The sequence below is a fragment of the Malus sylvestris genome, chromosome 8 (assembly GCF_916048215.2).
Source record: "Malus sylvestris chromosome 8, drMalSylv7.2, whole genome shotgun sequence".
NCBI lineage: Eukaryota > Viridiplantae > Streptophyta > Magnoliopsida > Rosales > Rosaceae > Malus > Malus sylvestris.
The window spans coordinates 1,957,255-2,511,095 of NC_062267.1; the positions used below are offsets into that span (position 1 = coordinate 1,957,255).

The window sequence follows — 553,841 nt, forward strand, 5'->3', positions numbered from 1 at the left end:
TTCTTCGTCGTGTTGGCAGGCCAGAGCGTAAATGGCGGCGAGGAGGGACATGATGAGCAAGAAAACGTAAAACTGGTTGTCAAAGACGGCGTGAATTTGGCAGGAAATGTTGGAGAGTTGGGAGGCGGACGGAAGAGAACGGGAGAGGGCGAAGATGAGAGGAGAGACGGCGGCGCACGCCTTCAGAACGGATTTGAACTTCTGGTGGCGGCGGTACTTAAGCATGGCAATGGCTTTCTCGGCCGCCACATAATCGAACGCCGCCTTGTATTTATCCATGTTTTGGAGAGAAAAAAATGAAATGATCTAGGCGATGGCCACGGTGGTTGTTCGTTTTGTGTGAACGCTCGACGGAGACCGCTGTGGCGATGAGAGTGAAGAGCATGAAGAGGGTGTATTTATAGAGGGTTTGGGTAGCTTGAGAGATAATTTAGGCAAGAAATTATGGACTGAGAAAATGGAAGATTTTCCGGGAAATATTAGCGAGGAAGAGAAAGTATGAGAGAATCTTGTGTCTGTATTTTTTAGAGACCGATTTGTCGCCCCATTTATAGGTAGAGCTCGGAATCATAGTCCTGAGTTTATAATTTCCTTAATTTTTTTAACAAATAATATTATCTACATTAACGGGAGGGGATGAGTTTACCCTCAAAATGATCTTGTAATAATGTAACTCAAATTCGCTTATGACGAAATCGAACATAAAATCTCTCACTTACATGTGAAGAAGAATATCTTTAGACCATAATATTAAGTGACTCCTTTTTTTTTATATATGAATGGGTAAGTAGACTCCACTCCAATAGAGCTGTGAGTCGAAAAGGGATCATCTCCGGATCCATTCCTCCTAATCCACCAAGTCCGGGGATCCAGACCATTGAAATTTGATCCAACGGCTAAAGTTATTATAATTTTTAAAGTAGGCCCCTGTTTGTAGTTGTTGAATCAAATTTCAATGACTTAAATTCCCGGACTTGGTGGATTAGGAGGAATGGTCCGAATGGATCCAGAGAGGATCCCTTTCCCTGTGAGCCAACCATGACTAGACCCCCCCCGGTAGAGGACACATGGCCCTAGTCCGGTAAGGCCATCTCTAACCGAGGGCTGACCAGAGAGCTCGTTTTAGCCCTCTGGCCCTTCAAGATTCCCCAAGATATTAATATTTTAATGAACCGTACAGGGCCATATTTGCCTCCGTCTCCAACCGAGGGCCAGAGGGCTCGTTTTAGCCCTGTCACAAAAAACCGTCTCCAACCGAAGGCCAAAGGGCCATAGGGCCAAACATAATTTATTATTTAAATTTAAAAACTACAACAACTTAAATTTAAAAACAACAACTTATATTTAAAAACTACAAATTAAATTTAAAAACAACATTAACTTAAATTTAAAAATTACAAGACTTAAATTTAATATCCACAATCAACATCATCCGCCATTGTAGGAGTATAGTCAGAGGTAAACAATTGCCGCCGAGACATAATTTCTTTTTTTTTCCTATCAAAATAGGCCTTACTCATTGGAGTGTAATTTGAAGTGTTCCCTTCCATATTCTTATCATCCATCTCTTCTTGTATTTGTTTGGCTCGTTCTTCATGTCTACACTTCCTTTCTTCCGCCTCAAGGGCATTTTGCTCCGCCAGTAATCGCAATGAGGCTGCCACTTCATGTTGAGCGGCGTAATCAGCATTTGCCTTGTCCTTTTCCCTCAACCTTCGGGCCTTGTTTCGTCCCATAGCCCTAGGTAAAGAACTTTCGGACAGAGTCGGATTTTCTACCCTTGTTTGTTGAATGGTAGGAGATCCATCTTCATTCATATCTACAGATGGGGATGCAGCTCCCAAAGGATCCACTCTATGTTGAGGTGGATCTTCAAATAACACCCACCCTTTACAAATTTCCCAACAACCGTGAAACTGAAAGGGTTTTGAGCTGCCCTCCATATACAATTCCTCCGTTTGGCGTACCTAGAAAATATAATTACAAAAATTTTAGGAAATTAATTCATGAAATTAAATGTAATATAATTACATATAATTACAAAAATTAAATGTAATATAATTAAACATTTAAAATAAACTGTGAAAACACTAACTTCGTCATAGTAATTGGCGCCGCTTTCATGTCTACTTGCGGCTGCTAATAGTGCTTGATGTCATTTATTCAAACTTGGATGAAGATGTTTCTTCCATCTTGAAGAACAACTTTCGTGGTTTCGGGTATTCGGTGGAATGGTGCCTTCGTAGAACTCTAAGTATTTTTTTGACACACGAGTCCAAACACCTTCACTTGTTTGAGAAATCCCCCTCACACTATCTTCTGAGACCCATCTATAAGCCTTGCAAAGAGATTCATCTTCTTTTCGGGTCCAAGCCCTACATTTCATTGCAGATGAGGCAATTTTTTTTTTTTTAAATGAAGGAAATATTGAAGGAAATTATTGAAAAATTGAAACAAATATTATAGATGAAGGAAATATTGCAAATGAAGTGAAGAAATATTATAGATGAAGGAAATATTGAAAAATTGAAACAAATATTATAGATGAAGGAAATTATTGAAAAATTGAAACAAATATTATAGATGAAGGAAATATTGGAAAATATATTGAAGGAAATATTGAGAAATATATTGAAGAAATATTGAAAAATATTGAAGAAGGAAATATTGCAAATGAAGTGAAGAATTGAAAGAACTTCACCATATTTATAGAAGAAAAGAAATGTTAAAAATAAAAAAAATAAAAAAAAACAAAAAAAAAACCCAACGGCTAGCTGAGTCAGCTAGCCGTTATATTAAAAAAAAATTCAAACTATTAGTGTCGGTTATAACCGACACTAATAGTACAACTATAAAAATAAAAAAAAAATTTCAAATCCTTCTTTAATGTTGTTGGTTATAACCGACAGCAATAGGAAAACTATAAAAAAAAAAATAGCCAGCCCAGCCAGCCCTTTGGCCCTTTGAAATTTCATGGGGCCCTCCCAGATTCCCAAACCATCTGGCCTAACCCTCGGTTGGAGACGGTTTTAGGGCTATTTTCGGCCTTTTGGCCATCTGGACCCTTCAATTGGAGATGGCCTAAGACAATAAAACAAAAATCAAAGTGTGAGAGGAGAGGAGGGAATTGGATAAAATTAAGGTCATCTCCAACCGAAAGGTCCAAAGGGCCAAAGGCCTGAAAATAGCCCTAAAACAGTCTCCAACCGAGGGCTAGGTCAGAGGGCTTGAGAATCAGGGAGGGCCCCACAGAATTTCAAAGGGCCAAAGGGCCAAAAGGCTGGCTGCTTTCGGCCAACCAGCCAGCCCTGGGCTGGCTTTTTTTTTTATAGTTTTGTTATTCCTATCGGTTATAACCGACAAGATTTAAAAAAAAAATTCAAATGAAACGGCTACTAGCCATTGCATTTGATTTGATTTTTTTTTACATTATTATTATTTTTTTATTTACAAAAATTTTCATATAACTTCTATTTTTTCCTATAACTTCTATTTCACAAAATTTGGTTCATATTTTTTTTAAATTCCATTTTTTTTCCTATAACTTCTATTTCACAAAATTTGTTTCATATTTTTTTTTCCTATAACTTCTATTTCACAAAATTTATTTCATATTTTTTTTTTAAATTCCATTTTTTTCCTATAACTTCTTTTTCACAAAATTTATTTCATTTTTTTTTAAATTCCATTTTTTTCCTATAACTTCTATTTCACAAAATTTGTTTCATATTTTTTTTTAAATTCTATTTTTTTCCTATAACTTCTATTTCACAAAATTTGTTTCATATTTTTTTTTAAATTCCATTTTTTTCCTATAACTTCTATTTCACAAAATTTGTTTCATATTTTTTTTTAAATTCTATTTTTTTCCTATAACTTCTATTTCACAAAATTTGTTTCATATTTTTTTTAAATTCTATTTTTTTTCCTATAACTTCCTAAGCCATTATACAACATTAAATTAAATTAAGTAACATGAAACAACATTAAACAATATGAAACAACATTAAATAACATTAACCAACATAAAAATTATACAACATGAAACTTAAACAACATTTTAGTTGTAGTTTTTAAATAATAAATTATGTTTGGCCCTATGGCCCTTTGACCCTCGGTTGGAGATGGTTTTTTGTGACAAGGCTAAAACGAGCCCTCTGGCTTTCTGGCCCTCGGTTGGAGACGGAGGCAAATATGGCCCTGTATTATTCATTAAAATATTAATATCTTGGGGAATCTTGGAGGGCCAGAGGGCTAAAACGAGCCATCTGGCCAGCCTTCGGTTAGAGATGGCCTAAGAGGGGAGAAAATCGTACTCCTAGTAAGTGATAGCTACAGCTCCGACGTGGCGTTTATTAATGTTTTAATAATTTTAAGTAGAATTTTTCTTTGTTAAACAAAAAATTTTGTGATTCTTCCCTTCCGATAATGTAATGTAATATAGTCTAATAATTGGTATTAATTTCCATCCAATGATGATGAGATGCATGCATAGAAATAATTCTCGTTATCAAAAATTTAGGATGAAAGGGACTCTTTGACGATTAATTTTTCCGTGTGTCAAGAATACGGTTCAATATACTAAATGACATAACATCAATTGTATTATTATATTTGTTGTACCGACACACTAAAAAATATCTCCTCTTTGACGGATTGGAATTAACATCGAGGCACAACCTCTCCATACTATTTTCACTTTTGTTTGTTTTTAATATACATTAAATTCATTTAAAATTTAAATCACGTGAAAAGAGATTAAAAATTAACGACAGATGGTGGAGTACACTACATAAAATTAACTTATTACTTGAGAAAAACTTTATAATATTTTTTTTGTCAAACAATAGATTTTTTTTTTACCACTTAATAATACGGTCTAGTGGTATTTCTCTTCACTTGTAAGTGAGGGATCTTGTGTTCGGTTCTCGCCAAATGCGAGTTTGAACCACATTATTACTAGCCTATTGTGAAGCTAAGTCCACCCCTCCCATTTAGTGTAGATAATATCATTTGTTCAAAAAAAAAAAAAACTTTACAATTGGATGTGTTAGATAACTCAAAACCATTCAAAATAATAATATAAAATCCCTAATTAAATATAAGGAAAACTAATGAAAATGGCTTGAAAACTTTGAGTTTTAATGATAAAGACAAAATAAATGGTAAAGTGAATAGTACCAGGATTGACTTTTTAGTGTAAAAATGTGGTTTTTCGTTAAAGTGAACAGTATCGGGTGCTTTTCGTTAAAATTCTCTTAAATATAACCCATAATAATTTTTCTAATTAAATCAAATCTCTAAAATACTTTCCCTTTTATATTTTCCTAACGCATATTTTTATATGTGCTTTCTCAATTAGATAATCTTCAACCATATTCTTTCTAACCACAGTAATAAAGAGGCAGCTGAACTGGTTCATGAGAACTTGGTTGAAGCTGTGCGCTTTTGATCAAAAGCCACGGGAGTCGGGACGCAACATCAACATGCATGCATGTATGCCTAACAAGATGCATGGTTTTCTATCTTTTTTCTGAAACTTTTCGTGATTACATATTTTGGCACATGAACTTTCACCAAAAGCACCTAAATTAATTAAAAAGACAATCATCCCCATTGCAACGGCTTCGATGAATCCTATTGCAATGGGTCGATCAAGAGGCTCGATGGCTTTAAAGACCCAACAAATAACCTGATTTGGAGAGATGCTCCTATCCTCTAAGAAGGGTGTCCATCGCTTTGCTTGATATTCGGCAGTAAATTAGTGTGCATTTTAACATTTAGGCCCTCTACTGGGATCCTTTCATAGGAGAGGGCAGGAATACGATTGAGATTAAAAATACAAGATCTAAAACAGTTATAGAAATTAAATTTAACGACTAAAGCACTTATAATATTGAATGATACATAGGATTGAAACCACATCCAAAAAACAAATATATTAATCTCTTGTTCAACCTGTTCCCTCTTATGATGATCCCTACAATTTATTTTTTTGGATTTGGATTATTTCCCCTCCCCTCCTATTTGAATGCTCAAGATTAAGCCACATCATCATCTTGTTTGACCTCTCGCTAGGGAGAGAAGAAGAGGAAACTCATAGAGGGGGGGAAGGGAAAAGAGGGGCGAGAATCCAACTCACAATTTTTAGTGCGACCATCACATAGTAATCTAACCACATGTCATAATATATCACATAATTACCAACTGCTATTACTAATCGACATGGTGGACAACATGATTGATGAACCTAAGAGCATATCATTGTAATGACGAGATTGATAACTATCATGTGATCGACTATCAGAACAAAAAAAATTCAGATAATCCACGCATAGTCCTGCTGGCACTCTCCACATTTGCTGTCGTAACTATACAATGTTTGGACTGGTTTAAGTTGCAGAAAATCAACGCGGTCGAAATATACGAACATCACCAAAACAATGACAAACAAGATTTGAATTCGACCAGATGCAGCCGAATTCGTTGCGCAATCCTCGGTCCATGTTTATCATGTTGAAGATGGACGTCAAAGACATGTTCAAGCTGATCTAATCTACATTATTTGGTCTATAATCTATGATTCGTACTCAAATTCTATGTATGATTTTGTTTGTCACTTGTGAGATGCAGAGGTGTCAATGGTGGAAGCAAAGAATCTGCCAAAGGCGGAGCAAAACATGGTCAGGGTTTTGCGCAAACACCTGAAACTGCAATAGTCAATGCAGAAACTGGGAAGGTGCTTTGCACGGAGCTTGTCACGCTCAATACCCAGGAGTTGCTTGCTTCTGCTACTTCAGATGTTGATTCACGATCAACGAACAGCAGCAGGCAGCAGTATCTTAACCTTCAAGCTTCGACATGTATCCAGTTATATGAATGTAAACAAAAGCTGCAAAGCAAACCTAGTACTACTCACTAAATAATGGTACTTCTGCAGAACTACTTCTACTACTTACACCATCTTACCAATGAATCCGATAAAAAGAGAGTCATCAAAACAACTCCGCAGTCAGACGAGAATGTTCATCAACGGTCCTAACTTTACTTCTCTAATACGATTAACTGCACTTCTCAAAAACTAGAGCCAAATTTATTAGACAAAATATCGACAAACATTCGCATGTCAGCAACTGCAAGCTCGAATTATTAGCTGTATGAAGAATATTGTTGAAGTGTATTTTGGCCTCTAGATTCAGCTACCATGTTCTCTAGGGATAGCTCTAGGCACTATTTGTAATTAGTAATTAGTCTTCTCTCCTTGATTTAAGGGAGGTGTGCAAGTTGTTTTTTGTAAGGTGTAGATTAGGCTAGCTTGTCTAATTTGTCTTCCTTTTCAGTCCTTGTCGGCTGCTTGTAGCAGTCTCCTTTTTTCTCTTTTCTGTTGGCTGCTTGCAGCAGCCATCTTATCTCTCTTTCTCCCCCCTCTTTTTTCTCATATATATACGGACCCCTTGTACATTAAACTCATGAAATACATTACAAATTAAAGCCATAATTTCTATAAATATCGACCACATATTCGCATTACAAAAAAGTGCAGTAAACCAAACTGGAGCAAATATTAAAATCTTAATCATCAATGTGCACATCACTTGCTATTACATTTTCTCAACTAAAGTCACCCAACAGGGTAACTGGCATTAGTTTGGCTTCATTTCTTCACGATATTTTAAACTACTTTACAAGAAGTGCAACGGAAAAGTTGCTCTTTTGTGATTGAAAGGTCATTGGTTCGAGTTATGAAAATAGTCTCTTTGCAAAGCAAGGATAATGATGTATACAGTATTCTACAGATGTCCTTCCCCGACCCTGGCTAAGCAAGAAGCTTTGGTGGCTTGGGATCGCAACTCGAACTAACGCACAATTTGATAAATCATTTTCTCAACATTTTAGAACTTCTTAATAACGTGTGTTATACGTGTAAAGTATATTGGAGTTTTAAAGATGTGCAATTTAAAGAATTCTCGTGCATCTATGTGTGAGAGCAAGAGGGTTACCCGAGGTTAGAGATAAGAGAAAAAAAACTCCAAAATCTAAAAACAATACAGCTCCAATTATTTCCTCATGTTTATATATATATATATATATAGTTACTCCACAAGAACTGTAAGTTTCATTCCATTTTCACAGTATAGGGAGACGGATAAGGTGTGAAGTAGATTGTGCCCTTCTCCAATACCGCATGATCGTTTCCTGAAGTGTATAGTTTTATCACGCCGGCATATAAGTCACACTTCTCGAACAAATATTTGTCCCGTACAGCAGCTACCATGAGAAGGGGATCTTTATATTCGAAAACTGTATTCAAAATACAATATTGAATTAGTAAACAAACCAGCTGCTAATCAAATATAGTAATATTTGAGGAATCGGATGCATGAAAACGAATTGAAAAGAAAACCAAAGTGTTAGTCAGTCATTTTAATTACCCAAAACATCTCCAGCCTTGAACTTCTTGTCCTCAGTCCACTGGGTTAAGTTAGCATCTGGGCTCCATCTCTTCTCATCCCCCACTATATATTCTTTTCCATCAACTTCTTCGCATCGGAGCAGCAAACAGCTGACAAAAAGGCCGATTCCAATCACCAAAATTTTGTTCATTCCAATTGCCATCTTTGATCGATCCACAGACAAACTATATATATGTAACCTTGACCTTTCTCTATCAACTCCAAATACAAAACAATTTATATATACAATATTGAGCCTATTACGCATTCAATTCGTACGTTTTGATTTGCTTCTCCAAATGCCATATGATCGATATATATTTCCATAACTAATTATCACATTTTTTGAATAATTATTGAATATATATATATATATATATATATATATATATATATATATATATATATATATATATATATATATATATATATATTCCTTATTCTTCTATGCTTGTGTATTTCAACTCATAATCGGGTCAATTTCTGATGATGATTTTGTATCATTTTAGAGATATATCATTGAATGGGTGGATAATTCATTGAAAATTTTGTAATGAATTTATACCATTTTGAGTCAAATACTTGACTGTTGCCAATGTGGGAATTCGTTTCCCGTGAGACGCCGTGTGGTGCCACTCATGAGAGGGCGTTTTGGAGAAGAAAGTCTCATCTATCGACAATTGTGGTGTTTCCTAGTAGTTCATTTAGTTTTTCATTTTTTAGTCTAAATTTTTTAGTTTTAAGACATGAATGTCGGTTTGGATTGCTTAGATGATATTGGTTTATATGAAGCATATTACGGACATTATGTTGTGTGTACTTGGCGCAAAATTTTTACTCTATTTAATTTTTTATATATGTTGTGCAACGAGTTTTAAAATTTCATTGGAAAAAGCTTTTGTGTGACGAGGGTATTTGGACGCTCAAAATTTCGTCGTGCAAGAGTTATTTTTTTTACTATTGATCATTTCACCGTTAAGAGTGCAAACATGTAAAAAGTTGTCCTTTGAGAACGAACAAAGAAGCATACTTCGTTTTTTTTTTTAAACAAGAATATGTATGTTCCTGGGAACTGCATCAACCATGAAGAAAGAAAAGTACAAATGATTAAGATAAGTGTTTTACTTTGCGTTTATCTTTTTTCTGAAACTTTTCGTGTTTACGTATTTTGGCACATGAACTTTCACCAAAAGCACCTAAATTAATTAAAAAGACACTCACCCCCATTGCAACGGCTTCGATGAATCCTCTTGCAATGGGTCAATCAAGAGGCTCGACGGCTTTAACGACCCAATAAATAACCTGATTTGGAGAGATGCTCCTATCCTCTTAAGAAGGGTGTCCATCGCTTTGCTTGATATTCGGCAGTAAATTAGTGTGCATTTTAACATTTAGGCCCTCTACTGGGACCCTTTCATAGGAGAGGGCAGGGATATGATTGAGATTAAAAATAGAAGATCTAAAACAGTTATAGAAATTAAATTTAACGGTTAAAGCACTTGTAATATTGAATGATACATAGGATTGAAACCACACTCAAAAAACAAATATATTAATCTCTTGTTCAACCTATTCCCTCTTATGATAATCCCTACAATTTATTTTTTTGGATTTGGATTCTTTCCCCTCCCATTTTCCCCTCACCTCTTATTTGAATGCTTAAGATTAAGCCACATCATCATCTTGTTTGACCTCTCTGTAGAGAGAGAAGAAGAGGAAACTCAGAGAGGAGGGGAAGGGAAAAGAGGGGCGAGAGTCCAACTCACAATTTTTAGTGCGACCATCACATAGTAATTTAACCACATTTCATAACATATCACATAATTACCTACTGCTATTACTAATCGACATGGTGGACAACATGATTGATGAACCTTAGAGCATATCATTGTAATGACGAGATTGATAACTATCAATGTGATCGACTATCAGAACAAAAAAATTCAGATAATCCACGCATAGTCCTGCTGGCACTCTCCACATTTGCTGTCGTAACTATACAATGTTTGGACTGGTTTAAGTTTCAGAAAATCAACGCGGTCGAAATATACGAACATCGCCAAAACAATGACAAACAAGATTTGAATTCGACCAGATGCAGCCGAATTCGTTGCGCAATCATCTGTCCATGTTTATCATGTTGAAGATGGACGTCAAAGACATGTTCAAGCTGATCTAATCTACATTATTTGGTCTATAATCTATGATTCGTACTCAAATTCTATGTATGATTTTGTTTGTCACTTGTGAGATGCAGAGGTGGCAATGGTGGAAGCAAAGAATCTGCCAAAGGCGGAGCAAAACATGGTCAGGGTTTTGCGCAAACACCTGAAACTGCAATAGTCGATGCAGAAACTGGGAAGGTGCTTTGCACGGAGCTTGTCACGCTCAATTCCCAGGAGTTGCTTGCTTCTGCTACTTCAGATGTTGATTCACGATCAACGAACAGCAGCAGGCAGCAGTATCTTCAACTTCAAGCTTCGACATGTATCCAGTTATATGAATGTAAACAAAAGCTGCAAAGCAAGCCTAGTACTACTCACTAAATAATGGTACTTCTGCAGAACTACTTCTACTACTTACACCATCTTACCAATGAATCCGATAAACAGAGGGTCATCAAAACAACTCCGCAGTCAGACGAGAATGTTCATCAACGGTCCTAACTTTACTTCTCTAATACGATTAACTGCACTTCTCAAAAAACTGCAGCCAAATTTATTAGACAAAATATCGACAAACATATGTATCGCATGTCAGCAACTGCAAGCTCGAATTATTAGCTGTATGAAGAATATTGTTGAAATGTTGAAGTGTATTTTGGCCTCTAGAGTCAGCTACCATGTTTTCTAGGGATAGCTCTAGGCACTATTTGTAATTAGTAATTAGTCTTCTTTGCTTGATTTAAGGGAGGTGTGCAAGTTGTTTTTTGTAAGGTGTAGATTAGGCTAGCTTGTCTAATTTGTCTTCCTTTTCAGTCCTTGTCGGCTGCTTGTAGCAGTCTCCTTTTTTCTCTTTTCTGTTGGCTGCTTGCAGCAGCCATCTTATCTCTCTTTCTTTCCCCTCTTTCTTCTCATATATATCTGGACCCCTTGTACATTAAACTCATGAAATACATTACAAATTAAAGCCGTAATTTTTATAAATATTGACCACATATTCGCATTACAAAAAAGTGCAGTAAACCAAACTGTTTCAAATATTAAAATCTTAAATCATCAATGTGCACATCACTTGCTAGTTACATTTTCTCAACTAAAGTCACCCAACAGGGTAACTGGCATTAGTTTGGCTTCATTTCATCACGACAAGCGATGTTTTAAACTACTTTACAAGAAGTGCAACGGAAAAGTTGCTCTTTTGTGATTGAAAGGTCATTGATTCGAGTCATGAAAATAGTCTCTTTGCAAAGCAAGGATAATGATGTATACAGTATCCTATAAATGTCCTTCCCCGACCCTCGCTAAGCAGGAAGCTTTGGTGGCTTAGGATCGCAACTCGAACTAACGCACAATTTGATGAATCATTTTCTCAACATTTTAGAACTTCTTAATCACGTGTGTTATACGTGTAAAGTATATTGGAGTTTCAAAGATGTGCAATTTAAAGAATTCTCATGCATCTATGTGTGAGAGCAAGAGGGTTACCCGAGGTTAGAGATAAAAAACTACAAAATCTAGAAACAATACAGCTCCAATTATTTCCTCATATTATATCATCATTTTTGTATGACAATTAACGATGGAGCCTGATAAACATAATTCACAGTGGAGCCTCATAAACTGCATCATGTTTATAACTATATATATATAGTTACTCCACATGAACTGTAAGTTTCATTCCATTTTCACAGTAGGGAGACAGATAAGGTGCGAAGTAGATTGTGCCCTTCTCCAATACCGCATGATCGTTTCCTGAAGTGTATAGTTTTATCACGCCGGCATATAAGTCACACTTGTCGAACAAATATTTGTCCCGTACAGCAGCTACCATGAGAAGGGGATCTTTATATTCGAAAACTGTTTTCAAAATACAATATTGAATTAGTAAACAAACCAGCTGCTAATCAAATATAGTAATATTTGAGGAATCGGATGCATGAACACCAATTGAAAAGAAAACCAAAGTGTTAGTCAGTCATTTTAATTACCCAAAACATCTCCAGCCTTGAACTTCTTGTCCTCAGTCCACTGGGTTAAGTTAGCATCAGGGCTCCATCTTTTCTCATCCCCCACTATATATTCTTTTCCATCAACTTCTTCGCATCGGAGCAGCAAATAGCTGACAAAAAGGCGGATTCCAATCACCAAAATTTTGTTCATTCCAACTGCCATCTATGATCGATCCACAGACAAACTATATATATATGTAACCTTGACCTTTCTCTATCAACTCCAAATACAAAACAATTTATACATACAATATTGAGCCTATTACGCATTCAATTCGTACGTTTTGATTTGCTTCTCCAAATGCCATATGATCGATATATATTTCCATAACTAATTATCACATTTTTTGAATAATTATTGAATATATATATATTCCTTATTCTTCTATGCTTGTGTATTTCAACTCATAATCGGGTCAATTTCTGATGATGATTTTGTATCATTTTAGAGATATATCATTGAATGGGTGGATAATTCATTGAAAATTTTGTAATGAATTTATACCATTTTGAGTCAAATACTTGACTATTGCCAATGTGGGAATTGGTTTCCCGTGAGACGCAGTGTGGTGCCACTCATGAGAGGGCGTTTTGGAGAAGGAAGTCTCATCTATCGACAATTGTGGTGTTTCCTAGCAGTTCATTTAGTTTTTCATTTTTTAGTCTAAATTTTTTTAGTTTTAAGACATGAATGTCGGTTTGGATTGCTTAGATGATATTGGTTTATATGAAGCATATTACGTACATTATGTTGTGTGTACTTGGCGCAAAGTTTTTACTCTATTTAATTCTTTATATACGTTGTGCGACGAGTTTTAAAATTTCATTGAAAAAAGCTTTTGCGCGACGAAGTGTATTTGAACGCTCAAAATTTCGTCGTGCAAGAGTTTATTTTTTTTACTATTGATCATTTCACCGTCAAGAGTGCAAACATGTAAAAAGTTGTCCTTTGAGAACGAAGAAAGAAGCATACTTTGTTTTTTTTTTAAACAAGAATATGAATGTTCCTGGGAAAGGCATCAACCATGAAGAAAGAAAAGTACAAATGATTAAGATAAGTGGTTTACTTTGCGTTTATCTTTTTTCTGAAACTTTTCATGATTACATATTTTGGCACATGAACTTTCACCAAAAGCACCTAAATTAATTAAAAAGACACTCACCCCCATTGCAACGGCTTCGATGAATCCTCTTGCAATGGGTCGATCAAGAGGCTCGACGGCTATAACGACCCAACAAATAACCTGATTTGGAGAGATGCTCCTATCCTCTTAAGAAGGGTGTCCATCGCTCTGCTTGATATTCGGCAGTAAATTAGTGTGCATTTTAACATTTAGAACCTCTACTGGGACCCTTTCATAGGAGAGGGCAGGGATATGATTATGATTAAAAATAGAAGATCTAAAACAGTTATAGAAATTAAATTTAACGGTTAAAGCACTCGTAATGTTGAATGATACATAGGATTGAAACCACACCCAAAAAACAAATATATTAATCTCTTGTTCAACCTGTTCCCTCTTATGATGATCCCTACAATTTATTTTTTTGGATTTGGATTCTTTCCCCTCCCATTTTCCCCTCCCCTTCTATTTGAATGCTTAAGATTAAGCCACATCATCATCTTGTTTGACCTCTCTGTAGAGAGAGAAGAAGAGGAAACTCAGAGAGGAGGGGAAGGGAAAAGAGGGGCGAGAATCCAACTCACAATTTTTAATGCGACCATCATATAGTAATTTAACCACATGTCATAACGTATCACATAATTACCTACTGCTATTACTATTCCACATGGTGGACAACATGATTGATGAACCTAAGAGCGTATCGTTGTAATAAACGCTATATACCATGACGAGATTGATAACTATCAATGTGATCGACTATCAGAACAAAAAAATTCAGATAATCCACGCATAGTCCTGCTGGCACTCTCCACATTTGCTGTGGTAACTAGACAATGTTTGGACTGGTTTAAGTTGCAGGAAATCAACGCGGTCGAAATATACGAACATCGCCAAAACAATGACAAACAAGATTTGAATTCGACCAGATGCAGCCGAATTCGTTGCGCAATCCTCTGTCCATGTTTATCATGTTGAAGATGGACTTCAAAGACATGTTGAAGCTGATCTAATCTACATTATTTGGTCTATAATCTATGATTCGTACTCAAATTCTACGTATGATTTTGTTTCTGACTTGTGAGATGCAGAGGTGGCAATGGTGGAAGCAAAGAATCTGCCAAAGGCGGAGCAAAACATGGTCAGGGTTTTGCGCAAACACCGGAAACTGCAACAGTCAATGCAGAAACTGGGAAGGTGCTTTGCACGGAGTTTGTCACGCTCAATTCCCAGGAGTTGCTTGCTTCTGCTACTTCAGGTGTTCATTCACGATCAACGAACAGCAGCAGGCAGCAGTATCTTCAACTTCAAGCTTCGACATGTATCCAGTTATATGAATGTAAACAAAAGCTGCAAAGCAAGTCTAGTACTACTCACTAAATAATGGTACTTCTGCAGAACTACTTCTATTAGCATTGTGAAGAATATCGACCACATATTCGCGTTATAAAAAAAGTGCAGTAAACCGAACTGGAGCAAATTACTTGCTAGTTAATCATAAATGTGCACATCACTTGCTAGTTACATTCTCAACTAAAGTCACCCAAAAGGGTAACCGGCATTAGTTTGGCTTCATTTCTTTACGACAAGCGATATTTTAAACTACTCTAATTTAATTTACGAGAAGTGCAACTCGAACTAACCCACAATTTGATGAATCAATTTCTCAACATTACACAGCTCCACAATGTAATTATGTAAATTAAATTAGCAAAAAGGCAGATATTAACGTAATAAACACAGATAGGCACTGAATTCTACTCAATTTTCATGCTTCACCTATAATCTTACATTGAGTAAGCAAAGCATTGGCCTTTTCTACTTCTTCTTGCCGCCCTTACCGGCGGCGGCCTTGCGGCGGGAGGGCAGAACAATCTCTCCCTTGAGGACAGGAATCTCCATGATCTGGGTGAGCTCGCCGTACTTCTTCCTGAACTTCTCGACCTGGTCGTCGTCGACGAGCATGCCCGACCGGTTTCCGAGGTAGAAGGGGTGGTTGCCCGACCACACGTCCACCACGTACTCCTTCTGGGTCCCACCCGTCGTCATCACCAGCTCCCCCTTGCAGTACACCTTCGCGTCCTCGTGGAACTGCGGGTGTATCTCCTTTTTCCTGCACGTCACCACAGAGCGGCGATTCCCCGCCGACGACCCACCGCCACCGCAGACCTGGAAAAGACCGAAATAATCAAATAACAAATTCATTTGGTAATATACGAAGAGATATATACGAGGGTATTTGGGTAAATTTACCTTCTTGGGAGGGAGCAGCGTGGGGCGGGGCGTTCCATGGAGGAATGAGGTGGTTAGATTGAGCGCCATTTCTGTGTGTTTGACAAACGACGGAGCGGATGATGGAGAAGATGAGGTTTATGTGGTTCTTTGATCCAAATTTACTGAATTACCCCTATTTTCTTGTGGATAGTAATGAAGGCCCAAATGGTTTGGGCTTGGTTTCGGACTAAATTTTAGGCTAGAAAATCAACCGGGCTGAAGCCCAATTAGAGAGAATGAAGGCAGTTGGATCTGATCTTGCGACTAAAGAGACAACATTTGGAAAAAAACAACCTACCCGAGCCGGCCTTCGATATTCTGGTCCCACTCGATGATCTTGGTCGAACAACTATGTAGTGTGGGCGTTGTGACCCGAAGAACTTTCTCGTTCAAAAGATGCCAAGCAGGATGGAGACTTGGAAGGGTATAGATGAGGGTGACCTATGAAAATGCCATTAGCAGCTAATCAGACTAAAACTGGATATAGTTTCAACTTTGAACCGTATACCAGCGCAGCTTCAGTTTTGCAGAAGACGAACAAGATGACTAGATGACAACACAACTCCTCGAAATGGCATATAAGATTGATACGAATATTGGTCTCATATTTGTGATTTTAGGTAAGTGTGATTGATTCAATCACGATGATTAGGGTTCGACTGCTATATACAAAAAACCTACGTTTGGACAGTGTCTCCTGCCAGCTGCGATTTGCGAGGACATCGAACAACCCACATGGTAACTCGTGTGAACTCGAGAACTTAACAATAAGCTGGAGAAAGTGAAAGGCTGCATTGTAAGATGCTAGCAAGAAAAATAATGATGCAAAACAATTGGCCAAATGGATTATTGAAAAGGAATGGATTGTCAGAAGGCAAAAGGACGCAGTGGGAATATGCAAATTTGGTGATCGTGCTCCGATTTAAGTCCATAATACTTTTTTTGCGAAGGGAACGACACCACAATTCAAACTCACTATTTTGCTATGACATACCATGAATTTTGTCTATTCGAGGACATTTTAGCCTTCCAAATACAGATTTAAATGTGTAGTACGTGTAAAGCATATTGGAGTTTTAAAAATGTGCAATTTAAAAAATTCTCATGCATCTATGTGTGAGAACAAGAGGGTTACCCGAGGTTAGAGATAAGAGAAAAAAAACTCCAAAATCTAAAAACAATACAGCTCCAATTATTTCCTCATATTACAGGATCTCTTTTGTATGACATAATTAACAATGGAGCCTGATAAACATAATTCACAGTGGAGCCTGATAAACTGCATCATGTTTATAACTATATATATATAGTTACTCCACATGAACTGTAAGTTTCATTCCATTTTCACAGTAGGGAGACGGATAAGGTGCGAAGTAGATTGTGCCCTTCTCCAATACCGCATGATCGTTTCCTGAAGTGTACAGTTTTATCACGCCGGCATATAAGTCACACTTGTCGAACAAATATTTGTCCCGTACAGCAGCTACCATGAGAAGGGGATCTTTATATTCGAAAACTGTTTTCAAAATACAATATTGAATTAGTAAACAAACCAGCTGCTAATCAAATATAGTAATATTTGAGGAATCGGATGCATGAACACCAATTGAAAAGAAAACCAAAGTGTTAGTCAGTCATTTTAATTACCCAAAACATCTCCAGCCTTGAACTTCTTGTCCTCAGTCCACTGGGTTAAGTTAGCATCAGGGCTCCATCTTTTCTCATCCCCCACTATATATTCTTTTCCATCAACTTGTTCGCATCGGAGCAGCAAACAGCTGACAAAAAGGCCGATTCCAATCACCAAAATTTTGTTCATTCCAACTGCCATCTATGATCGATCCACAGACAAACTATATATATGTAACCTTGACCTTTCTCTATCAACTCCAAATACAAAACAACTTATATATACAATATTGAGCCTATTACGCATTCAATTCGTACGTTTTGATTTGCTTCTCCAAATGCCATATGATCGATATATATTTCCATAACTAATTATCACATTTATTGAATAATTATTGAAAATATATATTCCTTATTCTTCTATGCTTGTGTATTTCAACTCATAATCGGGTCAAATTCTGATGATGATTTTGTATCATTTTAGAGATATATCATTGAATGGGTGGATAATCAATTGAAAATTTTGTAATGATTTTATACCATTTTGAGTCAAATACTTGACTGTTGCCAATGTGGGAATTGGTTTCCCATGAGACACCGTGTGGTGCCATTCGTGAGAGGGCGTTTTGAAGAAGAGAGTCTCATCTATCGACAATTGTGGTGTTTCCTAGTAGTTCATTTAGTTTTTCATTTTTTAGTCTAAATTTTTTAGTTTTAAGACATGAATGTCGGTTTGGATTGCTTAGATGATATTGGTTTATATGAAGCATGTTACGTACATTATGTTGTGTACTTGGCGCAAAGTTTTTATTCTTTTTTTTTATATATACGTTGCACGGTGAGTTTTAAAATTTCATCAATGAAAAAGGTTTTTGCACGACAAGGTGTATTTTGACGCCCAAAATTTTGTTATGCAAGAGTTTATTTTTTACTACTGATCATTCCACTGTCAAGAGTGCAAACACGTAAAAAGTTGTCCTTTGAGAACGAACAAAGAAGCATACTTTGTTTTTCTTTTTTTTGTTAAACAAGAATATGTATGTTCCTGGGAAAGGCATCAACCATGATGAAAGAAAAGTACAAATGATTAAGATAAGTGTTTTACTTTGCGTTTATCTGGAACCTTTGCAGCATTAAAGCTAAAAGTTTAACCCCAGAAGAAATTTAAAAGGTCAAATTAAGAAAGTGGTCTCTTATTAGTTTAAGCATATACATAAACTTAATTTAGCTAGTTAATTACTTAATTAACGCGACGACAATTCTTTCGGACTTGTCCCTCGAACCCAGTAAGAGGACTAATGTTCCCCATCTTAACCATGGACTTAGCAAACTGCTGAAAGAATAAGCTCTCATTAGCAGCATAGGTTTTCACCAGCTCAGCTGCCTGCCTTCTGTTCCCAGTAAGAAGTACTTGGTCTGAAGGGAGAAGTCCATGTCCCCCAAGTATAAGCTTGAAGTAGCTGTTGTCGAACCTTGTAGGGGAAACAAAGTCCAAGGGAGCAGGTGTGTTATCGCCACCTCTTCTTGGGCAAACTGATTTCCGAGTCTGCCTGACGAACGAACACTTAGCGAACCCAATTGTATGCCCTCCTGCATTGATATTGTTCATAATTAACAAAAAAAGCCATAAATGTTCAACTTGAATTTGTGCCACGTTTAGGCTATCGTGGTTCGTGAAACATATTTTTACTCTACTAATAATAGTGTGACATCCTAACAAAAACTTAAAAAATTTCACTCCTTCATAATCTTTCACTTTGCCCCTCGACTTTCAGTTTGCTATCGAGCCTCTTTAGTTTTGAATATGTGTGCCTAATTGTCAAATTCATCAAATTTAACTTCTCCCACTGGAATAGACAAAAATAACCCTCATTTTGCTGGAAAATTTTAACCCATTTGACAACATGGGACAAATTGGCACGTTTCAAAATATTAGAAAGCTCAAAACTAACTTGAAAGTCGAGGGAAAATCAGAAAAACGTACCAAGTTTAAAGGATCCCTTGCAAATAATGTGATAACAAAGGAGAAAATTCAGTAATTATAGGGTACCTGAGAGGGCAACTAGGTCAGTTTCATCAAGACCCTGACGCTCGAAGGTGGTTATTAGGGCTGAGAGATCGGGTAGTGGTGCTGGAATGTCTCTGTTTGAGCTTTCAAAACTTGCAGTTTTGGAGTCCCTTCTTCTTAGTGGCAACACCCAATCAGGTCCACCGCTCTGTTCCATTGCACCACATACACCAACCAAGTTGATCACTTATTAGTAAATTAATCAAGTAATAGTTTGGGCTATGTTACATACGTTTGTTCTTCTATTTATAAACCGACATTTGAGGGTGTAATTAGTTTTCTTACTAGTACAGTGGATCCCCTAGCAGCAAGAGCAACAATGTCAGCACATGACACAGTCAGGGGACATGCTTCTTCTAGCTTGGCCTTCATCTCGTCGATTACTTCAAATCCTCTCAGAGAATTCACGTTTGGTTTTGCCCCCTTTTCGCTTATTATAGTCGTGCTGTTGTCTAGTAGCACCGAGGCGTCACAGCCCTGTCATCCAATCATATCATATATTTAGCCTTAGCCATGCATATTTTATTATACATTTCAAAGTAAGTTTTGATCAAAACGAACCTGAGCAAAGCAATCATGGAAGTGAAGCCTTATCAGAAAGGCTGCCACCCGGGGATTCTTCTCGATGGCCCGCTGTAATACGGAGATGACAATGTCGTTGACCTGAGGGCACGACGATTGATAGAATTGTGGGAAAAGATCGTGAGTCTGAGACCCACCCGACCCAAAGTTGAAACCATCCAGGTGAGCGGCGGAGAGCGTGGCTGAGACCACCAGTGTCACAACTACAAGACCTAAGAAAATTCCTCTGAAGACTGCCATTGATAATTCAAGTCCAAGGCTTTGAGTGTATGGTTTACTCTCAGTGCATGGTGACTAGTTAATTTATAGAGGTGAACTAATGTAAGAAATGGAACCACTCCCACCTACTGCTGCGGATAAAGAGCTGTTCACATTGTCGAACTTCTTGTATCTGGAGTCACCTGCTCCAAGGAAGAATATTTCTCTAACATTTTATTTTTCTCCACTTTTGGCAATAGAGTTTGCATCACTTTAATCAATCAAATGTAATATTGCCTTAAACAGATAAAATCCCATTTTAGGCATACGTACGAAGTTTCCTCACTGTTTCTTACGCTGGGCAAAATCCCAACGCGGTTTGAACATTGGGTTTAGGGTATAGATGAGGGTGACAATGAAAATGCCATTAGCAGCTAATCAGACTATAACTGGAAATAGTTTCAACTTTGCACCGTATACCACTGCAGCTTCAGTTTTGCAGAAGATGAACAACATGACTAGATGACAGCACAACTCCTCCAAATGGTTTCATATTTGTGTTTTCAGGTAAGTCTGATTGATTCAATCACTATTATTAGGGTTCGACTGCTATGTACATAAAACCTACGTTTGGACGGTGTCTTTTGCCAGCTGCGATTTGCATGTACATCGAACAAACCACACGGTGACTCGTGTGAACTCAAGAACTTAAAACAATAAGATAAAGAAAGTGAAAGGCTCCATTTTGAGATGCTACTAAGAAAACTAATTATGTAGAACAAATGGCCAAATAGATTGAAAAGGAAATGGACCATCAGACGGCAAAATGACGGAATGAGAATTTGCAATTTTGCTGTCCAAATTCTGATTTGGGCTATAATACTTTTTTACAAAAGGAACAATGTCACAATTCAAAATCATCATTTTGCTATGACATACGATGAATTTTGACCATCCAAAAACGTTTCCCTCCAAAATGCAATTTTAATTTTCATAATAAAATTTTAAATGTTTGTTTCCCAATAGAATTAATATCGTTTTAATTACTTGAGTCTTTTAAGTTGTTTTAACAATGGTAGAATATCTAAAAGAGGAAGCAAAAATGGAGCATGAAATCATTTGTCACGCCTTTCCAATTTCTAAATGTTTGTTTTCAAATAGAATGTTGTAGAATATTGTAATTAGTTTAACCAATGGATTAAGAAGATGATCAAAGCATCTTTTGACCTCTGTCCATCACTAGCCCTATTTTAAATGCCACTAACTCCTTGAAACGCGTCATCTGAGTTGGTTGAGTTCGCTTTTGCTTGTAGAATCGCACACCCCCCAATTAAAGCATTCCTAAAAAATCCCATTTCATTCCTTCGAAAATTCAAAAACCCACCAAACAAAGCGAGAGGCTTTGGATTCTTCCAGCAAATTTGATTGTGCCTTCTTTTTACGAACTCAAGCATATTGGAAAGAAAATTTATGCATTTTCAACATACTTTTCTGCTACATCAAGCAAGCCTTCAAATATAACATGTAGGCCAAGATTAAAATAAATCAAACTTCATATGATTACAAAGTAAAGAGAAAAATCTGAAATTCATCGTTGTCCAATCAAGCACACATAGTGAATAGAATTGTAATAGTACTTGGGTATGTATGTGAAATTGAATCTGAACAATCGTAAATGACTATATAACTACTAACCAAAATATGAGAATTTCTTTATCATCTCGTCATTGTTTTAAAATCATGGTTCTGCAACTTTGTATAAGAATTGAAATGCCCCTCTACCACTACTTAAGTTGCATACGATCGATTTGCCAAGGAATGAAAAAAACTAAAAAAAATTGTTCTTGGTTACAGCATTTGGTAAACTACAAGATCAAAATTGGTATTAATATGGAGTTTGATTTATTTTAAAAATTTTAATGTTTATTTTTTAAACTGTGGTTTCTACTCCTGCTTGACCGCTCCCTGATTTTAATTTTAATTTTAAATTTCTTTTTTCTTGAAAAAATTACCCCTTCATATTCTTTTGTATTCTTTGGGCTGGTTTTGGATTTAATTGTTTGACGGGCTTTTAAGTCCAAATATTTTGGTAAAGCTTTGTGGCTTTCTACTATTATAGATTAGAGATATATTATGTATGTAATATCATTTAGAATAAATTGGTATTGTTTAAAACATCACCTTTTGGTTTTTTGGGTTAAAAAGTGCCATCGTCTTTTTTGCACCCACAATTCAAGTTTTTTTAATTTTTTTTATAGAAAGTTTATTTGTCTTTTCTTAAATATATTGAACTAATAGAACATAAATTTTGGGTTAAAAAATGCCATCGTCTTTTTTGCACCCACAATTCAAGTTTTTTTAATTTTTTTTATAGAAAGTTTATTTGTCTTTTCTTAAATATATTGAACTAATAGAACATAAATTAACAAGATCTTAGGAGTTTGTTATATTTTGGATTTAATTTGAAAATTATTTATAATGACAATTTGTGTAATTTGAACTTAATTAGTAAATTAATTAAAATTGTAGAAATTAGTTTGATCAAATCTCTAAAAGTCTTAGACGTTTGGTTCAAGAAATCCAAAAACCAAGCATATAGATCAAAATGCCCCAAATTATTCGTGCATTGTATGGTAAACAAACTGAGTTTTATTTTTTCTTGGAAAATGGCCGGAGTGTAGAATTAACAAATTTTTATTGTTGAAATGATTGACATATTTATTAAATATTGGTGACGCTAGTGATCAATTATTGACTTCATATTTATAAAACTCAAAAAATTGACCACTTTAACATTAAACGTGTACAAATAGTAAAATACAAAATGCATCTAATAAGTGAAAATTGTGAACACAGAAAATTCCTGAAACGAAAGAGATAAGAACAACGTGCACAAACAAATATTTGTATTTTTGATGATTTTGGGTTACAATCTCTCTCAAATTTGATCCTCTGATTCAATCTCCGTGAGGTGTGTATTTGTGGATGTTTCGTTGATCCAAGGGCCGTTGAGGCTTGATCTTGGATGAACTGTTGGAAGTTTTCTTCAAGGCCATTGGGGCCTAATCTTGAAGGTTGAGGGAAGTTTCTTCAAGGGCCCTTTGGGCTTGATCTTAAAGGTTGATGGATGGACGAATCTTCAAGGCTGTTGGGCTTGATCTTGAAGAACTGTTGATGAACGGATCTTCAAGGGCTTTTGGGCTTAATCTTGAAGAACGGTTGGATGTGTGTGGATTTGTCGACGTTTGTTGATCCAAAAGGTCGTTGGGGCTTGATCTTGGATGAACGGATGATGAACGATGGTGCTTTCTTCAAGGGTCGTCGGGGCTTGATCTTGAATTGGTGGAAGTTCTTCAAGGGCCGTTGGGGCTTGATCTCGGAAGAACGATGAACGAATAACACTTTCTTCAAGGGCCGTCGGGGCTTGATCTTGAATTGGTGGAAGTTCTTCAAGGGCCGTTGGGGCTTGATCTTGGAAGAACGATGAACGAAGAACACTTTCTTCAAGGGCCATCGGGGCTTGATCTTGAATTGGTGGATGATTGTTGATCCAAAGGGTCGTTGGGGCTTGATCTTGGAAGAACGATGAACGAAGAACGAAGAACGAAGAACGAAGAACACTTTCTTCAAGGGCCGTCGGGGCTTGATCTTGAAAGAACGATGAACGAAGAACACTTTCTTTAAGAGTCGTCGGGGCTTGATCTTGAATTGGTGGATGATTGTTGATCCAAAGGGCCGTTTGGGCTTGATCTTAGGATGAACGATGAATGAAGAACGAATAGAGCTTTCTTGATTCTTCAGGAACCTGGATGCTTGAAAGCTTCGGAGTTTCAGAGCTTCAGAGCTTCAAGAATTTTGCCTAATGATTTTGGTTCCTCCCAAATGAATGAAATTGGCTTCTATTTATAGAAATTTCCAATGCCTAATTTTGAATATAATATCCCAGATGAAATAAGTCGTTTCTGCCAGGTGTTGACACGTGTCCTATTTGATGACTTTTCCAACTCATTTCCATTTTCGTTGAGTCACACGCTACGTGTAAAATTTATGTAATACATGAGCGTTGACACTTTGATTTATCGGTCAATATTTATTTACCAAAATTTCGATGTCTACAAATGCCCCCACTTCAAGGCACGTCGTATACATGTGTTTGTCACGTGTAGGAGATGCGTTTTGAAGTCCCTTACTGTAGATGTCGATCCAAGGGCCGTCGAGGCTTGATCTTGAATTGGGCTGGAGATTTCTTCAAGGGTCGTTGAGGCTTGATCTTGAATTGGGCTTGAGACTTCTTCAAGGGCCGTTGAGGCTTGTTCTTGAACTTTTGTTTGAAATTTCTTCAAGGGCCGTCGAGACTTGATCTTGAAGGTTGAAATTGGGCCACAAGGAGCTTCATGTGGTAGATGATCTTTGGCTTTGGTAGTGGATGAATCGACACGTATTTTGTTGCGCTTGTTGACTTTCCACATCTTTTGATCTTGAACTGGGTTGGAGGATTTTCTGGATTCCTCCAATTGTTGATTTTCCACAGCTTATTCTTGAACTAGGTTTTGATTCAATGGTGGTAGACACTTAATCTTGAATCGGACTTGTGATTTCCTCAAGGGCCGTCGAGACTTTATTTTGAATTTGGCTGAAAGCTTCTTCAAGGGCCGTTGAGGCTTGATTCTTGAAGGTTGACTCGCACATATGGCAAGCAGGCACGAGGTGAAGGTGACGACTTGTTGTTTTGTTCAATCTTTCTAATTCACACCTGAGCAGTTTAGTCAACGGTATGATCTTCAAGATTGATGAGCTCTTCTTCCAGTTTGTGACTTGATCTTTAAGGATTTGATTCAAGGGTGGTGAATCGGCACGTGCAGCCCACAACGCCTAGCAAGTCGACCCAAGAATTTGAGGGTCAAAACGAGTCCACCGTCCAAAGTGATTGCACCCTGATGATATGAGATACTTTTGATTTTAACGAAGTAGCGGATGAATCAGCACGTGCTTGGTTGCACTTGTCTCCACATGCTTCAAGGTATCATTTTCATTTCCTTTATCTGTTCATCAGGCAGATGTGGCATCTTCTCGAGTTCCTCATCTCATACTCCTTCTGCTGAGTTGACTGTGCAGGCTGCATTCTTCTCTGCTTGTTTCTTCTGCACGTTGTCTCCACGTGCTACAAGGTATCATTTTCACTTGCCTTATATGTTCTTCAGGCATATGTGGCAGTTTCTTTGGAAGTACAGCAGCAATGGGAGACGAGTACTCAATAGCAGTGCTAGGTAGGCAATCAGGGAAGGGCTCCAAGCAGTCGGTTCCTTACCCGAGTTTGAGTGGAGGTTCCGGCATATTGTTTTCTTTATCCTTGTCTTTGTAGGTAAGAACAAGGACAAAGGAAAGGACAGGGAGAATGCATGATATGAGATACTCTTGCTTTCTACCCTGGTGATATGAGATACTTTTGCTTTGGAGTCATTGGCTTGCAGAGGTACCCCAAGGAATAAGGAACACTGAATGACTCGAGAGGCTTCGTTGGGAAAACATTTTTTTTTTTTTGTGAACAAGAAAGGCTCTGTATGTCTGCCTTGCTATGGGAGGTGAAGGTGGACAGTTATAGGAAGTTCTTTAATACATGTAGAAGTACTATTCTTTCACTCGTGTCGGCAACTATTGAGTGATTGATCAGTGTGGCTTCCCGTGCTTTCTTCTTTATCAGAAATCTTCGACAAATTGTCCGTAATTTTCGTCAAGCTGAGTGTGCATGTGATAGGTGTTGACGAGGCTGAAAAAGACTGGCGCCTCTTCGATATCTGGGATCGGCGCTTCGAAAAATTGCCCGTGATTTCCGCAAAGCTGAGTTTGCGCGTGAAGGGTGCTGACAAGGCTGAAAAAGACTGGCGCCTCTTCGATATCTGGGATTGGCGCTTTAACAAATTGCCCGTGATTTCCGCAAAGCTGAGTTTGCGCGTGACGGGTGCTGACGAGGCTGAAAAAGACTGGCGCCTCTTCGATATCTGGGATTGGCGCTTTAACAAATTACCCGTGATTTCCGCAAAGCTGAGTTTGCGTGTGACGGGTGCTAACGCGTCTAGAAAAGCAAGATGCTTCTCCGATTTCTGAGCTTGCCTCTTCGATTTTTGAATCGGCATTTTTGAACTCTGAGCTCACCTCTTCGATCTCTAAAATCCCGTCGATTGCCGATTTTTTTTTATAGAGGCACGCAGTTCGTTTCAAAGCACACTTGAATTTTCGCTTATAGAAACTCCCTTCTTGCACTTCTAAGGTCTTGATTTGTCCGGCCTCTTCTTTCTTCAACACTTTTGAAAATGTCTGGACCCTCCGACCGTCGTTTTGATTTGAACCTTGATGAAGAGGTAGTCCCGTCTTCTCCAGATAACATATGGCGCCCATCCTTCATATCCCCTACTAGTCCTCTTACCGTTGGGGATTCGGTGATGAAGAATGATATGACCGCTGCGGTGGTGGCCTGGAACCTTGTCACTCCCAAAGATAACAGACTACTTTCCAGGCGGTATGATGAGTTGGCTGTTAAGGAGTCTCTGGCTCTTAGTGTGCAGTGTGCGGGTTCTGTGTCCAACATGGCCCAACGCCTATTTGCTCGAACCCGTCAAGTTGAATCGTTGGCGGCTGAAGTGATGAGTCTCAAACAGGAGATTAGAGGGCTCAAGTATGAGAATAAACAGTTGCACAAGCTCGCACACAACTATGCCACAAACATGAAGAGGAAAATTGACCAGATGCAGGAATCTGATGGTCAGATTTTACTTGATCATCAGCGGTTTGTGGGTTTGTTCCAGCAGCATTTGCCTTCGTCTTCTGGGGCTCTGCCGACTGTTGAGGCTTCAAACAGTCAACCTCCGGCGCCTCCTCTTCCTGGAGCTCCGTCGAGTTGTGAGGCGCCACCTGATCGTCCTTGAAGATCCCCTCTTGTAAATTTGATTTGATTTGATTTTTTTTTAAGGTATGTATAATGCAAATTTATGTAAAATTTCCAGAAAAATAAATAAAATGGACTTTATTTCTCTCAATGCAATTTTTTTTTTTTTGCTATATATATATTATGTACACACACACACACACACACACATATATATATATATATATTATTTCTTTTTCTTTTGGCGCTGTACAACCATCCCTTTTTTTTTTCTCTTTTTCTTTTGTCACATGGTGCCAGACGCACCAAAGATCATTTTTTTTCTTTTTTTTTATTTTATTATTATTATATATATATATTTTTTGCCTTTAATTATGGTGTCAGATGCACCCCTCCCTTTTTTTATATGGTGCCAGACGCACCATGCATTTTTATTATTTTATTTTATTTTTTTCTTTAATCATGGTGCAGTGTTCCACCATATATTTTTTTATTATTATTTTTTTTTGTATAAATTTGGATGACGGGATGGGGAATTTGCAAGTAGCAGAGCAAGGAGGACGGAGAAGATGGTGCTTCGAGCTTCACGACCGGCTAGTCGTTTGACGGCGGTCGTTGAAGTCATTGGCAGCTGCGAGGCAAGAGACGGAGTAGGTGAAGGTGACCTTGATGTCGGATCCAGCTAGAACCCAGAGCATAGCCACTGAGCCCAACCACTGAGCACAGCCGCTGCACACCCGTTGTATTGCCACCGAGCACCGCCACTGCCCATCCATTGCACTGCCAATCGTTGCTTTGCCCCCTTTCCGATTGGCGGATTTGTGGAGGAGGCGTATGCTTCTTGTGCAATTTCTTAGGAGTGACTTGAGTCCATCCTTCAACTTTGCTTGTCTTGGAGGATGCCCCCAACGGTCGAGGTGAAAACTTTGAGTCGAAAGAGCAAGAAGTGAAGGTGGTATAGTTTGACTCCACCACATCGTCAAGATCTAGCTCGATGATTCCTTTCTGAGCCAGCTTCATGATGAGATCTTTCAGCACGAAGCACTTTTCTGTCGGATGACTGATGAAGCGGTGGAATTTACAGCACCTTGGACTGTCGGTGCGATTCATCTCTTCTGGCCGTCTGCACTCAGGCAAGCCGATCACCTTCTTTTCCAGCAAGTCTTCTAACATGGCAGCCACATCAGAGTCGGGGAATGGATAAATCTTCTCCTCAAGCTCCTTCAAAGTGTGTCTACGCATCTCTTGATCACGAAAAGCTTCGGTTTGAATCGCCTTGCCTCGTGTGGAGATTTTGACGGGAGCTGTGTTGACCGTCATCGCTTCCTTGGTGGGTTTCCATGCAGCCTTTTCCACCTTTGTCCCAAGAACTTTGTCGTTCTTGTAGTCGGCGATCGGTTTTTTCTTCCTATGATGGGCGATGCTCAACTCCATGTCATGGGCGCGAGTGGCCAATTCCTCGAAGGTCCGTGGTTTAATGCCTTGAAGGATGTATTGCATGCCTTGGATGCACATCTCGATTGAAGAGGTTTCCGAGAGCCTGTTTTTACAGTCGAGGCTTAGAGTGCGCCATCTGTTGATGTAGTCAATGACTGGCTCGTCCTTCCACTGCTTTGTACTCGTTAGCTCTAGCATGCTCACAGTGCGGCGGGTGCTGTAGAAGCGGTTGAGGAATTCCCGCTCTAATTGCTCCCAGCTGTTGATGGACTCAGGCTCTAGGTCTGTGTACCACTCAAAGGCATTTCCTTTCAGCGAGCGCACAAACTGCTTGGCGAGGTAATCCCCTTCGGTTCCTGCGTTGTTGCAAGTTTCAACGAAGTGGGCAATGTGCTGTTTCGGGTTTCCCTTTCCATCAAATTGCATGAACTTTGGTGGTTGATAACCCCTCGACATCCTTAAGGCGTCGATCTTCTTTGAATACGGCTTTGAGTACAACCCGGAGGTATATGAGCTTCATTCGTACTGTGCCTTGATGGTGTTGGTGATCATCTCTTGCAGCTGCTGGATAGAAAGAGATCCCATGAATGCCGTTGCTTGGTCTGGCTTCGGCTTCACATCATTTTTCTCCACCTGAGGCTCATCTTCTTCGTCATCTCTTCTCTTTAGTGGATCATTCTCTGGGTCGGGGTTCTCGTCGTCCTGTGGCTCTAGTCGGTTGACGAGTGCAGCGATTTGCAAGTCTTTTTCTTCAACAATCCGTGTTAGCCTTGCGATCGCTTCATTCATTTGAGCCAGTTGTTCTTCAACGGAAGTAACGCCGATAGTCATGACTTCTGCGACCAATAGACGTGACTTTCCTTTAGACATCCAGGATGCTGATGAAGAACGTCGTTGGCTGCTTTGGGATGTCATCTTGTGTGCCCCAACATCATGCTTCGGTGCCCCCAGCGAGGTCAGGTTGATGACACACTCACACCTTGGATGCTCCCCTTGCTCTTTTAGCGGTACCAATTTTGAAGTGGCATGTTGAGGAGCGGTTGTGGCGCCAATGGATTGTCCGTTTGCAGCAGAAGTGCTTAGGATCCTTCCCTCAGTGGTTGCAAGAACGGCTTGTCCCTTGCTTGATGCCATTGACTTTGAGGTGTGCTTGGATTCCTTGAACGGAGAAAGAGATGAGAGGTAGAGATTATCCCACCGGGCGTGCCAATTTGTGAACACGGAAAATTCCTGAAACGAAAGAGACAAGAACAACGTGCACAAACAAATATTTGTATTTTTGATGATTTTGGGTTACAATCTCTCTCAAATTTGATCCTCTGATTCGATCTCCGTGAGGTGTGTATTTGTGGATGTTTTGTTGATCCAAGGGCCGTTGAGGCTTGATCTTGGATGAACTGTTAGAAGTTTTCTTCAAGGCCGTTGGGGCCTAATCTTGAAGGTTGAGGGAAGTTTCTTCAATGGCCCTTTGGGCTTGATCTTAAAGGTTGATGGATGGACGAATCTTCAAGGCTGTTGGGCTTGATCTTGAAGAACTGTTGATGAACGGATCTTCAAGGGCTTTTGGGCTTAATCTTGAAGAACGGTTGGATGTGTGTGGATTTGTCGACGTTTGTTGATCCAAAGGGCCGTTGGGGCTTGATCTTGGATGAACGGATGATGAACGATGGTGCTTTCTTCAAGGGCCGCTGGGGCTTGATCTTGATTTGGTGGAAGTTCTTCAAGGGCCGTTGGGGCTTGATCTCGGAAGAACGATGAACGAAGAACACTTTCTTCAAGGGCCGTCGGGGCTTGATCTTGAATTGGTGGAAGTTCTTCAAGGGTCGTTGGGGCTTGATCTTGGAAGAACGATGAACGAAGAACACTTTCTTCAAGGGCCGTCGGGGCTTGATCTTGAATTGGTGGATGATTGTTGATCCAAATGGTCGTTGGGGCTTGATCTTGGAAGAACGATGAACGAAGAACGAAGAACGAAGAACACTTTCTTCAAGGGCCGTCGGGGCTTGATCTTGAATTGGTGGATGATTGTTGATCCAAAGGGCCGTTTGGGCTTGATCTTAGGATGAACGATGAACGAAGAACGAAGATAGCTTTCTTGATTCTTCGAGAACCTGGATGCTTGAGAGCTTCGGAGTTTCAGAGCTTCAGAGCTTCAAGAATTTTGCCTAATGATTTTGGTTCCTCCCAAATGAATGAAATTGGCTTCTATTTATAGAAATTTCCAAGGCCTAATTTTGAATATAATATCCCAGATGAAATAAGTCGTTTCTGCCAGGTGTTGACACGTGTCCTATTTGATGACTTTTCCAACTCATTTCCATTTTCGTTGAGTCACACGCTACGTGTAAAATTTATGTAATACATTAGCGTTGACACTTTGATTTATCGGTCAACATTTATTTACCAAAATTTCGATGTCTACAAAAATACCTACGTGTATTATTTAAAATATTTGCTTAAAATGTCTCCACAAAAAAGGGCCTTTTAAATTTTTTATAATTATTATTTAAATCATTTTTTTAAATATGTCAAAAACATGTATAAAATACGTAAATTTTATATTAATTATTAAAAATGTATCAAAATAACATGTATTAAATTTGTATAGTACATATGTGTATTATACATATAAGTATATTGGAGTTTTAAAAAACGTGCACTTTAATGAATTCCCATGCATTTATGTGTGAGAGCAAGGGGGTTACCGGAGGTTAGAGAGAAGAGAAAAAAAATAAAGAGCTATTTTAGTGAGATTATAGACACTAAAGTAAGAATTAATTATCTTTATACTTTTATTATTTAAGATAATGTAAGAAACTATTGTCGTTACCCTGAAGAAAAAAAAATTTCATTGCATGAACAAGGACAAAAAACAATACGGTTCCAATTATTTCTTCATATTAAAACATCTCTCTTGTATGACATAATTAACAATGGAGCCTGCCTAATAATTAAACTGCATCATGTTTGTAACTATATATATAGTTACTCCACATGAACTGTAAGTTTCATTCCATTTTCACAGTAAGGAGACTGATAAGGTGCGAAGTAGATTGTGCCCTTCTTCAATACCACATGATCGTTTCCTGAAGTATATAGGTTCATCGCGCCCAGATATAAGTTGCACTTCTCGAACAAATAATTGTCCAGTACCGCAGCCACAATGAGATCGGGATCTTTATATTTGAAAACTGTTTTCAAAATATATTGAATTAGTATACAAATCATCTAATAAAAAAATAGTAATATGCGCACGCACAATAGGTATAAACTTGGGGAATCGGATGCATGAACACAAATTGAAAAGCAAATTAAAGTGTCAGTCAGTCCTTTTAATTACCCAAAACATCTCCAGCCTTGAACTTCTTGCCCTCAGTCCACTGGGTTAAGTTAGCATCAGGGCTCCATCTTTTGTCATCCCCCACTATATATTCTCTTCCATCAACTTCTTCGCATTGGAGCAGCAAACAGCTGAAAAAAAGGCCGATTCCAATCACAAAAACTTTTTTCGTTCCAGATGCCATCGATCTTTGATCGATCCACAAACGAACTATATATGTAACCTTACCTTTTACTATCAACTGCAAATGCAAAACCACATTACAAATTCATTTAGATATATATACAACATTGAGCCTATTACGCATTCAATTCGTACGTTTTGATTTGCTTCTCTAAATGCCATATGATATTTCCATAACTAATTATCACATTTATTAGTCCAAAAAATGTGATATTTTTTTTTGTCCAAAAAAAAATTATCACATTTACTGAATAAATTATTATTGAAAATATTCCTTATTCTTCTATGCTTGTGTATTTCAACTCATCGTCATCGTCAGGGTCAATTTTTGAAATCACATTAATTCCTGATGATTTTATTCCATTTAGAGATATCATTGAATGGGTGGATGATCCATTGAAAATTTTGTAATGATTTTATACCATTTTGACGTCGAATACTTGATCATTGCCAATGCGGGAATTGGTTTCCTGTGAGGTGAGACACCGTGTGGAGCCACTCGTGAGGGGGCGTTTTGGATAATAGAGTCTCACATATCAGCAATTGTGTTTCCTTGTAGCTCATTTAGTATTTCAATTTTTAGTCTAAAGTTTTTGGTTTTAAGACATGAATGTCAGTTGGGATTGCTTGGATGATATTGGTTTATACGAAGCATGTTACATTATGTTGTGTGTATTTTCTGCTATACTATCACTGAGTGTGTTGATCATGGAAACGATCTTGTGATGCTAAAACTTAAGAAAATTTTGTTTTGGCTTCATTTCGAGATTTGATATTGTATTCCCTCCTGCTTTGATATTGTTTACGATAAAAAAAAACCCCTAAATGTTCAACTTGAATTTGTGCCGTGTTTAAAATTCAGTATGAACAACTTGTATTCATTCAATTACAGGTATCAATATCCACCCCACCCCAAACAAAAACACAAGATAAAAACTTATTGTATGAAAAATTTTGTTTACTCCAAGTCGAATGCCAACAGAAACCGTAACATAAATGAAATGTGTACTCTTAATTCCAAATTAGCAAAACTCCAACGAAACCATATTAACATGTTTTTCGTATCGCTATACATTTTTGAGCAGCAAGCAGAGCATAAAGCACAAGTGAGTATATCTTTGCAGTGTAATGTTCGAACAAGAAATGATTGGAAATTGAAGTAATATAGAGAAAGATGACAACTCCACTCCCCGGTCCAGCATTTTGTTCTCCAATCTGTAAACCACCCCGTCATCGTCCTCCAGTTTCTGGCTCGTTATCCAAAAAGTTCTCCGCCCCCACTCGTCTCAGCAAGAACGCCAGCTCCATCAGCAACAATGGGATCCTGTTCCCTTTTTTTTTAACAGTTCAAAAAAGAGGGAAGATAAAATAAAATAAAATAAATAGGCGTTTTCCATTTTTTCCCTTTGCTTTCCCATTTTCCGAGAAAATTATAGATGTTTACCGGAAAGGGGGAGCTCGTGAGAGACGAAGAGAACCAGCTTTGACTTCATGATATCCAGAGGGTTTGGTCCGCCGCTCCCGGCTGCTCGACCAGCCGCGGAGTGGACTACGTCAGGTGTACTGTCACTTCCATCACCGAAACGAATGCCACTGTTCGTGCTGCATCATTAATCGAACGCAGCTCTTATGAAGAAAACTATGGCGGTGGAGAGAGAAGAGTGCCAGAACCAGCAAGGACCATTTCTTCTTCTGCATTCCCATCCATGGATTCACTGGCTTCCCCATCAATCTCTTCACTCACCCTTTTTACCATTTCATGAACAACAATGGCGAAGAAGAAAGGGGAAATTTCGAAAAAATAACCACAATTTGGATTCCATATAGAATTTATATAACCGTCATTTTAAATTAAAATAATTATAACTAAAAGTTAATATAAGAATACTATTATAGCCTTAATTACTAAAACTTTCCCATAACTAATCTAAAAACTTGGAAATGAACGACACATAAAGTGCGAATTCTTTCTCTTCATATAATCCAACCAAATAGATTTGAGCTAAATTGTGAATATGTAACATAAAATCAAGCATTCAATTCTCGCAATTGAATTTGAAATCCAAATTCTTTGATTGGATTTTAGTTAAAGATTGAAAAGCTGAAATCCAAAAGCTAAAAGTTAAAAGCCAGAAACCAAATAGCAATCTTTTTACAAGCTGAAATGAGGTGGTGTACCATGGCTTGCCCGGCCAATGGGAACAACGGTTTCAGAGTAATGATGAAAGAGGTCGAAATCTACTCTCTGTTTAGAAAATCAAACACAACAAAAATCAGAAAAATTAAAGAAAAAAATTGAAGTGGAAACCCTATATGTTGTGTTGGTCTGGAGATCTTAGCTCCTTATAGAGGAGCTAAAAGTTTGAAGCTTTGCAGGAGGAGGAGACAACCTCGTAGGTATATTAGTACTTTTACATTAATTTTTGGATATAATTTTCATAAACTTAAAATGTGGCTATAATTCTATGTGGGTTCAAATTTTGGTTAGTTTCTTAAATTTCCCTTGTCTTTGTTTCCTCTCTTCTTAAGTGTGATTCTCTTGTTCACACCAGATGCTCGATGAAATGTCTCAGTTGACAAGCCTTGGCAGTCTTCAATAATACTCACATTTTTCTATAGCCACCATTGACAAGCCTCTACATATCATAATAGTTGTTGATATATGTTGGCATAAGCCTTCACCAAATATGGGCAGGATCAACATGTTTCTACCAAGTGCTCAACGAAATGTTCCAATGAGGTTTTTTTTGTTTGAAATCATGATCTTATTATTTGAAAATTCTAACTCCGCCACTGCATATATATGTGTATATATATATATATATGTGGATAGGATCAAGGGACACGTATTTTGACAAATACTTTTACACTCCATTTAAACCCTTAGATCAAACCCATTTTAACGGTTAGAATTGCATTGGTCTATTAACTATTGAAATAAGAAAGGAAATTATACAAATATACTTCTGCAATAATGATAATTATTATGATAATATTTTGATTTCTCTCTCTTCTCATCTCTTCAAATTCGAAAATAAAAACGGTTTATTCCTACCTAGTCATTCTGATGGTGTGGAGAAGAAGGAAGAAATAGGAAGAAAGTCCAAATGACATGGGATTCAACTTGTATGATTCATGGAGTTCTTGTAGTCACATATCTTATTTTCTTTTCTAATCTTTAGACATTTGAGGATAAATAAAAGATCAAATTTTGGATTACAAACACCAAAAATAATTTTTTATTTTAAAATGTGTTTTGGAATTGGGGTGAAAAGGAGGAATTACAGGCACCACCACCCAAACAACACCAAAATGCTCCAAATCAAACTAATGACCTTCACCTCTATTTAGATCAACAATGCTCATACTTTGTTTTTTTCGAAGGAAGCCGCCGCTTGCAAACCAGTTGGTCAAAGTAAATTCTATATACTTTACTTCTGAATGTATAAGATTTAATGACGTTAAATCTTTTAAGATATACAAAGGAGAGAGAAACACTAATAATAATTTTTCACAATTAATGAAATTAATTCCTTTCATACTACAAATTGAACTAGTAAATAAACCAATACAATCTTAACCATTAAAATAGCTTTAATTGAAAGGCTCAAAAGAAGTGTAAAAAAATTTGTAAAAAAATTTGTCTCTTCATCCTATCTCATATATATATATATATATATCTATATATAAGGCCTCTAAATAATCATACTTGACCTTTTGGGTTTGAAAAACCGAAAATAGGTGCGGACACTGGTGTTGATGGAATTAAGTGAGAAACAAACAGTGTATCTTTTGGTCCCAAAATCCACTCAAACGATAGCAATCCTATCAACTACAAGAGCGATGATACCCCGGCAACAACATTCGACTAAACTCAGCTTCCACGTGTACGGTTGACAGTGCAACACGTAATAATATACTTGTATCCATTAGCCATGGCCCACATCTCCATTTCATGAGAAATGCTGAGTAGAGTCGGGAGACTCTTAAAATAAAACTTTTTATAAACTTATGTCATTTCTTGTTTTTGACATAATTGACAGTTAAATTATAAAATGATAAAAAATTCATAAAGACCGAGAGTCCCCATTTCTCTTCCATTTTTTTCAGTCTACCCGACAAAGCAAAAGTGGGGGCTTATATTTGGGCAAGGATTGTCTGTCCTCCACTTCCGATGCCCTTCTGTTTTGTGTGATCCCGGTTAAGTCACGTCAATATTTTATATTATTTTTTTTATAAATATAATAAGGCAAAAATGAATAGTAATATAAAATATTGACGTAGATTAACCATGACCACATAAACAGAAGGGCACCGAAAGTGAAGAGCAGACAATCATTGTCCCCTATTTTTACATTGCCCTTCTCTTCGTTATGATCAAGTGCCATCATGTGATTGAAACACAATCAACAAAACCAAGATGAGAAAAGATTGTTTAATGTAATCATCATACAAAGTGGTACACCATGTGTCCTTATATAAATGGTGAGTTATGTGTGTTAAAAGGTTCATAACTAAAATTTTAAAATTTCCACTACTTGGATAAAAACACGTGGTGTACCATCTGTGTTCCCGTCACAACTAAAAATTTCTCCAAGATAAGCAGGAAAGATGATATGATCAAACAAATTTTTTGGCACATGTACCCCTTCATTTCCATGCAAAATACTATATTGTTCCATGTCGATCTATCTACCTTGTACAAACTTGCCCGCTCAATTATTATTGTGTGACGATGAGTTTTAGATGCGACTCATACAGATAACGGGAATGTTTTAGGCTACGATGAGCTCTTAAAATAAGTACAGCTCTACCTAGTTTGTCGGGGTAATTAAGCAAAAAGTTGACCAAGGTAAAAGAAAAAAATCTCCAACATGTGACTTAAAGTCGGGTAACTAAACGAGCCTAAGCTTGAGGGACCTGTCGTGCGGGTTTGGACCCGCTTAGTTGCCCGATTTTAAGTCACGGGATGGGCCGCTTAGGCCATTTTTCTCTTATTTTTGACATTTTTTTTGTCTATTTACATGTCAAATTGGGTAGGACTGGACTTGCTCTTATTAGGGAAAGGGAACATCTTCTGATCCCTTCCATCTAATTCTTCTTATCAAATAATATGGACCATTAAAATTTAATGTAACGACTAAAAACAGAGGCTTATTTTAAAAATTATAATAACTTGAGTAATAAAATTTCAAATATCCGAATTATTCGATGAAAATGGTGATACTGTTAGTAAATGACAGCACATGGAGGTGGTGGGTGCCACCGCTCAGTTGGTTCCCTGCCTCACAAAATATCAGCGTCTATTTTTCCTGCGTTGCAAACGGCGTCGCATTCTGCACTTTACACGACACCTACATATGGACGGTCCATATCTCTCTACTCAAAATTAAATATCCTTAAAACATTAGTATATTCTTATTTGTATTTATATACACCTCGATTTGTTTTTTTTTTCCTAGTAGGAGAAAACGTGGCGGGAGAGTGTCACTAACGGCCAACATACAAAGATGACTCGCCATAAAGTCACTATAAAGTAATTGCAGAAGTTGGAAAATGATTCTCGTTGGATTATTTTTCTGAGAAATCAAAGATTCCGTAATCATGTTTCTTCATCATATATTGTGTGATCAGTTTTTGTTACGAATTATTTATATTTAATTTTAAATAATTTATAATCTTACGATATACGATGAACGGATATGATTACGGAATTCTCTAAATCTCCAAGAAAAAGATTAGGCGAGGATCATTTTCCATCGAAGTTAATGACTATGCCATACATAATAGCTCTATGTAAGCCTCACTTGTACATAATACTTAAAATATCGATATGTAAATTTGTAAAACCATCAATATCTATTTTAGTTGCTATGGATGAAAATGTTAAAACAGTTATTCAAAAATTAAATATTAGAGAATGTCATATAATAATTTATTGATGTTTAATTGATATGACGAAAATATTGATAAAAATTTATTAATTTTAATTAAAATTTGAAAATTTCTCTGATATAAGATGAAGTACAGGAAGACTGTTTCAAAGCACGAGAGAATTGGAAAACCTACACAGTCGATCAGAGTGGTATCTCTCTCAGTCACCATTTCCAGTTGCCAACTAGTTCACACTCTTAAATTCCATTAATTTAAGCCCTTGATTTAGTTTAGTTTTCCGCTCTCACCCAAAACCCACAGCACCTCCATCGCCAACCCGGCATTCACTCTCTTCCTTCCACTTGCCATTTTTGGCTCACTTCGATCACCTCCCATTTTGGTCACGCCATCGTTAGACCAGGAGGAGTTGCATTAAAGCTTTGATCCTTTTGGCATCTGGGGTTCTTCTCATTCTTTCTAATTTTACGATTTTCCGATCCGGGAATTCCTGATTTCGCATCTGGTATTTTGGTGATTTTCTGTTTTTGATCCTGTGCATGTTTGTAGGGCTTTTCTGAAAAGTGCTTTTATTTGCTGTTGCATAAAAAACCATTTAGGTCATAGAATATTTGATTCAGGATATTGGAAAAGTTGTGTGCTTTTTCGTTTCTGTGAAGCATGGATTCCTGCTGTGCGACATTGAGGCCCAATGGGTTCTTGGGGGAGAGTGTGAGGTTGGGTTCAAAGAGCAGAGATTTGAGTGCCGTGTTTCTCAAAAGCTCTAAATTTGAAAGCAGAGGTAGGAAGCTTAAGCCTCCTGGTGTGGCTTACTCCATGTTTACCGATGTCAACAAAGAGACTGTGGTAAGTCTTCCTGATCCTGTGTGTGTAACTGTTGTTTTTGTGTTCGAAACCGAAATCTTGGGATTTTGATGATTTGTGTTTTTTTTTAAGTAATCACTTTTGGCGTTTGTGCTTTTGATTTCAGACGTTTCAGGCACCACTGTTTGAGACTCAAAAGGCTGACCCCAAAAATGTGGCTTCTATAATTTTGGGTGGAGGTGCCGGAACTCGCCTCTTTCCTCTCACCAGCAAGAGAGCCAAGCCGGCGGTAAGAGATCAGTATTTGTTTGTCTTTCGTTTCAGTTAATCATATCGAAAAATGGTTTCTTTACATAGAATTTGGTGTTGAATTTTGCAATGTTATGTGATTTGCAGGTTCCGATTGGAGGGTGTTACAGGCTGATTGATATCCCAATGAGCAATTGCATTAACAGTGGCATTAAAAAGATATTCATATTAACGCAATATAACTCGTTTTCCCTCAATCGTCACCTTGCTCGTACTTATAATTTCGGGGATGGTATGAATTTCGGAGATGGATTTGTGGAGGTAATGTGTTAGAATTTGTCTGTCGAACCACATTTGATCGTTGCAATTAATGAAGAAAATATTTAATGAATTGAAGACTAATTTTTGGGAGCAATAGGTTTTGGCTGCCACTCAAACACCAGGAGACGCTGGGAAGAGATGGTTCCAAGGAACAGCTGATGCTGTCAGGCAATTTATATGGGTCTTCGAGGTGGGTGCTTTCGATTTTACAAGTCTTTATCGAGAATTAGGTGGAAATAGACTGAAATCTTTTGTATGATCTGTGCAGGATGCAAAGAACAAAAATGTTGAGCATATACTGATATTATCCGGCGATCATCTATACAGGATGGACTATCTGGACTTTATACAGGTGCTTATTACTTGCTGGTGGAAAATTTTAATTTATTTTAGTTATAACCTTCTAAAAATCCAAATATCCTTCATACCAATGGCCGTAATTCTTACAGAAACATATTGATACAAATGCCGACATTACAGTTTCATGTATACCCATGGATGAAAGGTACATTTTCGTTTCCTAATACTCAACCGTCCCTTGCAGATTGATATATGTTCAAAATAAACTCTGCTTCTTTTGTTCCACCTTGGAAATATGACTGACAGGTGCTTGTCTTTGTCGTGGATCTTATTTGTCTTGCAGCCGGGCATCAGATTACGGACTCATGAAAATAGACCAGTCAGGGCGTATAATCCAATTTGCTGAAAAACCAAAAGGCGCTGACCTAGAAGCAATGGTAGTTAAAGCTGCTTATTTTGATTGTATTTTTGTGCTTTAGTCCTTGTTTTACTGGATTTACTGTAATCAAAGTACTTCTATTATCGTTCCAGATGATGCGCCATAGCCTTCCCCTAATTTCATTTTTTGTCTATGGCTTATTTATCCAATGCAGCAAGTTGACACCACTGTTCTGGGGCTTTCTGATCTGGAGGCTATGAATTCTCCTTATATTGCATCGATGGGTGTTTATGTGTTCAGAACTGATGTCCTACTAAAGCTATTAAGGTGGAGCTATCCTTCTTGCAATGATTTTGGCTCCGAGATTATTCCATCAGCTGTGAGGGAGCACAACGTCCAGGTGAGATAGGTCTTTCGATAAAAGTTTTATCTCATCTTTGTCTTTTTTTTCTTAATAGTTCATCTTTGAATATTAATATAAGTAGCTCTCAAAATTTGGTTTGGATTTGGTAATTGAGTGACTGAGTTACGGAATGCTCGTAAATGATTAGGCATACCTATTCAATGACTACTGGGAGGATATTGGAACTGTAAAGTCTTTCTTTGATGCAAACTTGGCCCTCACAGAACAGGTTCGTAATACCTGCACTGATTCGTTCCTACTCTTCGATTGGATTTTTCTTCCCTACGAGCATATGTGGGAACAGTTACTGATTACATTCTTTTGTGCAGCCTCCGAAGTTTGAATTCAATGATCCAAAGACACCCTTTTACACCTCTCCTAGATTCTTGCCACCTACAAAAGTTGAAGAATGCAGGGTATGATAGCGAGCTTAAATTACTATGCGATATTGGCTATACATTTCTGATCTCATTGCAAAGTGAATTTTGCAGATTATGGATGCAATTATTTCTCATGGTTGCTTCTTGCGAGAGTGTAGCGTTCAACATTCCATTGTAGGTGTACGCTCGCGTCTAGAGTCCGGTGTAGAACTTAAGGTGAGCTGCCCTTTCTACACATTGGTAACAACAGGCTACCGGATTCCAATATGTCAATCTAAAACTCATTGTTATGTTATATATTTCAAGCGGCAGTTAGAATTCGCTTGCAAACATAAGCATGCTGGTATTATGAGCGCTGACTACATTTGGTTATTTTAAATCGATGTTCAGGATACTATGATGATGGGTGCAGACTACTACCAAACGGAATCTGAGATTGCATCTCTGCTAGCTCAAGGAAAGGTTCCAGTTGGTGTCGGAGAAAATACCAAAATCTGGTGAAATACCATTAGTTACAGATTTCTGTTTAGTTCTGAATAGAATTCCCGCTCGTTTATACTGATCTTTCGTGCCATATCTCTTGAAGGAATTGCATAATCGACAAGAACGCCAAGATAGGAAGAAATGTGGTGATCACAAATGGCGATGTAAGTACTTTCGAAACTTGATAGGACTCGAAATGATCCGATCATCATTGCATTATTTCTGATTTCGACATTGATGAACAAATTGCTTTGACTTCTCAGGGAGTTGAAGAAGCAGAGAGGGCGGACGAAGGATTTTACATAAGGTCAGGGATCACAGTCGTATTGAAGAATGCAACGATTAAAGATGGAACCGTCATCTAAATCTATCAGTTCGACTGCGAGGTACTTGTTCCGATCGAGCCACGGTGAATGGTACCTTGATGAAGTTTGTCTGTGGCTTTAGCTTGATGTGGTAGCTGAAAAAGGCTTGCTTCTGTAAATTAACATGTTTCTTTGATGTATGTAACTAAACATTCTAGTTACTTGATAAGATCAATGAAGCTCTTTCTTTCGTTTATATCTCACGAACTACGTTTTAATTTTATTTATTTATTTATTTATTTTGGTATCATCATCGTATGATGATGCCACCACACACAAACAGCTGAATGAGAGCTTAAGAATCAACATGAATATTTGTTTTTTGACGACACTGTCACACGGTGTTGCCACCACACATATACGCCAACAAGGTCGGTCATTTCGTGTCGTGTTTGAATTGCTTTTCAAGGGGACTTCGAATTAAACTCTTTCCTATCACCCCTTTGTATATTAAAAAATGATTTCTGGGATTAGCATAACTTCTTGTTTTGGTCATTGAGATTTGAAATCGATAGAAATGATCTTTGAGTTTGTACACTGTCAATTATTTTGGTTATTCTAGGAAATATCTTTGTTAAATAAGAACCAAAATGAACAAAACACAATCAATTTAACAAACAGTAAGCTATAATGATTTGACAAGTAGGAATACTTTTGTTATTTTATCCTATTTAAAGAAAATTTTTTACGAAATAATCAAAATGATTGAGTTTGGACGAACTCGAAATCTATTTTTATTGATTTTAAACGTCGAGAAAAGTTCTGTCAAAATCATTTTGGCTAAAAAAAAAGGGCCAACCTGACTAACAAGCCGGGAAACTTCATCTGTTAGATTCCGCAGCAGCCGAAACTCAGTCACTCGGTCTCAGCTACTGAATCTTGTTTGTGCTTCCATCCATTCCAAATATGCAAAATTAACAGCTCCTAATCCTCACTCTCTCTAATCCAATTCAAATTTTCCCTTCATCTTCGTTTCAATGGCAGCTGGTCAAGTTTTCTTCACGGGGGCCCATGCTTCCAACGTTTTCTGCTATCCCTATCCCCACCAAGCAAACCCAATGACCAACGAATCGAAGAAAACCCATTGCCACAGATTCACGGGCAACTCTTTGTGGGCAATCCCAATGAGCCTTGTCACCCACAACCGTCGTTTCCAGCGGCCCTTGGCGGCGGCAAGCGTGGAGGAGACGGCGAAGACTGAGATCAAAGAAGGGAAGTCGCGGATTAGGCTGGATGTGGTGAGTCCTGAGATTACAGAAGCTCAGAAAGAAGCTATTGAACAACTGCCACAAAATATGAGCAAGCGGTGTAAGGCTTTGATGAGGCAGCTCATTTGCTTTTCTCCTGAAAAGGGTAGTTTGTGCGAGTTGTTGGCTGATTGGGGTAGGATTATGAAGCCTTGCAGAGCTGACTGGCTTGCTGTTCTTAAAGAATTGAGGGTAAAGGATCACCCCATTTATCTTCAGGTATTTGCTTTTTACTGGCTTTATCGTGAATTAGTTTTAAAGTTTAGTACTTTGAGTTCTACAACCTTCAGGCAACTTTGTTTTACTAGGTTTATTTTTAATTTTCTAAAGTTCAATGCTTTCCAAGTTTTATCATTTGCTTTTGTCTTGTGTTTACTATTTTTAGTGTTTTTGTGGATGTGAATTCTTGGGGTCTTTTGAATTTGAAGAAATCAGAGGATTCTTGAATGGAAGTTTGTGTGTGTGTGTGTGTGTGTGTGTGTGTGTGTCTTAGGGAGGAAGAGGTAGATGATTTTTAGCTCACCTTAGCCAGCTATGATCAGATTGTTCATGCTATTGATAGACCAAGGTGTGTATTATGTTGAAACTGAATACCCATCTGAGTTCTTGATAAAAACAATTTCAAGTGTGAATGACCATTTCTGGTGTTGCCTAATCATGTTTTGTTCTCAATTAGGGGAGATAAGGACTCTTAGGTGGTCATGGTACTTAGGCGTGGCATGACGGGTAATCAGAAATGATGATTAAGAGATCTTGAATGGGTGAAATAAGAATAAGTTATTTATGATAATCTAAAATTCTCAGCTGTGACTAAAACTTGTTTTCTCAATTCAAGTGGTCCAAACTCATTGAGCAAGATGATTTCTTGCTGTTGAACCCCCTTTAGCATCATTGGTAATTTCTTGTTTGAATACCTGGCTTAGGTTTCCCTGTTTTCGAATTTGAAGTGCTAGGGATGGAGCTGTCAAGTTCCATCCCTTTCAAGTTCTAATCCTCTTCCAACTTTTATACGTTTTTGGAACTCCAATTTGTTCATTTTTGATCTGCATGTTATGAGATTCTCGCACTCTCCGCTGTATATTTTATCGTCTTCAACAAGTTCACTTACAAATGTTGTATTTTTGAAAATCTGCTTACTGAACTGTTTGTAGGTGGCAGAAATTGCTTTACTAGAAGAATCTTTTGAAGCCAACATTCGTGACTATACCAAAATAATTCATGGTTATGGGAAACAAAACCGAGTTGAGGATGCTGTAAAAACCCTTTCGAACATGAAGACCAGAGGCTTCATATGTGATCAGGTAACTCTAACTGCCATGATTGACATGTATAGCAAGGCCGGAAATCTTAAGCTAGCTGAAGAAACTTTTGAAGAACTTAGGCTCCTTGGACAGCCGTTGGATAAAAGATCATATGGCTCAATGATTATGGCGTACATTAGAGCTGGAAAGCCTGATCAGGGAGAGAGTTTGCTCACAGAAATGGATGTTCGAGAGGTTTATGCTGGAAGTGAAGTTTACAAGGCATTGTTAAGAGCATACTCAATGGTTGGTGATACTGAAGGAGCTCAAAGGGTGTTCAATGCAGTTCAGCTAGCTGGTATTTCTCCAGACGCTAAGCTATGCGGACTTCTCATAAATGCATATGGTGTATCGGGTGAAAGTCAAAAGGCGCGTGTTGCGTTCGAAAACATGAGGACGGCTGGTCTTAAGCCAACTGATAAATGTATAGCTCTAGTGTTGGCTGCTTACGAAAAGGAGAATAAGCTTCAAAAGGCATTAAAATTTCTGATAGCGTTGGAGAGAGATGGTATCATGGTTGGGAAAGAAGCTGCTGAAACACTGGCTGGATGGTTTAGGAAACTAGGGGTTGTAGAAGAGGTGGATATGGTCTTGAGAGAATTTGCAGCAACGGAAGCAAATTCTAGCATTCCGGCTTCCTAGTTTCCCTCTCCGGGTTTTATTTTCTGCAGCAATGAGGAGAAGTCTCTCTTTCCAAGTAAATCGCTCCTTCTTATTGCTAGGAATATGATAGTGAAGTTATGAGGGAGCCGAAAAGATCTTATCACAAATGGCGATCTTAGTACACTCCTCGAAACTTGAAAGGAATCGAAAACAGATCACCATTGCATTATTTCTGATTTCAACATTGATGAACAAATTGCTTTGACTTCTCAGGGAATTGAAGAGCAGACGGGGCAGACAAAGGATTTTACTAAAGGTCGGGAATCAGTCGTATTGAAGAATGCAACGATTAAAGATGGAACTCTCATCTAAATCTATCAATTCGACTGTGAGGTACTGGTTCAGATCGAGCCACGGTTAATGGCACCTTGACAAGGTTCGTCTGTAGCTTTAACTTTATGTAGTAGCTGGAAATGCTTGCTTCTGTAAATGAACAAGTTTCTTTGATGTACTTTACCAAACATACTAGTTACTTAATAATATCAATAAGCTCTATCTTTCGTTTATATCTCACGAACTACGTTGTGATCGTTGCTTATCGAAACAGATTATAATCGTGCTCTCTTGGAGGAACATACATACATAGATTTAAAACATCAACCTTCATTCAGTTTTCTGTACCATTGGCCTTGTTCCCAGACCAGAACCGATCCCTTCGAACTTCCCTCGCTCGCTTCCACTTCTCGATGTTTTTCAACCTGGCATACATCTTCCGAATCTCATTAAGCTTCCGAGACTCCTCGGCAATCAAACCAACTGTCGAGGAGCTCTCGCTCAACACAATCCCATACCCGTCTTGGAAATTGTCCATTCCTTCGGCCAGAAGTTGCCAGAATAAGCCGCCAACGGCAGCACCTCCACCCCTAGCCGACGAGTAGATACCCGAGTAGACTATAGTGAAAATCCGGTCACGCTGGCTTGTGGTATAACCCGACTCTTTCAAAGACCTTCCAAACTCCGCAAACAGAACTGGCTTCTTCAGAATGTTTTGTGCATCCTGGATGTGACCACTGACCCAACTGTTCAAAAAAGAGACTTGATCTTCGTAACCTGCTCCGGTTAACCTGCTCATCGTTCAAAAAAACAAAGTAACGACATTTTCTCTCTCTTTAAGGTAGAATATCGTTGTATCAAACAAAAAAATAGCGAAACATTTTATGAATCTTTACCATTGATCGGGATATGCGTGGACAGTGGCAAAGTCAATGTCACGGATCTGATTATTCGCAATGAAATCAGTTCCAATTTGATAGTTATTCGGATTTTTTTTCGGATTTGATGATCCATAAAACCCTTCAAGGCCAACTTCTAGCAAATGATTTCCATCTATGGATTTCAAGTAAGACGCCATTTCCGTTATCCAAGCCTGTCAAGCAAATACAAAGGTCAATCATTTTCCCCACCAACGGCGAAAGCACTCTGTTGGGCTGACACTGACACTGAGAGACGAAAGCTAGTGGAACAAATGGGATTAGATACCTCAGTAGTTCTAGCCGTAAAAAGTTACAGTAGTGATTTTTCACACACTCAATTTCTAGCTCGCCTTCAATTTAGCCAAAATACTAGAGAGACTAGCTGAACAAATGAAAGCGGGGCGCACCATAATACAAGTTTTTAGACATCAATTTTTAAACCAAATGTGCATGACATGCTCTTAACAAACTGAGCTTGAATAGATTTATAGAGATAAACTTTTTCCGATGCCAGGAAAAGAGAGAGTCGAATACAGATCCTCAGGTCTACAAACCGATCGCTTCGGTACGTGAGAGAAAAAAAAAATGAAAAAAAAAAGAGAAGGTTTGGCAGACCTGAATGGTTTTTCCAGATGGATCTGAAGTACATCTTGGCTCATTCATAAGCTCCCAAGCCATTATGGTTGGTTCATCTTTGTAAGCAACTCCAATCAGAGTGTTGATCCTCGTAAGAACAGTCTATATATACACAAGATCACAAAACCTCCATATCAATATATTATTATTTAGAACAAACGTGACATGACCTAATTTCAACCAACGACACAATTTTTAAAAACTTTTTATCTTTCTGACAAAGACCATCTACAAGGAGGGCCGCGAATAGGTAGTGGATTGTCCTGATCAATAGAGTGTTTTTTCAACTAACTACGTTTATTGCGTTTCAAGTTTAAACTCTCCCCCTCTCCTTAGTGTAGTTTAGAGACAAAAAGGAGAAAACTGGTACACTGACTTGACCAACTTGGCCGAACTCATGTATGCGGAAAACTATTATCTACTCGTTTGCAAATTGGTAAAAGTTAATGTGAAATATTTCTCACTTTCAAAGTAATGATACTAGACGATGAAAACCAACCAAATAATACCAATAAATCTCATCTTAACTTAACTTCTATCAACCCAACATTGCTTTTACCAAAAGCGCTTATAGTATACTGAGAAATTAAAACAAATTAAGAAAAATGATTTACCTTGATATGATTTTTGTAAAATCCCTTCACGAGAGAGTTGGTATAGAAATCATCTTCAGAAGATAGAGATTGGCCTTGGCTTCTAGCCCATTCCACATACTGTTTCTTGCCTCCATAGTTGTCATAGTTGTTCACCAAACTCAGTATCACCTTGATCCCACTCTTCTTTGCCTCAGATATCACAAAATCCAACCCCTTCCAACCCCAAAAACCAAAAAAAAAAAAAAAACAATCACACCAAAATTAAAACTATAAATTATTTCTGGAAGAGCTAAAAGCGTTTTCTGCCAATAAAAAACACTTCGTAGTAAATGGCAAAATGCTTATGGATCGTAAAAATACTTTTATGGGCAAGCACTAGTCAAATGATTATTCAGAAAGTACTTTCGAGTGTTTTTTCAATTACTATAATTTTGAACGTGCTTCTAATAAAAACACGTAGGAGCAAAAGTGTTTCCGACAAAGGCAGTCCCAAACAATCTCTAATACCAGAATTAATAAAAACGCGAAGGAGCAAAAGTGCTTCTGGGAATGGCTTGAAACAAAACTAAAGCGTTTATGGATTATCTTGGGAGTGATCCCAATACCACTTTGGAGTGACGTGCTTCTAATAAAAGCGGTTCCAGCAAAAGCACTTACCCGAAAAGTTTTCTCGTCGTACGACCCCGGAGAGGTCTGCAGAGCTCTGTATCCGCCATCGGCGAAGGCCCAAGTCCTTGCAATTGTGAGCCCATGTTCCTTCGCCTCTCGGAGGGCAGACGAAACTTTCACCCTCTCAGAAGGGTCGGTCCCCATGTACATCAACCAGTAGGCATTGAAGCCGTGTCCATAGTACGGAACTCCGTTCAGCACAAGCTGCACTCCTCTGGTTTTCATAAACCCTTCTTCCGCTAAAACTCCATGGTTCTGGAAGATGAACAGCAGAGCCCCCAAGAACATGACACCCAAATGCTTCATCTTTCTTTTTCCTCCTCCTCCTCCTCCTCCTCTGTTTCGCTTTCTGTAATAAATACAGCGTGGGAGGAACTTTATAGGAAATTATGATAATTTTGTGGCGGTTTATGGAAAAGTGTTAGTGATAGTGTAGTATCCCGTTTCAATGGTCTTACCTTTTTTTTGGACTCAAATTAAGTGGAGGAAGGCAAAGAGTGAAAACCCAGTTATACCCTTATTGTTTAGTTACATGCAATGTGGATCTCGACTTAAAATCCGTGATCAAACAGCTTCAGAACCAAGAGGTCATTTTAGTTGATCTCGTCTTAAAATCCGTAATCAAACAACTTTAGTTGATTTGGTTCTTATTTCTTATTCTCCTATGCTTAAGTTCCTTGATTTTGGTATTTTACTTTCCTCAATTCTTGAAAAACAAAGATGCGACAAGGGGTCATTTAGTTTGTGAAACAACTCCGTGGAAATGAAACTTTCATGTTTATTCTTATTAGACGAGACTGAAAGACGTGTTATTAGGTGTTTGGAAACGCATGAAAATTGAGTGCATACGCTAATTTTCTCATTCTATGTTTGACTATGGAACTATGTAGGGTTAAAAAAAAAAAAAGAACCGAAAGCAACCCCTAAACAAAAAAAACCAAAAGCGACCCCTAGAAATGTGTCCCTAACCCAAGTTCTTGTTTCTTGTCATGTAGTTTAAATTAGATTCGAATATCACTCAATAAAAAAAGTTTGTAAGTAAGTGTATGAAATGTTTTTCCAAGAAGAATCAAAGGTATGTTCACAGTTCATGATTATTTAGTTGAAATATTACTGTAGGGTGTGAATGTGTAAAAGTACAAAGTGAATTTGTAAACCAACCTTTCGTAAAATTGAGAGGCAATGCCATGTTCCTATGGCAACCTAACTTACGCTGAAAAATTATGATACACACGATAGGGACATTTTTAGTAGCTTAACTCACATCACTTGTCCCTTTGCCTAAAAGAAACATAACCATACATGTGGCTATAAATTAAACATTTGTTCGCATATAGATCATAATGCTTTACCGGTGTGGCGGAAATTAATCGTGTTTATGTATTTTGGTGCGAGTTTTATTCCTACTGATTTTTTTTTCTCCCTAACAACTAACTATTCAACCTATTTATAACGCTATTGCTCTAACCAAAACCTCTTTTTTTGTTTTTTCAGTTTTAAAATCAATATTCTTGCAAAATATTTGTAATTCAGTTAGTTAAGAGCATCAATTGTACGTTTTAAGTCTCGAGTTCGACTTTCCCAATAGGGTTGTTTTATTTTTTTTGTCGAACCCAATAGAGTTGTTTTATTAGCACCTCACAAATTGTTAGCTAAACCCCATGTACTAAACACACCCCACACTTACTTTTTAAAAGAAAAATTGTCTTAATACACCCATATTAACTTCCTAAAATACCCTCATACTCCACTCCACATATATATGAAAAATAAAAAACACAAAATTTTTCTCTACAATGCCGCAACCTGCAGAACTGCCACAACCCTTGCTTCCACGACTCTGCTTCAAAACTCTGGTAGTGGATATAAGTACATATCTATGATCATTCATATATAAGAGTAAAAGTCCTGGGAAAAGTCTAGCCCTATATATCTGGCATGAATATATATTATATTTCTCTAATGAGCATATATTTTGCAGTGAATGTGGCAAAACATTTACCCGATCAAACTTTCTATTGTTAATATTTACATGGTAGTAATTGGTAATCCTAGCACCAAGTTTAATGTTTCGTGTCAAACTGTGAATCAGTTACAGTTAAAAAAAAAAAGAAGCCTGAGAGTAAAATTAAGGGATGTGCTATCCACACACCCCTTTTTACTTCTCCCACACCTCTTATTAATTTCTGTCATTTGATCTTCTTCAATTCATCATATCCGACGACTGAAAGTTAAAAGGGTGTGAGAAAGTAAAAAGGGGTGTGTGGATGTCACACCTCTAAAGTTAATTTGAGAGTATTTTTGGGGTGTAAGTTTGATCTCATGTTGGATTTGTGGGTTTTAATAAGAAATCAAAGTCTTAAATTTTAGGCCTAAATAGTCATTTCATTATAACATTTTATTAATTCAGTATTAAAATTTTAAATGGGGTGTAATCAACAATTTATGAGGTGTCAATAAAAAAAACCCTTCCCAATATCGTTGTATCAAAACAAATCAATAGGCCACTCGATACTAGGTCTGGTGATATTCCTTTTCACTTGGAAGTGAGAGGTCTTAGATTCAAATCTTGTGGATGGGGAGTTCAATACCAAATTAGGCTGCCCATTGTGTGGCTTTGTTGAACTCCCCCTCCCCTTAGTGTAAAAATATCGATGTACTAAAAAAAAAAAACAAATCAATAGTCCCAAAACCGATAAGTTTTCAAGTAGTGATTAAAAGAAGGGAGACTTTGGATACGGTCATTAGTTATGAATATTATTTGATTGAAACCTTGTTGGTTTTTAATTTTTGATCGAGGTCCCTGAAATTAATGTGATAATTTATTTCTATGTACGTTACTATATTTTTTAAATTAAAAAATTAGAAATTTTAGTTGTTTATATAAATGAGATTTTAAATAATAAAAAACCATAATTTGTGGGATTAAAAATATTAAAATATAAATATACTATTGTGTGTGTGTATATATATAAACATGGGTACATTCATCAAAATTAACCAAAAAATTTATTGTATCAAAACATGTGTACATTCTTCAAAATCGCAAAAAAAAAAGAAAGATATTAGGCTTAATAAAATTAGTAAATTTCTTTGATTAATATTGACATGGATACATTTTAAAATTAAAGAAAAAAGAGTGTACCCATATAAGTTTAAAAATGGATTAGAAAAAAATTGACTAGATTTTATATAAAAAAAGGGTACATTTTGACATACCCCGACTGAGGTCAAGGCATGATGGCCGTCACGTGAGAGTGACGTAGCCATGTGCACAGTGCGGAAGCGATAAATATAGCAAACATACAAATAATTAAAAAACCATATTACTAGTGTGCACTTCGAAACAGAAAGTGGTAGGAGTTAAGTACAACAGTAACACTCCTAATCAGAGCATAAAGTCTAGGTGCAGTCCAGTAGGACAAGTACTAGTTATACAGTACCAGGAATGTCTTACTATTATAAGGATAAGTGAGAACTGCAGACGTCCTTTCTAGCCACCAACAACAATCTTACTTAAAACATGGAGGGACGTAAAACAGAAAACGTGAGTGGGCAAAAACAAATGTATTACAAAATCATTTCATTTATCAACATATCTAACCCCTCACTATAAAACATGTATTATTTTCCCAGAATCAGGATGTAAGCATATACACATATATAAATATCTGACATCATAACCATTCAATTCATGCTTCACATAATCATTTTCATATGTATGCCATGCCAAAATATAATAAGTAACAATCCAGGTAATAATGACTTCATAGAAGTATGACATGTTAGCCGGAACTCCTGAGTAGTCTGTACGGTTGAATTCATAACTCAAACTCAATCTAGCCAGAGTCACTACTATGACCTATACGGCAATATATTGCACATAAGTCAGAACCACTAAAAAGGGGTCTGTATGACAAGATTGGGTGAGATACAGTTATGCTCAATTCTATTTTCTCAATACTAGTTGTGCTATAATACATTGATCACCTAGGAGTTAGAACCACCTATAGTGGTATGTACGACAAGACTGTGCACCTAATTGGATCCAATGTGAGCATATGGTGCGGGAGGTGACATAATTTACAGGCATGTGCCAACTCTCTCTGGCTAAATCGCAATCACCCGATATGCAAGTTTATGAGCTCATCATTTCTCAGTCACATCTCATATATCCAACCAAACATGTTCATCACGCTACTCAATTCTTCAAATAAACGTATATCTCAATTATTTTATGTCATATATTGTATGGATGCACCTAACATTTCGTTAAGCTGCCTACGTACCCTAAACAGAGATCAAGCCGTTCGTAGTTCACATATACCAAACATAACTTACTTGTACTTACCTGTGCCTCCACAACACCACAATTATATATATATATATGCAACCATGAAATGCATATTCAAAATATAATGGCATTTGGCATATTATTTCAAAGCATATTTTCATTTAAAACACATTTCTGGGAATTATATCAAGTATATAATTATATACTGAAAACAAAAGCCCACTCACTGATAAGTCGAAGGGTCGTAGCCCCCGATTCGCCCATGGATACGCTCGTTCTCGGGATAAGTCTCACCTATATGCGAATAAACTATAAAAACGTTATTTTAAAACACATAGGCAAAACTAGCTAATAACTTCTCATACATTGCTCAATTTGGGTATATGAATATACCACAGTGACCTACTCGATGTCACGGACGTCGAGATATTTTTAAAATAATTTTTCATCGTCGCACGCGCCCCCACTCGAGTCATCCCCTACCTTCAGACGCCGGAAAATCTCACCGGCGCCGGAAACTGGGCAAACCTATAAATGTCGATTTCTCACTCGTTTCTACACCGTTTTCCACGAAGTTTTCACCAAAACTTCACAAATTTCGAGAGGAAGAAGGCTATACCTTTTAAAACTTCCAAATCCTTCGAAAACTCGTCGGGATAATTTCACCAAAACCGACCATCTTCGAACTAGGGCTTCCCGACGTCCAAAACTTCCAAACGAACATCCCCGAGCTTCGTGGGAACCTCCTAGAGCTCACTGTGAGCTTGGATTGTCCTAAAAACCAACCATTACAAAGTTCATGAACAGTGCTTAATTCGGAGTTTGATATTTCGACGTGGAATCGAAAGGTTTCTTATCTGAAAATGATACCCCTGGACTCGCCACACCACGAGGAATACATTGGTACCTTAAACACCTTCGATCTGTGAAAATTTAAGGGTCTTTGGTGTGGTCCATACGTGAGGGAAGAGAGAGAGAGAGGGTGATAGGGATTTGTGTGGTCCAAACAGCCACCAACCAAAACTAAGAAGAATCTTAGTTCTAATTGGTTCCAAAAATCCCAAAATTAAACCAAACATAACTCACACCCCAAGTAACGTCCGAGGGTAATTCTGTCATTTCACATTTCCCGATGAAAATCTCGGGACGGGCTGTCACACATTTTAAGATTAAAAAGTTTTACATGAATGGGTACATATAATTAGCATGGGTACATTTAGCAAAATAAAAAGTACAAATACCAAAAAAAAATATGGGTACAAATACAAATAAACTTTAAAAAATATGGGAACAAAAAGAAATTAATATATGGGTACAAATTAAAACTGAAAAGAAAATTGGTACAAGTTAAAAAAGAATTACAAATTAAAAATGAGTGCAAACTAAAACTAAAAATATATAATAAAAAATTTAGTCATAAATATAAATATACTAATTGTAACATTTTTAACATTAAATGAATATATTTAGAAATAAAAAAATATTTTATTATTGAAATAATTAATGATGTTATTAATACCTAAAGACCTTGATAAAAAATTGAAAATGAATAGGATTTTAATCAATAAGTAGTAAAAGGAAGGATGAGAACCAAATTTTTCCTTAAAAGAAATTTCTTTTGTACTATGTAGTATGAAATAATAAGGCAATGAATGGTTGTGATTGAAAGTAAAAGATTTAAACAGTTGTGGAAATCAAATATAACGGCCAAAACACTCATAGCATTAAAACCACAACTATTATTATCAAATAATGTAGAATAATATGATTTTAAAAAATAAAACAAGCACAAAAATGTTTTGTTTTCTGTTATTTTTTTGGCCATTCGTGCGTTTAAGGTGATGAGGGAAAAACCTGAAAAATAAATCCGAGAAAGCAAAAGAGAAAATATTATTGCCAAAAACAGAAAGCGCGTAAATCACGGTGGCGTTTCGTCATTTACAACCACGGCTGACGGAGGATTATGACCTGCTGGTAAGAAAATTATTTAATTTGGATATTCAACTGCCACGAAAAGGATGAGGGTCCAATACGATACGAGGAAGCTTTTCATTCGTCAAATCACATAACTTTTCTTGTATCCCAATAAATACGGTACGAGGGAATAGTGACGGAATCAATATGAGATCATTGATCATGATCTCAATAACATTAAAAATCCGGTGTATATTTGTATGTGCGTTGTATTTGATCATATAAATTGTTAGGACAAACTAAATTATAACTTCATACTTCTATTTTTTCTTATCATCCTTGGCTTCCTTTTCTTTTTTCTGGTGTGCGACTCTTTTGTGTGCAACAATTGCTCAATAAAGTGCGTCAGTTGACAAATTTTTGCAGTCTTCAACATTACTCTACAGTTTTCTGTAACCACCCTTAACAAGTCTTTACATATCATAGTAGTTGTTGACATATGTTAGCATTAAGCCTTTAGCAGGTGTTGGCAAAAATCAACACGTTCCTACTAGTGCTTGACGAAATGGTCTAACGAAGTTTTTTTGGTCAAAATCATGACGCCATTATTTGAAATCTTGGCTTTGCCACCGACTAGGAAGCTTCTCATTCAGATCAAATCACATAACTTTTTTTGTATCCCACTAAGTGGAGTCGCCTGTATGAATTCTAGAACGAACACTTGGCTTTCCGTTAACAGCAAGTACTACGTATCTTTTCTTATAGTCTATTTAAAATCTTAGATTTTCATCTACCCCATTTTACTCTAAGTCTTCGTCTTATGGTCACACCTTCTAATCGAAACATCTCTAACCAAGTTGACTAACCGCAGGCCTGCATCGTAATTTTAGACTTTTAGTATATGAGTTTTGTAACTCGAGACAATATATAGATTCAAAGGGCATAATTTTATTGCGAATGCAGATATGAGCAAATGCAAAGCAAAGAATAAAGCAAAAAGGAAGTAAAAAACTGGAAGTTTGGTTCGTTGCTTTTCTTCTCAATGGGATCTTACTCCATTCGTGTTTGACACTTTGTGCGTTCTCCTTCTTATGTGATGTCATAAAACGGATTTTTCCTAGTCAGCTGACGTAAAACATGCACCAATTTCATATTCTTTTTTTTATGCAACGAGACGAGATATACATACAAAAAAATAGTATGAAACTTGTTCACAGCAAATCCCTCTCCATTGACAGCAACTTTACACAATTACAATTTTACAATTTACGTTACGTGTTACAAATTATGTCTTTTGAATAAGTTGTAACACGTAACGTAAATTGTAATCATGCAAACTATAAATGCAAACTTGCTGAGTCGGATTCTTTCATCTTCAAATCCTCTCTTCTTTTCCCTCATCCTCTCACACTTTTCTCTTTATTTTTTTTTCTCTATAAAGAAGTCAGCACAATATACTGATGTGGCTTAATCATAACTGTTTAAATAAGAAGAGACTGATGAAAAGAGAATTCTACTCCCAAACCTGCCCCGCTTGTGTGCCATAAATTTTGTTAGCAGTTCATGTGAACCCTAGAACTACTCATTTTTGCATTTTTTTTTTGCCCTTTTTTCTGTGGCCACACACAAGAAGAACACAAACTTTTTATTTATTATATACAAAAAAAAACTCGAGAGAAATTCAAATGTGAACATAGTAAACGGAAACATAAAAGATAATATTTATCATATACAAACAAAAAAGATAATATTTGGTGCTTTTCATGTCATTTTATCAGGTTTTTATGGGAGGAAGGAACTATTTGGGGAGTTTGCCGACTCAAATTTTAGAGGACCCAATTGTGATTTTTGGATTCTCATGCAAGATCATGCAACCCACTATCCGAAACCTGGTACGAAAGAGTTTAATTAAAAGTCCCCATGCATAAGTAATACAAACAACACGAACTGGCCGACCTCGCGGTCGATTGTGTGATGACGACATTATGTGACAGTGTCATTAGGAAAATTATTTGTATCAAGTCTTGAGCTGGATTCAGCTGTTCGTGTGTGATGGTATCATCATATGACGGTGATCCAAAAAAAAGGAAAACTACTTGTGTTGATGCTCATACTCACATCCAATCATTAACTTTCTTTGAATTCTTAAGTGCATAATCAACCGTTTAATTTAGCAACATGCTTTCTAGAATTTTCGGATTATGAGAAGCCTATGAATGAGAGCTCGTTTGGAGCTGCTTTTAAGATGACTAAAAGTGCTTATGGAAGAAACAAATATTTTGTATTTCTTCCTACAAGCATTTAAAGTGTCTTTTCAGAATTCACTTGAATTTTTACTAAAAATTGATTTCAGTCATTTTAAAAGTATTTCTCAACTAGCCTTAAGACGGGAGCATACCCTTTAGACACAAATTTTGGGCCCCTGGACAAGGTTCTGTTTACTTTATATGGATTGGCCCGGCCTATGGGCTTAGACTCTGCATTATTGCAGGCCTTATAATACTGAGTTCAACACGTGTTGAAATATATAGGGTTTAGACAAAGACCACTATTTTTTTACCGAGAGAAAATCTTAGCTGGATTCTTTTTGTAATGATTTCGAGAATTCTCAAATTATATCGGTTTATTGTATATTGTGCGGTTAATTTTTGTTAGGTACTGTTTATATTTAATTTTAAATAAAAAAAAATTACAATGATTTTTGTCCGTACGATGTACAATGATCGAATGTGATTTGAGGATATTCGGAATCTTCACAAGGAGGATCCGGTGGGATCCTCACTCTTTTTTACCAAAGAAGACCATGGGCAACGAAATTGATTTTTGGATGAATTTTTTTTTTAGAATTGTTATTGACACTTCAAAATTCTTATTCTACACTCCAAACTTTCTATATTTGGAAAGAAAAATTACACTTATGAAGAGTGTAGAATGAGATTTTTGGAGTACCAAAACACTTCTCTTGTTCTTATTGGATTTCATTGAGTGCATAGTTCAAGCCCATCAACCAAGTCCATGGCCCATATGGGCAACAAAAAAATTTCGTTTCCAAAAATAAAAATCAATTATATCTCCGTATTTTAGATAAATTTAGTGTAAATTATTTTTATCGTTTGTGAATATATCTACATATAATAGGTCAAGATTGGTGAACATACACACTTTCACATGTATTTTTACACCCGCTTTTTAAGGCACACTCTAACATTTTTCAAAAATTTGAACTGTCTATATTTTAAATCACTATTCGTGGATCATGTCTACTAAAAATCATCAAAATTCAAAATCATATGACCGTCGATTAAATGATACTCATTTTAGTGTTTCTTTGTATAATCGTATTCAGCTATTCGTCTATTTTATTCGCTACAAATGAATGTTCCAATGGTTTTAGATTTATCTATTCTTTGTAAGATTAATCTATGAATGATGAATTAAAAGATAAACTGTTTAAATCGTAAAAGAGTTACAATTATATATATAGGGTAGGATAAAAAGACACCTGGGCACACATTACAATATATATAGATCTTAGGATAAGAAGACACCTATTTTTTGACACAAAGCATGCCCAAACTGGTTGCTGAAGGAAAATGACGGCCTTGACCTTAATTGAGAGGTTTTATGTTCGATTCTTACCAAGGCGAGTTTGAACCATATTATTGTTAACACATTATAAGGCTAAGCCCAGCCCCCTCCTCTTAGTGTAATTAATATCGTTTGTTCAAAAACTCTTTATAGAGAAATAAAGACTAAGGAGGAAAAAGTATGAGAGGAGGTGAGGGAAGAGAAATTGGAGGGAGAGAGTCATACTCCAAAAAGTGAACACAAGATGTTGACTTGACTAATCGTGACCGTTCGAATATGAGGAGACCGAAGAGAAGGAGGGTTTAGCGGGGAGAAAATCGTACTCCATTTTACGCAGCTCTAGAGTATATAGAATAAGTATTTATAGGAGGAATGGATATGGGATGTTGGATAAATAAATGATACCTAAGTTAATTGGGTAGAAAATACAAAAAGCCAAACCGAACAAAATTCAAATAGCCAAACGTCTCTCAATTAAATGTTACGTTACAAATGTTACAATATAAAAGAAATGTTACGTTACAAATGTTACAGGATAAATGAAAATTAATAAATAATTATTCTTGATTTTATGACTTCAAAAGTGCTGGGGAACTTTGAGCGTTGTGTTTCTTGTCAAACCAAATACAAGAACTATCACAATGAAGAGCAAAACGATTTAGACGGTGGGCGATACTATTTAATTACCTGTCGATGTACAAGAGTAGAGTGACCTTCAGCGATTGTAGATAGCATAAGTTTGTAATCCTCAACAATCGGTCCAACCGAAGACATATTGAGAGAGCCGTTCAAAAGAACAGTTACAATCTAGAGTGAATGGCTTTCCAAAGCCATCACGAGCAGCCATCACTTCAACTTGCAGAGAAAGGTAATATGGTCATATCGTCTCGCAAAGTAGCCACAAAGTTGCCATCACAGTCTCTTACAATTCCACCAACTCCACCCAAACTGATACCAGGACCCATCAATAGTTAACTTGAGTCTACCACTAGGATTGGACCCTTACAAGACAGGTGAATGATCTCTGTTCGCTGCAGTTCCAGAGAAGGCAACTCTGCTAAATATTCTCGACACCAACTCAACAGACCAATAGTCGAAGAACTAGAAAATCAACAACCACGCACGTGATGACGCCACGCTGAAGCTGAGATACAAAAGAAAACGCGTGCGGGAGCGGGTTAGGCTGCCAGTGGTAGCTGGGGGGTCGCAGTCCTCGTTCCCAAACCTTTATAAACTAGCAACTCTTCACTGAGCAGCATACGCCCTCTTTTGGATATTCTTCCAAGTTTCTATTTTCCAACTTTAGTGAAATATACTTCAGTAAGCACGTACACAGATTCAACAGAAGATATGGGATCGAAGTCTGAATCCGTTTGTGTCACTGGCGCGTCCGGTTTCATCGGCTCCTGGCTCGTCATGAGACTCCTCGAGCGCGGTTACACCTTCCGTGCCACCGTGCGTGACCCCAGTACGTCTATATATCTTACATTTTGCTTTTTGACTTTTCGGCTTTCATAAGTATTTGATTAGAGTTAATGTTTTGTGATTTTATTTATGGACTGCAGCGAATCAAAAGAAGGTGAAGCATCTGTTGGACTTGCCGAAGGCGGAGACGCACCTGACGCTGTGGAAGGCGGATCTGGCGGGCGAGGGAAACTTTGATGAAGCCATACAAGGCTGCACCGGAGTGTTCCATGTTGCTACACCTATGGACTTTGAGTCCAAGGACCCCGAGGTATCATGCATGCATGCATGCGCAAAGAAAAAATGATTCATATACTATATATACTGCTGTACGTAGTAATACGAATAGGGAAATTTAAACTCGTATCAAAAGATAAAGTACCGAGAAGTGGTAACTAAAACAAGAATAAGATAATGGAAAACTAAATTTTGTATGGTTTGACAGAACGAAGTGATCAAGCCAACAATCAATGGACTTTTGGACATCCTGAAGGCATGCCAGAAAATCAAAACAGTTCGAAGGTTGGTGTTCACATCCTCAGCAGGGGAACCGGATCCCAATAATTTGAGCCTAAGGATCAGTAAATCAGGATCGTTGAAATTTTATTAAACGGCTACAAATAGGGACCTGTCTAAAAGTTATAATAATTGTAGTCGTTTGATCAAATTTCAACGGTCCGGATTCATTGATTAGTGGGCTCAGATTATTGGGATCTGGAGGAGATCCGGTTCCCTCAGTAGGAACCGTTATTATGGAAGAGCACAAAAAGTCGGTCTACGACGAATCCAACTGGAGCGACTTGAATTTTGCCGCTCCATCAAGATGACTGGTTGGGTAAATAAACATGATCGATTTGTTATTGTTATTTCAAAATAATAGTCGCGAACAATACATATTCTAAATTTAACCTACTTTGTTCAGATGTACTTCGTCTCCAAGACTCTAGCTGAGCAAGCTGCATGGAAATATGCCAAAGAAAACATTGATTTCATCACCATTATCCCAACTCTTGTGATTGGTCCATTTCTCATGTCATCCATGCGACCGAGAAATTTTTAATTGTAATGGGAACACAAGTGGTACACCACATGTTTTAATAAGAGAGGTGAGAAATTTTATTTTTTAAGTTATTAATTTTTTAGCACATATGTCCTACCATTTATATAGTGACACGTGGTGTACCATCCCATGTACGGTCATACAGAAAAATCTCTCCATGCCATTGAGCCTTATCATTGGACTTTCACCAATCACACGTAAAATTAAAATATCACTCGAATAAAAGAAATAAGTGTTGTATAGTTCTATTGTTAATTATTAACCTATGAAATAAGTGTTGTATAGTTCTATTGTTAATCATTAACCTATGTAATTAACATCAAATTATTTAATTATGGCTAAATCGCCAAAATTGTTCCTGACATTTGCATAACTCATCACTTTGGTCTCTTAGATTCCAAATCGATAAAAGTGGTCCCTGAGATTGTCCACCATCCATCATTTTGGTCTTTCCGTTAAAAACTCCGTTAAGTGTCCCGGAGCTTTTGGCCGAAAGTTTGAGCAATTTTCAAAGCTTTGTAACTCAATCGTTTCTTAACCAAATTTGACCCATAATATATCAAAATGAAGATAGAAAAATGTAGAATAAGATTATACCTATTTTGAAGCCCAAAGGTTGCCAAGAGATGGCCGGAAAATAGCCTCAAAGTTGACTGGTCCGAATGAAAACTTGAAAACTTGAAAACTAGCCGGAAACTGGGTAAATTTTAAATGTTCGTAACTTCTTCAATACTTAACAAAATCAAGTGATTCAAAAACGAAAATCATACTTCTCGAGATGAAGAGAATGATACCTTTTTTTACGGCCAAACCACGGCGATATAGCAGTTGAAAAAGTACCATTCTCTTTGTCTCGTCGAGAAGTATGATTTTCATTTTTGAATCACTTGATTTTGTTGAGTATTGAAGAAGTTATGAACGTTTAAAGTTTACCCAGTTTCCGGCAAGTTTTCTAGTTTTGGCTCGGACCAGTCAACTCTGAGGCTATTTTCCAACCATCTCCGGCAACCATTGGGCGTCTAAATAGGTATAATCATATTTTACACTTTCCTATCTTCATTTTGATATATTATGGGTCAAATTTGGTTAAGAAACGATTGAGTTACGAAGTTTTGAAAATTACTCAAACTTCCGGCCAAAAGCTCCGAGAAACTTAATGGGGTTTTTAATGGAATGACCAAAATGATGAATGGTGGACAATCTCAGGGACCACTTTTATCGATTTGGAATTTCAGGGACCAAAGTGATAAATTATGTAAATCTCAGGAACCATTTTGGCGATTTACCCTTTAATTATTTCAGGAACTAAATCACATTATGGCATCATCAAGCAGGGGCAGTGTGTTCACTTGGATGACCTCTACCTTTCTCACATCTATTTGTACGAGCATCTGAAAGCTGAGGGCCGCTACATTTGTTCGTCACATGATGCAACAATTCACGACCTTGTGAAAATGCTCAGAGAAAAATATATACCCCGCGTAGAATATTTCCATGAAGTAATTGCTAATCAATCCCTCCTAACCCTTAAGATAAATTAACCAATCAATTCTTTGTTACGCATATCATAATTGTTAACTAAACCCTAATGCAATGCAGGTTCGAGGGCATTGACGACAACTTAGATACTATTCATTTTTCTTCAAAGAAGTTGAGGGACATAGGGTTTGAGTTCAAGTACAGCTTGGAGGACATGTTTGTGGAGGCTGTTGATACGTGCCAGGCAAAGGGCTTGATTCCGATTCTGGCCGAGAAAACTAAGGCTGCAACGTCGTCGACGTCAAAATTGCCGGTTAAAATATTGATGAGTGATTAATGTTTGCACTTTGTGTCGAGGCTTAATCTCTGTTGTTTTACATTTGATGGCCTGGATTTGATCTATGTTGTTAAAAAGTTAATCTCCAATTAAGTATAATATTAGAAAGTGGGCGACTCAAATTATAATCAAGAAAAGTAACAGCCACAGCTCGAAGTTCACAACAAATGACGAAAAGTCCAAATGCCAAAAAAAAAAAATCTTTGTCGTGCACCATTTTAAGCGGGAAATAAATAGTACTCAAAGGTGAAACAGAATGGAAAGGATCCCCGATCTCTTCCTCTTAATCTATCAAGTTCAGAAATTCTGATCATTGAAATTTGATAACAGTTAAAATTATTATAACTTTTAAAGTGGGCTCTTGTTTATAGCCATTAGATCTAATTTCAATGGTCTGAATTTCCGGACTTGGTGGATTAGGAGGAAGGGATCCAGAGATGATCCATTTCCAAATAGAATGTATACTAGTGCAAATAAATATTAGAAGCACTAGTAGACATTCTCTCTTGCTTGACCCTGGCTACGAGCATGGTGAAATTCCCCATAGCATCTTTGGGTACGAAAGTGATGGATAACCGTGGTTTACCACCAGCTATCGTCCTTTTAAAAAAGAAAAAGACTTATGTTGTTATGTGCAGTGGCGGATCCAAAAAAAATTATTTGGAGGGTCACATGGAAAAGTTCACAAACATTTTGTTGACCCTAAAAACTACCAAGCCTACGTGGCGCACAGGCCGAGTAATCTACGAGCTAACTACGTCATTCAGTGAATACGGGGCGTGCCAACTTGTCAGTCGAACTCGACCGAGGAGTAAAATTTGTTGATGTTGCGTTGGGTGCGCTGCTGACTTATGAATCTCGCGACTGCGGTCGAGGAAGGAACACTCTCGGCATTCGGGTTCTAGAGCCTGAAGACAAGACTGCTTGTTCTGCGAAGTTCAATATCAAATTTGGCTTTCAATGTGCCGAATGTAATAACTTGTAACAGCTCACTTCGCTGAGAAGGCTAATGAGATGACCCTGACCAATAAGGATTCGGAAATCCTTCTCAACTGAGACTTGGATAGATAACCAACTGTTCTTGCCGCAGTGCTATTGATGCCAACGGAAGATGCTGCGAGATCGGCTGATTCTACGGCGACAGAGCTATCTATGCCGACTGAAGATATCACCGGTTGCTTTCACAGTGTTGTTGATGCCAACGGAAGATGTGTCAGTGAAAAGAGAAAATAAAAAATCTCAAAGTTGTTGACAGAGTTTGCGCAGGGCAGTTGTGTGTTGAATTGGAGGGCCTCTTTGTGTTCCACGACCTCTTGTATTTATAGTGGCTGCATATCTGCTCGCAGCCTGATGGTATTTGGTAGAATTCAACTGCAACTCAACCTCTTGGAAGAGAGATTGATCCGCATGTCATCTTTCCTTCGTACGACCATCCGTCATTTATCACCCACTTTTAAATGGATAATAACAAACCAAAAAAACCTAATCCTATCAGCAACTTCCAAGTGACAAAGAACATTAACCAAAAATGATAATGACTATATCATGCATGGCTGACCACATTCAAGCACACGTGGAGGTCATCAATTTTTTCATGCAGACAAGCACACATGGTTGTCCAAGTCCAATTTAGCATCCTCATCTTTATGAATGCACAATGCATTAATCTCTCTGCCAAGCAATATCCATTTTCCCAACCAATGCCGCAATGTATTAGGACTCTTGATAAAATACTCTGATGCTCTAATCCACCACACGTTTAAATTCCAAGAACCCCAAATCAAATTGAACTGTACTGCTCACTTTCAAGTTGAAGATATAATTTGCAACTCATCTTGTACAAGAAAATATCAAGATAATTCATTATTAAAAGATAATATCATGATTAAAACCACAATATATCCTCCAATTATCTTAACAATTCTGTCATCCAACGGTTGAGAACTATGTTCATCAACGGCCTTGATTGCACGAGCCGATAGTGTAAAATCGGGTCCAAACACATTTCTTAGACACATGATAACCTCAAAAATTAAATCAGAGTTCCATTATTTATAACTTATAGAACAAATAACAATACAAGTTACAATAGTAAACGACATGTTTTCATATTTTGAAAACGCTCCATCATAGCTTCATTATCAACAGAAGGAAAAACACTGATTTAAACTGGAAATCGCCGATTTCTCTACAAATCCTTCACTCCATATATGGAACCACATTCACAAGAAGTTGAAACGTCTTTCTATTCAGCAAACTAGAACGTATAGAAAAGTTTTCGATGGTAAGAATTTGATTATTGGACGTAGATTTATTGACAAATTTTAGTTTTTGTGTTTGTTTGTACCATACTTCACTAATTCCTAAACTACCGAGTACTGGTCAACTTTAGGCCTTTAGGGACCTACTAAAAGACTCCTGTTGAGGCACCCCTGCCAAAGCACAAGGATTTCTCTCCAACCAAGAGGTCAATCACGATGCAACACATGCCAACATTAGAATAAAGCTCCTAGAGTCGCACATAGACTGTGGACGAAAGCATGGGACTCTCCTCAACTATAGAAGGAGATTATTCTCCTACGATTAATCCCTAATGCCATCATTATACTTAATTCATTATTAGAACTCACTAATGATGATTATGCTTGAACCTGTTGGAAATTTTGAGTAGAAATTTCTTATGTGGGGTTTGTCCTGTTGGAAGTATGCCCACAAAGCCACTCATTTGATGTAATAGCTTTTTGGAATACTTATTATGTTAAACTTTTATATGTTTAATGGAGGGCAAATCTTATTGTTAATCACTGTTTATTATATCATGTGTTTAAGCAATAAGTGAATCCAAGGAATGTATTTGTTCTAAGAGATAAGTGATCTAAGTGAGTTAGATTATCGAGACCTTTCTCTTATGTTCATTCCTAAAACGTTCCTAGCCATAGGATTGCCAATTGGGCATTGACAATCCGCTAAGGTTAGTATGTGTTATGTTGACTCAAGCGTGAGTATGACTAGTCTCAAGTGATTTGGTGTTGGACACTAAGACAGACACATAGGTGCTCGAAAGAGTAATCGAGTACACTGAACTACGATCAAATCAGAGTTCGAACATACATGTCATGTAAGAACTCTAAGGTTGCAATATGCAAAGTAGTCCTTTGACCTGAGGCATCATAGATGTCTAATGGTTAGGTCCTTGATCTTTGATCCTGTCAATGGCATTCCCTCGGAGTGTCCACGGCATTGTTGGGGTCAAGCTATCTAGTCATGTAGACATATGAATGTACAACAAGGGATCTCTAACCTTCCATGGTGGAGGGAGAATACTCTAAGATATGATTCTAAAGTCTTTGACCAAAGCAAATGAATATGACTAAAGGAAGGATGTTCCAAATCATATTCAAGGGAATCATATAAGAAAGTATCACATTGGATAGTAGACATGAAACAAACTATCACTTAAACAATGTGATTAAGAGTATTGTATTAGAGAAGGACCGTATTGCATTGTAATTGTAACTGGATAGGTTCTCCAACCACTTCTAGTTAGCTTGGGTAACCATGACATGCTGCTAGGCGTCAACCATGGTTTGTGGAAGCCCTAATGGTTAGCAAACACTAATCAATAAAAGGGAGAATTGAAATGTGGTTTCAATTCACAATCGATAGTTAAGAGTAACATCGCCCACTACCTCGCTAATTGGAACCTAATGGATCGTACACCGAGTAAGGATGTATGTGAAGAAATTATATGAAATGGATAAGCAATTAAATGGTTTAATTGATGAATGGTCAAGATTAATTAATTAGTTAATTAATTTTACGAAAGGTTCGTATTGGGCTTATATGTTGGTTTTGGGTTTCGGGGCCCAAAAGCGTTTTGGTCCAAAAGGCCCATTATGTTTAAGTTGTATGACAACTAAAACAAAATGAGCAAATAGCCCAAGAATACCAAAGAGGCCGGCCATTAGGGTTGGATGGGCAAAGTTTGCTTAATTGCAAGTTTGCCACTCACCAAAGAAATGAAGTATAAATTCAACTTTATAGCTTCAAGGGTTTTCTAGTTGAAATTGGGTGAGACATTTTCTCTCTATTTCTTCTAAGAGGCCGGCCATTAAAGGAAGAAACATCTAGCAATCTCTTCTTCTTTTAAATCATCCATATCATCTTCACAAGATACAACCTTGGTGAAGAGACTTAGAGACATCAAGCTTTTGGTGTTTTGGAGAACAAATCATTTTTCCTCAAATCATCAAAGGAGCACTAAAGGGAGGAAAACACAAGAAGGATTCAAGGAGCTTGGAGGTGACTTGAAGGCCCTCCACTTGGGTGAATCCCTTGTGTAAACAAGGATGAGCTTCAAGGGTAAATAATCACTAAATTCTTCTTTCTCTTTAATGTTGTTAAAGAGTTTATTTTGGTTCACCATATACTAGGCTTTGAAAGTCATGGGTTTTATTGAATTGTTTTTTTTGGATGCATGCCTATATTAATGAGTTAATAGTATGCATATGTATTCAAATGTTCATACTTGTTCTTAGCTAGGAAAATTTTTTTCCTTCATGTCCCACATTGACCATTCTCACAAGGTCTCCACGCTTTATAAAGCTTTATCTCTTATAGAAAGTGATTGGAAGATAGGCATTGGAGAAGCAAATTGGGCTCACCCTTGGGGTTGGGCTTCGGGGTGTGTTAATTAATTGGTAATTAATATATAATTAATTATCAAAAGATGGGCTCTAATAATTAAATTATTTAATTAATTATTTTTTGGATTTAATTAATTATTTTTAATTAAATTCAAATTTAATTATTTATTTATTTTTTATTAAAAGATTCATCCTTTCAGATGAAGTCTGAGAGTTCTTTCTGAACACAGAGCAAAGCACCCATCTGAAGAGATGTCTCCCAACAGTCACACCCCATTCTCATACTTGTTGCAAACAGGCATTATACATCCATCTGCATGGCATTTAGAACACATAAAATAATCAACTTCATCTTCTACATTTCTAAACCCTCTTAAGGAGAGAACCACACTAAATTTGCCAGAAGTTAAATTTTTCGGTGCTGGAATTTTAACTTGATCGTTGAATCCTGGTGAAGCAGACATCCGTAGAACTACAAGCACAGAGTAGGGACGAAATTTCTGTTTCAAGGACATTGCGGTACGCAAGCCTCGATCTTCAAGTTGTCTGTTTTTATAATTTGTATTCTAGTTTATATTCTGTTAATTCCTATTGCATTTATTATTTATTAGCATATATAACTTATCACAGATTGTTGACATATATTCAACAGAACCTTTGTATTATGTAAATTCTACACCTCGTGGACGTAGCCAAACTTAGAATGAAACACATACATCTTGTTACCCTCACTAAGTGACCAGAACAACCTCGTGAAGGTCACGACTTTAAAACTTTACATAAGTCCATCTGATTTTGTGCATTTTATTTTCTTATTATTTACATAAGTCCATCTAATCTAACAAAATCTACAATTTAACCCAAATAAAAAAGAAAAATATAATACAAGAATAAGCTTACTAATGATATTTAAATCATTTATAGATCTTAAATCCGATAAGAATATGATCCGATCCAAATGAGATGCTAATCAAATTTGTCCGATTTTCTAATCAACAATAAATATTGTACTTTTTTTCTAAAAAAAATAATTATTCCAGGTATACTTTAATGTAGTGAGGTCAATTTTTAAAATGTATATCGAAATATGTATCAAATTCGTAAAACCGTTATGTTTACAGGTCTATTTGAGTGAATTATGATGCAAAGTGTAATTGCTATAAAACTTTTCTCTAATTGACACGTACGATAAGAATCCCCCTGCTAATAAAACTCCGTGACTGTTTCGGGCATCTCCAGTTTTCGATTTTACGAAAAACCCCTGAAACTGAAAACCCACGGGTACACTGAGCTCGACTGTTCCCACCAAAACCAATGGCGGCGGCGATTTCTTCTCACCTCGCGTTCCGATCAGACAAACCTTCTCTCTCCTCTTCATTTTCTTCTTTCGCCGGCCAGAGTATCCGCCGATCGCCTCGATGCTCCGCCAAGCTCACCGGCATTTCCCGGCCTTCTCCGGCGAGCCTCCGACGAATCTCGTGCCAGACCTCCGTTGCTACTTCTTCGCCTGCGTCGGTCGCCGACGGAACAGGTCAATTCTCGCCTCGCATTCTTAATCTGACTGATTACTTGCTTAGCTAGAAGTTAATTTCTGTTCTTTCGCTTAATACGTTTGGATTCAGGGTTTAGGCACTGTGTTGGATTTATTTTTGTGCAATTCCAAATTGCAATGGTAAAGTGCTTGATTAGGGTCTAGGGTTCTTGAAATTCTCGGAGGTAATTAAATGGCGATGTTCTTGAACAATGCAGGCATGTGAGTGTTGGTGAGTGAATGTCATTTCGGTTTGGAAGATTTGGCCGTTGTGGAAATTAGGGTTTCTGATTGAAATTTGATATAAGGAAATTAGAACTGTGTCGGGTCGCTGATTAGAACTTTGCAATATGAAAAACTGATTCTTGAAATCTCCGAGCTTATGAAGAACCTAACTGTAACTGGAACTGTAATTCTTTATCTTAGACGACGGTGCTGAATTGTGAGAAGAATCGATGACTTTGGTGAAATGTTGCCACAATATTAGTGCTTGTTTGGATGTGTTTTTAAAATGATGGGAAGTGGTGAAAATGTTTTTGGAACCAATCCTTAGTAAAAATGCAAGTAAATTCTGAAAAAGCACTTAAAGTGCTTCTTGGAAGAAGCACATAACTGGTGCTTCTTGAGAAAGCACTTTAAGTGCTTTTGGAATCAAAAAACATTTTCTCTAGAAGCGCTTTTAGCCATTTTAAAAGCACATCCAAACGAGCTCTTACTTGAGAAAACTTATACCATTGCGTTATCTTATGGCTTAGCGAAATCAATTATCTTCTGACTTGCTGCTTTCCATGTTTCTTCGTTTTTCAGCAAAATCTGAACTGAAGGATTTTCTGCACATAAATGATTTTGACAAATCCACCATTCTGAAGATCTTAGACCGAGCTGCGGAGGTCAAGGCACTTCTCAAATCAGGAGACAGGTCATTTCAACCTTTTAAGGGGAAGACAATGGCTATGATCTTTGCAAAGCCTTCCATGAGAACACGTGTCTCATTCGAGACTGGGTTTTCCTTGCTAGGAGGTCATGCCATATACTTGGGACCTGATGCTATTCAGATGGGTAAGCGGGAGGAAACTCGGGATGTTGCACGTGTTCTGTCTCGCTATAATGACATTATTATGGCGCGCGTCTTTGCTCATCAGGTATGCTGGTGAGTTCTTAGTTTGTAATTTACCAAAGGCGATAGACTTGCGTAATTAAAGTTCAGTTCTGGGCTGGTTAGAGTATTTGTTATGGCAGCAGTATGTCCATGTGTAAAGAGTTTTCTCATGGAATCTCGTGAATGTTTCCGCTTGAGCAATGTACTTAGAAAAGGATTTTTCTTCACCTGTTTTGTCGCAGGATATCCTTGATTTGGCTAAATATTCAACTGTACCCGTTGTCAATGGCTTGACAGACTACAACCATCCCTGTCAAATTATGGCTGATGTCCTCACTATCATTGAACACATTGGTCAGATAGAAGGAACTAAGGTCGGTCCATTGTTTTGCTTGCTAATTACGGTTTTTATTCTGCTAGATTTAGAATGAAGTTTCCGACTGTAAATTCTCTGCAAATTTCAGGTTGTCTATGTCGGAGATGGAAACAACATTGTCCACTCCTGGTTGTTGATGGCTGCTGTTATTCCTTTCCACTTCGTTTGTGCCTGTCCCAAGGGTTTTGAACCAGATAAGGAAACAGTTGAGAAGGCGCAGCAGGCGGGTATCAGCAAGATTGAGATTACAAACGATCCAAAGGAAGCGGTCAAAGGAGCTGATGTTGTGTACTCGGATGTGTGGGCTAGCATGGGGCAAAAGGAGGAGGCTGATTCTCGCCGTAAAATTTTCCAAGGATTTCAGGTATGCGCTATGTTTATCTAAAATTTTCTAAGGATTTTAGATATGTTTGTCCGGTCGGGTGGCTGATGTTGGTTATATATTTGACTTGTATTTCGCGCTGTTACTACAGGTCGATGAAAATCTAATGAAGATAGCAGGGCCGAAAGCCTATTTCATGCATTGTTTACCAGCAGAAAGAGGAGTGGAAGTGACCGACGGAGTAGTTGAGGCCCCAAATTCTATCGTCTTTCCCCAAGCCGAGAATCGCATGCACGCACAGAACGCTATCATGCTTCATCTGTTCGGAGTTTGATTACACATGATATCCCTAGCAATGAAACCTGAAACTGCCTTGGTGTACTGAGTTGTATCGACAACAGTACAAGAACGTTTCAAGTTTAGAGACACTTTTTAGCCGAAAATTAGGTGCAGAATTTTGCGCTTTCGGATCTGTACTCATAATGTTGTTTGCTTGTTGACATCTATGGGGCCAGAGCAAATGCAAACTTAATGCATGAAGTTTTCGAGTCATAACTAGTTTGAAGTATTTGGGGGCAACTGGGGATGCCATTTTCTAATTGGATACGGAGGCTAACCCTAGTAGGGTGATAACGTAATGAGAGAGATAGAGACCGAGGATATACCTTGGTTATACCTAAGAATTTACCCAACTATATAGTTCGGCCAAATCTTAGATGTAACCGTTATTATATTCCCTGTATCTCTCTCTCGCTCTCATCACCTTTTATCTCCGACAACTCCTTTGACGTTAGCCTGTTGTTTTCTCCTTCATATAAGGATCACAACCCAAAGAAATAACATCTAAGTGACTCACACGGGGAAAGACGAAAAAAGGACAAACCAAAACGAGGATGAGGACAGATATTTTCTTATCTCCTTCTATTTTTCTTACTTCTGGGTAAAGAGGATGATAGGATTACACTTCCATGTTTTTACAAAGAATGCCTACAATCTATTTCCTAATATTGCTATATAAATTATTCCAAGAGGAACCTATCACAGTAATGTAGGAATCCTTATTGGACTCAACTAGTATTGATAATAGTGTGTCATCATATTTGAAATTATAAGTCAGCTGGGGTTTTTTAAATACTAGGAAAAACCATATCCTATAATTGAGGAGCTTCATCCATAGTGCTTGCGGTTTGAAGCACGTATCAGGTCCACTACATGCACGATGGAATTAGAGTCAACAATGGAATAACCATCTTCCACGATAGATGGAAGTTGGGGAACACTAACTCTATAAAAAGGATTCCATGCTCACAGAGAAATTCTTCTTCGATTTGGGACTATCAACATAAGAATATTCAGGTCTCTAGTGAGTAGAAGAGTGTCTTTGAAACACGACCATGTCTTCTGCAGGTTAGCTTCATCTATGTAATTAAAAACTATGTGTTCTAGGGTTCAATGTTAGAAAATATTTGATTTATTCCAATATTTGGTATCAGAGCAGACTAACAAGCCCTGGAACCAATATGTTTGTGTTTAATTTTTCAGTATGATGAGTTCTGCAATTTTAAATTCATATATCATGCACTTTTTGCATTATTTAAGTTGTTTAAATTATATATTTCATTCTCTGGTGATGAGATTCATGCAACGTCCACATTTTTCTCAAAAGAAAGTATGTATAAGCAGGCAAGATATTTAAATCATGCATGGTGTCTTTGTTTAGCATAAACTCTTGTCCAAAGGCCTAAGATATACGCATGAAAAGATTACCCTTCAATGGCAGTCTGTACCTCTTGCTCATAAGTGTGGTACAAACATGCATTGGTTAGTTACTAACAATAATTAAATGTTTTCTGCAGTGAACACTTCAACCATGAATTTCTCTTCGATTGAGCCTTTAAGTGGAGGAAATTTCAAGAAATGGAAGCAAGACATCGAGATTGTCCTGGGCCTGATGGACCTCGATTTGGCATTGAGGGAGGAAGAGGCAGAACCACTCACTAATGTTTCAACTGCTGAACAAAGGCTGAAACATGAGAAATGGGAGAAAGCTAATAGGATGTCATTGATGGACATGAAAGGACCATGAGTGAGACTGTGCGTGAAGGAATTGTTGTTGGTGACAAGGCCAAAGACTTCTTGGAGGCAATTGGGGCAAAGTACATGGAATCGGAAAAGGCTGAAATGAGGAATTTGATGACCACTCTCACCACTCTCAAGTTTGAAGAAAATAAGAGTGTGAGAGAGCACATTCTTAAACTGGTGGAAACTGCTTCAAAGCTCAAAGACTTGGAGGTGCCTATGGACGATGCTTTTGTCGTTCATATGGCACTTAATTCACTGCCATCAAGTTTTGAGCAATTGAAGGTCTCCTACGACACTCAAAAGGAGAAATGGACGCTGGATGATCTCATCTCGATCTGTGCTCAAGAGGAAGCAAGAATTAAGAAGAACCAGATGATCAACCATGTCAACTTCATGCAGGCAGATAGGGGTAAGAAACCTATGTATCAATATGGTAAGATCCCTAAGCCATTCAATTCTTATGATATTGCCATGAATGACTCCTTCTCTAAGGGACCTGAGATGTCTAAGAAAAATATGGACATTGTCAAATGTTATTTTTGCAAAAGATTTTGGCACATGAAGAAAGATTGTGAAAAATGCAAGAATTGGAAAATTATGAAAGGTATTTCTTTTGTTGAAATTTTTTGTTTGTTTTGAAACTAATCTTGTTGAAGTCCCTCCAAATTCTTGGTGGTTTAACACTGGGTGTTCGGTGCATATCACCAATTCTCTGCAGGGGTTCACAAGAGGAACTACAAAAACCAAAAATGAAGTTTTTCAACTTTATGTTGGCAATGGAAATAAAGTGGCAATGGAGGCTATATGGAGTCTAAAGTTGAAGCTGTCAAGTGGTCATGTTTTAGAGTTGTTTGATGTTTTATATGTACCTTCGTTAGGAAGGAATTTAATATCTGCATATAAGCTTGTAAAATTTGGGTATGCTTTCGTTGGTGACAATGAAAGCATCAGAATTTCCATTAAAAATAATCCAAACATTGTTGTTGGAATTTGCTTCTTAGTAAATGACCTTTGGCAGTTGTTGTGTTCCATTTTTTTCCAATTCAAATTGCTTGAATGTTGAGACCTTTTTGCCAAGTAAAAGATTACAATCAAATAAATCATCTGCCATGTTGTGGCATAAACGATTAGGCCATATTTCAAAAGTCAGAATGGAAAGATTAATAAAGGACAACATATTGCCAGCTTTGGACTTTGGTGATTTTAAGGGTGCGTTTGGTACGCAGACGGAACGGAACGGAATGGGACGGGACGGGACGGGACGGGACGGAACGGGACGGGATGGGACGGGACGGAACGAAGGTGTAATTTTTGAAAAAGACATGGGGTATATTTGTCTTAAAATGGTAAAACATTGCGTTCCACAAACGTGGAACAAACCCGTTCCAGGGGGGGAGGTGGAACGTAAAAACACTCAAAATCTGTCCCGTGGAACAGCCCGTTCCACCCATTTTTGGCGCACCAAACGCGGGACGGAACGCCTCGTCCCGTTCCGTCCCGTCCCGTCCCACGTACCAAACGCACCCTAAAGGATTGTATTGATTGTTGCAAAGGTAAACTAACTAAAGTCAAGAAAAAGAATTCATTAAGGAGTCAAAAGCTTTTGGAAGTAATCCATACAGACGTGTGTGGACCTTTCCCAATTAAAACTCTTTGTGGAAATATATATTTTGTGACTTTTATTGATGATTACTCAAGGTTCACGTATCTTTATTTGATCAAAGATAAGACTTCAGTGTTTGAATGTTTTAAAAAATTTAAAACTGAAGTTGAGAATCAATTGGATTTGTCCAATAAAAGTTTTAAGGTCAGATAGAGGAGGGGAATATTATCGCAGGTACACTGAGATTGGTTAGGCAAAGGGTCATCTGGCAGTCTATTTGGAGCAGTGTGGAATTCAAGAGCATTATACATCTCCAGGTACACCACAATAAAACGGTGTGGCTGAGAGAAGGAATAGGACTCTGATAGAGATGGTAAAGAGCATGATGAGTCGTGCAAAACTTCCATAATACTTATGGGGAGAGGCTTTACAAATGGCAAACTATATCCGGAATAGAGTCCCAACAAAGGTTATGTGTAAGACTCCTTATGAGGTATGGATAGGGCATAAACCAAGTCTTAATCATCTGCATATCTGGGGGTGTTGTGCAGAAGCAAGAGTTTACAACCCAAGAGAAAAGAAATTAGACTTGAGGACAATTTCTTGTCACTTCGTGGGATTCCCTGAAAAGACCAAAGGGTATAGATTTTATTCTACTGATTTTCCTATGAGAATATTTGAGACTGGAGTTGCTAAGTTTATAGAAGAAGGGGAATGCTCACTGGAACTAGACATGGAGGCATCGAGATTCAACCTTGAAGAAACTAGCAATGTATTGCCTGATAATAACATTGAATGGTTTGATAATGGTGGAACATTTAGGACCCAGACAACTGAAAATGATGGTGGAGTGATCAATATAACTCAGCAACAAATTGAGTTTAATATTGATAACTTTAATCATTCATTGAATGGGGTAGGCTTAGATTTTCATGTAGGGACCTCATCGCAACTCTTGGGTGGGTTACCTGGGCAACAAGTAACAATGGAAAACAATGAGCAACCTGACATTGGAACTTCATCACAACCCACAAGTGAATTAATTGAGCCACAAGCCACAACGGAGAGAAGCGTATTACCAGCAAGAACCAGAAAGTCAGCCATCTCAAGTGACTACTTGGTGTATCTTCAGGAAATAGAAATGTGTGAAGGCATGCAAGATGATCCAGTGACATTTTATGGAGCAATGGAGACCCAACAGTCCAACTATTGGAGAGAAGCAATGATTTATGAACTAAGGTCCATGCAAACTAATAACGTGTAGACCTTGGTGGAAGCACCATTAAATGTCAAGCCAATTGGCTGCAAATGGGTCTTTAAGACCAAGAAATTTGAATGGTAAAGTGGAGAGGTATAAAGCGAGACTCATAGCTAAATGTTTCACACAAACAGAAGGGATCGACTATTCTGAAACCTTTTCCCCAGTTTCTACCAAAGACAGCTTAAGGATCATTTTGTCATTGGTTGCACATTACAATGTTGAGCTCCATAAAATGGATGTCAAGAAAACTTTCCTTAGTGGAGAGTTGGAAGATGAGATTTACATGCAACAACCTATGGGATTCGTAAGAGAAGGGCAGGAGAATATGGTTTGTAAGTTAAACAAATCCATATACGGTTTAAAGCAAGCATCAAGAAAATGGTTTATGAAGTTTGATAAAAAAGTCACTGCCATGGGTTTTATTGATAACAAAATTGATGACTGCATATATGTTAAGGTATGTGGTTCGAAATTTGTTTTTCTCATTTTGTACGTGGATGACATACTTCTAGCTAGTAATTGCATGAATATATTGTTGGAGACAAAAGGGTTGTTATTTAAAACCTTTGAAATGAAGGATATGGGGAATGCTTCTTTTGTATTGGGCATTGAAATTGTGAGAGATAGGTCGAAAAAATTATTAGGACTTTCACAGAAGTCATATATTGAAAAGGTGCTGCAACGGTTCAACATGCAACATTGTTCAAATGGAGAAGTACCAATTGGGAAAGGAGACAGGCTCAATAAATCTTAATGCCCAAATAATGAACTGGAGAAACATGGAATGTCGCAAAACCATATGCTTCATTGGTGGGAAGCCTTATGTATGCATAGGTTTGTACAAGGCCTGCTTTAGCCTTTGCAATTAGTGTATTGGGGAGGTACGAAGCTAATCTAGGGAACAACATTGGGTTGCAGCTAAGAAGGTCTTGAGATATTTACAAAGAACAAAATCCTACATGTTGGTTTATATGAGTGTGGCGAACCTTGAACTAGTAGGATACACGGACTTCGACTTTGCAGGATGTTTGGATGATAGGAAATCCACGAGTGGTTATGTATTCACACTTGGAGGTGCAGCAATATCCTGGAAAAGTGTTAAACAAAAGGCTTTGGCAACCTCAACTATGGAAGCTGAGTTTATAGGTTTATTTGAGGCAACGAAGAAAGGGTTGTGGTTGAAAAATCTCATTACTTTCATGAGAATAGTGCACTCAATTTCAAGACCATTGGTTATTCATTGACAATAAGGCAGCTGTATTTTTTCTCCAAGAATAATAAGAAATCTGAGGCAACATGCTTGATGGATGTCAAATATCTATCTATAAAGGAGCATGTGAAGAAAGGTGACATATTAGTGGAGCACATTGATACCCAAAGGATGATTGCTGATCCTTTAACAAAGCCTTTAGCAGTGGGAGTGTTTAAAGAACACATCACAAGCATGGGGTTACATGAAAGATTTGATTCAGCTGGTCTGTGGGAGTGCGAAGAATGTTGCTGGATAAATCATGATCATTGACATGCAGGTGTTTCTGCAAGTTATGTTCCAAATTTCTTTCAAGCTTATGTATTAATTGTTATTTAGACTGCATGTACAGAGTTATTTGAAGCACTAAATGCATGTGATCGATGTTTGTTCCAAAGAACACAGTTTGTTGTGTACAAGAAGCTTGAACTGGATTTGAAGTTTAGTTGTTCGAAGCAAGAGTGTGATAATTGTAGTGCATAAAATGATATGGATTGAATATATATGTATATGCCATTGACATTATACATCAGGACTTGTTAAAAACGTGATTTCAAGGTGCATGTAGTACTTTACTTTTATTGTTTTCTGGAGTTCGTTTTAAATAGGACTGTTGGTAGGTGTGTATAAGATATGGATTGCATGAAAAAAAAACCCATTGTGATCACTTAAAGTGACTTATAATTCAATATGTTGATTCAAATCCAAAGACTAGTTAAGTCCAAGTGGGAGAATGTAGGAATCCTTATTGGACTCAACTAGTATTGATAATAGTGAGTCATCATATTTGAAATTATAAGTCAGTTGGGGTTTTTTAAATACTAGGAAAAACCATATCCTATAATTGAGCTTCATCCATAGTGCTTACGGTTTGAAGCACGTATCAGGTCCACTACATGCACGATGGAATTAGAGGCAATAGTGAAATAACCATCTTCCACAATAGATGGAAGTTGGGGAACACTAACTCTATAAAAATGATTCCCTGCTCACTGAGAAATTCTTCTTCGAGTTGGGACTATCACCATAAGAATATTCAGGTCTCTAGTGAGTAGAAGAGTCTCTTTGAAGCACGACCCTGTCTTCTACAGGTTAGCTTCATCTAAGTAACTAAAAACTATGATGTGTTCTAGGGTTCAATGTTAGCAAATATTTGATTTATTCCAATAAGTAATACTTTATTTGCTCCTCTGTACATACAAAAAAAAAAAAAAGTACCGCTCTTCTACGTTGAATCTATTCCAAGCCTCCTGGAGAGTAAACCCGAAAAAAAGACCTCAATAACATTAAAAATCCGATGTATATTTGTATGTGCATTGTATTTGACCATATAAACGGTTAGGACAAGCTAAATTATAACTTCCTACTTCTATTTTTTCTTATCATCCCTGACTTCCTTTTCTCTCTCCTGGTGTGCGACTTTATTGTGCTCACCAAGTGCTCAATAAAGTGCCTTAGTTGACAAATCTTTGCAGTCTTCAACATTACTCTACAGTTTCATGTAGCCACCCTTGACAAGCCTCTACATATCATAGTAGTTGTTGACATATGTTAGCATTAAGCCTTCAACAGGTGTTGGCAGGAATCGACACGTTCCTACTAGTGCTCGACGAAATGGTCCAACAAAGTTTTTTTGGCCGAAATCATGACACCATTATTTGAAATCCTGGCTCTACCACTGACGAGGAAGCTTCTCATTTGGATCAAATCACATAACTTTTTTTGTATCCCACTAAGTGGAATCGTCTGTATGAACTCTAGAACGTACACTTGGCTTTCTGTTAACACCAAGTACTACATATCTTTTTTCTTATAGTCTATTTAAAGTCTTCTTAGATTTTCATCTATCCCATTTTACTCTAAGCCATCATCTTATGGTTACATATTCTAATCGAAACATCTCTAACCAAGTTGACTAACCACAAGTCTGCATCGTAATTTTAGACTTTTAGTATATGAGTTTTGTAACTCGAGACAATATATAGATTCAAGGGGCATAATTTTATTGCGAATGCAGACGTAAAACTTGCACCAATTTCATATTCTTTTCTTTTATGCAACGAGACGAGAGATATATAGAGAAAAATAGTATGAAACTTGTTCAAAGCAAATCCCTCTCCACTGACAGCAATGTTACATGATTACAATTTCATTACATGTTGCAAATTATGTCATTTGAATAAGTTGTAACACGTAACGTAAATTGTAATCATGCAAACTATTATGCCTTTTTTTCACTACTAGAAATTTGGCTAAAAGCCACCCTGGTTCATTGGTACCTATTGTGGCATGTAGCCACTCGCATTGGCGGCAAACCTCAATGGCCACCAAGCAGCCACCAAATTAGAGTGTGGCCTATGTAGAGGACTCTATTGTTACAATGGCTACCAATATTGCATTGGTGCCTTTCCTGCAGTGCCACCCTAATTCACACCGGTGGCAAAGTTGCAAAATAATATTTTAAAAAAGGATGCCCTGTGTGCGCACCCAAATTGGAGTATCATATTTCTTTTTCTATTTTTGGTGTGAAAACAAATTGTTATATCATGAAAATATAAGAATACAACTATAAATTTGCATAACTGATATTTTATACAATTTTGTACAAATGTCGGAACCAAACTTTAAAAAGTCTTCGAACCCTTTGTTTCCAAGAGCTTAATCATCTCAATAACTGAATTGCTCATCAAGTGCAATAACTCTTTTACCTTCAGCGGTCTTTCTCTTTCCACCTTGTATTGCTCAAACAGGCTCATCTTCTCTGCCACCTGATGGGTGCACACCAAGGTTCTAAAAAACGCTAGGCGATAGTCGTGCGGCGGGCTAGTGCCTAGGCGGCGGGGCGGCGCCTAGGCTGATTTAGGTAAATTTCTTGTATATCTTGTAAATAAGTGCATATTGACATCTAAAAAAAAACTATACTTGTGTGAATAATAAAATAATGATAAAATGCAAATTAGGTACACTATTTCCATATGTATTGGATAAACTTGTAGTAAATCCATCATTTGCAAATTAGATACACAATTTCCATAAGTATACCACCATGAAACCAAAAAAGAAAAAAGCACGCAATTAATAAAAAATAAAAATAAAAATAATTAATAGGACCGCCTAGCCCGCCAAGCCACCTAGCCCGCCTAGGCCCCACCTAGCCCGCCTAGGCCCAACCCGATTTTTCCTCACAATTTGCCCAAAAATGCCTCAGTTGCTAGGCGGCCGCCTAGGGCGTTTTTTAGAACACTGGTGCACACACATAAAAACCAAATTCAGAAAGGCAATTTGTTGTCACGTGCCCAAACATACCAACACTGATATACATCTGTTATCTCCAAAGCGACATATTTAAGAAGAGCAACTTCATGAAGTTGTCCTTACAGATATCTCACAGTTGTTCATTTCATGTTAAGATTGTCATTCCATGTTACGATACAAACATAAACGTTTATACTACAAAATTTGTCCCCAAAAGTAATTTACATGTTAGGATGATGTCACAAAGTTAATTCTACAAAGTTGAGTCAAAACTTATTTCCCAAATGCTACCTGAAACAATTTTTTCAAACAGAGTTTACATGCACTACTAAGCTGAGAGTGATTGAAAATATAGAGACAAAGCGCATATTCTTAAGTATGAAGTATTCAAAATCACCTGATGGTCAAACTCTGCTCGCTCTATTGCCCGCATGTCACTGTGGAGCTTCAGGTCTGTTGGTATTGTTATTTCTTTTACTGGAGGTTTCAGTAAGCACTGAGATGACAAGCCCATCAAAATTTTCAGAACAATAAGAAAAACCCATCAAAACCCAATAGAACAATAGAACAAAAGGATGCAGAGATAAAAATCAGAACCCAATAGAACAATCGAAGAAAACAATAAGAAAAACCCATCAAAATTTTTCAGAAAAATAATTTTAAAAACAGGGGAATAAGACAAATCCTTTGAGTTTTAACAAAATAAATGATAAAATATAAGATAAAATGAATAATATCATGTTTGACTTTTTAGTATAAAAATGTGATTTTTCGTTAAAATGAACAGTACTGCGGACTTTTCGTTAAAACTTCCTGAAACTTAGGGTTGAGATAAATTTATAGAGTAAAAGTTAGCAACAGTGCACACACTTCGATGTAGAAAATTACAAGTTGCCACCAAAATAATATATAAAATATGTAAAAATCCAGTTGAAAAATTATAATTTGGCTATCCACACCGTTTTTCCGTGTCCGCTTACCAATGACCACGAATTATATATGTCAGTGCATACAAAGTGAGAAAGGCACACTGATTTTTTCTAGTGGGCAAAAATCGGTGTCCTATAGATAGAATTCTAGTAGTGTTTCTGAGGCCACACACAAGAAGAACACAAACTTTTTATTTATTATATATAAAAAAAACTCCAGAGAAATTTAAATGTGAATAGACTAAACGGAAACAGAAAAGATAATATTTATTTTATTATATACAAACAAACTCGAGAAAGAAATTCAAACACGAAAAGAGTAGACGAAAACAGAAAAGATAATATTCGGTGCTCTTTCAAGTCATTTTACAGGTTTTTATGGGATGAACTATTTCTGGAGTTTGCCGACTCAAATTTTAGAGGACCCATTTGTGATTTTTGGATTCTCATGCAAGATCATGCACCCCACCAACCGAAACCCACTACGAAAGAGTTCAATTCAAAGTCCCCATGCAAAAGTAATACAAACAAACAAGACCCGAAATGGCCGACATTGCGGCCGAGTGTGTGATAGCAACACTATGTTACAGTGTTATTAGGAAAATTATTTGTGTGTTGTCTTTAGCTGAATTCAGTTGTTCATGTGTGGTGGCATCATCATATGAAGGTGATCCATTAAAAGAAAAACTCCTTGTGTTGATGCTCAAACTCATATCCAATCATTAACTTTCTTTGAATTCTTAAGTGCATAATCAACCGTTTAATTTAGCAATTTGTTCTATGGAATTTTCGGATTGTGAGAAGTTTACGAATGAGCTCGTTTGAAGCTGCTTTTAAGATGATTAAAAGTGTTTATTGAAGAAGCACATATTTTGTGCGTCTTCCTAAAAACCTTTAAAGGGTCTTTTCAAAGTCCACTTGAATCTTTACTAAAAATTAGTTTCTATCATTTTAAAAGTAATTCCAAACTAATTTTGAGACGTGAGCATGACATAAATTTTGGGCCCCTGGACAAGGTTCTGTTTACTTTAAAGGACAAGGATTGTTTGCCCTCTTTGTTCTCGTGTCCTCCCATGTCCTCCTGTTTATGTGGTCACAGTTAAGCCACGTCAACATTTTATATTACTATTTATTTTTGTCTTATTATCTCTATAAAAAATAATATAAAATATTAATGTGGCTTAATTGTGACCACACAAAATAGAAGGGCACGGAAACAAATAGGGATTACAATCCTTGTCCTACTTTAAATGGATTGGCCAGGCCTATGGGCCTAGACTCTGCATTAATGCAGTCCTTATAATACTGAGTTCAACACGTGTTGAAATATATATACACCAACAAAAAAGAAAAGACCCCCCACAACACGTGTTGAAATATATATATACCAACAAAAAGAAAACGACCCGCCACAACACGTGTTGAAATATATATATATACCAACAAAAAGAAAACGACCCCCCACAACACGTGTTGAAATATATATATATACCAACAAAAAAGAAAAAGACCACCCCCAACAAAAAAAGAAAAAGACTAGGTGATCAGACTTTATTCTTATTTTATTTATAGTATAAATTTGTTGGGGTATAAAATAATTGCATGTAATTTCATTTTATTTCTTTGCCTAGGCTGCTTTCTTGACAATCAATAGTAGTGGAGGGAAACTTTTGGTGCTCCAGAACAATTTCGGTCATATTTTCTCAAGGTAAATGAAACAACATTTCCTAATATTTTTTGTATGTAAATAACCCAACGTTTCGTAATCTTTTGTATATAAGTTCTACTATCGATCAAAAACCACAATCTAGAGGAAGGTCTAGATCTATTTTTTCATTTTTTTAGGTAGATAGCCAAGAGTTTTACGATTTTTTTGTATGTGGATTGTATCGATTAAATCTTTTGTATGAAAAAATCTTCCTAATGATTTCGAAATAATGTTGATCTTTTATGACTCAATTTTTTAGATTTTTCAAGTATAATCTCTTACAATTTTTAATCCCGCAGCATCGCGCGGGCAGCAATATCTAGTTTCTATCTATTTTGGGACGCTCAATCGTAAAAGGAAAATACTAAAAAAAAATTAAGTTTTTAGTTTATTTTGTAGAGCATGTAATGTGTCGGTTGACGATTAAATTTATTTTGTTTAATGATTTAAAGAAGTTTAAACATCTTAGGTTTCTCTTCACTTAGTTTAAACAGCTTAGGTTCCTTTTCACTAGTATTACGGTTTAGTGATATTCCTCTTTACTTGTAAAGTGAGAAGTCTTAGGTTCGTTCTCGCCAAAGGGGAATTTGAACTACATTATTATGGCTAACCCAATTTGAAGCTTAACCTACTCTCCACCCCCTTAGTTTAGATAATATCATTTTGTTCAAAAAAAAACAAAAAAATCACTCGCAATATTATGTGGTCTACAAATATAGTTCTAATAGATGGTATCTCTAGCTTCACCCACATATAAACATGCATGTAGGTGCATCTATGGCTATTGACCTTTTTTTAATTAGCGTCTACGAGCATCTCCAAAGGAGATGTGAAAATCTTACTGGATTGTTTTGATAAAAAAAAAATAAATAAATAAATAAAAAAAAAGGTGTTCTGGTTCTAAAAGAATGCCAAAATCTTGCATGGATTGATATTCTCCACTTTACTGCCAATTTTGAATGCAATGTCAAAATTTCTTTTGTTTTATTTTAATGTTGGGCCCACATATTTCTAGATTTTTCTTTGCGTATTAATTAATTTATTATTAATTTCTAACTTGGTTGATTTTTTAAACAGTCAAAAAACTTATATTAGACATTTCGATTGGTATTAAGAGACTTTAGAACATGTTATTTTGCCACACCAGATATAAAAATAAAATTTAACATTTTAATTTGACATCTCCATTGAAAATGGTCTAACACGTAATATTCATGCATGCACTTGTGCGGTGATGTGTGCTACCTGAAGTCAATCACGTCTTATGCTAAAAAATGATTAACAAATTGTTATGGATGATACTATACAGACCATCTAGTTAAACTATATTTTGTAGATCACATGATGTGGCAGTTGATGATTAAATTTTTATTTTTAGATAATTAAAAAAATTAAACCATCAATAATCACATTATTTGATTTGAAAAAATAAAAAATTCAACCATCAATAATTACATCATTTAATCTGAAAATATAATCTCTAAGCCTATTTTTGTGGAGTGCTTGGACATGTCCTACCTAAGCCTTTTTTTTTTTTTTTTTTTTGTGGTGAGCAAACTCATGCATGGAGAAATCCATACTCAAGATTTTTTCATACGCGCGTACTTCTCAATCAAGTTTTATACGAAGAGAAATAACTTTTGTGGTGTTCAATTCATGTAAAAGATGACATAGACCAAATTTGATAACTAGTGACACATGATAGAAATTCTAAATTGTTTTAGGTTAATGTTTAGTACTATTTAAATTGCAAATAATGTAACGAAAACTACAACCTCGATGTAATTGTAGACATGACATCAGGGCAGGATGGAAGTAAGGGCCAAGGTGGTCTCAGGTCCACTGAGTTTAGAAAATATACATGTGAATGTCTTTCGAGAACCCTTCGAATATTTGGTACGGGTCTCTTTTGTGCCTACTAAATGCTTGATGTAATGCATCATATGCATGCTAGGCATATCTCGACATGGTGCGTCAACAACACTCGACATGGTGTATCGACAACACTCGACAAATTCTCTCTATATCACTCATCAAATTGCTTCGGCATTTGCGGATATTTGTTGACAATTGCACAACAAGTCCACCAAGTGAATAAACTAATTTATTTTGTGCGCTTCGCACTCTGTTCCTATCTAAGGCCATCTCCAACCGAATGGTCCAGATGGCCGAAAATAGCCTGAAAACCGTCTCTAACCGAGGACAAGGCCAAAGGGCTCATGGGCCCACGGGACAAAAAATGGTCAAAGGGCCAACCCTAGGCTGAGCCACAAATTTGAATGCAACGGCTAGCTGACGTTAGCTAGCCGTTATATTTGATTTTTTTTTTTTACAGATTTTTTTTTTTTTTCAAATTTTTTTAAAAATTATATATATTTTTTCCTATAACTTCCTAAGCCTTTAAACAACATTAAAGAACATTAAGTAACATGATACAACATTAAGTTGTTGTAGTTTTAAAATGGAAAAATTAGTATCCGGTCTTTAGTTACTAATGTTCTTTGATTGAAACCTTATTAGTTTTCAGATTCTAATCAAGATCCCTAGCATTAATGCAATAATGAATTTACATGTCAGTTACATAATTTTTAAAATAAAAATTAATAATTGATTTAGGATTTTAATACTCAGACCTTTATTAAACTCCTAACTAATTTTCAATTCAAAACATTTCCAAAATTAAAAAAAAAATAGAATAAGTTTGTACCCCTTAATTTTTTATAAAAAAAGGTTTCCAATTCTTTAATCTTATATGTACCCATTCATGTAATTTTTCAATTTTTTTAATCTTAAAATGTACTCATTCTTAAATATACCAATTTGTTGTAGTAAAATGTACCCTTTTTTTAATATAAAATCTATTCAATTTTTTTTTTTCTAATCCATTTTTAAACTTATATGGGTACATTCTTTTTCTTGATTTGAGAATGTATCCATGTCAAGTTTAATCAAAGAAATTTACTAATGTTATTAAGCCTAATATCTATTATTTTTACGTGGTTTTGAAGAATGTACCCATATTTTGGTACAATAATTTTTTTTGTTAATTTTAATGAATGTACCCATGTTTATATACATACATAAACACACACACACACACACACACACACAATATTGGAGAGTATAATTTACATTTTAATAATTTTAATCCACAAGTGATGAGTTTTTTATTTATTTAAAATCTCATTAATACAAACAACTATAAATTTCAATTTTTAATTTAAAAAATATAGTAACCTACATAGAAATACATTATCACATTAATTTCAAGGACTTCGATAAAAAATTGAAAACCAACAAGATTTCAGTCAAAGAATATTCATAGTTAGGAACCGCATCCAAAGTGTCCCCTTTTAAATTTAATTTGCAGCTTTTAAATTTAAGTTGTTGTAGTTTTTAAATTTAAATAATAAATTATGTTTGGCCCTCGGTTGGAGATGGTTTTTTTTCACATGGCTATGTTTGGCCTATGGCCCTCTGGCCACTCTGTTGGAGATGGTAAAAAATATGACCTTGCACTATTCATTAAAATATTAATTTCTTGGAGAACCAAAGGGTTAAAACAAGCACTCTGGCCCTTCTTTAGAGATGGCCTAAAAAAACTTGTATTTAACACTAGATCCCCCCAAAGTTCAAATTCTAGATCCACCACTGCATGATATGTGAACAACTGTTAAGCATTAATGTGTTTCATCCTGTAATAAACCTTACAAATGTATGAATGTGTGATGTCTTAATAATTGATAACTCCTCCAAGTGCACAAGTGACAATTCGAAGGAGAAATCATTCTCATATTCATCGTCTAGCTAAAATATCTTTTAGAGGGGAAAAAAATAGGTTAAAGAACATAGGTTGAGGACCACTATTAGCCTACGTTATGGTTCGTGAGGCCAAACAGAAAGGATGAGAGGTTAGATATCCATGTCTGATGGCCAATTATATAGAAATAGACTAACAGTGGTCCATAAAATAGGAACCATAACTTAGGTGGCATGAATTGGATGGAATCTCACATGCAATTGAATGGAAGGTTTGTCGCAACCATGCTTAAATGTTATTAAGATCAATCGTTGATGCATATATATAAACAAATAGTTTCTAATCGATGATAAGATGCGAGCCTCTTACATTCATGAGTAATAAGAAAATATTTAAGCGGGTGTAGACGACTGATGGTAGCATGATTTTTAAGTCTTAATAATATATATGATAGTGTACAGAGGCGGATTCACGTTGGGGCAAGGTGGGTCACATGACCCTCCAAGCTTAGAAATCCTCCATGGAAGGGCCAGGAGTGGGTGTTGCATTGAGTGAACCGCCTTTGAAGGCACACAGTAAAGTATATATGGCGCAGTCAATAATGCATCACCCCAAAAAGATATGGGAAGATTTGTCTGCGCCATCATAGACCTGATCACCCCACATTTTGGTACAATAATGTTTTTTGTTAATTTTAATGAATATACCCATGTTTGTATACATACATAAACATACACACACACACAATATTGGAGAGTATAATTTACATTTTAATAATTTTAATCCACAAGTGATGGGTTTTTTTTATTTAAAATCTCATTAATACAAACAACTATAAATTTCAATTTTTAATTTTAAAAATATAGTAACCTATATAGAAATACATTATCACATTAATTTCAAAGACTTCGATAAAAAATTGAAAACCAACAAGATTTCAGTCAAAGAATATTCATAATTAGGGACCGCATCCAAAGTGTTCCTTATTTCTCTCTTCCCCAAAGTCTCCTTATATAGTGGTTGGAAAGAGTGTACAAGGACTAAAAAGCCCATGAAAATCCCAAGTATATTCTAGTATGAATATCTACTGATTTTCATTCCTCATGTGCGTTATCCCATAAGATGAATCCTACACCATATAAGCCAACAAGTCGAAGAACTAGAAAATCAACAACCACGCACGTGATGCCACGCTGAAGCTGAGATACAAGAGAAAACGCGTGCGGGAGCGGGTTAGGCTGCCGGTGGTAGCTGGGGGGGTAGCAGTCCTCCCTCCCCAACATTTATAAACTAGCAACTCTTCACTGAGCACCATACGCTCTCTTTTGGATATTCTTCCGAGTTTCTATTTTCCAACTTTAGTGAAATATACTTCCGTAAGCACGTACACAGATTCAACAGAAGATATGGGATCGAAGTCTGAATCCGTTTGTGTCACTGGCGCGTCCGGTTTCATCGGCTCCTGGCTTGTCATGAGACTCCTCGAGCGCGGTTACACCGTCCGCGCCACCGTGCGTGACCCCAGTACGTCTATATATCCTACATTTTGCTTTTTGACTTTTCGGCTTTCATAAGTATTTGATTAGAGTTAATGTTTTGTAATTTTATTAATGGACTGCAGCGAATCAGAAGAAGGTGAAGCATCTGTTGGACTTGCCGAAGGCGGAGACGCACCTGACGCTGTGGAAGGCGGACCTGGCGGACGAGGGAAGCTTTGATGAAGCCATACAAGGCTGCACCGGAGTGTTCCATGTTGCTACACCTATGGACTTTGAGTCCAAGGACCCCGAGGTATCATGCATGCATGCATGCATGCACGCATAAAGAAAAAATGATACATATACTAGTGCTTATACAAATTAAAGCATGTCACACAATAAAATTATCCTACTGTCATTCCTTAAAGTCGGGCTGCCATGTAGCATTATGCAAGAGCTTGTGTCATGAGGAAAGGGCATTCCCAGCTTTATTTCCATGAAAGAAAATGAGCATTCCCAGATTTATATCAAATGGCCTTCAAAAATCTAATAACACCAAATATGCAGGAGCTTGTGTCATGGGGCAAGAGGAGAAGAATTTAGTGGCTTACCGAAGACCATCAGTTGCGACTTCAAACCTTGGATGATATAGCACCATAGTAGAAAATGGGGAAGGGCTGCAATAACACCATAGTATTACAATAAACAATGAAAACTTAACCAATTTGTCAACAAGAAAGCATGTAGTTATATCTAATACTTTCCCATTACAAAGAGCCTAATCCCTTTCTAAGTTCATATTCCTCCAATCCCAATATACTTAGACATTATATTGAATGTTAACTCACAAAGTCCTCCTTTACGATAGTCCAAATCGACATTATATTGAATGTTAACATTTAAAAGTTAAGTGAATGCCAAATTTGGGTACTGCAAAACTAGGAAAAGTACTGACAAATAATTAGTTAATATCTATTACCTGATAACCCGTAGAATAGTGCAGGCAGCATCTGCAGCATAATTGAAAGCAAAAAACCTATAAGAAACCACCCAACATAGAAGATTAATACCTATATCACATATGACAGAATCAATACGAATAGGGAAATTTAAACTCGTATCAAAAGATTAAGTACTGAGAAGTGGTAACTAAAACAAGAATAAGATAAAAGAAAACTAAATTTTGTATGGTTTGACAGAATGAAGTGATCAAGCCAACAATCAATGGACTTTTGGACATCCTGAAGGCATGCCAGAAAGTTAAAACAGTTCGAAGGTTGGTCTTCACATCCTCAGCAGGAACCGTTATTATGGAAGAGCACAAAAAACCGGTTTACGACGAATCCAACTGGAGCGACGTTGAATTTTGCCTCTCCGTCAAGATGACTGGTTGGGTAAGTAAACATAACCGATTTGTTATTGGTATTTCAAAGTAAAAGTCACGAACAATATATATTCTAATTTTAACCTACTTTGTTCAGATGTACTTCGTTTCCAAGACTCTAGCTGAGCAAGCTGCATGGAAGTATGCCAAAGAAAACAACATTGATTTCATCACCATTATCCCAACTCTTGTGATTGGTCCATTTCTCATGCCATCCATGCCACCAAGCCTCATCACTGGACTTTCACCAATCACACGTAAAATTAAAATATCACTCGAATAAAAGAAATAAATGTTGTATAGTTCTATTGTTAATTATTAACCTATGTAATTAACATCAAATTATTTAATTATTTCAGGAACTAAATCACATTATGGCATCATCAAGCAGGGGCAGTATGTTCACTTGGACGACCTCTGCCATTCTCACATCTATTTGTATGAGCATCCGAAAGCTGAGGGCCGTTATATTTGTTCGTCACATGATGCAACAATTCATGACCTTGTAAAAATGCTCAGAGAAAAATACCCTGCGTACAATATTCCCACAAAGTAATTGCTAATTAATCCCTCCTAACCCTTAAGATAAATTAACTAATCAATTCTTTGTTACGCATATAATAATTGTTAACTAAACCCTAATGCAATGCAGGTTCGAGGGCATTGACGACAACTTAGATACTATTCATTTTTCTTCAAAGAAGTTGAGGGACATAGGGTTTGAGTTCAAGTACAGCTTCGAGGACATGTTTGTGGGGGCTATTGATACGTGCCGGGCAAAGGGATTGATTCCGATTCCGGCCGAGAAAACTGAGGCTGCTGATGAGAGCAACGTCGTCGACATCAAAATTGCCGCTTAAAATATTGATGAGTGATTAATGTTTGCATTTTGTGTCGAGGCTTAATCTCGGTTGTTTTACATTTGATGGCCTGGATTTGATCTATGTTGTTAAAAAGTTAGGGCTCGTTTGATTGTGCTTTTGTAAGAGCCAAAAGCGCTTCCTAATGAGTAAAAGCGCTTCAGTTTAAATAAATGGTCATTTGGCAAACGTTTTGAAAGTGCTTTTAGCTAGAAGTAGAAGCACTAAGAAGCATTTTCTAAGAAGCACCTCCTAGGTGCTTCCTCCTAAAAGTGCTGCACAAAGAAAATAAGGGAAGCACTTTGCTCCCTTTACTGATTTTTTTTCAATTCCAAAATTATCCCTATTTTTTTAATTTGCAAAGTCTAAAATGATATTCCACTTTATAAAATCATCAAAACTACCATCACCAATTTTTTCTAGGGTTGCACATTGAAACCGCAAAAGGTTTTTTTTATTTTCAGATTATTTTGGAGGCTAGAGCAATCCACTTGGTCTCCATATCTTCCTCTCCATCCCTCTTATTATTATCTGTAGCATTTTATGGATCTTTAAAATAGTAACGCAATACACAAAGTCATTCAAACAAGAAGGTTTCATATCCTTTGAGTCGAACATACATATAGATTATTATTAGCCCACAAGTCATAACTAATTATTAGTCGAACATGCATATAGATTATTATAGCTTCCATGATAATATGAAGATCCCCATCAGGAATCTTGCCCTTGTTAGACCTTATAAGGGTGAACAATATCATCTTCCTGAGTTTCGACGTGGAAGTTAGCCAAGAGGGAAAAAAGAGATATTTAATCAGAGGCATTCATCCCTAAGGTGCACAATAGAAAGAACTTTTGGTGTTTAGAAAAATAGATGGACAATGATTCGTCTCATGCGTAACTTCCCTTTTGAAAAATAGGTACAAATTGTTGTTACTTCAATGGCCTAGCATAATTTTATTAGAAATCATTCCATGACAGATCAAGAGTTCCAACCGTATGACGATGATGAGCTACTTCTGCCTGGACATGAGGAAGATCATAGAGATGAAGAGATTGTTGATGAAAATTTTACTCATAGGCGAGAGTTAGATGTTGAACGAGAAAGAATTGCTAATCTTCTTATATCTAGTTAATACTTATTTCACATTTAATTGTCATGCAAATATAATGTGTTTTTTTTTTTAAAAAACAAACATATATTCTTAATAAGTATGTATCATTTTGTTAATGATCATTATTTTTTTTAATTGAATTTTCATCAACACTTTAATCAAGTTGTATGCTAATTATATACAACGAAAAAATACTTATGAAAAAATTATTGAGAATTATTAAGGAAAAGCGCTTTTTTATTTGACAACCAAACACTCTATTTAATATAAAAAACGCTTCTATACAATACAAAAAGCACTTGGTGGTTGCATGCCAAACAACAAACTGCTTCCTCATAAAAGCGTCACGCAAAAGTGCTACAAACAAAAGCGCTAGTGAGTAAAAGCGCTTTCTAGACTAGCACATCCAAACGAGCACTTAATCTCCATTTAAGAATAATATTAGAAAGTGGGCGACACAAATTATAATCAAGAAAAGTAACAGCCACCGGATCTCTTTCCACCAAATCTTACGGATCAAATGATCTGGATCCTTGAAATTTGATCCAACGGCTAAAATTATTATAATTTTTAAAAGCGGTAAGGGCGCGGAATGATTGTCGTACACCATATAAGAGGAGCAAATATGTTCTAATAAGTATAGTTTTCCTCGCGTTTAAGTTAGTGTACATAACTTATTGTTATTTTGCAATTATTGACACTAGACGATAAGCATTGAGACCCAAATGCTTGGTAGTTTTGCTTGCAAGAGCCCATCATATATATATATATTTTTTTTTTTTTTTTTTAACAAGGTATTAGGTCATTTTAAAGAGAAAAAAAATTAAAAATAAGTATGAGGTCGTTTAGAGCCAAAACACTTGAGAACTAAATATTAGAAGCACTAGTAGACATTTTGTTTTAATATGTTGCAAATAATGTGTAAACAAAAAAGTTAATTTCCAATTAACTATTAGTCTGAAAATTTGTTTTACCACCCAATTAAAAGATAAAAGATAAAAAAATAATGCCGAAGCATATAGAGAGAACGTGAAACGCCGGAGAAAATTTTCGTTGCTCTCTCTCTCTCCATCGAATCAACCCAAGCGTTAAGGTATTTAAAACATTTTCTTTGTTTTGATTTATGTTGTTGTGTAACCACAGCAAGTGGCCCAGCGGTAAGGGTGCGGAATGCAGCTCCTCAAAAAGACAAAGAAAATGTGGGAGGTTCCGGGTTCGATGCTCCGAGTTGGTGAGTTTGCTTGACCTTGGCTACGGGCATGGTGAAATTCCCCATATCCTCTCTGGGCCTAAAAGTGGTGGATAACCGTAGCTTACCACCAGTTATCCCTCTTTTTTAAAAAGAAAAAGATTTATGTTGTTGTGTGAAGTGGTGGATCCAGGAAAAATTATTCGGAGAGTCACATGGAAAAGTTCACAAACATTTCTTAGACACATAATAACCTTAAAAATTAAATCATAGTTCCATTATTCATAACTTATAAAACAAATGACAATACAAGTTACAATAGTCAACGACATGTTTTCATATTTTGAAAAACGCTCCATCATAGCTTCATTATCAACAGAAGAAAAAAAACTGCTTTAAGCTGGAAATCGCCGATTTCTCTACAAATCCTTCACTCCATATAGGGAATCACATTCACAAGAAGTTGAAACGTCTTTCTATTCAGCAAACTAGAACATATAGAAAGGTTTGCATGATGGTAAGAATTTGATTATTGGACGGGGATTTATTGAAAATTTTTAGTTTTTGTGGTTGTTTGTACCATACTTCACTAATCCCGAAATTACCAAGCACGGGTCAATTTTATGTCTTTAGGGACCCACTAAAGGACTCATGTTGAGGCACCCCTGCCAAAGCACAAGAATTTCTCTCCAACTAAGAGGCCAACCACGACGCGACACGTCTCAACATCAGAATAAAGCTCCTAGAGTCGCACATCGATTACAGACGAAAGCATGCGACTCTCCTCAACTGTAGGAGGAGATCATTCTCCTACAATTAATCCCTAATGCCATTATTATACCTAATTCATTATTAGAACTCACTAATGATGATTGTGCTTGAATCTTTATATTATGTAAACTCTACATTATTAATGAGAACTCCTCCACCCTCATGGACATAACCAAACCTATGATGAAACACATATATCTTGTTACCCGGTAAGTAACCAGAACAACCTCTTGTGAGGGTCACGACTTTAACACTTTGGGGGCCCTGATCCTAAAAAGTACCTTCTCGGACAAAACTTATGAAAAGAAGGATAATCCGACATGATGATTGTCTACTATGTGGATGCTACCCAGAAACTATAGTGCATGTATTAAGAGACAGCTTTATGGCATCGGCTATGTGATTCTCAAGTCTGGGTTCGAGAACACACAATTCACATAATTTAAGCCTTCGGGATTGGATCTCCCAGCTAGCACGGACAGCATCGAAGAAAACATTTGATTTGATTTTGATACTAATCAGGGCCGGCGCTAAGGGGGTGCAAGTCGTACTACCGCACAGGACCCCCAAATCGGAAGGGCACCGATTTTTCAATTTTGCATGCATTTACTTATATATAATAGTATGTGTAAAATATTACAAACTGAAGTCTTAGTGCAAATGGAATTATTGCTTCTTTACATTGGCTTAGGGGATGGGTTCGAAACTCATCTCATCTCCAACAGGAAAAACAATACGCCACCTTTTCACTTGTTGATTTGTTAAATTTGTTTGTGCTATTAGAATTTATAGAAACTCAATTGAAAACTAAAATTATTATTTTGAACAAAAAAATATAAAATAAAAAAATTAAATTCTTAGTACTTTTTTCACTTTCGCACAGGCCCTGAAATCTAGAGGCTGGCTCCGATACTAATATGGATTATTTGGAAAAGCAGGAATGATGTATTGTGGATAGGCAAAACAACTACACCAAGAGAGCTTGTGGTGAATGCGGAAGGTTGGCTGCAGTCTTATAAGCAATGGCATTCGCCCACAAAGAGGAGCCACGGCGATGCCAAACAACGATGGTCATCACCAAACTTGGGGTGGCTAAAGTGCAAACTTCGATGGTGCGTGGGACGAACGGACGAGAAGAGGAGGAATAGGTGTAATTGTCCGAGATGATGCAGGAGATTTTTGTGGCTGCTTGTTCCGCAGCCGTCGAACATGTATACGAACCGTTACAGGCCCAACTTTTGGCGGCAGAAAGGCTGTGTTATTCATCCAGTCTCTTTTTCCAGAGGGCAGAGAGGTGATATCTGAAGTTCAACTGAATTTTGTTCCTCGCGAGGCCAATAACGTTGCCCACAGTTTAGCTCGATCAGGAATTGGAAGACAAGCTGAGGTGTCGTGGTTTAAGGAACTACCGGACATAATCATGGATACGTTGCAGGAAGACAAAGCCGAATAGTTTGATTTAAGTTGATTGTATGTATTGGGAATAGTTGACCTCTAAGTCGCTAGTGCGGGACGCTCTTTTTCCTTTCGACCGGGTTGAAATCACCAGCAGGCGGGTATCAGCAAGGTTGATGAAAATCTAATGAAGATAGCAGGGCCGGAAGCCTATTTCATGCATTGTCTACCAGCAGAAAGAGGAGTGGAAGTGACCGACGGAGTAGTTGAGGCTCCAAATTCTATTGTCTTTCCCCAAGCCGAGAATCGCATGCACGCACAGAACGCTATCATGCTTCATCTGCTCGGAGTTTTGATTACATATGATATCCCTAGCAATGAAACCAGAAACTGCCTTGGTGCACTGAGTTGCCGAAAATTAGGTGCAGAATTTTGCGCTTTCGGATCTGTACTCATAATGCTGTTTGCCTGTTGACTTCTATGGAGCCAGACCAAATGCAAACTTAATGCATGAAGTTTTCGAGTCAAAACTAGTTTGAAGTATTTGGGGGCAACTGGGGATGCCATTTTCTAATTCGATACGGAGGCTAACCCGAGTAGGGTGATAACGTAATGAGTGAGATAGAGACCAAGGATATACCTTGGTTACGCCTAAGAATTTACCCAACCATACAGTTCGGCCAAATCTTAGATGTAACTGTTACTATATTCACTGTATCTCTCTCTCTCATCACTTTTATCTCCGACAACGCCTTTGATGTTAGCCTGTTGTTTTCTCCTTCATATAAAACATCTAAGTGACTCACACGAGGAAGACGAAAAAAGGACGAACCAAAACGAGGACGAGGACGGACATTTTCTTATCTTTTTCTATTTTTCTTACTTCTGGGTAAAGAGGATGATAGGATTACACTTCCATTTTCTACAAAGAATGCCTACACTCTATTTCCTAATATTGCTATATAAATTATTCCAAGAGGAACCTATCACAGTAATACTTTATTTGCTCCTCTGTACGTACCAAAAAAAGAGAGTCTACCGCTCTTCTACGTTGAATCTATTCCAAGCCTCCTGGAGAGTAAACCCGAAAAAAATATAAGTAAAGACTCAAAATTTTGATCTCGATCTTTGCTAAAATTGAGAAAGATTGCGGTTGATAAACTTCATACATATTTGGGGACAGAAGATTGGAAACGCACCTGTAGAAGATCAAACACCTTCTCGCAAGTGTACTTCTGCTGTATGCTTGCACCCCGTTGCTGTAACTTGTCAGGATGAACAAAGAGAGCAGCTTTACGGTAAGCTTTCTTTACAGCCACAGTAGTAACGATTTCTGTTAGAGGAATTGGCTGCCAACCACTATCCGGCCCGAGTATCTGCCAGTTACAGACATCAAGTTAAAACTAGCTAATTATAGAGGAATTGGAAATTTAATCTGCTTTGCCTACAATCATCATCATTGAACACTGAAGATGAAACAGAAACAAGGCATACAAATATCGCAAAAGAAACATGAATCAGGCTGGCACATACGTATTGTAGCGTTGAAAGTAGTGCCCGCAAATTTCTCTCTTTCCCGCTTGACCACCTTTTGACCTCGGCATCGAGACCTTCTGCTAATCTCTGCACAAAATTATATTCACAAGAGTGAGAAAACGTTTGGTGTGTATGTAAACGTGTATTCACAAGAGTGAGAAATTACATTTCTCTCAGCTTGCTCTTTCTGTACAAGAAGATCACGCATATTCTTCTCCGCAAGAGCTTTAGCCTGAAGGAGATTGGAAAGGGTAAAAAATATGAAGCAAGGCTTGTTATAGGTCACCACTGTATTCAGAACCAAGCAAAGATCAAGAAGATCAAAACCGAGAAAGATCAGAAACATACCGCACGTTCTGCCGTCCGTTGATTCCTCTCCAACTTAGCTTTGCACCTTTGAGCTGATTCAACATTACTTCCACCACTCCTCTCAGCAGGGGAAGGATCTTCATTAAGGAAAAAAATTGTTCAGAAGTCGCAGAGAGTTAAATAGTACATATCCTATAATTGAATGCTATGATGACACTGTAAAAATATGAGATCAATGCATAGAATGGAATGCTATAATGGCACTGAGAGATAACCACATACCGCTGTTATTTGAAGAACTTGGGTATCTTGATTTAGACTCTGGGTCCTGCAAGAATTTTTATTATCCATTAATTTTTGTTGTCAGAGCTGGACAAGCTTCATGATACTTGGTAAGAGTAAACCATTAAAACAAATACTCACAGAGGGCGAAACACCCAGCTTCATTCCATCATCTCTAGAAGCACCAGAAGATTTCTCAGAAACAGATCTCTTAGCTTGCTTTCCTGCCTCGTAAGCCTTCCCAGATAATGCTTTTTCTAAGGCACGCTCCCGAGCCTCTTCAGTTGCTCTTTCCACAGCAGCACGTTCAGATTTTAGTTTAGCTTCCTTTGAAACCTTCTCAGCTAAGGAAATATCATTAGCCTTTACAGAAGTCTTTCCCGACCTTTCTTGGGCCTCAGCGATTGCCTTTTGACGAGTTTCAGCAGCTCTTTCTCGAGCTTCAGCAAATGCCCTTTCGCGAGCTTCACGAATTACCCTTTCAACAGCTTTTTTCTCCTTTACTCTTTCCCTTTCCCTCCCTTTTGCATTCTGTTTTTGTTTCAGGAGTTCCTTCTCTATCTCTACTTCCTTTTGCAATCTAGCACTAGTTTCACACTCTTCTGCAGTCGGGGTTTCTTGTTGATTTTCCATTTTTTGTTGTTCCACTTCTTTCTTTGAAGTATGACGTTTTTCACTTTTCTTTGCAGTCAAGGTTGTTTGACGATTCTCGCCTTTTTCTTGTTCCAAGACTTGCAGTGAACTATGAATGATTACACACTCTTCTGTCGTGGTTGCTTTATGATTATCCATATTTTCCTCTGCACATGTTGTCTCCATCTCATGATCCAGTCGCATATTTCTGCCCTTTCTTCTTAGGATATGAGAAAGCTGAGCCACTTCTGTACTGGTCCCATCATCAAACCACCTTTTCCTGTGAGAAGATTTGGAATTATTCTTGTTCTCTTCCTGATTCACGACAACTTCAACTTCCTTCACATCCTCATTGATTTCTTCCATATCTTCGACATGCTTTTCTAAAGTGACATCTTGCTTTTGCCCACAGTTCATGGCATTTATATCTACATTTATCCCATTTTCTTCACAAGGATGGCTCTCAATTGGGTCTTCCATTTGCTTCAGTATCTCAGCAAGTTTGACACCTGAAGCCAAGCCATCAGCTTCACATATTTCTTTCTCCTCCATGCCATTCTCCTCTTCAACTGATTCTGATTGGTTCCCATTCTCCTTGAGCTTAATAAGAGTTTCAGAAACATCAAGTTTATCAAACCATCTTTTCCTATGTGAAGACCTGGAATTATTCCTGTTCTCTTCCTGCTTCGCAGAAACTTCAGCTTCCATCATATCCTTATTTATATCTCCCAATTCTTCAACTTGTTTTCCGAAATCGTTGACTACTTCGGGCTCTCTAACAAACTGGTCATCTTGCTTTTGGCCAGAGCTCATGTCATTTCCCTTCAGAGTTATTCCATTTTCGTCACAAGAATGGACCTCTGTTGCATCTTTTACTTGCTTTGGTAACTCAGCAAGTTTGCAGTCTGTTTCATGCATCTCCTTCTCTACTGTGCCATTATCCTCTTCAACTGATTCTGATTGGTTCACATTCTCTTTGAGTTCATCCAAAGTTTCAGCAACTTCTATTCTATCCCCATCCTCTTCATGTGCAGGTACCTCCAGAGTTTCTTCTACATCCTTGTCATATTCTGCATGTCCAGTGGGCCCCTCTTTTTCGTTTAGGTCCTCACCGTCACCCTCCTCACATAGGCTATTAGTTGCCTCAAAGTTGCAGTCTATTTCATGCATCTCTTTCTCTACTGTGCCATTATCCTTTTCAACTGATTCTGACTGGTTCACATTCTCTTTGAGTTCATCCAAAGTTTCAGCAACTTCTATTCTATCCCCGTTCTCTTCATGTGCAGGTACCTCTAGAGTTTCTTCTACAACCTTGTCATACTCCGCATGTCCAGTGGACGCCTCTTTTTCGTTTAGGTCCTCACTGTCACCCTCCTCACATAGGTTATTAGTTGCCTCAAAATTGCAGTCTGTTTCATGCATCTCTTTCTCTACCCTGCCATTATCCTCTTCAACTGATTCTGACTGGTCCACATTCTCTTTGAGTTCATCCAAAGTTTCAGCAACTTCTATTCTATCCCCGTCCTCTTCATGTGCAGGTACCTCCAGAGTTTCTTCTACATCCTTGGCATACTCTGCTTGTCCAGTGGACCCCTCTTTTTCACTTAGGTCCTCACTGTCACCTTCCTCACATAGGTTATTAGTTGCCTTAAAATTGCAGTCTGTTTCATGCATCTCTTTCTCTACTGTGCCATTATCCTCTTCAACTGATTCTGAATGGTCCACATTCTCTTCGAGTTCATCCAAAGTTTCGGCAACTTCTATTCTATTCCCGTCCTCTTCATGTGCAGGTACCTCCAGAGTTTCTTCTACATCCTTGGCATACTCTGCATGACCAGTGGGCCCCTCTTTTTCATTTAGGTCCTCACTGTCACCCTCTTCACATAGGTTATTAGTTGCCTCAAAATTGCAGTCTGGGTTCTTTAGATCCTCTCGAGCATCTGTCACCTTCTCATCCTCTGTACTCTGATCAATCAGTACTTCCGTTCTCCCATCTACTACACATGGAAAACTCTCTTGTTGTCTCTTCTCACATTCTATCTCTTGACTAGCGGCCCCTTCAGGTATCATCTCAGTTTCTCTTGTGTCGTCAAGCTTCTCATGTCCTTCAGACTTGCTCTCATTTCTCTTCTCAACATATTCCTCATCGTTAGAGTCCTTAAATGTCTCCTCAATGATGTTTTGCCTGTTGTCTTTGTTGAACCACCTCACAGTGTCTTCTTCCCTGTGGACATGTTTTTGCTCCCTCTCATCTTCTTCCTGCTTGTAAACCTCGTTGCCTATCTTCTCATATCCAACCCACTCTTGAGACATCAATTTCCGTTTCACATGTCTGGTTTCCTGTAACTCTTGAGTTTCATGTCTTCTGTTGTATCCTTTTTGCTTCTCGAGCTCCCCTGGCTTCTCTTCAAGAATTTCCTTCAAATAGGAAGCCTGAAGCTTCCCAGTTTCTTCATGCTCTCTGGAAGCTTCCAGTCTTTTCTCATTTTCTTCCTGATCAAAAGCATCTTTAACTGTTTCCAGTTCACTTGCATGTTCTTCACACTTAGATAACCCTACATCCAGACTGAATATCTTCTCCAACTCCCCGTGTTCATCGTATTTAGCTGCTTGTAATCTCTCGCCACATAGTTCTGGATTTTCAAATGCTTCCATGGTTGTCTTCTTCCTTTTCTGTTCCTCTTCATCAGCAATTTGTATCATTTTTACAGCAGGGTTGGCTTCTTCACCCTCTACTGTTGTAGCCTGGTGCTCACTCGAGTCAGAAAACTCATAGAACACTTCTGCTGGTTCTGATAGATCAAGTTCTCCCATATCAGGAAATTCATAGAACTGTTCTACTGCTTCTGAGAAATCAGGTTCACCTGTGTCAGCAACTTCATAAAATTGTTCAGCTGCTTCTGGTACATCAGCTTGTTGCTGTGTACGACCTATGTGAGTTGATATAGATTCCTTCCCTATTTTCCCTCCAGTTTCCTTAGCACGAAAAATTTTACTCACATCATCAAGTGCTGCAGTTACTTGTGCCAGCCCATTAGAAAAAATTGAAAAATGAACAGGAACAGCCACTTCTTCACGTAACTCCTGAATCTTCCTCTCTTCGGGTAGGCCAACTCCGTCTGCAAATTTATCCCCCTTCACCTCAAGTTTTGTACTAGTAGAAACACGAACAGGAACAGCCACTTCTTCATGTAACCCCCAAGTCTTTCTCTCTTTGGGTATGCTTACTTTGTCTGCATATTTATCCCCCTTCACCTCAAGTTTTGTACTGGTAGAATGATGAACAGGAACAGCCACTTCTTCATGTAACTCCCGAGTCTTTCTCTCTTTAGGCATGCTTACTTTGTCTGCAAATTTATCCTCCTTCGCCTCAAGTTTCATACCAGTAGAATCATGAACAAAAATAGCCACTTCTTCATGTAGCTCCCGAGCCTGCCTCTCTTGGTGTATGCTCACTTTGTCTGCAAATTCATCCCCCCTCACCTCAAGTTTTGTACTAGTAGATACATGAACAGGAACAGCCCCTTCTTCATGTAACCCCCGAGTCTTCCTCTCTTTTGGTATGCTTACTGTATCTACAAATTTATCTCCTTTCACCTCAAATTTTGTGCCATTGTTAAAGCTCGGTTTGACACGATTTTGCGAACCAGTCTTCTTTCTTTCCTTCGACTCTTTTGCCATATTTATCCTTGCTTGAGCCTCCTCTATTGCCTTTATCAAAGCAGCCGCAGAGGCAGCAGCAGTAGAATTTGTGTCTACTTCCTCATCAAAGTACGGTGGTGAAGAAACAAGGCCAGAACCTTCTAAATTATCACTTCTAGACATGCCAAAAATAGAAGCCATTGGTTTCTCAAATTCAACCTTGCCCTCAGACAGCGGGCTTGAAATTGATGGACTGCTTGAAGGATTAATTTCACATGCATTAAATAACTCACTGTGCGAAATGGATCTTTTCCGATCATAATTATTCTGAACCTTGGCACCTGCCCCAGAAGTCTGCTTCCTATCATCAACAGCTGGGAGGTCTCTTGCCGCCTTCAGATGGTTGCCCACCGTCATTCTCTCACATAAATTATTGTTAGGGGAAGCACCATTTTCTTTGCAAGGTACCGGTTTATCACCTTCAGTCGCGCGTACGGGACTGACTTCATCAACCAAACATGTATATGCTGGAACAGCATGAAGCATTGTTCCGCCTGTAAAACTTTTGCTTCTGTGATTGGTTTTATTGTATGACATGTTGAGCTTCTTGGCACCATCAAATGATTGACAAGACGCTTCATGTGACAAAACACGATTCCCCTCGGTATTAGAAGGATCTGCCTCTTTCGAAGGCGACCGCTTTTCAGCCGGCTTCCTATTCATAAGAAGGAATACAGTCATACACACACGCCAGAATGTCAATCTATGTAGCTGTAAAAGTTTGCTTCTTTATCTTTCGGTGTGAAATGTCCGCTATTTCCGGTTGATTTAACCCTACATATAAGAACTAAGAGCTCTCGGATTCGGTTCGAATTTATCTTCTTGAAGTTTTCTCAGAAACCAAACAAAGGATGAAATTATTAACGGTTGGATTTCAACTGCAATTTACAACTGCCAGCTACCGAAATTACTCAAATTTATAAAAATCGAACTGAAATTTCAACGAACAAGCTATCTAAAGTATCAAAATTAATAATTTACCATGCCAGATTACGAAAGAAACGAACTTGCAGGCTCAAAACACAAGTAAAATTGCGCATTCTCAAGGAGCGAGGAATAAATGTACCTTCTTTCCTTCTTCTTCGGCTCCGCAAAGAGCTCCTCATATGGCACTGCGAAATCCGAATCTCCAAATCCACCGAAGACGTTAGAGTAATCGAGCTTCGAGCTCCGAACATCCACCGAAGCCTTCCGCTCACGGAGCTCCGGAACGTCGAGCACCGGAATCGACGAAGCTCCGGAGCCGCCGAAAATCTCGCCGTAGTCGTCGACTCGGGAGGAGAAACTCGAGCCTTTGAACTTGGATGCAGCTGCGGAGGAGAAAACGCCGTCGTAGATGGAGAGACCGTTGGAGAGCTTCTGAGAAAGCGCCACGGACGGAGCTTGGTACTCCATTGATGGACCGGAAGGTGAGAACCACGCGCTGCGCTGCGTTTTGCTTCTTCTTCTTCCTCCTCCTGTCAGTGTTCGGAGCAAAATCCAGAGAGAGATCACCGTGAGAGAGATGAAATTATGAGAGGATTTTCCGGGAAAATGCTGTTGTGCGGTCTAACTGTCAGAGTACGGAAGTTGATTTAATCGGTTTTGGAAGAAAAAGATCGGGAGGGTGACCGGCGGTAGCCGGTGAGTGTGGACAGTGAACTTTTGACTCAGGCTTTTTATCGATTGGCTGTTTGTGCTGTCGTGTTGCGTGGGAAGCTCTTCCGAACCCGACGCGTCAGTGTCAAATCTGCCACAGTTGACACCGACAAGAGGAAGGGTAAATTGGGTATTATGATAAAATTCAGGGGTAGTTTAGGAAGGTTAAATAAACAACTGAAAAATAAATAAAAAATAAGGAGTTTTAACGAAAAGCTTGTGGTACGGTTCACCTTAACGAAAAACCATATTTTTACACTAAAAAGTCAAATCTCGTACTATTCACTTTACTCCTTATTTTATCCTTATCGTTAAAACTCAAAGTTTTCAAACCCTTTTCATTAGTTTTCCTTAAAAAATAAGAAGTTTTAACGAAACACTTCCAGTAATATTCAATTTTAACGAAAAACCACATTTTAATCTTTTCCTGGTACTATTCACTATACTTTTATTTGTCATTTTTTATTAAAATTAAAGTTTTTTTGAACTTTTTATTATTTTTAAAAAATGTACATTATTGCATTTTTATAAGAGCGATTGAAATGAAGGGATCAAACTCATCAAGATAGTCCATAAATTAAGAAATCGATCAATGTCATCCCTAAGTATTGGTGCGGTCAATGAATATTGTCCTTCCATTTAGAAAAAAGAAAGAAACTCCCAATTATTCAAATGCTTAAATGAAGTAAATAATAATGTATTAGGTCCACGAGTAAATCTCCACAACTGAGCATAAAGAAAGCACTCATTGCAGGCCGGAGAGGCAAAGTACTTATTCAAGAAGTGATTATTACCAAAAGCGGAAAGGGAAAGATGGATAAAGAAAGCCTAATTATAACAAAAATCCTTCTAACTGGTATTCATTTGAATGTGACTAGAATCCAACCGTTGTTTGCACAAGTACTTATCATGTGACTACAACCTAACGGTCGTTTTTTCTTTTGGCAACATAAAGCAATGCATCATTCCAAAAATTAGCTCAAAAAGTTATTATAGATAGTTTGAGTTCTAAGAACTCATATCATATCATCAAATAACCGAATTCTAATCTAATCAAGAATTCTCAACATAATAGTACTCAAGATCCATATCATAACTTCAATTGGCATTTTAATCTGCCACCATGCTCTTCTCCCAATAAACATGCACTAACTCGCATCCAGCTATGTGTTTCATAAATTGTCTGCACTGATAAATGATGCTGGCAAGATGATAAAAGTTGATATCGGTCATATTATTAATTAAAGAGTAAATTGCCAAATTGCCCCATAAATTATCACCCAACTTTCGATTTTCCTCATGAACTTTTTAATTGGAAAATTAAGGACTTCAACTAATTTTTGCATAGGTTTATATTATAGGATTCTAAGGTTTTCAATTATTTTAAAGAATGAAGCGACCAAACTACCCACACATGTTGTGCACATGCTTCCATTTAACAGAAATTTGGATGGAATGAATGAAAATTTAACAGCAGGGGGAAATCGGCCAAAAAAATTAGTTTAAGTCCTTAATTTTCCAATTAAAAAGTTCAAGGAAGAAATCGAAAGTTGGATGATAGTTCAGGGGACAAATCGACAGTTTACTCTTAATTAAATTAACCTAACGGTCGTTTTTGTTGAAGCCTTTTGCATGCAAATATGCAATTGAGAAACGATTCACGAAACTAACTAAACAAATTCAGCAACGGCAATGCCCAATGTGTGATCTAACCAATTCATTCATTTTTGGCTTGAAAAATAAAATTGTAATGCGATTTGCTTAAAGTAATCTAAGTTGCTTATGTATTATTAGCTAAAAATGCTTTCAAGTAACTAAAATGACACATATGAAAGTGCTTTATGACAAATTGTTGATAATTTTATAATGCTTGTAACATGAACGCTTCCAATCAAGCGTTTAGTGGTGGATCTGGAATTTTTAACCTCGTAAGGTCCCATATCAAGATTATCATACAGTCCTTTGGGGACCTTATGTGCCTTTTTTTTTCTTCCGGTTTTTGTATGGTCTCGAGATTTAGTAAGCCCCTAATGGATCTGTCCTCTATTTTATGCATACCAAGAAAATAAATTAGTGAGAATTTACACCATGCTCGTAAAAGGCAATCCCAAGCCAACAAGATTTTTCGATTTGCGACGGCCGAAGAGTATCATACGCAATCTTATTCGTGTTTTTCAAATATGTTATTTTCAAAACTCAAACATATGACATTTCGATCAAAAAAAGATAACATTACTGTTGCGTCAACAACTTGCAGTCAACATCTTACCTCATAAACCTTGCAATGGATTAAGACATGGACAAGGATTGTCTGCCCTCCTTGTTCCCGTGCTCTCTCGTGCCCTCTTGTTTTATGTAGTCACGGTTAAGCTACGTCAACATTTTATATTATTTTTTTATAGAAATAATAAGACAAAAATGAATAGTAATATAAAATGTTAACGTGGCTTGACCGTGATCACACAAACAGAAAGGCATTAAAGGGTACGAAAACAAGAAGAACAGACAATCATTATCCTTAAAGACATAGCTTTTACTTTCTACAAAAGCACATCATCATCTATGGCAACACATGCACACTTCCATGTGCAAAAGTTACAAGTAACAATCCTGCGAGGACGAGTAAACAACTATACATGATTGGACTGAGGAGACAAAACCTTTTGGGAGGAATCTAATGCATATCTTGGATCAATGATCGCATGAATAATTGATGCATAAAAAATATATAATAATGTGATGATCATGAGGCTCCTTTTCTCTTTCGCCTTTTCTCTTTCGTTTTTTCCATGTCACGAGATAATAATTAACTCGGCTATCGTAGGGTGTATATTTTGTCGTTTTTATATTATACGTATTGCGATAATACTCTAATATATATTTGAGTGAATGTAAGTTATTCTCCACTATAGAAAAAAATAATATGAAACACCTAATGTTGTAGGGTTAGAACTTGTATGGTGGAGAGGCGATGGCTATTTTAGCATCCCAAAATGAAACTACTGTGACAAATCATCCATCTGCCCAAGAAACACATTATGAGTGAGAAATTTGCTCTCATAAGATTCTCGTTTTAGGGACCTAAGAGGACCCATGCATATTAGCCACAAAATTATATTAGTTTAGATAAAAAAAAAACTTAAAATATTTGGCCATTTAATAAAGCAAAATCAACTTAAAATTCATGAACTAATAAAAAAACTCATTTTTATTGCTTTGCTTTATTAAGTTGTCAAATATTTTAAACACTTAGATCTAAACTAATATAATTTTATGACTAATATGCATTTTGTCCTCACAGGTCCTTAAATAATGACCTTAAGAGACCAGGACTATATGGGTGACTCTCCTGCATTCTAGTCCCACAGTTCTCCAATTACTAGTGGATCCAAATGCAGGGGATCCCCTTGTATCTGCCATAACGGGGTAATTATACGGAAATCAAATATTTAAACCAAATTTTGCAAACTTAATAATGTGGTTGTTGATAATTAGATTATTATTTAAGTATGTGCTTATTTCTAATTGGTGTTCCATCATTTTATTTGCAAATTTAATTTAAAATTTTAATTTCATTAACATTATCCGTCTCCAATGAACATATGAGGGTTCCCCAAAAATCTCCCCCCTGTAGTGAAATTTTTTCTCTTGTACATTTTGGGTTCAAAGTCCAACTCCATGGGCTAGACTTTTTGCTTAGTCAATCCACAATTCATAGACCTACTTTTGGGCCTGAGGCCCAACAAGCCATCTGGGCTCAGACCTAAAACCTTTTATTTTCTTCTATTTTTTTATTTACCAATTACGGGCAAAGAGCAAAAAATGAAGGCACATAACCAATAGGATTCTCTTCGGATCTTTTTTATAAAGATTTTAAAAATTCGTGAATTATTTCGATTCATTGTATATCTTACCGTCATTTTTTATTAAATACTATTTATGTTTAATTTTAAATAAAAATATTTAAATAATTTTTAACTATACGATAAGTGGACCATTCACGGATCTGAATCCTCACAAAACGATCGGACGAAGATCCGGATTCGGCACAAAAAAACCTCTCTTGCAGAAATAGAGAGTCGGAGTGTCACTTGCCTTGAACAAAAAGAAAACCCTCTATAAAATTCCCCAGAAGTTCACTGAGAGAGAAAGGCACTGTGATTTCTGCTCGGAGAGAGAAACAAGAAACCCAGAAGTTCAGCGACAGAGAGGCACTGTGATTTCTGCTTAGAGAGAGAAACAAGAAACGACGCCGCAAAGATGTTCAGGAACCAATACGACACCGACGTGACGACATGGAGCCCCGCCGGGCGGCTCTTCCAGGTGGAGTACGCCATGGAGGCAGTCAAGCAAGGGTCCGCCGCCATTGGGCTCCGATCCAAAACCCACGTGGTTTTGGCGTGCGTCAACAAGGCCAACTCCGAGCTCTCATCTCACCAGAAGAAGATCTTCAAGGTCGACGACCATATCGGCGTTGCCATTGCCGGGCTTACAGCCGACGGCCGGGTGCTCTCCCGGTACATGCGGTCGGAGGCCATAAATTACAACTACACTTACGAGTCGCAGCTCCCCGTAGGTCGACTCGTCGTTCAGCTCGCCGATAAGGCTCAGGTAAAAGCCCTAATTTTGAATCTGTTTATGCTGCTCATTTATGTAAATTTCTGGTTTTTAGTGAATGGGTTTTGTGACTTGTGGTTGTTGGATGGGGAATTGGGGATTAGGGTTCTTCCCGGGGTGGGTAGTTGAAATTCTTATTAATTTTCGGGGGTTTCTGGGAAATTGACGTTCTCATTAGGTATCAAACAACCCAAGTTAAAAGATCATATCTTGTTACTCCGTTTCACCCGAGTAGCATATGGTAAAGTGAATTTTCCGGGCAGAAATGATAGGCTATTTGGGTTTGGATTGTGGTGTAGTTGTAGACATTTGTCTAACTGGCTTTGTAGGAATTCTTGTGACCATGAAGATCTTATACCTTTTCTTACAAAGTAGTTATAGACATGTACATTATGCATTTCAATAAAAAATCGGCTCCATGTAGAAAGGATAACTTTGTTTCGGGATCCCGTACCTCTGGAATAGTTGGTTTGTTGTTGATGAGCTACTAGCTACTGTTTGTAGATTACTGGTGTTAAGAATTATGTACGATACAACTTATGATAAATGTACTGTATTTGCGTGCGGACAGAATTCTGAGATAAGAACTTTCCTCCCCCCCTCTCTCTTTGTGCATACACTCACATGTACAGATTATTTATCTTTGAATCTTGTAGTTAAATTTTATTTCGGATTGGTATACAGAGGTTTCTCTTTCCCTAGAAGATGAAACTATGTGCATATTCTTATGCATTCATTTAACAATTTGTGGAGACATCTGCTCAAATTTCGTAAGCTTTAATCCACAAGGATACAAGTTAATGGATTCAGCAAGATTATATTAGTTGTGTATTTTGCTTGTTCTCTAAGATGAGTTGAAGTTGAACTCTAGACTTGAGATATTTGTAATTTTGTTGGGTTCTGAATCAGCCGTTTTAGCTTGCGGAATGGTCATTTGTTACTAGTAGATGTTGAATCTGTTTGTCACCTGTATTCCTCTGATTAGAAGCAAAACTTTGCAAAACTGCCACAAAAAAAGCAAAAAAACTCCTTGATGTCTCTTCAATATTTATTTTGGTCTCTCTAATCAGTTATCTTCCCTTCATGTTTACCACTACATGTGTCTATTTGTACATCTATTTGTAGAGCCTATGTTTTGTTATCTTAGTTATATACTCTGTGGATAACAGGTCTGTACCCAGCGCTCATGGAAGCGACCGTATGGTGTTGGACTATTAGTAGGTGGGTTGGATGAGTCTGGAGCACACCTATATTACAACTGCCCAAGTGGAAACTACTTTGAATACCAGGCATTTGCAATAGGGTCTCGCTCACAAGCTGCAAAGACATACTTGGAACGCAGGTTTGAGAACTTCACAGGCTCTTCAAGGGAGGATCTGATCAAGGATGCCCTCATTGCAACTAGGGAAACCTTGCAGGGAGAAAAACTTAGAAGTTCCATATGCACAATTGCTGTGGTAGGAGTTGGGGAGCCATTCCATATATTGGATCAAGACACTGTCCAGAAGTTGATCGATGCATTTGAGATCGTGCAGGATGAGGCTCCTGCTGCTGAAGCAGCTGAACCCGATGCTGGTGCTGAGCCTGCTGCAGCTGCAGAAGAGGGTGAGGGTGCTGGCGCTGACCAGGGTGCTGCTCCCGAACCAGATGTAGCTCCGATGGATATTTGAGGATGATACTTGCAGTTGCCCTTCCGTCCTTTCAATGAGGTTTTCTAGCATTACGTGTTTTAAAGTATGGATGGTATTGTGGAAGATAACAATCTATCGTTGAACATTCGCCTTTTCCTTTTTCTTCTCTCTTACAAACATTTTGAAGGTGGCTTCTGCTTAGATCAACTTTACATTCGGTACCGTACGATACGGTTATTGAACCTAACTGGTGTCCAAAAACACCTTTCTTAAGGAACCGTTTACCGAGGCTGTATGGAGCTTGTGATCTTTTAACGTTGTTTTGATGAATTTAGTGTAGATTATCATGTTGTTTCTCAGACAATCTAGCGAGCGCTGCAACTTAACTGCATCTACAAGGTTTTCGAGCAAAGTTAGGTTTTCTTTTAGCTCTTGCTTCGCCTCAGAGGGAGTTTAGTCGTTAATACCATCGTCTCTCTGAAATTTTATTAGTAAAAATGCGGTTGCTGGCAAGCATTGCAGTTTCAACTTCAGATTTTGCGTAGAAGTGGATAACATTGATCAAACAGAAAAAGATATGAACAGGATCGAGGAATTCGAAATAATACAAGGACTATTTGTGATAAAAACGCAATATTTAGTGTCATATAACAAGTAAAAACTTGCAAAAACAGTAAACATAGTAAACCAACATTGCAACTTAAACCAGAAAGAAAAATTACAAAAACAGGCTCGATCCGTTCAGGATCCTCCCCTGATGTTCTTCCGTTGTACGCATTCGTCAAGTCAGCCTCAAAATGCAACCATAGCTACGCCGTTGCTTTCGAAAACATATATAGTTGGCTAGTAGTCATGAATTTTGAAACAATCGTTGTTCTGATAACACAACAGAACAAGAAAAAATCATTTGGGGATACGAGGAAGAGTGAGGCCTTTGGTCTGCATCTGCTTGTACATCCATTGCCAGTTCTCGGGGGTGACCTCACCCCCGAGAGATCGAATAACAGATCCGCCACTGCACGATCCTACTTTGCAGCATTCCTCCAGAGATAATCCCTTCACCAATCCATATAAAAATCCACTCGCAAACAGGTCTCCTGCCCCTGTGGCATCGACTGCATTGGCTTCCCCTATGGCTGGAACTCTCACAATCTGACACAGGAAGACAAAAATTTCAGAAGATACCCTCGATAATCAACATAACACCGGGCTAAAATCTTACTAAGCTTCCGACCTCTTTTCCATGCTTTGCTATACATCCGCTGGAGCCTAACGTCACCACAGCCCAGCGGCAGTGTTTCCCCAGAAACTCAAGTGCAACCTCTGGATCAGCCTTCGGTTCACCCTCGGAACCTCTACAAGATAATTTAACACCACATTACCCGTCTGGTAGAAAACAAGGAAAAATCGACCACAATGGTAGAAAAGAAGAGTCAACTTTATTTCATCAAGATCGGGGTTAACAGTTTTTAACATGTTACAATTCCAACCAAATGAAAGTCACCTTAGCAACTCTGCTGCTTCATCCTCGTTGGCAAAGCAGAGGTCTATGTCCCCTGACTCCAGCAGCTGCAGAAGAGGCGATCTAAAGCTGCGAACCATCTGGGTAAGGTTAAAGACCATATAAGATAATATATAGAGACCTGAAACTTGATATTAAAAGCCGAAATAAGAAAACAAAGATTAAAATCAAAACTCAAGATTCTACACCAATGCACTTGCAGCTTTATTAGTTTTCTTTAGTTAGACTTTGGATTACATCAAGGCTCATCCTTAAGTCCTTACCTTTTTGCGTTGGTAATGGATGAGTTAACAGGACATATTCAAGATGATATTCCTTGGTGTATGCTTTTCGCAGACGATATAGTGTTGATAGATGAAACTCAGGAAGGGGTAAATGCAAAGCTTAACCTTTGGAGAGAAGTGTTGGAATCTAAAGGTCTTCGCCTAAGCCGATCAAAGACAGAATATATGGAGTGCAAGTTCAGTGCAAATGGAGGCCAAAACGAGTTAGGGGTGAGGATCGGAGATCAAGAAATACCAAAGAGCGATCGTTTTCGTTACCTAGGATCTATCTTGCAAAAGAACGGAGAATTAGATGGAGATCTCAACCATAGAATACAAGCTGGATGGATGAAGTGGAAGAGTGCATCCGGCGTGTTGTGTGACCGCCGTATGCCACTGAAGCTCAAGGGAAAATTTTATAGGACGGCAATAAGGCCGGCGATGCTGTATGGCACAGAATGTTGGGCGGTGAAACATCAACACGTACACAAAATGGGTGTAGCGGAGATGAGGATGCTTCGTTGGATGTGTGGGCACACGAGAAAGGATAAGATTAGGAATGAGGATATCCGGGGTAAAGTAGGAGTAGCCGAAATTGAAGGAAAGATGAGAGAAAATCGGTTACGGTGGTTTGGACATGTGCAAAGAAGGCCTACTGACGCTCCGATTAGAAGATGCGACTATGGGACAGAGGTTCAGGGCCGAAGGGGTAGAGGAAGACCTAGGAAAACTTTGGAAGAGACTCTAAGAAAAGACTTAGAGTACTTGGATCTAACGAAGGACATGACACAGGATCGAGCACAATGGCGTTCTAAGATTCATATAGCCGATCCCACTCAGTGACTTGGATTTTCCAAGTCTCCAACAGAGAAGTTTTCCTCACTCGGGAAATTAAGGGAACACTACCCCAACCTACATGCTCCACTCAGAAAGCTTCAACATACAAGCTTCAACAAAAGAAAATTCAAAGAACTTAGCGAAGAAGGCTTTGGTGTATTTAACACAATACGTTGAAATGAAGGAAAGCTTATTTATTGATATCCCCGATAAGCTACAAATATGTACATATACATGAGTCAAAATAAACACACAAGAGGGAGCCTTCACAAAGGTTGCTTAGGAGAAGTCTCAGCAGTCGGTAGAGCCCCAGAAAGAGAAGGCACCGGAGGGGGATCATTTGGAGCCTCAGTACTGGACAGAACCCTAGAAGGAGGAGGCATCAGAGGTTGATCATTCAGAGCTTCATTACGCGGTACAGCCCCAGAAGACGAAGGCAATAAATGCCTTTGGAACAAACCCACAAATCTCTGATGATCAAGTAAAACCTGACCATCAGTTTCCTTCATTTGGTCAAGCTTCCTCTTCATGTTTGTAGCATAGTCATGTGCGAGCCGGTGCAACTGTTTATTCTCATGCTTGAGCCCTCTAATCTCCTGTTTGAGACTTATCACTTCAGCCGCCAATGATTCAACTTGGCGGGTTCGAGCAAATAGGCGTTGGGCCATATTAGACACAGAACCTGCACACTGAACACTGAGAGCCAGCGAATCCTTAACAGCTAACTCATCAGACCGTTTGGAAAGTAGTCTGTTATCTTTGGGAGTGAGAAGGTTCCTAGCCACCACCGCAGCGGTCATATCATTCTTCATCACGGAATCCCCAACGGTAAGAGGACCAGTAGGGGAGACAAAGGATGGGCGCCATATGTTGTCTGGAGAAGGCGGGGCTGCCTCTTCAACAAGGTTCAAGTCAAAACGACGGTCGGAGGGGCCAGACATTTTCAAAGGTGTTGAAGAGAGAAGAGGTCGGACAAATCAAGATCTTAGAAGTGCAAGAATGAAGCTTCTACTGGTGGAGATTCAAGTGTGCTTTGGAACTTAATGCCAGCCCCTATAAAAATCTGCACTTGACGGAGCTTCAAAAATCGAAGAGGCGCCTGCTCAGAAATCGAAGAGGCGTTTGCTTTCTCAAAAGCTGGGCTGTTTAGAGATCACGAGGGTTGATCTCAGAAATCGAAGAGGCATTTGCTTTCTCAAAAGTTGGGCTGCTCAAAGACCACGAAGGCCGATCTCAGAAATCGAAGAGGCGCTCGCTTTCTCAAAAGCTGGGCTCCCCAGAGACCACGAGGGCCGATCTCAGAAATCGAAGAGGCACCTACTTTTCCAACCTTGTCAGCACCTGTCACACGCACACTCAGCTTTGCGGAAATTATGGGCATTCTGTCGAAGACTTCTGGGGAAGTAGAAAACACATGAATCTTACTGTTCAATCACCCACTTCCCACACGCAACAATAGCTCATGGGTACCACAGATAATTTTGCCAAAGTTCTCTGCCAAAGTTGAGCACGTGAAGCTTGCAGCTCCCACTACATCGCTCTGACCAAGAAGGGTAAAAGAATAGCAAAGAAACAACACTAACAAAGTTTAGACCCATAAATTTTGAAGGTCTAGCTACCATATTATTACCCACAAGGGTAAAGGAACAGTACCACTGCTGGATAATTGGAAAGTCCCTGTGTGTCAATCTCTGTGCTTCGTGGCAAGGTAGACTAGCAAACATGCCCAACCTTTACTCACATTCGAGAAAACACTCCCAATAAGATTGCTTGCTCCAAAATCGAAGAGGCACCGTCCTCCGAATCTCGAGAGCCAGACTCCCAACATGACTACTTTCTTAAAAATCGAAGAGAGGGTAAAGGAACAGTACCATTGCTGGATAATTGGAAAGTCCCTGTGTGTCAACCTCTGTGCTTCGTGGCAAGGTAGACTAGCAAACATGCCCAACCTTTACTCACATTCGAGAAAACACTCCCAACAAGATTGCTTGCTCCAAAATCGAAGAGGCACCGCCCTCCGAATCTCGAGAGCCAGACTCCCAACATGATTACTTTCTCAAAAATCGAAGAGACACTACTCCCCGAATCTTCGAGAGCCAGACCCCCAGCATGATTGCTTTCTCAAAAATCGATGAGGCATCGTTCTCCGAATCAATCGAAGAGGCGCTCGCTTTTTCAAAAGCTGGGCTGCTCAGAGACCACGAGGGCCGATCTCAGAAATCGAAGAGCCACCTACTTTTCTAGCCTTGTCAGCACCTGTCACACGCACACTCAGCTTTGCAGAAATTATGGGCATTCTGTCGAAGACTTCTGGTGAAGTAGAAAGCACATGAATCTTACTGTTCAATCACCCACTTCCCACACGCAACAATAGCTCATGGGTACCACAGATAACTTTGCCAAAGTTCTCTGCCAAAGTTGAGCACGTGAAGCTTGCAGCTCCCACTACATCGCTCTGACCAAGAAAGGTAAAAGAATAGCAAAGAAACAGCACTAACAAAGTTTAGACACATAAATTTTGAAGGTCTAGCTACCATATTATTACCCACAAGGGTAAAGGAACAGTACCACTGCTAGATAATTGGAAAGTCCCTGTGTGTCAACCTCTGTGCTTCGTGGCAAGGTAGACTAGCAAACATGCCCAACCTTTACTCACATTCGAGAAAACACTCCCAACAAGATTACTTGCTCCAAAATCGAAGAGGCATCGTCCTCCGAATCTCGAGAGCCAGACTCCCAACATGACTACTTTCTCAAAAGCGAAGAGAGGGTAAAGGAACAGTACCATTGCTGGATAATTGGAAAGTCCCTGTGTGTCAACCTTTGTGCTTCGTGGCAAGGTAGACTAGCAAACATGCCCAACCTTTACTCACATTCGAGACAACACTCCCAACAGGATTGCTTGCTCCAAAATCGAAGAGGCACCGCCCTCCGAATCTCGAGAGCCAGACTCCCAACATGATTACTTCCTCAAAAATCGAAGAGACACTGCTCTCCGAATCTCGAGAGCCAAACCCCCAGCATGATTGCTTTCTCAAAAATCGAAGAGGCATCGTTCTCCGAATCTCGAGAGCCAGATACCACAGACCACTTTTTCAAAGTGCTCTGACAAAGTTAAAACATGTGAAACTGGCAGCTCCCACTACCGTGCTATGACCAAGCAGGGTAAAGGAATAGCATTACTACTTGTTGTTAGGGAGACTCCTATATATGTCGACCTCCATCCCCAACGGACAGGCAGACCTGCAAAAATGCTCAACCCTTCATCATATCTGAGAGGGCACTCCCAACGAAGCCTTTCGAAATATTCAGCTTTCTTTCCCCCCGATAATACCTCTGCAAACAAGCTATACTAGAGCAAGAATATCTCATATCATCAGGGTTAAAAGCAAGAGTATCCCATATCATGCTTTTTCCCTGTCTTTTCCTTTGGCCTTGTTTTTACCTGCAAGACAAGGAGAAAGAGAGCAATCAGTCAGCACTTGGAATCAAGCTTCCAGCTAGGAACTGACTGCCTGGAACCCCTTACCTGATTACTTACCTGGCATTGCTCTCGAGTACTCATCTTCAACATCTTATGTTTCCAGGGAAGATTCCGCATCTGCTTGAGGAACAGATAGGGCAAGTGCGAAGGATACAAGGAAGCATGTGGAGACAAGCGTAACAGCACACGTGCCGATACATCCATTACTCTGTCAAAAGCAAAAGTATCCCATATCAACAGGGTGGAACGTACTCTAGATTTGATGGACTTGTTTTGACCCTCAAATTCTTCAGTCGGCCTTATACTCTGGAGGAAACCAGAAAACCCTCCAGCTCAGTTCAAGAATAAGCCTGTGGAAAGTTACTTCTTCAAAAGCAAAAGTATCTCATATCATCTCTTCTCATTTTTCTTCTCTTTATCCTTCATGCTGCTGCAAGATGGGGAGAAGGTGAACAATCAGTCGAAGCTCTGATTGCTTACCTTGTCTGTCACCTCTTTCAGCAGACCCCCTAGCTCGGCGACTTGGGGGACCCCTACTACATGGTTTGTATCGCGCTTGACCAAGCCTGAAACTACAAGTAAGCTTCAAGTGAAATTGATACATTACCTTGTGCATCTCCACCAGTTAAAGATACCACCCCTGGATGGAGGAAGAGTACTTCCAGAGAAGATGCCACATCTACCTATGAGACAGATAAGGCAAGTCAAGACGACACCACACTCCGATACTTAGAAGTTTCGTGATTACGAGATCATTCTCCCACAATATTTCCTAATGTCATTTGTACTAAATCATTCACTTGTACTCACTAAAGGAGAGCTTGAACCTATGTACTTGTGTAAACCCTTCACAATTAATGAGAACTCTTCTATTCCGTGGACGTAGCCAATCTGGGTGAACCACGTACATCTTGTGTTTGCTTTCCTATCTCTATCCATTTATATACTTATCCACACTAATGACCGGAGCAATCTAGCGAAGATCACAAAAAGCGACCGTTTTCGCTACCTAGGATCTATCTTGCAAGAGAACGGAGAATTAGATGGAGATCTCAACCATGGAATACGAGCTGGATGGATGAAGTGTAAGAGTGCATCCGGCGTGTTGTGTGACCGTCGTAGGCCACTGAAGCTCAAGGGAAAATTTTATAGGACGGCAATAAGGCCAGCAATGTTGTATGGCACAGAATGTTGGGCGGTGAAGCATCAACACGTACACAAAATGGGTGTAGCGGAGATGAGGATGCTTCGTGGGATGTGTGGGCACACGAGAAAGGATAAGATTGGGAATGAGGATATCCGAGGTAAAGTAGGAATAGCCGAAATTGTAGGAAAGATGAGAGAAAATCGGCTCCGGTGATTTGGACATGTGCAAAGAAGGCCGACTAACGCTCCGGTTCGAAGATGTGACTACGGGACAGAGGTTCAGGGCCGAAGGGGTAGAGGAAGACCTAGGAAAACTTTGGAAGAGACTCTAAGAAAAGACTTAGAGTACTTGGATCTAACGGAGGACATGACACAAAACCGAGCGCAATGGCGTTCTAGGATTCATATAGCCGACCCCACTTAGTGGGAAAAGGCTTTGTTGTTGTTGTTGTTGTAGACTTTCGGTTCAAGATTGTATGGGGGCTGCTACACTCTAATGAAATTTTTGTCATTCATTCTGGAAACAGCATTATCTTGTGCCATAACGCTATCTCCCAATAAATAAATCACGAGTAAGATTTCAACTTGCCTTGACAACAAATTTGGACAAATCCCATCCTCCAAACGTTAGAATCCGAAGAAAAATAATTGTACCTCAAAACTGGCCAAGTCTAAGGACACAAATAGACCCTCTTGTTTCGCAATCGATATAGCCACTTGAATCACTTCCAAATTGATGATACCATACCTCAACAACAACCACTGAAAGAAAAGAGATATCAGCACATACATCTACAAAACCCTTTCAACTATTAAAATCATACCATCTATGTCTAAGTTTCACACATGATTCCGCCTAAAGCGAATTATGACATTGAGTACAGAAGAGACTAACCTTAGAGCCCTTAAAGTCCGCTCTCGTCAAGTCATCAGCCTGGATAACATAATTCTAATAATTCTTTGTAAGCTCATTAGAAGAAGTTGTCAAAATACCGACAGCTCTAGCACACAACACACACACACGCATGCACACAGACACGCAGATATGTATGCATACATGGGCATATAAACAGAGGCATGCACCTGAGACTGAAGTTTCACAGCACTTGAGAGACAGGGACGCATTGTCCGATTGCCCAAAGCATCGACCAAGCAAACACACTGCACCACACCAAATTACCATCAAAGTTTCAGCACTCAACATATACAAACTCAATCCAAAAACCCCCAAAAAAAAAAAAAAAACAGAAAATGAATCTAAATCCCAACCTGAGCTGTGGGTCCCTTCTTTATCCGCAATCTAGAGAGGTTCACAGCATGAGAGCTCATGTTGCTGACAAATAACTGGCCTTGCTCATCATCTCCACATGCACCAATTATCCCACAGGAGACTCCGAAACCGGCACTCAGCCCTCGGATTGTATTGGCAACACTGCCACCAGCGATGGTTTTCATTGGCAAGGAATCATCAGGGGATGAAATTACATGGGTTTTCACCTCACTCAATATATGCTCAAGCTCTTCAATTTCAACCTACAAAAATATGTCCCAAAAGCTAAAGTCTTCAACTTTCTGATTGAATTGAGCGACATAAAGAAAACCCAGAATCGAAAATTATATAAATCCATAAAAAGCACCGAAATTTGCGAACCCAAGTAGCAGAAAAGAAGAAAAAAAATTGTAAAAGAAGCAATGAAGTCAAAAGGGGTTTACAGGAATGGAGCCACCGCGCTCGCCGGGGAGTTGATCGAGCAGAAACCAGTCAACGTGGGCAACATGGTCGACGAGGGCGGAAGCCTGTAGTCCCAGTACCAGAGGAGCCACTCGCGCGGCGGGGTTGGCTGTGGCGGGTAAGGCTTCTCCACCCATTTTCCTGGCACCCTGGCTCTTTGGGAATCGGTACTCTGCTCTCTCTCACTCTCTGCACACTTCGGCTTGTGTTGTTGTAGTGTGTTTATATACACTGCAAAGAGAGCCGGAGGCGCCGTTGCAAGCAGATCCAGTCCAAAGGCTGAACGGGCCTCGTCTTGTTCTTGTTCTTGTTTAGTGTTTTTTTCGCTCTTATTTTGTTTTGTTTAGTTGATGTCATGTGTTTGTATGTTTTATTATGTTACTATATTCGTACAAATTTGTCGGGAGATGTTATTGACATTTAAAAAAAGTTATTTTTTACTTATTGTAAGTGTCATTTTGTTTTTAAATATAGAAAATTTAAAGTATAAAATGTCAGTAACCATCTGCATTTATAAAATCGATTAAATGTCACGACTTAATTTATAATTTTTGTGAAAATGAGGGGATTTTCTTTTCAAATGAAAATGAAATTGTTGAGTTTTCGATAAATTCTTTGCATGGGTGGTGGAGCCCGAGCATCTTCGGAATGCTCTACATTACGTGTAAAGAGCTTATAATATAACGAAAAATGACTTCAAATTATTGTCTATAAACTTTGAGAAATTATTAAAAAAAACCGTGAGTTAATCTTCTTCTTTTAAAAATGTGATCGTTGAGTTTTCGAAAAATCTTTTATTGAGTTTTCTATGGGTGAAGGCGTGAAGCAAACCGTTAGAAAGGCGAGAAGCATACCGTTATAATTTAGAAAAGAAAGAAAAAACTAATTGGATTTATGAACTAAGCAATTCAAAATGTCACTTAAACAGAAGTCGAGTGCTAAGTGCATCATCCTCAGGGAGTCTTAAGGAAACTGTTGATCCTAAAAACTATCAAGCCTACGTGGTGCGCAAATCGAGTAATTAATAAGCTAACCACGTCATTCGGTTATGTGCGAGGCGTGCCAACTTGACGGCCGAGCTCGGCCGGGGAGTAAAATTTGTTGATGTTGCGTTGAGCGCACTACTGACTTCTTGATCTTGCGACTGCGGCCGAGGAAGGAACACGTATTGGCCTTTGGGTTCTAGAGCCTGAAGACAAGGCTGCTAGTTTTGCGAAGTTCAATATCAAATTCGGCTCTCAAGGTGCCGAATGTAGTAACCTGGTAACACCTCACTTCGTTGAGAAGGCTAATGAGATGACATCTGCCAATAAAGACTTGAAAATCCTTTTTGACCGAGACTTTGATAGGTAACCAGTCGATCTCGGAGCAGTGCTGTTTATCCAAATTGAAGGTGCTTCGCAGTTGAATGGTTCTATGACTACATTATTGTTTATCTAAACTGAAGATGTTCACCGGTTGCATTCACAGTACTGTTTATCCAAACTGAATATGTGTTGGTGAAAAATAAAAATAAAAATCTCAAGGTTGTTGAAATGTTTCGCATAAAGCGAGATTTGCGCATGGCAGTTTGTGTGTTGAATTAGAGGGGCTTTACCTGTTGCCATTGCCTCTGTATTTATAGCAAGTCTCCTTGATCACCAATCCAATAGAGACCTTTTCCGAATATACTCCAAAAAACAATAACTAATATTATCTTTCATACATTTCGGCAAAAATCTCCATAGTCTCCTTATGCCTGTGTACTTTTACAAGAGGTACAACAGGTGTCCCTTAGAAATCTCCAAGAGCCATTTCACACGGCATGCATATTGTGCTCCCATCATCAATTCTTATCACTCCAAACTCATCTGACAATGCCCATCACCATGCAAAAAGGCCTTGCTTATCTAGGTTTCACATCTCATCATTATCCAAGACCATCAAATCCTAGGCTTATCACATCATCATAATCCCATCACCCTTAAACCATGCATCCTGATCAAATGAATTTCAAATTCATTTTTAGCTTTCAAGTGCAATCAGACATCCCAAATCAATTTGAACTTTACAGCTTACTTGGGATATAATTCGCATTATATTTATCTGGTTTAACAAGATGCAAATAATTCATATTAAAAGATAATTATTATGATAAAAACCATAATATTATCCTTTAACAATAATAAAATGTGTTCACTTTTTCATCCAACGGTTGGGAGCTATGCTCACTCAACGGCCTTGATTGCACGGGCCGATGGTGTAAATTTGGGTCCAAACAGAAACATTATTGTACTGTTCATTTTTAACATTAAAGATATTTTTACTCCAAAAAGTCACTCATGGTACTATTCACTTACAACTTTTTGTCATTTTAATTAAAACTCAAAGTTTTGAAATTATTTTCATTAGTTTTCCTTATATTATTATAAATAGACCACATCACCAACAACTAAAGGAACAAGCTTCGAGTTTTAAAGATAAGGACAAAATAAAGTGTAAAGTGAATAGTACCATGATTGACTTTTTAGTGTAAAAATATGATTTTTCATTAAAGTAAACAGTATCGGAAGCTTTTCGTTAAAGTTTCATTCTTTTATATCCATCCATTGCCTTTGTTTGTTTTAATTTAATTTCCAAACAAAAAAAATGATACAATAAACAACACGTTCGAGAAAAATTACAGATGACGCTTTACTTCATAGACAAAAAGTAAACAACAGTTTCGAGAAAATAAATAGTAGGGCATGCAGAGGAGAAATTTATAGGGTAGGGTTTGATTCATTTGAATGATTGGTGGGAGTCCCAATCACTTTCCATCATTTTCTGCTGAAATCACGGAGATTTCAGCTTTCCAAGATTCCCATTAGCCAATTATTCTTTTAGAAAATATTCTTATCATCGTAAATATTTACAACGTTAAAGGTGGCAGGTTTTGTACTTCTGTTTTCTCCTTCTGCACTTCTTTCTGTTGCATTTCACGTTTTCAAGTTTCTTAAAGGAAATTGAAACTTCTCTCCGTTGCATTTCACGTTCCCAAGTTTCTAAAAGAAAATTGAAACGTTTCTTATTTTAAATCGCGCCCGGCACAATACTGCGGGTTTTTTCGAGTTTACGTCCTTTGATATTTTTTTATTGTCTACCCTCCTGTTATGGTGTCCTTCCTATCCTCTTCTATTTGTACTGTCACGATTAAACCACGTCAATATTTTATGTTCCTATTACTTTTTGTCTTATTATCTCTATAAAAAAATCAATATAAAATGTTGACATGACTTAACCGTGACCGCACATTTTGTGGCCAAGCTCTATTTTATTTCCTAAGGTCACATTTGTTTGACAGGATTAAGAGGCATTGGACTGGACTAGACTATAGTCCGACGTTTGGTGTGCATCCGGATTAGCTTTAATGAGCTTAACCCAGACTCGCGTGGACTAAGTACCTCCTTAGCCGTTCTTAACGAGCAACCCCAAAATTGGACGGATTCGTAAGCCCAGAGCAAACCGAGAGATTTCCCTTCGTCCTCATCTCTGCGTCTTCCCTCAACGTCGTCCTTGCCGTGCTCCCTCATCGTCGTCTTCCTCACCCTCATCGGCCGGACTGCTAAGCCCACTCCTCTCCGCTACGCCCTCCTCGCTTCACCCTTCCCATCCACCAACTCCCTACTTCGCCCCTCTCATCTACCATTTTTCAACCCATATCCAGCAAAATTCAAAACAAAAAGGAAAAATTTTAGGCAAAATTTTGCAGTTTTTCCATTTTCCAAATCATATCCAAATCCAAAATTCTAAACAAAAAAGCAACAAAAAAAATAAATTACAAAATCGTTGTGCATATGAAATGCATAACAGTCGCTCTAATCACACATGCACCAAGTCCTGACTCCTTTTTCGCAGACCTTTGCCATTGATGCCGAAGAAGCAAACCCATAAATACCCAGATGACCCAGATTCTGATCGGGTTTTGATTCACCAATTGGTTCTTAGAAAAATTAGGAAGAAAAGAAGGAGATGAATGGAGAACAAAAGGAAGAAAAGAGGGAGATGAACAGAGAACAAAAGGAAGAAGAAGATGGAGATGAAGAGGGAGAGGGACGAAGAAAAAGAGGAAGAGGGATGAAGAAAAATTAGGAAGAAAACAGAGGGAAAGGGGCGGAGAAATTTTAGGAAGACAGAGGAGAGGGGAAGAAGGGAAAGGGGCGGAGAAAATTTAAGAAGACAGAGGAGAGGGGAAGAACGGAAAACAATTGAGAATGGAATGATGATTCTAGAATGAGAAAATAGACGGAAGTAATAATAAAATATTACTAAATATTTATTAAATAATATAAAATATTAATAGATATAAATTAAATAATATAATATTAGAATTTGTTGTTAGTCTGTTCTTTAGTCCTGACACTGCACCAAACGCTTCACTAAGTTAGTCCAGCTTAGTCTAGTCTAAGCCAGTCCAGCTTAGTCCCTGCAGCTAGTCCAGTCCGAGACAGTCCGGTGCAACAAACGCACCCTAATTTTAATGTATGCATGCTTTAATGCAAGGGAGGGAGAGCCTTGGCGCAACATTTCGAAACGTTGCTCCTTGTGACCCCAATTTCCGACAGCCGAACTGTTGAATTTTCCCGGCATGGTTTGTGCTTGACAATGACGATTACTTCAGCAAAACATCGACCATCCCCATCCCCATCCCCATCGACCACAAACTGTGATGCAAACAATGTTTCCTGTCTTCTATTTGAGTGCAATGTGAGAGAGCAGAAAATACGGGAAATACATTACGACGACAACAATGTACTTTCAAATGTTTGAACGAGAGGAAGAAGAGATGAATGTACAAATTAACTAGAAGTCATCAAGAAATTAGGTACCTTGGATACGAAAAAACATCATCAGCATACAAACCGCCGGAGCAGAAAATACAGTTTCTGAAAAGCCGAGAAAGAGTAGATCCGATGGCTAGAAAAGATTCATAGTTCTGCCCTAAAACCGGCTATTATTGGGAAAGGAAATGATACCTTTTCCATGTATTTGTACTTAACAACAAATATTTCTTGGTGCCCCAAATCTCTCAAGATTCGAGTTAAAAAGGAGGAGAAAACAAAAACAACTTACGAAATCATTTTAGGTCCTTTGCTGCTTTATCTGGTAATACATTATCGGGAAGAATAAGTTCCGGGGGAATCTCACGAACAACACCCAGCATTGAGTCGTACTCCTCGTCCTTATGTGCATACTTCTTGCGGAGGGCCTTCTCAAACTCAATCTCATCAAACGACTTCACATTCTCAGCTGCATGGACTTGTGCAAGGTTAGTGTAATTGGTGGCTGACTGGGAGATGAAGGCTTTTTCTTCATCTGTGAGCTTCCTCAGGAATTTTGCTGGGTTTCCTGCCCATACCTGTAATACAAATGCATTTTACTGCTTACTCTAAATTCATGTGAAACAAAATTATCAATAACAGTTGACGGTGTTGGACCGCAGACATAAAAGCTGAACTTAGCCTGCCTGGATAAAGCTGAATCCGGAATCGTAGCATACAATTCCAAGCTGATAATACCATTAATAAGGGTTTTCTCTTTGTTTGGATTGCAGTACCTACGTTTTTATAGTTAAGAGAATGCTTGACACCAGTCCTATCAAAATAGTTTTATGTCCCTCTACATTTATTTCTGAAAGGGAAATCAAACAACAGAAGTTTACTGCTCGTATAACTCAACTTCTTTTAACAGAGGGTGGAAATTTTGAAACTCCACCACCGCCACCACACACACACACACATAAAAAGTAAAGAAAAATACAACAAAAGGAATAACAAGCACTCTGCTCCAGCCATTCCCGTGTCACTTTATATCGCCTACTTGAACTAGGTATTATTGATAAGCTTTGTTGTGTATTTTTTAAATAACTCTGATCTAGATGTTAGAATATTAGAAAGGCTTTTGTGATAAATCTGTTTTTAGTCTATCTCGGCACAATCATAATTCAAAGAATTTTAGATTAATACAATCTTCTCCGACTGCCAGAACAAGCAAGAACAGAAGAAATATAAGAAAATTTTAGATAACTGATTTTTTATTTATTTTGTTGGATCCAAAGTAGAACATGTTTTAGGATCAGCGATTTGGAATCTGGCTGGATGGTGGTAACTACAACAGATTCAAATTCTAAGCTATTTTTTCTACGTGTGTTAAGACTCCCAGTATCCTTTGCATATAAATGGATAAAGAGGGTCAGCGGGTAGGCTTTTTACACATACCTCTCCACTAGGGATCCTTGTATTCTGTCTCACCAGGGATCCAGCAGCTACCATGGCATGTTTCTCAACAACGACACCATCAAGAAGAGTGGCTCCCATACCAACAAAGGCCTCATCCTCAACAGTACAGCCATGTATAACGGCACTGTGACCTGCTCAATGCAATTTTTTGTTACACAAATTATAAAAATTTATTCAGAACAACCATCAGGCAAATTTGAATCGAAGATATCTTCAACAGCATAATTACTCACCTACAGTAACATTATCTCCAATAATGGTTGGTAACACCTTCCCGTTTAAATTAGACTTCGCCACATGAACAAGGGAGTTGTCCTGTATGTTGGTTCCAGATCCAACAACAATGTTGTTCACATCACCTATGCAAAAATACAATTTTTCACAAATTATTACCAAAATCCACTTTAAAATAGCCCTAAAAAAACAATTATGTCTCATATCCAGCTAAATTGACAACAAACCAGAATTCTCCACAGATAACTAATCAACTGTTAGTACTCAGGTACTATTCTTACCATTGCTAACCTCCATATACAATGAGAAACGGGACACAACTGTATAAAGTTTAAACTATGAAAAAGACAAATAAGAACAGCAACAGTGCATATTCTCCCAATAAAACGTACATATAATCTGAATATTATTCCTAGTTTCAACTCTAAACTTGACTGTACATGCACTGATGTTTAGGTGTAACAAATCCACGATTTCTGCAAAGTGCATCAGTAACAATTTAAACAAATATGCATAGGTGTTATGAGAAATATATGTACTTAAAATCTAACACAGGATAAAGGTTAAAGAGGTTCTAGATATGGATAACATCAAGCACAAATCATCAGCTCATGGACCAACAAAAAGGAAAAAAACAGCATTAAAAAGAGTGGCTTTTCTTCCAAAATTCCCATGCTACTTAGAACTCATGCATACATCGTATTAAATGAAATTTGTATATGACTCTCTCTCAAAAGAAGTTCTTACCTCTCAAAACACATCCATACCAAATAGAAGACCCCCTTCCCACTTGAACATCGCCAATGACGGAGGCACTTGGCGCCACAAACACATCTTTGTCAACCACAGGAGCTTTATCGAATACGTTCATCAGAGTTCTATGTCGAGACACTACAGAAAAGAACATAATCACTTTCCTCATGCATAGAAAAAAGAAAGCAAAACCCGAAAACCCTGAATCGCCCATGTAAACAAACTCAGAATGCACTATGCTGGCAATGTATTAGCTTTTCAAAAATAGGTGAACCAAACTACAATGCTGGATATAAAAAAATTTCCATTCTCATTTTCTTCATTTCCTCCCCTCCTTGACCGTAAAACTTTGAGCTTTATGGTTTGACAGGCTACACACACGCAGAAAGGCCACCACTTTACCACCGGAACGGTAGGCACAATCATTTCCATTACCCAAAACTACTCCACAAAATTTCATTTCACATAAATGGTAAAATATTTAGGGATATGATATCCACATACCCCTTTTTACTTCTCACAAACCCTTTATTAATTTCTGTCCTTTGATTTTCTTCAATCCATCCGATCCGACGGCCAAAATTGGAAGGATGTATCACACCCCCAATATTTAACGATTCCAAGAACCCCCATTTAACAAAATTTTCAAATTAATGTTGGGTTGATAATAATCTGCTAGTGAGAACACACACATTCCTACATACATGACTATCTAATTCTGCAATTGCCTATCGAATGAAAAGCAAAGCCCTAAACTTTATGCTAATTCTACAGCTTCGATGTCGAAATCAATACGAAATGCGAACCAAACATCCCGTAAATTACCAAAATCACAAAAAATAAATCAAATCCGAAATTAAGAGATTGAGCTAAAAAATGGGATCTAGGGTTCGAGAGAAAGGGCTTAGGCTTACGCTGCTCCTTGAAGTAGTAACTGCCCTGGAGGCTGCTGCCGAGGCGATCAATGGCCTGGCCCGTCTCCCGAATCCAAAATCCGACGGTGTATATTGCTCGTCCTAAAGTCCCCATCTTCTTCTCACTTGCTCCGCCAGCTACCACCAGCTCCTCTGCTCACTGCCACTCTATCTGACTCTCTGTTGTGTGATTTGAACTTGAAGCAGGCCGGAGAAACGAAGGTATTGGCCCAAATTGGAAGGGGTAGGGTAGAATATCCCAAAGCCTAGGGAGGGTATTAAAGGTATTTTAGCCTTCTTTTGTTAAATTACCAAAGCATCCCCGGTTTCAATTTAATTAGAGCCAAAGTATGGTTTCCGCCCTTCATCTTGTTTAGTGTAGTTTAATCATTTTGGTTCATGTAGTTTAAATTATGGTGATTTTTCAAGTGAGTTCAACTTAATGTCCGTCACTACCATCACGGGGTGATTTAGTAGTTAGGAACGAATTTCAGGCTCATATTTAACATGGTATGTCTTAAATTCGATTCATTGTGATAGTAAATCACGATAGTGGATAAGAAGAGGCTGAAACGCATCTGTAAGTCTTTCTAACCTCCAAAAAAGTGAATTGTCGTGATAATGCCCAAATGGTCGTTGTGTGGATGAATAACATCACTTAGAACTAGTTTGAAAGTACTTTTAAAATAGTTGAAAGCGCGTTTGGTATAAATATTTTGAAAATAATGCTTATTAAAAATGCACCTGAAAAAGAATTTTCACTCATTTTAAAGTTACTTTTCAAACCAGCCTTAAATATGTCATTGTCTCCCTAAAAATGATGCAAAGGCCTTTAATTAACGGAGGTGGATTGTCTGTCCTCCCATTTTCATACTCTTTTTTCCTGTTTGCATGGTCACGGTTAAGCCACGTCAATATTTTATATTGATTTTTTTAATAAAAATAATAAAACAAAAAGTAATAGAAATATAAAATGTTGACGTGGCTTAACCGTGACCGTACAAAACAGAAATGGATGAGAATAGTATGGAAATGGGAGGCGGACAAACCACCTCCTTAATTAACCGCCAAGCCCAAAGGCCATTTAGTCAAGGCAGAAATTTTTTCTTGTGATCAGAATACGGATGTTACATTATGTATTTTTATATAAGTGGTAAAAAATTGTATTTTTTAAGTTATTAATTTTTTAACATACATATCTCATCATTTATATAATGACACGTGGTGTAGAATCCGCCGCCGTCTGGCTGAAATTTTCTCCATTTAAAGGACGCGGTTATGTTCTTTCCCTTTATGATTTTCCTGGTAAAACAAGAAACAGACAAGAAACGAACAAAATCGCACCGACCTCAACTAGTAAATAAGCTTACAAAATCCATCTGCTTAGAAATTTGGATTTAACAATTTGATTCTCTCATCTGATCCAAAACACACTTCAATTTTCTGAAAGGTAAAGGTTTGTCCCTATTTTTCTTGAACTAAATTATTGGTTTTTATGGAGAATATTCAAAATTTTCCATTTTTAATCTCGCTTTTCCTTGGAAAAATGTTTGATTCCGATTTGGGTTTGAGAAATTATTGGGGTTTTGATGAACCCATGAAATGTGAACTGATAAATCCGAATTGGTGATGCTCTAGAGATGATTTATTTTCTCGGGAACCAAACAGATCTAGTATTTTGAGTTGGGTCATTGCTTTTGATGCTCAGGAAAATCAGAGGCTAATTTTTCATGGAAGGAGTTGGGGGCGGCGATGCTGGCTCGGCGGTGGCGCCGTTGGCGAAGTGGAGGGACGAATTGTCAAGGGCATTTCAGTACTACTTGGACCGATCGACCCCGAATCCGGTTCACAGGTGGCTGGGGACTCTTGCCGTGGTGGCGGTTTATGTGCTCCGAGTTTTCTATGTTCAAGGGTTCTACATTGTGTCATACGGCCTGGGAATTTATATCCTGAATCTGTTGATTGGGTTTCTGTCACCAAAGGTCGATCCGGAGCTCGAAGTGTTGGACGGGGCTTCGCTGCCAACCCGAGGTTCGGATGAGTTTAAGCCGTTCATTCGCCGCCTTCCCGAGTTCAAGTTCTGGTAATTGAAGAACTTCCTTAGTGAAATTGTGAGAGATAGTTGCATTGTATACGTATTTGCTATGGGTTTTTGGGTGTGATCTAAAGTAGGTGTTGTGGCTAGTTTAAAATGTTTGTCAAAAGAACACTATTTTTCGATTTGGGGTGTATTTGCACTGTTTTAAGCATGCGTGGGGTAAAACGAGCTAGCGTTTGACACACTTTGAGTAGCACTTATATGAATGCTACTTTCGATCATACCAAAAAAAAAACCCGCCTTTATGATCCCGGGTTTTTTTGGTGTGATTGAAAGTAGGAGTTGTGGCTAATTTAAAATGTCTTGGCTACTTTTATGTATGCTTTTAAAATGTGTGCAATTGTATAGATGGTAGAAGTGTGAACCTAATATGAAGCATGATAAGCCAACAGGATCTTTTAGCATCAACATGGTTCCGCTGATGGCACCTCATCGACAACAGAGTGTAAAACAGATGGAGGATAACGGGGTCCTTCATGAAGCAGCTCTCGATAGCGCTGAATGGAAGTTGCGATTGTGTGAATGACTTCAGCAGTCGAGATTGTTCTTTCTCGATTTGAAAATAGTCATTGCACAAACGCATTGTTTACCGTAACATATATGTTATTGCAAGTAATATGTGCTTGTATGTGTTCAGTTTTATGACTGTTAACTGGGACTCAGTAATTTATTCTCTTGCTTATGTGGTTTCAGGTATTCCATTACAAAGGCTTTCTGTGTCGCTTTTCTGATGACCTTCTTCTCTGTGTTTGATGTCCCCGTTTTCTGGCCCATTCTCCTCTTTTATTGGGTCGTTCTTTTTACTCTTACAATGAAGCGCCAGATAATGCACATGATTAAGTACAAATATGTACCGTTCAGCATCGGAAAACAGGTGAGAGCGCTACAATGTTGTTCAGCCACCATTCACCTTTTTTTACCCTAAAGCAGGATCAATTGTAAGTGTTGAGAGTTTCCTTAAGTTCAACATTTTTACTCGTTCCCTTTTATTATTACAGAGGTATACAGGGAAGAGACATGATGCAGCAAACTCAGACTGAAGATTTGGTCGAATCAGCGTTTAGGAAAAGTGAACGAAAGAAGTGCAGTGTTTGAATGTTTTTATTTTTTCTGAAAAGTACGTTACTTTTTAATATTCGCAAAATTCATAGATTTGTTTGAATTTTTTTCACTATTAGGATAATTTGCTTACCATTAGGACTTAATGAGCATTGAAAACTTGCATAAATTGATAATTCTCACTTGTCATTAACCTGTTTGATATTTACCTGTACTTTCGTTCTTCTTCCGCTTTACTTGCTGCTGAATTACTGAATGCCATGTTTTGAGTATGTTATTGTTATGTATTAATTAAATCGTGGTATTAAGCAAGCGGGGCTGCAGGGTTATGATTACCAGGTGGACTTGGGGAGAGTCTTAGGGTTTGTGAGATGCCAGATAGATGTCCAAATCATGCACCTAATAGGTATAACAACCCTCCACCAACTGAACAACGAAATCACACACTGCATTTGTTATTTTATTGCTTGACTTTTGTATTATCGAAACCCATAAGCAAACAATTCTTGTAAATTAAAGCTTAGTGTTTTATTTTAATTACATACTTAATTAGGCAATGGCCAGCTAATAGTGTTCGTGGTCTCCTCTACTCTATCCTCTCTCTTCTTTCTTCTTTCTCTTTGTGCATTCCATTCCTTCTCTTAAAACCCTCGAATCGAAACATAATATTCTGTCTCTCCAATTAAACCGGGTTTTCTCTCTGCTCCACCCCCGACGGGCAACAAATGAGTGGGAGAACCTATGTTGTGATATTCGTCTTCTGGGCTGCTCTTACTGTCATCACCCCCACACTTGTTTTTCTTTCAGAGACTTCCAAACCGTACTTGGATTCAAATGGTAAGAAGACTGAGTTATGAACATTTTATTGTACCCTCGGATTTCTTCGTACTTTGAAATTGTTGTAATCTATTTTGCTTTGTGTTTGGCAGGTGAGGAAATTGAAGGAACCAAGGGTAGAAGACTGATTGGAATCGTAGGATATGAATCACAACGTCAACCACAAGTTCTGCCAACTACAGAAGCCCCTACAGCATCACCATCACTGGCGCAAGCTCCAGTTTCGGAACTAAAACCAGGTTTGAAGCATGGAGAAACCAGTATTGTAAAGGTCTTTATAGAGTCATTGAAATTTGTGATCAACAATACTAAGTTCAAGTTAAATTAAGTCGGAGTCAGAGTCGGATTCTTATAGGATTTTAGGTTAGATTGTTCTTCGTGCATAAAAGCTACTTCAGAGACAAAGCTCGCACTTTTCAGTACAAGCCTCTCTGATCATCTTCGGAAGAAAAATGTAAGTGTGACATGTCAATACAAGGAAGAGAACTGCACTGGTTTTCCTGTAAAATGTATGTTTATTTTGTTTTCTAAACGTCGAGGGGGAATGGAACCCTAGATTAAGAGCTAGTTGGTCGTTTTTCCTGATGTTAGTTGTACCGAAAAGTAAGGAAAAGCATAAGCTGAGGGAACATCATATGTGAGCGAAGACATTGAATAATGGAAGTTTTCTTGTCAATAAATAAAGTTACTTAAAGTTAAAGGAGACATTGTCGTACGGGTTGTCTCCTAAGCAAGCACGACAAGGTTCAACTCATAATTTGCTGAGGACCAAATTTAAACTGGCTTGTAATGTAAGGATCGATAGTGTAATAATATAAATGTGACCACAACTGACTTTTGTTTAATTTAAAATTAGTAAAAGGCGTCATTTGATATTATGGTCTAATGATAATTTTCTCCACTTTAAGTGAGAGGCCTTAGATTTAATTTTCGCTAAAAGTGAATTTGAACCACATTAAGATGGTTAGTCCAGTGTGAGGCTTCAAATCAAAGAAAAATGCAAAGGCTAAGTTGTTCTCTAGCCATCTATGAAATGGAGGTAGATTGTCTACCCTCCTGTTTGGGTGCCCTTCCCATCCTCTTCTATTTGTGCGGTCACGGTTAAGCTACGTTAATATTTTATATTCTTAGTGCTTTTTGTCTTATTATCTCTAAAAAAAAATTAATATAAAATGTTGATGTGGCTTAACCGTGACCGCACAAAATAGGAGGGGATGGGAAGGGCACCCAAACAGGAGGGCAGACAATTTGCCTCCCTATGAAATAGATGCAAATGCAGCTCCCAAAGGAGAGTTTTCTCCAACTAGAGTTTTGCATAAGTTGGGGGAGGAGATGAATAGACGGTTCGAATCGTTGAAATTCGATGTGTAGTCACAACTAATCTCCATTTTTTGAATAAATTGGAGATCCCTTATGCATATATATATGAGAGGGGAGAGACTTTGTTCTTGTGATTGTGGGTCGTCTGTGCAAATGCTTGCTTTCGTGTGTCAATATGCCACCGAGCGTCGTTAACACATGACCTTTAGACACTATCTCCTTACATATTATTTACACTTGGCCACCGAAACAACCTTGCGAATGTCATAGCTTGACACCTTGCTTACATCGATCCAAGATCAATTCGGTTTTCTGCATCAACATAAGTCATGAGTTCAAGATGGTTAGCCTAGCGAGAGATTTTGGATGCATCAGAGGATATATAGAAATATGAAGGGAAGGGATTCCCACGTTTTTTTATAAAGATGGGGATTAGTTGTAGGGCCCACACCACATCAAACTTTAACGATTCAAACCGTCTATTTTTCAAGTTTCACCTCATAGATCATCCTTGCAAAATATTAGCCATATTGGAAATGTTTAAGACATCTAATTGAGTTCAAAGAAATTAACGAATACTTTGTTACATAAGAAACAATGAAATTTTATTTTGATAATTAAATAGGCAAATAAGTTCAGATTGAATTAAATTTTTATAAGGATAATCTATGAATTGAGACTTACAAAATAGACGGTTCGAATCGTGAAAATTCGATGTAGTGTGTACCCCACACCTAATCCCCATTTAAAAAAAAATAAGGATCCCTTCGCATAAAGAACCTGTATAGAAATATGTCTAACATATCATAACGGTTATATGGCAGAATCTCCCAGTTTAACCCCCAAAATCTCACTATTTTGTACCCCTCTAGTGCCAGTTTATTCCAACAGCCCTTTAGTTACAAAAGCTACGCCATACTCGGAAAGTCTCAAAAGTGTTTTACATCTCTAAATTTTGTTCTCATCACAAACACTCTTCCACTCAAACAATTAACAACAACAACAACAACAACAACAAAGCATTTTCCCACTAAGTGGGGTCGGCTATATGAATCCTAGAACGCCATTGCGCTCGGTTTTGTGTCATGCCCTCCGTTAGATCCAAGTACTCTAAGTCTTTTCTTAGAGTCTCTTCCAAAGTTTTCCTAGGTCTTCCTCTACCCCTTCGGCCCTGAACCTCTGTCCCGTAGTCACATCTTCGAACCGGAGCGTCAGTCGGCCTTCTTTGCACATGTCCAAATCACCAGAGCCGATTTTCTCTCATTTTTCCTACAATTTCGGCTACTCCTACTTTACCTCGGATATCCTCATTCCCAATCTTATCCTTTCTCGTGTGCCCACACATCCCACGAAGCATCCTCATCTCCGCTACACCCATTTTGTGTACGTGTTGATGCTTCACCACCCAACATTCTCTGCCATACAACATCGCTGGCCTTATTGCCGTCCTATAAAATTTTCCCTTGAGCTTCAGTGGCCTACGACGGTCACACAACACGCCGGATGCACTCTTTCCATCCAGCTCGTATTCTACGGTTGAGATCTCCATCTAATTCTCCGTTCTCTTGCAAGATAGATCCTAGGTAACGAAAACGGTCGCTTTTTGTGATCTTCTCTAGATTGCTCCGGTCATTAGTGTGGATAAGTATATAAATGGATAGAGATAGGAAAGCAAACACAAGATGTACGTGGTTCACCCAGATTGGCTACGTCCACGGAATAGAAGAGTTCTCATTAATTGTGAAGGGTTTACACAAGTACATAGGTTCAAGCTCTCCTTTAGTGAGTACGAGTGAATGATTTAGTACAAATGACATTAGGAAATATTGTGGGAGAATGATCTCGTAATCACGAAACTTCTAAGTATCGGAGTGTGGTGTCGTCTTGACTTGCCTTATCTGTCTCATAGGTAGATGTGGCATCTTCTCTAGAAGTACTCTTCCTCCATCCAGGGGTGGTATCTTTAACTGGTGGAGATGCACAAGGTAATGTATCAATTTCACTTGAAGCTTACTTGTAGTTTCAGGCTTGGTCAAGCGCGATACAAACCATGTAGTAGGAGTCCCCCAAGTCGCCGAGCTAGGGGGTCTGCTGAAAGAGGTGACAGACAAGGTAAGCAATCAGAGCTCCGACTGATTGTTCACCTTCTCCCCATCTTGCAGCAGCATGAAGGATAAAGAGAAGAAAAATGAGAAGAGATGATATGAGATACTTTTGCTTTTGAAGAAGTAACTTTCCACAGGCTTATTCTTGAACTGAGCTGGAGGGTTTTCTGGTTTCCTCCAGAGTATAAGGCCGACTGAAGAATTTGAGGGTCAAAACAAGTCCATCAAATCTAGAGTACGTTCCACCCTGCTGATATGGGATACTTTTGCTTTTGACAGAGTAATGGATGTATCGGCACGTGTGCTGTTACGCTTGTCTCCACATGCTTCCTTGTATCCTTCGCACTTGCCCTATCTGTTCCTCAAGCAGATGCGGAATCTTCCCTGGAAACATAAGATGATGAAGATGAGTACTCGAGAGCAATGCCAGGTAAGTAATCAGGTAAGGGGTTCCAGGCAGTCAGTTCCTGGCTGGAAGCTTGATTCCAAGTGCTGACTGATTGCTCTCTTTCTCCTTGTCTTGCAGGTAAAAACAAGGCCAAAAGAAAAAACAGGGAAAAAGCATGATATGGGATACTCTTGCTTTTAACCCTGATGATATGAGATATTCTTGCTCTAGTATAGCTTGTTTGCAGAGGTATTATCGGGGGGAAAGAAAGCTGAATATTTCGAAAGGCTTTGTTGGGAGTGCCCTCTCAGATATGATGAAGGGTTGAGCATTTTTGCAGGTCTGCCTGTCCGTTGGGGATGGAGGTCGACATATATAGGAGTCTCCCTAACAACAAGTAGTAATGCTATTCCTTTACCCTGCTTGGTCATAGCACGGTAATGGGAGCTGCCAGTTTCACATGTTTTAACTCTGTCAGAGCACTTTGAAAAAAGTGGTCTGTGGTATCTGGCTCTCGAGATTCGGAGAACGATGCCTCTTCGATTTTTGAGAAAGCAATCATGCTGGGGGTCTGACTCTCGAGATTCGGAGAGCAGTGTCTCTTCGATTTTTGAGGAAGTAATCATGTTGGGAGTCTGGCTCTCGAGATTCGGAAGGCGGTGCCTCTTCGATTTTGGAGCAAGCAATCTTGTTGGGAGTGTTGTCTCGAATGTGAGTAAAGGTTGGACATGTTTGCTAGTCTACCTTGCCACGAAGCACAAAGGTTGACACACAGGGACTTTCCAATTATCCAGCAATGGTACTGTTCCTTTACCCTCTCTTCGATTTTGAGAAAGTAGTCATGTTGGGAGTCTGGCTCTCGAGATTCGGAGGACGGTGCCTCTTCGATTTTGGAGCAAGCAATCTTGTTGGGACTGTTTTCTCGAATGTGAGTAAAGGTTGGGCATGTTTGCTAGTCTACCTTGCCACGAAGCACAGAGGTTGACACACAGGGACTTTCCAATTATCCAGCAGTGGTACTGTTCCTTTACCCTTGTGGGTAATAATATGGTAGCTAGACCTTCAAAATTTATGTGTCTAAACTTTGTTAGTGCTGTTTCTTTGCTATTCTTTTACCTTTCTTGGTCAGAGCGATGTAGTGGGAGCTGCAAGCTTCACGTGCTCAACTTTGGCAGAGAACTTTGGCAAAGTGATCTGTGGTACCCATGAGTTATTGTTGCGTGTGGGAAGTGGGTGATTGAACAGTAAGATTCATGTGCTTTCTACTTCACCAGAAGTCTTCGACAGAATGCCCATAATTTCTGCAAAGCTGAGTGTGCGTGTGACAGGTGCTGACAAGGCTAGAAAAGTAGATGCCTCTTCGATTTCTGAGATCGGCCCTCGTGGTCTCTGAGCAGCCCAGCTTTTGAGAAAGCGAGCGCCTCTTCGATTGATTCGGAGAACGGTGCCTCACCGATTTTTGAGAAAGCAATCATGCTGGGGGTCTGGTTCTCGAGATTCGGGGAGCAGTGTCTCTTCGATTTTTGAGAAAGTAATCATGTTGGGAGAGTGGCTCTCGAGATTCGGAGGGCGGTGCCTCTTCGATTTTGGAGCAAGCAATCTTGTTGGGAGTGTTTTCTCGAATGTGAGTAAAGGTTGGGCATGTTTGCTAGTCTACCTTGCCACGAAGCACAGAGGTTGACACACAGGGACTTTCCAATTATCCAGCAATGGTACTGTTCCTTTACCCTCTCTTCGATTTTTAAGAAAGTAGTCATGTTGGGAGTCTGACTCTTTAGATTCGGAGGACGGTGCCTCTTCGATTTTGGAGCAAGCAATCTTATTGGGAGTGTTTTCTCGAATGTGAGTAAAGGTTGGGCATGTTTGCTAGTCTACCTTGCCACGAAGCACAGAGGTTGACATACATGGACTTTCCAATTATCCAGCAGTGGTACTGTTCCTTTACCCTTGTGGGTAATAATATGGTCAGAGCGATGTAGTGGGAGCTGCAAGCTTCACGTGCTCAACTTTGGCAGAGAACTTTGGCAAAGTTATCTGTGGTACCCATGAGCTATTGTTGCGTGTGGGAAGTGGGTGATTGAACAGTAAGATTCATGTGTTTTCTACTTCCCCAGAAGTCTTTGACAGAATGCCCATAATTTCCGCAAAGCTGAGTGTGCGTGTGACAGGTGCTGACAAGGCTGGAAAAGTAGGTGCCTCTTCGATTTCTGAGATCGGCCCTCGTGGTCTCTAGGGAGCCCAGCTTTTGAGAAAGCGAGCGCCTCTTCGATTTCTGAGATCGGCCTTCGTGGTCTTTGAGCAGCCCAACTTTTGAGAAAGCAAACGACTCTTCGATTTCTGAGATCAACCCTCGTGATCTCTAAGCAGCCCAACTTTTGAGAAAGCAAACGCCTCTTCGATTTCTGAGCAGGCGCCTCTTTGATTTTTGAAGCTCCGTCGAGTGCAGATTTTTATAGAGGCTGGCATTAAGTTCCAAAGCACACTTGAATCTCCACCAGTAGAAGCTTCATTCTTGCACTTCTAAGATCTTGATTTGTCCGACCTCTTCTCTCTTCAACACCTTTGAAAATGTCTGGCCCATCCGACCGTCGTTTTGACTTGAACCTTGTTGAAGAGGCAGCCCCGCCTTCTCCAGACAACATATGGCGCCCATCATTCGTCTCCCCAACTGGTCCTCTTACCGTTGGGGATTCCGTGATGAAGAATGATATGACCGCTGCGGTGGTGGCCAGGAACCTTCTCACTCCCAAAGATAACAGACTACTTTCCAAACGGTCTGATGAGTTAGCTGTTAAGGATTCGCTGGCTCTCAGTGTTCAGTGTGTAGGTTCTGTGTCTAATATGGCCCAACGCCTATTTGCTCGAACCCGCCAAGTTGAATCATTGGCGGCTGAAGTGATGAGTCTCAAACAGGAGATTAGAGGGCTCAAGCATGAGAATAAACAGTTGCACCGGCTCGCACATGACTATGCTACAAACATGAAGAGGAAGCTTGACCAGATGAAGGAAACTGATGGTCAGGTTTTACTTGATCATCAGAGATTTGTGGGTTTGTTCCAAAGGCATTTATTGCTTTCGTCTTCTGGGGCTGTACCGCGTAATGAAGCTCCAAATGATCAACCTCTGATGCCTCCTCCTTCTAGGGTTCTGTCCAGTACTGAGGCTCCAAATGATCCCCCTCCGGTGCCTTCTCTTTCTGGGGCTCTACCGACTGCTGAGACTTCTCCTAAGCAACCTTTGTGAAGGCTCCCTCTTGTGTGTTTATTTTGACTCATGTATATGTACATATTTGTAGCTTATCGGGGATATCAATAAATAAGCTTTCCTTCATTTCAACGTATTGTGTTAAATACACCAAAGCCTTCTTCGCTAAGTTCTTTGAATTTTCTTTTGTTGAAGCTTGTATGTTGAAGCTTTCTGAGTGGAGCATGTAGGTTGGGGTAGTGTTCCCTTAATTTCCCGAGTGAGGAAAACTTCTTGGTTGGAGACTTGGAAAATCCAAGTCACTGAGTGGGATCGGCTATATGAATCTTAGAACGCCATTGTGCTCGATCCTGTGTCATGTCCTTCGTTAGATCCAAGTACTCTAAGTCTTTTCTTAGAGTCTCTTCCAAAGTTTTCCTAGGTCTTCCTCTACCCCTTCGGCCCTGAACCTCTGTCCCATAGTCGCATCTTCTAATCGGAGCGTCAGTAGGCCTTCTTTGCACATGTCCAAACCACCGTAACCGATTTTCTCTCATCTTTCCTTCAATTTCGGCTACTCCTACTTTACCCCGGATATCCTCATTCCTAATCTTATCCTTTCTCGTGTGCCCACACATCCAACGAAGCATCCTCATCTCCGCTACACCCATTTTGTGTACGTGTTGATGTTTCACCGCCCAACATTCTGTGCCATACAGCATCGCCGGCCTTATTGCCGTCCTATAAAATTTTCCCTTGAGCTTCAGTGGCATACGGCGGTCACACAACACGCCGGATGCACTCTTCCACTTCATCCATCCAGCTTGTATTCTATGGTTGAGATCTCCATCTAATTCTCCGTTCTTTTGCAAGATAGATCCTAGGTAACGAAAACGGTCGCTCTTTGGTATTTCTTGATCTCCGATCCTCACCCCTAACTCGTTTTGGCCTCCATTTGCACTGAACTTGCACTCCATATATTCTGTCTTTGATCGGCTTAGGCGAAGACCTTTAGATTCCAACACTTCTCTCCAAAGGTTAAGCTTTGCATTTACCCCTTCCTGAGTTTCATCTATCAACACTATATCGTCTGCGAAAAGCATACACCAAGGAATATCATCTTGAATATGTCCTGTTAACTCATCCATTACCAACGCAAATTATTTTTTCTGAGATATTTAGCAAACATCTTAGCAGAAGTCCTCTGATCTTAATGTCTTCAAACAAATTGGTGGAGGTACTCGTCCACAGTTGTGTACTTAACATCAGGGTAGAGCTCATAAGCCTGGACTCCAAACGACGGCTCGATTTCGAAGTTGGTCTGATCTCCCTTCACATACACTGAGTGGTTGATTGCTAATATCACATTGATTGGAATTGGGGCCTCCGCAAAATTAAACAACAAATGTTAGTTAACCAAATCATGATTACAGTTAAGTTGAAAATGCACGATTAAGTAATGCAGGAGGCTTATAGCACGGTTGATTAAGAGCATTCACTCATGTACTCCACATCCCGAGTTTGAATTCCTTCCTTTCTATCGTTTGTATAAAAAAAATGCATGATTAATTAATGACCTTCAATACCCTTGAGAACTTTGTCCTATGGGACATAGACTTTTTCAAGGACTGTCAATCTTTTTCTCCCACAGGGCAACAAGCTGATTGAATGAGTAGATGTCCTGGGGAGGTCTCAGGTAGAGGATCTTGTTCAGTGTTCTTGGATCATCAACGGCCCTGATTGTATAGGTTCCAATGTCATCTTCCTTGTTAAAGACAGCTGCAACATTAACAAAAGATACGGAGCATGTTTGAGACTGCTTCAGAAATGGCTCAAAGCGGTTGCAGACAACTAAAAGCGTTTATAGCACTATTTAATATAAAACACGTAAACTACTTACGGATCGTAAAACCATTTTTAGTAGTGTCTAAAGAGGCACCTAACAAGTACTTCTTCAAGAACAACTTCCAGGTGCCTTTTGCAGAAACAACTTAATTAATTACTAATATTGTTTATGAACATAATTGCTTTCTACTGAAATTAACGTAAGTGGTACCTTTTTTGTTTCCATCCCCTACGACGATGACTTTGTCTCTGGGTGGAGAAGTGGCACCTGGCTGTGACAATGAGGGCAGAAAGTAGACAGCAAAGCAGTTGCTGGAGACATAAGTGTAGGGGATACCCTCAGCCTCAATAGCACGCCGGATTTGGACCTTGACGTCAAACGTAGACTTGGCTGGCTCAACTGCGTGCAATCGATCCACAGCGTTTGCAAACTCCGACGGGAAAAATCTCTGCATAAAATATAGGCTTAGTTATTATTAAGGGAACTTTAACGAAAAGCTCCCGGTACTGTTCACTTTAACGAAAAACCATATTTTTACACTAAAAAGTCAATCCTAGTACTATTCACTTTACTCTTTATTTTGTCCTTATCGTTAAAACTCAAAGTTTTCAAACCCTTTTCATTAGTTTTCCTTATTAATCCTCAGCAAAACTTGTTGGACTGTCTGATAATTCTAAATCTTTAGTTAATTTTCATGTAAATTTTCACTAACGATCTTATCGACACTATCAAAATCTGTGGGATCTAAATAGTGATAGTATAATAATAAAGACGAGATATGGATGGTATGTAGAATTATTAGAGAGACTGGCCAAAGGTTCACTTTCAATAACATGATATTTTCCCTAACTTGGTAATTATCACCTACACAATCTGTTAGGAATGAGGTTTTATCACAAATTAACTCGATATTAGTTAGAGTAGGGTTAGGACATTTAAACTTTCTTTTTTCATAGATACAATCGATGTATGATATTTCAACATGATAAGTATCATATTGATATTAGATAGTGAAACATGTTATTTGATCAGACAGCTTGAATGAAGATTATCTAGTTTATTAGAGACACTAACCTTGACATTGCCATCTTCTTTGATGGCTGCAATGATCTTGGTTTGGTCTGCAGTTTGCAGGAAACCCACTGTCGATATCACAACGTACCCCTGTTTGATCGCCTTCACCAAACTCTCATGGTCATAAAGATCGCCCTGCATATTAATCACCATAATTGACCAAGTAACATAACATAATTAATTAAATTAAAAACAAAAGGTACTGTTTGCAGATGGTTGTTATTTGCTAAGGCAACTACAAAGGGTGCTAGGAATGATTTTCAATTTTTCAGGTTCTAAATATGTTTGCCAAGGCTTCAGGTCAAGGTCAACATGTAAATTTTCATAAATCTTCGCTTTATTTCTCAGGCAATACTAACACTCAAGCTAGAAATGCTATTGTGAATGTTTTACATATTCAACATAAAACAACCATCGCTAAATATTTGGGCATTCATAATATTGTGTTTTGGAAAGATCCAGCGAATGAATGTGAATTAATCAAAATAGTTAAGCAAAAGCTTGGTGGGTGGAAGGCTAATACTCTCTCTAAGGCAGGAAGGTTAACTTTCATTATGTCCAACTTAATTGGTATACTGGATTATAGTATCTCTTACTTTAAATGTCCCATTTGTGTAACTGAGAATTTAAACAAAGAGTGTAGCGACTTCTTCTAGGAGAGAGATAGAAAGTTAAAACCTATGGCTTGAAAAAAAGAGTGTACTTCTAAGGATCAAAAGGTTGGGTATCAGAAAAATGGATCATTTCAATAATGCATGTCTAGCTAAGTTAGGATGGAAAGTTTTAAAGGACGAAAATTGGTGGTGCAGGTTGTTAAAATAAATAAAATAAAGTACTTAAAGGAAGATGATTTTTTGAGTTGCAAAGTTAAGCAGAATCACTCTTTGGCCTGGAAACAAATTTTAAATAGTAGACATTTTATTCATAGGAGAATTAGATCGATCATGGGTAATGAAAAAAGATATCCTTTTTTGGATCCATCATTAGGTTTTTCCGTATCCACTTTTTCAGCTGATTCCTATAAATCAACAATAGAACATAAATTGGAAGAAGAGAGCTAGTGAGTTTATTGAATAGTAAGAGTTGGGATAGAGGTTGACTCTCGAGAGTATTGAACTTGGATATTGTAAGAAAAAATTGTTATGGTGCCTATTCCCCTTCAAAATAAAAGTGATTACTTCGTGTGGATCATTCCTCTACTGTTGAAATCTCAAGTAAGTCAACAGCTAGGATTTAGAGCAATAATAACCAAAAAGTTAGAATCCTAAACTCCTTAAGAAGATATGGAAGTTAGCAATTCCTCCCAAGGTAAATTTTTTTTTTACTTTGTCTTCTTATTCATGAAAAACTTCATACTAAGATGTGATTGAGTAAGTTTATTCAGAATATGGAAAAACCATGCCCTATGGGTGGCAATGATGATGAGACTTAAAATCACTTATTTCTTAAGTGCGAGCATGCTAAAGAAATGTGGAACTTGTCTCTGGTGAGTTCTTGGAAGAATAATTTGACTCAGTTTAATAATATTTTGGAATGGATGGAATTGATTGACACTGCTGAGTGCAATGATTTGAGTGATCTTAGTAAAACTCTTCTGAATTGCTGGCAAATTCGGAATGATATAAATAATAAAGTGTTTAGAAGGATGAATCCTAGTTTGGCTAGGAGTATCTGGATTACCATAATTTAAGGTTGATTATAAGAAGACCTCTAGGGGTGATCATTGCCACTAACACCTCATTTGATGGCGTCCTCCTTCTCATGGCTACATAAAATTAAACTTTGATGGATCGATTAGTTTGGAAAGAGTTGCAACTGCTTTTGTTCTTAGAAATGAGGATGGGCAACTGGTTGGTGCTGGTGCGTTGAACATTGGTGGTGCCACCATTTCGGTTATGGAGAATGTTGCTGCTTTTGTCCAGGCGCATAGATGTGAAGAAATTGTTGGTGAAAGGGTTCTAAGTTGGTCATGCAGGTGGTGCATGGTGTTTGTATGCCCCCTTGGCATCTTAGACCTATCATCAAGGATATCAAATGGTTAACTTCTGATTTCAGCATATCAGTTGGAAGCATATCTTTAGGAAGACAAATTTTCTGGCTGACGCGTTAGCTCATGTGGCTCTCACTATTGCTAACCCTCATTTTTGGGATTATTGTCTTTCAGTGTCGGCCATGGATGCCTTTAATTTTGATTTTATGGAAAACCATTGTATTAGAGGTTTTAAGCTTTACTAAAAAATTTCATCTAAAAAAAATTCCATTAACTTTTCTTAAACCCGTTGGATTCGGCTTAAATTTAATAAGGACGGCTCACAGCAGATCAGCTCAACCGAGCTTGGGTGAAATCGAGTGATAAATGACTCGTCGTTAATGTCTCCTTCTCTCTCTCTGTTCCCCTCCTTCTTTCTCTCTCCTCTCTCTGCTTCTCTTGATCACTCTCTTGCAGACAGATCACAAACCACCACCAGCCCTACTCCATCCTTGTTGTCACGTCACAGACCATCACCACAATCTGACTACCACCGATAGCCCAGCCCAACTTCCTTCCTATCTCCTCCAAACTGTATACTTTTGACACTCAATAAGTTTTTGATCTTTTAAGTACTCATTGTTATGGTCCTAATAATGCATTATATGTGTTTATTTGCTTAAGTTTCACATAGTGTCAAGCTCACGCTCGTTGGATCCTATAAATGCTGAAAACAGTCATCTTCCATGTCCCATCTACCTCTTCCAAAACCCAAAAAACTCAACAAAATCAAATCCCTAGACCAACAAAAGCAAAACACACCCCCAAAATTGGATAAAGATTGTGCAATAACAATTGTTGCCCCAACCGCAATAATCTCTGTATCTGAAAAGTCATCCCCCAATTGCACTAGTCGACTATGGCTTCCACCTCCGCCGGCCGCGACTGCGGCAAAGCTAAATTCCGACTACGAATAAAAAACAAGAAGAGAAAAACATATGAAGAGATACTTTGTATAAGGATGTTTGATTATAATAGCTCTCACACCAAGTACGATTAGTGTAGAGTCGGATGAGACCAAAATATAAATCATCTCGTAAAAGGGTAATGTGCGGATTATATGCTTAGAAGATTTAGCAAGTCATGATTTCATGATGGTTAGCCTAGCGAGAGATTTTGGATGCAGCCGAGGATATATTTCTGTATCTCAATGCGTCATCACGGTTGTACGTTAGAATCTCCCAGTCTAAATCATAACCAGCCACAAATGTGCAGGAAAAACATAGAAATTACATTAAGAGACTATAAATTTTGTTCTCATCACAAACACTAATCCGCTCAAACAACATTAACAACATTTAAACTTATTTTTTCTGAGATATTTAGCAAACATCTTAGCGAAAGTCCAGTGATCTTAATTTCTTCAAACAAATTGATCGAGGTACTCGTCCACAGTTGTGTACTTCACGTCAGGGTAGAGCTCATAAGCCTCGACTCCAAAAGACGGCTCGATTTCGAACTTGGTCTGATCTCCGTTCACAAACACTGAGTGGTTGATTGCTAATATCACATTGATTGGAATTGGGGCCGCTGCAAAATTAAACAACATATGTTAATTAACCAAATCTTGATTAAAGTTAAGTTCAACGCAGTTAAGTTGAACCATGCATGATTAGTTACTGCATGAGAGGCTTATAGCACGGTTGATTAAGAGCATTCGCTCATGCACTCGAGATCCCGAGTTTGAATTCCTTCCTGTTCTCTATCGTTTGTATAAAAAATGCATGATTAATTACTGACCTTCAATATCCTTGAGAAGTTTGTCCTCTGGGACATAGACTTTTTCAAGGATTTTGCCAATCTTCTTCTCCCACAGAGCAACAAGCTCATTGAATGAGTAGATGTTCTGGGGAGGCTTCAGGAAGAGGACCTTGTTCAATGTTCTTGGATCATCAACGGCCCTGATTGTATAGGTTCCTATGTCCTCTTCCTTGTTAAAGACAGCTGCAACATTAACAAGAGATACATAGCATGTTTGAGACTGCTTCTGAAATGGCTCAAAACGGTTGTAGACAACTAAAAGCATTTCTAGCACTAATTAATATAAAACACTTAAAAAGCTTATGGATCGTAAAACCATTTTTAGTATTGTCTAAGGAGGCACCTAACAGGTACTTCTTCAAGAAGAACTTCTAGGTGCCTTTTCAGGAACAACTTGGTTAATTACTAATATCGCTTCTGAACGTAAGTGTTTTTTTCTTCTGAAATTAACGTGAGCGGTACCTTTGGGATTTCCATCCCCTAAGATGGTGACTTTGTCTCTGGGTGGAGAAGTGGCACCTGGCTGTGCCAATGACGGCAGAAAGTAGCCAGCAAAGCAGTTGCTGGAGACATAAGTGTGGGGGATGCCCTCAGCCTCAATAGCACGCCGGATTTGGACCTTGGCGTCAAACGAAGATTTGGCTGGCTCAACTGCATTCACTCGATCCACATCGTTTCCAAACTCCGACGGGAAAAATCTCTGTATAAAATATAGGCTAAGTTACTATTAATCTCCATAATTGAACAAAACTTGAGTCGGACTGTCTGATAATTCTACAGTCTTAAATTAATTTTCATGTACTTTCATTAAAAATCTTATTGGTACCATGTCAATATCTAAGAGGCCTAAGTGTTGACATTATCAAATAATAAAGACGAGATATGTGGATGGTAGGTAAAATGTCGATATTAGATAGTCAAACATGTTCCGTGATCAGACAGCCTAATCGAAGATTTCTTGGTTAATTAGAGACACTAACCTTGATATTGCCAGCTACTTTGATGGCTGCAATGATCTTGGTTTGGTCTGCAGTTTGCAGGAAACCCACCGTCGATATCACAACGTCCACCTGTTTGATCGCCTTCACCAAACTCTCATGGTTATAAAGATCTCCCTGCATATTAATCACCGTAATTAACCAAGTAACATAACATAATTAATTAAATTAAACACAAAGGGAGATTAATATGTAATTAAACACTAAGAGAGATTAATATGCAATTAAACAGTAAGAGAGATTAATATGCTTACATAGAGCAAAGTGACACCCAAGTTCTTGAACTTCTCAATGAGATTAGCCTTAGCAGGGTCGTTGACCGTGGTCTCTCTAACCAGAGCAAAGGTCGGATGCCCGGCCTTCGCGCTCGCTTCAACGACAAACTTTCCGATATAGCCAGTGCCTCCGATTATCAAAATCTTGCTCTTCTCAGCCATTGAAATTTCGAAGAAATTATCAAATTCTTCTTCTTTTTCCTAGTTTTTTCTTTTGTGTGTATTTTCGAAGGTGTGAAGTGAAGAGAAGTAGCTTGAGCGCATCTTATGTGTATGCTTGAGCGCATCTTACGTATATACTACGTGAAAAGTTAGTATTACCCTCGTCAGGTTGCTAAAAAAAGGAGTTCGCGAAGGGCAGTGCCGGAATGTTACACATTTATTGTTCCAGAATCAAAGACCCTGAAGTGGTCCATACGTAATTGTCGTTCTAGAACCCAAATGAACATAGTCGGGATCACGTTGATGTTCATAATTTTTTGAGTAAATTGTAGCAATAATCCTTCAATTTTAATCGAATTGGAGCAATGGTCCCTGAACTAAAAATTCATTACCATTGGTCCCTCAACTTATCAAAATGTGTAACTATAGTCTTTTTCATCAAAATAAGTTATGTTGGAATGACCATTTATACAATTAGGGTCCATCAACTGATCAAAGTGTGTAATTATGATCATTTTCTTCAACTACGTCAAAATTTTTGTCAAAACGAGTTATGTTAGAATGATCATTGCTACAATTTGGTTAAAGTTAAGAAACAATTTCTCCAGTTGAATTAAAGTTGAGGGACTAATGGTAATTGATTTTTAGTTGAGGGACCATAGCTGTACGTTTTGATGAGTTGAGAGACTAATGTTAATGAATTTTTAGTTGATGGACCATTGCTCCAATTGAGTTAAAGTTAAGGAACCATAGTTACAATTTACTTTTTTTTTTAAAAAAAAAAAATCAACTACCTCGTATGGTAGTATTTTGTTTTTTATTTTTATTTTGTGCGTTTTTTGTTTATATATTTGTTCTCTGTCTCTCGTCATTGTTTCTATCATCTTTTATGTTTTCTCATTTATCTCATTTACTGCTATTTTATTGACAAACGATATCATTTATACTAACACATTTCATAGTGGGATAGTAATAATGTGGTTTGTTTGTACCATACTTAGGGCCTCCGTATTTAGATCTCGTATAAATACTCGGGGGACTCAAATGTAATTATGTAATAAATGAATGGGGCAAATATGTAAAAAGGGGATGAGCCCTTATTCTATAAAAGGGTCTCTTCACCCTCACAAACCGGAAGCTCATCCTCACATACAGAAGCCTCACATCCCCAAAGAAAAGCTCTCTCTCCCTCACAATCCTCTCACAAACAGAGAAATACAATATCAGTGTGGACGTAACCCAAACATTGCGGTGAACCACGATACATCTTGTGTTCTTTACTTTCTTACAGATTCACGGTCGGATTTACGTTGTTCCAAGACCCCTCCAGTTTTGTGCATCAACATTTGGCACCGTTTGTGGGAAACGATACGAAAAGTTGTGTCAGTTCTCTTTCATTTTTTCACCTCCACCGTGAATCTCAGAACTCCAAGATTCCAGTTCCTATTGGCTCTACAGTCCTTCATGCTACCCCTTAGCTACCCTCGACAAGGTGGTGTCGGATAACAACAACCTCGTGGGAAAGAGGAAGAAGAAGATCTCTTTTCTTAGCTGCTATTCAGAATATAACAGCAACCCACGTGGCAACATACAACTGGCCTGCACAACCCTAACTTGCTCCCTCTCTCCCATTTGGTTTGCTTCTGCATACCAAACGACTAGAGACTCTGCAGATTTTAACAGTTTTCTCCCATTTCTTCTTGGATCTCCATATCCGACAATTCCCCAGATTTCCACACTTCCCAATTAAAACCCAGAAAAGCAAACAGTCAGTTGTTACAGTTATTCACATAGCTCATCAATATTTGCTGCCATATATTCTCTCTCTAGAAAATGGCATCCCAACAGATTCTACCCATAACGTATCACCATCCTCCACAGAAATCACTACTCAAAGAAGCACAAGACGACCTGACAACCCGACTTCTGCTGTGCTTGAATTTCGAGGATGAAGAAAAGAACACACCTGTGAAGCCCCTCCTCCCCAAGGTCTCCAGTTACACCACCACTTTCGTTGTTGCTCCCAACAATTACCAGCAGCGGCGGCGTCGGACAGCCATCGACAGCTCCCTTTCTTCCCACTCCCTCTCTGACGACACCCCCGTCCTCATCCTCATCACCAACCAGCTCCGCAAGGACCTCACCTCCACCAACGAGTTCGAGTGGTAAGGTTTTCGTTCAAAAGAAAGCAATCGCCGTGCTTTTAGGTTGTTTGATAAATACCCAGATGCTGTAAGGGTGTGTTTTAAGCGTTTTAAGCGTCTCACTTTCTTGCATTTTCTCGAAAAACTTGATCGATGGCCGATGTTCAGATGCACGACGCTGAGACCTACGCCTTTTAGGCCGAGATCAACCAGCTTCTGAGGTCGAGGGCGAAGAGTCCGGCACGGAGCTTGCAAGCTCTTCCCTTGTTTGGATGGTGGTGGGGGACTTTGTGCTCTCTAGAAAATCAACGAAGAAATGAAGACTTTGCTTTTGAAGACCCCGAGAGTCACGAGGATGCTAAAGTTGGCGAATCCAATGCAACTTTAGAAAAAAAAGTCATGCACTCAGAATACAATGAGACGTGGCACCAGCTTACAACCATCACTTTTCGGATGCTATACGACATAGCCCAGACACCTGGCGATTTAGAGGGACTATATGCGGAGCAATTAAGCATAAATTGATACCGACTCCTCAGAATTTGGTAACTTCAACTCCATATGTATTACGTAATGTATGGTCATGGTAATTCTAATTTTTGAATATTAGAATTTATATGATTAATACTACTTACCGACACTGAAAGTGAAGAAATTATTCAGATTCCTTCACATGGGTAGACTGTTCACTTTAGCTTTAATCATGTAAGCTAGAGTGAGCATATAACTAGGGTTAGGTTTGTAAACCTAAGTGGTTAATCGTCTATATGCAAAAGCAAAGAATAAACACCCACATGCAAAAGCAAGGACTAAAGGGAGGATTTCCTCTGCGAGAGCACATGGGGGACACTGCAAAAGCAAAAGAAGATAAAAAGAAGCAGACATAATTACGGTGGTGATGGCATGCAGAAAAAGGAATTATGGGCATGACCCATTGAGCAAAGGGTTGGATTTATTTTTGAATAATGTAATTTATTCAGAAGATTCAGAAGTCAACAGCACACACAACGCAACATCAACAAATTTTACTCATCGGTCGACGAGTTGGCACGCCCATATACAACCGAAGGACGTAGTTAGCTTACTAATTACTCGGCCTGCGCGCCACGTAGGCTTGGTAGTTTTTAGGGTCAACATTTTGGCACGCCCAGTGGGACCCAGTGCTAAAACTACGAAGTTCACATGATAGATCAAGATTTCAATCAGGTTCCGTTGGAGACTTGGCGCCAAGTGAAGCATTGCTACAAGAAGAAAGCAAAACTCCTTGACAAGTTGTCTAGAAGATGGGGGCATTTTTCCACTCCAACAACAATCACACTTCGGCCTAGGAAAATTGTCAAGACGGCCGAAGAAGAACCTAGGCCACTTGTTTGTTTGGTCGAGAATGAAAGTGTGGTAGGCCTAGAAGAAAAAGTTCAAGTTTTTGAGCCAAAAATTGACTCAGAAAATAATTTGTCAAATGAAGGTTCCAATGATGAACAAGGCCGATACACGACTTTAGACGAAAAAACCACATCAATTGATATGGTAATTGGAGACGTGATCTTAGAAGCCGAAACCACGCCAATTGATATGATTATTGGTGATAAAGCCGATATAGAGAAATTCCATTCGGCTAAGCTGTTCGATTTAAGAGCCGAAATTAACAAAATGATTATGCATGGGGGCATAATAATTGTTCAACACATTCGGCGGTCGAAAATGAAAAATATTTCGCCGAGTCAAAAATATTTGGAGAAAATTCTTTATTCGGCCTAGAGCAAAATCAATTTGAAAATTTTGTTATTACAAGATCTCAACTTGGAATAAAGCATCGTTGGCCTCCTCCTTCTGATGGATCGGCCACTTTTATTCCCGTATTTTAGATTTCAGTTTTCTCTTTATCTATTCTTATCCATCTTGCTGTTTGAGCCGATGATGCATAAGAAAATAGGGGGCAACGGGGACCTCATACCAAAAAAAAAAAAAAAAAGGGAAAACAACTTTCGGTTGGCTAGGCCGAGGCTAAGAGATTCAGGAAGATGCTATCATGGCCATAGCATTGGCCGAATAAGATACGAGTTGGCTGATTAAAAAAAACAAAAAAAAGCTTTGAAGTCCGTGCCCCTGAAAACTTGTTTGAAAGTGGAGGGGATATTAACAAAGCCATTCGGCCATTTTCTTTAGGTTTTTTAGGTGAAGAGGTAAAATGAGGGCTCAGAAGTGCATGACAGCTGTATTACATTGGGAAAGGAGTAGGGATGTATATCCTAAATGGTGGCTTGATGCCGTGTGCATAGATCCTAAATGGTAAGCCATTTTTTAGTGGTCATCCAGCGCCATGATTTCCACTGTTGCTGCATCATTTCTTGGGGTAGGTAAGCAGAGAGATTTGATGTGACTGAAATATGGTGATATTATCATAACCTATTTGGTGGAAAAATTCTTCTCGACCTCGGTGTAGTTTTTCTCAGCCTAAGCCCGCTTTATCCTCAACCCCAATCTTCTCGACCTTCTGGCAAAGTTGCCAAGCCTGGTATGAAGTTGCGGCAGTCGAGGAAGGCCGCAGCGTTGGCAGAACATACATGTTATTGCTGAGGAACAAAGTTTCTTTTTCGACGATTCGACGAGATTTTGTTGGTTACGAACAATTAATTTCCTTAACCATTCGGCTTACGAGCCGAAATTTAAGGAAACTGGGGGGCAATGTTTGGACCAATTTTTACACGATCGGTCCGAGTAATCGAGGTCGTTGAATGAGCAGGATTTTAAACCAACAAAGTGGTTGAAATGATTTTCAATTATTATTGAGAAATAATATTGTAATTTTAATTATGATATTATCTCTTAGTAATGTATTAAATTATTTAAACCTAATATTTGTCTAAATCCCAATTGATTTGAATGGTGATGGAATATAGGGATATGCATTAAGGCATGGCATCAGATAACAACATGCAAAGATATTGAGATACGATTTGCATATGTGGTATTGCTTTAGCCACATGACACATGCATAATTAGGACTCCTGTGCAAAGTGGTATTTTGATGGAAGATGACATCTCAAGTGATTAGCTGATATTGCAATAAAATTGCATGCATGGTTGCACAGGTGTCGTGGGAAAGATAGGTTTATAGTTTGTATTGGGATTCTTTGGCTATGAATGACAGCTTAATGGGATAAAGTAAGGCTACTGATGGAGTTTTGATGTGATGTGATAAGCCTATTTAGGTTTTTATTAGCTTTGAAAAGTCAACAATTTGAAGATAGGCTTTAAGCCTATGCAACAGATCAGTTAAGTTTTAGTCGGTTTTTGCTTAAGATCCAGGTTGTACCAAATAGAAAATATGTTCTTATAAATACAAAGGCAATGGCAACGCATGAAGAACCTCCAATTCAACACACAAATTGCCCTGCGTATTTTCTCGCTCTACGCGAAACCTCTCAACAACCTTGAGATTTTTGTTTTCCCCTTTTCGCCGACACATTTTCAGTTTTGATAAACAACACTGTGGAGGCAACCGGCGAACATCTTCAGTTTGGATAAACAACACTGTTGCCGTAGACTCAGCCGACTGTAGAGCATCTTCAATTTGGATAAACAGCACTGCGATAAGGCTGACTGGTTACCTATCAAAGTCTCGGTCGAGAAGGATTTTTGAATCCTTATCAACAGAGGTCATCTCGTTAGCCTTCTCGGTGAAGCGAGGTGTTACAAGTTATTATACTCGGCACGTTGAACGTCGAGTCGTTTATGATTGGTTATTCGCAATTAGGTTTTAGAGTTGGGCATTATGATGGCCGAACCACTTTCACAATCAAGACGTATATTCGTTTTGAATACTTATGTCTTTATACTCTGGTGTCGATTCGGCGTGCTTATACTCTTACGAATATAATCACAGTGATCGAATCTGGCGCCGACGATTTATGAACTTCGCAAAACTAGTAGCTTTGTCTTTAAGCTCTAGAACCTGAAAGCCGAGGCGTGTTCCTTCCTTGGCCGCAGTCACACGATCGAGAAGTCAGCCGCGCACCCAACCCAGCATCAACAAATTTTACTCATTGGCCGACGAGTTGGCATGCCCCGTATACAACCGAATGACGTAGTTAGCTTACTAATTACTCGGCCTGCGCGCCATGTAGGCTTGGTAGTTTTTAGGGTCAACAGATATGTAGGGTTTAACGGATATTATTATTTGTAAATAATCCTATTGGACAAATTATGAGAAATGTTTTCTATCGAATTACTGTGATGGGTGGTAATTGATTATGGGCTTTAACTGGAAACGAGTCCTCTCTCTGCCTCACTTATATATATTGCATATATCCATCTAATATGCACTTGATAGAAAAAACACGATTAGGGTTTTCACGTGCAAATAGAGGCAAGAGAGAGAACACCTATTTCCTCCGCCACTGATAGAATCCGTTTAGGATTTGATAGCGTTCGTTGTCATGGATCAAGGTACGCTTGGTTGTTTAATGTATTTCTACATTTTATTTGTATGTGAAAATCATGAAGTTCGATGATCTTGGCTTAATTGATTTATAATTTACAGACTATGGCTTCCACCTCCGCCAGCGGCGACTACGGCAAAGCTAAATTCCGACAATGAATCAAAAACAAGAAGAGAAAAACATATGAAGAGATACTCCGTATAAGGATGTTTGATTATAATAGCTCTCACACTAAGTACGATTAGTGTAGGGTCGGATGAGACCAAAATATAAATGATCTCATAAAAGGGTAATGCGCGGATTATATGCTTAGAAGATTTAGCAAGTCATGAGTTCATGATGGTTAGCCTAGCGAGAGATTTTGGATGCAGCCGAGGATATATTTCTATATCTCAACGCATCATCACGGTTGTACGTTAGAATCTCCCAGTCTAAATCAGAACCAGCCACAAATGTGCAGGAAAAACATAGAAATTACATTAAGAGACTGTAAATTTTGTTCTCATCACAAACACTTATCCGCTCAAACAACATTAACAGCATTTAAACTTATTTTTTCTGAGATATTTAGCAAACATCTTAGCGAAAGTCCTGTGATCTTAATTTCTTCAAACAAATTGATCAAGGTACTCGTCCACAGTTGTGTACTTCACGTCAGGGTAGAGCTCATAAGCCTCGACTCCAAACGACGGCTCGATTTCGAACTTGGTCTGATCTCCGTTCACAAACACTGAGTGGTTGATTGCTAATATCACATTGATTGGAATTGGGGCCGCTGCAAAATTAAACAACATATGTTAATTAACCAAATCTAGATTAAAGTTAAGTTAAACGCAGTAAAGTTGAACCAATGCATGATTAATTACTGCTTGAGAGGCTTATAGAACGGTTGATTAAGAGCATTCGCTCATGCGCTCGAGATCCCGAGTTTGAACTCCTTCCTGTTCTCTATCGTTTGTATAAAAAATGCATGATTAATTACTGACCTTCAATATCCTTGAGAAGTTTGTCCTCTGGGACATAGACTTTTTCAAGGACTTTGCCAATCTTCTTCTCCCACAGAGCAACAAGCTCATTGAATGAGTAGATGTTCTGGGGAGGCTTCAGGAAGAGGACCTTGTTCAATGTTCTTGGATCATCAACGGCCCTGATTGTATAGGTTCCTATGTCCTCTTCCTTGTTAAAAACAGCTGCAACATTAACAAGAGATACATAGCATGTTTGAGACAGCTTCTGAAATGGCTCAAAACGGTTGTAGACAACTAAAAGCATTTCTAGCACTAATTAATATAAAACACTTAAAAAGCTTATGGATCGTAAAACCATTTTTAGTATTGTCTAAGGAGGCACCTAACAGGTACTTCTTCAAGAAGAACTTCTAGGTGCCTTTTCAGGAACAACTTGGTTAATTACTAATATCGCTTCTGAACGCAAGTGTTTTTTTCTTATGAAATTAACGTGAGCGGTACCTTTGGGATTTCCATCCCCTAAGATGGTGACTTTGTCTCTGGGTGGAGAAGTGGCACCTGGCTGTGCCAATGACGGCAGAAAGTAGCCAGCAAAGCAGTTGCTGGAGACATAAGTGTGGGGGATGCCCTCAGCCTCAATAGCACGCCGGATTTGGACCTTGGCGTCAAACGAAGATTTGGCTGGCTCAACTGCATTCACTCGATCCACATCGTTTCCAAACTCCGACGGGAAAAATCTCTGCATAAAATATAGGCTAAGTTACTATTAATCTCCATAATTGAGCAAAACTTGAGTCGGACTGTCTGATAATTTTACTGTCTTAAATTAGTTTTCATGTAATTTCACTAAAAATCTTATTGGTACCATGTCAATATCTAAGGGGCCTAAGTGTTGACATTATCAAATAATAAAGACAAGATATGTGGATGGTGGTAGGTAAAATGTCGATAAAGACAAGATATGTGGATGGTAGGTAAAATGTCGATATTAGATAGTTAAACATGTCACGTGATCAGACAGCCTAATCGAAGATTTCTTGGTTAATTAGAGACACTAACCTTGATATTGCCAGCTTCTTTGATGGCTGCAATGATCTTGGTTTGGTCTGCAGTTTGCAGGAAACCCACCGTCGATATCACAACGTCCACCTGTTTGATCGCCTTCACCAAACTCTCATGGTTATAAAGATCTCCCTGCATATTAATCACCGTAATTAACCAAGTATCATAACATAATTGGGAGAAATTATGTTCTCATCCTTCATTTTGCCACTCCATTGATTAAAATCATATTTCTTTTCAATTTTTTATCAAGGTCCTTGGCTATTAATAACATCATTAATTATTTCAATAATAAAATACTTTTTATTTATAAATATATTCATTTAATGTTAAAAATGTTACAATTAGTATATTTATATTTATGACTAAATTTTTTATCATATATTTTTAGTTTTAGTTTGTACCCATTTTTAATTTGCAACCCTTTTTTAATTTGTACCAATTTTCTTTTCAATTTTAATTTGTACCCATATATTAATTTCTTTTTGTGCCTATATTTTTTTAAAGTTTTATTTGTATTTGTACCCATATTTAAAAAAAAATTATTTGTACCCATTTGTTATTTTGCCAAATGTACCCATGCAAATTATATGTACCCATTCATATAATTTTTTCAAATTTTTAATCTTAAAATGTACTGATTCTTAAATATGCCAATCTGTTATATGTAAAATGTACCATTTTTTTTTATATAAAATCTATTCAATTTTTTTCTAATCCATTTTTAAACTTATATGGGTACATTCTTTTTTCTTTGATTTTAAAATGTATCCATGTCAAGTTTAATCGAAGAAATTTACTAATGTTATTAAGTCTAATATCTATTTTTTTTTTTTTTGTGATTTTGAAGAATGTACCATGTTTATACACACACAATAGTATATTTATATTTTAATATTTTTAATCCCACAAATTGTGGTTTTTTATTTAAAATCTCATTTACATAAACAACTAAAATTTTTAATTTAAAAAATATAATAACGTACATAGAAATAAATTATTACATTAATTTCAGGGATTTCGATCAAAAATTTAAAACCAACAAGGTTTCAATTAAAGAATATTCATAGGTAAGAACCGCATCAAAAGTCTCCCTTAAATTAAACACAAAGAGAGATTAATATGCAAGTAAACACTAAGAGAGATTAATATGCAATTAAACACTAAGAGAGATTAATATGCAATTAAACACTAAGAGAGATTAATATGCTTACATAGAGCAAAGTGACACCCAAGTTCTTGAACTTCTCAATGAGATTAGCCTTAGCAGGATCGTTGACCGTGGTCTCTCTAACCAGAGCAAAGGTCGGATGCCCGGCCTTCGCGCTCGCTTCAACGACAAACTTTCCGATGTAGCCAGTGCCACCGATTATCAAAATCTTGCTCTTCTCAGCCATTGATATTTCTAAGAAATTATCAAACTCTTCTTCTTTTTCCTAGTTTTTTCTTTTGTGTATTTTCGAAGTTGTGAAGTGAAGTAGCTTGAGCGCATTTTATGGACGAAATTATATGGTGACAAATTGAAATAGTGGAATTGATTGTTCACCTGTTTTTAAATTTTTTAATCATCATTTATTTGACCTGATGAGAATATTTTATTGATCTTATGTATATACTACGTGAAAAGTTAGTGTTACCCTCGTCAGGTTGCTAAAAAAAAGGAGTTGGTGAACAGCAGTGCCGGAATTTTACACATGAATTGTTCCAGAATCAGACCCTGAAGTGATCCATACGTCATTGTCGTTCTAGAACCCAAATGAACATAGTCGGGATCACGATAATGTTCATACTTTGAAAAAAAAAATTAACGACCTCGTATGATAGTATTTTGTTTTTTATTTTTATTTTGTGCGTTTTTTGTTTATATATTTGTTCTCTGTCTCTCATCATTGTTTCTATCGTCTTTTATGTTTTCTCATTTATCTCCTTTACTGTTATTTTATTGACAAACGATATCCTTTATACTAACACCTTTTATAGTGGGATAGTAATAATGTGGTTCAGATGAATTAGCCTGACAGTGGACTAATAATAATGTGATTCAAGTTCACCTTTAACGAAAATCGATCTAAGTCTTCTCACTTACAAGTAAAAAGAAACACTACTAAACTGTGATACCAAATGATCCTTTATTGTCTTTTAAAAATTTTCAAGCAAAAGAGAAAAAGAAAAAAGAAATAGGCTTGTGATCTAGTTTCATTTGAGGAGAAATATTTTAATCTTCGAAGATAGTAAGTTATTGAATAAATAAATCACACAAATTTAGAAAATGCATAAGAGAAACATTAAGAAGACTCTCAAAAGCATGGCTCTTTATAAACTTTTTACGGCATCATATTTGACACAAAATTTTATAACATTGACACATAATAGAATTTAACGTTAAATTGTAAATTGAAAGTCCCCTTCAACCTTCTCAAGACACAATGATCTTAGGGTGAAGGCTAAGAAAGTGTGATCAAGCCATGTTTGTCTGTATTCAACCACTTACGAAGGAATCATTTCATGTAAAAAAGACAAACTATCCCAACCCGTCCTCAAGTTCCACGAGTCATCTAAAATATAAAAATAATGTGTTCAATTCTCTTTCTTTTTGTTGTGTGAATAATATGTGGATGACCCTGGAAAATTTGTAAAGTAAATAATGTTCTATTTGCTTATAAAATGAATGAGATGTTGTGAATAATATGTAGATGGCCCATATGAATAATTTGTTACTATTTATACACAGTATTTTCACTATTTATTTGTGGAAAATTTGTAAAGTGAATAGTGTTCTCTTTTGTTTATAAAATGAATGAAAGATGAATAAGGTTGAGAGACATACGGGAGAGATAGGAAGGAAAAAAGGATGAGAGAAAGAGAGGACGAGAGAAAAGAGAGGAAGAGGAGAGGAGATAATAGAAAAAGTTATCTTTGTACTCCTATTATTCCAAATTATAATGAAAGCACCACTGCTACCCCGAGGAAGTACTCCAGTCACATTGACTGTAGAGGAACCTCGTAAATTTTGTGTCTTATTTCATTTATTCCACTGCACCCACCGTCAATTTTACAACATAAGAGACGAATAAGGAGAGAAGCAAAATGGAAGAGGATGTGAGAAAAGAGAAGAAGAGGAGATGAGATAATAAAGAGAGTTATTTTTGTACTCCTATTATTCTAAATTATAATGAAAGCACCATTGATGTCCCGAGGACGTACTCCAGTCATACTGATTGTAGAGGAATCTCGTAAATTTTGTATCTTGTTTCTTTTATTCTACTGCACACACTGTCGATTTTACAACACTTTTGTTATTTTCTTTAGGTTTTTATTTGAAGTCTCTAGTGGAAGGAACATTTGTAGGGCTTAATGATTGTGGAAGAGTATCTTAAAGGAAAAGCATCATCTCTGGATTCCTTCCACCAAATTCTTTCAATCAATCAATTCGAGTTCTTAAAATTTGATCCAACGGTTATAAACAAAAGGTCTATTTAAAAGTTATAATAACTTTAGCCGTTAGATCAATTTTCAAAGATCCGGATTAATTGATTGAGAGGATTTTGTGGAAGGAATTCGAAGAGGTTTCCTATCTTAAAAAGGTGGAATGTTTAAAAGTGGATAGTGGCAGTGGTGAATCCAGGATTTTTAACTCAGGGGGGTCCCAATAATAAAGGTCAAAAAATTTATAGACAAAAGTAACATTGAAAAGTTAAATATAATACATTTTATTCAAAAATCATACGCAAAACAATATTACAAGCTATAAAATCCTAATTTAAGCATCCACAACAAGGTTTCATAGTCTGAAAATATTTCATGATAGCTTAATTACTAATACATGAAAAAACATATTTCTTAATATAAACAAATAAACTATCACTCAACCATTGATTTTCCATTACAAGCTGTCACTCAATACAAACATAAAACATATCAATAATAGACTAAAATTTTTTATCAATATCTAATATAATTTAATTGAGATTAGATTAGAATTATAAAAAAAAATTACTTAAATTTTGAACCAAATAACGGTGGAGTGGAGAATTGAAAAAAGTGGGAAGTATGATGTTGGACTTATGTAATTATAATATGGGATTGGGTCACGGGTGGGATTAGAAATTAGGGTTTTGAAATGCGGGAAAGAGGGAACCAAATAATGGGGAATTGGGGAAAAGCAGTGGGGAAAGAGAGAACTTTGGGGAAAGGTGTGGGGCTCAGCCGCTCAGGGGATGGGTTTTAAAATTAAAACAATATGGAGTCATCAGTTATGGACAAACGACAGCGCTTGTTATCTCTTCTTCTTTTTATTTATTTTTTCTTAAAAAAAAAAAAAGCATAAAACAATTGACCAAAACACTGCAGTTTTGGACCAATTGTTAAAAACCCATATTTTCTTTCTTCTTTCCCGTTGTCTTCTTCTTCGTTGCAACCTGAAAGCAAACATACCTCGTGTTCGAGGGATCCCTTCGAAAATTTCTAACGATTTAAGATCGTCGAGGGGTCCTGAAACCTCCCAAGTCCCACTGTAGATCCGCCACTGAATAATGGATGTCACTAGGTTTTTTTTTTTTGGTCCAGTATCAAGTGAAACATCATATGTTTAATTCTTATATTTTCATGTATTTAATAAATTCTTCTTTCACCACTTAGTATTACGATATAATGATATTCTTCTTCACTTGTAAGTGAAGACTCTTATAGATTTGATTCTCACGAAATACAAATTTGAATCATATTATTACCAGATCATTGTGAGGTTAAACGTACTCTCTTTCTCTTAGTGTAGATAATATATATTTTTTTAAATAAAAAATCTTCTTTCAATGCACAAAGGTCTCTAAGGTCAGAAACTCTACTGCCCCATGTTGAAGGGTCGCCTAAGTTCTTCGAATATCGAATGTATTAACTAAACAATATTAAATCGTTAGCAGACCAAATTATGCAACAACTCAAGCTAGAAAGAACATGAAACTCCCCATAAATAAGTATACACAATTTGTACAAGTCAAGAAACACAATTATGACTACCAAAAAAACTCGATCTCATAAGTCATAAGATCCTTGCAATTTAAACAATAAAGAAAAAGAAAAGGTGACGGATCAAACTGGTTGCATAAATGGAAGCCCATGACCGACGGATCAAGCATATGGACCCACTATTATGGGAAGGATTATTGGGCCTCAATGACAAATCAGGTACTAATTTGATCATGGCCGTTTGATTTAGGGGCCCAGCTGTTGGCTACATGAAACTGTGCTGCGTAAGCAGTTTTGGAATCGCCTTCTTCTAATATTGGAGGTTCATTCAGAAATGCCCAATTGCTCGCTGTCCACCTGCATATATGAATCCAATGGTAATTATTTATTTATTTTTTGCTCTACAAATAAAAGACATGGGAGTACTTTATGTTACTTGATGCAAAATTTAAGTTTAGTGAGCTTCTAAGATTCATAGAGTCGATCCCATTTAATTTGAGGAAAACTAATGAAAAAAACTTAAAAATTTTGAATTTTAATGGTAAAACGAATAGTACTGAGATTGACTTTTCAATGTAAAAATATAATTTTTCGTTAAAATAAACAATACCAAAAAATTTTCGTTAAAATTACCAAGGCTTTATTGTTATTGTTTTATACAAATAAAAAATTAGAAGAAATTATGAAGATAATTAAACACGTTCATTACCAGCCATTGTTCTTTAAGATTTGTTGAGTCCTAGGGCTTGTTTCAGTATCTGTACTGCCGATGTTTGTTGTGTTCACAGGAAACGAGCTTGATTTCTGGATTTTTCTTCCCGGTTCATCAGCCGTGCGAATTTCCTGCCATGTGTATAATATTGTCAATCTCGATATGAGCTGTGCTAGAGCCAATCGCGCATACGCACAACGATAACAATAGAAAAATAATTTAATATAACATAATACCTGGCTGATGCTATTTGATTTCTTGTGTACTTTCCAGTAAGCTTCAATCTCTTCCATGGTGAGTGATTTATTCTTCTGAACTCCTTAAGAATTAAAGATTGTGACCACAATTAGTAACTTAGTTCGCAATTAAGTGAAATAAATAGTGATAAAACACGTGGATTAACTCAGTAATAAGCTACAAATTAATACAAGTAATTAACAGGATTAGGGTTAAATACCTGGCTTGGACCTTAAGACAGGTGAGTCCCATCCTGGCACGAGTGAACCCATTTCTCTTCAAACTATGATCTTCAATTCAGCTCCTCACTTTGTGTGATTAATTTTATCGAGAAGTTAATTATTATATATATAGGTGCGGCTTTTTTGACGGTGACTGGGGAGCCAATACATATCTTTTACTTTGTTCTTCTTATCCCCCAATTGCCAATAAATAATATCTTGCAAGCTAGCCAAGACGCAATACCGCTAGCAGCCCACAGGTTTTAGATATAAGGCGGCGAATCCGGATTCTTGTGAGAATTTCAGAAAATCATGAATAGTGTTGTTTATCGTATATCATGCTATCATAAATTATGTTAAAATTTTTATTTGAATTGAATATAAATAATACCTGATAAAACTTGATCATATAATGTACAATAAACGGACATAATTTACAAATTTCTAAAATTCTCTTAAAAAGATCCGGATAAAATCTTCTCGGTAAGCGGCAATACTTGATAATTTTGGATAAGTATCACATATATTTGAAGTGACACGAGTCAAATAAAGACCCATAACACGCACCCAAGAAAGCCAATTAGTTGTCATTGTTATCAGCTTCGGTGCTAGCTACTGTTCAGCTAGAGGAGAGATTTAGAATGTTCGCAACGAAGGTGGTGTGTCAGATGTTATTTTACAAATAAATAAAAGTTTTTGTTTTTAAAATGTCTGTACGTGTGCGAATTTGTTACAGGAATACTGACAACTCTCTCCCTGGAGGATCGATGAAGCCAAAACCAGACTAATAGGGCTTTCTTTTGGAAGGTTTCGACGTAGTACATGCATGCAGTCGTTCATTCTGATAATTAATTCTTTACAAAAGTGGTAAATATGTTGTAATATGTTGTACGTTTGTATAAGGCGGTGAACGATTGGTCTTTTGAAAACATGGCCGGCCATATCAAGTAAAGAAGAAGAAAAAAAATGAATTGATGTATATTTGTTTGTAAAACCAATGAATGAATGTTGTAGTACATGAGATCAACAAGAGAGATTATATTCACACATTTCAAATTATTTCTCTCACACATTTTTTATTTTTTAATATTTTTTACGTAGGAAAAGTAATTTGGGATGTGTGAATATAATCTCCCGATCAACAATTTTGCAATTAAATATTTATAAAACTATACATAGATATGTCCACACAGGAATAATTAATTAATTAATCAATTCTTGGTGGAAAATGCCTTCTTCTTGAAACTCTTAGGCATTGCCCTAATCCAAGCTTTGGCATCAATGGAGTCCTTTGTTATGAAAGGTGCAGCTTCTTCACTCGTTAGGACTCGTGCCCAGTCAGCTCTTTTTGATGTCACAGCTCCAGGTCCAGAACATTCGTATTGTCCATAGTAAACAGAACTGCATATGTATCAATCATTGGAACCAAATTAGCCAACGTAAATAAACCAAAAAAAAATTGAGTAAGAAATTTGGAACGAAAATAAGAAAGTTGTTATTAGCAATCCAAAATAGTCTTCATATAAAGAAACTGAGGAGCAGACGATAATTATTTTGAAATACTAATAACAATTTAGTAAAAGTACCTTAATTGGTCAGCTGAGTGTCCCCAGTTGTCCCAACCCTGAGGGAGTATGGCATTAGGCATGTAAGTGAAGGCAAAAACGACTCTGGAGTAGACACCCCATGGCCTTCCTAACACTGCCGTTTTGACGCCAGTGATCTTGCACCCAAAGAAAATGAACCCAGTGTCCTCTGAAGGTGACATCCTCCGTTGGGCTGTTATGGCACCCCCTCCGTCCGAAATCGAATGCAAATGGCACTTCTGTAAAAGTAACTGATTTATTCAGCAATTGAACCCCAAACATATGATTTATCACCATACTTAATTCTTGAGAAAATTTTGAACTACTACCAAGTCGCATGATGTTATTAATCCGCATATTATAATATGACTATAAAATACATCATGAGCGAAATGATAACAAGAAGTGAACGGTTTTAGCCCGAATCAATATAACTTTAAACAAATAATCAAAAACCAAAACTCTGTAAAAATATTGTATTATTCTTATATGAGTTACCTCAAAAAAGGAAGCAGCATTCCCACATATAAAATCAGTGGCTCCTTCAATATAACAGTTGTTGTAGTAATGCCTGCCGGTATCGTCAAGTAGGGTATCTTGGTAAGACAAAATTCTGCACACATAAAACGCTGCTCTATCTCCTGAGACCCTTACTGCCACTGCTTTATCACCCCTTCCATAAGTGTTCTGCAATGAATTTCAACAATTAAAATTATTAGATTCAAGCGTATATATGCATTATCATAGGGAATCGAAGTAAGAACAGAATGTCAGCTGTCGACTACCTAACGTACTCCCTCTTCTCTTTTATCCGGCCTTGAGATAGCCTAGTTAGGAAGATTTGGAAAGATACTCTAAAAAAAAAGACATGGAATAATTGGAGCTAGCAGAAGACTTGACACAAAACCGAGCGCAGTCGCGCTAGTATTCATACAGCTGACCCGACTTAGTGGGATAAGATTTTGTTGTTGTTATTATATATTGTCGTCGTAAGTGTATATATGCATGTGAAAATTTTACGTATAATTGTGTGTGTACCTGAATTGTGAGGTAGCGCCCTATAAAATCCGAAGCCAACACAGAGAAAGTTGCAGATTCAAATATATTTCCACTGTCGTTCCACGTAATAACAGTGCCACCTGCCGTTGTGCCACTGATTGTAATAAAGGGTTTGTCTGCGGGGACAGTAATTTTTTCTTTGTAGACTCCAGGGTTAACCTTAACGAACACAAGATCGACGTTATTCGACGGCACGGCGTCGATGGCATCTTGTATTTTCTCGTAATCGCCTTTCCCAGTCTGATCCACGGTTATTAGTATTGCCGTGGACCCCTGAGTTGTGTCTGCTTCTGCTTGAGAAATCGCTAGAAGAACATACAATGAAGCCATGACACAGAAGCACTTGGTCATAGAAGTGCCACAAACAGCCACCATGGTCGCAGTTGGAAGATTTAGGATCAAACACCTCTTAAACAAATCAATTAATTAAAGATGAATGTGTTGAAGTAAATATTGAAGAATGTGGATTGAATGTTGAAGAAGATGGATCTTAATTGTTATATAGTAGTCTCAGGTGAATGACAGAGGGAGGTGCGGCCGTTTTCTTGGCAATGAAGTTTAAAGATAATTAGAATTAATCACTTTTTACGTAAACGTGTGGAGGATAATTGTAAGGAAATTCCAGAGTAGCCGGCGGCAGGAGATTTGTACATTGAGACTGAAGAAACAAATGTCTGAAAAATGCGTGAATCTGAGGTGGTTAATCAGGTTAATTAGATATGAAAATGTTGTAATGGCGGCCTAATTAAATTATTGATGTTACACAAGTCTTGAGGTAGCTTAAGAAGTAGAATAAGTATGTCGTCATTTGAGTGATATTAGGGTTTATGACCCATTACGTTATTTGAGCAGGCAGCTCAGTTGCTTGTATTTGGAGCTTTGACCATGGCTGCCACCATTGTAAACTAGGGCTGAAGCCCGAACAGGTCCAATTCATAATTCTGAAAATGAATCACAAGGCGAATATGCACATCGAAGAAAAACTGACAATAATCACTAACATTAATTGCATATAAAATAAAGTGATGTCGGATTGTATGACTATGAGAGTGGGAACGTACATGAAAGGCTCGGTAACTAATGAAATTATTAGCTACTGAGAGGGCTTTTACACACATAGCTAACCCAGCACCGATTCTTCGATATATTTCTTGTTTGAAGTATTCTTGATTCCTATTATAACGAGTGATACCAAATAATTCAAGGGGTTTTTAGATTTTAGGAACTAAATAAGATTACTTTTAGATTATAACCTGCATGGTTTTCTCTATCCAATTTAAGTCCCTATTTTAAAATCTTAACGCCATGTCATATTTAATTGCCTTTATCACATATACTATTTACAAACTTGCCATCCTCATTTTCCTATTCAATTAATAATTAAGACTAAAAATTGGAAATTGACTTTCACACTCAAATCTCCCATTTATACACTTAAATCAAAATTCTAAAATTTTAAAATTTTTGGAAAGTACTAATAGGTACAAGAAAATAAATGAAATTTTTTATATTGATTAATTGTGAACATAATAGTGAAAGATATGACAAAAATACATTAAAAAAGAAAAGCAAAACATCATCACTAACACAATTCCCATCTTCATAAGAAAAAAGAACACCCATAAAAATTATAAGTACATTAACAAAGTGCTATACATGGGTACGGAAGTATAAGTGCAAAGGCATAGGTACGGAAGTATAAGTGCATAGGCGTAGGTACGGAAGTATAAGCGTATAAGTGCATAGGCATAGGTACGGAAGTATAAGTGCATAGGCATAGGTACAGAATATAAGGGCATAAACATAGGTACGGAAGTATAAATGCATAGACATAGGTACGGAAGTATAAGGGCATAAACATAGGTACGTAATTTCGGTATGCAAACTTTACTCCATGTATCTTCATATCAATACACAAATCATAGATTTAAAAATACATACTTGTCAATCTCCATAGACAAAAAATTATCATACACAAATAAACACAATTCATAAGTAAAAAATAGATTTGCTAGCCTTAGCTTTTCCATAATGCAAGAAACATACGAATCATGAGAATATACAATTGAGAGAGATAAGAGATAATATAAAGGAGGAGTGTGTATGTGAGTTGGACATGTTCCTCTTCATAAATGAGACCTGATTGTGCAACCCGTATAGACATTTAGTAAAAATATTTGTTTTTATTGATTTCAAAATAAACATGAAAGCTCAAAGGCCTAATAGTCAATATTTATTAGCTAAATCATAGGAAAAGGGCGATTTAGGAACAAACAAAAATAATTCTTTTAATTAATTGACTATTTAACTCCTATATGGAAAGTTGCTGAGTTGAATATAAAGTCAAAGGATCAAAACTAAATATTAGATCTTACACTCGGTTTTTTTTAAAATTGAATTTTGTGAAAGGATGTTAATCTAGTTTTCTAATAATTCAATCGGGATAGTTGTTGAACCACACCACAAGTTCCAACAACTACGAAAGCAGCAAAAATGACAGCAGCAATATTACTGGAAAGACGGTTTCAATATTTCCATATGTAATTCCTTTGTATAGGCGTTGCGGTGACGCGGACACCAGAGTTATGCATACTTGAACGGCTTGTGAGAATACAGGCATAAAAGTAAGAAGTATCAAGGCCATTGAGAAGAAGCCCTTCGTCATTCGAGTCGGAAATGTAGCCACCATGTTCGTAGAGAATCACAGAGATATTTGTAAGATGTTATGTAGGCGCGCGTTGCATGCATGCGGGTGGTGAATATATAGGGCTTCCCATATACAAGTATAGTAGGAAGATAAATGTTAAGGGAAATCTTTTAAAAGTGAAACTTTTTATGGATTCTCATTAATCTTATAGTTTAACGTCAATTCTTGTATCAATATTATAAAATTTTATGATAAAAACATGAGATAACAGAAAATTCATGCAAAGTATCACTTTCGTGAGAGTCCCCTTAAAATTTCTCATAGTAGGAATACTAGGTTGGTAATATTTCTATGTATAGAAGGGCAATTAAGTTACCCGCTTCATATCAGTTCTTGATTTTGAACGAGTTTGAACTTATAAATGTTTTCCCGATTTAGTTAGGATTCTGCCTTTGCCTTTGGACGACTCCTTTCTCTTTTGGGAGAGATTTCTGATAAGCTCATATTTATATATATTTTACATCAAATTCACTTGTCTTTTCTTAGTTAGTTCCTTATATTTTTTAGCTATTTACTTTGTTTTTGTGTGTTTGTGGGATTTGTCAAGCAAAGAAAAGAAAAATAGCACAAGTGGAATTTTAAGTAACAAATTCGTCAAAACTGCATGTGTAGATCAGTTGACTTTGGAAGCAAGTTGCGAACATCTCAAAATGAATTAGAGAATGAGCCTTATATACTTGGAAAGCTACGGATGTCTATTTTCTAGACCATTTTGCAGATTGCTAATATCATTTTTCTAGAAGAAATTATGGCCGTTTTAACACCAAAAGGTTCCCAAGAGGCTAAGCAGTTTGTAACTGAAAGTAATAAATCCAATAAATCTAGCAACCAAAACTGATGCAGCCAAGAACAAGTCAGCTGACACCTATTCAAATATCAGAGGAAATGAAATTAAAGATGAGAATTGTTGATGCACAAAACCGGAGGTCTTGGAACAATGTAAATCCGACCGTGAATCTGCAAGAAAGTAAATAACACAAGATGTATCGTGGTTCACCCCAAGGTTTGGGCTATGTCCACACTGATTATTGTATTTCTCTGAGACGTGAGGGGAGTGAGGGAGAGAGATTCAAAGCCTTTGAGGGAGAGAGTGAGGCCTCTGATGACCTAGGAATTGGCCTCCCCTAATTGTGAGGGTGAGGAGTCCTTTTATAGAATAAGGGCTCCTCACTTATTACATATTTGCCTCTTCCTTTATTACATAATTACATTTAAATCCCCCGAGTATTTATACGAGATCTAAATACGGAGGCCCTAAGTATGGTACAAACAAGGATTAAGTGGGAGTAATGGGCATAAAGGCTACCTAAAGAGTTATAATTGTTTTACCATTTTCTCTAACTTATTGTCATCACTAAATAAACGTTAGTGGGGTGAGTTATGGAGAAAAAATTGGGGTATCAAGCAGAACAAAAAGGTGCAGGTTGCAGCAGCAAAAGGGAAGAAAAAAGATAGAAAAAAGAAAAAAAAATGGAAAGGTGTAACTGACGAAAATGGGAGGGAAGAAAGCAAGGCAGCAAGAAGTTAGACGAGGAAGAAGGCAGTAGCATTGAGGAAGGAGAGAAGAGGAGACTCGATTCTTTCGGTTTTATCTTCTCAAACTCATGTCTTTCTTTTGGTTTAATTTAAAAATTATGTGTAACTAATTTTTAGTAGTTAGGGGTTGTTTTGAAGCCCCGAATATGATTGCAAGTTTGTTATGACATTTTGTTTCAATTATTTTTATGAATGGATGAAAATTAGTTCTGTTGATGCACAAAACCGGAGGTCTTGGAACAACGTAAATCCGACCGTGAATCTGCTGGGGTTTATACAGATATCTCTGAAAGATACGAAAAATAAATTACATCATTGAAAAAATAGGGAAAGTAAACCACATCATTCTGGTGGGGTGTTTATTCCTTGCTTTTGCAGTGTGGGTGTTTATTCCTTGCTTTTGCTTGTGTTTTTCTGCTACACTCTCTCTTCATCTAGCAGACAGAAGGAATCATAATAATAGGAAGATCTTTTGCTTTTCTTCTTTTCTCTCCACTGCGTCTCTGTCTTTTGCTTTTGTGTCGTAGCTCACTTGATTGTTTTCCTTTCTGCTTTCTTTTTTTTCTTACTTTTGCATGTGGGTGGTCGACAGCGCGCCCTCATCCTCATCAGTACCTCCAACACCAACTTAGCATCTTATATACTTTGGAGAACCATCAGAGTATTCAGTGGTGGTGGTGGGGTTGTTCTGTGTTTATGTGCCCCAAATCCTCTTTAACGACAGAATCTGGGTGCTCAAACCCGAAGATTTTTGTCCGCTGTAATTGTTTTTGGGTGAACCGAAACAGATACTACTAGGCACCTCATCCACGAGAACAGATACCCCCACCACCTCCGTGAATGGCTTCCTCCCATATTCCTCCAGCGATAAACTTGTCGATGACGCGCATCTTGAAAAAGTGATAGAGTTGCCATGGTAGAGCACACTGGTGGGGAATTACTGCCTAGCCCAACCTGGTGGAGCACACTGGTCATCCCAGTCAATTCTAATTCTTGGTGTCCTGGCAGTTGGGGAGCTAAATGGAAGGGTAACAGGGGCACTGATAGAGTCGCTATGGATGTAGAGGTTCGGTAGTTTGGAAAAGGAGGCCGAAAAGGATGCATATGAGAGATTTTTTAGCCATGGGATAAGGGATCTGCCATCAGCGTTCAGGAGATCCATAGGAAGATGATGTTGGGCTGGGGAAGGAGTGGATTGTAGGAAGCATAATTACTTGGGAGGAAAGACGAGCTTGGGCTAGCTAATGTGGATCCACCCATCACGTCCATGTGTTCAACCGGCTTGCATCCCTCGCGGTAAGTGGTGCCGTTGATATGAGAGGCCATGACTTTGTCCATTGCGCCAGCGAGCTTGCCATCGATGAAGACGACGGGGACGGCGAATGAGGTCCCCATCAACCTCGTCAACGCCTGAGTCTTTACCGCCATCGTTGTTGGTCTTCTCCTTCACCACAACCACTGGCTCATTTGAGTTCAAAGCCCAAGAAATCTTTCTCCATCTCAGCCTACCACAATCACTCAAAAAAAAAAAAGCATACAAAAATGTCGATCTGAAAAAAAATCTGACACAATAAATCCTTCAACCAAAATCCCGAGCTAGCTGGAGTTATAAGGAAAAAGCTTCCGCCTTCAGCAAACAAAATATGAAGAAATTACAGGGTCCCGAGTCCAAAGAGAGAGTTTGTGGTGTTTTGTTTGGAGAGGTGAAAAAGATCATAAGCAAGAGAGAGGAAGGCCAGGCACGTGGTCTGTGCAGTTGCAGAGAGAGATTGAGTCAGAGAGGAGGTGCTCCGTGGCTTTTCTGGGAAATTTTTAGGTTCTTGGGTTTTTGCAGATTCAAGGTGGAAATGAAAAAAATTAAAGAGAACTGACATAACTTTTCGTGTCGATTCCCACAGACGGCGCCAAATGTTGATGCACAAAACCGGAGGTCTTGGAACAACGTAAATCCGACCGTAAATATGCATGAAATGTAAATAACACAAGATGTATCGTGGTTCACCCCAAGGTTTGTGCTATGTCCACACTGATTATGTATTTATCTGAGAAGTGAGGGAGAGAGGTTCAGAGCCTCTAAGGGAGAAAGGAGGTCTCTAATGGCCTAGGAAATGGTCTCCCCTAATTGTGAGGGTGAGGGGTCCTTTTATAGAATAAGGGCTCCTCCCATTTTTACATATTTGCCCCTCCATTTATTACATAATTACATTTAAGTCCCCAAGTATTTATATGAGGTCTAAATACGGAGGCTCTAAGTATGGTATAAACAAGTTCACTACTTGTCTCAATGATGAATTCTTTATGTGTTTTCTACAGATGCATACTTAGTAAGCATCTCTAGGATTTAAATGCTATGAATATGTGTGTGTCTGCCCTTGTCGAATGAGGACCTATATATGTTCTAGAGTAGTAACATGTGAATCAATTTATAGGATAAGTAAGATAGTGTCAGTACTTACGATGCCTTATAATGACTCAAACTCTTTTCGTTCTTAATGATTTCTACTTGTTAAATCTATGAACACGCCATTCTAGATTGCATGCTAGGGACTAAGTTAAGTTGAAAGCGTCATTCTCTTAACATACTACATAAGAACATTGAGCCAACTTGAGCATCTTCATCCGGAAATAAAAGGAATTTGAATGAAACATAGCATGTTTGCATGATTATTTGGTGGTGGATAGCAATTCCCCTAACTCGTTTTTCTTAATTTGTGAACTACTTAAAATATGTTTCTGTCCCGTTTTTATTCGATTTAATTTAAATATCAAATCAACTCCAAAAATTCCAAAATTTTGTGTGAGTGTAGCTCTTTGTGTCTAGTGTCTTCATATAAAATTTCGTAGACTTTAGATAAGTGTAAGTTGGTCTAATAATTATTTCCGATGGCTGGTCAGTAGGGACAGCAACCCAGTTTTTGTGACATTTTAAGTAGTTAGATAAATCAATCTTCTGCGGGAAAGACCTTTATTTTTATATGCTACAATTGACAAATCTTAATGTTAATAAGGAAAATCAATAGGACACTTGTGTGCTTCTTTGTGATGTGCCTTTAATCCTATCAATTTATGAGTAGGGTAGTTACATGCCATGCAACGTTATTGATCTTTATTATGAAATAAAAGATTAATGACAAGGTTGATAGGTCACAAACATTTGATATATAGTTAATAATAGATAATAATATTAAATTTTAAGTGAATTCATAACTTTACTCAATGGTGTAATCCGTTGTCACATGTTATTTTCATGAGTACCATTATATATTTAGACACACGAATTTGACATTTGTTGACCAGTCTCTAACTCAAATAAATTTCAATACACTACTAATTTAGTAGATCAAAATAGTTTTAGAAATAAAATGTATAATGAAAAACCACAAGTACAACCAAGTCCAGTATAATAAAAAAGGAATGCATCCCAAGCCGTCGTTGACAAAGAATGATCCCAAATATAACAATTCTGAATAAAATGACCAAAACTAGTAACAACGTTAGTTAGAGAATTATTTCTCTGCAGATGAAAAACTCCGCCAGGTAAGAGATATCCTCCACAATTGTTTTGAGCCTCCACGAACGTGACACTTTCTTTGAACAACATCAATGACCAATTTCAAATCTCCTTCCACACAAATTTTTTCAAGCCTTTTAATCTTAACAAATATGAAGGCATCTCGTAATGAAATCGCCTCAGCAACTGAAATTGTGTTGTGATAAAAAAAGCATGCGAAAATCACTTCTATTTTAGGGTTTTTATATTAACACCAAATTAAAATTTAATATTAAATGACTTATTTACTCCACTATGTAATGACAATTTTGACCTTATTAGGTTTTAAAAAAAATAAAGATTTATAAATACACCCCAAATCACTTTTAGCATATTATTTATCTTCTCAACTATCAAACATGTTGATTAAGAAAAATATGTTTCAGGAGCTTCACATGAGGTAAGACTTCATAGTTTTCATTGTTTTAGTGATTTCGATGACATCGATAATTATTTAATCTTGCGTTTGCTGCATTATTTAAACTTCTATATTCATATTCATCTTTTAGTGTTCATATGGTTAGATTCAATCCCTGAAAATTAAAAATGAGCGTTATAAGATTTGAGAAATGTGGGGTGTAAAGAAAATGTGGGGTGCATGTACCAAATATAAGATGTATATTGAGAATGTGGGGTGTATTAAGATAGTTTTTAAGTGAAAAAGCAAATGTGAAGTGTATTAAGTTTATGGAATTTATTCAACAATTTGTATGGTATTAATATAATTAGCCCTATTTTATATGGCAAAAATTTATTGTAGTTCATTTTATCGTGTAGGCTCTAATTCTATCTTCTGGCCCATATTGTTGTGTATTCCTCCAGTCAGTCCACATGTCATGCACAAAAATAAGCATGCATGTCAATAAGAGACCCAAAAAGAAGAGACAACTCCTTTGAAAAACGACCCTAGTCCATAAAACGACCCTAGTCCATAAAATACCATGTTTGCTAGCTAATAGGAAATAAATTTAAAAAAAAGAAAAGAAAAAGAGGAACAGTTAGCAGAAAATCTTGCATAGAAGTAGCTGGCATTGCTCCCGATATTTCAAATGTGACAGTGGATTTTATGGAAACACCGAGGAGGGGGCATGACAGCCCAAACTTTATCCATGTTCAATAATGCTGAGTTCATTTAGAAGTATTTTAAAATGTTTGAAAGTATTTTTAGTAAAATTGGTTTTTTTGGAAGAAATATTAGATATGTGCTTGCAAGAAGTATTTTATGTGCACTTCTAGAATCTACTTCAATTTTCACTAAAGATCGGTTTCAAAAACATTTTCATCAAAAACATTTTCAGTCATTTTAAAAACATTTTCAAACGAGCCCTTATATAAAAGTTTTTTTTTTCACACGACATTGTACTATTATAATAAGAAATTACGTGACAATAAACTCATTTTACATAAGTTTTTCTTATGTAAAGATGCGAATCATTTTTTTTTTTGTCGAAGATGCCAATCAATTAAATTTGAAGGAAACAAGCTTTGGTGTATCCTCGTTGGCAGTGCCTCCAAGTCCAGCAATGGTCATGGCTGCCACTACTTAATAATAACATTTTAGGGCTCCACATTTCAAATCCATGCGATAATTGTGGTCTGATGATAGCAAACATTTTTGGTCATATAGTTTGAGGCCTTTTTAAGTACGACTTAAAATGTTTTGGTCACTCCTACTTGTTTCCACTTTGACAGTTGGAAGGACTCATTTGTTAGTTTTTAATATGATATATGAAGCATATTAAGAACCTAATTAAACAAGCAGATGCTTCTTTTTCCCTTTCCATGATTCCATCTGTATATATAATCTATGCATATTGTAATTACATAAAGTAGACAAACTTAATTAAAGCTTATGTTTGCAACCCACATGTCCAATGGTTGTGGAGGAATTCTAAGCTTGTATTTCACATAACACGTTTTTGGTTCGATTCGTGGCTGGTGAATCACATAATGATTGTCAGGAGGATGCTAAAATATCTTTGTGAGTCTTATAAATTTCAATAGAGTAGAATGTTGTGATGAAACTACCAGATAATCCTCTTTTTGCAAAGGAATAAAACTAGCTTATGTTTGTTATAATCCGAGTACTTGAACTGAAAAATAATTAAGTGGTGGGTGGAGTGGGCCATATGACCAATCATGCATTCCACCAGCAAAACAAGAGGTTAGATCTCACTAACATTCTATGAATCTATGAGGATAGATATCTTTATCACTTAATTCAGAAATCCTACCGAAAGTTGCTCGCACATGGTTCGTTTATGATTATTTCATCTACAAGCAAAAGATGCACACATTCACGATTATCCCTAGCTTTATCAAGGGACTGTCGACACTTGCTTCTTTCGAGTTAACTGTTTTAGATCTTGATGAAGATAAATTTATTAGTTGATAATCATCTTCGTGCGTGAAATATTTGTTCATTCTAGTTTCAAAAGATAAAAATTTACTAACAACTAGAACGTTGAAACGACAAAACTTTAGGTTAATTAACTACGCATTCCACATATTTGAACACTTTTTATTTTCAAATTGTAATTGACTTAAAATACTAACAGAATAACATCTCGTCCCATGACAATCTTTCTCCTAAACGTAGCTCTAAACATTTCCGGTGAACTATCTCATCTGAAATTGAAAGACAGGACCTCATGTCCTTCTTCCCCTTCCTTTTCCTCCAAAACTCCCAACAAAGCTGACCTAATCCAATCCAATGATTGCCCTCATGTTAATTAAATAAATTATTTGCCTAACACACATTTATCTTTCAGCTCGTTCACTGTATTTAGAAAACTGAGGCGTGAAATGAAACCCTAGAATAATTCAGAATAAAAGCACAGAGATAAAGGCATTAACACGTGCAAGTATGACTGTTGCTGGTGACCTTGCTGACACCGACTCATCCGTCAATATTTCTGGTTTCCCGCCCGGAGCTTCAACTCCAAACACTAAAACTCGTAAACCAGAAAATAATGATTTAGTGGTGGGGATAAATTTCAGGCAAGTATTCTATATTACGCTTTGGATTCGACTCTCGTAAGTTGTGACGTTGGTAAAACACATGATAGTGACCAAGAAGAAGCAAAAATCTCCACAAATTTTCATGATCTCTATAAAAATGGACTACCGTGATGGAACTCACCTCTTTTTCTGAAAAGAAAAGAAAAAAACCACAAAAACTGGTATTAATTTACGACAATATTCCTATATTTAACCAATGCCACTAGGCAAACTTTTGGTTGGTTCGAGCCAAAGAATCAATATATAAATAATTTTCCATTTTCCATGCATGCATTGCATGCTTCGGAGTCTCGGACCTCGGTGCCTTGTGGACCGTTTTTGGAGGGATTTATGAAGATAATATAACTTCATGTATGCTTAACATTGTTGACTCACAATCTATTGTTTAAGATCTAATCTATCTAGCTTTCATTTTTCTTATATACATTTTTTACCATCAACGAGGACATTCCAGCGGTCTCCGTTTCATCACGTGCGAATGAGCTATTCGCACGTGATGAGAATTGGTGTACTTTCGGCTGCTTGTCACAAGCTTCATGAGGATTACAAGTACATAAAATAAAGTTGTTTTACTTATAGTATGACTAGTGCATGTGTCTATTTGATTGCAGGAGTTATCGTGTTCAATTTCCGTAGATGCGAAATGATAAATATTTTTGTTCAGTTCGATACGTGACTAATCATATAAGGTTTATTAATCTTTAATATATGGTATCACTTCATGTCTTAAATGATTTGAAGATATATAAGTCCTAATTTCACCACAACAAAACAACTATTTAGCAAGGAATAAAAAAAAAATAGTATTTATGAAAAATAGAAAATTACATCAGTTTACCAATATATAGTTGGTTAGTAGTTACAAAAAGAACATACAGCCCTATGACAAGATTTTACCGCTATGAGAAATTAGTTTTTTTTTCTTTCAGAAATTAAGGCAACATGTGTTAATTAAGTTGACTAAGTTACACATGGAAAAGAAAAATTAAATAGACAAAAATATTTTTTTAGTTATTTAATAATTTTTTATAGATATAATTTTCAAATGAAAATTAAGAAACTAAACAGTTCTATTTATAATATTTATACGTTGAAAAATGTTATCTACAATGAGAAGATATGTGCATTTTTCCGCTCTTAGAGAAATGCAAATATTATCTATCATGGGTACTATTATTTCTTTCAAATTATAAGTAGAAAATCTTATATTCGACTATTATAAATAAAAATTTCGAAAATAAATTATTCTTAGCCCATTGTATAGTTTAATTGACTTTCATTCTCATGCTATCATGTAAAAATGGATTTGACTTCAATACTTATATATATTCAATACAATCACATTCTCAATGTTCAGATACTAGTTGTATGAAAGGTAGTACTATCCATACACTTATTTTTACCTCCTACAAATATTTGTTAATTTTTGTCAATTGATCTTCTTCAATCTATTCGTTCCGATGGTAAAAAATTAAGAGGTATATGTAAAAGGTAAAAATAAGGCCTCGTTTGGCAGCTCGGACTGTATTGACTATTTCTGTCGGATAGGATAAATAGCCACCGGATAGTACTGACTAAATTAGTCGGGCGTTTGATGCAGTATCGGACTAATGACCGTATTATTTATACTGTGTTTGGTTTTATACCAGATAGGCTAAATCAAACTTAAAATTAAATTAAACTTATAAAAATAAAAAATAAATCTGAAACCATCCCTTCTTCTTCCCCATTCTCTCTGCCGCACCCCTCAAACGCCCTCCCTCTCTCTCCCTTCTTCTTCCCCGCCTGCCTGCACATCTGGTGAGCAACCATGAGTCATCAGATCCACATCAACCCAAATCAAGATGCAACAAACGAAACAAACTAATGATTTGTTGACAAGGTTACCTCCTGCACTGCAGCATCGCAAGTGGAATGGACTGGCGGCGGTTTGACAGAGAGAAGGAGAGTAGTTTGTTGGCGTTTTGAGAAGAGAGGTTTCCCAGACACCATGCCGGCCAAGAGAGTGCATGCTTCTTTGCAAGACCCAGTTGCAGGGGAGGACGACGATGGTGAGAGAAGGTGACGGAGGGGGGGGGAGGACGACGACGCCTAGAGAGAGAGAGAGAGAGAGAGAGAGAGAGAGAGAGAGAGAGAGAGAGAGAGGGCCGAGAGAAGGCGAGAGAGAGAGAGGGCCGACTAATAATCCCGGCCTTTTGGTTGGTTTTATTAGTCTGGTGTATACTGTGCTAAATAAGCACACCGGTTAATTTAATATGGCGCTTATTTAGTACGAGTGAACGCCAAACACCCGCGTCCGTATAATTAGTCATATCCGATCCTCTATCCGATCTGCCAAACAGGGCCTAAGTGAGTGAATATCACAACTGTTGTGTAAAATAAATATATTTATACGAATTATATATGAGCGTCGGATAACGATTGGATTAAATAAAATAATAATATTCTTGTGTAAACACTATGTTCTCATAAGAAAATCAGACAGACGCGACCGTAGGATAGGTACCCGGTTAAAAGAACGGCCACAAACAGATCTTCCAACAATGCGGGGCCCACCGCAATGGAGGCTGAAGCAAGCGTGTGGGCGCACACGTGGAAGTGGGGCCCCAGTAGTTTAACCGGCAAAAAATAGAAGTTGGTTACGAAAAAGGGAGCAGAGGCGTTTTATAGAGCAGGATTCCAACCTCCTCTTCCGAAAGAGAACAGCTTTTCGGCTGAGAGAGAGAGACGGTCAGGTGTTGGCGGCGGCGCACGGTGGTTGAGGTGGTGGTTGTAGTGGCACGACTCGTCGCCTGCTGCTGCAACCAACTGTAAACAACCGCAATCTCCACGGCATTTCAAATTAAATTAAATTTCAATTTTCATTTGGATAATTTTATGTTTATAAAATTCAGAAATTGAAAATATCAGCTTCTTTGGCGTTGTTCGTTTTGGCCTCGCCGATATGGTCAATAGTATACGCGTATATACCCTCTCTCTCTCCTCTCTCACTTTCTCTCTCTAAAGCTTTTGTATTTCTGCGCGACATTGGTGATTTCCTAGAAGCCTCCAGAAATCCCCACGCGCATTTGCCTCCTCCCCAACTGGTATATTTCCTAGAAGCCTCCAGAAATCCCCACGCGCATTTGCCTCCTCCCCTACTGGTACATTCTCTCTCTCTCTCTCTAAACTGAATCTTTGAGCTTCTTCAAGCGATCCGGATTTTAAGTGTTTTAGTAGGATCTCGATTTTTTGCAATTTTTTTCTAGCATTTTTTCATGCGATTTCAGGTTCGGAATGTTAAGAAATTCGATTTTTAGTGTAAATTTCGAGTATTTTATTTGATTTTTTTCTGTTTTTTGATGCACATTGTTCTTAATTCTTAGCATTTTCGTCGATCAAATTTCAATACTTTCATGTTAAATTAGTGATTGTTGTGATGCAATTAGAAAATAATTCAAATTTTGCAGGAATTTTTTTGAAGAAAACGTTCCACTGACAAAAAATAAAAAATAAAAAACCGATCTTCCGGGTAAAAATTTATTTTTTATGATTGTGATGTTCTTAGAATTTGATTTTATAGATTCTTATGGAAGCTTTTCGTATAATTAGATCTGCGAAATTACGAAAAATATCAGCTACAACATTTGAATTGTGATCATAGTTGTTGTGGAAATACTATTAGAGTGAGTGATGCAGTTCAAAAACGTGTTTCACGAGCTACTGGAAATGAGAGATGACAAGGGGAAGAAATCAAGAAGAGGAGGGGAAGAGAGGAAGCACACGCGCCGCCGAGCTAAATCTCACATTGCCCCAGAGCATACGTTGTCATCACCTGCATCAGTTGAGCAAAGCAAGTGGGCAAACTTGCCCCCAGAGTTGCTTCTTGACATAATCCAACGCGTCGAAGCGAGTGAGACTTCCTGGCCTGCTCGGAGAGATGTGATTGCTTGTGCTTCGGTTTGCAAGTCATGGAGGGAGATTACGAAAGAGATAGTCAAGACTCCTGAGCAATGTGGCTGGCTTACCTTCCCTGTCTCACTCAAGCAGGTATTTTTCGATAAACAACATTCTTTAGGTTATTCTTATTGAATGTGACTTTCACTTACCTACTAAAGATTTTCACTTTCCTCATTACTTGCATATATTTACTAGCCGGGACCAAGAGATCATCCGATCCAATGCTTTATTAAGAGGGAAAGAGAAACTTCAACGTATCTACTGTACCTTGGTCTTAGCCCCGGTAAATGTTTGGATGCTTCTCCCCTTCTTATTCACGAATCATGACTTGGGTGTGTTAGAAATCGGTGTTCAAATTCTTTCGCAATGGATTTGTAAACGCGTGACTAACTCTTTCTTATAAATCTGCAGCTCTGTGTGGGGATGTGAGTAAGTTATTGCTGGCAGCAAGAAAGGTCAGAAGGGCAGCAAGTACACATTTTGTGGTGTCCTTGGCTGCAGATGAATTCTCTCGAGCAAGCAATTCTTACGTTGGAAAACTAAGGCAAGCTTAAATAAAATGTATCCTTATCATTGACACGGTCATTCATTTTTCATTTTGCGCTGTTACACCTACGACTCATTCTTCTTTTCGTGCAATTTATTGGAAAATGCTGTGCAGGTCTAATTTTCTGGGTTCCAAGTTTACCGTTTATGACAGTCAGCCTCCACAAGGCTCAGCAATCCAAACAAATTATTGGTCACACCGAAAGATGAATTCAAAGACGGTATCTCCAAGGATACCTGCTGGTAGCTATAGTGTTGCTACCGTATGTTATGAGCTCAATATCCTCCGAACAAGGGGACCAAGGAGAATGCAGTGCATCATGCAATCAATCCCCGTGTCAGCAGTTCAAGAAGGGGGCGTTGCTCCTACTCCAACAGAGTTAGCGACCTGCCTTCCTCCAAAATGCTGTCCAATGCATGTTTCAAAGGGATCGAAGCAGCTTGCCAACTTGTGCTCTAGTGTCCCTACAACGGATTTGGAACAAGGCACAAAAAATCCACTCATTTTGAAAAATAAAGCTCCTAGATGGCATGAGCAGCTGCAGTGTTGGTGTCTGAATTTTAAAGGACGTGTTACCGTGGCCTCCGTGAAGAATTTCCAGCTGGTGGCCGGTGTAGAGCCATGCCATAATGTTCCTTTGGCTGAACAAGAGAGAGTAATACTGCAATTTGGGAAGATCGGTAAAGACATTTTCACAATGGATTATCGCTACCCTCTCTCTGCTTTCCAAGCCTTTGCAGTTTGCTTGAGCAGCTTTGACACAAAACCAGCATGCGAATGATTCTTGTCTATTCTTTCATCACATGACTATCGTGCTCGTCTTCCCTTAGAATTAACTGTAATTATACTTTTGGAACAGTGCACTTTAAGCTATGGCTTTTGGTCATTAGCAAGTGCCTTCGTTGAAGTCGCAGTAGTCTGTGTAATGGCAGTAACCTGTATAAAGCATGGTGTAAGTTGCCAATTTATTTATTTGCGCAGAAGCAGTTGTATGCAACTTCCTCCAAGTATGTAACATCACTTCTAGATATTCCATGTTTCACTTTCTGGAGGATGTACGAAAATCCCTCTTTTCTCATAAAGATCTCTTGTATTGAATCTTGTTTTTCAAATGCAATTTTGCAGAATTTTGTACATGCTTCGTATTAATTTCCTATTCTCCTTTTGTACACATACGGTTACAGTTATGCGTGCTATATATTTTTCTTACATCTCTGCTGGCAGATCTTCATCAGAGAATCCCAGTATTGGTATCTTCTCTATTCATTCCGCAACTATAGCGGCAGCCGTGACGCCGAGGCTTTTCAGGATTATCCGGGTCTGAATCACTTGGTTCCATGAAGAGCCCTCGAAGACACCTCCGTCTCACAGTGGATTCGTGAGTAAGCTTCTCAGACGGTGTTTTTGTTATTTGAGCCTTGTGTGTTTTGAGGGGATCTGATTTACCATTTGGCTTGATTGATTCTGCTGGGTTATGAGAAAAAACCGTCTGAACACCTGGATTCCTTTCGGCCACGGAAGTATTGAGAACGATAGCATTATTGATGCTCTGTACATTGTTGTTGATATATGCTATCATATGTCGATCTTCTTTACTTGTTTGATCGAATTTTTCCCCCTCGCTGCTTACCTCTCCATCAGTAGTAGCCTCCAGGCTGTCATCTGGATTGGTCTTATAACTGCGGTGTATGGGCATGAATTCTCCTCCTTTTTCCGGTTCTGAGCTAATGTGCATTGATGCTCCTCTGTTTTCACCAGCTACAGTTACAATGCTAACTGGTTTTTCATGCATTTGGTCCTCAATGGCCAGCTTATTAAGTTTCAAAGCATTTTCCCTGATTTCTCTATGCAGGGGAGCTTGCTTCACGGTTGATGAAACCATCTTCTGAATAGATATCCTTGGGGTGCTTGTGTCTTCTGGAGCTTTGGTCAGTTTCGAACTGGAGCTGGAGCTCGCTAATGTCTCCTTTCTGTCAAAAGCTTCTTCCTTACTGTGCCGCTGCTCTGCTTGCGATGCAACTTCAAGTAGGTCTTTGGTGTGCTTTCCGAAGCCTGTTACTGCAGCATGAAGTTGAGTGGCTGTTTCTTGCATCAGTTCTTTATAGTCTGGATCGTTTGCCTTTTCTTCTTTTATCACTAGCAGTACTTTCTCCCTTTCTTTATGCTCTTTCGACTCTGTCTCTGATTCGGGATGGGGCTTTTGATCTCCGCCAATGGTATCAGGATCTACCTTCTTGGGTGAAGCAACGGTTTCCACAGCTTCTGCGGACGCTGCATGAGTTTGAACGGTGGTTGGAGTATTATTCTGAGCTTTGAAAATAGTTTCGGATGTGCTGAGTGCTGCATATGGTTCCTTTGGTTCTGGTTGAGTGGCACGTGATGGAGATTCAGCAGAGAAGGAAGGAAGCTGAGAGTTCTCTTGAGTGTGGGGCTGCGAATGTGCTTTAGGGGATTCTTGTGATGCTGCTTGGGGTTGAGAAGCTATGGGAGATGGTGAGGATCGAAAGGATTCAACCCGAGTCTGAGCTGTTGCACTAGAAGCTTTTCGGGACTCAGTGGCAGCATGAGACGGTGAGGGTGGAGAGGATTCAACTTCAACCCGAGTTTGAGTTGTTCGACTAGAAGAATTTTGGGACTCGGTGGCAGGACGAGATGGTGAGGATGGTGAGGATGGAGAGGATTCAACTTCAACCCGAGTTTGAGTTGTTCCACTAGTAGAATTTTGGGACTCGGTGGGAGAACGAGATGGTGATGGTGGTGGAGGTTCATTCCTCGATGGAGCCTGAGCTTGGGAAGGAGAGGCTTTCACAGTGGCTTTCCCTGCAGCCCGAAATGGTGGTTGTTCAACAAGGATTGAGGTGGTGGTCTGGGCAAGGTTTTGGGTTTTAGCCACTGGACGTGGGTCTGGTTCTACTGCAGAACCACGAGTACGCCAAGGGAGCCGAAAGCGAAATGATTGTGGATGCTTTTTGTCTGCCATGTATGGTTTGGAAATGAATAGGTTGGCTTTGTTGAAGGAGATGAGGGATGCTCACCACTTATCGAAAGGTCTGGTATATATCGAAATAGTATCAGATACCTTGGAAACTTTCTGGGATTTCTGTCAAATTGGTTTATACCTTTTCTGGATACGGATGCTCAACCTCTCTTACAAACTTATGATTCACAAGAAATCGGAAATTCCCGGAGGCAGGTTTTCCTTCCCTAACAGGTATGGAATCTCTCATTTTCTTGTTTCGGAGGATCCCGGAAAGGCATGCAGAGTACGTATACTTTACTGGAATGCCGTTTTAGAGCATAATCGTTGTTCATGTGATACATAAAAAGGGTTGCTACTGTTTGAAAATTTTCACGTTGTTTTCTTTTAAATCAATCACGCCTTCTCGGAAGAGAAACTTACCTACACCCGAGATTCCCACGGTGGCTCTGGAGTTTCGATATAAACTTTCCATCTGGGCAAGTAACCTGGCAAAGAAGTAAACAGTGTAGATGCAAAGTAAATTTTCCTTCATGCAGTCATTCAAGAAAGGAATAAGGTGTAAGTACATTGTCAAGTAAGAGATGACTTACACCAGCATCTTGCTCCTTCGGCTGCTACACCGAATTACCATACATGAGGCAGCGTACACTTTCTCCGTCATAACGGGAGCTTCCAATCCAGTTCTGAGGTAGCTTTTCGTATCTGCACACCAAGGTTTGTATCAATAGTTTTCATCTATTTCTTTCGTCTAAGTTCAACCCACAATTGTCGAAGTTTTCGTGATTTTCCTTAAACAGGAACAAAAATGCAAGGAATTTCGCGGGCTGTGCGGTCATGCCGGGAAATACTCAAGTCTGCAATTTTACAGCATTCGCGTGGGGGTGAAGTTGCCGGGTTAGAAAAGATAGTTTCGCGTTTAAAATGGGTTACCTCTCCACCTGCACAGGAAAAAGGACTAGAGAATGTGACTGTGGCAGATGTACTGGCGACAAAGGGTAATGTAGAAACCGGACCCTGGCTCTGGTGTCACACGAACGACGCAGTAATTGATGCAGTAAAAAACGTACGATCTTACCATGCATCTGTACATATAAAACTCATACTACACTCGTGTTTATATTACGTATGAGCATGAAATTGCAGATGGCGAAAAACAATATCGGGTCGTTACTGGTGCTGAAGCCAGGAGAGCATCAGCATATTGCAGGAATCATCACAGAAAGAGGTAAGTTATTTACAGAACTAACTGCATGAAAAAAAATTATGTCTCAACAAGTTATTCGGATTCTATTGACCGCGGTGTGAACCGAGCAGACTACCTGAGGAAAGTGATTGCACAGGAAAGATCTCCCATCTACACAAGAGTTGGAGAGATTATGACTAATGAGGTCAGTTCAAGTTTACGTTCTTAGCCACCAATCGACCTTGGACGCGCCGATTTTTCTTATGAACTTTACCTCTTATACAGAACCAATTAATAACAGTAACTTCCGACATGAACGTTCTTCAAGCTATGCAACTTATGACAGGTACGCCGTGGCACGATTTCTGTTCTTTAACTACCATAGACATTGAAGTGAACAATCATTCGGTTGTTCATAAACGTGTGGAAGCAATTACGTGACGATTTTTTTCATGTCAACAGAGAATCACATAAGGCATGCTCCAGTTATAGATGGGAAGCTAGTTGGCATGATTTCGATCAAGGATGTAGTCCGGGCAGTGGTTGAGCAGCAAAGCGGGGAACTGAAGCGACTTACTGGGTACATCAAAGGAGAATACTATTAGAAGAACATATCTCAGTTTATGTTCATCAAATTGCTGTAGAGCAAATTTCAAAAATACTTCCAACATAAAGCTTCCTAATACTTTCTTCATGTGTTAGAAGCGGAAATTGTAGTTCAAGTGATTAAGAATGCTCATCCCTGAAGTCATGTATTCGAATTCCCGATCTCCATATTGCTTGATTAATAAAGAATCAATTATAATTTTCAATGACCAGTTTTCAAAGGAAAGAAATAAACAAAAATCGCAGGATTTCAAAGCGAAATCCAAGTCTAAACTTAGACGAGCCAAAATGATTTTGAAAAACTTTGATTGAACCTTTATTTCGGGAATCACTTAGGCCGCCTAATAAATGCAGAGGTGAGGGTATTCCTTTACAAAAAAGGTTCCATCACCGTCATTTTAAGGTTACCTCTCTTGATTCAGGACCCCGTTTATTTTCATTCTCATATTCTCTCTAACCTCTCAAAGCCCGGACATAAAATGTAGCACCACATTACAATAACGAAACATTGGAACACCCAACCACGGACGCAACCTAATTTGGATGAACTACAGAAAAATGCTCGCGTTCTTGTGTGTGTGATCTCACGGTGTCAATCTCGTTGATTCATTTTTGAGCACCTATTAACCTAATTGTAAACAAAAAGGGGAATAATATGGTATCTCGACAAGAAGTCGGGCCACAGAACAATATTCGCGATCCCATTTGCCTCCAATTTCGAAAGCAACATATACTCTAGCATAGTTGCAGATTCAATTTCAATTTCTTAGGAACTCAATATTTGATATATTCGACATGCTATAAAGGGCGACCACAAACCAACAAGGCTCCATGTTTTGTGAGAGTTGGAACGTCTATCGTGCGCAACCTTACCTTTACTTTCCAAAGATGTTTCTCATGACTCGAACTTGTGACTTTTCGGCAATGCTATAAAGCATATATATCACCACAATTATTGCACAACTCCCATTGGCTGGCAGATGAACCTTCTTATCTTTTCGAACATTCTATCAACACAGGATTGTTCAAAGATCAAAAGACCTCAAGATTTTGATGCAAAAATTCTCCTCTTACAGTGGTTCTCCTCCAAAGATCAAAGCTTTTTGGTGGCAGATGATTGGACCTTGTGTGGTGGGGGAAGCTGGAATCCAATTCCTCCAAAGTCAGTGGTTCTTGTTCTAGGCTAGTAATGCTTTTTGGTCAGACCAAATAGCCTATTTCTAATCTAAAAGACGTCAGATGTCAAAAGTTTTGGTTCCTCAAAAGTCATGGACTGTGAACGGAACATCTTATCCGTCATCTTCCTAGCTATCTATTTCTGAACACTTTCTTTAAGGCCATGATGAGGGGGAAATCATTGGTAAGGATGACCAGATCACTTAACTGTTTAATCGAAGACATATTGAGTGGGGTCGAAATACAAAGGGAAGAATAGGTGCGAAGTTCTACCTCTTGGGTTAAATAGTCACGTAGTCCGGTCATCCAAACTCAAGAATTTTTCTCTATTGGGAGGAAATAAGTCAAACGGCCACGAGGTCTGATCATCCAAACCTTAAGATTTCTCTATGCTGACAGTGAGAGAAAAACTTATCTCTTGTGACACATAATTAGTTTACAACAACACATATTGCTTGAAATATTGCCGCAATAACATCCTTGTAAGAGAAAAGTTCATCCTAAAAGCTAAAGGACTAACAAACAATTTGGAGGGGTGGGGATACCTTATAGCTGGGAGAACTAAGGTCATCTCCAACTGACCCGACCAAAAGGTTATAAGGTTAAAAATAGATCGGAATGATACAAAAACCATCTCCAACCAAGGGCTAGGCCAAAGGGCTTGTGGACCCCACCAGGCCCAAACCCCCAAAACATGCCAACGGGCTAGCCATTTCCAGCCAATCAGCCAGCCCTCCAGCGCCAGAATGTCCAGGTTGACATTTTGCCAGCCCTCCAGCTCCATAATGTCAACCTTGACATTTTGTCAGCCCTCCAACTCAACTCATTTGAATGACAACGGCTACCTAGCGTCATCATGACGCCAGCAAGCTAATGTCATGCTGCCATCAGGTTACCGTCAGATTGTCACATCCTGGCCTGGGTCCACCATATTTCTAGCCTGTTCTACCACCGTAGCACAATATTGTTCTTTTTGGGCTTACCATTCCCTCACGGTTTTATTTTTGGGAACTCACGAGCAACTTCCCAGTGGGTCACCCATCCTGGGAGTGCTCTGGCCTCCTTCTCGCTTAACTTCGGAGTTCCTACGGAACCCGAAGCTAGTGAGCTCCCAAAAGGCCTCGTACTAGGTAGGGATGAGAATATACATTTAAGGATCACTCCATTGGGCGATATGGGATGTCACACAATCCACCCCCCTTAGAGGCCCGACATCATCGTTGGCACACTTCCGGCCAGAGATTGGCTCTGATACCATTTTGTCATATCTCGACCCGGGTCCACCACATCTCGGGCCCGTTCCACCACCGTAGCACGATATTGTCCGCTTTGGGCTTACCATTCCCTCATGATTTTGTTTTTGGGAACTCACGAGCAACTTCCCAATGGGTCACCCATCCTGGGAGTACTCTGGCCTCCTTCTCGCTTAACTTCGGAGTTCCTATGGAACCCAAAGCCAATGAGCTCCCAAAAGGCCTCGTGCTAGGTAGGGATGAGAATATACATTTAAGGATCACTCCCCTGGGCGATGTAGAATGTTACAATCCAGAGTGATCCTATTAATTTAATTAATCATATGGTAGTTCAATTCAATTAATCATATTAATTTAATTAAAATAATAAATTATGTTTGGCCTATGACCCTTTGACTTCCTCGGTTGGAGATGGTTTTTTGTCAAAGGGCTATGTTTGGCCTATGACCATTGGACCCTCTCGGTTGAAGATTGTATAAAATATTATCTGACATTGTTCATTAAAATATAATTTATTACAAAACTATATGACTAAACATGGCCCTTTGACCCTCTTTCGATCGGAGATGACCTAACCTTATCATAACTTTTCCACAAGTGGACTTGAGATATTAAAAATTCAAAGAATCAAATAGATTTAGTGGATTTTTCAAACAAAGATTTCAAGAACATTTACCTGAATACATACATACATATATATATATATATATACATACATATATATATATATGTACATATATCAGTGTGTGTGTGTGTCTTACATATAGAAGCGATCTCCTTGCTCCTCCATTGTTGCAGCATCTCCTAAGCCCAAGAATCCAAGCAAACAGACAGACTCCTTCCTGCTCATAAAAAACATGTTGCACAATGTAAATTATTCAGACACAAAAAACACCGACTCGACCATCAACATCAGAAGAAAAAACATCTATGACACGTCATGCATTCTATTGACAATTTGCGAGGCTTGTTATAGTGTACCATGATGGGAGGGTTAGTGTGTCAAGACAAGTTATAACTTGTCAAGTCATGTCATGCCCTACATTCTAGCGACAATTTGCGAGGCTTGTTATGACATGCATTTTTTTTAACACTTTACCTAGTATTTCAGAATAATTTTAAAAAAAAAATGATCTAGGAAAGACAAGGCCTAAAATTATTTTTTTAGAATTTAGTACAAAAAAGGGTCACATTCACATATGAACATGTTCTAACCGGTAAGAACATGTTTATTAGTAGAGCTGAAAATTTACACGCGTTCTTACCGGTAAGAAAAAGTTCATTTTATCAGCTGAATATTTACAAGCGTTTTTATCGGTAATAACCTTTATAAATTTTCAGCTCAATTAGTGAACGTGTTCGTACTAGTAAGAACCCTTCATATATAATTGCCTACTATGTTGTAGTAATTTCCAAAAAAAATAATTTAAGGCTTTGAGTCTACTCTTTCCTAGATCATTTTTTTTACATGCATTTTGCCAACACTTTGCCTACTATTTCGGAATAATTTAGAAGCGAGGCTAGTGTCCGGGCTAACAACGATGTTTTGGCGTGCCACGATGCGAGAGTTAGCATGTTAAATTGTTAAAAAATGCATGACATGACACGCTAACCCTTGCATCGTGGCACACCAAAGCATTGTTGTTGGCCCCGACATGACAAGCGTCGCAAATTGTCAGCAGAATGCATGTCATGACACGCCATACATTCTACCGACAATTCGCAAGGTTTGTTATGGCATGCCACGATAGGAGGGTTAGCGTGTCAAGACAAGTCATGGCTTGTCAAGACATGACATGCCTTGCATTCAGGCGACTCCAGGCTTGTTATGACATTCGTTTTTCTAACACTTTGCCTACTATTTAGAATAATTTAAAAAAAAATCTCGAAAAGAGTAGACTACGAGGCCTAAATTATTATTTTTTTAATTAGTAAATGAAACATCTTATTTGTCATCTTCCTAGCTATCTATTTGTGAACACTATCTTTAAGGCCGTGATGAGGATTAATTCATTGGGAAGGACGACCAGACCAAGTGGCTGTCCAATCGAAGACACATTGCCCCCGGGGGAGGGAGGGGGAACCACAGAAAATGAATATGCTAATTAAGGTTGCAGATTTGGTCAAGAGGAAGAAACCTACAATATCGTAGCGGCTCATGGTTATTTTGGCCGATTGATCTTCCAATATGCTAGTTTGAACAACTCTCACTCTTTACACTTCTTGGGAGAGGTGTTCGAATACAAGGAGAGTAATAATAGGTGTGAAGTTTCATCTCTTGGGACAAACAGTCACGTGGTCTGGTCATTCAAACTTAAGAATTGCTCTCTACTAGGAGGAAATTGGTCAAACAGCCACGTAGTCAGATCATCCAAACCTAAGAATTTATCTCTGTTAATAGTGAGAGAGAAACTTATCTATTATAACAGTACATAATTAGTCTAAAATATCATTATATTGACTTGAGATACTATCGCAATAACATTTTTGTCGGAAAAAAGTTCATTTTAAAAGCTAAGGGACCAGTCAAACAATTTGGAGGGGTGGGGAGACCTTATAGTTGGGAGAACTCAGAACAAATATTCCACAAGAACTAAGGGGGATCCACAACATTATCACAACTTTCCCACAAGTGAACTTGAGATATTAAAAATTCAAAGAATCAAAGAGATTTAGTGGATTTTTCAAACAAAGAATCCAAGAACATTTACCTATATATGTACGCTATCTCAATGCTCTTCCATTGTTGCAGCATCTCCGAAGCTAAAGAACCCCAGCAACTTGTCTGAACAGACAGACTCCTTCCTGCTCATTAAAAACATGTTGCACAATGTAAATTAATCAAACACAGAACACAGAAGCGACCATCAACAATAGCAGAAAAAACATATAAGTCGTTGGATTGATTCGTTGAACAAGTGACTGTGTGTCTGTGCCTAACATTAGGGTCCACGATGTTGGTGCAGCTAAGAAAAAAACAGCAAACATTAGGGAGCCTAAGTTAAAGGTACATGACAACAGAAAATACCATCTTCTAGACTATTAAGTTGTTAAACTCACAATAGAAGGACAGAAAAATCAAAGGAAAACTAACGAAAAGTCCAAAAAAACTATAATTTTAGTGAAAAATGACAAATAAAGATACAGTGAATAGTAACAGGAATATGTAAAAATGTGGTTTTTGGTTAAAAGTGAACAGTACCATGAGTGTTTCGTTAAAACTTCCAAAAATCAATTGGATTCGTCTACAGCTAGGTCCAACAAACAGTTCGTGCCGTACTGATTATCTTAACGGGTTATGCAAGAAATTGACATGCTTAATGCCTAGATCAGGCAAAAGGGTATATTATGGAGTTCTTAACGGGTGATTGAATATCTTATCTGATTCTTAACGGGTGACTCAATATCTTATCGAGTTCTTGACAAATTCATTAACAGAAGCTGGATGTTCAAATTCGAAACCAAATCCAATTTGGGAACTTTAACGAAAAACTCCCAGTACTGTTCACTTTAATGAAAAACCACATTTTTACACTAAAAAGTCAATCATGGTATTATTCACTTTATCCTTTATTTTGTCCTTATCATTAAAACTAAAAGTTTTCAAACCATTTTCATTAGTTTTCCTTAAAAAAAAAAAACCATACGGCTCAAAGATTTCTGCATCAACACCTTCAAAGGGTAACCCACTCAACCCCAATTTACATAAATGGCTCAAAGATATCAAGCATTCCTCTTATAGAATCCTAAACTAAGAAATTTCCTACACAATAATATTGCAACACATATTTCTATAAATTTGCGACCGCTTGATTGTTGAATTTCTTGTCCATTCTTAAATTGTCAGAAGTTCGAAATTATGAAAATTTGTTTTGCTAACACTTTTAAAGGTAGGTTAGTGAAGGGAAAATTAATCTTCTCAAGCAAATACCGAAGATTGGATCTTGATAATTGACTATTGCGGCAAGCAAGAGATTTTTCAGTGTGATCGTCATACGAGATGGTACATCACGTGTTCTTATATAAATGGTGGGTTATATGTGTTAAAAGGTTAATAACTTAAAATTTTAAAAATTTCATCACTTGTATAAAAACACATGATGTATTATCCGTATTTGTATTATAACTAAAAATTTCTAGCGGCAAGTAAACTGCATACCAAAACTGACACAGGAACTAAACAGCAACACTTGGTTGACTGCCCTTCTGAGTGCTGATTCAGCCAGCAGCTTGGCCAACCTGCAAAAATCCGTTTTGGAATGTAGCTTATTAGAAGCTGCTGTTTTGAACCACCAATTTCCAAGTTCCAATATTCAATTGCGTACAAATCCCAATCTCCTTTTATTTATATTTCCTATGTTACCCTTCCCTAAGTTAATAGCAGGCCCCACTCTCAGTGAGGCCGTAAAATAAAATTTCAATGTATCAGAAATATAATATGATACATGAAATATAATAATATTATTGACGTACCAAACCGTGATGGCATATTGAAAATTCTGGAATAAGATTCTCTCTCTTTTTGTTTTCCTTTTTTTTTCTCTATTTTTATTTGAATGATTACAGTCATGGAAGAAAATGCTGATATTATCGGTGAAATATCGAAAAATAATATCGGTTTTGGGAGAGAAGGATATTTTAACACAAATCCAATGAGTTTTCGTCCAAATATCGCGATATTATCGATAATATCGATAATATCACGATATTTCCGATAATATCGCGAGATGAACCGATAATATCGTCTCTCGAACAGCTGAGTCGACCCGAATGGGGGCGAGTCGAACCGGTTGAACATGCTCAACTCGTGGTCGTACATGACCTTCTTGGTGGGGTTAGAGAGGACGTTCCAGGCCTCGAAGACCAGCCGGAAGGCATAATCAGGGAAGCAATTCCGGTGGGGGTTCAGCAGAAGAGCGAGTCGACGGTACTGAGTCGCGACGATTTCGAGGTTCTGAGTGTACTGGGCGAGTTGGAGAATAGCGTACCAGTCGGGCTGCTGGTTTTGGTTGTTGATCTGGGATTCAACGGCGAGAAGAGTGTCGGCACGGCAATTATCTGCTTGGTGGCCTCGAGCCTGGGGTCAGTCTCTCGGGCTCGGATCGCAAAAGTCTTGGTCTCCTGCAAGTCATGCGCCAACAGTAGCTTCACGGCGCTCCGCTTCCGTCCTTGCCCTGTTGGTGTTGAAATTGAACTCCATTTCTCTCTCTCTTCTCTCTCTCTCTCTCACTCCCCTTTCTGCCTTTCTTGGTTTTCGGTGAAGTTCGGACAGAGTAGAAGGGTGGGGGAATTTTGGGTGGACGAAAGAGGACCTGGGTTGTGACTGAAATGACGGAGATTGTTTGGTGGTGGGGTGGGAGAATGGGCGGTGCAGTAGGGGTATTTTGGGAGAATGGGAGATTGTTGTTGTTGAGGGTTTTGAGCACACTTGGACTCGGTTAATGGATTGAGATTTTAAAGCAACGGAACTGCTACCCTTCAACACCTTGACCACCATATCACTTATGTTTTCGTGAAAATATGCTAAAATATTTATATATATGGTTTTGTTTTGAATTCTTTTTGCAAGAAACAACTTTGCATATGACAGCTCGCTATATAATCCACTTAAATCAGTTAAATCCATCATGCAATGCATTTTCTTCCAATTTTTTGTGATAAACTAATAGATAATTGACTAAATAAACATCCTGCAAAGTTTCAATAAAAATTTCCAAGTTTTTCTTCTAATTTTCGTGGTTTCCATGTAATTTTTATCGATATCGATATTATCCCGATATTTCTGTGTTTTTGAACTACCGATATTTCCGATATTACCGATATTTTCTTCCTTGATTACAGTTAAATTACGTTAATATTTTATATGAATTTTTTATAACAAGAGAAAGATAAAATAAGAAAATGTAAAAAAAAGGAATGGAAAGATGAGAGGAGATAATCCTCATCCGAAAATTTTCTCAAGGTCCTGATGTACATCTGTTGTTTTTTTTCAAAATTGATGTTTCGACTCTGACATGTTTAAAAAGGATATGGGAGAGTGAATGATGGGACAAGCAATTGACAAACTCACACAAATAAAAAGAAAAATGATCGTCAATCTGCATGATCTGACCATTTTACATCTTCTTGGTTTCCATTCAAATCATCACCCTTTTTGTTGTCCATATCTTTTGTGATGAAGGCTAAACGATCACGTTTTTATAAATGTCATGCTACATATCATCATAGCTATCTTGCCATCTTATTACTAACTATTTAAAAATAATAGACAAATATGTTAGAATGTCGAAAATTTCAGCGTATCGAAAACACGGACCAGTGTACTATGTATCATAATATAAATGATCAAATTTTTTTCAAGTATCCAACCACTTAATGCATTGAACCGTGTTTCCGGTACACTAAAAAATCTCTTCAAAACATGAGCATTCGATGTAAAACTAATTGTTTATCAAAAATCTTAAAATTAACTGACAGTAAGAGTTCAAATTTAAAACTATTTAAGTACTAATTTAGACTTTATCATGTGTTGTGCTTACAACATGTGTCCCACGAGAGATTTTTTAGTGTGCTAGGAACACGGGGCGGTACATCAAATGTCATAGTATAAGTGGTTGGAGATTTTTTTTTTCCAATTTCCAAACACTTGTCTTATAATACTTGGTATACCGAGTCATATTCCAGTCACATTGAAAAAAATTCATGTCCCACATGCAAATTTTTTTAATCTAACACACGACAAATTCCTGTTTAGTAATTTGAGAATACGTTAAGTTGTTAGATTGTCATACAAATAACATAATTACGATATCATGTTAAGAATGTACATCCAAAGCTAATTCGCAACTTGAGTAGAGATCAGAAAACTTCTTAAGCAGTTATACTATACTTTCATTATTTGAGAAGACAAAGAGTATCTTATACGTACGTGTTCTTTGTGGGTTTGAAACAAGGGGCGAATTGGGATCTAATCCCCACAGGCTGTAAATTCTCAAAAATATACCATTTGTTCAATCAAGCGAATCCCATCTTCTTCTGTCCTTAAAATATTCGTCGACTTGTCAAAAAAACATCACTGTAGCAGTATCCGAAACCAACGACAAATTTTTAAAGTTCACACAACTTGCCACAGCCCCACGAGTCTCTCCTCCTCCACCTGCTTATAAGTAGCATGGCCACCTCTTGCCCATACCATCATTCCCTTGACTTCTTCACTATCTGAGTCCCTTTTGTAAACCCTCGTTTAACTTTAGCTCCCTAACACCATACACATTATCCTCTGCCACTCATCTTATCAGCTCGCGGCAACCGGCGTACGATTCAAACTTCCGGTTTATATCTTCCCGTAAGATCGCAATGGCATCGGTTTCTTCCTCGAGGAATTTCAACTCCTCGTGGACGCCGAAGGAGAACAAGCTGTTCGAGAAGGCGCTGGCCGTGTACGACAAGGACACGCAGGACCGCTGGCATAATGTGGCCAAGGCCGTCGGCGGAAAATCTGCGGAGGAAGTAAAGAGGCACTACGAGATTCTGGTGCATGATCTCATGCACATAGAATCCGGCCATGTCCCTATACCAAATTATAAGTCCGCCGGCGGCAGCGGCAGCAACAGAGGATTTGGTGATGAGCAGAGGTAAGAGTAGTTATGTTTTCATTTGTCATAATCTCTTAATTGCTTCTAACCATTCAAAGCTAATCCATACTGTCCATATTCTTCTCCTTGAAAGTAGCTAGACATCCTAGTGCATGAAAGATTTTTCAGGGCGTTAGGAACACGGCTTGGTCACTAAGTGTCATAATAAAAGTGGTTGGATATTTTGAAAAGAAATTTCACTATTGTATCATAACACTTAGTGTAATGGTATGTGTTCCCGACATACTGAAAAATTAGAGGATTCTTTACTGTAACAATGTCAATCGTATTTCAGCTTTGATGGCATATTAGAATTTCCGCAACCAACTCAAAATAAATTGTTATGACTCAACAAGACGAAGATCGTACAAACTATTATGTTAGGTTTTGATTCCCCAAAGTGCAATTCACCTTCCCCACGTAAAATTGCATGAAAATATGTTCTTCCCTTTAAGTGTAAACTATTATGTTAGGTTTTGATTCCCCAACGTGCAATTCACCTTCCCCACGTAAAATTGCAAGAGATTTTCCATGCTGTCTATATTCTACTCCATGAAAATATGTCAATCGTAACTTGGTTTTGATACAATCTTAGTCTGGAGCATTCGACATGAAATTAATTATTATTGACTAAAGAAACAGAAGATCGCCTAAATTGTTACGTATGGTTTTAATTCCCAGACGTGAGAGTCACACTCTCAACATGGGATTCAAGAGCTATATATTAGTTGAAAGCTGTATGGGTTTGTAGCTTGTCCATGAAATTTTTTTCAGTGTTCTGAGAACACAATCGGGTGCACCAAGTGTCATTAGTGGTTGGAAATTTATTTTTTCAATCACCCAACTACTTATATTATAACATTCGATGTATCAGATTGTATTCTCGACACACTGAAAAGTTTCTGCTTACCCTCTCTTTCCATAATGTTATTCACTATGTTTTCCACTTATCGAAGCGACAATTCAAACTAAAAACACTAACTTGAGTACTCCCCAATAAATTTTATATGATTTTTTTTCTATATATTTTGTATATGCATCCACATCCCATACTATATTCAACTGCAATTCCTAAGGAAGAAGAAGAAAAATAATAATAATAATAATAATAATAATAATAATAATAATAATAAAAAGAAAAAGAAAACCACATGAAATCTAGTCCGTACTTATTTTGGATTGCACACGCACATGTTCCTATGACTAAAGTAATTGAGAAAAATTGTGTGACGCCAAACACTCCTTTTAATTGTTTATCACAATCTCTCATTAATCCCAAGGCTTGGCGAGATTTTTCAACATGCCACGAAGACTGTCAGGTACACCAAGTTTTATAATATAATTGGTTCAAAACTTGAAAATATACATTTTCAATCAATTGTATCATGAAAGTTGGTATTTGGGGCTGTGTTCCCGAACACACAGAAAAACTCTCCTAGACTTGCTAGCGACTGTCATTGGTGGCAGAGATTTTTTAGTGTACCCAAAACATGAGGTGGTACACCAATTATTCTACAAAGTGGAGAAAAGTTTTTGTTTCAAGTGTCCCTACTTGTATAATGACATGATGTATGTGACCGTGTTTCGAGTACATTGAAAACTCTCCCCATTGTTGGATCTAGCTAAACCTCTTGGCCGCTTTTCTAGTTCATGAAAATGTTTATAAATATATACTACTTACGCATACACAAATACACACCCAGTAATCCATGCGTTACACCTGGGAATATATTAAAAACAGGACATCTTACTTAAAAAAGAAAGCTCCTAGCAAAAAGATGCTAATTCAGTCTGTTAAGCTAATTAGGTATGGCGTTGTGGGATTGGTAAGATAATGCCACTTGGAGTGTTGGGATAATCAGATTGCTCAATTAGCTCAAAAGATGCTTAATTAATTGCTTATTCAACTTGGAGGTTTGACATTATCTACAAAGATTTTTTATGCATTACTTGGAAGATGGAATTAATATATATTTCTAGTGCTAATTACTCTCTTATCTAATCAGGCTTATGAAAAATTTGAAGATCTGATGGGAGGGAACAGAAGACTTGTAAAAAGAAGAAAAATGGATTAATCTGTCATTCTCTAGCTGTTGTTTTCCTTCCTTCCAAAAGCCTAGTGTGCAAGAAAATATATGTTATGTGTTTCTCTTTGTATTTTGTGTTTGGTTTTCCTATTCAAAATTATTATTTTATGAACTAAAACCACAATATGACGTCAACATGCTTGGAGTACAAGTAATCAAGATCGTGTATCTTTGCACGCCAAATCTTGTCTCGAATCTCTCTCCATAACAACGCTCATATATGAAGTATAATTAAAAAAAAAACACTACAATAATCATACCAAGAAAAAGGATAACAAAACCAAAACGACTAAGAGGAAATAGCAAATCCCCAGAACGAGGAGAAGAGAACTAAAACAGCAAAGATAGCAGATCCACAAACAATATTACCGGTGAAACAATTCGTCGATCAGAATATTGCAGGTGATGAGAAATCTCAGATTAACAAATGGATACAGGCAGATTAAGTAAAATATATTACTAATCAAATGCACGATCTGTAACAGTATCAAAGTGCTTTGGTCCTTTCCAATTTGTTCCAATGCGATGCAAAAATTGAAATCGAAAAATGGAGATGCGGGGTATCGATCCCCGTACCTCTCGCATGCTAAGCGAGCGCTCTACCATCTGAGCTACATCCCCAATTGTTGAATACTGACGAATTAAATTTATTTAACGTTAAATTAAAAGTTGATGGACTTCGTTGGACGCTTAACTTTGTGTCGAGAGAGCTAGGCCTAATGTTTTTGTGTATGGCTTACACATCCTTTTACCTGACACGCATCATCACAACAAATTTTGAGGTCCAGAAATCGGATTATGTGTCTGTGCGGAATCATACACATTACAAAAAAAAAAAAAAAAGACACTTATTACTCTACCCTCTTAATTTGTCGTGGTAACTTGGCCCATGTTTTGATCCCATCCCCTCTCACAAACCCCCTAATTTTTTTACCAATAAAAAAAGAGAGAACAAAACACATAATATGTCACCCGTAGAGAAGACCACCTCCACGATCACGTGGTCTCACTGGCTAAAGCGTTTTAATATGGTTGGACGACTTTGTTGATACTTCATGAGTTTAGGATATAACTTAAACATAAATGAACATTTTATAATACAATAAATTAATAACATCAAATGTCAGTATAACATATAAATAAATAAATAAACGAATGCGATGAATTAATAACACCACGTGTTAGTATAATATAATTTGTTAAAAAGTAAAGAAAAACACCATAAAACATGCCACACTCGAATTTATAGGTTTTGTTACATACCACTCCTAATAAGGGAGCTTTCTGTTACCACAAATTTATGCTAGAGAAAGGGCAAAATTCAATTTGGACTCTAAATTTAGCATTTCCTTTCATTTTCACCCTAAACATTTACTAAATATATGCCCCTGATCAGCCACACTTAATCCTATAAATAAAACACAATTTCAATCCTAATTTTAAGTTCACATAAATAAATTGTGTTTTCTGAACTATTTGTTTAAAGATACTACAAAAAACAAAAATTCAAACAAAAAAAAAAATGGCAAAGATTGCGTTCGTGTTGATTTTCACATTGGTGTTGCTTATGTCGATCCAGGCGGTGTTGGGTGACGACGATTTCCTGGAAACTGCAAAGGATCACATAAACACCGCTGCCACGGCCGCCAAAGATGCGGCTGATAGCGTGTCCAAATCGGATGCCTTTAAGGAAGCGAAGGAGACGGCGTCAACATGGGGTGATTGGTTTACGGACAAATTCCAGTACGTTGTCACATTTTTTTTGGTTTAATTATTTACATATACATCATCAATTTTGTCAGATTAATTATGTATTAACTCGAGTTTACTTTCTAGTGATATGGGTTTCAGCTCGGACGACGACGATGACGACCATGACAGCAGCTCAAAGGCACCGAAATCAGAATAATATGGTTGTTTTAACTGCCCAGTAATCTTCAATTTTTTAATGTTGTAATTACTTTTTGGTTTGTTGGCCTTGGACAAAGATTTACCTAGTTGAATCTTTACCTCATGAGAGGAGTTGAGGCTAGAGATGTTAGATTCCCATATATTATTTGTAAAATAAGAGATTCAACAATGTTGTAACTAAAGCATATTTATGCAATTTTTGCATCCAACTTGTTTTTTAATATAAGCGATATTTAAGATTTCATGCGGTCGGAACTGTTTTAACCATTTCAATTACAAACCCTGATTAGGCTGACCTAATTGTTTTTAATCACTTGCGCTACGAAACTCAATCCATTGAGAAAATGATCTTGAACTTTAAAGACAATGACAATTATTTGAGGGTAATAATTGTGAGGCTTTTTATTCATAATGGTTTCTGATCGTCATAACTCCGTACTTTGGTCTCTGAGATTTAAAATCGATAGAAGTGGTTCCTGAGATTGTCCACCCTCAATCACTTTTGTTCGTCTGTGAAATCTTTGTTACATTGAGTATTTTTGTCATATCAACCCCTCCTCTTGAACTGGTGGTTTCTTCAATTTAACAGAAATTTTTCAAAGAATGACAAAAATGATTGACGATGGACAATCTCAATGACTAATTCTATCAATTTTAAATCTCAACCTTAGTGAGCAACTATGACAATCTCAAAGACTAATTTGGCTAAAAAGACTAATTGTGAGGATCAAACAAGAAACGGGAGTAAATTTTAGTGACACTTCACAATTAGGGGAAAGACTTACCCACAACGAAAATATTATTATAACATTTCTCAAACTAATTATGTGTTGTCTGTTTTAATATTTTTTTTTTCTACCTTAAAATAATGACACAATTCAGGAATGCAAATGGTTTGCATGCACTTGCAGATAGTTTCCGCACAAAGCAAATTGGGACGGGCCTAATTGGGCCATCAATCTCCAAACTCGTAGTGGATTCGATGGAAAGGCCCAATTAACCCAAGTCAAATCAACCATGCTAAAGTATCAAGAAGATCAAGAAAATATGGCATAGTAACTCATGTCTTTTAGATTTCGACCACAAAAAAAAAAACTTATTCGTGCCATGTTTTTAATTTTTCAATTTTTGTCAGAATAGTCATGTCAAAGTGACACATTTTCTTCTATATTTAACGAAGTATTTTATGCTTTGAGAATTTGGGTCGTTAGATCTGATTATTACATATTTAACAAAAAAATTAACAACTAAAACTCTAAAAGTACGAAGCGTACTAGAAAATTTTGGTAAAGTTGACTAACTAGAGCAGTTCTCACATTAAATAAAACTAATGTAGGGCCAAATCATATCAAATGTAAACAGCGTGAGGTCAAGTAGAATCAAAATACTAAAGATGTCTCGTATGTTTGCCTAACAGCAACAGGTCTGCTGTTTTCAAACTTCGTGTCTCTTCTCTAATCACTTGACACGTGTCTTCTAACTTAATAAAACTTCGTATTTCTTATGTAATTACTGTCTTTCAACTTAACAAAAAGTTACCAGTGTTATCACAAAAATAATAGTTATTAGTGCTAATCTTTTGTTAAGTTGAAAGACATTTAATAAGCAATTAGAGAAGATACACGATGATCGAGGACCAGCACACCTCCATCAAGGTGTGGCAACAATTAAGACAAAAAAAAAACTTGCAACATAACTCCTGGATATAGAAAACTACTTCAGAGTCTTCCTCACAATTCCATGGCATGGCAAAACTAATACGATAAGATCTTGTTAAACAAGAAATAAAGCTGAATAATTAGAGCAATAACAAAGTCCTCCCTTCACTACTGACGAACGATAATCATGCAGATATCTGATCTAGCTAACGCTGGGAGCCTAAGCCTGTTTCATGTTTATACAAATCTCACTTAATTAACACTTAATCTTAATACTACTCTTAATCTCCCTTTAATCTTCAGCTGCTGCCCCTACCTCCCCTCCTTCTCCCTCCACATTCTTAAAAGACAGACCTGTAGCGATGGCATTAGTAGTAGCAGTGACGTCACCCTGCTTCTTAATGGTGTTTTTGTTGTTATGCATCCAAACCCTAAGCACCTGCCTCTTCACTCCCACCTCCGCACAAAACCTCTCCACCTCCTCCTCATCCTGCTTCTGAATTCTCCACCCAACCTTCTCCCCAAACTCCATCATCCTCTCCTTCTGTTCCACCGTGAACTTTGTCCGAAACCGCTTCTTAGACAAAGCAAACGGCGGGACAGTTCCACCCTCAAAAGCATTCAGATCCTCGCTCGAACTCTCCGTCCCTCCACCGCTGCTCCCGAACGCCACATTCACAGGCTGGACAATCGGAGGCATCGCGTACTTCTGGTGGTGGTGGTGGTGGTGGTGATGGTGCAAAGCCGAGGAAGGCGAAGGCAGCGGCGGCGGAAGCTGAAGCGGACTCAGCATTATGCTCGACCTTCTCGAGCCGGGACTGAAGGCCGCCGTCTCCCCGTCCACCTCCTTGCGGTGAAAGTTGCGGTGGCAGTCGCACGCCGCACATTTCAAAGCCTCCATCGTCCCCTCCTGGCCGCTCGGCATGAACTCTCCGCAGCCGTCGAAGACATTACCACCAATGTTCGCCGCGTGGTTCTTGAGGCACTCTCTATACCTAACAACTTTTGCCAACGACTTGGGCCCACCACCACCGCCACCGACTCCGGCTTCATGTGGGGCCACCGGGGTCCCGGATAGGGCACGATCCGGATCTGGGTCGCGGATCAACGGCTGCAACGGGATAGCAGCTGGGTGGTGGTTGTCTAGGGTTTGGTGCTGGTGATGAGGAGCAGTGGCAGAACCGTAATTCCCAGTACCATTGTGAATCCCAACTCTTCTCTTTTGCTGGTGATCTGCTGCTGCCGCTGGCGACGGCGATGATTCTTTGGTATTTAAATGAGCATAGCTTAGCGAGCCTGACGTCCTCATTTCGTTATCTTGTGCCCTAAAATCCATGGATTTTTTGATATTCTCTCACAAAAACACACAATCTTCAATAATTTAATACCAAAAGCTGTCACAAAAGCATCGTCTCATTGATTTCAAACGAGTATTTGTGTACTTTCTTGGGGTTCCGAGTCCTCCTTCTGTTAATTAATCTCTGCTGTTCTAAAATAAACAAAAAGAAAAACACAAAAAGGCAGAAATATGTTTCAAATATATGACAAAATTAGAAGGCATATATATAGCTATGTAGCTACATCTTTAAATGTGCATCCATCCTGTTCCTAGTATATATAATCTTGTCTCGAAGTTAGTATAAATATTAGGGTGCTAATCCCACCAAAACCCATGTCGTAATTTTCAACTGTTTTTGCGAAAAACACAGCTTTATGGAGAGAGAGAGAGAGAGATGAAAGTACTCACAGTTTGTAAGAAAGAGAGATAGAAACAAACAGCTGCAACAGCATCTTTGGCATGACTGCTTGAACATCTATATGGTTTTAGAGAGAGAGAGAGAGAGAGAGAGAGAGAGAGAGAGAGAGAGAGAGAAAGCTAGACAGCTGGGTTTGTGCTGGGTTTAGGCTGGGTTTGGAGCTGGGTCCATTGAGATGTTGGTGCTTTTGTGCTTCTATGCTTCCAACAAGAGACAGGTTGGTTGCTTGTGGTGAGGCCAGCGGGAAGGATAGAGTCCAACCAAACCAACTAGTATACCAAAGTAAAAAAGGAGAGAGTAGAGAGAAAAACTAGAGAGAGAGAGAGGAAAGGAGTGAGAGGGAGGAGGGGTGCGTAGTGTACTACACTGCACACGCTGGCTTTCTCCCTTTGCAAGTTTGCAGATTACAAAACAACCGACAACGTCATGTTCAGACCTCTCCCACGCCCTGCCACAGTAGGACCCATCCCTTACCCCTCAACCCCTTCCTCCCCCTTCCATTATTGCCCCTGTTTTTGCCATTTCTTATCTCAACACACTTCACCTCTCAAATGACCCAAACTTGCCCATTTCCAGCAACCCTTTGATGCGACGTAAGCTTTGCCTTTGATGATCGTCACTTTTTGCTTAATGTTTCCTTAATTAAACACATACTAAGAAGACTAACTAACTGTTTTTTTCGATAGGCCATAAGGATACTACTGATTGATTGGTCAAATTATGGTTTGAGCAAAGACTTTATATATATATATATATATATAGGAAATTTTTAAATGAAGGGATTCGTATTTTTTATAAAAATGAGGATTAGTTGTGGGGTTCACATCATATCGAACTTTAATGATCTGAACCGTCTATTTTTCAAGTTGCACCTCATAGATCAGCCTTGCAAAATATTAACCAAATCAGAAATGTTTAAGACATATAATTGGGTTCAAAGAAATTAACGAATACTTTGTTATATAAGAAAAAATGAAATTTTATCTTGATAATTAAATGGGCAAATGGTTTCGGATTGAATTGAATTTTTGCAAGGATGATCAATGAATCGAGACTTACAAAATAGACGGTTCGAATCGTTGAAATTCGATGTGGAGTAAGCCCCACACCTAATCCTCATTTTTTTCAAAAAATGAGGATCCCTTTGCATAAAAGGCCTGATATATTTATGTATATATAGTCTATGTAGTTTTCGTTGTCGCATTTTACAAATCAACTTGTGAGAGTGACAATGCTAGGGTAATTGGACTTTTGGATTTGTAAATCTTATCTCTTACTAGTTATATGGATTATAATACAAACAACTAATTTATCTGAAACAATTACAGTGATCGATAAGACAGCTCAGATACGAATAAATCTTGTTAGCAATGAGACAAAACACATGTTCGAAAATTGACAAATAACTCAAACTGTACAAACACCACGAACGTGCACTTCCTGTGCTACATTTGTTGAAATTGTAAAGAAATTAAATCATGATCCCTGAAATGCAACAACTAAAGGTTGTATTTTGCTAATTGTTGCAACTCAAGAATAACGACTTAGTCTTGAGCATTTTTTTTTTCCAGACAAATTAACGTGCAGTGACAATGTGAGGATAAATTAAACTTACATGAAACAATTAATCATGCAACGCGAATAAAGTAGCTCATACGTAAATAAAGATTCATGCACCTGCTATTTTAATACAGAAAACTTATCTAAATTGATCACGATGATCGAAAAAGGCAAATCAAAAGCCAATAGATCTTCATACACCAATTATAATACAGACACCTGACTCATCTAAAGTAAACACGGTTATCGAAAAGACAGCTTAGACATGAATAACTCTGCATTCACCCGTTATAATACAGACAATGGATTTGGCTAAAAATATTATGGTGATAAAAAAAGGCAGCTAAGATGCCAATAAATCTTTATTTGTCTGTCATAATACAAACAACTAACTTACTTAAGGTGATGACATTGATTGAGAAGATAGCTCAAATGCAAATAAATCTTCATACGCTCGTTATACTACAAGCAACTGAAGCAATCAAGTAATTGAAAAAGGCAGCTTAGATGCCAATAAATCTTCATACAACTAACTTACCTAAAACAATTACGCAGTCAAATTGCATCCATACTTTAATATCTAACTGATGTGGGTTACAATTAATAGGATAATTCCATGCAAAAATAACTAAACAAAGAAGGGTGAAAGTGAAAAGTACTGTTAAAGTGGTCTTGTCGTTTTTCCCTATCTCTCTTATGTCTCTTTCTCTCTCTTAATTTCAGTCTGTCTTTCACTAACTCGGTGAGTCTGATTCATATTCAGAAGCATCAAGGAGCTGAGGAATTGAAAGGGCTAACGTGCTGTCTTCTGCAACGCTTTGATCTGATCATACAACCACGCTTGCCCCAACCAAACCCAATACCATTGCCTTTCCTTTCTCTCATGCAATCGATGGCTTTCTCTCCCTCTCCCTCTGTATCTCTCTCTCTCTCTCTCTCTCTCCACGTCTTCCTTGGTACTTGCCTTTCCCTCTGCGATAGCGACCTGCTGCTACTATTCATCTGTTTTTCTTTTCTTTTCCCTTTTTTCAGTCCAGCTTTCCCACCAATTCTGTTCAAGTTTTATTTTTCTTCCTTCAAAAATTAATTTCAGACTTGAATATTAATGCACCTTATATGTTTTAAGGAACAGAAATAATGGAGAAGATGAAAATGGAATCTGTTCCTTCTATTTTTTCTGCTCGGTGATATGTTCCTTTCTCAACCAAACTAAGCAGTAAAAACAGTAGCTTTATTATTATCCGGTACATTAGAGGTAAAACACACAAACATATGTAGGCTTCATTTCGGGTATAAAAAATGTGATAAGAGTAATTTTTTTTTATAAATTATGTCACGCATGATTGTACCTCCACAATAGAATACTGGCATAAAAGTCACCACAATGGTTTAGTGACATCTTCAATATTTGTAAGTGTAAAATATTAAGGTCAACTTAAGTAGATATTAAATTCGATACTAAATAATGATTTGACTCGTTGTGCGACTTAATATATATGTATTTTTTTTTTGTTTCGAAACAATACTCCTTAAGTTTGGGATAAATTATTTAATTAATTACTATTCAAATGTTTATACATGTGTTCGACATACATAACTAATATGTGAAAAATTCAAAACTCATGTATTATAATATATATGTATATATAATATCACATGTGATCATAACAATTGTGCACATAAAAAGTTATTTAAATCCTACATTTTGCAGGACAGATCCTAATTTTTGAGAAATTTTTTAGTGTGCTAAGAATAATATCGATACATCAAGTGTCATAATACAAGTGGTTGAATTTTTTTAAGTATCCAACCACTTGTATTATGACTTTAATTCACCCGAAACGTCTTTTCGGCAAACTGAAAAATCTCTTCTAATTCTCCCTACTACTTCGTTACCTGATGCTACTTCCATGGCTCACAAATTTCACAGGATGTTACTCAATTATGTTAGGCACGTCAGGAGTGTGATTATTTAGATACAAAAAGAGAAAACAATATCTAATAATAGCATACTGCAAGCATGACTTCCATAACTATAACTCCTCCAATTTATCTGCAAGGTATTTTACAGAATTTTAGGTCTGAAATAAAAGATTGTTATCCTTGGAGTAATTTTTATTCGTTGATTGACGGCCCTTTCATTCGGCACCAATGAATCGCTACAGTCGACTTTTGCCAATGCTCAACGGGTGACTCTTGTAGCTAATCTCCCTTTTATCTTTGCTCTCGAGAAGTGAAATTTAGTTTAAGTTACACAACAATGAGTTAGCCATAATATTTTGGTATTGGATTCGTCTCTCATTGGAGACAAATCTAAAACCTTTTTTCAGAGAGGGTTTGGCTAAGTCATACAATGAACAATCTAATTTGATATCGAATTCGCTATCAGCGAGATTCGAATCTAAGACATCACACTTACAAGTGAAAATGAATACTACCAGATTGTAATACTGACCGGCTAAAACCTTTTACTTACAAATCGATATAAATATCACTGGACCCTGAAGGTAATGTGGCGACAGCTCCAAGTTCAGGAAAATGAATGATATAAACCTTACACGCCGTTTCATGTTTTGCCACTGAATCACTGATCAATGGGTAACTGAAGAGGTCCTACACCCTGAAAAAAAGGGTAACGGTCCTACAAATGTGGGCCCGAAAGATTCAAAAAATATACAAAGCGTAAAAGCCCAACTCGCATAGTGAAACAAAAGCCGTAAGATCTAGTTTTTCAACGGTTCTATTGGGTCCACGGCCCACTATTTTTAATATTATATTATTGATATAGCCACCAATCACCATCAACCTCGGAGACACATAGGGCCAATTACAGATTTTGTCCCTCCTGTGGTCCTATGCAATTGATAATGATGTATTTTCCTAAAGGGCATTTGGGTCCTAAAGTATTAATTCTTGATTAAGGTTATTTATGGTAATAACTTACCTATCTTGTCAATCACTTAGCACTACAATTTACGATGTATATCTGCAGATGTAAGTAGAAGATTTTAAATTTAATTTTGTGAATAAAGAGTACGTTACTAAATTATCGTATCTAGTCTATTGTGTGAATAATTTAAAATTTTATTATATAAAAAGAAAAATGAAATCTTCTTTTTTTTTTTTTTTTTTTTTTTTTTTTACAAACTATAACTGTAGTTGGTGAAATTGTTAGTTGTTAAGAAGAAAAGATGGTCGGTAAAGATCGAACCCGCACCAAGGTGCATACGCATCATTGTTTTTCTTCACTGCGACAAAGAATCATCTGCAAAAGAAAATTAAAGTTAAACTTGCGACTTCTTTCATCATAGCACTAAATTAGGTTTTTAAGTTTTCTTTGTGACATTCAATACTAGACATGGTTATGATTAGATTCTCAAAATTGATATGCACTTAGAAAAGGACACGCATTGCATTATTACTAAATCATGTCGTAGAGTAAAACCATCGTGTTCTGACTTGCCGAGAGCAAAATTTGTGTAAAAATTTCACTAAAAGTATGAGCTAATTATTATTGGAAAACTCATCAACCTTATCCTAATCACATATAATTGTTGGTTTAATTTATAGCATATTCTCTCACAGAAAAAATTTCAACGAGGGACGATTTGAAGCATTGATGAGAACGAAAGAAAGTTCTCTCCTCTCCCTTCACCCACCACCACTTTTCTCCACCCTTCTCCTCCTCTTCTCCCCTCACTTTTTCTCCACCCTTCTCCTCCTCCTCTCCCGCCACCTCTCCCCTCACTTTTGGGAGCATCACGATTCACGCTTGATGAACGAAAAACAAAACGAGAAGGCATCGGGGCGGAGGCGTGAAATTCGGTAATTTCTTGGTTACATGGGGGTAATACAGGTATTTTCAGGGAGAGTGGGAGATGGGAACCTTTTTCATCAAAGCCCAGCCCAATTATAACTAATGGGCTAGCCCAAATGATCCATGAGCCTTCTGGGCATCATCACCTTTCCAACTTTTGATCATTTGGGCACAGAACATGATAATACTCAAAAGCGCAAGAAAAACAGTCCCGCAGAGTCACTGAATATCATTGGCATCATCCTCAAAATTTTGAATGCAGAAATTAGATCGAAACATCGTTAAGACACCGGTACCTTAGCGTTAGCAAGCAACCGCGAAAAGCCGAATCCAGAAAAAGACTCCTCGCTGAAGCTCATGTGTAACAGAGAAAGCAGACTGCAAAAACACCATTAGTCTTGTCCTTTGAAATTTAGTTAACAATATGCATAAACAACAAAAATGCACAAGGGCTGTTTTGGGTGCTAGGGCAAAATCTAAAGCAGCTAAATTATGGCCTCAGGTGTTGATTCCACACCCACGCCGAGTGCCGGATAGCATCCACAGGTGAAGGGTGTTTTCCATGTCTACAGAACCTACATGGGTAAAGGCATTGATGCATTGCATTCTATCAAGTCCTACAAGAAGTCTCGTCGCCCACATAGAATCGATGTTTTCTAAATTGAAGACAATAAAACAGAGAACAGACAGTATTTATTCAATCCCAAAAACATAATTACTGAATAGGGTTCGATACACTCTGATCCTTGGAGGGGCTTGAATGTCGCAGAGCTTTCGGCAGCAAACTTTCCACAGGAGAACTATTCTTGCACTGCCCAAGCTGAGTTAAAAAAAAAAAAAAAAAAACAGAAGATGGCAGATAGACCGACAAACATCTCATTTCCACTCCCGATCAAGGTCCCCAGGTACAGGCCCTGCATCACATGGCATGGAAAAGGATAGTTCATCGTGAATGCATGCCCCATTCCTTCCATAAAAAGCAACAACAATTAAAACTTTTGCATACATACATTTATTTCATCAAATAGCTAAATACGATGAAAACTGAACTACGGCTAAACTAATCCAGAGTTCATACTCAAAATAACAGTTACAGAAATTGGTCGTCACCGCAATCAAATAACAAGCAACAAAGAAAAACTGCAAATGTTGGTGCATCATGTAATATTGATTCTAGAAAATCTACCGCTACTACCCACTGAACCAGATACAGGGACAATAAGAAGAGATTTTCACAGAAGACTAGAATACAAATAAAACAGGACCCACAAGCAATGGTAAACCAATAGTTCGTACTATCGTGCATGGTCCTCAATTAGATTATATCGACCCAAAAAACTCTTAGGGCTCTCAGCCTCTAAGAAATTTCTTCACAATAAACCAATAGTAACAAAAACTGGAGTACCGCACAACTAATAGCATATATTGGTCAAAATCCTAAAACCATCAACAAAAGAGAAAACTTACAAAGACCTGCTGACAACAATGATGGCTGTATCTTGTTCTTCTACTTCCATACACCTTTACCTCTTTGGAATACTACGGCTCTGACTGAGAAACTACAAGCATATTTCATAATTCATAGCTCGGGAAAAATACCAAGCAACTAAGCTGATGCGGATAGACTGGGAAACAACCTACGTATGCTCTTCGGAGTGTTCTAAGATGAAGAAAAAGAGCTAATACATTAAGAGGCTGAAATGGTAGAGGAAATACTTTGGGGTCTCAATAGGGAAAGGTTTAAGGTGTAAAGAAAGGGAATTGACGAACACATTCTGACAGATTTCTATGGCAAAAAAAATCCAAGTAACTTTCGCATTTTGGTTAAATGCTGAAGCGCTGAAATGGAAAATACGTAAAATTCAAGTGTTGTCATGGAAGAAGTAGAAAGAAAAAGTTGCTGGTTGTGGCCTATTTGGGATAATACAGATGTACACAAACTCAGGATAGTACATGGAGAATAAAAGACAAAGAAAGCTCAGTTTTTAACCTTTCCATTTAAAGGCATTCACGTAACGTTTATCAAACATGTAACTATTAAAAGCATGCACGTAACGTTCATCAACATAGCTACATTTTATAAAATCTATGCCTGCCATTAAAACCCAATAGAAAGAGTGCTTATTATCTTCTTACGTTTAGCATGATGTACTAGGGCATGTTTACCTTCTGTTTCAGTGGAAGAAAGTAAATTTGACCTAAAACTAAATTTCACATAACACGTTGACACGGTTCTTTTAACAAAGGTAGAAGTGGCCGAATTTCCTTTCGCTTCTCCATTACACCAACAAAGAGACACATGATGTAACGTTAACTAAATGCCCTTAGCTCTAGGTGGTTTTTCAATCAAACAAGCATGGAGGGAACATGAGAGATGAGTGTCGAAGGAATACAGAATCTTAGAAGTTCCACTTGCTTCGCGCTATGACAATGTTATAAGCACGTAACAAAACAGGCAACATATTACAAAGTAGTAGGGAAGCACAACTTCAACAATAGCTCAACTCTACGAGTGAACATGAAATTACAAGGAATAACAAGTTGATCTAAATAAATAAATTAAAAAAACGTTTCAGCAACGATCGGGCAGCGCTACACTCCCAGAGTAAGACATAGTTCAGAGAAAGTGAAGCACAACTTCAACATTGTAATATTCTCAAGCAAACACAGTAATCATCCAATAAGTACAAGACCCGGCATTTCGAGTGAAGACTCCTAAAAGACACTATGCACAAGCATCAAGCAAATGGATTTATCTGGGTATTAATTAACGTGAAAGGGATTAAAATTTATACCCAATATTAATAAGACTGCTGAAGGAATCCATAAGCTGCTGTTGCTGGGGATGCTGCGAGTGCTGCTGCTGCTGCTGTTGCGGCTGCTGCTGCTGAAGCTGCTGTGGTCGCAGACTCGCACCGGCCGCACTCGAAGGAGCCCCATTTGATTCAGAAAATCTCCACATATACATCGTCGCTACTGACCGGTAAGGCCGCCACTTTTCGCACAGCTGCTCCATCTGCGACGGCCGAGGCAGCTCCTCAAGATTGTACAGAAGCTGAACGCCTTTCCGGATTCCGAGGTCGTTGATCGGAAGCACGTCGGGCCTGTGCAGCGAGTTAATCATGAACATGTGCACAGACCAAGACCCGATCCCGTTGACCATCGTCAGCATTGTGAACAACGACTTGTCGTCCATATTTACAATCGCCGAGTCCGATAGAATGCCGTTCTGGTACTTCCGCGCCAAGTCGTGGAGATAACTCGCTTTCCGGCCCGAAATTCCGACTTGCCGGAGCTGCTGCGGCGTCTGGGCGAGCACGGTTTCGGGTACGACGCAGGCCTCGCCGCCGCACAGCCCGATGAAGCGCGTGTAGATCGACGTGCCGGCCTTGTACGCGAGTTGCTGGTAGAGAATGCTGCGGGTTAGGGCAAGGAAGGGGGTGTGGAAGTTGTCGAAGGTCGGCCGCGGGTGGAGGTCGATCAACGGAGCCAGGAGCGGATCGGCGTTTCGGAGATAGCGAATCGCCGTCTCGATCTCTCCCTCGCAGGAAAGCGGCCGCGCCACAATTTTGGGCGCCGAAACGGGGCGCTGCGGGACGGTCTTGATCTTGGAAGCCTTGGTGGCGGCGACGGGTTTGGGGGCTTCCGGTACGACGACGATTTGAAGGGAGGAAGCGGGGTCGGCGCTGTCGGGCGAGAGCTTCCGGATCTTTCGGGGGCGGAAGGGGATTTTAGAAGGGGGGGAAGAGGTCTTGGACGGAGCATTGCTCAGCTCGGTGGGTGTGGGGCCGACTTGGGCGATTGTGGTATCGTCGATGGAGTCATGGTGCGGCGGCGGCTGAGTCGGAGTCGGAGCTTGAGTCGGAGTCTGGGGCTGGGCTTGGGTTTGGGTTTGGCCCTGGGTTTGCTCGCCCATATGTGGTGAGTGTGTTTCAAAATGGATGGGTGGGTGGGTTGACTGACTATACTTGCGGCGGCGGCGCTGGAGGAGTGCGCGGTGGTTTAGGAGGAGGATTGAATTGAAGACATCGGAAAATTGGGAGTGTTCGTGTAGGGAGAGAGAGAAGGGAGTGCAGTTTAAGAATTGACTAACGAGTTTCCGAACGAGTTTAAGGGACAAACTCAGAAGTCATAACTCACTCGGACTAAATATCCAAACCAAATTTTGAGCAAGTAAGCTGTAGATTGGGCCTTAAACATCCCAATTTAACAGGCTTAAACCTAAAGGTCTTGTCCTAAACCGGACTAAACCAATTTCTGGCCCATTAGTTAGACTTTCTAATTGTGTAAGGGGTGCAACTCTGAGGGTTGAACGGTGTAGATGGTCAACCCAACCCTAACCTAACATTCACAATTTGGATTTGGGTTGGATTTGAATTCAAGCTGATTTTATTCAAGTTTAGGTTTCAGTTGAGTTCGGATTTACTTACATTGGGTTTGTGTTTATCCAACTTTATTGAGTTTAATCTTGTAACAGCTTATTTTGCAAGACTATTTAAATTTTGAATCAAACAACATCAATAATAGCTGAAATTTAACTTTACACATCATCATTCACGCAAAAGTAAACCAAATAGTGTGGAGTTCATTTCTAATATTTCAACCATGCGAAGTTAAAATTAAAAAAAGAATACTAAAGTTTTAACTAAAAAAAACATAAAAGCAATATTATCATTCATTCCAATGAAACCAACAACAAACTTCAAAGTCATCCTATAACTTGTACGAACTTATATAATATGAAACAGAATGGATAATACATGCATGAGGCGAGTTTTTATTTCATTCTGACCCGCCTGGTCAAGTTTGAAACCAAGTTGGGCATGGACGAATTCAAGTTGACCTAACTCAAATTGCACCCTACTTGGTGTTACTAACTGATTTTTTTTTTTTTTTTACAACGATATTATCTACACTAAGGGGAGAGGTTGGCTAAACCTCACAATGGGCTAGCAATAATGTGGTTCAAATTCACTTTTGGCAATAATTAAACATAAAATCTTTCGCTTACAAGTGAAGATTAGTAACAGCATATAGTGATGTACTAAACTATGGATAGACGACAAAACAAATACATTAAAGACATAGGATAATAAATAAATATACACCTTATAACGTGTGAAGATTAGTAACAACATGTAGCGATATGAATGTCATACGAAATTTTATATACAGAAATGAAAAGTTTACACATGCGATTCTCATGCAAGGTGGTGCAGTTAGAAAATAGTGGTTTTAATTTCAAATATCATCTCCTTGGCACAAAACTAAAAAAAAAGTGTAAAACTCGTTATATTATGACCAACGCCATACTACTTTTGTGTCGTTGGTTAATTTATGTTCATATAATATTGACACAAAACATCACAATAACGACAAATTCATAGTATAAAAGTTGTCCTCATATTACTATATCTATTGCTTCTAAAAGGAATAAAATGAAGTTTGAAAGAACCTCACTAAAACAATAAAACTATACAGAGTAGGATTCTCTTCCCTTCTATTCTCATTCCATTCCCTCCCCTTCTCTCACGCTTTGTTTTTTATTTTATTGTCTTTATAAAAAAATCAATATAAGATGTTAACGTGGCTTAACCGTAATCATTCAAATAAAAAGGAAATGAAGAAATATTAGAAGGGGAGAGAATCCTTCTCCAAACTATACATCATTTACCAAAACGACACACATGTCACCAAGTAGTTGAGGACTCCGTCGTTTATCGGAGAATTGGACCAAAAAAACAACCGGTGACAAATGTACTTCCACTCCAAAATGTTTGGTATCCACGGGAACCATGCGTGCAAGTAAATTCATTAACAACCTTGTTCCTGCAGTTAAAAAAATTAGAATTCGATTGGATGTGCTTTTAAAATAACTGAAAGCGTTTTTGGTGAAAATATTTTTAGAACCAATCTTTCGTAAAGATGCAAATAAATCATGGAAAAACATTTAAAACTGTTTCTTGGAATAAGCACATAACTAGTGCTTATTGCAGAAAGCACTTAAAGTGCTTTTGGAACCCAAAAATATTTTATTTAAAAGCACATTTAGTTATTTTCAAAGTACATCTAAACAAGCTCTTATTTTTCGTACACTCATTTTAAATAAATTTTTTTTAGCTAAATTTGTTTTTGAGATAAGTATAATTGATCACTTTGATTCCCGATAATAAAAATCGATAGAAATGCTCTTTAAGTTTGTCCACCATAAATCATTTTGGTCATTCCATGAAAGATCTGTCAATATTCTCGTTAAGTTGAAGGGTTGGACAAAAACACTCTTAAAAATATGGTCACATGGTCCTTTCACATAAAATTAATGAGGATATTGTCTGATTTTTCATAGAATGACAAAAGAATTTATGATGAACAAACTCAGAGATCAATTTTATCGATTTTGATTGTCATGGACCAAAATGACAAGTTATGTCAATCTCACAAATCATTTTAGTTAAATAACCTTTATTTTTTCGGTCTTAAGATTGTATAAATAAAAACTAATTAATAGACAACGGTGCTGAAAGAGAAAGTGAAATTGTGATAATTATAATAAACAATATCAGTTGAGAATTGTTATTAGCACTAAAAAAATCTCATTTGATACTCAAAACTTTATATAATTAGAAAGAAAAATACACGTGTGATGAGTGAAAAATAAGATTTTTAGTGTGTTAATAATAGTTAAATGAGTCGTTAATTCTCAACGACCAAAACATTACCTCAGACGAGATACGAAAACTCGAACTTGCATGCTCCAAGTTTTGAACATGACATTGATTGTGATTCTTTTGAAATGATGCCTCTCAAACTAAGGATTGTTAGGTAGAAGATTAGAACTGACAAATCAAATTGATTAAACCAAAATTGTAATCTCTTTGTATTATTTTTTTAAATAAGTTAAAAATTGTGTGAATTGGGTGGAATTTCTGATTAAACAAAAAGAATTAGGTCGAAATTAGTAGATAAGTTTAGTAGCATGCAAAAGCACGTGGATTTTAGTTGTTTTGAATTTTATTTAATTGGTAGGTACAAAATAAATAATTAATAATAATTGAAGGAGTTCATTAGCTGGAAGAGGGAATTGGATTCCATTCGGATCCAAATTGTGAGGATTCTAGGGATCCTCATATTTTAACCATTAATCGTGCATCTTGTTGTCATAAATTATTTGATTTTTTTATTTAAAATTAAACATAAATAATACTTGACAAAAACTAATTACACAATGCACGGTGAACAGCTAAAATATAGGGATTCTTAGGATTCGTACAAAATGGATCCGGGGAGGATCCACTTCCCCGAAAGAGATATGTGCAAGTGCCACTTGATGAAATCCAAAGGACGGACAATGATATACCACTGGCCTACAATTACATATATCAACAAATTAAGGGTTGTTTTGAGATTTTAAATTGACTAAAAGCAATTTTAAAGAAAATATTATGAGTTCTAAAAGTAAGTGTTTTCAGCGAGAAACACTAATTATGTATTTCTCTGTAATAAACACTTCAAATATTTTTCTAAAATTTACTTGCAATTTTACAAAAGATTGTTTCAAAAAATATTTTCACAAAAAGCAAATCCTGAAAATGAACCCCAACATTTCCAGAATTAACATGGCTTATTAACATTGAAAAAGATAATCTCCATCAACAAAATCAAAATCCTTCTAAATTTGGTGGGAGAATATAATTGACACACACTTGAAGGCTACAGAAAATTCCAAAAATAAAATTATTGATGCACAAAATCAGTGAGGACTTTGGTACAATAGAAAGTGTCAAGTTTGTGACCTTTGCTAGATTGCTCCGGTCACTAGTGTGGATAAGTATGTAAACTGATAGAGACAATAAAGCAAACACAAGATGTACGTGGTTCAACCAAATTGGCTACGTCCACGGAGTAGAGGAGTTCTAATTAATTGTGAAGGGTTTACACAAGTACATAGGTTCAAGCTCTCATTTAGTGAGTACTAGTAAATGATTTAGTACAAATGACATTAGGAATTATTGTAGGATAATGATATCCTTTTATAGAAGAGAATTTATAGCTTTGTTCTGACATTGACACATGTCATGATGTGATTGGCTTTTGATGTTGACGCGTGTCGCCCTGTGATTGGCCTCCTGGTTGGAGGGAAACTCTTATGGGTCTTTGACGGTATAACATTGACCGATGCTTTGTAGTTTCGGAATTAGTCAATATGGTATAAACAAAAATATTTTGACAAGTAAACATGAAAACATCACTAGATTTCGAGGTTATAAATTGGGAGAAATTTTTCAATGGGGCAATTTGATCAACCAGTTGATCGGATTATACTTACAAGGAGTGAGATTGGGTGCATGGTGAGTTGTTCTTGTATGTACATGATTTTGAGAATCTCTGATGGGGAGGGCACATTCCTCTATATATGTATGTTCGATCAGATCAATCGTACAAAAGATCAAACTATGTGCATGGTGTTCTTGTATGTACATGATTTTGAGAATCTCTGATGGGGAGGGCACATTCCTCTATATATATATATGTTCGATCAGATCAATCGTACAAAAGATCAGACTATGTGCATGGTGAGTGGTACACGTACATGAAGCTAAAAATTTATACTAGTAGAAGGAACACGTACAAAAGATCAGACTATGTGCATGGTAAGGTATCGTTTGGTATGCAGACGGGACGGGACAGAACGGAATAGAAAGGGACGGGACGAGACAGAACGGGACGGAAAGGGAGCAAAGATGCCCTCAGATGGAAATAAGGAGGAAGAAGAAGGAGACGAAGATGTTATAATTTTGTGTTCCACGAATGTGGAACGAGTCGTTCCAGGGGGTGAGACAGAACAAAAATTCACCCAAAATTCGTCCCGTGGAACAGTGCGTTCCATTCGTTTTAGGCGCACCAAATATGAGACGGAACGCCTCGTCCCAATCCATTTCGTTCCGTCTCACGTACCAAACGGTAATATCCGACCATCCAAATGATCAAAATACCATTTCAAAATTATTTACCAAATGAACAATTAGACACATACTTAACATACAAATTAACTTCGCATAATACTAGAGGTGCCAACTGATATGTATGTATTTTGTTTATTCTTATTCAAACACACTTTAAACCTGATTATTAACCAAAAAAGTAAAAAATATTATATTACACGCCATATCAATTAGTAACAAAAAAATTAAGGCAGTAATTTGGTAACTATTTCTTGGTCCCGAATTTGGCAACTCTCGACTCCTATTCCCATCGCGGTTGTTTTTTTTTTTAATATAAATTACTTATTAACAAAATTATCTTTGTCAAATGGAGAAAAGACAATTTAATCTTCTATTACAATACAAAATCACGAGCAATAAAGTAAGGGTAGTGCTATTTACACATCAATTTTTACTTCTCACATATTTCTCTCAATTTTCAATGGTCAGATCGAATAAATTAAAGAAAATCAATTACCAAAATTACCAAGGGTGGATGGGAAGTAAAAATGAGTGTGTTAATAGTACTATCTTAAATTAATTTCACACAAACCAATATTTTACAATTTTTTTTTAAAACCTCACCCATATATAATCCAGAAAGGGATCCTTTCCGGATCCAGTAAGGGTAGTGCTATCTACACATTTATTTTTACTTCTCACACATTTCTCTTAATTTTTAACAGTTAGATCGAATAAATTGAAGAAAATCAATGACCAAAATTACCAAGGGTGGATGGGAAGAAAAAATAAGTGTGTGAATAATACTATCTTAAAATAACTTCGCACAAACCAAATTTTACAATTTTTTTTTTAAAACCTCGTCCAAATATAACCTAGAAAGGGATCCTCTTCGGATCCCTTCCACGTAATCATTCTCATCAAACAATCCAGACCTTTGATATTTTATCTAATGACTAAAAACAGGGACCCATTCTAAAAGTTATAATAATTTTAGCTATTAGATCAAATTTCAAATGCCCGAATTATTTAATGAGAATAATTAGATGAAAGGGATCCAAAAATATCCCTTTCCATATAATCCTATGATATCTCTAATTTTTTATTTATTTTTAAATTTTAAAAAGGTTCTTTCTTCTCACTTTCACGTTCTCTCACTATCCTTCTCTCCTTTCCATTTAAAAAACAAAACAAAACAAAAATATTCACACACTCAAAGTGAATGACGAGGCCACGAGGATTGAGGGCTAACATATTGTTTCACACAGCGACGTGGCAGAAGGAGAACACGGTGGCACAGTCATCCCACGAGACTAGAGGTAACGGCAAGGATCACGGTTGGACGTATTATATCACGGTAGTCGCACCCCACGAAAAAACATCCCATAGCCATCCATCTTTTTTTTTTCTTAAATATTATTTTTCTGGTTTTTTTTTAATTTCATTGGCCATTTCGTCGACCACCTTCTGCGCGCGACGACGAAGCTCTGTGTCTCTCTCTGTTTCTCTGATCGGAGAAGGCGAGAAAAATGAGTTTCCGGGACGACAATGAGGAGGGGAGGGGAGATCTCCGGAAGCCCTTCCTCCACACTGGGAGCTGGTACCGCATGGGTTCCAGGCAATCCAGCATGATGGGCTCGCAGGTGATCCGTGATAGCTCCATTTCTGTTGTCGCTTGCGTCTTGATTGTCGCTCTGGGTCCTATTCAATTCGGCTTCACCGTAAGCACACCTCTTCTTCAATCGTTTTCCGCCTTTGGGGAGCCTTGAGCTATTGGGTTTTAGAGACGCTGAGCTTTTCGATTGCAGAGAGCTCACAAAAACAGAAGCTTGAGCTCGATTTTACTTTCTTTGTATTCATATCTGCTGAATTATGAATCACATTTTTGGGTTTTGCAGTCTGGCTATTCATCTCCGACCCAATCAGCAATCATCAAGGATCTTGGACTCACAGTATCAGAGGTTCGAATCTCAGTGTTTCTGCGTTTGGGTTGGTTTTTTTATTTTTTTTTCATTTAATTTATAGTTTTTTACTATTTTTTATCATCTGCGTCAGTTTTCGCTTTTCGGTTCTTTGTCGAATGTGGGAGCTATGGTTGGAGCCATAGCCAGCGGTCAGATTTCTGAGTATATTGGGCGCAAAGGGGTAGGATTCAATCACTTGTTAGTTTCCTTATTAAGCAGCTTTGTTTAATTCTAATCCGGGGTTTTGCTAATTACAGTCTTTAATGATCGCTGCTATTCCTAATGTTATCGGTTGGCTTGCCATATCATTTGCCAAGGTGAGTTTTCGTAACTTATCCATGTTTACTGGAAAGCAGACTTGTGAACAATGCTGTCTGACATCATTCTTTTTGCAGGATTCTTCTTTTCTCTACATGGGAAGGTTGTTGGAAGGATTCGGCGTGGGAATAATCTCCTACACGGTAATTTCATGTTGTTTCAAGTGTTTCTGTTGTCGAAAAAGGCATAGTGTGGAACTGTGAGAGTACTCATTTGGTTTGGTCATTGCTAGGTGCCGGTATATATAGCTGAGATAGCACCTCAAAACTTGAGAGGTGCTTTGGGTTCAGTCAATCAGGTTGGCTTTGTTTAGTAGCTTATTCTTACTGTGAGTTAACTGTTAGGAGTTACTAACGTCTGTCTCTAATCAGATTGTTTAAAATCCTTCTTCTGTAGCTCTCTGTAACGATTGGGATAATGCTGGCTTATCTGCTTGGACTTTTTGTTCCATGGAGGATACTTGCTGTTCTGGGTAATCTTCATAAAAAGTCACCGTGGTGTTCACATCACTTGTTTTTACCTCTCATGGATGTAGTACTTTCATAAACTCGATTTATTTGGAAGAATTATGAATTCATTTGCTTGCTAATGGTAATTAGAAATTTGAGTACATAAAGGACATCTTATATGATCTTTTGAGGGAACACGTCATGCTATTAATTTTTTATTACATCAATGAAAATTCAACTTCTTACCCTCCTTTGAGGAAGGAAATTAATTATTTGTGTACACTACTAACAGAAGATTTATGTCCGGGTAAAATTTTCAGGAATATTGCCTTGTACGATATTGATACCTGGGCTCTTTTTCATTCCAGAGTCTCCTCGATGGCTGGTAAGTTCAAAAACCTCTTGATCACAGTTAGAATGCTAGATATGAAGTTTTCCCAAAAAAACTCTTGATCACAGTTATGAAGACCTCGTAGTAAGTTCACAAAAGCCTCTTGATCACAGTTTTGTCTTTTTTGGTTTTGATCTCAACAGGCAAAAATGGGTATGACAGAGGATTTTGAAGCTTCCCTGCAAGTTCTTCGAGGATTTGATACTGATATCTCGGTTGAAGTCAGTGAAATCAAGGTACAAAGCCATAATTTCCTGATAATGGCATTAAAAATATGCTATGACCATATCACTATTTGGAAATTCACCTATGTAAATGATTTCCTTGGTGTGTACTGGGCAGAGGTCTGTGGCATCATCAACCAGAAAAACAACAATTCGGTTTGCAGAACTCAAACAAAGAAGATATTGGCTTCCTTTAATGGTATTTGCTATAGTCCAAAAAAGTTGATTCTCTAATTTACTGTCCTCTAGTCCAAAATGTGATCTATATGTCAAAACCTAACTGTTTTCACAAACTGTTGCATTGCAGATTGGAATCGGTTTACTTGTTCTTCAACAACTAAGTGGAATTAACGGTGTTCTATTCTATTCCAGTACCATTTTTGCAACTGCCGGTAAGTTGCCCCTCATATATGAAAGAATATATTTGTATGCTCTACGGAACCATATTAATACTTTCATATCATTTGTTACTTGTTTCCTTTGACACACCAGGCACCAGGAAGTGTGTATATGTACAACCTTATTATTGTGTATTTAGCACACTCATAGATACCTGTATTACATGTACATAGTGGAAAACTGACTTGAAGTCAGATTTATTTTAATCTGAAATTGTTCTTATTAGTTTCAGTGTTTGAACAGGGATTTCGTCAAGTAACGTAGCCACAGTTGGTCTCGGTGCTGTTCAGGTACAGCAAGAAGATAACTTCAGAATTTGTTTCTTCTCTCACTCAATATTCTCAGTTTGTAAACATAACAAGAATCTGTATGCACTTAGGTCATAGCGACTGGCGTGACTACATGGTTGGCGGACAAAGCAGGCCGTCGTCTTTTGCTTATTGTGAGTTTGACGTCTTTTTTTCTATTGTCAATATTGAGTCACTTGTATATTATCTGTTTGGATTAGATGGAGAAAAATCACTCTTTTCACTGTAGATCTCATCTGTTGGAATGACAATTTTCCTCCTCATTGTTGCGATAGCATTCTACATAAAGGTATTGAATCTATCGTATTTGTACAAATTTCTTAAGGCTATGTGCTTCTTTTGCGTATATTCTCAAAAGGAATTCCACTGATCGCAGGATTTTGTCGATGTTGATTCAAATATTTATAGCATATTGGGCATCATATCAGTGGTTGGAGTTGTGGTATGTTTATATTTTTAACATCACAAGTCAAAGGACGGTGCTGCTTCTTTTTTTTCCTATACGTAATTTCCATTATCTCACACTGTTTTGCAGGCCATGGTAATTGCATTCTCTCTGGGTTTGGGAGCTATTCCATGGTTAATAATGTCTGAGGTATGTCAATGATATAGTTGTATCAGGTGTAGAGTTTTGAGTCTTGCATCGAGCACGAAATTTTTAATCTTATAACTAGTTGCTGAATATTGTTTTGGAACATTTAATAAATTGTCGAATTTGGCAATGCAGATTCTTCCAGTTAATATTAAAGGCCTTGCTGGAAGCATAGCAACACTTGCCAATTGGTTCGTAGCCTGGGTGATCACGATGACGGCAAACTTGCTACTGGAATGGAGCAGTGGAGGTGTGCCCCCTCTTCTCTCTTTCTCTATTCTCTGTCTCCTTCAGTCTAGCCGGTAACATGTCTAAATAAAACTGTGATTACATCCCAAATAATTCGGTCGAGCACCCCAATTATTGAAATAAATCAATGATGATGTCGCTGCTGCTGCTCTTGCTGTTAATTGCCCCTTTTTCCCTCCTTGGTTGTACTGTTTAGCAGTTTTGTTCCTCTGTTACTTTTTTTCGGGCTAACGTCTTTGGTTCCACTTTCAACAGGAACCTTCACCATTTACATGGTGGTGAGTGCTTTCACCGTTGTATTTGTTGCCATTTGGGTTCCGGAGACAAAGGGGAGAACTCTGGAAGAGATCCAATGGTCCTTCAGATAAGTTTTTCTTTACCGTTCTTGCATACGACTTGCTCTCTTCTGTTGCAAGAAACCAGTTCTGCTGTCCCGTTTTGAGATTATCCTACGGGAACTGTACAAAGCGTGCGGTTTTCGTGACATTCTTCAGCCAGCACTTCGTGTTCGGTTGCTACTTTCATTGCTTGTTTTGTATCTTTCAATAGATAGCTGTAAACTCACAGTTTTCTTATAGTTTTATTGAATTCATAAACTTTCCATCGCCCTCGATGTAGTTCTTGTATGTAAGAACTCGACGAGCTTCCATGCCTTCTCTGCCGGCAGATTTCTTCTGTCATGAAACCTTTCCGGTTTTATATTCATGCCGGCGTAGAGATTTTGAATTCACAAAGACTAGTAAAGGGTTTATTTGTCATTGCAATTCATACCATGTTTTTCCATGGTTTAGTAGACGTTGGCGGGCAATTTGTACTGTGACCATTGCCTTAAGGACAACCTTAGTTTACTAGTCTGGGATACCGCCACCTGGGACTATTGGTCTGGAATACCGTCATTGGGGCGTAGCTTTGTGAACGAGAGATACTGATAAAAATTACAGCAAGACTCTAAAATTTGTAGGCTTTTTGGTCAAAATGGTCCCTAAGATTATATTAACTCCTCACTTTGGTCCTTAAGATTTAAAATTGATAGAAGTGGTCTATAACATTGTCTACCACCAATCATTTTTGTCCTTATATGAAAAATATCTGTAAATTGAAGTAAGTACCATTTCAAGTGAAGGAGTTGATTTGACAAAAATACCCTCAATTTAACGGAAATTTTCCACGAAAGGACCAAAATGATTGACAGTGAACAATCTCAGGGACCACTGCGGTCGGTTTTAAATTTTAGGGATCAAAGTGAGGAGTTAAGCCAAAATCATAGACCTTTTTTTGACTAAAAAACCAAATTAGTATTCTAATTTTAGGTTTAAATAGCCAAATCCTATTTTTGGGGTTGTCTTGCTGACAACCTGCCCTACCCATGACATTCAGAGCACCATTGGAATAACTGGGCCTAGGCCCAAGGGTCCACTATTACGGTTAGTTTGTGATTGGAATAACCGGGAAGTAATTTTGAGCAATAGTCCCCAACTTATCTACGAGTTATACTTTCGCCCCCCCAACTCATTTTTTAGTTCATTTACCCCTTCAACTCGACCATGTTTTGCGCATTTACTACTTCTGTCCGCTTTTTCTGTAAAACGTAAGGGTAAGAATGCAACTTTTGGATTATGTTCGTTGCTCCAAATTAACATTAATTTTTAAGACGGGTGAAATTCCCACTATACCCGTAAGATGAAAAGAAAAATTAACGATAAGGAATACAGGTGTAACATATGGTCGAATTGAAGGGAAAAGTCCTCTCCGGATCCCTTCCATAAAATCCATCCAATCAATCAATTTGGGTTCTTGAAATTTGATTCAACAGCTACAAACAAGGGGTCCATTTAAAAGTTATAATAACTTTAGCCGTTTGATCAAATTTCAAGGGTTCGAATTAGGTGATTGGGAGGATTTGGTAGAAGGGATCCGGAAAGGATCCCTTTCCGAATTGAAGGACAATGGGAAATACAAATTTGAGTTGAGGAGCTAAATTAAACTCTTAGATAAGTTCAAGAACCATTGCGCCACATTGTATTTTCCTTTAAGTGTAGTTTGGATCGCAAGTGAAGCATTGGAAATGAAATTGCCCAACTTCTGTTTCCTTTTCTAAAGAGAACTCCATTTTATTACAAATTGAAGAAAATTAAAGTTCACAAACTAAGTTGTACAAATATTGATGAAAATATAATCGACAAAAACTTCTTTTAGTCATCTGCATTCTAAACCGAACATTTTTATTATTTCTCTGCACTCACAAAAGACTAAAAATGAGTTTTAAAATTGCCAGTCTTTGTCGTCGGCGGCAAATTCTAATAACTGTCCGTTGGTAGATTCCAACACAAAAGTAAAAAGACACAAAAAGTACTCTTGATCAATTGAAACGATCGACCACCAATACTTGATGCATAGTGATTGATACGAACTTTTTCACAGTGCGATTCCCACTCTTGCTTCCCAAATGAGCAAATACCCCGATATGCCGTAACAGTATACACTAACAACGCGACGACATGTTTCCCAACTTTTTCACATAACACTGCATTACTAATCTAAAATACCACAGCGGTGCCACACTTTACGGATAAGAGATCCTGATAAAATAGTGCAGTCCATAAAACAATTTAAGTAGACTCTAAACTATGTATCTTTCCAAACTAATCCATCGTTAAATGAATTCAAATTTCGAGATCTATGTCTACGGGAAGAATCTAGGGCATGTGCAGCCTCTGCACACACACCCTCCTTCCGTTATCCATGTCTCCTTGTCTCTATTTTGAAGGTAAAGATTCGAAATTTATTTAAAAATGGGTATTTGAAGAGTGGAAATTAGGTAAAAGCATGTGCAACAGTTGCCCACTTTTCAGGATATAAGGGCATAAAAATCTCTATTAGTCAATAAATGCAACCAACATAGACTTGCACCACACATAATATGCAAAACAACAGCTAATGCCAACTAAATGCCATCCTCACAAAGTCAATATAACTTTGAAAGTAGAGTTTTGTCCAGTAAGGACCTACCCATAGCATGAACCAGGATCTATGGCCTTCGGATCCTCAGGCATTGGATCTTTGGCTGAGGATCCCGCGGCCATCGATCTTGGTCCGTTCTAGAATTTCATCGTTGAAATTTGAGTAGTTTCAGAATTCAGAAGGCAAGAACGAATGCACTCTCTTATATTCCAGCTACTGAGATTTAAAACCTCACTAGTTACAGATATAGATACGAACACCAGAGATAAACCTACTCAATTTCTTGTCATGAACTCTCTTCCTCTAGTAGTTGGAGCAAACTTTGTGAACCATATCAATATAGCATATGCAAGAGTATACCTAATTAGATCACAAGCACAATGGATGAGTATGAAGATCGTCCAAAGTGCGTAAAATGCTAAAATGTATGATATATGCATTGGAAAATTATAAATTTCCTCACCCATAAGCAGAAAACAGTCCTACTATCTTCTAGTAATTGAATACAAAGTAGGTGAAATTCAGCAGTGGTTATGTTCATGTGTCTGTGTCTGATATCGCTAAGGTTTTTTTCACATCGAGAGTCCAACAGCAAGAGTTCAACATCAGCAGAATTTGTATAATGCGGTAACACAATCAGAATTTTACTGTCCACACAATGTTCATCTGAATGAATTGGTTTTATTGACTATTGAAGACAGAGGTCCTGATACAAGCTGAATTAACTAAATCGAAAAAGTAAACTCTAAAACGCTAACATATAAATAGAGATACATCCAACATGGTAAATTGGAAGCATTCTCAATACAAAAATAAGCAATGCTACAAATTGTAACTTCCCTGGACAAACGACTGAACATATGCGAGAATCGAGCAGAGAAAAATCACAGTTTAACATCAAGTATCTAATACAACAAAAACCAAATAAAGTACAAGATCAAGAAGTGAAAAATGCAAGATAGAGTGGTTAGGCTAGTAATGATAGATAACTCTGAATGGAGAGTCGAACCAGAATGATGTTCTTGAGCTAGGAAACTACTTTCACAGGATACTTGTCAATGCAGTCTTCCCAAGGACCATTACAAGATGGCTTCACATTCCGAAGTGCCTCCCAGACCGCACTGTTACATTTAAAACCACTTCCAAAGGCAATCTGCCAGATACGATTGCCCCTGCGGATCCTCCCCTTGGCCTCCATATACGCCAATTCATACCAAATGGAGCTCGACGAAGTATTCCCAAACCGGTGTAGAGTCATTCGAGAGGCCTCAACATGTATAGGCAGCAACTGCAGGTTCTTCTCCAGCTCATCAATCACAGCCCTTCCTCCGGCGTGTATGCAAAAATGATCAAATGCCAGCTTGAAATCCGGGATATATGGCTTGACGTTGGACTTGAACAGCTTCTTAACCACAAGTGATGAAAAGAAAAGAAGCTGCTCGCTTATAGGAAGCACAATAGGTCCCAAAGTGGTAATGTTGGTCTTAAGCGCCCCACCGGCAATTGCCATCAAATCTTTCGACAAAGACACACCAGTCTTCCCCTTATCATCCTGCTCCTGATAAACACAACGAAAAGCTTTATCATCCGCGCCACGATGGGTCCTCACAACATGAACAAGCTTGTACTTAGCCCGCCTCCTATCAACGGACTTATTGGAAAGCAAAACCGCGGAACCCCCAACACGAAACAAGCAATTGGGTATCAACATAGACTTCTTATTCCCAAAATACCAATTCTGAGTAATGTTCTCAGTACTAACAACAACAGCATAAGTATTCCGGTGGATTTGCAACAAGTCCTTGGCAAGATCAACAGCTATAACCCCAGCACTACAACCCATTCCCCCCAAATTGAAACTCCTAATATTACCCCTCAATTTGTACTTATTAACAATCATGGCGGAAAGCGACGGCGTCGGATTAAACAAGCTGCAATTCACAACGAGAATCCCAATGTCCTTTGGCTTCACATGGGTATTGGCAAACAGATTATCCAGAGCACCGTACATCACCTGCTCCGCCTCCTCCCTGGCGGCGGCCATCGACGGCCGGGGAGGGATGTAATGCATCGCCTCCGGGACATAAGTCTCCTCGCCGAGGCCGGAGCGCTCGAGAATCTTACGCTGGAACTCGAGCGACGAGTCGTCGAAGTCCTGCGTGAGGCGGGAGTGCTCCATGAAGCGCTGGTACGGTGCCTTGAGGTGATCGGGCGGGCGGTAGCAGGCGTAATCGACCAAGTAAACGGGTCTGGGTCGGGTCATGATGTAGACGGTCAACCCGAAGACGAGGACGGCGGAGCAGATGATGACGGAGACGAGATTGTACTGGAGGTGGAGCCAGAGTTGTTGAATGTCGTAAATGTCCATTTGGGAGGCTTCGATTAGGGTTACGATAATCAACGGGATAAAGCAGAGGGTTAAGAGATTGGAGATCAAGTAATGGTACCCTAATTTCACGTACTTGAGATTAACGCTCTGGAGGAAATCGGGGAGCCGTCGGGTTTGGTGAATCCGGACCCCGACCTCACCGCCTCCGCCGCGCGCGGTGGCGACATTGGTTGCTCCGCCTGGGTCCATGGCCGGTGGCTCCGCTTCCGGGGGTATGTGAGAAAGGTCGTCGCTCTGTGTGCTTTGGAGGGAAGCGAGAGTGAGCGATTTGAGAGGGGTATTTATAAATGGATGTGGGCCATGTGGGGCAATGGGGTATTACCGTATTAATATAATTATGGTGGCGGCCGCGGATGGTGTACGGCAAAGGACGGAGAAGTTGGAGATTCCCGAGCTCCGAAAGGTCGTGGGGAGGGTTTTGTGTGGTGGGAGATGAGATCACGAGGAGGGACTTGAGAAATGGGAGAGCGTGATTGATCTTGACCGTTAAATAACCGTTACGTCATGCGTGGGAAAACTGGGAATATATCAATGGAAAGGACTCCGAATTGCTACAAATATGAGCCTATTTTAAAAGTTATAATAATTTCAACCGTTGGATTAAATTTCAATAGTATGGATTCCCAGTTTTGATGAATTAGGAGGAAGGGATCCGGAGAGAATCCCTTTCCTATACAAATAGCTGGCTTTGGGCGAGAAATTCTTCAGTATGTCGATAATATGTTTCAGTACACAAAGTGTTATTATACAAGTGGTTGGATAGTTAATAAAATTTTTAATCACTTGTATTATGATACTTGAAATACCATGACATATTCTCGCACACTGAAAAAAAATCTTTCATTCTTATCATTTGACTAATAACGAAGAATTTATTTTTAATAAAAGTTAATTTTTTATTTTTTCATAAACAAATATTTTTGGGTAACCTTTTTCAAAACTTTTTTTTTTTTGGTGAAGTTTTTCAAATCAATTTTAGGTAAGCAATGGCTCTTGCATTATAGAGATCACAATGGAATTAGACTTTCTTACATCCTCTCACATCATTACGTCATCTGAATCGATAAGACAACGTTATGTATGCTAATTAAATTCTATGAAAATTACGTTATTTATCCCGATGAAAGAAACTAGGTGAGATTTTATTTATAAAGGGATTAGGTAAGTGCATATTTCAAAACTGTTTTAGATAAACATGAGCATCATCTATCGTTGACAAAAATGTGTGTTTTAAATTGAAAATAAGTATTTCAATTGTTATTGATCAAGGATTGAGATCCTGCAGACCCCGAACCGATAAATTCAGACTACTTAATTTAATCACACAGTCTCATTAGTCTATCTCACCGACCCATTTCACAAAAATCTAGAAACTTGAATGACCCATATATCTTTCTCTCTCTTGAACGGTCTGAATCTCTTAGTTTGAAAGCACGGTACGCAAAGATCCGAAGTGGATATCATTCCATTGTTCAATTTCCCTTTGGTTTTGGTTTCTTTATATTGTAAAATTACAATCACATGTTACTGTAACGTCTACATGTAGAGTCATTCCTACTTACAAACAAAACCGAACACGACATGATAGCAAAACACTAATCGTTTTCTTTTTATAGTTTTAACTGTACGCTTTTGTTATATGTGTTAGACTGCATTTTGCATGTCATAAAAAAAGACTCGTTACATAGTTTATTTGTGTTTGGATGGATACAGGGGGAGCTTTACCTGGACCTCTCCATCTATCAATGCAGATAGATAGAGGTCGCAACCCAAATTTAAGAATCCACCGACCTCTATCTTTCATTGCAAATGGAGAAGTCCACTGCCCGCAAAGCAATCTACGCCATTGAAAAACGAGACCTTGCAAATGGTCCTTACAGACACCCTAACAATTCCTGTGGAAATATATCGTGAATGCCGGCGGTATGACTGCACCACGTCTTAATTATTTCGCATGGCAGTGCATGATAGGTTTAGGATACCGTCAGAGTCCTCAGTGTTTCTCTTTCTCATTCACATCGGTCTGTACTACCGAGGCAGAAGCTTATACAAGTCCAGCTATGTCAAAACATAAACAAACTTGTCTACGATTCATCCGGGAAGCAAATATAGTTCACAACAGATACAGATGCGAATAGCAGGTAGTTATAGAGTTCAACGAAACGAGATCAGATGCCTAACGACAGAAGAAACATAAATACGCGTCAATTAGATAAAGTACCGTTAAATAAAAATGCGGAAATCTCCGGCTGCAGCTAGAGGGCCTCTTTCAGGAGTGTCCTAGTGAGATCTATGGGAAGTCCCATCATGCTATCGGTTGTCCCTACCTGCAAGCACCACACCAATTCAAATATGACTATAAAGACAGGGCTCTACAATCCGTAATCAGTAGATCAAACATCCGACCACGATGGGTTATGCTTGCAGGATTCATTAAACCAAAGCTCCTGGATGAAACAGACACACGGTACCATAAATAGACTCCATCATGCTTCTGTTGCCTCGCATTCTCAAAATGTAATGACTATTGTTTACAACTTTAGAAGAGAGAGTAGAAAACCAACCACTTCTTTGACATAGGGAAGAATAAGAGGATGTTCGATTATGAGTCCCCCAGCAACTTTGAGCACTATCCCCTCCTCAATCTGACATGGACACAGAGGAATGGGTTCTATCGTTGTCATCTCATCAAGAAAGAAGTGAAACAACCAAATAGGATACAGAACAACTCTTACCAGCTTCTCAATGACTTCATCTGGTATTTTATGGAAATAAATCTGCAAGGAACCCCGAATAGATATTATCCATAGATATGATCAATGGAGTTGTAGCATTGGCATCAATTTTATGTTTCACTGAAAAAAAAGGGTACCTCCACTCGATCCCATTCTCCTTTACTGAATCCCGTTTTAAGGTTTGTAACATGCACAGATCCTACTGTTGCTGCATGCCCTCCAGAATAATCTGCAATTCATGTTAGGAAACTCATCAGAGTCAAAAAGTAAAACATCAGGGATAGAGACTGAAATCAACCGTTAAGCCAACCTTTCAAAAATTGCCGTGCTTCTTCCTTGCTGGATGGTTTTTCCCGGATCACACCTTCATAGACCACCACCTCCAGATCATTTTACAATAAGAGTAAGAAATAACAGATTTAACGTTCACTGACCCATAAAAGGAAATTTCTAAATTCCTGGTTTTACAAATAAGTCTTATCACCATAGGCCAATAATGTTCATGGACTCATAAATTAGAAATTTATAAATCTCTAAATTCCTTGTTTGAAAGACAAACAAGAGTATGGCAAAGCTGATGCTTGGAGCATCCATAACAGAAGATGTTGATGCACAAAACCGGAGGGGTCTTGGAACAATGTAAATCCGACCGTGAATCTGCAAGAAAGTAAATAACACAAGATGTATCGTGGTTCACCTCAAGGTTTGGGCTACGTCCACACTGATATTGTATTTCTGAGGGAGACAGCTCTGAATATGAGAGTTAGAGCTTTGAGAGAATGAGGGAGCTTAAGGCCTAAGAATCGGCCTCCCTTAATGAGGAGGGTGAGGAGTCCTTTTATAGAATAAAGGCTCCTCACTTATTACATATTTGCCCCTTCCTTTATTACATAATTACATTTGAGTCCCCCGAATATTTATACAAGGTCTAAATACGGAGACCCTAAGTATGGTATAAACAGAAGATATAATGGTTACTCCATAAAGAATCAACACGAGGAGGAGAAAGAGCTAAAGCACACAATTCATGCCTAAGAAACTAAAACAAGTAACATCCAAACATGGGTCTCAACGAAGTTATTCTACATGATTAACAGTTTCTCAGTCCTTAGAATCTTACATAACTGACTTCAAACATTATTTAAACCTATACTTATTACTTTCTTCCTTACCCTCTTCAGGATATAAGGAAGCGAATGGAGTATGATAAAAAATCCATATATACATTTAGGTGTATTATCCGCAACATGCAACAGACACGTGACAAGAGTATAGAGACTATAAATATGGTATAAGATGTGATGTATACTTGATCAGAAGTAACTAATAGTGTTGGTTCGGCATCCTTTATGTAGTCCCCAACTGGGAGCTTTTGTGAAATGGCTTCTGCCTGAGATTTTTCCGTCAGCTTAGATAGGTAAGCAATTCTATTTCAATGAGAAACCAGTTCAGACAATGCCATAACATTATTAACAATATCCAGTAAACAAACAACTGCAACAAAGGGAGCATTAACACACACAATTCCAGACACTCATATACAAGCAGAAAGAAAGACCTATAGTTACGAGCATGAATTTAGTTGAGCACCACAACTAATTAGTATCTTTCTTTTCTTCTCAACTAGTTTTGCACAGTTATGTAGTCAAAATCCCAAATTAAGCCTTCAAAAAAAGTCTAAAACTGTAAAAACGATACTTCCTCAATAAAAAGAAAAACGGAAACATCTCCTCCATAAATGGCACTAGGTGATATCAGATTTTAAGATGCCTCTTGTAGATATACAGAGTGATCATACCATACATATAGATGTATACACAATATGTACGAAGAAATGACATACTGTGTCTGCCGCAATCACAATTGTCGGCTCAGCATCCTTCTCTTGATTATTGATGCTTTGCAACTTTGATATAATAGCATCGGCCTGACACGCATATTCATACGCGGCCAATGTAAGAAATTAAAATCAAAACAACGCTAAACTAAAAGAAGCAAATTCCAAATCAGCCGATTAGTATTTAGCGTTAGATTCGCAATAGGAAAACAATAAAAAGGAGATGAACACCAAACCTTTGCCTTGGCAAGAACCAAAACCAACTCCTCTGGTTTTTCCGTTCGGATGGATTTTTCATCAATGTCTGCAGTCTAAAGCAATAACAAGAGTTTAATTTCAAAAAATCAGCAGGGAAATTAGTTTTTATATATTTCAGAGGAACAATTGGTAGCACCACGACTGTGAATTCATATCCCATTTCAGCCAATATTTTCCGGCGTGCTATCGAAGCCGATCCCAAGATTATCTGCATAATCACACATTAACATTAACATCATCTCCGGGATTAGCATAGCTTCAGTGGAATAATGAGAGCAATTTTCACATTAAACTAAGAACAACACAAATACTCTGTTTGGCAGAAGCAGCTGCAACCAAACAGTGCCCTAATATCCAGCACTACAAGTCCACAACCACCTCCTAGTGTTGTCCACCATCTAAAAGCTTCTATTTCTACTGCAACCAACCAGGAGGGAACGACGACGCTTCGTGTTTGAAATCGTCGCAACAGAAACGCGTCGAAACCCTAGCTTTTAGTTCAAAATTTGGAGCCGAGCAATGCGAAAAAGAAACTGCCTGTAGACGGAGAGTGAGTCGCGTACCTTGAAGGAAGATGAATCGGCTTCCATGGCTGAGTCAGCCGGCGAGTCAGTCCGATACCTTGGAGCTTGGAAGAAGCAGTTGTGGCGGCGTTTGGCTATTTTCTTCGCGCCGTTTACTCGTTTAGGCGCGTTTTTACCATGCCGTCTTTGCAAAGTACGACGATTCTGTATCGGTCGTTTTTGGCGAGTAGGGTTAACATTTCAGGTCGTTTTAACCTTTTTGTTCATTTTTTTGTTTTTATTTTTTTATTTCTTTTAATTTTGTTTAAGAATATTGCACAATCATTCAAACCGTTTATTTTTTGTGTTTTGGTTTTAAAGATCATCTCAGTAAAAAGTATACAAATATGCTTTAAGTTTTTTCAACACAATCATATTTTAAGTTAAATATTATATTTTTTATAACGATAATCGAACGGTTAAAAAATGTCAATTTGATTAGTTTTTGCGTGGTTGATGTTCAAATAAAAAATAGATGATTCTAAATATCACGCAAATTGCAAAATTAGTAGAAGAGCCAACGAGGAAGTCGCTAGCACCTTTCAATCGTCAACTTCCATATAATTTAGTTTACAAAATTTTATCTCCTTAAAAGAGACTACGATCATAATTTGGCCTTTCAGTTGGGTCACACCATACGAGTTTTATTATTTGGTTAGCAAAATGAAGAAGCTGCCATGGAGTCCCTCATGAATATGATATATAATATATTGCGGGGGATGACGACCAATATTTCAAACTTGAAGATATGATCGTGTCACTTCTTTCAACATTTGATAAGTACTGGTTTAAGTTGATACTCCCACCTTTCGACGGTTTTGACTGAACTTCATTCACGTAAGATTCTCTCACTTTCAAATCTTCTCTCATCTCCTCCTCTCTCACTTTCTTTGTCTTTCTCTCTTTATAAAGAGACACAAGATGTTGACGTAACTTAATCGTAAGGGTTCAAATAGAAAGAGACCGAAGAGAGGAAAGAATCCAGATCCATGAAAAGCAACCATATTCTATATTCTATATTCATGTCATTAACTGAGTTTCTTTTCCTTTTCTTAGTACAAAGGAGCTGAAAGGAAAATATAATGACTTTTGGAAAATTAAAGGGGAAACTGCAACAGATTAACTAATCACATTTGACTCTTGTCGTCTATATATATTGTTACTTCGACGGTTCTGCATTTTCTTTTATGTTGAAACTTAAGAATCTTTATTCCCATCTACGAACTGATCTGGGTTGCTCTCCTTCACTGAATTCTTAGAGTCTTCATCCTGCATGAAAACCATAATTAAGATCATCTGTGGTACAGGGGGGAAAGCATGAAACATTCATCTCTTTGAATATATAAAAACTTTTTTTCCAGCTTGGGATCATGTTATTGTTATATCACGTGTTTTATGTGTTAATATTCTATGTGTTAAAACATGTGAAGTTGTTACGCCATGTTGGTGATTCATGCGTATACATTTGCTTTGAACAAGAAAAAATGAATGTAGATATAGAATGAGTAACCTATTTAATTTCATGATACAACTACGATATGTAAATAACCAAACTTTAAAGTATGGTTCAATTACGAAGAAAGTTGAGGTTTCATCATAAAATCAATCGACAATATGGGGAAGTAGCTCAATTACTTATAAGCACATGCAATATCTCTCATTTCTCTGATATGGGATTGATATGATAAAATAAATGGACGTTCCAATAGACATTGTGCACTTGTTTCACAACAACCCCTTAGAGGAAGCACCAAGCAAGGGGGACAGCAGGTTGGAGAAATGGAAGTTTGGGCTCTAGAGGGATTTGGTGTGAAGCTATACTAACTGAAAAAATTGCATTTGTGATAAATTCATACCAATCCACCCAATTTTTTTATTTTTTACTTTGATGTAAAAGATTTATGGATGAACTTAACAATTTGGATAATATATCCAAATCTATACTTTCAACACGTCCCCTCACGTGTAACGAATTTTCAAGTCTAACATGAGGACAATGCAAATCAGGTGGCGTGGAGCACATGTGGCACACGCATGACAACCTACTCTGATACTATTAAAAAAGTTGAGGTTTCATCATAAAACAAATTGACAATATAGAGAGTAGCTCAACTATTTATAAACATATATATATATATATATGGGTAAATAACTATAACCAAATTTTTAGAAGTGTAGTATTTTCCTTTGTATAAATGAATGCAGCTCCAGGAATTAAAAGAGATTATAAATTTACCTCTGTTCTTCAATATCCATGGAATATGATTTAGTGTTTCCTCCACCAGATTTTCTGTAATTAGGCAAAGGCACCTCACCAGCCTCAATCTTGTTCACATCTTCTACAAGCATCTGATAGTGCCTCTTCACTTCCTCCACTGATTTACCACCCACAGCCCTCGCGAGATTGTACCACCTCTCCGGCGTGTCCTTGTCGTAAACCGCCAGAGCATTCTCAAACAACTTGTTTTGCCTCGCCGTCCACGATCCTGACGACGCCATTGATCGATGTAAACCGAACTTCGCTAGCTACAGCTGATAATATGCTTTTTGGGGAGCTAGAGGGCTGAAAATGCCAAATGGAAGTAGGGTTATAATTGTTTGATGAGCAAAGAGAACGGCAGTGTTAGCTCCTTATATACTGGAGGGAGGAGAGAGAGAGAGGTGTGAGTAGAGAGAGAAAGAGATAGGTGGGGTGGGGTGGGGTGGTGTGGGGTCGGGTTTGGTTGCACAGCTATTTCTTTACTTGCAAAACAATGGGGGAGGATTTTGAACTTTGCAATAACGTACGTGGTATTTTTTACTTTCTAGGCAATATTTTCTATAGAATAATGTCAGAAAAATTAAATTTATAGACTAAATTTGCAAACTAAATAATGTATTATCAATAAAAAATGAGCACGTATTACAACGTTTAAGTAATAATTCAATCATCAACTTCTATGTCATTTAGTTTATAAAATTTAGTCTACAAATTTAGTTTCTTTAGTATTACTCTTTCATGTATTAGGGTTTAAACCCCCAAGAAATTATACAGGCCGACTTTGTTTTACCCAATAGAAAAGTAACATGATCGCCCTCATTCAACTCTCCTTGGTGTTCTTTTCTTCCCGTAAGCTTCGTATATACACCGTCCATTTCTACGTTCTAGTTGAAAGAAATTTTTTGAGTGTGCCGAACACATGATCCGGTACACGTGTAATAATACAATTGGTTGAAAATTTGTTTTTTTTTTTTAAGTTTTCAATCAATTGTATTATTACATTTGTGTACCAGATGTGTTCTCTGTATACACTGACAAATGATCTCCTAGCTGTAATGCTTCAAGTGAATGATATTAATTAGGGTTTAGGAAAACAAGATTCACTTCACACTCTCAATTTGTACGTTATCATGCATTTCTTCCGTGAGGGTTATTTTAAGATAGTAAAATATTAATTTCAGATTACACAATGACAAATTGAAAGCATGAATAACCATTGCCTAACTTGTTTAATGTTTGATTTGTGTTATGAAACTTTTACGTCTATCAATTGAGAGATTTTTCAGTGTGTTAAGAACACTATCTGTTACACTAAGTATAACAATTAATATAATTAGCTGAAAACTTCAAAAAGATTTCAACTAGTTGTGTCATGACACTTTGTATATCGACCCATGTTCTCACCCGGCACACTCAAAAACTTCTCTTATCAGTGTAACTGACAATAGATTATGGTTGGAGGGCACCTAATCCCGATGCAAATACGCATGATTTTCGTGCAAGACGAAACTCCTCTCACCCATTTTTGGGTAAAAAATTTCAGTTATTTAGGGATGTGCCTTTTTTAAGTCAGTTTTCAAATAGGCTAATATAATATTATCAACATTTTTATAGATCTAAATCTCTTGTTAGTTTGTATGATTGGTAGAACTTCCGTATAGATGTTGCTGCAACTAACAAGAAAAAGAATTTCAACATGATCTATTGATGACCTAGAATGTGACTTCAAATTTCCATATTTAAAAGTATGTAATTATTACTTAGTTATAGCTTAAGTTAATTTATCAAGAGTAGTACTTGTGCACTAGAACAGAAAGCATGAGGCCCAGATAATCGATCTTATTCACAAAAAGAGTGTTAATGTCGAGTTTTATGAGGTAAAACACAAAATTCATTTTCCACTCTCTATCTTTTTCCAAGCGTTTTATACATGCATTTTGTGGTCAATCTCAAGTCTCAACCCTAGGTGAAAAACTTGAGCAAGATATGTTTGATCGTATCATTTGTAAGACACTTCTCACAAAAATATAAAACTTATGTGTTTTGATATCGCCTAGTTATGCCACCCAATAAGAACTGTGCAACCCTAATGACAGATTTCCTCAACAACTCGAACACACCATGTACTCTTTTGTTTGGTTGTTGCTCTCTTATTAAGCAACCTTCCGAAACATTTCTAGCTGGCTCATCTCGTGTAGCAACCCTCCTACATCTCTCATTCCGTACTACTATTCACCCCAAATAAGTGAATATATACCCAAATAAATTGAACACAGATTACTACTTTAATTAGTCCTTGTAATTTGAGCGTTTATAGTTTTGGTTATCGCGATTTAACTCTTGTAATTTAAAAACAATTTAACTTCGTCAACTTTTTAATTTCGACAAAATTATAGACCATAATGCAGAAAACTCTGCAGAACTTGGCGCGTTTCAACTATTTTTAGAGCAAAAGCATAGCTGTATGTATTGTACTCTCCTCTTACTAAACCAGTAATTAAGACAGTTGGCAATTGCTTTTGTATGACTTGATTTTTGAGAATCTACCTAATCATAATATATCTGGGCTAGTGGCAACCTAAATAGCAAAGCACTGCCATGGGGTAAAATAGTTCCAACTTACAAGTCCAGTGCAGAATATATATATATATATATATATATATATATATTGTTGTTAGTGAATTATGATTCTAATTCCCAGTTTAGTTGGCACAATTGGATCAAGTATAGTTGTCTAAATTACTATGCATCCAATTTACTGATAACTAGTTGTTACAGTACTGCAGCTGTCTTGAAAGCAAACATTTCTTCTTTCTATCATTTAAGTTCAAGAGATCCCATTCGTATGATAAAACAAATCTGATGGATACTAAACAGGCGTATATACATTTTCTTTGTTACAAATGAGGGGTTTGAATCATGAAAACAGTCTATTTGCAAAGCAAAGGTAAGAGTGCGTACGATAGTGTTTCCCTCCTACCATCGCAAAACGGGAAGCCTTGTTGCCTTGGGGTCACCCTTTTAAATGAGGGTTTGGAACCCTAGATTCTTGGCTTATTATATCACTCTCAATGAAGATCAATAATCTTTCATTTTTATGGAAATAAGTAAATATTAAAACCTTTGTAAACTACATACATAAGCCAAAATATCTTATCAAGTAATGTAAGATGTATACTTGTATTTTTATCTTCTTTTTTTATGCAATTGCAGCTGTCTCTTGCTGCTATAATTTGGGAGAAACACACTGAAAAGGCGCTCCTAGTCATTGGCTTTGGATATATCATATTTGCGCACTGAATAATACTCATGCAACTTTTTTTTGTTCAGGTATATATATATTTGAAATTCTGATGTTATATATATATTGGATTGGAATCCTTATCATAATCCACGTCCGATCGATCAAAGAATTTAATTTATATCCATGGATGCCTGCTGCCTGCCTTTCCTTCAAAAGCTTTGACACTTGACAGTACTAGTTTTCCTTTTTTTTCTGGTGGCCCTGAGTTGCAAGTTGGAGCCTCATCACCGTTGGCCTCCACATTTCTATGGTCATCATGCGCCGGCACAGGCAGATGCGTTCCGATGGATGGATTCTTCGAAGACCTAGGACTGGATACCGAATATATGGTTGTTTCGATTAGACATTGCTGAGGGCAATGGGGAACCAACTTCCATTCATTTTTATTTGGGGAGAGAAAGTCCTTGATCTAGACCTCTCAACAAGCAAAACCATCTATTAGGGATTAGGGTTTGCACAAATTATGTATACATAACGTTGATGGGGGATCCGTGAAACCACTTTTTTTACACAAGTTTTACAAGGCCACTCCATAATGTATTTTAGCGATCCGACCTCTGTATCTTTTAGGTATTTCCCTAAAGATCATGTACGTCACCCAAATTCAAAACCACATGACTGTTGAATTAAGGGTTTAGGGTTTCTTTGTAGAACCGTATTCGTAAATTTTCTTCACAACAAATGAATGTCTTAATGATTTTAGATTTGTCCAATTTTTTGTCAAGATGATCTATGAATGATGTCTTAAAAGATAGACGGTTCGGATCGTTGAAGTACATTACGAAGTGGGCCCTGAAAAACTTGTGTAAAAAAGGTGGTGCTACAAATCCACCCCTATAACATTAATATACGAGATGCATTTCTAATCCAGCAGTGATTATCATCTATACTTATGAGAGTAAAAGTGAACATGCCAAATTCAATGCTTAGTAAAAATGATGTATGACATACACTATTGTATGGTAGAATTTTTCGATACGTAGTACCTAGCGCTCGCTTTGTTGAGACGAAAAACTACTACTAATTTGATATAGAAAGACATAATATACCAAATGTGACCGATGAATGGATATACCTGGAATCCTAATCAATGGTGCTGATCATTATTCCACTGTAAAGTTGCCTTTTATACGGTTCTGCATGTCCATCAATGGCTTTTGCGTTAGAACACCCTTTTAATTATTCTTTCCGCCTATGCATCCGCCCCTTCTCACAAGTTGGAAATTGCCCTAACATATTCAGCTTTGCATACCAAAAGCTTTTGTGTATTTTTTGATAAAAAGGAGAAGCCCAATTGGTTGATCTAGTTGCTGAAATATTGAGAATATATAGAAAGAAATCATCAGAACCAGGTGATACGATATGCGTATCTTGACATATAAGCAGAAAGACATATATTCTCTATTTGACTGATCTGATAGAAAGTTAGAAAAACCATGCATACAACTTTGTTAAAGATTTTAGCTAAGATACTCCTGAGTATAGAATACTTCATGTATTTTAATTGTTAGATCTTATTTTTTTATTTTCAAATAATGGTTTAACGGCTATAACATCGAAGATCCCAAATAACAGAGTACCGTACAAAATCTCTTAAGAATATATGTGTTCCCAATTCCCCATTGTAGAATTTATTAATTAGCCCCAAAAAAGAATACTACATATAATTATTGAAAATAAAGATAGTAACCAAAGTCCAGTGTTCGAATCCTCGTTCATGTAGTTAATATAGACATCCTATCGTTGGTATAGGAAAATGTTTTAAAACTTACAAATCACAATGTAAACTGAATTCTTCTTTCTAATTAAGTATATATGAATATGATATTATGAAAGTCATATACGAAGAATCTCATTCTAAATATTGCCTTGTAAAGAATGAGAACAACTTACGTATAAATCCGGTGTACATCGGTTCCCAGTCTTTTCTTGCAGCATTTGTGCAACGTACACGTGATGAGTGTTAGAGTTGGTTTGATATTGCTGTGTTTTGAAAAAATACTGCTTCTGCTATGCTGTGAAATAAAATAGCAAAGTGTTTGGTAAATTTTTTTGTAAAAGTACTTTTGAAAAGAAAAAAAACAGTATTATAGTGTTTGGTAAACTTTTATGTAAAACAGATGTGAAAAAAAGTCAGTTTTTCAAAGCTGGGTTTTGCAACTTTGTGTTTTTGGCTTTTTTCACCCAAAACTGTGAAAAAAAACTAAAGCTGAATATTTACCAAACACAAAAAAGCTCATAGCTTTTTTTTATACCCAATTTTTTTCAAAATCACCTCAGTACCAAAACAGGCCTTAAAACATATAAATACATACTTTTTATGTTTTCATATTATTGACAAATTGGGCCAACTAAAAATGCTCACTAAAAGCCCACATAAATCATGACTCTTGGGCTATCTCTTTTTCTTGGCTGGCCCTAAGTGAAAAAATATACATTTGATGTTCTTCATTCACGAAGCACACAAACAGGTGCTTATTCTATAAAGTATTTTAAGTACTTTTTTATATTGTATACTAGCATTTGCCTACATATTTTATGTGTACGAATACATTTTTTTTTTAAATGAGAAGGAGAGAGGGAGAGAGAGAGAACGTGGGGGGAGTGGGAGGTTTTTACTTTTGGTTTTCGGTTTTTTTTATATTTAATATTGGAGGTATTTTAACATGTAAGTGAGACTTCAATAAAAATCAGTAAAATTTGTACCTATGAAATTACATTATTGCCCATCATTTTTTTTGTGTGATAGAAAACTAAGTAGTCTTTTCATCATCTTTTGATTGATAAAGAGGGTTTCATTAATTAATAAAGCTAAGTATTTTTAACATTGTTTGTCAAACACTATAAAAACACTTTTGGTTAATTTAGATAAACTTCCAAGTACAACCTAATATCCATGGTGGGAACTTTTTCCCCTTTTCTTATGGTTTGTAGTGCCACAATCTAATAATATCTCCAATGAAGGTTTCAAGGGAATAGGCAAATGCCTTGGGCAAAAATACCTAAGAAGGTTTCGTGAGGCAAAATAGCCTTGTTGTAGGAGATAAGGCAATTTTGGGTCAATGTCAAATTGAACCAAAAAACCGAAAAAAAACATCGAACCAAACTAAACTGAACTATAATTTGGTATGGTTTAAGCAAAAAATAAACTGGTTGAAATCGAATCTACCCCTTTTGGATGGTGTGCTTGGTGTTTCGACAAGGAAAAAGCGGAGGAGAGAGAGAAAGCGGGGTGGTGGTGGGTCAGAGAAGAAATTAAAAAAAAAAAAAAAACTTTATCCATGTGTCACGTTTAAAGTAAGATTTTTTTAACAGTTGCGATAAACTTTGTCGCAGAAAAACGATTTGTGCGATGTTGTACAAAGGATATGGTCTGTAATTTTTTGAGAATAATACTTGACTATTCAAAAAATAAGTAGGAGTTTCTACTCAAAATTGTTTATTGCCGATTCATAGAGCTTCATTTTTATGATCCAAACCGTTCATATTATAAATAACTTTAACGTCACATCTGCAAAAAAAGTCTATTAAAATTAAGCCGTTTAGTCATCTAACTGTGTAAAAACAGATGAGCATAATCGATAAAAGCATTACAAACCGTCTATCTATTTGCTAGACGACCTTAGTTTTAATTCATTTTTTGCAAAGATGATCTTCACATAGTGCAACAAAACTCTGAACAATTCTGATCACAAATACAAAACTCCGTTAATGAGAATTTTGAAGAATTTCTACTCATATTTGAGTAGTCAATTTTTTTAATTTTTTTAAGGGACATATTAGACAAGACAAATATTAAAGCGAACTTTAACGAAAAGTTCATAATACTGTTTATTTTAACGAAAAATCAAATTTTTATATTAAAACATCAATCTTAGTACTATTTAATTTACCCTTTATTTTATCATTACCATTAAAACTCAAAATTTTCAAATATTTTTTATTAGTTTTCATAATATTAAAAGACAAAATGCCGATAACTAAGAAATTTCATTTTGCAATGATTTTGACGCGGAGGCTGTCGGGTCAATGTCGGACTCCGTGGATAAAAATGCCACGTAGGCCACAATCATTTTCCCACAAAGTCGTTGTTTTTTTCTCCCTTTTGTTTGTGGGAGTGGGAGACTTGCTTTTGGCCTTTATGTCATTCCCATCGCTTTATTATTTGCCCATTTCATATTTTGACCGGACAATTCATAATTTTTGCATTTTTGGAGTTAATATTTGACTAAGAACATAATTGTTGGCCGCCATCATACTTTTCTAAATCCCTTTGTGGCCCCAAGGAAATTTATAGTTTTCCACTTTGAATTTTATTTTCTTCACATCATTACTTTGATAAATTAATTTACATAATTTACATGAAGAGGAATGCTAAGATTTGGAATGGGAAGAAAGCTCCTATTTTTGTTTTCTTCTGACCGGATGAGATGATGATTAGTGGGTCGATGTGTGCTCTTGATCACAATTATTAAGGGGGTGTGATATTCACACACCCCTTTTTACTTCTCTCACATTTTTTTTAGTTTTCAGCCGTCGGATCGGATGAATTGAAGAAGATCAACGGACATAATTTAACAAAGGGTGTGTGATAAGTAAAAAGGGGTGTGATAAGTAAAAAGGGGTGTGTGGATTGCACACCCCTTATTAAAATAAAGGAAAGGTGATGGGCTGCTCTTTTACTCAATTTCGGGCCGCCATGTTCATTCGTGTGAGAGTCAGAGTAAGATATGTTTGACGTAGTCAGTCTCATCTTTTAGGGATTCTTCTTAGACTGTCTATTTTCTCACAGTTGCGTTAATTATCGTGTCAACATTATAAAACATGTGGTAAAAATATGAGATGACAGAGAGTTTATAAAGAGTCTCACTGTAAACAGACTCCCTCAATTAGCATTTTTCTTTAATTGAATAATCATCAAAAGCACATAAAAGTCCTTAGAATAATCATTTAACTCTACTTTTGTTCAAGTTGAGGACCAATAAAGAGTTATTCAAAGTGTAGGTGTTAAAAAAGTCTTGGTCTCTCACCAATTAACTAATAGTTAGGTACTTAAACTTTTAATACTAAATTTGGGGATAATATCTTGATATTTGCCCAAATTCTTATCTAATTACGTGAGTCAATAACTAGCAACATATGTACTTTTACGTAAGTCCATCCAATTCAAGATTGTGAATATGCGGAGAGAAGTCAATATCTTCTCAAACTTTTTGTTTCCAAAAAAACATATGTAATTTTATCTGGTTGTTAATTAGATGAACTTACATTTATTTTTATTTTTTCGTTTTTGATGAAAAACATGCACGAGTAACTCAAGAAAAACACAAAGATCATCCTTAAAGAAATAAAGATTAAAAAAAAAATTCAAGGTCAACATAGTGTCATATTTTGTTCTTCAGTGAAATTCATAAAGTACCATATCATACTGGTAATACCGACATTTTATTTACAACATTAAAAGAAGTTTCAAACTTGAATTATTCGTCCAAATTCACAAGAAAGCAACATTAATTAAACTTTTTCATAAGAAAATGACTTATCTGAGCTTATCTTAATTGAATTTGGAACAAAAAACACTAGATATCACTATCATTCTGGCCAAATATTTTGTGGAAGTATGTGACATGAGGCTAAAGGTGTCAATAACTCCATATGGAAAAAGAGAGAAGAAAAATCAAAGGCAAAGACGCGCTTAAAAGAAAAAGATGATGGTCTGTTTAATAAAAATGTGATGTGATCCTCTCCAATCCAAACACAATACCAAAGTACAAAGATCAAAATAGTAATTAGAGAAAGAGAAATACGAAGAATACTCTCAAAGTGTGATTTTTATCGACTTTTTGTCGTCTTATAATTTAATGTTAAATTTTGTGCAAAACATCATAAAATATCATGTTAAAAATATGAGGTGGAGTCTCCTTAGCATTTCTCAATATAAATTGTCAGACACCTCATATTTTTCATAATATTATATAAAGTAAATTGTAACAATGATCATTTAATTTTAATTCAATTGGAACAAGGGAAATTTAACGAAAAACTCTCGGTACTGTTCATTTTAACAAAAAATCACATTTGTATACTAAAAAATCAATATTGATATTATTCATTTTACCTTTTATTTTGTCCTTATCGTTAAAACTCAAAGCTTTCAAGTATTTTTTATTAGTTTTCCTTTGGAACAATGGTAAAGAGTTTACCGAGAATCTTACTTTTAAGAGAATTCTCTTACTATCTTTCCAAGTTAATTACAATAATCTCAAAGAGTGTCTTGGCATTTTTCTTTCCAAAAACTAAATATCAATATTTCAATATTTTCAACCACACAACCAAAAGCCATAACTGAAACTGAACATGGCTTCATTAATGGCTTCCGGTGGCTCTGACAGTGACTCCACAATACAAAGACATAGACACAGCCTTGGCCGTTGGTTGAGCGGGCGCACTCCTCACTGCTCCTCTCTCTCATTAAATGGTCTACCTCCTCCTCCTTCGAAGTTTCAAACCCACTCTCTTTTCGCAGAGTACTCTTAATTTTCAGTTTTGTTTGTTGGGTCTTTGAAGTTCGCAATTTTGGTTGGTGGGTTTTCTTGAGTTGCTGAAATTTTTAATCTTGGTAGAGAAAAGAAGAATTATCAGAGAAATGGTGGAGACCAAGACGGAGAAGAATTTCCATTGACGACCATGAAGTTGTTATCTGTAACTAAAACGGCAATGGGGGCGAGAGCCCAAGTCGGCGCCTTTGCCGTAGCGTTAATCTTGTTCGTGATTCAGAGTGGTTTTGCGCAGCAGGGTTCTTTGAGCTCCGACATGGAGCGGTCGGCGTTACTGGAGCTCCGGTCTTCGTTGGGTCTCAGAAGCAAAAACTGGCCCAGAAAGGCCGACCCATGTTCATCCTGGACCGGAGTCACATGCAGCAAGAATGGCCGTGTCACTGGAATTACCGTGTCCGGTTTGAGGCGAACCCGAGTGGGCCAGCAAAACCCCCGGTTCTCCGTCGATTCACTGGCTAATATCACCCTCTTGGCTTCTTTCAACGCCTCCGGGTTCGCGCTTCCTGGGTCCATACCCGACTGGTTTGGCCAAAGACTTGGTGCACTCCAGGTGCTCGACCTTAGGTCTGCGTCAGTCATTGGTTCTATTCCCCAGTCGCTTGGTAATTTGAAAAATCTTACTTCTTTGTATTTATCTGGCAATGATATTACTGGGATTTTACCTTCTGCGTTGATAAACATAACAGAGTTGGAAATTCTTGATCTTTCGAGGAATGCGATTACTGGGTCCATACCTTCTGGCTTTGCCAATCTTGGAAAGCTTGAAAGTCTTGACCTTTCTTCAAACTTCTTATCTGGGTCGGTTCCACCAGGTTTGGGAACCCTTTCAAGGCTTAAGTTCTTGGACTTGTCTGATAATAGTCTCACCGATTCGATTCCGGTTCAGTTTAGTAACCTTTCCCGGTTGGTTGAGCTTGATCTTAGCAAGAACACTTTGTCTGGGTCATTGCCTGTGGAACTGAGAGGGTTGAGGAGTTTGAGGAGGATGGGTATTGGAGATAATGCTGTGGAAGGTCCATTGCCGGAGGGTTTGTTTTCGAGTCTTGTTCAGCTGGAAGTTCTGGTTCTGAGTCGGAATAAATTTGATGGTGCTCTTCCTGGTGCCTTGTGGTCACTTCCCAGTTTGCGATTTCTCGATGTATCCCGCAACAATTTTACAGGAACTCTACCGAGCCTGGGTTCAAATGCTAGTGTTAGTGGCGCTGTGTTCAACCTTTCTCATAATCTGTTATATGGAAATCTTACATTTCCTGTTGGGAAATTTGGCTCAATCGATTTGTCTGATAATTTTTTCCAAGGCAAGGTATTAGAGGATAGTCAAAGCAATGATACTCTTACTGGAAATTGCCTACAGATTGTACCAAATCAAAAGAGTTTGCAGGATTGTAGGCAGTTTTATGAAGGGAGGGGTTTAAGTTTCGATGATTTTGGGGCCCTAGAACCAGCTCAGCCACCTTTCCTAGAACCTGAATCAAAGAGCAAGAACCGATTAACATTTATATTGGTTGGGATATTTGGTGGACTCGGCTTCATTGTGATTTTGGTACTGGTTCTGGTAGTGCTCCTGAAAATGTGCAATAAAGGCACAAATCAACGTGGAAGTGCAAATGTTGGGCCTGTTCCAGAAGGAGATGACCCTTCACTCCCCAAAGATCTCATCGATGCATCAGGTCGAGGAGATTCATTTACGTATGAGCAGATTCTCCATTCCACTTCTGCTTTCAGTGAAGCAAATCTTATAAAACATGGACACTCTGGAGACATATACCGAGGATCCTTGGCGAGTGGAACCCCTGTAGTTATCAAAAGGGTAAATTTGCATTCCGTAAAGAAAGAATCATACACGATAGAAATGGATTTATTCAGCAAGGTTTCACATACGAGATTGGTGCCACTTTTGGGTCACTGCTTAGAGCATGAGAGCGAGAAGCTTCTGGTTTACAAATACATGCCAAATGGAGACTTGGCTAGTTCCTTGCACAGGGTTACCAACTTAGGAGATGGCAATTTACAGTCCCTGGATTGGATTACAAGATTAAAAATTGCAATTGGAGCTGCTGAAATCCTAGCTTACCTACATCATGAATGCAGCCCACCGCTCGTTCACAGGTATTCCTCATCTTGCTTTCAGCTATTGTCACATCTTACAGACATTGTTCATGAATTATAGTGATTTCGAGTCCTCGTACTAATAAAATGTAGTATTTTTTGGCTCAAGTTAAATATGTCTAATAAACCTGCTTAGTCTATCAAAATAAAGATTCCGTAATGATAGTGAATGGTTACAAATACAACTATTGAAACCGAAGGCAAAGCATGCCTTGTGGTTGATAGTTTATGGTTACACCACTTGGTACCTTTCATTCGAGACTGTAGTTCCCTGACTGACTATAGTTTTTTACTTCATGCTTAATTGTGCTGTATTTTGCTAATTTTAGTTAGTTGACAAGCGATTGAAAGTTTATTTTTGGTTGTTGAAGAGATGTTCAAGCAAGCAGTATACTTCTCGATGATAAATTTGAGGTCCGGCTTGGAAGCTGGAGTGAGGTCCGTGTGCAAGAAGGGGATGGTAACCCAAATGTGATCACGAGATTGTTGCGGAAACAACAGTAAGTGTTCCTTATGAGTAGCCCTGCATTCCTAACATATGCAATCTTTAGCATTTTTTCATCAAATTATACTTCAGTCGTGGATAATATATGAGAAGCATAATCACAGTTTCCGTTCTGTCTTATGCAGAACCTTGGAACAAAGCCCTTATGGTACGTAAATCTACTTGAAACTTTTTTTCTGAAAATTTCGTTCCTGTATCTCGCTTCCCAGTTAAACCTCTCAAGTCTTGGGTCCTTATATTTCTCGTTCAATAGATTAATTAGTTTTCGTTTCTTTCTGCATGGACAGCCTCGGCATCAGCTGCTTGCTCATATGATGTATACTGTTTTGGGAAGGTTTTGCTTGAGCTTGTAACGGGTAAGCTTGGCATCAGCAAATCTGATGATTCGTCTACAAGGGAGTTGTTGGATCACACGGTGCGCTACATCAGCATATATGACAAGGAACTGTTGAATAAGATTGTTGACCCATCTCTGATAGTAGATGAAGATCTATTGGAAGAAGTTTGGGCCATGGCAATCGTGGCCAGGTCCTGCCTCAACCCCAAGCCATCTAAGCGTCCCCCGATGAAATACATCCTTAAGGCATTGGAAAACCCTCTAAAGGTGGTGAGGGAAGAGAGTTCCAGCTCTGCAAGGCTGCGAACAGCTTCATCGAGAAGATCCTGGAGCACTGCTTTCTTTGGTAGCTGGCAGCAGAGCTCATCAGATAGCGCCACCGCTCCTGGCCACACGAGCAGAGAGAGTATCAGTGGCTTAAAACGGGAATCCTCTGCATCACACAAAAGGTTATCAAGTGAAATATTCCCTGAGCCAATTGAAATACAAGATCTCGAGCGACAAGATGAACATTAGATATGAAGAACAACGACGTAGTCTTCACACAGACCACCGGTATCTGCGTTAAGCTCTGCATTGCTCTGCATCTGCGATTCTGCGTTAAGCTCGACGACGATGCCGGATAAAGATTACGAGCTATCTGGCGGATTGGAAATGCCTGGTGAAGTTGGTCTAAAAGTTGAGCCAGATTGTTATTGGTATGATAAGCTTGTTAAATTGAAGAAAACAAGCTGCAAAACTCAGTGACGGATGCTTTATAAAAGATCCCACGAGTGGAGTATGAATTTGTTACAGATTGGAAATTGGTAATAAATCTTATACAAGAATTTTCGTGGTTGTCAAAATTCAAACTTCATCAGATACAAAAGCATTTGCACTGTTTCTGGAAGCACTTTTTCTACAAACAAAAGCACTTAAAAATATTTTGGCATAACTCCTTACTTTAGTTATCGACAATGAAAATCGATAAAAGTCCCTGAGTTTGTCTGTTGTAATCTTTCCGTAAAAAATCCATCAATATCAAAAATACCCTTAAAAGGGTGATCACATAATCGTTCACGTGACCAAAATGATTCATGGTCAACAGTCTCAGGGACCACTTCTATCCATTTTCGTTGTCAGTAACCAAATTGAAGAGTTAAGCTAATCTCAGGGTTATAGCTAAAAAGCCAAACTTAAAAAGTGCATCTATGTCAAGAACCACTTTCTAGAAAAGCACTTCCAAATGCTTTTGCATAATACACTTCCAAACAAGTCCCTAACAACCTAGATCATCTCGAGAGAAAGAAATCAAAGTGAATCGGAGGATAGTCATAATATGCAAGAAACATTTCATTCAGAATGCAGAAAAGTTTGTACCACATATGGGGCAAAGAAAAGTAAAGGGCTTTTAAGCACTTAATTTACAGTTCTCTATTGGAGCAAATCATTTACAGTTCACCTAGATCATCCATAGATGCTCGCGTCTTCTTATCACGAAGCAAACATGCTTCACAGGGAAAGAATATCGAATTCATGGGGCATGTAGTCTTCGCTCGGCCTGTAGTATTTGTCGGGAGAGTAGAGACTCAAGTTGGAAACTTGGCTAGTATAAAGGCAGGCAAATCTCTCGACCTGCATCATGAAAACACAGTTCCAATTGATGCCATCTTAGAGAAAAAGGCTTAAGTAAGAATGTGTGTTTTTTTTTAAAGGTTGACGCCATTTTACACCGCACCTGATGGGAAAAGCGGGAGTTCTGATAGCCAGTCTTCATGAGTTGCCCCCAGATCTTATGAAACTGCAAATGTAAGCAAACCACAAGTCAATATTCTTGAAACCAAACTCATATACCACTGGACTAAAGCCTCAGAACTAGGAAGCATGTTTCATGTTGTACAAGAGAATCACTACCATTTGGTGACATTCACGTTGAGCCTGTTGATGGGCGAAACGCACTTGATCTCTTTGAAACTATAAAATCAAGCCATTAAGAAGTATAAATACGAATTTCACAACTGTTGAGCAACATCTGAAATAAACTTTACTCGGCAAGTTTAACAGGCTTACCTCCAAAGCATTGCATTCAGAAGATAATTTTTGCTTCTCCACAGTACTAAAATCATCAAATCTGATAAGGGCAATAGCATTTCTGTGTAAATTTTCGCTCACAATTGAAAATTTAATAAATAAAAGTACTATAGAATTCTAGATGAACACTGACTTGAGAGACCACTTTAGATGATGTATTTTGTCTTCAATTAGATCGCGTTCATTCCTCAACAATCGAAGTTGCTGTATGAACCAGCATACAAGTTAGCTTGTTGATCATGATACTACATTACAGCAGTTTCACAAGAAGTTTTAGAAAGACCTTGCGGGTATCTCTCAATTCCCATAGGAGTTCAACCTCCCTCTCTAGCTCTGGAACGACAAGCATTGTTCTCCACCCTATCCATAAAGACAAGAAATTAGGGAAAATATGATCACATTTGGGGAAGCAACGTAGAAGAAAGAAAACATGCACATTGTTTAAAGAAGTGACACAGATAACTGAAATCGGGAAAAAAAAAAAAAGGAAATTAGAAGACTCAGTACCAAGAACCTTTTTGCTGCGCAAAATATCTCCATATATATGGTCACCAACATAAAGAACCTATGAAAAATGTGTAAAATATTAGACCCAAGTTTGTTGGTAGCATCGGTTTTTCTTGCAACTGATGTACTTCCAGGAAAGAATAGTTCACCTGTGAACTTGACTCAATTGAAAGCAGTTTATGAAGATGGCCAACGCTGCCTCCCTGAAACAATGTCAAAGGCACTATTACTCAAGTTGAAATAATTAACACAATAATCAGAAAAATGGAAGGTTTTGTTATAGAAAATAAACTATTCAGATAAAGCTATTAATATGATCCTATAATGCACTAAATATTTAAAAGAGTACCTGGAAAACTCTACAAGCCTTCTTCTGTCCCTTCAACGATAACGTAGGTGCAGGTGAAGAACTTCCAACCTTTTGGAATATGAAATTAATTAATAAAACTAGATTAAATAAGAGGATACAAGTGTATAATGCGACATACAATGAATTATCAACATTAGCATACCAACCTGAGCCATAGGAGAACCATTATCAGTATTGATTAGCATCCCTGACTCGAGTTCTACCTCAAACAGATTAGCACGGTTACCATCATGAAAGAAGCTTGGCTTTGCACTGCATAGGTAACCACTTCTAATGGTTAGTAAAATGATAGTTACTATGACATAGGCGGTGTAGATGGCAAATGCTTAGCAAATTCAGAGATGGTGAACATAATGATAAACAGCATAACTCATAAAAACCTACACCATGTCAAAGGGTAGGGCAATTGAAATCCAGATTAGCAATCTCCAATTAAGGAATTAATAAAGTAGTGATATATGGTAAAGAATAACAACAAAGAACGCTTAGAGGAAAGGAAAAATCATGACCTGCCAGTGATGACAACATCAAAGTATTTAAGCCAGTCGAAATTGCATTTTCTACTACCATCCACTGTACGTGACTCGCAAAGGAAATTCATCACAATGTTTGTGTAGTCCCATAAACTGTAAGACGTAAACAAATTTATAAGAAAAATGTGTGTTATAGATTATCAGCAAAAACATATAAAATTCTCAAATTTAATTAAACAGATATAAAAGAAGCACAAATACCTGTTTGTCACCAGGAATGTAGCACGGCCAGAATCTCTCAGCATTTTGAGCATAGGAACTATGGAGGTATCTTCATTAATATACCTTGTAGCATTAATCATGAAGACCAAGTAAGATTGTTTTACCATTCAATTATTGATTAATCTGCATTATGTGAAACTAATACACAATGTTTATATCCTTACCGCTGAGGGTCATTTGCCACCATTTGCTTTAAAGTTCCATCACGGTGGCACAAATCAACAGCAGCTCGAACATCCTTGTACATAACAGCATAACTGAAAAGAAAAAAAACAAAATAAATATTGATATCAAAGAATTTTACCATCCATGGACCACGGAGCAAGTCGTATTCTTACTCAACACCCTCTGGAATTTTTCCTGGATTTTTGTCTTTGAAGTCAACCAGTTGGGCAAACATGTAAGCTTCAGCTAGAGCAAAGAGAGTATCAATGATAATATAATCTGGCTCGTCAAAGGAATCCCGTATTAATGTATTTCCATAGGTGTTAACTTTATCTTCCTTAGATAACTCTTTGAATCCATGGTAAGCAACTTTCACATACTTATGTCGATCCATCTGCACATCCATGTAATACAAGTATTCACACAGAGATTCACAATGCAATAAAGAATAGAAATCCAACCTGACTTGGAATGACCACATAAAACATCAAAAAACCATAATCAACGGGATCACCTTCAGGATGTTGCCTCTCTTCTTATCCAGAACCAACCCTCTGACCATATATGTCCAATCGAAGGACCAATTCAGCAACTGCGCCAGGTAATTATTGTTAATCAACATACTACGAATCGCTCATATTTTAAAATGGTAGCAATGATGTTTGCTACTGGTTTAATCGCAATATGAAACCAAAATAATATATGACATGTCAGCAACATAATGTCTTCCTGAAATGGAAAGAACAAAGGATAGAACAGACGAACCTCACGAGGGTATCCTAGATCATACACCAACTTTCGGATAGTTCCATCGTATGCAAGAGACTCAAAGGTTTCCGGCTTGTACTGTGCCAATGTGTAATCCATATCAAATCCCACCGCGACAATATTCTTCATATTCAACGATCTGTTGCAGAAAATCTGCTTTCTTAAGTCTATTTTACATCCTCCTTGGGGAGATGACCACACACATGGTTTCTGACCACCATCCGTCGAGCCCATAGTTGCAAAATGTGATGGCTTGTCACCTCCTACAGCAGTCTCGTGGCCCCTTTCCATCGAATAGCTGGCATGCAATTGATAACCTCCTGTTAGTTTATAGGAGTGGAGCAAAAATTAGAGCTTCTGATGGTGATTGAAAACGATGACATTTTCATTCAACTAAAGCATGATGCACCATATATACATTAACAGCTTCAGATTATGATTGTATACGGTACTTTTCAATAAAACAGCTCGAAAGTCCTCATTTTTTTCATCATTCTTGACCTGACCCATTTCGGAAATCATTTTCTTACAGAAACCCCATTTTCTGTTGGAAAATGAAGACGAAGAAGGAACAAACCAGAAGAAGAAGACCCCATTTCTACGAACAGAGAACCCGGGATTCGGGAAACTTACCCCCAGTGCCAGACAAAAGTGAGCGCACAGTGCACCAGGTTAAGTTCCGACTCCACGAATCCTCCCAGCTACGCTCCAGGAGACCTAAAATTTCCAGTTTTCTCAAAATTAAAAGAAAAGCTCTGTGCTGTTTGCTCTCTCTTTTATCGCTGTTCAAACCGCGCCCCCCCCCCCCCCCCCCCACAATACTTACAGCCCTCTCCTCCTACGAACTTCTAAAAAGCTTCACGCCAGATAACAAGGTAAAATCCCAAACCAACAAAAACCCACCAGCGACACGTAAATGCAGACACAGCCCTCGCAAAACTCACGCTTCAAAAGCTCAAAAAATGGCTAAAAATTTGAAATTTTTTGTAAGAAAAAACGAGGACGACAACAAGAACGGACCTATCGTGTGAATGCCTTTTCGTTTACCGGGAGAGCGAGAGCGGAGGCGGGGAGAGAGAGAGGAAGGGGAGGCAGCGGAAAGGTCGGGAGAAAACAGAGAGAGGCAGAAGGAAACGGGTTTCTTGGGAACACGCATGGTGGTTTTAAATAGGCATTTGGGAAGAGGAGGGAATGGGAGGGATGATAAGAGGGAATCGGATTCGAGGGGAATAATCTGGGAGATTCCGATGCCAATGGGATTAGGAAAAGGAATCGGAGCAAGTAACATCTAATTTGGGTGGGAGTTGGGTGTGTTATTCCTCCGCATTGGGAAAGGGAGAGGGAATTAAATTCCTTGGTGGGGACGACGGTGGTGAGAGAAGAGGGACGGTGGGTGGGTTGTTGTTTCCGTTTCCGGAAACGGGAAACTTTGGTGGTGGACGTGGTGGTGGTGGGAGAGTGGTGGGAAATTGTTCATGGGAGATTGAGATGCGGTGCCACGTAGACTGTGTAGAGGCTGAGATAATATTTACTTTTCCATTTTTAACTTTAATTGGGTTTTTAATCTTTTTTTAATTCTGTTAAAATACGGCATGGCCGCACATGTTACTTCATGGTGAAAGATTTTTGTTGTCTTCCCAAAAAAAAAAAAGATTTTTTGTTTTACTTTTTGTTAAAAACTTACGATCTCAATAATGATAATGATGATGATGACGATGATGATTATAAGAATAAATTGCAGCAATAGTATTTTAACTAAAAATTCATTATTATTGGTCCATCAACTCATCATAACGTGCAACTATAGTCATTTTCGTCAACTTAGTTGAAACTTTCGTCAAAATAAATCACATGTCATGCACGTGAGGCTAAATCAAGGGGTAAATATGGAAAATCAAATAAGAAAAATTGTATTAATTGTCCCTCAACTTTAATTCAGTTGGAGGAATGGTTCCTCAATTTTAATCTAATTGGAGCAATGATCCCTTAACTTTAACTCAATTGTAGCAATAATTATTCCAACATAACTCATTTTGACATAATTTTGACGAACTTGACGAAAATGATCATAGTTACATGTTTTGATGAGTTGAGAGGCCAATAGTAATGAATTTTTAGTTGAGAGACTATTGCTCTAATTTGATTAAAGTTGAGAAACAATTGTTACAATTTACTCTGATTATAAAACTAAACCAATAACAATTTTTTTTTTCTCCTCAAAATAATAAGATAGAATATTCTAATAAGATAGAATATTCTAACTTAAAAACATATTCTAAAGTGTAAAATTAAGCAATTATTATACTTAGTGTGGTAGTGTAAAAAGATTAGGGTATGTTTGAGAATTCTTACGTGAGAAGTACATTTTGTTCATAATTGGTTAGATGTGATTTTAAAATGACTGAAAGCATATTTAGAAATAATATTTTTGAGTCTCAATGTACTTGAACGTGCTTCGTCGAATAAGCACTTTAAGTGCTTTAGAAACCCAAAAATATGTTTTCAAAAGTGCTTTGGAAGAAGCACATAATTGCTGTTTCTAGCAGAAAGCACTTCCAGTACTTTTTCAAGATTCACTTGTGTTTTTATGAAGAATTGGTTTAAAAAATATTTTTCACAAAAAATGATTTCAGTCATTTTAAAAGTATTTTCTAAACAAGCCTTATAAACACTATTAAGCTTTTATGTTAAATGTTGTCAAAATCACTTTTAAATACGAAGGTGTTTTTAATTATTCTTAAACGACGTCCAATCGAGCCTTTTGGTGAGGAACTTTCAAGTCTCACGGGATCGATGCTAGAATAGTAAAGAATGAGTCACAATATACTAGATAAAAGAACTTAGATAAGAGGGATTTGATTAGCAAATGACTCCTTCCAACAGTGTTCTAAAAAAATTGTATAGGTGCCCACTTAATGGCTAGGCGATGGCCAGCTGCCGCAATTAAGCCAGAGTTGAGAGAAAAATCGACAAATGGGTTTCTAATTTTAATGTTTAGGTTTTTGGGCAAAGCTAAAATTGGTAAAGGGCTGAAATTTTAATTTTTAGGTTTTTGGGAAAAGCTAGAATGGCACAAACCAAATGATACCCAATCAAATATTTTTAAATTGTAACCAAATGTTCAACATTCCAAAACATAAATTACACGTTACCTTTTTTGCCAAAGATGACATATTTGTTTCCCATAATCTTTTTGTTGCGATGATCCAGCATAGTCAAGTTCATCTTTTATCTTGTAAATAAAGGACTAGATAAGATGACAAAGAGTACATAAGGTATGATGACTGAAGGTCGAAAAAGGCGAGAGAAAGGTTGGAATACGAGAAATTAAGACAATAACAACCAAGATGTTAATAAAACAAGTGTTATAATATATGGAATAATATTTGCATTCTTCTTTGGGGGATAATCGAAATTGTATCTTCACTTTAGAAATTTCATAATCGAAACTGTTCAATCTTTATGAAAACTACCATCACAAAAATCATTTAAATTAGATATCGTTTAGATATCCAAAAATATTAAATAAATCAATTGTTTAACATGAATATGTTACTTGATATCTAAACTGCTGATAAATGTTATATAACATGAGATGTTATTTGCATTTCAAAAGTCATTATGCATTCGTCAAAGTGTTATTTTTCTCTATTATGATGTGGTGGTTGATGTTTAAATTCTTTTTTTAAATCATTAGAAATGAAATTCAATTATTAATTGTCACATCATTTGATTTAATATGATTTAAAAAGATAGTCTATCTATCATTACTCTTGATTTAATAATACATAATCTTTTTTTATAGAACAATACATAATTTTGTAACTGTTAATCATTAAGGTTTAAATTTAAATATTAATGGCCGATAATTGTTGAATAAAGTGAAGAATTACTATTTTTTTTATCACTTGAAAACAAAAGGATACTTGGATAAGAAATTACTTACAAAAAGAAAAGTTACTCGACGGTAAAAAGAAGCACGATGTCAGTAAATGCTATTGCCACCGGGGAGGTGTTCCCAGAAATTTTGGCATGAAAGCTTCGTGCCTTCGAGAGAGAGATCTCGGCATGAGTTCTGGTGGCTGGCTGGCTGAGTCCGATGGCTCCGGAGTACAGATTCTTGTCGGATGCTTTTTTTGTGAAGATCTCGAAAATTCTTGTCGTACAATATACGATAAACGAACACGATTTACAGATTTCTAAAATCCTCATTAAAAAAATCCGAAAAAGAACCTGTTGAGGGGAAAGGGCGCGCGGGACAAGTAATAAACGTGCAGAGGGGAGTCACAATCCACTAATAACGACGAAAACCATTTAACGACAGAAACGTGCACTCCAAAAACAAACAAAATTCAACGCCCACTGTACCAAAAACTGCGCCAAAGACTTTCCACGTTTGTTTATAAAATTAAATTTATTAATGTCTTTATAATTTGATCAATTATTTTGATTTATTAATTATGGGCATGTGGCAGCAGCACCTTGAGATTTATATGACCAGTTAATGTATTTGCGGGAGAGGTGCTCTCATATGGTTTCCATTTTGGAGACATGTGAGACACTTTTTCGTACGAGTTTTCAAGTTAATCTTACGGTAGATAAAACTTTTTAACTTAACTAATTCATGTTACACGAAAACAAAATACTAATTGATAAAAAAAGAAAAAAAAGAAGTGATCAGAAGATTTCGTCGAATCATTTCTATATGCAAAACCTAGTCTCATCATTGAATATCTAAACCTAGCAAATCCAACTGCATAAAATCGTAACAACTTTACAAATCCAATTTCATCCAATCTTTTATCAATAATATTCAAATTCAGTTAGTTACAAAGCACAAAAAAGAGTTGAGACTGTGTGCTTTCGAAAATTGGGATACTCTTCTTCTTGAACGCATAAACTCTTTTTCATATGAAATTTTCTGACGGTGAAAATTTTGAAATAGGTTCCTCTCTCTTTTTCATACGCAAAAAGGAAAAAACAAAAAACTCATGAGGAGAGAAGGGGAGTGAACGATCGAAAGAGAGAAAGAGAGAAAGGGAATGGGGAGGAGATAGACGGTAGAGGAAGAAAACGAAAAGTTTAGAGGAAGAAGACGAAAAGTTTCACATGAGAACTTTTTTATACTTTAAACACTGTGCAGAATTATTATGTTTCGGTATAACATAAATTATTTAAATTGATAGTTTAATTTATCATAAGATTAATATGTAAAAAAGAACCTCAAATGAGCAGGTCTAGTAATTACCATATCTTCTTTGAGCTGAGACACTTATCGACTACTCCTTGTAATAACTAATTTGTTGGTTTCAAGTATTATATTATGAATGTAAAATGAGAAATATACATTACATGATTTTGTATCTATCATTAAATGACACACTAAGATTAATGAATCAAAGTAATTATAATATTCTTAAAAAAAAAATAATAATACTCAGGTTTTAGTGTATTGGATTTCTTATATCGCTTGTATGAAGAAAATAATCAAACGGTAATAAAATACAATGCAAGTCAACAATTAGAATGATTTTAATACAATTTTTTGCTTACAAATGATATTACTACTATAAGCCACACTAATAAAATGAATGAAAGTTAAATCCAATACGCTTTAGGTTGAAGAAAAATCCGTATTCAACAAGGCAATCTACCAGTCATAAATGAATTGAGGTAAATAATGACTATTTTTAGGACAACGAGAGATTTTTCAGTATATCGAACACATAGCATGGTACACCAAATATAATAATACAAGTAGTTAGATATTTGGAAAAAAAATTCAAGGTTGTTTTATTACCACCCCATAATTTGTTAAATGCACCTCACAGTTAATTTTTTTCTCAATAATTCCAATTTTACCCTTCTTTCTGTTAAATCCACCCACCTTCCAAAAAAAAATAATAAAAAAAAAAAATCTCACAATCAACCACCCTATCACAACACCATGGTTGGGGACTCCATTGTGTCCTTCAAATCATCTAAACCTTTGGAGAGGCAATAAGAGCATTGCATGTACCCTATTTTATGCAGGTTTCTAGAAATTGTATTAGGAGTTCATTCCTAGCTAATTGCTTTTGATAATGATCTTGAAACTAAAATCATATCCTATTATCCAGGTTTCACGCTACTGCATTAGGGTTTTGTTCTTATTTTGTACTTTTTCTTTTGGATAATATTCATATCCTTGCTTGTGAGGGTGAGAATTCCCTTTTATAAAATAAGGGCTCCTCACTTATTACATATTTGCCCATTACTTTATTACATAATTACATTTGAGTCCCTCGAGTATTTATACGAGATCTAAATACAGAGGCCCTAAGTATGGTACAAACAGTAGTCCCCTAAATCTTCAGTCAAAAGAGTCTTTTGGCTGGAGACTTGAAATTCAGTCTATGTCTTCTAAAATTGAATACTCGATATGAGACGGTGCTCAATCTGAAATGATGCTCAACTAGAAGTAGTACATGTTGCGAGGCTGCTCGGCTTGTAGCTTATGTTGCCTTGGTTGGCTCGGCTTGCGGCGTTGAAGGTGAGGGAGTCCCTTTTATATAATAAGGGCTCGCTCCTCAATACATAAATGATGGGCTAGAGTTGATGCTCGCGGCGAGACGATTGCTTAGCAGGCGGCGATGCTATCTAATGATGGTGAGGGGGTCCCTTTTATAAAATAAGGGCTCGCTCCTCAATACATAAGTGATGGGTTATGAGTGATGCTCGCGGCGAGTCGGTTGCTCAGCAGGTGGCGATGCTCTCTAATGATGGTGAGGGAGTCCCTTTTATAGAATAAGGGCTCGCTCCTCAATACATAAGTGATGGGTTAGGAGTGATGCTCGCGGAGAGTCGATTGCTCAGCAGGCGGCAATGCTCTCTAATGATGGTGAGGGAGTCATTTTATAGCATAAGGGTTCGCTCTTCAGTACATAAATAATGGGCTAAGTCCTCAAAGTATTTTTCATGAGACCCAATTGAGGCCCAATATATGGTATATAATGTAGTCCCCCAAGACTTCGGTCAATAGAGTATGTTGGTTGGAGACTTCAAATTGAATCCATGTATAGGTCGAAGTAGCGGTTGTTCAGAGGTGGTATTTGTATACCCTGCACTGAAGCTTTGTAGGTGAAGCTTTGCAAGTGAAGCTTTTGAAGCCGGAGCTTTGTAAATGAAGCTTTTGAAGCTAGAGCTCTCGAAGCTGGAGCTTTGTAAATGAAGCTTTCGAAGTTGATTGACATGAGTGATGCTCATAAATGTTTTATGTTGATTGACATGAGTGATGCTCATGAATGTTTTATGTTGATTGTCATGAGTGATGCTCATGGATGTTGACATGAGTGATGCTCATGAATGTTGACATGAGTGATGCTCATGAATGTTGACATGAATGATGGTCATGAATATTTATGCATGATTGACATGAGTGATGCTCATGAATGTTTATGTATGATTGACAGGAGTAATGCTCATGTATAATTTTGGAATACTAGACGTACTTTTGATCACCTGGTTGGTGATAATAACGGCAGACTGCTGAATAATTTTGAAGTACTGGGCGTATTTTTGATCACCTGGTTGGTGATAATAGTGGCAGGCTGCCGAATAATTTTGGAGTACTGGGCGTACTTTTGATCACTTGGTTGGTGATAATAGCGGCAATGTGCTGAATAAATTTGGAGTATTGGACGTACTTTTGATCACCTGATTGGTGATAATAACGGTAGGTTGCCGAATAATTTTTTGTAGTACTGGACGTACTTTTGATCACTTGGTTAGTGATAATAGCGGCAGGCTGCCGAATAATTTTGGAGTACTGGGCGTACTTTTGATCACCTGGTTGGTGATAATAGTGGCAGGATGCCGAATAATTTTTTATAGTACTGGAATTACTTTTGATTACCTGGTTGGTGATAATAGAGGGTCTGACTTTTTTGGGCACCCTCTACATAACATTCCAGCCCATTATTTTAGGCTTGGCCTTTTTTTTTTTAATGATTACCTTCTGATGGGGTTACACAGATGTCTCTGAAATATAAGGAAAATAAATTACATCATTCAAAAATAAATCTGACTCTCTGCTTAATGGGTCACGCCCATAATTCCCTTTTATACATGCCATCACCACCGCAATTATGTCTGATTTTTTTATCTTCTTCCTTTTTTTTTCTTTTGCTTTTTACTTTTGCTTTTGTTTTCCACTGTGCCTTCCTCTATGTCTCTGTCTATGTGCTGCTGTCCATTTGTAAAACGCATCTTTGAAGGTCATCACTCACGAGCTCCACGACCACTTTCTTTGGAGGTCATCAACCCACATGTGCTTGCATGCACCTGATCCATTTAATCACATAGAATTAATGGAAAGCATTGCCGGGCAAAAGCAAAAGCATACCAATATCAGTTTCCCTTTTTATTTTTCTTTTTCTATTCTTTAGTAACATCATGATTTTTTTTTCTTTTTCTTTTTCTTTTTCTACTTTTATTATTCTATTGCTGTTCCTTCTGATGCTGAATCCCACCAGAGAACGACTTTTGGTTGTTTGAAAACGACCACTGCATCCCTGAATTCTTGTCACCGCTGAATTCTTGGTTTCTTTACTGGGTTATTCCTTCAGAGTCGCACCACCATTGATTGAGCTCAGACCCAGAAAATCCCTCTCCATTATTCCAACCTTGGCAGTTGAGACATAAGAGATGGATATGTCGACGGAAACATTCATAGGGAGGTTTGGAATATAAGCTAAGGAACCACCAACTATATCAACAAGGTTTGCAATTGCACCATTTGCCAAAGTTCCATCTCTATCGATAAGGCGGGGATGAACCTTGAAAGAACAGATGACGACATCGGGCTCGACTTGCTCGACTTGGATACTTCTCAGAGCGAAGGCATCGTAGAAGCTCGACTTTCCGATTTGGAGAGCTAGGATGGCAACTCGCGACATGGTCTCTGACTCGTCCGAGTTCAGCTCCAGACGCTTCTTCGCCTTCTCCATCTTGACTTCCCTTTCCCCAAATCTATAACCTTCCATCTCAGTTTTCAATTCGCGAGTAATCGATCCCACAATCGTCCGCCTTGAGATAAAACATCAATCCGGAGGCGAATTCAACAACACGAACCATAGATTCACGAAAATCGAACAGGGGGATAAAACCCTAGATCAAGCTTTGGGTTTTTGATTGGATGAGGGTCGAAACGATTTGGGAAGTTTAGGGCTTAGGTGGCGATGATTCAACCATGGGTCGGTTCAGACAGATTTTGAGGATTTGGGATCGAGAAGGAAGGAAGGTAACTTAATTAGCGAAATCTAGAGAGAGATTTCAGGCGAGGAGCTCACGATGAAAGAGAAAGAGAGAGAGATCCAATACTATGGAGGTGGAGTTGAGGTAGACGCGGGTGCCAGTGATGGAGATCGTGGATTTGAGGTAGAGCTGCACGGCGTTATAGAGCTCGTTGGTGTTGACGCCATCGATCTCCCTGATGTCGAAGTAGTAGTAGGAGGAGAACTAGTGGAAAATCTTGTTGAAGAGCTTGGCGAAGGCGTAGCGGAGCTCCGATGGGAACACTGCTTGGAGGAGGCTTTGGCAGAAGGCCAAAACGCCTAGCAAAGAAACTAAAGAGGTCCAATACTCCTTCATTTTTGGTGCGAAAATACTTGGGATTTTGAGTGGTGGGTTTTGCTCAATTTATGAAGGGATGATGAGATTTTGGGAAATGGGTTTCGCACAATTTAAAGAAAAGTGATAGAATTTTGGAACTTTGGAGTATTTTTCAAATGGGGTTTGCTGGATGTAGAGAAAAGTAATGAACTTTGGAGTTTTTGGGGTTTTAACAGATTTTGCAGATTCACGGTGGAGGTGAAAAAATGAAAGAGAACTGACATAGTTTTTCGTGTCGATTCCCACATACGGCGCCAAATGTTGATACACAAAACCGGAGGGGTCTTGGAACAACGTAAATCCGACCATGAATCTGCAAGAAAGTAAAGAACACAAGATGTATCGTGGTTCACCCCAATGTTTGGCTACGTCCACATTGATATTGTATTTCTCTATTTGTAAGAGGATGAGAGGGTGAGAGTTTCTGAGGGTGAGAGAGCTCTTTCCCATGACCTAAGAATTGACCTCCTAATTGTGAGGGTGAGGAGTCCCTTTTATAGAATAAAGGTTCCTCACTTATTACATATTTGTCCCTTCCTTTATTACATAATTACATTTGAGTTCCCCGAGTATTTATACGAGATCTAAATACAAAGACCCTAAGTATGGTACAAACAATTTTAATTATAGGATGTTTTCATCAAATTATGGAGTCTTTATTAAAAAAACCCAAAAATTTAACCACTTATATTATGACAGCATCGAAATGCTCATAGCCAACGCCCATTAAACTAAAAAAACTCCTCTTGAAGTCCGTTAACAGCACAAATAAAATCGGACCAATAGCACACCGCCACGTCGGATATGCAAAATCGCGTCCCGCGTGACGAGGAAAGCAAAACGTCAAGTCGTGTATCGATGACTCACCCACACAACCACAACACGTCGTCGCAAAAGAAAAGCAGAAACGCAACAACTATGGCAGTTGCTTCGCGCCGCCTTATCTCCAGCTCGGCCTCATCCACTGTAACCGCCATTTCATCCTTCCCTCCAAAATCAAAAACCCTAATTTCAAATCCGCACGCTTCCCCCAATCTTCAGCTGCCAAAACGCAGTCGTAGAGACGTCGCTTTGCTCTCCCTCATCGCTCTCATCCCTTCACTCTTCCGACCCGGCCTGGCATCCGGACTTTCCTTCGGCATTTGTGAGCTAGCTCGCACCATTTTGATTTAGTCCTCTAATTTATAGTTGTTTGCCTTGGAAACCCTAATTTTTTGGGTATTTGCGCAGCAGGACCAAAGGATTGGCTCCGCGAGCAGAAGAAGAAGGCCTCCAGGTTCCTCTTGGCCCCGATTGATGCCTCCCGTGAGAGCCTCGTCGCGGCTCATCAATTACTCAGTCTCTCTCTCTCTCTCTCTCTCTAGATATATATATATATATATATGTATGTATATGTATGTGTGTGTGTTGGTGCAATTTCATTTGGATTAATGTGATTTATTTTACAGCGGCTACAGATTCGGATTATACGAACAAGGAGATGGAGGAGGTTCAGAGATTGTTTAGATCTGCTGCGAGGGATTGTGTTATAGAGGATAGGAACTCGTTTGTTGCATTTCAAGCCAATACGGGTGTTGAGGTTCGGCAATTCGCTCATTTCTCTTTGTTTTTATTTAATCAGGTTAATTAAGCCGCTATTAATCTTAATTAATGCATAGGAATGTGTAGAACCCTATTGCAATTTGGTTGGCATTGGGAGAATTTGTTGTAGGATGATGGAGATGTTGAGCTTTTGGTAATTTACCTCATATTACTAAGCTCATTTACTTCACAGGTTTGCACATTCCGTTTGGTTGTAAAGAATGCGTCGTCATTGCTTGGTGATAAGGATCCTGTAAAATTGGAAGCCGAGTCTTTGCTAAATGATCTTATAAGGTACATTTAGGTCTGACATAATTTCATGGTAGAGAAATATATTTCTCTATACAATCGTTGTAATATTTACTTGTTATATTGCAGATCATTCACTTCTCTTAATGGTCTGGTAAATGAGACCGATGTTCAATTTGCCGCTGAAAGGTAAACATGGACAAGAGAGAATTTTCTTGAAAGCTTTAGAAATTTGTTTACTCTCAGTTTTGTCGCACCCTTGATCCTGAGAAGGAATTTTTTTTAGTACCCTGTTTCGCATAATAGGGTACCAAGTTGTACGTTAGTAACAATTCATTTTTCCATCTGACGTTTTTCTATTGGCTGCAGAAAGAAGGTTGCAGATTCTCTCATGGATACCATATCATCCCTAGACAAATTTGAGCAGGGAATCAAGGACTGCCTTGAAGCTTAACCAATCTGTAGTTTTTTCCTTGCAGAAAAAGCTATCTAGTGGATATCATGCTTGAAATTCTGTAGATGCATGTATATTGTGGGTTTGAAACCTCTCCTTTTTTCTTGTCTATCTTGTGTCTTGATTTCTGTCCCCTGTCATGCTCTTTAACCTTATTTTGTCCATTTTTCTCCTCTAAGTTGTATGTTTATAAATAGCAAAGTTATTGAAGTCAATGCTAGTTTTTTCTTAATGTCTTCATATTGCCTTCTTAATTTCTCATTGTGGCAATATCATTGCGTTCTTTGTTAATGGAAAGGCATCCAGGTAGCTCTGTTCTTGGTTTTGGAACGATAAGGATCTGAAATATATTCACACACACGCACATATATTTATATTTAAAAATGTATAGTTTAGTCACATTTCAGGTCAATCCTAGTCATTTAATGAACTCTAGTGGTCAAATCATTCCAGATATTAACTAGGTGGATGACTTGAAGTGAAGCAAAATGCACACTTCTAAATGCAGAGAATGCGGTTCACGACTCTATAAGCTATACTGTTTGATTTTTTTTTCTTTTTTCCTTAATTTGCATACCCGTTGACAGTGGGTGTTGTTGATAATTTGCTCAACATGATTGAAAAACTGCATATGTAAGTACTGGCTTGCTTGGAAAATTTCAGACATCTCAAATTTGTTTGAGTTTCTCATTTCAATGGAATATATTTTTCTTCACAGATCTACAAATATCAATGCCTACTCCTATGCTGCCATAAATTTTGAGTTTGACACTTGTGGTATCAGATATAATGACCTGTTGGTCCATGTGGAGTCGTCTAATAGTTTGATTCAGATGGCTACACCAAGCAGTAGCGAAGTTGTGTACTGACCTTGACAGCTGTGCAGCTAATTGAAGATATTTAGTAAAAATTTGCTGGCTATCTAGGGAATAGTTTGATTCGGTGAGCCAGAAGCCTCAACCAAATACAAGCGACAACATGGTGTTCCATCATCTGGGTGGGTATATAATGACCTAGGCAAACTGCGAAGCTTGTTGAACAGATTTAATGGATCGTGCATGAGTCCAAAATGAGCATCTGGATCACCAATTTGTGAAAGTTTAACATGAGAAAAGCCAAGAGATGGCAGGAGATGATCAGGCCAATCGCTGTAGAAATGGAAGGTGGAATTGGAAAGTGTGGTTGACGGTTTGTTCATAAAATCCGCCAGAAGCACCGTGTGAGTAAGCGAGCACTTGTCTGCTATGGTTTCAAGTACTTGCGTGGCCTCAGAGTGGGTTAAGTAGTAGAGGATGCCTTCCAGAACCCACACCGTGTTCTTCTCCGGCACAAACCCGGATGTTTGAAGTTTTTCGAGCCAATTATTGCTTCTGATATCGGCCGCCACTCTAGTTATGGATTTTGCTGTCATCATTAGACACTGGTGATCGTTTGTAGAGTCCATTGCTGCTTTCAGGAGAGTGGCTTTTATTTGCAGGACATCAGGAAAATCAACTTCGAACACATTGCTTTCCTTCAAGCAACTCAGTCGGTAAGCTCTTGCATCCATTCCTACAAAAGAAGTGCAATTTTCATCATAAGCTAAATATTTACTTTCCGTACATGTGAAAGTCGAGAGATTTCAGTTTCTATATATATTCTATCTACAATTTTATATAAACTACAATTAGTATACTTGGTTGGGACCTGGTCTAAAAGTTTGCCCTGGTTTCTAAAGTTAGCACATGCATATACATGACCAATAATTCCTGATCTGTAGTTTACATTGGTGCATAATCAGATGCTGCATGTTGGGGATCAATTTTCCTAAAAAGCGTTTGTTTTTTTACGGGAGTTGTGTTTCACTCTACAGGAATTCATCCAGTAGACTGGTAAAGCAATGTAAATGAACAAGTCATCTAGTCTTGAAAGCTACGTATTACACAAATATGTCCCAACATCATACATCACCGGCACGAAGTTCACCTTGATATACACTGCATTGGTTCAAAAAGTGCTGGTAACCAAAATATTGTGATAGGGTAGTTACCAACCTGCCCCAAGAAAAACTACTTGTGCTTCTCCATCATTGAACGAATGAAGTGCTGCTTCAAGCTTTGAATCAAACCAGAGTGTTCGAACTGCGAGAATGACACCAGATATTTCTCGCGCCTTGTTGACGCAGTCTTTCTTTATCTTCTCATGGAAACTTTTAAGGTACGACTCTCCTGCAAGTATGTCTGCCAGGGGGTCATGAATGACATGATTCCACAAGGCTCTCCCAGCTGCCGTCTGGCAACCCGACCGCTGAAGAGGATCCCATTCGTTCTCAATGGTTGCATGAACCTGTTGAACGGTGTCTGTGGACAACAAGTCCGGAAGCTTGAACTCCGGCCACATAGGGAACTCAGGTGAGCCATTGTCTTGACTCGACATGGTCTTTATATTGCACTGAAACACCTTTAAAGTGGACGGAAGTTTGGAAACTAATAGAAAGGAATGAAGAACATATGACATATGCTATATGCAAGCAGAAGATAGAGGTGGGATTCAAAACGTTAGGCTGCAGCAGGTGATAGAGGGATAAGAAAAGAGAGCCACACAACACAAACCCATAAGGGTTGGAGAAAATGGCTTATAAGTCGCGTCCCGCCTTTTTTTTATTGGCCTTTATAGAAAAAAGGAAGGTTGCAAATGCAGTCCACGGCTACCACAATTTTATGAGCCTTCTGTTTTTGGTCTACAGGCATTGTGTTATTATTTGGTATCAGTGGCTCCCAGGAAGTGATATCCGACAGGGGCACCCTGGCTCCTAATGAGGGAAGTCCAATGCAGTCCAGTGGTTTTATAACAAGTACTCATTTGTTTGGTTTTCGTTGGGCACACGACAAAGGCGTCATTTCGTGGTACGTGTTTGCTTGCGTTGCACAAGGGGGAAGGCAATTGGCGTTAGGCCCCGAATTGAGTGGCTATCAGTTTTCACCCTCTATCCCCCACGGGAAGACTGACTTGTATCCGTGATGCCACCACGGGGTCTTGGGACAATGCGGATAACTTTTGGATGTGACATTGTATTATTGGTTGGAAACGTCGTGCTAGCATCCTAGGGGTGGAGGAAAGTCCCTCCTCTCAAGGTGATACTTAACCCCAAGTCAATGAAGCACTGTTGCACGTTTTATCTGCCGTGGTAGTTTCTTATGTTGGTTGGAGCATGAGAACAGTGACGGGACCAGACATACACAACTGGCATCGTCAGCCCATATTTGACAAGGATTCAGCTTAACCACATGCGATCATAAACCAATATTTTCCTAGGTAAAAAGTTATGCCCGTTTCTTAAGATGAATTGACTTTTCTGTAGGAATTTTGAGACAAATTTTTTTTATTTTTTTTTATTTTGTAATTTGGTTGATTGTTTGGCTTATTAATTGAACTGCTCCGGAAACCGTCTTTATGTACTGGTTTGGTACTGAGGTGCTTTTATAAAAAGTTGGCATAAAAAAAAGCTGAGCTCAAAAATGTGTTTGGTAAACACTTAAAAACAGTTTATTTTCACAGTTTTGGGTGAAAAAAGCTAAAAACATGAAGCACAAAAAATAAGCTTATTCTCACAGTACAACAGAAACATTTTTTTTAAAGCACAACAATACCAAACCAGCCCTATGTCTCAATTTACCCTCTGAAAGTGGACTTTAACCTTAAAGTCTTGATTGTTTCAGGGGGTAAATGAAGACTTAAAGACAGTTTGAGGGGGAAATTCAATTATAAAGCCTTTGATTGTTTTGATTATTTTTGTGTGTACAATATGATGTTTTAAACTACCTGAATTACGAGAAGCCGATTCAAACTTGGATGTAAGAAGCTAGCACATTGCCATGACCGATTGACATAGCTCATGTCAAATGGTTATGAGAATCAGATTAAAACTTAGGTGTAAGAGGACGCCCACACATCACCATGATTCATTGACGTAATTTACATTTGTTAACTACGAGAAGTATGATTAATTGATTTAACTCACGTATGCTGATTATTTATTCCTTTTATGAAGTGTGAATGTGGTCCTCCTAATACAAGTCGCTTTGTGGTTCATTTTTGTCTTTTATATTACCACCACGAGTGAAAGGTCCACACCCAGCGAAAAGCATATGCGAATAAACATTGTGAAGAACTTGAGATGGCCGGAAAAAGGAGAGAGTCGTGGCATAGAGAGGACCGTCGCTGCCGTAGCCAAACAAGTGGTGGCGGTGCCGCCAATATTAATTAATGAAATATTCTCTGTAAATATACCTAACTAGATACCCCGAATCAACGGCTGACGTGTTTATTCTTGTTCCGGGAATCAACCCATTATCATCGATCTGCTTGCAAACGCAAGCGTATCGGGGTAAAATCTGACTTTTCAGAGGCCATGTGGACCAAACACAATACTAACATGATTTTTTTTTTAATAAGAACGTCTCGCTGTTACGTGTGTTTAATAATTATACGATGTGTGTTGTCCACTTGCATTATAATTGTGAATAAAGCGGTCAATATTACAATTGGAACATGTGTTAAGCTTGTCATTTGAACATTGTAAAAATAGACTGTTTAAATTACTGTATCACATTACAAAATAAAAAAGAAATAAAAATGCTCAAAGAGAAAACTACAAAAAGAGAAATACTAAGGAGATGCTCTTGAAGTGTGACTGTCTATGGATTCTCTACCACACAATTTACATCAATTTCTGTGACATTATTATTAAACAGTGCTAAAAATATGAGGTGACAAAGAATCCTGAAACAATCTCATTGTTGAGAGAATTTCCTTAGCATTTCTCTTGCAAAAAATACCAAATAGATTACCAAACAAATTGAAACATGCCACGTGTAGCATTAGCACCACATTCAAAAAAATATAAATGTTAGGGTGAAGTGCTGATTTAGTCTCTGAACTATCACTTCAGTGAAAATTAGGTCACTAAATAATTTTTTTCAGTAAAATAAGTCACTAAATTCATTAAAAATTGCTAATTTCCTCCCTACTACTGTATTCAAAGCTATTTCATCTAATTTTTCGTCAATTTAAGTCACTTAACACACTTTAGAATGTAATACCGTTATTTTTTTCGTCTATAAACCTTTAATATTTTATATAAATTGTGAATCTAACGTTTAAATTAAACTTTAAAATTAACTTACATATTTTCTTACAAAAAAACTATCAATTTATCCTCCAAAGTTAATATAATTGGGACTTGCTGTGCCGCTAAAAGCAAGTGTTTTAATGCAAGAAAGTCAATAAATATTACCAATTCCGGTAAAATGGGTGTGATAAAATCGAGGGAACTGAGCCGGCAAAAGGCGATCCAGTACACCCAACGCAAAAGGTCCGAGAAAGACAAGCCCACGCGCACGCCCACGGCTACAAATTTTGGTCTCCACTGTCCAGGAACTGAGCCAGCGAGCGACGGAGATGGCGGCGAAGGTGCCTTGCTGCGGGACGACGTTCTTTATTTACGTGCTGATAATCATAGGCCTGGTTTGCTTCGCCGGATTGATGGCCGGACTCACTCTCGGCCTCATGTCCCTCGGCCTCGTCGACCTCGAGGTCCTCATGAAGTCCGGCCAACCTCAGGATCGCAAGCACGCCGGTCAGCTTTTTTCCCTCTTAAATTCATCTTCTTTTTTTTTTTAATCTTTTTTTTGCAATTATGAAATTTGGAGCTCAGCAATTCAAATTTCAAATTTCATTGCTTTGGGCCTTCTGTGATCCTCTGGATTCTGAGCTCTAAGAACTGTTTTTGAATTGAAACTTACTCAAATTTCGTTTTTGGATTGGAAATTATGAAATTTATCTGTGATATGCTGGACAGTAAGCTAAATTACGAGATGACTCAGTTGATTGCAGTCCAAGTCAAAGGAATAGTTGAATTTTACAGAAGAAGTAGATTTTCTTGTGTTTAAATGCTTTAAACTGCTCCGATTTTCGCAGCTAAAATTTATCCGGTGGTGAAGAATCAGCACCTGTTACTTTGCACGCTTTTAATCGGAAACGCGTTAGCAATGGAGGTAATTGTGTGATTTTGTGGCTTTATCATGGCAATTGATTAAAAGGAAAACTAACGAAAAGTAAAAAAAAAATTTAGTTTGAATGAAAAAGACAAATAAATGTGTAGTACCAGATAAAAGTAAAAATGTGGTATTTTGGTTATAAGTGAACAGTACGGGAGTGTTTCGTTAAAACTCCCTTGATTAAAAGTAATGCTTTCTTACAAATTGGTGATGTTTCTTTTATTATTAGGCTCTTCCGGTGTTTTTGGATAGTCTTGTGCCTCCTTGGGCGGCTATTGTGATATCAGTCACTCTCATTCTGGTGTTTGGGGAGGTGGGTTGTTTTTCGCAAGAGCATTTTGTGTTGAATAACTAATTTAACATACAAAAGACGTTCACTTTTGTTTCTTTGTATGCATTACTACTCCAGATATTGCCACAAGCAGTGTGCACTCGCTTTGGATTGACTGTTGGGGCGGCAATGGCCCCGTTTGTGCGTGTTCTTCTTGTTCTTTTCCTCCCCATTTCGTATCCCATTAGCAAGGTGATGTTAATACGTGAACTTGCATAATGATTACAATGACTTTAGATGTTTGTAAGTTGTGTGATGCTTCTTGACTATTTGACTTAGCTGCATATATTCTGTCATTTATTGCATTTTTTTCCTATTTTCATTTTATTTGTTCTAAATATGTTCTCTCTGCAGGTTTTGGATTATATGTTGGGTAAGGGACATTCTGCCCTTTTACGAAGAGCAGAACTAAAGACTTTTGTGGATTTTCATGGAAATGAGGTATATAATATTTTACTAATCTCGCATTAGAGCACTATGCTAGTAGCTAGTGGCATATGTTAGGAACTTTCAACTCTCTGGAAGTCCTCCGGTTTCCTGTGTTCTCTGATTAAATATGGCATATGCAAATGATCTGTTACTTAGGCTGGGAAAGGCGGGGATTTAACACATGATGAGACTACCATCATTGCTGGGGCACTTGAATTGACTGAAAAGACTGCAAAAGATGCCATGACTCCCATATCAAATGCATTTTCCCTTGATCTGGATGCACCTCTTACTTTGTGGGTTTGCGGACTTCAGTTTGTTCTCTCTATCATATCTTATGCGTTCTTCCATCCTTTTAAACCTGCCACTGTATTCTCTCTCCAGGGACACATTGAATGCAATAATGGCAATGGGTCATAGTAGAGTTCCAGTTTATGCTGGGAAGCCCGGAAATATAATTGGTCTAGTTCTGGTAATTCCATTTTTGCTTTCTTTATACACTTTTTTCAAAGTTGAAGTGATGCTGCGTGTCTGACCAAAAAATGAAGAGTGATGCTGTCTGAAAACTTATCAGTTCAATCTCGTATAAGTGCAGGTTAAGAATCTCTTGATGGTTGATCCAGAAGATGGAGTTACTTTAAGAAAACTGATGATACGAAAAATTCCTCGGTATGGAAGTACCTCATTATATTTTGGTTTTTATTGCCGATACAAGACATGAGCTTATGTAATTTTGAGAATTTGCACTCCTAAGATAGGTCATTTCACTGTCTACGTATTCTTCTTTTATTGGGCTTGAGCATGATTATTCTAGACTGGCCTTTTCATTTGCCCCACAGGGTTTCGGAAGACATGCCTCTGTATGATATTCTAAATGAATTTCAGAAAGGTCACAGTCACATTGCTGTTGTCTATAAGGATATAAGTGGGAAAAAGGATGCACTAAAGAATGGCAAAGATGGTGAAACACCCGTGTTTAAGGATGACTGTAAGAAGCAAGCAGGCGAATCTGGGGCATCATTCAAGAAAGGTGTGTATATTCGTAGCAGCTACAAAAGTATGTTGCCGTTTTGGCTTAATTTCAGTTTGAGGTTCAAAATCAAATCTCAAATTTCGTATTTGATCGTTTCATGACATTTCTTTTTGTACACATAATGTAATGTTACGTTTGACTTGTTCTGCGTGTCCTATGTGATTGATGATTAATTGAGCTTTTGGCTGCATGATTTCTCAATGTATGTGCTTTTCCTGAGTTCTTCAACCACTGCCACTTTTTCGTATGTCGTTCCCTTGAACTACATAATTAGTGTTCTTGTTAAATTCCAGATGAAAAAGTGGGTTCAAACAATGCTCAGAGTGCTTTGGACAATGGTGACGGAGGTCAACAAACGAAGAAAATCCCATCAGCTACTCCCGCTTTTAAGAAACGACACAGAGGCTGTTCACATTGCATTCTGGACATTGAGAACGGTCCCATTCCAGTTTTCCCAGACAATGAAGAGGTTGTAGGAGTAATTTCCATGGAGGATGTCATTGAAGAACTTCTTCAGGTAATGATCATGATTATACAAATAAGTAATTGAATCTGCTTCTGCATTTTCTTACGAAAGTTGCGGTATTATCTGGATACTGGATTTTTGTAAATATTAATTGCTGCACGTATTGATCCAAATGGTAAATCTCTGCTTATGCCAGGAAGAGATATTGGACGAAACAGATGAGTATGTCAACATCCACAACAGGTAAGATTTGAGTGATTTTCACCTACACATATTAGCACGACGCCTTTTCCTCTTAAATCATCGGTGCCATGCTGTGGTATGGGTTCGTCTTGAGAGCAAGGACAACCAGAATTGCTGAAACATGTACTTTGGACGGAAAGATGATAATATTTCTTGGATATGCAGGATTAAGGTCAATATGCATGCATCTCAGGAAAAGCCTTCTGACTCGAACTCAGCCGATCCTTCCAGAGAATGGTCATCTGTCACCAACGCCCCACTGCTAACATCAGCGTCAGTGCCATCAGATTTGGGTTCCACTCAACATCAAGACTCTGGTAAGGCGTGATGCCAACGGACTCGCATACCGCAGCTCATCAAGGTTCTGAAGATGACGCGTCGAGAGATCGGTGAGTTTGGTCGTATGTTCTTGGTATGAATGAAATTTAGATGCACAAAATCGATATTTAAGTTAAAAACTTACCTAAAATTAACCTACATGTTTGATGAAAATCCACTAAGACAACTCTCTTTGGAGACTGTAAAGTCCATTGCTACATGAAGTGTTACCGAAAAGGATATTAATGAAAGGTGTGGAACCAACCATTTTTTGATTTTGTGTGTGTTTGGTAAGCACCCTTTCCCGGGTTCGTAACGTCAAGTTTTGGCCATAAACTCCCAACACTTTGCATCGAGTTATCGATCGGTAGAAGTAGAACCACCCAATTGTTTTATTTTGTCAATTTTCTGATGTGAGATTCTTGTATTCTTCAACAATTAAGACCTAAAGTTGAATAGCGAAAACCATTCCTTGTATTTTTGGCAAAACTAAAACTAACATGATCAATTGGTAACTGTATTTTACATTTCTAAAGATAAGATACGGAAACGCATATATAATCACTTCATGTGTTTATAATCTAAACTGCCTATTAATAAAACTTTATTTCTCAATTAAAAGTGGGTGAAAGATCACATTAATCTTATCAACAAAAAATAATAATAATCAAAATATAAGTTTTAGGCAATATAGTAAATTAAACGCAAAATAATTTTACTGCACTTTTTTTTCATAGCCTTATAGGCAAGTAACCATATCAGTCCCTCATTTTCTCTTTCACAATGCTCTCAGTGATGAAATAAATATCCAGATATGAACAATCTTTTCGATAATGAAAATTGTTTAAAGATCGTTACCAAAAAGTTTTAATGACTATTTTATATTATCATATTTTTTTTGTCAAACCATTGATTCTGTTAGATTAGATATTAAATTAGCCGTAAACAGAGTTTGAATCGTCGTGAAATAATGGATCCCAATGCGTGACCGTATTCAAATATTAGACGGTAAAGTCAAAGTCTTCTTAGTACATGTATTGGTTAGCTATTGTGAGCAGTACGCATCCATGGCGTACCCGGACGACATAAACCCGAAACTTTCTCATGACGGTCCTTTTTCCATCAATGGCGGTCGCCGCAAAGTGCAGATAAATTCCAACCTTCCTTCTTCCAGCCTCTGAGGTGACTGACACGACCACCTTATCAGCAACGCCCCGACACGACAACATAACTACCTCAATCCTACATAAATCCACCATTTTTCAATGTATTTTTCAAAAGTTACTACCTCTCTGCTCATGTCCCCAGCTGATCAACTTTTTTTTTTTTTTTTTTTAATATTAATTGTCTGAAAAACCTGCTCCTAATTTAAATCGGGTCGGTGCCACTAAACATACCCAGTTGAAGTTCGTCTTATAATTTCCCAGCTCATCGGAAAAAAAAATAAAAAAATCAAACTTTCCTCTCGATTTTTCATGATCTTGGTTATAAATTCTTTGAAACACTTCGATCCAGACGGTGATTTTCCCATTTGGGTACTCGCAGTTTCATCTCTCTTTCCATTTTCAGAAACATTCCCACGGATCTGTCTCATCTCCCGCTCCAGATTTGTTGAAGATTTCCTTTTTAGTAAAATCCCACTTCTGTCTTTCAATTTCGATATTTTATCCAATTTTGGCGCGGTTTTGCATTGGGGGTCTCCAGATTTGTAGTTGCTTTAGTTTACTTTCTTCAAAGTTCATCTGTCGGGGAGGTGTTTTTTAGAGGGAGAGAGAGAGAGAGAGAGAGATGGCAGTGGCAGTGGCTCGGTTAGCTCGGTTGGGCCGCAAAGCAAAACTGCCAGGTGGGTTCTGTATAAAAATGGCGGCGGCGGCAATCTTGGGCCTCTGCTTTATATTCGCCTGGTCGATGTTTTCTTCGCCCTCCTCTGTCACCACCCGAATCGAAAGCTTCGATAACATTGTGGCGCCGCCTGGATCACGGAGCACCCGGGCGAGCACTCCCGATGGGACCCAACAAGCTGCTAGTAATGGTGGGGAGGAGAAAAGGGCTACTGGGTCTGCTGTGAGGTCACCTGTCCATGAGCATAAGTCCGAGAAGAAGGAGAAGAAAGTGGTAAATGGGAAGAAGGGGAAGGGAAAGAAAAAGTTACCGGAGAGTGTGACGAAGGTTAAAAATGTAACTGAGGAATCCGAGAGCGAAGATTCAGAGAACGAAAAGGAAGATGGAGATGAAGAAAAGGAGGTAGTGGATGGAAAGGAAGAAGCTTTGAGTGATGAAGGTGAAGGTAATGGGGAAGCAGGAGGAGAGGGGGATAATTTGATGGAGACGGCGGATCAGGAATCCGAGGAGGTGAAGCTGGACGATGACGGTGGTGAATCCGAAAAAAAGGGAAAGAAGAGGTATAAGATGAAGGGTCCATTGTTTGATCCAAAAGCACATTATAGTTGGAAACAATGTAGCACAAGGAGCAAGCACAATTACATTCCTTGTATTGATATGGAAGTTGTATCTGGAAGGCTGCAGTATAGGCATACGGAGAGGAGTTGCCCGAAAGCGGAACCTATGTGTCTTGTACCTCTTCCCCGCGATGGATATGGCCTTCCGGTCCCCTGGCCTGAGAGCAAAGAGAAGGTATATATGCTTGGAGTTTCATATGTTTTTCTTGCATTCAATTGTAGTACTTTGTGAGGAAAAATAATCATTTTGATGTTTTGTTTTCGTAATTTTCGTGTTTTGTAGATATTGTACAAGAATGTGGAGCATCCGAAACTTGCTGCATTCGTCAAGGAACATAGTTGGGTGATGGAGTCTGGAGAATATCTGACGTTCCCCCAAAACCAGTCTGAGTTGAAGGGCGGAATTCTTCACTATCTTGAGTCCATTGAAGAGGTGTGACTTTTACTCTTAATTGAATATGAGAATCTGTACGATGCCTCTTTTATTCCAACCTGAAATGAATTGATAAAGTTTAGACATGATTATTTGGGTAGACAGACGATTTTCTCTTTCGAACATGTGTTTTTATATATGAAATTAGTGGTAAACCTTTGAAAATCTCATATTTCCTGGATAAGGAGTCTAATTGCTTTATGTCGACTGTTCTTTTGCATCCTACTATTGTGAGAGATGCGGAGTTTTGAAACTGATGGCTACTTACAGATGGCAATTAAACTTCACCATATACATATACTGATGTGCATGTATATGCTAGTTATCTCCTAATAGTAAATGCTGTCAGTCTTACCATAAAAAGAAGTTAAATTTTTTATTTTGTTTGATAGATGGTACCAGACATCGAGTGGGGAAAGAATATCCGTGTGGTGCTGGATATTGGATGTACAGATTCTGCCTTTGGGGCTTCTCTCGTTGATAAGGATGTATTAACATTGGCATTGGGTTTGAAAGATGACCTAGTTGACCTAGCTCAAGTTGCCCTCGAGCGTGGTTTGCCTGCTTTTGTTAGCCCTTTTCGAAATAGAAGACTGCCTTTCCCCAGTAGTGTTTTTGATGCTGTTCACTGTGGCGGTTGCACCATACCTTGGCATTCACATGGTTTTAGTCAATTTCTTCCCACCTTTCATTCGTCATTTTTTCTTCTTGAACTTTCAAATCCGACTTTAAGTCACACCTTTGTGATATTCTTTCTTTATCAGGGGGTAAGCATCTTCTAGAGATGAATAGGATTTTAAGGCCAGGCGGATACTTTGTCTTGTCAACTAAACATGACAGCTTTGAAGATGAAGAAGGTTTGCCCTATGCTGCTAACTCTTAGTGTATCTAAGATTTGTTTGCTTTACGGGATCGTATGATTTTACCGTGAGTTGCTTGTGCTGAATAATTCGATAACATGTAGCATTTTTTTCTTCTCTTCCAGCCATGACTAAATTGACCGCATCTATCTGTTGGAATATTCTGGCTCATAAAACTGATGAAGTCAGTGACGTGGGTGTCAAAATATACCAGAAGCCAGACTCGAATGATATATATGAGCTGAGGAGGAAGAAATATCCGCCTTTGTGCAAGGAAAATGAAAACCCAGATGCAGCCTGGTAAGCTTAAATCAACTTGCTGTACAATATTCATCTCTTCCAGGTTTTCTATCATTATATATCCATCGATATTCCATTTGTCGTTTGTTAATTTTTTGAATGGAATCAGTATGTTAATTGTCTGCGCACGGAAGACTGCTTTTCAATGATTTTGTTCTCTATTTAGGACCAGTTAGCGTTATGTGTCCCTTAACAGGTATGTTCCCGTGAAGACTTGCTTGCACCCCATTCCATCTGCCATTGAGCAGCATGGCACGGAGTGGCCAGATGAATGGCCCCAAAGGCTCGAGAGGTATCCTGACTGGTTGAGTGATAAAGTTAACTTGGATGCAGACACCAAGCACTGGAAAGCTATTGTTGATAGATCCTATCTCACAGGACTAGGTATCGACTGGTCAAAAATTCGAAATGTAATGGACATGAAAGCCATCTATGGAGGGTATGTCAAAAATTTGAAAAGAACCTTGCACTTTCTTTTCTATTCAACAGAAACGCGTCGAAGTTGATTGATAAGTTGAATTGCAATGCTTTTATGCAGATTTGCTGCAGCTCTCACTCAACAAAAGGTTTGGGTGATGAATGTGGTCCCTGTCCATGCGCCTGATACACTTCCTTTCATTTTTGAACGCGGCCTTGTTGGAACCTACCACGACTGGTGTGAGTCCTTCGGTACTTATCCCAGATCATATGATCTTTTGCATGTTGATCATCTGTTTTCACGGCTTAAGAACAGGTGAGTTTCTGTTGCTTGCTGATAAAGTTTCGATTTTGTAAACTATACACATATCTTTTACTTCCGGAATACTACTTTGCAGGTGTAAGCAGCCTGTATCAATCGTTGTTGAGATGGATCGCTTGTTACGGCCTGGAGGCTGGGCAATTATACGCGAGAAAGTTGAGGTACTGGAACCGCTGGAGGGAATGTTGAAGAGTATGCATTGGGAGATCCGGATGACTTTTGCTCAGGGAAAGGAGGGTATCTTATGCGCCCAGAAAACCTTGTGGCGGCCTTAAAATGGTAATGCAGCTTCATACAAGTCCATAACAGCACGAAGACCTGCGGCGAAGCCATGCTTCCTTCGGCTGCTCCAGCCTCCACAGTCCATCCAATTTTGAGCCAGTTATAACCGATGTTTTTGATATGCCACTTGAATTTATTGGTGATGCAGTTGATGTAGAGGATGAGCTGAGGAAGCATGGACGGAGCCAATGAAGGCTCACTGGGTCAGATGCCCCCGCTCAAGTAATTCGTTTGTTTAGTTGCAGACTACAATTATATAATATACACGGTTATCTTTGAAGAAAATATATGTATCTAATATCCAACATACATTCATTCCACTTATACTCCATATCAAATATTATATTATATGAGCAATAGTGCTTTTGTTCTGTCATTCAAACCGAAAAAACCGTCTTCCGCCTATCATGTACTTATATTTTTCTCATTACTTTGCCAATTTCCAATGCTATATTGAAATATTTGTAACATTGGAATTGTAATACATCATCATTTGAAATCATCATTAATATCATATTGCGTATAACCATACTATAATAATGTTTTCTTAGTTGTTTTACGTTGCCCCACTAGAAGAAATTTATGGCTTCGTAGGGTGAATGAGCAAGGGATTCGAACCCAGATGCATTAGAGGGAGAACATTCGCTCTAGTCGATGTGACTATGCCTGCGTCTGCAAATGTATAAGTTTCTTTCATGAGCGAAGTGCTAAATTGTTGTATCCTTGTATTTGAGTAAATTTTTAGATTCTATTTCACGTGTTATAATACGAGCGGATTTGAATATAAAATGATGCAGTGTTAATCATTGAACTCAAATAGTTTGGGCCGACTAAGACTACAATATGAATTCAGCCCACCAACACTGCGTACCCAAATTCCGAACGCCGTCTTCTGCCTCCCCTGTCACTCTTCGCGGCTCTGCTACGAACTCCATGTTCTTCGCGCCTCCATAACGCTCATCGGCTCATGTGATTTTCCGCAAAAGGGCAATCCCAGAACTTTAATTTCCCGCCATGTCCTTCTCCTCCACCCCTGCGCGGCTCACTCTCCTCGCCCTCCTCTCCGCCACCACAGTCTACTGCTTCTACAAATCCCGCCGCCTCCGACGCCTCAAGCTCTCCCTAAACCCTAACTCTAGCTCCTCGCCTCGCAGAGGCAAGCTCTTCTTCGTCTCCCAAACCGGCACCTCCGAAGCTCTAGCTCGTCGCCTGCTCGATTTTCTGACGTCGAACGGCGTCGCTTTCGACCTCGTCGACCCCAACAACTACGAGCCCGAGGACCTGCCGAAGGAAAACCTAGTTCTGATCGTCGCTTCGACGTGGGATGACGGGAAGCCGCCTCCGAACGCCAGATTCTTCTCCAATTGGCTCGCCGAGAGCGCGGAGGACTTCAGGGTGGGATCGCTGTTGCTCTCCAATTGCAAATTCGCCGTCTTCGGCGTCGGGAGCCGAGCCTATGGCGCTACGTTCAATGCGGTGGGGAAGGACTTGGCTAGGAGGATGAGGGCGTTGGGCGCTTCTGAGATGTTTCCGATTTGGGAAGGTGACGTGGACGGTGGTGATTTGGACGAGGTGTTTGATACTTGGAGTGGGAAGGTGGTGAGGTTTCTGAAGGGTGGTGCGGCGGAAAATGGCGGGGTTTTGGGTAATGGGGTTGGCGATGAATGTGAAGCTGAGAGCTTTGATGGGTCAGACGAGGACGAGGAGGACGAGGAGGAGGATGGTGGGGAGTCAGGGGTTGTTGACCTTGAGGATATTGCAGGTAAAGGACCTTCAAGAAGGAATCCAGTGGCGGTGACGAAGACTAATGGGACAGTGAATGGTAAAAAAGAGATGGTCACTCCGGTGATTCGGGCTAGCTTAACGAAGCAGGTAAGCTTGTCTGGGTATACTGTGACTGCAAAGATTTCAAGTTGTGTATTTGCTTTTAGGATTGGTGTTTTGATCTTTTGCTTTGATTTTTCTCGAGTGAAAATGCAGGGGTATAAAATCATTGGTTCACATAGTGGTGTCAAAATTTGTAGATGGACAAAGTCGCAGCTCCGAGGCCGTGGAGGTTGCTACAAGCACTCGTTTTATGGCATAGAAAGTCACAGGTAACCGGAATTGTTATCAATTTGTAGTAGATTTCTCACCGTCCCTTCACATATACATGTCTGTGAGACTGTAAATTCATGCATTATGCGCAGATTTTAGCTTGACTGTTGCATATCGATTTTCATGAAGTGAGAACATAATGCCCGGTTGAGATTTTTCATAATGTAGAGGTTTTGTTACTCTATCTGTTATACCTCAGCACTATGTAATTAGTGTGAATTGGCAGTCTTAGAAGCATATACATTTGAATTTGTATATTTTACATAGTTGCATTTACTTTTATAGTTGTATATGTAATCCACATTGCCTCAACTAGCAGCTTAAATTTGACACGTTTGAATGAAACAGGTGCATGGAGACAACCCCTAGTTTGGCATGTGCCAACAAATGTGTATTTTGTTGGAGACATCACACAAATCCTGTCGGAAAGAGTTGGCAGTGGAAGATGGATGATCCGTTAGAAATTGTTAACTCTGCCATAGACCAGCACACAAAAATGATCAAGCAAATGAAAGGAGTTCCTGGTAAATCCTGTGTTTTTTTTTCTTTTGGGAAGAAATGGGGGTAAGGCTAGCCGACATTCACCTCTCCCAGACCCTGCGTAAAGCGGGAGCCTTGTGCACTGGGTACGACCTTTTGGGAAGAAATAGATCCTTGGTAATGCTTTAGATATTTTTAGTTGTACAAGACTGCCTAAACCAGTGATGAATTAATTGAAACACCTTTTAGGCAGATATGATTATATTGGGTTCCCAAACTATTTGGTTGTACTATCATCAACTAATCAGTAGTTGACAGAAACCAGTTAACTGTGATTCATGTTTGATATCAACTAAATCATAGGAAACTTGATGGTGTATAAATCTACTTAGTATATGAGATATCTTCTCCTGCAGGTGTTACATTGGAGCGATTAACAGAGGGTCTCTCTCCCAGGCATTGCGCCTTATCTCTTGTTGGTGAACCTATCATGTATCCTGAGATTAATTCACTCGTAGATGAGCTGCATCGAAGGCGGATTTCTACTTTTCTAGTCACAAATGCTCAGTTTCCTGAAAAGATCAAAATGCTGAACCCCATTACGCAGGTTTGTTTGCTACTGTTATATTACTGTCAAATTTTACATCATGCTATTATTTAGTTTTAGGAATGATTTTGGACTTGCACACAGTTATATGTAAGTGTGGATGCTGCTACTAAAGAAAGTTTGAAGGCAATTGACAGGCCACTTTTTGGGGATTTTTGGGAGCGATTCATTGTAAGCATCTGATCTACTTGATACTTTGAGGGCCCAATTTCTTGTCTTTAATCCACTGAGAGAAAATAATATGAATCAGTACTTGGTATTACTCATGTGTATGCTTGAATTTTTATTGCCAGGATTCCTTGACTTCTCTCAAGGATAAACAGCAACGAACTGTTTATCGCCTTACTCTGGTGAAAGGCTGGAATACAGAAGATATTGATGCTTATTATAACATTTTTAGCCTTGGTAGTCCTGATTTTGTTGAAATCAAGGGAGTTACATACTGTGGAACGTAAGTTTTCTTTTCTTTGGTTCCTAAGTAGTCGGGTCATTTACAATGCTCTAGTTCTATAACGAGAGTGATCAATTCACAGGTCTGCTACATCAAAGTTGACAATGGAGAATGTGCCCTGGCATGCCGATGTTAAAGCATTTTCAGAGGCCTTAGCTTTGAAAAGTAACGGCGAGTATGAGGTTGCATGTGAGCATGTCCACTCTTGTTGTGTCCTCCTGGCTAAAACTAGCAAGTTCAAGATCAATGGCCAGTGGTTCACATGGATTGACTATGAAAAGTTTCACGATCTGGTATATGCAACTCCAATAATTATATACCCCTAGAGTGCCGTTCAGGCGATAATATTTATTCACTCATCCATTCTTATTGAAAATGCAGGTGGCTTCTGGAAAACCTTTTGACAGTAAGGATTACATGGCTCCAACACCTTCATGGGCCGTGTATGGGGCAGATGAAGGTGGATTTGATCCGTACCAGTCTCGATACAAGAAAGAGCGCCATCACAGACCAAACCAGTGACTACCAGGTTAGGGGTTTGATTACTGTCATGTTCTAGGAACAGTTTTGATTGTATTTGATTGAAGTTTTACGTACGTGAAACGGTATTTTCACAACATAACTGCAGTCTATAGATTAGAGAGAGAATTACTGTTTATGTTCCCATACATTATTATCCTTTAGTAATTCTCTGCTTCGTTGTTTCTGGGAAAGTTTTACTCTGCAATGATTATGTTTCAATAACGTCGTAAATATGAAGCTACTGTTAATTAGGGAGAGAATTACTGTTTATGTTCCGATTCATTCAAATCGATTCAAAGGTTCTGGCTACTTGATGTCTTTTGTGTTCTTAGCTCTTGGGACTTACAAGAAACGGGGACACTAGGATAGCGGTTTGCCAAACCTATGGGGCGGTGTGTTTGAACTTCATGCATTATGTCACGTGATTGGTTTGGGACACAAGCGCTTTGGCGTTTCAATCAACATCAATTTGAATATAATCCTTCTCACCTTGTATTGTAATAGGAATTAGATTTTTTTCTCCCCCAAATCCTCTCCATCTCTCCTCCCACTTTCCTCATTGTCTTCTCTGTAAAGAAATCACCCAAAATGTTGACGTGATTTAATTGTGACTGTTCAAATAGAAGAGGATTGTAGGAAAAGAAATTTCGAGAGGAAATTGTCGTCACTTGTAAATATCATACGCAGCTTTACACATCAGCCAACCTCATTATTGCATTATTTTTTTTTCACTTAGTTTTCATTTAGTTTTTTGTATTACTGTTAGGCAGAGCAAATTATGTCATTACCCAAAAGATGTCCAATCAGTAAATTTTATTTCACGATCGAAAAATTGTACTATATGTCTAGTCATTTTAAATTTCCACTGTTCTTTTCGCAAATTTAGGTTCAAGTCTTGTTCGCCCATCCAATAAAATGTTGAATCGTTGGCGTTTAAATATGTAAATGAAGTATCAATGATAAAAACGACGCATCTTAATCAATAACGTATGAATATGATTGTTAATATTTGGTGATCGTACATACCGTGTGATTAAATGATCCAGCGATTTGACTTGAGATTCTTTCATCTAAATCGAGCCTAGAGATATCGTGTGCATTTGGAAGCATGAGTTTTCTTCATAATTCAGGGCGGGGACTTGAGAAGCCACACCATAAAATCGTGGTTAAAACTCTTCTTTATAAAAATCAAACCTAACATCTTTGATATACGAGAGAATAAATATCATTAAACCACGATATTAAGTGACTGTATATTCAATAACTTTGAATCTAGTGACTAGACCTGACAAATGGGTTGTATTTGTGTTGTTTTCATGTCATACTCATCATCGTTACGGGTCGCATTGTACCAAACTCGTTATCTTAACGTTTGCTTAACAGCTAAACCCGATAATGACCCGATTAACGAACATGTTACGTATTTTGTGTCATGTTAACGCGTTATGTAAAAAATTGATATGTCTAATGTCTTGATATGACAAACGATATATTATCAGGTGACTGATAACGACTGACTTGTTAACAAGTTCTTAACGTACAACTCGATAACGACCTGACTTATTAATAGATTGACCCGAAATTTATTATTTTAAAGTCTTTTCGTCCAACTCGATAACGACCGGATTCATCTTCATTGGGCAATACAATTTGCTTTTCGTAAAGTGTCATACAACTCATCGCGCTGCAATCAAACAGTGGCTGTGGATTCTGGAAATCAAACAAACAGTGGGCGGCGTCTGCTGCTGATATGTATCGTTGAGGTGAGGTGGGCCGCCACAACCCAACAACTTGACGAGTGGAAGCAGGAACCATTGGGCCCCACCCAACACAAGTATAAAGCACGTCAAGACGGCTCCAGCCCTGCCAACTCCCAAATCCCTTTTCTCTTCCTCCTCATCTTCCTCGAACATATCTCAAAACTTTTACAAAACCAAATTATAACTCTCTATTTAATAGTAGGTATTTGTCGATTTCTCCATGAACTGTCAATTTTTCTTTCAATTTTAATTTTACTCAGTTATTTTCTTGAACTTTTATAATCGGCTAATTTTCTTTCAGAATTTTAATTTTATCGATTACTCTGTTAAACTTTTATAATTGACCTTTTTTTTTACTTTAGATTTTGAATTTTTTTTATTTAATTTTCCATCCATTTTGGATGTGTGCACGACAAAAAGGTAATTTTATCTTGATTAAAAAGTTAATCCGTTTAAGTTAAAGTTAAAGTTTAGAGGAAAGTTCGTCAATAATACTAACAATTTTGTACCAATAACAAAACTAAATCGTAAAAAATGAAAATTTGGCAAGTCATTGCATGCACGGTGCATATTACCAAAAGATAAATAAAAGTTAAAGATTACTATGGTCCAAGATATAATTACTAAGATTAAATTGTTAAAAATTCCGGAGCATACGATATTTCAAAATTTTACAAAATTTTAATTTTGTAGAAATTAAATTTCCTACGAATTATGTAGTTGACATGCGATGCGTAAATGACCATTAAACCCATGGCTACAACAATTTTTTGACTTTATGCATGGTTAAACCAGACACGAGGCAGTACTTATGCATGCGTGGAACCCCTAAGCTGCCACGTCCTACTTATTACAAAAGCACTTATTGGCTAAACATATAAAATCAGCTTTCTTCTACTAGCTTTGTGCTTTTGTTTCTTAACTTAGAACGTGAGCGTCACGTGCCAGCTGCAGCAGTTTAAGAAAATTAGCAATTGCTCTCCTCTCATCAGTCTCAGAGAGCTGGCTGTGCGGAGTTAGAACTAATAGTGCAAAGCTGTTAACTCCGCACAGCTAAAGACAATTTTTTTGTGTGCTTCGGAGTATTTCTATTTTGAATATCAAATGTTACATTTTTGTTAAAATTTAACGATTAGAATATTCGGAGCCTAAAGTATTTCGGAGCACCTAAAAGCTTTTGCAGCGAAGACCTCTAGATTTTTCAGTCTTCCTCTTCTTTCTAAATTCTGCAGTAAAAGAACCCCAACTTTCTTACTCGTTCATTTTTTACCCACTTCTTTTAACGGCCTTTTATTTTTACTTACTTTGTGTGTGTTTTACCCTTTTCAACATAATTATATTCGCGGACTTGAGATTAATCAAGTTGACCATGTCAGTTTGCTTTCTTTGTACGTTTGAGTTTTTGGGTAAATTATTCACAAATTTGATCTTAATTAAATTGGCTATATTAGTGTACTGTTCTTTTATACATAGTTCGAATTCTCTTCATAAACTTAACTGAATTGATTTAAAATATATCGCTCATATAAAAATTAAAAATTTAACAATTAAAAAATTCGAGCCTAGAGTATTTCAGAGCACCTAAAAAGCTTTTGGAGCCAAAAACCTCCAAATTTTGCAGTCTTCCTTTTCTTTCTAAATTCTGCAGTAAAACAACCCCACCTTTCTCACTCATTCATTTTTTACCCACTTCTTTTAATGGCCTTCTATTTTTATTTATTTCATATGCGTTTTCCCCTTTTTCATAATTATACTCGCAAACTTGAGATTAATCAAGTTGACTATATCAGTTTGCTTTCTTTCTACGTTCGAATTTTTGGGTAAATTATTCACAAATTTGATCTTGATTAAATTGGCTATATTAGTGCATTGTTCTTTTATACCTAGTTCGAATTCTCTTCATAAACTTAACTAAATTAATTTAAAATATATTGCTCGTATAAAAAATAAAAAATTAACGATTAAAAATTTGAGCCTAGAGTATTTCAGAGCACTTTTTTGCAGCAAAAAACCTCCAGATTTTGCAGTCTTCCTTTTCTTTCTAATTTCTGCAATAAAACAACCCCACCTTTCTCACTCATTCATTTTTTACCCACCTCTTTTAATGGCCTTCTATTATTATTTATTTCGTGTGCGTTTTACCCTTTTTCATAATTACACTTGCGGACTTGAGATTAATCAAGTTGATTGTATCAGTTTGCTTTCTTTCTACGTTCGAATTTTTGGGTAAATTATTTACAAATTTGATCTTGATTAAATTGGCTATATTAGTGCACTGATCTTTTATACCTAGTTCGAATTCTCTTCATAAACTTAACTGAATTAATTTAAAATATATCGCTCGTATGAAAAATAAAAAATTAACGATTAAAAAATTCGAGCCTAGAGTATTTTTAGAGCACCTAAAAGCTTTTGCAGCCAAAAACCTCCGGATTTTGCAGTCTTCCTTTTCTTTCTAAATTATGCAGTAAAACAACCCCACCTTTCTCACTTATTCATTTTTTACCCACTTCTTTTAATGACCTTCTATTTTTATTTATTTCGTGTGTGTTTTACCCTTTTTCATAATTACACTCACGGACTTGAGATTAATCAAGTTGACCATATCAATTTGCTTTCTTTCTACGTTCGAATTTTTGGGTAAATTATTCACAAATTTGATCTTAATTAAATTGGCTATATTAGTGCACTGTTCTTTTATACTTAGTTCGAATTCTCTTCATAAACTTAACTAACTTAATTTAAAATATCGCTTGTATAAAAAATAAAAATTTAATAGTTAAAAAATTCGAGCCTAGAGTATTTCAGAGCACCCAAAAGCTTTTTCAGCCAAAAACCTCCAGATTTTGCAGTCTTCCTCTTCTTTCTAAATTCCGCAGTAAAACAACCCCACCTTTATCACTCATTCATTTTTTTACCCACTTCTTTTAATGGACTTCCATTTTTATTTATTTCGTGTGCATTTTACCCTTTTCAACATGATTACAATCGCAGACTTGAAATTAATCAAGTTGATTATATCAGTTTACTTTCTTTGTACATTCGAGTTTTTAGATAACTTAATCACAAATTTGATCTTAATCAAGTTGGTTATATCAATGTACTGTTTTTTTATACCTAGTTGAAACTCTCTCCATTAACTTAATAGAATTAATTTAAAATATCGCTTGTATAAAATAAAAACGTAAACTGCAAAATTAATTCCTAGGCTTCTTCTTCATCATACAAAAGGAGATGGATTGTCTGCCCTCCCCTTTCCATACCCTACTTATGCCCTTCTGTTTTGTGCGGTTAAGGTTAAACCACGTCAACATTTGCTTTTTGTCTTATTATTTTTATAAAAAAATTAATATAAAATGTTGACGTGGCTTAACCGTAACCGCATAAAACAGGAGGGCATGAGAAGGGTATAGAGAGGGGAGAGCAGGCAATCCATCTCCCATACAAAATCACATATGAAAATAATAAAAAAAAATAATAATAATAATAAATAATAATAATAAATAAAAAAACTTACTAAAAGATATGCTATATATCACCAATGAACTAAGAAATAATAAAAAAAATCAAATGCCAAAGCAAACTCCAGCTTTTTATCTTTTCAGATTTTTCGATTGATTTAATTAATTTTCCAGATGTTTTTAACACAGAAGAGGAAATTAAGAACAATAAAAAAAAATTACCATGAGAGGTAACTAATTGTGGCTACTCTTTCTGGGCTTGCTTTTCCTCCTTGCTCTACTTCTTGAAGGCTCCCTAGGTAAAAACCCCTCCTCTTTTTTACCACCACCTTCTTCTTCGTTTACCTTCTGCTGCTGCAACTCTTCCTGTTGCTTCTGCTTTTGATCTTCATCATCCTCATCTACTTTTGCTTTTTTGGAATCACTTTCTTTAGCAACATCTTCAGCTGCAGAAGCAGAAGCAAAAGCAGACGCAGAAGCAGATTGTTCTACTACTGCAGTGGATTGCTCTTCAATAATTATCTTGCGAGGCCTTCCTCTCTTTCTTGGGTTGTGAGCCTGCGGTTGCTGCTGGGATTCGTCTCCGGTTGATGAAGCTTCTGCTATTGCCACTGATAGCTCCATCGTTTTCTGAGGCTTCTTCTTCCCCATTAAAACAAAAAATAAAAATATTAATCTCTCTATCAAATAATGAATATTTTGATGATAATTTTCATCAAGACAACAACTTTTCTCTTAATCCGACGAGAATAAATAAAACCCACAAAGCCGAAAAAGATTCAAGAACGTATTATCTAATATTTTTCATAGTTCTCTCTCTCTCTCTCTCTCAAGTTTGAGAATAAGCAGAGAGAGAAGACAAATCTTTGACCTGGATTCTGAAAATCTTAGTTAAAAAATCTTCCCTTTCCAGTGACATCCAAGACCCAATAAAAATTCGATCCGGCCCCCTTCCTTCTACTTCTAATTGATAAAAAATAAGCAAAAATATTATCAAAAAGCCACTAGAATAATTATATTTCCCTTTTCTTTGGTAGTACCTATTTCTCTATCTGATTCATGTCTAAGTAAAAGAAGCTAGAAAAAGACAGACGAGGAAATGAGGTCGAAAGCCAGTGAGAGAAAAATATATATGGAGTGGCTGAGGGTAACCCTACCATATATATTTTATATACTACCATGGTTAGGGGACTGATTGTCAGGGTTTTAGGGGTTTTTTGAGATAATAATTAGGGCTTTAGGCTTTTTGTTTTTTCAGAGTAGTTGTACACATTCTAAAATTTTTATTGCAATTTAGAATGCATAATAGTTCTTAGTGATAGTCTTTTGGTATAAGCGATACTGAAAAATGAAGAGGAAGCCAACGTTCGAACTTAGGTCAGATTTAAACGTAAATCCTCTTGACTAATTGAGTTACAAAATGTTTGAAGGCGTTAGGGTTGGACCAAAGGCCAAATGGGTTCTCTCTCTCGACCTTTTTTTTTTGTTTTTTGTTTTTGGACAAGAAACGATAGAGTGTATTTCATTGAACTTCACAAACAATTACAAAGGTTGTCAATTGGGTACATAAGCTCCAGTGACCAAGAAATTTATTTGGAGTAAATTTGCGCATTAAAACAAACAATAGCAAACCCTTATACGGCTACCATAAACACTGCCATAACCCGACAAATTGTCATCAATACAAATCTGTTACAAAAACATGATAGACGCAACAAACTTATATTGGCGACTGCATAGGTCATCGCATAAGCCACATAAAATCATTGCCATAGAGCGAGACCACAAAAAGTCATCGTTGAAAGACGAGACCACCTACTCAACGCATAAAGCGAAGACAACATCCAACCAACACAAACACGCGACCACAACATTCATAGGGCAAGGAAATAGAATCAAACACTACTTCAAGAAAGGACCACCGGTTAGCTCATCTCAGTGAGTAGGTCACGAACCAAGACCACGTGGATTTCTGGACAAGAGATGACAAAAATACCCTTGAGGTACAACGGAATTCCTATGCGCGAGCAGTGGACAATCATCATTCAACCAAGTCAAAAAAGCAAAAAAAAAGTAACAATTCAGAATCCATCTCATCAAATGCCTTTTACAAGGTAATTCCCAAAAACTATCTCATTCCATATATTTTTACCTCTTCTTCCCTCTTTTAGCTAATCAATTAAGCTATCATTCCATAACTTACAAAATATTCCACATAAATTACATAACCTCCCAAAAAAATTCCTTTTATTATGTTAATTAGCCAATTAATATATGTATTCCTAATCAATATATTAATTGCTAATTAAATCACCAAACAAGACCCCAAATATACATAAAGGGCCGGCCACTCTTTCTCCAAAGAGGATTGGCCATGCCCTATAAATATTACGCACTTTTCTCTAAAAACCTAAGTTCACACTTTTGCAAAATTTCAAAAACTCTCTAAACATTTTTCTCTCTAAATTATAACTTTGGCATAAGAAGTTTTTTGGCCAAAGCCCCCCCTATTCATCGTGGACGCGTGAGGCTCTTGGCCTTGACCCAAATGAGTTAATTGTTTTGTACGTGCAATTTTGTCCAAGAAGAATGAGGAAGAAATTTGCATCCACAGGTAGGTCCTCTCTAGATATGTGTCTCCGAATCCTACAGATCAAGTCATTTTGGCCGTTTGATTTGAATCGTGTGGTCATATTTTTATTTATTTATGTCCTTCTTTTCCTTCCTCTTTCTCTTTCTCTCTGTCTCTCCCTCTTCTAGGAGAAAACCCAGCAGCCACCAAACTTTCCCCCCGACACAACCTAGCAGATTTTAGTTTATTAATTCGATTCGTGCGGTTTGAAATTGTACAAAAAAACATAACATGACAAAAAATCTATTAAAAATTCTACTTTTAAAGAAAATTTTCGTAGCATTTCTCTCTAATATTTCTCTTGTGACAAATGGAAATCTCAGCTCATCAATCAGATTAAGTGGCAAATTGACAAACTGGCAAATTTATTATGGTGCCGAAAGATTTGTTTGACCTCCCAACAAGGTCAAACCTTGTAATAGTCTTCCATCCTTCGTATCTTCTACGCGTCTCGCGACGCGTGGAAAAAGCCTGCATAGACGCGTCATCATCCTTACAGTTTTGAAGATATGCCGACGGCAAGGTAGATGGGCCCCATGTGTCCCAGCACTCTCACGATGTTTCTGGGCTATTCCATCCCAACTCGAAACCTAACCCTGTTTTTTTTTCTTTTAGAACAAACGATATTATGTATACTAAATTGAAGGAAATTAGTTTAATCTCACAATGAGTTAGTAATAATGTAATTAAACATTTTAGTCATCATCGGGGTGCTTCAGTGGTTGAAGACGAATTCCATGTTCGTATTCCACACGGAACGTCCTGAGTTCGATTCATGACGCTCATGAATAACACAGTAGTGGCCAAGGGAGGTCGACATGCCTCTGTAAGTCTTCTCAACCCCTCAGAAAATGAATTGTCATGACGAAACTACCAGCTGATCATTTAAAAAAAAATATTATTATTAAGTTTGCCACCTAATAAGAATACCATATACCACACGAGTAAGAATGAAAATACCAAATTCCATATGCTGCCAAATGCATAAGTGATATTCCAAATTTTAGAAAGGAAACTACTTGCCTCGTTTGGCGTCGAAGAAGCATGCAAATGATAGTTTGACACGTACTTATGATGTGAATTGTCCGACGTGAAGGAGTCAAGTGTTTCTCTTTCGGAGATTAAGATTGGACGGAAATCAGATGGGACTGTTGTTGGACAGCAAAAATGGGTAATATGTTAGCTCTCCAAGCCCATAGCTCAACCCTGTATGAACGGTTTGGACTTCACAAACAGTTATTTCAGCTTTCAGCCCATATGAGGAGGCTTATTGGCTTTTGTGTGTGTGTGTATTTTTTTTTTAATTTTATAAAAGATAGCGTTTGTGGGTTAAGTTTAATATTAAGGGGTAGGGAGATTGGTTAGGATTGAACTTTGTACTATGTTATATAGACAGAATTGTATTCCGTTACTATACTAAAACTCCAAATGCATGCACTACTTTTCTTCTTTTTATGTAGTTATGTTCAATGATAGTTATTGTTTTCGTCTGATTTATTCAATTGAATGACCACATACAAATTGTTGTGCTAGAAACTATAAACTATGTGCGAAATCAATTTTCTTTATAATATCATTACCATCATTTTGTGTATGATTAGTAACTAAGAGTAATATCGTATTATTGTTAATGAGTTAAATAGTTAATTGTTGAAAAAAACTGGTGAGATCGAACATGCACCAGAGTGCATATACATGCTCTCTTTTTTTCGCCACTGCAGCAAAACATCATTTGCAATGTCAATAGTTATAATTAAACAATTAAATGGTTTCAAAATTTTGTTTGATTTTTTTTTTAAATAAAAAATTTAAACTAGTTACCCAAATCAATTTTTAATATGAAAATTGAAATAGTTGTCAAATTGCTCTGTGATGATTACCATGGCGCATATATTTTATAAATACGCAGCTATAGTTCTAATATTCATACTTGAGTTTGAATTAACAGTTTACAATATTATCTACATTATCATTATTGTGATGTTTAATAAAATATCTTTCAATAAAAAAAGGCAAAAACCCCCCACAAAAGGAGGAAAATGAATTAAAAGGGGTTAGTTTCCCATTCCATTGAATCTTGTAAATTTTAACGAAAAATTTCTGATACTGTTCAATTTAATGAAAAATTATATTTTTACACTAAAAAATTAATCTTAATTCATTTCATCTTTTATTTTATCTTTACCGTAAAAACTCTAAATTTTCAAACTTTTTCATTAATCTTCCTTTGAATCATTGGTTAATTTAACCCTTAAAAGAAGGAAGAAGATATTTTTATTAAAAGTAGCCATTAATTTCTCACCAAGCAATTAAGCATCGGCCATCCCTTTCAGGGACAGCAGCGTGAGTGCAAATTCTTCTGCCTCTCCCCAATCCGATAAGTGAACGCCCATTTCCCTCTCAGATTTCCTTTCCCTCAGAAAACCCATCTCCCCATTTCATACGATTTCTTTGTAAACTTTCAGAATCCACACGCCACAAACTCAAAAGCCTCAAACCTTTTTCCAACCCAGAGAAGGAAACAACAAAAAGCAACAACTTTTTTTTTTTTTTTGGAGGACTTGGGTCAATCGTAAAATTGATTGGCCTGCCACGAATTCTGGGCTGGGAGGAGAATCAAAAGCCTCGACCTTGGAGTTGGAAAGCGATTCGGGAAGTCACTAGCTGCAGTTGAAGATTGTGGATGGAATTGAATCAATTACTTGGTAAGTTTTAATTTTAATTTTGTTTATTTCCATTTATTTGTGGCTCTTGATTCGTTATAGAGAGAGAGAGAGAGAGAGAGAGAGAGAGAGAGAGAGAGAGAGAGATTTGGCTGCTTGTGTGAATTGAAAAATTTTGGGCAGCTTTTGCAGCGTATTTTATTTTTCTTCGTAATTTTGTAATATTCGCTTGCAAATATTTCAGAATTCAATTGGGTTTCTGTTCGTTTGATTTCATTTGAAATTTTACGAAATTACGAGTTGAATTTGAAGATTGTAGATGTGAATTGCTCAGTTCTTGTTTATTTCCAGGATCCGCTGGTGGGTCTTCCTGTTTTCATCCTCTTTTCAAGTAAATTGTGTGTAATTATTATTTAAAGTTGATATTATTATTATTTTTTTTAGGACTATGTTCATGCAGTGAAAAGCTCTAAAATTAATCTGTAATTTGGATTGCTAATTCCCATTTTTTTGTTATTTGAATTGGATTGGATTACTATGCTTTTAGGCTAACATTCTGTGTTCTTCTAATTACTTAGTATAAATGGGAAATTATATCTGCACAGTATTTTTCTCGTCTATGTTCATTGATTTTCCTTCGATTTATATTCGAAGGCTATAAATATACAACGGTGTGCAGAGGGAGAAAAGGTGTGTGCGGAAATTATTTCCCCCTATAAAATGTTCATGATTTTATGAAGTTAGATTTGTGTTTGTTCGATGCAAGAGTGAGCATATACTTTTTGTTTTCAAATCCTATTTATTAGCCTGTATAGCTCGATTTTTGCTCTTTCAGTTGTGAGATTGAGTTATTTTTTCCACAATTTATGGGTGTCTAACTTTCTGTTTCTAAAAATGAAGTGTCTTTTTTTCCTTTTTTTCCCTTAAAAAAAAACCTTTTTACCTGGCAAAGGCTGGATTTTAGTTTGACGATCCGGGTTTCTGGGTTTTTTCCCCTTTGTTTGTGATTATCTGAATCGAACATATTCTGGTTGTTTCTTTGCAGGTTTCGTATGCCAGTGAGTTCAACCTGTGTGGTTCCTATTGCAATGACATTGCCGTTTTGATCAATATTGAGGGATTTCGGTGAGGATTGCCCTTCTCAATCATGGATGGTCCAAGGAATGGTGAAGTTGAGAATCATGACCTCCAGATTATCCGGTACTCTCCTTACCAGCCCTGGAGTAATTTGTCTTCATCTTGGTTTGATTTGAGAGTCTTCTATGTGAGGATCAGCAACTTTAAGGTGGATGATTCGACCCCAAAGTTTCTGACTCTCCATCATATTCCTGTAAGCCCGGATACCCTTTTGGAAGTCAATGGTGCGAAAACTAGCATTCACTCTGAAGGTGTTTCTTCACATCTTAGAAGGGATCGGGTAGATAAGAAATCTGAAGAGGCCACATTTGTGAATACAGACAGCATAAGGTTGACGGGGAGTGCAAGATTTGAGGTGTATGACAAAGAAGATCTCATCCTATCTGGGGTGTTAGAGATGTCTAATAGCAACGGTTTCGTTGGGGAATCAAAAAACAATGCCAAGCGATGGAGCATGAATTGTGAATCAGATATCAGTGCTTGTACTGGATTTTTGAAAGGGAAACATCTTGGTGGCGCTGAATTACCTGCACCAACCATTGAAGTCTACATCACAGGGTGCTTCTCCGGCACACCGATCATCTTAACCAAGACCCTGCAGCTTCATTTTAGAAAGAAACACAATAAGAAGAGCATGTTGGATGCTATACCCGAATACGAGACAACTGAATGCGAGAAAGATGTCTCGCCTGGAGTTGATATGGAGGTACATATTGAAACTATTTTTTTGCATTAAAAATTTGAAACTCAAATTGTCCGGTGCTTTGCCATAGTTGCATTCATCTGGTATCTTAGGGCAGTGTTGATACATGCATGTTGTAAAGGACCTGCGTTCATCTAATGCCTCAGTCTAGGGTGGGTTTTTCTTTGTTACAAGGCGGAAAATTCTTTGAAGTTTAATTTCCAGTCACTCTAGTATTTGATATCAAAAATTTTACAGTGCATTGGTGTCCGCTTAAGTGGATGGCTGGATTTTCCTGCTCTAATCTAAGCAGTCAATCTAGCCATCCATAAAACCGGTGCATCACACACCTGTGTACTGCAGGACTCCTTTGATAGATGAGGTATTGAACAAGTTCTTCGCTTTCGAGAGGCAGGCAGGGCTCCAGTGATCTAAAACTATATAGCAGTAGGGTGAAATTGTTCGTTTTGTCAACTCTTTCATGCGAGCCTTGTGACTGCCTGCCCGGAATATTTCTTATTAAACAAGGACTTGCAAACATAACCTTATGTTATGGCACATGGATATCATGGGTAGGGCTCAGTTTCCAAATTATTAGGTTGTATTCAATTTGCCCGTTTTGTTTTCTTTTTCATATCCTTGTTTTTCTGGTGTTCAGACTTACATCGGCCTCATCCATCGACACGTGGGGATGGTCCGTTGTTGCGGGCCCCACATTCTGCTTGGTAGTTGTAGACAGTATTCTGAAGGTTATATTGGCGCCATTTTATTATCTTTGTGATCCTGATAAGTTGGTTGTTTTAATTTACCCTGGTTAAGATGTGATCTTGATAAGTTGGTTGTTTTAATTTACCCTGGTTAAGATGGCACTCGTGAATTTGTTCCGTTGGTTTTATCTCTTGCTTAAAGAAGGAAATGTTAACTTACTAATGGGTAAATAATTAGTCATCGTAGCATCTTTCATTTGTTATAGTTCGTATCTCCATCATTTAATCATCGGTTGGGATTTGTACGTTTTGGGATACCCTAACCTTTCTTGAATTGCAGGTAGCAGAATACAGAAACTACAAGCCGGAGAACGAGGAAGAGTACAACAATATGTACTGGATGAGGACGGAATATATGGATGGTGAAGACGGAGAACTTTCATGGTTCAATGCTGGTGTTAGAGTTGGCGTGGGTATCGGACTTGGCGTTTGTCTTGGAGTTGGTATAGGGGTTGGGTTGCTGGTTCGTACTTACCAAACGACCACACGAACTTTCAAGAGGCGCATGTTGTGATTCTTTCAATCCGGACGTCAATGTGTTTTGTGTGCTCAATTTCGAGAGGCAGCTATTCGTCTACGTTCGACGTGCATCTGGAACTACAGATTTTGACTTAGTACTGTTTGTGTAGCTGACGGTTTATGTGTTTCATATTCTTCTTTGTGTTTTCTCCATTGGTGAGAGGTTTGTTTAGAAGAAGGGTATGATAGAAAGGGATAAAGAGTCTTTGATTTGGACAAAAGTTTATAAATGGTAAAAGATTGTATTTCGAGCCCCAAAAAAAGATTGTATTTCGTGTCGATAACGAATCGAGACCCCTTTCTGGATCTCGGAGTTTAGAGTCGACGGATCAAAACATTCGGATGGTCTCATTTTAACTTATACAGTCCTCATTAGGCTATTTTATTGATTTTTCTCATACAAATCAAGGATTCAGATCTCTCTCCCTCTTTTGAATTGTTCGGAATTTTCGGTCCATCGGCTACGAATTGCGAGATTCAGAGAGGATCCGAACGTGTTGAGAGAACTCTAAAGCTAGTAAAAGGTTATTCTGTATTGTTTTCCCATGGTAAATCTTCCTTGGCTTGCTTTAGAGTCAAGGAAGATTTATTGCATTCATATGAAGATCGCTTATTAATATTCATATTTTATGAGATTTTATTTTTGGCCATCGGACTAAAATGAGTGGAGAAAAAAGGTGCACGTGTTTTTATCATTTTTACATCCTAAACTAGAATTGTAAAGGGATTCAAACTTCGGTGTAAGACGATGGATCTTAATTATGTCTTGGCTGATTGATCCAACTCGCATCTAATGAGATTTTAATTTTTCAATCAAAGTGAAATGATCCTAACATTTTTTATAATAAAAAAAGTTTTACCCGATAATTTATTTTATTGTTTACTCATGCAATTAAGGACATCAAATCGGTAATTTGTTTTCTTAATAATAATGTAGCTACTAAACATGTTTAGTAGTAAGGTAACAGGCACTCGCCGATGCCTGCAAGAGAAAAACCCGCCATGAAGTAATAAAATTCCTGCCGGATCGTAGCTTGCAGCCTTCCAGAACCATCTCAATGAGTTAGTCCCTCTCACTTATTCCGATATACTTTATCAGCTCCCGCTATGGAGGATTCCGGTGCACCATCATGATCATGCGCTAAGAGTTGGGGCGGGAGACTCAGCTGGCTGCCGGTGTAACGCTCACCGGTTCTGGAGCCACCTCGGCTCCAGAACGCCCATTAGCACAATGTGGTAGCTTTTCATCGCGACCCCAAAATGCAGCTGATTTCACATCATCTTGATTCATTAATTTCGAGAATTCCTCGTGGTCATAATTTAGTATGGCCTGTCCTCCAAACTCGGTAGGGAGATTTTCCTCATCGAAATATTGTTTCATAAGCTCCACGCTATCTTTGTTCTTCGGGTAAACGAACTTAACCTTGTGGAATGTCTTGTTGTCCAAGAAATACTTGACAATCTGCACAAACAGAACGGGGCAAGATATCAAGCTGTCGTGCTAGAAAAACTCTAGCGAATCTATCGTCAATGGGAATGATTTCAAGATTACAACCGCAATTCAAACTCGGTTGTCTGAGAAATATTGGATATGTGAACTTGGTATTGCCGCGAAAAGATCATGAGTTAATGGAAACCAGCATGATCATTGGTTCTTCAAACAGAAGTAAATATTCAATGAAGCAGTGAAAAGCAACTAGGAAAAACAGAACTCAAACCTTCCAAAACGCTTCGAAGATGCGTGGGGGATTGTAGAGAAATGCTACTGCAAGTCTCTCGGGGTAGTGGTTCTGTAAAATATTGATGGTGTCTCGAGCTGATTTCACAGGCACGGTAGTACTTAGCGTCCACCCCGTGAAGTCAATCAGCCACGCCATTTGTTCTTGGCCCTCGGGAAGGTTGAATACAGCATTCTCGATCAGATACACCAGATGACGCATTTGATTGTCTATTGACACCGTGTTCTGCAACATTTCTAGCAGCATTAATCTTCGGCCTAGTGAAAGCCAACGAATCAGAAATATGACTAGGCAAACCCTCAATACCTGCATTCCCGGTCTCAGTATAAGAACACTCCTCCCACTACGATCGCGAAAACTTGCTCTGTAAACTTTTCCAGTCTCGCCTTCACTTGCAACTTCGGGCTGACAAACACAACAATCCCACCAACACTCAGCTAGAAACGTAAGCATCAGAAACAGAAAACATTGTAACAAGTAAAGCAATTTTACCCAGCGGATTTCCTCGGGCTTATAGGTTGACCTCCATTTGAGCGTTTCATCCAACATTTTCTTCGCTTTGTCAACGTTCCAATTCCGCGCCTCCAAGTACCTCCTGAAGCATGCATCAGTGCAGAACTGCAAACTGCGTCCGGATAGCGGTCCGATCGCAGCCTTCATCTCATTGATCTGCACATAAATTTCAATTCATAAACTCAACCAAGAAAGATATTTTTTTTTCACCTTTCCTTGAAAGCTCGTAAATTTTTCAAACTTTTCATTACCTTATCGTCGTGCTTCAACGGATCGTTCACTTGCTGATGAGAACCGCTCCAGAGGCGCAACATGTTCACAGATTTTTCGATATCAAAACTTTCGCAACCGCGTTCAAATTCACCTACAACATCTCAAGCATTCACACAAGAACATATTAGCTGCTTGTTTACTAGACTTGTAGGATCAGAGACTTTTCCTAAAACGCCATAAACCCGAGGAGTATTTACTATTTAGTTTCATGTCATCCAATCGTACAAAGCTTCAAAAGAACAGACTTACATGAAAATGAAACGGGAACGCTAGAGAAACGACCAACTCTTATAAAAAAAAAAGACTTACATGAAACGAGACGCCTAGTGACGCGACAAAAGCTTATAATAAACTGACTTACATGAAACGGAGACGCCGGCAGGCACGAGGGGTAGAAAATAATAAATAAATGTGGAGAAATCACGCAAATTGCGGTGTTAGATCAACCAACGGAGCGTGACTCAACCAACCCAACCCCATCTTGGAAGTCGATGAATAAAACAGTTTTATGTTCCAGAAAAAGTGAACCTTTTAATTATAATTTAAAACAATATGAAGGGAAGAAAGTATGAGACATTGGGCCCAGAGACAGGAGGTGTTGGCAGTCAAAAGGGAAGTGTTCTTTTTCCATATTCAAGCTCAATTCTTTTGACTTTTATTTCGGTTATCCAGAAGCACTACAGAAAACCCAGAATTTAGAATTTCTAATTCTTTACTAATATCTGCATTAAAAATAATTTAAAAATAAAAAAAAAGACAAAAAATTCCAGTCTTCATTAATTTTCATGGTAAATATGCAATAAAAACAGATTAAAAACATAAAAACAAGCACAAAACATGAACACAGAGATTCAATCCTACCTGCAATCCAAGCCTCCGAGCTTGCCAATTGCCAGATGAAGAGAGAGAGAGAGAGAGAGAGAGAGAGAGAGAGAGAAATGTGATGACTTTTTGTAAGACTAACAGGAGAAACAGGTGAAGAAAGAAGATAAAAGGGTGAAAGACTGAAGCTTTCTGGAGTCGCTTCTGGTGTACTCATATGGCAGGTCCTCCAGATATTTTGGGTCTCCCTTCATTTCCACAGAGAGAGAGTGTATGCGTGTGTGCGAAGTCCGGATTCGAGGATTCGAATATTCTCTAATTATTTATTCAAGTACTGTATATATTTAATTTTTAAATAACAAAATTATAATAATTTTTAATTACATAATATACAATGAACGGACGTAATTGAAAGATTATGGACATCCTCGTAAAGAAGATCGAAGAGGAATCCTCATTCTCATCTCTCGGCTCTGCTGCTCTCCTTTTGCTGTGTTATTCTTGGAGGCAATGCTATACCCACTGCGTGGTGATGTTTGGAGCAGTGACAGGCGGCCTAAATCACCCCACGTGTTTTTCATACACTTTATGCTGCGTGTGTCCGAAGTCCAATCTCTTCGCTCTTCTGCTTTCATACGTTCCTCTGTTTTTATCGGAGGCAATGCTAGAAATACTGGCGGGTGATGTTTCCAGCAAATGACAGGCGACCAAACCAAACCAAACCCACCCCGCACGCGGTGTTCACGCACTTTATGCTGCACGTGTGGCCTGTGCGAGAGAATCCAGTAGAAAATTTTCAGTGTTTCGAAAATATGCTCTGGATCAACAAGTGTTATAATAAAAATAGTTAATTTTTTTATAGTATTTAATCACTTGTGTCATGATATTTAGATTATGCTTGATGAGCTGAATATGATAAGTTATGATTAATTAAAATGAATTTAAGTACAGTCCGTTATTTTCTATCTTAAAAGTCTATATCAATCTAACCTTATCTAAGATCCAATAGTCCAACAAACAAACTTTAATAATTCGAATTGTATTTTTGATATATTAAAAAATCTCTGAGTATCAAGGGTCTTGGTTAATGTGCATGGAGGCAGATTCTGGATGGTGGTTTGACGAAATTCTTGGACATTGAAATGGAGGAAAGTTGGAGAAGAAAAAAAAATGAGAAATTTTTAATTATAACTGGAACACGGATGGTACATCGTATTTTTATGTAAGTGGTGAAAAATTTTATTTTTTAAGTTATTAACTTTTAACATACATATTCCACCATTTATATAATAATACATAATGTATCACTCCGTATGACGATCACACAAAAAAATCTCTCGAAAAAAGTAACGAGTATGTGGAGGAAATGAAAAAGATGAAAGTGAGGAAAAGTAAACCGGCGAGTCGGCAATGTGTGACTATGCGTGGTCGACGTATTGGGTAAGTGGTGGGTGCTGCTTGTGCAAGTTGCAAGTGCCGAGTCAACGTCTGCCAAACCAAACAAATAAAACAAAACAACACAACACAACAAAAGGACTTCACCCACCAATAATCACTAGGCTTTTTCCAAGTAGGTTAATCGATTCGACATTTTTCGAATAAGCGTCAATTATTCACATGCATATCAATCACTTTTTCACTAAAAAGTAATGTACGGTGACTTGTTCAAAGTGTGTAAATAATACCTAGTTGACATAATGCGTTTATTTAACAAATTGTGTTTCAAGTTCAAACTCTTGTCCCCTCCGTTATGAAAGACTTATACTGATGGACATAATTGATGTGTCATTTAACCAAATTCAAAGAAATATGTTGTTTTTGCATTGCATTTCACCAAATCCAAGGGTCACGAAAGAAAACTAACTCACAAATTACTTCTTAGACATGTCACGAAACTAAAATCCATCACAAATTAAGGAAACCACCAACATAAACATGAAGAAGGGGCGCCGTAAAGACTGTAAAAACAAACGTCTGAAAATCACTTCTCTTAAAACTCGAATTGTAATTAGTTAATTGGATATGATCTACAACGATCTCTTTAGTAAGCCCAATTACTCATCACAAAAGCTAGTCAGCCCAATTACTTATAACAAAAGCTCGTCCACGAAATTCTGAGAAATAAATAAATAAACAATATTTGGTGGCCTGCAAAACATAAAACTAGCTGGGAAGAGGAACCTTTCCGGATTCATTTTACAGGATCTTAAGAATTTCCACATTTTAGCTACATTATTCGGTTAATTTTTATCAGATATTATACTTGTGTTTAATTTTAAATAAAAAAATTAAATAATTTATGACTGCACGATATACAATAAATAATAAATAAGTAAGATATGTGAGGATTCCTATAATTTCATCGATCCGGATGGGATCCAAGTAGTGACGTATTGGTTGGTTCCATGGACAACGGTTTCCCGCGGAAACGGCAGCGTCTTAATACGACTAAGCAATTCCGTATCTGGTTCTCTCTCTCTCGCTCGCGCTCTGCGTTTCCATGGACTCGAAACCTTCAACAACCACCGCTCCTCTACTGAACCAGAAAAATCCTAACAATCCTCCATCGAAGCCGAAGCCAAGGGACTTCCTGAACCACCTCGAAGCCTACCTCGCCAAGCGAGATGGCGTCGACAAGCTCATCAAGATATCTCGGTACGCCACCAAGATCGTCATCGCCTCCTCCGCCCTCCCGGAAACCCTGCCCCTAACGCAGCGGCTCAAGAGCTTCGAGTCGAGCGTCGGCGTCAGTCGCAAGGCCTTCCGGTTAGGTAAGTTCGTCCAGGACGTCAACGCTCTGAGGAGCTCGACATTCGATTCGAATCAGGAGCTCGTACTCGCACTAATCGCCTACGGCGGCGAGGGACTGTATTTTTTCGTTGAACAGTTCGTCTGGCTGGTCAAATCGGGGTTGATCGATAAAAAGCACTCGCGGAATTTGCAGAAGATCAGCGCCTGGGCCGAGTTCATCGGGTACGCCGGCAGCATTTCGTTGAAATTCAGGGATTTGAATCGGATCTCGGAAGACGAAAAGTGCGTGAAATCGAGCATTGAGATCGCGATTACGAGGGGGAACGGGTGCGAGGAAGAGAAGGAGAGGTTGAGTAAATTGCGTGAGAAGAAAATGATGAAGAGGCTCTCTGTGGTTCAAGATTCGGCGGATGCGTTAATGGCGTTGGCGGATATCCGGGACGGCGGCGGACCGTTCCTGGGGCCGCTTTCGGTATCGCTGGCCGGGATGTTGTCGGCTCTGATTAGCACTCACAAAAATTGGGTGTCCTGCTGAGATTCATGGCCATTTTACAAGGTATGATTGCTGGACACTTTCTTTGTTAATTTGGTTATTAATAATTGATCAGTTTTAGAGTTTGTGCTGCAAATTATAGGGGAATAAAACTCAATACGGATTGTTACTGGCCGTGAACTCTAAGTACTCCATGTCTTTTCTTAAAGTCTTTTTTTAACTCTTCCTAAGTTTTTCTCTACCTCTTTTGTCCCGAGTCTCTGACTCAAAATCACATTTTCTAAGCAGAGCATCTGGAAGTGGTCGGTTCATATTTTCTAAATGATAAAAAATCAAATGAAGTGACAACTTATATGTAGTGCCTAACGTGAAGAACTTCAATGGATGGATTTGAATGTGTAAGTGAACCTCACAGAAGTTAGAACAACGGATCGAAAACTCTTGGTTTAGGATCTTAACATTTCGAGTTCGTTTGAAATTTTCATGTTTGGTCTGTCGTGTACATCTACATTGTCCTTGAACATGACATGTCTGAATAGTTAGGAGCAATGTAGCCGAAAACATTTGTCGAAGAATATGATTCTCGTATGTCAAATTCGACTTTGATGAGGATGAAGATCCCTTAGGGCCCCAATATCTGATTCAAGTACAACTGAATATCATCCCTTAGATCCCTTGGGACTCCCCTTGTTCCCACTCCGTTTATCGGAAATCTATAGTCGCTTGCCTTTCGGTTCACAGTTACTACCGATGGATGCAGTTTTATGAGTTCAACTAGTTAACAGAGTGGCGATTAAGTGCACTCCTCTGTCTCAGTCGATCCATCCGTGGTTCGAGTTGTCACTCCCGCAATCATCTCACTCCACGAAACATTGTTATGTCAATCTGCGACTTTGCTGTTTTGCGTCGTATACAAGTCGTGTGATAACAGAAACTAGAAAGACGCTTCAGTGGCAATATTCCGCACCGACTATGCAAAGTTTGTATGGTTTGTTGTATTGTTTTCCGTAAGACTGCGTTTGGTTGGTGAAACAATTGTTTGGGAAAGGAATGTTTGTGAGAGCAGTGTTATTTCCTTCCCCGGTTCGGAAGGTGGAAGGGAAAGTTTTGTAATACTTGTACAATGTTGCCAACGGCTATTTGGTCATAACATCGAGTAATGGGCCAAACCTACTCAATCAACCCGGCCCATTATATTTTGTGAAGCTGGGCCAATAGAGTGCAAGCCCAAATCGTATCACGACTATCCACTTCGCAACCAGAATCTTCCCGCCGGTCCGCCTTACTCCTCTTTCCCCAGATCCGCACACTCCAATACGCCATCGTTTCGATGACCCTTCCCTAGAACCCCGCCGGACTCGGACCTCCTTCCAATTAGGTTTTTTTTTTTCTTTTGCTGATGGTTTCCGAACTCCAAGGCCTCAATTCCAAACAGGCCAAGCAGGACCGCAACGACGGTCCGGCGTCCAAGGACGACTGCCCGCTCCTCAAACCCGAACCGGCCTCCTCCGTCTCCGCCGAGGAGCTCCAGGAGCTAGAGAATAAATGCGCGGCGTACGTGCGACGCGATGTGTACGGCACCATGGGGCGAGGCGAATTGCCGGTGAAGGAGAAGGTGCTGCTAGGGCTCGCGTTGGTGACTCTGGTTCCGATACGCGTGGTCCTGGCCATGACGGTGTTGGTGCTGTACTACTTGATTTGCCGGATTTGCACGCTCTTCAAAATCCCCAATCGCGACGAGCAGGAGCAGGAGGATTACGCGCACATGGGGGGCTGGCGGCAGGCCGTGATAGTCCAGTGCGGCCGCGCCTTATCCAGAGCCATGCTCTTCGTCTTTGGCTTCTATTGGATCAACGAGTCATATCGGATACCATCGGATTCCGAACCCAAACCCGCACCCCAGGTACTCTCTCTCTCTCTCTCTCTCACTGTTTCTCTCTCTAAAGCATGAAAATTGATTTCGTGAGATTTTGAGTGGTAATTTTGATGTTAAATTTTTGGTTAGGGAAAAGATGTTGCCGAAGAAAAGGAGCCTGAAAGGCCAGGGGCGATCATATCGAATCACGTTTCGTATTTGGATACCTTGTATCACATGTCTAATTCGTTTCCGAGCTTCGTCGCCAAGGTTTGCTACTCTATATGAATTTTGATTGAAAGATGATCCAATTTTATCTATGTGTTGGTTCTGAGTTTCTGTTATCCTGGATTTTGTTTGTGAAGAGATCGGTGGCGAAACTTCCTCTAGTTGGCCTCATCAGGTCGGTTGCATTCGCTTTCGCTTGCTTTAATTTCGTCATACTTCTGAAAATCTGTAGTTTTTCTCCATCATATTTACGGGAGCTAATGGAGTTCGATTTCCGATTGTTGTTTTTGACAGCAAGTGCCTCGGTTGTGTCTATGTTCAGCGAGAGTCAAAGTCATCCGACTTCAAGGGAGTTGCAGGTACATAAATTGGGGTGCTCCCTGTTTTTGATAGTTTTCTAATCACTCTCAAGGTGCACATCATAAATCTAGCGATATTTGCAGTATGCGAGGTGAAAACTATGATCAATCACGAGTGGATATGACACACGAACACTGTATAACGAGTTTTCGGTTGTGTTACTTGTATGAATGTTGTTTGATTAATAATTGGATATCATTTGCAGCTGTGGTGACTGAAAGAGTTAAAGAAGCACATCAGAATAAATGCGCCCCGCCAATAATGCTTTTCCCAGGTTATAGTTTTAAGCACTCTACTATTATAAGAAAGCCCGATTAATGATTTTTCAGCTGTCCTCGTTCTTGGATGTTCAAATCATCGTTTGTTAATTTATGTGCGTGGAAGGGAACACGAGTTTTCAACCACGCTGAAACTGGTCTGCGATTCATTTGTTAGCAGACGTGCATAATGTTGTCAGCGATGCTTATACTTCTGTTACGTGGTATTTATTTTATGGTTAATCTTTCTACAGAGGGAACTACTACAAACGGAGACTTTCTTCTGCCATTCAAGACGGGAGCATTCCTGGCAAAAGCTCCAGTTCTTCCGGTGATTCTTAGGTATCCTTACCGAAGATTTAGTCCTGCATGGGACTCGATATCTGGGGTGAGTGTTTCTTAACCAATTTCCAAGAACACGTATAAAGAAAATACATATATCATGCAGGATAATTATACATACACAAATAGTAAGAATTCAACATGTCAGGCATATAGCCTTTCGGTCTTCTGAGCTTCTAATTTTGGTTACCTCATTTACTTTATTTTCAGGTGCGCCATGTGATATTTCTTCTCTGTCAATTTGTAAATCACATAGAGGTCACAAGGTTACCTGTTTATTACCCCTCGCAACAAGAAAAAGATGATCCAAAACTCTACGCTAGTAATGTCAGAAGATTGATGGCCAATGAGGTACATGTTTCCTCCCGAAAGTATATTATGAAAGCAAAGTTTAAAGCATTTTCTTGCTTGAGAGCGTGACCATCAACTAGGTAGAGATATTAATCGTGCGAGCTCCTGGTGTTTGTAACTTGATTCCATGTGTGCTTTTTGTTTTGTTTACAGGGCAACATGACTTTATCAGATATTGGACTTGCCGAGAAGCGGGTGTATCATGCTGCTCTTAATGGTAATAATAGCCGTCCTAGTGTTTTGCATCAGAAAGAGGATTGATAAAATTCAGGGCCTCGCTCCCAAATGATATCTAGTCGCAGTTGAGTTTCGTAGTTTTCGTTCATGATTGCACTAGCCACAGTGAGGGGTGTGCAATTATTAACTTGTAATTCCATGCTTATGGAAACTGTGCCCTTTAACGCTAAAATCTTCGAAATATTTGTGTTTTCACCATGTTAAAATGCATTGCAACCCCTTTAGAAGAAACTTTGCACCTGTTGATCTGATCTGAAGCATCTCTTTCATGTTCATGCAGGTTTGTTTTCCCAATGCTAACTCGGATCGTCATCTGTATATTCATATGGGGTGTGCTATCCACACACCCCAAATTACTTCTCACACATCCTTGTTAATTTCTATCCGTTGATCTTCTTCAATTCATCCGACCCGACGGCCGAAAATTAGAATGGTGTGTGAGAAGTAAAATGAGGTGTGTGGATATCACACCCCTATTCATATATGATTCTATTTGTTATAGGCAAAAATTAAAACTGATACGGATTGCAGAAGAATTATTTTTTGGTCGGAGTAAGTTGAAACGGTATTTTTACGATGCGCGCCGCTGTGGATTTAAGCTGGCATTCTCAAAGCAGGCGTTTTCCGATTGTTGTATGATCTCAGTTAACGGAGGAGGGAACGGGTTGGCGGAAGTCGATTTATCTCGACGAGCTTGGCTGGTATATATATTGGTTGTGATTTTGTTTCACCATTATAAAGCTCTGATGTGTGACGATGTATCTCAATCTGATCCTTTCTGTTGCAAATTAACAGGTAGGTTTTGCGTAAGAAAAGTTTGAAAGATTAGAACTGATTTAGCAATACCTTCATGAATTTGTTGGAAACTAATAGTTACAACGATCACAAGCATCAGTCCACAAACCTGGGAGAACACACTCTGCGACGGAGGGAAATTCAGACTCACTCTTGGTATCGATTCTGAGAAGACTTTTCCCCCTAATTGCTACGTCATCATACTAGATACATTCAAATTACAATTGCGGGCGTAAAGAGCAAGTCTTCCGAACAGTTTCTCACCTTTCTTTCAACGAACCATTCAACGATCTTCGCAGTTCCCATGGCGGCAAGCAACCTTTCAGGGGCGACTGTAGAAATAACGAAGATGAAGATAACTGCTTCTGCCGCATTGAGATAGACGACACGCAACTGAAGGCGCTTCTCAAGCTCCTCTTGTCGCTGTCGTACGGTTGGCAGTTAGGGTCATGTTGTACATCGGAAATCTTCAGAGATTCCGGAAGTATGCAGTTGCATACTGAACCTACCACATAACAGTAGAGTTAGTTTACCTTTGCAAACCACTGTTTTTCCATCGTTCATTAGAAATTCGAATCTTGATTCGATCCCAGGTAAGACCTTAAAACATGCATGACCTAAGCCGATTTCTTAGGACGATACTATATATCAGAATGACGACTCTAATGAAACTTAAAAGCGTTGTTTCACAATGTCCGAAAATACAAAAACAGACCAGAAACTCAAACTCCAAGCTCCATACAGAAGCTCGCGCGAACAAAACAAGATCATTAGACCCAAAAAAAAGTCCTGACGAAGTACTATAGAAACTCAATTGCAACCAATACAACTGAAAACAGTGGGTGAAGAAAGGATACCAATTCTTGCCAGTCGGTTCACCCATTTAGGAATTGATTTTCCGGTGAGCCTGCGACAAATATCCCTGCAGAAATGGTTGCAGTTCTTGACAATCAGGTGATATGTATCCCCGTTGTAGCTCAAAGAATGGCGCTCCATAAACTCTCGAACCTGAGTAGGGTCCAAGCCTGTTGTCCCGATCAATATCGACCTTCTGAACTTGAACCCTGGGCATTGGCGAGGTTCAACCTCAAAAACACCACTCGTAGGATAGTCATGTGCTCCGAATGCATATTCCACACCATGAACTGCACAATGCATATGGACTATCAGCAAAACCGAACTTCACTCGATCGAAACAAACATAGAACGAAGATTAACAAGGTTATAGTAATTTGATAGAATTAAGCAAAACAAACAGAGATAAGAGTTCAGCTTGAGATAAAACACGAATTGCGTGACCAGAACGTAAGCTCACCTTCAACACCAGAGTGAAAAATTCCAAAGCCAGCCCAATAGACATAGCCATTCATGGGAGTCAGATCATATACATTGAGATAAACTGGTGCTTTTCCTGATTCAGAGCTATCCGATTTTGATTTGGGAAATAAACAAAAACGCCCTGCGGATTTGTTTTTCAATTGAAGCGGGGCAACGGATCTCCATCTCTTCTTCAATTCAAATTTCATGTTTCCTCAATAAGTAAAAACCAGAACGCACTCAATGCTTGCCTCCAGCCTGTGCATTTGGGTACACATCAAAGGCATTACCACCCAAAGGATGGAAATGCAGTGGCATTATAAACAAAAGCTCAACACAACTACATACATACAAATATTATCCTCTTTCTTTATCGATGAAAGCGTTATTTTAAACTACTCTAATCTGCGTGAATTGCAACTACTTTATTGACCATGGATAAAGGGCGACCTCAGGCCAACAAGGCTCCTGGCTTTGCGACGGTCCAGCAATATATCCAACACAACAACAGAAAAAAGGAAATTCTTTTGCGGGTGATCAAAGATAACAGGCTCCAGTGCAGATCTCAGAGTATAAAATCAGATCCAGTTTCAATTAGTAGAGAGGAAGCAGAGAAACTTTTAACCAAAATTAACAGATAAATGAGCTTTTCAAAACTTGGTCAATCATAATTCCCACTTGTTTGTTCGTTTTCCCGAGCTTTCTCAGCTACCAAACAGGACCCAGAAGAAAAATTCAAGCCCCGGAAGATACATGAACTCATAAAACGAAAATTTAAAGGAAAAAACTGGAAGAGATTGAAGTTCTTAGAAAAAAATGAACAACTGTGGGACTCACCGAATAAGAGAAGACAGCCATTGGAGGGCAGCAAAACCCAACTTCTTTCTTGAACACTAAAACAGCTGCGTTTCTGTATTTTCAGAGCTCAGAAATGCCAACAGCTGCTCTGAAATGGAAGGCCTTCGTGATCTTGCTGCAACCCCCTCATTATTATTTTTTAATTCTAAAAGAAACCTAACGAAAATGATTTGAAAAAGTTAAGTTTTAAATGAAATGATAAAATAAATAATAAAATAAATAGTATCATGATTAATTTTTTAATATAAAAATGTGATTTTTCGTTAAAGTGAACAATACCAGAAGATTTTCGTTAAAATTCTTAATTCTAAATTCGTAAAAAGTACAAAACAAAAAGAGAATAAAAAAGAAGAGTTTTAACGAAAAACTTGCGGTACAGTTCATTTTAACAAAAAATCACATTTTTACACTAAAAAGTCAATCCTGTTACTATTCAATTTACCCTTTATTTTTTTCCTTATCGTTAAAACTCAAAGTTTTCAAGTTCTTTTCATTAATTTTCTTAAAAAAAAAAGAAGGTAAAATTGCCGGAAAATCAAAATTGTAGTGTTGGAGTTGGAGGTCAGTGTGGAATCTCACTGCCTACTTAATACAAGGTCATCAGGAATAACTAATTTACGTTTTATAATATGAATATTTCAGATTTTAGTTAATCTTTTTTTTAAACAAGATGATATTTTAAAATATAAAAATATAATTGAAATTGACATATACATTCTGTTGAGTAACAGGTATGCTATTTAGTATAAAATTGATCTTATTGTTGCATTCTCTAATACAAAGTAATACTAATTGCTATGTCTTAGTATCTCACAACGGGTTCCGAATTAAAAAAAAAATAGACTAAAAATAAATTCATATTGAGTCGAATTTTAATGGATATTAAAATACATTAAGTATAGTCAAGTAAATTAAGCACCATTTTTCAACGGATTGGTGAGTCGTCGTTTTCTCCATGTATTTTCACGTGGGATATGATTGTTCATCATTTGGTTAAAGTTCAATTAAACCCATAAGCAAAATTTATAATATATATATATATATATGTATATATATGAAATAAACAACTTAGGATTCATGTTATATTTTTCTTCTTTTTTACCTGAGAGGAAAATTGGATGTTGAGGAGTCAACATCAACATGTTAACATGTTACATGTAGCAATTATTAATTGTTAATTGTCTTTTATAATATTTGCAGCCAAAAAGAGAGACAATTTGGTCAATGTGACTTGTGAGTAATTAGATTCTAGGAAAAGGAAAATTAGAATACAAACAAGACAAACCCGTGGATTAAACCATGAACTATGCTTCGTTGATGAAAGAAGAACGGCAAGTGCTACTGAAAAATCAATTACAAATGAACACGTGTCTAAATAATTAAGATTGAAAATTAGGATTGGACACTTGTCCATTTGTTATTGGTCCATTCGTTATTAGGTTTCAGCAGCACTTAGTACTTGCTGCTCTTATTTCAGCAGCGAAACATGGTTGTTAAACCACAAGTGAAATGAGGAAAAGTTTTAAGTTTATACTAAACCCCCTGATTAGAAAATAATAATACTTATTTTATGAAAACTACTTTTTTTGGAACAGAGTAATAACTTTAATTTAACTAGAAATAGTGTAATGATTAGAAAATAAGTCAATTTAAGTTGAAAGTTGAATAATTAATTTTAAAAAATTATTATCTCACAAAAAAAAAACTAACGAAAAGAACTTAAAAACTTTGAGTTTTAATGATAAAGACAATAAAGGGTAAAGTGAATAGTAACATAATTGATTTTTTAGTTTAAAAATATGGTTTTTCGTTAAAGTGAACAGTACGGGAAGTTTTTCGTTAAAGTTCCTAAAAAAAAATTAGGTCACCACCCCATTAGTTTTGAAGATTGATGACAGACATATTACCCAAATAAACAGACTTAATGAAAATGATCATCAGGAGCGCATGTTTTAGAACTACAAAGGTCAAGATTGAAAATCCAAATAACAAATCATTGCGATAACAAACACTATAATTTTCTCGACAAGAAAAAATAAACACGGTATTTCTGTAACAATCAATTTAGTTACTAATATGTGTTTTCATATAAAAAAAGAATTCACAAACTTGAGCGTAGTCATATTGACCAGAACAATATGCTTTATGTCTACTGATTTGAAGGCTTCCACGGACATCTTGTGCCGGGCTGGTCGTACTCTCTACTCAATAAATACATATCACCACTCAGATTCAACAAAAAAAAAAATATCACCATCAAATATCTAAAAATAAATAAACCAATAATAATTACCCATTTTTTTTTAAAATAAACCATAAAATAGGATAGACGGTGATAGCTTAATTATTGTTGAAGTGTTATATATATAAATGTCCCACCAGGGATTATTTGAAGTTTGAACAATGTTTTTGTTTATAACCGGATTAGGATTCAGAAACAGATGCTTTGACAAGTATTTTGATAAAAACGATTTATTTTGTAATATATTTAAACGAGATCTACATTTTAATATACTATTTATAAATCATTTATGCAAAAAAATAGATAAATTTAAAACCATTAAAACTTTATTTATAATAAAAAAATAAACTAATACGATTCTACAAAAATATATTAAATTTAAAGAAAAACTAATGAAAATGATTTGAAAACTTTGAGTTTTAACGATAATGATGAAATAAAGGGTAAAGTAAATAGTACCAGAATTGACTTTTTAGTGTAAAAATATGATTTTTCGTTAAAATAAACAGTACTAGAAGTTTTTCGTTAAATTTCTTTAAATTTAATCTAACTGTTGTATAGTTTCAAACTTTAGTAATTTTTGGTAGACGACAATCTACTGCAAAATGGGAACGCTAGAAACGACAAGCGTATTGCATGAATATAAAGCTGTCGAGTGGTACAAATAAACACGTGGACAGGAGCACAATTTCAAAAGTTTGGACCCCACCGGTCACCCGTGCCACTGTCTTATCCAATTTGGCCTTTTTTCGGGTGGGTCCCAGTCTACAGTTGCTTTCAATCCAATCGCAGTGGCAAAATGGGAAATTCACTTTAAGTTGTTCACGGGGTACGGCATTGGAAAGCTAAATGTTAAGGGCCTGGCCCAATTAAGCAATTTCTTTACTTCGGGTTTGTTTTCTTCTTTTATTTAATGAGAACTTTAACGAAAAATCATATTTTTATATTAAAAAATTAATCATGATACTATTTATTTTTTTTTATCGTTAAAACTCAAAATTTTCAAGTCATTTTCATTAGTTTTCCTTTATTCAAGGGAAATACTATGACTTATTTGAGAAGTGCTTTTAAATGACTAAAAGCGCTTTTAAAAAAAAATTCTTTTTAGATTCCAAAAGTATGTGAAGTACTTCCTGCAAGAAGCACACGTTAGCATTTGTAGGAAGTATTTCAAATGCTCTTAGAGCCAAAAAAACATTTTCTTTGAACGTGATTTCAATAATTTAAAAGTACTTTTCAAGCGAGACCTTAATTTATTTTAATTTACAGAGGGACTGGAACTTGGGTAAAAAGGTACTTTTGCCCTAGTCAACTTATTTACGCCTTATCAGCTTGTGTATATATACGTCGATTTAATTATATACAGTTGAACAAACACGAACTCGACCAATCATAATCTGACACGTGACTTCGGAACAAAACTTTGTCATAGTGAGCCAAGTGAATTGAAATGATCCCAGGCTTCCTGCATTTGCCCAAAACAAGTAAAAAAAAAAAATTCACCACGAGCATTAGTTACTGTTTTTGTAGTAAAAAATGGAGAAATTAGCAGTTGATCGATGGATTCTTAACAGATTACCGACCTGCAAGACATCAAAAACTTTTGCTGCAAGGTATTTGTGATGTGAAGCAGCACCCTTCTGCCGCAGCTTATCCGGGTGTAAACATAGCAGCGCTCTTTGGTACGCTCTTTTCACGGAATTTCCTTCGATTATATCTACAAGAGGTACCGTCTTCCACCCGCTCTCGGGCCAAAGAACCTGCCATGTATCGGTTTAAACCCGCATTAGTTGCTGAATGAGTAGTCAGGCATCAACCTCGTGCTTGAGAAATATTTACTCATGGAAGTCTTCAATCTTAGTGACAAAGAAACGGTGAAGTTTATGCCATGAAGCGTGCTGTTATGCAATATCCGCGGCCACTTTTGAAGATGGAGCAAACTGGAAGGAAAAAAAACAACGAATCAATGCTTACAATTTGCATGGTAGTGAGCAGCGAGCGGATGTTTCCTTCCTTTCCTCTTGACCATTGTAGTATCTTAGCATCAATCGCCTGCAATTTATGGGATGTTACATTACTGCTTTCCGGAAACCATAACAGCATGCTGTGTTTGTTTGTTATATATTTACCTGGAGTTCTTCATGATTGTTGACGGGTTGTGGTTGCGGTTCTTTTTCCTCATCTTGAGTTATTTCTTTCATCTGTCAAGTAGAGTACCTCATCCGAAATTTCGTCATAAATACTGCACTGAAGGATTACGTAGAGACTGGACGAAAGAAAACTAAATTCATAGAAAACGAGCGTAATTTATAGACTACAGGAAGCGGTTCTTTTATATAAGAATTACACACCTGGAAGTTTTCGTGGGAGGACTCATCTGCATCTTCAACGGTAGCATTTGATCCGTTGGGAACTGATCCTGTCAAAGCTCAGAAGTTACTGAATAAGCTGTACGCCTTTCATTAGACTATCACTAGATACGTGGAAAGGTGAAAAGTTACTAAGCCTGCAGTACACTGAAATACAAAGAACTGATGTATGATATCTGTTGAGGATGAATTCGACATTGATGGGAGGAGGGACCTTGCATGGGCTTATAAGAGGTTGGGCGACTCCCCGTGTTGCCATTTGCCAATTGGTTTTATGTTTCTATACCAGTTCTTTCTCTACTTGAGTGGTTAGCTAAGCCACATTCCTTAAACAAGATTAGGAGAACTAACCGGTACTTGATGCAGGGGTGTCCTGCGCGGGAGCATTATTATGTGTATAGGGAGCAGTCTTTGCTTCAATATTTTCTTTCTCTAGCTGTTGGAGATCTTCCTTCATCTGGAAAGAGTAGGAAAAAAAGAGTTATATTCAGAAAAATGTTGAAGAAAACAAAATCATTTCGTTTTTGGCTATGCGAACTCAAACCATTCTGAATTGATTACCATGACGGGAGCATCAGAAAATGTGTTTTTCACATCGGACTTTGGCAAGTCCTTGTTCATTTTTGTTGCGGTAAAACTCGCTTCATTCTCTGCTTTGAAACCACCTTTCTCCTTCATTCCATAGCTCTGACTTCCAAGGTCACTACCATCATATGTGGGTTTACACAAAACTTCTTGGTTGAACATTTTCACAAGGTCCTTCACCTTACCCTTAACTTTGCTTCTCCTGAGATTATCTCCCGAGTTCTTCGGTGAACCTTGGAAACTTGCCTTATTAACTTCAACTTTAGTCGAGTAACTTCTTTTTAAGTGCTGATGTTTTGCAGTCTTATTAGCGCCAACATCTACAGATGATTTTTTGGCGCCTTTAACCACGCTTTCCTTTTTACCACTTGATTTAGTTACCTCATCATTGCCTGCATTGCATATGAAAATTCAGGTGTGGTGTCAGCGGTAGTACATGATGACAGTTACCTCGCCATGACAGTTACGAATTTAACATACCTTGTTGAAGATCTTCATCAAAAGAGAAAGAACGAACATGATTTAGATCTGGCTTGTGAACTTGCTCCATAAGCACGGGAAATTCTTTCTGTCGGTCTTCAGAAGAAGCTGTTTGAAGTAAAGGATGAGGCTCTATATCTTCACTTTTATGGAATGAGATGGTGTTACTGGAAATATCTTCAGCAGTGTCACGAAGGCTGCTGAAGGTTTCTGATTCAGCTACGGGAAGAACCGCTTCCTCAACAAATTGTCGCGGATCTACTTTATCAGGAGTGGTTTCATCAACAAGCAACTCATTTTCTTGTTTGATTAGTTCCACGGTGGGAGACCTAGCATCATTGAGTGGACTCTCAGTAGCAGCGCATTCATTTGTGCTCGACCCTTCCTCGTTTTTAGTTCTTTTCTGCACTCTTGAACCATTCCGCCCCCTAAGAGGCATCACCATTGGCACTCCTTTGCTTGCCCACTTGTAAATCGATAAATGAAACTGAAACGGACTTCTAGAAGTTGCATTTTCCGAACTCTTTGAATCCTTTTCCGAATTCCCTCCTGTGTCTACTTTATCGGATGTAGCCAAGCTCGAGGACCCTTCGCCAACAGGAGAAGAATGTTGGTATGAGGAGCTCCGGCGAGTACTGGATCGAATATCATTTCTCGACTTATCGTGACTTTGGATTGCTCGGTTCGAAAATCTAGAAAGAGAACTCGAACGAGGCAGCTCCACCAGCCCTTTGCTAAATCCGGCGGGGAGGCTGAGAAATTTTGAAGCAAATAAGGTAATTAACGCATGATTGATTCAATATATAATGAACAAAATTAGCAGCTGCTCAAACATATTGTATTTCTTGTTCCTCAAGTTTCTATGGTACCTGAATTGTGCAGGCAGTGAAGAAGCTGCAGAGGGCTCGGTTTTGTGCAGCAGGGGGTGGGCGGGGCTTAGAACCCGAGAACCTGGCGCCGAAGCGAAGGGGTCCCTCTGAAGCCTCCTTGGACTAGAACTGACAGAGTGATTGCCATTAAAGATGTCATCAAAGAAGTCATCGCTCTGGGTCCGTCTTCTGTTCACGGACCCTTCCCCAAACACCGGCTTCTCATTCAAACCGGACCGATCATCATTGTCGTCGTCGTCATCAGCATCCCCTTTCAGTCCGCTGCTCTCGGTAGCTTCGCTGAAGCTGTACCTCATGTCGTTAACAGACCACCGCCTCGGCGGGCCACCAAAGACGTCATGAAAATCAACGTCCGAGTTTTTGGTGGGAGTGTGGGAAGAAGAACCGGAGTTGACGAACGCTCTCTGAGGACTGTAGCCGAGAAGAAGGCTCTCCCGTTGCGAAAATCGCTCCATTTCATTCACCAACCAAGTCCCAACTAGCAATTCATCGAAACATAACTCACAACCAGAAGACAATTTGAATGAGAAAAAACTGGCGGGCAGCTGTTCACGAAACCTTTATATTTCACCGAAACAGTTGCAGGGGAAGATTTTTCGACTTGTCGAAATCGGAATCGAAAGCGAGAATTCAGGAGGAGGAGGTGGGGATCAGGTTAGGAATGTTCGCATGGGATTTTGAGGCCACACAAAACGGGAGAAAGTAACGCGGAATTTGGATGGAAGTGTTTCTGGATAAGTGGAAGAGTCCAAAAGAGTTGGAGGAAGCTATTGCCTTATTGGGCGGTTTGGATTTACGATTTTGTTTTGGTAGGCACCCGAAATCTGTCAATTGCTGTGCATTTTCATGGTGGGCAATTTATCCAAGGATATCAGAAAATTTTGTAGCTAATAAATTTGATACTTCCGGCAATCTATGACCGTCACACTGCTACTTGTAGGATGACTGACTGTAACACCACGAGTCAGTGCGACGGTTTCTCCCAGATCATGTGTCAAACACAATACCATTTCAAAATCCAATCAAGCGAATAAATATGCAGAATTTAAAGACCAAGGATGTCGCAAAGCTGTCGATGATGAAAGATGAGAAACCCTTGAGTTATATTTCTTGGTATAATATGGTACAGAACAACGGTCATCTCAGGAGATATCTGTTGAAACTTAAAATGTTACTATCCATATAAATCGAAAATTTGATAGGAAACACGGGAAAAAGCAAAAAAGAAAGAAGAAATACTGCGAATTGGCCTCAGAATGTGCAGTCGATGTACCCAAACCAGTATCAATTGAATTACAGAGCATGTGTACGTAGATTTTAGGCCATCCGGGAGTCTGTTGAACTATACTACCATTGAGAACCGTCAGGGAAAGGTTCCAGCGCATCTTGCTTGCCGTTGAAGTAGAACTCCATAATTGCCTGCATCCTTGGAAGTTTATCCGGGTGGTAGTTTACATGAAGGATTACTGGTTTCAACTTTTTCAAGTTCGCATCTTTCCTGACCGTCTTGAAGAGGACCTTGCTGTTCATAAAGAGATAGAAATCCATGGTTCTCTTGGAAGCATGAAGGCCACTGTACCCCGGATGAGAAGGGAAAAATAGTTCCTCGTTGAATACCGCTTGGTCCCATGCTTTTTGTGGCCTAGAGAGTCGTTCAGCCACACGATCCAAAAGCTCAATTGCAGGGAGCGTAGGTCTTATGTAAAAGAAACCAGAGTTGTAAACCCATATCCTCATCGTGTGAGCATAACGAGCCCACCCCATAGAGGGTTCGTCAAACACATCATTAAATCCATAAGCTGTATAGTTATTGTGACCATCAGTCATGGACTCTACATCAGAATCTCGATAAAGATGATTGAACGGGTTTTGCAAATATACTATATCAACATCCGAGAGAAGAACACTATAACCTAGTTGCAGAAACTCCCTCAAGATGCGAAACTTCAACCCTGAGACGGCATGGTTACCTCCCTTCTTCGCAATTGGATCAATACCCTCATCCGAATCTCTCTTGTATACAGGAACGTCATTAGCTTTGCAAAATTCTTCAATTTCATCGTCTAATCCTACTACCAGATAATTGGTTATACCAACTTTCTTGATGCTAGTAAACCATACCTCCAACATGACTTTCACATTTGAATTCGCAAGTGCAACTATAAGCTCTTTTTGAACTGCAACTTCCTCCAAGATCTTTGCCAACCTCGGATTCACGGATTCATCAGGAACAACTGTCGGGTTAGTTCTCAAGCCCTTGACGGTACCAAAAGGGCCAGCCTTATGTGGTTTACCTAACACAGAAAACTGCTCATGTGCAAGATCCTTTCCTTGTTCAGACAGACGTAGCTTTTCAGTTAGTTCCTGCACCTCCTTCTTCAACTCGTCATTCTTGTCCGACAATGATGCAATATCGGACCTCAACGAGGTAATCCGTTCTGTTGATTCACACTGTGATGAGCTAACCTGCAAGCAAAAATCGCATAGCCAGCCATATGACATCGTTCCACATTTTAAAAAATTATGCTATTTAGCATTATATCGATACTTCTAAAATACCAATTACAATCTGTGAGCTTAATGCAAACTAAAGATCGATGAGATCAATGCTTCTGGAAGGGCTAAAAGCGTTTTATGACACCGAAAGCACTTCTGACAACGTTTTGCCATAAAAAAGAGAGTAAATTGTATAAATGGTCTCTTAATTTTAACTCAATTGGAGCAATAGTCCCTCAACTAAAAATCCATTACCATTGGTCCATGAACTCATCAAAGCGTGCAGCTATGGTCCCTCAACTAAAAATCCATTATCATTGGTCCCTTAACTTTAATCTAACTGAAGAAATGGTCCCTCAACTTTAACCTAATTGAAGCAATGGTCCCTCAAACTTTAACAATAATGATTCTTCCAACCTAATTTATTTTGACAAAATTCTGACAAAGTTGACGAAATTGACCATAGATACACATTTTGATGAGTTGAGAAACCCCAATTGTAGCAATGGTCCTTCCAACATAACTTATTTTAACAAAATTCTGACGAAGTTGACGATAAGGGTCATAACTACACATTTTGATGAGTTGAGGGACCAATGGTAATAGAATTTTAGTTGAGGACCATTGCTCCAATTTGATTTAAGTTGAGGGACCATTGCTACATTCTAAAAAAAAAACTTGTTTATGGATCGCAGAAACGCTGTTCCGAGAAGCGCCCGCGGAAGAAACACTTGGATTCCTCTCCATAAAATGGGTAAGCTAGCTGACATTCACCTCTTCCAGACCTGCGTAAAGCGGGAGCCGGTACGACCTTTTTTTATAATAAAAGCACTTCCTAACTGCTGGAAGTGCTTTCTGCAATCCCGAACAACACTTCGTAACTGCTTCTGGACTAAATTGATTAGAAACTGAATCCAATTTCTCAGAAAAATGTAAGCTTTACAAGTAAGTTCTATCAGCAAAATGCAGACTGGCATATCAAATCACTAAATGAAGCGATTAAGATATGTAATTAGCGCTAATTAAAAGCGAAAAGGCAACGAGTGAGTAAATTAAGGAAGCGAGATCCAAACCTGGAGATCCGATTTCCCGAATCTGCGGTTTTGGATAGGCCGATCGGAGCTCAGGAACCCGTGAGGAAACAAGTAGGCGACGACGGAGCCGAGTAGGATTCCGATGACAATGGCGGTCACGATTCGAGATCCACGAAACGACTGCGTCTTGTCCCTCATCAACGACCCCTCTCGACGAACTGCCATCATTCCCGCCTTCTTTCACTCTCTCTCTCTCGAGTCGTTCGCAGCCGTTAGCGAGAAAGAGATGAAACAAATCAGTATTCGATTACTGCTCTGCCGGTTGCGGCTGTGGCGGCGGCGGTCGCGGCGGTTGTGGTGGAGTTGCCACTTTCGCTTTCAAAATAACAGCGGAGCAGTGAGGTTGCTCTCTCTCAGGGACCCGAGGAGAGAGGGAAAAGATCGAGCTGGCAAAGATTCGGTGCTTTGCATGTACGGAACTAGAGAACCATCATTGCTGTCTTTGTTTGCACATCGGCCAAGATTTGGTGTTGTTTTTGTGTGTGAAGTTTGTCGTTTTTTGGGTGGACAGTTAATTTAGTTTCAGTTTAACCACGCCTAGTGGGCCTAACAGCGAAAGTCCAGTAAAGAAGGGTTACATAAAAGGATTTTATCGTCGTAATGGCATTTCGGTCTAATAATAATGGGAACTTTAACGAAAAGCACCTGGTACTGTTTACTTTAACGAAAAATCATATTTTTACACTAAAAAGTCAATCATGGTACTATTCACTTTACCCTTTATTTTGTCTTTATCATTAAAACTCAAAGTTTTCAAGCCATTTTCATTAGTTTTCCTAATAATATATTGTTATGTGATATTTACCGTTGTTAGGATTGGATTCTCCGGATTAAACACAAAGGGGGTGTAGAGAGATTATTGTTGTTGTTTGTGTTTTGGGTTATAAAATTCTTTTTTTTTTAATATTTATTTAAAGACAAACTTTGAAAGTTGGATAGATAAATTTTTTCTGTAGTGTATAGATATAAGAAAGTTGGGTTTAAATAAAATTTTCTAGAATAATATTCATCAACTTGATAACAATAAAAAAAAAAAGTGTAAAAAGATAAGATAACTGAGTAGGTTTCTTTATAGTGAATGAAGGTAGTTTAGGAACTAAAGTTGGGCAAATAAATCAAATAAAATTTGTGTAAATAGTAGGTTGGATGTAAAAAGACTCTGATGCGCGCAAATAAGACGAGAAAAGATAAAAAGAAGAATATCACTAAAGGAATAAAAACAAAAGAAAGAAGAATGTAATAAAGTAAAAGTAATGTCATTACAAAAGAAATGCAATGGAATTTTATCCATGTGAGCAAAAAGGGAGATGAAGGAAAGAGGGAGAAATGTAGCATATACATGAGAGAGAGAGAGAGAGTCCAATTGTTTGTATCATGGGTCATTTGAACTGGTCACATATGAAACAACAACGGTTATATCATCAAGCTTGCCGCCATAATGAAGGACCCCAGCATCTTGAGCGGCAGTGGAGAAAGGCGTCTGCCGGTTTCGATCCTGTGCTCGTTGGCGTGCCAACGCTGCAATCTTCTGCGCTGTCACCTGAGGCCCAAAGCCAGCTCTCATGGCATGGACCACTACCGCAGTAATCTCGTTGTTGTACAAGTTGTCGAACAGGCCATCAGTTCCGGCAATTATAACATCCCTGGGTGCAACAGGGACAGTAAAAACCTGAATCAAACAAAACCATCTTAGCTTTGTTATATGTACGACGATCATTCCAGGACATTTGAAACATTAAATGAAAAATCATGAAATCATGTTCTTGACGTCGTAACTTGTTTTTGCAACAAACTCAAATAATCTTTTTTTTTTTTTTTTGAGGACATCGATATTTTTACACTAGAGGGAAGAAGAGTTCAGCTAAACCACACAATGGGTAGCCTAATTTGGTATCGAATTCGCCATCCACAAGATTCGAACCTCTCACTTCTAGGCGAAGAGGAATACCACTAGACTGTAGTACTTAGTGGCAACTCTAACAATCTATTAGCGATATTTATCAACCAGCATAAAGAAATTTGGAAAACATTGCTGCTGACCTGGCCAGAGCTAGGTAGATCACCGTTGTTTCCAGTCCCCAGTTGATAGGAAAAGTTAAAATTATGCTGTTGCACAGGAGATCTAAAGACGGTGGACCCGCCTCGAACCACTATAAACCCACTATCACCTAAATTAACTGCATGAATACCCTGCAGTGAGATAAAAAACAGTTAATGCAAGTCCCTGAATCGTCCCTGAATCGTAAATATGATAAAATAGCATTATTATGAGACCCTTGCAATCCATTTAATCTACAAAAACCACTCTTACAACAAAATAAAACGTAAGAGCTGAGACTTCAATAGTTATTTTTACTACAAAGTTCATTATTTCAGCATATGGCAATTTAAAAGGCCTCAAAATAATGGATATTTGTTCCTTTGATGCAAGCATAAACATCCTGCTTAGAACGAAGAGAAGTTCCACACCTGTTCTGTGAGTGCTATGATGCATGCTGTTGAGGAACCCCTGGCTTTCGTGCTCGAGTGAGCTTTCTCCAATACCCGAGCAGGGTCAATGGCACCCTTGGGCTCCTCCTGAACAGCGGCCACAGAATTAGACATCAGTTCTCTGGAGTACAATCCGGAATTAACACCGAGATCTGCCCAGCCACCAACACCATCCGCCACCCCTATTGCTTGTTCATTTGCACAAATGAAGTGAGCATCCTCCCCGCCAGTTTCCTCTTTATCTGGATGGGGCAGGTAATATGATCCTGAAGTTAGTTTTAGGGACTTTCCATCTGTAATCTTCCTGTAACCATAGCAATGTATGCTTAACAAATGCTGAGACTTATTGCACTAAAAGTAAGACAAATAAAATCAGACCAAATACTTTTCCACTGCAGAATACTTTATATTCCCATAAGTCAGTATTTACGTAATATATGCAGGTTGTTAGTGAACAAAATATACTAAATTAGCAGAGAGAACTAATTGTGACTTGTAATTTGTGAACGCATATAAAGATTTAGTGATTTCTCAATTCTCTTCAAATCTAGAAACCTACAAAATATCCTAACTATATAACTATGCAATTTCTCGTCATATCTAACTTTCAATTAAATTAAAGGAAACCCTAGTAGCAGGATGTCTGTTACACCGAGAGCTAGGAAAAATGAAATCAGTCAAGATGCGCATTTAAAAATAAAATATTATGCCTCTCAACTACATAAGACAACAAATAAATAACATCTCAGAGACAAATATGACAAAGCATTTGAGATAAAAACTGGTCTCTAGAACTTACTCATTAGATGAATCTGCAGAACTTGAAACTTGCCCTTCAGAAGCAGAACTATCGAAAGACACGTCATGGGCAGTCCTTGTAGATGAGCATGTTGATGAACCATGAAATTCTCTTGACCCTGATCCTTCACTTGGGGAGGAATTACACCATCTCTTTCCAACTTCATAAATCAAATACCCATGAATTACATTAGTGTTGGACTGCCCACTTTTATTCAAACTCATGCTAGCTGTTTGAAAACAGTCCGAACTTCTTTTGTTGTATAATGTACAGGCACTTTTGGGTACCATTGCATGAAGCCCAGGCCTTGAAGTTAAATTATCTGGGCAGAATCCCCCAAATAAAGTTCTAGAACCACAAGCAGCCATAGGTTTATTCTGAAACTTACTTCTGGTCACAAACTGACTGGGCTCAGAAAGCACACAATCGATATGATACCCGCAAACCTGAATTGAAGGCCCTGACACAGATGGGGTTGAAATAATGCGCGAAATCTCTTCAACAACAGAAATGTTCCTTCTTTTGTTAACTAGCTGCGAATCCAACCTCGCAGCAAAAACAATGCCTGGTGAAAACAATGCTTGGAGGCCTGAAATAGTTGAAAACGGAGACTGGAACAACTTAGAATTTCCAAACAACAATTTTCCCTGTCCAATTAACCCATCTACTGATTCCTGAAGCGCTCCTTCCTGCCCAACAATCAATCTCTTCAACACAGTCCTAATCTTCGACAAGTAAGAAGATGGCATCTTACCCTCTTAAACAAAACAGCTTAGCTTCAACCCCTCTATTGCAGATAACACAAAGGCCACCCCCGTACGCAAAATTAAATCTCATAACTATATGCACATCCAATCCTACATTAACTAATCACATGATCCCCTATCTCCAGCCAATATATCACAATCGTTCAAAATCCTGAGAAATGAACACAAACGGTGCACATAATCAGCCATCGAAATTCGTATCAGCACAAATTCCGCAGACAAATCTCCATAATCCACAAGCAATCAGATATATCTCTATATAAACCAGAAAATTGAAAATTAAAGAAAACCCAGTAGCCAGCTAACAACAACATGTATCTAATCAGGCAGACGTGAGTTAGGCCAGTTCGTCCGGGCAGCGTACCCGCCCTTCGTAGTTTACAATATAAACCGTATAGCAAAACTCCAGGAAAAAAAAAATTCAAATTCAATCTCCTAAAAGTAACAAAAATCCTACTTAAAATAATGGAAAATAGCTGAATCAAAGAAATAGAAATCTCACCGAGCTTAGCCGCGATCGGATTCGAAGCCCCAATCCAGAAAAATCAAGAACTACATCCCTAATTTCTCCGAGACCCAAAAATCCGACGATCGCCTTCAACGGTTAGAAAAGTGGGGTCCCAGAAAATTCTAATTTCACGGGTTTTATGCTTTCGGGTTTTTTCACTGCAGATGGGGCGTTGAATTTACTGACCATTTAACCACTGGTTGTACTGATATTTACGGAACACTACCGGTAGTTTACGATCTGATACGAGGGTGGTTTGGTAATTGTGTTGACAGCTGAACAGCTAGTTCGGACCGGTACGTGAAGACATTTATCCGTAGTCTTCCAATAATATTGGAGGATAACTGGATATATTAACCAGGGCAAAGATGCCGAGATTATAACAAAAGGCCACAACGAGGCAAGCAACCAAAAAACAAAGACGGAAGTGCAAGGGGAAGAAAAACTTGACACTAAAAAGAAGCAACTAGCATCACCCCTTGCACAACTGAACAAAATTAATGTGGGCAAGGTAGTCTATCAGTGTTAAGTACATGAATAAGTGAAGATGAAGATCTTTCTACCCAAATAAAGTCACACATCTCCACATAACTCTGCGAAACCAAACGGTTAGCAGCCATATTGGCTGATCTTGGAGTCCAAGACCAGCAACAGTCATGGAAGGAATCGCCGACTTTCTTGCACATATAGTTTTACGTTTTGGGAAATTATACACAAACCCCCAAGATTTTATTCTTATCACAAAAAAGCCCTTGACCATAATCATAATTCAATATTTTTTAGGCTAAATTATCACAAAAGATTACTAAAATTGATGGCAATTTCACTTTAGTCTCTCAATTCAAATATTGATCAATATCGTCTCCCAATTTTACTATCATAAATCAATATCGTATCTATCGTTGAACTTTATTAAATATTGTGTTAGTGAGTTGATGTGAGTGGGAAACCACATTAATAAAAGTGTTCCTTCTTTGCATCTTTCCTCCCATAATTGTGATTAGATCAGAATAAAAAATTTGTCATTTCAATTTTCAAATGAGAAGATAAACGATAATGATTATATATGTGTAACACGATGAGAATTGAAGTAGAAGGTAGGTCTTGTTCTGTTCAAAAATGTGGAAGGTAGGTTATAAATTAACGTTTCTACAAATAAAATAAAATAAAGTGGAAGTTAGGTTATGTACATGTAAATGAGAAAATAAATGAGTGGATTTTGATATAATGTTAAACTATCCAAAAGATTAGGAGTGCACTTTTGTCATTTTATATGCGATTTACCCTGAACTTTTATAATTGATTAATTATTCTCCTGAATTTTAGTTTTAGCCGATTACACCCTAAACTTCTACAATTGGGCAATTTCTCCCCGAACTTTAATTTCCTCTTAAACCCTAAAATTCAAATAAAAAGTGTACTGAATGAACTAGTGGAAAAGAAGAAGAAGAAGAGAAAAAATTAAAAAGCAATATGTGTCCACATTAGGGATAAAATTACCTTTTTGCAATTAGAAAAATAAAGTTTTGGGAGAAATTGACCAATTATAAAAATTCATGGGGTATCGGCTAAAATTAAAGTTCAAGGAAAAATTGCCAATTATAAAAGTTTAAGGACGTAATTGGCTAAAATGAAAGCTCATGGGAAAAATTGGCTGTTCCTCACAAGTTCAAAGAAAAATCGACAAACACCTCTTTTTGGAGTGACAATAACAACATCCTAATAATTTTTTTTTTATAATTTGTTGAATAGTAATTCTACTTGAGAGACACACAAAATTGCTCAACAAACACAACCATTTAATTATAATGCGTACCTATTTAAGATGTTTATGAATTTTTTTCCTGATAAAAAGGTAAGTAAAATGCGTTGTTTATTTCACCAAGAAAAATATGACAAATGAGGGCAAATTGACACATTTTAAATGTGACTCATAACCAAAGTAAAAATCAAGAAGCCAAATTGAAAGAACATCATAAGTTATTGATGGGCAAGTACTCTGAAGAACAGAAACCCTAATTTGAAATTGCATGCCAAGCTTTTATTGCATAAATAAATCAACCAAAAAAAAAAAAAAAATCCACCCAAATTTCTTCGTCGGAAAACCTCCAAAATTTTCAGTTTGAAATCTTCGTGAAAAGGATCTGAGCGCCGTACTGGGGCTGTAAAGTTAAAAACAGCATGGGTGCATGAACATATGTTGGTGACACCGTGAAAGAATAGCCCCGGATGATGAGTGCTAACACTAGTTTTGCTTCAACCACGGCCGAAGTTTGACCTGCGCAGATTCGAGGCCCCAGGCCAAATGGGATGAACGAGGCTGAATGCCTTCGAGATTCCAAAAACCTCGATGGATTGAATTCGTGAGCATCTTTTCCCCATATCTCAGTGTCGTGATGGACAGCGATCAACGGCAAATAAAGTTGTGCATCAGCAGGAATTTCCAGGCTCCCGAGCTTAACCTTCTTTGTTGTTTCCCTCATAAGCATCGCGGCTGGAGGGTATAGCCTGAGCGTTTCATTAATGATTATAGTTACCTGTTCAAAAAGTGACAGAAAATAAACAAAATGCGAGGATCAAGCAACTTGTTTCAGTAATTTAAGTACTACTTTAATGGGAATGGATTTCGTTATGCTGGCGAAATAAATGGAACGAGCTTACATTCTTGAGTTCATTCAAATTCTCTGCAACCGGGAGCTGATTGTCTCCGAAAACACGGAATACTTCTTCCCTAGCCTTGCTTTGCCATTCCGGATGCTGTGCCAAAAGTAGTAGTGCCCAAGTCAAAAGATTAGCTGTTGTTTCTTTTCCTGCAAAGTAGAATGTCTTGCATTCATCTATAACTTCCTGTATCCCTAGCTTTTCCTCTTCACCATCCGGATTCTTGTATGGCGTCATTAGCAGACTAAGCAGATTTCTCGAATCTCCCTTCTTTTTGCCATTTTTCGCAATCAACGTCCGTATGGATTCACTACTTTCCTTATCTAATCTCCACCTTTCTCTGTTACTCTTGGTAGGCAAAAACCTGCATGCCAAGAAAACCAATCAATAGAACCGCCTTGTTTAACTAAGAATATCTCAGTAATTAGCGCGTATATAAACGACAACAACGAGGGTAACGAAGGATTAGGAGAACATATATATACGAACAAGGTTTAAATTACTCCACCTGAATCCAGGAATGTAGATGCTCCTTGCGGCCTTACTGAAAAGATGCATTTGTTGTTCTTGCAAGTCGAAAACATGTTTTCCCTCCTCGAAACTGCTTCCGAAAGCCGTCCTCGATATGACTTCCCCTAAGAGCTCATGAAGTTCTTTGTGCACATCCAACTCAAACTCTTCCCTCCCTCCTCTTACGTCCTCCCATTTCTCCAACATCTTCATCGTACTCTCCACAATCCCAGGAACCCAACTCTGTTGTATTAAAACCAGTAACAAATCAAATTTCTAGCCATTTAGTGCTTAACTAACTCGGGGTTCCGCTTCTAATGCGAAACCTTTTTGTTTCACAGTTACACTATCACATTACGTTACTAATGCACCGGATATAATATGAACGGACAAAATTGTTGATACGCTACTCTGAACCTTAAACATAATGTTAAGTAATAAATATGGATATATAGTATTAAATTGATAACGCTAGATGACAGTGCAAGAACGGAGTTCTCACCTTGACACGATCCATTCTAAAGGCCTGGTTCACGATCCTTCTGTGAAAAGCCCATTTGTCGCCCTCGAGGCCAACGAGCCCCCAGTCACCAAGCAAAAACTTAGTCAGAGGTGTGGACGGTACCTTTCTAAACGACCCACCCGAATTGAAAAGGACTTCCTTGATCATATCCGGGTCGGATATTGCCACTCGGGGCCTCAACCCGAACCAGTAAACGAAATTCTTCCCGTACATCAGAGACCACTGGTGGTAAAATGGGGTAATGCGTCGAACAATGTCGTGGTCGAAAGGGAGCGGCTTGGAGACTACTTCCGCGAACATACGGCGGATCTCGGCCGAGTTTCCGACGACCGGACGGTAGGCGGGGCCGCGCAGGCCTTGCTTTTGGAAATAGGTTTGTGTCCTCAGTGGTACCCATATGGTTGAGTACACAAATTTGAAGATGAGGATAAGAAGAAGAGGGAAAGTCAGAAGAAGAAGAAAATGCATCACGAAAGCTTTTCTGGGTTTAAACAAACGCCGCTTCCCACAAAAGCACGGCTGCTGACAGCAGAAGCTGCTTTTTGGCCTGAACAAGTGAAGCTGCTAAGTGAAAGAGTAGTTGGTGGTTCTTATAGAGAGAGAGTTGAGCGGTTGTGTCGATAAGTTTCAATAAGAAAAGTCTTTAGGGAATCTAAGACAGGTTTTTGAAAAGTCATCGGCGATTATTCAAATGACGTTCTATAGTTTACTTTTCAATGTTTAATTTTTAATTTTCGTTTTAAGTGTTAGAGCAAAAGGAGGAGAAATTTTTAGTTATGATGGGAAGGTAAGTGGTACACCACATGTTTTAATAGAAGTAGTAAAAAAATTTATTTTTTAAGTTATTAACTTTTTAGCACACATATCCCACCATTTGTATAGTGACACGTGGTGTATCACCTTGTGTACCGGTCACATTGAAAAATCTCTCCATCGGGAGAAATAGGACTTCCACCACCAATTAATATTCATTTCGTTGGATTATTGGGGTTGTTGATAAAAATATAGAAGCTATATCTACCGTTGGTTTTCCGACGGTTCAAATATAAAAGGGAAGTTGCAGGAATGGCTACCAGCATTCACGTAAAAACCAAGAAAAAAACGAAAATGAGAACGATGATGTGTAGCATTCTCACTTGAGTGGGCTTTGTTTGCCACTCAAAATCAACAGTGGACCCCTTCTTTGAGTCCCTATATACAGTTCTTACATTTAAGGATTTTTTTGAGTTATCCGGCGAGTCTATGTATATTCCGACTCATTAAAAGTCTTTTGTCCCTAGATTTAAGGTATATACAGTTGTATGGACTCCTATTTATGGTCCCATTAGACCATCTCAAAGGATAAAGCTTAAAAATTTTAGCCATAACCCATAAACTGTTATTCTCCTCCAATCTTATGTCTTAAAATTTTAGCCCGAGATTATTAAATAATAATTTTAGCCTAATTTTTTTTCTTGATAACTTTTTTGAAAATAAAATTTATGTAGATTATCCTAATTTATTTTTATGAACATTTTAATTTAAAAATATTTAAATTTCGATAAGTAATTAAAAATCATACAAATACATATGTATTTATAAAGTTTTAAGTGAAATTTGATTTAAATAATTTTCTTAAATTATTTTAGACGTTATATTTAATTTTGGGCTGTCAAATCTTTTTTTTTTTTTTACCATTAGATATGATATATTTTCCCTCTACGGCTTATTTTAGCCCAATGATTAGAGATGGTTTGAGGAGTTTAGAGCTTATATTTTAAATTTTATCTCATGAGTTGGAGATGATCTTATAGATTTCTTTAACATTCATAGCGGGGGAGGACACGTTTTTGTTCGAGCAAAGAAGTGTTGAACTTTCTATTTACCAGAAAAAGAAAAGTGTTGAACTTTCTGACAGCCTAAGAAACTTTTTTTTTTTTGCCTGGTGAGCTGATACTGCTAAATTATTTCCATGAGCTTACTAAAGACAAAAGAAAATGGAAAGTGGAAAGTATATACGTCTCACGTTAAAATTCTTAATTTATTATTAAGGATATTAAAAGTTAGATTGACAAAAGAATAGTTGTCCCATTACTTATTTCGGAAGTCTCCTATTCCTCTTCGTAGCAGTGTGACTGATGTTGAGTTTGCATCTTTTTCTTGTTGACAATTCAATATTCTAAAATGTTGTAATCAGTGAAGAAGGGAAATTCGAACTTGAGTGCAAAAAGAATCAACCAAAGTTACAAGTGAAATTCAACTTACAATCTTAAAGTCACCGGAAATAAAGGGAAGTTCATAGAAAATACAATCAAATATTGCAATATGACTTAAGATATCTGTGTTCTGAAGCTTCATTGTACAATAAGATAAATAAAACCCTAATTAGAATCTCAATTTAAAATCCTGGTAAAGAGGATTTGAGCGCCATATTGTGGCTGCAAGGTTATGAACAACGTTGGGGCATGAACATACGTTGGAGACACCCTGAAAAAATAATGACGGATGATGATAGCTAACACAAGTTTTGCTTCAACAAGAGCCAAGTTTTGGCCTGCACAGATTCGAGGACCCAGACCAAATGGAAAGTACGAGGCTAAATGGCTTCGAGGCTCGGAAAACCTCAGCGGGTTGAACTCGTTAGCATCTTCTCCCCATATCTCAGTGTCGTGATGGACGGCGGTCAAGGCCAAATAAAACTGTGTGTCTGCAGGAATGTCCAGGCTCCCAAGCTTAACCTTCTTTGTTGCTTGCCTCAAAAGCATCACCGCCGGCGGGTAGAGCCTAAGCGTTTCGTTAATGATCATGCTAACCTGTTCAAAACGGGACAGAAAATAAACAACATATGGGGATGCAGCAAATAAGTACAAAATTAACTTTCTTCCCAGCATTGATACGTATACATAGGAAAGACTGCATGGAACTTACGATCTTGAGGTCATTCAAATTATCTGCAACCGGGAGCTTATTGTCCCCCGCCACGCGAATTATTTCTTCCCTAGCTTTGTCTTGCCATTCCACATGCTTTGCCAAGAGCAGAAGTGCCCAGCTCAGAAGATTAGCAGTCGTTTCCTTTCCTGCAAAGTAGAAGGTCTTGCACTCATCTATAACTTCCTCTATCCCTAATTTCTCCTCTTTGCCGTCCTGATTCTTGTAAGGAGACATCAACAGACTAAGCAGATTTGTTGAATCTTCACTTCTTTCGCAGTTACTCGCGATCAACATCCGTATTGATTCACGAGTTTCCTTGTCGAGTCTCCATCTTTCTCGGTTATTCTTGGTAGGCAAAAACCTGCATTCAAAAGAAGTCAATGAGTTTGGAATCAGTCACATTTCGCCGTTGAATTTTTGAAGGAAAGTCACCTGAATCCCGGAATGTAGATGCTCCTGGCTGCCTTGGTGAACAAATGCATTTGTTGTTCTTGTAAGTCGAAAACTCGCTTTCCCTCCTCAAAACTGGTTCCGAAAGCTGTCCTTGATATCACGTCCGCTGAGAGGTCATGAAGGTCTTTGTGCACATCGATTTCGAACTCATCTCTCCCTCCTCTTACATTCTCCCACTTCTCCAACATTTTCATGGTACTCCCCACAATTTCTGGCACCCAACCCTGGCATTCCATAAGAAACCCCAACAAATGTATCAAATTAAACGATATAAGATGTTGTCATTTGATACCTACTAAAAGCCATCGTTTCCGAAAGCATTTGATAGAAAAACTTAAAAAAGTGCTCTTAGTTGAAGAATCACTTATGAGCAAAAGGAACTTACTTTTAATCTTGCATATTATGATATAAAGGCTAAAATATTATTACCTATATCATTAAGCTTAGTACAAAGTTCAGTTGTCGGGACTTAACTCGTGTAATTTACTAATTATTTCTAAACATAAAAAATCCAATTTATCCTTGCACATCTGGCTTGCAAGCTTAATTGTAATATACACAAATTATACTTATTGTAAAAATGGTAAGGTCTTTGTCTCCTCTTTTTCTTCTATTATCTTTTAGAAAAAGAGTAAGGTTTATGTCATTTCATTTTTTATGTGTTTTCTTTTTTATATCAATATTTCTCATACCCTAAAAGTTAAAAAAAAAAACTTAAATTGTTAAAATTAATAAACTACAATAAAGATAGAGTGACTAAAATCTTGTTGGCCAAATAATAATGCCTAAAATGAAATGCCCATTTTAGGAATCTCAATGTTGTTAGAGCAAGTTCACCCCGACCCAATTGTCCCCCAAAACCCCAACAATCCTCTTCCTCACCACCCTAGCCTAATAAGTTTGACCACAGGTGGGCCCAAGACCATCGGACTAAGGAGTCGATTAAAAATAGATCGACTGTGCGTCTGAGGCCATGTGACATCAGTCCCATGCTATAATTTTTTTTTTGCGTTAGGCGCGCGTGACGACTAGTGGTCGAACAAAATGCAGTCGGCGGGGCCCACATTGTAGGCACTCAGGCCATTTGCGAACGTGTAACGTTGGATTTCCCAAATCCGACGGCCCATGGTAATTTTCATTTTTTTAAAATTAAAAAAAAAACCAAAAAAAAGGTATTTATCTGAAAAAGACATTGTGACCACATGGCACAACTTGCACTCTTGGATTGCAAAAAAAATGTCATCCATCAGTCCATATTAATTATGTTAGTAAAAAATGTTTAAAATACAAAAAAAAAAAAAGAATATGAACTGTGGGGTGACCAAGAAGGGACTATTTCTTAAGAAAATGACACGTGATGTGGCGAGATTGGTTAAAAGTTCTATTCGAAATTAAACATAATATTAATTTTTAAGGCGAATTACCCGCACAATTTAATTACAGAATAAAAATATATTAAAAAAATTACTATTCACTAAGATAGCTCAATTGATGGCGAAATTATTGCCATGGGGGTGGACTTCTCTTAATTGGGTTAATAGAGTAATTACCTTGACCCGCTCCATTTTAAAGGCCTGGTTTACGATCCCTCTATGAAAAGCCCATTCTTCTCCGACAAGCCCAAAAAGTCCCTCTCCAAACAAAGTTTTAGTCAAAGGGGTAAACGGTAATTTCGAAACGACCCACTCGTATTCATCAACACTTCCTTGATCATGTCAGGGTCGGATATTGCCCGCCTGGCCCTGGGCCCGAACCAGTACAGGAAAAATTTCCCGTACATGCGGGACCACCTGTGGTAATGTGGGGACGCGCGGGGAAGCATGTCGTGGTCAAAAGGTCCCCGCTTTGAGAGAGATTCCGCGGACAGACGGCGGATCTCGGCCGAGTTCCCAAGGATCGGACGGTAGGCAGGCCCCCGTATGTCTTGCCTTCGGAAGTGATGTTGCGTCCTCAGTGGGACCCACAACGTGGAGTTTACAAATTTGAAGAGGAAGAAAAGGAGAGGAAGGAAAAGAACTGCAAGGAGAAGGAAATGCATCGTGAAATCTCAGAGGAAGAGACAGAGAGAGATAGAGAGAGAGGGGAGAGAGGACTTTTAAGTTCCTAAATACATCATGCGTGACGTACACCAACGTAATCCGCTTGAGAAAACAACTTGTTAGTTGGTAATAAAAAAAATTAGATCGATGCTAAGTAGTAGTGCTGGAAATTTTTTCCGGAAATCCCAAACCAAATAAAAACAAATTCGATCCCATACTGAAAATTTTTCAAACTAATAATACCGAAATTTTCGGCATCCATACCGAACCTTTCGATACGAGAGTTGGTATTATATATTCAATGATCCAAAAATCTCGAACCAAATCAAAAAAACATATATATTTATTTTGGTTGTATGCATGTTAAATGTTGAATTTAAGTAGTTTGATAGTAGATTATATTAGAAACAGAAGTATGAAATTAAGTAATTTGAAACTTTGGAACATTAATTTGACTTGGTATGAATGAATTGGTATCAATGTATGAAATTTCAAATTAATATGAGGTGAAATTTCAATTGATATGAAATTTGGAACAAAATTTTAGGCCAAAAGCCGAAATTTTGGCCCACATTAAAAAAATCTCAAATTTTAACCCAAAAGTCCAAAAGTCCAAAATCTAATCCCGATCCATCCCGAAATACCGAAAGCATTTTTGCGAATTTTGAAAATTGTGAATACCGAAATTTCGGTTTGGGATTAGTCTTCAAATTCCCGTCCCAAAAATTTTAAGTTTGGGATTCAGGATCCCATTTTCGGTTTGAAATCTCATACCGAACCACCTCTACTAAGTAGTGTCACAGAAGATCTCACAAAAATGTGTCAAAACTTGTGTTAAAAAATGATGTCATGAATCTGCCTCCAATAAATTAGATAGATAAAGAATAGTAATTTATTACTCGTTTCTTATATCTTCTATACTTGACTTGCACGGTTTCTTTTTATTTCAAGTAATTAGTGTGGAAGAACAATTCGAACTTAGTGTAAGAGAACGATCAAAGTTACAAGTGAAATTCAACTTATAGTCTTAACGTCATCTAAAATAAGGGGAAATTTCGTAGAAAATACAATCACATATGGTTACAATATGACTTTAGGAATCTGTTTTCTGAAGCTTCATTGTACAACAAGATAAATAAAACCCTAATTAGAATCTTCAATTTGAAATCCTGCTAAAGAGGATTTGAGCGCCATACTGTGGCTGCAAGGTTACGAACAACGTTGGGGCATGCACATATGTTGGAGACACCGTGAAAGAATAGCGCCGGATGACGGTTGCTAACACAAGTTTCGCTTCAACAAGAGCCAAGTTTTGGCCTGCACAGATTCTAGGACCCAGACCAAATGGAAAGTACGAGGCTAAATGGCTTCGAGGCTCGGAAAACCTCAGCGGGTTGAACTCGTTGGCATCTTCTCCCCATATCTCAGTGTCGTGATGGACCGCGGCCAAAGCCAAATAAAGCTGTGTGTCTGCAGGAATGTCCAGGCTCCCAAGCCTAACCTTCTTTGTTGCTTGCCTCATAAGCATAGCCACCGGAGGGTAGAGCCTAAGTGTTTCGTTAACGATCATGCTAACCTGTTCAAAACGGGATGGAAAATAAACATGCATGGGGATGCAGCAAACTAATTGTGCAATTTAAGTACAAAAATTAACTTTCTTCCCAGCATTGATGCATATAAATAGGGAAGATTGTACAGAACTTACAGTCTTGAGGTCATTCAAATTATCTGCAACCGGAAGCTTATTGTCCCCGGACACGCGAATTATTTCTTCCCTAGCTTTGTCTTGCCATTCCACATGCTTTGCCAAGAGCAGAAGTGCCCAGCTCAGAAGATTAGCAGTCGTTTCCTTTCCTGCAAAGTAGAAGGTCTTGCACTCATCTACAACTTCCTCTATCTCTAATTTCTCCTCTTGTCCGTCCTGATTCTTGTAAGGAGACATCAACAGGCTAAGCAGATTTGTCGAATCTTCACTTCTTTTGCAGTTATTCGCGATCAACATCCGTATTGATTCGCGAGTTTCCTTGTCGAGTCTCCACCTTTCTCGGTTATTCTTGGTAGGCAAAAACCTGCATTCAAAGGAATTCAATGAGTTTGGTATCAGTCACATTTCGCCTTTGAAATTTGGAAGGAAAGTCACCTGAATCCCGGAATGTAGATGCTCCTGACTGCCTTGGAGAACAGATGCATTTGTTGTTCTTGTAAGTCGAAAACACGCTTTCCCTCCTCAAAACTGGTTCCGAAAGCTGTCCTTGATATCACGTCCGCTGAGAGGTCATGAAGTTCTTTGTGCACATCGATTTCAAACTCATCTCTCCCTCCTCTTACATTCTCCCACTTGTCCAACATCTTCATGGTACTCCCCACAATATCTGGCACCCAACCCTGCATCACAGAAAGAACCCAACAACAACATCAAATAAATCGTTTCCCAAAGCATTTGATAGAAGAAACTTGAAAGTGCTTTTAAAAGCACTTGCCAAAGTACCTCAAGAATCACTTACAAGCAAAAAATCTTACGCTTAATCTTGCATATTATGATATAAAGGCTAAAGTATCATTAAGTTTCTTATCCTAAATCATTACGTTTAGTACAAAATTCAGTTGTCGCGATTTAACTCATATAGCTACCAATTATTTCGAAACATAAAACATCTAAATCTAATTTACCCTTGCATATCTAATTGTAATATCCACAACTTATACTTAAACTACAAAAGGAGTCAGGTTTGTGTCCATCCGTTTTTCATACATAAAGTTTGCTCATACCGCCAAAGTTCCTTTACTTAAAAAATACTTAAATTGTAAAAGTTAGTAAACTACTATGATTAAGAGATCGTTTGGATGTCCATAGAGTAATTACCTTGACCCGCTCCATTTTAAAGGCCTGGTTTACGATCCTTCTATGAAAAGCCCATTCCTCTCCCTCAAGCCCAATAACTCCCTCTCCAAACAAAGTTTTGGTCAACGGGTTAAACGGTAATCTCCGAAACGACCCACTCGTATTCGTCAACACTTCCTTGATCATGTCGGGGTCGGATACTGCCAGCCTGGCCCTGGACCCGAACCAGTAGAGGAAATTCTTCCCGTACATGCAGGACCACCTGTGGTAAAATGGGGACGCGAGGTGAAGATTGTCGTGGTCAAAAGGGCCCCGCTTTGAGAGAGCTTCCGCGAACAGACGGCGGATCTCGGCGGAGTTCCCGAAGATCGGACGGTAGGCGGGCCCCCGTATGCCTTGCTTCCGGAAGTGATGTTGCGTCCTCAGCGGGACCCATATCGTGGAGTTTACAAATTTGGAGAGGAAGAAAAGTAGAGGAAGGAAAAGAACAGCGAGGAGGAGAAGGAAATGCATAATCTCAGTGTATCATTTTTTTTTTTTTGAAAGAATCTCAGTGTATCATTAGCATAAAGAGAGAGTGGGAGAAGACGAAGACTTATTAGTTTCTAATACATCATGCATGACGTACACCAACGTAATCCTTTTGAACAAATTGTAAAATTAACTTTGAGTTTTAACGATAAGAACAAAATAAAAGGTAAAGTTAATAGTATCACGATTTACTTTTTAGTTTAAAAATGTGATTTTTCATTAAATTGAATAATATCAGGAGTTTTTCGTTAAAATTTTCAAATAAGATTTTTGAAATGCTAATAACAATTTCATTTAATTAAATCATTAACATTTTCGAATTCAGAGTTATGACTATTTTATTATCGGATAGTACTGTTTACACAATCATTTTTTCTTTTTAGCACACTTTTTTAATTTTCGATCGTCAACTCAAATAAACTAAAAAAAATATTAATATAACTTGCCCTTATATGTATAAGAAGTAAAAATAAATCAGTGTATGTACTGCATACTGCATTCATGGCAGTGTTGAATATCACAAAGAAACTTATCCAAAAAATGGGGCAATTAAGTTAGTTACGAGCATCCATTCCCTCATGCGATCCTAAGTTCGACTCACTCTAAACCTCAACTGCCGCTTGAAAAAACAACTTGTTAGTTGGTAATTAAAAAAAAAAAATTGAAAGAGGTCCAATTTTATAGCTCATATTTTGAAATAGGTCGAATTTTTAGTGATTTTTTATTTTTGAAATATGTCCAATTTTTAGTCCAATTGGACCTATATCAAAAGACCCCTAAAAAAATTAGATCAATGCTAAGTAGTAGGGCTAGAAATTTTTTTCCAGAAAACCCAAACCAAATAAAAAAAAAATCGATCCTATACCAAAAATTTTTCAAATTGATAATATTGAACCCAACCGAAAAAACATATATATTTATTTATGTTACATGCATGTTAAATGTTGAATTTAAGTAGTTTGATGGTAGATTATATTAGAAACAGAAGTATGAAATTAAGTAGGTTGAAACTTTGGAACATCAATTTGACTTGATATGAATGAATTGATATTTCAATTGGTATAGAATTTCAAATTAATATGAGATAAAAAACACAAATTTCAATTGATATGAAATTTGGAACAAAATTTTAGGCCAAAAGCCCAAATTTTGGCCCACATTTAAAAAATCTCAAATTTTAACCCAAAAGTCCAAAAGCCAAAATCTAATCCTGATCAATCCCGAAATACTAAAAGTATTTCAGGAATCTTGAAAATTGGGAATACCAAAATTTCGGTTCGGGATTAGTCTTCAAATCCCGTCTCAAAAATTTTCGGTTTGGGATTCAGGATCTCATTTTCGGTTTGAGATCCCATACCGAACCACCTCTGCTAAGTAGTGTCACGGATCGTTAAAATACATTACGATGTAGATCTCACAAAAATGTGTCAAAACTTGTGTAAAAAAATGATGTCATGAATTTGCCTCCAATAGAATTAGATAGATAAAGAATAGTAATTTATTACTCGTTTCTTATATCTTCTATGCTTGACTTGCGCAGTTTCTTTTTATTTCAAGTAATTAGTGCGGAAGGAAAATTCAAACTTAGTGTAAGAGAACGATCAAAGTCACAAGTGAAATTCAACTTACAGTCTTAACGTCACCGAAAATAAGGGGAAATTTCGTAGAAAATACAATCACATATGGTTACAATATGACTTTAGGAATCTGTTTTCTGAAGGTTCATTGTACAAGAAGATAAATAAAACCCTAATTAGAATCTTCAATTTGAAATCCTGCTAAAGAGGATTTGAGCGCCATACTGTGGCTGCAAGGTTACGAACAACGTTGGGGCATGAACATATGTTGGAGACACCGTGAAAGAATAGCGCCGGATGACGGTTGCTAACACAAGTTTCGCTTCAACAAGAGCCAAGTTTTGGCCTGCACAGATTTTAGGACCCAGACCAAATGGAAAGTACGAGGCTAAATGGCTTCGAGGCTCGGAAAACCTCAGCGGGTTGAACTCGTTGGCATCTTCTCCCCATATCTCAGTGTCGTGATGGACCGCAGCCAAAGCCAAATAAAGCTGTGTGTCCGCAGGAATGTCCAGGCTCCCAAGCTTAACCTTCTTTGTTGCTTGCCTCAAAATCACAACCGCCGGAGGGTAGAGCCTAAGTGTTTCGTTAACGATCATGCTAACCTGTTCAAAACGAGATGGAAAATAAACATGCATGGGGATGCAGCAAACTAATTGTGCAATTTAAGTACAAAAATTAACTTTACAGAACTTACAATTTTGAGGTCATTCAAATTATCTGCAACCGGAAGCTTATTGTCCCCGGACACGCGAATTATTTCTTCCCTAGCTTTGTCTTGCCATTCCACATGCTTTGCCAATAGCAGAAGTGCCCAGGTCAGAAGAATAGCAGTCGTTTCCTTTCCTGCAAAGTAGAAGGTCTTGCACTCATCTACAACTTCCTCTATCTCTAATTTCTCCTCTTGTCCATCCTGATTCTTGTAAGGAGACATCAACAGACTAAGCAGATTTGTCGAATCTTCACTTCTTTCGCAGTTATTCGCGATCAACATCCGTATTGATTCGCGAGTTTCCTTGTCGAGTCTCCACCTTTCTCGGTTATTCTTGGTAGGCAAAAACCTGCATTCAAAGGAATTCAATGAGTTTGGTATCAGTCACATTTCGCCTTTGAAATTTGGAAGGAAAGTCACCTGAATCCCGGAATGTAGACGCTCCTGACTGCCTTGGAGAACAGATGCATTTGTTGTTCTTGTAAGTCGAAAACACGCTTTCCCTCCTCAAAACTGGTTCCGAAAGCTGTCTTTGATATCACGTCCGCTGAGAGGTCATGAAGTTCTTTGTGCACATCGATTTCAAACTCATCTCTCCCTCCTCTTACATTCTCCCACTTGTCCAACATCTTCATGGTACTCCCCACAATATCTGGCACCCAACCCTGCATCACAGAAAGAACCCAACAACAACATCAAATAAATCGTTTCCCAAAGCATTTGATAGAAAAAACTTGAAAGTGCTTTTAAAAGCACTTGCCAAAGTACCTCAAGAATCACTTATGAGCAAAAAAGCTTACGCTTAATCTTACATATTATGATATAAAGGCTAAAGTATCATTAACTTTCTTATCCTATATCATTAAGTTTAGTACAAAATTCAGTTGTCCCGATTTAACTCATATAGCTACCAATTATTTCGAAACATAAAACATCTAATTTACCCTAGCATATCTAATTGTTTTAAAAATACTTAAATTGTAAAAGTTAGTAAACCGAACTCGTTTGGATGTATCTTTAAAATGATTGAAAACGCTTTTGGTGAAAATATTTTTGAAACCAATCTTTAGTAAAAATGCAAGTAAATTATGGAAAAGCACTTTAAGTGCTTTTGAAATTAAAAAACATTTTCTCTAAAAATATATTCAATCATTTTAAAAGCACATCAAAACAAAACTACAAAAACGGAACAAAACTACGACAACTAAAAATATGATTGGGCCGAATTTATAATATGCCTAAAATGAAAAGCCCAATTTACGAATCTCCGTTCAATTAAGTGGGTTCATAGAGTAATTACCTTGACCCGGTCCATTTTAAAGGCCTGGTTGACGATCCTTCTACGACAAGCCCATTCCTCTCCCTCAAGCCCAACAATTCCCTCTCCAAACAAAGTTTTGGTCAACGGGTTAAACGGTAATCTCCGAAACGACCCACTCGTATTCGTCAACACTTCCTTGATCATGTCGGGGTCGGATACTGCCAGCCTGGCCCTGGACCCGAACCAGTAGAGGAAATTCTTCCCGTACATGCGGGACCACGTGTGGTAAAATGGGGACGCGCGGTGAAGATTGTCGTGGTCAAAAGGGCCCCGCTTTGAGAGAGCTTCCGCGAACAGACGGCGGATCTCGGCGGAGTTCCCGAAGATCGGACGGTAGGCGGGCCCCCGTATGCCTTGCTTCCGGAAGTGATGTTGCGTCCTCAGTGGGACCCATATCGTGGAGTTTACAAATTTGGAGAGGAAGAAAAGTAGAGGAAGGAAAAGAACAGCGAGGAGGAGAAGGAAATGCATAATCTCAGTGTATCATTTTTTTTTTTTGAAAGAATCTCAGTGTATCATTAGCATAAAGAGAGTGAGAAGACGAAGACTTATTGGTTCCTAATACATCATGCATGACGTACACCAACGTAATCCTTTTGAACAAATTGTGAACTTAATTTTGAGTTTTAACTATAAGAACAAAATAAAAGATAAAGTGAATAGTATCAAGATTGATTTTTTAGTGTAAAAATATGGTTTTTCATTAAATTGAGCAATATATGGAGTTTTTCGTTAAAGTTCCCAAATAAGAATTTTTGAGTCCTAATAACGATTCCATTTAATGAAATTATTAACGTTTTCGAATTCAGAGTTATGACTATTTTATTATCAGATGGTACTGTTTGCACAATCATTTTTTATTTTTAACACATTTTTTTAATTTTCGATCATCAACTTAAATAAGCTGAAAAAAATTAATATAGCTTGCCCTTATGCTTATGAGAAGTAAAAATAAATCGGTGTATGTACTACATACTGCATTCATGGCAGTGTTGAATATCACAAAGAAACTTATCCAAAAAATGGGGCAATTCAGTTAGTTACGAGCATCCGTTCCCGCATGCATGCGATCCTAAGTTCGACTCACTCTAAACCTTTCAACTGCCGGTAACGATTTCACGTGAAAAACCTCTCAGGGCTGCAGCTGCCAACCAGAGATACCACCGGGCAGGCAGGTGCCGTACCACGCCATAAAACCACGGAGCCCACAAGTGGTCGAGTCAGAGCAGCACACAACAAATGCAACCGGCCAGCTCACAAATTAAAGGAATTGGATCCTCTCCGAGATAAACCTTCGGGATCTTTCTGACCTACTAACATGAACCGTTGATTTTGATCCAACGGTTACAAGCAGAAAAATCTCTCTAAAATCATAATAATTGTAATCATTTGATTAAAATTCAACGACTTGTGTTAATAGATCATAAAGATACCGAGGGTTTGCCTCGGAGAGGATCCAGTTCCCAAATTAAATACATCTTCGTCTCGCCACTGACCGATCGATCAACCCGCAATGAACAATACTGTGTCAAATTAAACCCAGGTCCCAGTTTAATCAGCTCCGATTTGACTTGTTTAACCGCCATCAATTTCTCAGTCCATGTGCTCATTCAATCTCGTGCATAATTTTGCTGGTGTCTTCAATAATTTTCTCTGATTTTCTCCAACGCATCAAGTTCGATAAATTGCTGATTGCGATGAGTAATGCTAAAGTACCACATATTTCATACTATTTTTTTTCTTTTGAGGGGATAAATGGTGGTAAATTACGATTATCTATTTTTTTTGAACTCGGAAATGTTATGAGGAATTTTATCTTGTCCGTTGGCACAATCAAGCCAACTCACCAACTAGGAATATTAAATCCAGCCTTCCACAATTTTTTATTTTTTGGAGAGCCACGGTCCATGATCTTACCACTTGACTATATCTTTAGAGAGATGTACAAATTTAATATGGAAAGTATAATAAGAGTAGCATTTTTTAATTGGAATGGTCACACTGCTACGATATTTTAGAATAGGACAAAGTATTGACTTTGTCGATCAATGTGTTATAACATAAGTTGACGTGTTATAATATATGTAAATACGCCGTGAATTAAAAGGACTACATGGAGGTTACACCTCTCTAAGCTAGTAAACTAAACAAGCTCCTGTGCAACTTAATTTAACTTTTCCATCCAAAACGGGGACGTTTCAAAATAGCAAAATCAAGCACGATCTATCGCAAAAACAAGGAAGCTTTTCTCCTCTGCAGTTGTACTACATAATATATGATATAACCAGCACAAAATACAGGAGGCCTAAATGTTGGGCTTTCTATCTTGTGCACCTTCCCACGATTCTCCCTGCGAGCTTCCACCGCCTGCTCCTCCACTTCCATACGGAGCTGCAACGTTGAAGGCACCGCTGCTGCCGCCAAAGGAATTCAGGAAAGCAGAAAATCCCCCAGCGGAAGCGCCACCGCCACCACCACTACCGATGCTCAGCCCAAGAAGGTCACGAGTCATGGGCTGGCCCCCGAACGACGAAGGTGGACCCATCATTAGATCAGTAAATTGGGCAACATTTGCAGTTGAGAGAAGTTCAAGCCCTAACTCGGCTCCCACGTGAGCACCACCACCACTTTCTGGCTTCTTGCTCCACTGCAATGTGGTGCTACTGTCTTGAGACGGGGATGAGGTCGTGGACAACCCGAACCCACGAAGCAGTGAGGCGTTTGATGCTGCAGCACCCATTTCGGCTGCCTTTTGGAGCAATGCCGTGGCGGACATGGCAGCGGGCTGAGCGTAGTCGCGGTGGTCTTGTTGATCGGGTGTTGGAAAGAGTGAGAAGCCACTGCTGGAGAGGTAAAGGGAGGTAGAGAGTGAGAGTGATGTGGGTTCATTAATAGCGGAGGTTGTGGTGGAGCCATCCAGGCGGCCCAATGTGGATACTTGATTGGTGAATGAGGACGGTGACGATGCTTGGGGTGGCTGTGTCATAAACGCTGAAGCGGAGGAAGGTGCGAATACACTGGCGAATACACTACTACCATTGTTGCAATTTCCAGTCGAGGTGGTGGCAGTGGCGGTGGTGCTGATTGCCTTGGTAGTTAAGCATGTCGTGGCTGGCGCCGGAGGGGACAGGCCAATTGGGTTTTCTGGCAATTCTGTAACCACCATAAAACAATCAAGCAATCATGATCATCAAAACTTAAAAAGCAGAATGCAAGAAAGTGGTGCAGTCATGAATAAAGTATGTAGAGAAATGTGTTTGAAAATTCTACCGAAGTCCCTCCTCTTTGGAAACAACTTAAAAAACCTTGAAAGCTTTGTGCTTTATATGCAAAAGCAGAAAGGAGATAAGCAATCATGGCGTCCTTTCCCCCTCAAAACTTTTTCTTCTATTTTTTAGTTTTTTTGTTTTTCAACCCTAATACTCCTCGATCCCTGAGCTCCCATATCAATCGTGCATCCATCCATTTTTCCTGTCGCCGTGGGACAACTCCACTCTCTCTCTCTCCCTCTCTCTCCCCCATGCCTATACTACTGTAAAAGTTGCAACTTTACAAAAGCCTACTCACCCACGCGAGGGCAACATCAAGGTAGAGACAAAAACCCAGCCATAAAAGAATCCGGATCCTCTTTGAGAGGATATGTTCGTTAACGACGTCTGTTTATTATATATCGTGCGGTTAAAAATTATTTTAAATATTTTTATTTAAAATTAAACATAAATAGTATTTGAAATAAACTGACTGCACGATTTACGACAAACGAATATTATTCACGAATCTTCAGAAGTCTCAAATTCAAAGAGGATCTTGTTGGATAAAATAACACACCAACAGCCTTCATTATTATTATTTACGGAGTAATGCTAAGGGGACTCTTAAAACAGTAGGACTCTTTAAGGACTCTTTAAAGACTATGACACTCACAGTTTAACTTCAATTCGTATGCTAACATTGTAAAATATTGTGCAAAAAAACATGAAGTGACAGAAGTTCCACTTTTGAGTCTCTTTAGCATTTCTCTCATATTTTTTTAATACAAACGATAATTTGGGAAACAATCCAACTTAAGTTCTTCGAGAAAATGCTATAAACCAATTGAAATTTCAATTGAATCCCACGGGCAAGCATTTCAAGAAGGAAAGTGAACTCCCTCTAGAATACTAATCAAACCTATGCGTTTCTAACTATGTAATTAGACAGAGACGCATAGACGTACGTCAGGCCAGTTACACATAGTAAGGCCACCCTCGCATTGAGTTTGATTCCTCTCGACAAACTACGGTAGTTTCCTTTTCATGCAAGAGCTATTTGGAAGAGCGAGAATCAAACTCGGGATCTCAGTGCAAGTGTGACCTGTGAACGTATTCAACCAATATAGCTACAAGCCACTGAATGCTAGCGTAGTTCTAAACTTCTAAGTTTATTTGTAAGATGTGCAAAATAATAAAACCTAAGTATTTTGTTGAAAGGACTGCAACAATCATGTTACGTATCCAAGACGCGCTCCCAAGCTTAGCATTTGACGCACGCACGCAAGAGATTTTTTAGTGTGACAGAAACACGAAATTGTACTTATTACTATACAAATGATAGGATATATATGTTAAAAAGTTAATAACTGAAAATATAAATTTTTTACTACTTATATACTTATATAAAAACACGTAGAATCTCACTCTTGTTCCGATTATAATAAAAAAATTCTCCACGTACGCGCTGTGGCATGCTCAAATTATTCATCATATCGTAATGATAAAACCACATTTATTGACCTTATTAAATAGTGTTACCTGAGCTTTGAATAGACAAGGCCGGAGACACCACCGTGTTTGACGGTGTGTGAGGCGGTGGAGGCGGCGACGCCACCACCGTACTCTTCGCACTCGGAGTCGGATTTGAACTCGGGTTCGTACTTCCGTCGGACCCAATCATTAGGGTTTGAGTCTTCGCGCTCTCCTCCGCCAAAGCGTCGCAGAACGCCCTGTGCGTTATGAAGCTATCCCTCCTTCAACCATCCCAAAACAAACGACAACGCATTAATAACCGGCCGTTTCCCGAGAAAATGTAAGAAAATGGAATGGAAAAGGAAAATGTAAGTTTTCTCGGGAAACAAACACACACCTAGAGAATAAAGTCCCGCAATCGCATCTGTACTCTCGGGTGCCACAGGTCTTCATGTGCGCCTTCCAATCGGACTGCACTGCGTATTTCTTGGAGCACCGCTCGCACTTCCACTTCTTCTCGCCGTGCTTTCGACAAAAGTGCTTCTTAATCCCCGTCAGGTCGCCAAGCGCCCGGGTCGGGTTGTGGTGCACGCAGGAGGTCTCGGGGCAGACGTAGACCCGCTTCCGTACTTCTTTGCTCGTCCGCTGCTTCAGCTTCCACGGCAGGTTGTGGCCCCGCCGGTGGAGCTGCAGGTTCTGGTCCCGCTGGAAGCCTTTGCTGCAGATCTCGCACACGAAACGGTTCGTTGCAAGCAGAGTCGTCGGCGACAGCGCGATCACATCCGCTTCGGGATCTGAAAAAAATCGAAAATTAGCAAGAAAATACGTGCTAGCTCAGCTCTAAATAGCAAAAATTAGCAGAATTTAAAGACTAATCGAGAAACGACGTCGTCTACCTGGCATTCCGGGAAGGTTTCGCTTTTTCTTTTGCGGCGGCTCCGAACGAGTCATGGCTTCGCGAGCGGAGGAAGTTAAACTGGCTTCGCCGCCGGAAGCCGTTGAAACCGTCGGTAACGGCGATGAGGAATTATCCAGCTCCCCCATTTTCCAATTTTTAAATCTCTGAGCTCAAAGCCTCTCAAACAAGCTATAAACAAGTTGACTACTTACGGTTTCAGTTCTGATAGATTAAAATAAACAAAAACTCTCTGATTGTTTCCCGGGAAAAGAGAAAATTTTCCGAGAAAAACCGACAAAATTGCTCGAGCTAAATTAATGGACTCCTTGCCCCGGAACGCCGAGTCAACTCAGTCATCGAGGCCTCAGACGGAGAGCCAAAGTCCCATTAGGCGGCGCGGCTCCATAGCTGGATATGGAAGAGAGGGGAGAGAGCGAGAGTGTGTTTGTGAAATACAGGCAGAGAGAGAGAGAGATTTGAACGGAGTGGAAAAATCTTAAATTTATTGAAAAACGGGTTAAAGCGGCGGCATTAACCATGGTTAAATTCGGAAGCTATGGATTTTAACCATGGTTAGGGGATATACCCGAACCCAATGAGTCGAAAGCCGATCCAGTGGCTGCTGGTGTAGATCTGGCCGTCCACGTGTCGCAACAAGCGAGAAGGCGACATTTGTCGGAGGACTAGGCGGTGCTTGTCTTTTAGCACTTCGAAACTATTTTTCTAACCAATAATATACCAAACTTTTTTAAATCAGGACAAAAAAATTTCCTAATACTAATTACGTCAAAAGCCAGTTTTACCCCTGCACAATCCACCGTTTCATAACGGAATGAAGGGGATTTTTGGAATTTGATGTGTTTTTGTAATTTTACAGTAATGCCACTGTGCCGATAAGGACGGGCAAGCGAATGTGGACAAGACAATTTAAAGTTCAAACGTTTTGTCCATGGTCTCAGTGGCTTTCTTGTGATTATCTTGAAAAGCCTGTCTTGTTTGTGTCACTTACGTTGGTGAGGGACAAGAACTTTCATGTCCAAATCTCAACTTAATCAAGTCTTAAAACATGTGATTAAGGGTTTAATCACGTTTTGTTATGTAAACTAAAAAAATTAAAATGCATAACGGTATACAGTTGATTTAGAACACCTAAACATTCATGTCGTCCGTAATCTTCCTTGTTAATTTTGAATACTGTCACATCGACAATTTGATGGAAATGCATATACTTCATTAAATCATATATCTTAATTTTCAAATTGGTAATGAGCTATTAACTGCCATAATGCGTATTTAGTGTAAGTTTTTCCAGTCCAACACAAGAACTTACTTATAACTCGGTATGCCACCGTACATTATAATCGATAATACAATGTCATTTATTTTAACGTTTTCACGCAGCACGACATAACGATTACGAAATGTTAACGTAGCATAATAGAATTTAGGTAAGTCTCCCTGTTTCGTCTATCAAAATCAAACAGTAGGATACTGTACCAACGGAGGTCAAATGTCATCGATGCCCTCGTGAGTCATGGAGGTGCATTTACCCCTTGCGTGCACGTGCTTGAGTCTGCCACTGAAGAGCTTCAATTCCCTGCGTCACAAGTCCATTGCAATCCCATGGACCTCATGGTGTTCCGAGATTAATAGCCGTCGACTGGTCAAATCCAAAGTTCAAGAAGGAGATGCGATGCGTAGTCTAATGTTTGCCTAAAAAGGCAAGTACCCTTTTGTCTCTCCAAAAGTCGGATCTCGACTGAAGAGATTTTCGATGTAATTCAAACACAAATATACTCTCCGATCATTTTTCTTAATTCATCAAGTTTAAGAATTCAGACCGTAGAAATTTAATTTAACGATAAAAATAATTGTTCATTTTAAAAGTTATAATAACTTTAGTCGTTTGATCAAATTTCAACAGTTCAGATCCTTGGATTTGATGGATTAGAAAGAAGTGATCAAAATAAGATCCCTTTCCATCGTTATTGGCCCTGAAAAAACTTCGTTACAGGTAAACTACGTGTGAAAAACTGAGGGAGGAAAGAGAGTCACCCACGCCTAGAAGGCTAGAACAAAACAAATTACATTATAGTATAATCATCAAACAAATAACTCGTTAATTATGAAAAAAACAACATCGCAATGGAGGCAAGCGGTCTAATGGAGCTGATTAGATCCACAACCGAGATGAAGCCATCGCTGGAACCCAAAGAACCTATCCCTCCCGAGGCTAGAGCACTGAACAAGGAAATAGCACAACCTTACCCGATCTTCACAACGGTAAAAAATTTAATGAATGAATCATATGGATTGGATTGATAACCTTACCAATTCGGCGAATGCTTAGATTTTCTCATTTGAATAAAAAATCTCATTCTTTAGAGAGTTTCATTAGCATTCACGACCGAGCCCACAGGTATTTAAGACATTTTAGTATAGTATACTGATATTCAGTTTCAGATACAGTAGACAGGGATGTGCAGGCCGTCGACGGTCCACATCTCTCAAGGCCCACCAGAAGGGAGCCTAGATGCTGAGGTGGACAGTGCGGATGCAATCTGTCAACACTGCATGGTATATCGACAGGTACTTTTTAAAGAAAACTAATGAAAATGGCTTGAAAACTTTGGGTTTTAAGGATAAGGATAAAATAAAGAGTAAAGTGAATAGTACCATGATTGACTTTTTAATGTTAAAATGTGATTTTTTGTTAAAGTGAACAATACCGAAAACTTTTCGTTAAAGTTCCCAATATATGCCATTGTTTAATCCCCAATGGTCATAATTATACTCAAATAATTAGAACCCATTTGAACATTATTTTATTCACAATAAAATAATTACATGATCTAATTATTTAAGCAAGTTGTTGCACCCTCATCTCCAACCTAATCTGTGATTTACCCATGATATATCGACATGTACTTTTTAAAGAAAACTAATGAAAAGAACTTGAAAACTTTATGTTTTAACGATAAGAATAAAATAAAGGGTAAAGTGTATAGTACCATTATTGACTTTTTAGTGTAAAAATGTGATTTTTTGTTAAAGTGAACGGTACCAGAAGTTTTTCGTTAAAGTTCTCAATGTATGCCATTGTTTAATCCAAAATGGTCATAATTATACTCAAATAATTAGAACCCATTTGAACATTATTTTATTCACAATAAAATAATTTCAAGATCTAATTATTTAAGCAAGTTGTTGCACCCTCATCTCCAACCTAATCTGTGATTTACCCATTAATTATTTTTAATTACAAATTTTAAACCCTTATGTTGATATTTTATGAATTTAACCCCACCTAAATATTAAATCCTTATAATTTATGTTCTGCCAATTTAGCAAAAAAACAGTGCAGTCACTGCCCTGGCTAGTTGTAAACTGAATGAGTCAAACGACTTCGTTTCTTTGTTTTGTTTTGTTTTGGGGCATTAATCTATAGAAAAACTAATGAAAATTGTTTGAAAAACTTAGAGTTTTAACGATAAGGACAAAATAAGGGGTAAAGTGAATAGTACCATGATTGGTTTTTTAGTGTAAAAATATGGTTTTCTGTTAAAAAAACAGTACCGAGAGCTTTTCGTTAAAATTCCCTTGATCTATATGTATATTTTATTTGTATTTCGTTTGGTTCTTTTTGCTTGATAGACTTTTGACGTCAAAACAAGCAAAGTTTACATTGGACTTGAATCTTTTAACTTTTCACACGCCTGGTTTAATTTTGATCGTTGATTTCGTTTGATTTTCTCAATTTAATGGCTTAAAAAAGAATATGTGAGAAGCAAAAAAAAATATGAAAATCACATTCCTTAATTTATCGCGTTATATTCATAGAAAAAGTTTAGTAACGTTCCATAAATTACAGGTCTTGTTTCGCTTTGTCTTGCAAACTTTCGATTTAATTATGAATCTCCCATCTTCAATGTGTGTTAATACTGAAGCTTAACATTATCCATTTTGAAATGTCAATGCCTCTTAATTTTTTTGTCGTAAGTCAGTTATTGATTATGTGTGAATGTAATATTTTGTTGACGTATATGCCTTTACAAGTTAGGCATGTGATGCAGAAAACATAAGATTGGTTTGAAAATGATGATTTGTGGGTATTGGTGGTGCTAATTGAAAATTAATGACGGCTGAAAACCAAATTAAAAGTTCGTGAAAATTGAACGAGGTCAAAAGTTTATGATCATCAATTAAAAAAAAAAGAATTGTTATTAGTACTCTAAAATTTTCATTCTACACTACAAACTTTTTATATTTAGAAAAATACGAGTGCATTTTTGCTCACCACCCTATGTATCCTTGTTAGATAAGTTTGAATTTTGAGATTTGTGCTTATCCACTACACGAATCTCGAAATTTAAACTCATCTAACGGTGATAAATAGGGTGGTGAGCAAAAATGCTCCCGAAAAATACACTGTGAGGAGTGTAGAATAAGATTTTTGGAGTGCTAATAACACTTCCCTAAAAAAATCCTATATTAAAATAAGAACATATTCTATTTTCCGTAGTCCAACAAGAAAAAAAAAACAAGTGGGATTGATGAAAGCTTACCAAATAAAGAAAAAGTTTAATCAATGTCATAATTCGAGAATTGAGAGGGATTAGTTTGTGCTAAGATCATAATTAAGTGCCCAATTCGATCAAAATTGGTATGATGATGTTTGAAGATAAACTTACTAATTATCCATGGATGGAATATTGACTTGGCAAGAAAAAAAAAATGCTAAAAGGGGTAACTGTAGGCATGTTCAGGTGAGGTTTCACCCAATCAGAGATTATCAACATGGAATTTCACCGGATGGTCTTCTATTTTGGGAAGGGAAATAGTGGATGAATTTTCCAGCGTTTAGAACACGGAAGTATGCGCTATAACGTCATTATATAAGTAGAGGGATACGTGAAAAACAAAATTCATTCAATTATATAATAATATATGGAGAAAATTGTAGCAATGATCTTTTAAATTTAATCCAATTGGATTATTGGTCAATCAACTAAAAATTCGTGACCATTAGTCGCTTAACACATTAAAACGTGCAGTTATGATCATTTTCATCAATTCCATTAGAACTTCCGTAAAAATGAGTTATGGTGAAAAGATCATTGCTGCAATTGAGTTAAAGTTGAAAGACCATTGCTACTTGGTTTTCCATCCTTGCCCCTTGACTCAATCTCACGTGCATGGTATGTGACTACTTTTGACGGAAGTTCTGACAGAGTTGACAAAAATGACTATAACTACACGTTTTGATGATAACAGATGAATGGTCATAGACTTTTAGTTAATGAATCATTGTTCCAATTAAGTAAAATTAAGAGATCATTACTATCATTTCCTCTAACATACGGCATACCGCCCACTAAAAAATTCTAGAAAGAGCGGTTGGATGAGAATTTTATCACTTTGTTCATTGATCAATTGAGAACACAACGTTGGATGTGACTGAAGACAAAGACTTTTATCAAAAATTGAAATGATTTAGTGGCTCAAAAGCAAAATAAAAGCAAGCAGAAAGTTGAAATTTATACATGTTATCCAGCTTGTTCAAAAAGCATTAACTTTTACTGACAAGTTGCGAGCTCAGAAGAAGACTTAGCATCCCCTCTTATTGTGGCCTGTTTGGATGTGGTTTCAGAATTACCATTGAGTCTTTTTAAGGTTGCTGATTTTGAAAGTAGTTTGGCCGTTTGAGAGTGCTTATCTTGAAAGCATATCGGTTCATAATGCTTGTGATAAAAGTGCTTTTGACATTTTCTGCTATAAACTATTAAGAATTCGTTTAAAAGTGTTTTTAAAATAGCTGAAAACATTTTTTGAATCAATCCTTAATAAAAATATTAATGAATCATGGAGAAACACTTAGTAAAAATGTCAATGAAACTTAAAGAAGCACCGAAAGTGTTTCCTGCATTCAAAAAGCACCTAACTTGTGCATCTTGCATCTCACAAAGATTGGATTTCACTAATTTTCCATTTATTGATTTAATCTTAAAAGCACTTTAAGTGATTCTGAAATTCAAAAGCATTTTCTTCAAAAATTCTTTTAATCATTTTAAAATTACTTTCATACGAAGAAAAAAACTACATTTAGTTGGCATTAAACGCTTTCACTCGCTCCATAACATTTCCAAACACGGCCTAAAAAAGTTGTGGATAACCAAACGTGCTTCTAACATCAGCGATTGTGGGTGACAAAAAAAAAATTGTTACGAGTTAGAAAAGCACTTTGTGAAGTTGCGATGTGAAAAAGAAAACAAATGGAATGCAGAGTCACAAGCACAAGGTAATGATGACTAGTTTGATTATCTTTTTGGTAGCTTTTCTGATTCCAATATGCTGCGCAAAAGGGCCGTCTTGAATCTCATTTTTTTATTTATTTATGCGACCCCACTCCCTCCCTTTCTCATTTTTTCCCTTTTGTTATGAGTGGAAATGGATTCTCTCCGGATTCATTTTGTAGGGATCTTAAGAATGCTTACATATGAGCTGTTCATCGTATATTATGCAGTTAATTTTTTTTTAGATATTATTTGTGTTTAATTTTAAATAAAAAAATAAAATACTTTCTGACTATATGATATACGAAAAATTGCTACAATGTGGAGATCAAAGTGAATCCGAATAAGAACCAATTCCGTTATGAGTGGCTCTGCGGGGCCCAGTACTGCTTTGTGGATGCATAAGAGTCAATGGCAGAGTAATTTTGGAGGAAAAATGGCTATGGGGAAAAAGATTTGAATCGTTTTCCGGTTTTCTGTGTTGTGCTAAATGCAGTGAACCCACGAGACGAGATCAATGCTGTTCGGCACAAAGTAGGCCACTCTTGTGTCTGTCGCTGGTTTGTTGACGAAGTAGAATGCATCGGGATGATTTTATAGCATTATTTCAAATCAATAATGTCTTTCTATAAAGTTATCTATCCTCGATTTTATGGAAAAAATAAGATGCGTCAGGATGATCCTATTGCAGTATCTCAAGTTAATTATGCCCTTTCATAGAGATGTCCCTTGCCGGTTTTATTAGTGCAATAAGATTAGTGTTTAAAATATCGATATAGTTAAAAATATTTATATGCAAATTTATAAAAAAATCGATGAATATACCGATGTTTGATATCGGTTACCTTCGAAAAAAATTATGAAAATTTGCAATGGGATGAATATATAAATTCATTCAAATATAGTCAAGATTAGAGAAAAATTTCTCAAAATAATTTCAAAAAGTTTGAAATCTGCAAAGCTTTCTTGCAAAACTTACGCAGTGAATCAGAAGAATATCATCGATATTCATTAATTTTTTTTATCGATCCTTAATTTTTCGGATATTTCGACAAAAATATCGACAATTTTGTGGATATTTTATACACTGAATAGGATGCATTGGGACGATCCTGTTGCAGTATCTCAAGGGAATCATGCCCTTATACAAGGAGAAGTTATGACATTACATGATTGCTTTCGGTTACCGCCGCAATGGCGTCTCAATGTATGCAGGTTTCTCTCGGTAAAGTAGCCAGAGGATGTTTCCTATCTATGTACCGTAAAACTTCTCCAGATAGTGTTTCTCATATATGCAGTACCTTTTAGTAATCGGCCTCCGATAAGGAAAAGATAGTAGAAAGCATCTGTACATTACGCGAAAAGATTATGAAAATATGGAAGGTGCAATACCAGCGGAAAACAAAAGCATCTGTCATGATCTGCTGGATTCAATCTCGCTGCTAACAACGTTCGTTTGCAAGTCTGGAACTGTCTTTCCTCACGAGCGACACGCATTGTAGATCTCACCCCGCATTGAATCAATGGGCGTGTGATCGTGCGTGTAACGCTCAGGACCGAGGTACAAACCCGTCTTTTCAAGGAGAGCCAGTCCTTCATCTCGACCGTATCTTGAAGAGTAGAGTCTGAGGTACTCAATGTCCTGATAAAACACCCACAGAAATGTCTAATCAACATGAAGAAAGTTTAAAATTCTAAACTTTTGGAGCAAGGAAAGATTCAGGAATTATAGTAGCATTCTCGTTGAGTAACTTGAGGGTCAAGGGCATGAATTTTCGTTGAGTCAAAATTTAAACTCGGTTATTCAGATAATTGATAAGGAACCATACTGTGAAATGCGTCGAGGATTGCTCTACATGATAGTTTCGTATGTGTTAAAGACAATGAAGAATAAATGAAAACAGATTGGGATGAACTTACTATAACATTTTAAGTTTCACTTACCTGCAAGCCACTGAGAATGCGCTCGAGTCTGACCGAAGCAACTGGTTGACTTGATGATGAGAACACCTGGCCAGGGTAGAACAAAACTCCATCTCCGGGGGGAAGGCCACGCCTGAATCTTATCTGCTCATGGGCACGTTATTTATTTCAGTAAACTGTGAAGATGTAGCTTTTTATAATTGCTAATCAACCTCATAAATCATCAAGATGCCAGGAAAGTACCTCTGCGCTTGGAACATTTGCCTTCTCATAGCAATTGGCACCCCAATATAGGAAACCCGTTCCACCTTCTTTCCATACACGCCACATTACAGCACGGTGTTGTGTACCTCGCATCCCAAGGTGCCAATTGGGATGGGGGTCAGACGGTCCCAAGCACACATAAGTCCACCATTCCTACAACATTGACGAGTTTACATCCTTCAGCAAGTAACAAACAAGATGCATGGACTATAAATAGGTAACCATACATAATTACCAGAAACTGTTTAATCCATAAAACAAAAAACCACAAACTATTCCTTAAATTCAACCAAACTCAACAAGAACGGAGCACAGAATTTAAGAAAGTTCCCAAGAAGATTAGATAAAGTCGAGCAAAAATTCTGTTACATCACCTCGCCATTTTCTGTTTGTATTTCGGAAACAATATCTTTGACCAAATCCTCTCGATTCCCAAGCACCCATTCACTGCCAAATTCAAACCAAATTACATTGTTCTCAGCCATTGACATTGACAAAAAACTAGCAACTAAAGTCAAATAATAGAGATACAAAACGAATGAATATCAATACCTTGTACAATAAATTTGAGTATGTGGGCGCAGGAATTTTGGAACTTTCACAAAACCGTCAAACGCAGTAGGTGCATTGCTAGGCCCTACAAGGCGGAAAAGAGCAATATAACAACATAACTTCCCAGGCAGAAGGAGCCAAAGTATGGATGAACTATATACCAATGTCTTTACTGAAGTACTCATTCAGCAGAACCAAAATAGACAATCAAACTCATACTACAGCCTACGAAACTCTATGCAATACTTAAAATCATCTAGTTAGAACAAGCAGATGAGTTCATACCACAGTAGTAAGTAGTTAAAACACGAGCATCGGGCGCATACACATGGATCTCACTGGCTATGCTGCGGAGGGACTCATATTGCTCCAGATTCAGTGGCTGGCATATATTATTAAAGCATGCACATTAACTTACTATAAATTAGTAATGCATTTTGCAAAAGTAAAAAAGACAATGCATAAGTTGTCTCTAATGCAACAACCTTTCATAAATCTTTCTAAATTGAAAACTTAAGGGAAACATGGGATCAGCAACACAATCCAAAAAACCTCACTTTCCTAACATTTTTCGATAGTGTTCATACCTCATCCCACAAATAAAAGTATGCTTTCTTCCAGTGAGACTTTGTCCTCAATATATCAATTTGTTTCTGCATGTAATCCTTTGCTGCATCACCACTGTGGCACATCAGCAAATGGGTAGAACCCCATCAGTTTTCATCACATATATACCTGATAGAAGTGAACTTGAATGACTAGCTGTATACCCAGAGACAGATCGACTATATGGCAAAGCATAGGCTGCCAACCGTGGATCCGAAAAGTATTCATCTGATTTTGGATGATCAGCTGCAATAGAGAGAGATAAAGGTCACAATGATACGTGAAATTCACAAAAGCAAATAATTCATCTTTTTGAGAAGGCATTTATTGAAGATAACGAAATGAGAAAGTTTAAGAAATCAGAGATAGCCGCATAAGTAATTGATAATAGCAGAGTAACTTAGGCTTGCTCGTAAGTACCTGGCCAAGGGCAGGTATACGTCAAGACACGCATACTATCACCCCATCTGCAAAAGTATGGACTGATTTTGTATTGAAGAAGCCACTTAAAATGCTGATCCAGTGCCTCATACCACTCATCAGTCCCATGTTCAACACCAAAACGATCTTCAATTACAGTATCAGATATCTAAAATATGGTTTAAGGATGCAACGACATTGTAGGATCACGAAATATATGTGGTCGAACATACAACAGAACATAATTTATGAAAGACTTTTGGTCTTTGTCATAAGAACAGCACATCTGCATCTTCACACATGGGCATTATTTGCAGTAAGGAATTCATGATTCCCCTTTCAATTTTACAATTACTAAGAACTTTTTATGCTTCTCAGTTACTTGAATTAATATGTCAGAAGTTAAATAAATTTTTCAAATTATACCAAATACTATTTTTATTAAAACACAGGATACGCCAAAAACAGCAGGAAGTGATGGGGTTGCAGGAAGAATGAAGTCCCAAACTGTCATATTAATCTTCACACGTACTGAAAGGATCGAAACAGCATCTTCCTCCATCATATCAACTGGCCCATTTAATGTACAGAATTCAGAAAATAATGGCGACAGAAGAACTCTTCTCAAAGATGTTGCAGCAGATTTCACCCTTTCTACCTAAAAAAGCACATGCTCAAATGAACAGCTAATAACACACAACAAGATTAAACAGAATAATACACTTGTGTACAATGTTCAATTTGTAAACCAACCACTTCATCCACCGGTTTCCCATCAATGGGCTCCACCATTTGAAGACAACTTTGAAGATCCCTATAAAGTTGATGCTTCTCGCCTTTGCCCAAGCAATGCGCTGGAGCCCTATACCAAGTCAGAATCAGTAAATGTAGAGATCTCCTTGTTCATATTCCAATGTTTATGGAACAGGAATTCTGATATTGCTGAATCAATAGAGAGCTAAAATTGTACAACTTATTGACTAAAAATGAAAGCACATCACTCAAAACAACTGAAACAAATGTGAACTGACTCACTCTGGATCTGCCTTTGTAGCAGTAATGATGATCTCTCCCTCATACTGTCCTGGGGGTTGCGCACTAGGAACATCAATGGAAATCCAAACTGCAGTTGTCTCTCTGGAGGCACCGGCACGGGGAGGACACGGAAGGATAAAGAAGATTGTGTCAGTCTCTTGCAATAAACTCTTACGGAATTCTTTCACACCAAATATAAGACTATCTTGTTACTAATGCGATCAGTACCCTGGTAATAAGTTTATTTGACTAATTGGAAGATCAAGAGGTGCAAGAGCATCTGGGACACCCAATATGGGAACCACACGCCGCATGTTAATTGATTGTCCAACAACCAACCTGCCCACAGTCAGAAAGTAAGGAATTGGAAGAGTAATTGTAAACCTACAGCAAGAAAGATATGACTTCAAAGAACTAACCGATCACCAGATGTGGAGCACAAGTCACTACACTGGACCTGCACAACCCCTGCATTTCCAGGATCACCCCAAGAAACTTTTGGACGCAGTGCAATTTGAATACTCTCTCTTTCATTTCTACCAGCCAGAAGATTAACCTTCAAGTAAACCCAACTTAGAATCCAGAAGACTACCGCACCTCAAAAGCAGAAGATTGGATGCTTTATCCTATTCTATTAAGTAAAAAGGTCACGAATTGCTGTTTTTCACAATTTATGATAGCTCCTACATATTATAATAGAAATTGTATGGAACAAACAAATAGCAATAGCCTCCCAACAGCACGGTAAAAATCTACTGATATGCAGATTATTAAAAAATAAAAATAGAATTTGCATAACTCATCTCAGACATGGTAAGGATTGAAAACCAAATTATATTAGGTGTGGCAAGACACCACTTAAGCTGCTTGCCTTCCAATTTCAATAAATGTCGTGGAATTCATAGTTTTCAGAAGCTAGTAAACAAGACACCATTTAAATCATGGAACTTTACGTACCGACTCCAAATTCCTTGGTGTTTCTTGTGGTCCAACATTTGCTGTGCTTGGCATGCACCACACATGCACTAAATCAGCAGTCGGAACCTCTGTCGGGTCGATGGATCCCTTGAGTGGACTTGCACCTTGTAAGCCACCCTCAGTCCATCCATATGCCGTCCCTCCTCCAGCAACACCTTCAACTGGTGGCACAACGACGTCCTGAGGATTCCCTGGTAGTTATCGAAAAGAATAAACAACTCAGCTCACATCAATCTCTACATTCAAAATTATTTACTAAATTTTGAGGCAAATCAAACTAAAAGGCATTTCAATCGGTAAACGATGGAAACGCTTCGCAACAATTACAAAATCGCATAACATATCCTAAATCCAATCAGAAAAGCCAATTCATAAACTCCACATCAGAAAATTCGAAGTTCCGGTAAGCTTTTCCAGTAAATAACCTTAGTCGATCATCTAAGCTAAATTACAAACAGTTAAGCAATCACAAACAAAATGTTCAGTTTCGCGGAGATTGCAGTGAAACAAAGCATTTATTGACAACAGGCATTTGCATATTGGACTATAACCGCTAAGATTTCAAGTTTGATTTCCCATATTTTCCCACTTACTCCTCCATTTTTTCTCAGGAACCAAACAGTGCATACAGGAATAAAAAAAAGGAGCAAATTTTCGACAAAAATGGTAGAAATTGAACACCGCCGACTCAAAACAAAGATTAAACAAGCGCCTGAAAAACGAAGAGAGAAAGGTGAACAGTCGCCGGGACTAACCTGAATCATCCATTTCCGGCAATTACAATTTGCCGAAGATCGGCGGTTTTAGCTTTTCAGGCAAAGAAAGTGAGGAGTCGCCTGAGGCCTGAGAGAAAGAAACGATCCCGCTGCAAATCGACGTAAGTACCTGCCGGTCTTTATTTTCTTACTTTCTTTCATTTAGTTTAAAGAGAGTGACAAAATTACCCTTCCATCCGCGACGTGTCCTTCCCTGATTAGCTGAACATCACACGCAACGCTACACCTGGATGCCGATTAGCCAATCTCCTGCTCCTTCTTCTACAAGCCCTCTGTAGGAAATTGGAGCGAACGAAAAATCCCTCTCGAAATTTAGGGTTTGCGCGAGAAACCACACCACCCACCGTTAAGCGACGTCGTTCAGGCTGCCATGGAGAGTGCCTTCGCGAGCGCCTCTGCGATCTCCGACCAGCGGCAGAAGATTGAGCAGTACAAGCACATTCTCTCCTCCGTGATTTCCTCAAGCGACGTTGTTCAGGCCAAGAAGTTCATCGATCACTGTAAGTATTTCCTCATCGCTCTTTGTTTTAATTTTGGCAATTTTTATTGTTTATTTTGGTTTACCAGCTTTGTTTGGAGGCCTTACGTGTAATTTTGTGCTCTTTCAGTGTTGTCGGATGATGTTCCGTTGGTGGTTTCCCGGCAGCTTTTGCACACTTTTGCCCAGGAGTTGGGGCGGTGGGAGCCGGAGACCCAGAAGGATATTGCCCATTATGCCCTTTCTCAGATTCGCGTCGTTTCATTTGAAGAACAGGTCCTTTTCGGACTTTTATATATCGAGAATTCCCCGTTTTGCATTTGTTTTGTTCAATTTTTGTAGGTTTAGATTTAGCATTGCCCAATGCCCGCATTGTGGCGAATATGTAGAAATCACTTGATTTTTTGTAAGACATTTAGAAATATTTTTTTATGTGGGATTAATGTGATTTAGAAAGTAGGATTTGGTTTAATGTGATCTAGGTGACGATAATAAGAGAGAAACTCGCGGAATTGTATGAATCTGAGCAACAATGGTCAAAAGCAGCTCAGATGCTCAGTGGAATTAACCTCGACTCAGGAACGAGGTCTGGTAGTAGGATACTATTGTTGTTATTGTAACTTTTCCCTTTTTACTGCAGAATGGATTGTGGGATTAACAATGTATATGTTTTCGTGTTATTACTTCAGAGCCGTTGATGACACATTCAAGTTATCAAAATGTGTCCAAATTGCTCGCCTATATCTCGAGGTATTGACCTTTTCTTTTTTTTTTTCCAAAGCATGCCTATTTTTCATTTTATACAATTGATGTTCTTTGGAATGGTGTTTAATGCTGTTGTTTGTTGATGCTGCAACTCCTTTATTACTAATATACAGGCTGGACTATGAATATCTGCATGTGATACATGCGTTGGAATCGATGTGCTACCTATATCTGTTTCTAGTGTCTAGATTTGTTGTAGATAGCCGTAGTGTGATCTTTACAAGTGCTTACTGGATCAAATAACTTGTTTCTAAGTCAAATTTGGAACCAGTTAGACTTTTATGTAATGTGACAATTTGTTGAGGTCTAACCTTAGTACCTTACCATGGTCTGATACCTAAGAGTTCTGTTGTGTAGATGATTACTTGCTCATTGGGGAGTTGTCATCAATGTCGGTTGTGAATGTATTTGTTTATGCACTTTGTCTGGTGTTGGAATGAAGAACCTTATAGGATTTTAATAATACAGGTAATAGCGTAATTGCAATTCAATTTTTGTATTTTGTTTTGCAGGATGATGATGCTGTCAATGCAGAAGCTTTTATTCATAAAGCTTCATTCTTGATTACAACTATTCAGCATGAAGTATTGACTTTAGAGTATAAGGTTTGACATTATTGGATAGTCGATGTAAAATAATTGCATTAAGTTTGCTGCATGCGAAAAGCATATTTTAATTGCTTTTCCCCTGATGTTTTCTTCCTATCAGATTTGCTATGCGAGGATTTTAGATTTAAAAAGAAGGTTCTTGGAAGCAGCACTACGTTATTATGATTTTTCTCAGATTGAAAAGAGGCAAATAGGAGATCAGTATGTCAATTTAACTTCTTTCATTCTTGTTATTTGTACCACTTGAAAGACAGTTGAGATGAATTCATTCATTTTGTTGCAGAGAGATAGATGAGGAAGCATTGGAGCAAGCTCTATCTGCTGCAGTTACATGTACAATATTAGCCGCGGCAGGACCCCAACGTTCTCGTGTTCTTGCCACTTTGTACAAGGTTAATTTCTTTAGCTGGAGATGTATATTATGTGTTCTTCAATTCACATTTGCTGATACCTAGGGGTTTTCATTCAGGATGAACGATGCTCAAAGTTAAAAATATATCCAATACTACAAAAGGTGATCTCTGTCTCTTTGTTTCTCTCTCATACACACACACTCACGCGCAAACACACACATGTACTGCATTATCTGTTTACTTTTTTCTCTCCTGACTGTATATCACTTTTACTGTTGCTTTAATGGATATTTATTAGGTGTATTTGGAGAGAATTTTGAGGAAACCAGAAATTGAAGCATTTGCTGAAGAGTTAAAGCCACATCAGGTTATAAACTGACTTATTCTTTATCTGATATCATATTCCACGTGAGCCATAACAGTTATGTCCTATTTATTTCAACAGAAAGCACTTCTTCCAGACAATTTTACGGTGTTAGATCGTGCAATGATTGAACATAATCTTCTGAGTGCCAGCAAACTTTACACCAATATAAGGTAGGAGATATGTTGCTATTGGTTTTCCTTTTTGACTTGTGCTATAAAGGCGGGATCAGTAATTCTAACTATCATGAATTTTGTGGCAGTTTTGAAGAATTGGGCACTTTGCTGGGAATTGAGCCTCATAAGGTACAGTTTTTTCGTTTGTTGAGCCTTGTGTTTTACCTTTTAGTCACACAACACCCCTGCTCCTTTTATCACCAATGATCAAGATTGCTGATCTCCTCTCTCTCTCTCTCTCTCTCTCTCTCTCTCTCTCTCTCTCTCTCTCTCTCTCTCAACAATATATTATCTTTCATGTTTCATGACATGGATTTAATTTTTCTTGCAGGCTGAGAAGATTGCATCAAAAATGATATACGAGGACAGAATGAGGGGATCTATTGATCAGGTATAAGAATTACAACTTATCATGTATCCAATCAATAGGACTTGAGGCGTTTTCTCAAACAAACAAAAAAGGACTTTAAGTCATCAGACCTGTTTAATTGTGAGAGCCACTGCCAGTTTCATTCTATGCGAGACCATTAAAATGTCTTTTAATCCACTTTATGTCCCCAAGTCTCTTCTTGTTTTCATGACTGCTGCTTCCTCTACGAAAACCTTGGAATTCCAAAGTTTTATGCAAGTGGAGGTGTATATGGTTGTAGTTTATAATGCTTTGCACTGCCTTCCTCTTCTACTGGAACAAGATTCAGAATAGTTCGTTTGATTTTGTAATATATTCTAAATATGTTGCTTTTGGTGACATTTGTTATTCTAGCTTGTACTTCTTAAGCATTTACCCGAGATGTTTCACAACAGGTGGAAGCTGTCATACATTTTGAGGATGACTCTGAAGAGCTGCAGCAATGGGATCAGCAGGTAAATTTGTCTGCCTTAAAGAGCATCAACTACTCACTGAGTTTTGTTCGATTTCAAAATTTTCTCTGTAGACTTATGTTGTTTCCAAATATAGCCTTGTTTACACTTTCAGTTCTCTCCCTTTAAGCTCTCCCCCTCCTTCGTGGTCCAACTCTTTTAAATTTTTTCTTATCCTTTGGTGGCCATATTTGCAGATTGTTGGCCTATGTCAGGCGCTCAATGACGTCTTGGATAGCATGGCAAAGAAGGGTATGTCAATTCCCGTCTGATCTTCATTAGCGTAGCTTCAGAAACTGGAAAGCGAATTTGCTTTTACCCCTATACATTTTGGTAGCTGTCGTCTTGCATATTGTAGTGATTTGAATTTCTTGAGAATTTTTTCGACTGAATTTCAAATCCTGTAACGAGGACAGAAAACTCCCCTGGAACTGATTTTTGTGTATAATTTGGTCGTGGTCGGAAATCTTAAGCACTCTTTTTTGCAGCCCCTGTGGGAGGGGATTCTCGCATTTTTCTCTTGGCGGTTTAGAGTAGTTATAATTTAAAGTTGAACCCGTTGCTTGCTTCTTCAGACTTATTTTTGAATATATGAAAGATCAGAAATCTGTTGCTTTTGCCCCAACAGAACATGTATTTGAATTTTTGATGCGATCACTTTGAATGGTAATTTAAGGGTGTTTTTAAGCTCATCATCCTCAAGTGGCGGTAATGCTCACCGTCCTACTTATTATCATTGGATGAATTTAAATTTTGAGGTTTGTATCTATTCACTACATAAATTTTGAAATTTAATTTTTGAGTATCACCATCACTCGTGGGTGGTGAGCAAAGATATTCCCGGTGATTTAACGCAACACAAAATCTCATGCTCGGGGCATTGGGTTTGCAATTAATATTAAATATTTGGATATATCATAACACTTGAACTAGTTATATCGCATGATTATAGTTCGTTACCATTTTATAATTACCCCTTTACTATTGAATAAGGCTGCTATATGTTATAAACGACGAATAATTATTGTGTTCCCATCAATGATTACTTGTTAGGATTTGGATTCCATCCGGATCTAAATTGTGGGGATCTTAAGAATTCTTATATCTTAGTCATTCATCGTGCGGTCAGAAATCATGTGATTTTTTTTTATTTAAAATTAAACACAAATAGTTTTTTACAAAAACTTATCGCACGATATACGATGAATGGTTATGATGTGGTATCTCTAGGATAGGATCCCCGCAAAATGGATTCGGAGAGGATCCTCTTCCCTAGTTATCAGTAAGTAAATTTTTTGTGGATCCAATAGGAAATAGCAATGGTAGCCGAGGGAGCCTGAAATGCATGTGTGAGTCTTTCGGTTAGGAAGTTAAGTGCCTTGACATGTGTGAAATATTAACGGTAGGCATTTTTCAAGTACAAATAATTGGTACAGAAGATTTGAAGCCGTTTCAAATGGCCCTGACTTGCCAAATGAAATGGTCTAACAACTAAATCTCAAAGAAACGAACTCAAAAAACATAAAAAAGTTGATGAAATTGATCGCAGAGGTCAGCTGCTATCATCCATCACTTGGTTGTTTACAAACAAACTCTCCCTCCGTTTCGGAAAACCCGAAGATTCTAATCCAGACCCTCTAAATTTTAGCTCTGAAGTTGTTCTAAAATTAGGATCGACAGATATCGGTCTAGCGTTATGATCCGTCGTGCCTGGCCTAAACGAACTGGTTGCTCCGCCTGTATACCTGGGCGGAGGAGAGGGATACCTCCTCGACGGTCCTCTTAGGTCACCACCTCTAAGCTCCATCATATCAGGATTTCTCGAAGAAGAGTCCATGAACGACCTGTCTCCGGCGCTGCTTCCCCTCAATGGAGCTCCCGTTGTACCGGATGTTGAACTAAAAGGATCATCCCCTCCCCATGAAGTGAGCGCTTCCCTTTTCTTCGCGAAAAATTGCCACGCTCCAAACAGGAAAAGTACAAAGAAAAATACAGGGCTGGTCCATAGCGTTGTGTTAAATTCGCCTTTAAATTCCGGAAGGTTAGAGCGATACATTCCCACATACCCTCCGCCAAGGCCAAGAACAAGCAGCCTTTCCCGATCACTTGCGATTAAAGGTATCACATTCCTCTTCTCTCCATTCACCGTCTGGTAATTGAGAAACGATGATCTAATCTCATCGAGACCAGCGGAGAAGATAATCCGAGGGGCGCCAACCCTAACGTAATGCTGAGTCGAAACATTATATACGAACACCTTCTCCCTGTTAACAATAAGCAAACACCCCTTTACAGCCTGAAAAGCCAAAGGCTCATCAATCTCAAACTTTCTCTTGGACCTAACCCTGCATTTGAAGTTCATTACATCCCCCAACAACAAAATCTGAATCAGATCGCCTTCGGATGTAAGCCCGTACGCCTTAGAGCGCTCCGTGGCATCGAAAACATAGTAACGAGAATGCGAATGGTTCAGCCCTTCACACTCACTCTCCCTAACTTTCATGGTCCTCACGTCCAAAGACCCTGCACCTGTCTCCGTCAAGAACAAAAGCCGCTGCTTCAAGAAAGCAAGCGGCCTGCTTGACGGCATTGTGGAGCCGTGAACTGAACCATTCCCTCGGTAAACCGAAATCTTCCCACTCGCATCACTGGCCAACACATAACTCAACCTCCCAACATGGTGCACCTCCAAAATCTTAACCGGCAATCCTTCTCCGCCCGCGTCGAATTTCGTCACAGTTTCCATAAAAAGCGAGCTCCATTCTTCCCCACTCGCTCCCTCCCAGACCCTATGCATCAAAATGACACCGTTTTGATGCCCGGTGACCACGAAACTCTCGTTCTTGTAAACCGACATGAAGGAAGCCATGGCCGTGATCGGAGACCCCAGCAACGTATCAAACTCCACCAAAACGTCCCCGTTTCTGAGAAACACATAAGCCCGCCCTCTCTCGTCTCCGACGGCAACATATTTCGTAACCCCCTCGAAATCCCGAAACGGCAGGACGTGAATACACGTGGCCTGGGTATCCAATTTCACGGCGGAAACGAACTGAAACCGGTCGGACCAGAACGGGCTGTATTTCGTTACCGAAACTGACCTCACCCTTTCTCCAATTTTACGATCGGAACCAGACCCAGCTTCTTCTTCAACCTGCTTGATCAGCTTCTGGCTTTCCTTTTCTTCAACCGCCGTCAAACCCTCGTCGATCGGAGCCCCCTTTTTCGGAGGATCCGATTGTAATTTCAATTCTAATGTCGCAACTATTTCGGTTAGGTTCTTCACTACTTCCTCGAGCCTCTGCAATACCTGCTGTTGCGCATTGAGCTCGATTTCGGATTCGGTTTCGGTTTCGTTAGATTGGACGAAAAGCTTAGGAACGGAGAAAGGAGATGACAAAATGAAGAGAAAGCAGAGCAGAAGGAGCTTGCCTTTGAGGGAGTTCATCGCCGCCGCCATTGGAGCTCCACACAAGCTGTTCAGCTGAGCTCGGAGACTTTTATGCTTTCAGTCGCTACTGTTTCAGTTTCACCATTGCAGCGCGCGGGAGATTCGGATCTGAGGCGGGTTTGGATCTGCGATTCGGAGGATTTGGAATCGAGTTTTTGAGGAATCTGGCGGTGGCGGTGCGGCCGAGTGAGGGCGATCAGCTGAGCGACCGGTTGTTAGAAACCTCTCGTCATATCACCTGTGAGCTTTGGACTTGGGGTCGACGTACGGATTCAGCTCGGATTAGATTTTCAGAGTCTATATTTTGGATTTTTTTTTTTTGAGAGTTAATATTTTGGAATTTTAGGACAACGGTAATGGGAAATTGTTAGAAAACTAACCAAATTTTGTACCCAAAATAGAATTCTAGCCACATTTTTAAATATGAAAATATTAATACACCCCTTAAATAAAGTTTTCTCAAAAAAAAAAAAGCAAGATTCAATTAAGATAAGGAGATTCGAAGTAGAATTGAATAAGTTCAAAGCCACCGTGCTCCTTGAAGTTCCTTAAACAACCCAAAATCCCAATTCAATCATAGAAGAAAACAAAATCCAAAGTTCAACCTTAGGAGAAAATGAGAGAAAAAGAGAAAGGACCATCGCATTTTGGGCTTTTCACCAATGATTTGGTTCTGGAGCTGATCTTAGAAGTGGAGGTCCCAATTGAGGGGTTGAGATGTTGAGGAAGGGCATCGGACACTAAAGTGAGCGAAAGCCTCGTTGTAAGCTTGGTGGTGCAAGTGCTCAAACTTAAGGATTACATCGTCGTAGTTGAAAATCAGAAATTGGAGAGCATAAGAGGAAGTTGACCGAGATTGAGAGTGAGAGTCGTCTTCATGTGGAGGAGGTTGAAAATTTTTTGGGGGTTCAGAACTAAACGAAGGTTGTGTGTGAGAGTATAAAAGAGGAATAGGAGGAGGAAGGGAGAGGGATCATGCTGCACGCCATGGCTGGCTGTGCTTGGGTTGGGTTTATGTGGTTTTGGATTATTGTCTAAAAATGACAGAGATGGCGGTAAAAAACAGCCAAGCCTTTTGCTTTATGGTTTTTTTTTTTTTTAGAAAACTTTATTTTAAAGGTATATTAGTATTTTCATATCAACTTTTGGTTATAATTATTAAAAATTTAAAATGATGGTTAGAATTCTATTTGGGATCCAAAATTTGGTTATTTTTCCAAATTTCCCAACGGTAATTGTAGTAATGTTTTCTCAACTTCAATTAAATTGAAGCAATGATTCCTTAACTAAAAATCAATTACATTGGTCCCTCAACTCATCAAAATGTGTAGCTATAGTCATTTTCATCAGAATTTTGTCAAAATAAATTATGTTGGAATGATCATTGTTACTATTGGGTCCTTCAACTCATCAAAATATGTAGTTACGGTCATTTTCATCAACGTCGTTAGAATTTTGTTAAAATGAGTTATGTTAGAAAGACTATTGCTTCAATTAGGTTAAAGTTGAGAGACTATTGCTCCAATTGGGTTAAAGTTAAGGAACCATTTCTCTAGTTGGATTAAAGTTTAAGGATCAATGGTAATGAATTTTTAGTTGAAGGACCATAGATGCACGTTTTGATGAGTTGATGGACTAATGGTAATAGATATTTAGTTAAGGGATCATTACTCCAATTGAGTAAGTTAAGAAATCAATGCTACAATTTACTTGTGTAATTATTACGTATTAAAAGTTATGGCAAATAATGTTTTACTGTAATGGAGAAATGTAATATGCATTAACTTTGATATGGATTTAATTCTCAGAATTTTCTCTTTCTTAACAATTAATAATTTTAAATTATAAGATTAATTTTGATTCTAATAATTTTGACTTAAAATTTTAGTCGAGATTACTTAAAGTGTGAATTTAAGTCATTTTTTTTCTTTAACTTTTTTTTAAGTTAAATATAAATGTTATACTAATTTAATTTAAAAATATATAAAATTTGATAAATAAAAAATAATAATTAAATATGCTTTAATTTTGGACCGTAAATTTACCATTATATTTATTTTATTTATAAATTATATTTCAAAATAAAAAGTTTGAATTTGGATGTTGGATCACCCAACGACCCAATCTTTACAACCATCGAATTACAAAATAGTTGTTGGGATGGAATAAAGTGGAAGACAAAGTTATCAACGAGAGCATCACCCGCTACAACTTTGTTGCGTGCAAGAAAATGGGGCATGATAGTCTTCAATTTCTTCGTGCGTATTATGGGAGCCCACCACTAACATAGCTTACCTTTTTTATCTAAATCTATCCAAATTTTAGGTTTTATTACAAACTTAAATTTAACCTAAAAGTTTAGCCCAATTGTGAATGAACTAAGAACAAGAGGCAATCACAACGTCTTTCATTTTACTTGAACACCATTCAGGATCAATGTTTCTTATGCACACACTAGGTTCTTCTGTATACATGTCCGTTCGCCCGCTTCGATTTCCTTCCGTCTTCCAATGAAGCTAAGACGGATTCGATTTGGTCAACAGTAATCTCCCCGGTGCATCGCTTTGATGACAAGGAAGGCTGCCTTAATACCGTGAGTAACGAAGATCCAGCTGATGTGTTTGTCCCCATACCGGCTTCAGCTGATGCCTCCGCCTGCGCACCAGCTTCAACCAGTGTTTCTGTATTCGCAACAGCTTCAGTTGATACCGTGTCAGGTGACGATTTCTGAGTAAACTTTGCCTTGGACTTGCTAAGCTTGGCTGTAGTAGTCTTTTTCGGTAGAATCTCCTTCTGTATCTGCATTTCAGTCCATAACCGGTTAATATTCAGTTTTCGATAAAAAAAAAAAGTGATGGTTTGGCGTAACAAGTTATTCCTACTATTTCCCATTTGGCATTGATATCTTACGGATTCTTGATCAGCAGAAGAAAACCAAACTGCTAAACATACCTAGTGCAACTTTCAGAATAACCATACAATAAGATCTAGATGTGCTACCGTGTCTGAAGAATCCTCCAACATTGAGCTCCTACTATTGCTGTCACCTCGTACTAAGATGAAAGAACGAACTGTGCTCAGTCCATGCTTATTGGATGAGGGCAGAGAATGACTTGACCCCCGACCTAAGAAGGATGACTGCAAAATTTACGAATAACAGAGTTGTGATCAAATGGCATGTCTTACAAAAACTTGGCTAAAACACCAGGGTTTATGTTTCTTTGTGCTGTTCCGAAATAGCAAGATAATATTCATGTTGCATCTACTTCTATATCAAGTTACCTTTGATGATATGCTCCTGTCTCCTCCTGCAAGCAGGATATTGGGGAAGGCTGCAAAATAAAACAGTAGGACAGATGACGATCAAGTTAAAATCAAAATGAAATCAGCAGACTACAAGGAAAAAATTTACACAACGGTAAAATATGATAAATAACAGATCTTACAAGGGGCTTTGGCCTTCTTAGTATCAGGCGCAATATTCAGTTTCTTTATATGACCAAAAACTTCTTTTGAACTCTCATCCTCTGCTGGTGACAAGAAAGTAGCCTGCATTTCCTGTTTCAAATCAAAATGTTCTTGTAAGTTAAAAGAATATGTACAGAAAAAATGACATCAAATGCAGTTAAAGAACGTTAGCATGGATAAATGATTTAAACAATGAAAATACTCCACCGTCATAAGGTATAGTGGACCTAAATTTGAAGACACATTCAATAAACCGATAAGAACTCACAGCTTTCTCAGACAGGCACTGTTTAGATAGTCTCTTTTCTGTCTCATCATCGTCAGATGACAAGTATACATCATCGTTATCAGTATACAGTAGAGGCATCATTTGCTTTATTTCTCGTAAGTTCATTCGCACAGCATTTGCTGGTGCTGAATCTTCTGCTGCATCGTCATCACCAAGCTCTTCATCTTCTGCATTTTCATCACCAAACTCTTCATCTTCCTGTCCCTCTGCATCTTTCTCTTCAACCAATGCTGTTTTTTTTCCTTTAGAACCAAACTTCAGCTTCTGCATAAGTTTTTCTGTTCCAGAGGCATCCTGTTGCTCGAGCCACTTTTGATGGAGTTCATTCCGCCTTTCATCATCAACTGGCCTTTCTTCATATCCAGTTGCTATCATATCATTAAGCTCCGCAGTGTCTCCATCATCCTCATCTTCGTCAGTATCTTCGAACCGATGTAGGTCATGATCACTATCGTCTTCTTCCTCAGCTTCATCATCCACAAAAGCTTTTACAGGATCACCGATTGGAGATGAAGGCACGTCAGCCACTTCAGGAGAACAAGGAGCAATATTTTCTTTGTCATTGTAGTCCTCCTCGTCAGAAGAACTACAAAGAGAGAAGTATCGTTGTCCATTTACCAGAATTTTTAAATCCAACTTAATTAATTTTAGGAAACATTTGAATGCAATAATGACACAAACTACTTGAGTGCTTCACCTTCACAAGATATGAATACAAACAAATAACACTTACACATCATCAGGAGGAGCAGAGTCAAGTTTTAAGTTCATGGCAGGTATGGACGGTGCAAAAACCTCTTCCAGCGGACTTTTAGGATCATCATTTGGCAGATCATCCTTGGAGTCGGTAGTCTGGGAATCAGAAAACAGGTCCTGCAACAATGCACAAGGTGAAACAGTTATGCTCAAATACAAAATCCTCTAGAATAATGATAAATCTGGTTGAAATGTAAAAAGAACCTGAGTATCATCAATAGGTGCTCGAAATGTTTGTTTGGGTTCCTTGTCAACATCCTGCAGTTCAACATATACATCCATTAACTGAATCTCAAGTCTGTCTCAACTTAATGCAAAAGACTATCAGGAGGGTTTCACAGAAAGAATATTTTAAGACTACTCAGGTGTAACATAAGAAGGATTGAAATGATAACCATATTGTTTTTTGGATTACCAATTAAAAAGCCCTCTTTTTCCACATTGAAAACCGTAGTACTAGCTCTTTCCAAATCACAAAATTTTGTTTGCGTTAGTATTATAAAAAGTAGCTCATTACTCAAATCCATGGATGCATATATCCCTATCCCATTATTTGTTGTTAAGAAGAAACACTCGGTCAATGCACTTTTACATCTACAACAACAACAACAATAAAGCCTTTTCCCACTAAGTGGAATGCACTTTTATATCTATAAAAACAAAATTGATCAAGAAACTCGAATTCGATTTACCATCCCGGAAGGAACATTTTCACCGTTTGAATGCTCCTCCTTATCATTAGACCCATCTTTGCACACCTCATTTGCACTATACCCCTTTTCAGTCTGAGATGCAATTGGCTCCTCAGTTGCCGCTTTCAGTACCTTATAATCTCTTGTACTACTACATCTGCAACACTCAAAAGACCAACGCGAACTATTAATTATTTAAATAAACACTAAGACCCTACGAACATATCTACAGTTAAAAATAGAATACCAACTTTTGTGAAACCTCCAGTTTCCTTTTCCGAATCTTCTCCAGAACTGAAGATATCGGCTTCTGAACAAGCGGTATGGGTTTAAATGCTGCATCTCTGGTTTCTAACACGGGGAAGATGATATCGAATAAGACACAAGTAAGACTATACATGGCAAATTAACTATTTAATTAGCATCACTTTGTTTGTACCTCGCAAAAGTCTCTGAGATTCAGCATGCAGTTGCTTCAGATGCTCTTTTCTTTCCTACAAAATCAGAATAATTTAGGACTAAGCAAACAGTATAAATGAATTTCAAACCAATTTTACTGAATGCAACACAAAATTTCGCAATACTTTTTCAGTCGTTCTCTTGCCCTTGACAGCTGCAGCTTCGCTCTTGGCCCTCTTGCTCTTCTTCATGTTCTCTTCTTCCTCAAAGCCATCAGAACTACACCGTTTCTTATCCGTCTCTTCTACCCTCACATCATCACTTTCTTCCGGCATCTCCCAGTTTCGATCTTTGCCTTCTTCACCAAACTCCTCTTCCACAGAATCAAAATCCAAAACCCTCTTAGCTCCATTGCCGTCTTCACCGCCGCCCAAACCATCAAAATTCGACTTCATTTCACTTTCACCGCCCAAACCATCAAACCCGGAATCGATTTCACCTCCACCGCCCAACCCGTCGGAACCAGAACTCATTTCACCTTCACCACCGCCCAAACCGTGAAACCCGGAATCAGAATCCCCTTCGCCGCCCAAACCTTCTGATCCCAACCCTAACCTCGACGGCTCATTCGATTCCTCAAGGCTTAGAGCTTCGAATTCAGAGGGATTCACTGGGCCACTCTCGGATTCGTCAACGGGAGGCTCTTCGGAAACCCTAATTGCTTTCTTTAAGCGCTTCAGCTTCGTTTCGCGGACCGGAGGAGCAGCCTCCAGTGACAGTAGCTCAAAGTCATCGTCGCTGTCCATCTCTGCAATTGAATTCCTCGGCGTAATGGATGAAGAAAAATTAAATTAGGGTTTAGGGTTCTGTAAGATTATGAATTTTTGGGGCGGATCTGATCCAATACCTGAGGAGAAAACAGATAAAGGGCAGCGATGTGTAAGCGCCAAATTATTTAAATTTCTTTTGGGGAATTTGTCAGTGCCGCCAAATTTACCTGCTTTCATGACGAAACATCAGCACCGTCGGATTTTTCTAATTTTGGTTAGCGGTTGTGATTGTAGCTTTGAGGTCAAGGTGATAGGTAAGTGTACCAGGAGAATCCTCTCCGGATCCTCTTTGTAGAGAGATTTTTCAGGGTAATTGGTAAACGGAGTGGTATATCACTTGTTACTATACAAATGGTGGAATATGTGTGCTAAAAGTTTAATAACTTAAAAAGTAAAATTTCTCACTACTTATATAAAAACATGTGGTGTACCCTCGTGTTCCGGTCACAATGAAAATTTTCTCCTCTTCGTGAGGATCCTCAAATCGTGTCCGTTTATTGTATATCGTGCAGTCAATTTTCATCATGTACTATTCATATTTAATTTAAAATAAAAGTATTTAAAATGATTTCTGACCGCACGAGTACGATGAACAGACACGATTTGAGGATCCGTCCTCATTCGTAATTGTATACCATTTTTTTGGAATAGGTGATAGTAGTATTTACTACCTTATTTATCATAGTTAGATAAGTTTAAATTTTGAGATCTATGTAGTGGATCAACTCTCAAAAATATAATGGTAAACATTACCACCACTTGAAGATGGTGAACAAAAATGCACCTTTTTTTTAAAGCATTCAATATTATCTATGTTTACAATGGTTTAAACCATAAAAACTTGGTTCAAATTCGCCTTTTAATTCATAAGCGCTTATTCAATCGTTAAGTGGCTCAAGTTTACATGTTATCTTGGATTCATAAACGTATTCAACCGTTAAGCTCAACAACGTAAATATACTCTTGAATTTTCGTAGAGAGTATTTTTCGAAGTTTTCACTAATATTATTCCAAAATTCCAATTTGCGTAAAGAATTTTATATCACGATATTATGCGTACACCTATATTATAACACGTGGTTAGCTGTGTATCACTCTCCAATTCTAACTCTGCAGCACAGAACAAAAAACGAAAGCTGAACACAGAAGATTGAGCCTTGAAATTCTTTGAATTTGAATTTACTTGCGCGCTCACTTCCTTAGTAAAGTTCATGAACCATTCTCAAGCAAATCAAAGATGCGTATTTTCAGTATAAATTAGCCCTAAACAGGCCAAAGTTCCTCCAAGAGAAACATTTCACGTTGCAAACGAAGTTTTTGGCTGCTCGGACCATCGAAGATTAAATTTTCAAGAAGATAGTCGATGCTACCCGTAACAAGATACCATGAATTTTTATCAACGATGTTTAGAGCCATCGTAAGACAATTCTACATCGTTTATCAGACTACAAGAAAAGATAACAACAATGAATCACATTTCAAGATCCCACGTACTCTCGGCAGTTAACTTTGGCATCTTTCGTTCCTCCGCCAAATTGACAGACGCTGAAACCTGGAAAGAATACAAGAACGTTATCAGGCAACGCTTGATTTTAAAACAACAGAGAAGCAAAACGCTACAAGATTAGAAGTCATAAGAAAACACTCGGAAGCAACATTCCCAGAGTACACCGAGTATGAGGCAATAGTTTCTTTACATATGAATTTCTATGATCCGTCTAAATTGGAAGAAAAATGTATTACTAACATTTAACTGATGGCAACATTACGATCGAACAACTCCACTGCAATACCGCTGTGCACATGAAGCGTTATCTTTGATGCTACTACCATCAAGTTTCAATCCAACTACCCCACTAGTAGGACAAACCACAGTTGTAGCTCTGGTCACTGCCACAACCACAACCCTTAACGCAAAAAACATCAGACCGCCTTGTTTTGCAACACACTTGAGAGTTGGAGGAACTGAGTGTGTTGCAAAATTGATGCTGCTTCTTTGCAATTCATAGGACAAACTGTTACAATAAACCCTTGTATACTTGGACTGACAGACATACAAAATGACATAACAAAAACAAAATTTCAACTTCATAGGGGCAAAACTGCAGCCGTTCCAACAGCACCCTTTCCGGAGTGTCACACACATCCGATTTCACAATCATCAACTCCATCAACACCATCGTGTGGAAAGACCAACGTCACCCTTTTCCCCCAACTGAGGTTAATCAATTCTTTAGCATAATTAAATTTCGCTCGAATACTAACCGAATGCAATGACATCTCCTAAGTGCTAAAAGCATACCCTACTCAATCTACTCATATCAAATCTAGTGAAGACGCGCGGAAGCCCAAGATGACACAATTGTCGACAGAGAGAGGACATCGTTTCCATAAAACACATACTTACGCAATAATCGATTTACACTCACTATGTTAGTTATTCAAAACTAGGACCATAATCCGAAAGCAGGCACAAATCATTAACAACCCAAAATTCAAATTCCATACTTCATTCAAACATCAAAATTATATTTGCAATTAAAGCAACCAAATCAAAACCCACTAAGTAAACCAAGAAATATCAATTTGAAAAGCTTAATTACCTTAAAAGTGCCATTGATTTTAGAACTCCTCGACCACTCCAACCCCAACAGCTTGCTCGATGTTTGGTACGAAGCCCTGAGCACATCATCATAAAACCTCCGGGACACCGCGAAATCCCACGAATCCTTGGCCAAATCGTAAGACGGCTCAAACGTCGTCGCTCCGCCGTGCAGATAAGAGTACTTGAACTTCCCGTTCCTCGAGCCGAGCACGTGATTCGTCGACACCTTGTTGGCCGAATCAAGCACCAGGGTCCCGTCAAGAATCGTCCGGTTGTCTCCCTTCATGTGAATGTAATTCAAATTCAACGGCTTCCCCGCAACCCTAACCGAGCTCATGAACTGAAACCTAAAGTCCTGCACACACCCAAAAGACAAAAGCCACCATTTTTACAGTTAAATTCACACAGGGCACCCAATTGAAACCACACCCAGTTGCCGAAATCTGCCTACCTTTTTGGGGACGTTGTAATCAACGATGAAGAAGCCGGGTTTCTCGACGGCGAGGACCAGGCCGTGTAAGCTGGGTCCGGCAGCGAAGGTGGCGTCGGTGAGTGAAGCTCGGAACTTGACATCGCTGGCGAAGACGGCGACGTTTGCGGCGGCGCCGCTCTTTTCAGTGTCGTAACTGCCCTTCAAAGATGCCTTCATCGTGAACGATGTGGCGGGTAGTTGGGAGAAGGTGAGAGGGAGAGGAGATGCCTCCGGTGAGGATTTTTAAATTGTTTTCTTGTGAATTTGTGAACTTTGGAAATGTCTCTGTTTTTGGTTGGTGGTGCGATAGGGCGCCTCCCTCAACACATTTTTTTTGGTTTTAATTTTTTAGCCAATTTAAAATTTTTATTCTATTTATTTTTAATTATAGCAGGTCAATGGCAAACAAAATGAATTCTTTCCGGATCCCTTTCACCAAATTCATCAATTTGGACTCTTGAAATTTGATGGCTAAAAACATGGCCCTTTAAAAGTTATAATAATTTTTGTTGTTATATCAAATTTCAAATGTCCGGATTGATGAATTTGGTAGAAGGGATCCGAAGGATCCCTTTCCAATGGCAAATACTGTTTACTATAAACAATAATTACTTTCTTGCAGATTCAGTAGTTTTGCCATTATCATAAGGATTACTATTTATGGACAGAGATCCCAGCCCCCACCAAATCCTAAGGATTCGGAGATCCGGATATTTGAAATTTGATTCAACGATTACAATTATTATCATTTTAGAAGGGCCCCTGTTTGTAGCCGTTTTATCAAATTTCAAGGGTCCGAATCCTTAGGATTTGGTGAGGTGAGATCCGGCTGGGATCTTTGTCCACTATTTGGAATGTATAATTTTTTTTTTAATTTACAACCTAATTTTTTTTATACAGTACATATATTTTTGCTGGAATTTTGACTTCTTGGTCTTGTCATTAATTGATTTCGCATTGACATGGATATGAAGTTTAAGGAAATGTGGACTAGATTTTTTTGCTTTTATTGTTACAATGTTTTTCTTCCATCAATTTTTGCTGAAGGCTATAATTTTTATGTATATTTTTGCGTATATAAGTTGACTAGGTTAGTGTGGGTTGTGATTCTTTTACAATTGAGTTCGAACCCTTCTATGAATAACTAAAATTTGAATATCGATCAAGTAAAAAACATTAAATTGTAATTTCTAATATAACAATTAAGAGAAATGTTAATGAGACTTTATCAAAAATAAGATAATCTATGAACTCTCTGCCACCTCATGTTTTTTCCACAATATTTTATAATGTTGGAACATTAATTAGTGTTGAATTATAAGATGGTAGAGAGAGAGTCTCCGAAAAATATATATGGCAAGGAAAAAACACTCACAAAGTTAAACAAAACAAATAGAAATAAAGAAAGTTCTCTGTAACTCCTTCTAGCCTATATCAAGACACAAACTCAATACTTACTATAAACTCTCAACCTACACAATCAACTCAAATTGGTTGTAATTGTAAACATATTCAATGAAGCATCTACAACCAAAATACTTTGTAACAAATTACAGCGATGGATGACGAACGGCATGAATAAAAAGTGTATGATTTGTTTATATACCTTATGATCTTAGACAAAATGTACACATTCGCTAATTAAAATCGACAGTAAATATCATCGCTAATAGGGCTTAAGCGTAAGAACTTACAAATGACAAGAATAATGAATTAAGCTTAATAATGTAGACTTGTAATTAAAATTTAAACAGAACATTAAAATAATCGATTGAATAAGAACGATGACTTTAACCTAGACCCACAAGTCACACCTTTCATGGGGTAAAAATGGGATTTGACTCATCTTTCAAGGCCAATCCAGTAATTAAGCCAAAAAAACATTGGGAAGAGAAAGAAAGAGAGAGTGATAGATCTTAACGGTGAGATATGATGAATCTATCACCAGTCTTACATGCTGTAGTGTAGTCCAGTACTTCCATTCCTCACCCGAATATTCAAGGGAACTTACCCGAATATCAACAGAACTTTAATGAAAAAAATTCGATATTGTTAATTTTAATGAAAAATCATATTTTTATATTTTTATATTAATTTTAATAATATTAATTTTGTTCTTATCGTTAAAATTCAAAGTTTTCAAATTTGTTTCAATCTAGAAGTGATCGCTTGAGTTCCCGCCAAACAGAATTCGGCGCGTTTTCTAACAATCTGAAAAACCCTCTTTTCCCGCGAGCTAAAAAGTCCCTTTGCCCACTAGCTCCACCCTCTCAAATCTCAAACTCTCTCCAAACAGTCTAATAGCTCTCTCTCTCTCTCTCTCTCTCTCTCTCTCCTTACGTCTATCCGTCTCTCCGATCCGGATAATCCCCCGATCACCTCGCCCTTCTTCGTCGTTTCGGTAATCATAGAGGGAGAAGTTCGTGGAAGGTTCTATTGCTCTTTGTTGCTAACGAAGGTTTGTGATAGTGAGAAATTAAATTTTAATTGTATGTGCCCTAGTTGATTACCGATTAGGGTTTCAATTTGGGATCTGACTTTTATGCTGGATGTATTTGTTTGAAATGATTGTTTAAATTCCTCTGTGTAATGTTACCGTGGCCTGAAAGCTTCTGTTTTCCGGCAGCGTCTCCGGTGCGATTGGCTGGAGCGAATGAAAAAACAGCAGTGGTGCTCCTCGCAGTAGTTGAGTAATCTGGTACAGTTTTTCTTATCACTGTATATTTTGAGGGTTTATTTTCTTTCAATTGTTGCTATCAGCTGCTGAATCTGAAAACTTATTAGTCATTTTTATGTTTTTGATGGAGTTAATGTAATTGATTGATTTAGAGCCCGGGTTGTCTTCATGTGAGGCTTTTAAGACACGGGTTTTGTTTCGAAGCTTTGAATATGGCCTACATTTTATGAAATTCGAGGCTGTTGTGTTTTAGGACTAAGAATTAGTTGAGAACAATTTGTTTAGTTTTATATGTAAGTTTGATTTCTGTTTCAGGGAAATCATCTTGTGCATTTTAATGATCGTTTGTGTACTAATGAGAAGAACCTGAGCTTTATATCTGATGGAGTTGAGAAGTTGCAATCATCTGCACTTTATCCAGGCTCTGAAAGGTGGTTTAGTGATCAAGACTCTGAATGTGGCTTGCGGACGACCAGTACTCAGATTCAAGGAGTTGAATGACATACATGAAAGATTAGATGCCAAAAATGGTGATTCGTTTCCAAGATTTCCACCAAAAGATGAGTTTAGGGGATCACTTGTCAACAGTAACAAGGTCATGGGTGAAAGTCCAAGCAGGCGTACTGTGCGAAATATAACAGTCAAAACTGAACCTGAAGCTTATGATATCAGTGATGGCAATGCCGGAACGAATAGTGATTTGGATGGTTTTGGTGATATGACACTGAAGCAGATCAAAGAGACATGCAAGAAAAAGAAAAGAAAACGTTCAACGTCTGTTGATTTGAACAAAATACTTGAAACTTGCTCACCTGTAAAGCATGAGTGTTCTGAGTCACAAAATGATGAAGAGGATGTTGATCTCATAGAGCCTCTTAGTAAGTGGAAACACTCGAAGAAGGCAAAGGCCAGGACTAAGAGTAAGCTTAAGAGAAACATTTCCTCTACTATGTCTAAAAGGTCCACATCAACTATCACATATGAGCCGGAGTTATTCCAATTCGATCGAGATGTGATTGCATCTGGTCTCAACATTAAAGTAAAGGTTCCTGAAACTGAGTTTTCAGATATCCAAAACACAATTCCTTATGCTGGTGGTACCTCTTTGTCTTGGGACAATCAGGTGGGTTCTTGCGGAGTGGTGCCTGATGAATCTCCTGCGACAGCTGCTGATTGTGTTTACGAGACTGAGTTGCCAATTTCTGAAACTAAAGAAAGTCAGATTTGTGTTGTTAATGAAGTCTTCTATGAAGATTTGGAGTATGCAGTGGGGCCTCATGAATCTCCTGCGACAGCTGCTGATTGTGTTTCTGAGATTGAGTTGCCAATTTCCAGAACAAAAGAAAGTCAGATTTGTGTTGTTAATGAAGTCTTCTACGAAGGTTTGGACTATGCAGTGATGCCTGATGAATCTCCAGTGACAGCTGCTGATTGTGTTTCCAAGGCCGAGTTGCCAATTTCCGATTTAAAAGAATGTCAGATTTGTGTTATTAATGAAGTCTTCTATGGAGATTTAGAGTATGAAGTGGTGCCTGATGAATCTCCTGCGACAGGTGCTGATTGTGTTTCTGAGACCGAGTTGCCAATTTCCAAAGCAAAAGAAAGTCAGATTTGTGTTGTTAATGAAGTCTTCTATGGAGATTTGGAGTATGAAGTGGTTCCTAATGAATCTCCTGCGGCAGCTGATGATTGTGTTTCCGAGACCGAGTTACCACTTTCCGAAGCAAAAGAAAGTCAGATTTGTGTTGTTAATGAGGTCTTCTATGAAGATTTGGAGTATGCAGATCCTACACCTATTCAGATTGTAACGACCTCAGATTGGGATATTGTTGAGGCAGATGATCCAGAGTTCACCAGCTATGACTGCTTGGATTTGTCTCTATTAGAATATAACATAGAAGGATGTATCACGGATTCAGTTCACCCTGGCAACTTCATTGAAGCAATATGTCCGGCGCAAGATCTAAATTTTGATATGCATGACAATATTTCCTCTGAGGATGAAAGGTTGTGTCAGGCTAACAGCGAGACCCAGGTTCGACTATCTGAGGTGGTGGGTGATTATCTCTTCCAGTGCATGGGACCTATTAATGGAAGTGATTCATGTCTCTCTGAGCCTGACATGAAAGATGATTCACCTTCGAATGTTGAAACCAGTGCTGGCCCTGCGAGTGATTGTGACTCAGGCTCTGGTAGCGGTATGGTTTCTGTTGCTGATGATTCTCCCATGGCTGAGGAGAAGCAATCCCACAAGCCTGCCTGTGCTGGTGCAGATAGAAACTTGTCTCCAGGAATCTTTTCTTCTGATGCTTCTGACGAGCTTACGACACTAGTGAGTGGTGGGAGTCCTAGTTTAAACCAGCAGCGTCCTCTTCAAAGGCTCTTTCCGACCAGAAAGGTACATAGCGTCTATTTGTTGTTATTTTGCTTTATCCCAGTGAGGAGTTTGTTTCTCATTAACTGTTTTCATGTGCAGGTCATTTCACCAACTTCCCAAGAAAAACTGTGTAAGGCCATGAAGTCAATTGAGTTACACAGTGAAGAACTTCCCGGTAAGTGTTCAAAGCCTGTTGTGCTTTCTGAGTGATTATCGTAGCACTCTCTGTCAGAGAAACAAGATTTCGTTCAAGTGTTCTTAATATTTAAGCTTTCAGTTTCTTATGCCTTTTCATAACGATTCATATGAAATGCAAAGAAATGTTTTTGGTACTTTGAATTTTAATTTAGTTTTCTGTTCATTATTCCAAATGCATTTGACTTTCATGGTTTTCTGATTATATCAGGTTGTAATGGGAATCTACATTTTGGAGAACAAACCGAGAGTACGATTGGTGGAGTCCAAGGGCCTGATCAGATCAGGAGAGCCAAATTCTCTATCAAAGCGCAAAACAACCGTTATCCAAAGAACGAGAATATTAATTCCCACCCTAATGGCATCCCTAAACCTTCCAATGTTTCTGCAGCACCACCTCGTTTTACCACGGGGTGTACTTCTATCCGAACTTGTTCAGAGAGCGCCATTGCATTCTCACAACGCCAGATGCAGGACATTGAATCCCTTGCAACGAAACTCACGAATGAGTTACAGACCATGAAGGAAATTGCAGAAGAAAGGCTACTGCCTGAAGCCTACCATGCTACACCCTTGAAATATAATGCAAATGAGGTACCCTAATACTTTTCTCAGACACGTTTGCTGCTGCAACATTTTATCATGTATATATGCAACAATTCTGTGTGCTCATCTATGAGCTTCCGATGGAAAAAATGCAGGTGCGGATGGCTATTAAGAACATAACCAGAGTTGAAGCATCTGCGAAAAGATTGCTTTCCATGATGACGAGGGACTGTAGCCGGTTTTGTAAAATCATGGTTTGCTCCTCATCCTGTTTTCTTTAAATTTCTCGGTTTCTGTTATTTGCAGTCTAAACTAAAATAATCATCACGCACTCTTCCCTAATGTAAATAAATTAAGAAAGAGAGCGCAGGATGACTGTTTCGGCGTTCTAATAACAATTCTATTTTCTTTCACTGCCGTGTTCCGCTGCATGAATTTGATCGTTTCTGTTCATCGATTGCAGAAAATGGCTGATAACGGCGTCGATGCTTCTGAAAACGTTGCAAACAAGGACAAGGAGAGGAAGAAAATTGTGTTTGCTGATGAAGCTGGGGGGAAGCTCTGCCATGTCAAGTTTTTTGAGAATGACGTGGCAACTTTTTTGGATCAAAGGCGGGATTGTTGAATATACATTTACGAGTAATGCTAGGAAAATCACGTATTTATAATCATTTTACACAAGTAATTCAGTAAAACCATTAGGGGCAAAAACGACAATATCAAATTTTCAAATTTCCCCCTTGGTCCGAAGGGTCAGAAAACAAGAGCTCCCATATCTCAGAAAACGCCTCCACGATAACATCCTGGTAGTGGCGGGAATTCAAAGTCAAGAAGCAACGGAGGAGCTCCTCCAACTCCTTGGCCTCGAAGATCTGCTTCTCCATGATCATCTCCATCATCGACCGCCTGAAATCCTCGTAGGGATCCTCCGACTTCTTCACCACCGCCACGCTCTCCCTCACCTTCCCCTCTCCCCCTCTGCACGCCCTCATCGGCCGCAGCACCGTCTTTATCTTTCCGAACTCGCCGCCAGTCGCCGCCGGTTTCTTCGAATCCAAATCTGAATTCGATCTACGAACCTTATCGTAGTCGCCACCGTTAGGTCTCTTCTTGCTGCTCTGCTTGTGCGATTCCGAGATCTTCTTGCCTATCGTCTCCATCACCAGCGAGAATTCATTCGAGAAGCTGCTGGAAGAGTAGATCGGAGTTCCGCTTTCTTCGCTGTTCTCTTGGCTGCCGTCGAATTCGCCGCTGGACCAGTTTCCCGAAGAAGCATTTATAAACGGAAGCTCCGGCTTCGCTTTCGGTTTCGATTTCTTCTTCGTCTTCGTCTTCTCCTCCTTCCGCTTCTTCCTGTAATACTTCTCGGTTTCCGAAATCGGCGGCATAAAATTGTGATTAAGTTCGTCATTATCCGCGGATGATTTGATTTCAACGTTACAATCGGAGATGAATCGCGTGGATGACCGGGACCGGCACGATCCGCAGCCGATGGATTTTGCGGGCTTGGAGAACACGTAGTGCTGTAGGAAGTGGTGCTCCGGTGTGGACGGCGGCGGGGCCGGGAGGTTGGGGAACTTGATGTCCATGGCTTTGGCGTTTACAGGGGACAGCCGGTATATTGCCGGTGAAGTGGAGTGGTGCTTGGGACGACAGAATTGGATTAGGGAAATAACCCGGGGGAATTTGAGCTTAAAGTAGCGTTTAGCCATTAATTAAGCTGGAGATTAAGCGATAATAGACGGAGGATTTGGTGTTGGATTATATAGTGAGGTGAGGCCGGCTGTAGAAGCAGAGGCAGCGGGATTACGATTACCAAATCCAATTTATCCGATGGATTAAATTAAGAGAGGATGACGTGTGCATGGAATTCTCTCCGGTGATTGTATGGTTTGAAAATGTGTTAAATAAATGGCTATGTTTAAGATTAATTAATTGATAATCAAATTACTAATCAGGTTGAAAGCTACTTAAAAAATCAAATTAATGAATTTTATTTCTGTTTTAGGTTGACCAGTTCCATGCACCACTTGAATATCAAAAACTTCATCATACAAGAGCAAGATCAATCTCATTGTCGTACACAATGTTAGCAATAGGCGGCATTAGTATTGATAAATTACGCATCAATAAGAAGGTGTCACGTACTAAAGTGTTGTACAAAGTACGAGTAGATTCGGTTTCATTCAGTTTAATTTTTTTTAGTCAAAACTAAAAACCAAACTATAATTACTGTTCGGAAGTTGGAAGCGTACTGAAAATCGATCAAGAGGACAAATTAATCGAAATAGTAAAAAGCAGTGTAAAATAATTAGGTTTAATTCCAGATTTCGTTTTCAATATGAACTGAAAACCACTAGTTGACAAAATCGTTGGGGAGCTGACAGCCAGATAGATACAATTTTCAATTTTGTATGACACGTGTACAAGCTAAACCACTACAAGACAATTTGTAGAAAGTTTCTTCTACTGTATAGTGTGCACACGCGCTTTGACTTCTTGACTTTGCAGTACGGGTCGAGCTGGAAGCAAGTACGACTTGGGCCTTCAGAGCCCAGGAGATAAGTATTGTGGCCCGCAACGTTGGAGACACTTGTGACGCGTGAATTGAATTTTTTTTTTTTTTGGGGGACAAATAATAACAGTTTTATTTGTTAGCTGTTGAAGGAGAATGATCAATGAGTATCAAACTTGCACCAGAATGCATAAGCATAATTTCTTTTGCCACTAAGATAAAACATTATTAATGAATTCTTTCGTTAGAGTAATGTGTTCCTTCATTTGCACTCAAGTTCGAATCTATTTTATTGAAATTTAGATGAACTTAATGTAATTACCATATCATTCACAAGCAAGGAACACAAAATTTGTGATGCCACCATAACAGCGATAATGGTTCACAAAACATATGACCGGACATTAACTAGGTCCTATATAATTTAGTGATACATTTATACGCATCGTTGTTGATTTAGTAATAATTTTTTTCATAATATTAAAATGTGTCACAAGTTTGATTTTTTCTGATGATTTTATCTTAAGATAGTAATTATGTTGAAATTAACTTAGTTAGCTTGACTTGTTTGATGATCAATGTTAATTAGTTGTGGTAGGGGTTAAGGGGTCCTAAAATATGCGTGTGCCCTTAAAATGGTTCCAAGCCATGCGAGACCTACGCGCAAGGAGCACCTTAGACAACGAAACCTCTCTCCCTCCCTCTTACCTTCTCAATTTTCCAATACCAACTTAATATCCTACTAGTTAAAATTAAAATTTCCACAATCTCCCTTCTAATTTTAAAACACCCTAATCCTTTAGGGGGAGAAAGGGGAAAGTTTCCCTTTTCCTCTTTCTCTAATTTAATCAATTTATCTCCTCCACAATCCCCTAATCGCATAGGTTCCTCAAATATTTAATTTTACATTTTTTTTACAATTTAATTAATTTCTATGAGGAAGCTGTGCCCTAACCTTGACAATCAAGATGGCCTGGCTACCGTCCTCGAGGTGCCGATTCCGGAGGAAATGTTCACCAGCATGGGCAGCAGCGCCGAGTTGCAGTGGGCGAATCTCCGTTCTTCCATGAAAGCTCATCTCTCGTCAGGATCAAACAATGAGTTCATGGCATTGCTCAAGCTTGTTGGCTGTCCTCTCATCCCCCTTCAGGTTCATTGCGACAATGCACTCTCCCGCCCTATCAAAGACTGTTCAATCGTACGTAGTCTTAACCTAACTTGCCAAATAATATAGTTTCCATTTTCCATTACGTACCTTCGTAGTTCCATAAAAATCAAACGAAATCTAAAATTTGCATGCATGCATGCGGGCAGGAGGCTTCGACGGCTCATTATATAGTGCAACAATATGTGGCGGCGACCGGGGGACTGGCGGCGTTGAATTCGGTGAATAGCATGTGTGCCGTTGGGGAGGTGAAGATGGTGGGATCGGAAATGCACCAAGGTGATAACGATAGTGTACACGTTCAGAGCAAAGGCAATGGCGAGGTTGGTGGGTTTGTCCTATGGCAAAAAGACCCCGACCTGTGGTACTTGGAATTGTTTGTTTCCGGCTTCAAAGTCAGTGCTGGAAGCGATGGCAAGGTCGCATGGAATCAATCCGGCTCGCAACCTTGCCATGCCAATAAAGGGCTCCCAAGACCCCTCCGCCGCTTCTTTCAGGTATATACATTACTTGAAAACAACGCATGCACATTTCCTTACAAGAGTTTTTGCTATAAGTGTTTTTATTATTTATTAAAATCAAGTGTTTTCTTGGAAAAATAAAATACAGAACATGTGTTTCTTCGCAAAGTGATTATACGACCTAAAAACGCTTACTAATTATTCTATCGTTTGAAGCACTTTTGGTTGTTAGAAAATGTGATTACTTCATCATAACGCGGTTTCTTCGTAACACGATTAAGTGACAAAATTAACTTTTGTTTATTGATTAGGGTTTGGACCCAAGGAGAACAGCCAACTTGTTCCTAGACGCAGTATGCACAGGAGAGAAAAGCATCAACAAAGAAGAATGCTTCATCCTCAAGCTAGAGACTCCCACGGAAATACTCCAATCCCAAAGCACTCCCCAGACTGAAATAGTCCACCACACCATCTGGGGCTACTTCAGCCAGCGTACGGGACTGCTAATCCAGTTCGAGGACAGCAAGCTGGTCAAGATGAGGTCGCGAAACGACAACGTTTTCTGGGAGACGACGATGGAGACGGTGATCGGGGACTACAGATACGTCGACGGGATAAACATAGCGCACGCTGGCAAAACGTCGGCGTTGCTGTACAGGTACGGACACGCTTACAACCAGAAGAGGAGGATTGAGGAGACGTGGAAGATTGACGAGGTGGATTTCAATATTCGTGGGTTGTCCACGGATTGCTTTCTTCCTCCGGCGGATCTTAAGAGGGAAGATGGCGGTGGAGATCAATAGTACGTACCATACGACTGTTTGCTTTTTAAAAGAGACTGTTTTGTTTGGTCAATTTATTTTTACACAACCAATACAAAAAACAAAAAACCAAAAAGAAAGAAGGCGAAGGGAGAACTGCATGTACATATAGGTAAAAGCAAAACTGTTTTTTGTCATCAGCCTGTGGTTTTTGGAATTAGAGAGAGCAAGATGAAGAGATTGATTAATTTTTGGAATTAAAATACGTCGTGTATGTGAGTTGATCTTGACGATTCATAATTTGGACCCACGAAATAAATCCCACATGCATGCAGCATGCGTTATTGATCCTAACACTCACTCCTCTTTAGACCCAACATCTAAACCAAATCTACGCTTAGCTTGTTTCTATATACTAATATGCATCTTGGTTGCTGGGCTCCCCCACATGCAAGTGAAAAACGAAGAGGATCCCTTCTACCAAATCCACCAAATCCATTAATCCGGATCTTTGAAATTTGATTCAAAGGCTATAAATAAGGGTCCCCTTTAAAAGTTATAATAACTTTAAACGTTGGATCAAATTTCAAAAGTCTGGATTGTGGATTTGGTGGAAGGGATCCGGAGAGTATCCATTTCCGAAAGAACGAATGATCTTCCAACCAAAAAAAGTGAGTGAGTGAAAAGCGTGGCAAGAGAGTGAGTTTGACTCGTGAACGATTGACAAGTGGACCGATCCTTTTGGGCATTTGTTATAATGGGCCTGTTCAGTAAACTGTACACAGGCCCAAACAAAAGTTGGACCTCGATAACTTTTAAGAAAGCCCATAGAAACTCCCCAGATATCTATTCAAAGCCCAAAGCAAAAAGAAGTGGGCCGGGCCACCAAAATATCAAAATCTGTTTGCCAGTTGGGTAAAACCCTAATCACATAAACCCCTATATAATCTCGATCCCCCTCCTTTCTGCCTATCATTCTTCTCCGCGCTCAGTCGCTCTTCAACTTTCAATCTCCGCAGCCCCACCGTTTCATAAATCTCCTTTCTTAAGATCCGTTTGTGGTTTGGATCCGATTGGGTTTCGGATCCGAATACATAGATAGCGTCTGTGTCTTCTGAATTTTGGTTTGGATTGTCTGCGCTCGCGCCAATGTTTGTGCGTAATGCATCTGTTTACCCTCTCCTTCCATGACAAAGAAATCAACGGTGGAGGAGCTTAGAACGGATGCAGATATCGATTGGTTGGCTTACCAGCTCACTGCAAATTATTTGAGTTTGCTTTTGGGTCAAATGGACCTACCGATATATTTATATCCTTAATTATGTTTAATTAATTGTCCTAATTATGTTTAAATTAGTGTGGGTCGAAAATCAAATGGCAAATGATGAATAATCTTTTCCGCTTATTGATATACTGAATCTTCTGTGTTGACATAAACTCCGCTTATTATCTGATGCCATTTTTTTCTATTTATTTATTTTATTTGGAAAAATTAAAAGGCAAGGCGTATGATGAAAAATATTATCACTTATACTACACACCGAAATAAATGTGGACGAAATCTCCGCTTATTATCTTATGCTTTGCCATTGTTTATTGATTTTAAAAAAAAATTAGTATTTTGCCGCTTAGTATTATGGTCCAGTGGTATTGTTTTATGTTCGATTCTCGTCAATGGCGAATAGATAAATATTGTTTGTTAAAAAAAAAATTAGTATCTTTGGTTTTGGATTTTTAGTGACGGTTTTGTTTAGGAATTGTGTTAAGAATTTGTTTCGATGAAGAGGAAAAGCAGACGGGCGGACAGAATCTGATGCTGTGTAGATTGTCTGCAATTGCCACTTGTGTGGAATTGTCTCTGAGGATTATTTGTTTTTAATTTTGTATAATATTTTCTTTTTTTTTGCTTGTTTTTAAATTGGATTAAAATTGAATTAGTAATTAGGAGTGTAAAGTTTGAGTTGATAGTGTGTGATTAGTAGTTTTATCATGTTAGTCCATATTTTTGAGGTTTTGAAAGATTCATAAAAGCACTTTAATTTCTTTTTTATCATCATCTTGTGATTCACTAACACAATGAATCAAATAGTTGCTGAAAATATTGACACGACAATGATGATATTGACAATGAAACTTAAAACGATAGAGAATATATGCAATAATTTGGTTAATAAAAAGAAAAAACGAGCCACATCTCTTTTGTTGTGCTCTTTTTCAAAAGCGGGATGTATTTTGAACCATTTTTCTTATAATTTTTAGGAAAAATTAAAGGGAGTTTTAACGAAACATTTTCGGTACTGTTTATTTTAATGAAAAATGATATTTTTAAAGTCACTTCTGATATTAAACTCAAAATTTTCAAATCATTTTTATTAATTTTTCTAAAATTAAACTCAAATAATTTGAATAAAAACTAAAATTATACAATCAATGCCCATCAATTCTTCTCTCCATTAGCTGTTTTTGTTTCTGTATTCCTAAGTTTTCAGTTAAACTGGTTGGTTCTTTGCGCTCTCTGACCATAAACCTTTGCAACCAAGCGTACAAGATTCTTGTGGTTTCGGTGAATCTATCTACAAGAGAATAAGGAACGGAGAGCTTTTCTCCCTTTCTGTCTGAGTCTTTGGCAGTTATACTAAAAAAAAAAGGAAAAACTAATGAAAATGATTTGAAAACTTTGAGTTTTAACGATATAGACAAAATAAATGGTAAAGTAAATAGTAACAGGATTGACTTTTTAGTATAAAAATGTGATTTTTCGTTAAAATAAATAGTGCCGAGAGCTTCTCATTAAAGTTTCCAAAAAAATATTATACAATTTGAGGAGAATAAATTGAAAATTTTGGTTGTATTGGGTCTAATGATAACAAAGTGATGGTCCGGGTGATTCATTTTCCCCCTCAAATGGGCTTACTCAGACAGCGTTGTCGGTCCTCAATGAAATATGGGTGGGTCGGGCCTTTTCGGTTTGGTTGAAGCCCAATGGGCTTCTTAAAATAAGAATTCTTATGGGGATTTTAAAAAATCCATCTCCGAATTACATTTCCTATCCACTAATTAAGATTTTCTTAAGAGCTCTTAAATTTAGGGAGTGAAAAATGGGCTCCTAACGTTAATTATCAATATTTTAAAAATATTTTAAGTACAACCTCTATTCCTATTGATTGGAGTAGAATTGTTTTAGGAAGCTTAACTTTATAATTTTTAGCTAAAATTTAATTTTAAAAATAACCACTACAAGGTAGTCTAGTCGTTGGAAATGAATTATAGGCCTGTATTCATACCGTACGTCTTGTGTTCGATTCTTGGCACTGATAAAGTACACGATAGTGGTCAGGGAAAGCTAAAATGCTTCTGTGAGTCTTTCTAGACTCTAGAAGAGTGAATTGCCGTGACAAAAACGCTAATTGGTCTCCTTTAAAAAAATAAAAAATAAACTTAAAAATAGAGTGATTGTAGATGCACTAATGGATTGGTAGTTGCGGTCTTGTGATGAATGCTGATCGTGAACATAATTAGGAATTAGGAATTAGCAATTAAGGAAGGTTAAGCTTATTTGCTGTCGTTATCAACCAATAACCCCACTTGCTTTAGCTGAGGTTGACTTTTTAAATTGGCGTAATGTCGTTGTTTAGTTGTCAAATTGGTGGTCCTACAACTTTAGTTTACATTTCGAGTCTTTTGGATGTCAGATATCGGAAAAGAATCCTCGACGGATTATTTTCTTAAAGATTTCGTGATTGTTCATCGTACATTTTCGTTAGGTATTATTTATTGTTAATTTTATATTTTAAATTTTGAAATGATTTCTGATCGCATAATGTACGATGAACGATCACGATAGTAATGATCATTTTTCCAACGAAATCCATTGGGATAATATTTTCATCTCTTAACATTTACAATAGTGTATTATTTATTCTTGTATCCAAAGTTTTAAATTCAATTTCTCTCTTTTGCTATATCGTTTGTATAAAAAATAAAAAATAAAAGTTTTGTGGTAGCTGTGCGTCAAAGGTGCGCATCAAAGGGACTAACCTACTTTTAGGGATACTTGCCACTCTAAAGTAAAGATTCTCTTTGCATGCTTTGTTTCTTTCTCACTTTTAATGAAAAAAAAGGCTTGGCTCCTTAGGATTGCGAAGAAAATTCATTTAGTGGATGGTTCACGTAACTTGGTGGAGATCATATCTATAAAAAATAATTAAATATGTCCATAATTTATTTATCGAATATGTCCATCTGTTTTCATACAATTCAATTACCAAACGATTTCATATTTAATCGATTTTCTGCAGAGATGGTATTTACATAGTTATTTATACATGAATGGTTTTTATCATAATCATAAAGTTTCGTGAATCAAATACATAGTGAATTGAGGAGGAACTCGTCCTCATTCGTTAAGGAGCCAAGTTAATTGAAAAAAAAAAAAGCATAAGGAGATTAAGATTTTGAAGGGGATACGAGTGGTAGATTTTCGTAAAAGTTAGCGTATTTTTCTTCTTTAACTCATTGTGTTTCTTATTCAAAATAGTAATAAGGATCAAATAATCTAGTAAAAATTAGTTTGTAACTGTGATATTAAAATCTTGAAGTTGGGAAAAACTTTAAAACTTTTCTCCTCAATGATTTTCTTTAGTCTATCTTGAAATTATTTAATTATTTTCTAATCATGAATCGGTTGACTAATGTAATGAACACAACATCAACAGGTTCACCTATCACAAGTTGACATTTTTTAATGGGCACTAAGTCGCCTTAAGAAAAATCATAATTACCATAATCGTGTTGGAAGCCTGAAAACGAGATAGAACTTGAGTACAGATGTTGAACCACGTTAATCGTAAGATATTTATGACTAAAACGCCAGATTATATATTTAAACTCATTCAATTACATGCGATCTCATATGACATAAGAATTAGGTCTGATAATTTTTTACATGACAAGTTAATTTGACACAAAACGATACGAAAATTACAAGTTTCTGGCCAACTTGTCAATGAGTCCAGTTGTTATCAGGTCACCCCAGTAAGAAACGGATCAGATATTGTTTGTTAGGTTTACATTAGACATGACAATTTCTTGCATGACTCATTAACCCGACATGAAAAGACATAACCCGTTAATGAATCAGGTCGCTATCGAGTCACCTGTTAAGTATTTATTAAAATAACAGTTTTAACACAACACGATCCGTTAAGATAATCGATCTCATACGACATAAGAATTAGGTATAATTTAAACTCATTCAATTATAAGCGATCTCATAAGACATAAGAATAAGGTCTGACAATTTTTTACACGACAAGTTAATTTAACACAAAACGACATGAAAATTACAAGTTTCTTGCCAACTCGTCAACGAGTCCGGTTGTTATCAAGTCACCCATAAAGAAACTGATCAGATATTGTTTATCAGGTTTACATTAGACACGATAATTTTTTGCATGATCCATTAACCCAACATAAAAAGAAATAACTCGTTAACGAATCGGGTAACTATTGAGTCATATGTTAAGAATCTATTAAAATAACAATTTTAATAAAATACGACATGTTAAGATAACAAATAGGATACGATTGTAAGGTCTAATCAAAACCAACCAAATCAGCGGTCATCAGTGCTAAACGACACAGGTGACGTGATGGTGGGAAATGACTAGGGTCACACACCGGCTGACGCGGCTGTATGCCCCAAACAGTCAAACTCTAGTCGGCAAATGATGCCCATTCCCGCGTCTAAATGGACCCCGCGTTCACGCATACTTTGCTGGGTGTGTGTCGTTATAAAACCATTCAGAAATTTCGGAATGGTAGCTCGCTAAACACTCCACAATTCCCTTCCCTTTCCGACATCAAAATTCAATTTCAAAGCTCATCTCATATGTCTCATATGTCTCATTCCGTTTGATTAAAACATTCATCGTTAACTTCGAGATTTCGAGTTTGATTTTCTTCATCTCGTATCGTCTTGTTAGGAACTTGTCGTTCAATTAAATAAGAGTTTTCACCACAAAATCGAGGTTTCTAGCTTAATTTTATTAATCTCAGACTCATATAGTCCTATCATGAGTTGATCGAGTAGTTAAATAAAAGATCTTAAGTTTGATTTTACTCATTTCATCGTCTTGTCATAAAATTATCGTTAAACTAAATCTGAGATTCCAAGTTCGATTCTCAACTTAAATGTCATAGTGGTATTGAGATGGCTCACCCACCCATGACCTCATGACCCCAACACATTAATACAAAATTTACTACTCACACCCCCACCCCCCACAGTCCCAAAGTCCACAGAGAGTCCCAGACGGTCTCTCTGTCTCTACTCTCTCTCTCTGTCTCTCCTCAGCAGTAAAACTTCATCTTCTAACAATGAAGGACAACGATCCACCGACACTGATAACGATCCCATCATCAACGGCGATCAGGAAGGAAGCCTCATCGTCGTCATCATCCTCGAAAACCAGAGTCTTTCTCGACAAAAATGGCTACAAGTTCTGGGCTTTAGCGGCGATTCTTCTCCTCGCTTTCTGGTCCATGTTCACCGGCTCCGTCACCCTCAAATGGTCCACCGGCAACTTGTCCCACCTCTCCGACGACCTCGACATCCCGACCTTCGACGATCTCGACATTCTGGTACTAAAGTTCGCATCTTTCTCGTACTTTGGACTAACCCATCTGCTTAATTTCTTCGTTAATCGCTGTGGATTTGGAATTAAACAAAATTAATTAGTGATCAATACTGGATTAATGATTTGCAGGAGGTGGAGGAGAGAGAGAAGGTGGTGAGGCACATGTGGGATTTGTACACGCAGACCACCAGCATCAGCACGAGTCGATTGCCGCGGTTTTGGCAGGAGGCTTTCGAGGCGGCGTACGAGCACTTGACCAGCGATGTTGCCGCCGTTCGAGACGCCGCCGTTTCGGAGATTGCCAAGATGTCCATCCGCTCCATCGTTCTTGATCCTTTTCCTCTTCAATCAACGGTTAGTAAGCCCTCTGATCTGCATAATCAAGTCTCTCTTTTATGTTAATGGGTGATCATTTTCTGCTAAATTTTAAATTTTAAGATTAACTAAATAATTAATTTTAAAATTAACTTGATGATCTGCTTTAGCCACGAAAGTTTATTGATCTTTCAGATAAGCTGAGCAATTTGAGTAAAAATGTAGTAAAATTTCAAAAGCTTGAGTAGTAGATGTAGGTGGGGAGTATTTAATTGAGAATTTGAGAAATTTTAATGGATTTATAAATCTATAGATTTTTATAGAGTTTAATTGATTTGTAGAGATTCCATATAAAATTTTGATTCAATTTCTTCGCAATTTCATGGAAGAGGTGAGATTTGTGGATGTTTAAAATATACTACGAAATATCTTCAATTCTCTCTAATTCCTCAACTTTCAAATTATTTAAAATTGATTTATAATTGAAATCAATAAAATCCTAATTGAATACACCCGATTTCTAAGGATTTTAATAAACTATCTTAAAATTATAATTGAATACATCTTAAATTTTAGAAAATCACTTAAAATCATGATTGAATACCCCTAGATTCATTAAAAAAATTAAAATCTCTCAAAATCAAGATGGACGAGGCAGTGTTTTTGGCCTCTTGCACCCGAGTTCAAATTCTTATCCAGATGGATTAGAATAATTTAGAATATAATATCGTCGTGTAAAAGAGACATAAAATTCAAATTCTTATCAAGAAGTGTTATAAATTTGTCTAATTTGATACGAATTTGATCTCATCCAACCATCAAAACACAGTGAAATTTTCCACCCGAAAAATCTCTGCAATTTTCAAGTGACGGAGTCCACAAAATTCGTATCGAAGCCTTGGTAATATGTGATTGCGATTTGTGACTACTTATGTTTGTTATTCTGTCCAGAACACAAGAGAGATGAAGAAGAGATCGAAGAAAGCCGAGGAAAGCAAGAAGGCGACTGCATTACGAAGTAGCAGCTAGAATTCTGCGTTACAGTTGCTCGTCATCGAACACTTGCTTAAAGTTTTCGGAGGACGACGGTGGACACACACCGGAACTATGTGCACGGTTTATATAATTAGGGTTCAGATCAATCCCCCATCACAGGAGTCAGAGCAAAAGAAAAAGATGCATGTATGAAAACTGGTATATGAATTGTCCTTCAGTGAACCCCATTAGTTGGGAACTTTGGACATCAGAAAATCCCATTAATTGGGATTTGATTAATTGTATATTTTATTTTTAATTAAGAGTAATAGAAACAGTAAATTTTCCAATCCTGGGTGTTGAGGGTTGTTTTGCAGCGAAAGTTTTATGATGGTATGTGTAAAGAATTCAGTTTTAAAATTAAAAACATGAGTTTAATACTGAATTCTTTAAGTTTAAAACTACAATCGAATGATATTTTTCTTCATTTGTAAGTGAGGGATTTTAGGTTCAATTATCGTCAAAGACGAATTTGAACGACATTATTACTAGCTAAGGTTTAGCCCCCTCTCCAAACCCCCTAAGATAGTCTATGTAAATAATATCGTTTATTCAAAATTAAATAAAATTTAAAAACTATCACTTGCATTTTGAGAAATTGTAACAAAGATATTTTAACTTTAACTCAATTGAAGAAATAATCTTCCAACTTTAACTTAATTAGAACAATGATCTCTCATTTTTAACTTAATCGTATCAATAGTCCTCCAACAAGGCTCATCTTGACATAATTTTGACGGAGTTACTAAAAATAACCATAATTTCACGTTTTAATGAGTTAAAAAACCAATGATCATGAACTTTTTGTTAAGAAACTATTGCTCCAATTTAGTTAAAATTGAGAAGCCATTGCTACAATTCTCTCCTTGCATTTTCACTAGAATATCAAAAGTATTTAGTCATTTTAAAATCACTTTCAAACGAACTCTAATTTAATCAAATGAAAAAATAGGGTCTAATTTAAAAAACTTTAACGAAAAACTTCTGATACTATTCACTTTAACAAAAAACCACATTTTTACTCTAAAAAATCAATCATGGTATTGTTTACTTACAACACATTTTTGCAATTTCCGTTAAAACTCAAGGTTTTCGAACCCTTTTCATTAGTTTTCCTTATAATTGAAGGCAGTCTTACCATGGTATAATTTAAGGTTACACAAAATCGCTCGAGCAGAAAAAAATAGCACTGCTGCTGTCGTTGGCTGGCTGGCACTTACTACAACTACTACAAAAGATGGAAGATCCAGAAAAATATGGGATAAAAGAAAGGGGGCAGGTAAGAAAAATCCTAAACCGATGAACGTAAAAAGCCATTTACAGTCCAAAAGCCAAAAACCTATTTACAACTGTCTCTTCTGATCTTTAAACTTGATCATCCTCCTCCCTAATCTTCCAGTGTCTGGATCTCACCCATCATGATGCGGTTACTCACGACGTTAAATCCCAAGACAGCCGGACTAACCTTCTTTCCTTTCTTCCCCTTCTTCTTGCCGCCCCCTTTGGAGAACCCGTCTTGGTCCACATCCCCAACATCTGCACTGTATGAATTCACATCTCCGCCGCTGAACCCAGCGACCCCTCTTTGGTCATTCCCTTTTTGAAAGGCAATTTCAAGGACATCAGCCGGTAGCAACTCCTTGTAGTTGAGAAATTTGTCAATGAACTCATGATCGGGATCATACGACCCTAGGTTCTGTTTCAGAAGCAACTCCGCCTCCGATTTGGATTGCTTCAGGCAAAACTCAAGGAAACTCGTATCTGGAAAGAAAAATAAATGACATTGCCAGGAATAAGACTTTGAAAGGATATATTCTTCTGAACAAATTCTAGCAAATCTTATATTTCTCAAATCAGTAATCCAATTATGAAACTGAATATCACGAGAAGGAATGGATTTGGACCAACACAATGCCTAATAATATCAATTCACTTTTTTAAGCTACGAAAAAAACAAAATTATTACAGCAAAAACATCCGGCTCTATGGATTTTGCCCACTATTTAACGAAGTTTAGTACTATTATGCAATACCTTTCGTGCCAATAAGCCTAACGCACTCGCTCTTGCACCAATCTCGGAAGCCCATGGCTTCTGCAAAGGAAAATAAAACAATGTAAATAGGCGACGAGTAATATTTCTGACAGAAAAATAAAAAATAACATGACTCTTGACCTGATTGCTTGGTCATGGCATCTCTTTTTCCTTTTGTAGATGACTGAGACGGTGAGGATGAAAGTAATCGCTCATTTGACTTTCCACCCACTGATTTCTGCCTGCCTAATGAACCAGCTGAAGTTCCTTTTACAGGAGTATTTTTCACTCCCCGACTGCCCTGGCTTGCAAGATGAGGAAAATCTGCCCTGCTCACAGGGAAACAAACAAAGACACAAGATCCAGGTCAAACTAGCTCTAATGAGATCCCTACATATACTAGAGCTGTGAGCCAAACCAAATATGCATCCCCGCAATATAATTGAGGTTCACTAAGCTTTCCGTCTCAAAGCAAAATAAAGTGGACACGAACACACAAATGAATAGTACATAAAGCAAAGGAGTAATATCATACTGCTTATTTTCTTGCTTTGCTTGATCAATTGGTCCCCAGAATAAGTCATCTTCTACTTTATTTCTTGACTGAGATGCATGGGAATTAATTGCGATGGGAGATGCAGCTTTAGATGGAGATGATGCTGAAAGCGACCATGACGGAGCACTATTGCGGGTGACTTGAGGTGGCTGTGATTTCTGTGGAGTTGGAATCTGATTTTGGTGCTGAGCAGCAGCAACCCTCTTCTCCTGCTCCTTTTGGATATCTCTTAAAGATGTGGGTTTAGGAATCTTCCCGGAGTCTGTAAGCCATGCTGGAGAAGGAGCAGGGTTAGCCGTTTCTCCTTTCCAAGGAACAAAATCTCCCAATGAAGGCCCTGATGGAATTGCAGGCAATACTTCCTTTTCCTGCTGTACAGAACGGGAGCTTTTGACTTTCTCAGTGGGGCTTGAACTAACAGGCACATCTACAGCAGTAACTGATATTGAGGTCTTGGTTCCAGTACCCTTCGCTTTTGCTGACCTTTTGCGACTCTTTTTGGTGTCTTTTGCCTCAATAAAGTTATCGTCATCTACAGATTCTGAATGGGTGGGCATAATTTGTGAAGAATGCTGAGTTGACACACCATTAGGAATTTCAACATCTCTTTCACTGGACTTGGCCAAAACCTCCTCTGCTAATAAATCATGTAGCGGGCTCTTCTTGCTCTTTGAGTTTTGAGAAGTTTTGGGCTTCCCAGCATTTAAGTCATCAATACCTGCATCTACCGGAGTTTCTCTAGATATTTTTGGTTCTGAATTGGCTACAACCCCGGCCCAAGGAGTTGACAAACTGGGGGAGTTGATGGTGACCTCAGGTATAATCACTTCTGACTCTGCCTTCCTCTGTTCTTCCTGTTGAATTTCTAGTAACGATTTTGCCTTAAAACCAGGAGCAGGCTTCCAAGCTCGCTGGCCAATCTGTGTATGAGTACTTTGCCCAGAAACAGACTCAACTAACTTAGAATCACCCCTGATTTCATGAGGTTCTGTATCATCTCCAGAAACTTTCACAGGTTCTAAATTTTCAGATTGTCGGGATTCCACAGCCTCCACTGTAACAATTTCAGGCTTACTGCCTCGGTTGCCTCTCGTCTCCAATTTTACGTCACCAACAACAGGCTTTTCAGCTTCAGACTGCGCCTTGGATGCTCCTTTTGCTTGGTCACTTGAAGACTGTGCCTTGGCAGATTTTTGCTTCTTGGACTTCTTCTCAGAAATCTTTCTTTGCCCTCTTACTTCAACATTCTTTGCTTCAACCACTGTAGGAGCCTCATCATTGTATTTTTCCCTTTCAATCTGCTGTTCTTCAATTTGATTGCCTGATTGAACATTCACATCATTGATATGCTCAGGTACATCTTTCTCAAAAGCTCCTAATGATCGCAGAGGATCTGCAACACCCTGAGAAATTGCTACCCCGGCAGATCGGTCAGCTATGAAAGCGTTTTCAGCTGCCTCTTCCAGGGTTTTAGCAACATGAAAATCAGAATCAGGTATGGACTCCTGCGCAAGGGACACCTCTCTAGATTTGGTCATCACATCAAACAACGGTGAGCTCTCAACATTTGTGGACATTGGCAGCGACTCCTGCTGAATAGAAATTGGTGCCGCCGGAGTAACATCCCGACTTCTTTGATGGGTAACATTCCCAAGCACTTGATGCGGTAAAGGTACTGAGGATGCTCCCTCACTAACATTATGACTGATATCTAGGTTACCTTGGGGAGGCAAAGTCATATAATTACTAGTAAGTTCATTTTGCGTATTAGGAACCTGCACATTTGTACCAACTGGAAACATTTCTTGTGACGACTGAAGCCGGGAGGGATCTATCCCTTTCAGCATCGCAGAAGCCTGCATCTGTCCAAAAGATGGCTCAGTAAAATGCTGTTGAGAGTGATGCTCTGGCATAACCTGGGAAAGCAACTGCTGTTGTTGCCTTAACAAAATTTGCTGCTCCTCCTGTTTCTGTTGCTGCTGCTTGAGCAACATTAAATTATCCAACAATGACATTTGTTGTGTTGGAACAGGCGCCTGGGAATGTAACTGCAATAAATACTGCTGTTGCAACATACTCAATACTTGTGGATCTTGTAATAAACCAGAAGATAGTAATTTCTCTTGCGTTGAAATACTTGAACTATCAATAGCTTGAGAGAGTAAAGATTGTTGATTCTGAGGATGCAGCCTCTGCTGTTGGAACCCAAGTGGGATTTGGGGAGGAAAGTTACTCTGGAGTGGGGCTTGGGGGGGAAAATTACTCTGGAGTGGCTCTGAGCCACCTTGGACAGGAAAAGTTGACCGACCAGCAGTACTATTATTTATGTCAGATGATGACCGGTTAGTTAATCCTTGAAGGATGGACATGAGGTCAGCATTTTGGGTATGAGGAGGCTGACTAGGATTTTCAGCCACTGAAGAGAGGAGGTTTGCATCTGGGACAATCTCCGACTTAGGCATCACAGATGAAGCATCCCTCCCAGGCCAATATTGATAAGGATTAGGAAAAGACCTCTGTCGTTCGAGAACCATTCTCTTGGCCAACAGATTATCCAATCCACTATGAGTCAAGCCGTGAGGATTGTTTCCCATAAATCCTTGTAAACCTAACAACAAAACATAGAGATCCAAGTCACAAGAAGCCAGTATGATATGCAGGACAAATGAAACTAAAGCATGAATAAAGCTTCAGAAAGTATGAAAACATTAGACTCAAAATGTAAAACATATGTTAATATCACCAACCTTCCGAAAAAGGAAACTGATGAAGTGGTAAGCCACTCGGATTACCAGACATCAGTGACTCCAGAAACCTATTCTGAGCTTCTGTTGTCGAGCCCTGTTTATTCCTTGGATCATTTCTTGCTATCTCTATCTCACTTAAACCAGCTTGAATCATCCCAACATTACCAAAGTTTGGCCTACCTGATGTATCTGCAACCTCTGGTTTAGGTGCAGTAAATCCAGGCGGTGGTCTAGCTTTAGCTCGTAAATGAGGCATAACATCACCAAGTGCCAAAAATGGCGTATCATTTTTTGCACCTGCTATGCGAACTAGCAAATCTATGCCAAAATATCCAGCCTCAAACCAGCCAATAATGTCAGCCCCAGAGAAAGGACCTTGAATTATACCCTGAGGATCTTTATAATAAAGCTGAAGCTCCTCTGGAGAAAGCTGCTGAGGTTGTCTCAATTCTTGTTCCCTATCTAGAATTCCCGATCGCTGCCTCCTTAAAACAGGATCATCACTGGTTTTCCATCTTGCCTCATCCCTACTTTCCCATTCGTTATTAAGATCTTTCGATCCTAGCGACCAGCCCATATCAGGAGTTCTTGACTTAATATCACCGGGAATCTCGTTCCAATCATGCAAGACTGTATGTGAGCGTTCTCCTTGTGATGAAGATCTCCATGGAGAACCAGAATGAGCAGTAATACCTCCCTGCATGCTCAAATCTGCACTAACAGGTGCCTCCTCAGCCCTTATGAAAGGACCACTGTCTCCTCTAAAAGCTGCAAACAGAAAGTACATTGAGTAAATTTAAATAGGGAGACCCATCTCACGCTAGTAACACGTCTGAAAAAGGCCAGTAAAATCATTTGGGTCCTTTTTTTGAAACATAAGCTCAAGAAAGAATGTAAAATTATGAATCAAGAATCAAATAAACCAGTTCCACATGGGCATGTGAACAGGAGGTTAGCATTTTCCCTTCCATTCAAAAAACATAGGTGAGTTTAAATTATCTAGACCAAACTTTTCCAGCCCACCCAATAGTAACCTTTACCAACGTGCATATTGTACATCAACATACCTTCCGATCTGAAATTGTTCTCTGAGTATGTCTTATGTTCCTGCGTTATTTCTCCTTTTAGGCTGGATCCATGATGGAGCACCTGCCTTTCATAAGAAGAGCCCTCTGAATAATTTGGAAGACCACCTTTTGACCTAGCAATGCTTTCATCTTTAGAATCACCAAGTGCAAGGGGTAAATCTTCTCTACTGCCTGCTAAAACAAAACAGTTCCAACACAAGTCAATTCCCACTTGAAAGGATCATGCACGTATAGTTTTTAAATATCTTGAACCAGCAAAACTACCAAGCTTGGGTCTTCTTGACTGTGTAAAATCATTTGGGCTCCTTCCATCTTTAGAAGTCTGGGGTGCACCACTACTTACTATATCTCCTTTGTCAATTCCCTTCAAAAGAGACTGCACAAACAAAAAATATTCAAATGCATGGACAAAAGCATCAGAAGCAATCAAAAAATAATACAATGGATCTGCATTACCATTTCCTCAGAATTCGGTGCACAAAGTGCCAGAGGCTCCAATGGTTCATCCACCGCAAGAGAGCTCACTTCTATAAACCCATCAACTGGTTTTTGATATGATTTCATATCAGCCTTCCTGTATACATCAAGCAGCTTCGTCCTACTATACCTTAATGGATAAGGCTCTCCATGTTCACTTTCAACTTTGTCCAATACAGTTCCTATAGACTGAGGAATAGTAGGACTGCTGTTCATAAAGCCTCCACCAGAGCTACCCCTTCCACGACCAAGAGAAAAGCTGGGAGGTGTAATTTCTCCACGCCCCCAATTAGATGAATGTGTAGGAGCATGCTTGTTTGCTGATAAAGTCTGGTTATAAGAAGGATCTCCCCTTCCCCGGGCTTGGGAGGAGTTTGATCTCCAAGGTCGGTAGTGATCCCCATCTTTCTCATCCTTTACATGATTTCCAACATGAGACAAACTCTTATCAAGACGCAGACCATCTCTACCAGAGTCTGCCCACTTGTCAGGAAAACCTTCTGCCTCCTTGTCATTAGGCCCCCAGCGCGTGTTCCATTTGCTCTCTCGCCGTTGCTCATAATTGGATTCCTTGTTACTTGAGTCAGTCCACCGCTCAGGTGGGGCACGACGTGCTTCTCCAAAGTGCTTTGCAGATGAATTTTCCATCCATCGATCCATCCTGCGAGTGTCACCAACTTCTTTATCCCCATCCCTCCAACGATCTTTGCGTCCTGAGGAGTTGGTGTCTCTTTCTTCATCACGCCAGCATTCACGACGACCACCAGCTTCCATATCCATCAAAGATGGCCTGAAAACATCCTTCTTCTGGGTATCACGAATTTCATCACCATTACCTGATGATTTCGTGGTATCCAAGCGACTGCCAACGGATGGATTTGGGCTGGGAGGTTTTTCCTGCATTTATTTTTAAGAAATAAATAACAGAGAAACTCCGAAGCAATATTCCGATCTTATTTTGATAACTAAGATAGAAGTGCATACTAATTGGAATAAATGTAACAAAATTTTCTTCTGAAACCAAGCAGCAATTGAGGTAAGCAGATTAATATACAATTATGAAAGAGACGATAACACACCCCAGTTAACATTCCTGTCTTACTCTCCCCCGGCTTAGGTAGAAGCCACTGCGGTGAAAGGGGAATAAGATTCTCAGAACCTTGTCCACCTGTGTACACTAGAAATAAACACAATTTAGAATTATATGAGAATTACCAAACAAATCCAACTAGAATTACAGTTATTTGGTGAAGCACAATTATTCCAAAGAAAAGGGAAGAAAAAAAACCGAAACATGATTGAATGAAGAAACATTATAACATTACTTATCGAAATCAATCAAAATATGAATTGAGAAAGGCTTGTCAAAACTGGAAATTTGATAAAGTTTATGATTCAAATTACTACTACAACCGGCAACCATGGGAAATTGTTATGGTGAACCATATTACGATATTCCTGCTGCATCCTCATTGAATTCATAATTTATTTGTTCCGACCAATAAACGGGAAAATGTAAAATCGAATTTAAAGGCCCTAAGAAAATTAATTGCATTTACCAATATTAATCAAAACCCTAGGAACAAAATATTTATCAAAACCCTAACTACGAAATATTTATCAAAACCCTAAACTCGGCTACGAAAAACATCAACGCCAATACGAACAGCAACGAAAACGATAAATGTGCGAGCTATTTATCAGAACCGACGCATAAATCTACGGTTTTTTTGTCGAAAATCGGAGGGTGGAGGCGAAATGCGAAAAATCAAGACGGCAAAGGAGGCCGAGGGAGGAAATACCTTTGGAGATCTGGGGCGGAGTGGTGACGGAGAGATGGCGGCGAGAGGCTGAGCTGGAGAGGTCGGCCATGGATGATCAGTTGAAGTTGCAGAGAGCGAGCAAGCCAAAGAAACCCTTTTGCGTTTTGATAGTGAGGTAAGATTAGGGAGAATGCGAAGGGTGGGAAATAAGGGCAGCAAAAAAAGAAGGGAGATAAATGTGAGAGGGGTAGATTCGGGATTTTGACCAAGCGGCTCACGTTAGCAAAGCATTGATTTGTTGTCTCACACATCAGCCTATACTTTAACACTGTTGAAAGAATGCATCATTGCTTTTTACTCAAACACTTCTAACTTTTACTAAATTTGAATAATGGTTTTTTAATTAAAAATTCGTGATCATTAACCCTTTACTCATCAAAATGTACATTTATGGTATTTTTTTGTCAAATTCATTAGAACTTCCTTAAAAAATAAGTCACATGCCACGAATGTGAAGCTGAATAGAGGACCAAATATTGAAAACCAAATGAAAAAAACTATTGCAATGATCCCTTAATTTTAACCTAATTAGAGAAATGACCCTATACTTTAACTCAGTTTGAGCAATAATTCTTCAACTTTAACTTAATTGTAGTAATGGTCTTTCCACTATGACTCATTTTGACGGGTGTTCTAACTGAGTTGACGAAAACAACGATAGATGCACGTTTTGATGAATTAAATGACCAATGGTGATGGATTTTATTTGATGGACCATTGCTCCAATTTGATTAAAGTTGATGGACTATTGCCACAATTTTCTCCAAATATTATTCACCTGCATCGAGTAAATTAGAGTTTAAATCTTCTGTATTTATTTGTGTGTGTTATTTGTGACCTCTATTATTAATTGACATTTATTACGGGAGCTGTTATTGGCATTACCAAAATCTCAATTCATACTCCTATATTTTTTACTTAACTATTTTAATTCTTTTAATGTGATTTCCGATTTTGCCCTTATATTGTTTTTAACGTGCACAAAATTTTGAAAACCTCATTAAGTATAATTTTGATGACTTAAATAAATTGGTGGGAATGCTTAGATTTTGAGCATGTTTTTCTTTTCTTTAAAGCCTCACTAATCTTTCATTTGAAATTGATTTTGCTTACGAAAACAAAAATTGGAGGGATTTCTGGTAGATTTTGCTTAAGAAAGCACCATCGTTCATCATCCGTTCATCCAAGATCAAGCCCCAACGGCCCCTTTGGATCAACAACGTCGACAAATCCACACATCCAACCGTTCTTCAAGATTAAGCCCAAAAGCCCTTGAAGATCCGTTCATCACTGTTCTTCAAGATCAAGCCCAAAAGCCCTTGAAGACCCGTTCATCACCGTTATTCAAGATCAAGCCTTAAACGGCCCTTGAAGAAACACTCATCTTTAACATCAAGTCCCAACGGCTCCTTGAAGATCCGCTCAAATCCACCTTCAAAGATCAAGCCCACGGCCCCTTGAAGAAACTTCCAACAGTTCATCCAAAATCAAGCCTCGACGGCCCTTGGATCAACGAAACATCCACAAATCAACACCTTACGGAGATCGAATCAGATGATCAAAATAGAGAGAGATTGTAACCCAAAATCATCAAAATACAAAAATTTGTTTGTGCACGTTGTTCTTGTCTCTTTCGTTTCAGGAATTTTCCGCGTTCACATAGATATATATATATATATATATATGTGTGTGTGTGTGTGTGTGTGTTCATAATGGTTGTGTTAGCCACATAAGCCTGAAGCATGTTTCCATAATCCATTTTCATGATAATCACACTCTAATTCTTATGTAGGCCTTAGAGTCTTTTGCATACAAGGTCTACTGGAAAACCTCAAAGTAAATGATAAATTTTTAGTTGTGATGGGAATATGGGTGGTACACCACGTGTTTTTATGTAAGTGGTGGGAAATTTTATTTTTTAAGTTATTAACTTTGTAACACACATATCCCACCATTTATATAGGGATACATGGTGTACTACTCTGTGCGACGATCACATTGAAAAATCTATCCAAAGTAAACAATTGTAAAGCCGACTTGCTTCTATAGCACAAAAGGTCTTTACAACTCCCTATAAATATTTATGTCATCATACTTAATGAGGTTTTCAAGATTGTAGACTTTAAAAGTAATATAAAGGTAAAATCGAGTAATCACATTAAAATAATTAAAATAGATAAATTAAAAATATAAAAGGAGTCATCAAAATACAAAAATTTGTTTGTGCACGTTGTTCTTGTCTCTTTCGTTTCAGGAATTTTCCGTGTTCACATAGATATATATATATCTATGTGTGTGTGTGTGTGTGTGTGTGTGTGTGTGTGTGTGTTCATAATGGTTGTGTTAGCCACATAAGCCTGAAGCATGTTTCCATAATCCATTTTCATGATAATCACACTCTAATTCTTATGTAGGCCTTAGAGTCTTTTGCATATAAGGTCTACTGGAAAACCTCAAAGTAAATGATAAATTTTTAGTTGTGATGGGAATATGGGTGGTACACCACGTGTTTTTATGTAAGTGGTGGGAAATTTTATTTTTTAAGTTATTAACTTTGTAACACACATATCTCACCATTTATATAGGGATACATGGTGTACTACTCTGTGCGACGGTCACATTGAAAAATCTATCCAAAGTAAACAATTGTAAAGCCGACTTGCTTCTATAGCACAAAAGGTCTTTACAACTCCCTATAAATATTTATGTCATCATACTTAATGAGGTTTTCAAGATTGTAGACTTTAAAAGTAATATAAAGGTAAAATCGAGTAATCACATTAAAATAATTAAAATAGATAAATTAAAAACATAGAAGGAGTCATCAAAATACAAAAATTTGTTTGTGCATGTTGTTCTTGTCCCTTTCGTTTCAGGAATTTTCCGTGTTCACATAGATATATATATATATATAGGAATTGCTTAAGGGGAGGGATCCCCATTTTTTCAAAAGAGTAAACTGTCGATTTGCCCCTTAAACTTTCACCGAACTTTCGATTTCCCCCCTGAACTTTTCGATTGGAAAAGTTCCCCCCTGAACTAATTTTTTTAGCCAATTTGCCCCCTACCGTTAGTTTTTCAAACATTCCATCCAAATTTCTATTAAGTGAGACCATGTGCACAACATATGAGGGTAGTTAAGTCATTTCACTCTTAAAAATGATTAAAAAACTGAAAATTTCCCTCTAATTCATATCCTCAATTTTATTTTTCACTCATTCCTATGTATAAAAAATGACATACGATGTTATTGTCTTCATGGCATGAACATTCTAGTAATTTTACATTATTAAAAAAAATGATTAAACAAAAATAGATCGAAGAAAAGAAAAAAAAAAATATACAAAAACCCCAGCCACCACCACTTCCTTTCCGCACCCCCATCACCCACCCCTACGACATCCTCCCCCTACCCTCATCTCCCTCAACCGTAACCCCACTCCCTGATTTGGCCCCACCCTCTGCTACCCCAATGACCCAACCCTCTTCCTGCATCACAAATCTCTCTCTCTCTCTCTCTTCCCACTTTCTTCGTTCCTTGCATTGTTCGTAGAATAACAAATAGAGAGGGGAAGGAGGAGTCTCTGTGTGTGGGAAGGGGGAGGACCGGATATGGTGGTTGATGGGTCTCAGGGGTGGGAGGAGGTGGTAATGGTGGGTACAAGGAGATCGGCGGTAGAGGTAAAAAATAGAGGGAATTTTTTTTTTTAAATTTATTTTCAGTTTTTTAATCATTTTTAAGAGTGAAATGACTTAACTACCCTCATATGTTGTGCACATGGTCTCACTTAACAGAAATTTGGATGGAATGTTTGAAAAACTAACGGTAGGGGGCAAATTGGCTAAAAAAATTAGTTCAGGGGGGAAATTTTCCAATCGAAAAGTTCAGGGGGGGAAATCGAAAGTTCAGTGAAAGTTTAGGGGGCAAATCGACAGTTTACTCTTTTCAAAAAAATGGGGACACGCTCCCCACCGTTGGATTTGACTTAAATGAAATCCTGTGGTTGAGATTCTATGGCCTGTGTTTTAATCTCAACCACACAATTTCATTAAAGTCAATCTAACGGTGGGGAGCGTGTCCCCATTTTTTTTGAAAAAATGGGAATCCCTCCCCTTAAGCTCCCTGTATATATATATATATATGTGTGTGTGTGTGTGTGTGTGTGTGTGTGTGTTCATAATGGTTGTGTTAGCCACATAAGCCTGAAGCATGTTTCCATAATGCATTTTCATGATAATCACACTCTAATTCTTATGTAGGCCTTAAAGTCTTTTGCATATAAGGTCTACTGGAAAACCTCAAAGTAAATGATAAATTTTTAGTTGTGATGGGAACATGGGTGGTACACCACGTGTTTTTATGTAAGTGGTGAAAAATTTTATTTTTTAAGTTATTAACTTTGTAACACACATATCCCACCATTTATATAGGGATACATGGTGTACTACTCTGTGCGACGGTCACATTGAAAAATCTATCCAAAGTAAACAATTGTAAAGCCGACTTGCTTCTATAGCACAAAAGGTCTTTACAACTCCCTATAAATATTTATGTCATCATACTTAATGAGGTTTTCAAGATTGTAGACTTTAAAAGTAATATAAAGGTAAAATCGAGTAATCACATTAAAATAATTAAAATAGATAAATTAAGTAGCCTTGACTCTGCCTTTCAAGAACCGATGGACTTGCCCTTGCCTGTTGTAACTAAACTACTTGAACTATTAGGGCAACTTAACATTTACCAAACAACAAAATGGCATAATGATATTTTTGTTTTTCATTCACATTGGTTTTGTTTTACATATAATAAGTGTGTACTACCTTGCGGAAGAGGATCCTCTTATGAGCTCAGGATGGGGATCCTCTTGATCATGAAATTCGGGCCGTTTAAATTTAATCCAATAGTTGCAATTATTATAACTTTTAGAGGGACCTCTTGTTTGGAGTCGTTGGATTAAATTTGAACGTCCTGGATTATGTGGTTAGGAGGATCCCCATCTTGAGCTCAGGAGAGGATCCCCATCCTAAGCTCAGGAGAGGATCCTCTTCCCTACCTTGCAATGCGTGCATGTTAAGAGATGGCATCGACTTGGTTCCAAACCTACTTGCACTTGAATTGTATAAAAAATAACACTAATCAGATTATAAATAAGTTGGATTCAAAGTAGTGAAGTGATTGTGATTGGAGTCTAAAGCTTGATCCTCAAGCCAAGTAAGATGTCAAAAAATCTACAGTATCTACTAACTATTAATCTATTGATACTTTTCTTCCCGATTCAATTTCTTGCGTCGCCATTTATGAAATGGTATTGTTAAGAGTTTTCTTTTTAAAAGCTTTAATTTGGTAAATATTTTTCAAAAGCTTTGTTCCTTATGATTTTAAAAAGAAAAAAAGCTTATTACCAAGATGAAAAAAAAAAATTCCTTATGACCCATAAATCAATAAATAAACTTGATCAATTTCAGACCAAGTTGGGCCGAACTTTTAAGTGAATTAAAACTGATTGGGCTATTGATCTTTCTTTCCAGACCATTGGGCTGAGGTTTATCCCCATTTTTAAAGATCGGCCCAAAATCCCTAAAGCTGACGTCGGAGGAGGAGGAGGAGAAGAGAGAGCATTTATACGAGTCTGCGCACAATTAGTAGCAACAGAAAAATGGCGGGAAAGCTTGGCGCCATTGCGCGGGAAATGCCAGTGTTCGCGACTCTCTCTCTATTTGAACGAACCCAGTCTTCCCATTGGCGCCCAAAATTCGGTCATTGCCAATTCCCGCCACATCGCCGCCGCTGTCTCTCGCAAGCTCTCAGAATGGCCCAGCAAGACGCGCAGAACGGAAGCCACGAAGTCAAAGAGCCGACTCCCAAGATCGCCAGGCTTCACGAAAACGACGACGTTTCTGGAAATGCCGCCCCGTTTTTCCTGGTGAAGAAGCTCTCCGAAAAGGCGGTTTTGCCCGCGAGAGGCTCGCCTCACTCTGCAGGCTATGATCTCTCGAGGTAAACCTCGAAAACCCCTTATTCACACGCTCCATTTTTTTCAGAAAAATCATCGGAATCTGATGTGGGTTTTTCTGGATTTGTTTTGATTTTTGTGCAGCGCGACGGAGACGAAAGTTCCGGCCAGAGGAAAAGCCCTGGTCCCAACCGATCTGAGCATTGCGGTCCCTGAAGGAACCTATGCACGAATTGGTAAAAACCTTAACCCCCATACTTCCTGTTCAATTTCGATAAATTTTGGTTCTTTGTATACTGAACTGATGTGCGTTTTCTGTATTTTCTGTTGGTGTGCAGCGCCACGATCGGGTCTGACATGGAAGCACTCGATCGATGTCGGAGCTGGTGTCATCGATGCTGATTACAGGGGTCCGGTTGGGGTTGTGCTGTTCAACTTTTCCAATGTTGATTTTGAGATCAAGGAGGGTGATAGGATTGCTCAGCTGATCATTGAGAAGATCATCACCCCTGATGTTGTGGAGGTTGAGGATTTGGATTCCACTGCCAGAGGTGCTGGAGGGTTCGGGTCTACCGGTGTTTAGACCGCCCTGCCAGTGTTTAGGCTTCGCTGTGTTTTGTGATCGGGGACTTGGGGAACAATGTAGTTGGGTAGTTTTGTTTCAGTCGTAGGTGGCCGGTCTACTCTCTTGTTATGCAAATATATTCGGTGAATGAATGAGTTTATTTTGTACATCCATGGCTTCTTTAATTTACTTCAATTTGAAGAACAAACACGAACGGGGAATGAAAATATAATGATTCAATAAGCGATTCAATGACTGAAAAATTGAAAAGATATATTATATGCTCAATGTATCAGAAAATTGCAACCAAAACTGGAACCAAGTAGCTAGAATCCGGGCTAATTGCAGTTGATATACATAAGGTTAAAATTTTATTTGTTCAACTTACTTTAAAGTAGAACTTTTCCGGCAGAAGGCAACATATGCTAACACACAGGTAGTCAAACCAGATGATGACCCGATCACATTACAGAAGGTAGAAAATGGAACAAATCACTAAAGCTGACGTCGGAGGAGGAGGGGGAGGAGGCGGCTGGAGAGAGCATTTATACGAGTCTGCGCACAATACGTAGCAACAGAAAAATGGCGGGTAAACTTTGTTGAGAATACATCCTCACAGTGTAAGATTTTATAGGGTGAGTGTAATCAAACCTTAGTGTATTTATATATATGCCGACATCAAGATAAGAGATTATATGGCCATATGGATAAATGGAGGGAAAAACATTAAGTTATAATGTTTGAATTAGAGTTGGTTAACAACTCTAAGTAACTGGCAATAACCGAAACCCTAATGGGGGTAGCAGTTATTGTTTTTTTTCATGTAAATAAAAGAGAGGTTCTTGGTCTCTTTTCTCGGTGTGATTCCAAAAAGAAAACCAGTCCCATTGAAGGTTGTATTGTATCAAACACCAGAGAAGAGAAGGCTAAACCTAATATCCATGCATGATGTCTTCGACAGCAAGTATGTTTTCTTTATTCGATTTAAGGTTTACTGGGGTTGTATATTACTCTATGTTGGTTGTAGTTCAATGGCTTAACTGATTATGTCTTGGCTGTGAAGTATAAGATAAGTTAACATGTGGTATCAGAGCCAACAGTTAAAGCGTTGAACTCGTTTTGTCTTATGCAAATTGATTCTAGTTTCCGCTGTTATTGCTTATCATATGTTATGAGATCTTGCAACTGCATCGTTATACTCTGTAACTATGCATGAGAATAAAGTTAGTTGATCTGATGAATAGATCAACATTATGAATAATCTTAAAATTGATGAAGACTACTTGCTGGTTTGAAATACTTATCACTGCTTAAATACATCATCAAAATGATATATTTATACTCATGAATTTAAGGTTTCATTTTCTGCAAAAGGGATGATTTACAAGCATTTAACAAGTAGAGTTAAATTCCAAAGAATTGATCTGCTGGGTTTGCTATGAATCAATGTATAATCTCTATAAAAAGGTTGTAGTTTTGTAAAAGTTCATGCCTAAAGGTGTGCAGTTTACATAAGTTACTGTATTTTTTTGTTCAAGATTATACAAGAATTGATATTCACATACTTAATGTATTATATGGACAGTTTCTTGCCCAAAGGTGTGACTGGTTCCATAGATTAAGTGTGATAAGATCGTTAAGTTATTGATTTTTGTCACAAGTGCAAGTGAATTAATCAGTTCGTAATGAATACACATTATGCAGATTTCAATATGTTGAATCTTATCAACATTGAGAAACTGAATGGCAACAATTTTAAGACTTGGAAGCAGCAAATTGAAATGCACCTGGGAATGTTGGAATTTGACATTGCTTTCAAGCTACCTCAACCAAGTGCACATGCTGATAATAGCACAACAGTTCAAAGGGACCTGTTTGCCAAGTGGGAGAGGGCAAATCAAATGTCACTCTTGATTATGCAGAATGCAATGGAAGAACATGTGAGAGGAGGCATTCCTGCATGTGACTTGGCCAAGGCTTATATGGATAAGGTAGAAGAAAAATTTAAGAGATCTGATAAGGTAGAAACTGGTTCATACCTCTCAGCATTTATCAATGCCAAGCATGATGACGTTGGTAGTATTCGGGAGCATCTTTTCAAACTGGTGAACATTTCCAACAAGCTAAATGCACTGGACATTGGCATCACTGACCAATTTCTGGTGCACATGGCACTGCACTCGCTTTCAAGTGACTATGAGCAAATCAAAGTCAATTATAACACTCAAAAAAAGACCTGGAGCATTAATGAACTCATTGCAATATGTTGTCAAGAGGAGGAGAGGATGAAGAGAACTAAGATTGAGACTATTAATGTTGTTCAAGTTGAGAAAGGCCAGGGAAAAGCAATCATTCCTTACAAGAACAACAACTACAAGGGATCAAAGCCACATAATGCAGGTTCTCACTTTCCCTCAAAGAAAAATGCAAAACACTCAATTGTATTTGCTAAAAATAATGTTGCTTCCACGAGCATTGGTCTCAGACCAAATGCAATCCATCTTAAGAAATGTTATTATTGTCAATCCACTGAACACTTGAGGAAAAATTGTCCAGGTTTTAAAGGTTGGCTCATTAAAAAAGGTATGAAAACCATTGATGTTTTTGTCACAGTTGAATCGAATATGATTTTTATACCTCAAAATTCTTGGTGGTTTGACACTGGCTGTTCTACACATATAACAAACTCTTTGCAGGGATTTCAAAGCCTGAATGAGACAAATAAGGAAATCTACAATGTCTATGTTGGAAATGGAAATAAAGTGACTGTTGAATCAGTTGGTAAAGTAAAGTTGAGATTGTCTTCTGGCTATGTATTAGTTTTAAACAATGTTCTTTATGTACCTTATATGAGAAGGAATCTGTTTTCTGTAACACATTTTGTAAGAGATGGTTTTTCGTATGTTGGTAATGAAACTCAAATTAGTTTTTATTTAAATAACCAGTTTGACAATCTCCTTGGATATGCATTTCTTAATGATGATCTTTGGCAAATTGAGTGTACTTACTTTCAGGATTGTCTTAATGTTGATCATTCTGCATTTAAAAGGCTGCTCACTAATGAAACATCTTCTATGCTTTGGCATCGAAGACTTGGGCACATATCAAAACAGTGAATGATGAGACTAGTGAATAATGGTGCATTGCCAGAGATTAATCCAAATGAACTTGGGACTTGCATAGACTGTTTTAAAGGGAAGACAACTAATTTAACAAACAAATCGAAAGCTACAAGAAGCAATGATCTCTTGGAGATAATACACACAGATGTGTGTGGACCATTTCCAACAAAGACTATATGTGGCAATTCCTATTTTGTACTCTTCATAGATGATTTTTCAAGATATACTTACCTGTTTTTTATTTCAGAAAAGTCACAAGTACTTAATTGTTTTAAAATTTTCAAACTTGAGGTTGAAAAACAACTAAACAAACAAATTAAGATTGTGAGATCCGATCATGGGGGAGAATATTTTGGTAGATACACTAAAGTAGGACAACAAAAGGGTCATTTCGCATTGTTTTGGCAGCAAGAAGTGATTGTTGGTCAGTACACTACTCTTGGGACTCCTTCCCAAAATGGAGTGGCTGAAAGACGGAATAGAACCTTGAAAGAGATGGTCAGGAGCATGTTATCTCATTCACAGCTACCAGAATTCCTTTGGGGTGAAGCTATCAAAACTGCAAACTACATACTTAATCGAGTCCCGACCAAGGCAGTCAAGTCTACTCATTTCGAAATTTGGACAGGTAGGAGACCAAGTTTTAACCATTTTCACAGTTGGGGTTGCAGATGTGAGGCGAGATTATATAATCCTAATGAAAAGAAACTGGATTTAAAGATTACCAGTTGTTTTTTTGTGGATATGCTGAGAAATCGAAAGGTTACAGGTTTTATTGTCCAGGTTCTTATACTAGATTGGTTGAAAGCAACAATGCTAAGTTCATTGAAGATTTTGGAGCACCACATTCCCATTCCAGAAATTCATATGTGTTTGAAGAAGGAGATGAGGAAACTTCAATTCCCTTACCTACAATTAATCATATTACCTTGCCAATTTCATTTGGTGTAGTTTCAAATTTATTTTCTTTGCCACTTACTTCCAATACTGAAGATCAAATGATTTTGAATCAACTAGAAGGGAATTTGCATGCTGCAGAAGTCCTAAATGAGTTAAATAATGTTGCAGAAGTTGAAAATGCACAGAATGTAAATGAGGTGATACCAATTGTAAGGAAATCCACAAGAGTAAGAAAACCGACATTGTCAAATGACTATGTTGCTTATTTGCAAGAAGTGGAGTTTGATGTTGGAGATGATGATGATCCTGTCACATATAAGGAAGCAATGGAAAGTAAAAATGCTTCACTTTGGGATGCTGCAATGAAAGATGAACTGGATTCAATGGCAAATAATGAAGTCTGGTGTCTAGTTGAAGGGTCCAGTGATATTAAACCCATTGGCTGCAAGTGGGTGTTCAAAACAAAACGAGATGCACAAAGACATGTTGAAAGATTCAAAGCGAGACTTGTTGCTAAAGGTTTCACACAAAGAGAAGATGTTGACTACACTGAAACTTTTTCACCAGTGTCTACAAAAGATTCTTTTAGAATTATTATGGCATTACCAAGTCATTATGATTTGGAATTGCATCAAATGGATGTCAAGACTGATTTTCTCAATGGCAGCTTATTGGAAGACATTTATATGAAGCAACCACCAGGATTTATTGAAAGGGGGAAGGAAAGTATGGTCTGCAAGCTTACCAAGTCTATTTATGGCCTTAAACAAGCTTATAGGCAATGGTATAAGAAGTTTGATCAGGTTGTCAATTCATTTGGTTTCTCAGAAAATAAGATTGACAATTGCATTTATATGAAACAAGCCAAATCAGACTTTATTTTCATGGTTCTCTATGTTGATGACATACTTCTTGCTAGCTCCAGTGTACAGTTGTTAAAAGAAACAAAACAAATGCTGTCTCAAAGCTTTGATATGAAAGATTTAGGTGTGGCTCATTATGTTTTGGGAATTGAAATCACAAGAGACAGATTGCAGAAGTCTTTGTGTTTGTCTCATAAGAATTATATTGATCGAGTGCTTAAGAGATTTAACATGGAGAATTGTAATGGTGGTGATGTTCCTATAGCTAAAGGTGACAAGCTTTCACTTGCTCAGTGTCCAGTTACAATCCATGACATTGAACAGATGAAAGAGAAACCATATGCCTCATTGGTGGGGAGTGTTATGTATGCTCAAGTATGTACCAGACTAGACTTGGCATTTGCACTCAGTGTATTGGGAAGGTTTCAATCAAATCCTGGCATTGCTCATTGGAATGCATGAAAGAAAGTACTCAGATACTTAAAAAGAACCCGAGATCATGTGCTGGTATTTCATCAAGTTAAAGTTTTAGAAGTTGTTGGTTATAGTGATGCAGACTTGGGAGGTTGTGTAGATGACAGAATGTCAACAAGTGGCTATGTGTTCACATTGGCTGGAGGTGCTATTTCATGGAGGAGTAAGAAACAAACCACCAGAGCTGTGTCAACAATGGAATCTGAATATATACGGTGTTTTGAAGCTATGAGGCAAGCTGGATGGCTAAAGAATTTGATTCATTATATGGGAGTTTTGCACAGTATAGAGAAACCGATTAAGATATACTGTGATAACACTTATGCAATGTTCTTTGCCAAGAACAATAAGCGATCAGAGGCTTCAAGACTTATAGATATCAAATACTTGAAGCTTCAAGACAAAATCAGAGAAGGAGTTGTGGATATAGAACATCTTGGCACATTCCATATGGTTGCAGATCCTTTAACAAAGGCATTACATGTCACTGCCTTTCGCGGACACCTACCTAATATGGGATTGCAATCATCCATGGAAAATATTTGAACGTGGGAGTAAGGTAATTTTCTCACAATTATGACTACGTTTTATGATTTCTTGTACTAAAGTTGTGCTTATTAAGACTATGAACTGAATTGCATGACGATGTGATCAGTTCGTAAAAGCTCATTCGAACAAGAACTATAATGTTTGTCAATCTTGCAAGGATTGAAATAAAGAAGACATCTGCAGTGTCTTGAGTACCAAGAAATGTGGGAGTTATTATGGTATACAAATAGACTCTCATTAAAATTTCCTCATGTTCCAAACTTTCATTTGTACGATCAATTTGTGGTTATGGTACACTGATACTTTATATTTGTATTAAGTTGTCTATGACTCAGTTGATAAACATATGTAGTTATTTGGAAAGATTTATTGCACTTATCATGACTAAGTGATTGCTCTTTAGCTGTTGAGCATAATATGGATCACAGTTTTGAATACACTCATGTGGGAGAATGTAAGATTTTATAGGGTGAGTGTAATCAAACCTTAGTGTATTTATATATATGCCGACATCAAGATAAGAGATTATATGGCCATATAGATAAATGGAGGGAAAAACATTAAGTTATAATGTTTGAATTAGAGTTGGTTAACAACTCTAAGTAACTGGCAATAACCGAAACCCTAATGGGGGGTAGCAGTTATTGTTTTTTTTCATGTAAATAAAAGAGAGGTTCTTGGTCTCTTTTCTCGGTGTGATTCCAAAAAGAAAACCAGTCCCATTGAAGGTTGTATTGTATCAAACACCAGAGAAGAGAAGGCTAAACCTAATATCCATGCATGATGTCTTCGACAGCAAGTATGTTTTCTTTATTCGATTTAAGGTTTACTGGGGTTGTATATTACTTTATGTTGGTTGTAGTTCAATGGCTTAACTGATTATGTCTTGGCTGTGAAGTATAAGAAAGTTAACACACAGAGCAACAATGTATCAAAACCACCGCCAGATTCGATTCTTACTTAGCTGATAAGTCTGTGATGTGATTAGTTAGTTGTATTATGCTGAGTTGGCACATATTTTTTTTTTAGGAAAACTAATGAAAAGAGCTTGAAAACTTTGAGTTTTAATGATAAAGACAAAATAAAGGGTAAAGTGAATAGTACCAGGATTGACTTTTTAGTGTAAAAATGTGGTTTTTCGTTAAAGTGAACAGTACAAAGTGCTTTTTGTTAAAATTCCCTTTTCTTTTTTTTTTCTCTCTCTCTCTCTACAGTTCTCTCCTTCTCTCTAAGAGCTTTCCTTGGATTCCAAGTTTCAACAAACTTGGCGCTATTGTGCGGAAAACGCCATTGTTCGCGACTCTCTCTATTTAAACGAACCCCGTCTTCCCATTTGCCCCCAACAATACCCGCCACATCGCCGCCGCTTTCTCTCGCAAGCTCTCAGAATGGCCCAGCAAGACGCACAGAAAGGAAGCCACGAAGTCAGAGAGCCGACTCCCACGATCGCCAGGCTTCACGAAAACAGCGACGTTTCTGGAAACGCCGCCCCGTTTTTCCGGGTGAAGAAGCTCTCCGAAAAGGCGGTTTTGCCCGCGAGAGGCTCGCCTCTCTCTGCAGGGTATGATCTCTCGAGGTAAACCCCGAAAACCCCTTATTCGCACGCTCCATTTTTAGTCAGAAAAATCATCGGAATCTGATGTGGGTTTTCTTGGATTTGTTTTGATTTTTTTTTTCAGAAAAATCATCGGAATCTGATGTGGGTTTTTCTGGATTTGTTTTGATTTTTTTTTTTTCAGAAAAATCATCGGAATCTGATGTGGGGTTTTATGGATTTGTTTTTATTTTTGTGTAGCGCGACGGAGACGAAAGTTCCGGCCAGAGGAAAAGCCCTGGTCCCGACCGATCTGAGCATTGAGGTCCCTGAAGGAACCTATGCACGAATTGGTAAAAACCCTAATCCCCAACCTGTTCAATTTCGATAAATTTTGGTTCTTTGTATACTGAACTGATGTGCGTTTTCTGTATTTTCTGTTGGTGTGCAGAGCCACGATCGGGGCTGGCATGGAACCACTCGATCGATGTCGGAGCTGGTGTCATCGATGCTGATTACAGGGGTCCGGTTGGGGTTGTGCTCTTCAACTCTTCTGATGTCGATTTTGAGATCAAGGAGGGTGATAGGATTGCTCAGCTGATCATTGGGAAGTGCATCACCCCTAATGTTGTGGAGGTTGAGGATTTGGATTCCACTGCTGGAGGTGCCGGAGGGTTCGGGCCTACCGGTGTTTAGACCGCCCTACCGGTGTTTAGGCTTCGCTGTGTTTTGGGATTTGGGGACTTGGGGAACAATGTAGTTGGCTAGTTTTGTCCCAGTCGTAGGTGACCGGTCTACTCTCTTGTTAATATGTTATGCAAATATATTCAGTGAATGAATAACTGGTTTTATTTTGTATATACAAATACAATGATTCAATAAGCGATTCAGTGATTGCAAAACCGAAAAAAGATATATTATATGCATGTATATGCTTGGACAGCGTTTCTTCGAACCCAGAAGCATATCAATTCGACTACAATTATGCTCAATGTAAGGTTGATATCAGAAAATTGCAACCAAAACTGGAACCAAGTAGCTTAACGGTGGGATAACGGTAGTTGATATACATGAGGTTAAAATCTTATTTGTTCAACCGACTTTAAAGTACAACTTTTCCGGCAGAAGGCAACTATATCTGTGGCAGAAGCGTCGGAAGGTCAGCAGGGATGTCTTTAGTTGCCTGTCATACAAGAGAGTAATTTAGCGTCATGATACTTCCGTTCCAAACCGGATCTCAAACTATCCAACAGGAAACAATCTCCCGAGACAACCTACGGCTGATCTATTATTCCAAATGAAAACTCGATTTGCGTACCTCCAAGTATTTTGTTAACAATGTTGTGGTACTGTAATTGAAGCCCTCAAAAGGTTGCCCTTTTGTACGAGATGCATTGAGTTGCTTTCTAACTTGACTGGCCAATGACTGCGCTCACAAACACGAAATGAATATCTTAAAAATATGAAGGGGCGAATAGGAAACTTATCTTAAATGGGAAAGCGAGTTGATGAAAGTTAATGCAGTTCTCTACCTTTCCCAATTCTACTCCCCACTGGTCAAAAGAATTGATTCCCCATACAAAACCTTCAACTGCGATTCTGTGTTCGTAGACTGCCAACAACTGGATGCAGGCAAATCGATATTAGAATGCAAAAGCAGTACACCGACTTTATAAAATTCCGACAAAAACAAGGTTATACTTCCTATAGCACACGACCAGGAGTACTTCCAGTAGAAAACAAGCACGGAGACTAAACATGCAGGCCTTGAATGTTATGTCTTAGAATTGACAAGTTAGCAAATGTGTAGTGAATGCCGACACATCAAGCAATTAACTATCCGTAAAAATTGATTTTGACAACATATGCTAACACACAAGCAGTCAAACCATAGGATGACCCGATCACATTACAGAAGGTAGAAAATGGAACAAATCACAAACCTGTCCAATATTGTAAGCATTTAGTGATGGAAGCAGAAGGCTGAGAGAAGGCCGATTTCCAGAGAAAGTCTGTGAGAGATATCTCATAAATTAGTACTACAGATTTACCTATAAGCCAATGACTAAAGCCGAAAGGAACGCACCTTATGAGTGATAAGATGCTCTGGAACATTCTCTTTCTTCAGCTGTTCTGGGTGCTACAAGAAACTTGATTTTGGTTAGAAACATCATAGACCATGTTTTTGTGCTCTCCTATTATTAATCAGCATAAGGCATACCTTTCCATAGGCCAGGGCATCGGGTTGTGCAAAAAAGTTAGACATGAGCTCATCGTGGTTACTCACCACTTCACCTGTAGCAATCCGCTGACTAAACATCAGAATACAAACTTTGAACAATCCATTGGCCGCTAATATCTTTTCAAATGAGCTTTAGATTAGGTACCTTTCAGGTAAACAGGTTGCTGACTCTTCATAACACCAATAAACTCACAAGGAATAACGCGGCCCTGAACATTAAGGAAGAAAAAGTTAGCAACCAGACACACAGGACATAAACCAAAGTACCAAATTAATCATCTGAAGGTCAGCAATGTGCTTGGTCCTCCTTCACAAACAACAAGAAAACTAAAGGTTCTGTATATCATTTTTCATGCTAACCTAAAAGAATGTTCAGATCACCTGGTGAATTAGTTGGTAAAAGCTGTGCTGACCGTTTGTTCCGGGTTCACCAAAGTCAATTTCACCGGTCTCAAAGGGAAGAATTACACCATCAATTGATACACCCTTGCCGTCACTTTCCATGCTAACCTAAATTGAAGAAAAAATTGGAAGTTGTAAGTCCAGTTAACATAAAAATGCGCTAACATAAAAATGCAGATAGAGGAGTGGTGAACTTGCCTGTTGAATGTGCGGAGCAAGCTTCTCCAGTGCTTGGGAGTACGGTAAGATAGCCTAAGGAATAAGCAGCAACAAGTAAAAACACAAAGCTCATTGATGCTTACAAATATGAAGTCTGGAAAGGATAAAGTAAGACTCACTCTTGCAGGATATCCAAGAAATGAAACATTCCAAATGCTCAACAGACCTAAAAGAACCTGAAGCAGGGATGAAACGTTAGATAACACATCCCCATTATATCACAAGGCAATCAAATCTATATATACAGGGAACACACCAAAATGATGAAAAGAAGGGACAAAATAGTAAAAAAAAAAAAAAAAATTCAAAAGAAACACCACCCCACATAGAGAAGTAGTTACTGATTTCTTTTTCAAAGAATTATTTTGAATCATTAATAAAGACGAACAAAATATAAAAGAGCCAATTGTCACAAGCGTTAGTGTGTGGCAAGGGGCTAGTTCTACAATAATTATGACAATACAAACTTCAGGTACTTACAGGTATATTTTTCTCAAATGGTGTTGAGTAGAAGTGTTGGTCAATGCTAGAAGCTCCCTTTAAGAACCTTTGATTAGGAAATATAACATCCGCATTAGTATACACAAAGATCATATTTCACCAACTAATGAATTAAGCACGTTATGCGCCCTATCTAAAATATTTTCGTCAGTATTTATTTATTTATTTTCTGGCAGGAGGAATCTGTGTCCATAATTTTGACTCAAAATCCTGTTTCAGAAATCACACAGATAAAAAGTGTTTCTCAAGTACATACATTTACTAAAGAAACGAGAACGCAACAGCACTACAAACTGCAACCAGCAATTCAAAAATACTAAATAAACATCAAGGTAGCTGCATATATTGTCTACACAAAAAGGAAAATAACTTAACCACTATATCGGCCACCAACCCAGTCCCAAAATGCAAAAGCATTTTTTGGGTCAATTCCAAACTTCTCTACAAGCTGAAAAAGAAAGACACAAGATAAAATGAGTGGATATCTAGACCTAGACCTGGCATTTCGAACTCAACCCGTTAACCCGACCCGACCCATTAATATTAGTATTTGGGTGGATGCTTAACGGGTCGGGTCGTTAACGGGTGAATCCGTTAACAACCCGTTAAATAACGGGTCACTTTGGGTCAACCCGTTAGACCCGTTAACACCTGTTAGCACCCATTAGTTGAGGATATTTTAGTAATTTTAGTAAAGTTTTAATCACAAAAAATAAACTTTATTAAAAAAAAAAAATTGTTAACGAGTGAAACGGGTGACCCGTTAGTTTAACGGGTTAGGTTCGGATAACCCGTTAACTTAACAGGTCGGGTTCGGGTCGGGTTGAACCCGACCCAAACCCAATAAACCCAACCCATTTACAGGTCTATCTAGACCTTAAAACTTCATTGCGGATTTTAACTCGAGAGCCTAAGTCTGCCAAGAATTCCATCTAAAAAAATAACCTCAGTCCTAATGGTCTTGATAAATTGCATCAGCATTGGAAATTTGAAACCAAAAAGAAAAAACTTAGAATTTAGAATGACAAATGACTAATGAAAAATAGTTAACAAAAATAAATAATAATCTCAGTATACCTGAGATTATATTGTGCTACGATGCCATTTTGTTCAAGGTAAGTTGCAAAAGGGCCCTTGTGTTGTCCAACCTCAGTGTACCTGCCAAAATACTCACCACCTCTATCGGATCTCACAATTTTAATGTGTTTTTCAAGTTGTTTTTCAACCTCTAAATGAAAAGATTTAAAACACTCCAAAGCTTCCGATTTTTCCGAGATGAGATAAACATATGCATAACGTGAAAAATCATCAATGAAGGATATGAAATATGATTTTCCACAAATGGTTTTGTTTGGAAAAGGTCCACATATGTCAGTATGTATAATTTCTAGCAGGGATTGACTACGATTTGAACCTAGTTTCCTAGTGTTGGTGAGTTTTCCTTTGAAACAGTCGACACATTCTTTGAAGTCACTAAAATCAAGTTGCGGCAACATGTTTTGTTTTGACAAGGTGATGATTCTTTCTTTAGATATGTGTCCCAACCTTTTATGGCAAAGCATTGAGGATTTTTCAGAAGTGGACAATAATTTTGAACCAACAGCTTGAACACTAAAGCATTCATTTTTATATGAACAGTCTAGTTGCCACATATCGATTTCAAGAAAAGCTTTCCCAAGCAATTTATTAATATTACTCGAATGATAAAACTTTACACAATGATCGTCACCAACAAAGGTAAAGCCTGACCTAGCTAACTTAGATGCAGAAATCAAATTCCTTCTCATGGAAGGTACATAAAGTACTGGACTTAATTCTAAAACAAAACCAGACAAAAGAACTAACTCGACTCTTCCTATGGATTCAACAACAACTTTGCTCCCATTTCCTACATAGACATTGTAAACTTCATTGTTTATCTCCCTTGTTTTTGAGAATCCCTGCAAGGAATTAGTTATATGAATGGAGCACCCAGTGTCAAACCACTAACTTTGAGGGGGAATAAAAACTAAATTTGACTCAACACATACAAAAACATTTATGATTTTACCTTTAGTGACAAGCCAATTTTTGAATCCAATGCAATTCTTTCTTAAATGACCTGTCTCTTTGCAAAAATAACATTCATTTTCTTTCTCAATCTCGGCATTAACAGGCTTAATTTTGTGAGATCCTTTAAAGGGGTTAGCACTTTTAAATGAAGAAAAGTTTTCTTTCTTTTTCTTCTTACCAGCAGGTATGGTTGAACCAAAAGTAGAGTCTCTTTTGCGTTTTTCAGCTTGAACAAAATTCACATCCACAGCCTTGTCCTTTTTGAGCCGATCTTCTTCTTGAGCACACATTGAAATTAGTTCATCGATACCCCATTTATCCTTTTGAGTGTTATATGAGACTTTGAGCTGCCCATATTTAGGAGGTAAGGAATTTAAAGCCATGTGAACTAAAAATTGGTCAGTCATAGGTACCTCAAGATCCTTCAGTTTCTGGGCAAGATCAACCATTTTCAATATGTGCTCTCTGACACTTCCCACACCATCATACTTCATTGATGTGATCTGTGTGAGGAAAGTCCCAGTTTCTGCCTTTGTTGACTCCTTGAACTTTTCTCCTACTGCAGCCAAGAATTCCCTTGCATTGTCAGTCTTAGGTATTCCCCCTTTAACTGACTGAGCCATTGCTTTCTTCATGATCATCATGGCCATTCGATTCGCCCTCTCCCATTTTTCAAACTTCATCTTTTCATCTGCAGTACTCTCAGCAGTGATGGCTTTAGGCTTTTCTTCCCTCAATGCCAGATCAAGATCCATGAGACCAAGCACAATCTCGACATCCTCCTTCCATTTCTTGAAGTTGGAACCAATCAAGGTCTCTATATTGTTGAAGTTGAGAGACGTCATGTGAGGTGCTGATGCTGAATCACAAAACAATATTATTCAGTAGCTAGTTTATCAAACAAGGAAAACTGTTTTTACAATATTTCCCCATCCAAAGTCATATAAACATGGTATCATCTTTAGACAGAAACCATTTATATTAGGTTTGTATAACTGAGTCATTAAACACAAGGGCAATTTACACAACTTCAACACTTTTGAGCAGATAAAGAGTGTAATCTTGTCAGTTTAATGACTCATTACACATTGATTTACTTGTTTGACTTGAATAAATAAACACTTTTGAGCAGATTATTATTCACTTAATACAAATAAACCACGTATCCAATTAGTTGATCAACAAGCCAAAACAATAATCCAAACACTTTTGAGCAGATTGGATGTTGTAATCCTTGTTTATTATGTCTGTCAGTTCACTATTGACAATCATACTATGAACCCAAAATTCTTCTTTAATCGCTGGTTTTCCAGCGTTGTCCTTATCTGATGAAGTAGGTTACCTGCGAAACATAGCAAACACATCTCGAGAAAAACCAGGTAATCTATCATCATATTTTAATTGATAGGCAAGTCACAGATTTACGACGTAAGAACATATAGGGGAAGCGATATTTTCTAGGATTATTTTGGTTTCGTATTTATCAAAACTATATGATAGTTTTAAATGAGAGTGAAGAACCCTAGCCACGTTGAGTGGCTCTGATACCACATGTTATAATACACAAGCCAACAACATGATCAACGTAGCAATAGGATTACGTCTACCACCAACCCCATGTACTTAACTCTACATGCAATCTGCAGTAACGACTTACCTGATGCTGCTGCCATTGAATGAACAAGTGAATCAGTCTTTTACTTCCAGCACACAGTGATGATCTCTACTAGTAAATAAGGTTTAGTTCTCGAGAGTCTTATTGTGTAGAAGCAGGGACTTCTTCAATATGTATATATACCAATTTATCCTATTAGAGTACCACACATACCGGCCTATTATCAGTAGTGAAGATAAACTCTATCTTTAAGGAAGTTCAAGTCCCATCGTGACTCTTATCTCTTAGTAAATACTAGATGAGAACTTATGCTAAATCGGCTGCACAATAATTAAACTCCACAACTCTTATTATATCAAGGAACTCAGATTCCTTCAACCACACAACTCGCATAATGAGTTTACGTGTAATTCAAGAAACCTAGTTGTTATCTCATTGTCATTCACACGTAGTCTAACAATCCATTCCCTGAGGGTTCGAGCATTCAACATAGTTTCAGCTGTTGTAAAAGTGTTTGAAACTACCACAGCTACAAATATCAAAAGAATATGAACAATAAGAAACCCCACATAGAGATTAGGTCACCACCTCACAACAAAAGTCGATATTTAGCATATAAAAATAAGCTCAATGCTTACCAAGGGTAGTTTCTGGGTTGAACCCTGCAATATTTCTGGCAACATCAATAGGATCAACATTTGCAAGACTGCAGACAGAAGAAAACAAATTATTAGATTGACAAAATAAAGTATCATATGGATATAAACCTCAAGCAATGAATTCTTAATATCGTATCTTAAGTTCTAATTCATTGATATGGAAAACTGGAAATTAATAAGTTCTAATTCATTGATATTGAAAACCAAATGAAAAAAAATTGATATTGAAAACTGGAATTCTTAATACCGTATCTTAAGTTCTAATTCATTGATATTGAAAACCAAATGAAAAAAAATTGTTGTAAGGGTCCCTCAATTTTAACCTAATTGGAGAAATGACCCCTAACCCCTATATTTTAACTCAGTTGGAGCAAAATCCTTCAACTTTAACTCAATTGTAACAATGATCATTCCAACATGACTCATTTTGAAGAGTGGTCTAACGGAGTTGACGAAAACGACCACATTTTGATAAATTAAGGAACCAATGGTCATTAATTTTATTTGAGGGACCATTGCTCCAATTGGATTAAAGTTGAGAGACTATTGCTATAATTTTCATCATATATTATTCACCCGTGTCGAGTAAATTAGAGTTTAAATATTTTGTATTTATTTGTGTGTGTTATTTGTAACCTCTATTATTAATTGACATGTATTAATTAACTTAACTCTTTTTAATTTTGTTGCTGTAAACTTAATATTTGTTAATTAATGATAAAGGCTACACGCAAAGTACGTGGAGAATATTTGATCTTAGAATACGTAGCAACAGTGACAGGAGGAGGAGGAGGAGGAGGAGGAGGAGGAGAAGGGTGGAGAAAGCATGCGATTCTGCGCACAATACGTAGCAACAGAACAATGGCGGGAAAAACTTGGCGCCATTGTGCGGGAAGCGTATGGGAAGCGCCATTGTGCGGGAAACGCCGACTCTCTCTATATTTAAACGAACTCCGTCTTCCCATTTGCCCCCACAATTCGGTCATTGCCAATACCCGCCACATCGCCGCCGCTGTCTCTCGCAAGCTCTCAGAATGGCCCAGCAAGACGCACAGAACGGAAGCCACGAAGTCGAAGAGCCGACTCCCAATATCGCCAAGCTTCACGAAAACGGCGACGTTTCTGGAAACGCCACCCCGTTTTTACGGGTGAAGAAGCTCTCGGAAAAGGCGGTTTTGCCCGCGAGAGCTCGCCTCGCTCTGCAGGCTATGATCTCTCGAGGTATACCCTGAAAACCCCATATTCTCACGCTCCATTTTTTATCAGAAAACTCATCGGAATCTGATGTGGGTTTTTTTTGGATTTGTTTTGATTTTTGTGCAGCGCGACGGAGACAAAAGTTCCGGCCAAAGGAAAAGCCCTGGTCCCGACCGATCTGAGCATTGCGGTCCCTGAAGGAACCTATGCACAAATTGGTAAAAACCCTAATCCCCAAACTTCCTGTTCAATTTCGATAAATTTTGGTTCTTTGTATACTGAACTGATGTGCGTTTTCTGTATTTTCTGTTGGTGTGCAGCGCCACGATCGGGGCTGGCATGGAAGCACTCGATCGATGTCGGAGCTGGTGTCATCGATGCTGATTACAGGGGTCCGGTTGGGGTTGTGCTGTTCAACTTTTCTGATGTTGAAATTGAGATCAAGGAGGGTGATAGGATTGCTCAGCTGATCATTCAGAAGATCACCCCTGGTGTTGTGGAGGTTGAGGATTTGGATTCCACTGCCAGAGGTGCCGGAGGGTTCGGCTCTACCGGTGTTTAGGCCACCCTACCGGTGTTTAGGCTTCAGGTCCTTCAACGGCGAAACCGGATATCCTAGAAAATGTCATATATAATATGAATAAAGAACTCAATCAGGAACAGCCAGGTTGAAATATCATACGTGATGACTGAAAACTGGCGGTGTGAGTGCTCCTCGTCTCTAGCTCCGACTGCAGCTCCGATGTGTGTTGGGATCGGGGACTTGGGTGACAATGTAGTTGGTTAGTTTGTTTCAGTCATAGGTGACCGGTCTACTTTCTTGTTATGCAAATATATTCAGTGAATGAATGAGTAACTGGTTTTATTTTGTATATACAATGATTCAATACGCAATTCAGTGATTGCAAAACCCAAAAAAGATATATTACATGCATGTATTTGCGTGGACAGCATTTCTTCGAACCCAGAAGCGTATCAATTCGACTACAAATATGCTCAATGTAAGGTTCATATAAGAAAATTGCAACCAAAACTGGAACCAGGTAGCTTTACGGGGCTCGTTGTAGCTGATATACATGAGGTTAAAATTTTATTCGTTCAACCGACTTTAAAGTAGAACATTTCCGGCAGAAGGCAACTATATCTGTGGCAGAAGTGTCGGAAGGTCAGCAGGGATGTCTTTAGTTGCCTGTCATACAAGAAAGTAATTTTGCGTCATGATACTTCCGTTCCTAACCGGATCTCAAACTGTCCAACGGGAAACAATCTCCCGACAAAACCTACAGCTGATCTATTATTCCAAATGAAAACTCGATTTGCATACCTCCAAGTATTTTGTTAACAATGTTGTGGTACTGTAATTGAAGCCCTCAATAGGTTGCCCTTTTGTACGAGATGCATTGAGTTGCTTTCTAACTTGACTGGCCAATGACTGCGCTCACAAACACGAAATGAACAGATTAAAAAAATATGAAGGGGCAAATAGAAAACTTATCTTTGAATGGAAAAGCGGGCGGCGGATGAAAGTTAATGCAATTCTGTACCTTTCCCAATTCTACTCCCCACTGGTCAAAAGAATTGATTCCCCATACAAAACCTTCAACTGCAATTCTGTGTTCGTAGATTGCTAACAACTGGATGCAGGCAAATCGATATTAGAATGCAAAAGCAGTACACTGACTTTATAAAATTCCGACAAAAACAAGGTTATACTTCATATAGCACACAACCAGGACAAATTCCAGTAGAAAACAAGCGCGGAAACTAAACATGCAGGCCTTGAATGCTATGTCTTAGAATTGAGAAGTTAGCAAATCTGTAGTGAATGCCGACACATCAAGCAATTAACTATCCGTAAAAATTTTACAGTTCGATTGTGCAGAAAGCAACATCTAAAATTTTGACAACATATGCTAACACCAAGTAGTCAAACCATAGGATGACCTGATCACATTACAGAAGGTAGAAAATGGAAACAAATCACAAACCTGTCCAATATTGTAAGCATTTAGTGATGGAAGCAGAAGGCTGAGAGAAGGCCGATTTCCAGAGAAGGTCTGTGAGAGAGATCTCTTAATTAGTACTACAGATTTACCTATAAGCCAATGACAAAAGCCAAAAGAAACCCACCTTATGAGTGATAAGAGGCTCTGGAACATTCTCTTTCTTCAGCTGTTCTGGGTGCTACAAGAAACTTTGATTTTGGTTAGAAATGTCGTAGACCATGTTTATGTGCTCTCCTATAAATAGTCAGCATAAGGCATACCTTTCCATAAGCCAGGGCATCAGGTTGTGCAAAAAAGTTAGACATGAGCTCATCGTGGTTACTCACCACTTCACCTGTAGCAATCCGCTGACTAAACATCAGAATACAATCTTTTAAAAATTCATTGGCAGCTAATATCTTTTCAAAAGAGCTTTAAATTAAGGCACCTTTCAGGTAAACAGGTTGCTGACTCTTCATAACACCAATAAAGTCACAAGGAATAACACGGCCCTGAACATTAAGGAAGAAAAAGTTAGCAACCACACACGCACGACATAAACCAAAGTACCAGTGTGCTTGGTCCTCCTTCACAAACGACAAGAAAACTGAAGGTTCTGTATATTATTTTTCATGCTAACCTAAAAGACTGTTCAGATCACCTGGTGAATTAGTTGGTAAAAGCTGTGCTGACCGTTTGTTCCGGGTTCACCAAAGTCAATTTCACCAGTCTCAAAGGGAAGAATTACACCATCAATTGATACACCCTTGCCGTTACTTTCCATGCTAACCTAAATTGAAGAAAAAATTGGAAGTTGTAAGTCCAGTTAACATAAAAATGCAGATAGAGGAGTGGTGAACTTGCCTGTTGAATGTGTGGAGCAAGCTTCTCCAGTGCTTGGGAGTACGGTAATATAGCCTAAGGAATAAGCAGCAACAAGTAAAAACACAAAGCTCATTGATGCTTACAAATATGAAGTCTGGAAAGGATAAAGTAAGACTCACTCTTGCAGGATATCCAAGAAATGAAACATTCCAAATGCTCAACAGACCTAAAAGAACCTGAAGCAGGGATGAAACGTTAGATAACACATCCCCAATTAAATCACAAGGCAATCAAATCTATATATAAAGGGAACACACCAAAATGGTGAAAAATAGGGACAAAATAGTAAAAAAAAAAAGCAAAAGAAACAACACCCCACATAGAGAAGTAGTCACTGACTTCTTTTTCAAAGAATAATTTTAAATCATTAATAAAGACGAACAAAATATAAAAGAGCCAATTGTCACACGCGTCAGTGTGTGGCAAGGGGCTACTTCTACAATAATTATGATAATACAAACTTCAGGTACTTACAGGTATATTTTTCTCAAATGGTGTTGAGTAGAAGTGTTGGTCAATGCTAGAAGCTCCCTTTAAGAACCTTTGATTAGGAAATATAACATCCGCATTAGTATACACAAAGATCATATTTCACCAAGTAATGAATTAAGCACATTATGCGCCCTGTCTAAAATATTTTCTTCAGTATTTATTTATCTTCTGGTTGGGAGCAGCCTCTCCATAAATGGGGGTAAGGCTAGCCGACATTCACCTCTCCCAGACCCTGCGTAAAGCGGGAGCCTTGTGCACTGGGTACGACCTTTTTAGTATTTATTTATCTTCTGGCAGGAGGAATCTGTGTCTATAATTTTGACTCAAAATACATTTTCAGAAATCACACAGGTAAAAAGTGTTTCTCAAGTACATACATTTACTGGAGAAAGCAACGACCTTTTGTTTTGTTCCAAAGAGCGGCAAAATTTTAAGTTCTCTATATTAAGTTATTAACTACATTTCGTTAGAATCCTAGATAGAAAAACAGAATAAATAATCAAAACGTAATCTGCATTGCCTCATGGTGTGTGATAAATCAAATCTATGCATCACAAATTTCAAAAGTGACTCGAATATAATTGGGACAGCTATGAGTGGCTTACTTTTCAACAACTGAGAACCCATACTGAAGAGATAAAGGCAACACTCCAACAGCACTACAAACTGCAACCAGCAATTCAAAAATACTAATTAAACATCAAGGTAGCTGCATATATTATCTACACAAAAAGGAAAATAACTTACCACTATATCGGCCACCAACCCAGTCCCAAAATGCAAAAGCATTTTTTGGGTCAATTCCAAACTTCTCTACAAGCTGAAAAAGAAAGACACAAGATAAAATGAGTGGATATCTAGACCTTAAAACTTCATTGCGGATTTTAACTAGAGAACCTAAGCCTGCCAAGAATTTCATCTAAAAAAATAACCTCAGTCATAATGGTCTTAATAAATTGCATCAGCATTGGAAATTTGAAACCAAAAAGAAAAAAACTTAGAATTTAGAATGACAAATGACTAATGAAAAATAGTTAACAAAAATAAATAATAATCTTAGTGTTTAAACAACCACAGGCAGTTATACCGTAAGATTAGTGCTGACTGCTACCATATGCTTTGCAACTGCAGCAGGCCTGAAATTATTACATTCACCAATTAGATAGAGTGAGAGTAACTGAGTCCAAATTCAATCATCAAATAATAATCAAAACCAGAATCTGAAACAACTATTAGACTTATATATCGAAGAAGAGTTAGCAATGCACTAACCCGAGAGAAGATGATATCCATTCCCTAAGGGTTCGAGCATTCAACATAGTTTCAGCTGTTGTAAAAGTCTTTGAAACTACCACGACTACAAATATCAAAAGAATATGAACAATAAGAAACCCCACATAGAGATTAGGTCACCACTTCACTACAAAAGTCAATATTTAGCATATAAATAAGCTCAATGCTTACCAAGGGTAGTTTCTGGGTTGAACCCTGCAATATTTCTGGCAACATCAATAGGATCAACATTTGCAAGACTGCAGACAGAAGAAAACAAATTATTAGATTGACAAAATAAAGTATCATATGGATATAAACCTCAAGGCTCAAGCAATGGATTCTTACTATCGTATCTTAAGTTCTAATTCATTGATATGGAAAACTGGAAATTAATAAGTTAAAGTTCAGTGCGTAAATACTTACAAATGCAGCTGCCTTCCCTTTGCTGCTCCCATAGCCTCTGGATCTGTAAGATGTAATCAAACTAATGAGCACTCGCTAAATTTTGTTCTGAAGTCAGTTCAACCGTTTTCACAAGGAAAACCCACACTACAAAGTGCAAAGAGAAGAAAATGTGAAAGGAGCTGCAGATCGATAAATGAAATGTATCACTCTGACCTGTTTGAAGAGCTGTGTGCACAAATAGAGGACCTAAGAAGCTGCCACCAATACCAACAGCAATGACATCCTTCAGTGCTTTTCCTGTGGCTCCAACCTACCAGAGTTGCCAATCACTTCAGGATTCAAGCAATATGAACCTAAAACGGATAGTAAAAAAATTTCGGTTGATTACCCAAGATCCACTTCTAATACTCTCAGAGAACTTTTGGATCTTGTCCAGAACTTCCCAAACATCTGGGACCACATTTTTCCCATCACACTGTATAACTGCATCTCTTGCAGCACGAAGAGCTACATGAAGCACTGCCCGATTTTCTGTGCTGTTTATCTGAAAGCACCGTCCAGAAAACAAAAATTCATAAGAATCGTATATTATTGGTTTGAGAAATTTTCTCGTCTCTTCCACACATCCTATAAGGCTATCGAATACAAGTTTTCACATAATACTTGACCAAAGGAAGATAAACATGAACTTACACGCTCTCCAGCAAACATTCGATTAATCTTTTCTTTTAGGGATGCAGCCTGCATCGTGGAATACAAACCATTAATTAGAAAACAATATATTCATTCAACACTCCCAAAGAAGGTCGGGTTACGAAGTATTCAACTCTACCTCCGCCAACTTGAGGAGCTTCTGCAAGGTTTCAACTGTGGCACATTGCCTTGAGTAGTCCAACAGGAGACCATCAAACTCACTGCAAGAGAAAATGCACACATTATCAAGCTCCAATATTCATAATTTCATACAAAACAAGGATTATATGAAATTAGATGAACATACACCATCATTGCCTGCGACCGCTTGACATCATTCAGCAAATCGCGCAGATGGGTCTTGTTTATGTCCTCAACGTGAGCCTGAACAACGAAAAATTACCGATAATTAACACAAAGATAACAATACTTTCAAACTGCGCGATTTCAAAAAGGTACTGCCTCGATTACCTTCAAATCCTTCCACGGCTGAGTATCAGAGATCAGAACAGACGAAGCCATTTCAGAATTCAGATTATGCTGAAAAACTTCTCAACCAAATTCCCTGCATTGAAGAATTTGTTAATTTTCGAACAAAAATAAATAAATTTTCATACTTTTACCAAAAAAAAAAAAAAGAAATTTTGACAAACAGCTCTCACGCACTGTAAAACAATCAAATTGCAGCAAAAAATATTCTCTTTTCCTAGCGTTTCTCGGGAACCAAACAGAAAATCTAATCAAATTGCCATTTTCTTTCCCCTTTTTGTCAGCTGATCATTTTTCCCCGATCTATGTACAAAACTGAATCCATACTTTTGCAGACGGTGTGCCATCTCAGGCTGTAACATCACGTCGCACTCAATTGAAAAAAAATTCGATAAATAAAGCTGGCGTGAAAGAAACGCGACCAAATTTGCGATCAAGTCCGACTGGAAATTACGAAATTAATCGAACAAAATTAACAAATATTAAAAAAAAATGGAGATGATGTGTACCTGGTGAGGTTTCGAGAAGGGGATATTCCTGGTGCGGAAAGAAGGAAGATAGATTTGTAGATTGGCAGAAGCTTTGGAAGTTCGTTAAAAAGGAAAGAGAGAAGCTTCCGGCTCCAAGTGTCACCGGGCCCACTAGGAGAACCCGTCACGTGAAACCGTGGGTGCTTTTTCGGATGGATCGGACACGTGGCAAAGCGCGGTGGAATAAAAATTGGAAAAAATGAAAAGTTAAATTGAGAAAGTTCCTTTGCCGGGTATGGAACCCGGGTCACGTAAAACCATGGGTGCTTTTTCGGATGGTTTGACACGTGTCAAAGTGCAGTTGCATTGAAAAACGGAAAGAGATTCTGTCCGGATCTCTTCTACCAAGGTCATCTGATCAAGTGATCTGAATCTTTGAAATTTCATCCAACGATCCATTTGTTTTAATCTCTCAAAAGTTATAATAATTTTTTACCGTTGAATGAAATTTCAAAAATCTGAATCATTTGCTCTGATGATCTTGGTGTAAGAAATCCAGAGCCGTTGCCCGGAATCGAACCCGGTCACTGGAAACTGTGGGTGCTTTTTCCAGATGGATTGGACGCGTGGCAAAATGAGATAGGAAAGGGGAAAAATGCATGTGAAACTGTGGGTGATACCGTACGCGTGGCAAACTGCGATTGTATAGGAACTAGGAAGTGGGAAAAATTAAAAAAATTAAAAAAAGTTCCGTTGCCGGGAATCGAACCCGGGTCTCCTGGGTGAAAGCCAGATATCCTAACCGCTGGACGACAACGGATTTGTTGTTCATGTTACCTCACTAAATAAAGTTATACAAATTACGGGGGCACTTGGAACCGAAAACCAGAATGTAGACACAGGCCAACTGTTACCCCTCACACTGATGAAATCACATTAGATAAAAAGAAACATTTACAAATTGGTATTAATAATATATGGTACTTAAGAGAGGTATAGTTCCCTTGTATACAAATACCATCAGTTGTTATATGTTTATAGTTTTGTTTCTAAAGGGGCTTCTCACTGCATTTCAGTATTCTGCTATGGTGTTCTTCACTCCATTCCCGGTACGATCCGGCCGCTTTTGAGCCTCTAAACTTCCTCTGCAAAACTTTGTTTGAGTTTGACAATTTCTGCTGCAACATGAAACATAGGTTATAAATCTATATCGTTCCATTAAACTGAAGGACAAATAGTTTACGGTGAAAAGAACAAGCAGTGAAGTACATTCTCATTTCTCACCGTTGTGAAGACATATGATCATACTTTTGGCTCTTCGAAGTGCGAAACTCTTCTTGGTGTAAGGACTTGTGCATCCACCGTAGTTAAAAGTTGCGGTATGGATAGACCTCCGGAGATGACAATTTCTGCAGCGAACGAAAATCAAATGCGAAACAAATTTAGGAAGCCGAGATTCATAATTAGAGAGTACATTATGTTGCAATCTTTATGTACAAAAGAATCGTACCAATCCCCTCTCGAACGGACAGATTAGGTCTCAGAATATCCTTGGGACTGATCAGAAAAATATCCCCAAGATAAAGGTGGTTCGTAGGTATATAAACACAGCATAGTTCTTCTCCTACGTTTCTTTGAGAAAGAACAACAGTTGAAGTGATAAACCCTAATGCATACTCCCCAATTCTCGGATGCTTTATGATCGCCACTTCCTTAAAGGCTTTCGAGCTCTGATCTGCAAAGTGATGTAAAATGGATCAATGTTTCAGAACATGTAGGCTTAGATGACAATGTATGGTTTAAAAGTACCTGGTGAAATTGCTATGCTAATTTGTTTTGATGCAGCGTAGATATAGCTTATAAGCGGCATTTTCTTAATAAACCACTCCCAAAGAGTAAGAACAGAAGTTCCCAACCACGATTGCATGAAAATGCCGACTAAGAAGATGAAGGTGAGGGAGGTAGCAAATCCAAGACCTGCAGATTAACACCAACAAACATGTTTTGTTCCGTAAACTAGGCCCCAAAAAATGAATGAAACAGCCTTCTACCTTACATATTGCAGATCATATATTGAGTTCATCCTTTTGCTTTGCTCAAAAGATTTGATTACATCTTCAAAGGCTATATATGCCTACTTACCCACGTTGACTAACCCAAGCAAATCACGTTAAAACTCGAACGATGATGAGTTGGTAACACACAAAAATCAAGTTCTTTGACTCTTTGGAGATAAATCTACAAACCAGATAAGTAATAACTAATAATTCTACTTACCGAAAATATTGATCCCGAGGTGATTGTAGATTGGGGAGAAGAAACCATCAACAAATTTAATGAAAGCCCATGTGACGTAGAATGTAATAGCTATTGGAAGAAGAATGACACTGCAAAGAAAAAAAAAGAATCATGAAACATATCACGAAAGACTGTAACTTATATACATTTCAAGAGAATGTAACGAGGTTGGAAATGCGGGTTAAGTAAGTTGGCGTGGGCAGAGTGTACACCCCAGCACTCGAGTTCAAATTCCCACTCCGTAAATTAGACTATTTTATAACCAACTAGCTGGGATTGGCTTCATGGAATCTCCTCCTCCCCCATCCCCACAAACAAAAGGGCTATTTCAGAACATATGAATGCTAATCATGGCACATTAGGGTTCGTTGCGGCAGATGCCTGGAGGAAGTCCGGCCTCATTCGAATCATAACGCGTGCAAATGCCACGGAGGAACTAAACAGTGTTGAGTAAGAAGTAAGAGGGATTAGAAGAGACAATATGTTACCATCCTGTCATAAACTTCTTTGAAGCCCAGCTCTGAATAACTTTCGAAAAGGCCTACACAAAATAACAAGCATAGAATTCAATATCATGCAACAGTCTGAGAAAATATTTGATCTAACACATCACAACACAAGTAAAAAAAACAAGAACATTAACGACGAGATCACGATATTTCAGGTTACGTTAGAATGTAAGCATCCAACCTAAATCAATCTGCCAACCGGCCATGTTAGACGTTCGACATGAAAATGGATCAGCCATAATTACCAAAAATATATTCCCACATTTCATCCGCATTATATGATATGAAATATTCCGATCATATATAGACCTAATGCAGAAGGTCAAGAGAAAAATGAAATTAGACGAGAACCTCGCGGCCGGTTTGATGATGGGAATGGGAGGTGGTGGGAGGTGGGGAGTTTGCTGGGGAGGACGATTTGGAATCTCCTCCGGTTTCGGAAACGGCAGCAACTGGGATGAGGAGCTCGAGATCCCTTTCCCTTTCTCTCTCTCTGGTCGCCATTGTTGCTTTGCCTCTGCGTCTCTGCTTCCCTTTGTGTTGTTTAGGAATACTCGGACGACTATAACTGAATGTCAAATTCAACCAATCATCGCTTCCTCTTCCTCTTCCTCTTCCTCTTCCTCAGCTGTTGTTACTTATATTTCCCGGGTTGAACCGGGTCCAAATAAACCAACCCATAACGTCTATAGTCCGGCATTTTTTTTCTCCGAATGTTGGTTAATTTGAAACCCTATTTTCACAGTTTAGATTAGTTTAAAGTATAACATAATTTTTATTGTATCAAAATGAGAAATTTATATCAACAATTATAATATATTAATAACAAAGTTCGTATTTGAATACAAAAGAAGTTAGGCCAACTAATTAACTTATGCTATTGAACTTATTTATTCATTATTGGTGATTTTCCTTTGTTTATAGATAAGTCACTAAACATGCCTAATACATTAATATGATATTGTTATGTGAATTTGGATCCTTTCCAGACATTAGTATCTGGAGCTTAAGGTGCAGGAAAATCCTAGTCTTTGATTTGTGTGAAAGAGAAATCGGAGCCCTTGATTTGTTTGAGGTGAGCTAGCGAAATAAGTTAATGCATACTGTTTTTTTAGACTCAATTTGAGTGGTCCTAAATGCCTGGTCTTTGGGCTTCGATAGTGAGATCTAGAGTGAGTCTCTATCCTTGTTATGTCACCAAAAATACACAACAAAGCGAGATGACATACCACAAAGCAATACTTATCACTTGCAAATTTCAGTTTAACACGTATGTAAAATATAACTTGTAAAAATTACAAAAGTTATGTAGAAAGAGTCTTTGAAAAACATGAATTACATAATACTTGCAAATTTCAGTCTAACACGTATGTAAAATATAACTCGTAAAAATTACAAAAGTTACTTAGAAAGAGTCTTTGAAAAACATGAATTGCATAATTAGAAGACTCAAGTACAGATTTGAGTACTCAAAACCATGACATCAAACACCAACTCTCTCATAAGATAAATATACAGACACTTCTTGACAAAGAAACCTAATTCCTAAGCAAACACATATATTAAGGAGGCAGATTAACTGAAATCCCTCCATACACATTGAATCTTCCCAGGTTCCTCCATACATCTTTAGGTACTCCCACCTGGGTAGTTGCAGCTATCATAGCCTACGTAACACAAAAGGGTACAAGTTTAATGAATGAAAAGAAGAAAAAATATCAAGGTTACAAACTTACTAGGGTTGTTGGATGAGAGTGTGGCGGTTTGCGAAAAATCGCAGTTTTGAGTATCCCCGCCGGTGGTTTGATAGAGGAGATTCATAGCATATGCAGCATGGGATTTTACGTTGTTTGGTTCAAAACAAGACCCTCCAGGTTGAATTGGAGTGCAATCAAAACCACTTCCACAAACATAATCTATATTTGCCTGCAACTGAGAGTCCGATACGCCGGCCTTGGGTACACAATATGATTCTTTCTTTGGATTTGGCCCCGATGGGTTAACCGGCGTTTTGGGTACTGCTGAAGGCATAGGTGACGCGGACGGCGTGGTGGGTGTGATGGGTGTGGTAGGGGTCTGAAGCAAAATAAATCAAGTTAAATTTAAACACTGCAACAAAAACATTTAGAACATATGTAAATCCCTTTATAACTTGTTACTAGCTGATAACATAATCAATTTCGATTAGCCCTAGCTAATTCCGTCAGGGTTTGTAGTACAACTAAACGTCAACAAGTCTTAACCTAATCGACAACCGGTTGGATCAGCGTATCAAACAACAACAACAACAAAATCTTTTCTCACTAAATAAGGTCGGCTATATGAATCATAGAACGTCATTACCCTCGGTTTTGTATCATATCTTCTGTTAGATGGATCAGCGTATCAAAATTACCATAAAATCCCAAATTGTTGATAGTGATATCATGTTTTTTACCTGGCTGCTCTTAGAGAGGCCAACATCATAAGCCATGGTGAGGTCAGGCTTGAAGAGACCAAATGCTCTCTCAGACCCAGGGCCAGGCTTCAAGTTCTCATCATAGAGTGCGAAGAGGTAAGTGTCCACAGACTTCCCCGGCATCAATGGCGTCCCGAGCATCGATCGAAGGTGCGCAATCAGGTTTCCGTTATAAGCTTTTGCGTTCTCGACACTCGGACCAACCTCATTGTCGTCTCCTTTGTACGGCCATCCGGTCTCCGCCACCACAATTTCCACCCCCTTGAAGCCCATGGAGTCCAATGCCGATCTTATTGCATCCACCTGCGCATAATTGGGGACGACAATTAGTTTAAAGTTGAATATCGCTAGTAAAGAAAAAAACCAACTAATAAATAACGGTCTTGTACCGTACAAAACCGGTGCAGATACTTCACCTGAGCATCGAACATGTTCATGTACTTAATATTTGTGTTGGTGTCGAGCCGCCCCTCATTCGGTTGGAATAGGCAAAAAGCAAGTGTCTCGGGTCTCGGGTCGCCCCGGTAGGCGAAATAAGGGTACGGGTTGATTGAGAAAGGCGAACCGGTGGCGTTGTTAAACCCAAGCAACCCCTTCATGACGTCGCCGAAACCGGGGTCGAAGCTTCCCGAGGACGGCGGTTCGGATTGCTTGAGCACCGCCATGGAATGTACGGTGGAGACCTTGATTTTCCCTCCAAGAGACGCGGAATTGAGGGCGTTTTGGACATTCTGAATCGCCGGGACCAGCTGAGAAATAAGGCCCTGGTCGCCGGATGTCAACACCTCGTTGCCGACGGTGATGAGGATAATGTTGCTCGCCGGGTAGAACGGGGACACGTTGGCGCCGACCCAGCTCTTGGCGAAACTCGGGTCGGATGCGAGACCCGGGATGTCGCCGTTCGCCGCTCCGATGACGATTCCGACGCCGGTGTTCGCCAGGGCTTCGATTATGGCCGGGTCGGAACCGTAAAGCCGAACCTTTTGTATTGAGGTGGACTGGAGCAGCTTCGCGGTGGATGACGGTGGCGGGAGGTTGTCGGCGACTTGGCCGTAGTTTACGCCGATAAATGATTGGCAATCTGCGTTGAAAAAACAGAGCAATTTATCCTTTAATTTAAATTATGGGGTTTATTTCTTAAAAGTAAAAAATATTTTTTCGATAGTAGGATTGAGTTAATCAACATTTTAAGAGCTTACTTGCGAGGTTAACAGATAAAACGAAGAGTGATACTGCATGAAGGAATGTAATCGCCATGGCTGAAGACAGAGTGCTCTGTTAAATTCTCCGAAGGTGAAAGAATGGAGGGAGAATATAAATAGAAGGTCGGAAAGAGCAAGACTTGGGGTAAAATCGTAAATTAATTGTAACTTCCACGTGTTGAAATATGTGGACGACATAATTAATAAACTCGTTTATAAGTGATTTTAAAATGATTAAAAGCGTTTTTAGATAAAATATTTATAATTATAAACACACTTGAAACTTCCTACAATAAACACTAGTTATGTTAAAGGAAGCACTAAAAGTATTTTTTTTAAGGTTTACTTGCATTTTTACTAAAAATTGGTTTAAAAAATATTTTCATTAAAAATGCTTTCATTTATTTTAAAAATACTTCCAAACAACCTCAATATTTGTCGCTCCTAAAATATACTAATTAAAAATAAATACAATCTTATAATTTAAGTATAATCGTAACACTATGTAGTAGTATTCCGATAAAAAAAATTCCTAGCACGGACACTTGAGAATTTTTTTTTTAATTTTAAGAGAAAGAACACCTTAGCACATAAGTAATGACAACAACAACATTTTTTTTTTTCGGTCAGTTCAATATGTTTATCAAAAGAACCAAAAAATCCATCCAAAACCACTTTAATTCATTACCATTATTTTATGAAAAGAAAGCACTTTTGTGAATCTACGGTCTACCAAAATCAACCAGCCACGTTACACAAAGCTAATTTTACTTCATCACTAAGGAAGAAGGAAGCACTTCGTTTTAGAAAGTGACGACAATTTCAGATTAAAAGAACTTTGAACAACATAAAATAACCTACAATATAAAGCACACTGGGAAAAAGTGCTTCTCATATATTAGTAGAATATTAATTTGGTCACTTGAATAACAACAAAAGAATTGAGATCATTTTTGAATTTTTGTGTTTGGAGTCGACTAATCTAGAGATTCCGACAACTCATTTTAAATTCTACGACTCGTATTAATCCATTCACTTGTTCACTTCATACAAATTAAAAGTCTGGATTTATCTTTTTCATATGAATGGCCCACATCTCTTTGTCTGTTGGCTTCGGACATCGAGATTCGGAGAGGATCTTCCAACAAACGCACAAAGGTAAGGAAAATTTGAGAAGTTGGGTATAATTGGCGCGCAAGTAACCTTTTGAATGATGCTAACAATAATGGAAAAGAAAGAAGATTTCAAACATTCAAAACTAAGCTTTCTGCCTAACACTTCTTAAATGCTTTAACTAAACGGTTCGCAAAAGAAATTCCAGTTAACGTGGAGCAAGAGCAAGCGGAGCATGTAACATCCCACATCGTTTAGGGAATGCATATTTTCATATCTACCTAATAAGAGACCTTTTGGAAGTTCATTGGCTTCGGGTTCCATTGGAACCACGAAGTTAAGCAAGTTCGCACGAGAGCATTCCCAGGATGGGTGACCCATTGGGAAGTTCTCGTGTGAGTTCCCAAAAACAAAACCGTGAGGGCATGGTCGGGGCCTAAAGCAGACAATATCGTGCTACGGTAGAGTCGAGCCCGGATGTGATGGGGTCCAGACCGGGATGTGACAGGGCATGGCGATGATGTTAACGGCAACAAAAGTAACCAGTACGAGCTCAGGTGGAGCTTTCACCCTTGCGGAATTACTGTTATCTCTTGCAAAATTGGAACGATACAGAGAAGAGTGTGACCGTAAGGACGACATGCATAAATCGAGAACAAATATGAATTTGGTGATGACAATTTTGATTAGTGGAATAAACCCTCATGATTAAAACAAAAATGCACACTCATTACAAGAAAATTCTTCAATTAAGGTTTACATTATAATTTATCTCTTCGAAAATCAAATATATCGAAAAAAAATAAAACAAACTTTGCTCAAATGGCGTAATAAATCCTTTTCGTGTTGATAATGGTACTTCCAAGTGTTGGTATTCAACAGGTTAATGTATTGCAGAAAAACCAGTGCGACGGAGGTCTCTGGCAAGCTCATCTACAAGTCCATTGAGCAGAAGCCTCTCCAAATCTTTCACAACTTCATCCACTTGAATAACTGCAAACATAGTTTCATCCCAACCCATATCCCACATGCAATTCACGTCCGGCTCCCAGTTATGCATATCGCTTTCCAGCATTTGCGGCAGATACGCTTCCACCTCACATTCATACTTTCCTTTTCTTCCGTAGAACTTCAGTGTCTCGAAATCTTTATGCAGTTGCCTAACCAGCTCATCCAAGGAATGTATTTTGACAAAACTTATCGATGTCTTCGTGCAGTTAGGATGGACATTGAGCTCATGCCTTCTCCCCTTTCGTTTCATTACTTCATAGCCGCATTCTAATGTGAGCTTGATGTCTACATCCGGGCTGCAGTCGCGTCCGCTGTCGTGAAGAATGCCAAAAGGGATTTCGAGTTTGAAAAGTGCTTCTGCTGTGTTGAGGAAATGATGGCTCTTGATCACTACCTGCTTCAAGCGGTTTTCGCTTTCTGTCAGCGGCTCTTGTTTTCTTAGGTTGAATGCTTTATGGTGCTCCCGTACTTCTGGATAACAAATGTCCAAGCCGGCTTCACGATTTCCTGCAACTTTTAGAAACCTAATGAGTTCGCATTTTGTGTTAGACGAGAAAAACTTACCTGCAACTAGATGCCATTGTGAGCTACTTAAGTATTGCCACTTGTTCACATGGCAGTGAGTGATTGGCTTGAAATACTGCCACAATGACATTCCCCGTTGCAGAGAAGTTCTTCTCGTGTAAGATGGGAATTTGAATTGAAAGCAGAGGTTCTACTTACCATTAACTGTAGTTGATGCAGTTATGCACTCATCATCTCCGAAAACAGGTGCTTGATATTGCTGATCATACTGCATAACATCCAAAAAAGCTTAAGTCAGTTATCCGCCAATTTGAATTACACAAATTTTGTAACTGAAGACGTATCTTTTATTTGGAAGTTATGAATTTTCAGATTTTGTATAGATGGACTTACACTTTCATTTGGAAGTAGATGAACTTCATTGGGATCACACAGAGTGGGAGCCTCCAGCTTGGCTTCTATATGTAGGTTTTGCGTTGAATCTACTGATTGAATGCTTGCTCTTGACTTGTTGGACTTGACGATGCGTGGCTCAGCTTGTTTTAGCCTGCTGGCTCTAACTTTTTCTGTTGCATTCTGGCTACCAAGTTTTTCATGGCTTCTTCTGGTTGCCACTTCATCGATTCTTCGAGGCATTTCGCTTTTATTCACTCTTCTAGATTTTGCCTTCTGCAATGGTGGTGCAGCATGAACAGGTCTCTCCTCCATAGCCAGTGGAGTGCCAAATTTTTCTTTTGATGGTTCAGGATCCAGGTACTTTGGAGAAGAATTGTTCGTGTCAAAATTCAAATCAGAAGAGCTTTTGCTTCTGACCGGATTTTCATGGAATCTGCCATTTGAAACTCCTTTGGGTTGCACTGCACCAGCGACTTCTCTCGTGTTTTTCCTATGTAGTCTAGCTTGGTCTGCAAGTGTCTGCTTCTTTTGCAAATCTACTGCTCCTGTTGACTTAGTCCTTGATATGATTTCGCCTCCTCGTTGTTTTCTTGCTGGCAACTTTGGTTGTGGACTCTGCTGCTCCTTCGTCTCTCTTCTGCGCTTGTCTTCCAGTGTCTCTGATTTCAAAAACACGGATTGCTGCTGAAGTTCAAGATTGTTCTGTGACTTATGCTGATTTCTCAGGGGAATCTTGATCCCGTTTTGCTTTTCCGTCTGAACCCTATTTTCCTTGAACTCTGTTTTTCCTTGTGTCGCAAGTCTTGCTTCGGAATTGTTATGCACCAAAGCTTTATTCGGTTTGACGCTCTGAGTAGTTTTTTGCTGCTTATCTGATTTGATGGTTGCCTTTTCTGATCTCGCTACCGGTTTAAATCCTTCCGGGTCTTTCCATTGCGATGTTCCATCATGAACAACTAACTCAAGGCTGACATTGTTGGGGAGCATGTTTTTTTCTGCTTGCAAAACAAATGTGGTATTATGCATCAATGGATCCTTAGTCTTAACTCCAGAAATCTTACTCCTTTCGCGCATTGTTTGCTCTCTCGTCCGGCTTTCTGTTTTTGACTTGGAACTCAAGTCTTCATGCGCTTTGTGCTTCATGCTTTCGTTTTTCGGAAGCTCATTCAACCCCATTAGTTTTGCAATTACATTTGGAATTCTTTCCTTTTCTGGTTTAGACTCTTTATATTCTGCTGATGGATTCTTGACGCCGGAGCTATAGCTGACCGACTGCCTCTGAGTAACTGATGGGGAGGAGGTTATTTTCCCTTGCTTTTCGCGGTTGAAGCTACTACCTTCTGTAGTATAAGTCAGAGCTGCAGTCATCTTCTGCATGAACCCCGTCCTTCCAACTTCTTGAACTTTACGCCCGTGTCTCGAACCCTTGTCAAATGAGAACCTTGGAAGATCAATTTGCTTTTGCTCATCTATTTTAACAGCATTATCTTCGTCATCTTCCTCCTCATCTAGCAATGTGATCCGATTTTTCCTCTGAGAGCGGACCATGTAATCAGAAGTTTCCTGCAGGTTTACGAGCATTCTCAAGGACTCTTCCAAATCCATCGCCCCTTTCATTAACTCCTTCCCAACTTCTATTGAAAATCCATTGACATTAAGACCATTCGAGCAGGCTTTTAGGATCTGATTCAATTTATGTGCCCCTCTCGATATTTCTTCGATATGGAGATGAGAAAGGTTAGGAAATTGGTTACTTGAACCAAAGTACCTATTCGTGCTACCTTTTCTTTCCATCTTGCTGAACTCCATGGCTCCCCTCCCAATTTGATTCAAAAATCCTAGCATTGAACTTCTGCTAGATGTATCTGCCCTCCCGAGCTTTCCTCCATTTTCAAGTGCAAAAGCCAATGCCATGGAAAGATCTCCCATTTGTTGTGAGCTCCTACCTCCTCTCCCATAAGCAACAATCTGATTCGAACCATCTTGAATAATCGGTGTTCTGCTACTTCCTCTGGAGCCAATCTGCAGTAATTCGAACGAAAATAAAAACATTTGGACCAAACCAAGTTCATTCCATTCCGATTCCTCAAATAACTGGAATACAACAATTTCGCGTCAGATTACTTACTGTTCCACTGGTTCTTGCATCCCCTCTTCCTCTATAAGCTTGCTTGGAATAAGCATATGCATCTGTATCAACACATGAAAACAAAGAAACGCACATTATTTTTTGCACTGCATATGGATTTGGTCAATAAGTACACAAATAAACGTTACTTTAACGAAAGAACACATCATTCAAGCCTATTTAGGCCTAAACAGACTATCAAGATCGTTGCAAACGAAAAATGGACCGCAAATATGTTCGATCGAGTCACATTCAGAAAAATTTCAAAGATGAAACAGAAAAACCATACACTATGTCCTTTCCCCGATGTGGGATTCACTCTCGAGTCTCGACAAGATGATATATTGGTCTATGATGGTTGCAATATTTGATTTTTTGACCTTACATAAACTTTTTTTTAATCCATGATTACTTGCAGTTAAAAGGACACAAGAAGATTCTTTCCTTCAAAACTGGTTTTGTGCTTATAAATTTACACAGTTCGTGCTGCTTTAACTGTAGCCTTCACTCGTGCTCTGTGCTAGTGATGAAGAATTAAACATTTTCCTCATCAAGGACTAATTAGCGAAATTAATGAACATTTAAATGGGGTGTATTAGATTAGAAACTTACCTATTGCCATGGAGTTCGACCGGTTCGAGCTCTGAGACGCACCCATTTTCTCCTTGCGGACGCGAAGATCATCCAACAGCTTCTGCGCAAAATCCGATCGCTTTGCCATGTTTTGCCTGCGGATCACTTGCAGCAATGTTCAGCTAGAAAATGGTGTTTGGGGCATTAAATTCCCTTAAAAAACAGAGAGGTGAGAGGGGAAGCTCAGTTTGCATAATTTGTGGGCGGATGGAGGGATCCTTTCAAAGTTTGGTTTAGGTGGCAAGTCTCAAATTATTTGTGGAATTTCTGAATTTCTTTTTATCATATGATACAAGGGTTGACGTAAACGTCATCTCTCTCTCTCTCTCTAAGCTTTCTCTCTCTCTCTCTGTTACATATTGGTCGTGTGAATGACTACCGTATATTTCAATCTAAGCAAAGGCTGAGGTTTTTTCAATGGGGCTTCGCTTTCAAGCTTTTATTTTTCATCAACTTTCTACTGTTTTGCTTTGGTCTTTCAATGAGTATAAGTATCTGCTTCTCTCTCTCTCTCTCTCTCTCTCTCTCTCTGTGCACAAATTGTGTTTACCACACGATTCATGATGACGAGGAAGAAAGTGAAAAATGGCAAACGTGTTATCGACGAAAGTGGGTAAAAGACCATATGATTACGTTTATCAACGACTAAATAATTACGTTTATCAACGTTTAAATAATAATTCAATCATCAGTTTTTATGTTATTTAGTTTATAAAATTTTATCTACAAATTTAATCTTCCTAGTATTACCAGTTGTTATCCTATATTCTATTCACTTAGGCTTTTGGGTCAACAGATTTGGACTAAATAATCTATATCCTATTCACTAAGTTGGATAAAATTGTGTTATGTTCTTCGAATCTTCGTTTTTGTAGTTTTATTATTTTTAACACAATTTTAAAAGGTGTGGGCACTGGGCTTAAAAAATTGAGTACCGACCACATCAAATAGACTGACCATCCGTTTTTGGTTTAAAAATAAAACATAATTTCAATACTTTTCAAACTTAATGATAACTCGGAATGAATTAACTAAATAATTTAAAGTAATGCTACAATCTAGACAAACCGTATTTGGCTCAACTCCAATCTCCCAAAGCCAACTCACTCATTTGCTCTCCCGACAAAGAGAAATTTTTCATTATGACGGGAACACAAGTGGTACACCATATGTTTTATAGAAATTGTAAGAAATTTAATTTTTTTAAGTTATTTAGTTTTTAGCACACATATTTCACAATTTGTATAATAACACGTGGTGTATCATCATTTGTACCGATCATACTGAAAAATCTCTTCCCAACAAGGTCCCTCTGCTCCCGAATAACATGTACACAACCGAACCGGGCGGCTGCTTGTTTAGCCACGTCAACAACTTCGACAATTCTGAAGCTGACGTCACCGGTTCATCTTATTTTGTCAACGGTCCAATCGGATAAACCGACGCCGATGACAGGGCCAATTCCAATTCTTTCTTTTTTCTTGCTATGCAACGTTCATGCATGTAACAATTTCCATTATTTTTCTTTACCTAATTATTTTGATTTTGAGATATATATATATATTGTGAGTTCCATTTAAGTATAGTTGTTCTATACTGCATTTTTAAGTTGGGTTCAATGTGTGTTTTTCTTTTGGGAAAATTTGTAACAGTTTTTTTTTTCATCTTGTGCTTTATGTTTACAGGAAAGATGGAAGACAGACTTTTATCTTGTGTTGTGTGTTTCAATCAAGGGATGTAGTCTTTCTTTTTTATAAATGAGACCAGATAGTGGCTTCGTCGCTATACTTTACCCTTCTAGGGGCCATGAAGATTCACATAAGCATTTCAGTCTCACTTTAACCACTACTGTGCGATTCACCAACTGCATAAATTGAACCTAAGATGTGTCGTGTAGAATACGGGCCTAGAATTCGTCCACAACCACTACGTCATCCCGTGGTGGTTCAAGCCTTCAAGGGATGTAGTCTTCGATTGGATTTAGATTTTGGCAAAACGTTATGTACTAAGGTGATGTGTACATATTCATCGTACTTATATTATGTAACATTTGCATCTAATTAGTTGATGTATGAAACTTAATTATTACTTTGCCGATAATACTTCTTGTTTCTTCATTTGGGTTGGTGATGGTATTAATTTCTGAATCATAAATATATTTTCAAAGAAATGAAAAAAATTATAAATATATTTAACTTTGAAAATGAGAGAACATGTATCATACAATTAATTGTAGAATGGAAATCGTTTTTAAATTAAAATAATTCACAAAATGCAATAATGACAAATGCAACTAACAATGCATACTTAAAACTTAAATTAAGGGCCTTAATAATCGTCCTTAAAACTTTTAACATCCGCACCTAATTTTTGTTAAACATCATACTTGTCTAGCTACGTGGCATAATAACTAGTAGGGTTGGAAATACGTACCTGTTTGTCCCTATTTTTAATTAATAAACACAATTTTTTGGTCTACTTGCTCTTAATTTTGTCGCGACCGGCAATGGGACAAAAATCTGCCGGTCACGGATGCCGTGGGATCGCCACCTGACTGGTCCAGGATGTGACCACAACTCCTACTCCACTGTCCTCTCAAGGAACCCTTCCGGCAAATGGGGCTTCGGATCGTTCAAATCCCCTCCAACATTGAAAAACGCTGCCCACGCGCCCACGTTGGTCGGCTTTCGCACCAACCATATGAACATCTGTTGACTTAGCTCCAGCCCCCACGCGAACTCAGTGAGCTGCTCCGCCGTCATCGTCCCGCCGCTGCCCAGAGCGATGAAAATGATCTGGAGGCTGCTGGTCTAGCCAGGCCAAGCATTCAGAGTCAACTTTGGTCAACAGTTCTTCCTCTTTAATCAAACGGTTCAACGCAGTGAAGTGGGATTGGGATGAGCTTATAAAAGGGGTCTTTTCTAATAAGAATGACGCAGAGGCGGGGGTCCCGGGGGGGGTCCCGGGGGGGGGGGGGCATTTCTGGGTGAACGAGGGTGGGCACTTCGGCAGGAGGGAGGTCGAAGACGCGGAGCCCGGAGGGGAGGGTTGGGGAGTGGAGGAGGTCGGTTGCGGTGGAAGCCTCGGTGGTGAAGTCGAGGAAGCTGACGTGAAAGCCGTGGTGGAGGACCAGACGCTTCGGGAGCTTGAGGAGTGGGATGATGTGGGACGGCAACGTGGTGGAGATTCATGGTTTCTACCGATTGTACAGCCATATATGGTGGTTTATAAGATGAAAGCACACTGAAAGTTTATCTTCACCTTGTTATAGTGGTGTGTGGGACGTGTATATATATAGGCTATATCTGTATATTAGGATTAATTTATTGGAAAAAATCAAATTAATATAGAGGGATCACTTTTTTGTGCGTATAATTTTGCATGCATGCATGCATTATTTGCATACATGGTATTGGTGTCCAAGTATTAAAGTTATAAATGTTTATGGCAGTCTGTAGTGTTATTTTGGTTCGTCTAACCAACCTCAGTAGAAAATATATTATTATATACGCACAACACTCCATAAAGGTCTCGTTTGTCAACTCGAACTGTACTGATTATTTCTGTCGAATAGGATAAATAACCACTGGATAGTACTGACTAAATTGTCGGGCGTTTGGTACAATATCGGATTAATGACCGTATTATTTATACTTTGTTTGGTATTATACCGAATAGGAGGAATCAAACTTAAAATAAAATTAAAAAAAAAAAGGTGAAGTCATCTTTTTGTTCCCAGATCTCTCCGACCCCCCCTCCCAAAACTCCCTCCCACCTCTCCCTTCTTCTTCTTCCCCGACTACAGAAGAATCCCAAATAATTGTTCCCCATATCTCTTCGCTGCACCCCCTAAACTCCATCCCTCTCTCTCCCTTATTCTTCTTCCCCAATTGCAGAAGAATCCCAAATAAATTCAAACAACCAGTTGCTGAAGAATCCCAAATTGAAATCATCTCTCCGCCGCACCATGTTTCTTTGCAAGACTCAGTTGCAGGGGAGGACAACGAGTAGGCGATGAGGAAGGCCACAAGGAAAGGAAAATGAGGAAGGCGACGAGGAATAGGAGAGCAAAGATGGCAAGAGAAAGCGACACGACAGAAGGCAACAGAGAGGACGACGATGGCGAAGGAAGGTGACGGGGAGGACGATGATGCCGAGAGAAGGCGAGAGAGAGAGGGCCGAGTTCGCTAGAGAGGAGAGCAAAACCAACTAATAATCCGAGCGCTTTGGTTGCTTTTATTAAGCAGACGTATACTGTGTTAAATAAGCAGACCGGTTAAATTAATCCGGCGCTTATTTAGTACGAGTGAACGCCAAACACCCGAGTCTGTATAACTAGTCATATCCGATCCTTTATCCGATCTGCCAAACAGGGCCAAAGGGTAGTGCCATCCTCACACTTTTTTTATCTTTCACAAATTCCTCTTAATTTCGGCTATCGAGTGTAATGAACTAAAAGATCAAATGATATAAATTTACAGGATATGTGTAGGAAGTGAAAAAGTGTATAAAACACTACCCTACTGTTTGGGCCCAAAATAACAGTTGGGCCGAGGGAGGTATCACTTTCGACCCGGGAAGACGTACGGCGAGAGAGTCATGGGGGCGTTCAGCTCATGGGCTTCTAGGCCTAGATCGGTTAAATCAGAGTGCAAGTCGAGTCCTAATACAATAGGGACCCTCGACGAGATCAGTAAAACTAGAAGGCGAATCCGGCTCAGTTAAGGACTAGATTCGTAGTCCTAGCAGAGATAGGACTGATTGAGGTAACGTTAATCCGGAGAAGGAAACCTAGTTCGAATAGGATTAGAACTCGGGCTCGGTGTTCTGCTACTATAAATACAAGACATTCAGCAATGGAAAAGCTCCACAAAAATCAATACAAAATTGCCCTGCGCAAACTCTCACAACTTGAGATCTTTTTCTTTTCCTTTTTTCGCTGACACATCTTCCGTTGGCATCAACAGCACTGTGGAAGCAACCGGTGATATCTTAAGTCGGCATAGATAGCTCTGTCACCGTAGAGTCGGTCGGTCTCGCAGTATCTTCCGTTGGCATCAACAGCACTGCGGCGAGAACGGTCGATTGCCTATCCAAGTCTCGGTCGAGAAGGGTTTTCGAATCCTTGTTGGTCGAGGTCATCTCATTAGCCTTCTCGGCGAGGTGAGGTGTTACAGTTATTACATTCGGCACATTGTAAGCCGAATTCGGTTCGTGAACTTTGTAAGAAATAGCAGCCTTGTCTTCAGGCTCGAGAACCCAAGAGGCCGAGACGCGTTCCTTTCTCGGCCGCAATCGCAAGACGCAGAAGTCAGTAGCGCGACCCAACGCAGCATCATCAAATTTACTCCTCGGCCGAGCCTCGGCCGACGAGTTGGCACGCCCCGCAATCACCGAAGGACGTAGTTAGCTTAGAATATATTCGGCCTGCGCGCCACGTAGGCTTTGTAATTTCTAGGGTCAACACCTACATAAACTGAAAATTGTCAAGGGGAATTATTTTGCTTTGACAGAGACCTATTCTACGTTGCAAGAAAACGAGGCTTATGTGACAATGGTTTATGCAATGACACCCAAAAAATTGTCACAATAATTATCAAAATTAACTGGCCATTGCAATTTGTAATTATTTATAGATATTTGTGGAAAATATTAGAGATACCATATAATGTGAACATGCATGTTATGTGAATGATTTGTATCTTGATTTATATATTAGTTATATATAACGATTTTACTCATGCGCATTACTTGTCACGTCAAATTATGTATCACGCGATCTCCATACTAATTTGTGAATGAATGCATAAGAAATTAATCATGTTCAATTTTCAACTACAGTTCCCTTTGCCAGGCCTCCTCGACTAAATTGGTGAAAATTGTTTAATCATGCCATTTTACTTGTCTTGTCTCCAACTCTCACACTTCTGCAGCAACGCCGGAACTTTGCCTATCCTTACCAAATATTGCACATGCATGCAGTCACTCTTTCATCGACCCTCATGTATTACTGCTGAAAGTAATCACATTATTTTGAGTGGCACCACCTATCTAATAGAGGTAGGGCTTTACAAACACAACTAATTTATTATTTTTTTAATTAGAGAAGTGTTACAATGTGGTACAAAATAAAATATGATTTCTTCAGCATAGATTTAATCTAAATTGCTAGAAAGTGCATTCAAACTTGGGTATAGACAGTGGTAGATTCAGAATTCGAACTTTGGGCGGATCCTAATGTTAAATACAAGTTTTTATTATTATTTATATATATATACATAGCGCAAAGCGCGCACAAAAACTTCAGGTTATTCACTGAGTCATTTCGTCAATTACTTTATAAGCTTGTTGTCGTCAACTAAACCATGTTGTATACATGTCTACAAATATCGATATATGCTGCACCAATCTAATGAATGATACAAAGAGAGAGAATTTTTGAATTTGTCGGAGGTGTTGTCGATACAACCTGTCAAAATATGCTTAACATACATTACATCAAACAGTTGGTAAGCACAAAAATGATTTGTCCCAACATTTGTCCCAACATTTGGAAGGTCTTCAAAAGACTTTCACATACATATTCTTCGATCTCGTGGGCCTTTTATCCCCATGGATTTACACTTAGGGCACGTTTGTTTGACAGGATTAAGAAGGATTGGACTGGACTAGACTATAGTCCTTTGTTTGGTGTGCATCCGGATTAGCTTTAATGAGCTTAACCCGGACTCGCTTGGATTAACTACCTCCTTAGCCGTTCTTAACGAGCAACCCCAATTTCGGCCGGATTCGTAAGCCCTCTTCTGATAAAGAGAAAATCGCGAGAGTCAGTCGTCCAAGACCCAACGTCGCTCGTCCTGCTCGTCGCACATCGTTCCCTCTTTGCCCTGCTCCATCTTCTTCCTCGCTTCCACAACCATTTGCAAACCCACATCCCGCAAAATTCAAAACAAAAATAAAATATGCAGTTGTTCCATTTTTCAAATTCAGATCCAACCTACAAGCTTAAATCGAACCCAAAAAAAAAAATCGAACCCAGAAACCATAAAACACAAAAATCTACAAGCTTAAATCGAACTCAGAAACCATAAAACACACAAAAAAAAAAAAAAAAAATCTGCAGTGGGTATAAGCTTAAATCGACGATGGGATTGACTGAAGGCAAACTGAACCCAGAAAACATGAAACTCCTTGATTGCAGACCTTCTCCATCTCCCACTTTCGAGCCAATCGCACATGCAACCCAATCCCATCTCCTAAATTTTCTATCTCTTTCTTGCTTCGTCCCTCTCTTTCTTGCATTTTCGTTTGAACGGAGAACAAAAGAAGAAGATGGAGATGAAGAGGAAGAGGGACGAAGAAAAAAAGGGAGAGGGACGAAGTAACATTAGGAAGAAAACAGAGGGAGAGGGGCGGAGAAAAGGCAGAAAGAGAGGATGAATGGAATTGGGATGGAAGAGGGGCGGAGATAAGGCAGAGTTAATAATAAAATATTACAAAATATTTATTAAATAATGTAAAATATTAATAAATATGAATTAAATAATATAATATTAAAATTTGTTATTAGTCTGTTTTTTAGTACTGACACTGCACCAAACGCTTCATTAAACTAGTCCAGCTTAGTCTAGTCTAAGCCAGTCCAGTTTAGTCCCTGCAGCTAGTCCAGTCCGAGACAGTCCGGTGCAACAAACGCACCCTTACAGTTTTCAAAGTCATGCAACTTAATAGTAGATATTTGATGACTCCATAGAGGCCCAGACCGGCCCATGTGAAGAGGCCCAGTGGGACCAAGTCATATAGCCGACTAGCCGTTGGTTACCCACTGAGTTTGCACTTTGGATACTTTACTCAACGGTAAGGAACCCCTTTCCCCGCCACGTCACCGTATAAAGCGCACAAAACGTAACCCGTTTCACAATTTACATGCATAACGTTTACCAACTGAATGCGACTGGCGGCCTAAAGCGTCGGTTGTTCCTCCAACCGCCTCTTCCGGCTTCCCGGTTTGCTGCTTGCTGGTAGTTCGCTTTGAATATCCAAAATACCAATTTTACCCCTCATTTCTACCCCGTGAAAACCCAGAACCTTCTTGATGCTTTACGCACATTAATTGAAACCAATCCAAAGTATTTATCTTCCCTTAATTAAGTAGTTTTAGGTTTGCCGCTTCTTTTCTTTATATTTTGTAACAACTATAATACAATAATCACATATTAATAGACACATCACGAGCGTTGAGGGATACAAATATATACCCTCAGAAAACCAAGTCTTCTGAAATTTACCAGAGTTTGAGAGAAACCATTAATTTTGAATTGGTGATTACAATACCAGCCATAAGCTTAAATATAATTAGCTCAACCCTTGAAAGCTTTGAGGAGTCTTAGAAAATGCAAAAAAAAGTCTTAAGAAATGTACATAAATAAATTGGACGTTAAACGAAAAATCTAATTTTTATTAATGCAGTTTAGAAGTTTAAACTCTAAACTAATCTAACTTACGAAGGGAAAATTTTGAACTCCAACATAACCAAGGGACATGTCGCAGTGCCTTGGGCAAATTGGATATTGGGGGAAGTTTCTCTGTCGCTTTCAAAACCAAAACGGTTAAATGTCACCGACACGCAAGCATCACGGGCTGTTATCGGTACGTTACCCGTTCCAGCCTTCCGTTTTAAATCTGCAGAAAACGGTTCGTTTTTGCGTCACTTTGCTCCCCCCTCGCTTTCACCACTCCACTCTCCTCCTCTCCCCTTCCGCTCTCTGCTTCAAAATTCCAACTTACCATTTTACCCTCCGCTGACGCCCTAATTACCCATCCAACCACCATCCCAAAGAAAAATACACACAACACGCAAGGATAATAATAATCTTCCATTTCGACAGAAAATTCAGCTGAACCCGTCGTTTTGGAGCTCGAAATCGAACCGGCGGAGCTGGAATTCGAAGCTATCGATGGCAATGTCGGTGGCCAGTAAGCTTCAATCTCCGATTTGCGAGCCGCGAGCCGTGCTCGGTCCCGGCGGGAACAGAGTTAGGGTTTTGGAGGGCCCGAAACGCAAAGACGACGGCGCGAAGAAGCCGCCGCAGCAGACACCGAGGCCGAAAAAATCTGTACCGGAATTGCCGGAACCGGTGGTGCGGAGCGACGTGTCGGTGGACAGCACGTGCTCTTCGGACACGTCGTCGAGCGGTTACTCTGCGAAGACGGCGAGTCCTGGAAAGATTGTGAGGCGTAAGAGCTTGAGGCCGGCGAGGGTTGCTTCCGACGATGCCGAGGTGGCCAAGCCCGCCGGTCCGCCGAAACGGTGCGAGTGGATTACACCTCACGCTGGTAAATTTGCTGTGCTCTTTTTAGTAGTTTATATGGTGTTTGGCCGCCTAGAAAATTGATAAGAAAAAGAGGGAAAATTGGAATGTTTGTTTGGAAAATTTGCCTAAATTTAGAAAATTGATAAGAACTTTAAACTCTTTTCATTTGCCAAAGATATATTAGAATTGCTTATAACATGCATATAGTTGAGTTGAGAATCAAGAGCTTGTTTGGATGTGATTGAAAGCGTTTTTAGATAAAATGTTTTTCGGTTCCAAAAGCTATTAAAGCACTAATTATGTACTTTTTTTTCAGGATTTACTTTATTTTTACTAATGATTGGTTTTTAAAATATTTTGACAGAAAACGTTGCACTCATTTTAAAAAGCACATCCAAACGAGCTCTTAAAATTGAGATTTTGCAACATTTTGTTCAATTTGGATTGATTTGCCCGCTTTAATTGACACTATGCTTTACTTAAATAGACCCGATTTATACTTGTTTCCACGACGAAGAATGGGGGGTTCCAGTGTATGACGATAAGAAGCTGTTTGAACTGCTTGTCCTTTCACAAGCTCTAGCGGAACTCAGCTGGCCGGAAATACTGCACAAGAGAGACATATTCAGGTATGCTTGTTTCACAACAATCACAACTGCCATGGTTCATTTCATTTAAGCGTTTCGGATGAAGTAATGTCAGTGTTTGAGATTATACTTTTATGCTGGTTTCATCCCTTGGCAGGAAACTTTTCGACAATTTTGATCCGTCCTCCATTGCAAAGTTTGAAGAGAAGAAACTACTGTCTCTCAAGGTGCTGTCCGAACAAAAGCTTCGTGCAATTGAGGAGAATGCCAAACAAATGCTCAAGGTAATCACTATTCAGTCAATGCACCTTGCGCCGTTGCTTAAGCTCACATTCATAGGGGAATTTTGCCGGTGAATTCCTTCTGAAATATAGGTTTCCATGCGATTCACTCGTTTTGCAGGTTCAGCAGGAGTTTGGTTCCTTCAGTAACTACTGCTGGAGCTTTGTGAACCACAAGCCCGTAAGAAATGGATTCCGTTATGCACGTCAAGTGCCGGTGAAGTCCCCAAAAGCTGAAGCCATAAGTAAAGATTTGATGAAGAGAGGCTTCCGCTGCGTCGGGCCTACTGTCGTTTACTCATTTATGCAAGTGGCGGGGATTGTGAACGATCATCTCGCAACATGCTTCAGGTTCAAGGAATGCAATGCAAATGCCAACGCAGAATCAAAACATAAGATTGAGAAGAAGACAGGAGAAGATGGCACTAAACTAACCGAAGCTACGAAGATCGGAGACCAGAAATGACCGAATTGACTGAGCCAAACTTCTTCGCTAATCGCACAAAATCTACATAATTTAGAAGTTACTGTAAGAAGGTGAAAAATCAGATGTTCTCTAGTAGTTTTTGCATGCTTTTATCATGTCTGTGTCATTAAACTAACTAGGTAAGAGTGTTATGCTTGCACAGTTGTATCTAAAAACCTTCTCATCCCTTGTAATTTGCTCTTCATTTAGTGTCCTGTAATAAATATCCGCTATTGTTTTGGTGTATTGCTTTGAATATTTTGCTCTCAATGGAAATTTTCGAGGCGTTACCCACACCGGCTTCGCTACGAAGGCGTCCCAAATGAATAACGTGATGTCATGTGTTTTAACGTTCTCACATGACATTCCGTGGTGTATACCTGATCTTTATAACATTGCAATACTTGATTCGAAATTACGTTTTGGAAAATATTTCTACAAAAAATAAATTAAAAGTACATTTGAGAAAGAAAAACGATACACAACAACAATACCAATATCAAAATTAAAACATCTCAAACAAATTCGAACGGAAAAATTAAGAAATAAAATAACTTCAGATCTTACAGACAACAAGTATGGTTTGAGATACGCAGATTGACCCAGAAAGGGTTGTGGCAGATCGCCAACCTCTTTTCTCCTCATTATCTTTCATAACTCAGTTGCTCACACTTCGGGATTGGATTAAATCCGAGCCTTTCCATTCCCAAGCGTGAGCTCCAAGTCATCCAATCCCACCTCGTGAATCTTCTCTCCGATCCACGGCTTTACGTCCGGGATTTGATCCGCGGGAATATTCTGCTGAGGGAAAGCAGGCTTCACAAGACTGAAGGTCGGAGAGGCTGGCATTGCTGACAGAGAAGGAGCAAATCTCTGGAAGCAAACCCATTGTCCGGAATCGACGGTGGAAGCATCGGACTCGTCGCATTCGGGGATAGTGGCAGCTGTAGGATGAGGATGGTGTTGGCGGGTCGGGCTCGCTGGAGCGGAGACGGCGTAAAATGGGTAATCGAAAGAGGCCATGGACTGTTTGGCAATGGTGTCCCAGTTGGGAATTGGGTTGGGGCGTCTGGAGGTCGGGGAGGAGAGCGGCGGGGTTACAGGGGCACTGTTGGAAATTCGCAGGGGAGGAAGAGATGGTGGGATTGCAGAGCGGAGATAGTGAATTGGATTGGACGAATTAGTGACGGGATCGAAACGGGTGGGACTGGGATAGGACGAAGACGACGGACTGACTTGGTAGGACGGGATTGGACTCGGATTTAGCGAAGAGTACGGGCTGATCTTGGTTGATGCGGCCGGCGTATCAGTTTGACTCGGCTTTAATCCCTGTACAACAACAAACACAATCCAATTAATTGAATTCATCATAATTTTCTACGGATCTAAGCTACAAGAAATTGAAATTAAAATTAACTATAAATTAAATAAGGATTTGGGATAATTAAAGTACGGCGACCTTCCGGTAGGTGGTGCCGTCGTCCTCGACGGTCCAGCCGGCCTGGAGGCAGAGAGCTTTAAGGACCTCGTTGTTGTCGCAGTGCTTGGGCAAATTGAAGTCTCCCTGAGCTCGGAGGCCGGCGAATATCTTCGCCGCGATGGCTCTCCTCCTCCGCTCTCTCCTCCGGTTGTTCTCCCTCTCCCGCCACGACGGCTTCCTCCGCGCCATCGTCGCCGCTGAAGTCGCCCCATCCGACGTCATTCTTCGAACCAATCAGCTCCCTCTACCTCTCTCTCGGCCGCAGAGATTGTAAATGGTCGAGCTCAGGTGCGTCGCAGGGGATTTAAACCCGGCAGAATCACGAGGAATGCGCTTCCGCTTTTTCGCTGGTTTGTGTGGAAGAATCTCTCTCTTCTCCTTCTCTCTCCTCTCAGTGCTAGCTGAAAGAAAAAAGAAGCTGAGAAAGGATACCACGCACTGCGGGTGCACTGAAAGGCCTTGCGGTCGGCGTTTTTTATTGGTTGCACTCATAGTGGTTTCTCGATAGCTGATCAAGGGCCGTTAGATTAGGATCGTGTTATATATACGATCAGTGATTGAAGACCTATCTTTTACATAGTGTTTCCGAGCGCAGGCGAGTTGGTCTCCGTTGCGAGTGTGTGAGAGAGAAACGCTTTTCGCCGCGTGGATTTTGATTATATAACTGTTTTTCCCGACGAACTATTAATTCTCTCGCGGGTCCGGCAGTTTCCATGGGACCCACTTTTCTGGTTGGGTTTTTCTGTTTTGGGAAGGGATCTTAGGACTTTTATGATTGAGATAGTTTATCGTACATCGTATGGTTATAAATTATTTTAAAATTTAAAATTTAAAATTAAATATAAATAGTACCTAATGAAAACATACAATGTATAATAAACAATTAAGATCACAAAATCTTTAGAATCCCAAAAAAAAAAATCCAAGAAGGATCCTCAGAAATAGGATTTGGAAGGATCCCAGAAAAAGGATCCTCTCGATCCTTTTCCTTCTGTTTTGTTCTCTTCATGGGGATTTGGGTAAGATAATGGGCTTTGAGTTCCAACATTTAATGCCTATTTCACCAGGCCCAACCCAAAATTACGGGTTATGGATCAAACATGCTGAAAAACTGATTGCAATTTGCATTCATGCATCTTTGGGAGAAGAACTCGCATACAACTAACATGCTAAAGTGATGATGTTTTAAACTAATCATGAAATGTTATGTCAGTAAATTAAAGCACATGACGATGCATAAGGGATTGGGACACCGTCACTATGTAGTCCCATTTCTCTAAAGTTTTATGTTTTCATGAGTTTAATCTAATACTCCGAATGAGCAAAATGCTAAATCATACGTATAATAGTTATGATTTTATACATGCACCCCCAAATTATGGGCTGAAAATTTGCCACAAGACAAGACCGTAAATGATTGGTTGAACTGGGAGACACAATATGTTGAATTGTTGTTTTATTAATAACTGCATCCCCAAATTATCGAACCATCAACAAAAAAGGGCCACGACAGTTAAATTGAAATGGTAAGTCAAAACCAAGCCTTAACATGATGCCATGTTATTAATGGAAGGAAGATCAAAATTACACTAATACACACGATGCCATGTTATTAATGGAAGGAAGATCAAAATTACACTAATACACACTCTCCTGCTACAAGTATGGGCTGAAAATGTGCCACCAGACAATCCCCCACCAAGTACTCACCTGAAATGCAGAAAACACCCCAAAAACATACAAACCTTCAACCTCATACAACCATGGTTGGACCACGAATAAGCAAAACCCTAGATAAACCAAATCAGTAGAAGTCACCCGTTTTGCACCCAGGAAAATGGGCGCCACACACCCATATGTTTCCCTCGATCGATTTTCTCACGTTCAATCCAAACAATTTTGGATTGTCCCTCAAAAGATCAGCTGCTTCTTGATTCAAGGGGTCCTCATGGTTAGGTTCCTGCATGAAGAAATGCAGGATTTGAGTTCACAACAGGTACACATCCAAATAAAACCTAGCAACAACAAAACGGATTGTTTGTTTGAGGTCACGAAATATTTTGTGTTACGATCAGAGATACCGTGAATAGGTGATACAATCCGTAAATAACATGTTTATATTTAAGACAGGTTTCCAGTCTTCCCGAAGAATGTTAAGGCAAGTGTTTCCTTCTAAGTCGATGTTGGGATGGTAGATCTGCACAGATGGTATGCGTTATACAACACCAGATATATATTATGGTTTGGATCGTAACCAATATACACGAAAGTTAAGTTCTGATATAACTAAGGTTTCGTTACCTTGGTTTTGCACTTGACCTTCGGAGGCTCATGAGGGTAGACTGCGGGAACTTTAAACGTGAAGACAAACCCACCACCCCTGCGACAAGAGGTACAAAATGTCGATGTCAGCAAGATGACATCGAAGTTGTAAAATCCAAACAACGTATAGAGAGCCAAATGAAGCTTCAGATCAAAGGTTACTTACATATAATATCCCCGATGAGGTGTAATGGTAATCTCAAAGTCCATCAAATCATCCTTTCCATTGGGGAATGAAATCTTGCATTCTTCTGGCATGTTCAACTCACTTATATCTACAAGACAACAGCATAATACAATTGAAGGACAACAACAACAACAAAGCCATTTCTCACTAAATGGGATCGGCAATATGAATTCTAGAACGTCATTACGTTAAGTACTGTGTCATAATACAAATGAAAGGCTGTTTGAAGGAATTAAAATAAACACCGAAACCTTGCCTTTACGTAAGTTGGAGTTAAACGTGTATTTAGGAACTTAATATGCGTGTAAGCGAATAGCTTTGTACCACATTGCAGCAAATCATAACATATATACATAATAAAATCATATTTACCTCTATGAAGACGCAATTCGCCTGCACTTTGCTTCTTTACGAGATCATTCTCCTTTGCGTTTTCAGCTGTTTCCTTTTGCTTTTCTTTCACTTTAAACAATCTAATCATGGTTTCTGTAATTAAAAGAAAAGCATGCATTTAAAACGGATAATAAGATGAACCATACATGTCTGTTGTAAGTGTTAACAATTTGTGAACAAAAACATCGAAGAAAACCTGCTCGACGAAATGCTGCAGAAAAGCAAAAGGAAAGGAAATGGAATGGGAAAGCAAAGATAGGAAAGGCACAATGAAGACGGCCAAGGAATGAAACGGATTTATAGTCTTCCTTTCTTCTCTATTCTTGTCTTCCTGCTACTTGTTCGTGCGGCCATAGGCTTCTCTTTCCAAAATACAAATCATATCAACATGCCGTCGACTGTATTTGGAAAAAAAAATAAAAAATGTATTCGAAAACAAAAAATACAAATCATATCAACGACATGTCGTCGGCTGTATTTGAAAAAAAATCCCAAAGTACAAATCATATCAATGACATGCCGTCAGTTGTATTTGAAAAAATAAAACTAAAAATGTGTTCAAAAATTAAAAATACAAATCATATCAACGACATGTCCTCGATTGTATTTGAAAAAAAAAATGTATTCGAAAACTAAAAATACAAATTATATCAACGACATGTCGTCGGCTGTATGTGAAAAAAAAAATCCAAAATACAAGTCATATAAAAAAAATTCCAAAGTACAAATCATATCAATGACATGCCGTCAGTTGTATTTGAAAAAATAAAAATAAAAATGTGTTCAAAAATTAAAAATACAAATCATATCAACGACATGTCCTCGACTGTATTTGAAAAAAAAATGTATTCGAAAACTAAAAATACAAATTATATCAACGACATGTCGTCGGCTGTATTTGAAAAAAAAAATCCAAAATACAAGTCATATCAAAAAAATTCCAAAGTACAAATCATATCAATGACATGCTGTCAGTTGTATTTGAAAAAATAAAAATAAAAATGTGTTCAAAAAATTAAAAATACAAATCATATCAACGACATGTCCTCGACTGTATTTGAAAAAAGATAAAAATGTATTCGAAAACTAAAAATACAAATTATATCAACGACATGTTGTTGGCTGTATTTGAAAAAAAAAATCCAAAATACAAGTCATATCAATGATATGCCGCCGGTTGTATCTGAAAAAATAAAATTAAAATGAAATCAAAAATTAAAAATACAAATCATATCAACGACATGTTGTCGACTGTATTTGTAAAAAAATAAAAATGTATTCAAAAACTAAAAATATGATTGACGTTGCCAATGATTGAACCCAGGTCACCTGGGTGACAAGCGAAAATACTTACCACTATACTACAGCGACCTTGTTGAAAAATTTGCATGTCTAATTTAAGTACGTCTAAAATACTGCCACTTTAAGTCCATGACTTCGTTTTATACTTTATAGATTTTACTTTTCTACTTAACTACATGCAAAGCTGATGGAAGCTTAAAAAAATGGAGATAATCGACCCAATGATATCATCGTTTTAGATAGGTGCATTACTGAGTTAATTTAATGGTGCTTAATTTCAAATACACCTCTTGAGAATTCTAGTGTTTTCACAAAACCCCCTATATTTTTAAAACTACACAAAACCTCATTCATTACATTAGACTTGTAACATAAGGAAAGATGTTTCAGTGTGTCAGGAGGTCCGGTATAACAAGTGTAAAAACATAATTGGTTGAAAATTTGAAAAAAAAAAATACATATATATTTCTAACTAATTGTATTAAGACACTTGATGTACCGAACCATATTTTAAATAAGCTAAATTTTTTTAACATATATGCAGAATAAGTCAAAATTACAAAAAGACCCTCGCGGATGTCAACTTGTGGTTAGTTACAAATTTTGATTAGAAAGTAAAATCTACGCAATGTGGTTGTTAAAAAATATATATATTTCTAACTAATTGTATTAAGACATACATGCAGAATAAGTCAAAATTACAAAAACACCCTCACGGATTTCAGCTTGTGGTTAGTTACAAATTTTGATTAAAAAGTAAAATCCCCAAACTACTCGGCCAGACTAAAAATCCACGCATGGTGGTTATTAAATCGGAGTAGGATTATCTCTCATCTTAATATCTTTTATCTCTTTTTATTTAAACAGTTGTAATTACGCTACATTTACATTTTATTTTAAATTTTTTTATATAAAGAATAAAATGAAAAGAAGAGTGTAAGGTAAGGAGATGGTAATAATAGGGAGAGAGAATCTTACTCCTATTAAATCCTAGCCATGCCTCATAATCAACTTCTGAATATCCCATCAATCCATCATGCCCCTACGCTATGCATAGGATTCTTCAAACCCATTTTCCTACGTTTATGGGGAATGTATAGTTTTATTTTCTCATCTAAAGGAAAACTAAGGAGAATATTTTGAAATGGAACCTCCCTCTATCTTACTCACTCCCTCCATCTCATTCCTCTCTCCCTCTCCTCTGTAAACTCGCTCCCTCTATCTCCTTCCTCTCTCCCTCTTCTCTGTAAACTCGCTCTCTCTCCTTCTTCTTTCTCCCTCTTCTCTCTTCTACCTTTCAGAAATGGAAATCCCGAGTTGGCTAACATTCTACCTTCCGTTTACGGAGTTATTTTCCTGCTTTTTATCCTATATGCTTGTATTGTTTACTTAGGACAACCTGCGGAGGAAGGGAATGAGACAACCTGCGGAGGTTGTCCTAAGTAAACAATACAAGCATATAGGATAAAAAGCAGGAAAATACATCCGTAAACAGAAGGTAGAATGTTAGCCAACTCGGGATGTTACATTTCAGAAAGGTAGAAGAGAGAAGAGGGAGAAAGAAGAATAAGAGAGAGCGAGTTTACAGAGAAGAGGGAGGGAGGAAGGAGATAGAGGGAACGAGTTTACAGAGAAGAGGGAGAGAGGAATGAGATAGAGGGAGTGTGTATAAGAGAGAGAAGGGGAGGGAGGGAGAGTGAGTGAGTGACTGTAGCTGTAAATATAGGACTTCAAACGCAGCAGCTGGTAGGAATGGGTACTAAAAATTCCTTTGGACAAATAAAAAAGGAAAACAGAAAATCAAAAAACATGTAGCCACTGTGACCGCAACTGTATACTGGTGCAAAACCTCCTTAACCTAAAACTTAATCCCACAAACCACTATCCCTCTCAGTCCACTGATATCCAGAATACCATTATGCCCTTTCATTCCTTTTGCAATTAACTTTATACATTTTATCGATACTATTACTGTTTTTGTCCATGTAGTCATGCAAGTATGTAAAGAAGCTAAATTTTTAAACCCGGTCACTTATATACATTTTACGCAAAATGTTACTGTTTTTGTTCATGTATCGTACAAGAATAATAAGATCGGTTATGCAAGTTGAAATAACATATTTGGATATGCTCTAAATTCACTTAACTTGTGGAAAGAGAAATTTGAACTCGAATGTTCAAGATTTCTTTGCATAAGCAAATATCATAAGACCGACCATGCAAGTCGAAACAACATATTTTACAAGTATAATTAATATAAAAATCAATGAACAAACTATATCTAAAACTAAAATACAGAGTTGACAACACATTTTATAATTCAATAGAAAACTATCAGAAATCAAAACATTTTGGTATCGATATAAGTTAGGTGCACACTTTGAAAAAAAAATTATATCGAAAATTCCTAGTTATTAGAATCTCTAAATCCATTCAAATTTTCATTTCAACTTTTGAAAAAACATCAAATTCGAAATTTTTGTGCAGAGATTCAAAAAAATTTATTGTCAAAAATTAAAATCTCATTCCGACTTGGACCCCTAGTTGAATCTTATTATTTAAATCATTAAGATATCAAATGAGCTTTGAAACTTTAAGAAGTGGAGATAATTAGTAAGTGATAATCGTTTGACACGAACAATAATATTATATGTAAAACCTATATTTGGATTCTGGCAATAACAAAATTCTTTGTTTCCACATTATTTTTTTGGAAACGCCAGTTGAACCTATGAACTTATGAAAGATGTGACAAGCTATGACTGATTGACCGCAGGCTGAGGGAGGGCCACAACTTTCATTTACCTATGGTATGGACTCTGTCACGCATTTTTCTCTGGTGAGGGTGGGAGTGGTTGGGTCATGGTGTTTAAGTGGGCTTGGGAGGGAAGGGAAGAGGCTGGCTTTTCTGCTGCTTCCTGGTTTTGATGAATTTACCAAATTAGCCTTGTTTTTGGACTGGTGTGTAAGACCAAGCAACGACCAAGTCAATTTAAAATTAGATATATACAATAATTTTGGTGACCCAGAAAATTACTGAAATATTGTGATGGTGTGTCGGCAACGTAGACCCAGCACTTCTCCCCTCAGTACACACCAAGCACGGCAACGCAGACCCTGTCTCATTCCAGACTGATTTTATCGAAGCACGATATTATCTGCTTTAGGCTCAGCTCGCACGATTTTATTTATGGAAAAACACAAAAACTTCTTAGTGGATCATCCATCCTAGAATTATTCTCGCTTGAACTCATTTAACTTCGGAGTTCCGATGAACTTCGAAGCCAGTGAGGTTCCAAAAGGCCTCGTAGTAAATGGAGGTGAACATGTATATATAAGGCATATCATTCCCTCTCTGTTGATCGATGTGAGATGTTGGAGACCCAGCATGGAACAGAGATAACCACTGAAATTTTTGACCTTTTGCTGGGTTTTGGGGTGGAAGAGAAGTAAACAGAGCCTATAGGAGGAACCAATTAATATGCAACTCGAAAACGAGTTTATCGAAATAATAAATATCATACTATTCTCATATAACAAGTTTGGGATGCAACTGTAACACAGAATACAGTCTATGACCCGTCAAGTCAGAGACAAAAATGGTGTCGCTCGGATTAAGCTATGGTTGGATGCTCATTTACTTTGGTCTAGCTCACCCGGCCAGTTTCATAAAACAAGGTTGATGCTTTTCATTTTTGTTAATAAAGTTAGACGAGTTTAACAACGGGAACTAGCTTTTGAATTTGTCGTATCATTTGGTATTCAAAGCTATGGAACTAAAATTATGAACCCATATTGTTCCAAGAATATATGAAGCATATATGCTAATTAATAAACACGATTTTTACAAGTAATTATCTATAAGCAACAATTAAGCTTAGACGGGCTTGGCCCCAATGGCCCGAAGACATAACGGTTCACCTAAATTCAAGCATTCAATTCAACCAACGATGGACTTGTTGCTTATTTAAGGGTACCCCTTATTTAATTAGGAAAACTAATGAAAAGGGCTTGAAAACTTTGAGTTTTAATGATAAGGACAAAATAAAGGGTAAAGTGAATAGTACCAGGATTGACTTTTTAGTGTAAAAATGTGGTTTTTCGTTAAAGTGAACAGTACCGGGTGCTTTTCGTTAAAGTTCCCTATTTAATTAAGTACTCAACATCTTGAGTTTGATTCTCACCCTTAAATATCGCCTGTCTCGATCTCTATCTCTCCCTCTCATCCATGAATGCCGAATAATTGCTGGAGGATATTGAGACGTTAAGAAAAGAGGGGAAGTGAAACATGTAGGAAACTTCCATGTAAAAGAAAAAAAATTATATTTTCAATTTTAACTTTGATCTTTATATTACGACCATGAGATTTTTATCAAACGGATAAGAACAGAAGCTCAAGTAAGTGTCTGAGGAAGATAATTAGGAGTAAACAATTCTTTCCCTATATGGTATTCATTGACCACAATCAATCTTCAATGTTTCACACGGTAATGTCCTCTGTTCAATTTTTGACGCTTGTGCATACACAATAATGGCTATGGAGGCTAAAATAACTCGGTAAGTCTTTTTGGACTCTCAAAAAATAGACTACTTTGACGAAGCAACCAGATGCTTCTTAATTTGAAAAATAAAATAAAAATAGTGGAACTTTTTAATTTTCCTATTTATGTCCCATCCTCTAATATATGAATATATATTTACGCAAAATATCATTATACCCTTGCATTCCTTTTGCAATCAACTTTATACATTTTATGGATACTCTTACTGTTTTTGTCCATGTAGTCATGCAAGTATGTAGACAAGCTAGATTTTTAAACTCGGTCACAAATATACATTTTACGCAAAATGTTACTATTTTTGTGCATCACAAGTTTGACTTTCACAATTGTACATGTGCACATTTTATTTGTGTCGTACATGGTCATGCAAGTTGAAACAATATATTTAGATATGCTCTAAATTCACTTAACTTGTGGAAAGAAAATTTTGAACTCGAACATTCCAGACTCATTTACATAAACAAATATCGTAAGACCGACCATGCAAGTCGAAACAACATATTTTCGCAGGCAATATTAACACCAACATATCTACTATTCTTGCAAACCAAACACCAGCTTCTCCCTCACATTTGCCCGGCACCTTGCTCTCTCACAATACAAACCAAAACAGCGAAGCAGCCACCTATTGCTAGACCAAAATTGTTGGAGCAGGCTTGGTGTTGTTATTGAAAGCAATTCCCAAAAAAAAAAAAAAAAAAGCCGTATGAGGCGGCATTGAATCGGAACCCTAGATCGTCGTGTTTGTCATCTCCGGGCCATGACCTGTTTTGTACCCCTTTGGACAAACAGAAAATGAAAATAGAAAAACAAAAAACGAGTGGCCAACCTCCTCCTCACACCTCCTCTTCACACCTCAATTGGAAATTGGGATTTCAATTCAACTTTTTTTAAGTATATATGGTATTATTGTCTCCTAAAAAACATTGTTAAATTCAATCTCCGATTACGATTTTGACTGTTCTCCTATTACAATTTTATCTATCATAGCACACATGATAACTTGTAGAGATTTTTGAAAATCTATCAGGAACAATGTTTGGTATAACAAAATGTAATAAAAGAAAACTAATGAAAAAAGTTTGAAAATTTTGAGTTTTAATGTAAAAATAAAATAAAGGCTAAAATGAATAGTAACATGATTAACTTTTTAGTGTAAAAATATGATTTTTCGTTAAAGTGAACAATACTATAAGCTTTTCGTTAAAGTTCCCATGTAATAACTTAATTAGTTGGAAACTTAAAAAAAAAATCTACAAATTGCATTAGAACATTTGGTGTAATGTGTGTTTGTGTATTATGCTAGACCTATTGTATCAGAGACATCAATCAATTCAAGAGCCTTCAATCTCTCTCTATATCATCTTCTTTTGAACTAATCTTTCATTTTTTGCAATGTAGTTAACAGTTCCACCAGATAGATCGTGAGTACTGAATTCCATCTTCTAGTTTTAGCCTTTTAGGTTTGGTCTGTGATCGAGGGCTTGGTCTTGGAGACTTGTTAGGAGAACTCAACGAATTCTTCTCACATCTAGGTAAGACAATGGTTGGCATTTTGGGGGAAGTGTTCGGTGTGCCCATTTCAAAGGAAGTGTTCGGTATCAGGAAAATGACATGGTATACCAAGTGTTATAATACAAATATTTGAATATTTTTTTAAGTATTCAACGCTTGGTGTACCTGACATATTATCGGCACATTGAAAAATTTCTCGACAATTTGATGTTGTCTTGGTTTTTGTGTTTATGAGCTCGGAGATTAGTTATTACTATAATGGTAAATCTTATTTATCTGTATTTTCGTTTTTTTAGGCTTATCGAAAATTGCGACACAAGGAGACTTATAATCCATAGCGTTACTGAGCCTAGCATGGAGATTTCCAAGTGGAAGTTATGTTCAATAGGGTGGAACGATGTTTCATGATCTAATGTGACAATTCTTAGGCTTCGCATAAAACAGTATCCCAGTAGCCGTTTTTTCAAGCAGTGTTTGATATGTTTTTGTTAGGAAAATGGACTATATGAAACGGGATTATCATTATATTGACGTCTTGCTACAATAATAAAAAATTATTGAATCAAGACTCCACACGACATTAAATCTATTTTATATAATTTGATCTCAATGTAGTTATGTTCCGTTCATGAATGATAAAATGTAGTAATTATATTAAATATGCATGTTCACATGATTTATATATGTATTAAGTGCATGTAAGTATGACTGTATGAGAAGGAAACAACTTTTATAAAAATAAAAATAAAAAAGCAAATCTTTCCAACTAAAAAAGGGAAACAAAACAAAATTTAATTAAACTAACCTATCAAAGATTAGGTACGAACCATACAGGTGCGGTATGCAACTGGGATCAAGAACGACTATTGGGGTAACTAAAATGCCTAGTACTTTTATTTTTGAAGGAAAATACTCCAAAATCACATCCGGTTGAGTCGTAAAGCAGGTAATCAAAGGTAAAATAAATAATGTTTCTCTCAACCTTCTGGCCATGGAATACTATATAACGGCGGAATGGTGATTAAAATGGAACTGGATCCTCCGAGGCAAACCGTAGGAATCATGCTGAGAGACAAACATGGGTCATTCAATTTCAATCCAACAACTACAATTATAACTTTGAGAGGGACTTCCTATTTGTAATGTTTGTCGCTCACCAAGATCCCGAGGGTTTGTCTCGGAGAGAATCCGGGTCCGACTAAAATTACCTTTTTATCTTTTAGTAGTATCTTTCACTACGGCTTTATTTGTTTTTTTTTTCATTAAAATTAATTTAGTTTTGAATTTTACGTTTATTTTTCTTACGAAAAATCATAAATGCAGAATCTTTTGCTAGGTGAACGAAATCACAGCCATTGTAATGCTCTACTCTTGATCCATCATAATCAATGAATTTGTACCGATTGGACGTCTCCACCCATCAGCCACAGACCTGAGGTCATAGTCTGAGGAGATAAGCTGCCAACATCGTACCAAAATCGTAGAAGATAAGCTGATCTTGTCCAGTCTTAGCTAGGGGGTACCTACCCCTCCACCCGATCAATAAATTCGGATCATGAAATTTGATCAAACGGCTAAAAATATGAGATCCCTTTAAAAGTTATAATAACTTTAACCGTTAGATCAAATTTCATGGATCCAAATTTATTGATTTAGTGAATTTAATGAAAGAGATCCGGAGATGGTCCATTTCCCAAGTTTTACACCCATTGACAGGGTCACTAGGACCCACCTCCTCTTCACTCCTCAATTGGAAATCTGGAATTCAATTCAACCTTGTTCAAGTAGATATGGTATTATTGTCTCCTTAAAAACATTATTAAATTCCATCTCCTATTATGATTTTGACTGTTCTCTTATTACGATTTTATCCACTATAACACACGTGCTAACTTGGAGATATTTTTGAAAATATAACGAGAACAATGTTCGTACATTACTCTAGCTACCTTAGCCACACCATATTTCATAAAAAATAGCATATAACATAGATCAATCACTTGAGTTACAAACATGCATGTTGCATCTAATCTTAACTTTTTATTTTATCAAGTACCGTAGTGTGTGAAAGCTTGGAGACAACCCACGTTGAGGCCCATCAACTTTTTACAAGATCCAGCCCAAGTCAAGAGGCCTAGTGGGCAGTCATAGCTGACTAAACCTCTGGTTACTCACTGAGTTGAGAGAGTGCTGATGTGTCCACTTTTAGGCGTGGGACTTTGGATTCTGTCGTTTCATTGTTTTTCTATATCCTCTGGATTCATTTACGGAACCGCCATGTCACAAAAACGTAACCATGCCACATAAAATTTTCGTTGTATCAAAAACATGGTCTGGCATACTAAATAAATATCATATTATAAATAAATAAAAAATCATTATGAAGTGCCTCAGTTACTTATATAATAACACTTGGTTATCAATTTATGTTTGCGGTACAATAAAGTATTCTCTATTCAACTATTCACACACCCTAAATATCCAAAAACCCATTTCCTGCCTCCCGGCTAAGTTGCAGGTAGTTCTATCCTGAATATCCAAAAAAACCAGTATTATTTTCCCTAACTTAAGTAGGATGGTGCATGTAGTGTTACCGCACAAGACCTCCAATTTTCTAAAACCCTCAAGTTTTTAGTCTAACAGAGACAATGAATCTAAATCCAATGATGTATGTACAGTCTGTGAATGGTGTAACCATTTTTATTCATGTAGCTTGGGAGCATCAAAATTGACTTTAATACACAATTATACATGTACACTTTTTTATTTATGTCGCACAAGAATTATAAGACCGACCATGCAAGTTGGTGAATACTCCACATTCATCTAACTTATGAGAAAAAAGATTTGAACTCGAACGCAAGTGACATATCCCAAACCTACGACATGATTGGGGATTCAAACCTGCGCATATAGATTTTCAAAGATTTAATTCACAAAACTGTAAATTCGGAAAGTGCAAAAGAACAATATAAGGAGCAAAAGTAAATTAATTGGTGCTATGTTCAATTAATATAGCGGATGCAATCTGCGATTATATTAATTAAAGCCCAAATAATGAGGAGTAAATATTAAAGGACATTTTTGTAACTATTCGAGATTTATTTGTTTAATATATAGTTCTATTATATTTAATTAAAGTGCTTTGTTAATTTTTTTTTCATAAATCAATGAAACATTATAATTAAATTCTATTTCTCAAATAAAAACGGGTACATCTTAAAAATCTAATAAGATAACCTGATAATTATATGTACCCAGACCAATTTGTGGTGCTAGGTTCGTCTTCACTGAGATTCGAGATGCCATGTCCGTCATCATGGAAAAGATTTCTTCGTCTTGTCACTTTCCTTCATTTGTGCCTTCAAAAAGCTTGTGTGTTCGGCGATGCTTTGTCGTCAACCTTCATGAACATAGCTTTTCGATCTTTTTTATCAATCTCAAGTTCCTTGCATACTCAACTTGACTTCTATAAAATGAATCACTCTCCTCGTCAAACTCACCTCTTAGCGTCGTCTCTTGGGAACAACATTAGAAACAAGCTTAATAATTCAGTATTTTAGGCAAAACTTTCACAACTTTCCAACATTTGTCATGGTTGAACCTTGTGATGAATTTGGGCAAAATTAGGTACCAACTGTTTGCTTGCATCAACTAAAACAAATAAAGTGGGAAAAAATTAATTATCTCAAAAAAATAAAAGTAGGTGCTAATAACAAAATTAGAAAATTGTTACCTCATCCCCAATATTTGTGTCACCTTGATAAATTTTCACCGCTTTTGTCTGAGCATCTCTATATTTGCCTAATGCAAAACTCAAAATTTTTATCATATTAGTAACTAGTAAGTGCACTTTTCCTACGACTAGTTCCATACCGACTGCTATAATTTTCATGAAATTTCTTCCACACAAGAAAACATCTTTCAGCGATTAACCATGCAGTTTCGGTTTCGACTCTACCGTCAACGGGATATGCCATTTTCGTAAGCACAAAGAAAATAGGAATGTAATCAATAAAATAAGAATGTAATAAAAGATTGTACATAATTTCGCGTGCTTGCTTTCATTTCTTGATCGAGCTATCATAAGTTGATGAAATTTTAAGACTAATAAGATGACCTCTTCCAACAAGTACTTAGAGACTATTTGCTGACAGAGACTTAGATAATCAGTCCGTCTCAAAGCAATGTTGTTTATCCAAATTGAAAGTGCTCATTGGTCGGCTAATTCTATGACTTCAGTGTTGTTTATCGAAATTAAAGATATTGCCGGTTGCCAACACCCTCACAGATTTCAACTGGTGTTTAGTTACAAATTTTGATTACATCAAGTAAAATCCCTGATCTACTCAGGCCAAACCCTAAAAATCCTTGTAAGGTGGTTATTAAATCCTAGTCATGCGTCATAAAGAACTTGTGAGTTCAAGTCCCATCATGCTTCTATCCTATGCATCGGATTCTTCAAAACCATTTTCCTACATTTATGGGGAAAGTATAGGTTACTTGTTTAATTTAAATAACAGTCAATCAGCCACTTAGTACTATGATTTGGTGATATTCATCGTAACTTCGTAAGTAAGATATTTTAGGTTCGAATTTCGTGGATGGTGAATTTGATGCCAAATTAGGTTGATCATTGTGTGATTTAGCCAAACTCCCCTCCATTTAGTATAAAAATAGAGTGCTACTAAACTCACCCCATTGTTATATTTTCTCACCCACCTTGTAATCAAAATGTTATTGACATATATTCATTTTAGAAAAATACTTTTAAACCCTTGTTTATAATTGGGCAGCTGACATGTAAATACTGCGCCACCATCAACTACCATAACCACTTCAATGGAGAAACTTTTGAACACCCACAGATTTGAACCAAAACAAAATTGTTGGGTTCTAGGGTTTAGGTTGGATGACATTCATTGAAATCCCAAATGAGGATGGGGGTTGGGGGCTATCTAGAGTAATTATTATGGGTTGGCCATGTAGTTGGAGAAGGATTTGGTTATGGCGTGAAAAGGGGGACAGGTTTCGGTGGCAGAGATGTAGGTATCAGGAGAGAGTGTGGTGGTGGGTAGGGGACAAAGATATTGATTATTGAGAGGTGGTGGTGGATGGGTTGCGAGATGGGGATGAGTGGGCAGGCGGGTTGGGGCTTCGGCTGCACCGTGAATGTGGTGCTGCGATTAAGGATGGGATAGATTAAAAAAAATGTATAAATTTTTTAATATATATTAAAGGTTACTTTAGGAATAATAAAGGGTGAGAAAATAACATTTCAATTTTTTAATTTTTTAAGATGAGTGAAATTAGAATGTTGCTGGAAAAATAGGACAATGAAGTTGGTCTATCAACACTCTAAAAATAAATCGATGTGCTAAAAAAAATAATAATAGCAGTCAACCATACTATATTTCATATTTGGGAGAGAAAAACTGAATATGGCACATGAGGAGGGAAAAATAATGAAAAAGAAATAAATAAAAAAATAGCGTACAGATTTTGAAAGAAATAAAAAGAACAAGTAAGAAAGAGCTATAAATTAAAAATGTAAATTGTTATTAGCACTCCACAAATTATATTTTTCATTCCAAATTTTTTATGATTAAAATATATATATATATATATATATATTTGTGAAAAATGTAGAATAAGATTTTTGGAGTGCTAATAACAGTTTTTATTCAATTCAAATTACATGATTCTATAATTTTGGTTATGTTTATGCATTTAATTATTTATTTTGGAGAAAAAAAAACTTACCATTTACTCTCTGTTTAATTTCCTATAATCGAGGGGAATCAATACCATTTTCTCCTTATCTTGACATAGCTGCAAAATTTGGAAAAGAGAGCTAATTCACCGGGAGCATAAAAATATCTTCCAATAAGTTGACGGTGTTAAACCATAAAGATACCTTCCAATAAATTAGAATACATATTCTCAAATATCTTCCAAATTGTTGAGGTCGTTAGTGTGAAACCAGTTGGCTAAATCCTAGGCTAGGCTGTTGACAAACGAGAATTAAATTTACAATTTTAATTACGCTTTGACACTAAAAAAAAGGAAGACAATAAGTAAATTAGCATTTTCAATGTGTAATGAAGAATGCTTATTATATTATTAGCCTGAAAACTGAAAAATTATAGGGAAAATTAGAAATAGGTCCAATTTTATAGACATACTTTTGAAATAGGTCTAATTTTTAGTGACTTTTGACTTTTGAAATAGGTCAAATTTTTAGTTACTTTGGACCCATATCAAAATACCCCAAAATTATAAAGAAAATATGATCAAGTAATTAACATATTTTGAAGACCGATTTGTGTTCCCAACAATAAAAAGATTGAACCCAGATATAAGAGCTTTGATTTACTTTGCATTTCGGTTATGGATGGTCTAGAGATAGATCTTGTTTCATTGATCTTAATGAAAATAAATTTCAATCGAACATGTAATTAGTCATCAGTACGCGCTACTCACTAGTCCTCGATATGTTGATATACTGAGGTGGGTGCAAGCTCTGGGCACAAGAAAGAAGATGGACAGATATGAGATGACCTTCATCTACAAACCATTATTATTACTTTCCTTGTTGATCGAATGTTTAATTTCTTCCTAGAAAGCAATTGAGCAAGCAAACTGAAAAAATACAATGGATGTAGCTAGGTTACCACAGAGGAAGAGAGAGGACAAAAAGTTGAATTGAATGGGCATGTCTATTGGGGGTTTGTATGCTATGCAACTTTCATGTGCCCAAGAAAGTGAAGGGCTTGTTTCTGGGATGGTGACAACTAACAAGGCCGAGCCCTCTCCTCTCTATCTTTCCAACCCGAAACGCATTGATGTGAATAATGCAGTAGATAAAAAAATATCCCCATTACTCTCACCCACCAACCTCACCTCTTTTCTTTTACCAAGGTATCCCTACTACTCATGCCAAATTATGCGATCACACAACATATTTTAACGGATATTCATAGGTCATTACAAGGTTAATTTGGGAAGTGAGAGTTAGGTAACTTAAGACATGAAAACCCTAAAACCTTTCGCTTCTCTAACACTATATAATAACACTACCACCTTCTCAATTCCAAATCATTTCATACTTCCTTGAGACCCTCATCTTTTCCCAATTCATTCTGCAATCTTCACGCCTCACTCTCTCTCCCTTCTCAATTCCTCCTAACTCTCATCACTGCAAGGATATACTTCCTTCTGAAACACAAGAGGCTTTAGCATCATTTTCCAACTATGAAAATGTATTTTATCCCATATCTGAAATGTCGTAATTGCTTCTGTTGATCCTAGACTCAATAATTTGTAATTTATTTTAAGATTTATGTATAAGATTTGCTAGTGTGATAAGAAATTTAAAGTCGGTGAAAAAACAAATGCAGAGCACAAAAATAACGAATGGAGGATTAATGGTATGCGGACTCTTTCAGGATCCTTTATGATATGTCGACAACAGTGGTCAAGAAGGGGACAAATTGCTGAACAAGATATTGGCGGCAGTGGTCAAGAAGTGGGAGCTGTTGCTGAACCGGAAATCAAATTCACCACCACAACAGTATGCTTCCATGTCTTTTAATGCTTCTTTATAGCACCATCTATTTTATTAATTCTAGCTGTCGCGGCCATCACGTGCCCTATAGATTACCTTTGTACCACAGTTCAATATGTGATATAATTATGGTGGAGATCATTTGTCGATTTAAGTCAAAAATCACCCCAAAGATTGTCAAGTTCTTAGGAATAAGATGCATCAGGGAAGCAATAGAGATATTTTTATAGGCTCTGGGTCTTTATTTACAAAATATTATAGATCCCGAATGCATAATTTGTGTTTTTACCGTAGTATGTTGTTCCTACTACCTGATTTACTATGTCTTATTTTTGAGACATAGTGGAGCCCTAAGTTTTCTGGATTTTGCCCTAGGGATATATGCTGTAATTCCAGTGCGTTTTATAAAATTGATGGACGGTGGAAAAAATCTTTAAGGTTATGAATATGCATTATTCGTTCTTTCAATTACAACTTGCATTTCTCTATTTTTATTTAAAAGTCATTAGGAGAATGTAATTGAAGGGATTGTGAATCCACAAAACTTTGTTTTTCTTTTCATTTTTAGGTGTATCATAATGTTTTTATTTTTAATATGTACCATTTTAATTCACAACCCTAATAATGAGAAAAATATATGATACACCTAAAAATGAAAAAAGGTCTATGGATTCTCAATCCCTTCAATTACAGTCTCCTGATCACGTTTAAATTAAAGTAGAGACATGTAAGTTGTAATTGAAAGCCCGAATAATGCATATTCATAATCTTTCAGATTTTTTCCACTGTCCGTTAATTTTATAAAATGCACTAGAATTACAGCATTTATCCCTAGGGCAAAATCCAGAAAACTTAGGGCTCTACTATGTCTAAATAATAAGACAAAGGAAATCAGGTAGTAGGAACAACATACTAGGATAAAAAAACGCACATTATGCATTCGAGATCTATAATAATATGTAAATAAATACCTAGAGCCCATAAAAATATCTCTGTTGCTTCCTTGATGCATCCTATTCCTAAGAACATGACTATTTTTTGGGATGATTTTTGACCTAAATCGATGAATGATTGCCACCATAATTATATTAGAGATGGAGCTGTGTATGAAGGTATTCTATGGGGGACGTGATGGTTGCGGTAGCTGTAATTAGTAAAATAGACAATGCTATAAAGAAGCATTGAAAAACACTTAAACCCTAAACCATATTGTTGTTGTGGTGAATTTGATTTTCGGTTCAGCATTGAAAAACACTTAAACCCTAAACCATACTGTTGAGAATAAAATGAAAAAAAAAGTCCGTAGATTCTCAATCCCTTTCATTACAGTCTCTTGATGACTTTAAAATAAAAGTACAGAGATGCATGTTGTAATTGAAAGACTAAATAATGCATATTCATATGCTTTAAGATTTTTTTCACTGTCTATCAATTTTATAAAATGCACTAGAAATACAATATTTATCCCCGGACAAAATCCAGAAAACTTAGTGCTATGTCTCAAAAATAAGACAAAGGAAATCAGGTGGTAGGAACAGCATACTATGTAAAAATGCAAATTATGCATTTGGGATCTATAATATTAGGTAAATAAACCTAGAGCACATAAAAATATCTCTATTGCTTCCCTGATACATAATGTTCCTAAGAACCTGACTATCTTTAGGGTGATTTTGACCTAAATTGACAATTGATTGCCACCGTATCATATCACAAATGGAATTAGAAAAATAAACGGTACTATAAAGATGCATTGAAAGACATGGAAGCATACTGGGATGAATTTGATTTCGGTTCAGCAACAGCTCCCGCTTCTAAGTCGATGTTGGGATGGTAGATCTGCACAGATGGTATGCATTATACAACACCAGATATTAAGATGATTTGGATCGTAACCAATAGACTCGAAAGTTAAGTTCCGATATAATTTATAGGTTTCGTTACCTTGGTTTGGCACTTGACCTTCGGAGGCTCGTGAGGGTTAGACTGCGGGAACTTTAGGACTAAAATTTTGACATTTCGTCAATTTTCCTGAGAAAATAGCATACATATTTTGAAAGAAATAGCTATAAATAACTATGAGAATTGTATTAGCACTCTCCATGTAACATCTCATTACAAAATTTATCTTATTTTAATCGTAATAAAATTATCAAAATATTTCTGAAATGCTACGTATGTCTTTCACTTTAATTTTCCTTTCACTTTTTACTCTTATTTTACTATTTTTAAATAATACTTATTTTAAAGAACACGTAATTGCCGGCAAAACTCAAATCGAAATTTTAAACAGACATTTTAGGGTTAAAACAGTGAAAATTTTAACTGTTGACTGATGGGATAAAGAGAGGGCCTTGGGCAGTTCGTCTTTGTTTGTCAGCGCCACAGCCCGTCTGAAACCGGAGACATGCATGGTCAGATATCTTTTTTTTTTTTAATTTTTTAAATACACTCCCTCACTCTATCTCATTAAATACACTCTTGTCATCCATCAAACATCATCCTTCACATCCCACCAACTTCTCTCTGTCACCTCTTAAACTCTCTCCCGTAGCTCTCTCTTAACACAACAAAGACTGCCACCTCTGTAGCTTTTTGGTCATGTCATACTCGGAGGAAAACTAAAATTTAACTTCTTAATATCATCGAAATCCGACGAACTGAATCGTCTTGATAAGGCTCACTCAAACTCCCCCTTTATGTGAATATTCTTAAGCATGCATGCCCCTTTATGTGATTCCTAACCCACCATGTTTTTCAGCAAGTTGTAGGATTTTTTCAAGCTAAATCTTGTTGAATTAATCGAGTTTCAAGGTGTAAGACGACTTCCCAAAAACCCTAAACCACAGAATTGAGTTTCGAACAATAAACCTGTCTAGAAAGTCTGAATTTCCACAAACCCTAAAACACATAACTGAGTTTCGAACAAAAAACCTGTCTAGAAAGTCTGAATTTGGCAGAGGCTTATAGGCCATTTATTTTGTTTATTCCAACTATCTCAGCAATCACCTCATAGTTGGGTTCTTAGAAATTGGATATTTTAGAGAATTAATAGATGTATTTTTATGGGTTGTAGGATTGTATTTACAGAATATTATCAACCATGATGAATACATAATATGCCTTTCTAACCGTCTCCTCTCTCCCTTAGCTTTCTATAGACTCACTCCCTCATTCTCTCTTCTTCTTTTCTAAAATGAATGCTCATTTCGATATCATTCTTCATTCCATTTACGCACGCAGCTAGTTTCTTGTATTCCAGTACGCTCAATTTTCTTACCGAACTGAAGGACCAGAGAAATTCTCAACCGGGACAACCATAGATTCCTAAGTCGCGTAAATAACCGGGTTCCTGAGCAATAAGGGGGAGCAGTTGATGACCTGGAAATCATATTCATCATAATGACGGTATTCTTTCGTATCTATCACCAATTCATCGTGCCCTCTATTTTATTTATTCTAGTTTTTTCAGCAATCACTTGAAATTAGTTGGGTTTCTAAAACTTGGATACGGTAGAGTATTTATATGTAATTTTTTATAAATTTTAAAACTGTATTTAAAGAAAATCATCAAACCTAAATACATAATATTTCTCTTCATTTCACGTAACTTTTAAATAAGATAAAAGATATCAGGTAATACGAAAAGTATATCAGGTAATACGAAAAGTTACGTGAATTGAAAATAAATATTATGTATTCAAGTTTGATGATGTTCTGTAAATACAGAACTAAAACTTATAAAAAACCTCATATTAATTATATGACGTATCAATTTTTTTAAAAACCCGACTACTTTTAGGTAATTACTGAGAAATCTGAAATAAACAAAATAAAGGACACGATGAATAAATGAAAGTTATGAAAGGCTACCATCGCTCTGGTTAATATGATTTTCACTTCAGCAGCTGCTCTCCCTTGTTGACCACCGAAGCCGACATCTTGCTTAGGAACCAGTGGTCCTTCTGTTAGTAAGAAAATCGAACATACATGATAAAATACAATAAACTAGCTGCGTAGAAGGAAGAAGAATGATATTTTCACGAGCATCCATTTTAGAAAAAGGAGAAGGAGAGGGAGTGAGTCTATAGAAAAAGCTAAGAGGGAGAACGAAAGGAAGGAGAGATGGGACCAGGATCCTCTCCTGAGCAGATGGAGAGGATCCCCCTGACTAGGTCCATCAAGCCGTTCATTTTTTATCCAACGGTTACAAACAGAGACCCCTTCCAAAGTTATAATAATTATAACCGTTGAATAAAAAATGAACGGTCCGATGGACCTTGTCAATAGGATCCTCATCTGGAGGGATGAGCTGACTCTACAGAGAGAAGAAGAAGGTTGACAACCTCTCAATTAAAGTTTCCTGATAACTTTTAAACAAAATAAAAAGATTAGAGTTGTAATAGATAAACCAAGTAATGTAGACTTGTAACATTTAAGTTATTTACTATGATCAACTAATTTAATAAAATATACTAAAATAACGGTATTTATTTCTAAGATAAGTCCTAAAAAAGTTTAGAGTTCTAATGTCTTGGAAATAGGATGACAGAAATCATGTAATACGAACAATTTAGTAGAATGAGACATTATTTGGAGTCGATAATGTTTCTATAAATACAATTATAAAGCTCATAAAAATACCTACATTAATTCCCTAACGTATCATACTTTTAAGAATCCGACTATTTTCGGGGTAATTGTTTAGAAAGCTGAATAAACAAAATAAAAGGCACGATGAATACGTAAAAGCTATGAAAGAATACCGCCACTCTGGGGAATATGATATCCAGTTAAGCAAGCTACTCCCCTTCTTGACCATCGACGCCGACATCATGCTCAGTAATGATTGTTCATGCGACTCAGGAGCCAATGGTTGTCAGCATTCCCCTCCTCCCCTCTCTCTTAGCTTTCTGTAAACTCAGGAGTGAGTCTATAGAAAACTAAAAGAGAGAGGAGGAGGGGAATGCTCAGCCGAAACAACTATTGGCTCCTAAGCCGCATTAACAACCATCGGTTACTAAGCAAAATGTCAGCGTCGGTGGTCAACAAGAGGAGCAGCTGCTAGTCTACATGAAGCTAAGAAAGTAAGGGGAGGAGACAGGAAAAGAAGGGAAGGAAAGAGAGATTGAGTCTACTGAGAAAAAGAGCGGAGGGTGAGTGAATGAGGAGAGGGGGAGTAGCTGTATATATAGGGCTTTGTTGTCCGTGGCAGCTGGCACGAATGGCGTACTAAAGATTCATTTGGACAAATAAAAAAGGAAAATAGAAAAACAAAAAATACTAGCCAATGTGACCGGAACGGTATACTCAAAACTTCCTCAACCTAAAACTTAATACCACAACCCACCCTCCCCCTCAGTTCATTGATATCCAAAATACCATTATACCCTTGCATTCCTTTTAGAATCAACTTTATACATTTTATGGATAATATACTACTGTTTTTGTCCATGTAGTCATCTAAGTAAACAAGCTAAATTTTAAAATTCGGTCACGTATATGCATTTTATGCAAAATGTTACTGTTTTTGTCCTTGTAGCTCGGGCGCATCACAAGGTTGATTTTCACAATTGTACATTGTTGAATCTCACATTGGCCGTTCTAAGAGATAATTAATAGTTTAAATATCTTAACTCCATTCTAACTAACATTGATAAAACTTCACACTTGACAGATTGTGTATTGTGTAAGTAGTAATTACCAAGTTGGAAACAATAATTGTGTTATTGAAAGTGAGCCCTTGGCCCCGCGTGTAGGGTGAGTCTCTCTTGCCTCCACGTGGTTGCTGATGTGAGGATCTCTCACTTGTGACCCACTAATTGGGTTCCACGTGAGGGGGCGTGTTGAATCTCACATGGGTTCTACCAAAAAAGATAAGTAATAATTTAAATATCTTAACTCCACTCTAAGATCATCTCCAACCTTTGGGCTAAAAGCTAAATTTTTTAGCCCGGAAAATTTAGTTTTTAGCCCAGAAATAATTTTTTTGCTCCAACCATTTTGGCCTAAAATTTTAGCCCAGGATTATTGAAGAATAAACTTAGGCTAATTTTTTTTCTTAAATTTACTTTAAAAAAAAAATTATGTAGACTATCGTAAATTAATTTTATAAACATTTTAATCTAAAAATATTTAAATTCCGATAAATATTGAAAAATCACTAAATCTTTCCACAAAGCAAGCCTTCAATTTTTTTGAAATTATTTTAGCCGTTGGATTTAAATTTGGGTCGTTAGATCTTTTTTTTTACCGTTAGATTTGATTATATTCGATCTCAGCCGTTAGATTCAATGTATTTTAAAATAACATTTTAAAAATAAATAAATTTGATTCTGGACCGTTGGATCAACCAACGGTCCAATAATGCCAACCGTCTGATGAACAAAGGAGTCGTTGGCTCATAATTGCTTCCGACAGTGGCCCTGATAATGGGTCCCACCCTGTCGGGCGCTGAAGGCTAACGCCCGTGTGGGGTGAGTGGCGCGAGTGACTGGGCCGAGTGTGGGCTGGGAAAGAGAGAGTCCACGCGTTTCTGGGCTATTTCTTGTGGGGAATTTGGCCCTCAATTCGCATTTGGCTTAGGTTGGGTTTGGGGCGGAAATTTGGCATTTAGCCCAGGGTTGGAGACAGTCTAAATAACACCGAGGTTTTTTGTGAGAAAACTCCACACCTAAATGATTGTGTAGATGGTAATTACCAAGTTTGTGATAATGTCGGTGTAGTTGAATGTGGACCCTTTGCCTGTCACTTTGATAATTCTACATACATGTGCACATTTTATTTGTGTCGTACAACGATCATAAAACTGGCCATGCAAGTTGAAATAACATATTTGGATATGCTCTAAATTCACTTAATTTATGGAAAGAGAAATTTGAGCTCGAACGTTCCAAACTCCTTTGCATAAAACACAAAAAAATCTTAACATGTGTATATATTAAACAACATTAAATTAATTTAATAATTAAAGTTTTAATAATGATAATACTTGAATACTGACATGTCGCTGGAAATCGGCACTAAAATGGAGGTACCGCCCCTCTGGTTCGTTGATGTTTATATGAGTTCAACAAATAATACTGTGGTTAGGACTTTGTACCCCTTTGGACAAACAAAAAAGGAAAAATAGAAAAGCATATAAAAACGTGTAGCCAAGGGTCATATTGATGAAAAACATCAACCAAAACCCTGATAACAAAATTGGAAGGAAAAGAAAAAAAAAAAAAAAACGTGTGGCCAATGTGACCGGTCCGCAACGGCTGCATTGGTGCATAACATCAACAGAAAGCCTAATACCATAAAATTGGAAAAGAAAAAATAAATGAAATACCAAAACTTGTGGGGGCCCCCAGTAAAAATTATTTGAAAAAAGGAAGGCAGGCGGGCCAAAAAATTTGTAGGGCATATTTGAAAGGAGAGTGGCATCCGCGAGTGAGGGCGAGTGGGGAAATTGGATCGTCTCCACCTATATCAGCCATAGACCAGGTCAATGAGGTTAGGCCATCTCCAACCGAGGGCTGGCCAGAGGGCTCGTTTGAGCCCTCTGGTCCTCCAAGATTTATCAAGATATTAATATTTTAATAAACAGTACAGGGCCATATTTGACTCCGTCTCCAACCGAGGGCCAGAGAGCCAAAGGACTCGTTTTAGCCCTGTCACAAAAACCGTCTCCAACCGAGGGCCAAAGGGCCATAGCGCCAAACATAATTTATTATTTAAAAACTACAATTTAAATTCAAATCTAACGGCTAGGTGACGTCAACATGATGTCAGCTAGCCGTTGGTAGCTGACATCATGCTGACGTCAGCTAGCCGTTGGATTTGAATTTTTTTTGCTATAAATAGGGTGGATATTGGGCTATAATTCACACAACTTTAAATTCAATCTATTTCAATTCAATCTCTTTCAATTCAAGTTTGCAATGAATTCCAACTTTGGATCTTCATCCAATTCCAATTGGGGGTCCTCATCCAATTCCAAATTGGAAGCAAAATGGGCGCAAATGAGACGAGAAGATGAGGAGTCTGATGAAGAAGTTCAAGTAAGGCGCAACACACAAAACATGGCAGCAGCCATGGCTGCGGCCATGGTGTGTCAGCCAACTGAGGAACAACCTTAATGGGGTGGCTCTGTTGCTGGTCGCTCTTACAAACCACGAAACAGAGCGATGGCGCATGCCAATCTGATGAACAACTACTTCAACCCTGACTCGGTGTACACAGAAGAGGATTTCAGACGTCGCTTCCGGATGAGGCGTCATGTCTTCGAGCGTTTACTTCGTGATGTCCAGCAGGTCAATCCATACTTTCGACAGAAGCGGGACAGAGCAGGCCGCCCTGGTTTCTCACCTCATCAGAAGGTTACTGTTGCACTCCGAATGATGGCATATGGCTCCTCAGCTGATTCGATGGATGAAACCCATGGTATGTCTGAGTCTACATGCCTTGATACTCTTGAAGAATTTTGTAACACAATTGTTCAGGTTTACAAAGACGAGTACCTCCGAGAGCCAAATCAAGAATATCTGAATCGGCTCCTTCACAAAACTGAAGACCGTGGGTTTCCGGGCATGATAGGGTCATTAGACTGCATGCATTGGGATTGGAAGAACTGTCCCACTGGATGGCAAGGAAGCTTTAGCGGAAGGTCGAGAAAGCCAACTGTTGTGTTAGAGGCAGTTGCCTCATATGACACATGGATCTGGCATGCTTTCTTTGAAGTCCCTGGATCCCAAAATGACATTACAGTTCTTGGGCGTTCACCCCTCTTCAATAACTTGACGGAAGGTAAAGCACTTCAACTTGACTACTACATCAACAGCCGTGAATACAATATGGGGTATTACTTGGCAGATGGCATCTACCCAAAGTGGGCGACACTTGTCCAAGCAATTCCAAACCCTAGGAATGATGCAGAAAAGTTGTTTACCTTACACCAAGAGGCATACCGGAAAGATGTTGAGAGAGCTTTCGGTATTCTACAAGCACGGTGGAAGATTATCAGCGAACCGGCAAGAGGGTGGAGTCGAGAAAATTTGAACTCCATCATGATGTCTTGCATCATATTACACAATATGATAGTGGAGGATGAGCGAGATGAGTATATTGATGGAGAGTCCGATGATGACCAAGAAGATCCAAATAGGTCAAGAAGGGCTCTAGCAAAAATATATGATGGGCCTAATTTGCCTTTCAATCCAAGAACTGATAGTATCTCTATAAATGAGTATATGAGGCGCTATAGAATGATACGTTCTCGTGCCACAAATACGTACCTACAACAGGATCTTGTTGCACATCTTTGGGCCAAAAGAAGCATGGAGTAGGCTTTTAAGTTTTATGTTGTTAAATGTTTTTAAAAATGTTGTTTAAGTTTCATGTTGTTAAATGTTTTTTTATGTTGTATAATTTGTATGTTGGTTAATGTTATTTAATGTTATTTCATATTGTTTAATGTTGTTTCATGTTACTTAATTTAATTTAATGTTGTATAATTTGTATGTTGGTTAATGTTATTTCATATTGTTTAATGTTGTTTCATGTTACTTAATTTAATTTAATGTTGTATAAATGGCCTAGGAAAAAAATAGAATTGAAAAAAATTATGAAACAAATTTTGTGAAATAGAAGTTATAGGAAAAAAAATATGAATCAAATTTTGTAAAATAGAAGTTATAGGAAAAAAAATAGAAATTTAAAAAAAAATTGAAACAAATTTTGTAAGATAGAATTGAAAAAAAATATGAAACAAAATTTGATTCATATGAAAAGGAAAAAAAAAGGGAAAAAAAAGGCCTAATAATACAACGGCTACTAGCCGTTATATTAAAAAACATTCAAACTATTAGTGTCGGTTATAACCGACACTAATAGTAGAACTATTAAAAAAAAATCTCTTTAATGCTGTCGGTTATAACCGACAGCAATAGGAAAACATTAAAAAAAAATAGACAGCCCAGGGCTGGCTGGCTGGCCGAAAGCAGCCAGCCCTCCAGCCCTCTCCGATCCCGTGGGGCCCTCCCAGATTCCAGAGCCCTCTGGCCTAACCCTCGGTTGGAGACGGTTTTAGGGCTATTTTCGGCCCTCTGGCCCTCTGGACCCTTCGGTTGGAGATGGCCTTATAGTCTGAGGGGGTACCTACCTCCCTTTTTTTTTTGTCGATCCTACCCCTACATTTGGTGCTGCCTACATTGTACCAAAACCGAAGGACATAAGAGCAGTTCCAGTATGGGAGCCCTTCCCCAGGCAATTCAGTATTCAATCCATCCAGTGAACAGTGACTGCCTTTAATAAACAATAACTGCATTTTGCATCTCCAGTGTGGGAGCTTTCCTCCTAGCAATAGGCAATAAAATATTAGTATTTTTTTATTTATAAAAATACAAAATAATTTTATTCGTAATTTCGAATAAGATTTTTAATCGTTCTTGTTGCGTCACATGTCATAATCCAAAAAGTTATAAAATAATTTTATTTGTAATTTCAGATAATATGAAATTGTGGTGTAAACTAGATGATAAGGAGAAGGTATTTATGGAAAAGTAAAAACATTTTTTTTTTAATTTTCAAATATTTTTTCGGATTTTTTACAATTTTTTTATTTTTTTATTCAAATAATTAATCTCTGCCGTTGGATTTAAAAAAAATTGAATTTCAACACTCCAGATTGTGCCACGTGTTACAACGGTAACTTTTCTTAATTTTAAAACTATTTTTTCTTTTTTTTATATTTATTTATAAAGAATATTAATATCGACCGTTGATCTCAGATCGAACGGTTGATATTAAATAAGATTTTTTTTATTTTTTTTACCATTGAGATTGAACGGTCCAAGTTAAAGAACTGTTGAGATCAAACGGACCGTGGGAAGCCACGTGGCTTCCTAACGCTAACATTTCAGACTGAAAAATGGGCTGATTTTTCTGAAAAGATGTCAGGCGACTCGCCCCCACCCGCGAGTGGGGTGCACTCGCCTGACAGAAAAAAATAAAAAAAGGCCTGCTGCAGGGCTGAAGTCACATCCACTCGGGCTCGTGGGCTGGCACTTCTTCACAAGCCCGGAACTCGGGCCTCCACCTCCACTCAGGCTCCTTCATGCTGGAGGGAATCCACAGGGCCTCGGGCCCTTTTCTCTGGCCTGTCCCCCGAGCAATCCACCACGGTGGAGTTGCTCTAAGCTTATCTTGTCCAATCTTAGTCTGAGGGGTACCAACCCCTACCCATGACCCTAAACAACAAAATCAAAGCATCAAAAGAGGGTTTAGGACAACTATAGCCTGCAACATGGCATATCATATCCAGACATGCATTTTGCGCCAGGAGAAATTTTTAATTGTAACAGGAACACAAATAGTATAATACTTTAAGAGAAGTGGTGAGAAATTTATTTTTTAAGTTATTAACTTTTTACCACATATATCTCACAATTTGTATAATTACACGTACTGTACTAACCCACGTACATGTCACACTGAAAAATCTCTCATCACAGCGTAGCAGCTGGTGACCCGCCATCAGTAATTATAGTACCGGCGTGACATTTGCGGAGTCCAAGTTTTACACCAATTGGCAGGGTCACTGGGACCCACCTCATCGCACCTCCTATTAACACCTCAATTGGAAATGTGGAATTCAATTCGAACAAGGATTGTCTGCTCTCTCATTGTCGGTGCCCTCCTGTTTTGTGTGGTCACGGTTAAGCCATGTCAACATTTTATATTGTTTTTTTTATAGAGATAATAAGATAAAAATAAATAGTAATATAAAATGTTGCGTGGCTTAACCGTGACCACACAAACAGAAGGGCACGGGAGGGCAGACAATCCTTGTCCATTCAATTCAACCTTGTTCAAGTAGATATGGTATTCTTGTCTCCTTGAAAACATTGTTAAATTCGATCTCCTATTACGATTTTGACTGTTATCTTATTGGCATAACAAAACTCTTCAAATTCTCTCACACTTTATGTTTCTACAAAGTCACGGGAAATCAGTTACTTTTCTTCGTCCTGGACTACCAGAGGTTACTTTTGTGGGTGAAAGAAGTGGGGTGAGACATGATGTTATTTCTGCCATGAAAGCAAAGAAATTGTTATCAAAAGGTTGTCAAGGATACTTAGCACATGTGGTGTTAAATGATGTTGTTCCTAGCAGTGTAGAGGAAGTTGGAGTAGTCAGGCACTATCCTGATGTATTCCCAGATGATTTGCCTAGATTGCCACCAGACAAGGATGTGGAGTTTTCTATTGATTTGCTTTCAGGTACGGATCCTATATCTTTGACTCCATATAGAATGGCTCCAGCTGAATTGAGAGAGTTGAAAATTCAGTTATAGGAATAACTAATAAAGGCTTCATTCAACCTAGTACTTCACCTTGGGGAGCTCCGGTGTTGTTTGTAAGAAAGAAAGATGGAACTTTGAGATTATGTATTGATTATAGGCAATTGAATCGGGTAACGATTAAAAACTGTTATCTATTGCCTCGTATCGATGATTTGTTTGATCAACTTAAAGGTGCATGTGTGTTCTCTAAGATTGATTTGAGATCTGGCTATTATCAATTGAAGATTAAAGATGAAGATGTACCTAAAACGGCTTTCAGTACCCGTTATGGACATTATGAGTTTTTTGTGATGCCATTTGGATTGACTAATGCACCTGCAGCTTTCATGAGGTTAATGAATGAAGTATTCCAGCAATATCTTGATAGGCTTGTCATTGTTTTTATTGATGATATTCTGGTATACTTTAAGTCGAAAGCAGATCATATTCGACATCTTAACTTGGTGTTAAAGAAATTGAGGGAACATCGGTTGTATGCTAAGTTTAGAAAATGCCAGTTTTGGTTGAATCAAGTGGCATTCTTGGGACATGTAGTATCGGCATAAGGAATTCAAGTAGATCCTCAAAAGATTGCAGCAGTGGAGAATTGGGAACAACCACGATCCGTCACTGAGGTACGGAGTTTTCTTGGTCTAGCAGGTTATTATCGACGGTTTGTTCAAGATTTTTCTATGATTGCTTTACCACTAACGAAGTTAACCAGGAAGGATGTTAAGTTCAAGTGGGACGAGAATTGTGAGCAAAGTTTCCAGCAGCTGAAATATTGCCTCACTCGTGCTCCAGTATTGGTACTTCCTGACTATAGTGGTAACTTTGAGATTTACAGTGATGCTTCCTTGAATGGGTTGGGATGTGTCTTGATGCAGCATAATAGAGTGATTGCCTATGCTTCTCGACAGTTGAAGATTCATGAAAGGAATTATCTTACTCATGATCTTAAGTTGGCAGCCATTGTTTTTGCTTTGAGGATTTGGAGGCATTATCTCTATGGTGAGAAATGTAAGATCTTCACAGATCATAAGAGTCTTCGGTACCTTTTTACTTAGCATGAACTTAATCTTTGTCAGCAAAGATGGATGGAGTTACTAAGTGATTATGATTGCACTATTGAGTATCATCCGGGTCTTGCAAATGTGGTAGCTGATGCACTGAGTAGGAAACCTCAAGGTCGACTTCATGCTTTGTATGCTTGTCGTGTTCCTCTACTTGCAGATTTGAGAGCTACTGGAGTAAAGTTGAAGATAGAAGAACGAAGAGAAGCTTTTCTTGCTAGTTTCCAAGTCAGGCCAGTTTTGGTTGATTGTGTATTTGAAGCTCGGATGGTTGATGAAGAGATTCAAGAAATGATCCAATTAAGAAATGAAGGGAAAAAGAAAGATCTCAGGATTCGAGAATCGGATGGCATGCTTATGCAAGAGAACATAATGTATGTGCCGAATAACGAGGAATTAAAGAAAGAAATTTTGGATGAAGCACATTGTTCGGCTTATGCGATGCATCCAGGAGAAACTAAGATGTACCATACCATTCGACCATTTTACTATTGGCCGGGTATGAAGAGGGAAATTGCAGAGTATGTAGGTAAATGTATTGTTTGCCAGCAAGTAAAAATAGAAAGAAAGAAGCCTTTTGGACGGATGCAACCACTTCCCGTTCCTCAGTGGAAATGAGAAAATATAACTATGCATTTTGTGTATAAGCTTCCACGTACACAGAATGGATTGGATGGTGTTTGGGTGGTTGTAGATCGGTTTACCAAGTCAGCACACTTCATTCCAGTGAGGGAAAAGTATCCCCTGAATAAATTGGCTAAGTTGTTCATCAAGAAGATTGTGAAGTATCATGGAGTTCCAGTGAATATTATTTCTAATCGAGATCTAAGATTTACTTCTAAGTTTTCGATAGCTTTTTAGGAAGCTCTTAGTACGAAATTGCTTTACAACAATGCTTATCATCCTCAAACAGATGGACAATCAGAGAGGACTATTCCGACGCTAGATGATATGCTGAGATCTTCGGTGTTACAGTTCGGTGATTCTTGGCATGATTGCCTAGACTTGATGGAATTTGCTTACAATAATAGTTTTCATTCAAGCATTGGTATGTCACCATTTGAGGCACTTTATGGTAGAGCTTTTCGTACGCCATTGTGTTGGTCAGAGGTTGGCGAAAGAGTGCTAGAGGGCCCAAAGATTGTGGATGAGACTACTCAAAATGTCCAGGTGATTAAGTCTAATCTGAAAGCGGCCCAAGATTGACAAAAACGTTTAGTAGATAGACATGCCACTGATCGAGTATATGATGTGAGTAATTTGGTATTCTTGAAATTGTCACCTTGGAGAGGTGTAGTGAGGTTTGGAAAGAAAGGCAAGCTAAGTCCTAGGTACATAGGACCTTATGAGATCACTGAAAGGATTGGTGAAGTTGCTTACAGATTGGAGTTACCTCCGGAGTTATCTAAGGTACATAATGTGTTTCATGTCTCGATGTTCGACATTATATTTCAGATCATTCACATGTGATTCCTCCTCAACCTTTGGAGATTAATCCGGATTTGACGTATGATGAATAACCAGTGACTATCTTGGATTGGAAAGATAAAGTTCTAAGGAATAAGACAGTGAGCTTGGTAAAAGTATTGTGGAGGAACCATTCAGTAGAAGAAGCTACTTGGGAGACAGAAGATCGAATGAGAAAGATGTACCCAAGGTTATTTTATGAGTATTAAGTGGATTGATTGGTTGTATGAATTTCGAGGACGAAATTCTATAAAGAAGGTAGATTGTCACAGCCCGTCCCGAAATTTCATTTATCATGGATGTGAAATGACGGAATTACTCTTAACGGTTGCTAAGGTACGTGTGACATATTATTGGTTTAAATGCATACTCTCCTAAAATCTTGGAAATAAAATTTGAGTTGGATTAAAATTTGGTTTGCATTTTTGTGTGGTTAGGGGAAGGACACACACTAAAAAACAAACCTCACACTCTCTCTCCTATCCCGTGCTCTCTCTCTTCCCTCTCAATTCACTTCTCTCTCTCTTCCTCTCGAAACCGTACGGACAAGGCACCAAACCCTCGAACCTTCACGGATAGACGTCAAAAATGGGATTTTCTTCATCCTTTCAACCATCGAAATCACGTGAAATCATAGAAATCACGTCAAAAATGGGATTTTCTTCATCCTTTCATCCTTTAGAACTGGAAACCATCGAAATCACGTGAAATCCAAACCCTAGTTTGAAATCACTGTTCATGCACACATGAAATGTTGATTTTCAGGGAATTCTAAGCTTACAGGGAGCTTATTGAGGTCCCAAGGAAGCCCAGAGTACTTAGTTTGAAGGTTTTGGACGTCGGGATCGTAGGGTTCGAAGTTGGCCGGTTTTCTTGGATTTGCTCCAGTGAGATTTCGTATGTTTTTTAGCCTTAAAATAGTACGTGATTCTACATGCTTAGGGCTTCATTTTGATATAAAATGCGTAAGAAATGGTTGAGAATTGACGGAGAACAAGGAGATTGAAAAATCCCCAGTTTTCCGGCGCCGGCGAAACCAGTCCGGCGACTGGAGGAAGAAGATGACGCGCGTGGGTCCATGCCCCTCCCGTCCTGTGGGGGCGCGTGCGGCATCGAAATTTTTTTCTAAAAATACCTCGACGTCCGTGACGTCGAGTAGGTCATTGTGGTATATTTATATATCCAAATTGAGCATCGTATAAGAAGTTATTACGTATTGTTGGTTATGTGCTTTAAATAACGTTTTTATAGTTGTTTCGCATATAAGTGAAACCTATCCCAAGGACGAGCGCGTTCAAGGGCGTCACGGGGGTTACGACCCTTCGACTTATCAGTGAGTGGGCAGTATTTTTCTGTATTTACCTATATACTATCGATTTTCCCAGAAATTGAATTTAAATGAAAGTATGTTTTAAAATGCCATGCATGCATATTATAAATATATGAATTGGTAATTGATGCATATATATATATATGTGAATTGGTATTGTGGACAAACATGTGAGTATCAGGTGAGTTTTATGTTATTCATGTGAATCATTGATGATATGAATTGTGTTGAGAGCTCATAACCTACACCCCTGGTGTTAGTGCTTATATTATTCACCCCGCACCACAGACTCACCTTGGATCCAAGTAAGTGCATGTCGTACAGACCATTAGAGGGTTTTGACATATCGTACAGACCATTAGAGGTGGTTCCAACTTGTAGGTGACTTTAGATTATTATACAGCCGTTGATGAGAGAAACACTAGAGCGTATTCTTACACCATTCTTATCGTACAGACTACTTCAAGTAGTTCCGATCAATGTGCCGAGTAGCACCGTACAGGTCACTGTGGTGACTTAGGTTGGTTTGGATATTGAGCTATAGAATTAACCGTACATGACCAGCTGCAGGGTCTCCGGTTGATTCATTATTTCACCTGTTATATTGATGCATCCTTATTATGTTATTGACGTTTATAGCATGGCATACTTTCTCAATTTTGATAAAGAATTGTGATTTGAGATATATGAAGATTTATATGCTATTATGTTATTTTCTGGGAAAGTATACAGGTTTTACAGCGAGGAGTTAGAAATGTTATTAATTGAAATGTTTTCGAAAAGTTTTGTTTTACTAACCCACTCAATCTTGTTTTGCGCCCATCTAGGTTCTAGTTAGCAGTGTTGGTGGCTTATGAGGTTTTCCCACGGCGTTCTGACAGACTACTTGCATGTAGGACTCACCTTCGGGTGTTGTAAATTAGTAATGTCCCTACTTGACTGCACCTTGTACTTATGCTCTGATTATGTGCGTTTCACACTTAAACTCATTCTAGCATGTTAGTTGGTATTATTGCTAGTAGTTGGCTTTTATTCCTTCGTATTTCTCTTATCTTTTGCTTCCGCGTCGCACTTTTGGTTACGTCACGCTCACGTGACGGCCAGCACGCCTTGATTCTAGGATCAGGGTGTGTCATTCTTAATTTGTACCTATTTTTAATTTGTAATTCCTTTTTTTATTTTGTACCAATTTCTTTTTAGTTTTATTTGTACTTATATATTAATTCTTTTCTATGCCATATTTTTTTATACTTTTATTTATATTTGTACCTATATTTTTTAAATTTATTTGTGCTGATTTTTAATTTTTTTAAATGTACATATGCTAATTTTATGTTTTAAAATATATCAATAGTTATTTTTTTAAATATGATAATAATTATGTGGGTACATAATTTTTTCGCTATAATTTTTGTGAACAATATTTCTTTAAATTGATTTTAAGTATTTATTATACTTTAAAAATATTATTTGATTTGTTTAAATTTCATAAATATATGGGACATTAAATGCACGAATTAAATCTCTCAATTGTGGCTAAGAACCTCGATCAAAATATTTAAACAAACAAGATTTCAATCTAACAATTATGTTAATTAGAAACAGCATGCATATCGCCATTTCATCGAGTCTTGGTAGGAGTGAAGTCATTTGGAAAGATATAATGCACACATGTTAATGTATGCAAGGGGTAGCACCCAAGGTATCCATGGACATTCACCGAGTCTTGGTAAGCCTGAAGTCAGTTGGAGGGCAATAATGAAGCCAACTCTAATCTTCAATGGGGCAGCACTCAAGGTATTCATGGACATTTACCGAAGTTCAAAGGATCAGCACCAAAGGTATCCATAGATGTTCACCGAAGTTTGGGGGGTCAGTTGACCCCCTGCCCTTTAATGCATCAGTCACTAAAAATGAATAGTATCAAGATTGACTTTTTAATGTAAAAATGTAATTTTTTCGTTAAAATAAATAGTACCGTAAACATTTCGTTAAAGTTCCAAGAAAAAAAAATAGAAACGTGTAGCCAATGTGACCGGTTCGCAACGCACCAGGATCCTCGCCGGATCCATTCCCTAGGGATCCTAGGGATCCTGCAGTCCTGTCTGTTCAATTTATATCGTGCGGTTAGTTTTTGTTAGGTACTATTTACATTTGAATTTTAAATTTTAAATAATTTCTGACCGCACGATATACGATGAACGGATATAATTGCGGGATCCTTAGGATCCCTAGGAAATGGATCCGGTGAGGATCCTGGTCCGTTCGCAACGGCTCCATTGGTGCACAACATCATCAGAAAGCCTAATACCAGAATTGGAAAAGAAAAAATAAATGAAATACAAAACTGGTGGTGGGCCCAGTAAAAATTGTTTGAAAAAAAGAGGCATGCGGGCCAAGAAACTTGTAGGGCACATCGAAGAAAACCTGCTCGACGAAATGCCGCAGAAAAGCAAAAGGAAAGGAAATGGAATGGGAAAGCAAAGACGGGAGAGACACAATGAAGACGGACAAGGAATGAAACGGATTTACAGTCTTCCTTTCTTCTCTGTTCTTGTCTTCCTGCTACTTGTTCCCGCGGCCACAGGCTTCCCTTTCCAAAATAAAAATCATATCAACGACATGTCGTCGGCTGTATCTGAAGAAAGAAAAAAAAAACTAAAGATATTATCGCCGTTGCCGGGGATCGAACTTGGATCACCTGGGTTACAGGCAGGAATATTTTCCACTATACTACAACATTCTTGGAAAATTGGCATGTCTATTTTAGGTACGTCTAAAATACTGCCACTTTAAGTCCATAACTTCATTTCTATACTTTATATTTAACTACATGCAAAAGCTGATGGAAGCTGAAAAAAATGGAGATAATCGACCCAATGTCAAATGATATCATCGTTTAAGATAGGTGCATTTTAACACTTTAATTATTTAGTTAATTTAATGGTGCTTAATTTCAAATACACCTCTTGAGAATTCTCATGTTTTCACAAAACCTCTTAGATTTTAAAAACTGGACAAAATTCCCTTCATTACATAAGACTTGTTGTCACAAGCCGTCCCGAAATATTTATATCGATGGCGTGGAATGTCGATTCTACCCTTGAGAGTTGAATTGTGATTGGTGTAATAAGCTAAGGAATTAAACATTTGAATTCATTAATTTTTCTTCCTAACCTTTTGGACCCAATTAGAAAAAAAGGTTCTAATTATTTTGGTTGGTTGTAAGAAAATAAGGACCACACATATAGTTTCTCTCCCGTTGACCCTCTTTCTCTCTCTTCCCTCTCGGTTTTTCTTCTTCTTCCGTACAAGTGTACGGTCAATTGGTGAATCAACCAGTTCGTGCACAGATCAAGGTAGTGAAGGTGATGATCGTGTTCCTTGCAAGCTCCTGAGTACACTCATACCCTTTTCTGTTCGTGAAACCTTTGAAAACCCGAGAACCCGATTTGAGCATTGTTCATGCACACGTAAATGTGAAGGATTCAGAGCATTTTAAGCTTATAGGGAGCTTTAGATCATCTCCACGAATATTGGAGAAGAAAAATGAGGTGAATTGGACGTCGGTAAGTCGAGATCGACGAGTTCAAAGTTTGGCCAGATTATCCAAATTTCTTCGGCGAATTCTCGAGGATTTCAGGTCCCAATCTTGGTAAGGTTTTGTTCTTTTATGTTATAAGCTTCATTTTGGAACAAGTTTCATGAAATTTGGATGAAAAATGATTGACTTATATCGGTTTGACATTTTCTCCAGTTTCCGGCGACGACGACGGTCATCTGCGTTCGATTGGAGAAGATAAAAGAATATTCCATCAAGGTTGAAGGAATATTCTGACGCAGTCAATTAGAGTTAACGGTTTCTGTTACTTTTTAACTAAATATTCCTAACGGCGTCACAGAAGGTAAAAGCATGTGTTTAGGGTTTAATCATGTATATCTTATTCTTCTCTCTCGGAGGAATATATATAGTTGTACAAGAGGTCCTATAAATCAGGAAACTAGAATCCCAATTCTATAGGATATTAATCACATGATTACATACCCAAATAATACACATATAATTCCTGAAATATAGCATTGACTCACGCCAACAACAGATTCTATCAAGGATCCCTGAGCGTGGCCGCGCGTTTGGCCGTGCCTTGGCCGGCGCGTGGGTGGTCGGAAAAAATTTCTAAAATTATGGTGATGTTCGTGAGGTTGTGTAGATCACATTGGTATATTCAAATACCAAAATTGAGCTTTGTATGAGAAGTTATTCTCTAGTTTTGGTTGTGTGCTTTAATTGACGTTTATTCAGTTATTTCGCATATAGGTGAGACCTATCCTGAGGACGAGCGCAACCAATCGAGGCTTGGGGGCTACGACCCTTTGACTTACTAGTGAGTGGGCTTTTGGTTTTCAGTATATATATATATATATATATATATATATATATATATATATATATATATATATATATATATATACACTTGATATATTTTCCCAGAAAAACAAGTTAAGTGATTATTGTGTTTTAAACTGCCATGCCAAATATTCATATTTATATTATGCATATAGTAATTGCTTATATACAAGGTTTTAAAAAATGCTAGGCGCTAGTCGAGTGGTGGGCTAGCGCCTAGCGCCTAGGCGAATTTAGGTAAATTTCTTGTATATTTTGTAAATAAGTGCATACTGACATTTATAAAAAATATTCTTGTATATCTTGGAATAAATATATTATATATCATATAAATTAGTTAAATTTATTTTATAGTAGATGATTAAATATTGAGAAATACGTTATTTAAAAAAATATAAATATAACATAAGAGTATAATATAAGATTATCTTATTCTGATCATAAAAAGAAAAATAATAAAATAATATAATGCAAGAGTGTAATAGGGTGTTGTTTAAAAAAAATAAAAAAATATTATCTAAATAATTTATATAATTTATTTATTAGGGGATAGTGGGTAATTACTGTTTACCTCTTTATTTTGTGATAAGGCAGAGGTTGGTGCACTTCACCACACCAAACTAATCATCTTTTCAGAGACTTTTTCACTTTCCCAAGTTCCCTGCTGCCCGTTCACATCTTTTTATCTTTTCAGACTTTTCTTCTTCTACATCTTCTTTTTCATTTTTCAAACTTTTCTCTTTTATCTGTCCGCTCCATCTTCTTCTTCATCTTTTCACTTTTCTTCTTCTTCTGACTTTTCAAACTGTTCTTCTTCTTCTTCATCTTTTTAGATTTTCTCTTTTACCTCGTCTTCTCAGTTTCTATCCCTTCATTTTCTTTTTTCCTGAAAACCCACAAATCAAACATCGAAAATATCTCCCTCTATCCCTCCAAATTAAAACAACTCCCTCAATCCCTTCATCTATCCACCGCACTTCTCCATTTTCATGCACAAAAGTCTTGGGTTTGCAATACTGGTCAAATCTGAGATGTAGCATGGCAAGAGGCATCTAGATGTTCTGGGTTTGCAGTTTGCATAAACATAGAGCGGAGAGATGAGGAACCGCCTACCATGCCGCCTAGCACCGCCTAGTCGACCGCCTAAACCCTCTTCGTTTTATTGAACGTTTTGTCCAAAATCGCCACGGAAGCCCAACCCACCGCCCAGCCCCTAGCGCTGCCTAGGCCGATTTTTAGAACATAGCTTATATATGTGAATCGACGCGGTGGACGCTCAGGTAAGTACCAAGTGAGTTATAGATGGTTAATGTGAAATTATGATATGTGAGATATGTTGAGAGCTCATAAACCTGCACCCCGATGTTAGTGCTCCCGCCACAGTTAGGGCACAGTCTTTTACTTGATGTTCACCTCCTGTACCATATGCTCACCTTGGATCCAAGTTAGGTGCATAGGCTTGTCGTACAGACCACTATAGGTGGTTCCGACTCGTAAGTGACCCGCAATCATTCCCACAGTCTTCACGTGATTGTAGCACTAGAGTATATTCATTTTACACCCAGTCCTGTCGTACAGACCACTATAGGTGGTTCCGACTCGTGTGCATGCATACGTATTGAGCTATAGATTCTATCGTTTAGACCACTCAAGGTAGTTCCAATTGTTATGTGATATTTGTGTTTTCTGATGATATTCACCTGAGTTACTTGTGCTGTTATAATGGGATATTTACATGGCATACTTCTGGCATATTTATAATTATCACTTTTGCTGAGCATGGTTTTGAGATATATGAGTATATACTTTATTTTCTGGGAAATTATATAGGTTTTACGGTGAGGGGTTAGAACTTTTGAGAAGTGAAATGATTTTGAGAAACTTTATTTTTGCCCACTCATGCTTTCTGTTTTTCGCCCCTCCAGGTTCTAAGTAGAAGCTCTTGTTGGCGGTTCACGAGGATTTTCAGCGGTGGTTCTGACAGTGCATCATAAAGTACGATTCACCTTTGGGTGTTGTAATTTAGTAATAGTCATGCTAGACTGCACCTAGACTATCTACGCTCAGATTGTGTATTTCACTTTTAGATTTGCACTAGCAGCTTATCTTATTAGTACTGCTTGTAGTTGGTTTTTATTTATTCGTATTTTCTCTTATCTTTTTGCTTCCGCATTGTGCACATGGTTACGTCACCCTCACGTGATGGCCAGCATGCATCGATCTCGGTCGGGGTGTGTCAGTTGTAACATATGAAGAGATGTTTATGTGGGTCTTGAAAGTCCGGTATATATTTCAGTATACCAAGTGTAATAACATAATTGCTTGAAAACTTGAAAAAATAAATATTTTCAACTAATTAGATTAGAACACTTAATATACCAAGTCGATCATTTCTACTTTGTCTTTCTATTTTTTTTCACCGAGCCATATGTTCTAATCCATTGAAATTTTCTTTTAACATATGTGCAGAAGAAGTTAAAACTACAAAAAACACCCTCGCAGATTTCAACTAGTGTTTAGTTAACAAATTTTGATTAAATCATGTAAAATCCGCGAACTACTCGGCCAAACCCTAAAAATCCTCGCAAGGTGGTTGTTACACTACTACAATATTAGTTTTAGGTGGCGGATATTAGAAAAATTATATCGGTTATATCCGACATAAATTTTTGGTGGATATTTAGTGGTGGATATGAAAAAAATCATGTCGGTTATAATCGACAATATTTTCGAATCCTTTGTTTTAAAATATTTTTGACAAGTGGCGATTATAACCTACAGAAATTGAATATTTTATTATTTTACTTTTTGGCGGTTATTATTTTAGTATTCTGGCGGTTATAATCGACAAAAATGAAAATTTTATTATTTTAAAATGTTATATTGATTATAAATAAATAAATAAACATATTTTTTAAAATATTTTTTTTTTCACTCATGACCCTAAAGTCTAATGAACCCAATTCCCACGAGCCATAAATTTTATGAGAGAATAATAACAACAAACTACAATCTAAAGCTCTATCATTTTTGTAATAAAAATTATGCTCCCTCACAGGCAAGCAACAAGATTCAAAGAAATTCAAACAATTTTTTTCAATGCATCACAAAGCACATTGTCTGACACATAAACACACATGAACATCTGGTGTACTCTATCATGTCTGATTTTATTATTTTAAAATGTTATAATGATTAAAAATAAATAAATAAACACATGTTTTAAAAAAAAAATTTCACTCATGGCCCTGTCGGATATAACCGACACGAACAAAGCAAAATTTTGGACGGCCACCAGAATAATCTCTTAATGTTTTTCTTTTGCGATTTTTTACACATGCTACAAACATATTTGATGGTTGAATCGTTAAAACTAGTTTCGTAGAATGCATATCCTATCAAATTGATAGATTTAACAAACACTTAGGAGTTAATGTTATACTTCCATTAAGTATAAAATAAGATTTATCCACTAATGTAAAAATTTTAAATTGAAGATCGAATTCATTCATTGCATTCTTATAGGATCGAGGAGTGTAGCTACAAAAAATCATAAAAATTGGAGCTAAAATAACAGTTAAATTGTGATTTTTCGTTTATAACCATCGAAAACTTTTATTATGTTACCTAATCTCTTAATGTTTGTTTTTTACGACTTTTTACGTATGCGATCTTGGAGTGTGTATAAAAAAGTTTGACGGTTGGATATTTGAAAAACATTTCATAGAATGCGTATCACATCAAAACAGTTGATTAAACCAACACTTAGAGTTAATATTATACTTCTATTAAGTATAAAATAGTGTAAATATTTTAAATTGAATATGAAATTCGTTCATTGCATTCTTATAGGGTCGAGAAGTGTAACTGTAAAAAAATCATCAAAACCGGAGCTCAAATAACATTAAATTGTGATTTTTCGTTTATAACTGTCGAAAACTTTTGTTCCGTTACCTAATCTCTGAACGTTTTTTTTTTGTGATTTTTTACTTATGTGATCTCAGAGTGTGTACAAACAAGTTTGACGGTTAGATTATTGAAAAAAGTTTCGTAGAATGTGTATCGCTTCAAAATGGTAGATTATATAAACACTTAAGAGTTAATGTTATACTTCTATTAAGTATAAAATAGTGTAAATATTTTAAATTGAAGATCAAATTTATTCATTACATTCTTATATGGTCGATGAGTGTAGCAGTAAAAAATCATTAAAATCAGAGCTAAAATAACCGTTTATAATCGTTGAAAACTTTTGTTCCGTTACGTAATCTCTGAATGTTTGTTTTTTACGATTTTTTACGGATGCAATCTCGGAGTATGTACAAATAAGTTTGACGGTTGGATCATTGAAAAAAGTTTCGTATAATGCATATCGCATCAAAACGGTAAATTAAACAAACACTTAGAGTTAATATTATATTTTCATTAAATATAAAATAAGATTTTGTGGTGTCCACTAGTGTAAATATTTTAAATTGAAGATCAAATTCGTTCATTGCATTCTTTTTGGGTCGAGGAGTGTAGCTGTAAAAAAATCATCAAAACCGGAGCTAAAATAACCGTTAAATTGTGATATTTTGTTTATAACCATAAAAAACTTTTATTCCGTTACGTAATATCTGAATGTTTGTTTTTTACGATTTTTTACATATACGATCTCGGAGTGTGTACAAATAAGTTTGACGGTTGGATTGTTGAAAAAAGTTTCATAGAAGGCATATCACGACAAAATGATAGATTAAACAAGCACTTAGAGTTAATATTATACTTCCATTAAGTATAAAATAAGATTTTGTGTATCCATTAGTGTAAATATTTTAAATTGAAGATCAAATTCATTCATTGCATTCTTATAGGGTTGAGGAGTATAGTTGTTGTTGGTACCACACATTCTGGGCCTCAGACCTTGACATATTGGGCCTCATTGCCATCCCATAATTATGTAAAAGGAGAAGCCCTTTATTCTATAAAAGGGGACTCCTCCCCCCTTACAAAGGGGACTCTGTGAACCCAACAGAGGGCAATACCCTCACAAACACAACAACACTCTCTTCCTCAGGGGGACACCCTTCGAGCTTGTAGTTCATACATCCAGTTACAGAGAAATACAATCAACATCAGTGTGGACGTAGCCCAAACATTGGGGTGAACCACGATACATCTTGTGTTCTTTACTTTCTTGCAGATTCACGGTCGGATTTACGTTGTTCCAAGACCCTTCCGTTTTTGTGCATCAACAGTTGGCGCCGTATGTGGGAATCGACACGAAAAGCTATGTCAATTCTCTTTCATTTTTTCATCTCACCATCGTGAAAACCTCACCACAATATCGACCGTGAATCAGCAGAAACCTAAGAACCAAACACCTACAGATCACTGCAAAATCCATCTCTAAAAAATGCAGAAAAAAACTCTTTAACACTTAGCACACCCACTAGATCCGTTTCAGCAATAGGCACCGATCTCCCATCCCCGCTCGGCCAGCTCTCGGCCCAACTCAACGACTCGGACCTCCGACTCACCACCTACGAAGGAACGTGCCACACAAAATAAATGTTCCCGTCACAAGTATCCATGCTGCGATTACCAGGATGTACACGAGTAACTGCATCCCAAAGAGTGAAAATAACAATCCCAGAAACGTTAACACAATCACAAGCAAGCATAAATAGAGCGCCAACCATTGCAGATAAGAAAATCCCCAACAAAAACCGCGAACTACACGTGTCGGCCACACATTTTTTCTTCTTGAATTTCTCCGAGATTTTTCAATCCTCTCTGCAGCACTGCGCCACCAGCTGACCGTTCACAGAGACAAGTTCAACTGAGACTAATGTGATTGGGAAGAAGAAAATATTTGTGGCTGGTGCCACTGGAAATACTGGTAAAAGAATTGTTGAGCAGCTGCTAGCCATGGGTTTCTCAGTTAAAGCCGGAGTTCGGAACTTGGAGAAAGCGAAAGCTAGCCTTCCCTCAGATAACCCAGCTCTTCAAATTGTGATGGAAGATGTGGCAGATGGTTCTACTAAGTTAGCAGAAGTGATAAGTGATGATTCAGAAGTTGTGATTTGTGCCACTGGATTCAGCTACAGATGGGATGTGTTTGCTCCATGGAAGTCTTCAGCTGAAAAAAAAAGCTCCGACCTTGGAGCCTTCATGTCCACTCCAGTCTCCACATCCACCTCCCGCACGACGATCCAGGCCTTCCATTACCTCTGACTAACTGGCTGACTAACTGCCGCTCTATAAACCGGAGGTGAACCGACGGCAGCCTTCTGAACGACTGTAGAAACCCCACCCATACCAAAAGCCCTTAAAAAATTCCCCAAAATTCTCAGGCTTTCGATCGTCTCGATCCACCCAATTCCATGGCCACCACCAATGGCACCTCTCCGAGAGCTGCAGACGCTGAGAACAGCTTGGAGAATGATCAACCGTCAGCTCGCATCGGAACTTGTTACAGGGTCCACTTCTCAAGCGAGAAAGCAGAGATACGTGATGATGGATATAGATTGAGGAAGTATGGTAAAAAAGCAGTGAATATACTCACAGTCGGGGCAGTCGCCTATCCAGATCTCATCTCCTGTGAATACCACGAGCACTAGTGGAAAACCAGGCAGAATATAAGTTGTCTTACAATAATTCCATTATTATTCCCCTTGTCTGTCATCTGCCAAAACAAAAAGAAACATAGAAGAGAGGGATCCACCAGTCCACTCCCTAAAAAACCAACGTTCTGATATCATCCCATCAACTTTTGTAAAAGATAAGATGCTCTCCTTTAAAATCCCATCATTATGTTTTCAATATCATTGTTTATATAATATATTTGTGTCATGATATTAATTATAAAATAATAATTTTATTATTTTTATGTCATGATGACTTATGATTAAATAATATAATTATTATTTCTGATATCACATGATTATCACCACGTTATTGATTTATATAACATGTGATTTATCAAACAACTGAATAAATCATTTATACATGATTATATATATACACACATACATTTAGGCAATACCTAATATATTGTTGATTTATGCAACATGTCATTTATCATAAAACGAATAAATCATTTATTCACAAAAGGCACATAATACAATACTTTGCCTTAACAAACTTTGTCAATTTGATTTATTCATTATACGGTCGTACTTATACTATCATTTATTGTCAGGAATTATTGAGCAACTAGATCCACTGATCAACATTGTTGCTGAGTAAAGAAGTCTACCAACTTATAGACTGATGAGCCACGTGCTCATGGTGATCTCTTGTCTAACCGGACACCCACTTGTTTATCACCAACCAGGAGATCAAAAGTACGTCTAATACTCCAAAAATATTATGTAGTCTGCCGCTATTATCACCAACCAGTTGATCAAAAGTACGTCCAGCAGTCCAAAATTATTCGGCAGCCTGCCGCTATTATCACTAACCAGATGATCAAAAGTACGTCCAGTACTCCAAAATTATTCGACAGCTTGCCGCTATTATCACCCACTAGGTGATCAAAAGTACTTCCAGTACTCCAAAATTATACATGAGCATCACTCATGTCAATCATACATAAACATTCATGAGCATCACTCATGTCAATCAGCTTCAAAATCTTCATTTACATAGCTTCAGCTTCGAGTGCTCCAGCGTCGAAAGCTTCATTTACAAAGCTCCGACTTCAAAAGCTTCATTTACAAAAGCTCCAGCTTCAAAGCTTCAGTGCATGGTATACAAAGACTGCCTCCAAACAACCGCTACTTCGGCCCATACATAGATTGAATTTCAATTCTCCAACTAACAGACTCTATTGACTAAAGACTTGGGGACTACACTATGTACCACACACTAACTAGGCCTCATGAAAAATACTTGGAGGACTTAGCCCATTATTTATGTACTGAGGAGCGAACCCTTATTTTATAAAAGGGACTCCCTCACTTTCATTAGAGAGCACCCATTATTCATGTATGAGGAGCGAGCCCTTATTCTATAAAAGGGACTCCTTCACTTTCATTAAAGAGCACTCATTATTCATGTATTGAGGAGCGAACCCTTATTCTATAAATGAGACGCCCTCACCATCATTAGAGAGCATCGCCGCCTGCTGAGCAACCGCATCGCCGCGAGCATCAACTCTAGCCCATCATTTATGTATTGAGGAGCGAGCTCTTATTCTATAAAAGGGACTTACTCACCTTCAACGCGTCAAGCTGAGCCAACCAAGGCAACATAAGCCACAAGCCTAGCAACCTCGCAACATGTGCTACTTCTAGTTGAGCATCATTTCAAATTGAGCACCGCCTCATATCGAGTATCAGTTCTAGACGACATCTAGTTATTTCGGCCCACACATGGACTAAATTTCAAGTCTCTAGCCAAAAGACTCTCTTGACTGAAGACTTGAGGGACTACTGTTGGTACCACACATATTTGGCCCCAGACTTTGACACATTGGGCCTCAACATTTGGGCCCCATTACCTAGCCCATAATTACGTAAAATGAGGAGCCCCTTATTTTATAAAAGGGGACTCCTCCCCCCTCACAAAAGGGACTCTGTGAACCCAACAGAGGGCAATACCCTCACAAACACAACAACACTCTCTTCCTCAAGAGGACTCCCCTTGAGCTTGTAGTCCATAGATACAGTTACAGAGAAATACAATCAACATCAGTGTGGACGTAGCCCAAACATTAGGGTGAACCACGATACATCTTGTGTTCTTTACTTTCTTGCAGATTCACGGTCGGATTTATGTTGTTCCAAGACCCCTCTGATTTTGTGCATCAACAGCTGTAAAAAAATTATCAAAACCAGAGCTAAAATAACCGTTAAATTGTGATTTTTTGTTTATAACCGACGAAAACTTTTGTTCCTTTACCTAATCTCTTAGCATTAATTCGTTCATTGCATTCTTATAGTTTCGTAGAATGTATATCTCCGTTAAATTTGACTAAATTTTGAAGTGTGAAAATTAATTTGTGATAAATTTTTATTTATGTTTTTCGAGTATTGATTAGACAATATTTAGTTTGTGTGATGACATTTTCATTGTACAATTATCTTTTTGTTTCTTTATTGCATATTTTACATGGGTTATTATCTATTAAACCAAACAATTATTTATTTTCGACAAAAAAAAAACAATTATTTATTTAATTTTTGAAAACGTATTCTACTTAAATACATATTATTTATTTATTTATTAAACCAAACAATTATTATTTTATTTTTTAAAACCGTAACAAAATTTTAGGGGGGAATTAAATATTTTGGGAGGGAATTTAAAAGTTTGGGGGGAATTTTTCCGCCATTTTTGTTCTGTCGGTTATAACCGACAGGAATGAAAATTTTTTGTCGGTTTATATTTTAAAAAATGTTTCTGTCGGTTATAATCGACAAAAATGAAAATTTTCTTATAACCGACAGTAATGAAAATTTTCTTATACTCACATCCGGCCCCACTCCTCTCCTTCATTTTTCTGAAACCTAACTCTAACTCTCGACACTCTCCCTCTCTCTAAGCTCCGAGAAGGAACCCCCACCATTCCTCTCAATTTTGACCAAATCAACCCTAAAAAATCTGAACCTCGAACCATTGGGACATGGGGAATCAACCAGCAGCGTTGCATGTATCATCAATGCATCACCGTGTGCTCTGCCATTAACGCCGAGAGCTGAAGCTCTCTCGAACTCCATCTCAGGTATGAATTATTTTCCTCTCTTGGTTGTGTGGGTTCTAATCCATTTGTGATGAGTATTATGTCGAAAATCTCTGGGGTTTAATCTTTGTTTTGAATTTGTGCATGCATGTCATCACAGCGACGAATTATGGCGAATGTCGTTAAGTTCGAAGCTAGGTGGTAACTATCTTCTTGAGAACCCACTCATCGTCTTCGTTTCACTTCAAAGATCCGAGCTTTTCTACATGTCAGTGAAGTACAAATTTCTTCCATTACTCTCAATTCAATCGTCCTTTTTTCCCCTTATTTCTTCTTCCTCTACTTTGTTTTTGCTACTGCTTCTTCTTCTTCTTCCCCCTTTTAGTTCCCCCCTCTTGCTTCATTTCTTTTGATATTTTCTCTCTCTCTTGCTCTCTTCAAAATCCCACAACAGTCTTTGGAGTTAGAGGCTTTTGCTTTGTTGGGTTTTTTTACCAATAACTCAAATGGCCGAAAGGTATTCCCTTTTTATATCTTATCCCCCAATTTCTTTAGGGTTAATTTCGATTTTCTTATGCTATTTGCAGTGGTGCTTTTTGAGGTATAACTATTTGATTTTACAACAATGGCAGAGCATGGTGGAGAACTTGCAGCTGGCGCACCAGGAGCTCTCCATTATCATAGATCTCATCAACACTGTAAGTATTTCGATTTTCATTCGATTTCAGGGAGAGATTCAATTGAATGAGCAATGCTTGCTGTGATTGAGTGATTCTAATGGAATGTCAATGTGTGCAAGTAGAAACAAACGATGCTGTGATTGAGTGATTCTAATGGAATGTGAATGTCTGATCTTGCTGTGAATATGGAAAATGCAGTGAATGCAGGGGATATGGAAAATGCATAAAGTGGTTGTTTATATATAATTTTTAATTATTAATATATTTTCTATCAGTTTTATCTGACAATAATGCTTTTATTTATTCTTATTAATAAATTTTCTCTCGGTTATATCCGACAGAATTCGTGACGGTTTTAGATTTTCTGTCGGTTTTAGAGTATTTTTTGTCGGAAAATTCATTTCCTAAAGCAGGCAATTCTGTCGCTTATTATATCCACCATTGCATCCATTTTCTGTCGAATTTTACTTAAAATCCGACAGTAATATACGTTTTTTGTCGATTTTTAAACCGCCAGTTATAGATAATTGTGACTTCGTATCCCAACATGCTCCAATCCCATGCATGGGATTCTTCAAAACCATTATCGTACGTTTATGGGGAAAGTATAGTTTTCTTGTTTAATTTAAATAGCAGTCGACCATACTATTTTTCATATTGGGAGAGAAAAACTAAATATGGCATACGAGGGAAAAAAGAAAGAAAAAGAAATAAAAAATAGCACACAGATTTTGAAAGAAATAAAAAGAAATTGGATATTTCTGAGAATTATTAGAGTTTTCATTTTCATTAATTTTCCTTTTATTTTTTAATTCCACTATTTCAGCAATCACCTAGTAGTTGGGTTCTTAGAAATTGGATATTTATGAGAATTAATAGAGGTATTTTTATGGACTTTAGAATTGTATTTACAAAAGGCCAAAAGGCCAGATGACTCGTTTTAACCCTGTCACAAAAAACCGTCTCCAACCAAGAGCTAGAGGGCCATAAGGTCAAACATAATTTATTATTTAAAAACTACAACTTAAATGTTGTTTAAGTTTCATTTTGTTAAATATTTTTTATGTTGTATAATTTTTATGTTGGTTAATGTTATTTACTATTGTTTCATATTTTTTAATGTTGTTTCATGTTACTTAATTTAATTTAATGTTGTATGATGGTTTAGGAAGTTATAGGAAAAAAATAGAATTAAAAAAAATATGAAACAAATTTTGTGAAATAGAAGTTATAAGAAAAAAATAGAATTTAAAATAAAATGAAACTAATTTTGTGAAATAGAAGTTATAGGAAAAAATGAAATTTAAAAAAAATATATGAAACAAATTTTGTAAAATAAAAGTTATAGGAAAAAAATAGAATTAAAAAAATGAAAAATAGAAGTTATAGGAAAATTTTGTAAATAAAAAATAATAATAAAACTGTAAAAAAAAAATCAAAGCATTCCTATCAGTTATAACCGACAGCAATACCAGTTTTTCTGGCCAGCCCTCCAGCCCTTTGGCCCTTTTAGATTCACAGCTCTCTGACCTAGCCCTCGGTTGGAGACGATTTTTGGCCCTCTGACCCTCTGGACTTTTCGGTTTGAGATGGCCTAACTATTTTGAGCTCTACCCTAAAAATAGATGCCGTTATTTTAGTGCATTTTATTAAATTAATTAATACTAGCAAAAAACTTAAAGTTATAGATGATTCGCCAAAAGTATCTGGAATTGATTGAAAATTATGTAAAATCCCCAAACTACTCGGCCAAACCCAAAAAATGCACTCAGGGTCGTTATTAAATCCTTGCCATGCATCACAAACAACTTCTGACTTCATATCCCATCAAGCCTCTATCCTATACATAGGGATTCTTCAAAACCATTTTCCTACGTTTACGGGCAATGTATACCGTATAGTTTTCTTGTTTAATTTAAATAGCTGTCGACCCATACTATATTTTATAAGGAAAATTAAAAAAAAAATTGTTTAAAATTTTTGAATTTTAACGATAACGATAAAATAAATGATTAAGTGAATTGTATCATGATTGCTTTTTTAGTAAAAAAATATTATTTTTTTACAAACCCCGATTCTAGAATCAAGGCGTGCTGGCCGTCACGTGAGTGTGACGTAGCCATAAGTGCGACACGGAAGCAAGAGATATGAGGAATATGAGGGAATTTAAACCAATCCACTAGCAGTGATCCTACTAGCATAATAGAGTGATTTATAAGGTAAAACACACGAATTCAGAGCATAGATACTAGGTGCAGTCAAGTAGGATTATAATTAAAAGTACAACACCTGCAGGTGAGTCCTACATGCAGAACGTCTGTCAGAACGCCGAAGAGAACCTCGTAAGCCACCAACTGCTAACTAGAACCTGGAGGGGCGCAAAACAAAGTTGAGTGGGTCAGTAAAACCAAAGATTTTCCAAAACATTTCATTTAAAACATTTCTAACCCCTCACTGTAAAACCTGTATACTTTCCAAGAAAATAACATAGTAGCATAATATTTACTCAAATTTCTCGAAGCATCAATTTTATCAAAAACCAGTAATTATGCCAGCAATAATGTCAATGATTAAAAACATGGATGCATCAATATGACAGATGGTATAATGAAATAACCGGAGACCCTACAGTGGTCCTGTACGGCTAATTCTAGCTCAATATTCCCCCCAGCCGGAGTCACCACAGTGACCTATACGGCCCTACTCTGCACGTCACTCGGAACTACATAAAGTAGTCTGTACGATGGAAAGGTGTAAGAATATGCTCTAGTGCTTCTCTCATCAATCATCAGCGCACATAAACTAAGGTCCCCCACTAGTCGGAATCACCTCAACGATCTATACGACTAGCATGTCGGAACCCTCACATGGTCTGTACGACATTCACCTACTTGGATCCAAGGCGGGCGTGCGGTGCGGTGAATAATATAAGCACTAACACCAAGGGTGCATGTTATGAGCTTTCAATGCAAATCACATAAAATAAATCGTATGAATAACATAAAACTCACATGTGCGTCCACAACGCCAATTCATATATATATGCATCAATTATCAATTCAAATATCTTATCATATGTATGCATGGCATTTAAAAACGTATTTTCATATAAATTCATTTTCTGGGAAAAACAGTAGTATATAGGTAATACGAAAACAAAACTGCCCATTCACTGGTAAGTCGATGGGTCGTAACCCCCGTGACGTCCCTAGATGCGCTCGTCCTCGGGATAAGTGTCACCTATATGCGAAACAACTATAGAAACGTTAATTAACACACATAACCAATAATTCGAAATAACTTCTCATACGGTGCTCAATTTGGGTATGTGAATATACCACATCGACCTACTCGACGTCACAGACGTCGAGAAATTTTAAAATAATTTTTTGACGTGGCACGCGCCCCCACGTGCCAGGGCAGGCACGGGGACACGCGCCCCCCCCCACGCGCATCATCTTCCTTGGCTCGCCGGACTGGTTTTTCCGGCGGCCGGAATCTGGGCAAGTTTTTAAAACGCTAGTTCTCCTTCGTTTCTCAACCGTTTTCTTCGAATTTTATATCAAAATGAAGCCCCAAGCATGTAGTTTCACAATATACTACTTTAAGGCTCTAAAAACAACTAAATCTCACCGGAAAATTCTAAGAAAAACCGGCCAAAGTTGAACCTAGTGATCCGGACGTCCAAAACCTTCAAACGAAGCACTCCAAGCTTCCTTGGGACTTCACTAAGCTCACTATAAGCTTAGAATTCCCTGAAATGCAACATATCACGTTTGCATGAATAGTGACATAAAATGAGGGTTCGGGTTTCACGTGATTTTGAAGGTTTCATTACCTAAAATTAGCACCATTCAACTCAGGACGACGAAAGGATGAAGAACCATACCTTTTTAGCTTCGATCCGTGAAGTTTAGAGGGTTCTTGGGTGTGGCCGTACAATTCGAGAGGGAGAGAGTGAGAGAGAGCCGTGAGGGAGGAGAGAGAGAGAGAGAGAGACACGGGGTGAATGAAGGAACATGGAGTGTGTGTGTGTGTGTTGTGTGGTCCAACACAAATCCTCACCATCCATTTCTCTTCCTAGTTCCCTAACTACACAAACAATCCCACATAAGCAAATTCCAAAGTTGAAGAAATTTAAGTCTAAATAATGTCACACACATACCTTAATACCCGTCAAGGGTAATTCTGTTATTTCATGTTCCCGATATAAAATTTTAGGGACGAGCTGTGACATTTTTCGTTATAATAAACAGTATTGCTAATTTTTCATTAAAATTCCCTATTTTATGCTGAGGGTGAAAAATTAAATATGGCATGTGAGGAAAAAAATCTTGAAAAAGAAATAAAAAAACAGCATACAGATTTTGAAAGATATAAAAGAACGAGTAAGAAAGACCTAAACATAATAATAAGAATTGTTATTGGCACTTTACATATAACATTTTGTTTCAAAATTTCTTAAATTTTATTTTTAATAGTAGTGAAATTATTAAAATACTTCTAAGATACCATGTAAGCTTTGCATGTAGACCTTAATTTTCTTTTTACTTTTTTACTTTACTTTTATTAATTATGAATAATACATATTTTTACAAACATATGATCGTAAACGGAATTCAATTTAAAATTTTAACGGACACATTATACTTAAAATTGTGAAAAATTTAACTGTTAACTGATGGGACCAAGAGAGGGCCTTGTGCAGTGCGTGCCACTGCCCTGTCTTGTCTGTCTTATGGCCTTTCTGCAGACCAAGGACATCAATAATTTCTTTTCCATTATTTTAAATACTCTTTTCTCTCCTACTACCTCTCTCTATCTCATTACACTCATCCATCAATTCGAAGATGAATCATTTCTTTTCCATTATTTTAAATACACTCTTTTCTGTCCAACTACTTCTCTCCATCTCATTGCACTCATCCATAAATCGAGATATTTTTTAATATGAATAGAATACAATTTGACATATATCGTGTTATTATATAAATAATAAAATAAGTATATTAAAAAATATAATTTTTTACTGTTTATATAAAAACCTGTGTCCAATCACAATAATAAAAAATTTCTCCTTCAATTCCATCAAACGTCAACCAAACATCCCACCAACATCTCTCTCTCACCTCTCAAATTTTTCTATCAACTCCATCAAACGTCAACCTTAACATCTCTCTCTCACCTCTCAAACTCTCTTCCGTAGCTCTCTCTCAACCTTTCACTCTCGTCTTCTCGGCCAAACACCACAAAATACCACCGCCACATCAAAACTCCACCAGGACCCAGCAAACGCTCTCATAACTACCTGGGAGTCTCTGCAACTTATTGGTCTGTCACACTCGGAGGAAAACGAAAATTTCGTTCTTAATATTATCGAAATCCAAGCAACTGAATCGTCTCCGTAAGGTTTCGTTTCTCACTCTCAAACTCCCTCTCGAGTATTCTGTGAATATTCTTAGCAAGCATGCTTGTTTTTACTGAAGAACTTAATTTTCTCCGCATAAAATCCGACGTAAATTTTTTGCTCGAATAAACCCATTAACTAAACTCTACATAAGCAATACATTAATTATGTTCGACTTTACCCATTTAAAATTTTTCGGATGCCTAAAACGCCCTTATTGAATGTTTAATGTACACAATTAATTCTATGCAAATTGTAAAGGAAAATTAATGATTTTACAAAAATAATATTTTGCATATAAATGTAGGGATTTGTTGGTGTAAGACGACTTCCCACAACCCCTAGACTACAGAATTGAACTTGCATGTTCGAATATCCCTCGATCTAGAAAGTTCGAATTTGGCAGTGGCTTATAGGCCATTTTCCGAGCACCTTCGGCCAACCGTTGGTCCCCAAAGTGGTATAAACGTGTTGATACGTCTTGTGCATAAAATGGTTGAGAAATGACTGTTGTGTTAATTTGGAATATTCCAGCGGAAATTCTGTTCTCGAGCGGACTAAAGGAAATTAGGTTTATTACATTAATTATTATTAGTTTAATAATTAGTGTAGTAATTTTCTGTGTTGGAGAGGAGAGCCCGGAGAAGTACCGCGGGCAGAATAGTTAGGCAGTTATGATTTACATGGACTTGTGAGTCTTTTCATTTTTACCCGTGTATATATTTATATATATATATATATATATATATATATATATATATATATGTGTGTGTGATTTTTTTCTCGACAACCGTTTTTATATACTATGATAACATGCTATGTTTATTCTTATAAATGGACTTTTCATACACTTTATGTTTATAATATAATTTGTGAGCATGAACTTGTGGCGTAACATTCTTGCGTTTTATCTTCGCATTATTATATATTTGCACGGTGTCTCTTAATTATTTGCATTGTTGTGGGCCAATGAGTACCTTCACATGTAGTTCAAATGCACTATTACATTCGCTTTAGATCCAAAATTAGGTACCAGCTTGTCCTTTTGTGTGATGTTTTAGGCTCGTACGTGATACGACTAGCGCAACTCACGTGATGTAATACCAAAATATAAAACCTACACCCAACCTGTTTCATGAATATCTTTGCAATGGAATTGTGTCTATATAAATTAATGAACATTGATTTATTGTGATAATGAATTAAGATTTGATATTGAGATACCTTGTTGTAGGGTCTACATCTTTTGATTCACTTGTGTTGCAGATTACCTATTACATACTATTATTATAGTATTTTTAAGAGGTATGTACTTGTTTTACAGTGGGGTTACACATTTTCGAAAATGGTCTACAAAATTTTATTTTTCAATCCCACTCACATTTGTTTTTCTCATTTCCAGGATATTAGTGGCAAAGAGTTTTGTGACGACGATGATTGCTGGTAAAACCTGTTATGTGGGAGACTTCTCATCTCGGTATAAATGTTCTTATTATTATTTTAGAGAAATTTACTTATGCTCTGAACATCACTTATGTGAATAGGTCGATCACGCTCACATGCGCACTTTAGAATTAGTTGCCTTAAGTTTAAATTAATAGTACTTCCGACATCATCATCACTTAATGGCTTGGTCACCTTTAGGATGTCGGTCAGCACAGCTCGATTCGCGTGTCCAAATGGATATTACGGGTCGGGATGTGTGACCACAAATCTTGTTTTGCACTTGAAACTTTCTGTAGTTAAATAGAATATATACTTGTGGAGCGTAAAATGATATTTTTTGAGAGTTAATAACAGTTCAGATAACAATTATTCAAAACACAAACAAGTATAGTTATTATTCAATTCAAATTTATAACACGTGATTCTATAATTTGGTTATGTTTATGCATTTAATTATTTATTTTGAAGAAAAAAAATTACCGTTTACTCTATGTTTAATTTCATATAATTGAGGGGAATCAATGCCCTATTCTCACAGTCACAAAATTTGAAAGAAAAAAAAAATCTAATTCACTTGGAGAATAAAGATATCTTCCAATAAGTTGACCATGTCACACCATAAAGATACCTTGCAATAAATTATAATACATATTCTCAATATATCTACTATATTCTTGAGGTCGTTACTTCGGATGGGTGTGAAAGCAGTTGGTTAAACTCTAGGCTAGAGCTAGGCTAGAGCTCTTGACAAACGAGAATTAACTTTTGATTTTTAATTATGCTTTGACCCAAAAAAAAAAAAGGATGGTAACAAGTAAATTAACATTTTCAATATGTAAAAGGTTCGTGTTCAACCTAGACACTTTTGAGAGAAATATTGATTATATTATCAGCTTGAAAATTGAAAACTTTATGAAAAATATGATCAAATAATTGATATATTTAATACCAATTTGTGTGCCCAAAAATAAAAAGATTGAGCCGAGATATATGAGTTTTGATTATGGGTCGTCTAGGGATAGACCATGTTTCATTGACCTTAATTAAAAGAAATTTTCATCGAACATGTAATTAGTCATCAGTACACGCTACTCACTAGTTCTCGATATGCTAATATACTAAGGTGGGTGCATGCTCATGGCCCAAGAAAGAAGAACGGAAGTGAGACGGCCTTCATCTGCAACCATTATTATTACTTTATTTTTTTTTCGAGTCTTTGATTTTTTCCTATAAAGCAATTGAGCAAGCAAATTTAAAAAATACTATGGAGTTAGGTATGTTACTAGATAGGAAGAGATGACAAAAAGTTGAATTGAATGGACATATCTATTGGGGGTTTATATACTATGCAACTTTCATGTGCCATAGAAAAAGAAGGGCTAATTTCTGGGTTGGTGACAACTGACAAGGTTGAGCTCTTTTTCTCTTTCCAACCTCAAACGCATGGTTGTGAATAAAGAAATAGATATAGAAAACAACAAAATAATACGTATTGAGAAGTCCTAGTTGGAAGATCAGTAATGTGATTTTGCTGCATGTATGCACGTACTACATTGATATACCCCACCAAATCTTAGCTCCTTCTTGTATATGTTACATAGACACCATCAATTTTGTTGTATCTTTTAATGAGGGTCATTACACCCCATTAGTCTCACCCACCAACCTTACCTCTTCTACTCTAATTGCAAAACTTACAAAGTATTTTTTTGTTTAACCATGATATCCTCTCCACTCATGCCAAATTATGCGATCACCAATCACATTTTAATGGATATTTATAGGTCATTACAAGGTTAATTTGGAAAGTTAAAGTCAAGTAACTTGAGAGATGAAAACCCTAAAACCTCTCGCTTCTAACACTATATAATAATACTATTATATTTCCAATTCTAAATCTTCCCATTAGACCAACATCTTTTACTAATTCTCTTTCGCAGCATACATGCATGTGCTGTATTGATATGCCCTATTAATTCTTGGCCCCTCATCGTATATGTTACATAGACACCATCAAATTTGTGGTATCTTTTAATGAGGGTCATTACACCCCATTACTCTCACCCACCAACCTCATCTTTTCTGCTCTAATTGCAAAACCTACCAAGTTTTCTTTTTTGTTTTACCAAGATATCCTCACCACTCATGCCAAATTAAGCGATCATCCAACAAATTTTAGCGAATATTCACAGGTCATTACAAGGTTAATTTGAGAAGTGAGAGTCAGATAACTTGAGGGATAAACCTTAAAACCTCTCGCTTCTCTAACACTGTATAATAACACTACCATTTCCCAATTCTAAATCATCTCATACTTTCTTGAGACCTTCATCTTTTCCTAATTAATTATGCAATTTTCATGTCTCACTCTCTCTACTCAATTCCTCCCAATTTTTGTCCCTGCAAGAATATATACTTCCTTCTGAAACAGAAGAGACTTTAGCATCATTTTTTAATATGGAAAGGTATTGTAGGGACGAGTCGGGAGGAAGGTGGGAGGAATTGAGAAGAAAGAGAGTCGGTAGCCTCTTGTGCTTCAAAAGGATGTATATCCTTGCAAGAATGAGAAAGGTGGTAGCCTCTTGACAGTCGGTACCCTCGTGCTTTAGAAGAAAGTGTATCCTACCAGGGACGATAGTCGGGAGGAATTGAGAGTAGAAAAAGTGAGGCGTGAAGATTGCATAGAATTAGTAAAAGATGATGGTCTCAAGAAAGTATGAGATGATTTAGAATTGGGAAATGGTAGTGTCAGAGAAGCAAGAGGTTTTAAGGTTTTCATCTCTCAAATTACCTGACTCTCACTTCTCAAATTAACCTTGTAATGACCTGTGAATATTTGCTAAAATTTGTTGGATGATCGCTTAATTTGGCATGAGTGGTGAGGATATCTTGGAAAAACAAAAAAGAAAAATTGGTAGGTTTTGCAATTAGAGCAGAAGAGATGAGGTTGGTGGGTGAGAGTAATGGGGTGTAATGACCCTCATTAAAAAATACCACAAAGCTGATGGTGTCTATGTAACATATATGACGAGGGGCCAAGAATTTAGTAGGGCATATCAATGCAGCACACGCATGTATGCTGCGAAATCACGTTATTGATCTTCCAACCATAAACAAGCCCTTCACTTTTTGTAGCACATGAAAGTTGCATAGCATACAAACACCCAATATACATGCCTATTCAATTCAACTTCATGTCATCTCATGTCATCTCTCTTCCTCTCTGGCAACCTAGCTCCATACTATTTTTTTAGTTTGCTCGTTCAATTGCTTTCTACTAAGAAATCAAACGTTCGATCAACAAAGAAAGTAATAGTAATGGTTTGCAAATGAAAACCATTTCATATCCGTTCATCTTCTTTCCTGTGCCTAGAGCTTACACCCAACTCAGTATATCAGCATATCGATGACTAGTGATGACTAATTACATGTTCGATGGAAATTTCTTTTAATTAAGACAAAAGAAACAAGGTCTATCCCTAGACCACCTATAACCGAGTTGCAAAGTAAATCAAAGCTCTTATTAGGCTCAATTTTTTTTATTGTTGGGAACACAGATGGTCTTCAAAATATGTTAATTACTTGATCATATTTTCCCTACATTTTTTTAGTTTTCATGCTGATAATATAATAAGCGTATCTCATAAAAGTGTCTAGGTTGAACACGAACCTATTACACATTAGAAATGCTAATTTACTTAAGTTAATTCTCGTTTGTCGAGAGCCTAGCCTAGGGTTAAACCAACTAGTTTCACACCAGGTAACAACATACTGAGTAACGACCTCAACAATTTGGAAGATATTTTGAGAATATGTATTCTAATTTATTCGAAGTATCTTTATGGTGTAAGACCGTCAACTCATTGTAAGGTATCTTTATGCTCCTGGTAAATTAGTTTTCTTTTCCAAATTTTGCAGCTATGTCCAGAGAAGGAGAAGAGGATATTGATTCCCCTTGATTATAGGAAATTAAACGAAGAGTAAATAGTAAGTTTTTTTCTTCTCCAAAATAAATAATTAAATGCATAAACATAACCAAAATTATAGAATCATGTGTTATAATTTGAATTGAATAAAAACTGTTATTAACACTCCAAAAATCTTATTTTACATTTCTCACAATAGTTTTCTTTCAAATTATAAAAAATTTGGAGTCCAAAATGAGATTTGTAAAGTGCCAGTAATAATTCCTATTATTATTTATAGCTCTTTTTACTATTTCTTTCAAAATCTGTATGCTATTTTTTTCATTTATTTATCATTATTTTCCCCCTCTCATATGCTATATTTAGTTTTTCTCTCCCAAGATGAAATATAGTATCGTTGACTGCTATTTAAATTAAACAAGAAAACTATACTTTCCACATAAACGTGGGAAAATGGTTTTGAAGAATCCCATGCATAGGATAGGAGCATGATGGGATATGAAGTCAATTTCTTTATGATGCATGGCTAGGATTTAATAACCATCTTGCGAGGATTTTTAGGGTTTGGCCGAGTTGTTCGGGGATTTTATATATATTGTTTTTTCTAGCGGGTTTGGGGATTTTAATTGATTTAATCAAAATATGTAACTAAACGCTAGTTGAAATCTGCGAGGGTGTTTTTGTAATTTTAATTTATTCTGCACATATATTAATGAAACTTTTAGTGTATTTGAAGATATAGGTCGATATACCAATGTCATAATATAATTAGTTAGAAATATATTTTTTTTCAAATTTCTAATCAATTATGTTATTACACTTGGTATACCGAGTTATATACCGAACTTCCCGACACATTGAAACATCTCTTCATATGTTACAGGTCATGTAATGGGGGGAGTTTTGTGTAGTTTTTTTAAATCTAGAGGGTTTTGTGAAAACACTAGAATTCTCAAGAGGTGTATTTGAAATTAAGCACCATTAAATTAACTCATTAATCAAAGTGTTAATGTAACATCCCACATCGCCCAGGGGAGTGATCCTTAAATGTATATTCCTATCCTTACCTAGCACGAGGCATTTTGGGAGCTCACTGGCTTCGGGTTCCGTAGGAACTCCGAAGTTAAGCGAGTAGGAGGCCAGAGCACTCCCAGGATGGGTGACCCACTGGGAAGTTGCTCGTGAGTTCCCAAAAACAAAAACTGTGAGGGAATGGTAAGCCCAAAGCGGACAATATCGTGCTACGGTGGTGGAGCGGGCCCGGGAAGTGATCCGTCCCAGGCTGGGATGTGACATTTGGTATCAGAGCCTAACCCTGACCGTGGTGTGCCGACGAGGACGTCGGGCCCCTAAGGGGGGTGGATTGTAACATCCCACATCGCCCAGGGGAGTGATCCTTAAATGTATATTCCTATCCCTAACTAGCACGAGACCTTTTAGGAGCTCACTGGCTTCGGGTTCCGTAGGAACTCCGAAGTTAAGTGAGTAGGAGGCCAGAGCACTCCCAGGATGGGCGAGCAAGTAGGAGGCCAGAGCACTCCCAGGATGGGTGACCCACTGGGAAGTTGCTCGTGAGTTCCCAAAAACAAAAACCGTGAGGGAATGGTAAGCCCAAAACGGACAATATCGTGCTACGGTGGTGGAGCGGGCCCGGGAAGTGATCCGTCCCGGGCTGGGATGTGACAGTTAAAATGCACCTATCTGAAACGATGATATCATTGGGTCGATATTCTCCATTTTTTCAGCTTCCATCAGCTTTGCATGTAGTTAAATATAAAAGTAAAATATATAATGTATAAAATGAAGTCATGGACTTAAAAGTGGCAGTATTTAAGACGTGCAAATTTTGGAGGCACTTAAATTAGACATGCAAATTTTCCAGTAAGTATTTCTACCTGTTAGCCGGGTGACCCTGGTTCGATTCCTGACAACAGCAATAAGTTTTATTTTTTATTTTTCCAGATACAGCCGACGATATGTCGTTAATATGATTTGTATTGTGTCTTCATTGCAACAAAACTTGTGATGAACCCAAGCTACATGGACAAAAACAGTGACATTTTGCATAAATTGCATATACGTGACCGAATTTAAAAATCTAGCTTGTTTACATACTTGCATGACCACATGGACAAAAACAGTAATGTTATCCATAAACTTTATAAAGTTGATTGCAAAAGGAATGCAAGGGTATAATGTATTTTGGATATCAATGGACTGCGAGGAAGAGTGGGTTGTGGTATTAAGTTTTAGGTTGAGGAAGTTTTGCACCAGTATACCTTTGCGGTCACGGTGGCCACATTCTTTCTTCTCATTTTCTAAAATTCATACTCATGAGTGGCTATCATTATCCCTTCAATCTACGCAGTTATTTTCTTAAATTTTGTTGTGTACGCCTGTTTTTCTTATCTAACGGTAGGACCATCATTATCCCTCCAATCTTCGCAGTTATTTTCGTACATTTTGTTGTGTACGCCTGTTTTTCTTATCTAACTGTAGGACCATTGGAGGATGGGGAGGGGAGTGGTTAGAGGGGTCAACAAGTCAACCGTAGCCATGGTCGTGGTCAACAAGGGCGGAGTAAGGGTGCGGCGGCCGTGGCTGTCGTCAACAAGCGCTTGGCGGCGGTGGTTAAGAAGTGAGAGCTGTTGCTGAAACGGTGGGTGAACCGAAAATCAGATTCACCACAACAACAATGTGATTCCATGTCTTTCAATGCTTCTTTTATTGTCTAGTCTATTTTACAAATTCCAGCTGTTGCAACCATCACGTCCCCATAAATTACCTTCGTATCATAGTTTCATTTGTGATTTTTGATATAATTATGGTGGCGATCATTCATCGATATAGGTTAAATATATCAAAAATCACAAATGAAACTATGGTACGAAGGTAATCTATGGGGACGTGATGGCTGCAACAACTGGAATTAGTAAAATAGACAGGACTATAAAGAAGCATTGAAAGACATGGAAGCATACTGTTGTTGTGGTGAATCTGTTTTCCGGTTAACCCAAGCAACAGCTCCCGCTTCTTAACCACCGCCGCCGAAAGCTTGTTGACGACGACCACGGCCGCCACACCTTTGCCGCGCCCTTGTTGACCCCGCTGACAATTCCCCTCCCCTCCTCAAGTGGTCCTACGGTTAGGAGTTGGTATCCCACTTCGTTCGTCTTATGAGTTGATGGCTAAGCATGTTGGAGGAAGGGAATCTCTTGGTTATACAAAGGTTGATCAGAAGAACCATCTTTTGTCTAAAAGGCAAAGAAAAATGGCGTATGGTGAAGCAGGAAGCTTGTTGAGATATTTTCAAAGTAAAGACAGTTGAAAATCCTTCATTTTTATGCCGTACAATTGGATAATGAAGAGCAAATAACCAATTTATTTTGGACATTCTTCAGTCTGCATTACCAGAGCTTAATTGAAATTTTTGCTTCTAATGTAAAGTACAAGAGGTTGTAGGAAAAGTTATTGAGTTAGATACTAACTGATTGTAATTTTTTTTTTTTTAAGTATCAAAAATTTGGTGTACCTGATAGATTCTCGGCATAATGAAAAATTTGTCAACAATGTTGTCTTGGTTAGTTTGATGTTGTCTTGGTTTTTGTGCTTATGAGCTAGGAGATTAGTTATTACTATAATGGTAAATTTATCTGTATTTTCGTACTTTTAGGCGTATCGAAAACTGCGACACAATGAGACTCATAATCCACAGGGTTGCTGAACCTAGCATGGAGATTTCCAGGTGCAAGTTATGCTCAATGGGTGAAACGATGTTTCATGATCTAATCAGACAATTCTTGGGCTTCGCATAAAACATGGAAAGAACTTCGCTGCCAAAGAATTTAGCAGCAGGTTCTGCTTACACCCAATTCTAGCTGGACACATATTCAAGTTTTATTAACAAAATCAAAATTTAGACACGTGTTCAATCGAAATTAGGTGTAAGCAGGACTTGCTGCTGAATTTACAGTAGCCAAGTCCAGTTCATAAAACATTGTCCCAGTAGCCGTGTTTTTCTTGCTGTGTTTAATATGCCTTTGTTATGAAAGTGGACTATACGAAACAGGATTATCATTATATTGGCGTCTTGCTACAATAATATGAAGTTATCGAATCAAGACTCCACATAACGTTAAATCTATTTTATACAATTTGATCTTAATGTAGTTATGTTCCTTTTATGAATGATTCGATGTAGTGATTGTATATATATATATTAAGTGCATATAAGTATGAGAAGTAAACAATTTTCGGAAAAATAAAAATAAAAAAGCAAATCCTTCCAACTAAAAAAGGGAAACAAAACAAAATTTAATTAAACTAACCTATCAAAGATTGGGTACAAGCCATAAAGGTGCAGTATGAAACGAAGAACGACCCTTGAGGCAACTAAAATGCCTATTACTTTTATTTGTGAAGGAAAATACTTCAAAGTCACATTCGGTTGATTCATACAAGGGTAACCAAAGGCAAAATAAATAATGTTTCTTTCAACATTCTGACCATGGGGTACGATATAACGGCGGAATGGTGGTTGCTCACAAATAATACCCGATCACCAAGTTCAACAACCTCCGTCCATTGTGGACCACCATCAATATCACACTCCAGTTTGAACACTCAAAATCCTTTAGTCTTCAGTGTAGTGAAAGGTCTTTCCAAGCATGATCTTATGCCAAGGATCGGATATTAAACACGTTTCTTGTTTAGGCTTGTATGCATAGTCTACCTTATGAAAAATCATAAACAACTCCATAGATGCAGTATCTTTTGCTAGGTGAACGAAATCATGGCCATTGTAATGCTCTACTCTTGATCCATTATAATCAATTTTAACGAAAGGAAGTGGAAAAAAGGAAGGACGTGTGTTGGGATCAAGGGTTACCAACTTAACGACCCTGCAACTAAGAGGACCGCCAATGCCTTTGGCGTCTTCGAACATCTCAAATACCATTAAAAACTTGGCTCTAAGGACGTTGTAGCATATAACTTACCACCCAGTATAACTTTTTTTTTTTTTTTTTGAAAAGATGCGGTAGTAGATTCAATTTCCTCAAAAAAGGTGCGGTACAAGAATTACATCCAAAAAACCAATTATGGCTTTACATTTTCCTCCACAAGTAAGTCGATGACAATACTTGGGGGAGTAACATCCCAAATACAATCTTGTTGCACCGAGAGACCAACCCCGTGCAAGGCGATGAGCAACCGAGTTTGCTTGGCGACGAGTGAACCACCCAGTATAACTATACCATTAACAAAGGGTACGTCCTCATCAATCGAGCTCCATGATTGATCCCTTGGCCTACAATAAGTCAGATGACCCTGTTTGCAAAGACAAACCACAAAACATGGCTCCTGGCTGATTGTTTTTGGTTCAGAAGAGGCAATAATTTTAGAAACGGAGAAGTCAGGACCATTGATGCAGTGGCATGGAAGGGTGGACTGCGACGAGGGGAGCATCACTCGATCACAAGATATTGGATTGAAGAAGTAGAATTCTATTTTAAAACTAGGGTTCTGACAATTTTTTAGGTAGAATGACCAGGGTTTCATAAAACCCTCTGGACGCCTCAACGCACTGTCGACCATGATCAACCATCCCTCTATTGAGCCAACACAATCCATCCTATTCATTGTACAATAAAAAATTGTATTTGGCCATGATCGTAGAAATTTATGATCTGGAAAGGATATACACACCCTTTGCGCTGTCACTACAACCCCAATGATCTGGATTTATTAGTGATACAGTTTGATACCCATTGACAATGATTAAAAATCCTTATGAAGACGCACAAATTCGTTGATGTCTTCCCAAATTTATTTGGGTTTTGAGAACCTTGTCATCCACGGGACCAAATGTTGTTCAATTTGAAGGCATATTCTATATATCTTGTTGATGGTTATGGTAAAGACTAAATCCTATTCTTTTGATGTTACTACTGATCAATCCATCTCTGATATGAAAGTGGTTGTACATGAATTTGGAGGGCGGAATGTCTATCTGTCAAAATCATGCAGTATAACTATATAAATGGATCTAGGACATGTTAAGTTGGCTCTGATACCAAATGTTGGAACAAATCCTATTTTAACATTAACCCCAGACCATAAGCAGACATAAGGGTCGAAGACAAACCTGTCGAAGCAGCCATAGCAGTACCATATCAGTAGTTTCAGGAGAACGCATTTGTGCAGCATAACTATTGAAGCCATCGTGGTTGTAAAGAACTCCTTCTACTGACTTAGAGACCTTTATATTCTAATGGTGATAGACCCCTTAAATGTAGAACAGTTTCCCTGTGAGCATGGAATTCATTTTATATAGATGCAATGGTAGCCAAGTTCCATCTATCGTGGAGGGTTGGTAGTTCACCCGTTGCACCCAATCCAACTGTGTATGGAGCAGTTGTGATTGGTGTTTATTTTCAAATGCACATTGGAAGTGTATTCCTCAGTTATAAGATGTAGCTTTACACGTATTCAAACTCTATTTGATTTGTATTACCAACCTATTACTTCTCCTTTATCCTAACTAGTTGAGTCCACATAGGATTCTTACATGATCTCCCACATGGACGTTAACTAGTTATGGTATGAAGCAACATGTCCATGACAAATCATTCCTTAGTGATCACCTTGAGTTTCTTACGCAACCAACATCTTATACACATCTACAAGTAATCGTTTGAGACGAACTCCAGAAAACAATGCATGTAATGATACTACATGCACCATGCAATCACAATTCTCAAAATCATACCGTATGATGCAATTGATATATATTTCATACACATTCCAAGCAAGTAATTTACAACTTATATCACATTTATTTCCTCCCACACATTTACCCAGTGTACCTTCATAGATTGAACTTCCAAGTTTTCATCTTCAACCATTGGACATTGACCTTTCAAGCTCCCTACATAACAGACTTAACCAATATGCTCTTTGGAACACTGATTAGTCATTTAATTACACATCACAAATTCTGAATTAACATAAACATTGTCAAATACAAGCTTGAAAGAAAATAAACTAAAATCTTGTAGTGACACAAGACAGTGTGAAAACAAGCATTGGTTTCCTCTACTCCCACATTTCAACAAACCAACAGGTTCCACTTTAGGAATAAATTTCTCTGAGACACAATCAAAACAAGCATTTGTTTGGCCAAAACTTTACTGGTCAAGGCATCACCTAATCCTTCCTTAGGAATAAATCCCACTCCAATACGCATGACAATTGTGCCCTAAAACTTCCATTTTGTCAGAACAAACAAAAGAGAAAAGCAGCATCCAGCACCATGGATTCTATTTCTACATAATGGTTCACGGTCAAAACTTTACCACCTAATAAGAAATACAACTAGCTCACCCCAGTGGTAAATGGACAAAGCTTTGAAGAGGACCCTGACATAGGTATACTTTCACGAGTCTGTAAAAGGTTCCCTCTCCCAAATTGGTTTTGACAATATACGGTTCGCAAGAGCCTACCATTCAAAATCTAATTACAGACACAATGCAAAGAAAATAACATGAAACACGAGAACTTTTCTAGTCATCTCAACATAAATAACATTAATTACTCAAAACCAAAAACATCATGTACACCCATGTTTGTGACATATTCCTTTAAAATTCCTAAAATCAGTGGTTTTGTCAAAGGTTAACGGTTTTGTCAAAGTATCAGCTAACATCAGTTTCGTATCAACGTGCTCAATCAACACCGACCCTTTTCTCACTTCTTCTTTCACAGACAAATCTTTCATGTCCATCATTCATGCATGTTTATGTTACACATTTGGGCAAGAAACATAAACAACCACCATTTGATATAACCTTGTTGTATAACAGTCATGTAAGAGATTACTAAAACAACCAAGACTTCAAGTCTTTGGACAAGAAACAATCAACTTAATTCTCTTAAAAAAATAAATACACTTGAAACATCTCAGACCATTCATATATTTCTCATTTTAAACTCAATTCAAGTCCAGTTACCTAAATATAAACAGAACATTATTTTCGAGGAAATTCCACTTAACCTCATCCTTTTTTTGGTTAATAGACATACATACACACACACACATACATATATCATTTTGTCGTCATAAACCATGAATTTTCATCCGCACGTTTTCATTTACTTTTGGATTAGATGCCAATTAACTCACACGTAAAATGCACCTCATCTAAGACTTTGACAAATTCATGCATCTATATCCAAAAACCTCAGCATTCACTCAAATTTATCAAAAGTTTTAAACTAGAATTTGCAAATAACCCATAATATTTATACAACAACTTAACAAATCACAAATCAGTGAAATTGAAGAGAACCCAGTTGACTACATGATTCGTTCATACACACACATATATGCTTGTTCATACGCTTATAGATGCAAAAACATGTTGACTGAAGGAGAAAATTAAAGATACAATTTTAGATGGCCTAGACACCAATTAGCTTCCTCTCTCCCTGAATGGTTTCGGCACAAGCATGCAATGTAACCTCTTCTACCATCCTATATGCTGCCAAACAGAGAACAGCAACCAGACCAAAATTTCCATAAAATCTCACTTTGGTGAAGATTTAATAAACATTTGTCCAATGATGAAAGTAACATGATTATTTGTTCTAGATGTTACAGCCTTAGTTATTTTCCGTTGACATCATTCATGAATAAGATTGATCAAGAAAAGCATTAATGTGAACAACTATAATTGCAAACAATTATAATCACATGAAAGAAACAAGGACCATTGACATCTTACAATGGTTCCCTCTGCTGTGACACCACCACTCATCAATGTATTCAGAGTCTACAAGCCTAGAGGAAGTTATAATTTTGCTATGGACCCCTAACTATGGTGTTAAGGTAAACTCTTATACAGCTGTAAGAGAAAATATCGCTCACAGTAACTTTACTTTTGCGAAAGTTGATTGCCCAGACTTATATAACTTGGATTCAAACTAAATGATAAACACTATTTTGTAACAACAAAAGCAAGAAATCAAAGACGAGGTAAATCAGAGTCACCAAAGGTCAAGTTCAAAATTACTCAAATCCAATAACTGGAAAATCTCAAACAATACTATGGCACATACAATGTTTCTTCACCACCCGATTTGATTTAAGGATCAGTGGTATATCAAAAGGCAAAGCTCCTCCATGTGTTTTACAAGGTATTCAGCTTGTCTTTTGTTAAACCATATGGGTGGTTCTTTTAAGTTTGATTGTGTACCTTATAACATAATTAACAAGCTTGGATTGATTGGGATAGCAATATTCCACAACTTTAACAGAATAAAGGTCATATCAGCGACCCATTACAATCCTTGATTAAGTACTAGGCATTGGGCAACCGATGATTGAAGACACACGTGAAAAGTGAAAACCCATCACTTATAAAACGTAATGCTTTATTTCACAGTAAGATCAACAAAACAGGTAAAAAGAAATTATGCATAATTTCTGATTCTTTCCAGGAATGACATTCAAAACCGAAAGCAACCTGACTACTTTGTAAGGGTTTTGTCGGGCACCGATCACATATAGAAATAACATGGATGGTTCTTACTCCCATAGATGAATCAGTTACAACTGCAAACCGATATCAATGTAGTGCGGAAGCGTCAAATATGAAACCAATAAGCAACAACGGCAAAATATGATAAGACAAATAATCCAAATGACACAAGGATTTATACTGGTTTGGCGTAAGCCTACGTCCAGTTCCGAGACGGCGAGGAAATTCCACTAATATCAAAAGGAGATTACAAATAGAGTTTTAACTCTCAAACCCAAATCCCACATACACCCAATAGCTCTCACTCTCACAAAAAAACAAATGGAGAAAATGGAAACATATACCAATTCCTTCTCTCCCAACAGCCACAAAATGTAGCACAATTATCTTTGGTTGAGTGATCACTAACAAAAGGGATTACAAACAAAAGGGGAGGGCAGCAGCTCTTCTTCAAATGGGAGAGCCGAATGCTCTCTCCTCTGCTCACCTTCTTTTCTGCTGCTTCCCTCCCTAAAACCAAAAGACATAACAAATGTCTTAATATATTATTGGATACTGCCAAGGCTCTGCCTTCTTTTTCAAAATGGTAGGCCCGGAGCTCTTTTTCAAATCTCTTTCGGCTGATTGTCTGCTACTCAAAACCAGGTACCAACAGGTAACACTCCCTTTTTTCTTCACCATCATCATCCTGCCTTAATCACTAAATCCACTCACATGGCAATCGAAAGAGCCGAATAAAAACAACCTTTACTTTTTTTTTTCCCAACAAACATATCATTATGTCTATACTTTTGCTTTTTGTATTTTATTAGCCGAAAGGTATTTTGGCTTGTTGTCCACTTGGTCACAGATCCAACAATCAAGTATTTCTATTTTCCTTTAAATTACTCGCACACAATTTTTTGAGCAATTGATAACTTGATAACAAGAAAACTAAGGGGTTTTGGATCATATTAAACCAAAATAGTGATAGGTTGATTCCATCAAAATTCATATGCCAATCAAATTAAATGACTCACAAATATATCAAAATCTGTGACTCACTAATTAACACTATTAGTGACAATAATAACAAATCAAATAAAGTATCACCCACATATTTGGTATTAGTTTGTAAACTCAAATACCAACAGTCTGGAGACCGAGAACGGGGAATGGAGCGAATGCGAGAACGGGTGTGGCATGATCTGGTGCGCTCAGATGTACACGACCTCTACACCGATCAAGAAGAGCCTTTGTCTTTCCTTTTCCTGTCATGAATAAAATTTTTGGCTGTCGAAGACATGAAAAACTTGAAACAACCATTAGTGATTGTTAAATGCATGTTTATATCACACCTTTGGGCAAGAGATATAAACTGCCATTGACCTTCATTGTATAGCCATCATTCAAGGATCTTATCATGAAATTATTACAAGTCTTTGGACAAGAATATGGCGTGGTCTATTTGATGCCATACACTGATTAAAACTACCAAAAATTTATACATCCCCTTCTTTGGAAAAGAATGTGAACATTTCATGAGTTTTAACCACAAATATTCTTCCTTTACTGTAATCAAACAATGCTCTTAATTGTTCTTAACATTTACTGCAAACCAAACTGTTAGTATAGGAGCAGAAAAGATAAAACTCAAAGTGATATAGTTGTCAACAAATGAGAACCCAGCAATAACTAAAGTAATTTAGTACCATGTCAAATAAAACCATAAGAGCAACTCCTATCCTACCCTACCCAGTTGCCAAGGGAATCTACGGACCGAGATTGGGCTGCGTTGCTTAGAAAGCATTAAAATTTAGTTGTGGAGAGATTGGAGTCGCTAAAATAATTTATCCTTGTTTGCAAGTCATAGCGTTTGACTGCAAAGGATATACACACCCTTTGCGCTGTCACTACAACCCCAATGATCTTGATTTATTAGTGATACAATTCAATACCCATTGACAATGATTAAAAATCCTTATGAAGACCCACAAATTCGTTGATAGCTTCCCAAATTTATTTGGGTTTTGAGAACCTTGTCATCCACGAGACCAAATGTTGTTCAATTTGAAGGCAGATTAAATATATCTTGTTGATGGTTATGGTAAATCCTATTCTTTTGATGTTACTACTGATCAATCTATCTCAGATATGAAAGTGGTTGTACACGAATGTGGAGGGCGGAATGTCTATCTGTCAGAATCATATAGTATAACTAAACAATGGATCTAGGGAATGTTAAGTTGGCTCTGATACCAAATGTTGGAACAAATCCTATTTGAACATTAACCCCAAACCACAATCAGACATAACATAAGGGTCGAAGCAGCCATAGCAGTACCATATCAATAGTTTCAAGAACGCATTTGTGCAGCATAACTGTCGAAGTCATCGTGGTTGTCAAAGAACTTTTCTACTCACTTAGAGACCTTTATATTCTAATGGTGATAGACCCCTTGAACGTAGAACATTTTCTCTGTGAGCAGGGAATTCATTTTATATAGATGCAATGGTAGCCAAGTTCCATCTATCGTGGAGGGTTGGTTGTTCACCCGTTGCACCCAATTCAACCGTGTATGGAGCAGTTTGTGATTAGTGCTTATTTTCAAATGCACGTTGGAAGTATATTCCTCAATTATAGGACGTAGCTTTACACGTATTTAAACTTTATTTGATTTGTATTACCAACCTATTACTTCTCCTTTATTCTAACTAGTTGAGTCCACATAGGATTCTTACATTTCGACTTTCATGCTTGTACATGTACACTTTTTATTTGTATTGCACAAGGATCATAAGACCAACAATGCAAATTGATATAATATCTCGATGCGCTAAATTTATCTAGCTTATAGAAGAGAGATTTAGACTCGAAAGCAAATTATCATTTGTAACTTTTAATAGTGAAATTATATTTTGAAAAATTGAAAAACCAAATGAAGAAGGAATCAAAGGGCTGGGACTGGGACTTTTTGTGGTGGTGGTGGTGGTTGGGAAGAGAAAGGGGGGGGTGTTTTCTTGGTAGTTTGGGTTTTGGGATCCCAGCCTTTTTTGGGCTTTTGGGCGGGGACTTTTTGAGGTGTTTAACAATTTCAGAGTTGTCAGGAATGAGAATCGCGATGGGAGGCCGTGTTGATGAGCTGCGTTGGACCGGGTAACCGGATTACATTGTCACATGAAGGGTATTTTGGAGATAAAGTGAGTGGTAAAAGAGTAGAGTTTATTTTAACTTTTTATGGTAGGTGGACCGTGGTATAATAGAAAAATAGGATGGGTATAAAACCACTAAAATATATAGTTTGTCTACGTGCTTGCATGACTACATGGCAAAAACAGTAGTATTATTCATCAAGGTTGCACTAAGTGCTAATCGGATGGGGGCTAGGACCTATTACCTAAGCGAATTATGTATAAATTAGTATCTGCTTATTTTATAGATTCGAATACTATATGAATTATAATTTACCACATAAAAAACTGATTCATTTGCATAAATAGATATCTTAAGTACGACACATGCCAATTTTTATGGACCCGAATGTCTGTCCACCGTGTCCGTGTGTGGCTTTCGATATGTGGCAGGAATGGCGCACTAAAGATTCCCAGAGTCTCTAAACGAATTTGTACCCATTTGAACAAACAAAAATGGAAAATAGAAAAACAAAAGACATGTAGCCAACGGTAATATTGGTGAAAAAAAAAAGGAAAAAGAAAAAACGAATTTGTACCAATTGTACGTCTCCACCCATCACCCTTCAGCCACCTCCTCTTCACTCCTCAATTGGAAATCTGGATTTCAATTCAACCTTGTTCAAGTATATTTGGTATTAGGGTTTTTTTTATTGGTACATCAAAAATAATTAGTATGAATACTTCCAAATGTTATTGTATTAGACTTTACTGGTATGCTTTATTAGTGGTACACCCTTTTGATAAAATAAATGTGTCACTTTACATACATTTTTCCTTAAAGCATTGTTAAACTCAATCTCCTATTACTATTTTGACTGTTCTCTTATTACGATTTTATCAATCATAACTCACGTGCTAACTTGGAGAGGTTTTTTAAAATATAACGAGAACAATGTTCTTACATTACTCTAGCTACCTTGACCACACCATATTTCATAAAAAATTAAAAACATAAAACCTAGAGCAATCACTTGACTAACAAACCCGCATGTTGCATCTAATCCTAACCTTTTATTTTCTCACGTACCGTAGCGTGCGAAAACTTTGAGACAACCCACGTTGAGGTCCATCAACTTTTTACAAGATCTAGCCCAAGTCAAGAGGCCTAGTGGACCCAATCATATAGCCGACTAAACTTTTAGTTACCCACTAAGTTCAGAGTGCTGATGTGTCCACTTTTAGGCGTGGGATTTTGAATTCTTTCGTTTCTTTTTTTTTTCTTTCCTATATACTCTGGATTCATTTAGGGTGCGTTTGGTACGCAGACGGAACGGAACGGGATGGGACGGAACGGGACGGGACAGGACGGAACGAAGGTGTAATTTTTGAAAAAGACATGGGGTATATTTGTCTTAAAATGGTAAAACATTGTATTCCACAGACGTGGAACAAACCCGTTCAAGGGGGGAGGTGGGACGCAAAAACACCCAAAATCTGTCCCGTGGAACAGCCCGTTCCACCCATTTTTGGTGCACCAAACGCGGGACGGAACACCTCGTCCCGTTCCGTCCCGTCCCGTCCCACGTACCAAACGCACCCTTACGGAACCGCCACATCACAAAACGTGACCATTCCGCAGAAATTTTTCACTGTAACAAAAACATGGTCTAGTATACTAAATGTCATATATAAACAAACAAACAACAAAACATTTTCAAGTGTAATCATTATACAAAGGTAATATATGTAGGATGTCATGGCTGAGACAGCTGGAATAAGTAAAATAGACGGCACAATGAATACGCATTGAAATATATGGAAGCAAACCGTCGCTGTGGTAATCTGATTTCCAGTTCACTCACCGGTTCAGCAACTGCTATATGTATGACTTGCTTGGTGAATAAAATCTCTTTTGTAGCCCAACCACGATAAACATGGACTGTTTTCATCTAGCTGGGCCTTATGCCATTTCTACTGGTCCATTCAGCTCAGACATTTTTTTAGATTTTATTTAATCCCAAAATTTTAATCAGACTTTTTTTTATTTTTTTTATTCCATAAAAATCAGTGAGGCTGCTGATGCATGCCATCATCCCTCTTATCATAAGCAATTTCTATGTGGGTATATATTTTATTATGAGCATGTCCATTGAAATCTCAAGTGTTTTTTTTTAAGAAGCACGCGTATACACTTTTCCAAAAAATTATTGTTGAAATTTCAAGGGCTTTTCAAATAAGCACGAGACATATAGTTCATGAAATTAAAAGTATTCATGACTCATAATATGAGTATATATTGTCATTTGATCCCAGACCCCGTCCATATAGTTTAGGAAAGCTATAAGTTTCAATTGAGTGACTATAGTTTAGGAAAGCTATAAGCTATAATAACTCAATTCAACCTTGTTCAAGTATGTCGGCATTATTGTCTCCCTAAAAACAATGTTAAATTCAGTCTCCTATTATAATTTTGACTGTTATCGTATTACGATTGTATCCATCATAACACACATGCTAACTTGGAGAGATTTTTGAAAATATAACAGAACAATGTTCTTACATTACTCTACCTTGGCCACACCATATTTCATAAAAAAAAAAACAACAGAACCTAGATCAATCGCTTGAGTTACAAATCCGCATATTGAAACTAATCCTAACCTTTTACTTTCTCAAGTACCGACGTCAACTTTTTACAAGATCCAGCCCAAGTCAAGAGGCCTAGTGGACCGAGTCATATAGCTGACTCAACCTTTGGTTACCCACTGAGTTGAAAGTGCTGATGTGTCCACTTTTAGGCATGGGACTTTAGATTCTTTCGTCTTTTTTTTTTTAATATACTTTGGATTCATTTGCGGAACCGGCACGTCACAAAAATATGACCATTCTACAAAAATCTTTCACTATATCGAAAATACGGTCTAGCATACTAAATGTAATATTATAAACAAACAAAAAAATATTTTCAAGTGCTCATTTACTTGTATAGTAACTTGGTTATCAATTTATGTTTCTGAGGTACAATGAAGTATTCTCTATTCCACTATTTCGAGTGCTCATATACTTGTATAATGGCACTTGGTTAATTATAATTTTCTTGTAAAATCAGTATATGGACCCATTGTTATTGTGTGTTTCGGGTTGGTAAATTTTTTTATGTTCATTGGTACTTTTTTTGTCAAGTTCATGGCTAAATTGTTTTTGTATGTACCCATATAAATTTAATGGGGTACATAAATTTTCCAGAAGTATGTGGATTTATTGTATGCATTTCTCATAATCCATGAGATTGTAAATCCATAACCCCATAAACTTTGGAATTTTTACAATTTCAAATTGTTTTTCAGATTTGATGATTGAATGAATTTCATAGTTATTAGAATTTTGAATTTCATTAATTCTTGGATTTAAATCTTTTTTTTTTTGTCAAACAATAGATTTTGTTAGATTTAGATGTTAGATAAGCTACCAACGGAGTTTGAACCCGCGTCATCATGTAAGGTTTAATACCTTTCCACCATTTTGATTTACATTAATTCTTGGATTTAAATCCCTTGAATGTTGTTAATTAGAGAAATTTTGAAATGAAAAAAGACAAGTGTTTTAAATGCTAGACATTAATCTACGATTTTAAATTTAAAAAACAAAAAAAAAATGACATGGAAGTAATAAATACTAAAATGCTAAAATAATAAAAAATTGAAAAACAATAAGGTTTCAATCTAACAATTCAGGTGGCCAAGGATCGCAACCAAAGTGATCCTTAACTAAATCTTGTATTGTTTCTCTTGTTTAGTTGGAAAGATTTGTTTTTTTTTATTTTTTATGAAAATTGCTTACTTGTCATGAATTTTTTTTCTTTTCACTCGCATGGAGTTAATACAATCACTAACTGATGATCATATATATATTTTTAATGAATATATGTATTCAATAAAATTATCATTGACTATTAAGTTAATAATCATATTAGATGTCACATCCTGGCCTAGGCTCTCACCACATCCTGGACTCAACTTTACCGTAGCACGATATGGTCCGCTTTGGGCCCGACCACGCCCTCACGGTTTTGTTTATGAGAATTCACACGGAACTTCCCAATGGGTCACCCATCTTGGGAATGCTTTCGCGCGAACCCGCTTAACTTCGGAGTTCTGATGGAATCCGAAGCCAGTGAACTCCAAAAAGACCTTGTGCTAGAAAGAGATGAGAATGTACATATAAGGCATAGAAGATCCACTCCCCTGAGCGATGTGGGATCTCACATTAGATACGGTTAACTATTAATGAAAGGAACATAATTTGCTTCCATTAGTTGCATTGAGAGGAAATTTATACAAAAAAAAGGTATACTGACACATGGTGTTTTAGTTCAATAACACTCCATTATGGTAACAAGATGTCAATATAATGGTAAACTCATTTGATATAATCCATTTCCTAACAAAAATATATCAAACACCACAAGAAAACGGGGCTAGTTGGATAATGTTTAGGGAGATTATATTCACAAACCTCAAATTACTTCTCCCACATCCTTTTAATTTTTTAATATTTTTTATCAAGTGTTAGTGGAGTGTAGAAAATATTAAAAAAAATAAAAAAAATATGGAAGAAGTAATTTGGAGTGTATGAATATAATCTTTCTAATGTTTATTGTAAAGCCCAAAAATTATCAATGGATCATTAGAATTAACGGGCCTTTGCAACTTGTTATTATTCATACCCAAATCTTCATGATAACTAATTGAGAAAAGGAAAACAGAGGGAAATTTTTTTTAACATCAATTTCCGACTGCAAACATAATTTTTTTTAAGTATCAATTTTTAATATAAAAACTAATACCTCCTCGACTTCATTCTCAGTGCATTCGTATTTTGAATGTACAACATAATTTTTGCAACAGTTACAGAATATGCTTATAATCCAACACGACATATAGGGTTTCTCTCGATGAGACCAAGCTTGCCTTGCAAAAATAAGAGAACAGGATATGAAATGAAAATTTTAAGAAAAAGATTCAGAGAAGGAAGAAAAAAAGGAAATTTTTTAAAATCAATTTTCGACTACAAACATGAAACAATATCAATTCACTTTATTGAGCATAAAACTATGACAGCATCAAAGTGCCAGTCGTTGTCTTACCCCGACGTGAGAAGAATTCTTCAAGTTCTCCTAACAAGTCACCAAGACCAAGCCCTCGATCACATACCAAACCTGAACCCACAAGCCGGAATTCAGAACACACCATCCAAATTCTGGTGGAACATCAGCGATTTCTAGACCAGAAATATATAAATAAACTGATTACTACGTGCCTTCTATCTGGTGGAACTCTGCAAGAGGAGTTCGATATGGTGCTTCATTTCTGATCACACGATCCAAAGAGTAGTATTTTGGGGAGCAAATGGTAGTTTCTTTGAACAATGCAAAAGAAACAAAAACGACTACAAATTAGGGTTTAAAAAACGCTTGAAGTGCTTTCTACAAGAAGCACTAGTTATGTGCTTATTCCAAGTGCTTTTTTCAGAATTTACTTGCATTTTTCTAATGATTGTTTCTAAAAATATTTTCACCAAAAGCGCTTTCAGTTATTTTAAAAGTACATACAAGCGAGCTCTATGAAAGTTTCATCATTACTGGAATGGGTCTAGTTTTTATAGTTTACTTATTTTCAACACAACTTAATCTTGTGTAAGTTTCTTTGTAATCAACTCTGCCTAAATTCACCCTTAATTTTTGCTTAAATTGCGTTCGCCACAATATATATATATATATATATATATATATATATATATATATATATATATATAATTATCATCACATTTTGTGATTAGGACTGTAAAAATAAATAAAACAAGTGCCATTACAAGTTTTTACTAATTGTTCATGCAAGAGTTGTAAAGCCAACACAGAGTCAATCAATAGCACTAGCACAGACATTCAATATCTCTATTGTATCAACATAACATGCATGCATCAAAAGCCACGAACATTTACCTGCAGGCATGGTCATCCTTACTGGAAAGTCGACGCAGTCTTCTACTTCCAACACCCTTTATGAACTCTACTCGGAGAATAGGTTTGTAGTTTTTGAGATTCGAATGGTGAGGAAGCAGGGACTACAGAATTGACAGATGTATAGCTAGGGCTTCGATCAAATCCATCCTATTATTGGATAAAATCTCAACCCAATCTCTATTACCTAATTAGAGTCCCATCATGATTCTGTATCTGTGCATTTACTTCATAAAGACCTTAATAGGTTGCAAAAAAATAGGACTCCAAAATATTTATTTCATTAAGGCATCGGGAATTCTTGTAAGTCAAGTAACTTCTAACTTGCAAACCAAGTTAACTAGACTTTCAAGCTTTCTCGACATCATCCATTGTCATTCATATTAGGACCACTTGCATATATTGGCGATCACTAAGTCCGCTAAAGTATGCAACCATTCCTTCTAGTAACTTGTCACTCTAAAACCAAGTGTAGAACCATGGTAAACAAAATGCAGATTAGGCTGCATTCCCACTCCATGATTACACGCACAGTTAGTTTAAAAGTACAAAATGAACTGTCAAAACAACTTTCAATTATTAAGATAAAATGCATAAATCAAGTATATAAGTTCAAATAGCTAAGAAAATAAATATTAACTTTTAACTTAATTTTGTTAATCGAGTGCTTACTCCCACTCATTAATTGAAGTAACTTAAAGCCTCTCTCCGTACCCATTATTAGCAACAATGGTGGACAGTGAGTCACCATTTTTTATTCCAGACTGTACTAACGACAAATATTTGATTCCAGTATGTCGCCATTTTTAATATATTCGGCTGAGTTTGGAGAATTCTCAAAAAACCTTCCAATAAATATCTTACTTATTCTCTTAGACCTACTCCAACTCTTGAAGTAAAACTCAAATTTTAGGTTCTAAACCTACCCCAATCTGCCCTAACTCATTTCTTGGGACAAATTTAGGCCAAAGGTCCCCTTGGGTTAGCAGGCCGGTCCACCATATACGTGTATTTTTTTTAGTTTTATATTTTGAAATTCATTGAATTCAACTGTTAAGATTTAATATGATCCAATTTAACTGTAGGAAAAAAAAATATAACGATTAAAATCTAAATCCAACGGTTACAATAATTAAAAAAAATCATTTATGTGTTTCATATTCCATGAGTTTCATGGTATCAGTTTAGTGATTTTTCAATATTTATCGGAATCTAAATATTTTTAGGTTAAAATATTCATAAATTAAATTAGGATAGTCTACATAATTTTTTTTAAAAGTGTTATTTTCAGAAGAAAAAAATCAATTATTCATTCTTTAATAATCTTGGGTTAAAAATTTAGCCCATAGTGGTTTGAGTAGAAAAATTGTTTCTGAGTGAAAACCTAAATTTATGAGTTAAAAATTTTAGGTTTAAACTTAAGGGTTGGAGCCACATAGTACTATGGTCTAGTGGTATTCCTCTTCACTCGTAAGTAAGACGTCTTAGGTTCGATTATTGCCAAAGGCGAATTTGAACCACATTATTGCTAGCCCATTGTGAGGGTTAGCCTATCCCCCCTCCTTAGTGTAAATAATATCGTTTGTTCAAAAAAACAAAAAAAAAAAAACTCAAAGGTTGGAGATGATCTTAGAAAAATTCTTATAATTGAATATAGATCGAACAATTTGTTTGTACAATTCCAGGTCAAGAAAACGCATTCAGAGATGATGGAGGGATTCTATCAATTTTGTATTTTCTTATGTTTAATGTAATTTTTTATTTGGTATTCTTTTTCTTATTTATTTATAAAGTATATTATTTTGTTAAGTAATTAATTATAAGGATAATTTTGTTCTTTTGTAGACAAATTTTCAACCAACGATGTATTTTGAAAGTTAATTAAAACTTTAAGCGATGTCCAACTCTTGGAGTAAAATTCAAATTTTAGGTTCTAAACCTACCCCAACCTGCCCTAACTCATTTCTTGGGACAAATTTAGGCCAAAAGTCCCCTTGGATTAGTGCTTTAATTAGCGGGCCGGTCCACCATATACGTGTATTTTTTTTTAATTTTATATTTTGAAATTCATTGAATCCAACGGTTAAGATTTAATATGATCAAATTTAACGGTCGAAAAAAAATCTAACAGTCCACATCTAAATCCAATGGATACAATAATTAAAAAAATCATTCATGTGTTTCATATTCCATGAGTTTCATGGTATCAGTTTAGTGATTTTTCAATATTTATCGGAATCTAAATATTTTTAAATTAAAATATTCATAAAATTAAATTAGGATAGTCTACATAATTTTTTTTAAAAGTGTTATTTTAAGAAAAAAAAATTATCATATATTCATTTTTTAATAATCTCGGGCTAAAAATTTAGCTCATAATTGTTTGAAAAGGTACACCGCTCTTTCAACTACATGATCAAACCCCTTTCACTAAAAGTCTCAGCCATCCAACGGTCATGACTGTGGTCCTGTCTAACCAACGGATGGAAACGCTCGGTTGTATCCGCAACATAGCATTACTAAGTCATTTAAACATTTTCGCGTAGCCAACGGGCATATTGGTGGAAAACACGTCAACCGAAACCCTAATAGCCAATACCACAAAAAAGAAAAAGAAAAACTTTGTAACAATTAGACTAAGAAAAAAGGAAAATACAAAAACAAAACATGTTGCCAATGTGACCGGTCCGCAACGGTACACAACATCAACATCAAGCCTATTACCAAAATTGGAAAGAAAATACCAAAACGGGTGGTGGTCCCCAGTAAAAGTTATTTGAAAAAGAAGGCATGCGGGCCCAAAAACTTGTAGGGCATATCTGGAAGGAGAGTATAGAGGCGTATCTCAAATAACGAAGGCATGCGGGCCCAAAAACTAGTAGGGCATATTTGGAAGGAGAGTATAGAGGCATATCTGGAAGGAGGGCATAGAGGCATCCGCGAGTGAGGGCGAGTGGGGATATTGGATCGTTATTTCTTGCAGTGTTTGATATGTCTTTGTTAGAAAAATGGACTATATGAAACATGATTATCATTATATTGACGTCTTACAACAATATACAAAGTTATTGCATCAAGACTCCATATGATTTTATATAATTGGATCTCAATGTAGTTATGTTCCTTTTATGAATGATTAATTGTAGTGATTGTATTAAATAAACATAATCACATGATTTATATATGTATTAAGTGCATATAAGTAAGAGAAGTAAACAATTTTCATAAAAAATAAAAATACAAAAAGCAAATCTTTCCAACTGAAAAAAGGGAAACAAAACAAAATTTAATTAAACTAACCTAACAAAGATTGGGCACAAACCATAAAGGTGCAGTATGCAACTGGGACGAAGAACGACTCTTGGAGCAACTAAAATGCCTGATACTCTTATTTGTCAAGGAAAATACTCTAAAGTCGCATTCGACTGATTCGTAACACGGGTAATCAAAGGCAAAATAAATACTGTTTCTTTCAACCTTCTGACCATGGGGGTACGACATAACGGCGGAATGATGGTTGCTCACAAATAATACCCGATCACCAAGTTCAACAACCTCCATCCATTGTGGACCACCATCAATATCACACTCTAGTTTGAACACTCGAAATCCTTTAGTCTTAGGTGGCTCAGTGTAACGAAAGGTCTTTCCAAGCATGATCTTATGCCAGCAAGGATCGGTTAGTAAACTCATTTCTTGTTTAGGCTTGTATGCATAGTCTGCCTTATGAAAAATCATAAACAACTCCATAGATGCAGAATCTTTTGCTAGATGAACGAACTCACGGCCGTTGTAATGCTCTACTCTTGATCCATTGTAATCAATTTTAACGAAAGGAAGTGGAAAGCAAGGACGTGTGTTGGGATCAAGGGTTATCAACTTAACGACCCTATAGCTAAGAGGACCGCCATTGCCTTTGGTGTCTTCGATCATCTCAAATACCATTAAAAACTTGGACTCTAAGGACGTTGTAGCATATAACTTACCGCCCAGTATAACTATACCATTAACAAAGGGTATTTCCTCATCAATCGAGCTCCATGATTGATCCCTTGGCCTACAATAAGTCAGATGACCCTGTTTGCAAAGACAAACCACAAAACATGGCTCCTGACTGATTGTTTTTGGTTCAGAAGAGGCAATAATTTTAGAAACGGAGAAGTCAGGACCATTGATGCAGTGGCATGGAAGGGTGGACTGCGACGAGGGGAGCATCACTCGATCACCAGATATTGGATTGAAGAAGAAGAATTCTATTTTAAAACTAGGGTTCTGACAATTTTTTAGGTAGAATGACCAAGGTTTCATAAAACCCTCTGGACGCCTCAACGCACTGTCGACCATGATCAACCATCCCTCTATTGAGCCAACACAATCCATCCTATTCATTGTACAATAAAAAATTGTATTTGGCCATGATCGTAGAAATTTATGATCTTTCCATTCACCTGGACTTAAAACGCGATGAGCTCTAGTGGACATGGGATGAGAGCTTAACATAAGCCATGGAACTTGATCCTGAGCAAGGGGACGGCGTGACTGAATATTGCTTTTAATAATTGCTTGCCATGAACGGCATACTGCAGCACATCGAACGTAGTCTGATAAGCCCAGTCGTCGTAGAATCAGTTGCATAACATCTCCCGCGAGTTTATTGGACCAGGGGCTGCTGTCCTCTACTTTCGAGATGATCATTCTTCTTCTTCTACATATTATGAAGATGATCATTCTGAACTTCCGGCCAATGAAATCGAGAATGAGCAACACAAACATTCTTGATAGGCGGTAGTATGTTAACGTAGGTGGAAGCATTCTTTCAGGATATGCACGAATAAGTGCCAACGATCCAAAAAACACAGTGTAAAAGATTATGCCTTCAACCAAATCCACAATTATAAGCTTGTCACGCCTTTCTCTGCGGCACATAAAAAAAACAGAAAATGGATTGTTAGGAACGGAAAGTGTAAAGCTAGCTAGATTAAATGCAGGAACAAAAAATAATTCTCCTACAAAGCCGCAATTAAGAACAAAGAATAATATAGTGATTTAGAGCATATTTGCATATACATATATTGCACATAAAACCTCCAATTGACGAAATATCTTTAGTTTGTTATTAAAATTGCAGACTTTGAAGCTTATTACCATCACGAATGAAATATTTGCAGTTTCCAAATCAATTATCTACAAAGTAACAGATGAGACATACATTAATACTTGATTATCAATCACAAGGGCACTGGGGCAGTAACGAAGTGTGCATGTGATTACCTTGTTTTTTCGTCGAGGTAGACCATCAGTAGGCGCCTCATCGCGAAAGTTTTGAAGAAACCCTAACTAACCTAATTAATAAGGATCTTGACTTGCGTGTGCACCCCTGGTTGGAAATGAGCGAATTTATATATACATACGTGCTGTTCCCATGTTTTAAAGTCTTTACATGTTTATCTCTAATTTTTTGAAAGAGTCTTGGTCTTATCCTTGATCTCTAGTGAAGATAAGTATTATCACCACTTTGGTTTAATTTATCTAACAGAAACGCGTGTTATAATTTGAATTAAATAAATAATTACGCGTGTTTGTGTTTTGAATACAACAGAATTGCTGTTGATTCTCTTTCCGTAAACGTAGGAAGAGCAATCCCTATATACTGAAGAGAGGGAAAATGGCTTTGAAGAATCCCATTGAAGCATGACGGAAAATGAAGTCACAAGTCCTTTATGATGCATGGCCAGGATCTGATGAGACCACTTGGGAGGATTTTTAGGGTTCGCCTTCGGAGGATTTTTAGGGCTCGGCCGAGTAATATTCGGGATTTTAATTGATTATCAACCACAAGAGCATTGACCAAGTGTGCGTGTGATTACCTTCTTCTGAAAGTTTTGAAGAAACCCTAACTAGCCTATGACTCTTGACTTGCGTGTGTACCTCTGGTTGGGAAGGAGAGAATATATGCATGTATTAGGTTCTTATCTCTCATTTTCATTTCTCATTAATTAAAATTAGGTCTCTATCTCTCATTAATTGAAATTCGAAACCTTTCTCATTTTTCGAATTTATCAAGGTATTTTGACTTTTGTCCATGTCATTATTCTAATATTAAATTATTACATGTCATCGTATGTCAATTTCAAAAAATGAAAAACTTATTAATGATTTCTAGATGTATCTTTTTAGAATTTTTCATATATTTTTGTTTTTATTTTGTACTCATTTTTATTTACACAAAATTGTAATTGTGTGTGTGTGTGTGTGTGTTGAGCAAAAGAAGTGGGATTTGGGAGGAGGGTATATGGAGAGTGAGGTGGGTATACTCAAGGAAGAAAATATCGGTAATATCGGAAATATCGGTAGTCCGAAAACACGGAAATATCGATGGAAATATCGGGATAATATCGATATCGATAAAAATTACATGGAAACCACGAAAATTGTAAGAAAAACTTGGAAATTTTTATTGAAACTTTGCAGGATGTTTATTTAGCCAATTATCTATTAGTTTATCACAAAAAATTGGAAGGAAATGCATTGCATGATGGATTTAACTGATTTAAGTTGATTATATAGCGAGCTGGCAAACATTGTGAGTGTAGAAAATATGTAGTAACTAATGAAAGAAGTTTAAACACACCATAATCATTTATATATAATGAATTAGTACAATATTTTACACTTTGTACATTGCATGGTAAGATACATGAGTGACTTAGTACCACATAGAATTCTTATGAGGTTCAAAATTTTCACTATGTTGAAGGAGTAAAATGGGAGAGGTTCGAATCCCCTTGGTGTTTTTTTTTAAATATAGAAATTTATCATAGATAATAAATATTAGCTTGCAAGCCTTGCAGACATCTTAACGATCATATAAATATTACAGGCTGAATAAGTAATCACAAACACATATGTAATCACAACTTATTTATACTGTATTCATTCTTTATATAAAAAATAAATAAATAAATAAAAATAAGAAAATTACCATTTTGTTATATATATTTTCCAGATCCGTATACGTCAAATGTGTGCAGATCAAATCATATCAGATTAGATATTTTGCACACCCCAAGACGTCCACGTACAAGTCAGTAAAAAACCTAAATCACCCACACGGTGACACTAACATTACTCGCACCTATCTGCCCTCTAATTTACGAAAGACCTCGTGTCTTCCCTTCATTTCACATAACATTTTCCCCTTCGAGCCTCCACCTCTCTCTCTCTCTCTCTCTAGTCATTTTCCTTCCAACCAAACAGTCCAAAATTTTCCCAGAAAATTCCAAAAAATGGACTCGACGCCAATTAACTGGGAAGCCCTAGACGCTATCGTCATCAATTTCGTCAAATCGGAGAAGCTAATCGAAGACGACGACTCCGTCTTTACGACGTCGCCTTCCCCTTCCTCTTCCTCTTCCCCCTCATCTATCTCCTCATCGTCGTACCACTCGAGATTGATCATTCGTCAGATCAGGCGAACGCAAGAACCCTCGTCTTTCTCCCTCTCCTTCTCGTCTCTGTAACTCGGCGAACACAGGAACCCTCCGGCGAGTTCCTTCAATTTCTCCGGTTAGGTAAGCTTTGGGTTTTTCATTTTATGTTCTAGATCGAAGCTTAGATATGAAATTGAAGTTCTATCTCGTCTTTTTGCAAGGTTTTTGGGATGAAATCGACTCGGGAATAGGCACACCCATCTCCGGCGAGGTCGTGGGTGTCGAAGAACTTTCCGAACACCTCCGGCCATTTCACGGCAAACCGACGTTATAAAAACGTTCGTCTCGTCTTCTATTTCATGTTCATACCTAGATCGGAGTCTAGGGGGTTGTTTTACAGTCGGCCGGAGCTGTAGAAGCTCCGGCGTTCGTCTCCGACTTGCACAGTTCCGATATTTCGCGATAATATCGATAATATCGCGATATTATCGATATTATCGCGAAATTTGGACAAAAACCCCTTGGATACCACTTAAAATATCGTCTTGGGCAAAATTCGATAATATCGGCGATATATCGTCGATATTATCGATATTTTCTTCCATGGGTATACTGAGGAGGAAAACATGTGGCCAAGTAACCGGTCCGCAACGGTGCACCGTGCACTACATCAACAAATGAAAGCCTAAAAAATTGGAAAGAAAAAAAAATAAAAAAGAAAATACCAAAACTGGTGGTGGGCCCCCAGTAAAAGTTATTTGAAAAGGGAAGGTATGCGGGCCCAAAAACTTGTAGGGCATATCTAGAAGGAGAGTATAAAGGCATATCTGGAAGGAGGGTATAGAGGCATCTGCGAGTGAGGATATTGGATCGTTATTTCTGGCAGTGTTTGATATATCTTTGTTAGGAAAATGGACTATATGAAACAGGATTATCATCGTATTGACGTCTTGCTACAATAATACAAGGTTATCGAATGAATCAAGACTTTACATGACATCAAATTTATTTTATATACTTGGATCTCAATGTAGTTATGTTCCTTTCATGAATGATTAAATGTAGTGATTGTATTAAATACACATAATCACATGATTTATACACATAATCATATTCTTTTTAATTTAATTTGTACCCATATTTCTTTGTATGTTTCATATATTTCTACTTTTAATCTGTACCCTTTTTCAAATTTGGACCAATATTCTTTTTAATTTCAATTTGTACCCATAGTTTTAAATTTAATATGTACCCATATTTTTTAATTTGATTTGTACCCATATTATTTTTGCTGAATATGTATACCCATGCTAATTACATGGATTTATTTTATGTTTTACAGTATACAAATATTTATTTTTTAAGAAGCTCTCTAGCTATATATCAAGAAGCAAATTAAGAATTTCTCCAAATGAACATGAATAATGACTTCATCTCTCAATTATTTACACAAAATTGCAGTTGTATATGAATATATACTGAGGAGGAAAATGAGAGTGTAGGTTATGTTATGATGAGGACTCTCTCACGCTTTTTTTCTCTGGTGAGGGTAGGCGTGGTTGGGTCATGGTGTTTAAGTGGGGGTGGGAGGGAAGGGAAGAGGGTGGCTTTCCTGCTGCTTTCTGGTTGCGTGGCACGTTTTGAGGAATTTACCAATTTAGCCTTGTTTTTGGACTGGTGTGGAAGACCAAGCAATGACCAAGTCAACGCAGGCCCAGCACATATCCCCCTCACGGACATGGATCCCCTTCGGACCATTGGTTCTAATTCACCAAATTTTATAATTTGTGAAATTTGATTAAATGGTTAAAAATAAAAGTATATTTTAAAAATTATAATAATTTAACCGTTGAATCAAATTTTAATGGTTCGGATTATAGAATTTGGTGGATTAGGATCACTGGATCCGAAGAGGATCCATGTCCCCCCTCAGTACACCCGGCACTGCACCCCAAGCACGATAGCGCTGCAGCGCAGACCCAGCACGGAAGAGAGATACCCATTACCCACTGAAAACCTGCGGATTTTAGCAGCCGCGAGGCGACAGAGAGGCGCCCCACCCGCCGCTGTCCTGTGTTGTCAGCTGCACCTCTCGAAACGGGGGGCGCGACACGTGGAGTTGTACGGCGGATCCGTTTCTGGAAATGTGAGAGTATGCGAATGTGGTGTCGTTTGGTGGCAAATGCCAAATGAGAGTTTAAAAGAGCGGGACCCGTCAAGTCAGATAATTCTGGAGCACGAAATTTTTGACCTTTTGCTGGGTTTTGGAGTGGGAATGAAGCAAACAGAGCCCATAGGAGGAACCAATTAATAAGCAACTCCAAAACGAGTTTATCGAAATAATAAATATCATACTATTCTCGTTTGGGATGCAACTGTAACACAAAATTCAGTCTATGAAAATCATGTGTGTCCTTATTTTGTGCAACTTTTGGATGTTGGATTGCACAATATAACAATGAAAGGTGGAAAGGCAAAAATGGTGTCGTTCGGATTCGAAGTAAAAAATTGAGATCCGTTTACATACTCGGATTAAGCTTTTGGTTGGATACTCATTTACTTTGGTCTAGCTCACCCCGCCAGTTTCATAAAACAAGGTTGATGTGTTTCATTTTTGTTAATCAAGTTAGACGAGTGTAACAACGGGAACTAGTTTTTGAATTTGTCGCATCATTTGGTATTCAAAGTTATGGAACTAAAATTGGGAACCCATATTGTTCCAAGAATACATGAAGCATATATGCTAATTAATAAACATGATTTTTACAAGTAATTATCCATAAGCAACAATTAAGCTTAGACGGGCTTGGCCCCAATGGCCCGAAGACATAACGGTTCGCCTAAATTCAAGCATTCAATTCAACCAATGATGGACTTGTAGCTTATTTAATTAAGTACTCGACATCTTGAGTTTGATTCTCCCCCTTAAATATCGCCCGTTTCGATCTCTATCTCTCCCTCTCATCCATGGCTGCTGAATAATTGCTGGAGGATATTTAGACGTAAAGAAAAGAGGAGTAGTGAAACATATAGGAAACTTCCATGTAAAAGAAAAAAAATTATATATCAATTTTAACTTTAAATATTAAATTACGACCATGGGATTTTTATCAAACGGATAAGAACAGAAGCTCAGGTAAGTGTCCGAGGAAGAAAATTAGGACTAAACAATTCTTTCCACATTATTTCCCTATATGGTATTTGCTGACCACAATCAATCTTCAATGTTTCACACGGTAATGTTATGTGTTCAATTTTTAATGCTGGTGCATCACGTAATGGTGATTATGGAGGCTAAAATGCTTTTGTAAGTCTTTCCGACCTTCATAAAAGTAGATTGCTTTGACGAAACAACCAGATGCTTCATTTGAAAAATAAAATAATCGTACAAGAATCATAAGACCGGCCATACAAGTTCAAATAACATATTTGGATATGCTCTAAATTCACTTAACTTATGGAATGAGAACTTTGAACTCGAACGTTCCAAACTTCTTTGCATAAACAGATATCATAAGATCGGTCATGCATGTTGAAACAACATATCTTTGCAGGCAATATTAACACCACCAACATATCTACTATTCTTGCAAACCAAACACCACCTTCTCCCTCACATTTGCCCGGCACCTTGGTCTCCCACAATACAAACAAAAGCAACGAAGCAGCCACCTATTGCTACAACACCACAATTGTTGGAGCGGGCTTGGTGTTGTTATTGAAAGCAAATCCGAAAAGAATAAAAAAATAAGGCGTATGAGGTGGCATTGAATCGGAACCCTAATAGCCAATACCACGAAAAGAAAGGAAAAAAGAATTTGTACCAATTGGACTAAGATTAAAGGAAAAAAGAATTTGTACCAAAGTGACCGGTCCGCAACAGTGCACAACATCAACATCAACATCTACTGAAAGCCTAATACCAAAATTGGAAAGAAAAAAATAAAAAACGAAATACCTAAACTGTGGTGGGCCCCCAGTAAAAGTTATTTGAAAAAGGAAGGCATGTGGGCCCAAAAACTTGTAGGGCATATCTGGAAGGAGAGTATAGAGGCATCCGCGAGTGAGAGCGAGTGGGAATATATTGGAACGTTATCAGCCACATACCAGGTCAATGACGTCATAGTCTGATGGGGTACCCACCCCGCAACCGGCTTGTCATTTGCACCCATTGGCAGGGTCACCCGAACCCACCTCCTCCTCCCACCTCAATTGGAAATTTGGATTTTCAATTCAACCTTGTTTAAGCATATATGGTATTATTATCTCCTTAAAAATATTGTTAAATTCAATATCCGATTATCATTTTGACCGTTCTTCTTAGGGGTGGACACGGTTTGGTTCGGTGCGGTTTTGAGTGAAACCGAAACCAAAACCAAATTTTTTTGCGGTTTGGTTCGGTGCGGTTTTGAAGCCAAAACCGAAATGAAACCAAACCGTTTGGTTCGGTTCAGTGCGGTTTCAAACGGTTTCGGTTTGGTTTTTAAAAAAAAATGTACAATTTGCAATTTAACATATTGATAAGCATTTCCCAGTAGCAATAGGAAAAAGATATTTGTTATATAAATAATTAGCGTGTTGCATGTAGTTGTGATGTTAAAACATGTTTGTGCAACAAAAGGGTGTCTCGTACAAGGTATAACATAACACAAATTGAATAACTTTCAATTCATTAAACGTGAGCGAAACTTTCATACAAGAATATGTGATATCATGCTTCAAATGAGTGGACTTCATTAGATCATTGTTCGACTCTTGATAACAAGATTAGTCCACCCTTGTACATATATGTGTGTTTGTGTGTGATGGTATAAAATAACAAAGGTCCTTAAAGTTAATGAACGAAAGAAAGTGATGAATGATGATATTCTAGTGTGGTTGAGTCCATACTAAGTGCATGGATTCTAACAAACAACCAATTAAAACATGAAATTTAATTAAATGTTTATTAATATTTGCGGTGCGGTTCGGTTTCGGTGCGGTTTTCAAAAGTCAAAACCGAAACCAAACCTTTTTCTATGTTGCGGTTCGGTTTCAAAACCGAAACCGTTCCAAAACCGTAAAACCAAACCGTTCGGTGCGGTTCGATTTGGTTCGTGTTTCGGTTTCGGTTTTCGGTTCTAAGTGCCCACCCCTAGTTCTTCTATTATGATTTTATCCATCATAACACACATGATAACTTGGAGAGATTTTTAAAAATCTATCCGGAACAATGTTTGGTGCAACAAAATGTAATAACTCAATTAGTTGGAAATTAAAAAAAAAATCCACGAATTGCATTGTAACATTTGGTGTAATGTTGTTTGTATGTTATGCTAGACCTATTATATCAGAAAGATCAATCAATTCGAGAGTTTTCATTTTTCCTTTTCAATCTCTCTCTCTCTCTTGTTTCTCTTTATATCATCTTCTTTTGAACTAATCATTCATCTTTTGCAATGTAGTTAATAGTTCCACCAGATAGACCGTGTGTACTAAATTCCATCTTCTAGTTTTAGGTTTGGTATGTGATCGAGGGCTTGGTCTTGGAGACTTGTTAGGAGAACTCAACAAATTCTTCTCACATTTAGGTAAAACATTAGCTGGCATCAAGGAGGAGTGTTCAGTGTGCCCATTTCAAAGGAAGTGTTCAGTGTGCCAGGAAAACGGCATGGTATACCAAGTGTTACAATACAAATGGTTGATTTTTTTTTTAAGTATCCAACACTTAATGTACCTGATATATTCTCTGCACACTAAAAAAATCTCGACAATTTGATATTGTCTTGGTTTTTGTGCTTATGAGCTCGGAGATTAGTTATTACCATAATGGCAAATCTTATTTATTTGTATTTTCGTACTTTTAAGCATATTAAAAACTGCGACACAAAGAGACTTATAATCCATAGGGTTACTGAGCCTACCATGGAGATTTCCAGGTGCAAGTTATGCTCAATAGGGTGAAACGATGTTTCATGATGTAAAAGCAGTTCCACCAGGGGTTCAAAGCCCGACACCCAGTCCAAAAAATGGACCGCCCACCCACATTTATGCTCCACCCCCAGCCTAATAGGCTGGCGCCCAGCCCAAGCCAGGCCACAGGCTGGCCCAGAATCGACAAACCTATTGACCGGCCCATCTGACACAATGTTGACGCCAGTGTGGCGTCAGAGGCCGTTTGAATTTTTTTTTGCGCTAGGCACATGGCAAGCATGCACGACTGGGCGCGTGTCGCTGACAAGAATCCAGAGCCAGGGCCCACTTGCGCAAGCGCACTCAGCGCACCGATAGGGAAGCCACTTAACCAGTCCTAGGATGTTGGATTTCCAACAGCTAGTTTTCTGGACCGTTGGATTTCCAACGGTTAAAAAAATTTGAAAATGAATTTTGATATGGATTGTCTGATCACAGATCAACGGTCTACATTTTTCCACTAAAAAAAAAGGCACAACGGTCATAATTATGACCTTTGGCCACGTGTCACCTTATAGGCTGTTGGATTTGAATCTTTTTCAAATCCAACGGTCCAGATTAATTAATTAAATTAAAAAATTAAAAAAAATACATTAAAAATTAAAAAAAAAAATTCCTATAAATACCTAAACCCTCATCTTCCACCTTACACCATATTTCAATATTTTCAACACTTTCTACTAAAGCTTTCATATACTTTTTGTGTGAAAAAAATACCAAAAACCTCATCCTTTATTTATTTTTTGTCCATATAAACCCTACGTCCCTACATCCATCTTCATCGTTTTCAAATCTTGAATTCTTACAATGACTTTTTCAAGGAGCGTGTATAAATAGTTTGAGGAGCAACATAAAAGATTTTTGGCACAACAGGAAGAATTGGTCAATGTCCAGAAAGGTGGAAATGGCGATGAGGCTTTCGCAATAGGGGAGGATGAGGATGATTACCATAGAAGGCAGAGGGCCTCACATTCCCGCCATGTTATGGAAGCTGTGGGTCAGATAGCCAAACTCAGACGTGCCGTAAACCTCGATAGAAAAGGGAAAAAACGAGGTAAAGATCTCTTGGTTAAAAATCTTATCCGAAATTAAAACTATTTTTTTATTTATGATTTTATAAAAAATAATAATAATAATATTTTAAATGGGCTGGGTGCCAGTGCATTTTTTTAGGAGTGGAGATGCATTTGGCCTATTACTGTTCATTGGGGTATGTCACTGATCACTGAGTGGATTAAATGGGCTGGGTGCTGGCGTATTTTTTTAGGCGCCTCATCGTGAAAGTGTTGAAGAAACCTTAACTAGAGTAAGGCTCTGAAAGTTTTGAAGAAACCTTAACTAGAGTAAGGCTCTTGACTTGCGTGTGTACCTCTGGTTTGAAATTGGCGAATTTATATACACATACGTGTTGTTCCATGTTTTAAAGTCTTTGCGTGTTTATCTCTAATTTTTTGACATGGTCTTGGTCTTATCCTTGATCTCTAGTGAAGATAAGTATTATCACTACTTTGGTTTAATTTATCCACTAGAATCGCTTGTTATAATTTGAATTAAATAAATAATTATACATGTTTGTGTTTTGAATACAACAGAATTGCTGTTGATTCTCTTTCCATAAACGTAGGAAGAGCAATCCCTATATACTAAAAAGAGGGAAAATGGTTTTGAAGAATCCCATTGAAGCATGACGGAAAATGAAGTCACAAGTCCTTTATGATGCATGGCTAGGATTTGATGAGACCACTTGGAAGGATTTTTAGGGTTCGCCTTCAGAGGATTTTTAGGGCTCGGACGAGTAAATATTCAGGATTTTAATTGATTATCAACCACAAGAGCAGTGATCAAGTGTGCCTGTGATTACCTTCTTCTGAAAGTTTTGAAGAAACCTTAACTAGCCTATGCCTCTTGACTTGCGTGTGTACCTCTGGTTGGGAAGGAGCGAATATATACATGAATTAGATTCTTATCTCTCATTTTAATTTCTCCTTAATTAAAATTCGGTTTCTATCTCTCATTAATTTCCATTTCTCATTAATTTAAATTTGAAACCTTTATCATTTTTCGATTTTATTAAGGTATTTTGACTTTTGTCCATGTCATTATTCTAATATTAAATTATTACATGTCATCGTATGTCAATTTCAAAAAATGAAAAACTTATTAATAATTTCTAGATATATCTTTTTAGAATTTTTCATATATTTTTGTTTTTAATTTGTACTCATTTTTCAAATTTGTACCAATATTCTTTTTAATTTCAATTTGTACCCATAATTTTAAATTTAATATGTACTCATTTTTTCAATTTAATTTGTACCCATATTTCTTTGTATGTTTCATATATTTCTACTTTTAATTTGTACCCCTTTTTCAAAATTGGACCAATTTTCTTTTTAATTTCAGTTTGTACCCATAGTTTTAAATTTAATATGTACCCATATTTTTTAATTTGATTTGTACCAATATTATTTTTGCTGAATATATGTACCCATGCTAATTACATGTATTTATTTTATGTTTTACAATATACAAATATTTATTTTTTAAGAAGCTATCTAGCTATACATCGAGAAGCAAATTAAGAATTTCTCCAAATTAACATGAATATTGTACACTAATTAATTTAATAAATAAAACTGAATTCATTTCCTGGCTCGTAATCCTCAAAACAGCGAATAATGACTTCATCCCTCAATCACAAAATTGCAATTGTATGTGTGACTTCATAATAATGACTTCATCTCTCAATTATTTACAAAAAATTGCAATTATTTACAAATATATATATATATATATATATATATATATATATATATATATATTAAATCAGGAATGGTTTTGGTAGAAAAGAGTGCAGGCTCTTTGACGTTTTTGCATTATCCTAAACGCTTATGTATCCTATATCTTAATCTAGTCAGCTGCATACAATTTGTGTATAACATTACTGCTTTGTCTCATGTAGCTCAGGAGCATCACAATTCGACTTTCACGATTGTACATGTACACTTTTTATTTGTATCGCACAAGGATCATAAGACCAATCATGCAAATTGATCTAGATGCTCTAAATTTATTTAGCTTATAGAAGAGAGATTTAGACTCGAAGGCAAATGACATATTCCAGACCTATGACATGCTTGGGTATTTCAATACTGCTAATATATCTAAATCATAAGCAAATTAAACTAATAAAACAAACCCGTGTCTATCAATTTATGTCTCTGCGATTATCTCCATCTCTTCTATTCGATTTGTACAATTATCATTTGTAATAGTGAAATTATTTTTTGAAAATTTGAAAAACCAAATGAAGAAGGAATCAAAGGGATGGGACTTTTGGGGGTTGGTGGCGGTGACGGTTGTTGAGAGGAGGGGGTGGGATCCCAGCCCTGTTTGGGGGTTTTTGCGGTGGAATGGGGATCGCGATGGGAAGCCGTGCTGATGAAGTTGCGTTGGACCGGGTAACCGGATTACATAGTCAATTAAGGGTATTTTGGATATAAAGTAGGTGGGAAAAGAGTAGGCTTTATTTTAACTTTGTATGGTGGGTGGTATAGTTTGGTGGGTAGGCAAATAGAAAAATAGGGTGGGTCTAAAACCATTAAAATATAGGGATGTGCTATCCACACAACTCAAATTACTCATCACACACTCTTTATTAATTTCTGTCTGTTGATCTTCTTCAATTTATCCGATCTGACGGCCGAAAATTAGGAAGGTGTGTGAGAAGTAAAATAAGGTGTGTGAATATCACACCCCTAAAATATATAGTTTGTCTATGTGCTTGCATGACTACATGGACAAAAATAGTAACATTGTCCATCAAGGTTGCACTAGGCACTAATCGAACAGGAGCTAGGGCCTATTGCCTAAACAGATTATGTATACATTTGTGTTTGCTTATTTTATAAACTCGAATACCATATGAATTATAATTTACTACGTAAAAAACCGACCCATTTGCATGAATAAATATCTTAAGTACGACTCCTTGTTATAACACATGCCAATTTGTATGGACCCGAATGTCTGTCCACCGTGTGTGGCTTTGGATCTGTGGAGTGAAGTGGTAGGAATGGCGCACTAAAGATTCCTGGAGTCTCTAAACGAATTTGTACCCATTTGAACAAACAAAAATGGAAAATAGAAAAACGAAAAAACATGTAGCCATCGGTAATATAGTGAAAAAAGCAAATAGAACAAAACAAATTTGTACCAATTGGACTAAGAAAAAAGGAAATACAAAAAACAAAACATGTAGCCAATGTGACCGGTCTGCAACGGCTACATTTGCTTCTCGATAGAAAATTTAGCCATAAATATAAATATATCATATGTAACGTTTTTAAACACTAAATGAATAATTTGAAAATAAAATTTAATTATCTTGATATGTAAAATATTTTATTATTGAAATAATTAATGATGTTTATTAAAACCAAGGGACCTTGATTAAAATTTGAAAAGGAATAAGTTTCAATCAATGGAGTTGAATCATTTTGGTTCCGGTCTCTAATTAACCTAATTGTTAAACTGAAACCATGTTAGTTTAAATATTTTGATCGAGGTCCTTAACATCATTTAAGAGATTTAACTCATGCATTTAATGTCCCACAAATCATAAAATTTAAACAAATTCAAATAATATTTTTAAAATATAATAAATACTTAAAAAAATATAAGAGTAATATTGTTCATCACAAAATTATAGCAAGAAATGATATACCAACATAATTACTAACATATTTTAAAAAATAACTACTGATACATTTTAAAACATAAAATAAATGCATATAATTAGCATGGGTACATTTAGCACAATTTAAAATGGGTACAAATAAATTAAAAAAAAATATGGGTACAAATACAAATAAAAAATATGGGCACAACAAGAAATTAATATATGGGTACAAATTAAAACAGAATATAAAATTGGTACAAATTGAAAAAGGATTGCAAATTAAAAATGGGTACAAACTAAAAATAAAAATTTATAACAAAAATTTATCCATAAATACAAATATACCAAGTGTAACATTTCTAACACTAAATGAATATATTTAGAAATAAAAAAAATACTTTGTTATTGAAATAATTAATGACGTTTATTAATACCTAAGAACCTTCATAAAAATTTGAAAATGAATAAGGTTTTAATCAATGGAGTAGTAAAAGAGGGATGAGAACCTAATTTCTCCTAAAATTAATACATTAAAAATTAGGAAGAGAAATGTAACGACATGTTCCCAATTTTACGGTTTTTATTCATTTTAGAAGAGTGAAAGGACGAAATTGCCCTTAGAGACGAGGAGGTTGACTTTTGTTGACTGCCATGTCATGTCATGTAAAATCTATTTTCTTGACGTATCTTCATAGTACTCGTCCTTACGAACGTGTGGGCGTAAACGAAACGTAATTTGGAGTTATAAGGAAGAAGTTATTAATGATCGAAGTCAAGGGCAAAATAGATAATTTTCCATTAATTTGGAAGGCTCCAGAGAATCTGGAGTGCCACGTGTGTGGCTGAGATGAAAAGGGCAGTGAGATGGATGGATGAGATGAAGGAAGCAAGGAGAGAAAGAAGAGAAAGGAGAAAAATGAGGAAGAAAGGAAATGAGGGAAAAGAGGGAAGGAAGAAGGAGAGAATCGGCCAAACCCGATTTCTCCATTTGACCCGCCAACTTGACCCGCTCATATCTTGTTCATAAGAACTCCATTTTGGGTGATCTTGGTGTCCATGGAAATCCCTTGAAGAGCCCTACATCTCTGTAATGTTAGATTTCCCAATTTCTTTCCCATTTTTCCAGTTCGAAGCCACAAAGTCCACGACCTTTCCGACAGCTTTAATCTTTTTTCGGTGGCTCTGGCGAGTTTCACCGTCGATGACCACCACAAAAAGACTCCTCTTAACCCCAGGAGCAAGGCCCAAGCCTTGGATGAGGCGTCGGAGTTCGTTTTGGTGACGAAACAACAACTACCCAAATCAAGGGTTTTCGACGGGTTCAAGTCGATTTGGGGCCTTTCCAAACCAAATTGGACTTGATCACATGTATGAAAATTGTTCCCCTTACTAAGATCTATTTGCCTATAAAATTTGGTAATTTTTTGAAATAGTTGATTTTTTCCGACAAGTAAGGGCGGCCTGTGACCAGAGGGTCGTCCATGCTATTTTTAGGATAAATTAGATGCCTTGAGTTCATTTATGATAATTGTATGACGTAGGTTGATCGTTAGAACCTAAATTCTCTACGATACGTTAATAGGTTATTATTTGAATCGATGATCCGATCGTTGGATCGTCACCAAACTTTACTACATTATAGTACGTAATATTTAAGGACCATAGGAACTTACGGATGGTGAATTTGACGTATGGATCTTCCCAAATTGGATTTGTAAGTTCATAAAATAAAACATTAGCCACCACTTGAATTTGCAATTGGCGGAGATCCAACTGTTGGATCATAATGAAACTTTAGTATGATGTTTTAGAGGCATAATGTGGATCTTTGAAAGTTACAGATCAGAAATCGAAGATGCTGATCTTCCAGATCGAGTTACGTAGGGTTGTGGACCTTACCGTCGATCTTTAACCGACGGTTGACTTTTGGTTAATGGGTCTCAAATCATTCTAGAACGTCATTGGGGATGTGTTTTATGTAAGTTACGTGTTCCATCGATAAGGATTTTGAGATGTGATTTGATAATTGTTATAGGTGCCGATCGTTCGTGACACCTCTATGTTCTTGTTAGGGAGTTGTAGCGCGGACTCCAGGTGAATGGGTATTTTCCTTTTTATAGTATATATGTTTATATGAATGATAGTTTCCACAAATCCTTTTGAATTGATTCATTCACCTCATGCCATGTCGAGCATGCATTATATTATACATATTGCATTGTTATGAATTCAAATATATTGAATGATGTTGCGGAGGTTCAGGTAAGCTTTAGGTGAGTATGTTAGGATGATATTGGTTGTATTGTTTGTTTGTACCATACTTAGGGCCTCCGTATTTAGATCTCGTATAAATACTCGAGGGACTAAAATGTAATTATGTAATAAATGAAGGGGCAAATATGTAATAAGTGATGAGCCCTTATTCTATAAAAGGGCATCCCCACCCTCACAAACCTCAAACCTCACTCTCACATTACAAAGCTTTCACCCTCACAATCCTCTCACAAACAGAGAAATACAATATCAGTGTGGACGTAGCCCAAACATTGGGGTGAACCACGATACATTTTGTGTTCTTTACTTTCTTGCAGATTAACGGTCGGATTTACGTTGTTCCAAGACCCCTCCGGTTTTGTGCATCAACATTTGGCGCCGTCTGTGGGAATCGACACGAAAAACTATGTCGGTTCTCTTTCATTTTTTCACCTTCACTGTAAATCTGCAAAATCCGTAAAATATGCAAAATCAACACTGTAAAATCTGCAAAAACCTAGAACCTCATTGGGCTTTTCCAGAAAACCCCCACAAACACAAAGCCATCAGGGCCACATTCCTCACTCTATCTATCTCGCCACTCACTTGTCTTCTTCACTCTCTCTGCTCTCACTTACAAAAATGGCAGCCATGGTCGAACACCACCTAGCTTTGTTTCTCACTTGTAGAATGCATCCAACAAGATCTGCACTTGGAACTCCATCTCTGTTGACCCGTGCACCCTGGCTCGAGGAGAACCATTTTCTCGATTCAATTTCAGGTTTGATCTACCGAGTCTGCAACACCAACTGGAGTTTGCAGATCTGAGCATGCAGAAGGTATACCAAACAACCAACTGAAGTTTGATGAGGTTCCTTCCTCGCCATCAACGACTTTTTCGAAACAGGCTGGGTTTTTCTTCACGGTGCCAATTTCCTGGTGTCTCGCCACTCCCAGAGCCTCATCTGCTGCGACTGCCAGTCTCCCACGCCGTGGAAGGCCTCCAATGAAAAGCTCGGCCACACTTTTTGTGCGAGAGCTGCGTTCTCCCAGACGGAAGCAAAGACGATGACGACGAGAGCGCATCAAACAGCGAGCAGTCTGCGACTGCTTTCAACAACCGCATTGGATTTTCGCTCCTAGATCGCCGATCTGGACTGTTCAGGATCTTTATCACCAGCGTTATCGGGGATTATTTGGTAGGTCGGTAAATTGGGTTGGTTTCGTTCTTGGTGGTTTGGCACGGGACGTAGGTGGCGATTAAGGAGATTGCGACAGGGTGGTTGAACAAGAAGTTGCAGAAGAGTTTAATGTCGAAGATTTTCATACTGAAGAAGATTAACCACCCAAATATTATGCGGTTGCACAATATTATAGAGGTTCCTGGGAAGATAAATCTTGTTTTAGAGTATTGCATAGGTAGTGATCTTTCTATCTATATAGAACGCCATGGAAAAGTGCCCGAAGCTCTTGCAGAGCACTTCATGCAGCAGCTAGTCGCTGGTCTGCAAATGCTTCGTGACAACAATCTTATACATCAAGATCTCAAGCCACAGAATATGTTGTTGTCCACCAATGACAACAATTATGTCTTGAAGATTGTAGATCTTGGATTTACAAGATCCCTGTAACCTCAAGGCCTTGCTG

The 553,841-nt window shown here is 37.8% G+C and overlaps 75 protein-coding genes, 6 long non-coding RNA genes, 4 other non-coding genes and 7 pseudogenes across 136 annotated transcripts; 37 read left to right on the top strand and 55 right to left on the bottom strand.

The window, feature by feature from the left end:
- The first annotated feature begins 6,298 nt into the window (after positions 1-6,298).
- Positions 6,299-7,181, top strand: LOC126631641 (defensin-like protein 1). Its single transcript, XM_050301765.1, is given in 1 exon segment — positions 6,299-7,181. A coding segment is annotated over 1 exon segment (228 nt). The 5' UTR covers positions 6,299-6,579; the 3' UTR covers positions 6,808-7,181.
- Positions 7,182-8,102: 921 nt separating this feature from the next.
- LOC126631636 (basic blue protein-like) lies at positions 8,103-12,923 on the bottom strand. The gene is made up of 3 exons (XM_050301759.1): positions 12,827-12,923; positions 8,433-8,653; positions 8,103-8,301 (listed from the first exon to the last, which is right to left on the bottom strand). The coding sequence occupies exons 1-3, from the start codon at positions 12,892-12,894 to the stop codon at positions 8,117-8,119; spliced, it is 474 nt and encodes a 157-aa protein (XP_050157716.1). The 5' UTR covers positions 12,895-12,923; the 3' UTR covers positions 8,103-8,116.
- Positions 12,193-12,787, bottom strand: LOC126631639 (basic blue protein-like). Its single transcript, XM_050301763.1, has 2 exons — positions 12,604-12,787; positions 12,193-12,472 (listed from the first exon to the last, which is right to left on the bottom strand). The coding sequence occupies exons 1-2, from the start codon at positions 12,785-12,787 to the stop codon at positions 12,267-12,269; spliced, it is 390 nt and encodes a 129-aa protein (XP_050157720.1). The 3' UTR covers positions 12,193-12,266.
- Positions 12,924-15,375: 2,452 nt separating the features above from the next.
- On the bottom strand, positions 15,376-16,146 carry LOC126631637 (50S ribosomal protein L31, chloroplastic-like). Its single transcript, XM_050301761.1, has 2 exons — positions 16,002-16,146; positions 15,376-15,917 (listed from the first exon to the last, which is right to left on the bottom strand). Exons 1-2 carry the CDS (start codon positions 16,068-16,070, stop codon positions 15,567-15,569), a joined length of 420 nt encoding a protein of 139 aa, XP_050157718.1. The 5' UTR covers positions 16,071-16,146; the 3' UTR covers positions 15,376-15,566.
- Positions 16,147-17,226: 1,080 nt separating this feature from the next.
- On the bottom strand, positions 17,227-17,981 carry LOC126631638 (basic blue protein-like). Its single transcript, XM_050301762.1, has 2 exons — positions 17,670-17,981; positions 17,227-17,538 (listed from the first exon to the last, which is right to left on the bottom strand). Exons 1-2 carry the CDS (start codon positions 17,851-17,853, stop codon positions 17,333-17,335), a joined length of 390 nt encoding a protein of 129 aa, XP_050157719.1. The 5' UTR covers positions 17,854-17,981; the 3' UTR covers positions 17,227-17,332.
- Positions 17,982-18,828: 847 nt separating this feature from the next.
- On the bottom strand, positions 18,829-20,679 carry LOC126631635 (peroxidase 9-like). Its single transcript, XM_050301758.1, has 4 exons — positions 20,281-20,679; positions 20,005-20,196; positions 19,702-19,867; positions 18,829-19,241 (listed from the first exon to the last, which is right to left on the bottom strand). Exons 1-4 carry the CDS (start codon positions 20,539-20,541, stop codon positions 18,892-18,894), a joined length of 969 nt encoding a protein of 322 aa, XP_050157715.1. The 5' UTR covers positions 20,542-20,679; the 3' UTR covers positions 18,829-18,891.
- Positions 20,680-31,734: 11,055 nt separating this feature from the next.
- On the bottom strand, positions 31,735-32,343 carry LOC126631640 (basic blue protein-like). The gene is made up of 2 exons (XM_050301764.1): positions 32,160-32,343; positions 31,735-32,010 (listed from the first exon to the last, which is right to left on the bottom strand). The coding sequence occupies exons 1-2, from the start codon at positions 32,341-32,343 to the stop codon at positions 31,805-31,807; spliced, it is 390 nt and encodes a 129-aa protein (XP_050157721.1). The 3' UTR covers positions 31,735-31,804.
- A 970-nt stretch (positions 32,344-33,313) lies between these two features.
- Positions 33,314-34,141, bottom strand: LOC126631642 (uncharacterized). The gene is made up of 2 exons (XR_007626424.1): positions 33,787-34,141; positions 33,314-33,673 (listed from the first exon to the last, which is right to left on the bottom strand). It is a non-coding gene; the product is annotated as an uncharacterized LOC126631642 (long non-coding RNA).
- Positions 34,142-38,373: 4,232 nt separating this feature from the next.
- LOC126631632 (glucose-1-phosphate adenylyltransferase large subunit, chloroplastic/amyloplastic-like) lies at positions 38,374-42,114 on the top strand. Of its 2 annotated transcripts, none has more exons than XM_050301754.1 (15): positions 38,374-38,739; positions 38,834-39,080; positions 39,205-39,327; positions 39,435-39,608; positions 39,706-39,798; positions 39,877-39,960; positions 40,058-40,113; positions 40,252-40,345; positions 40,502-40,687; positions 40,839-40,919; positions 41,020-41,106; positions 41,182-41,286; positions 41,461-41,567; positions 41,657-41,717; positions 41,817-42,114. In XM_050301754.1, exons 2-15 carry the CDS (start codon positions 38,895-38,897, stop codon positions 41,916-41,918), a joined length of 1,539 nt encoding a protein of 512 aa, XP_050157711.1. In that variant the 5' UTR covers positions 38,374-38,739; positions 38,834-38,894; the 3' UTR covers positions 41,919-42,114. The 2 variants fall into 2 exon arrangements, with proteins under 2 accessions (XP_050157711.1, XP_050157712.1); XM_050301755.1 differs by having other exon boundaries at positions 38,855-39,080.
- Positions 42,115-42,724: 610 nt separating this feature from the next.
- LOC126631634 (pentatricopeptide repeat-containing protein At1g01970) lies at positions 42,725-45,635 on the top strand. Of its 2 annotated transcripts, XR_007626423.1 has the most exons (3): positions 42,725-43,384; positions 44,317-45,163; positions 45,343-45,635. XR_007626423.1 is itself a non-coding variant. In XM_050301757.1 (2 exons), exons 1-2 carry the CDS (start codon positions 42,896-42,898, stop codon positions 45,106-45,108), a joined length of 1,281 nt encoding a protein of 426 aa, XP_050157714.1. In that variant the 5' UTR covers positions 42,725-42,895; the 3' UTR covers positions 45,109-45,635. The 2 variants fall into 2 exon arrangements, 1 of the variants encoding a protein (XP_050157714.1); XM_050301757.1 differs by having other exon boundaries at positions 44,317-45,635.
- Positions 45,551-48,642, bottom strand: LOC126631633 (mannan endo-1,4-beta-mannosidase 7-like). Its single transcript, XM_050301756.1, has 5 exons — positions 48,212-48,642; positions 47,573-47,767; positions 46,938-47,060; positions 46,299-46,495; positions 45,551-46,193 (listed from the first exon to the last, which is right to left on the bottom strand). The coding sequence occupies exons 1-5, from the start codon at positions 48,527-48,529 to the stop codon at positions 45,737-45,739; spliced, it is 1,290 nt and encodes a 429-aa protein (XP_050157713.1). The 5' UTR covers positions 48,530-48,642; the 3' UTR covers positions 45,551-45,736.
- A 10,348-nt stretch (positions 48,643-58,990) lies between these two features.
- Positions 58,991-62,340, top strand: LOC126631240 (bifunctional dihydroflavonol 4-reductase/flavanone 4-reductase-like; annotated as a pseudogene).
- Positions 62,341-68,216: 5,876 nt separating this feature from the next.
- LOC126631238 (ornithine transcarbamylase, chloroplastic-like) lies at positions 68,217-70,888 on the top strand. The gene is made up of 5 exons (XM_050301413.1): positions 68,217-68,536; positions 69,344-69,678; positions 69,878-70,009; positions 70,100-70,375; positions 70,485-70,888. Exons 1-5 carry the CDS (start codon positions 68,320-68,322, stop codon positions 70,665-70,667), a joined length of 1,143 nt encoding a protein of 380 aa, XP_050157370.1. The 5' UTR covers positions 68,217-68,319; the 3' UTR covers positions 70,668-70,888.
- An 8,132-nt stretch (positions 70,889-79,020) lies between these two features.
- On the bottom strand, positions 79,021-80,389 carry LOC126631242 (uncharacterized). Its single transcript, XR_007626330.1, has 2 exons — positions 80,181-80,389; positions 79,021-79,296 (listed from the first exon to the last, which is right to left on the bottom strand). It is a non-coding gene; the product is annotated as an uncharacterized LOC126631242 (long non-coding RNA).
- A 6,954-nt stretch (positions 80,390-87,343) lies between these two features.
- On the top strand, positions 87,344-90,091 carry LOC126631239 (bifunctional dihydroflavonol 4-reductase/flavanone 4-reductase-like). The gene is made up of 6 exons (XM_050301414.1): positions 87,344-87,704; positions 87,802-87,971; positions 88,858-89,052; positions 89,140-89,299; positions 89,402-89,594; positions 89,695-90,091. The coding sequence occupies exons 1-6, from the start codon at positions 87,587-87,589 to the stop codon at positions 89,900-89,902; spliced, it is 1,044 nt and encodes a 347-aa protein (XP_050157371.1). The 5' UTR covers positions 87,344-87,586; the 3' UTR covers positions 89,903-90,091.
- A 5,136-nt stretch (positions 90,092-95,227) lies between these two features.
- On the bottom strand, positions 95,228-102,440 carry LOC126631237 (auxilin-like protein 1). Of its 6 annotated transcripts, none has more exons than XM_050301412.1 (9): positions 101,901-102,440; positions 98,923-101,489; positions 96,641-98,418; positions 96,500-96,545; positions 96,257-96,354; positions 96,075-96,140; positions 95,906-95,995; positions 95,572-95,748; positions 95,228-95,443 (listed from the first exon to the last, which is right to left on the bottom strand). In XM_050301412.1, the coding sequence occupies exons 1-9, from the start codon at positions 102,227-102,229 to the stop codon at positions 95,408-95,410; spliced, it is 5,187 nt and encodes a 1,728-aa protein (XP_050157369.1). In that variant the 5' UTR covers positions 102,230-102,440; the 3' UTR covers positions 95,228-95,407. The 6 variants fall into 6 exon arrangements, with proteins under 6 accessions (XP_050157369.1, XP_050157366.1, XP_050157367.1 ...); XM_050301409.1 differs by having other exon boundaries at positions 96,641-98,670; XM_050301410.1 differs by having other exon boundaries at positions 96,641-98,515; positions 98,768-101,489.
- Positions 102,441-106,480: 4,040 nt separating this feature from the next.
- LOC126632095 (proteasome subunit alpha type-1-A-like) lies at positions 106,481-108,993 on the top strand. Its single transcript, XM_050302322.1, has 2 exons — positions 106,481-107,083; positions 108,259-108,993. Exons 1-2 carry the CDS (start codon positions 106,733-106,735, stop codon positions 108,757-108,759), a joined length of 852 nt encoding a protein of 283 aa, XP_050158279.1. The 5' UTR covers positions 106,481-106,732; the 3' UTR covers positions 108,760-108,993.
- Positions 108,994-109,315: 322 nt separating this feature from the next.
- On the bottom strand, positions 109,316-118,043 carry LOC126632093 (uncharacterized). 2 transcript variants are annotated; one of them, XM_050302321.1, is made up of 8 exons: positions 117,686-118,043; positions 117,242-117,505; positions 117,056-117,133; positions 116,868-116,906; positions 116,627-116,734; positions 110,225-110,322; positions 109,955-110,075; positions 109,316-109,872 (listed from the first exon to the last, which is right to left on the bottom strand). In XM_050302321.1, the coding sequence occupies exons 1-8, from the start codon at positions 117,839-117,841 to the stop codon at positions 109,624-109,626; spliced, it is 1,113 nt and encodes a 370-aa protein (XP_050158278.1). In that variant the 5' UTR covers positions 117,842-118,043; the 3' UTR covers positions 109,316-109,623. The 2 variants fall into 2 exon arrangements, with proteins under 2 accessions (XP_050158278.1, XP_050158277.1); XM_050302320.1 differs by having other exon boundaries at positions 116,868-116,921.
- On the bottom strand, positions 111,516-114,544 carry LOC126632096 (uncharacterized). The gene is made up of 2 exons (XM_050302323.1): positions 113,250-114,544; positions 111,516-113,031 (listed from the first exon to the last, which is right to left on the bottom strand). Exon 2 carries the CDS (start codon positions 112,281-112,283, stop codon positions 111,609-111,611), a length of 675 nt encoding a protein of 224 aa, XP_050158280.1. The 5' UTR covers positions 112,284-113,031; positions 113,250-114,544; the 3' UTR covers positions 111,516-111,608.
- A 4,492-nt stretch (positions 118,044-122,535) lies between the features above and the next one.
- Positions 122,536-126,081, bottom strand: LOC126632898 (gamma carbonic anhydrase 1, mitochondrial-like). The gene is made up of 5 exons (XM_050303430.1): positions 125,863-126,081; positions 124,943-125,086; positions 124,195-124,320; positions 123,941-124,092; positions 122,536-123,081 (listed from the first exon to the last, which is right to left on the bottom strand). Exons 1-5 carry the CDS (start codon positions 125,975-125,977, stop codon positions 122,800-122,802), a joined length of 819 nt encoding a protein of 272 aa, XP_050159387.1. The 5' UTR covers positions 125,978-126,081; the 3' UTR covers positions 122,536-122,799.
- Positions 126,082-127,147: 1,066 nt separating this feature from the next.
- LOC126633235 (protein RER1B-like) lies at positions 127,148-129,212 on the top strand. The gene is made up of 4 exons (XM_050303806.1): positions 127,148-127,312; positions 127,571-127,945; positions 128,654-128,834; positions 128,959-129,212. Exons 2-4 carry the CDS (start codon positions 127,593-127,595, stop codon positions 128,998-129,000), a joined length of 576 nt encoding a protein of 191 aa, XP_050159763.1. The 5' UTR covers positions 127,148-127,312; positions 127,571-127,592; the 3' UTR covers positions 129,001-129,212.
- A 145-nt stretch (positions 129,213-129,357) lies between these two features.
- Positions 129,358-130,556, top strand: LOC126633236 (uncharacterized). The gene is made up of 2 exons (XM_050303807.1): positions 129,358-129,856; positions 129,949-130,556. Exons 1-2 carry the CDS (start codon positions 129,745-129,747, stop codon positions 130,182-130,184), a joined length of 348 nt encoding a protein of 115 aa, XP_050159764.1. The 5' UTR covers positions 129,358-129,744; the 3' UTR covers positions 130,185-130,556.
- Positions 130,557-138,067: 7,511 nt separating this feature from the next.
- Positions 138,068-139,925, bottom strand: LOC126632508 (eugenol synthase 2-like; annotated as a pseudogene).
- Positions 139,926-143,011: 3,086 nt separating this feature from the next.
- Positions 143,012-145,084, bottom strand: LOC126632245 (eugenol synthase 2-like). The gene is made up of 5 exons (XM_050302560.1): positions 144,815-145,084; positions 144,543-144,677; positions 144,025-144,262; positions 143,542-143,745; positions 143,012-143,331 (listed from the first exon to the last, which is right to left on the bottom strand). The coding sequence occupies exons 1-5, from the start codon at positions 144,995-144,997 to the stop codon at positions 143,165-143,167; spliced, it is 927 nt and encodes a 308-aa protein (XP_050158517.1). The 5' UTR covers positions 144,998-145,084; the 3' UTR covers positions 143,012-143,164.
- A 6,954-nt stretch (positions 145,085-152,038) lies between these two features.
- On the bottom strand, positions 152,039-155,091 carry LOC126632244 (eugenol synthase 2-like). The gene is made up of 5 exons (XM_050302559.1): positions 154,828-155,091; positions 153,611-153,745; positions 153,053-153,290; positions 152,570-152,773; positions 152,039-152,358 (listed from the first exon to the last, which is right to left on the bottom strand). The coding sequence occupies exons 1-5, from the start codon at positions 155,008-155,010 to the stop codon at positions 152,192-152,194; spliced, it is 927 nt and encodes a 308-aa protein (XP_050158516.1). The 5' UTR covers positions 155,011-155,091; the 3' UTR covers positions 152,039-152,191.
- A 3,465-nt stretch (positions 155,092-158,556) lies between these two features.
- Positions 158,557-160,106, bottom strand: LOC126632246 (uncharacterized). Its single transcript, XM_050302561.1, has 4 exons — positions 159,748-160,106; positions 159,527-159,609; positions 159,288-159,421; positions 158,557-158,935 (listed from the first exon to the last, which is right to left on the bottom strand). The coding sequence occupies exons 1-4, from the start codon at positions 159,797-159,799 to the stop codon at positions 158,794-158,796; spliced, it is 411 nt and encodes a 136-aa protein (XP_050158518.1). The 5' UTR covers positions 159,800-160,106; the 3' UTR covers positions 158,557-158,793.
- A 772-nt stretch (positions 160,107-160,878) lies between these two features.
- Positions 160,879-162,828, bottom strand: LOC126632243 (putative pectinesterase 11). 2 transcript variants are annotated; one of them, XM_050302558.1, is made up of 4 exons: positions 162,373-162,828; positions 161,833-162,021; positions 161,335-161,573; positions 160,879-161,149 (listed from the first exon to the last, which is right to left on the bottom strand). In XM_050302558.1, the coding sequence occupies exons 1-4, from the start codon at positions 162,766-162,768 to the stop codon at positions 160,960-160,962; spliced, it is 1,014 nt and encodes a 337-aa protein (XP_050158515.1). In that variant the 5' UTR covers positions 162,769-162,828; the 3' UTR covers positions 160,879-160,959. The 2 variants fall into 2 exon arrangements, with proteins under 2 accessions (XP_050158515.1, XP_050158513.1); XM_050302556.1 differs by having other exon boundaries at positions 161,335-161,585.
- Positions 162,829-175,867: 13,039 nt separating this feature from the next.
- Positions 175,868-178,827, top strand: LOC126633562 (tubby-like F-box protein 5). Of its 6 annotated transcripts, XM_050304210.1 has the most exons (6): positions 175,869-176,350; positions 176,657-176,718; positions 176,872-177,236; positions 177,342-177,429; positions 177,558-177,690; positions 177,808-178,827. In XM_050304210.1, exons 3-6 carry the CDS (start codon positions 176,880-176,882, stop codon positions 178,472-178,474), a joined length of 1,245 nt encoding a protein of 414 aa, XP_050160167.1. In that variant the 5' UTR covers positions 175,869-176,350; positions 176,657-176,718; positions 176,872-176,879; the 3' UTR covers positions 178,475-178,827. The 6 variants fall into 6 exon arrangements, with proteins under 6 accessions (XP_050160168.1, XP_050160169.1, XP_050160172.1 ...); XM_050304211.1 differs by lacking the exon at positions 176,657-176,718 and having other exon boundaries at positions 175,868-176,350; positions 176,799-177,236; XM_050304212.1 differs by lacking the exon at positions 176,657-176,718 and having other exon boundaries at positions 175,868-176,350.
- LOC126633559 (uncharacterized) lies at positions 178,764-180,673 on the bottom strand. Its single transcript, XM_050304207.1, has one exon. The coding sequence runs from the start codon at positions 180,671-180,673 to the stop codon at positions 178,925-178,927; it is 1,749 nt and encodes a 582-aa protein (XP_050160164.1). The 3' UTR covers positions 178,764-178,924.
- A 251-nt stretch (positions 180,674-180,924) lies between these two features.
- Positions 180,925-182,668, top strand: LOC126633567 (CBS domain-containing protein CBSX3, mitochondrial). Its single transcript, XM_050304223.1, has 6 exons — positions 180,925-181,387; positions 181,471-181,736; positions 181,817-181,898; positions 181,988-182,061; positions 182,142-182,202; positions 182,319-182,668. The coding sequence occupies exons 2-6, from the start codon at positions 181,479-181,481 to the stop codon at positions 182,459-182,461; spliced, it is 618 nt and encodes a 205-aa protein (XP_050160180.1). The 5' UTR covers positions 180,925-181,387; positions 181,471-181,478; the 3' UTR covers positions 182,462-182,668.
- A 9,399-nt stretch (positions 182,669-192,067) lies between these two features.
- Positions 192,068-194,682, top strand: LOC126633568 (protein RADIALIS-like 3). Its single transcript, XM_050304224.1, has 2 exons — positions 192,068-192,525; positions 194,532-194,682. The coding sequence occupies exons 1-2, from the start codon at positions 192,248-192,250 to the stop codon at positions 194,554-194,556; spliced, it is 303 nt and encodes a 100-aa protein (XP_050160181.1). The 5' UTR covers positions 192,068-192,247; the 3' UTR covers positions 194,557-194,682.
- On the top strand, positions 192,532-193,395 carry LOC126633571 (uncharacterized). Its single transcript, XR_007627092.1, has 2 exons — positions 192,532-192,909; positions 192,999-193,395. It is a non-coding gene; the product is annotated as an uncharacterized LOC126633571 (long non-coding RNA).
- A 478-nt stretch (positions 194,683-195,160) lies between the features above and the next one.
- On the bottom strand, positions 195,161-195,233 carry TRNAA-AGC (transfer RNA alanine (anticodon AGC)). The gene has a single exon. It is a non-coding gene; the product is annotated as a tRNA-Ala (tRNA).
- Positions 195,234-198,293: 3,060 nt separating this feature from the next.
- LOC126633565 (zinc-finger homeodomain protein 5-like) lies at positions 198,294-200,352 on the bottom strand. Of its 2 annotated transcripts, none has more exons than XM_050304219.1 (2): positions 199,929-200,352; positions 198,294-199,665 (listed from the first exon to the last, which is right to left on the bottom strand). In XM_050304219.1, exon 2 carries the CDS (start codon positions 199,515-199,517, stop codon positions 198,474-198,476), a length of 1,044 nt encoding a protein of 347 aa, XP_050160176.1. In that variant the 5' UTR covers positions 199,518-199,665; positions 199,929-200,352; the 3' UTR covers positions 198,294-198,473. The 2 variants fall into 2 exon arrangements, with proteins under 2 accessions (XP_050160176.1, XP_050160175.1); XM_050304218.1 differs by having other exon boundaries at positions 198,294-199,670.
- Positions 200,353-205,895: 5,543 nt separating this feature from the next.
- On the bottom strand, positions 205,896-209,438 carry LOC126633564 (alkylbase DNA glycosidase-like protein mag2). 2 transcript variants are annotated; one of them, XM_050304216.1, is made up of 2 exons: positions 208,111-209,438; positions 205,896-206,282 (listed from the first exon to the last, which is right to left on the bottom strand). In XM_050304216.1, exons 1-2 carry the CDS (start codon positions 209,229-209,231, stop codon positions 206,192-206,194), a joined length of 1,212 nt encoding a protein of 403 aa, XP_050160173.1. In that variant the 5' UTR covers positions 209,232-209,438; the 3' UTR covers positions 205,896-206,191. The 2 variants fall into 2 exon arrangements, with proteins under 2 accessions (XP_050160173.1, XP_050160174.1); XM_050304217.1 differs by having other exon boundaries at positions 205,896-206,229; positions 208,111-209,437.
- A 6,225-nt stretch (positions 209,439-215,663) lies between these two features.
- On the top strand, positions 215,664-219,756 carry LOC126633561 (sugar transporter ERD6-like 6). The gene is made up of 18 exons (XM_050304209.1): positions 215,664-215,978; positions 216,156-216,218; positions 216,313-216,402; positions 216,479-216,538; positions 216,617-216,682; positions 216,772-216,837; positions 216,936-217,011; positions 217,309-217,373; positions 217,523-217,615; positions 217,722-217,802; positions 217,911-217,995; positions 218,246-218,292; positions 218,382-218,444; positions 218,540-218,599; positions 218,687-218,752; positions 218,846-218,905; positions 219,038-219,152; positions 219,407-219,756. The coding sequence occupies exons 1-18, from the start codon at positions 215,787-215,789 to the stop codon at positions 219,517-219,519; spliced, it is 1,461 nt and encodes a 486-aa protein (XP_050160166.1). The 5' UTR covers positions 215,664-215,786; the 3' UTR covers positions 219,520-219,756.
- Positions 219,757-222,773: 3,017 nt separating this feature from the next.
- LOC126633560 (3-ketoacyl-CoA synthase 4) lies at positions 222,774-224,936 on the bottom strand. The gene has a single exon (XM_050304208.1). It carries the CDS (start codon positions 224,688-224,690, stop codon positions 223,140-223,142), a length of 1,551 nt encoding a protein of 516 aa, XP_050160165.1. The 5' UTR covers positions 224,691-224,936; the 3' UTR covers positions 222,774-223,139.
- A 1,626-nt stretch (positions 224,937-226,562) lies between these two features.
- LOC126633566 (uncharacterized) lies at positions 226,563-230,064 on the bottom strand. Of its 3 annotated transcripts, none has more exons than XM_050304220.1 (10): positions 229,895-230,064; positions 229,468-229,539; positions 229,310-229,384; positions 229,080-229,163; positions 228,546-228,626; positions 227,547-227,616; positions 227,374-227,465; positions 227,237-227,278; positions 227,066-227,146; positions 226,563-226,828 (listed from the first exon to the last, which is right to left on the bottom strand). In XM_050304220.1, exons 1-10 carry the CDS (start codon positions 229,919-229,921, stop codon positions 226,757-226,759), a joined length of 696 nt encoding a protein of 231 aa, XP_050160177.1. In that variant the 5' UTR covers positions 229,922-230,064; the 3' UTR covers positions 226,563-226,756. The 3 variants fall into 3 exon arrangements, with proteins under 3 accessions (XP_050160177.1, XP_050160178.1, XP_050160179.1); XM_050304221.1 differs by having other exon boundaries at positions 226,563-226,948; positions 229,895-230,063; XM_050304222.1 differs by lacking the exon at positions 228,546-228,626 and having other exon boundaries at positions 229,895-230,062.
- An 816-nt stretch (positions 230,065-230,880) lies between these two features.
- LOC126632801 (protein RADIALIS-like 3) lies at positions 230,881-232,495 on the bottom strand. Its single transcript, XM_050303295.1, has 2 exons — positions 232,131-232,495; positions 230,881-231,163 (listed from the first exon to the last, which is right to left on the bottom strand). Exons 1-2 carry the CDS (start codon positions 232,391-232,393, stop codon positions 231,139-231,141), a joined length of 288 nt encoding a protein of 95 aa, XP_050159252.1. The 5' UTR covers positions 232,394-232,495; the 3' UTR covers positions 230,881-231,138.
- Positions 232,496-241,743: 9,248 nt separating this feature from the next.
- LOC126631907 (probable LRR receptor-like serine/threonine-protein kinase At2g16250) lies at positions 241,744-245,811 on the top strand. Its single transcript, XM_050302104.1, has 4 exons — positions 241,744-244,124; positions 244,496-244,624; positions 244,755-244,777; positions 244,917-245,811. Exons 1-4 carry the CDS (start codon positions 242,146-242,148, stop codon positions 245,480-245,482), a joined length of 2,697 nt encoding a protein of 898 aa, XP_050158061.1. The 5' UTR covers positions 241,744-242,145; the 3' UTR covers positions 245,483-245,811.
- A 463-nt stretch (positions 245,812-246,274) lies between these two features.
- On the bottom strand, positions 246,275-251,108 carry LOC126631908 (uncharacterized). Of its 4 annotated transcripts, none has more exons than XM_050302105.1 (17): positions 250,622-251,108; positions 249,599-249,921; positions 249,348-249,425; positions 249,007-249,227; positions 248,833-248,925; positions 248,648-248,731; positions 248,423-248,539; positions 248,060-248,165; positions 247,893-247,961; positions 247,693-247,746; positions 247,544-247,601; positions 247,320-247,396; positions 247,170-247,240; positions 247,016-247,076; positions 246,860-246,919; positions 246,684-246,746; positions 246,275-246,580 (listed from the first exon to the last, which is right to left on the bottom strand). In XM_050302105.1, the coding sequence occupies exons 1-17, from the start codon at positions 250,887-250,889 to the stop codon at positions 246,458-246,460; spliced, it is 1,926 nt and encodes a 641-aa protein (XP_050158062.1). In that variant the 5' UTR covers positions 250,890-251,108; the 3' UTR covers positions 246,275-246,457. The 4 variants fall into 4 exon arrangements, with proteins under 4 accessions (XP_050158062.1, XP_050158065.1, XP_050158064.1 ...); XM_050302108.1 differs by having other exon boundaries at positions 249,599-249,899; positions 250,622-250,769; XM_050302107.1 differs by having other exon boundaries at positions 249,599-249,899; positions 250,235-250,758.
- Positions 251,109-258,142: 7,034 nt separating this feature from the next.
- LOC126633333 (uncharacterized) lies at positions 258,143-258,976 on the bottom strand. The gene has a single exon (XM_050303913.1). The coding sequence runs from the start codon at positions 258,622-258,624 to the stop codon at positions 258,196-258,198; it is 429 nt and encodes a 142-aa protein (XP_050159870.1). The 5' UTR covers positions 258,625-258,976; the 3' UTR covers positions 258,143-258,195.
- Positions 258,977-260,110: 1,134 nt separating this feature from the next.
- Positions 260,111-262,401, top strand: LOC126632835 (uncharacterized). 2 transcript variants are annotated; one of them, XR_007626843.1, is made up of 7 exons: positions 260,111-260,396; positions 260,483-260,590; positions 260,701-260,831; positions 261,027-261,127; positions 261,212-261,271; positions 261,452-261,614; positions 262,255-262,401. XR_007626843.1 is itself a non-coding variant. In XM_050303330.1 (6 exons), the coding sequence occupies exons 1-6, from the start codon at positions 260,111-260,113 to the stop codon at positions 261,534-261,536; spliced, it is 771 nt and encodes a 256-aa protein (XP_050159287.1). In that variant the 3' UTR covers positions 261,537-261,768. The 2 variants fall into 2 exon arrangements, 1 of the variants encoding a protein (XP_050159287.1); XM_050303330.1 differs by lacking the exon at positions 262,255-262,401 and having other exon boundaries at positions 261,452-261,768.
- Positions 262,194-264,293, bottom strand: LOC126632834 (uncharacterized). Its single transcript, XM_050303329.1, has 2 exons — positions 263,570-264,293; positions 262,194-263,087 (listed from the first exon to the last, which is right to left on the bottom strand). Exons 1-2 carry the CDS (start codon positions 264,030-264,032, stop codon positions 262,459-262,461), a joined length of 1,092 nt encoding a protein of 363 aa, XP_050159286.1. The 5' UTR covers positions 264,033-264,293; the 3' UTR covers positions 262,194-262,458.
- LOC126632836 (uncharacterized) lies at positions 262,918-264,973 on the top strand. Its single transcript, XR_007626844.1, has 3 exons — positions 262,918-263,067; positions 263,389-263,926; positions 264,262-264,973. It is a non-coding gene; the product is annotated as an uncharacterized LOC126632836 (long non-coding RNA).
- A 1,881-nt stretch (positions 264,974-266,854) lies between these two features.
- LOC126631718 (DUF21 domain-containing protein At1g47330-like) lies at positions 266,855-270,669 on the top strand. Its single transcript, XM_050301854.1, has 12 exons — positions 266,855-267,153; positions 267,495-267,571; positions 267,804-267,887; positions 267,984-268,097; positions 268,260-268,346; positions 268,491-268,630; positions 268,719-268,806; positions 268,930-269,003; positions 269,174-269,364; positions 269,661-269,884; positions 270,030-270,076; positions 270,242-270,669. The coding sequence occupies exons 1-12, from the start codon at positions 266,976-266,978 to the stop codon at positions 270,402-270,404; spliced, it is 1,467 nt and encodes a 488-aa protein (XP_050157811.1). The 5' UTR covers positions 266,855-266,975; the 3' UTR covers positions 270,405-270,669.
- Positions 270,670-271,337: 668 nt separating this feature from the next.
- On the top strand, positions 271,338-276,007 carry LOC126631716 (probable methyltransferase PMT28). Its single transcript, XM_050301851.1, has 8 exons — positions 271,338-273,028; positions 273,137-273,286; positions 273,679-273,949; positions 274,051-274,143; positions 274,272-274,446; positions 274,643-274,885; positions 274,985-275,179; positions 275,262-276,007. Exons 1-8 carry the CDS (start codon positions 272,183-272,185, stop codon positions 275,458-275,460), a joined length of 2,172 nt encoding a protein of 723 aa, XP_050157808.1. The 5' UTR covers positions 271,338-272,182; the 3' UTR covers positions 275,461-276,007.
- A 266-nt stretch (positions 276,008-276,273) lies between these two features.
- LOC126631717 (S-adenosyl-L-methionine-dependent tRNA 4-demethylwyosine synthase-like) lies at positions 276,274-279,808 on the top strand. The gene is made up of 8 exons (XM_050301853.1): positions 276,274-277,339; positions 277,448-277,563; positions 277,913-278,088; positions 278,461-278,651; positions 278,736-278,822; positions 278,945-279,102; positions 279,185-279,395; positions 279,484-279,808. Exons 1-8 carry the CDS (start codon positions 276,482-276,484, stop codon positions 279,622-279,624), a joined length of 1,938 nt encoding a protein of 645 aa, XP_050157810.1. The 5' UTR covers positions 276,274-276,481; the 3' UTR covers positions 279,625-279,808.
- A 5,147-nt stretch (positions 279,809-284,955) lies between these two features.
- Positions 284,956-285,985, bottom strand: LOC126631719 (uncharacterized). Of its 2 annotated transcripts, XM_050301856.1 has the most exons (2): positions 285,886-285,985; positions 284,956-285,484 (listed from the first exon to the last, which is right to left on the bottom strand). In XM_050301856.1, exon 2 carries the CDS (start codon positions 285,467-285,469, stop codon positions 285,080-285,082), a length of 390 nt encoding a protein of 129 aa, XP_050157813.1. In that variant the 5' UTR covers positions 285,470-285,484; positions 285,886-285,985; the 3' UTR covers positions 284,956-285,079. The 2 variants fall into 2 exon arrangements, with proteins under 2 accessions (XP_050157813.1, XP_050157812.1); XM_050301855.1 differs by having other exon boundaries at positions 284,956-285,975.
- A 3,791-nt stretch (positions 285,986-289,776) lies between these two features.
- Positions 289,777-293,625, top strand: LOC126632052 (uncharacterized protein At1g01500-like). Of its 2 annotated transcripts, none has more exons than XM_050302272.1 (3): positions 289,777-290,182; positions 291,186-291,983; positions 293,007-293,625. In XM_050302272.1, the coding sequence occupies exons 2-3, from the start codon at positions 291,288-291,290 to the stop codon at positions 293,238-293,240; spliced, it is 930 nt and encodes a 309-aa protein (XP_050158229.1). In that variant the 5' UTR covers positions 289,777-290,182; positions 291,186-291,287; the 3' UTR covers positions 293,241-293,625. The 2 variants fall into 2 exon arrangements, with proteins under 2 accessions (XP_050158229.1, XP_050158230.1); XM_050302273.1 differs by lacking the exon at positions 289,777-290,182 and adding an exon at positions 290,478-290,500.
- Positions 293,626-294,099: 474 nt separating this feature from the next.
- LOC126632051 (uncharacterized) lies at positions 294,100-296,904 on the bottom strand. 2 transcript variants are annotated; one of them, XM_050302270.1, is made up of 6 exons: positions 296,632-296,904; positions 295,749-295,861; positions 295,477-295,653; positions 295,291-295,389; positions 294,964-295,209; positions 294,100-294,707 (listed from the first exon to the last, which is right to left on the bottom strand). In XM_050302270.1, exons 1-6 carry the CDS (start codon positions 296,807-296,809, stop codon positions 294,408-294,410), a joined length of 1,113 nt encoding a protein of 370 aa, XP_050158227.1. In that variant the 5' UTR covers positions 296,810-296,904; the 3' UTR covers positions 294,100-294,407. The 2 variants fall into 2 exon arrangements, with proteins under 2 accessions (XP_050158227.1, XP_050158228.1); XM_050302271.1 differs by lacking the exon at positions 296,632-296,904 and adding an exon at positions 296,132-296,298.
- Positions 296,905-298,972: 2,068 nt separating this feature from the next.
- LOC126632202 (peroxisomal membrane protein 11A-like) lies at positions 298,973-300,470 on the top strand. Its single transcript, XM_050302495.1, has 2 exons — positions 298,973-299,899; positions 300,125-300,470. Exon 1 carries the CDS (start codon positions 299,093-299,095, stop codon positions 299,876-299,878), a length of 786 nt encoding a protein of 261 aa, XP_050158452.1. The 5' UTR covers positions 298,973-299,092; the 3' UTR covers positions 299,879-299,899; positions 300,125-300,470.
- Positions 300,471-300,500: 30 nt separating this feature from the next.
- On the top strand, positions 300,501-304,803 carry LOC126632201 (lysophospholipid acyltransferase LPEAT1-like). 3 transcript variants are annotated; one of them, XM_050302492.1, is made up of 10 exons: positions 300,501-301,739; positions 301,842-301,961; positions 302,057-302,094; positions 302,214-302,278; positions 302,485-302,553; positions 302,791-302,924; positions 303,089-303,229; positions 303,383-303,446; positions 303,998-304,167; positions 304,262-304,312. In XM_050302492.1, exons 1-10 carry the CDS (start codon positions 301,236-301,238, stop codon positions 304,274-304,276), a joined length of 1,320 nt encoding a protein of 439 aa, XP_050158449.1. In that variant the 5' UTR covers positions 300,501-301,235; the 3' UTR covers positions 304,277-304,312. The 3 variants fall into 3 exon arrangements, with proteins under 3 accessions (XP_050158449.1, XP_050158448.1, XP_050158450.1); XM_050302491.1 differs by having other exon boundaries at positions 303,998-304,803; XM_050302493.1 differs by lacking the exon at positions 304,262-304,312 and having other exon boundaries at positions 303,747-304,079.
- LOC126632203 (deSI-like protein At4g17486) lies at positions 304,299-306,583 on the bottom strand. Its single transcript, XM_050302496.1, has 4 exons — positions 306,416-306,583; positions 305,577-305,836; positions 305,119-305,406; positions 304,299-304,766 (listed from the first exon to the last, which is right to left on the bottom strand). The coding sequence occupies exons 2-4, from the start codon at positions 305,785-305,787 to the stop codon at positions 304,522-304,524; spliced, it is 744 nt and encodes a 247-aa protein (XP_050158453.1). The 5' UTR covers positions 305,788-305,836; positions 306,416-306,583; the 3' UTR covers positions 304,299-304,521.
- A 3,292-nt stretch (positions 306,584-309,875) lies between these two features.
- Positions 309,876-313,973, bottom strand: LOC126632823 (J domain-containing protein required for chloroplast accumulation response 1-like). 2 transcript variants are annotated; one of them, XM_050303318.1, is made up of 9 exons: positions 312,982-313,973; positions 312,113-312,864; positions 311,609-312,024; positions 311,399-311,504; positions 311,030-311,097; positions 310,808-310,879; positions 310,653-310,730; positions 310,262-310,438; positions 309,876-310,143 (listed from the first exon to the last, which is right to left on the bottom strand). In XM_050303318.1, exons 1-9 carry the CDS (start codon positions 313,455-313,457, stop codon positions 310,105-310,107), a joined length of 2,184 nt encoding a protein of 727 aa, XP_050159275.1. In that variant the 5' UTR covers positions 313,458-313,973; the 3' UTR covers positions 309,876-310,104. The 2 variants fall into 2 exon arrangements, with proteins under 2 accessions (XP_050159275.1, XP_050159276.1); XM_050303319.1 differs by having other exon boundaries at positions 311,030-311,091; positions 312,982-313,944.
- Positions 313,974-314,078: 105 nt separating this feature from the next.
- Positions 314,079-317,067, bottom strand: LOC126632824 (arabinosyltransferase RRA3-like). Its single transcript, XM_050303320.1, has 2 exons — positions 316,572-317,067; positions 314,079-315,468 (listed from the first exon to the last, which is right to left on the bottom strand). Exons 1-2 carry the CDS (start codon positions 316,758-316,760, stop codon positions 314,350-314,352), a joined length of 1,308 nt encoding a protein of 435 aa, XP_050159277.1. The 5' UTR covers positions 316,761-317,067; the 3' UTR covers positions 314,079-314,349.
- Positions 317,068-317,806: 739 nt separating this feature from the next.
- LOC126633334 (probable protein phosphatase 2C 55) lies at positions 317,807-321,312 on the bottom strand. 2 transcript variants are annotated; one of them, XM_050303914.1, is made up of 5 exons: positions 321,151-321,312; positions 319,882-320,799; positions 319,062-319,386; positions 318,633-318,782; positions 317,807-318,261 (listed from the first exon to the last, which is right to left on the bottom strand). In XM_050303914.1, exons 2-5 carry the CDS (start codon positions 320,628-320,630, stop codon positions 317,965-317,967), a joined length of 1,521 nt encoding a protein of 506 aa, XP_050159871.1. In that variant the 5' UTR covers positions 320,631-320,799; positions 321,151-321,312; the 3' UTR covers positions 317,807-317,964. The 2 variants fall into 2 exon arrangements, with proteins under 2 accessions (XP_050159871.1, XP_050159872.1); XM_050303915.1 differs by having other exon boundaries at positions 319,882-320,903; positions 321,151-321,289.
- Positions 321,313-323,012: 1,700 nt separating this feature from the next.
- Positions 323,013-325,437, bottom strand: LOC126633444 (cytochrome P450 734A1-like). The gene is made up of 4 exons (XM_050304054.1): positions 324,830-325,437; positions 324,326-324,570; positions 323,818-324,181; positions 323,013-323,693 (listed from the first exon to the last, which is right to left on the bottom strand). The coding sequence occupies exons 1-4, from the start codon at positions 325,316-325,318 to the stop codon at positions 323,274-323,276; spliced, it is 1,518 nt and encodes a 505-aa protein (XP_050160011.1). The 5' UTR covers positions 325,319-325,437; the 3' UTR covers positions 323,013-323,273.
- Positions 325,438-327,022: 1,585 nt separating this feature from the next.
- Positions 327,023-330,258, bottom strand: LOC126632363 (cytochrome P450 734A1-like; annotated as a pseudogene).
- Positions 330,259-331,212: 954 nt separating this feature from the next.
- On the bottom strand, positions 331,213-333,658 carry LOC126632361 (cytochrome P450 734A1-like). Its single transcript, XM_050302743.1, has 4 exons — positions 333,116-333,658; positions 332,393-332,637; positions 331,958-332,321; positions 331,213-331,828 (listed from the first exon to the last, which is right to left on the bottom strand). Exons 1-4 carry the CDS (start codon positions 333,605-333,607, stop codon positions 331,409-331,411), a joined length of 1,521 nt encoding a protein of 506 aa, XP_050158700.1. The 5' UTR covers positions 333,608-333,658; the 3' UTR covers positions 331,213-331,408.
- Positions 331,327-335,576, top strand: LOC126632364 (uncharacterized). Its single transcript, XR_007626714.1, has 2 exons — positions 331,327-331,460; positions 335,440-335,576. It is a non-coding gene; the product is annotated as an uncharacterized LOC126632364 (long non-coding RNA).
- LOC126632362 (cytochrome P450 734A1-like) lies at positions 335,216-337,766 on the bottom strand. The gene is made up of 4 exons (XM_050302744.1): positions 337,215-337,766; positions 336,335-336,579; positions 335,900-336,263; positions 335,216-335,807 (listed from the first exon to the last, which is right to left on the bottom strand). Exons 1-4 carry the CDS (start codon positions 337,704-337,706, stop codon positions 335,388-335,390), a joined length of 1,521 nt encoding a protein of 506 aa, XP_050158701.1. The 5' UTR covers positions 337,707-337,766; the 3' UTR covers positions 335,216-335,387.
- Positions 337,767-339,247: 1,481 nt separating this feature from the next.
- On the bottom strand, positions 339,248-343,333 carry LOC126632400 (zinc finger protein GAI-ASSOCIATED FACTOR 1-like). The gene is made up of 4 exons (XM_050302804.1): positions 342,856-343,333; positions 342,357-342,753; positions 342,026-342,240; positions 339,248-340,388 (listed from the first exon to the last, which is right to left on the bottom strand). Exons 1-4 carry the CDS (start codon positions 343,001-343,003, stop codon positions 339,541-339,543), a joined length of 1,608 nt encoding a protein of 535 aa, XP_050158761.1. The 5' UTR covers positions 343,004-343,333; the 3' UTR covers positions 339,248-339,540.
- A 6,800-nt stretch (positions 343,334-350,133) lies between these two features.
- LOC126631913 (uncharacterized) lies at positions 350,134-355,832 on the bottom strand. The gene is made up of 16 exons (XM_050302114.1): positions 355,684-355,832; positions 354,908-355,119; positions 354,370-354,506; positions 354,179-354,289; positions 353,951-354,052; positions 353,669-353,777; positions 353,373-353,573; positions 352,916-353,084; positions 352,660-352,741; positions 352,477-352,570; positions 352,175-352,271; positions 351,890-351,974; positions 351,712-351,784; positions 351,317-351,490; positions 351,095-351,217; positions 350,134-350,792 (listed from the first exon to the last, which is right to left on the bottom strand). The coding sequence occupies exons 1-16, from the start codon at positions 355,694-355,696 to the stop codon at positions 350,631-350,633; spliced, it is 1,944 nt and encodes a 647-aa protein (XP_050158071.1). The 5' UTR covers positions 355,697-355,832; the 3' UTR covers positions 350,134-350,630.
- A 133-nt stretch (positions 355,833-355,965) lies between these two features.
- LOC126631915 (COP9 signalosome complex subunit 4-like) lies at positions 355,966-359,951 on the top strand. Its single transcript, XM_050302116.1, has 14 exons — positions 355,966-356,204; positions 356,313-356,458; positions 356,665-356,768; positions 356,872-356,932; positions 357,460-357,552; positions 357,656-357,756; positions 357,839-357,947; positions 358,025-358,069; positions 358,207-358,275; positions 358,354-358,445; positions 358,535-358,577; positions 358,780-358,839; positions 359,253-359,312; positions 359,507-359,951. The coding sequence occupies exons 1-14, from the start codon at positions 356,075-356,077 to the stop codon at positions 359,579-359,581; spliced, it is 1,188 nt and encodes a 395-aa protein (XP_050158073.1). The 5' UTR covers positions 355,966-356,074; the 3' UTR covers positions 359,582-359,951.
- A 743-nt stretch (positions 359,952-360,694) lies between these two features.
- Positions 360,695-363,105, bottom strand: LOC126631914 (uncharacterized membrane protein At1g75140-like). Its single transcript, XM_050302115.1, has one exon. The coding sequence runs from the start codon at positions 362,767-362,769 to the stop codon at positions 360,862-360,864; it is 1,908 nt and encodes a 635-aa protein (XP_050158072.1). The 5' UTR covers positions 362,770-363,105; the 3' UTR covers positions 360,695-360,861.
- A 2,042-nt stretch (positions 363,106-365,147) lies between these two features.
- LOC126630982 (uncharacterized) lies at positions 365,148-369,413 on the bottom strand. Of its 4 annotated transcripts, XM_050301141.1 has the most exons (12): positions 369,362-369,413; positions 368,550-369,271; positions 368,405-368,459; positions 368,217-368,316; positions 367,966-368,122; positions 367,478-367,531; positions 367,251-367,390; positions 366,497-367,103; positions 366,207-366,318; positions 366,043-366,092; positions 365,761-365,898; positions 365,148-365,559 (listed from the first exon to the last, which is right to left on the bottom strand). In XM_050301141.1, exons 2-12 carry the CDS (start codon positions 369,168-369,170, stop codon positions 365,215-365,217), a joined length of 2,379 nt encoding a protein of 792 aa, XP_050157098.1. In that variant the 5' UTR covers positions 369,171-369,271; positions 369,362-369,413; the 3' UTR covers positions 365,148-365,214. The 4 variants fall into 4 exon arrangements, with proteins under 4 accessions (XP_050157098.1, XP_050157099.1, XP_050157097.1 ...); XM_050301142.1 differs by having other exon boundaries at positions 367,966-368,110; positions 368,208-368,316; positions 368,550-369,396; XM_050301140.1 differs by having other exon boundaries at positions 368,550-369,394.
- Positions 369,414-370,539: 1,126 nt separating this feature from the next.
- On the bottom strand, positions 370,540-372,596 carry LOC126633481 (outer envelope pore protein 24B, chloroplastic-like). The gene is made up of 3 exons (XM_050304096.1): positions 372,251-372,596; positions 371,798-372,154; positions 370,540-370,746 (listed from the first exon to the last, which is right to left on the bottom strand). Exons 1-3 carry the CDS (start codon positions 372,446-372,448, stop codon positions 370,666-370,668), a joined length of 636 nt encoding a protein of 211 aa, XP_050160053.1. The 5' UTR covers positions 372,449-372,596; the 3' UTR covers positions 370,540-370,665.
- A 1,892-nt stretch (positions 372,597-374,488) lies between these two features.
- LOC126631115 (uncharacterized) lies at positions 374,489-378,737 on the top strand. Of its 2 annotated transcripts, XM_050301266.1 has the most exons (7): positions 374,491-374,729; positions 374,898-374,969; positions 375,264-377,346; positions 377,425-377,500; positions 377,732-378,114; positions 378,222-378,320; positions 378,530-378,737. In XM_050301266.1, the coding sequence occupies exons 3-7, from the start codon at positions 375,331-375,333 to the stop codon at positions 378,689-378,691; spliced, it is 2,736 nt and encodes a 911-aa protein (XP_050157223.1). In that variant the 5' UTR covers positions 374,491-374,729; positions 374,898-374,969; positions 375,264-375,330; the 3' UTR covers positions 378,692-378,737. The 2 variants fall into 2 exon arrangements, with proteins under 2 accessions (XP_050157224.1, XP_050157223.1); XM_050301267.1 differs by lacking the exon at positions 374,898-374,969 and having other exon boundaries at positions 374,489-374,729.
- Positions 378,707-380,005, bottom strand: LOC126631117 (transcription repressor OFP8-like). The gene has a single exon (XM_050301268.1). The coding sequence runs from the start codon at positions 379,776-379,778 to the stop codon at positions 378,786-378,788; it is 993 nt and encodes a 330-aa protein (XP_050157225.1). The 5' UTR covers positions 379,779-380,005; the 3' UTR covers positions 378,707-378,785.
- Positions 380,006-381,317: 1,312 nt separating this feature from the next.
- Positions 381,318-383,322, top strand: LOC126631592 (uncharacterized). The gene is made up of 3 exons (XM_050301712.1): positions 381,318-381,779; positions 381,896-382,243; positions 382,519-383,322. Exons 1-3 carry the CDS (start codon positions 381,516-381,518, stop codon positions 383,008-383,010), a joined length of 1,104 nt encoding a protein of 367 aa, XP_050157669.1. The 5' UTR covers positions 381,318-381,515; the 3' UTR covers positions 383,011-383,322.
- A 1,019-nt stretch (positions 383,323-384,341) lies between these two features.
- Positions 384,342-384,429, top strand: LOC126633644 (small nucleolar RNA R16). Its single transcript, XR_007627123.1, has one exon. It is a non-coding gene; the product is annotated as a small nucleolar RNA R16 (small nucleolar RNA).
- Positions 384,430-384,468: 39 nt separating this feature from the next.
- Positions 384,469-384,554, top strand: LOC126633645 (small nucleolar RNA R16). Its single transcript, XR_007627124.1, has one exon. It is a non-coding gene; the product is annotated as a small nucleolar RNA R16 (small nucleolar RNA).
- Positions 384,555-388,780: 4,226 nt separating this feature from the next.
- LOC126631698 (uncharacterized) lies at positions 388,781-391,246 on the top strand. The gene is made up of 3 exons (XM_050301827.1): positions 388,781-389,610; positions 389,736-389,960; positions 390,873-391,246. Exons 1-3 carry the CDS (start codon positions 389,347-389,349, stop codon positions 390,948-390,950), a joined length of 567 nt encoding a protein of 188 aa, XP_050157784.1. The 5' UTR covers positions 388,781-389,346; the 3' UTR covers positions 390,951-391,246.
- A 780-nt stretch (positions 391,247-392,026) lies between these two features.
- On the bottom strand, positions 392,027-399,823 carry LOC126631697 (protein ESSENTIAL FOR POTEXVIRUS ACCUMULATION 1-like). 2 transcript variants are annotated; one of them, XM_050301826.1, is made up of 10 exons: positions 399,660-399,823; positions 398,937-399,025; positions 397,837-398,754; positions 397,645-397,756; positions 397,360-397,551; positions 396,293-397,060; positions 393,525-396,153; positions 393,131-393,318; positions 392,990-393,049; positions 392,027-392,717 (listed from the first exon to the last, which is right to left on the bottom strand). In XM_050301826.1, the coding sequence occupies exons 1-10, from the start codon at positions 399,727-399,729 to the stop codon at positions 392,344-392,346; spliced, it is 5,400 nt and encodes a 1,799-aa protein (XP_050157783.1). In that variant the 5' UTR covers positions 399,730-399,823; the 3' UTR covers positions 392,027-392,343. The 2 variants fall into 2 exon arrangements, with proteins under 2 accessions (XP_050157783.1, XP_050157782.1); XM_050301825.1 differs by having other exon boundaries at positions 397,360-397,554.
- Positions 399,824-405,341: 5,518 nt separating this feature from the next.
- Positions 405,342-406,369, top strand: LOC126633437 (deoxyuridine 5'-triphosphate nucleotidohydrolase-like). The gene is made up of 3 exons (XM_050304047.1): positions 405,342-405,681; positions 405,782-405,873; positions 405,976-406,369. The coding sequence occupies exons 1-3, from the start codon at positions 405,374-405,376 to the stop codon at positions 406,218-406,220; spliced, it is 645 nt and encodes a 214-aa protein (XP_050160004.1). The 5' UTR covers positions 405,342-405,373; the 3' UTR covers positions 406,221-406,369.
- A 1,518-nt stretch (positions 406,370-407,887) lies between these two features.
- On the top strand, positions 407,888-408,918 carry LOC126632510 (uncharacterized). The gene is made up of 2 exons (XM_050302936.1): positions 407,888-408,785; positions 408,899-408,918. Exons 1-2 carry the CDS (start codon positions 407,888-407,890, stop codon positions 408,916-408,918), a joined length of 918 nt encoding a protein of 305 aa, XP_050158893.1.
- Positions 408,919-413,350: 4,432 nt separating this feature from the next.
- LOC126633438 (deoxyuridine 5'-triphosphate nucleotidohydrolase-like) lies at positions 413,351-423,410 on the top strand. 2 transcript variants are annotated; one of them, XM_050304049.1, is made up of 4 exons: positions 413,351-413,686; positions 413,906-413,997; positions 414,096-414,280; positions 423,034-423,410. In XM_050304049.1, exons 1-4 carry the CDS (start codon positions 413,499-413,501, stop codon positions 423,091-423,093), a joined length of 525 nt encoding a protein of 174 aa, XP_050160006.1. In that variant the 5' UTR covers positions 413,351-413,498; the 3' UTR covers positions 423,094-423,410. The 2 variants fall into 2 exon arrangements, with proteins under 2 accessions (XP_050160006.1, XP_050160005.1); XM_050304048.1 differs by lacking the exon at positions 423,034-423,410 and having other exon boundaries at positions 413,352-413,686; positions 414,096-414,515.
- On the bottom strand, positions 414,539-429,368 carry LOC126633428 (glucose-6-phosphate isomerase, cytosolic-like). 13 transcript variants are annotated; one of them, XM_050304030.1, is made up of 24 exons: positions 429,265-429,368; positions 428,738-428,831; positions 428,574-428,650; positions 428,406-428,487; positions 428,267-428,314; positions 427,962-428,117; positions 427,787-427,883; positions 427,592-427,634; positions 427,358-427,425; positions 427,166-427,250; positions 426,981-427,029; positions 426,641-426,713; positions 426,499-426,559; positions 416,988-417,054; positions 416,627-416,683; positions 416,487-416,540; positions 416,268-416,396; positions 416,032-416,095; positions 415,866-415,939; positions 415,731-415,784; positions 415,588-415,656; positions 415,177-415,266; positions 414,963-415,070; positions 414,539-414,827 (listed from the first exon to the last, which is right to left on the bottom strand). In XM_050304030.1, exons 2-24 carry the CDS (start codon positions 428,786-428,788, stop codon positions 414,777-414,779), a joined length of 1,707 nt encoding a protein of 568 aa, XP_050159987.1. In that variant the 5' UTR covers positions 428,789-428,831; positions 429,265-429,368; the 3' UTR covers positions 414,539-414,776. The 13 variants fall into 13 exon arrangements, with proteins under 13 accessions (XP_050159987.1, XP_050159993.1, XP_050159992.1 ...); XM_050304036.1 differs by lacking the exon at positions 416,988-417,054 and adding an exon at positions 425,876-425,942; XM_050304035.1 differs by lacking the exons at positions 416,627-416,683; positions 416,988-417,054 and adding exons at positions 425,521-425,577; positions 425,876-425,942.
- On the bottom strand, positions 418,666-421,248 carry LOC126633432 (uncharacterized). 2 transcript variants are annotated; one of them, XM_050304041.1, is made up of 3 exons: positions 420,718-421,248; positions 419,059-419,919; positions 418,666-418,948 (listed from the first exon to the last, which is right to left on the bottom strand). In XM_050304041.1, exons 1-3 carry the CDS (start codon positions 420,731-420,733, stop codon positions 418,917-418,919), a joined length of 909 nt encoding a protein of 302 aa, XP_050159998.1. In that variant the 5' UTR covers positions 420,734-421,248; the 3' UTR covers positions 418,666-418,916. The 2 variants fall into 2 exon arrangements, with proteins under 2 accessions (XP_050159998.1, XP_050159997.1); XM_050304040.1 differs by having other exon boundaries at positions 418,666-419,919.
- A 605-nt stretch (positions 429,369-429,973) lies between the features above and the next one.
- On the bottom strand, positions 429,974-430,045 carry TRNAE-UUC (transfer RNA glutamic acid (anticodon UUC)). The gene has a single exon. It is a non-coding gene; the product is annotated as a tRNA-Glu (tRNA).
- A 103-nt stretch (positions 430,046-430,148) lies between these two features.
- Positions 430,149-432,846, bottom strand: LOC126633435 (protein LIKE COV 3-like). 2 transcript variants are annotated; one of them, XM_050304044.1, is made up of 7 exons: positions 432,384-432,846; positions 432,012-432,064; positions 431,503-431,612; positions 431,035-431,202; positions 430,736-430,960; positions 430,510-430,634; positions 430,149-430,400 (listed from the first exon to the last, which is right to left on the bottom strand). In XM_050304044.1, exons 1-6 carry the CDS (start codon positions 432,534-432,536, stop codon positions 430,528-430,530), a joined length of 816 nt encoding a protein of 271 aa, XP_050160001.1. In that variant the 5' UTR covers positions 432,537-432,846; the 3' UTR covers positions 430,149-430,400; positions 430,510-430,527. The 2 variants fall into 2 exon arrangements, with proteins under 2 accessions (XP_050160001.1, XP_050160000.1); XM_050304043.1 differs by having other exon boundaries at positions 430,149-430,403; positions 432,384-432,781.
- Positions 432,847-433,385: 539 nt separating this feature from the next.
- LOC126633430 (glucan endo-1,3-beta-D-glucosidase-like) lies at positions 433,386-435,804 on the bottom strand. Of its 2 annotated transcripts, XM_050304038.1 has the most exons (5): positions 435,690-435,762; positions 434,907-435,571; positions 434,470-434,793; positions 433,769-434,108; positions 433,386-433,699 (listed from the first exon to the last, which is right to left on the bottom strand). In XM_050304038.1, the coding sequence occupies exons 1-5, from the start codon at positions 435,745-435,747 to the stop codon at positions 433,662-433,664; spliced, it is 1,425 nt and encodes a 474-aa protein (XP_050159995.1). In that variant the 5' UTR covers positions 435,748-435,762; the 3' UTR covers positions 433,386-433,661. The 2 variants fall into 2 exon arrangements, with proteins under 2 accessions (XP_050159995.1, XP_050159994.1); XM_050304037.1 differs by having other exon boundaries at positions 433,386-434,108; positions 435,690-435,804.
- Positions 435,805-437,471: 1,667 nt separating this feature from the next.
- On the bottom strand, positions 437,472-441,836 carry LOC126633427 (uncharacterized). 2 transcript variants are annotated; one of them, XM_050304021.1, is made up of 5 exons: positions 441,478-441,836; positions 440,866-440,927; positions 438,735-440,759; positions 438,540-438,609; positions 437,472-438,329 (listed from the first exon to the last, which is right to left on the bottom strand). In XM_050304021.1, the coding sequence occupies exons 1-5, from the start codon at positions 441,584-441,586 to the stop codon at positions 437,689-437,691; spliced, it is 2,907 nt and encodes a 968-aa protein (XP_050159978.1). In that variant the 5' UTR covers positions 441,587-441,836; the 3' UTR covers positions 437,472-437,688. The 2 variants fall into 2 exon arrangements, with proteins under 2 accessions (XP_050159978.1, XP_050159979.1); XM_050304022.1 differs by having other exon boundaries at positions 437,472-438,323; positions 441,478-441,835.
- Positions 441,837-450,190: 8,354 nt separating this feature from the next.
- Positions 450,191-452,392, top strand: LOC126633431 (uncharacterized). The gene is made up of 4 exons (XM_050304039.1): positions 450,191-450,834; positions 451,300-451,441; positions 451,557-451,683; positions 451,802-452,392. The coding sequence occupies exons 1-4, from the start codon at positions 450,456-450,458 to the stop codon at positions 452,144-452,146; spliced, it is 993 nt and encodes a 330-aa protein (XP_050159996.1). The 5' UTR covers positions 450,191-450,455; the 3' UTR covers positions 452,147-452,392.
- Positions 452,393-452,532: 140 nt separating this feature from the next.
- Positions 452,533-454,025, bottom strand: LOC126633434 (protein BRASSINAZOLE-RESISTANT 1). The gene is made up of 2 exons (XM_050304042.1): positions 453,606-454,025; positions 452,533-453,475 (listed from the first exon to the last, which is right to left on the bottom strand). The coding sequence occupies exons 1-2, from the start codon at positions 453,846-453,848 to the stop codon at positions 452,831-452,833; spliced, it is 888 nt and encodes a 295-aa protein (XP_050159999.1). The 5' UTR covers positions 453,849-454,025; the 3' UTR covers positions 452,533-452,830.
- A 1,141-nt stretch (positions 454,026-455,166) lies between these two features.
- On the bottom strand, positions 455,167-490,162 carry LOC126633436 (NEDD8-conjugating enzyme Ubc12-like; annotated as a pseudogene).
- LOC126632511 (uncharacterized) lies at positions 464,985-520,989 on the bottom strand (annotated as a pseudogene).
- LOC126633439 (uncharacterized) lies at positions 507,536-509,718 on the top strand. Its single transcript, XR_007627055.1, has 3 exons — positions 507,536-507,836; positions 509,069-509,139; positions 509,237-509,718. It is a non-coding gene; the product is annotated as an uncharacterized LOC126633439 (long non-coding RNA).
- Positions 520,990-535,323: 14,334 nt separating the features above from the next.
- LOC126631107 (uncharacterized) lies at positions 535,324-537,190 on the bottom strand (annotated as a pseudogene).
- Positions 537,191-539,096: 1,906 nt separating this feature from the next.
- LOC126631109 (uncharacterized) lies at positions 539,097-539,783 on the top strand (annotated as a pseudogene).
- A 13,053-nt stretch (positions 539,784-552,836) lies between these two features.
- On the top strand, positions 552,837-553,825 carry LOC126632512 (serine/threonine-protein kinase ATG1b-like). The gene is made up of 3 exons (XM_050302938.1): positions 552,837-552,975; positions 553,248-553,393; positions 553,448-553,825. Exons 1-3 carry the CDS (start codon positions 552,837-552,839, stop codon positions 553,823-553,825), a joined length of 663 nt encoding a protein of 220 aa, XP_050158895.1.
- Positions 553,826-553,841: the final 16 nt, after the last annotated feature.

Excerpts from the sequence above, each read along its gene's own strand:
- LOC126631639 (XM_050301763.1), bottom strand. The coding sequence starts at position 12,787 with ATGGCAGTTGGAATGAACAAAATTTTGGTGATTGGAATCCGCCTTTTT. Across the intron at positions 12,473-12,603 it reads CAAGGCTGGAGATGTTTTGG|TTTTCGAATATAAAGATCCC; the intron begins GTAATTAAAATG and ends TTTTGAAAACAG.
- LOC126631636 (XM_050301759.1), bottom strand. The coding sequence starts at position 12,894 with ATGCGTAATAGGCTCAATATTGTATGTATAAATTGTTTTGTATTTGGA. Across the intron at positions 8,654-12,826 it reads GTTGATAGAGAAAGGTCAAG|GTTACATATATATAGTTTGT; the intron begins GTTACATATATA and ends AGAAAGGTCAAG. Across the intron at positions 8,302-8,432 it reads CAAGGCTGGAGATGTTTTGG|TTTTCGAATATAAAGATCCC; the intron begins GTAATTAAAATG and ends TTTTGAATACAG.
- LOC126631637 (XM_050301761.1), bottom strand. The coding sequence starts at position 16,070 with ATGGCGCTCAATCTAACCACCTCATTCCTCCATGGAACGCCCCGCCCC. Across the intron at positions 15,918-16,001 it reads CGCTGCTCCCTCCCAAGAAG|GTCTGCGGTGGCGGTGGGTC; the intron begins GTAAATTTACCC and ends GGTCTTTTCCAG.
- LOC126631638 (XM_050301762.1), bottom strand. The coding sequence starts at position 17,853 with ATGGCAGTTGGAATGAACAAAATTTTGGTGATTGGAATCGGCCTTTTT. Across the intron at positions 17,539-17,669 it reads CAAGGCTGGAGATGTTTTGG|TTTTCGAATATAAAGATCCC; the intron begins GTAATTAAAATG and ends TTTTGAAAACAG.
- LOC126631635 (XM_050301758.1), bottom strand. The coding sequence starts at position 20,541 with ATGGCAGTCTTCAGAGGAATTTTCTTAGGTCTTGTAGTTGTGACACTG. Across the intron at positions 20,197-20,280 it reads TCCATGATTGCTTTGCTCAG|GGCTGTGACGCCTCGGTGCT; the intron begins GTTCGTTTTGAT and ends ATTGGATGACAG. Across the intron at positions 19,242-19,701 it reads TGACCTAGTTGCCCTCTCAG|GAGGGCATACAATTGGGTTC; the intron begins GTACCCTATAAT and ends ATATCAATGCAG.
- LOC126631640 (XM_050301764.1), bottom strand. The coding sequence starts at position 32,343 with ATGGCATCTGGAACGAAAAAAGTTTTTGTGATTGGAATCGGCCTTTTT. Across the intron at positions 32,011-32,159 it reads CAAGGCTGGAGATGTTTTGG|TTTTCAAATATAAAGATCCC; the intron begins GTAATTAAAAGG and ends TTTTGAAAACAG.
- LOC126631632 (XM_050301754.1), top strand. The coding sequence starts at position 38,895 with ATGGATTCCTGCTGTGCGACATTGAGGCCCAATGGGTTCTTGGGGGAG. Across the intron at positions 40,346-40,501 it reads GCGCTGACCTAGAAGCAATG|CAAGTTGACACCACTGTTCT; the intron begins GTAGTTAAAGCT and ends TATCCAATGCAG. Across the intron at positions 40,920-41,019 it reads ACTTGGCCCTCACAGAACAG|CCTCCGAAGTTTGAATTCAA; the intron begins GTTCGTAATACC and ends TCTTTTGTGCAG.
- LOC126631634 (XM_050301757.1), top strand. The coding sequence starts at position 42,896 with ATGGCAGCTGGTCAAGTTTTCTTCACGGGGGCCCATGCTTCCAACGTT. Across the intron at positions 43,385-44,316 it reads ATCACCCCATTTATCTTCAG|GTGGCAGAAATTGCTTTACT; the intron begins GTATTTGCTTTT and ends AACTGTTTGTAG.
- LOC126631633 (XM_050301756.1), bottom strand. The coding sequence starts at position 48,529 with ATGAAGCATTTGGGTGTCATGTTCTTGGGGGCTCTGCTGTTCATCTTC. Across the intron at positions 46,496-46,937 it reads CATCTGGAAAAACCATTCAG|GCTTGGATAACGGAAATGGC; the intron begins GTCTGCCAAACC and ends TTTGCTTGACAG. Across the intron at positions 46,194-46,298 it reads CACGCATATCCCGATCAATG|GTTAACCGGAGCAGGTTACG; the intron begins GTAAAGATTCAT and ends AACGATGAGCAG.
- LOC126631238 (XM_050301413.1), top strand. The coding sequence starts at position 68,320 with ATGGCGGCGGCGATTTCTTCTCACCTCGCGTTCCGATCAGACAAACCT. Across the intron at positions 69,679-69,877 it reads CGCGCGTCTTTGCTCATCAG|GATATCCTTGATTTGGCTAA; the intron begins GTATGCTGGTGA and ends GTTTTGTCGCAG. Across the intron at positions 70,010-70,099 it reads GTCAGATAGAAGGAACTAAG|GTTGTCTATGTCGGAGATGG; the intron begins GTCGGTCCATTG and ends TGCAAATTTCAG.
- LOC126631239 (XM_050301414.1), top strand. The coding sequence starts at position 87,587 with ATGGGATCGAAGTCTGAATCCGTTTGTGTCACTGGCGCGTCCGGTTTC. Across the intron at positions 87,705-87,801 it reads CGCCACCGTGCGTGACCCCA|CGAATCAGAAGAAGGTGAAG; the intron begins GTACGTCTATAT and ends AATGGACTGCAG. Across the intron at positions 89,300-89,401 it reads TGGACTTTCACCAATCACAC|GAACTAAATCACATTATGGC; the intron begins GTAAAATTAAAA and ends TAATTATTTCAG.
- LOC126631237 (XM_050301407.1), bottom strand. The coding sequence starts at position 102,229 with ATGGAGTACCAAGCTCCGTCCGTGGCGCTTTCTCAGAAGCTCTCCAAC. Across the intron at positions 95,996-96,074 it reads AAGAGCAAGCTGAGAGAAAT|AGATTAGCAGAAGGTCTCGA; the intron begins GTAATTTCTCAC and ends AATTTTGTGCAG. Across the intron at positions 95,749-95,905 it reads TACTTTCAACGCTACAATAC|ATACTCGGGCCGGATAGTGG; the intron begins GTATGTGCCAGC and ends TGTAACTGGCAG.
- LOC126632095 (XM_050302322.1), top strand. The coding sequence starts at position 106,733 with ATGTTCAGGAACCAATACGACACCGACGTGACGACATGGAGCCCCGCC. Across the intron at positions 107,084-108,258 it reads AGCTCGCCGATAAGGCTCAG|GTCTGTACCCAGCGCTCATG; the intron begins GTAAAAGCCCTA and ends TGTGGATAACAG.
- LOC126632096 (XM_050302323.1), bottom strand. The coding sequence starts at position 112,283 with ATGTCTGGCCCCTCCGACCGTCGTTTTGACTTGAACCTTGTTGAAGAG.
- LOC126632093 (XM_050302320.1), bottom strand. The coding sequence starts at position 117,841 with ATGGGTGGAGAAGCCTTACCCGCCACAGCCAACCCCGCCGCGCGAGTG. Across the intron at positions 116,735-116,867 it reads CGGACTTTAAGGGCTCTAAG|TGGTTGTTGTTGAGGTATGG; the intron begins GTTAGTCTCTTC and ends CTTTTCTTTCAG. Across the intron at positions 109,873-109,954 it reads TAGCAAAGCATGGAAAAGAG|ATTGTGAGAGTTCCAGCCAT; the intron begins GTCGGAAGCTTA and ends TTCCTGTGTCAG.
- LOC126632898 (XM_050303430.1), bottom strand. The coding sequence starts at position 125,977 with ATGGGGACTTTAGGACGAGCAATATACACCGTCGGATTTTGGATTCGG. Across the intron at positions 124,093-124,194 it reads TGGAGATAATGTTACTGTAG|GTCACAGTGCCGTTATACAT; the intron begins GTGAGTAATTAT and ends TGCATTGAGCAG. Across the intron at positions 123,082-123,940 it reads CAAGGATCCCTAGTGGAGAG|GTATGGGCAGGAAACCCAGC; the intron begins GTATGTGTAAAA and ends TTTGTATTACAG.
- LOC126633235 (XM_050303806.1), top strand. The coding sequence starts at position 127,593 with ATGGAAGGAGTTGGGGGCGGCGATGCTGGCTCGGCGGTGGCGCCGTTG. Across the intron at positions 127,946-128,653 it reads CTTCCCGAGTTCAAGTTCTG|GTATTCCATTACAAAGGCTT; the intron begins GTAATTGAAGAA and ends ATGTGGTTTCAG. Across the intron at positions 128,835-128,958 it reads CGTTCAGCATCGGAAAACAG|AGGTATACAGGGAAGAGACA; the intron begins GTGAGAGCGCTA and ends TTATTATTACAG.
- LOC126633236 (XM_050303807.1), top strand. The coding sequence starts at position 129,745 with ATGAGTGGGAGAACCTATGTTGTGATATTCGTCTTCTGGGCTGCTCTT. Across the intron at positions 129,857-129,948 it reads ACCGTACTTGGATTCAAATG|GTGAGGAAATTGAAGGAACC; the intron begins GTAAGAAGACTG and ends TGTGTTTGGCAG.
- LOC126632245 (XM_050302560.1), bottom strand. The coding sequence starts at position 144,997 with ATGGCTGAGAAGAGCAAGATTTTGATAATCGGAGGCACTGGCTATATC. Across the intron at positions 144,678-144,814 it reads TGGGTGTCACTTTGCTCTAT|GGAGATCTTTATAACCATGA; the intron begins GTAAGCATATTA and ends ATTAATATGCAG. Across the intron at positions 143,746-144,024 it reads AGGGGATGGAAATCCCAAAG|CTGTCTTTAACAAGGAAGAG; the intron begins GTACCGCTCACG and ends TTAATGTTGCAG.
- LOC126632244 (XM_050302559.1), bottom strand. The coding sequence starts at position 155,010 with ATGGCTGAGAAGAGCAAGATTTTGATAATCGGTGGCACTGGCTACATC. Across the intron at positions 153,746-154,827 it reads TGGGTGTCACTTTGCTCTAT|GGAGATCTTTATAACCATGA; the intron begins GTAAGCATATTA and ends ATTAATATGCAG. Across the intron at positions 152,774-153,052 it reads AGGGGATGGAAATCCCAAAG|CTGTTTTTAACAAGGAAGAG; the intron begins GTACCGCTCACG and ends TTAATGTTGCAG.
- LOC126632246 (XM_050302561.1), bottom strand. The coding sequence starts at position 159,799 with ATGGGTTCACTCGTGCCAGGATGGGACTCACCTGTCTTAAGGTCCAAG. Across the intron at positions 159,610-159,747 it reads TGTCTTAAGGTCCAAGCCAG|GAGTTCAGAAGAATAAATCA; the intron begins GTATTTAACCCT and ends TTAATTCTTAAG. Across the intron at positions 158,936-159,287 it reads ATCTTAAAGAACAATGGCTG|GTGGACAGCGAGCAATTGGG; the intron begins GTAATGAACGTG and ends TCATATATGCAG.
- LOC126632243 (XM_050302556.1), bottom strand. The coding sequence starts at position 162,768 with ATGGTGGCTGTTTGTGGCACTTCTATGACCAAGTGCTTCTGTGTCATG. Across the intron at positions 161,586-161,832 it reads ATGCTGCTTCCTTTTTTGAG|TTACTTTTACAGAAGTGCCA; the intron begins GTAACTCATATA and ends TGAATAAATCAG. Across the intron at positions 161,150-161,334 it reads CACTCAGCTGACCAATTAAG|TTCTGTTTACTATGGACAAT; the intron begins GTACTTTTACTA and ends ATACATATGCAG.
- LOC126633562 (XM_050304211.1), top strand. The coding sequence starts at position 176,880 with ATGCAGTTCAAAAACGTGTTTCACGAGCTACTGGAAATGAGAGATGAC. Across the intron at positions 177,237-177,341 it reads TCCCTGTCTCACTCAAGCAG|CCGGGACCAAGAGATCATCC; the intron begins GTATTTTTCGAT and ends TATATTTACTAG. Across the intron at positions 177,430-177,557 it reads GTACCTTGGTCTTAGCCCCG|CTCTGTGTGGGGATGTGAGT; the intron begins GTAAATGTTTGG and ends ATAAATCTGCAG.
- LOC126633559 (XM_050304207.1), bottom strand. The coding sequence starts at position 180,673 with ATGGCAGACAAAAAGCATCCACAATCATTTCGCTTTCGGCTCCCTTGG.
- LOC126633567 (XM_050304223.1), top strand. The coding sequence starts at position 181,479 with ATGCAAGGAATTTCGCGGGCTGTGCGGTCATGCCGGGAAATACTCAAG. Across the intron at positions 181,899-181,987 it reads AGGAATCATCACAGAAAGAG|ACTACCTGAGGAAAGTGATT; the intron begins GTAAGTTATTTA and ends TGAACCGAGCAG. Across the intron at positions 182,203-182,318 it reads AGCTATGCAACTTATGACAG|AGAATCACATAAGGCATGCT; the intron begins GTACGCCGTGGC and ends TCATGTCAACAG.
- LOC126633568 (XM_050304224.1), top strand. The coding sequence starts at position 192,248 with ATGGCATCGGTTTCTTCCTCGAGGAATTTCAACTCCTCGTGGACGCCG. Across the intron at positions 192,526-194,531 it reads GGATTTGGTGATGAGCAGAG|GCTTATGAAAAATTTGAAGA; the intron begins GTAAGAGTAGTT and ends TTATCTAATCAG.
- LOC126633565 (XM_050304219.1), bottom strand. The coding sequence starts at position 199,517 with ATGGATTTTAGGGCACAAGATAACGAAATGAGGACGTCAGGCTCGCTA.
- LOC126633564 (XM_050304216.1), bottom strand. The coding sequence starts at position 209,231 with ATGGGCGAGCAAACCCAGGGCCAAACCCAAACCCAAGCCCAGCCCCAG. Across the intron at positions 206,283-208,110 it reads AGCAGTCTTATTAATATTGG|GAATGGGGCATGCATTCACG; the intron begins GTATAAATTTTA and ends TTTTTATGGAAG.
- LOC126633561 (XM_050304209.1), top strand. The coding sequence starts at position 215,787 with ATGAGTTTCCGGGACGACAATGAGGAGGGGAGGGGAGATCTCCGGAAG. Across the intron at positions 217,374-217,522 it reads CAGAGTCTCCTCGATGGCTG|GCAAAAATGGGTATGACAGA; the intron begins GTAAGTTCAAAA and ends TGATCTCAACAG. Across the intron at positions 217,996-218,245 it reads TACCATTTTTGCAACTGCCG|GGATTTCGTCAAGTAACGTA; the intron begins GTAAGTTGCCCC and ends GTGTTTGAACAG.
- LOC126633560 (XM_050304208.1), bottom strand. The coding sequence starts at position 224,690 with ATGGACCCAGGCGGAGCAACCAATGTCGCCACCGCGCGCGGCGGAGGC.
- LOC126633566 (XM_050304220.1), bottom strand. The coding sequence starts at position 229,921 with ATGGAAGCCGATTCATCTTCCTTCAAG. Across the intron at positions 229,385-229,467 it reads GATATGAATTCACAGTCGTG|ACTGCAGACATTGATGAAAA; the intron begins GTGCTACCAATT and ends TTATTGCTTTAG. Across the intron at positions 226,829-227,065 it reads TTCCCTATGTCAAAGAAGTG|GTAGGGACAACCGATAGCAT; the intron begins GTTGGTTTTCTA and ends TGGTGCTTGCAG.
- LOC126632801 (XM_050303295.1), bottom strand. The coding sequence starts at position 232,393 with ATGGCGTCGTCAGGATCGTGGACGGCGAGGCAAAACAAGTTGTTTGAG. Across the intron at positions 231,164-232,130 it reads ATGGATATTGAAGAACAGAG|GATGAAGACTCTAAGAATTC; the intron begins GTAAATTTATAA and ends GTTTTCATGCAG.
- LOC126631907 (XM_050302104.1), top strand. The coding sequence starts at position 242,146 with ATGAAGTTGTTATCTGTAACTAAAACGGCAATGGGGGCGAGAGCCCAA. Across the intron at positions 244,125-244,495 it reads AGCCCACCGCTCGTTCACAG|AGATGTTCAAGCAAGCAGTA; the intron begins GTATTCCTCATC and ends TGGTTGTTGAAG. Across the intron at positions 244,778-244,916 it reads CTTGGAACAAAGCCCTTATG|CCTCGGCATCAGCTGCTTGC; the intron begins GTACGTAAATCT and ends CTGCATGGACAG.
- LOC126631908 (XM_050302105.1), bottom strand. The coding sequence starts at position 250,889 with ATGTTACTTGCTCCGATTCCTTTTCCTAATCCCATTGGCATCGGAATC. Across the intron at positions 247,397-247,543 it reads GCGCAGCAAAAAGGTTCTTG|GGTGGAGAACAATGCTTGTC; the intron begins GTACTGAGTCTT and ends CTTTATGGATAG. Across the intron at positions 246,747-246,859 it reads AACGTGAATGTCACCAAATG|TTTCATAAGATCTGGGGGCA; the intron begins GTAGTGATTCTC and ends TTACATTTGCAG.
- LOC126633333 (XM_050303913.1), bottom strand. The coding sequence starts at position 258,624 with ATGGAAGGTTATAGATTTGGGGAAAGGGAAGTCAAGATGGAGAAGGCG.
- LOC126632835 (XM_050303330.1), top strand. The coding sequence starts at position 260,111 with ATGACTCACCCACACAACCACAACACGTCGTCGCAAAAGAAAAGCAGA. Across the intron at positions 260,591-260,700 it reads CGCGGCTCATCAATTACTCA|CGGCTACAGATTCGGATTAT; the intron begins GTCTCTCTCTCT and ends TTTATTTTACAG. Across the intron at positions 261,272-261,451 it reads GTTCAATTTGCCGCTGAAAG|AAAGAAGGTTGCAGATTCTC; the intron begins GTAAACATGGAC and ends TATTGGCTGCAG.
- LOC126632834 (XM_050303329.1), bottom strand. The coding sequence starts at position 264,032 with ATGTCATATGTTCTTCATTCCTTTCTATTAGTTTCCAAACTTCCGTCC. Across the intron at positions 263,088-263,569 it reads AGTAGTTTTTCTTGGGGCAG|GAATGGATGCAAGAGCTTAC; the intron begins GTTGGTAACTAC and ends CTTCTTTTGTAG.
- LOC126631718 (XM_050301854.1), top strand. The coding sequence starts at position 266,976 with ATGGCGGCGAAGGTGCCTTGCTGCGGGACGACGTTCTTTATTTACGTG. Across the intron at positions 267,154-267,494 it reads TCAGGATCGCAAGCACGCCG|CTAAAATTTATCCGGTGGTG; the intron begins GTCAGCTTTTTT and ends CGATTTTCGCAG. Across the intron at positions 267,572-267,803 it reads GAAACGCGTTAGCAATGGAG|GCTCTTCCGGTGTTTTTGGA; the intron begins GTAATTGTGTGA and ends TTTTATTATTAG.
- LOC126631716 (XM_050301851.1), top strand. The coding sequence starts at position 272,183 with ATGGCAGTGGCAGTGGCTCGGTTAGCTCGGTTGGGCCGCAAAGCAAAA. Across the intron at positions 273,950-274,050 it reads CATACCTTGGCATTCACATG|GGGGTAAGCATCTTCTAGAG; the intron begins GTTTTAGTCAAT and ends TTTCTTTATCAG. Across the intron at positions 274,144-274,271 it reads CAGCTTTGAAGATGAAGAAG|CCATGACTAAATTGACCGCA; the intron begins GTTTGCCCTATG and ends CTTCTCTTCCAG.
- LOC126631717 (XM_050301853.1), top strand. The coding sequence starts at position 276,482 with ATGTCCTTCTCCTCCACCCCTGCGCGGCTCACTCTCCTCGCCCTCCTC. Across the intron at positions 279,103-279,184 it reads GGAGTTACATACTGTGGAAC|GTCTGCTACATCAAAGTTGA; the intron begins GTAAGTTTTCTT and ends ATCAATTCACAG. Across the intron at positions 279,396-279,483 it reads ATGAAAAGTTTCACGATCTG|GTGGCTTCTGGAAAACCTTT; the intron begins GTATATGCAACT and ends TTGAAAATGCAG.
- LOC126631719 (XM_050301855.1), bottom strand. The coding sequence starts at position 285,496 with ATGGGGAAGAAGAAGCCTCAGAAAACGATGGAGCTATCAGTGGCAATA.
- LOC126632052 (XM_050302272.1), top strand. The coding sequence starts at position 291,288 with ATGGATGGTCCAAGGAATGGTGAAGTTGAGAATCATGACCTCCAGATT. Across the intron at positions 291,984-293,006 it reads CGCCTGGAGTTGATATGGAG|GTAGCAGAATACAGAAACTA; the intron begins GTACATATTGAA and ends CTTGAATTGCAG.
- LOC126632051 (XM_050302270.1), bottom strand. The coding sequence starts at position 296,809 with ATGAGTACACCAGAAGCGACTCCAGAAAGCTTCAGTCTTTCACCCTTT. Across the intron at positions 295,210-295,290 it reads TACTGAGACCGGGAATGCAG|AACACGGTGTCAATAGACAA; the intron begins GTATTGAGGGTT and ends GAAATGTTGCAG. Across the intron at positions 294,708-294,963 it reads TCTTCGAAGCGTTTTGGAAG|ATTGTCAAGTATTTCTTGGA; the intron begins GTTTGAGTTCTG and ends CTGTTTGTGCAG.
- LOC126632202 (XM_050302495.1), top strand. The coding sequence starts at position 299,093 with ATGGACTCGAAACCTTCAACAACCACCGCTCCTCTACTGAACCAGAAA.
- LOC126632201 (XM_050302491.1), top strand. The coding sequence starts at position 301,236 with ATGGTTTCCGAACTCCAAGGCCTCAATTCCAAACAGGCCAAGCAGGAC. Across the intron at positions 302,095-302,213 it reads CCTCTAGTTGGCCTCATCAG|CAAGTGCCTCGGTTGTGTCT; the intron begins GTCGGTTGCATT and ends TGTTTTTGACAG. Across the intron at positions 303,447-303,997 it reads GTATCATGCTGCTCTTAATG|AAGAATTATTTTTTGGTCGG; the intron begins GTAATAATAGCC and ends TACGGATTGCAG.
- LOC126632203 (XM_050302496.1), bottom strand. The coding sequence starts at position 305,787 with ATGAAATTTGAATTGAAGAAGAGATGGAGATCCGTTGCCCCGCTTCAA. Across the intron at positions 305,407-305,576 it reads TTTTCACTCTGGTGTTGAAG|TTCATGGTGTGGAATATGCA; the intron begins GTGAGCTTACGT and ends TGCATTGTGCAG. Across the intron at positions 304,767-305,118 it reads GAACCGACTGGCAAGAATTG|GTTCAGTATGCAACTGCATA; the intron begins GTATCCTTTCTT and ends GTTATGTGGTAG.
- LOC126632823 (XM_050303318.1), bottom strand. The coding sequence starts at position 313,457 with ATGGAGCGATTTTCGCAACGGGAGAGCCTTCTTCTCGGCTACAGTCCT. Across the intron at positions 311,098-311,398 it reads CACCCCTGCATCAAGTACCG|GATCAGTTCCCAACGGATCA; the intron begins GTTAGTTCTCCT and ends GAGCTTTGACAG. Across the intron at positions 310,144-310,261 it reads AAGTTTTTGATGTCTTGCAG|GAAGCCTGGGATCATTTCAA; the intron begins GTCGGTAATCTG and ends GGGCAAATGCAG.
- LOC126632824 (XM_050303320.1), bottom strand. The coding sequence starts at position 316,760 with ATGATGGCAGTTCGTCGAGAGGGGTCGTTGATGAGGGACAAGACGCAG. Across the intron at positions 315,469-316,571 it reads TCGGGAAATCGGATCTCCAG|GTTAGCTCATCACAGTGTGA; the intron begins GTTTGGATCTCG and ends TTTTGCTTGCAG.
- LOC126633334 (XM_050303914.1), bottom strand. The coding sequence starts at position 320,630 with ATGCCATCTTCTTACTTGTCGAAGATTAGGACTGTGTTGAAGAGATTG. Across the intron at positions 319,387-319,881 it reads TCTGCAGATTCATCTAATGA|GAAGATTACAGATGGAAAGT; the intron begins GTAAGTTCTAGA and ends CTATGGTTACAG. Across the intron at positions 318,783-319,061 it reads TCATAGCACTCACAGAACAG|GGTATTCATGCAGTTAATTT; the intron begins GTGTGGAACTTC and ends ATCTCACTGCAG.
- LOC126633444 (XM_050304054.1), bottom strand. The coding sequence starts at position 325,318 with ATGCATTTTCTTCTTCTTCTGACTTTCCCTCTTCTTCTTATCCTCATC. Across the intron at positions 324,571-324,829 it reads TTAGAATGGATCGTGTCAAG|AGTTGGGTTCCTGGGATTGT; the intron begins GTGAGAACTCCG and ends TTAATACAACAG. Across the intron at positions 324,182-324,325 it reads ATCTACATTCCTGGATTCAG|GTTTTTGCCTACCAAGAGTA; the intron begins GTGGAGTAATTT and ends CTTGGCATGCAG.
- LOC126632361 (XM_050302743.1), bottom strand. The coding sequence starts at position 333,607 with ATGCATTTCCTTCTCCTCCTCGCTGTTCTTTTCCTTCCTCTACTTTTC. Across the intron at positions 332,638-333,115 it reads TTAAAATGGAGCGGGTCAAG|GGTTGGGTGCCAGATATTGT; the intron begins GTAATTACTCTA and ends TCTGTGATGCAG. Across the intron at positions 331,829-331,957 it reads ATTTGAATGACCTCAAGACT|GTTAGCATGATCGTTAACGA; the intron begins GTAAGTTCTGTA and ends CGTTTTGAACAG.
- LOC126632362 (XM_050302744.1), bottom strand. The coding sequence starts at position 337,706 with ATGCATTTCCTTCTCCTCCTCGCTGTTCTTTTCCTTCCTCTACTTTTC. Across the intron at positions 336,580-337,214 it reads TTAAAATGGACCGGGTCAAG|GGTTGGGTGCCAGATATTGT; the intron begins GTAATTACTCTA and ends TCTGTGATGCAG. Across the intron at positions 335,808-335,899 it reads ATTTGAATGACCTCAAAATT|GTTAGCATGATCGTTAACGA; the intron begins GTAAGTTCTGTA and ends CGTTTTGAACAG.
- LOC126632400 (XM_050302804.1), bottom strand. The coding sequence starts at position 343,003 with ATGGGGGAGCTGGATAATTCCTCATCGCCGTTACCGACGGTTTCAACG. Across the intron at positions 342,754-342,855 it reads AAACCTTCCCGGAATGCCAG|ATCCCGAAGCGGATGTGATC; the intron begins GTAGACGACGTC and ends GATTTTTTTCAG. Across the intron at positions 342,241-342,356 it reads TGCGGGACTTTATTCTCTAG|GAGGGATAGCTTCATAACGC; the intron begins GTGTGTGTTTGT and ends GGATGGTTGAAG.
- LOC126631913 (XM_050302114.1), bottom strand. Across the intron at positions 354,053-354,178 it reads CAAATAAACTTATTACCAGG|AGAGACAACTGCAGTTTGGA; the intron begins GTACTGATCGCA and ends CGGTGCCTCCAG. Across the intron at positions 353,574-353,668 it reads GGAAACCGGTGGATGAAGTG|GTAGAAAGGGTGAAATCTGC; the intron begins GTTGGTTTACAA and ends GTGCTTTTTTAG.
- LOC126631915 (XM_050302116.1), top strand. The coding sequence starts at position 356,075 with ATGGAGAGTGCCTTCGCGAGCGCCTCTGCGATCTCCGACCAGCGGCAG. Across the intron at positions 356,933-357,459 it reads TTGCTCGCCTATATCTCGAG|GATGATGATGCTGTCAATGC; the intron begins GTATTGACCTTT and ends TTTGTTTTGCAG. Across the intron at positions 358,578-358,779 it reads TGGGAATTGAGCCTCATAAG|GCTGAGAAGATTGCATCAAA; the intron begins GTACAGTTTTTT and ends TTTTTCTTGCAG.
- LOC126631914 (XM_050302115.1), bottom strand. The coding sequence starts at position 362,769 with ATGGCGGCGGCGATGAACTCCCTCAAAGGCAAGCTCCTTCTGCTCTGC.
- LOC126630982 (XM_050301141.1), bottom strand. The coding sequence starts at position 369,170 with ATGGACAGCGACGATGACTTTGAGCTACTGTCACTGGAGGCTGCTCCT. Across the intron at positions 368,123-368,216 it reads AAACTGGAGGTTTCACAAAA|ATGTAGTAGTACAAGAGATT; the intron begins GTTGGTATTCTA and ends TGAGTGTTGCAG. Across the intron at positions 365,560-365,760 it reads TGGAGGATTCTTCAGACACG|ATACAGAAGGAGATTCTACC; the intron begins GTAGCACATCTA and ends ACTGAAATGCAG.
- LOC126633481 (XM_050304096.1), bottom strand. The coding sequence starts at position 372,448 with ATGAAGGCATCTTTGAAGGGCAGTTACGACACTGAAAAGAGCGGCGCC. Across the intron at positions 372,155-372,250 it reads ATTACAACGTCCCCAAAAAG|GACTTTAGGTTTCAGTTCAT; the intron begins GTAGGCAGATTT and ends GGGTGTGTGCAG. Across the intron at positions 370,747-371,797 it reads AAATCAATGGCACTTTTAAG|GTTTCAGCGTCTGTCAATTT; the intron begins GTAATTAAGCTT and ends TATTCTTTCCAG.
- LOC126631115 (XM_050301267.1), top strand. The coding sequence starts at position 375,331 with ATGGAGTTGAGAAGTTGCAATCATCTGCACTTTATCCAGGCTCTGAAA. Across the intron at positions 377,347-377,424 it reads GGCTCTTTCCGACCAGAAAG|GTCATTTCACCAACTTCCCA; the intron begins GTACATAGCGTC and ends TTTCATGTGCAG. Across the intron at positions 378,321-378,529 it reads GCCGGTTTTGTAAAATCATG|AAAATGGCTGATAACGGCGT; the intron begins GTTTGCTCCTCA and ends CATCGATTGCAG.
- LOC126631117 (XM_050301268.1), bottom strand. The coding sequence starts at position 379,778 with ATGGCTAAACGCTACTTTAAGCTCAAATTCCCCCGGGTTATTTCCCTA.
- LOC126631592 (XM_050301712.1), top strand. The coding sequence starts at position 381,516 with ATGAGGAAGCTGTGCCCTAACCTTGACAATCAAGATGGCCTGGCTACC. Across the intron at positions 381,780-381,895 it reads CTATCAAAGACTGTTCAATC|GAGGCTTCGACGGCTCATTA; the intron begins GTACGTAGTCTT and ends GCATGCGGGCAG. Across the intron at positions 382,244-382,518 it reads CCCTCCGCCGCTTCTTTCAG|GGTTTGGACCCAAGGAGAAC; the intron begins GTATATACATTA and ends TTTATTGATTAG.
- LOC126631698 (XM_050301827.1), top strand. The coding sequence starts at position 389,347 with ATGAAGGACAACGATCCACCGACACTGATAACGATCCCATCATCAACG. Across the intron at positions 389,611-389,735 it reads TCGACGATCTCGACATTCTG|GAGGTGGAGGAGAGAGAGAA; the intron begins GTACTAAAGTTC and ends AATGATTTGCAG. Across the intron at positions 389,961-390,872 it reads CTTTTCCTCTTCAATCAACG|AACACAAGAGAGATGAAGAA; the intron begins GTTAGTAAGCCC and ends TATTCTGTCCAG.
- LOC126631697 (XM_050301825.1), bottom strand. The coding sequence starts at position 399,729 with ATGGCCGACCTCTCCAGCTCAGCCTCTCGCCGCCATCTCTCCGTCACC. Across the intron at positions 398,755-398,936 it reads AGACAGGAATGTTAACTGGG|GAAAAACCTCCCAGCCCAAA; the intron begins GTGTGTTATCGT and ends AAATAAATGCAG. Across the intron at positions 393,050-393,130 it reads TGCCATGACCAAGCAATCAG|AAGCCATGGGCTTCCGAGAT; the intron begins GTCAAGAGTCAT and ends TTTCCTTTGCAG.
- LOC126633437 (XM_050304047.1), top strand. The coding sequence starts at position 405,374 with ATGCCAGTGTTCGCGACTCTCTCTCTATTTGAACGAACCCAGTCTTCC. Across the intron at positions 405,682-405,781 it reads GCAGGCTATGATCTCTCGAG|CGCGACGGAGACGAAAGTTC; the intron begins GTAAACCTCGAA and ends ATTTTTGTGCAG. Across the intron at positions 405,874-405,975 it reads AGGAACCTATGCACGAATTG|CGCCACGATCGGGTCTGACA; the intron begins GTAAAAACCTTA and ends GTTGGTGTGCAG.
- LOC126632510 (XM_050302936.1), top strand. The coding sequence starts at position 407,888 with ATGAATACACATTATGCAGATTTCAATATGTTGAATCTTATCAACATT. Across the intron at positions 408,786-408,898 it reads AGGTTGGCTCATTAAAAAAG|GGATTTCAAAGCCTGAATGA; the intron begins GTATGAAAACCA and ends AACTCTTTGCAG.
- LOC126633438 (XM_050304049.1), top strand. The coding sequence starts at position 413,499 with ATGGCCCAGCAAGACGCACAGAAAGGAAGCCACGAAGTCAGAGAGCCG. Across the intron at positions 413,998-414,095 it reads AGGAACCTATGCACGAATTG|AGCCACGATCGGGGCTGGCA; the intron begins GTAAAAACCCTA and ends GTTGGTGTGCAG. Across the intron at positions 414,281-423,033 it reads TCACCCCTAATGTTGTGGAG|GTTGAGGATTTGGATTCCAC; the intron begins GTTGAGGATTTG and ends GGTGTTGTGGAG.
- LOC126633428 (XM_050304030.1), bottom strand. The coding sequence starts at position 428,788 with ATGGCTTCGTCTGTTCTGATCTCTGATACTCAGCCGTGGAAGGATTTG. Across the intron at positions 427,030-427,165 it reads TGGATATCATCTTCTCTCGG|GCCTGCTGCAGTTGCAAAGC; the intron begins GTTAGTGCATTG and ends TAATAATTTCAG. Across the intron at positions 415,267-415,587 it reads ATGCTTACAATATTGGACAG|TTGTTGGCAGTCTACGAACA; the intron begins GTTTGTGATTTG and ends GCCTGCATCCAG.
- LOC126633435 (XM_050304044.1), bottom strand. The coding sequence starts at position 432,536 with ATGGCGACCAGAGAGAGAGAAAGGGAAAGGGATCTCGAGCTCCTCATC. Across the intron at positions 431,203-431,502 it reads CCTCGGGATCAATATTTTCG|GTCTTGGATTTGCTACCTCC; the intron begins GTAAGTAGAATT and ends GTTAATCTGCAG. Across the intron at positions 430,635-430,735 it reads GTCCGTTCGAGAGGGGATTG|AAATTGTCATCTCCGGAGGT; the intron begins GTACGATTCTTT and ends CGTTCGCTGCAG.
- LOC126633430 (XM_050304037.1), bottom strand. The coding sequence starts at position 435,747 with ATGGCGATTACATTCCTTCATGCAGTATCACTCTTCGTTTTATCTGTT. Across the intron at positions 435,572-435,689 it reads TTTATCTGTTAACCTCGCAA|ATTGCCAATCATTTATCGGC; the intron begins GTAAGCTCTTAA and ends TTTTCAACGCAG. Across the intron at positions 434,794-434,906 it reads TGAACATGTTCGATGCTCAG|GTGGATGCAATAAGATCGGC; the intron begins GTGAAGTATCTG and ends AATTATGCGCAG.
- LOC126633427 (XM_050304021.1), bottom strand. The coding sequence starts at position 441,586 with ATGGCAAAGCGATCGGATTTTGCGCAGAAGCTGTTGGATGATCTTCGC. Across the intron at positions 440,928-441,477 it reads GTCGAACTCCATGGCAATAG|ATGCATATGCTTATTCCAAG; the intron begins GTAAGTTTCTAA and ends GTGTTGATACAG. Across the intron at positions 440,760-440,865 it reads ATGCAAGAACCAGTGGAACA|ATTGGCTCCAGAGGAAGTAG; the intron begins GTAAGTAATCTG and ends GAATTACTGCAG.
- LOC126633431 (XM_050304039.1), top strand. The coding sequence starts at position 450,456 with ATGGCAATGTCGGTGGCCAGTAAGCTTCAATCTCCGATTTGCGAGCCG. Across the intron at positions 450,835-451,299 it reads GTGGATTACACCTCACGCTG|ACCCGATTTATACTTGTTTC; the intron begins GTAAATTTGCTG and ends TTACTTAAATAG. Across the intron at positions 451,684-451,801 it reads ATGCCAAACAAATGCTCAAG|GTTCAGCAGGAGTTTGGTTC; the intron begins GTAATCACTATT and ends CTCGTTTTGCAG.
- LOC126633434 (XM_050304042.1), bottom strand. The coding sequence starts at position 453,848 with ATGACGTCGGATGGGGCGACTTCAGCGGCGACGATGGCGCGGAGGAAG. Across the intron at positions 453,476-453,605 it reads ACGGCACCACCTACCGGAAG|GGATTAAAGCCGAGTCAAAC; the intron begins GTCGCCGTACTT and ends GTTGTTGTACAG.
- LOC126632512 (XM_050302938.1), top strand. The coding sequence starts at position 552,837 with ATGGCAGCCATGGTCGAACACCACCTAGCTTTGTTTCTCACTTGTAGA. Across the intron at positions 552,976-553,247 it reads TTTTCTCGATTCAATTTCAG|ACGGAAGCAAAGACGATGAC; the intron begins GTTTGATCTACC and ends GCGTTCTCCCAG. Across the intron at positions 553,394-553,447 it reads GCGTTATCGGGGATTATTTG|GTGGCGATTAAGGAGATTGC; the intron begins GTAGGTCGGTAA and ends CACGGGACGTAG.